The sequence below is a fragment of the Kogia breviceps genome, chromosome 8 (assembly GCF_026419965.1).
Source record: "Kogia breviceps isolate mKogBre1 chromosome 8, mKogBre1 haplotype 1, whole genome shotgun sequence".
In the NCBI taxonomy this organism is placed as follows: Eukaryota; Metazoa; Chordata; class Mammalia; order Artiodactyla; family Physeteridae; genus Kogia; species Kogia breviceps.
This window is the reverse complement of record NC_081317.1, coordinates 59,929,309-60,486,913: the sequence shown is the minus strand read 5'-3', so window position 1 is coordinate 60,486,913 and position 557,605 is coordinate 59,929,309. Positions and strand designations below refer to the sequence as shown.

At 37.3% G+C, this 557,605-nt stretch overlaps 1 protein-coding gene across 23 annotated transcripts; it reads right to left on the bottom strand.

Moving 5' to 3' along the window:
• Positions 1 to 215,131: 215,131 nt before the first annotated feature.
• On the bottom strand, positions 215,132 to 454,940 carry MPDZ (multiple PDZ domain crumbs cell polarity complex component). Of its 23 annotated transcripts, XM_067041492.1 has the most exons (49): positions 454,751 to 454,940; positions 381,396 to 381,472; positions 346,585 to 346,658; positions 343,746 to 343,912; positions 322,230 to 322,439; positions 321,618 to 321,757; positions 320,591 to 320,804; positions 317,808 to 317,936; positions 315,997 to 316,206; positions 313,294 to 313,408; positions 312,847 to 312,935; positions 303,213 to 303,396; positions 302,301 to 302,372; positions 298,587 to 298,696; positions 296,191 to 296,337; positions 295,158 to 295,322; positions 293,560 to 293,745; positions 292,221 to 292,430; positions 289,971 to 290,087; positions 287,247 to 287,411; positions 279,889 to 280,170; positions 279,531 to 279,654; positions 274,107 to 274,305; positions 267,844 to 267,948; positions 263,898 to 263,990; positions 257,160 to 257,337; positions 254,224 to 254,334; positions 249,658 to 249,756; positions 248,834 to 248,905; positions 246,393 to 246,555; positions 244,411 to 244,607; positions 243,197 to 243,288; positions 242,901 to 242,991; positions 240,452 to 240,532; positions 237,191 to 237,283; positions 237,027 to 237,101; positions 235,713 to 235,887; positions 233,382 to 233,527; positions 232,575 to 232,658; positions 232,214 to 232,407; positions 230,349 to 230,496; positions 227,488 to 227,574; positions 226,473 to 226,563; positions 225,555 to 225,598; positions 224,612 to 224,734; positions 223,024 to 223,128; positions 222,356 to 222,468; positions 221,387 to 221,510; positions 215,132 to 219,514 (listed from the first exon to the last, which is right to left on the bottom strand). In XM_067041492.1, the coding sequence occupies exons 3-49, from the start codon at positions 346,598 to 346,600 to the stop codon at positions 219,368 to 219,370; spliced, it is 6,282 nt and encodes a 2,093-aa protein (XP_066897593.1). In that variant the 5' UTR covers positions 346,601 to 346,658; positions 381,396 to 381,472; positions 454,751 to 454,940; the 3' UTR covers positions 215,132 to 219,367. The 23 variants fall into 23 exon arrangements, with proteins under 23 accessions (XP_066897593.1, XP_066897592.1, XP_066897591.1 ...); XM_067041491.1 differs by lacking the exon at positions 454,751 to 454,940 and having other exon boundaries at positions 302,283 to 302,372; positions 381,396 to 381,447; XM_067041490.1 differs by lacking the exons at positions 381,396 to 381,472; positions 454,751 to 454,940 and adding an exon at positions 379,682 to 379,998 and having other exon boundaries at positions 302,283 to 302,372.
• Between the last annotated feature and the right edge of the window lie 102,665 nt (positions 454,941 to 557,605).

Below are 557,605 nucleotides of genomic sequence, written 5' to 3'. Positions count from 1 at the left end.
TTACCAGGGGTCAGGGGCTGGGGGATGGGGAATCAGATGAAGGCAGTCAAAAGGTATAAACTTTCAGTTATAAGGCAAAGTACTGGGGTGTAATGTACCATACGACAAATATAATTAAATGTGGTTTATGTTATATATGAAAGCTGTTAAGAGAGTAAATCCTAAGAGTTCTCATCACAAGAAAAAAATTTTTTCTATTTCTTTAATTTTGTATCTATATGAGATGATGGATGTACACTAAAGTTGCTGTGATAACCATTTCATGATGTTGGTATGTCATTATGCTGTACATATTAAACTTATACAGTGCTTTATGTTAATTATATCCAAATAAAACTGGAAGAAAGAACTATGAAAACAGAAATAAAAGGTATCAAAGAAACAATGGGAAGTTATATAATATTGTGATAAGAAAAGCAAAAACTATCAAATAAAATTTTAATTAGTAAATAAGTTAATAAAATGAATGACTAGATCAATACTTTTTAAATATATCATTTTGTTATATGCCAGAGTCATTTGAGAGATGTGCAAGGAGATATCCTTCACAATAAGAATATATAAAGTAATTAACAGTAATTCTAGTGAGAAATTATTTGACCTACTGAAAAAAAACTATGAACCTTTCAGAAAGACAATATAAAAGTTGAAAGAATGGAAAGATATTATAAATGTGTAAATTATTTCCAATTAATTTGTGTTTATGGAACTAAATAAGCAGGTGATATAGACTGCTGTAGAAGAAAAAAACAAACAGGATAAGAATTAAATCAAGTAGGGAAGAATGGGCAAAAATATGAGAGAATATATTCAGCAAGGAAGAAATTCCCTACCAGATAATAAACCTCTTTGGATCTATAATAATTAAAACAGTGTATTGTTGGTACCAAAAAATATATATATTCTGGAAGAAAATAGATAAAATTACACATAAAGATTTAATATTTACAAAAAGAAGCATCTGAAAATAATGGGAAAACAGTTTATTTAATTAGTAACACTGAGATAACATGTTAGGAATTTGAAGACAAAAATCTCTTTTAGAGCTACAACTTACAGTATAAACCAAATTAATCCCATGTGCATTAGAGTGTCGGTTCTTAAAATAACCATAAGAGAGCTAGAGAAGAAAACATTTTAAATTTCAAACATATTAGACAAAAATCAGATATTAAAACAATAAAAAATGTATATGTAAAAGCTACAACTCTGAAATTTAGAAAAAGAGATAAATAGATTGAGAAAACTAATTGCAGCAAATAAAATAAAAAGAATATAACTATAGAAAGTAGCTCTATTGGGAAGCTCTTATCAATTATTTATTATTGCCTGGTGCTTGTGATCTTTATTTATGATTCATTTGAAATTATTTCAAATGAAATTATTCTATAAAGCAAGACAAATTGAAAATTCCATAGTTCCAGAAAAACTAGATAAGATAACCAGTTATTATTGAAACCTAAGATTTATGTTTTCTTTCATTCTCTGAGATTGTCACAAAAGAATATCTTATCTCTAGCCATGAAAAGACTTTTAAAAACACTAATCAAAAGCTATCAGCACTAAGAATTATTATTCTATCTGCACTAAGAATGATTGAATCTTTTTAACTTAGTGCCAAACACACTGTAGATACTCAATAAGTACATATTATATGATTTATACCATAAAAATATCCCACTTACAAGTCATTTTCCAAAAAGCCTTTTGAAGTTGTTTGGTTAGTTTAAAAACAAGTTTATAATTTGATTTTGTATAATATGACTTTGTAATTTGTAATAATAATGCTTTTTTACTCCTTACACTGGCACAATTACCATTTCAATTTGTACATTATTCACGTGTGGCTCTGTGTGGTTTCAGAATTAAACTCTAAGTTAAGTGGCTCTCACTGAAACTGCACTCGGGGGAGAATGTCTACGTCCAGCTGTTTTGCTTTCTTTCTTTCTTTCTTCTCTTAACTTACCAAGTTAACTGCCATTTTAGTCTAAATCAAATTCTCACAAAAGAACTGAAAACCTCCTTTTAGCCCCAAGAGTCTAGTAGAATTTCTTGAACTTGTGAAGAGAAAAATATGCTTATATACAAATAAAAGAAACGATAGGAAGCTGATTTCTGTATGGTTTTATGAATTAAAATATTATCCTATTTTAAGATTTCTGACAAAACATATGATATACAACTAATCTATTCTGGGTCAACACGCACACCTTTGGAAGAACAGCAAGAGAATGTGGGAAGATGAGAAACAGTTTTTGTGAAAACATCTAATATTTCAAGTGGTCATTCACTCGACAAACACATTTATGATGTGCTCTAACTGAGGGGGGTGCTGTGTTGCAGGTTAAGCTAACAAGGAAAAGGCATAATTTGATTTTGAAGAGTTCACAGTCACATAAGATAAAGTATGATAAGTGCTGTAAGAATGTGACAGAAATCACAATAATAAAAAATACAGGTATTTGTCTTTCTCTCCACCTTCTAAGGATTATCATTTGTAAGCAAGGCCTGATTACATGGCTATTGTTTTTCCAAGAAGAGTCATGGCTGGACCTGCAACACTGGTGAGCCCAAAGAGGCAACAACTAGCTTGGAGGTTAAGATACAAGTATCTGGGAAAAAAATTTAAGAATTGGTGAGAAGATTGGAGGACTGGTGACAATGATGGAAGGGAGACATTAGAAAAGAACAGTCACCTTGCGATGTAATAGAGAATTAGAGAAAAACTAAGAGAGGAAGAAGCTGTCATAAACGGTAGATCATTAATTGGTAAAGAAAGAGGAAATCTATTTTAGGAAGTACTACTGGGTTCTATGTGGTGCAGCTGTTACATAGCTAGTCAGACATGAGCAGGTCCTGCCCCATCCTGGATGGTTTATCCCCCACTTGGACACATGATCAGAACACACCCAGAGATCCTCCCTCTTGTGATCAAGGACAACCACTAGGTTTCCAGCCATATAAGGACCAAGCAAGATGAAACTGCCAGCACAGGTTGATGCAGGAACACCAAGACCTAAAAGGTGACTCAAGGTAACCTGGGATTCATTATGCCATATTTGTAATAAATTAGCATTGAGGCTTTTGCTTTCCCCATACCCATCCCTATGGGTTTCACTTCGCTGTTTATGTGTTAGCACCTGTACACTAGGAGAAATGTTACATAACCTAAGCTGTCAATCAACTTGTCAGTCAAAGGATGCAAGACACAGGGAGGGACCACCATTCTAAAAAACCCAACCCTACCCCATTGCAGGGCTGCTTCTGGTTTCCAGACAGCCTGCTCTCATCCTTTCTCCAGAGTGTAGTACACTTCTGCTTAATAAAACTCATGCTACTTAAAACTACTCTCTGCCTCTCAACTGAATTCTTTCCCTTGAGAGAGCAAGAACCAAGGAAATTGTCATTCCGTCAATAACACAATTCCTCCTCTGTGATATCAAAAATCCTTCCATAACAATGAAGGTTACTCCTCAGTCCTTTTTTAGAAGGATTTTTTAGAAGGATTTGAGTGCTTCTCTGGGAGCATCTACATTTGAGATTGGACTTAGGGTTAGCTGAGTAGTTCAAGAGGGACTACAACATTTGCTTGGAAGTTATGTTTGAAGTGTTACGGGATAAGAGAAGAAAAAGCTGCCTTATTCTGAAAATAGATGAGTGATGTTTGAAAAAGACTTCATAAATGTAGTCTTTGAACAAAAACTTAAAGATGTCAAAAAAAGGAGAACATGTGTAAAGGAAGGCTGATGAATTTCCAGTTTAAATGTAGTGGGTGAAATTTGGGAAATCGGACATGACAAGACTAATGATGGCATGCAATAGGCAGTAAATAACATCATCTAAATTTTAGTACCTAAAAAAGCAGGAACCACTGTATTCTGATAAGAATCTCTAGATTTCACTGCCAGATTAAAGGAAATCTATGAAGAGCACGTTAAGGCACATGAAAGTGAAATTACCCAAAACCAGGATATGGACATGCTATAAAACAAAAGGCCAGGCTTCTCTAAAACAAAAGAAAGAGGGAGAATTGTCAAAGAAAAAAAAAAAGACTTAAGAAAAATAAGAGCCAAATACAATATGTGGACCTTGTTAAAGCTAAATTGACACAAACCAATGGGAAAAACAAATTATTTGAGAAAATTAAGGAAATTTGCATGTGAGAGAATATGAAAAATTAATGATAATCTTTTAGATGTAACCAAAGATATATTTTAAAAATTCTTTATGAGAAGTACTTATGAATGAAATGGCATGGTGACTACATTTACAACAGTTAAAAGTGTAGGAGGCTAATTACTTCATAATACATGTAAATCAAATCATTATGCTGTATATCTTAAAGTTATACAGTGCTGATGTCAATTATGTCTCAATAAAACTGGGAGAAAAAATGTAGAAGGCAGAGAATAGATTAAAAATTAGATAATGTGATCTAATTTTGAAATTAGGTGATGGGTACATGGATGCTCATTATATACTCTTTACCTTTTATATAGTTTTCAAATTTTTCATAATAAAAAGTAAAAAATAAAGTAAATATAGTAGAAGAAAGGTTTCTCTGCTCTTTTTTAGCTTTCTAGAATCACAGTTCCAGAACCTCCTCTTTTTTTTAATATTTTCTATTTCTCTGCTAATATTTTGCACCATTTCATTCACTATGAACATATGATCCTTTATATCTTTGAACACCAATGGAATTGCTGTTTTAAAATTCTTGTTTGAAAGGTGCCACATCTGGGTTATCTGTTGATTGGTCTCCATCATTTTGGTTTTTTTCTCTTGAGAATGGGTCACATTTTCTAATTCTTCGTAAGTCAGATAATTTTGAATTTTATGTTAGGCTTTGTCAACATTAAATTGTAGAGATTCTAGATTCTGTTATAGTCTTCTGAATAATCCATTTGTTAATTTTAGTAACGACAATTTATTTGGATTCAAAAAGTAAATTTTGTTTTCTGAGTTGCTCATATCTTATGTCAGCCTTTTTTCATTAGCTGGATTTTGTCCTGTGCCAGACAAAAACATGGGCATAGTTGTACTTGGGAATCCTCCTCTCCAACTCTCCCCTTTCTAGGATCCTCCCTCAAATTTTTGTGACTTTGGTTGCACTGAACTCTGTATTCTGGTTTTTCAGTACTCAAAGCCTTCACAGTTCTTATTAGAGTTTTAGTCACCTCACAAATAATCAATTTCAGCCAGTATTCAGGCTAAAAGTCATTAAAATGGCAAAAATCCCTCTTTGTTGACATTCCCTTCTTCTAAAGGTCAAATTACCTCTAAAATCTACCTATTTTTATTTTTTGTCCAGGGCTTCCCATCATTTAAAAAAAATGTATTCATTGATTGCTGTTATCCATGGGAGAGTTGGATTTGCTTGGAGCTTTACTAGGCATACTACATACACACACACATACACACACATGCACACGCACAGATGCAAACACACATGATTACTTAAGACTAAAGTCAAGTAGTGTGATTATAAGAATATTAAAAGGAGTCCCTCCCACCAGGAAGCTTGCACAAGCCTCTTAGATAGCCTCATCCACCAGAGAGCAGAGAGCAGAAGCAAGAAGAACTACAATCCTGCAGCCTGTGGAACAAAATCCACATTCACAGAAAGACAGACAAAATGAAATGGCAGAGGACTATGTACCAGATGAAGGAACAAGATAAAACCCCAGAAAAACAACTAAATGAAGTGGAGATAGGCAACCTTCCAGAAAAAGAATTCAAAATAATGATAGTGAAAATGATCCAGGACCTCGGAAAAAAAACAGAGGCAAAGATTGAGAAGATGCAAGAAATGTTTAACAAAGACTTAGAAGAATTAAAGAGCAAACACCTAGAAGAATTAAAGAACAAACAGAGATGAACAATACAATAACTGAAATGAAAACTACACTAGACAGAATCAATAGCAGAATAACTGAAACAGAAGAATGGAAAAGTGACCTTGAAGACAGAATGGTGCAATTCACTGCCATGGAACAGAATAAAGAAAAAAGAATGAAAAGAAATGAAGAGAGCCTAAGAGACCTCTGGGACAACATTAAATGCAACAACGTTCACATTACAGAGGTCCCAGGAGGAGAAGAGAGAGAGAAAGGACCCGAGAAAATATTTGGAGAGATAATAGTTGAAAAATTTCCTAACATGGGAAAGGAAATAGCCACCCAAGTCCAGGAAGCACAGAGAGTACCAGGCAGGATAAACCCGATGGGAAACATGCCAAAACCCATAGTAATCAAACTGACAAAAATGAAGAGCAAAGAAAAATTATTAAAAGCAACAAGGGAAAAATGATAAATAACACACAAGGGAACTCCCATAAGGTTAAAAGTTGATTTCTTAGCAGAAACTCTACAAGCCAGAAGGGAGTGGCATGATATATTTAAAGTGTTGAAAGGGAAGAACGTACAACCAAGATTACTCTACTCGGCAAGGATCTCATTCAGATTTGACGGAGAAATCAAAAGCTTTACAGACAAGCAAAAGCTAAGAGAATTCAGCACCAGCACACCAGTTGTACAACAAATGCTAAAGGAAACTCTCTAAGTGGGAAACACAAGAGAAGAAAAGGACCTACAAAAACAAACCCAAAACAATTAAGAAAATGGTAATAGGGACATACATAATGATAATTACCTTAAAGGTGAATGGATTAAAAGCTCCAGCCAAAAGACACAGGCTCGCTGAATGGATACAAAAATAAGACCCATATATATGCTGTCTACAAGAGACCCACTTCAGACCTAGTGACATATACAGACTGAAAGTGAGAGGACGGAAAAAGATATTCCATGCAAATGGAAATCAAAAGAAAACTGGAGTTGCAATACTCATGTTAGATAAAATAGACTTCAAAATAAATAATGTTACAAGAGACAAGGAAGGACACTACATAATGATCAAGGGATCAATCCAAGAAGATATAAAAATTGTAAATATTTATGCACCCAACATAAGAGCACCTCAATACATAAGGTAAATGCTAACAGCTATAAAAGAGGAAATCAACAGTAACACAATAATAGTGGGGGACTTTAACACCTCACTTATACCAATGGACAGATCATCCAGACAGAAAATTAATAAGAAAACACAAGCTTTAAATGACACAACAGACCAGATAGATTTAACTGATATTTATAGGAAATTCCATCCCAAAACAGCAGATTACACTTTCTTCTCAAGTGCACATGGAACATTCTCCAGGACAGATCAGATCTTGGGTCACAAATCAAGCCTTGGTAAATTTAAGAAAACTGAAATCATATCAAGCATCTTTTCCAACCACAACTCTATGAGATTAGAAATAAATCACAAGGAAAAAAACCCATAAAAAACACAAACACATGGAGGTTAAATGATACATTACTAAATAACCAAGAGATAACTGAAGAAATCAAAGAGGCAATCATAAAATACCTAGGGACAAATGACAACAAAAACATGATGATCCAAAACCTATGAGATGCAGCAAAAGCAGTTCTAAGAGAGAAGTTTATAGCAATACAATCCTACCTCAAGAAATAAGAAAAATCTCAAATAAACAATCTTACCTTACACCCAAAAGAACTAGAGAAAGAAGAACAGACAAAACCCAAAGTTAATAGAAGTAAAGAAATCATAAAGATCAGAGCAGAAATAAATAAAATAGAAACATAGAAAACAATAGCAAAGATCAATAAAACTAAAAGCTGGTTCTTTGAGAAGATAAACAAAATTGATAACCCTTTAGCCAGACTCATCAAGAAAAGTAGGGAAAGAACTCAAATCAATAAAATCAGAAATGAAAAAGGAGAACTTACAATGGACACTGCAGAAATACAAAGCATCATAGAGACTACTACAAGCAACTCTCTGCCAATTAAATGGACAACCTGGAAGAAATGGACAAATTCTTAGAAAGGTATAACCTTCCAAGACTGAACCAGGAAGAAACAGAAAATATGAACAGACTAATCACAAATAATGGAATTGAAACTGTGATTAAAAATCTTCCAGCAGACAAAAGTCCAGGACCAGATGGCTTCACAGGTAAATTCTATCAAACATTTAGAGAAGAGCTAACGCCATCCTTCTCAAACTCTTCCAAAAAATTGCAGAGGAAGGAACACTCCCAAACTCATTCTACAAGGCCACCATCACACAAATCAATCAATGCAATACACCATATTAACAAATTTAAGGATAAAAACCATATGATCATCTCAATAGATGCAGAAAAAGCTTTTGACAAAATTCAACATCCATATATGATAAAAACTCTCCAGAAAGTGGGCCTAGAGGGAAACTACCTCAACATAATAAAGGCCATATACAACAAACCCACAGCAAACATCATTCTCAATGGTGAACAACTGAAAGAATTTCCTCTAAGATCAGAAACAAGACAAGGATGTCCACACTCACCACTATTATTCAACCTAGTTTTGGAAGTCCTAGCTACAGCAAGCAGAGAATAGAAATAAAATGAATATAAATTGGAAAATAAGAAGTAAAAGTGTCACTGTTTGCAGATGACATGATACTATACATAGATAATCCTAAAGATACCACCAGAAAACTACTAGAACTAATCAATGAACTTGGTAATGTTGTAGGATACAAAATTAATGCACAGAAATCTCTTGCAGTCCTATACACTAACAATGAAAGATCAGAGATAAAAATTAAGGAAACAAGCCCATTCACCACTGCAACAAAAAGAATAAAATACCTACGAATAAACCCACCTAAGGAGGTAAAAGACCTGTACTCAGAAAACTGTGAGAACCTTATAAAAGAAATCAAAGATGACACAAACAGATGGAGAGATATGCCATGTTCTTGGATTGGAAGAAACAATATTGTGAAAATGACTATACTACCCAAAGCAATCTACAGATTCAATGCAATCCCTATCAAATTACCAATGGCATTTTTTACAGAACTAGAACAAAAAAATCTTAAAATTTGTATGGAGACACTAAAGACCCCCAAAAGCCAAAGCAATCTTGAGGGAAAAAAACAGAACTGGAGGAATCAGACTCCTTGACTTCAGACTATATTACAAAGCTACAGTAATCAAGAAAATATGGTACTGGCACAAAAACGGAAATATAGATCAATGGAACAGGACAGAAAGCCCAGAGGTAAACCCATGCGCCTATGGACAACTAATCTATGACAATGGAGGCAAGGATATAAGAGTCAATTAGCCATATTTGTATGGGTCTGTTTCCAGACTTTGTATTGTCTTTCATTGATATATGCTCTCTCTTTTTACCAATACCACATGGTCACGATTACTGTAGCTTGTATAAGTCTTAAAAATCTGGTAGTGTGATTTCTCCACCTTTATTCTTTTCAAAATTATTTTGGCTTTTCTATCAATTTTGCCTTTCTGTATAAATTTTAGAATCAGCTTATCTATACAAAAACACTGCTGAGATTTTGACTGAAATTACATTAAATCTATATACTATAAATTTGGAAAGAATTCACATGTTTATGATAGTGAGTCTGCTAATCCATGAACATGACATATCTCTCCATTTATTTACACCTTTGGTTTCTTTTACCAGCATTTTGTAGTTTCAGCATGCAGATCCTTTACAAGTTTTGTTAGATTTATAGCTAAGTATTCATTTCCTTGGAGCTGTTATAAATGGTATTGTCCTTCTAAGAAAATAAAAGAATATTAAAAGGTATAAGAATAACTTTAGAAGAACTAAGAAAATATAATAAATGAAAATATCACTGTAGTGGTGAAGAAAGGATGTGGGAAGAAAAGAAAATATTACATAGTTCTCATTTGTTACAAATATGATATTAGTGCTAAAAATAATAATACATTCCATATTCTAGAGTAGCTAATACATGGATTAGTGGGTGGGGATGTGGCAGAGTAGCTTAAGATGAATTTGATAAAATGGGTTTGTATCAAACCGTGATGAGCTTCATGTAATATGCTAAGGTATTTGAAATTTTTCCTATAGATAGAAAAGAAAAGAATCCTCATAGGCAATGGGAAAGCTACTCATATAATAACTAGAGTTCACTGGGAGAAGATCTGAAGAAGCAAAAAAAATGATGTGATTTTTTTTTCTAAAATAGAAACAGTCTTGTGGTGATCATTTCACAATGTATACAAATATCACACCATTATGTTGTATAGCTAAAACTAATATGTTGTATGCCAATTATACCTCAACAAAAAAGAGTGAAATTTATATCCAAAGTAAATTTGTAAATTTTTGTAAAAAAGGGTTATTTCTTCATGATCCATGTTTATATTTTTAAGCCAGCACAGAAAAGAAAATGCACCCCTGGGCTTCCCTGGTGGCGCAGTGGTTAAGAATCCACCTGCCAATGCAGGGGACACGGGTTCGTGCCCCGGTCCGGGAAGATCCCACATGCCGTGGAGCGGCTGGGCCCGTGAGCCATGGCCGCTGAGCCTGCGTGTCCAGAGCCTGTGCTCTGCAACGGGAGAGGCCACAACAGTGAGAGGCCCGCAATGGACCTATCAATAATGAGCCTGAAGATAAATTGCCATTTATTAGAAAGAAATTTTGCTCTTTTAAAAAATAAAACTAAATGATACTGAGATATTACAAGTATGGATTTCTCAAAGTAGTTTTGGATTTACTATAACAACAGTGGGCTGCAAACATTCTCCCACGAAACAAATAGCCATTCCACAAATGGCTAGGGATAAAAAATAAATGAGATGAATACTGTTCTCACTAATTTTCCTTAAAATAAGCTTTAGCATGTAGCTTTAAAAATAAATGAATAAAAAAATTGTTTACCTCTGAAAAGAAACACAGCTTAAAAAAAATGGCTTGTGGATACACAGAATGAAATATATATATATTACACATATATAAAACCTGTAGAACACTTAGTTGACATATAGTCAGTAACTACAGACTTGCTACAACATACATTGTTGTTAACCCTTTTTTCTGCACTTTCTCTATATGACAGGGATCAGTTTTAAATCCCATTCTCTATAAATAAAAAAATACTAATAATTTTTAAATGCTACCATTAGTATAAACTTATTATGCATTAGAAACCATATGAGGTATATTTATTTTATTTAATTCTTGGCATGTGTTTACAGCTTAGATACCATCGCCTCATTTTACAGATGAGGAAATTATCAGGGGCAAGTGAAAGTATATCAATGTGTAATCAAGGTCATATAGCCAGTAGGCAACAGAGCTGAAAATGGCAACAGAGCTCAGTTTAGCGTGAAAGCCTTCTCTGTCCTTTACAATTATATTGTGCTGCCAACCAAGATATAATACTATTCTAATATGGCCTACACCACTAGCTGGAAGTCTCCATCACTAACACAAAGTCAGCATCTGTGTATCAAGTTCATTATTGTCATCTATTGCAGCACATCCCCTTCAACCATCCATCATGCTACTTTACTAGCTGCATAAGCATCTGGGAAACTTAAATTGTGTATGATTCATCTTCCCATTAGTGGGTTACTGCAGCAAGGCAGTTAAAACTGATTCATAGTTCAGATATTAAAAGAGATGGATGTTTAAGTAACTGTATGCAGAGAAATGTATATTCTGCAATGCCAGTATTCTGAAAATAGAAGTACCACCCCTTAATTTATCTGTTTTGTAACTTATAAATTTGGGGTTATAGCCTTTATTAAACCTAGTCATCTTTAGAGCCAAAGCCAATTCTCAATAATGTGTGGCTTAAAGAAAGTTATATTGTATGCCTAAACTGCCTGCACAGTACCAATTGGCTTTTTATATTTAGTCATCTAGCACCCTAAATGCAGAGTTTTCAATGCAGGGTTTCATGGAAGACAGGTTTTCTTAGTGCTTTGAATATGTTGTGCCACTCCCTCTGGTCTGCAAAGTTTCCACTGAAAAGTTAGCTGATAGCTTTATGGGAGTTCTTCTGTATGTAACTAGTTGCTTTTCTCTTGCTGCCTTAAAGATTCTCTTAATCTTGATTTTTTTACTTTTTAATTGTAATGTATCTTGATACAGACTTTTTTTTATTAACAAAAAATTTTTAGAAGGATATTTATTTATTTTTGGCTGCACTGGGTCTTCGTTGCTGTGAGCAGGCTTTCTCTAGTTGCGTTGAGTGGGGGCTACTCTTCGTTGTGGTGATCAGGCTTCTCATTGCGGTGGCTTCTCTTGCTGCAGAGCATGGGTTCTAGGCGTGGGCTTCAGTAGTTGTGGCACTTGTGCTCAGTAGTTGGGGCTCTCCGGCTCTAGAGCACAGGCTCAGTAGTTGTGGCGCATGGGCTTAGTTGTTCCACGGCATGTGGGATCTTCCTAGACCAGGGATCAAACCCATGTCCCTGTATTGGCAGACAGATTCTTAACCACTGAGCCACCAGGGAAGTCTCAATGTAGGATTCTTTGGGTTCATCTTGCTTAGGACTCTCTGTGCTTTCTAGACCTGAATGTCTGTTTCCTTCCCCAGGTTAGGGAATTATTGAGCTATTATTTCTTCAAAAAAGTTCTCTGCTCATTTCTCTTTTTCTTCTCCTTCTGGACCCCTGTAATGTGAATGCTAGTACATTTGATGTGGCCCCAGAGGTCTCAAACTACCCTCACTTTAAAAAATTGTTTCTTTTTTCTGTTCATCTTGGATGATTTCCACTACTCTGTCTTCCAGATCACTAATTCATTCTTCTACAACATCTAATCTGTTGATACCTTCTGCTGTATTTTTCATTTATAGTTATTGTAGTCTGAAGCTCTGATGGATTTTTTTTTAACATTTTCTAACTCTTCGTTGGAATTCTTACTGTGTTCATCCAACTTCTCCTAAGTTCAGTGAACAGCTTTACCTTGAGCTCTTCACTGGGTAGATTGCTTATCTCTGTCTCATTTAGTTTTTTCTGGGGTTTTGTCTTGTTCCTTTGTTTGGAACATATCCCTCTGTCTCCTCAATTTGCCTAATTTTCTTTGTTTATTTCTATGTATTAGGTAGGTCCATTACATCTCTTGATCTTGGAGAAGTGGCCTTATGTAGGAATATCCTACCAGATGCAGGATCCATCAGCATTCTAGATGCTAGCCCTGGCCACCAGAGCTAGCTGTTCCAGGGTTACCCACTATGTGAGCTGCACATGCCCTTCTATGGTGGTGGGGCCAGTTACTGTGGGCATGCTGGTAGGCAAGCTGGTCCCTGGCCCAGCAGGCTGCAAGGCCCTGCCTTGTGTAGTTGTATGGGTTTGCTGGTAGGTAGTGCAGGACCCTGGCGTGGCTGGATTTGATTCCTGGCAGTACACACCTGGGGTGGACCCACTGGTGAGCAGGGCAATCTCCCCATGAGGCTGGCTATGCAGTCTGGTGGTTCATGACAGCTGCAGGCCTGCTGGTAGGTGGAGCATTTTCCCCATATAGCTGGCTGTGTGGCTCAGCCATTCATGACTACCGCAAGCCCTCTGGTGGGTGAGGCAAGGCCCTTAGAGCTAACAGGCTAGACAGAGGATTCCAAAATTGTGCTTGCCCACTGGTATCAGTGTGATAGAACAAGATCTCAAAAATAGCTGCTGCCAGTGTCTCCAACCCCCAGGTGAGTTCTAGCTGCCTCCTACCTCTCTGAGGGGCACTCCAAGATCAGCAAGTGGGTCTGACCCAGGCACCTTTCAAAGTATTGCATCTGTGCTGGGATTCAGAGCACGTGAGATTTCATGCATCCCTTCAGAGCAGAGTTTCTGTTTCTGACAGCTCTCTGGCTCTCCTGAATGTAAGCCTTTCTGATTGTTAAAGACAGAATTTCTGGAGACTCATCTTCCTGGTGCAGGACCCCAAGCTTGAGAGCTCAGTGTGGGCTTCACACCCCTCACTCCTCAGGGAAGATATCTGCAGCTGTGATAAGCCTCCTTGACTGTGGGTCACCAAACGGGAGATGTGGGTCCTAATTATACCATGTCTCCATCCGTCCTAACCATCGCCTCATCGTTCCTTCTTTGTATAGTTGTGGAAAACATTTTCTGCTGGTTTTCCAGCCTGTCTCATAGATAATTGTCCTGTAAGTAGTTGTAATTTGAGTGTGCCCATGGGAGGTGGTGCGATCAGGGTCTTCCTCCCCCACCATCTTGATCTCTCTGCCAAAATTATTTTTAATTAACAAATTTCACTAAAAGTTTAAATTAAAAAAATAGTATAATTGTCTCCAAGATAGCAATATCTTCTGATTTTGATGATATGAATGCCAGAACATCTATGGTTGTATTCATATCTGTTCTAAGTGTAGGTATGAAAATAATCACAGAAGTTTGGATTCTGCATCCCAGTCTCCTCCTGTGTTCCAGGAAATGGACAGAGTGCTTCATAAAAAGATGTAAGAACCTCCTTTATGCACATTATGACATAGTGGTAATGAAATCTAAGCTTGCTAGCTGACTTCTGGCCTTGAATACATTATTTTTTTTCTGATTCATCAGAATGGAATGGAGCGGATTTAGTATTTCCCTCAAAGATTATATATAAGATTCATTTTAATCTCCCTAAACAAGACTATTCCATTCATTTTAACATTTGATAGAATCAGCCCATGTTTAGAGCAAGCCATATAGACAGCTCAAATCAAATCCATATTATTTAGCTATCGGATTTTAAAGTTTACTTAGTTAAAAACAGGCAAACGGGGCTTCCCTGGTGGCGCAGTGGTTGAGAGTCCGCCTGCCGATGCAGGGGACGCAGGTTCGTGCCCCGGTCCGGGAAGATCCCACATGCTGCGGAGCGGCTGGGCCCGTGAGCCATGGCCGCTGAGCCTGCGCGTCCGGAGCCTGTGCTCCGCAACAGGAGAGGCCACAGCAGTGAGAGGCCCGTGTACCACAAAACAAACAAACAAACAAACAAAAAAAAAAACAGGCAAACTGTCTGGAGCTATACCATGAATTGTGAGGTTAGAGCTGTAGTTTCTATTATATTGTGGCTGGTGACTTGTTTATTTATTTATTCTCAATACCTACTCTGAAATGCCAGACGCTCTTCAAACTAGCATAATATTTGAGTAATAGCAGAAAAGGACAGAAGACCAAATATATTGTGACAATGATATCATATGTGCTATATTAACAGCAAGCACAGGAGCTGTGGGATAATGTTATAGAGATAGTTGAGTATGTTAGGCATACCATCTAGTGGGAAAACAATCCCTGAAATGAATTTTACATGGTTATAAATGTGAGATAAGCCAATTACTCTTGCTTGATTGGCAATGGGTGATAGGGCTTGTCAATGAATTTAAGCACGATAATGTCAATTTTAGTGAAGTGGGAGGCATTCAATATGTTTAGGTATCATAATGAAGTATACATGGTGGGAAGTGAGGCTACAGAGTTCGACTGGGACAAGATTATGAAAAGCCTTATAGCCTAGTGAGGGTTCATAACCATTAAAAAGTCGAGATGGAGAAATTATAATAAAATAGTAAAACAATTATAGAATCTCATTGTCCATATAGTTTCAAGACTGGCTTATGTATTGAAGAGAGAGGATCATGCAATCTTTAACCCAAAATACCCCTGCTAACAATTTATGGGCAATATTAAAGAGAGTACTTGAGTAATCAAAGAGTTAATCCATATTTAATATGTGACTCTTGTGGATTTCTCACCCAAGAAGTGACTTTAACTATATGTAATATACTTACTTTCTGCACCCCGAATTCTTTTGATTTGTGTCCTCGGGTGACCTTTAATTTATGGAAGAGAAGTGTGAAAAGCCAGGAGAGAATCTAGATATTGCTTGGAGAAGAACAGAGGAGAAAATTTAACAAATCATTCATAGCATCTACTGGGATAAGATTCTTGTCAAGATAATGACTCCTGCTTTTACAACAACCTAGAAAACCTATCTGCAGCCTTATGAGCCCTTTAGCTTCTAAGAACCCCAGAAGGCCCCTCTGTTAATAAGCAAGCTACACTCTTCACAAAAAAGAACAAAGCAATAAAACAGATGAAACATATTAATATAATGTTGACCAAGAGAAGAGCAGAATATGTATAGTAAGATGCAATTTTATAAAGTTAAACAACAATGTTACTTATAGCACTGTGTATAGGCAGTACAAATCCAACTAAATAAGTTTTAAAAAACGGTCATGATTAGTACAAGGTCAAAACTGTGATTGCCTCCAAAGAAGAACAAAAAGGACATCATCAAGGATGATAAAGGGCTTCTAGGATGTTAAAAGTGTCTTGTTTCTTCACCTCGGTGGTGGTTACATAGATGATTCTTTTTCAGTTAATTGTTTTTTGTACTTTTATATCTGATGTGATATATTTTACAATAATATTTTTAAAAGGAACTAAGAATAATTTTTTCCAACTCTGGAGTATTAGCAGAAAATAAAAATTGAGCTGGGGCTTGAAGAATAGATAGAACAAACACAGGTAAAGATGAGATGAAAGGAATTTCTAAAGATATAAAAGTTCATGGCCAAAAGAAAAGAGGTAGGGTACCAAACAGATAAGTCTGGCTGTACTGATGGGTGTATGAAGGAGGAAAAAGGAAAATTAAGCTAGAACATTATAGGCAAAAGAAACCCCTGAAAACTAAGCAAATTCATTACAATGATAGGATTAAGGTAATGGTATTTTACCCAAGTAAGAGACCTGGATTATTCCTCTGCTTTCCCTATGCTCCACCTGCAAAATCATTTCATCCCAATACCCTGAACCGTTGCGACTTAGAACAGGCAGGGCTGAAAAATCTTTAGCAATTGCCTCCTTCCAGGACTGAGAGCAGTTTAATATATCCACTTCCAACACCATGGAGTTTTAAATCCATCAACGCCTATTCATCCTGGTCTCCAAGACTAAAGTTCTGCTTTGGTTCCCATATATGTTGCTTTGTTAGTTCCTGTTCCAGAAACAGCCCTAAAGTGGTCGAGCCTTTCAGGTTACGACTACACAATTCAGGTTCCCTGTCTCTGTGTTTCATCTGCCTAATGGGACACCTTTACTGCACTTGGAATCTGGCACTGAGTATAGTTTGCTTTTCTGAGGTCTGTGTGCCCATCTCCCTGAGAGCCCCTGTGATCTAGGCTGCCCTCAGGTAATGTGGGCTTAGCACCTCCTCCTCAAAAAGCCTGGCTGTAAGAAGTGTGGACAAGTTCCAAGATGGATTTGCATCTCCATTTCCAACTTAAAAAATAGAAATGATATTCGTTGTTCAGCAAGTAATGGGAATGAAAATCAACTGCTACATATGCAAAGAATTAATGCCTTATTTCTTGCTATGTTTATGCTAAAATTATCAATATCACTATTCCTAGAAGGGATGGAAAAACTGAATAAATATATGTTGCAGTTATCAACTATAGATTATTTTTTTTAATTCTATTTTCATTTTTAGGAGAAATTCAATCCTATTTGCCCAGACATTTAACAAAAATTATCTTTGAAATATACCATTTCAGTATAACTCCTTGATAAGAAATGAGAAAAATCCAAGAGTAATTTCTAATGTCCTATAAAGATTTCCCATTCATTAATTGTGATGATGCATACACAGCATTTTCCTTTCCCTTAAGAATGAGGAGTCTCCATAGTAAAAACAAACATATGAGTACATTTTAAAAGTCTTGGATGTTTATATTTTAGCTAAATGAACAATTTATTGATTTAAAAAAATGAAGAGCCTTTGTTTTCAGATATTTTGTTTTTATTTAATATTGTCCCCATAAAACAATTATAAAAGAGGATGGTACAAAGGAATTAAAATAGCTTTGTTTATAAATTATCCCTCCAGAGACTATGATTTGTAGTGATACATCTGTTTTCACAAATAATGATTATAATAACATTGCGTGACTACATTTTCTTCTATGTAAATATTTGTGTCAACCCAACTTATCCCATGTTATTCCCACTGAAGCTGTTATTGATGTGTGCTGCTTAGAAACTTCAATTTTTTGACATGTCTCAGTTCTGTGTTTCCTTGCCTGTTGTATGAGTCAGTGTGTCATCCAAGGGAACTGTCAGCTCTCAGTTATTCTGTTTCATGTGTGGCATACTATTAAAATACAATGTTTTCTCTCCGGCTGTTTTCTGTGCAAAATTGTAAATCAATTTCAATTTCTAAAGGGGAATATTAAGAGTGTCTGCCCATATTTACTTGTGTATTACTATCAGTCAAGACCCTTTAACTGCAGATAATTGGCAGTTACTAAAGCTAGCTCAAGCAGAGGGGGAAAAAGAAGGAATTCAGGCAGTCCTCCCAGAACAGAAAAGAGATCAGGAACCTTGGTGGCATCGTCTCAACTGTCTTTACGTACATCCCTCTCTGAAAACTGGCTTTCCCTGCTTCGAAGTGCACATAGGAAATATGAATGCCCCATGCTCCTGAGTTGCTAAGTTAAACTTCTTAATATACATAGTATTCCATTCTTTGTCTCTTGGTCTCTTCTCAGTTTTCAGGAGAGTGAAAGAGGTTGCCCCAATCCCACCATGGTGTGAAACACTCCTCATTACAAGGAGTCAAAAGCAAACCTAGCTGCTAGAAATCAACAATTTAGATAGGTTGATTCGGACAATGGTTTTTTAAGAGGGTCAAATACTTTACACAGGTCTACTCTAAACTGTCTTATCCAAAACTAGCCTTTTTATTTCTTGAAATACACATCTGCACTGTTAGTACCGCCTTTGGCGTCCATTTGAATTCAGGCCCAGAATCTGAGAAGAGGCCTAAGAACCTTAACAGATATATTTTGTAATAATTAGTCCCTTTAAGAGAAAACACAAAAGTCTTTCTGATCTACTCTGTGATTCAGTTTCCTCAGGTAACTTTGGCATCAACAAATGCGCAGCTATTCAAGGCCTGCTGCCTCAATTCTCACACAGAGGCTCGTTAAGCAGGTAGACAATTTGAAACAAAGGCCAGGAATGGATGTTACAAGGAAGAAGAAGCTGTGTGACTATTAGGCAAAAACAATGCACCATTCATTCCTCTTATTAATGAGCCGTTTCCTCTTCAGGCAAATTATTTCACCAACATATGATAAAGAAGGGCTTCAGTCAGACCCTCTTGACAAATTGGGCAGGTTGCTGGACAGGTGCCACTGTCTTAGAAAGAAACAAGGCTTTTGCAGCAGAGCTTTCTCACAAAGCAACCAGGAGACAGAACGCACAATTGGATCAGTCTCGGATGATCTGATGTGAAACTTCAGAGGATTTCCTTATGAGCCCGAAAGACAAGAAGTTATTTGGGCAGTAAGGGAAAACTAAGACTTACAGAGAACCAAAGTCAGAGATGAATTTAGTTAGTGGAAGAGAGATCGACAAGACCTACACGGCAGAATATGGGAATTAGAAATACTATCCTCTTCGCCTTTTTGTTCTGACTTTTAGAAAATCTACAGCTCAGAGGCAGAAGATGCAGAAAAATGAAGTCATGTTGTCAGTACAGCCAAGTACTTCCACTGAAAAAGCTCAGTTTTGAATGTACTGCTTAAACATACTGTTTCATTTTAACAAAGCAAATATATTTTAATGGGATTAAATTTTTTTAGCAACAGGATAAATTTAACAAAATCATCTTCTTCGCTATGATTCGAAAATTACAAGACATTTCTCAGCGGAGAATTCTCATTCTTGTAACATCATTTAAGAGATGGGAAATGGATGGCAGTAGGAAAAAACAGAAAGAAATAACTGAAATTTTACTAATGGGGAAAAAAGATCATAGTAGTCTAATACGTTAAAGAGAGAAAATAAAGGGGAAAGAGAAAGAAAGGGAGGGAGGGAGGGAGGATAAACAGGGAGAATCTTGCATTATTGCTTTGAGAAGTCCTACAACCAATATCAATTTGGCTGCTTCTCCCTTTACTCTGTCCTATTTTATAAGATTTTATGGTTTTAATCACTTTAGGGAAGGAAGTGCAATAAAAGAGCAGTGTGATTTTCCAAATACACAGACTCCAGTAATTCCTACGAGATCCCTGTCAGGATTTTGGAATAGAGATTATGACTACTTTATGAAAAGTATCCACTGAAGAGAGCTCATTTGTTACTTTATTAGAACTAGCATTTACGTTGTGCCAGATAGTATCAAGGAGCTAAATCACAAAATGAGCAGTGTTTAATATGTGCTTTGGCAGTCATGCAGACTCAAATTAGGATACCTGATTCAGATTACAATTCACCCATGTCTTTCATCCTAAAATTATGTCTCTGTAACTGCTGAGGTATTCTAAGATACTGGTTTTTCAGCTCATAGGATTTTCAGCTTCCCATCAAGGACAATTTGAAATATTTTAATACTCAGCATAAAGAAGCTAGTTTCCTCCCCTCACATCCCAAAAACCTCACTCCAGGACAACATAGAGGAGACCTGACTCAGCTCCATCCTGGCACAGAGAATTGATTCTCAGTGAAATGATGGTAAAATGAGAGGTTTGGACAATAATATTTTATCTTTTCCTCTGTGTGGTGTTATTACTGCTAGGAGATCATACTGGATCCAATCTTCCCAAACTCTGAAAAACATTCTGCCACAAAAGCTGTATTATCTTCCTACCTGACCTGATTTTTTTTAGAACTAGAATCCCTGTTATGGACTATACAGCTATTTCAATTGCAAGTAATATGTTCTATTTTCCTCATATGCAAATTATTATGCAGATGGGAAATGCTGAGAAATGGTTCCTAGAAGACTACATTGGTAGTAACTGGTTTCTGCACTGGAGCAGGAGTTCTCTGTCAAAGAGGGTTATGTCTCATTTATTGTTGTATCTCCAGCTTCTAGCTCAGCACTTGGTACATACTAAGAACTCAACAAATATTGAAGGAACAGATGGACTTCAAAGAGAGCATCAAGTGGCAAAAGAAGGAATACCTCCATTTCTCTCCTATTAGACAATGACACCATTTAGAAAGATAAAGTCCAGTTTAAATTGAGTTTGTATAGTTCTATTGGGTTGGCCAAAAAGTTCTTCCATGCTTTTCATAGGCTCTCACAGAAAAACCCAAACAAACTTTTTGGCCAACCGAATACTTCCACGACAAATCAAGATCACCAAAAAATATCACACTTACGAGGGTACCTAATGCCAAAATCCCAAGAGTTAAGCCTGGGTTAAATATGAATCAATTCCTGATAAGGCATTCAAAACTAGGCTTGATTACTGTGACAATATATTCATAATTGAAGGGAAATAACCTAGCAATTGGGGAATGTTTCAATAGATCAGGGCACAACAATGAAATGAAGTAAACTGTATATCCATGGAAATACTAGTTTGAACGCACCTTCAACAGCATGATGTATCAAATTACCTGTGCCACATTTCAGATCCTATTCGCCTACTAGCCATGCCTTTTTAAAAATTCTAGCTCCGCTACAGTGACCAACTTTGCCTAAGTTCTAAGTGATTCCCATAAGCTCAAGTTAACACAATTTGCTTTATGTCTAATACAGTGCCTCTTCCTTTTATTCCCAGGCTTCCCTGTCGACAGAGTGGTGTGGCTCACCAGGGGACCTGCTCACACACTCATGCAAGGGAGCTCATAGCCTGTAGAGCAGACTATGGACCTGGGGAAAAGAGCAGCTGGTGAATAAATTCTTTTCCCTTTTCTCCCCCATGACTGACAACTCTATGAGGTGGTTCATTAGCTTTCTTGGAAAATGTTTCCACAGGACTGAGATGAAAACTTCGTATTGATTCTACCTGTTTCACTTCCCTTTTCCTTATTCCTCCTCCCTGGAATTGCATTTTCCAATAAAGTAGGAGCACATAAGAATTTTCCTCAAGCTCTGCTTTCTGGAGAAACCAGGTAAGACATTTAGAATGTCCTAGAAAGAAGACATGCAGGCTAGGATTTTGCAGCTGGAATATCCAGTTGTTGGATGGCAGCAAGCTCAAGATTTTTCTGCAGAGACATATCACCCTCATGTTCCTTATTACATTACAGTCAGTAGAAACTTTGATCATCTTAACATTTGAGTGAACAAACTGGTCCGATAATTTAATATCCTACTAATTTGACTCTGTGAACAAGAAGAGGTTAAGTATGCTAGTTGCCCTAGTAAGACACATGCATGTCAGAGAAGTAGAAATAAGATCCATGAGTCCTCAGTTCTACCACATTAGTGAAGTTCTTCTGGACCTAGTGGCCTATGGCCATTTAGGTAAAGGATGTGACTGCACCTTGCACCTTATACCAAGAAAAAAGAGGCAAAACACCTGTACTCTGGATTTTGGAGCAAGCATCTACTATACCTTTGCTCAAGTCCATTTATTTGGAGACTCTTGACTGGTATTCAGAGCAAAAGAGGGATCTGTAGTACATACAGGCTGAGGTGCATGTAGCAGTTCTATTTTATTATATTTTTGGGACCCCAGGAGTTCCAGAAAGTATAACAGGTGATTAGACCTCCATGTCAATCACCTCTGTTATACTGACCTCTTGACTTCAACTCACACCTAGGACCATATGGGGATTTTTTTTTTTTTTTTTTTTTTAATAATCAACAGAGAAGAAATGAACTTGGGCCTGGTTTACAGGTGAGTTGGCACAATATGAAAGTGGATTGTGGACTGCTGAGCCCCACACAAGGTGGCCCTAAGGAACAGTGGGAAGCTTAAGCAGTATTAGATGATCCACTTTGTATGGAGGGAGAAGTGACCTGAGGTCCAAATATACAACAACTCCTGGGCAGTGACAGATGTTTTAGTGGTTGGGAAAGGATCAGTAGGGGAAAAAGACTGGGAAATTAGGGATGACAAAATATGGGAGAACACTAGGCGATCTAGGGTTTGCTGTATCAGATACAAGAATTGCTTCAGATCTCTTATTCCAGATGCCGTGGTAACAAGGCGTGCACATGTTCTGATACACTGTGCCATCTCGCCTCCTGCCTGAAACTTCCTCATTGATGCCAAGGTTTGAGACACAATCAGAGCCCAGTGAACCCCATTTTGTAACCAAAGTACGTGCAATGCAGAAGTACACGGGTATCGATATTCTGTGAGAAGTTGGCCAGTAGGAAATGCATCTAATGTATAAATTTTCTTCCTTTGTCCCCTGGAAAAGAGGTTCTAATACAGTATGTGATGTTTCTAATGGAATGGACCCCACGAGCAAGTAAGCAGCGCTTATTATCCGTCACCTTGCTATTACATTTTTATGCTGGCTTTTCCCTATCCTTTCTCTGCTTCATTTGCTCCTCCCTGACCTGCTCTCTAGTATACTCCAGAAAGTCCCAGGCTCTGATTTCTTGAAAACTAGATAAAGACACATGAAAAACTCATCATGATATAAAGTTATATGACCAAAAACAGAATACAAAATTATATACTGAATGACTTGTTTTGTAAAAAGTGATGTCTAGAAAATAATGTTAAGAATATATATCATGAGGGAGACTCAAGAGGGAAGAGATACGGGGATATATGTATATGTATAACTGATTCACTTTGTTAAAAAGCAGAAACACACCAAAAAAAAAAAAAAGGAATATATATCAAACAGAGTGTTAACAAGTGCTATTTCTGGGGAGCAAGAGCATAAGTGGTTATTTATTTATTTTATATTCTAGAGTCTCCAAATTTTTTACATTGAATATATGTTATCTTCAAACTCTAAAACATTTTTCTATGGGAAAAAGTGTCATCATGTTTCTATAATAGAAAGTGGTCTAAGGACATGGTCATGGTACAATCCATTCACTGCATGGCAATGGATGTCTTATAAAACAATGAAGAAGGGTCAAGTTCTAGAACAAGCTCAGTTTGCTGCAAAACAGAGATGGAGCTCAACCATGTAGATATGCAGAAGCAAAGAGCATAGAGACACTTGCAGAGATGCAACAGGGGCTGTGAGTTGTCACGGAAGGTAGGACTGGGGCTGAGGACAAGTAGACCCAGATCCCTATAGGTACACTGACATCATGGGGGATGGGTGCTGGTTGCAGAACTCATGACAGTGAGATGTCATATAAGCCAATGTAAATGTGTGCTATGTGGCGGTCAGGATGAAGAAACACAGCTTAGTTGATGACCAGGGAGCAACATGAGGAAACTAGATACCAGAAAAGACAGTGCTTCCTACATTATTTCATGCTGCCTGTCAGCCCCTCTGCCATATTTGTAAAGTAAGACCAGAAATGTACAGTAGCCATCCTGGAAGAATTTTCTGCAGCAATTTATTTAAAAAATAAAGCTAGACCCCTGTAAATGGGGATAGGCAAGTCATTATAACTTGGAGGTTCATTCAAAGAATATAGTTTTAAAATCAAATGACAAGCACTCACTGAAATTGATGTTGATTTTACCTACAAAATCAGACAGGACCACAGAACTTCATATTTCCACTTTTAACTTTCAGTGATTGATCCCAGTTTGTCCAATCCACGAGGCGAAAATATCCTTGGGGGGAGAAAAGACACATGATGGTGTTTGTCACAGAGAAGGAAACAGAGGGTAGAGAGAAGGAGACTGAGGAAAAGAAGCGGGGCGTAGAAGTAAAGAGGGACAGGGCCAGATTCCTGCAAGTGTGTTTCCTGCAGCTGCACAAGGCCCTGCACTTAGATTCTAAGTTTGGTTTAATGCCCTTTTGTCGGGGTCTTGAAATTCTTAATTTTTATTTTGTACAAGTGATATAGCCAGTCCTGAGGCACAGAGATAAGGGAAGAGAAGTCAAAATGGAAATAAAAAAACAAAAAAATTATTTTAGTCTAGTTAAGATGAAAGAACTAAGTGGCAAAATGGACTTTACATAGCAGGTGCTCGGTGAATGTGGCACAATATTGAGTTGAGTGAGATGAGGAGAAACTGGGGCATACAAGATATTTGATGCTGTTTTATTGTCATTAACTAAGTGCTCAGAGAAGCTTATCTGTGGCATCCCTCTTAGTTTCTCAAGACCTGGAGGCATAGAGTGATAGAAAAAGCACAACAGATACGCAAATGTCATAACTGGAATAAACGTGAACACTGAAGCTGAACAAGGACATAAGCACGTGTGAGGGTTGGTGGCAGGGTTGGGGGGTGTTCAAAGGATGAGACTGGGGCATCTATAGGACACTGGGCTCAGTGACCTGTAAGAGTATAGGGTAGGGGCCAAACAGACCATAAACTGAAATGCCTTTATACCATATAATGCTGATACATTAAAGTGTCAAAAATCCAACCTCGGGCTTCCCTGGTGGCGCAGTGGTTGGGAGTCCGCCTGCCGATGCAGGGGACACAGGTTCGATCCCACGTGCCGCGGAGCAGCTGGGCCCGGGAGCCATGGCCGCTGAGCCTGCGCGTCCGGAGCCTGTACTCCGCAACGGTAGAGGCCACAGCAGTGAGAGGCCCGTGTACCGCAAAAAAAAAAAAAAAAAAAAAAATTATATATTGGACACCTAATCTCGTATGAGGAAGGGAACTTGAGAGCCTTCCTGAAGAAGTAGCATTTAAATTGAGATTTGCATGAATAGGAGTCAGCCAGGCATAGGGTAAAGGAATTACAGGAGCATTTTGGGCACATGGCTACTGTACCCAATTATGTGAGGCCTAAAGACCCCACAGCAGAGAGTTTTGCTTTTCTTTTGTTCCCTGCTGTACCTGACCACTTAGGGCAGTGCCTGACACAAAGTATATGCTCAATAAATACTTACAGGCTGAATGAATGAATGAATAAATGAATGATATGTTCTAGGATAGCACTAAAGTTTGAAAAGCCCTGAGCCAATGGGATCAAGATAAAATTAAGCCTTCTAAGAGTTAGCAGATTATAGCCAGTAACAAGTACATGTGGAAACAGATTCAGGAAATAGTGGGGAAAAGGCACTGCTAATTAACCATCAAGGTCTGAAACAGTTTCAATCACTCCCATTCAGAATCACAGTCCTCAGAGACAGCACGTTTTCACAAGCTGTACATCAAGGAAGTCCACAGTTAAAAAAGCACACATTAGGAATAAAACACAGACCTACTAGAGCATGGACCTGAGGATATGGGGAGGGGGAAGGGTAAGCTGTGACGAAGTGAGAGAGTGGCATGGACATATATATACAACTACCAAATGTAAAATAGATAGCTAGTGGGCAGCTGCATAGCACAGGGAGATCAGCTCGGTGCTTTGTGACCACCTAGAGGGGTGAGATAGGGATGGGGGGGATAGGGAGGGAGACACAAGAGGGAAGAGATATGGGAACATATATATATGTATAACTGATTCACTTTGTTGTAAAGCAGAAACTAACACACCATTGTAAAATAGTTATACTCCAATAAAGATGTTAAAAATAAATAAATAAATAAATAAATAAATAAATAAATAGCACACGTTAGGCAATTCTAAGTAATGGGTCATCCTTTATAGAGGCCAGCTCAGCCCTAGTAATTCCACAGACCTTTGAGTTAACTATCATGCAATTCTCATGAGCCATTAAGGCTTGAGTAGAAATGCTTCTGTTTTATTTTCTTTCAGTCTAAGCTAGGCTGACCACTGACCAAGACAGAGAGTTTTTATTGCCTAATCCTTAAGTCATTTTGCTGGATTGTTTGACTTGGACAGAAATGTAAGGCTTAACAGAGACTCACTGGGGTGAGGAACTCAGGACTCACCCCCTTTTCTTTTCTATGATTCCACTGTCTCCACTAAAGGGCTGCCCCACCCACAGAGTCAATTTTCTGAAAGAGTGACTTCAGTCTTTGCAACAGAAAGGAAAAGAAAATTGGAACCTTACTTAAATTATTGCTTGCACTTTTATACTTTATAATCACCTAAATGAGAATTTCCTGTTGTTCCCATCTAATCTTGCTGCCTCTAAGTGAACAGTGTAATTTAAAATATTTATTTTGTAAATTAGTATTCTTTGCCTCTCACATGTAATAAATCATAAGTACCAGTAGCCTCTATATAAAAATCACAATATCTTTTCATTATTTCTTTGTTGAAGTCCAGTACCTATAATAAATAGACCAAGAGCTCCTGAAAGGCAAGAACGACGTCATCCATATTTAAACTATTTTAACTCTATTTTTAATGTGCTTGATATGTATCAGTTTCCTTTCTACAGCATATTTTCTCATTGGACACTTTTTAAAATCCAATTTTATTTATCATTTATTTTGTGCCAGACACTGAGCCAGACATCACATTCACAGGACACGTTGATTAAAAGAGCCCATATATACAAAATTCTAAAAAAAAGTACTAGGCACAGAATAAGCAGTCAATAAATGTCAGCTATTAATTTCTCATTTAATCTACACGTATCTAACGATATCTAACAAGGTAGGTATTATTTTCCCACACCACAGTGAAGACAGTGTTCAGTGAGTGAAGCGTGAAGCAACTTGCCCGAAGTAACCCAGCCGGTTTGTGTCTGAATTCAGATGTGTCTCCTCTCCTGCAGCCACTCCTCACTGCATGTGATTTCATAATATTCTTGGTACAGATTTTGTGGCTTGACAAAAACATATGTGCCCTGATAATACAGAAACCTAACCCCAACTCAGATGAATGGCATAATATAAAGTCCATGCGGACCGAAGAACACTGACTTTTCTCTTTGAGGAAGTGAAGTGAGTAGCATAAGAAACACAGGCTGCAGAGACTGCGGTAAGAGCAAAGGAGAGCCCAGTCTGTGTGTGTATGGCCTTTCCCACAGCACAGACCAACCCACAGGGCTCACTCCTCCAGCATGTTTACTAAGTACCAGCTTTGTACGAGGCACTGTGTTGACACTGGGCAATCAGACAAAGATGGGTAAAAGTGCTAACTGTCCTCGGGGAGATAACAGACTAAGAGCAAAAGAGACCCAAGACAAAAACACAAAATAACTGCAAACTGGGATATATTCTATGATGAAAGCAAAGGGGATACTGAGATAGACTTGGTTACAACTTTCGGCATTCAGGAAGTAGTCCTCGTAGTTGCTGGATTTCATATTCACTTTTAAAATATAATAAATATTATTCACAACCAGAAAACATGAATCATGAATAAGTCCAGACTGTCCCATAAGTAAAATGATATTTTTAAAGTATTTAAAAAACCCATTCACATAATGCATCATATAGATGGGTTAAAAACAAAACACTAGGGCTTCCCTGGTGGAGCAGTGGTTGGGAGTCCGCCTGCCGATGCAGGGGACACGGGTTCGTGCCCCGGTCCGGGAGGATCCCGCATGCCGCGGAGCGGCTGGGCCCGTGAGCCATGGCCGCTGAGCCTGCGCGTCCGGAGCCTGTGCTCTGCAATGGGAGAGGCCACAGCAGTGAGAGGCTCGCGTAACGCAAAACAAACAAACAAACAAAAACCACTATATGGTCTTAATAGAGTCAGGAAAATATTTCATAAAGTATCATCAGTACATGACAAAAACTCATAGCCATTTTCCAATAAAAGACATCTCTTATCTTAATGAAAGGTATTCACAGAACTACAGAGAGCACTGGTTCTCAAACTTTAGTTTGCATGAGAATCACCTAAGGGGTCCCATTAGAACACTGATTTCTGAGACTAACCCCTGTCCCTCAGTTTCTGATTCAGTAGGTCTAGGGTGGGGCTTAAGAATTTGAATTTCTACCAAGTTCCCAGGTGATGTTAATTCCTGCTGGTCAAGGATACTGGCCATACTTTGAGATCCACTGATTCACATGCTTAACTGTAAAATGGCAGAAGCATTCACTGTTGAAGTCAGGATCAAAATAAGAATTCTCACTTCTACTTTTTCATTTATAGATCCTATATAGAAAAGTTAAAAAGTAAAAGAAAGAAGAGGTTTAAAAATTAAACAGAAAAAAATTTTGTCTTTATTTGTGGGCAATGTGAAAGACAATATGTATAATCCATTCATTTACTGAATAAAAACATTCAGCATAGAGGTTCTTACTATATGCCAGCAAGAACCAATCAAATAGGTAATTATATATCTTACATAAAATTATCTCAAAAACAATGCTCTACCTAGAAATAGAGCTAAAAAAGGTATAAGATCTATATGTAGAGAATATTTTAAATTTACTAAAGCAGGCAAATGAGGGCCTATGAAAGGGATGGAGATATACACAATATTAATAATGTTATTAATCTGTGAATTTAATTAATTGATAAATATGAAGCAATACCAATCAACATCTCAACAGGGCTTTTCATAGAATGTAACAACCATAAATTCAGAAAATACAGAAACAAGGAATCTAAGAAAATTTGGAGGAGTAGGAGGACATATATAAATTAGATGCAGTCAGAATGAAGATCAGAAAAGAAAGCCCAGAAATAAACAAATGCACAGATGGAAACATAACATATGAAAGAATGGCATTAGGAAGTACTGACTTTTTAAATAAATGATGTAAAAAAGAGACTTCCTATACGGAGCAGAACTTTAAAACTTATGTAAGTAATTTCTCCCTAACCAAGATTATAAAAATACTTCATTAGTTTTTTCTTCCATAAAAACAAAAAACAGTGATCATAAATTTAAAGACAGGTGTATTCAAAAACATCACATTTCAAACTTCAAAGCAAGAGACCTCCCTGGTGGCCCAACGGTTAAGAATCCACCTCCCAAATGCAGGGGACATGGGTTTGAGCCCTGGTTCGGGAAGATCCCACATGCCACAGAGCAACTAAGCCCGTGCGCCACAACTATTGAGCCTGCGCTCTAGAGCCATCATGCCGCATCTAGTGGGCTCATGTGTCACAATTACTGAAGCCCACGCACCTAGAGCCCGTGCTCTGAAACAAAGAGAAGCCACTGCAGTGAGAAGCCCACGCATAGCAATGAAGAATAGTCCCTGCTCGCTGCAACTAGAGAAAGGCCTGTGTGCAGCAACGCAGATGCAACACAGCCAATTTTTTTTGTTTAAAGAGTTTTAAAACTTCAAAGCAGGGCTTCCCTGGTGGCGCAGTGTTTAAGAGTCCACCTGCCGATGCAGGGGACATGGGTTAGTGCCCCAGTCCGGGAAGATCCCACATGCCGAGGAGCGGGTGGGCCCGTGAGCCATGGCCGCTGAGGCTGTGCGTCCGGAACCTGTGCTCCGCAACCGGAGAGGCCACAACAGTGAGAGCCCCGCGTACCGCAAAAGAAAAAAAAAAAAAAAACAACTTCAAAGCAAAAGACCCATAAGCAAAATTAAAGGTCAAACAACAGGGTGGATCAAGATTATTTAAATACATATAATAGACAAAGAATCTCAACCAGAATTCTGACTAATCAACATAAAGCAGACAAGCAACGGATAAGAAAAATGGTCACAGGATGTGAACAGCCACTTGACAGAAGAGGAAAGCAAGATGGGCAATAAACTCGTGAAGTGATGTTCAACTTCACTGGTAGTGAAGGGGACACAAATAAAATAATAATGAAAGACAATTTCCTACCCACTCTGATTTAAGAAACTTTATGAAAAGCTTAGAAACCCCAGGTGTTGGAGAGGATGTGAAGAAATGGTATCTCTTATCCTGGTGGAAGTAAAAATTGGTACAGACATTTTGAAGAGCAATTTGGCTGCATCTATTGTGCGTATCCAAGAGGAATACATTAATGCCGACACATGTAAATGATGTTAAATGTAAGAATGGTCAATGTAGTACTGACAGCAATAGTAAATATCATGAAATAATTTGTTTCCAACAATAGGAGGATGGACAAATTGTGGAAAAATCATATAATGAACAATATACAACTATCCATTAAAAATCCCTATTAGCATAGATATATGATTTTGAGTGGGGCAGAAAAAGTCAAATTCCAATATGAGAACATTTGTGGGTATTTTGAAAACCTAGAGATTAACCCGTTGTATTTCATGTAATAGAAATATCACAATCAGACCTAGGGGGCTATCCATCAACTTCAGAATAGTGGTGCATTTTTGGAGATGGGAGGGAGAGCTCAGGGTGTCTACCTTATTCCCAATACAGTGCCTTATAAAGTTTGAATTCATCAACCAGCTCACCAAAATTCACGTTAATAAAGACTCTAGTGATTCAGATAAATAAATTCCTTTCTTCTTTATTGATGATGGTGACTTGACATACTTTTAAAAAGATCTTGGCTCATTTCTGTTAAAAGTTTCTTTGGGAAAATTCAATGACGCAGAATCCTTCCATAACCCCTCAAGTTAACGGTTGCCATTATTAAAATTGTTACCATATTGTGATGAACTTCTAATAGTTGTGTTAATCAAATTGCAAGAAAATGTCATTTCCTTAAAGAAAATATTTGGTTTCACCAGCCTGTAAATCCGTATTAACAATTCTAAGTCACTGGTTCAAACTGAAGGCCAGTACCTTGTTCATAGTAATCAACTGCAGATAAATCAGTTTGAGTCATTTGGCTATCTTCTCTAAGAGACACTGTGAATATTAAAATACTCAGTGCCACCTGCTTAGGATGTTTGCCTTCATACACTATTTCCAGTTTCTTTGTAAGTTTGCCAAGTGTTTTCAAATATATCCCTTGGGAAAATGACCTATCAGTAATTTTTTCCTGCATTTTCTCAGGCTGATAGGAGAAAAGGTCTTTGATCATGTTGACTGAGGGCTTTCTTTTCAACTAAGAAAACTTCTTAGTTTTCTAAGTACAGAGAAACCTTATGCTTGTGCAGCTAGGCAGAGCTTTGTGCCAGCACTGGATATCTGTATGTCATACATAAAGCTTAAAAGCCAAAATCATTACCTACAGGTTGGAGGAATAGAGAATGTCTCAATATTTTAACTAAAATTATGTTAAGCCTCTTTTAAATTTCATCCTTTGGAATGCCAGTTATTTGCTCTTTTCCATTAGTTTTCGCCACTAAATCCTCTTCCCTTCCCACTCAACCCATCCTCCCACACCCTGCCCCTACACAGAAAATAACTGAGGTTCTTTCACAGAGGAATATTTTGTTTCCATTATTTGAGATAAAAAGCTAACAGTAATAAAGTCGTCATTTTCAATGAAATTGACAAAAGTCATCATTCTTTTTTGTTTCCAAGGGGTGGGAGAACAAATGTTATTTAGAAATTTCACACCATAAGACAATGGAAAGCATTAGGGGAATGGGTTTCACATCAGGAAATCTAGGGAGGAAACAACCCCTTCTTGTAGGACGGTGTTAAGTTTCTTTTTCCAGAGAGGGCAAAAGATCCACTAAGATGAAAGCAAAGCAAGGATGCCTGTGATAGCAGTGAAATTCATTTATTTATTTTCTCCCAGGCAGAGAAAGAAATCTGACAAATTTATTCTAATTTGGGGCAGGGGAGAGGTCAGATTTCATTTTCTTTCTCTCTCTTTTTTTTTTTTATTGGAGTATAATTGCTTTACAATGTTGTGTTGTTTCTGCTGTACAATTAAGTGAGTCAGCTATATGTATACATACATCCCCTCTCCCTCTTAGATCTCCCTCCCACCCCCGCCCTGCCATCCCACCAATCTAGGTCATCAAGAGCACAGAGCTGAGTTCCCTGTGCTATACAGCAGGTTCCCACTAGCTATCTATTTTACACATTGTAGTGTATTTATATCAAACCTAATCTCCTAATTCATCCCACCCTCCCCTTCCCCCTCTGTGTCCACACATCCATTCTCTACATCTGCATTTCTATTCCTGCCCTGCAAATAGGTTCACCTGTACAATTTTTCTAGATTCCACATATATGCGTTACTGTATGATATTTGTTTTTCTCTTTCTTACTTCACGCTGTATGACAGACTCGAGGTCCATCCACATCTCTACAAATAACCCAATTTCATTCTTTTTTCTGATTGAATTTCCCTATATTTTGAGTATTGCTGCATTTAGAAATAAAGCCATTTCAAAAAATATATATATTTGTTGAATTGTTTGACTCTGGTCCATCATAACATCATTGAGAACTGGTCTCCCACCTGTGAAATGTGGCTGTCTTTACCTACCTCACAGGGTAATTATAAAGCTGAGCTGCTGGGAGAAAAAAAAAAAAAAAACTGGTCTAAGAGGAAATCCAAACATTTGCAGGAGTTTAGGGGGTCACTGAAATATGATCACCAAGGTGAGAGGCGAGCGAGCTCTGTAGAGTTTGAGATGAGCAAGTACACTCACAAAAGCATTTCATTTCTTAAACTGTTAACCCTGTGCTAGACTAAAAACAAAAACAAAACAAAAACAAACACACAAGTCTTTGACCACTCTCAAATGTTAGTTTGCAGCCCCTTTAGTAATAAAAGAAGGGGCTCTGGTTTGAGAGAGCCTAACAGTTTGAAATCACCTCAAAATAACTTAGGTCCTTAAGTAACTTAGGAAAGTTCTTAATTTCTCCCCACCTCGTTTTATTGAGATATAATATACACATAACATTGTGTAAGTTTAGGATGTACAAATGTGCTGACTTGATACACTTATAAAGTACAAAATAATTATCATCAAAGTGTTAGCTACCACTTCCATCCCATCACATATTTACCATTTCTTTTTTGTAGTGAGGACATTTAAGATCTACTTTTAGCAACTTTCAAGTATATGATACAGTATTATTAGCTCTCATCACTGTACATTAGATTCTCAAACTTGTTAATCTTATAACTGGACTGCACCCTTTGACCAACATCTCTAATTCTCACCACCCCTCCTCAACCACCACTCTGCTCTATGCTTCTCTTGAGTTTTTTTTTTAGATTCCTCATGTAAGTGATATTATACAGTATTTGTCTTTGTCTGACCTGGGAAGTTACTTAATTTCTTTAAGTCTTGATTTCCCCCAAATGATAACATTATAACATTATGTTTCCACATTGAGACATACAGATAATAATAGTATATTCCTCTTACAGTGCTATAGGACTCAAACAATATCATGTATGTATATCCTACCTCCTCAATAAATGGCTGTTGTTACCACCTCATTAGAGTACTTTGTGCACAATAATGTCCTATACAGATGTAAGAGGTTTTTGGTTTATTTACTATCATTTGCTATGTGATATTTAAATAATAAATTACAAATATCAAATCAAATATAGAGTTCAGATAAATTAATCACTTCCAGGGTGGCGGTGAGGAGACATTATTTTAAATGCTATAATTATTTTACATGCATATAAATGCTTATTTAATTATTAGATCCTTGTGGGATACATTCTTATGAATACTATGAACAGAAAACTATTCTTAAATTTTCATTGAGAATAAAACCAGATCTAAATAAGTCAATCTTTTTTTTTTGGAATTTCAGACAGTAAAGAAAAAAAAACATTGGGCATGATCCATCAAAAAAAATATAGATCTACAAAGCTTCCTTTTTTTTCTTGTGCAATATATCATACACACTGAAGTATATATAAGGATATATAATTTGCAGAATAAAAATAAAGCAATCACCCCTAGAGACATCATCCAGGTTAAGTACTAGAACACTGCTAGTAATGTCTTAGCAGCCTCCTGTGCGCCCCTCCCAAATGAATTTCCTCTCCTTCCCACAGATGTGACAACTAATTTCTTTCCTTCCTTTTATGCATGCAAATTTAAACAATGCATTGTTTAGCTTGGCCTGTTAGAACTTCGTTAAAATAGAATCACATTGTATAAATTCCATAGCCACTTCTTTCCCTCAACATTATGTTGATAGAATTTCTCTACATTGGCGTGTGTAGCTGTAATATGTTCATTTTCCTTGTAGTACAATATTTTATAATGTATGTATATACCATGATTTATTTATCCAATCTATATTAGATTAACATTTCTGTTGTTTCCATTGAGAGTTGCTATGAAAATTTTTGTGTAAGTTTCCAGGTAAACATGAATAAGAATTTCTCTAAAGTATGGATCAAGAGTGGAATTCCAGGGTCATAATAAATGCATATCTTCAAATATGTTAGAAAATGTCAAACTATTTTCCAAATCGGTTCCATCAATTGACACTCTGTTCCACAGGAAATGAAAATTCCCCTTGCTCCAACATCCTCACCAATTTGACCCTCTGTTCCACAGGAAATGAAAATTCCCCTTGCTCCAACATCCTCACCAATATCTGATATGGTCAACAATTTCTTTTTCCCCCAGGCTCCATACAGCACAGGAATCTTTCCACAACCTTAATCTGATCACATCCATACTTTCAACTCTTCAATGGTTCCTCTTACTGTCAAAATAAAGTTTCAAATCCTTGGTTTTAACCATAAGGCCATGCTTTATCTGTTCCCACTTGTTAGACATTTAAATGTTGCTAGCTTTATGAGGAAGAGTTGTATATTATAGTGGTTTTAATTTGTATTTCCATGATTACTAATAGAATTGAGCATCTTTTCCTCAGTTTATTGGCCATGAGTGCTTTCCTGATTATACCTTTTGCTTGGTTTTGTATAGGGCTGTTTGTCTCTTATCCCTTTATATGAGTTATTTTTATATGTTGTAATAACTCACCCCACCAAATATATGTGGTTATAACAATCTTCTCTCACTCTATGACTTCTATTTTTAATTTCTTTATGTTATCTCTTGGTGAAGAGAAGTTCTTAATTCCAATGTAATTAAATTTATTAGTCTTTCCTTTATAGTTCATAGTTCGTATTTCGTTTAAGAAATTCTGAGGATATAAAAATACTCATTATACTAACTTCTAAAAACCTTTATAATTTTGCTTTTCACATTTATAACTGAGAGTCACCTGGCTTGATTTTTTGTGAGGTAAGAATCCAACTTCATTTTTTCCTATATGTATAAACAAATGTCCCTCTTACTAAAAAGTCCAGGTTTTCTCAATTAATCTAAAATATCTCCTCAGTAAAACGTCTTTTTTGCATGTAAATTTTATTAGATTCAGTGTTCTATTTGTTTGACAATTTTGATATCCCTGCACCCACAGACACTAATCAGTAGAGATTTTCAAGTTTTCATGTCCAGTAGGGCCAGTATACCCAACTTGCTCTTCAAGAGTATCTTGATGGTTTGGGATCTTTGTACTTTCATGTAAATTTTTCATTCATTTTGCCAAATTCCATTAAAAAGATAAAAATTTTAAAAGCATTAGCTCTACAGATCAATTAGGGGAAAAGTGACACATTCACAGTATTGAGTCCTCTATGCCATGAACATAATCTGTCTATTTGTTTTCAAAAAATGTTATTTCAAGAGTTCTGCAAGTCATTCTATACAGATTTTGGACAAATGTTGTTGGATTTATTTCTAGTTACTTTACGTTTTTAAGTTAATATAAATGATACACTTTTTAAAAAGATTCATTTTAACTCTCTTAGCTACTATATTAGAAATGCAACAGATTATTGTACATCGATTTTCTACCTACACTCTTACTAATCTCTTATTTCTAACAATTTACTCCTTGGGGATTTTAATTCTTTTGGCTATTCTATGTGTTACCTGCAATTAATAACAGCTTTGTTTCTTCTTTTAGGATTTTTACACCTTTTATTTACCTTGCCTTACAGAACTGGCTCAGATCTCCAGTATAATATTGAATAGAAATAGTGATAAAAGGCATCTTTGTCTTTTTCAGATTCTAAAAAGAAGCGTTTTGGTTACTTACTATTGAATATCATGTCTGTGTATTAAAGGATGTTATAGTAAATGAAAGGCTTTGAGGAGTTTATATTAAGATGATATTAAACATAGTTTTTACATTCAATCTATTCATATTTATTTCCTAGTTTTAAACAAACTTTATTCTTAGCAAAAATACAACTTGGTCATGATGTTTTATTACATTTGTTCTACATTGCTGGATTCAGTTTCTCAATATTTCAGTTAGGCATTTAGCATTTATGTTCATTAGTGAATTTGACTTGAAGTTTTTCTTATTTATACTCTCATTAGTTATTTTGGTATTAGTGTTTGCTAGGCTAACTGTAAAAAATGAACGGGTAGAGGAGAATATATCTGACTTTTTGTATGACCTCAAATATTGAAATTATTTATTTCTTTAGCACGGAGCACAACACTGTGATCCACAAGTGTTCTTCCTTTTCTGCAAGGCACACAGCCAGACTGTAATTTTCTGCCTCCCCACAGTTATATGGGGCTGTTGATTAAGTTCTGGCCAACGGAATGTGGTCTGCAGTATGAGAGTAAATGGGATACTGTGTATAAAGTCTTTTGTTATAATGAATATTCACATCTGACACATTACTTTAAAAACTTTCCTCATTTTTTAGAGGTGGACAGTAACATAAACCAGAAATGGTAGTGTGTGGATTAAAATCTATAGGTAAAGGGTCTAGAAGCTAAATGTGTATTTAATAAATGTAAATTGTTACTATCATTTGAGGCAATAATGGTATGTTGATAACAAAATACTATTACACATTCCGAAGAGATTTAACTCTGAATCTATATTCTTTGTAAAAACAAACAAACAAACAAACAAAAACCTGAAGTCTATTACTGTAGTTTCCAAAGGAAATAAAATAGAAATAAAAGAAATATAATTAAGGGAAATAAAGTCTTTGGAATTAAAAGTTACTCCAGACAACTATCATAAAAATACTCTAAATATTTTATTTTGAATTAAGTGAAATGGACAAAAATGTGGTTATGGAAGCATTCTTAGAACTTCAGAGCATTTTGTTCTGTTCTTCATCCAGCATCAAAATGGCCGAGAGGAATAGCAAGAAGAGCTAGGTGGTCAGCCTTCGTACCCGTCTATGCAAGGTTCCTTTCTGTCATGATAGAGACCAGGCATCTGAGAAAGTTCTAGATCTCTCACAGACTGGAGGGTCTCTCAGTTCTGGGAGAGTCACCCCTTCTGTTCCATTCAGAGCAACAATAGGTTGAGTTTAGGCAGGACCAATGATGTTTCTCTCTAATGCCTGCTCTCCTGACAGTGAAATCAGTCTAATTTGAACCTCAAAGACAGCCTCTGAGGAAAAATGAGGTACAAATCAGTTAAGTATAAGTGACTGTTTTTACATGAATCTTGGATATTGTTAATGAGCTTTCTTTATTTCTTTCCATAAGCCACTGTCCAGCTCACAGTATCTTTGGGTAAGGGGTAAAACAGAACCTGTACTAGAATACACAGTATAAGGACTAGGTATACAAATGGGTAGGATATGAACCTGGCCTCCGTGATTTGGTCAACCAGATTGGTTTGGTGAGGGTGATAATTACTGACATGGTAGTTATGACCTGGTAAATGGTCAGGGAGGCAGTAAGGACACTAGTAAAGAATGCTAAGTTTGGCACGTGTGGAAATAAAAAAAACTAGATTCCATTCCAACTTATTTTCATTGTGAATTATTGTGAAATCATAATATTTCTTCACTTCTAAAATGGGGCCATTAGTAGGCCTGAGTACCTTACTTGTTCACACCAAGAAGCAAGGAGGTAGAGGAAAGCAAAGAAGGGTCACATGATAGCTAAAAACACCTGGACAAAGACTACATAGCAGAAAATTAGCTTTATGGAACAAGTAGCTTATGAATTTTATAAATATAAAAATATGTATACATATAGTAGATAGTGTCAGGGAGAGAAAAGTAAATAGTATTGGTTATTTTGTGGCACTCAGTTGTACAGTTCCAATATATTCTAAGTTCTGGGGCTAAAATCAATGTTCTTTTCAATGTGACCTTTTCCAAACAGTCTCTGACATTGATCAGTGAAATGCTGATATTGATGTGCCTTGGTAATTTACTTACTGCTAAAAATAAAAATGTCTATTGTCCTAATCAATGATGAAATGAGTCTTTTTACACAAAACAAAGAGCCACAAGCCCTTTACAGTTAAGGTGAGTTTATCTCTTGCTTATAAAAAACAAAACAAAACAAATTAAAAAACCATAAAAACCTCTTTAAGTGGTATTAGAATGGGATTGAACAAGTTTCATTTATTTTAGAAATATGTGTAAAATAATTGTGGGGAATCACTACATGGGTTTGATAAAGCCAGAAAAGATTTTCAAATCAAAAAGGAACCAAAATATCATAGAAGAACTTAAAAATTTCTAATAATAGGTATGATATATAGTCATTGTAGGAAAGTTAGAATATACAGAAATATAAAACCGTATATAATAATCAGACTTTACCTTCAGAGTTATCTATTTATTAATGTTTTGACCTATATCCTTCTAGACATTTATTTGGGGAGGGAGATTTAAAAAAAAGGACAACTTCTCTGCCAGGGACTATCCTTACAATAGTTCTAGGAGTGACTTGACATTATCTCCATCTTACAAAGCAGGACACCAAAATTCAGAAAAGTCAAGTTACTTGCTTATAGGCTGATAAATTGCAAAGTATGATTCAAATTCAAACAAAATGATTTCAAAGTTCAAGGTTTTCCCTGAACCCAAAGACTTTGAAAAGAATAATAGTGCTCAAAGTGACATGAGCAAGATGGAGAAGAGGAAGCACCAGACCCTCTTTCCTCACATGTAGATACCAATTCAACAACAATGCATGAACCAATTCTCCTGAAAAGAAACCAGCAAATTTCTCTAATTAGGAATCCACGCACACAATACAGAGAAGACACATCCACAGAAAAGGTTAGAGAGGTCCCAAGGATCGACAGCTGGCCTGACTGGTGAAGTTCTTTCTGTGTATGAAGCTAGTCCATAAAGACTGGGCAAGGTGGCTGTTATTTTAAATGCATGGATACCACTGCGAACTTACTAGGAACACAAAGAAACAGGGCGAAACAGCTCAATCAAAGGAGCAAATAAATGTCCAAAAACCAACCTGAAAGAAATGGAGGTAAATTAATTATCTGAATAAAAATTCAAAACAACTGTTGTAAAGATGTTCAATAAGCTCTGGAAAACAGGACTGAACAAAATGAGAATTTCAACAGAGAGAATATATATATTTCTTTTTTAAAATAATAGATTTCGTAATTAAAGAATGCAATAACTGAACTGAAAAATTTACTAGAAAATTTTAACAGCAGACTTGATCAAGCAGAAAAACAAATCAGTGAACCTGAAGATAAGTCATTTGAAATTATCCAGTAAAAGGAGAAAAAAAAAAGAGTGAAGAAAGGCTAAAGGACTAATGGGATACCATCATGTGGACCATATATATTAAGAGAGCCCCAGAAGGAGAAAAGAGAGAGAAAGAGAAAAGGGCAGAAATACTATTTAAAGAAATAATGGCCCCAAACTCCCCAGATACAGAGAAAGATAGGGACATAAAGATTTGAGAAACCCAACAAGTCTCAAATAGGCTAATCTCAAAGGAGTCTACACCAAGCACATGATAATCAAATTGTCAGAAGTCATGACAAAGAGAGAATTTTAAAAGCAGCAAGAGACATTTTTCCAAAGAGGAAATGCAGATGGCCAACAGGCACATGAAAAGATGCTCAACAATTCTAATCATCAGGAAAATGCACATCAAAACCATAATGAGATATCACCTCACACTTTTCAGAAAGTTTATCATCAAAATAGAAGAAATAACAAATGTCAGCAAGGATGTGGAGAAAAGGGAACCCTCATACACTGTTGGTGAAAATGTAAATTGGTGCTGCCATTGTGGAAAACAGTATGGAGGTTTCTGAAAAAAATAGAAATAGAACTACCATATGATCCAGGAATTCCACTCCTGGGTTTATGTCCAAAAGAAACAAAAACACCAATTCAAAAAGATACATGCACCCCAATGTTCATAGCCACATTATTTACAATTGCCAAGATATGGAACCAACCTAAGTGTCCATCAACAGATGAATGGATAAAGAAGATGCAGTATATATATACAATGGAATACTACTCAGCCATAAAAAGGAATGAAATAATGCTATTTGCAGCAACATGGATGGATTTGGAGGGCATTATGCTAAGTGAAATAAGTCAGACAGAGAAATACAAATACTGTATGATATCACTTATATGTGGAATCTGAAAAATACAACAAAAAAGAATCAGATTCACAGATATAGAGAACAAACTAGTGGTTACAAATGGGGAGAGGGAAGGAGGGGAGGAGCAGTAATCAGAAACATTCTAACTAAGAAAAGCCCAAGGGCAGATGGAGTCACTGGTGAATTCTACCAAACATTTAAAGAAGAATTAATGCCAATCTTTTCAAACTTTTTCCAAAAAAATGAAGAGGAGGAAACACTTTCAAACTCATTTTATGAGGCCAGCATTACCTTGATACCAAAGCCAGAAACACACACACACACACACACACACACACACACACACTAGGGGTATAAGGTTGGTTCAACATATGAAAATCAATCAATGTGACACATAACACTCAAGAAAGGATAAAACTCACATGATCACCTCAAAATTGCAGAAAAAGTATTTGATAAAATTCAACATCCTTTCATTATAAAAACTCTCAGACGCTAGGAATAGAAGGAAATTACTTCAATATAATAAAGAACATGAATATAAAGCCCAAAGCTATTATCATACTCAAAACCTGAAAGCTTTTCCCCTATGATAAGGAACAAAGTGAGGATGACTGTTTTTGTCACTTCTATTCAACATAGTATTGGAAATCCTAGTCAGAGTAATTAGGCAAAAAAAGAAAAGGCATGCAAATTGGAAAGGAAGAAGTAAAATTATCTCTGGTTGCAGATGACACAACCTTAAGTAGAAAAACCTAAAGATTCTACACACACACACAAATTGTTAGAACTAATAAATGAATTAAGTAAGGTTGCAGCATACAAAATCAACATACAAAAACAAAAAACTGAAAAGCAAATTGAAAAATTAATGCCATTTACAAAGGCATCAAAAAGAATAAGTTTCTTCCTATATAAACTTAACCAAAGAGATGAAAGACTTGTACACTGAAAACTATAAAACATTGCTAAAAGGAATTAAAGAGGACACAATTAAAGGAAAATATATCCCATGTTCATGGATTGTAAGACATAATATAGTTAAGATGTTCATACTATGCAAAGCAATCTACAGACTCAATTCAATTCCTATCAAAAACCCAATGACATTTTTTATAGAAATAGAAAAAAGTCTTAAAACTCGTATGAAACCACAAGGATCCTGAATACATAAAACAATCTTGAGGGGCTTCCCTGGTGTTGCAGTGGTTGAGAGTCCACCTGCCGATGCAGGGGACATGGGTTCGTGCCCTGGTCCGGGAAGATCTCACATGCCGTGGAGCAGCTGGGCCCGTGAGCCATGGCCGCTGAGCCTGCGCGTCCGGAGCCTGTGCTCCATGACGGGAGAGGCCACAACAGTGAGAGGCCCACATACCACAAAAACAACAAAACAAAACAAAACAAAACAAAAACAAAAAATAATCTTGAGAGGAAGAAGAACATAGTTGGAGGCCTCACATTTCCTGACTTCAAAACATATTATTGCAAAGGTGCATAATCAAAAAGTGTGGCACTGGCTTAAAAACAGACATACTAGTCCAAGGGAACAGAATAGAGAGCTGTGAAACAAACCCACACATATATCTACTGGTCTTCAAAAGAGCATCAAGAATACACAATAAGGAAAGCATAGTGTCTTCAGCAAATGGTGCTGGGAAAACTGGATATTGAAATGCAAAAGAGTTAAATTAGACCCCTATCATAGACAATACACAAATATAAACTCAAAATGGATTAAAGACTTAAATATAAAACCTGAAACTGTAAAACTCCTAGAAGAAAACAGGAGAAAATCTTCATGGCATTGATCTTGGCAAAGGTTTCTTGAATACGGTACCAAAATCATAGGTAACAAAAGCAAAAATAGATAAATGGGACTAAATCAAACTAAAACATTTCTTCATAGCAGGTAAACGTTCAACAGAATGAAGAAGCAGACTTGAAAACTATATATCTTATAAGGGGTTAATATTCAAAATATAGAAGTAACTCCTACACCTCAATAGCAAAAAAATCAAATAACCCAATTAGAAAATGGGCAAAGCACTTGAATAGACCTTTCTCCAAAGACAACATACAAAAGACAAATAAGCATATGAAAAGACGCTCAACATCATTAATCCTCAGGGAAATGCAAATTAACACAACAATAAAATACTACTTCATATGCATTAGTATGGCATATATATATATATATTTATATAAACAACATCATGTAACATGTTTCAGCACTCTTGTGCACTGTTGGGGAGGATGTGCAATGGTACAGTGCTGTGGGAAAACAGGTTCCTTAGAAATTAAAAATAAAACTACATATGATTCAACAATCCTACCTGTGGGTAATTATCCGAAAGACTTGAACCAGGACCTCAAAGAGGTATTTGCCCTCCCATGTTCACTGCAGCATTAATCATAATAGTCAAGAGTGGAAGCAACCTAAATGTCCAAGGACAGGTGAATGGATAAAGAAAATGTGATATATACATACAATGGAATATTATTCAGTCATACAAAAGAAAGAAATCTTTTCATGTGCCACAGGATGGATGAACCTTGAGGACATTACACTAAATGAAATAAGCCATTCACAAAAGGACAAATACTGAATGATTCCACTTATATGAGGTACGTAAAGTAGTCAAACTCATCTAAGCAGAAGGTAGATGAGTCATGCAAGATGAAAACATTCTAGCGATCTCTTGTACAACACTGTGCCTATAGTAAATAATACTGTATTGTACTCTTGAACATCTTAAGAGAGTAGATTGCATGTTATATGTTTTTTACCATAAAAATAATTTAAAACCTTAAAAAAAAAAAGGCGACGGTGCTCTTCTCTCCACTCTGAATTCCAGAGACAATGTCTATTCTATTATTCCTGATGTCTTATTACTGTTTTACTATACCATCATTCCATAAATATTGATCAAGCTCTCTGAGTATATTTTTTCTGTATCTCTCATGTTACCTAGTACAGGGTTTTGAGCACAGAAGACAGTTAACAAACACTTGTTGACTAAAAACATTTATGCATTTGTAAAGGACAACTCTATTAAAATTTTCCAAATGTTGCAGGCTAGTTCATTTTTTTTTTTTTTTTTTTTTTGTGGTACGCGGGCCTCCATAGTTGTGGCCTCTCCTGTTGTGGAGCACAGGCTCTGGACGTGCAGGCTCAGCGGCCATAGCTCACGGGCCCAGCCGCTTCACGGCATGTGGGATCTTCCCGGACCGGGGCACGAACCCGTGTCCCCTGCATCGGCAGGCGGACTCTCAACCACTGCGCCACCAGGGAAGCCCAGGCTAGTTAATTTTTAGAATTCACTTCAATGGCTGAATTTCAGAAATCTATAAAGCTATAAATCCACCAGGAATTCGAAGAAGGTAGCATTATTAACTGAGAAAAATAGCTGGGAAAGACTTAATGGAAGATGTTGGTCTTCATTCATTCATGTATCAGATATCAGCGGTCCCCAACATTTTTGGCACCAGGGACTGGTTTTGTGGAAGACAATTTTTCCACAGATGGGGTAGGGGGCGTTCAGGCTGTAATGTGAGTGCTGGGGGGCGGCAGATGAAGCTTTGCTCACTTGCCAACCGCTCACCTCCTGCTGTGAGGCCTGGTTCCTAACAGGCCGAGGCCTGGTACTGGTCTGCAGCCCGGGGGTTGGAGACCCCTGTCAGGTATAGTTAGGAACTACTGGATGCTGTGAGGATGAATTTAGGCTCACAGTCTAATGAGTAGCCAGATGATATGTAATAAATGCAAAAAAAGTCAATAGATGTGGTTAAAGGTACGGCATGATTAAAGCAACTGGCAACTATCAATGTCTTAAGGGGTCACTGAAGGCTTTACACCTATGCATATTGAGTTTTAAAGAAACAATGTATACTCAAAAACTATATGGTATATAGTATTCCTAGGCAGAGGAAGCAGCAGGTACAAAGGTGAGAAAACATGAAAAAAAAAAAACTATTTAGGACATTTGGAAAAAGTTCAGAAAGTATGCAGTATAAGACATAAGTAGGAGAGTAACCGGGAACATATGGTAATCAGATTGTGAAGGACTTTAAGGTCCACGTGAAGATACTTGTTAGAAATACAGAGAAAGACCCATGTCAGAATTTATCCCATCTTCTCTCCAATTTCAACGAAATGCAAGGACTAAAAACAATGACAAAAGATGTTGTTAATAGTATATCCATGATCTAGATCAATGAATGTGAAAATCGTACCCATTTGCTGGTTCCAGTCAATGTATTTGATGTCCTCAAGCAGAATTAATCTCTATCTCCTTTTGGGTATTTCAGAACACTTTTTACTATCTAATGATATTGGTCACCTTTGACTTTATACTCTACACATATTTAAGTAAATTGTACTATTTCCCCAACTACATTTTTAGCCCCTTACTTATCTCTGTATCTACCACAGAGTTTGGGTTAATTGAACAGCACCAAATAGAACTGAGGTACAGAATTACTTCTTTCTCATAAATTTTATTATCTTTGATCTTTTTTGAATAAATGCAGGCAAAGAAAAAGTATCTTTCACAATATGGTTAACTTACATTTAAAAAAAAAAAAAAACTAAGAAAGAACACAGTGTTTGGTTACTGACACCTAACCCTTTGTTTTTCTTAGACTTGAGTCAGCAGAAATATGAACCCTGGTAAGACTGCCTGTATTTGCAGCTTTTGTGACCCTTGTTTATTCATCAAACTATTATGAACTTTGGCCCAGTTATGCTCTTTTGCAGTCTATTTGTACCATTCACCAGGATGGAAGAGATATTCCTTATTTTAAGAATCTGTTCACAGACATGTTGGAGGCATGGAAAGAAGCTAGTCAACAATATACATTTTGTGTTTCTATATAGAATGACCAATTGATTTTTTTCAGGGTAATCTCAGCTCTGAGTACTAATCTGGATAGGAAGTGCCTAATCTTTACAGAACTACTGGAGTAAAGGGGTATGTTTTTCTTTGCTTATCACAGGTCCAGTTATAGGATAAACCTCAAAGAAGTGTGTGCCAAGCCACCCAAAGGGTGTAGTGTAGAAGAAAAGAAATTTCTAAGATTTGAAATGCTAGAGGAATAAAATAGTTACAGGAACTAAATCACAAGTCAGGCTTCAGAGGGAATATGGAAGTCAAGAGTGGAGAAGGACAAAGATTTTCACCTTTGTTTTCTAAAATTTTGATTTCCCTTTTTGTAACTTGTGCATCACACATTTCCTATTAGAGATATTTATGTGAATTTACCCTACTGTAGTCAAAAGTCATTTTAGGATTTTTTTAAAGTGCTGAATTCAAAAAGATATAAATTCTATAACTGACTATCTACATAGCTCAAAATAATTTTATAGATATTTATGCTAAGCTCTTGATAATCATATCTACCACTTTTATGCCATTATCTCACTATTTGGTATACAAATATGTTAATTTGGTTAATGACACTTTAGTTTCCTAAGGGAATTAATACAATTTCTAAAAGTATTCATAGCTTGAAATGCTTCTTAAGCTCTGGAAAAATTTGATAAACAAATAAAGCCAGCGTCATCATCATTGATGAATTTTAGAAAAAAATCAAGTTTAATTTGAGGGTCAGTTAACTATGTAATTCAGGGAAGGGACAGTACAACAGGAGAGACTGTCTCAGATAAATGAAGGGTTTCAGATTCCGCAATTGGAAAGAAATTAAAAGGAGAGTCTTTCTTAAATCTCTGAGGCTTGTCTGTTTACTTACAATAAGTTACATGAATATATCTAGGTAGATATTTTTTCAAAAATATGCTTCTATCATCCTTTTGCTACCAGGAAACCCAATATAATTTACTTTTTAATTATATCTACTCTTTTTTAGAATTAAAGGTAAAATTAAACCCCTTCCCTGGTTTTTGTATTTTCTAAAAAAAAATTATTCCTGATCTCTCTCTTGAAATTTCCTATAAAATATGCACTCTCAGGAAAATATACACTGATTATTTTTAGGAAGGAGAAAAGTATGCATTATACATCAAAAGAATTTTTAAAATGTACTGAATTATAATTCATTGTTTTAAAATATATTTAATAACTTTGAAAAAGATGTACCTTTAGTAATGTTATACTTTATTAGACAAATGTTTGGGAGGGTCTGAGGTTCCTTTCCCTTTTGCTTTACTTTTCTCTTCTGTTTGTATGAGAACTAGCATAGTTACAGAAACTCTCCTTTCTTTCAAACAGGACTTAATTCTCTTCTAATGAATTTTATATAGAACAAACCAATGGAAACAAATGATGGGAAAAGAGTCAGAGACGGAAAATGAAACTAGGAGTTGAAACTGTTAGTGAGTGGGAAGAATCAATGACTCCTAGTTTTGTAGCTTGAAAAGCTAATGGAAATTGGTGCCCTAAGTAAAACACAGGGTACAAAAGGAATAACAAGTTTGAAGAGAAAAATAACAAGCTCAAAAGTGGTGATACCACGCATTAAAGCAATTGAAAAAAAGAAAAAAGAAGGAAAATATGAGTGTCTATGGTAACTCACTGAATCTCACCACAAACACACCTCCTCCAAACACTGGATGGAAGACCCATTTCAAAGGGGGAGGTTTCCAGTACTTATCTGCAAGATGGACCTCAGTTCAGGGAAAGCACATAGCACCTTATAACTTAGATCATCCCCCCGGGTTGAAAGGTAAAGTATAATGTAACATACCCCATAGCCGGAGGATAAACAGGCTTGGGTTACCACTGCATTATTTGGCTGCCCTCATCAGAAACATAACCTGTCTCCACAAGTTTAAGATAAAACAGGAGAGCCCTGATCATTTGACTCAAACAAAACCATCTTAAGTGCAACTGCTATCTTCCCTCCTGATACAGCACATGACTCCTTGTCAAGCCCAGCTGGAGACTGTGTCTAGAAGGATTATAGTTGAGGTTTCTGAAGCTGCCCTTTTCTCTTACACACATTCACTATGATCATCTCGTTTTTATCAAAACAACGTGATAAAAGTTGCACCGAATCTGCAAATGGTAACTAGACATAGAGAATTTCTGCCAGGAGTAGTACTATCCTGAGACACATCCTGAAAGGTAATAGCTTTGTGGGATTTGGCTGCTTGTTGATAATATTTCATGTAATTTTCCACAGCCAAGAAGAAACAGATCAATCCAAGGGATTTTTGCAACCTTTTTTTTCCTCCCTGTATGTGAAAATATAAGGAAAAAAAATACATAATACAGTCCTCTAATAAAACTTTGCGGATCATTTTCATGCAGATGGCCACACATCTGTGAATATTAAAAATGAACTTTGGCACTTTTCCTCCTTATCATAATGTTACTATCACTTATTTCCTTCCCTATGAATATTTTACACCCCACCCATTCTATGACCCAACCCCAAATCAATCTACTCTGGGGAAGCCATGTATGCTTATCTAAACACTGCAAGCAAGTATAAAAGATTAAGACAAAGCTCCTACTAAAAAATGAGAATGTTAAATAAATAATAAGACTAAAGTCTCTCTTTTAGCAATATGTTTGCTTTAAATATTATTCTCCTGGATTCACTATAAGCATTTGAGATTTCAAGAAAAGAAGCATTCCCTTTTGTAAAATTTTATAAGCACAGAAACATATTTAGTATTTCAGAAACAGTTATAAATCACATACACACTAAGAAAGTTAAGCATATTATTTGTAAGATTCAAAGAAAGTAGGAGATTTAGTTTTTGTTAGGGTGATAATTGCTTCAAATGTTTGTCTAATTAAGCAATTAATGACTTGTTGATCATCTATTATATTTCCTGTGTTGGCAAGAATTATATAACCACACACTGTATATAAACAAATATAACTGAAAAAGGAAATTATTTTAAATATGAAAATGTAAAAAATGGGACCAAAGGGTTAAAAACAAACATTCTAAAAGCGATGACCTAATTCACCTACAACGTTTGATGTTTAACATTCACGGGCGAAATACAGACTTCAGAGGAAGGTATTCCTTTGTGCAGTGAAGCTGAGAAGGGAAGATGGAGAATTCTGCTAAAGGTGCAGATAATTAGATTGTGAATCCTCTGTGGTCTTTCCAAACTTTTGGTTAAAAAAAAAAAAAAAAGACTCCTCAAAACAATAACTAGGCAAATACTATTGATTTGGCCTCTTTCTCTCAGTGTAGACTGAGTCTGGTGATACTTTGACCTAAAAATAATAAATCAACTTTAATTAGTTCTGTGAACGGGAGTGTAGCATTGCCTATGATGAGTTGAAAGGCTCCATTTCTCCAAATCCCCACTCTGGTCCTTGAAACTGGAGTTTTGCAAAGCCTCATGTGCTATCACCATCTGTAGTCAGGAAGGGGCTATTTGGAGTTCATTGTGGAAATGAGACCAGAGCTGGAGTGGGAGCTTGTGGAGTTTTACACAATGTCAGCCCACCCTTTCCCTGTGGAATAGGAATTGTTGGCAAAGTAGACTTCCTCTCATAGTCAGAATAATCTCAGCTTTCTCCTTGGAAAACATACAAAAAGAAAAAGAACATTCTAACATGCAATCATGAGGAATGTGCACTAGCATCCTGTTTAGAGGGATCAAAATCTGCATCTTCTATCAGCATTCTTGACTGCCCTCCATATGTCTGTCTGTAATAGGAATTAGATGATCCTTTTTATCTAGTGATATTTGAAAGACTGTGGCATTCACTGCACTATATTACGTAGCCAGTGAAATGCAAAGTTGAATGGAATGTTCCAGAGTTATCCAGTAAATTCATCCTAAGAAAAAAAACCACCTGAATAATTCAAGTAAAAAAATTCCATTACCACTCTTTTTTTCTCATTAACAAGTTTATTTTGGCTGCATTATCATAACATCTATAAGATCAGAATTTATCAAAATATAACTGTACTGAGTTATATTTTTGCGATGAGGAATAAAATTTAATAGTCTGTTTTCCTTTGTTGACAGCTCATTTTGGAGTTATTTTAATGAATGACCTACACTTATATCCTCCTAATTTGCAAACCAAACAAGTTTAATCACCACAAATTTGTACCAAATAAGGTGAGAAATGGTGCTGAGAAAAATCTGAGGTTTCGAAAACCTTCAAAGACTTGCCAATTATAGCTACTTTCATCCCTCTAATAAAAGCTACCACTCAACTGAGCAAGTCTAAATGGGAGGTTGATAAAATTTTCCTCGGATAATTGTTTGATATTTGTATATCTTCAATTGTAGAATATGACAAGACTGTGGCATTGAGATGTATATATTATTGTTGAGTTTCGTATTCTGTGATGATAAATTCTACTGCACACAAATGAAACCAAATTGTGCATTTTGCACTAGTCCCATGGGAAGCTCATTCTTTACATAATGTAGGGGTGATGACTGTAGCTTTCTTTAGGAATGGAAATATTGTGATGAAAAAAGGATCTGATCCCCTAAGCCCATGACTGAAAGCTATCTGGTTCAGACTGTAGTACATCACCCAGGAGTCAGGAGAGAAGAGATTTTTCTCTGCCTCATATCTGTAAATATCTTGCTGTCTTCTCTAACAATATATTTTTCACCATCTTGCCTAACGCTGTATAGCACCGGAAGATGATTCCAGGACATAGGCTATATAAGGGAAAACAGTTTGCATGCTAGAGAATGAAGGAATATTACATCGTATGCTTACATTACTCAGTTCTTCATCTTGTCCTTTCTCATACTCATCTTTCACACTCAGCCGAAAGTATTATCTTTCGAAAAGCAATTCTACGTTCTGTTGCTTACAAGCTTCCAAAGGCAACACATTACTTGTGAGACAAGTACAAATCCACTGCAGGGCACACAAGCTCAACTATCATCTGATTGTTACTCATCTTCTCCACCTTTCACTTTATAACCTAGAAATACCAGATTACTGTAAGTCTTCAATGCACATCATGATGAATCATGCATGCTGTTGCCCCTTATGTTTCCACTGCCTGCAGTCTTATAAATCTTGACCTTGCTGACCCATGCTGACCCATACTTAAGACTCAGCTCATAGCACCCATGAACCCTCCCTGAACTCCTCAGACTGAACAATGGGCTCTTCTTGTTGATCCCATAGCACCCTCTGCTGTCTTCCATTATAGAATGGATCATAGTGGGTTCTCTTCGTCCTTCCTTCTTAGGAGACTGTAAATCTCTCAAGGTCAAAGGCAAATGAGTTCTCCAACATTTTATTCCTCTCTTTGCTGACCCCCATCTCCACCTTCCAAGATGGGAATGGGTGGACAGAAATACAGAAAAGCAAACACAAAGATAACAGAAATGTCTAGAGAGAGAACAGTAACACCAGGTGAATTCTAGCACAGAACAACTTGCTTATAATAAAGCAAAGCCCATAACAGGAGATTGGGTATGTCTCTGTTGCTTGAAATCTAGAAGAATAAAATGGACACAACACTCCGTAAATGTTCATGGGGTAGCTTCCTGGTGAATGATAAATGTTCACTCTGCTTCCACATCATTCTCTGTTTTCTCCTCCAATTATTTTCTCACCTGGAATTTTCTCGCCTGTACCAACTCTCTAGGCCCATTCAGACCTGCCTGGGTAAAATCCCATTGTCTCTATGAAGCCTTCTCTAATTACTCCAGGAAACATTATTTCTGAAACTCTAGAATACTTATTCTTATTCCCACCATTCATAAATATTTTAGGGCCTTCTTTTCTTCATCTTTAATCTCAAAAAATGTCTGATTAAAACTATTGATAATTGTATTGTGGCTGAAACCACTGATACTCATATTTACTATTGACAGTAAATGGAATGAATGCTTAATTAAATGTTTTTCTTTTTTCTCTGATTTCCCTTTCAGTTAGAATATTAATAATTCTATTGAGAACAATGGATTAAATTTGAGTGTATTTTAGACTTTTTACCCATCCATGTGTTCTTATAAAAAACTGAAATTTCAAGTGTCTGAGGGTTGATAAAGGAGCTGTTTATACACAGGGGGAAGTTTAGCTCCCCTAAAATAATTGAAAAATACTGCATGCTCAAATTTTCCATAAATCCTCTATGTAACCTCGGGAAAGTATACTTCCTGTTTGGATTTTAAATTTCTTCCTATTAAATGAAGCATGAGATGATTGGACATTTATATTTAGAAAGATTCCTCAATGTGTATAAACCTATAATATCTTGATTCAGTTGGTGTTAAAGAGTGGTATTAGATTGTTAAATTATTACATAAAGATTGTTGAACACGTATAGCAGATGAGTCCTACAACTCAAATTCACAAGAAGTATGTTTCTTTTTAAAAATTTCACTCCATTTTTACATTGTAAGGACATCCACACTGAATTTTATAATGTATTTTTTATTTAAATTTTTAAGATGTTCCTTATTTTTCATAGTACAGGTATTCTCACTTCATTACTAATATTTTCTATAATTGAACAGCTTCTATTTTGTGCTTCATTCTATCTGTATGGCAGAAACTTAGTGAGTTTTGGGTTTCTCCCCTCTTTTTCCTCAGATGTACTCAAGTTCTGGGGTTTACAGAGTATCAGTGCAATGGGAATGCAGTAGGATCAAGTGCTCAATAACAGCTGTCCATAGTGGTATTCACTGAGGTACTCTATATTGCTGCATCATTCTCCATAGGTTATGCCAAGTCAACCATCTCTGAATCTTGTCCATAAGCCCCTTGAAGCCCAAGACCTCTCTCCACATGTCAGAATGGAAACCAAAATGGAAACCAATCTGATATATATATATATATATATATATATATATATCTTACAATAATTAAATATAAAATATACGTAAAGTACCTAATTCTGTGTATGATGCAATATTAGAAAATCAATAAATGCTAAGCACTACTACTATTATTATTTTTTACTTCGTTGAGTAGGTAATTCAGTAACATTGTTCAAAAATCAAATATATATGTATACATACACATATAAAAATCAAAGTGAGAAGTATTCCCCTCATCCAGGTACCACTTTATCTAGTTTCCCTATTCACCCCCTAAAAGATAAACTTGATAGAGTTTTTTTAGGCAAAGATAGTGAAATAAAGTTTATGATATCCATAAAATGGGGAGTTGAGGATATTTATTTTCATATATTCATATACATTTATAAGACTATTATCAAAACCTTGCAAAATAGGTTGTCAAATATTTATGGAGCACTTTCACAGACACTCTTCTAAGTGTTTTCGAAGTATTAACTAAGTTATTTCTCACACAACACTATGAGGGAGGTGCTATTGGTAGCCTTCTTTGACAGATAAAACTGAGGCTCAGTGAGTAACACCTGGAAAGCAGAGGTGAGATTTTAATTTTTAGTACTTCTACCCTAACACAGCTATTATAATTTATATCTGTACCCATTAGCCTTTGCATATGCACATATTTTAACATTCTCTTTAATTTTTTTATCTCTTCATCAATTGTCAAAAGTTGCCATTATTCTCAGAAACACTTTGGATAGCCTAAGAAATAATTTATGAAGAATAGGTTTGAATAGGGGAGCATCTACAGAGTAATAATGAAATGTATGTTTCCCCTTAATCTTTGAAAACATTACTTATTTTTAAAAGCACTGACAGTTGCATAAAATCAAGAATCCTAACCTCTAATAATGATGATGACTTATGTTGAAACAAAACACATCTAGTATCTCTCTATATCCTCACAGCAATTCTATTAGGATAACTTTCTTATTACTACCTCTGTGACTTATTTTTCTCCTTTAATATATCTTTTGCAATGTCAATATATCTTCTCAAAATGCAAAATTTATAATGGAATCCATGTTTTTAGAAAGTTTGAATATTTCCCAAATAATCTGTGAGTTTAATTTTTTTAATATTTAAAATTTACTGACTCAGATTTATATATTATATAAATATGTATATATAAGCAATATATGTATATATACTTCTTATACTATATATGACATAGCCATCACAATGTCAAGTAAAGCATTCAATTTTCAACATACGCTTGTAGCCTTATCTTTTATTCCTTGATTTTGCCCCCATCACCCAGATATTCAATTATACTGAATTATTTGCTGCCACCTCAATATGATATTTGCTTTCTGTGCCTTTGCTTATATTGATCCCTTCTTCGCTGAAGGAATACTATTCCTCAGATATCCAATTATACTGAATTACTTGCTGTCACCTCAATATGACATTTGCTTTCTGTGCCTTTGCTTATATTGATCCCTTCTTCGCTGAAGGAATACTATTCCTCCTTTAAGGCTCAACTCAAATATCACCTACTCAAGTTTCCAGACTTAAAAATGATGTCAACTTGGAAGTCTTCCAATCATAGCAATGTGATTCCTTAGCACTGTGCATGTGCAGCCTAGGCCACATTTTATTATCGTATTTCTTTGAATGCCTATTAAGAATTATCATTGTGTCCTAACAGAGTACCTGGAATACAATAAGTGCATAATAAAGGATTATAAACTCCATGAATGCCGGTGAGATGACATAGCAGGAACTCTTACTTGTATTTACAAGATGAAGCATATCCCAAAAGTAAAAGTGGTTTGCTCAGGCCTACAAACTCCTTCAGGATATATTACACAGCTATATGAGCACGTGAGAAAGCTAGCTTCCCGACGTTCCCACCTTTCTCGTGATGCGTGATAGGAACTGAAGAATCACAAAGTTGGAGAAAAAAAAATCTAGATATTTGCAAAGAGTACTAGGGCCAGTTTACAGGGACTGAATTATCGATATAAATACTCTAAATTTATAACTACACATGTCAGTGGGCTCTGAGAATTACCTGCTATAGCTATTCTACATCTCTATTTTTTTAAAGGGCCTTATAGGTTTTACTTTTTTTATTGAAGTATAGTTGATTTACAATGTCATGTTAGTTTAGTTTCAGGTGTACAGCAAAGTGAGAAATATATATATATATATATATATATATATATATATATATATATATATATATATATATATATATGGATCTGTTCTTTTTAGCTTCTTTTCCCTTATAGATTATTACAAAATATTCAGTACAGTTCTAGGTCCTTATTGGTTATATATTTTATATATAGCAGTCACATCTCTCTTTAATCCTCCAACACCTTCACGTCTCTCATCGCTCTCAAACGCTGACCCTTCTTACTTCAATTTAAAAATTAGAAGTAGCTACAACAGAGCCTTATTGCAAGGAAGGGTAGAAGGATGGATGGACAAACATATATGATAAGAGAGCAAGGGTGATCTTATTTTGACATCTGGGACTCCTTTGATTGCAAGGGCTTAACATCTTGACTTTGCTAACAGACCTCTTGTTCCTTACTCTGTATCCCTCCCAGTTAACGCTCCCAAGAGAAAGGAGATCTGAGACACACTGCTGCCTTGGATCACCTCAACTAGTTCTCTGGATCAATGTTTATAAAAATAGAAAGAGTAAATAATGATGGGAAAGAGACATAAAAATGAATTAAACTAGTCAATAAAAGAAGATGGAGCATACCATTTTTTCTGTGATGGTGAGATAGACTTCCTGAGACAACTTTCATGTATCAGTCGGATATTCTGTTGCCACAAAATGAAAAGAAGAAACTTTTTGGTTTTTAGATTTCTTTAGTATAGTGCAAACTCTTCCTTAGATTTTCTTTCTGTGGCTATAAGAAGTGATAAGGGCTCTTGAAGCTTAGGTGACACTCTTTCCAAAAGTTAAGCTCACTTAGATATATAGCTTATACAGTACAGAACATACCTCATCAATTCTTTCTGCTTATACCACTCTCTGTTCCCTCAAACTGTGAGTTTATGTGTATTCCCAACACCTAGTGTATCAACAAACACATAGTAGATACTCAATAAGTGCTTATTGAGTGAACATATACCTTGCTTGTGCTAAAAGTTTGGATGGAACTACAATTCAAAATGAAATAGAATGTACCATATTTTAAGGAAAGGTAGCAGTTTGAAATAATTATGTTTTGAATATGATTTGCATACTACCTCATAGGACAAATACAACTTGGGGCAGTGCTGGAAATCTGGTACTAAGGAAAGACCAGCAATTTTAAATTCATTTTTGAAAGTGAGAGGGTACGGACTATACAATTTCAGAAAAGACTCCTATGCTCTTGGTCTGATTCTATCACATTAAAAAAAAAAAAAAAAACTCAGAAAAAACACACATTTTAATAAGTCGCTTTCACTCTAGTGCCACTGCTAATAACTAGATTTAATTCATAGCTGTAAGATTTGCTATGGTGTTCATCAGAAATTTCTTCAGAAGAATGGAATATTTCTTTTCTTTTTTTTTCGGTACACGGGCCTCTCACTGCTGTGGCCTCTCCCGTTGCGGAGCATAGGCTCCCCAGACGTGCAGGCTCAGCGGCCATGGCTCACGGGCCCAGCCGCACCGCAGCACGTGGGATCTTGCTGGACCGGGGCACGAACCCGTGTCCCCTGCATCGGCAGGCGGACTCTCAACCACTGCGCCACCAGGGAAGCCCTGGATTATTTCTTGAGTGTGCTTCAACTTTAATAGGTTCAGAGTCATGCTCTGGATTACTTATAAAGTAAGAAGAATTGACAAAGTGAGAGTTTCCTATATAGTATTTTCCTCTTTGATACTGGCTCATTTATAACTCTGGTGTAGTCTCAGCGTGACATTGCCAGATCTAAGCAACTTCACATAAAATGAAAGTAGACTTCAATCAAGGTTAAGGCAGAAGGAAATGACTTTCCCGTAAGACTTTGCTTTTTGTTTTTGGGGATGCATGTTTTCCACTTCCCATGAGACTGGCAATACAGTGCATGATGTTTATCCTTAGCTACTCATATCTCTGAGAACCTTATAAGGCTCTGCATTGAATTATATTTGTTGGTTTATTATGAAAAGAACATACTCTAAAAAAAAGGTTTATTTACCATCTACATCTGATTTTGAGTTGGTCAAACTAGGCCCTGCTATTTAGAGCAAGTTAAAATATTTAGCCTTGCTAAACACAGGACTTATAATATTTTAACTGCAAGTTTAATGTTGCCTGACTTTGCTTAGATATCTCTCAAGGACTCAGTCAAGGCAAATACATAATTCTTTAGGTTTATATTATAAGACTTAGAGAAAAAGACATTTGCAATTATTTCTGTGTTACAGGAAATTTAAATTTAAATTTCGCTTCAACCTCCAATATGTAGGTCAATTCACCTTTTTGCAAGGCACTGTTCTCTCACCCAACAGGATTTTGCTCATCTAAGTACCTTCAGAAAAGATCAGGCTCATTCAGGGTGCTATGGCCATAGCCTCACTTAGGTACCTTCAGAGAGCACAACAAAAGCAGGGTTAAGTGAGGAGTTCAGTGACTACTGGCTATGAGGACATTCCTAGGTCTCTGCCCTCACTGACCTGTTGATTCAGCTGGAGTAGGAAAAAATGTGGCTGCTGGCATAGGGACCATTGTTTCTGCTCTTATCATGATAGTGAGACATTTTTGTGGTTTACAAGAAATGTCAAACCCCTGATCTGGCAGAGACTTGCCATTCTAGATTGATTTTGCGTCAGTGGTTTATTTGGCACAGAAAGACTCATTTATAGGGATTCTACTTTTCCTACTCTTGAACACTATTCTTTAATTATTTATAGGAATCTGTCATAGTTGGTCCATAATTTTGTGTAGGCCATATTGCTTTGTTTCTCTTTTCTGTCCTCTATTCTTCCCAACTCTTTCTTCTCTGTGTGCATCCAAGGTTCCTCTCAGCACTCTCAGACACTTCATTCCTTTGTCCATAGAAGAAAAGCAGGTTATGCCAGGGCGTGGATGGATGAGGGTAGGAGGAAGCCAGAAGAGTTTTCATTGCTAAACTGATAGAATCCAAACTGTAAGTCGGGGAGAATCTTCCCACAGTTATGACTCACTTTCTACATGTGCAAATATTTAAGGTACGGGTGGTATTTTCAGAATTCACAACCAAATGCAGATCTCCCAAGTTTCCCACAGGCTGACTTCTCTATGCTTAATGGATTAAGAATGCATGCTTGTCTAGTTAGTTAATTAGTTATATGCAAAACTAATACCTTTCTCACCAAACTTTAGGCAGTAAACATGTCTCAGAGGAAATAAGCATAAACTAATATTAGGCAGACCTGGGCAAAAATCCCAGCTCTGTCACTAACTAGATTTTTTAAAAATATGAACAAGTTGAGTTTAGCACTTTAACATTCTGGGCCTTATTTTTCTCTTCTATGAAATGGAAAATAATTCTGGCCTCTTAGATGTGAGAGAAATCTAGAGTGAACTCTATCAAAATATTGACAGAGTTGATTTTGCTGGTCAGGTTAAAAAGGCAGGCATCTCTTTCGCCACCTATGGTTCCATGTAAATCCTGAAACTTGACTGATGAAAACAACTGTCCAATTTAGAAGATCGTTCTTTGAAGATCACAACACCACTTAACAAGGTTGCTAAGAAGTACAAATAAGAACATAGACAAAGGATATTACAGTATACCTACACACAGTGGGATTTTAGTTAATGCTAACCTTTCATCCTGATCATGTTAATTACTATCAATACAATAATGATAAAAAGCTGTGATGCAAAATCCTTAGTCATAATCTAAATGTGATGAGGCTAGAGGGCGGACTGGAAACCTGGGAGTAGGACATTGGTCAAATCACCTTAGTCTGGAGTTTGGCCCTAGCACGTTGACTCAGTAGACAGGGTGCTGGTCACTACTAGATGATTCTCAACCACCAAACTCATTAACAATAGATGTAACCATTTACAATGAGAAGTATACTTATCACATGCAAAGATCCTAGTATTCACAATTTAATTCGGCAGGAGAAATCAGGGTCAATTAAGGTTCATAAGCAAGTGAAATCAGAACCAAGGTAGGAAGTCTCTGGCTGATCTTAAAAATGGGGGTTACCACTGATGTAAGCTGATGTATAGCTACTGTTGGAATTAACTTACTGTATGGATCATAAGGACAAGATATTTACAAAGGAGAGCTAGAACTTTCTAGCACCTAGTCACTGCTGGTGACACAATGACAAGGGATCTTACTATTTTTTAATGCCCTTTTCTTTCCTCCAAGTTGACCAATTCCCTTTCATTGTCACTTCATTCTTTCTTCCTTTCTTTTTATCCATTTTTTTCCCTTTTGCTTTATGTGTATTTCTTCCTTTAGTCTTTCGTTTTTTTCTCTTCTTTCTTTTAGGCAGGATATAATACATTCCAATAGTTTACAACTTATATATATTAATAAAGTCATTCTTCTTTAATCCAGTGTCCCTCCTTGTCTACTCAAGATTTACATATTAACACTGAGTTGTATTTGCATTTCACTGATCTCATCCAATGTACAATGATTTTGGCTGATTCGTTTCTTACAGCTAAGATTAACTTTGTATTCTGGAGGTAATGTGCTTTAATCCCACCATGTATATTATGAATGCTCTTTTTAACAAGTCAATTAAACACATGATGCATGTGAAGTGTACCACCCTCGTAGAAATGAATGACCAACATATAATAATTTTCTGTGGAAAAACACTTCAGAATTGAACCTAAAGTGCTAGAAATCTAGGTCCTCTGTCTCTCCAAGTGTTCCTATCATCCCCAGCTTCCATGACCCAGCTGGCTGGTCATGGTGACTGTCAGGTCTGATTCCACATTGCGAAAAAAGAACAGGACCGCTAGTCTACAGGCTTCCAACCAGGATTGGTTTACCTGCTTCCCTTTTCATTGCCCTTCATGACTCCCAGTCAGAATTTTTCTCTTTCCTTACCACTGTGGCCTAGCCTAGAGATTCCTATATAGAATGTTTTGATTTCTTCTAACGTATTCTATTTGAGTAATAACAGTGTCTACCTCCATATAGTTGTCTTGAGAAAGAATTAAAATTATACAATACATGGAAATAATTTAACACAGTGCCTGAAAAATATTAAGTGCTCAGTAAACCTCTGCCTCTTTCATACATTAAACAATAAATGTCATGAAAGTGACATTTGTATTTCCAGCAATTAAAATCATGCCTAGAAGACAGTCAATGGTCAAAAATAGTGGTTTAGTGAATAAAGTACGAGAGGGAATGAAGAATCAAAACACCCATTCACATGGCTTCCTTCTCCTTTTTAAAACTTAGAGTCCCAGTGCCTTTTGTCCTTTTCCACCAAAAAATCCCAAAGAAGAAGACTGAACATAGCCTGGGAGAATAGAACCTAGCCCAACACCACTGGCTCTAGCACAAAAGGTTTGGTTTTTCTTTTTTTAAATCTTAAATTTTTATGGAATTTAATACAAACATTTTGTTTTAAACTATTCCATAACCTCTTATTCTTATTCATAACCTCTGGCATCACATCTTTACCACAGGAGTTTAGAACACTAATGACAGTGTTTCTCAAAAGTTGGTCTACAGACCACCTGCTTCAAAATCACCTGAATGCTTTTTAAAAAATCACTTTTGGGGGAACATTTCTCTGCTTTACTGAATCAGAATTTCTGTGGATGAAACCCCAAATCTCCAAATTATTTTTTGCACTTTAAGTTTGTGTGACACAGATAGAAAGACAACAAAGCTGTGCATGGATACAAATAAAACTTTTTTCACCCAGGATCGAAAAAAGTTTCATCTACTATTAAAGGAAAACAAGAGTCAGAGGAGTTCCTCGAGCATTTAATCACAGGGGCTATATCTGTAATACACTAGACCAGAGCTCATCAGCAGTTAAAGCTATAAGAACAGATTTGTCCTGACAAGGACAAATTTCAAGGTCAAAGCCTAGTTGAGAAGAGGGTTTAGAGGAGCCTGACTAAAGTTTGGTCAAGGAGAGAGTCTTTGTCACTAGTCATGTGAGCCTGTTTAAATTTAAGTAATTAACATAAAATTTAATATCCAGTCTATCAGGCACACTAATCATATTTCAGGGGCTCAAAGTCACACATGACCAGTGGCTATATTACTGGGTAGCACAACACTTCCATCAGCACTGAAAGTTCTATTTAACGGCACTGCTCTGGAGAAGAGTTTATCAGACCAAGGTAGGGTCAATGCTCTAAACAGCTATAAGGACATTCCCATCCCAAATTAACACAGAGTCAGAGGAGAGAAGAGGAATTGCAAAGAGAACTGATCTATGCCAGGAACTATGTCCTGGCTAGGAAGCTCCTTCCAGAAACAGCTACTGCAAGGAAGGAGAAGCACAAATCTTGGTGGACAGCCAGTCTTTTCTGCCACAAACATCTATAAATCTTCAGGAAAAAGACTGCTGAATTTACAAATGTATTGAATTTGAAAGTCAAAAAAAAGTGCTGGCTGGGTTTCCCATTGTATTGAGAATGGTATATGGAAAGCAAGAAGTTCAGCTGGAATTAGAACTTGAAAGGCGAAGAGGTCCATGGAATTAACTCCACCTGCCACAGACATGGGAGGCATTTGGAATCCAGGTCTTTCCAAGTCTCAGTATCATAGAATTGGGCTCCTCTAGCAACCTCACCTAGACAGGTATATAGACTGCTAAAATTCATCAGAATAAATACTGTGTGTGTAAACTGGCCTTGATAAAAATTAAACAAAAATGTACATATGTTATATTTAATCCTCAAACTTGTCCTATGGGAAAACCACAGATCATCATTTTTAAGAAACTTGCCACATTATGCTATGTATGGGACTCATAGTAACTTACATTTTTTTAAATGGTAATTTTATATTATATCTACTCTCCTTCCTATGGGACATGAGCACAGATACCTCCAGGTAAGCTCTGTGGTGGAAAAATAAGCAAACTATAGATCATGTATGCAGAGTAGTGGTATCTAGATTCTGACCCAGGAAAGAAGATACTGTATCAGCACAAGTGTGGTTTATTTGTACGAACAATGACCTAGCAGGCATTTGGAATCCAGTGCTTTTGAAGCCTCAAAGCACCAACCATCTTAGTTTGTAAGACATCAGCATGATCAATATTTCTATTATTCAGCCTTCAACTGGATCCTCAGTTACATCCATCTGAGACAAGAAAAGTACTAAAGCCAAAGCTAAATTACAGGCACCACTATGGAGAGTCACAGCCCCTTATTTGAGGATGAAACAAAATATCAGAGAGCCATCTGAGGATAATTCAGACTTCCAAAATTATCAGGTGATAAACTGAAAAGTGTAGATACTGTTCTCTATCATCTGTCAACAAGAACCACTTTCCTTTCTGCTTTTTCACGTCTCCAATTTTCAAGGATTAGTTTAAAATTACAGCAGGCAGTTTTAATTAAAAATAGACTGAATAGATTAGTGGACTGGAAAATGGAGCAGAGTACTGATGTTTAATAAACTCAATTATTCCTGATATTTTCTTATAATTCTAGTCTTTATACTGCTCTATGGCGAAGCCCTATTTTTATTACCTTGTACTCTTAATGTAACATAGTATAATTATAAATATATTTCATGAACCCCTCCTATAATTAAATCCACTTAAAAGATTTTTTAGAAGTCTTTATTAAACAAAAATGTTATTATATGTATTTAAAACTTGAGTACACACTGATATTAACAAAAGTCAATAATATTACAGAAGCTTTACTATCTACTTAAGGAAAGATAGTGCTTCAAGGAGGAATTAAAGTCACAAATTTAGATTATTTCAGAGCAGCACTAGGAGAGGAGACTGCTTATAAAAGAAGGGTTGATGCTTAGGAAAGAAAGAAAAGATCACACTGGATTTTCCCAAAAGGGAGCCATTTTGTGAAGATGAGAAAAGAGTCTAGCTGCAGTAAGAGACAAGATTCAGGAGTTTACTCAGTGATTAAACGTGTAATCATAACCATGTTATGAACATGGTATTTAAATATGGGAGTTCTATTAGCTAAAAAAAATGGATATTTGAAAAGCAGATAAAGTTGAAACTGTTATCAAAAATCAAGTTAGACATATGCAATTTATTTGTTATTCTCCTTTCCCTTTTCTATCACATATTCTTCCCTTTATTTTCCCTGTATAAATTAACCAAATCACCAATTATTTATCGAATGCTTTTCCTGGAAGACGTATTTTGCTAGAAACTGTGATATCCTTGCCATCAAAGAGCTCATAACATTTTTGGGGTTGAGAGGCGAGATAAAATAAACATGTTAAAAAGTGAGTGGCTAGACAAGATTTAAGAAGTTCAAAACACTAAGTGTCACGAGGCAGCTCCAGTTTCACTGCCTGAGGAATTTTTTTACATGTTGATACCTAGCAATGCAGAGTAGTTCAGAGGTGCCAGTGATCCCTTCAACCTTGGATGATTACAGAGGAATTTACTTAATTTTCATTTTAATTTATTTGTATTCACGTATCATATAGATACAGAAAGGTGCACAGATCATAAATATGCTGTTCTATGAGTTTTGACAGTTGCATGTACCCACGAAACCATAAGCAAACTAGACATTAAATATTTCCATCACCCCAGAAAGATCTCTCCCGGCCCTTTCTAGCCAATCCTGACTCTCCCATCCTGCCTTCAGAGGCAGCTATTTTCTGATTTCTGGCTGGTGGTCAGCTGGGAGCCCCTTTTGGCTTAAACAACACCCACTTTTCTTATCATCTGACATCCCCACCCCCATCTGCAAGCCAACAAAGGTGCATCAAATCCTTCCTGTGCTTAGAATCTGATTTTCCCTGGCCTTCCTCTTCTGACACCAACTGGAGAAAATTCTCTGCTTTTAAAGTCTCACATGACAATCTCCCCTGCTTAAGGTCAACTCTGCCATTTAAGGTAACATAATCATGAGATAGTATCACAATCCCAGGTTCTGGGAATGACGGGATGTGAAATTTGGGGGGACCTTCCTAGAAATACTGCCTACTACATTCACTGAAATTGTCTTGTCAATGTATGTATTTAATTGATTGGAAAGTGGCCAGAGGAGTGAACAGGAGGCAGCAAAGGTTGACAGTGCAGGCCAGAAAGCAGCCACCCTGGTCTGGACAGGACTGAACTCCAGACCATAAAGGAATCCAGGAAATGCTGAATGTGTTAGTCCATGTCTAAGTAATAGTCAGAAGGATTTACAATTCTATTGCAGACTTCTGGAATATTGAATTATAAAGCGACAAGAGCAGAGAAAACCAGCCAGAAGAGGAAGGAAAACACCTGCAGTTAGAACAAACAAGTTTTACAGGAAATGAAGTGTGATCTGTGTGAATGAAGTACAGTGTCTGACTAAGCAATAAACCACACTTACATAATCCTATTAGGGAGATAATGAGTACTGATTTAACCAAGTTATGGTCTATTTTTATTGAAAAAAATGGAGGAAGGGAAAAAGGCATGGATGATATAAGACTGCTAAACTCTAACCTTCCATAATACAAACAGAAATATGTAAATAAAGAAATATGTGTAACAGAAATATGAACATAAATTACAGAATAAATTAAAAGAATTTGAGCAGGTAGGAAGGAGGGCTTTTCCTTTTCATTATAAAAGTTGCAGTATTTGAATCTTGAAGCTACAAAGATTTAAAAATACATATAATTTTAAAAGAAGATAATATATATGCAAATACTTTGTTTTAATAGCCACATATATATAATTTAAAACCTAAACAGTTTTAGAACTCTAAGATTTTGAAGAATTGCATTAATTTTGGCAATTCTCATATTTTGTGTTGTTATTAATGATTAAAATACTTTATAATCACCTCAACAGAATCACCTCTTGTGGCTTATTTCTTGTCTCTGCAATCATGTCAGCTTGCAGGGGGCTGGGTAAAGGAGGAGATGAACCTAAATCTGCATTGAACTTGTGGAAAAAGCAGGCTATAAAGGTGTCCAGTCACGTGGGATTATTGCCAAACCTTTAGAAGAAAGGAAGAAGCCTTTTTAGGCCAAAGTGGGCTGCTTCAGGAGTTATACTCATTTTGAGCACTAAATTCTAGACTTTCACCATCCTCTGAGTCAGGTTCTACATACAGCAATAAGTACAGAGGCTTTTAACTTGGGATTTCATGAAGGCAACACAAGAATTTGTCTAGAGTGAGTAAATCCCCTCTCTGAAGAGAACTACACGTGTGGCCACTTACGCCTGTATACATGCAATGAGCAAGAATCCATTCATTGTGGGATGTATCAAACTCCAGTTTCACCTCCTCTAGTAACTGATGGCAGCCCTCAATACTTCTCTGATGAGAGGGGAATTCTTCTCTTGTCTGGATCCTCTTTGTTGTGTCCTATGGCCTTCTCATACGTGTTTTGGGTCTGGGTTGGTATGACTGCAACTTGCTCCACAGGCCCTATACTGATCAAAGTCGGATGCTAACCAGAGTTCATCACTCCTGGTGATGAATGCCTCCTGCAATGGATCCCCACCTCTCTAATCTTAGCACCCTATGCAGCCTTTTCAAACTTCTGTTTATTCTTTGGAATCATTTTGTTGCAGGAGTGTGCATTTCTTACGTATCACCATTAAGCATGTAATACACACATCCCATGCTTAGGATACTTCGTGTTACCAGTAATGCAATTCTATGCTTTATGCTAGAAGAGATTACATGGTAATGGCCTAAGTCACTTTCCTTAAAATTAGGTATAACTAATTTCAATAATGTTTATATATATTTAGTTAATTTAACAAATATACTCTGAGAAGCTATTTTAGATTAGGCTCTGTAATGATGATAAAGATGTAATGTCTGCCCTCAAGAAGCACAGAGGTGACAGGAGAAAGACAATCAAAGCGGTTTCAATCCAGCTTCCCATGCCAAATGAGCTCGGGCACCTAAGAGAGACGTTGAACCCAGATGTAAGAGGGCTTGGGAGACGTCTTTCTGAAGAGGTCAAAGAATGATTATCATTTCAAACAGTAAGAGTTCCTTGATTTAGGGGAAAAAAAATCCAATTTATTTCTCCTCTGCTTCTTACCCTCTCACCTAAGTCCCACTGAAGTCTCCACTCACCGACTTCAGCATCTTCCTTCTTGGCCCGACATCTTATTTGCACCTAGATTCTCAGTGGGGTTGTGAAGACATTGTTCACTACAGGGAACACCCATGTTCTCAGTCCTGAGCCAACTGTTAAGGAGACTGAACTGTGTGTAACGATTCCTATTACTGAATCCAGCATTCCTTGGCCATTCCAAAGCATCGTTAAAAACAAAACAAAAATGTGCTCTAATGTCTTATACCTTAGTGTGCAACACTACAGACGTTCTTATGTTTGCTCTGCTGCTCTCAGTAGGATGGAAGTGACACAACTGTCACAGAAAAAAAAAAAATCTCATTTTAATTGACTACCTTTCTTTAGCCCCTATAAGTAAAGAATGGCATCTTTAAGATTTTCATCACAAAACCTCTTGGTCCACAAGAGAAAATCAAACTTTAGATATTATTTCATAGTTTAGAGGGACCCAGAAACAGCAAACATTTACTCCACAAACTTTAAAATACCAGAAATGCCACTGGAGCAGTACATGTGTTTGAATGCTTATTTTCCCAAGGCTGAATATTCTGCCAACCGGGGCCTGTCAAAAGCATTTGGAGCAGCTCACTGCAAGATGAAAAACAGACCTTACCTATCCTGGTCCAACCCAGCACAGGAAGTAGCAGGGAAACTTGTATAAAATGAGTCAAAAATTCAGGGAGAGGAAAAGGAGAAATCTAATCGCCTTACCTAAACTCTGCTGTTAAGTGTAATGTTGCTAGAAAAGTGCTAAATATAGTCCTACCTAAAGAAATGAGTTCTCGTTTATAAGATGTAATTTAAAAAATCATCTCCACACACCTGCCATGTCACTTCATACGCAAAGGAATACAGATGACTTAAACCGGAAGCAGCAAAATCTCGAAGGTTTTCGCTTGGTATGCATCAAAGGTCTTAACTTTATTCTTAGTCTTCTGGAAGCTAAGAGGAGGAGCTCCTTTTGAAATGCATATGTACCTATCAAGGTGACTTGGGTGCAACTGGATCACAGCTCAGTGGTAATGTCAGGAGCCAAGGAAGGACAATGAGTGCAGTGATCCAGGGCAGATGAAAAGGGCAATGGCAAATCTTGGGAGATGAGAGAAAAAGCAGAGGTGAAGCACGGGCACAGCTTCTTTTTGAAGATTCTGAGGCTGACTTTGGCGGAGGATAAAACTAAACCAGGATGCTTATGCAGTAGAAAGGGAATAGGTCCACGGCCAGGGAAAGAAGAATCTGTGATAAGAGATGCCAGATGACAATAGACATATGTATATAAGTAATGAATGATTTCATTTATAGAAAGTTCTAGAACAGGTGAAGCTAATATAAGGTGGGATTAGAAAACTCTAGAGCTATTCTAATATGGAATATAAAGGGAGATGCTAAGAACCTACAAGTAGGTTAACTGTAATATTTTCTAACACAAAAGAAGTACTGAAGCCATAACGGAAAGAACATTTCTTTTGCAACTTTCTCTAAGATGAATTGGTCATGCACAATTATTAGAATATTTTGCTAAGTATAGGTACCCTCTAATGATGAGATATAGGTAAGGTCTCTAGGTGTCTCACCCCAAATCCCGTAAGAGATCTAAGTTCTGTTATTCTATTTTAAAGTCATTTATGAACAACAGTCACAGTCACAAAATGGTTCTACCACCTGTTCTGTCAGCTCGATAAGGTCTCAGCTTTCTTTTATTTACAGGGCCTCTGAACACATTTTATAAGAAGCTCCATTTGCGGTGACTGTGACAATATTTGAGCCCCAGGATTCTGCTGTTCTTATACTTGGATTCAAATAAGAATGTTCTGACTCAGTGGCACCAGATTCCAGGGGTGCTAGTGAGAATTATTTCCAGGTAGTTCTAAGGAGTAGATGAAACTGGAGGTCCCTACCACTGTATCTTGACAGGACTCTGAATTCTTAGGTAGGTCTTTTTCCCAGTGTTCTACAAAATGCCTCTCTCACTGCTTCCCCCCATTAACCACTTTTAAAGGAATGCTTCCTCTGAAACTATCACAACTATATTGTATAGCCCTTTTCAATAACCTACTAGCATGTGTCTTTCCTTAGTTGTGCTTATTATTGCTAAAATTTTGCAGTTATTGTATGACTTTTTTATTAATATCTCCCATCCCAAATAAACTCTAATCTTCTGGGAGCAGGGAAGTGCCTATTTTTGCTAACTAGTATATTTCAGAGTGCTCAGCATATTTATTTTTCTTTGTTATGTTTATTATTATTTCATTATATTTCATTTGTTTCAGTTAATTTGTTTAAGAAATATAAACAAATGAATATATGAAATACATGAATAAATAAAAAATAACGAATGAACAAATGAGTGAGCAAGTGAATGAATGAGTGCTCTCAAGTCACATGGTCCTAAGGAGATTAAAAGTCTCTATCTTCTGCCTGAGGGAAGGGATGAGGCAGCCCTTGGGTTCCCGGCACACAAGTCACAACAGAGAAACAAGGCCACCAGAGAGCAGGTTTATGAAGGAGTAGCACTAATGATGGCATCCAAATTGATGAGGGCAACTGGCAGGAATGCCAATGCACAGCACCACCACCAGAGGGCTGTCTGTATCTGGGAGAGAAAATGCCTGACATCTGACATGTTGGTCAAGTGGAAGAGGTGCTTCCTTCAGTTGGTGAGTTCCCAAGGTGCTAAAATTCCAAGAATTACTTAGTAGAGACTCAGCCAAAGACACATACTTTGCCTCATCACTATATTGTGCTATATGCACAGTTACTTACTATATCCATTTCATTTACTGAGTTGCACTTCAAAGCAGGAATTTCCAAATCACAGTCAACGAGGAGAGTGAAACTGAATAGTACAGATAAGAGAAGTAAAGTGGATAAAACCCTAGGCCCTCTGCTTCAAACAGAAGAGTTGCATTCTCATCAGTCTTACACTTTGAGCATTTATATTTTGATGTGTAATACTTCCAACAGAATATAAGCTCCATGTAACAAAAATTTTTGTCTATTTTGTTTAATGCTGGTCCTCCAACACACAAAGTAGTGTCTGGTGCATTGAGAACATTCAATCAGTTTTTGTTGAACACAAAGACAAGGTTTTATTTAAGAAAGAATTTCACTATTTCTTAATATAAAGGTTAATAAAAATATTTTCCAAAGAAAATAGCTCATCATTTCTTAAAGCACTGGTCTTCAAGTAGATTTATGTTTATCATTCTCACCACCAATTTTTAAGGACCCAAATATAGTCACTGTTAATCAGTATAGCAGAATGCATTAACAAAATCCATCTTCACAGCGTTTAGAATACCAATGTCCTTTGCCTTTGGTTTCATCATTCTGAATTATTAAAGATCATCTTCTCCTACATGGTCTAAATTACTGTGTCCATGCTAGCATCAACTTTTAAATGTGAACTTTCACATTTCCTACTGATTTGTAGAGTTAAGTAACCTTGATGGTTCATTTTCTGGTATTTATTTGAATATCTGTATGAAATAATTCCATCTGAATGTAACAATATGTTGTATGAGCTAACAATAGTACGGAAGAGACAAAGAAGGCATCTACTGAATAAAATATATATGGAAGACCTGTTTAATTAAATCTCTAATGCAATTTTATCACCTAACAGAATGCTACTAGATTTACCAGATATTAATATCTAAGCGAAATAAAATTTCCAAGTTTGGCTCAATGGATACTTCTGTGTCAGAGGAAGGAAGGGCGTCTGAAAGACTGCTCAATTTGTTTGGCATTGCTAGAGGCAATTACGATATTTAAAGGAGGTAAAGTATATTTACTTTCCACTTAATAATAGCTAGAATTGAAGTGATTAGTGATTTTCTAATTTCTAAATACTCATGTTCCAGTTTCATTTTTCTCTTAAAAACGTTTCTAAACTTATGAAAGTAATAAATAGTATTACATATTCCTTGCTGATGCTTAATTTGATGAGAAATGCCCATTGCTAGATCACACTTCTGAAAACCAAGATGTGTAACAGGCTCAGTGTGATACTTAATAAATGCAATCAAGTCAAGAAATGTATACCCCAAATTCACAGCTCACAGCCACCCAGAAACTTAATGGAATATCCCTGTATAAGTAAGTAAAAATAAAAAAGAAAGGATTGTAGGGAGATGGTGGCATAAGTGTCATAGTTTACTGTTGTTGTTTATTTCTTTAGTCTTTCCTGCATTAAAACAGAGTGAATATGATAGAAGAAAATTCCACGGTCAACATCTACAACAAATTTAGGTGACAAGGAATCATCACAGACACCAAAATATAAATAGAAGGGGACAAACCACCAAAAGACATAAGACAGAGTATCAGTGACTATGCAAAAGGAAGCAAACAGAAGGCAAGGAACTTTTAACAGGCCTGAGAGTCAGAGAAATGTCAAAACACCATCCAGTACTAATGGAATCTCATGGGCCATTCTGAGAAGATCAGAAAGAGAGGATACTAAGGCTCTAGCTTGAAGGTTAGAGCAAGGGGGCTTTGAGAAGTTCTGACAGGTAGTCTGAGTCTGGACCTGATAGAGTCCTAAAACCAATAAACTGTCATACTCCACCAGGATAACGCCCCTTACTCTGAAAAGCTGCCAGGAACAAAATTCAAAGTAAGTGTTACAGGGATGATAAGGGCAAAATGGGAAAATACAATCCAAATAGGGTAGTAGAAAAGGAAGATTTCAGAAAACAGAAGGCTATATTTTATCACTCTGTGGATAGGAACTCTAGAACTGCTGTGTTGATCATGTAATTTGAACTTGGGCTGGCTCAAGTTGTAATGTGCTATATTTGTAAAATAAAAGTTTGCTTTAATGATTTAGTATGGAAAAAATTAATATAAAATATTTCATTAATTTTAGATTTGATTTATATTGAATTGTCATATTCACAAGTTTTATATTGATAATATGTTGCTTTTAATAATTTTATTTTGATGCTATCTCACATAATAAATTCTTTTAATATTTAATTTTATAGAATGTTCACATGCTAATATTATAGATATACTGGGTAAGATTAAAATTATCAAAATTAATTTCACCTATTTCTTTTCACTTTTTTTAATATGGGTACTTGAACATATCTAATTATGTATGTGCTTCATTCTAACAGAAGCACAAGAAAACAAACAAATGAGAGAGAGATGGAGTGAAAGCCCATAGAATTCAAGTAGTATGAGAGACATTGATCAATAACAATGTACAGACCATGTCTGGGTCACAATACAAATAAAGATCATTTAAAAGCAACAAGGAAATGTAAACTCTGATTAAATTTTTGACATTAAGGGAGCTTGATCACTATTGTGGTGATGACTGTAGAAAGAACTCTTATCTTCTAGACATATATATGGAAATATTTGTAGATGAAATGATTTATCAAGAGAAGGATGAGAGAAGGAGATGGAAGTTTTGAAGAAACCAGACTGGCCATGAGATGATCATGCTGAAGGAGTGGTAAGTACAGAGGGTTTCACTGCACTCTTCTAATTTGAATGATGTTTGAAATTTTTCGTAATAACAAGGTAAAAACCAAAGGACAAGAAACAAATCTATTTCTATTATGGATTAAAAAACACTTATCAGAAATAAAGGTGGCTCCAGACGGTGCAAAATGAAGAAAAAGTCTCCTTTTCTGTAACATTAGTACTAAGATGAGAATTGCAGGAGGCTTCACTGTAGCTGGTCAGTTTTTCCACTTATGAATATTCCAAACCTTTATAAACCATCTGGAGAGCCAGGGTTTGGCTAAATTTCCATTCCGTTATAATAATGAGACATTTATTGAGAAAGAATGTCAGAGAAAACAACTTTCAACGTGGCTATAGCATATAACAAAAACTGAAACACTAAAAGCCATCTTCATCCCAACTTACAAAAACCAAACTCATAAAATAATGTATCAACAAAGTCCAATTATTCTAATCACACAGCACAGTGTAAAACCAAAATTATTGCTCTGACTATATCCTGTTTATAAGGTTACACTATAATATTGCCAACTATGTACTTTTTAGTAATTAGATAAACTAAAAAGGAATATTAGCAATAATAAATCATTTTTAATATTCAGCAATAAATATAGAAGGATACAGAAATAAAACAATCCAGGAAACAGTATTTTGAAAATAGAGGCATTTTATGAATGACTCTAATAAACAGTGAATTTCAAAGTTTTTGCCCTTTCTAGCTTGCTCTCAGTCTTTCTGGATTTCATTTTTGTCTACAAGTCTATATAAATTTCACATAATTTCTAATATAGATGCTCTTGGTGTTATAAACTTTGGGTCAAATAGCCTAATCTGTTCTGGTCTCTCTCTGTATTACAACTACCTCCGTTCTAAAAACAGACTCGGGCCACCAAATAATCAGGAACAGGAAAGAAGAATAGGAGAGACATGGATGTAAAAGTAATATTTTAGGGCCCATTTGGTCAGATAATGTGCTGCCATGTTCCTCGTGTAATGTTATATACATCAGTCTCATTTTAACAATCCTGTAAAGCATATAAATATTTGTGTTTTACTGGCAAGGAAATTGTAGAATAATGTCCTCTTGGTATTTCAATTAAACTTAACAAACCTTTCTTGAGTGCTTACTATTTGTGGGCACTGCTGACACGCTAAAGATTCAGAGAATATGATATTATACCTGCCCTCAATTTGCGCATGGTTTACTAGGGAAAACAAACCAAACAGGAAGGATTAGAAAATACCACACAGTAAGTCTTAGGGAAGCACAGATGCTTTCTAGTCCTTTATGGGATCAGGAAGTCTTCTGAGATAAGGTGAGATGTCCAGCTATACGACAGAGAAGCAGGCATGGGGTCTCCTGACAGAGATGGGGCAATGACCCGACTAAGCAAAAACAACACTGTCTCTTTCCCTGTAAGGAAAAAAATAGATGGAAATAAACTACAACAGTCACGGCAAGGACCCAAGGGGAAGAGTGGAACATAGACAGAGAATATAAAACAAGAAAATACAGATGAAGAAATAAAGAGAGAGGAAGCTCAGAAAAGAGAATCCCTTAGCCTCATCTCCTGTGTATTTGGTACAGCCTGATTTTTGAATCAAAGGGAAAACTTTAAAAGACTTGTATGCACCACCCCCTGGCTTCCTGAAGTGTGCTTGATCACTGAGTAATAAGCTGTTTTTTATAATAAGCACTATTTCTCCATCCTTCCAAACATTATGGCCATAGCCAGGGTGTTATGTAATCAGGAAAGAGATGAAAGAACTGCTTCCTCGGTGTTGAATTCCCCCATGGTGTACAACGTTCTCCTGTGCATTCTCTGCGTGCACGGAGGACAGACGTCTTCCTTGTTCTCACTGCAAGTGTTTCATGGCATCTATATGCATTTCCGTATTATAAGCTCCACATCAAGTGAATAAAACAGTCCCCTATTGGCTGACAGTTGTTTCTACTAATCTATTGGTCTTAAGTACCTTCTGCAAAATGCTACAGGAATGATGCAGTAGTGAAAAGAATGATTTCAATATTAGAGCAAGTGCAGTTGTCACTGCCAACTTGACTCGATTTAATAAAAATGCAAAGAAAAGCTGTTGGCTGAGAGGCCCGGTAAGAACATTTCAGAGAAGGCTGAGCCATGCCGGAGCTTCCCGTGAGTAAGATGGGCACAGAGAACAGTTCTGCTGGGACCCACATGTGCAGCTCTGGCTCTTGGAAAGCCACACATGCTTTTGGTAAGAGCCAATGGAAAAAGAGCAAAGCAAGTCTGACAGCATGCATGTTCCTATTCTCTCTTAAAAAACACACTGGGTTTCACAGACTTAGCTCCATCGTTTGGAGTTAGAGCCTGGGACGCTGTAATTTTTAAGCCAAGGCACAGAAGAGGATCATCAAGAGAAACACGCATTTCCACGTAATGAGATATTAACGAAGCAGAATCAGCACAGTTAATATCCCTGAGTTCTAAGATACAATGTTGTTCTGTGAGTTTGTTTTCAACTGGGTTACCAAGTGTTAATCAACAACATGTTAGCATCCTGTAAGGAGCAGAGATTCAGTGAAAGTGATATCAAAGTTGGTCGATTTCTTTCCTCTTCTCAGACAGGAAGGTAGTGGACAAATGGGAGCCCCGACCAAGCACAGTGTCCCTGAGACCAACGGGAATGGGACTGTTGCCTGCCAGTGTCAGGGTGTGGTGTCAAGGCGTGAGTTCCCAGACTCGTCATTCTCTCAGGGTGTGTTGGTCAGAGTCAGGAAAACAGTCTGCATTCCAGTTAAGGGCGTATGGTGGTAGTGGTTGAGGGGTATGGGGATAACAAGCCAAACATAACAGAAAACCAAGACAGCTAACAAAGATGAAAGTCTGAAGCCAACAGTGGTTAACAGGCTTTGGAGACATTTCTGAGATGAAGAACAAATGTCTAATTGCGTGTAGTTCTGATGGATGCACTGAGAGCTTATGCCTCCAAAGAGCAAAACAAATTCAGCTGACCATGATTTAAACTAACATTCTCACATGACAAGAATTCTGGAAGTCGGCAGAATTCTGGTTTTGGTTGAGCTGCTCAGACATGGAGGACGTCCAGGTCCCTGTCCTGTATTCTTATCTTGACATTCTTCTCATGGTTGCAGATTACTGCAGCAGCAATGGTCACAAAGCCAGACAATGAGACAGTCCCCAGCAGAGCATTTACCCACACACCACTCCCTCAAGTTAAGAAAGAATAAAACCTTTCTCAGAAATGTACAACTCATCTACAAACCCAGGGTCTAGGGTGAACAACTCAATCTTGTTTGCCTGGGACTTCCTTAGTTTTGGCAGTGAAAGTACCACGTCTGGGGAACCTTCTCAGTCCTGGGCAATCAGGGATGGTTGGTCACTGTGTTAGAGTCACATGGCCATCTTTGATTAGTTTTCTTGAGATGAAGCACGCTCTACCCTATACCTGAACTAGTGTCTCTTAACTACAGAGAGGGAAGGATGAGCTTTCATTATGACAGATTCTCTCTACCTTGGTTGTGCTTTAGAGTAATTTGGGGAACTTTTAAAAAGCGCCCATGTCTGAGCCCTACTCATTGTGATTATAACAATCGGGGTATTTCTTGAGCGTTGATACATCTAAAAAACTACCCAGGTGATTCTAATGTGCAGCCATAGCTGAGGAGTATACTACTAGAGAAGTCAAATAATGGGATCAACCAGTGAACACCTAATAAAACAACCATGGAACACAGAATATAGTTTAACATGATTGGCAACATCATGAATCTTCAAATCAATGTGGTGCTTTAGTTTTCTAAACATTTTTATAATCTGTTTTTCACTGACACTCAAAGGTAAGCAAGGTAGATGTTATTTCCATTTCCATGTTAGAAAGCGGAAGTTCAAAAATGTTGTTACTCACCCGTGAGAGATCTCCCTCTGTTATATCACATTTAGTGTGATGGCCAAATTTCCATTTTTCAGGGCAAGTACACTAAACACCGAGGTACATGCTTGAAAACGCTCTGATGTATATAATAATCATTCACAACCTTTTATGTAACTATCATGTCTATATTGATGGTAGAACAGATTTAACTCAGTGTGTCCTAACCAAAATTATTTTTGCACAAGCAAACCCTAAAATATTCTATCATGAGTTGTGGGAATGAGGTAAAAGAGAAAAGGGTAGGAGAAAATGAGAATCAAACTAAAGTGTTGTTATTCTACATTGGTGAGGGAAGGGATGAATGGAGAGGAAGGAAGCTGTTATGCGCATTATAAGTTTGCTACTTCATCTCTGAGTTGTCACTTAGACTGGCAGACCAACTACAGAGTCCTTTCCATTGATAACAAGTAGGTAATTTCTTTGCTTACTTTGCCTTTCCCTCCTTACCTACCCCTGTCCCAAGCGCTCCTTGGATTTCTCTATTAGCATTACTACTGCTCCTGGCTGGGGCTGAGTGAAAAGTTGCCCTTGAACATGAGAGTGTGGGGTGTTGTAGGTGAGAAATGTAATTTGTGATGCTAAGAACAAATGTGTACGTTCTCTGGTAGGATCCTGGTCTCCAGTCTCTCTCTCATCTTTAATCTTCCAGGCAGAAGGAATATGTTAATCCTTATAGAAAGAGCCAAAGGGAATTACATGAGTCTAGCTTTCACATGGAGAATTGGACTAGATGTAGTGAAAGTGTGGCCACCGTAGTCTGTGAAGTAAGAGTAAGCGACAGACATTTATTCAGAACTCAGAGAGAGCAACACAGCCAGGGAGAGAATCCATATAGTGGTTTGGCAAAAGGCTATAGCTGGTAAAAGTGTTCCAAGCACCAGATCTGGGAAGTGAGACTAGACCACAAATGGAAATATCAGCTACAATTTGGGATGTAAAATGTGTGATGGGTCAGTGGTTAACAATAACGATACAACAAACTTTTACCAAGGACGATGTGCCAGGCACTAAGCTAAAAACCTCAAATAAATTATTTCACTTAATTCTTACAATATCCTCATGAAATTGATTTATGTTCCATATAACAGATGGTAAACTGAGACTCTGGTGAAGTAGAGTGAGCTGCCCGGTATCACATGACCAGTAAGTGGTAAATCAAGGATACTCATTCAGGCCTTTGATTTCGTAACATTACAGAGATCAAAGGGCATTTCGGGAACTTGTAGTGGTTCCTTCTCCACTTTCTCCTCACCAGACCTTCCCCTCCAAACTCAGGTCTGTTCCTTCATTCTTTTGAGTTCCCAGGAAGGAGCCAGGCATCATGCAAGTTTAGGTGGTTGGCTACGCTTCAGTATGGGAGTTTGTAATGACCGGACAGGAGAGCTGATGTCTCTCTGAAGATATTCGTGCCCCACCTTCTCACTCTCTGCTAGGTAACAGACATCTGTGGCAGGGTAAAATTTACCAAGCAATTAGAAGAGACTAGCATAAAGGTGAAAGGGTAACTTGGCCCCCACCAACCTCTCCAAGAAGGTCTGAGTTTCTGATTTCTCTCAGGAGTTAGTAATGGCTTTTGTGCTACCTGGGCTAGATACCTGTTGTCCAACCTTATCAAGGCTCTTTGGTGAGAAGAGAACTTAGCTGTGTAGTCCTCGGAGGAAAGAGAAGGGGACTGGGTTGAAAGAGGGTGTTGCCCAGATGTAGCAGTGGCTCCTGGGACTGGAAGAAAGGCATGTAGTGATGGGTTCTATAAAGGGCTGTGGCCTATTTGGAGGTCCCCAAGGAGACAGCAGGACTTCTGATGGGGAGAGCTGATGTGTTTCCAGAGGTGAGGGCTGCTAAACATCCAGCACCACAGCCTTGAGAGTTTCAGCCAGTGACGCTGGGACCACATTGGCAGAGAGGCTGTGGCATTACCTGCCTGTGAATGGACCATGTCTTGTACAATGAGCCTCTTAGTGGCAACCTTGAAGGACCAAAGACCAGAGGCTGTTTCCTAAGCCTCTGAGAATGTATAGTACACTTAAGAGGGAAAAGAGTCTCCAGCGATAAATTAGGTGTCATCCCATCCTCGTAAACGGGGGCTTAGAGTCAGATATAATTTAATTTATAAAAATTAAACATAATTTTACTTGCACCTGACACTTTTGAAACAAATTATGGCTTTAACATTGATTATTCTATTTTATATTTGCAAATGTTTTAAGTATTTATTGTAGTTAAATCCTCTTGTACAGAAGGGGAAACTGAGACCGGTGAGGTTAATATCTATGTTTAGTGCACTAGCATAGAGGAAAGAACCACAAACAGGATCCACAGGTACTATGAGGCATCATTTGGTTGTAGTAACAAAAAATACAATTCAACATTGACCTGGGGATGTGCACCAGAACCGACCTTGGACCTGGGCAGATGTTGGATGGGGTCCCCGGGTCACTCGCCAGAAGCCTGAGTCACTGCCTGGGGTATTTGGCCTCCTGGAAGGCTCTAGATTTTCGGCCCTAGCATGTGCAGCTGACTCCCCATTCCGGCCTTAGGTGGTACCACCCAAGCACAGCCTTTGGACCAGAGCCCATCCCTGCATCTGTCTGGGAGTCACGGAAACTTTGTGACCCTCAGGTAGTGGTGAGGGTTAGAGGGGAATTGGGGTTTGCTTGATAGGTGGCATGAACCAGACTCCTTATGGACAGGCGACCTCTGGCACCTGGGACAACCAAGTTTTCTCATCTCAGGACTCCCCTGCTGCTTGGTAGAACTCGCGAGATCCCGCAAGATGAGGCTCGGCTGACCCCACCCGGCCCATCCTCTCCTGCCTGTCTACCTGGAACCACACTTACAGACCCCCACACACTTGAAGCCACATAGTGCACCCTGCGGCCTCCAGCTGTGCCCTTTGCCTGCCAGGTGTTAAAATTAAATACAAAGACCAGACTCAAAAATTCCCTGAGCAGACAAAAACATTTAAACCAGGTAAGTGAAACTTAATTTAGCTTTTCTTGCAAAACAAGAGAAATGTAACCTGGCCTGCTTTTTAGGCTTCTTCTTGTAAATGCCTTCTATAAGCATAAAGGAAACTTAAGCCATCTTCCTAAGAACAATATAAGGTAATACATTTTAACCAATCCCTGGCCATCTGGAAACCCCCCTTTATAATAACCAATCATTATAAAGTGAAGCAACTTCCTCATTTTCACTTTATAAGCCATCCTGTAATGTCCGGCCGCTGAGCTTCACAGCAGTCTTTGAATTTAAAAGCTCCCAGTTGGACAGGTGTTCTTATATGCATAATAAACTCTCACTAAGTACTAAAAACAAACAAACAGACAGACAAAGCTTAAACCAAAAAGGAAATTCACTGATTAATGTAACAAAGTCTGGGGGCAAAGTTGGCCTTTAGCAGAGGGACTCAACTGATGTCATCAGAAATGAGTTCCTCTCTACTTGTGCGTTCTCTGTCTCCTGTTCTGACTTTATTCTCAGATTTTATGTGGTAGCAGGATGGCTGCCGACAAGGTCAGGGCTGTATTCTTCCAGGTTCAAGTGCAGTTGAAAATGTGGCACTTCTCTCACAATACCTCTTGCAAAGGCCTCATTGGCTCTTGGTTGGGTCACTGAACCAATCACTCTGACCAGGTTAATGGAATTCTCCTTTTGGCTAGAACTGAGCCCCAGGATACCCTGAGTGTAGGAATATTTGGAGACTACAATTCCACGTGCACATGAGCTGAGGCTGAAGGGGAAAGTAGAGGGACTCTTCCACAGGGGTGAATAAATGCAAAGATGTCCACCTCAGCCTCTCTCATTGTCCACTTCTTACCTCCTGGCCTAGAGTCACAAGATTGGCCCTTGAGGCTCTGAAATTTAAATTGACAATTATGTGTATAATAGGCTGCATAATGACTCCCCCAAATATAACCCGGTCCAGATTCCTGGAAGCTGTGAATGTTTTCTTATATGGCAAAAAAGTGCTTTGCTGGTATGACTAAGTTAAGGATCTTGAGATGAAGAGATTATCCTGGATTATCTAGGTGAATCCTAAATTCAATCCCAAGTGTCCTTATAAACAGGATTTGAATCTGTAAATTGTTTTGGTGAGGGCAGCCCAATCCTAGTTCCTTCCCTAGTATGCCATTCTCTCCTCAGTCACAATCTGTCAAGGGTTGACTCCACAGTGAGTCACCAAGCTCTTTGGAAGAAACCCTCAAGTAGAACAGGAAGACAGGTGATCGCAAAAAACTGCAGTCCTTGCCCTGGATAGCCCTCCATCTGCCCCGTCACCTGGGGGAAAGAAGCAGCAGAGAGCTCTGAAATGGCCCCTCTGTGATACTTGGCCCTAGATTCACAGACCTTTCTCAGGGGAGGAAAGCAGATTTTTCACACCCTCACACCCAACATTGTTGCCAAAACACGACACAGTGGGACAATTCTGGGGGACAACAGAAGCAGTTCAGAGCTGCTTACTAGTCAAGCAGTAACAGGAAATGAGCCAAAGGATGAGAGTCAGTTATATCCCAGGAGAATCTGACAACAGAATAGCAATGTTCCCAGAGCATAAGGATGTGAGAGATGAAACAAAGAATTCCTCCAACGGTCAAAGGGTCAAGGGAGATAGTCAAGGCTGAGGAGTTCCCAGCTCCTCAAACACAGTTGAGACATCCTGAGAGCCAGTGAACAAGGAAACTCCCAAAAATCTAAATGGAAATCTGAATACTCTAGTGACTCAGGAGTTCAAAAAATGGTCCCTTCTACCTCGAAGATCTAGCAAAGCCATTTCTTACAGAACATCTTTCTGAGAAGTTAAAGCTGTCACTGGAGGTCCAGCTGTATAGACAGCCACCAGCCATACCTTTGGAGAGACCCCCCTGCTTTAGTCCCCCTGGGACTTGGCAATTTCCCAGATTGTTGTACACCGTTGTGGAGGACAGCAGGGCGCATTGCTGAACACCAGGAGCCCTGGATTCCTAAAGTTTCAGGCTTCGTGGAAGAGCCAGGAAAATTTAGAGCCAACTGATAAAAGGAGGCCCCAGAAGAACCAAATCAGGAGAACATCAGGGAGCTGATGCAGGATTGAGATCCTCCTGCCCCAGAGTGAAGAGCCGCCCTGCCCAGTGCATGGGGTCAACATGCACTCATGTCCAATTGTGCCCCGGTACCCGACAGGGAAGAACAGACTCCTCCAAAATGTAACTTCAAAAGAAAGGGGCATATGTTTCAGTAACTTTGTTGCATGAATAATGTCAAAGGGCAGGAAGGTTCACTGCACATAGCAGGCCCAGTTGAAAGCAGAGCTATCTTGATAGATAGAGGGTAATCTGAACTGCAGGAGCACTGGGCAGCCAATGGTCTTACCATGGAAGAGAAACTGGGATTAGATGTTGACTTTGTGCATGGATGGAAAGTTAGTTCAAGAGGGAACTCCAGGCATAAGCAGAGCTGTAACTGGACATTTCTGTAATGTGAGGACTCCTTTCCACCTAAGCAAAGCTGCAATTATGCCTTCCCTTTTGTTCTGGAGAGAGACATTATCTCTACCTCCCAAGGCTATTCGCCATTCAAATATCCTTGAAAAGATGGTCTGGAATAATTTAAGTCAGGGTCTCAGTATAAGAGATGCCGAAACATGAGAAATATGTGGAAAGGTGTCTTCCAACCACAGTGGGAAATGAACCTTTATTTCTCCTTCAACTTGATACTTCACTTTATTCATCCCTGCAGTGGAATTAGAAAGATTCAATTATATAGATTGATTAAATAGTCCTCAAGTATTCTCTTTAAATGAATGTTCTTTTGATTATTATTGAATATGATGCTTTAAATTGACTCTTTTAAGAATTATAAGTATTGGGTGAAGTCTGTCCATGTCCTTTGTTACTTATCGGTTCCAATCTTAGGTTAGAATGTGCTGCTTGGTCTTAAAACTACAATCCTAAATCCCCCAAATAAGGTCTGGTGCTGGGTGAAGTTGACCAGGCTGAGTCTGAGCCACTGCTGTGGACAGGTTCTGGGAGAAGGGCCCTGGTCCCATTCACTCACCCTCAATTCCTTCACTTATCTGGAATCCAAGGACTCACCTTGCCCCTTTGCCTCATTTCAGACAGGGACGGACGGATTATAAAAATACACATAAATCCAAATGCCAATAAAGATGAAATACTTCTATAGTTCTTACAGAAATAGCCAAAGGCCAAAGGAAGTGAAAAGTTTCTGTGGTTTAGAAAAGTTTATATAACTAACCAAGAATATGCAATGAAATTTCTAAGAATAGGTAAGCATATAGAACAGAATTTTCCTTCACAAATAATAGAGCTAAGATATATTTTTCAACTAACTTTTTTATATAGAAAGTCCCCATGAAGCCAGTGATTTATACATTATATTGTTTTGGTTTTGGAGTATGAGTTAGATAAGGAAATTTTCCTTTCTTTTATTTACTTGGTTCAAAAATCCAAACAACACAAAAAGGTACATAGTAAAGAAGCTCCCTCTCAATCCTGTCCCAATCTACTCTATAAATATTTTTATTAGTTTCTTGTGCATCTTTCCCAAACAAATCAAATATATATTCTGATTTGTCTCCTTCTTTATATAAAAGATATATACATTGTTCTGCCCCTTGCTTTTTACACTTCAGAGTATACCTTGAGATTGTTCCATATCAGAACACAGAGTATTTTCTCATTATTTTTGCACTATTTGTAAATTATGTAGCCTATACCCTTTTGATGGAGATTTGTGTCATTTTTAAGTTTATGCTATTTCAAATAGTACTGTTTATATATATATATAGTATATATACAATATACTATATATACAGTATACTATACAGTGTATATTATATATTGTATATATAATATATACTATATATTATTGTATATGATACTACAATATACAATAATACAATTTGTATTTGTTCTGTCATATATGTGCAACATAAACTCCCAGAAATGGGATGGTTGGATCAAATGGCTTGCAACTTGCAAAGATATTGCTGAAATGCTACATATAGGACTTGTAACACTTTGCATAACCCCCAGCAGTATCTGAGAGTGTTCCACGGTATAAATTTCCAAGTATATTTACCAAAGCTAGTGGAAATGTTCTCTGATATCATTTCTCACCATTGTTGACCAAATGCTTTAAAGTGATAACCATCTAGAACTATGACATTGATTTAAAGTATTAGACTATATTACTGAGCAATGTATACCTTTGAAAACATGATTGCGGAATTCTGGAAAGTTGCAGAAAATACAGAAAGTTTATACACTACAGGAAATTATTAGGTGTCTGCCATATGATTAAGAAGAATTTTATTACCATAACTACAGATGATAATCTTCTGTATGCCAATAACAAATTACAAGTTTTCTTAAATTTTATCAATTATTGAGAAAAAAATCAGCAAATTTACTCCTGACTAGAAACTTCATTCAGAAAAGACTAGCCATAAACCCAAAGGAAGACAAAATAGGTTCCTATTTATTTAGAATAGGAAAGTAGTTAAAACAACAGGATTTAAATTCAGGCAGTCCTGGGTTTGAATCCCAGTGCTATTGCCTAATGTGGTCAATTCTTCCTTCCTTCTCTGTCCTTGCCATGCCCCCAGGTGGGCAGAGAATACTTCCCTGATGACTGACTTTGGGCTTGACCTGTGACTTGCTGTGACCCTGGAATGTAAGTTCAAGTGACAGTTTGCCAGTTGCCATCACGTCATTCTCTCCCCGTGAGCATCTTCCTTTCTCCATGAGAACCTGCCTCAGACAGTGGATCTTTATTCCAGAATGAAGATACTCAGAGAAGATTTGAATCCCACTAGCAGTGTAGAGCCAAGCCCAGCTGAACCCAGACAAGCCCAGTCAAAGCAGCTCATCCAAAGTTTTTCTACAGATGTGTGAGATTTTCAGGGGTTTTTTTGTTTGTTTGTTGTTTGGTTTTTTTTTTTTTGCTGCTGCAAAGCTGACCAATACATCTACTAACTGTGTAACTTTAGAAAAGATCCTCAAACTCTCTACACCACCATTTTCTTTTTTTTTTTTTTTTTTTTTTTTTGCGGTATGCGGGCCTCTCACTGTTGTGGCCTCTCCCGTTGCGGAGCACAGGCTCCGGACGCACAGGCCTAGCGGCCATGGCTCACGGGCTTAGTTGCTCCGCGGCATGTGGGATCTTCCCGGACCAGGGCACGAACCCGTGTCTCCTGCATCGGCAGGCGGATTCTCAACCACTGCGCCACCAGGGAAGCCCACACCCCCATTTTCTTATGTGTGAAGTGAAAATAACAATAGTAACACACAATTTACAGAGTTTTCAGGATTAAAAGCAATAATGTAGGTGAAGTGTTTAGCATGGGAATCTGCATGTAATAAATGATGTATAAATGGTCAAAACATGATCAATATTAATGATCCCATACAGCATGGTGACTACGTTTGATAGTACCACACTGCATATTTGAAAGTTGCTAAGAGTAAATCTTAAAATTTTTCATCACAAGAAAAAAACTATATAACTATGCTTGGTGACAGATGTTAACTAGACTTATTGTGGTGATCATTCTGCAATATATACGAATATCAAAAATTATGTTGTATACCTAAAACTAATATAATGTCCTACGCCAATTGTACTTCAATAAAAAAAAAAAAGAAAGAAAGAAAGACTAATAATCCCTACTGAGACCTTAAGCTCTCCGAGGGCTTTCTCCAGTTTGCTCTGGAACAAACAAGAACGGTTTCTGGAACAGGGCAGTGCTTAATAAATTCTTTTAAATGAGTAAATGAATGTATCAGTGAAGTAAACTTGCCCTGTTCTGAAGAAATGCCTTGTTCTTCTCAAACATAGGGGCATACGTTCCAGTCACGGATTACTTTAGAACAAACCTTGTAAAAACTGGGAAACAGGTGACTATCAAATGATAGGGTTCTCTAAGAATAGCTTTGGTGAACTACTCATGGGCTGCTTGGCATATTGGAAAGAGCACAGATTTCCTAATCTTAGACCTCGGGATGAACCAGAACTTGCCACTTACCACTCAGGTCACTTAAATGAATTACTAGGCCTTGTGGTTGCCATCTAATAGGGTCATTAAAAAAACTGAAAAGAAAGAGTATCTACGAGTTTCCAACTACCTAATAAGGGTATAACAAATCTTAGATTGCCCCTTCTCTCGAAATATGCTTGTTGTAGCAGAGAAAATAATGGGAATATTTTAGAAGACAGTGATATAGATAAATTTTATATTATTTTACTTTAAATCTGAAATATCAATAACTTATGCTAGATACACTACTTTAGAATCTTCCTAATCTATCCATTTAAAATGAAGTTCTTCTTTAAAATTCACTTTAATGTTGCCTCTTCAACTTGATTTAGTACTTTTGCACATAATGCATTTAAATTTAAAAATGTGCTTTTACTTACAGAGAGGTTTCAAGGAAAATAGTAATTGCAAGGAAAGATTTAATTTAGGCCCTGCCTCTTTAAAACTCTCCACAGAATAAAATATGGCTGAATATATTTATGCTGTATTTTCTTACCAATTCATATGAGCACTCTTGTGAAATAAAGGTACTTGCTCTTTTTGAATTTACTTCATCAGGAGGCCATTGGCCTCCATTATGCAGCCTTATAAGAAACAGACCTGTGAGACTCATAGCTGTGCTAGTTAAAGGGAAATTAATAAAGACATTATTCAAGGACATTACAGGGTGTCCTCCTTAGCGTGAACACTCGGGGGCAAGTCCTCTGGTCTTGGCAGGAACATGTGTACTTCACCTGAGTACTCAATATGCTTTTAAGTTACAAACACTAGAAATTGGGTAACTGTCCGGGTTTTCCTTATCAAACTGAGTGCTAGACACCTATAGCCCAATTCGTGGCCTACCCACAGAAAGCAGTCATACCAACAATACTCAATAGAAAATTTAAGGGACTCTGCTATGTTCTGAATGTTTGTGTCCCCACAAAATTCCTATGTTGAATTCCTAACCCCCAAGGTGATGGTATTAGAAGGTGGGGACTTTGGGAGGTGATTATTAATCCTCATGAATGCGATTAGTGCCCTTATAAATACAGCCAAGAAAGCTCCCTTGTCCTTCCACCTTTTGAGATTACAGTGAGCAGATAACCATCAACGAGGAAGCAGGGCCCTCCTTTCACCAGACCATCAGTTGGATGGCACTGTGATCTTGGACATCCCAGCCCCCAGAACTGTGAGAAATAAGTGTTTGTTATTTATAACTATCTAGTTTATGGTACTTTTGTTATAGTAGCCCAAATGGACTAAAAGAGACACTATTTTTTTTACGTAATAGACTTGGACCTTGGTTAAGTACACACCCTGTTCTTCCTTTATACATAGATTTCACCTATTTTAAAACATAAAGAGAGGACTTTTTTCTAGGTTTATTTTTTAGAAGTTAGATTATACTATCTAAACTCATTAGTCAGAAATTTTTTTTCACTCAAATATATTTCAGATATATTTTTCCAAGTTAATAACTAAAGACCTAACATTATTTTTAGAAATTTCTAAACGTATCTTCAATGGTTACTTCATATATTCTCAAGAATAAAATAAAGCAAAAGTTAACTGATTAATTAAAGTATGTCATTTATGTCTTAAAATCTTTCCATCTTCTCCTTTCTGATTTCTTCTAAGTTTATTGTGTTACTAAGCCTCCAGAGACTTGATATGCAAATCTTTTTCTCATTTTAAAATGACTGACTTTTAAATATTTATCTTTTTGATTTCCTATGTTACTTATTTTGGCATATAAATGATAAATGGAAAATGAGATAAGTGGAAAGTGCCCTGTGAAGTTATGAAGCTACTGACAAGGTGGTCATTGGAGATTTAACGAAAAAAACACTTAAGTTGTGGGATGCAGCTCAACTGAAGGCAGGGTAGAGGCTCCATAATGGTTCCTTTTAGATCTTAGTGTTTGGTATTAAGAGTCTCTAAAGAGAGAGTACTATTAAATGGATCACATTGCCAACTAATATCCATAATATGAAATTGATTATGAAAATAAACTTGACATATTTGAGCCTCACTATTAATGAGTTTATATTACTAATAAAAATAATTAATGAAGTGCAAATATAATAAAGGATCAATAAGTTGAAAGAAATAGTAACGTCATTAAAGTAAGAAAAATGTATGTGATACCACAATAATTAGAGTTGAGTGATAAATGCTGATATGAGCTAAATATTCTATTAAAATGAGAATTTATTTTACATTAGTAGTAATATAAAAGGCAGAGATCTGTATGGCTATAATATAAATAGAATAGTTATAATAATCATCTAAATAACCTATGATCTTTTAAGGCAAGATATATCTGAGCAATAGTGGTAATTCTCTTCCCAGGGTTCCTGTGAAATACTGAGTGTTAGGATAAATTATTGCTTGTCAAACAGAATACGGTTACGTTATCAAATACAATGAACCGTCATAGTACACCTATTTTTCTGGCTCTTTTAAGGGTGTTTGAATCCCAGGAATGACCAATAAGATTATAACAATCCTGAATTCATTTTATTGTCACAGAATGGACTATGTAATATTGAATTAATAAAAGAATGAAATTTCCTAATCATCTGTTTTCCCTCTTCCACATTGAGCTTAAGTGATTAATGCTAATGAAGTCTGACTCTAAGCCTAGGTCATAATAGGCCAAAAATCTGAGTTATTTTTCCCCAAGAAAAACATCACTTAAACTGTAATTTCCCAGAGGAATTTTCACAGTAATTCATCTGAGTCCCATACTCAACCAAAAATGAGGTTGTAAACTCAAGTTTGAATGAGATTTATGAGTAGTTAAATTATGCTTGTAAATAAGCCTAGATCACTAATTTTCTAGCAGTTCCGAGTTGACAGAATTATAGCAGTTTCTTCATGTTGACTAACTTTGATGTTCTTCTTTATTTTCTTGTTGCTTGACGATTATTGATTGCCCAGGTGTTTTGAAGTTATTACTAGATTTAGATTTACAGTTACAGCAGATGGTTGAAAAGAAAAAGATAAATTCAACAGTTCTATAAATTTGATGTCTTACACTGCTTTTTTAAACTATCAAACTGAAGCTACCCTAACAGTGTCCACCTCTAGTTACATGTCTAAGAGTAGCTATACCCATAATGAATCCATCATTAACAACTTCGGCTGACACTGAAGACCATACAGAAGGTCAAGCTAACCTCTTTTTCAAGCCTGAGCTTTCACTACTCCTGTTGTGTGTACATTTCCCTCCACTTCACTGAATAACTCATTCTCTGACCTTGCTTCATGGTTTCCTCCTTACATGGCCCTTTGTTCATTCAGCAATTATTCATTTTTTAAGTACCAAGTATTGTATTCACTGCTGGAGCAGCAAAAAGAAGCAAGGTATTCAAAATTCTTGTTCTAATATTTTAGTGGAATTTCCAACAAGGAAGTAGTTATACAACATAATGTGATATGTTTCCTTACTCTTCTAAGTTGCCCTCCCTTGCTCCATTTCAGCAACAAAGATACGAAACATTTCTCAAAATCAACCTCACATGGAAACTATACATAAAGCCTTGCCACATAATAACTTCTATAATTATTAATTTATGGAATCACCAAATTATTGTCATAGGGCATTCAGTATGAGATGTTGCATCCTAAGCAATGTCCCAGCATACTGTCTTGCACTTGAAAATGTTCAAGTATTTGTGTGGCCTTTTAAAAAATGTTATAATATAGCAAGGCACAGATTTCAGTAATCTTCCCCTTAGAAGTGTTGGCACACTTGCATTTTGATGCAATTGCTCTTCAATTTTAGGAAAAAGCACAATAGCTTACAAAATTTAAGTCAGAATGTAAAGTGTCTTTGCAGTTAAATTCAAAAATTCATCTGTCTCATAAAATCTGTACTAGTCTAAAGTATTTGTGTTAGTTTTACTTTTCTCCCAATCCCAACCTCATTTATTGTATTCTTTGTTTTAGTCCACCCTTTCTCTCCATATAGAGCATTTGTGTTGCTGCAGGCTTCATAGGCAATCCTTCTGAGCACAGGCAACAATGAACTTTTTTTTTAACATCTTTATTGGAGTATAATTGCTTTACAATGGTGTGTTAGTTTCTGCTGTATAACAAAGTGAATCAGCTATATGTATACATATATCCCCATATCCCCTCCCTCTTGCATCTCCCTCCCACCCTCCCTGTGCCACCCCTCTAGATGGTCACAAAGCACCGAGCTGATCTCCCTGTGCTATGTGGTTGCTTCCCACTAGCTATCTATTTTACGTTTAGTAGTGTATATAAGTCCATGCCACTCTCTCACTTCATCCCAGCTTACCCTTCCCCCTCTCCGTGTCCTCAAGTCCATTCTCTACGTCTGCATCATTATTCCTTTCCTGCCCCTAGGTTCTTCAGAACCATTTTTTGTTTTGTTTTGTTTTTTAGATTCCATATATATGTGTTAGCATACGGTATTTGTTTTTCTCTTTCTGACTTACTTCACTCTGTATGACTGTCTCTAGGTCCATCCACCTCACTACAAATAATTCAATTTCATTTCCTTTTATGTCTGAATAGTATTCCATTGTATATATGTGCCACATCTTTATCCATTCACCTACTGATGGACACTTAGGTTGCTTCCATGTCCTGGCTATTGTAAATACGGCTGCAATGAACATTGTGGTCCATGACTCTTTTTGAATTATGGTTTTCTCAGGGTATATGCCCAGTAGTGAGATTGCTGGGTCATATGGTAGTTCTATTTTTAGTTTTTTAAGGAACCTCCATACTGTTCTCCATAGTGGCTGTATCAATTTACATTTCAACCAACAGTGCAAGAGGGTTCACTTTATAATCTGTATGTCTTCTTTGGAGAAATGTCTATTTAGGTCTTCTGCCCATTTTTGGATTGGGTTGTTTGATTTTTTGATATTGAGCTGCATGAGCTGCTTATATATTTTGGAGATTAATCCTTTGTCAGTTGCTTCATTTGCAAATATTTTCTCCCATTCTGAGGGTTGTCTTTTTAGTCTTGTTTATGGTTTCCTTTGCTGTGCAAAAGCTTTTAAATTTCATTAGGTCCCATTTGTTTATTTTACCGATGAACTTCTTATCTTGGAATTCTTTGTCTTATACAAGTGACTTGTACTCCCAGAGTGTAACACAAGTCACTGCTCAAGAAATATTCCTGCTTCAGTTCACAACCATGAGGAAGTTGAACCTTCTGCTTCTGATGAAGCACTTTAAGAAATATTGATACTTCACTGATTTTAAGCGCTGCTCCACATGAATAAGTATTAACCTGGGCATCTGCTCTTAGTTGGTGCTAAGTTTCTTCACTTTGGTTACCTGACAAAATGAGTTGCTTTGAATAATCAATAATCCAAAAGTGAGAAGTGTTACTCCTGGAGGATTTTCTGAAGACTATGCGATCATCTAATCTTGACTTTTATCCTTGGGCGAGCCAAACAGAGAATTCTAGAATTTCCTTTATTTGAACTATGCTTCATTATTGGACTTACTTTATAGGAACATTAGGGAAATTGCCTTTTAACATGCTTTATGGATACCACTGAAGGTTGACATTGTTCTACTGACTATCTTTTATGAGGACAGACGGCAGCAGTATCCCATCTGCTAGTAAATCTGTGTTTCTTCTAAGCAGCAACTTTTCATTTATCACACAGAGGAAGTAAGTCCTATGGTCAAGGGTGGATGCTTTGCAGTCGACAGCTTGGGTCCAAATCTTGTGGCCTCCACTTACATGCTGATGTCTTTGTTTCCTCCTTGTGGAAAAGTTTTCCTCCTTGTGGAAAAGCGTTCTACCTGGTAGAACTAATGAAAATATTAAATGACATTAAACATACAGGGCATCTACAAAAATCTCTGACACAGAGTGGGCACTCCCTGTTACCTATGATTCTTAGGAGAATAATATATTTTGAAATTGATTCTGTTTTCTCTTTTCTGGCTTCTAGGAACATCAAAGTCAAATGTATTGCCTTTCTGAAACTTTGTGATTGGATATGTCTTTTCCTGATCTTTCTACTTTTATTCTCACATAATCTACAATTGTTTGTTTCATTTGGTTCTCTAGTTGTGATATTGCATAAAATCGCATGTAATTGTATGCCCCAAAATTCTGGTAGAATTAAGGACTACAAAATGTGTGTATACATATTTTCATTTGAATCTTTGGCTACTTCAAAAATAATCTTCAGGATAGAGATTGGAATAGGTAGTGATTGGAAGGGGGGAGTGAGTTCTCTGGAAATGTCCTCCTTGGCTCGCATGATCACTTTGTGATAATCCATTAAGCTGTAATTTGTTTATTTTTCTGTATTCTTGAGTCATATTGCACATTAAAAAGGTTTAAAACGATGTACATATTACATATTCTGTACTCCTTTGCACTGAGTTTTCTTCAAACCTAATAAAAGACAGTACATTTTCTCACTTCCTGTTCAGGTCAGCTGCCTCATTTTTCTTCAAACCAGCTTAAAGGCCCGTTCTATCATTTAAAATATTTTCAGTTGCACGTAACAGAAGGGCAGCTCAGACAGACAAGCAATAATTTTTCTGTTCACAGAACTTCGAATCCAGATGTAGATCATGTTTCCAGAAAGGTTTTGTTCAGCTCTTTTGCTGCTGCTCTTTGCAGCCACACGCTGCGTCTTCTGTGGTTCAGGCTTATCTTCTGCCTGGTTTCCCTCATGACTCCAGAGTGGCTCTAGGCAGCTACCAAGGTCACATGCTGCCTCAAGTTCCTTCCCAAGCTGTGTGAAAAAGCAGCGTCTCTGACTTTCTCTCTGATTGGAACTACTTAGATAATGTAAACCTTACAGTAACCCCAGGGTCAAGGGAGATAGCTTTACCTTGATTGCATCAACAGACCAATGCCATCTCAGAATGTGGGCACAGCATCAACCCCACTTAAAGGGCAGGGGGGTTAGTTTGTAATGGAGACTGATGAATGGCTTGGGGTAGCAAATCAATTTACACGTCACTACTTTAACTTGAACTGGTGACATAAAACCATTTATAGTAACAGATAAAGCCATTATTAGCTGTTAGAAGCAAGAGCAAATTACTTGAATATTTGACTGAGTCACTCATTCCTTTATACAACAGAGTTTTGCTTGAAACTTCTATGTAGACAGCTATTAGTACTTACGTTTGGGGACACAAAGAGCCCAATAACTGGCTATGGTAGAGTGGTGGCAATGGTGAGCATGTGAAAAACAACAACTAGAGGGCACATCAATGTTTGCCCAGTGATATCAAAACTTGTGGGACTCCCGCTACGCAAAGCATCAAAGCAATTTCACCCTCCTCTACAATCTGCCCTTGAATTTGCCCTGAATCATGTGGCCTCTGTTACTATTCAGGTATAGCTATAATAATTTTACTCAGAACAAATTCATGACTTATTTTACATACTTTCTGTGGATCCAAATAAATAGATCCTAAAATATGTTACAAATCAACCACCCCCAATAGCATTTTCTAATTATAAAACAAATGACTATCTATTAAAAATCAGGCTTCTCTTAATAACAAGTTAATGAGTGATATTTCAGTAAGTGATTGTTTCTATCTTTATACATTACTTTTGGGTAAAATAACATATAACATCAATTGAAACATGTATTTGCCTCAAAGGAAAATTGCAATTTATTTCCTTGCCTGCACACAATCTCCTACAGGTCTAAGCTTCATTATATGAAGACGATAAATTAATGTTTGATTAATCAGTACTGTTAAAAAGTCTGAATTTATTTTTCTAAACAAATCATTTTTATAAAATTTCAGGGTTAGTGATCCATGGATCTTAATGAGTGATTTTCTTGATACTGTTAGAGATTTTTGTCAGTTAAAGTAAAATAGCATTATTATTCATTGATACTTAACAAGAGAGAAAAAAATTGTTTTTTAATAGTCATATTGGGACTTCCCTGGTGGTCCACTGGTTAAGAATCCATCTTGCAATGCAGGGGACACGGGTTCAATCCCTGGTCAGGGAACTAAGATCCCACAGGCTACGGGGTAACTAAGCTTCTCTAATTAACCACCAATGAACACAATCAACTCTGGCAAATGCTATCATACTTTTCACTGATTGCTCAATTTAGTGTTCAGATCAAAGCCTACTGCCCATTAAACACACGGATATCGTTATCTCTACCTACAAATTTATTTGTAATTTTCATCTTTAAATTCCATTCCAGGAATAAAGATATTAACCATGGAATTCTTTTTTCTTCATGTCACTGATTAAGTGACATATGTGATGAAAGTTTACATTTTTTTCCTTTTTAAAACAGCTAATTTATCATGCAACTGTGGAACACTGTAGAACGTTTTGACGAATGGCTTATTTTACAGAATTTCATCATACAGAAAGAGCTTTAGTGAATAATGATAATTTAGTTAATAGGCCTCATAAAGATAATAGAGTCAAAAGAAAACACTTTACTCCAAACTCCTGACCTCCAAAAATAGGCCCTGCCCCTCTCAGTGTTCTGCATCTCTGTAAACAGCACCACCACACACCCAGTGGCTTAGGCCCACAGCTTTGGAATCATTCATAGTGCATTTCTTTCTCAAAGTCCTTATTAAAATGTGACCAATATTATTATGGCAAAAGGCCCATCTTTCTCCAGTATTGCTTCCTCTGATGCATTGTTTATTGACAACAAAGCAAACTTATGAAAAGAAGCAAATCTGATCATGTTAACATCACCTCCTTATTAATTAAATATTCTTAAATAGATCCCTATAACCGAAAGAATAAAGTCCATTCTTCTTAGTGTAACATAAAGGGCCTTTCATAAAGCCTGCCTCTCCCATCTCATCTCTCATCATAATGCACTCAAGCTGTTTGCATCAGCCATCCAACTAGCCTAAGCTCTTTGTATTTCTCTGAATGGGCCAAGCTCTTCTGCTTCTATGACTTTATATATGAATTTCTCTTTTCTTAGCTTGCCCTTCCCCACACTTCTCTACTTCATTCATGTTTATCATTCAAAACCCATCCAAATACCACTTCTTCCCAGAATCCTTTGTTGACATCCTAAATCTGAGCGAGCTAGATGGCATAGCACTCAGTGGCTCCTCTATTAGCATTTTTTACACTCTGATAACTCTCTGTTTACATGTCCATTTCCATTCTTAACTGCAAGTTTCTTATGAGCAAAAACTGTCTGTCTGAACTTCACATACAAATCATCAAGGATAGAGCCTGATACATATTAGGCATCCAACTATTCTGAAAGGGAGAAAAGAAGGAAGAGAGGAAAAAGCAAACCATGAGCTTTACGCAGTCTCAAGTATCTGGAGTTACAATCCTATACTGCAACTGGGAAAGCCATGATTTCCTAGGGTGTTTAACAGAAAGGATCCAAAGGAATTAGTTACGACATGAAGAGTGGAAGGAAGTACTCTTCCTCCAGGCTTTAAGATTCTCTGAGAAGAACCACATCAGACTAGCAAATCCAATTCTCCTATCCAATGAAAAGGCCAGTACCATTCATGAGTGATGCTAATAATTCCCCTGTTCCAAAGAGACAAGAGCTAACAGCATACCAAAATTCCAGGAAAAGAGCACTTAAATGACACAACCCTGGATAGCCATGGACTTGCTTTATGACTCAGCTGTTTCTCTACCAATGATCATTTGAGAAAGGGACACCATATTATTAGGAAAACAACAGTCAGTATACCCAAATTTCCCTTACTTTGTGTAATAGCAAGGAACTCAATGAATGAAAATTATACACAATTTCCCCAAATGATTAAAGATAATTTTCCAGGAAAAAATGTGCCAGCTAATTATTACTCCTTAAAGGTGCCAGAAGTTCCATTTGTATTCTACTTCTTCCGTTATTTCTGATTAAATTTACTCTTTCTTAAGTACCAGGCCTCATGATAAAAATATGAAAAAATTATCATTCAATCCTTTACTATAGTGTGTGAGGTATCTATTACTATAAAAAATTACCCCAAACTTACAACTTAAAATAACAAACATTTTTACCTTACATTTTCTGTGCATTAGAAAATTGGAAATGGCTTACCTTAGTGCTTCTGGCTCAGTCTCTCTCACGAGGTTGCATGGCAACACGTCACCTTGGGCTGAAGTTACCTGAAGGCTTGAGTAGGGTTGGAAGATCCACCACAAAGATGATTCATTCACATGCTTTTGGCAGAAGGCCTCAGTTTTTTGCCATGTGGCCCTCTTCACTGGGCTGTTGGAGGGTCCTTATCACACTCCTGAGAGTAAGGGATGTGAGAGGGAGAGCAAAGAGGAAACATAATACCTTTTATGACCTATTATAGAAAATGGCATACAGTCATTTCTGATATATCCTATTCATTAGAAATAAGTCACTAAGTCCATTCTATAGGCAAGGGGAGCCAAATTAAGCTCCACATTTTGAAAGAAGAAATGTCAAAGAATTTGTACACATATTTTAAGACCAGCGCATATGATTAATATTAAAGCAATATTGTTTTTTACTTGCATGGTATTTCAGCTTCATTAAGTCTACTTCGAGAATGAAACCATCAAATGATAGCTTGCATTCTATGGAAACACAGTCTCCAAGATGACATTTTGGGATAAACTTCTTTTATTAGTGTGTATCTGCCTCTATTTGCAATGAGTGATACAAGCGGGAAAGTACATAGCGATTTCCTCTCTATCCTCAGCCTAAAAAGAGCATCAGATCCATTCAATCCTCTATGCCACCCTTTTACTTCCGAAGTGTGAAGTATCTGGATGAGAAGACTAATCATTTGATAGTGAATACACAACAAATAAAAAGTAACCTGACTGAGACCTTCCATTGGTATTTCTGGTTGGAGGGTGTGAGAAGTATGTTTGTGGTGAAGATTTTTAAACTATCATTTCCTCCTCCCCTCCTGTTCATTTTCCCTTCTCCTTTCCTTTTTTTCTTTTCCTCCCCACTCCCTAACTGCACCCCACTTCCTTTCACTGGGAAACAAAATTTCAGCTGACATACCCAGCAGAAGGGTAAGAGGGTAGCAATTCTGAGCCTGAGCTTTTAGCTGCCCTCTGCCTCAGTTTATACCAGTCATACAAAGTAAGCTACTTGCTTGTTGGCCTCCCGTCTATCTTGCCATTGAGGACATTTTTCTTTTTTTTTTAATAGTTTTTAATTAACTAATTAATTAATTTATTTATTTTTTGGCTGTGTTGGGTCTTCGTTTCTGTGAGAGGGGCTTTCTCTAGTTGCGGTGAGCGGGGGCCACTCTGTACCGTGGCCTCTCTTGCTGCGGAGCACAGGCTCCAGACGCGCAGGCTCAGTAGCTGTGGCTTACGGGCCCAGCCCCTCCGCGGCATGTGGGATCTTCCCGGACCAGGGCTCGAACCCGTGTCCCCTGCATTGGCAGGCAGATTCTCAACCACTGCGCCACCAGGGAAGCCCCAGGACATTTTTCTTTTAACCACTTCTAAGCTCTCTGTGGGTCAGGATCCTGGTTGAAACTCCGACCTTTGCCTCTTATGACTGCAAATGCACACATTTTGCTCTTCATCTCTACTCTGCTGTCTCAGGTTCTTTCATCCTCAGTAGCATCAAGGAGCTCAGTCCTGTAATAGCATCTTCTCCAGACCCTCTGCAGAACATAACTGGCTGGTGGGTTTTCTAGCTTTGTATAATATATCTTCTCTAACAGGTCAAGTTCTCTAAGATGCTTGATCCTTTCCTCCTCCATTTGCCACCGTTTCTGGCTTTTCTACTTCAGCTAGTGTAGCCCTTTACTTGGTCGAGGCATCCAAGAACTTGGAATCTTCCAAGTTCATCCTAGCAGCGTGTCAGTTGTATCCCCCAGACTCCTTGTCAGGGCATTAAATCCTATATCAGAGGAAAGTGATTCCATCTTGATAAACTCTCTCTAAACTAACTTTGTTTCCTTGATCCAGCATTCCTAACATCTATATTCAGATATATTCTGCACTGTGTCTTCATTAGGTCTCAAGCTCCTAGAGCATGAGATCCATTTCCTCCCCATAGCATTCCCATAGCACCTCTGGCCAAGTATTTTTTGTGACTCTACCTTAGTTAGTGATCTGGTGGCAGGAGTGGAAAGGAGATTAGCTTCTGAGGAGTTACATGCAGTCTCCCAAGGCGGAGGCCTCTGTATCCTCTTCGGGTGAGGGAGGAGCATTAGGCTTAATTTGGGAAGGATGGGCTACTTTTGTAGGCCGAAAGGATTCACGGGAAAATATGGACTTAACACTTTCAAAGCCTCAACCCAGATGTCTCCAGCCCAAGTCTCAGGGTGCCTTTCATACCCACAACAGTCCTAAACTTGACTTGAATTCTCAATGTACTTCAAATTTCTACTTCCCTTTTAATTAAGTCCTTGGCCACATAGCGTTTTCTGCCTGGGTTGCAGAGGATGAAAGACTATTTTTGTGGTACAAGTGGCTTTCACACTTGGCCTTTAATTGGTGATTAACCACCGCCAGACATCCCTTAACTTCTTTCAATGTCGACTGCCTTCAGCAATAGCCATGCACCTTCACAGTCCTTATAAATACTAACCCCAAACCAATTTCACCTGCCATTGCATTCATTTACACTTGTATCCCATTGCTTTTCAGAACTGATGAAAACTGGTACAGCACAGGTGATGTGATTCCCACTCCCAGCCAACCAGTGGGCAATCCAGCCAAAGTGTGATTTTAGAATATGCTTCTTCAAACAACTTCTAGTGCCAAATGTCTATGTGAGGTTCCCCCGGGAAACTGATTCTGAAATAGAAATTTACCTGCCTGAAGTTTCTTGGAGTTCTCTCAGGAACACTATCTGCAAGGGAAGGAGAGAAGCAGGACCCAGTAGAGGAAAAGGCTGAACTGCAACACAGTTGCAACACAGACTTCAGCCACCCCCTCAGGGAGCTTTGGAGATGGAATAGACATTTGAAATTGTTGTGAACTGAGGCAAGAGAGCCCGGTCTGCACCCCTAGTCATTGGTATGGGCTGACCTCTCCCTACAAGGGGCCCAAGCATGGGCTTGCAACTTTATTAAGTAGAGAATGCCTGAAGAGGGACTCACCTGTGAGCTGTCTTTGGCCAAGACATCAAGTAGCTGAGCAAGTGAGAGCTGCGTGGAAGGAGGGGGAAGAAGTAGATCTGAGTAACAGAGCACTTCTACAGTGCTTTGAAATAGGCACAATTAAAGTATCATGAAAGCTAAGAAGGGAATAAGGGAGCTTTGTAAATAAAGGATGCTGTAGCATAGCTGTAGAAAGGCATAATTTTTTAAATTGAAGTATAGTTGATTTACAATGTTATGTTAGTTTCTGGTGTAGAGCAAAGTGATTCAGTTATATGTGTATGTATATTCTTATTTATATTCTTTTCCATCACAGTTTATTACAAGATATTGAATATAGTTCCCTGTGTTATACAGTAGGACCTTGTTGTTTATCTATTTTATATATAGTAGTTGGTATATGTTAGTCCCAAACTCCTAATTTATCCCTCCCTGCCCCCTTTCCCCTTTGGTAACCATGAGATTTATTTCCCCCCTATGTCTGTGAGTCTATTTCTGATTTGTAAATAGGTTCATTTGTACAGCAAAGTGATTCAGTTATACATATCCTTATATTCATTCTTTTTTAGATTTTTTTTCTCTTATAGGTTATTCACAGAATATTGAGTAGAGTTCCTTGTGCTATATACTGTGTCCTTGTTGGTTATGTATCTTATATATAGCAGTGTGTATATGTTCATCCCAAGCTCCTGATTTATCCCTCCTTCCCATGTTTCCCTTTGGTAATAGTTTGTTTTTGATATCCATAAGTCTGTTTCTGTTTTGTAAATAAGTTCATTTGTATCATTTTTAATTAGCTTTCACATATAAGTGATATATATTTGTCTTTCTCTGTCTGACTTACTTCACTTAGGATAATAATCTCCAGGTCCATCCATGCTGCTGCAAATGGCATTATTTTATTCTTTTTTATGGCTGAGTAGTATTCCATTGGTGTGTGCGTGTGTGTGTGTGTGTGTGTGTGTGTGTGTGTGTGAGTGTGTGTGTGTGAGTGTGTGTGAGTGTGTGTGTGTATACTTTATCCATTCATCTGCTGATGGACATTTAGGTTGCTTCCATGTCTTGGCTACTGTAAATAGTGCTACTATGAACAGTGGGGTGCATATATCTTTTAGAATTAAAGTCTTCTCCAGATATATACCCAGGAGTGGGATTGCTGGATCATATGGTAACTCTATTTTAAGTTTTTTAAGGAACCTTCATACTGTTCTCCATAGTGGCTGCACCAATTTACATTCCCACCAACAGTGGAGGAGGGTTCCCTTTTCTCCACACCCTCTCCAGCATTTATTATTTGTAGACTTTTTAATGATGGCCATTCTGAGTTTTTGACAAGTAAGAATGAATAGTTCATTTGGCCTGGAATTTAAAAAAATCAATGAAAGGATATAAGTGAGAAATAAGGCAATTGGATCAAGGTGTGAAGGGCTATGGTTAACAGAGGAAGGAGCTTAGGCTCTATTTAGTAGTCAATAGGAAACTTTTTTGAATTGAAGATGACACAAAACATTTTTCTGATATATTCAAATATAATCTAATGATGGCTCAATTTCAGTTTATAACACATCTTTATATGTTTTAAAAGATGTTTCCAATACTTTTACCTCCTCTATTTCTTCTTTCCTTGTACATTATATACGTTGCACACTTCTTTAATAGCAGCAAAAAAAGAATTGAGTGCCTGGTTGCCTTATGAAAAAGGGATTTGCATAGTAACAGCCCTCCAGGAACAATATATTTGGCAGTTTTGAATAAGCAATAACATGTGATCATTTTCATAATGTTCTCCAATTATCTAAGAAGTATAAAAACCATTACTTGAGTCATTGAAGTTAAAATGAACATTAGGGAATTCACTCTAGGCAGAAAATGTTTCCGTTGGCAAAATGCTGAAACAGTTGATCTCATAATTATGTAACTCCTCATTTCTATTTAGCTAAACTTTATTTAAATTAATATGACTTTTGCCTGTTCCCTTGGAATACCAACCTCTAAAGACATTTGGTAGCTACACAGTGTAATCTAACAGAGCACTTACTGAATTTCTATGTCTTCTGATTCTGCCTTTAGTTCAGGATGTGCTGACATAACTTCCTATAACTCCATCTCTGCTTTACTTTGGAACACCATGATAATCAGGAATTTCTAAAAACTGCTTTCTAAATGGTAAGAAATGGGGTATTTCAACATTAAGCGCAAGAAAACTAACAGTGCCAGTAAGTTTACTTTCTCATGCTCTGTTTCTCGTAACTGGAACCAAAGCATGATTCAAGTTGGAATATCTTAACAAATTACCTGCTTATTTTATATTTATTAATAATAATGGCATACATGCCAGAACAAGGTTCTCAGGTTTGTCCCTTCCCACATTTATGCCTTGTGGGGAGACGATTTGTTAGCATACTGATATCAAAGTTGTACAATGAGAAGCTGTCTGTACTGACATATTAGCAAGAATATAACTTGTTTTATTAGCATTTCATCCTGAAGATACAACTTGCTGAGAAACAGAACTTGCATACATAACTTCAAGGAATGAAAACTTATCATAAGGGTAGTGGGAGTGGGGAGCCTATCAAGAACAGAAGTCTTGGACTGTAAGGCAGCCAGAAATACACACTAAGAAATGTTTGCATGATCTCTGGACAGTAAGTGTACACCTGACGAACTTCCAGGAAATTGAGGTCCTTTCTGGAGATGTTTTTCATCATATGGGTATACAGGCAGAGTCTCACTTACTTATACAGTGCTTTACAGTCCTTGAAGCACATTCACACATTTATCTCCTCCGACCATTAGGATAACCCCATAGCATAGGAAGAATAGGGATGATTCCACCATATACAGATGGGAAAAGTGAACCCGAACAACTTATCCAAAAAAAAAAGAAAAAGAAGGAAAAAAGAAGGAAAAGCATATTTTTGTGTTTTCATTTATGAGTTCTATATCTAGCTAAATTTCAGCCATTTTTCAAGAATCATCTCCAATACCACTTACTACAAAAAGCCATAAAGGCCCGTATCTTCCTGCCTTTCCCTCTTTCTTTCTACCCTTGGGATTCTCTGTCACCTTATGATAGAGTCCCTATGACATTGGGCATAAAGTGAAGTGGTTAAAAATTCTATTTCCAGCTACTATTGCTGAGGAAACTTTGAATGATATAACCAGACATTTCTGGCTAAATTCTGGCGGTATTAGATTACACATCCTCTTCTAGCAATCCCACAGCATCTTTCACCTCCATTCACATGCCTGGAAGTTTTTGTTTTGTAACTGAGAAATGAAAAAAAAAAAAGGTCCAGAGAAAGAAGTAGGGAGAATGGGTAGAAGGTTCTGTTATTTATTCCCTCTTCAGCCCTCTGGTCAGAGCTTGACAAGTATTAAGTCCCTAAATCCATAAGTTTTCAAAACTCTTCAATAAAAAAAATATATTTGAGTCTCTAGGAACAAGAAGGGATAAGCTGAGGAGGTGACTGGCACAGAAGGGGAAGAAGGCCCTCCCTTGTATCTCTGAATGGAATCCAGAACTCTGCTGGCATCATTAAAGAGAGGGAACATCGAGAAACAGAACTGTGACCTGAACATTGCCATTGGTATAACTGATAAGGCTTTTCTGAGTAACTTACAGGTAAAGGACAGGGACTAATGGACATCAGAGCAAAAAAGAAAGAGGAGGAAAGACATGACTACATGACTGCAGCTAACAGAGTGATCTGTGGGCACATATAAGGGGCTCCTTTGGGGCCTCCTCTGCAGAGGTCCTGCTTTCATTTGGGTGTAGGCTAGCTATAGGACAAACCTTTGTGTGACAGTGATGTCATGCCACAAGAACCAGGATCCCGTATAATGGCTGGGTTTTATTTTTAACTCAAGTTCCCAATGGGAATTTGCTTTTCCCACTGACATAAGTCCTCCTATCACCAGAGAATTCAGAGAACAACGAAGCTGCTGGGAAAATGTCTCCATCTGAGAGCAGAAACACACAGAAAATTCTAAAAAGGTGGGGAGGCCAGAGAGCTGCAGCCTGCACAGAATTATTATTAACAAATTTAGCAAGCAGTCGTTATTCAGCAGAATCTATTAAAAGGAAGAATATCCTCCAACATCACTGATAAAGCCTCCTTAAATACAGTACTTAGAGCAGATGCATTCAAAAAGAAACGACCTCCTGGGCTTACAAAGAAAGGTCTCAAAGCATGAGGCTGACATCCCAGAAACGACAGAAACATGGAACACACCAGAACAAAACCCAAAAGCTAGAAAAGGAACTCTTCCTTGAAAAGCATTACAACATGTGACCTAGGGGTTAAGAAAAGAGGCTCGACAACCAGACTGCCTGGTTTTGAATTCTCACTGTGCCATCGATCATCTGTGTGGCCTCAGAGAAAATATTTATGCTTTCAGTGCCTCAGTCTCCCCCTTTGAACGATGGATATAATAATAGACTCTGCCTCATGGTTTGTTGTGAGAATTAAATTAGTTAATTTTTCTAAACAGTGCCTGTTCAGAAATAAGTGATAGCTCTTATTAGATATTAAATATTGTTGGTGACAAGTAACCAGGCATTGAATATTTTCAAACATCACCTCTTTCTGGAAGAGCGGGGGAGCCTTAAATAATCTTGGCAGAACCTATTAAAAGTCTACGGTGTGTGGCAATACATGGAAACTACCATGGAGAAGGGGAATGCTATGACAGTTTCTGATGATCCCCTTCTCTAACAATGCCCAGACCTCCATTTAGATCTCTGTAATGTACCTGGGGCAAGGGTCAGATGCATTTTGGTGCAAAAGAGTTAGGCTCTGTCTCATTTGCCCTTCCTTATTTTCTACCATATTTGACTTCACTTTCAGTACATAAATTAAGTAGATCTAATATCCCAATCTTCAGGAAAGATAGAAAATTAGCAGAGTAAGATTTTGAATATTTGCTAAGCACAATTAGATACATGCTGATTGAGTTTAATAAAAGGTGAGATATCCTACTGTTCCAGTTATCTCTAGTGGCACAGCAAACCAAAAAAAAAAAAAAAAAAATCCTAGTGGTGTAGAATAACAACAACCATTTATTAGTATTATCTTCCACAGTTCTGAATATGGACTCGGCAAAGTAGTTTTCTATCATGTGGTGGCTGTCATATAGTGGTGAGGCTGAATTCATCTAGATGACTTTCTCACTCACCTGTTTGGTGACTGATGCTGGCTGTTGCTATAACTTCAGCTGGAACCATCTATCTGAACACCTACACATGGCCCCTCCCACCATGCAAGCTGGATCCCAAGAGCAAGTCTCAAGAGACTGAGAACCAGGTGGACACTGTATTGTTTTTTTTTTTTTTTTGTCTAGCCCCAGAAGTTAGTAACTTTCCTCTCATTTTACAAAATCCAACCCCTTTTAGATTAAGGAAAATAGACTCCATAAGATCACTGCAAGAAACTTTTAAACAGATGGAATTTTAATGTAGCAACAATAACATGGGAAAATAAAGACTACCAAGACATCTAAGAAAACAGGAAAGTTGGGATCTTTAAAAAAATAAAAACGCTTACACAATGTGTGTGTATGTGTGCACTCATGCACACAGCTATCAGTGGAGTTATGCATAAACTCAGGCTGATTATTGTAAGCACTCTACAGCCTCATAAAAGAACACATTTTGGCCAGATTATCCTTCCTTTAGTCTGTATTAAGTGGAAAAGGATGAATTAAGCCAAGGCAAATAAAGTTCTGAAGAATATATCATTTCTGTAAATGGAAAATATATATGCTTCTGGAACTGCTGGAAGACAGTGACAGGAGAAGCATCAAGAAACCTTGTAAAGTTTTAATGAAATTGAATCAATTTTCCAAGCAATAGCAAGAAGGAAAAAAATAGGAAAATGCCAAAATTTGATAGGAATATATATATAATCCTGCTAATTTAAGGAAAACATTTATGAATCAGTTCTTTTCTGAAGCCTTCTCCATCATTTTCATTTGGCCATCTCTCTTTGGGCATCTAGGCCCTGGCATAGCATTCTATTTAGAATTTTAGTTCTGTGGACTGTGTTGAGCCCAATTCACATTTTACAGCCCATCTGCCAAAGAAAAATTCTCTCCCAAGTAGCCTTGTTTTTCAAAGTGTTGAGAACTTAAGATCCAGTGACCACTGAAATAAGTCACTGGTCTACTGGGTGTGGGGAGGGTGGTCTGGAGAACTTATTCAATAGCATACCTAGAAGCAGGCCCCAGAACTTGCTAAAAACTTGCTATGTAGGTACTCTGTCAGGTTTGTCACATGACAGCCCAGCTCCAGGTCTGAGAGACAGCAGCCAGGGCAAGTATGATGAAGTTAATATAAATTCTCAAAAACTGTCTTCCTCAAACAATGAGAATAGAATGTTTTGTGTTCAAACACCTACATGGGCCTTTAAAAAAATGTAGCAATACAAGAGAAATGCAGCCAAGTGCTGAGAAGAAAACCCTTCCCACCCAGATGTGCTGACTTTTAGAAAAGACAGAAAATACCTGCTTTAGATACAAACAAGACTAAAAATACTTATTGTAATAAATAAGAGGAGAACAAAGCAATAAGAAGACAGTGAAACTAAATTGCAATAACAGAAGTAAAATCAGTGTTGAAAGCAGTAAATAACCTGAGATTGTGAACATCAAAAGGAGGTTGAAGAGGCTAAAATGAATGAGTATATTCAGAAGGCAGATGATATTAGTACAGATTGAGACAGATGAGAGTTGATCTATAAGTAACAAGTATTCTTCCCAGAAAGGAAGCAATGATGAAAATCTAATAGAGAAAACTCCCAATTTGAGAAAAAACCCTCAAACTGGAAATTGAGAGGACTCACAGTATTTGAGAAAAATAACTGAATAGAGAATAACTCCAACATATGATCTAATGAAAATTTACATTTTGAGAATGAAGAATACATCCTGAAATCTTTCATTCATAATAAAAGAAAAAGACACTATATTTTCACTTCAATAATAAAATGATACCAAAGAAAATGCTCCCATTAAGTTTAGAGAAAAAATAATCATGTTACGAGGATTACATACCCAGCCAAGGTGATAATTTCAGATGTGAATAAAAAGACAATTTCAGATATGCTACCCAGGTTATTTATTTTATTTAAAATGGCTTATGCATTTTTATCAAAGTAAGAACTGAATTTAGAAGTCACTGATGATTGGGAAGTTGTAGTAGCAAAAAGATGGTAGTAAGCATTAGAAACAAATATAGATAAATTATATGGAAATGTTAAAATTATACACTAAAAACTGAAGCTCATAAATAGTATCATGCCTATAATAAAATATGTAAAATTTTAATAACTGTTAAAATTAATTATGTAAAAAATTAATGTGATCTGTGTCCCAAGATTAAACAGTAATCTGAAATTAAAATATAGCACTACATTCCTAACATTTCATTGAGTACAAACTAACATTTTAATAATTAGGTTACTACAGATTTATGATAATTTAGGCCAAATGTTTATCTTACAAACCACAAAAGAAATAAAAGCAGATAAAGCATTTTCTAGCCAGAGAAGTACTAACTAAATTTTAAATGAAAACAATAAAATAAATCAAAATATAAATTGACAAAAATAAGTCACTGTCTGGATAAGTCAGGCTGGCTTTAAAACAGCATCCAGGGCTTCCCTGGTGGCGCAGTGGTTGAGAATCCGCCTGCCGATGCAGGGGACACGGGCTCGTGCCCCGGTCCGGGAAGATCCCACATGCAGCGGAGCGGCTGGGCCCGTGAGCCATGGCCGCTGGGCCTGCGCGTCCGGAGCCTGTACTCCGCAACGGGAGAGGCCACAACAGTGAGAGGCCCGCGTACCGCAAAAAAAAAAAAAAAAAAAAAAAAAAAAAAAACCAGCATCCAATAACTTGCTATAAACAGAGGGACACTCAGAACAGAATGATACAGAAACTCTTTGAATTAACAGATGAATAAATTCATCCAAGCAAACATGAACGTATAGTAATCAAGGTAGAATTAAAAGCAATAAAGCTTAAAACAGGATAAAAGTGCTGTTTTATATTGATAAAGTCAGTTGAACTTTTAATCAAGGGGAAATAAACAGAAATACAGCATAATTTTAAAATACTATCAGCTCATGAGAAGTCATACAAGTAAAATATATGTAATATTAGGATATTTAAATAATGGAGTAATATCAAGTTGTTTACCTTACAGAGAATACCTCTTTTTTGAATATTTGGAAATACTCTTGTATCATCTACAAATAATAATTATATAAGATACCATAAAATATATTTTAAAATGTATCCTCAAATAATTTATTTGAGAAATTCTCATATCACATTTAATAAAGATGGAGGTTAGTAATGTATATAAAAAATATCAAAGAAGAAAGAATTTTTTTTAAGCACTGAACACTCATAAGTAATATCTAGGAGATGATGCAAGAACATTATTTAGAAAATAATCAAAAGGAGTATTACATTACAAACCAGTGTTATTGTTGACTATAGTAACAAACAAATGTATGTCCTCAAATATTTTATTATAAAAATAAAGAAATTACAAAAAGGACAAACAGTCAACCTGAGAAAATATGAAAAAGGAAGTAATAAAAGATAAAAAGAGAAATAAATTAATCTAGGTAATGAGGGGAGAACTAACATAATAAAGTTATAGTAAAACTAACGTGAAAGAAAACCAGGAGTTAATAAAAATCTGAATATAAAAGGAGAAGAAATGAAGAGTACAAAGGATGATTTTAAATGTATAAGCAAATACTAATATAAAAATCTGTCATAAAAGAGACAGAAAAATCTCCTATGGAATAAGTACATATGGAAAATATAAAACAAAATAAATATTCACAATATCCAGGGACTATATCAGTTAATATTCAAACATCCATATGAAGTGAATCAGGAAAATAATTTATAGGCTAATAAGAAAAAAATCATACTTATGTAAATGAAAAAAATCCATTCATAAGAGTCAAGATCCATGCCTAATAATAGTACTATTAAAAATTGGGATAGAAGGGTATTTTTCTCAATATCAAACATCTTTATTCAAAACAATTAACATTATATATGATTTAACAATAGCATTATTCCTAATAGAAATAGAGCAGGTATGTTCTCTATCATTTATAAGTAATATTGCTTTGATGATCTGATTAACAGGGCTTGATGCAAAATTAAAAAGCATAAATTATTGAAAGGAAGAAATACAGTTATATGTAATCATCTGCATATGGTTGACTGCATCTCTAGAAAACCCAAAGGAAGTAACTGAAATCTATTATAATTAAATAATCTGGCAAGGTGACAGGACAGGGCTTTCCAAATTTAAAAAAATCTCCAATACATTTCTGCTTTAAATTTTCTCCTTTAAACAAGGCCTCCATATTGAAATATGCATAAATATGGGGAGGTTATGATATATTGCTGCTTGGGGCCCATACAAAATTTAGGAAACTCTACTAGTTTCCTAGAGCTTCCATAATAAATTACCATAAACTTGGTGACTTAACACAACAGAAATGTATTCTCTCCCTGTTCTGGGGGCTAGAAGTCTGAAGCAGGACCATGCTCCCTGGCTAGTCTCTAGGGAAGAAATTTTCCTTCCTCCTCTAGCTTCTGGTGGTTGCCAGTCATCCCTAGCATTCATTGGCTTTTACCTGCATCGCTCCAATTTCTGCCTTCATTTTCACATGGCTTTCCTCCCTCTTTGTGTATCTATATCTCTGTACCTCTCCTTATAAGGGTCCCAGTCATTTGGGTTTAAGGCCCATCCCAATCCAGTATGATCTCATCTCAGCTTGATTACATCTGCAAAGACCCTATTTCCAAATAAGGTCACATTCACAGGTTTTGGGTGAATACAAATTTGGGGGAACAGTATTCAACCCAGTACTGAAAGCATCACTAGGTGGTAGTCAAAAAGGAACAAATTTCCAGTTATAAGACAAAATAATTCCTGGGGATGTAATATACAGTATGGTGAGTATAGTTAACAATATTGTATTGCATATTTGAAAGCTGCTGAGAGTAGATCTTAAAAGTTCTCATCATAAGAAAAAAAAATTTTTGCAACTGTGTGGTAACAGATGTTAACTAAACTTATTGTGGTAGTTATTTCACAATATATACATATATCAAATCATTAATTTGTATACCTAAAACTAATACAATGTCAATTATATCTCAAGTAAAAAGAAGAAAACGTCCCTAGTCTGCTTCAATTCCACCTATTTTCATGTATATCAATCAAATCTCTTGGCTTTGAAACTTGCTCTCAGTTTCCACCTAAGCTCAACTTTCCATAAGGTCACTTGTGTTTCTATTATTTACAATAGCTTGGACTTTGACTATCTAGATGGAAGTCCCCACATTTGTATATCAGGGTAAGAAAAATACAACTTTAAGAAAGAGACAACTGTTACTTTTTTTGTTTGTTTGTTTTTTTACTAGTGGGTCTTAACCTTCACTGTGCATCACAACTACTTGGTGAAATTTTAAGAGCACAGTTGACTGGGTTCTCACTCTGCCCTCCCAGACCGTGATTCCATCAGATGGAAGTGGGGTCTAAGCATTTTCAAGAGCTCCCCAACTCATATGATTCTAATGTACAGCTGAGGTTGAAAGCCACTACCTTATACCTTTAACTGTGCCTCCAGTACACAATGAACAGAATGATCATTTAGAAAATGTGGTCAATGTAGATTCATAACAGTGTCAGAATATATAAACCTAGTCCATATAATTAGCATATAAAAATACATTTAATGAGTATATAAAAAGTACTAATAATTATCCTGTTATACACATATACAGTATACATTATAACATATACATTATATATGTAGTATATAAAATATATAAACACATATATACATATATATTAGATTGATGGCCTCAAATTGCTGATCATCTGTTCTCAATGGAAGTTCACTATAACTAAGATATTAAATAATCACCTAAGGTTATAGGGTAGCATTTAACCAATTGTTGATCTGAGACACACTATATGGATTGCTGGTATTGAGGAAAGGTGTAAATCAATGGTGGTTTCAGTCCTAGGGAAGGTGTTTAGCATTAAGATGGACTGTAAGAGGGTAGGGAAGGCAAAACATAGTCATATTAATATGGCTAAATAGTCAAATCTTTTATTTGCAGAATAAAATAATTAAGTATTTATAGCTAAAAACATTGATAAATAGGAAAGAGTCCCTGTCCTCTAGGAACTCAGTTTAGTGAAGGAAGCAGTCATGTAAAACAAAATAAAAATTAAAATGCAATGTATTATATAAAAGAACATTCAGAATATACTAAAATTTAAAATATGCATACCCCCCAAACTAGAAAACCCATTTAGGGAACTCTAATGAAGTACAGTTCTACATCAGGATATTTGTACAAGAATATTTATGTGTACATTAACAGGGAGAGGAGGGAGGAAAAGAAAAGAGAAGAGAAAAACATAAATCTCCACTAGTAAAAGGCAGATTGAGTAAATTATGGAGCATTCAACTACAGAAAGAATGAGTAATATTCATGAAAATCAAGTGTAACATAAAGCATGTTACATGACCATATTTTGTTAAAAATTAAGAAATATTTTCTTAACTTATATTAGCACAGAGACAGACGAGTTCAAAGCTAGTTGCATTGTGTATATTGCATTATCTTTTTTCAAGTGTATATATATATATATTTCACTTTTGACAAAAGATGTATTACTTCTGTAATTTAAATATTTTATACATTTAAATAAAAACGCACACTGATAGAAACGTATTTTTACTGAGGTACATACTACGAAAGCAATTATATTTTAATGTGGTTATATACTTCTATTTTAAATTGATTGGGACTGTTGTATAGATACCAACAGAATTATAAACTATTTTTATATCCATATCAGCTGAGATAGAGAGGAGATAATAAAAATATAAAATACTATTTTCAAGGGAATTTGCATATGAGAGGAGATGGAAACTAGATTCAACATAGTTTATTTTGTAAATTCGTGATTTTCACCCAAGATTGAAATCATATGGTCTCATTGTTCTTTCTTCCAAAATATAATGTTTTACCTCCATCTTTTTCATCATGACTAAACCATTCAATTTACTGTTGGTGTGTGTGATCAAAGTGCACTGATAGTCAAACACGTCAGTGATTTATAAAAAGCCATCAGAGATTTATACATATATTCTAAGAATGGCCCTTGTTCCAGAAGCTTCAGCCCCTTCTCAGTCCTGAGAGCCGGCAGTGAGCCAAAGAGATTCACCCGAGAGCATTAAGCTGAGAAAGAAGCAGGAAGAAAAACCTTGAATAATTGCTCCATGACACAGTTATTTATTTTTTCAGAGGTTGTGCCCCTCAATGAATGCTTAAGTGCATGACAATTAGTATCTCACCAGCATCCTTCAAGGCATGGCCGTGTTATGACAGAATTTCAGTAACAAATTAAAAGAGTCCACTGTTCTGATTCGATGGAGAAGTCAAAAGTTTTATAGACAACCAAAAGCTAAGAGAATTCAGTACCACCAAACCAGCATTACAACAAATCCTAAATGAACTTCTCTAGGTGAAAAAGAAAAGGCCCTATCTAGAATCAAGAAAGTTATGAATGGAAAGCTCACTGGTAAAGGCAAACATAAAGTAAAGGTAGGAAATATTCCACACAAAAATATGATATCAAAACTATCAATCATGAGAAGAAGAGAATAATAATGCAAGAAATGCATTTGAAATTAAGAGATCAGAAATTTAAAACAATCTTGTACAGATATAGACTGCTACATCAAAACCTCATGGGAACCACAAACCAAAAATCTGTAATAGATACACACACACAAAAGAAAAAGCAATCTGAACACATCACTAAAGATAGACATCAAATCACAAGAGAAGAGAACAAAAGAGGAAGGGAAGAAAAAAGACCTACAAAAACAAATCCAAAACAATTAACAAAATGGCAATAAGAATATTCATATCAATAATTACCTTAAATGTAAGTGAATTAATGCTCCAACCAAAAGGCATAGACTGGCTGAATGGATACCAAAACAAGCCCCATATATATGCTGTCTACAAGAGACCCACTTCAGATGTAGGAACACATACAGGCTGAAAATGAGGGGATCAAAAAGGTATTCCATGCAAATGGGAATCAAAAGAAAGCTGGAGTGGCAATACTTACATCAGACAAAATAGACTTTAAAATAAAGAATGTTAAAAGAGACAAAGAAGGACACTATATAATGATCAAGGGATCAATCCAAGAAGAAGATATAACAATTGTAAATATCTACGCACCCAACATAGGAGCACCTCAATATATATAAGACAAATGCTAACAGCCATAAAAGAAGAAATCGACAGTAACATGATAATAGTGGGGAACTTTAACACCCCACTTTCATCAATGGACATATCATCTAGACAGAAAATCAGTAAGGAAACACAGGCCTTAAATGAAACATTAGACCAAATGGACTTAATTGCTATTTTTTTTGCATAAATAAAATTTTATTAGAACACAGCCACATCCCTCCGTTTGTGTTGTCTGTGGCTGCTCTCTGCTACAACAGGCTGACCCCAAAGCTGGAAATAATATTTATAGAACATTCCATCTGAAAGCAGCAAAATACACTTTCTTCTCAAGTGCACACAGAACATTCTGCAGGATAGATCACATCTTGGGTCACAAATCAAGCCTCAGTAAATTTAAGAAAATTGAAATCATATCAAGCATCTTTTCCAACCACAACACTGTGAGATTAGAAACCAATTACAAGGAAAAAAAAAACTGTAAAAAACACAAACACGTGGAGAGTAAACAATGTGTAACTAAACAACCAATGGATCACTGAAGAAATCAAAGAGCAAATCAAAAAATACCTAGGGACAAATGACAACAAAAACACGATGGTCCAAAACCTATGGGATACAGAAAAAGCAGTTCTAAGAGGAACATTTATAGCAATACAATCTTAACTCAGGAAACAAGAAAAATCTCACATAAACAACCTAACCTTATACCTAAGTTATCTAGAGAAAGAGGAACAAAGAAAACCCAAAGTTAGTAGAAGGAAAGAAATCATAAAGATCAGAGGAGAAATAAATGAAATACAGATGAAGAAAACAATAGCAAAGATCAATGAAACTAAAAGCTGGTTCTTTGAGAAGATAAACAAAACTGACAAGCATTTAGCCAGACTCATCAAGAAAAAAAGGGAGAGGATTCAAATCAATAAAATTAGAAATGAAAAAGGAGAGGTTACAACAGACACCACAGAAATACAAAGGATCATAAGAGACTGCTACAAAAAACTACATGCCAATAAAATGGACAACCTAGAAGAAATGGACAACTCCTAGAAAGGTACAATCTCCCAAGACGGAACTGGGAAGAAATAGAAAATATGAACAGCCCAATCACAAGTACTAAAATTGAAACTGTGATTTTAAAACTCCCAACAAACAGAAGTCCAGGACCAGATGGCTTTACAGGCAAATTCAATCAAACCTTTAAAGAAGAGCTAACACCTATCCTTCTGAAACTCTTCCAAAAAACTGCAGGGGAATAAACACTACTCGCAAGCTCATTCTATGAGGCCACTATCACCCTGATACCTAAACCAGAAAAAGATATCACAAAAAAAGAAAATTACAGGCCAATATCACTGATAAACATAGACACAAAAATTCTCAACAAAATACTCAGCAAACTGAATCCAACAATACATTAAAGGGATCATACAGTATGATCAAGTGGGATTTATCTCAGGGATGCAAGGATTCTTCAATATCTGCAAACCAATCAGTGTGATATGCCGCATTAACAAACTGAAGAATAAAAACCATATGATTATCTCAATAGGTGCAGAAAATGCTTTTGACAAAATTCAACACCCATTTATGATAAAAACTCTCTAGAAAGTAGGCATAGAGGGAACATACCTCAACATAATAAAGGTCATATATGACAAACATACAGTTAACATACTCAACAAAGAAAAGCTGAAAGTACTAAAATACTTTCAGTATTTCCTCTAAGATCGGGAACAAGACAAGGATGTCCACTCTCGCCATGTTTATTCTATAAATATCGTTTTGGAAGTTCTTGCCACAGCAATCAGAGAAGAAAAAGAAATAAAATGAATCCAAATTGGAAAAGAAGTAAAACTGTCACTGTTTGCAAATGACATGATACTATACATAGAGAATCCTAAAGATGCTACCAGAAAACCACTAGAGCTAATCAATGAATCTGGTAAAGTAGCAGGATACAAAATTAATGCACAGAAATCTCTGGCATTCCTACACACTAATGATGAAAAATCTGAAAGAGAAATTAAGGAAACACTCCCATTTACCATTGCAACAAAAAGAATAAAATACCTAGGAATAAAGCTAACTAAGGAGGCCAAAAACCTGTCCTTTGAAAACTATGACACTGATGAAAGAAATCAAAGAAGACATAAACAGGTGGAAAGATATACCATGTCCTTGGATTGGAAAACTCAATATTGTCAAAATGACTATACTACTACCCAAGGCAATCTATAAATTCAATGAAATCCTTATCAAATTACCAATGGCATTTTCCACAGAACTAGAACAAAAAAATTTTTTAATTGTATGGAGAAACAAAAAGTTCCAAATAGCCAAAACAATTTTGAGAAAGAAAAATGGAGCTGGAGGAATTAGGTTCCCTGACTTCAGACTATACTACAAAGCTACAGTAATCAAGACAGTATGGTACTGGCACCAAAACAAAAATATAGATCAATGGAACAGGATAGAAAGCCCAAAGATAAACCCATGCACCTATGGTCACCTAATCTATGACAAAGGAGGCAAGAATATACAATGGAGAAAAGACAGTCTCTTCAATAAGTGGTGCTGGGAAAGCTGGACAGCTACATGTAAAAGAATGAAATTAGAACATTCTCTAACACCATACACAAAAATAAACTCAAAATGGATCAAAAACCTAAATGTAAGGCTGCACACTATAAAACTCTGAGAGGAAAACATAGGCAGAACACTCTTTGACATAAATTGCAGCAATATCTTTTCCGATCCACCTCCTAGAGTAATGAAAATAAATACAAAAATAAACAAATGGGACCTAATTATACTCAAAAACTTCTGCAAAGGAAACCATAAACAAAATGAAAAGACAACCCACAGAATGGGAGAAAATATTTGTAAACAAAGTGACCGACAAGGGATTACTCTCCAAAATATACAAATAGCTCATGCAGCTCTATGTTAAAAAACCCAAGCAACCCAATCAAAAAATGGGCAGAAGATTCAAATAGACATTTCTACAAAGAGTACATACAACTGACCTAAAAGCACATAAACAGATGCTCAGCATCACTAATTATCAGAGAAATGCAAGTCAAAACTACAATGAAGTATCAACTCACACTGGTCAGAATGGCCATCATCAAAAAGTCCACAAATAATAAATGCTGGAGAGGGTGTGGAGAACAGCGAACCCTCCTACACTGTTGGTGGAAATGTAAGTTGGAACAACCACTATGGAGAACAGTACGGAGGTTCCTTAAAAAACTAAAAATAGAACTACCATATGATCCAGCAATTCCACTCCTGGGCATATATCTGGAGAAAACCATAATCTGAAAAGATACATGCACCCCAATGTTCACTGCAGCACTATTTACAATAGCCTAGATGAGGAAGCAACCTAAATGTCCATCGACAGAAGAATGGATAAAGAAGATATGGTACATATATACAATGGAATATTACTCAGCCATTAAAAAGAATGAGAAAATGCCATTTGCAGCAACATGGATGGACTAGAGATTATCATACTAAGTGAAGTCAGACAGAGAAAGAAAAATATATCACTCAAATGTGGAATCTAATTTTTAAAATGATACAAATGAACTTATTTACAAACAGAAACAGACTTACAGATATTGAAAACAAACCTATGGTTACTAAAAGGGAAACATGGAGTGGGAGGGATAAATCAGGAGCTTGGGATGAACACACACACACACTACTATATATAAGATAGATATCCAACAAGGACATACTGTTTAGCAGGTGTTCCCAGCCCCTGGGCCGTGGACCGCTACTGGGCCACAGCCTGTTAGCAACAGGGCTGCACAGCAGGAGCTGAGCGGCGGGCAAACGAGCAGAGCTTCATCTGCCGCTCCCCATCGCTCTCATTACCTCCTGAACCATCATCTCCACCCTCTGTCCATGGAAAAACTGTCTTCCACAAAACTGGTCCCTGTTGCCAAACAGATTGGGGACCACTGCTGTATAGCACAGGGAACTCTACTCAACATTCTGTAATAACCTATAAGGGAAAAGAATCTAAAAAGGAATGAATATATGTATAACTGAATCACTTTACTGTACACTAACACAACATCGTAAATCAACTATACTCTAATAAAATTAAATTTAAAAAAAAAGAATCCATTGTTGCTTCGATAAAGCAGCTTTATATTTCATAAAACTTTGGAAGCTGGTCATTTAGCATTAAATTTCTAACATCAGTTCTTTATTAATGTGGGAAATATAAGTTAATCAATATAAAATTATTTCCCAGGCATTATCATAATCATACAATTTTAAATGGAAATACATGAACAGAACACTCCCAAGTTTTGGGACTTTCACAGGTTGATTTCTGTTGTTTATTGTTGTTTATATCGCTGTTGCATGCTTCCTACTGGATCAGTTCTTAAAAATCAGAAGTCAGTTAGAAGTCCTGAAATTAGAACTAAGCTATATGAACATGTATTACTACAAGGTAGTCGCCTTCTGAGAAATTCCAGCCAGTAAGCGGAATAGAATATTTCCGGGAAAATGAGGAACTTGCATAAATACGGGTTGGCTTTCAAGTTGAAGGTAACACCAATTTCATGCGTTTAGTTTTTGTTCTCCAAGATCATGAACTTATGGTAAAACCAAGGACTAGTTTTAGAGCAACACTGAGCCTATATATGAATTTGGGTGAAAACTGTGCAAAGGTGGAGGTGGGTGGTTTCTGCTGAATTACTCTGTGTTTGCAAGATGGGATAAAAATCCCTATTTTGGAAGCCATTTCAACAGGTTTGCATCCATGAGGGCTAAATCAAATTTAAAAATCTGCTCAAATTCACTTTGGGTGAGGCTGTCAGATTTCACAGTTTTCATTGCCAATGGCAAGCGTATCTCAGAGCAGACCATAAAGTTAGTATTTTTCAGAGTTGAAGCTTACTCTTAAAAGAAATTTAACGTTGGAACAAAAAGTCAAACACCAATGTCCAAAACCAGACCAAATATATGTTTCACATATAGAATACCCTGATTAATTATAATCGAAGGCAATAAAATAGAAGTTTATATTGCTTTTTCTAGTAATACTGAGGAACAGCCCAGGACCTTCCAAGTATATTTATCATGTTATGAATCACACAACAATGTTATGAAATAGCTATGATTCTATCTTATAGTTAAAACCAAAAAAATTATCAAAGGGTACAAAATTTCAGTTATGCAAAATGAATAAGTCCTGGAAACCTACTATACAGCACAGCGCCTACAGTTAATAGTACTGTATTGAATACTTAAACATTTGCTAAGAGGGTAGATCTTATGTTAAATGTTATCACAAAAATATTCATAATAATAAATAGGAGGAAATTTTTGGACACAATGTACATATTTATGGCATAGATTGTGATGATGGTTTCATGGGTATATACTTATCTCCAAACTCATCAAGTTGTATACATTAAATATATACAGTTTTTTGAATGTCATTCATGTCCCAATAAAACAGTTAAAAATAAAATAAAATAAAGCAGGAAAACCTCAGGTAACTTCGTAAGAAATACAGCCAAGCTGGGTTGTAAAACATGGAACCACAACTTGAGATCCTGTTTCTTTTAAGTTTTTATAAGTCTATGATTCTACTTCTTTTACTAAAAGAAATAGAATTATGAAAACACCAGCCTAGGCCAAGTATACATGCTTTTGATCCACTTTAAATGAGGTAGCCTCTGGATGGGACACAGAGCCAAGTTTAAGGAACAAATAGATAAGAAGAGACTGAAAAAAAAAAAAAAAAAAGAAGAGACTGAACATTAAAAATTCGGTTAAAATACTGCATAAAAAGTTAGGAGCAAATACCCACAGGGAGGGACTGTTCAGAAGAGAAATATTCAGTTTTGGAAGACATGGGCTATACTGCTTTGTGTAAAATTTGATGGTTTTCTTAAATTAAATATATGGCCGTTAAGGCCACATTCAAATAAAAATCCAAGTTATTATCTTGTATCTATTTTTATTTAAAATGAATATGCCAACCTCCCCCCATAAAGCAAAAAATAAATGTGTGTAATGTTCCATTTTTCCACATGATAAAATCGCATTCCATTATGTCACCAACTGGATATTGCTTTACTGAGAAGTAATCTGGTGCTTAAAAAGAAAAAGTAGACTTTAAAGGTCTTAACATTTGCAGATATACTGCTTAATTCCTCAGTTAAATTAAATCTTTGAAATCCAATATTTTTAAGGTTTAAGAAAAATAAAATAGATGCGTATTAACAAAATTCCCACATAGATTTAACCACTAATGTTTACTAATCAAGAATAGAAAATCTCTTGAAATAATAGACTTGTAAGGTTTCACTCAGAGGAGACATATGAACACTTAAAATGGAATGATCTTTCAGATGAGAAAGATTATGGTAACATTTTTTCCCAATTCCCTTATAAATGAATCCAACACATTGCTCATAGTACATTTTAATGGAAACACATTCCAGAAAAAGTACATAATATTTCTTTTCTGCAAATACTGTAGAATATATAAAACTTAACATTCTTATTGTCCATTTGGGTCAATTCTAGTTTTACAAATAAAATATGAGCTATTCATAAAAATGAGAAAAATAACGGAAAAGTGAAAATAACTTATGCAATAAACTGAAGTTGAAAAATGAGGACTAAAACAGTATTTACTCCCATGTTATTTAATATAATGTTAACATATGTAAGTTTCTTTGGAAAATGCATGTGGAATCATTTCATTTAAGGTGGAAGTGATCATGGCTATTTGTCTAGGGACTTCTAAATGAAGAGACAGGAGTCAGCAGAGCTGTATTCAAATATTTGAGAAACTGCCTGTGCAAGAGGAATTAGGCATTTCACAGAGCTCTAAGAAAATGGTACTCAAACTTTAATGTACATAAGGATACTCATAAAGATTAAAGTTCCTATTTCTAGATTCTATACCTGCAGAATCTGTTTCCAAAGATAAAAATAATTCCCAGGAATTCTCATTTTCTGAAGTACCAGAAATGATTGTGATGAATATGGTTGATAAATTAGATTCTAGAAAATCAGTGGATAGAAGCTATAGGATTACTTCCATATATGAAAAACAAAATATTAACCAATCTGCTCCCCATCAGAAATAAAACTAGCCAACAAAACATTCTTTTTTCTCTCAAGATTAAGACCTTATCCATCTGGTCACCTATCTTCTCAATTAATAGAATCTTCAATGGTTCCCAGAGAGTTGAGACCTGGTAAAACATACATCCTATCACTCATATTTTCCAAAATCTAAAGTTTTAAAGCACTTTTGAACCAGACTTTTCTGGCTGGGAATTTACTGTCTTTTGCACTTGAATTCTCTCTTGCATTTACTTTACCATTTTCAGTACAAAGTTTTGCGGGGATTTTTTTGCTATTTTTTAAGGCCTATTGGTGTGAAGGAAATTTCCTATTTTATTCATGTACTAAGAAAGTAGGTAAATCATAGATCTCCTTTCACAGTTTGCTTGAGAACTAACCCCAGAGATCCATTCATAAGATCATGGACATTCATCCCTATCCATTTCACATAAACTGCCCTTGACCTCCATGTGTTAATGGTACAATAGTCCATTCTCAGTCATTATCCTACTTGACCAGCAGCAGTGTTCGACATAGTTGGTCATACATTCTTCCTTGAAACGCTTTTTTCACCTGACTTCTAAAACACCCGTTGCCCTGTTTTTTTAAATTGAATTATAATTGACATACAATATTGCATTATTTTCAGGTGAACAACATAGTGATTCAATATTTTTATACATTATGAAATGATCACCATAAGTCGTTACCATCTGTCACCATACACAGTTGTTACAATATTATTGAAAATATTCCTTATGTTGTACATTACATCCCATGACATTTATTTGATAACTGGAAGCTTGTTCCTCTTAATCCCCTGCTCCTATTTTGTCCATCCCTCTATACCCCCTCCCTCTGGCAACCACCAGTTTGTTCTCTGTATCTATGAGTCTGTTTCTGTTTTGTTTGTTCTTAGATTCCACACATAAGTGATATCATATATTATTTGTCTTTGCCCATTGCCCTGGTTTTACTACAACCTGAATGGCTCCTACTTTCTAGTCTCCTCTGGGGCTTCTTTCTCATTTTTTCACACTGCAATGGCTCAGTGCTCTGTCCTTAAGACTTAACTGTTCTCCACATACACCCCTCCTTTGTTGATCACTTGCAGACATTCATCAGCAAAAACACTGAATGCTTAATTTGCAAAATATATACAAAATTCAAACACTTCTTACCATGTTCACTGCTATCAGCCTTGTCTGGGATCTCTCATCTGAATTACTGCAGTAGCCTTCTTACTGGTATTGCTGATTTTACCAGTCTCTCCCCTACCGTCCATTCTCAACAAAGCAGGAAGAGATGAGACCATTTTAAAAGACATGTCAGATCCTTTCATTCTTCTGCTCAAAACTGTGTTCAACTGAAGGACCAAGATTTTGGTCTGTGGCCTACAAGGCTCCAATGATCTAGCTTTTCATGAGCTCCCTGACCTCCTCTCCCACTGCTTTCTAACTCACTTGCTCCAATCCAGCCACACTGACCTCCGTGCTGTCGGTCGTCACAAACACTCACACCACAGACCACTCGCATTTGCTCCGACCTCTGCCTGGAGCATTCTTGCAACGGAGATGCACGTGGGTTACTCCCTCACTTCGTCTAGGTTTTTGTTCAGGTGTCACCTTCTGCATGTGTTCTGTCCCAGCCACCCTAGTCATAACTGCATTCTCCTTCTCTGGTTCATTTTTTCTCCATGTTAGTCATCACAATCTGCACAGCCTCCACTAAGTATTTTATTAATTGTTGTATTGCACATCACCCCAAACTAGAATGCAACTTTTATAAGGGCAGAAATTCCTGCCTGTTTTGGTCACTACAATATCCTCAGCATCTACGAGCTCAATAAATATTTGCTGAATAAGGAATATGGAGAAAGCTGAATTCTGAATGGACAAAAATCATGGATTAAAATATTTCTACATATCTCTCCAAACTGTGGGACAACTGTGTTTGTTGACAGATTATTGTGGATCAGTTAGTTTTGAGTGTCATAGTAAAGGCTATTAAAGGACATAAGGAATGAGACTATTTTACCTTTAAGATATTATGTTTCCACAGTTACCATTTGTACCATCTATGAACACTCATCCTCCCAAATAAACACATTTTGTCAGACACTACTAATCAGCCACCTCCCACTCCTCATATTACCATGTCATTGTCCGCTTCTTCTGTAGTAGTAGGTGTTTCAGCTGAACATGATCTCTTAGCTAAAAACCCCCGGCCACAGTTCCCAATCTCCTCTCCATTTTGATGTAACCCATGTGACTAAGGTCTTAAAAACAGGATATGGGTGTGTGTGTGTTAGTTAAAAGTAGCCCTTAAATGGGATGGACATACTGTACGTTTCTCTTTCCCATGTTTCACTGGCTGGAGTAAAGATGTGAGGCAAGCCATCTTATCCGTCAACTGGCCGAAGATAACGCCTTAGGAGAGCATAGCTGGAAGATGGGAGGACTTAGATCTGCCAACTCCATTAAGCCACTAAATATGTTACCCTGAACTGTTACAAGAGAGGTAGATGAAATAAAACTCTCTCTTGGTTAAGCCAATGTTTTTATTAGAGCAGCCTAGACAAAATTCTAAATAATATATAGCCTTTTCATATATAAAATAATCCTTAAAACTCTAAAAGAAATAAAAATCCCAATAATAAAGGCAGGGACATTGTGGCAGTGGTTCATTGGTTTATTTAAAGGTGAAGGGTAGAAATCAATGTCTACTAGAATTAGAAACCAAAAGTGTAAATGTGCCTTGAATTAACTATTTACTAAATGTAAGCCACCGTGCTGGCACTGTATGCACATTAAAATTTAATCTTTACAATAACCTCCGAAGGTAGGTGTTTATCATGTGCATTTTACAAGTGAAACTGATAGGGCTCAAGATGTTCAGATTTTTTGAAGCAGCACTGCAAGTAAGTGCTAGAGCTAAGAGCCCAATTCTAAGAGCATATCTCAAAATGTACCTTCCCATTCTCTTTTCTCTAGTTTGACAGTTCTGTTCTCTCCCTCCAGAGGTCACTGAGAATTTAAAATGAAAGTAGTTGATTAAACGCTTGACAAATATATCTCTACTCTTTCTGCTCCAAAATGGAGTTCTGCAGAAGTAATATGATTCAAAACCCTGAGCGGTGGATGGAATAACTATCAACTTGAGGCCTAATCTTCAACTTGGACTTGGATTTCCAGAGTAAGATATTCAACCAGTCTGGACCTGAACTTGTTGGTCTAGTTCCTGCTGTAAGATAACTCCAATTACTGAGTCTGCCTGAATGAGCTACAAAAGCATTGGCATTAAGTGGAATTTGGTTACCCCAGACAGAATTCCCATTCATTTGAGCAGTCTGGAGTGCAAAGCAAAATCTGAATCCAAAGAACACATACATAGTTCAGATTCAATAATTCTACAGATGTGGTTACAAAGTGGATTTTAAATTTTAATGTCTTCTTTTCCTGGCTAGGAGGAAGGGAAGTTACTAAAGAAGTTTAACAAAGAAAAATAAACTTAGAGTTTCCAGGCACATTACACACACACACACACATATCATATATATATATATATATACACACACACACATACACACACACACACACACACACATGCATAAACTAAGAATTCCACGCACCCAAGTAAACTATGATCACCCAGGCTTAAATGCACTCTGACTGAAAACCAGTGTACCACGCACTCAGTGGCCTTCAGATTTCAGAGACAACTTGACTACTCAGGACACTTATCTCTTGAATCTGGATGGCTTACACATTGGCAAGAGCTCAGTCTCAGTCTGCTAAGAGTACTAATAAAGCCCATAAGACTTGACTTTTTATATAGCCATACCAGCCAACATCTTCGTTTGACACCCAACTTAGAGTAGAGCCTGTGGCCTTAACACTTGGCTGTATACAAAGAAAGAGTACTTTTCTCTCTCAACTTTCTTATTCGTCATTACAGCCCCTGTGTCATGGCAAGCATCCAGGCCATTTAAAAAAATTGTTGTGCCTGGTTCTTCCTCCCATTTCTCCTCTCCTTTCTCTCCACTTTTCTTCCAGTCTGTTAGCATTCTCGACGTCTGTTAGAATTCTCAAAGGTTTTTCATTTCCTCTAGATCACACTAAACCAAGGAAACATTTGGGGGACAATCTGATGGGATAATTATACAAGAATAGTGAACACAATTTCCTTCCCTTGCTGTAAATGATTAGATTATTTGCATCACCCTCCAAAACCACTTATATATTTATCCAAAGAGTTTAGAAAGTGCAACCTACTGCTTCACTTCTAATAACCAATGCTGTGTCTCTGTTCTTTCTATACTGGGCCATCTTCAAGGTACTCATGGTCATCTGTTAGATGTATATCAGACAAAACTGTAATAAATTATTTTCTAATTCATTGTGTCAGCTATTATACATGTTTAGAGCAACCAAAATTTGCTAGGGGAAATTATAAAGATTCTCTGAAAATTGAAAAGGTGTATAAAAAGGTTTCCAGAGTCATTTTCTCTTTCAGGATTTTGTTTCATCTTGCTTTTTATATGCACGTGTGTAGAAAGTGAGAAACAACTCTGCGTGTACCATTAGAAATATTGCCAAAAATGAAAAGAGGTTATACAGGATGTATGAAATGAATGAAACATTTAATTAGCACTTTTCTCTCATGTCTCAACTTAATACAACTGTCTTGACAAATTTAGTATTTAGTATATGTGGCTGGATAGGAGTCTTCCTTTAAAAAAATGTACACTTGTGGGAAATGTCAAGACATATCTTAAGAATTCAGGTATGTTACTATAGAGATTCAGTATAGTACATTGGAAAGAATATCTTGTGTAAGAGTTAAAAAGATAATATAGGGCTTCCCTGGTGGTGCAGTGGTTGAGAGGCTGCCTGCCAATGCAGGGGACGCGGGTTCATGCCCCGGTCTGGAAAGATCCCACATGCCGCGGAGCGGCTGGTCCCGTGAACCATGGCCGCTGAGCCTGTGCGTTCGGAGTCTGTGCTCCGCAGCGGGAGAGGCCACAACAGTGAGAGGCCCGCGTACCGCAAAAAAAAAAAAAAAAAAAAAAAAAAAAAAAAAAAAAGATAATATATACGAAGTGTCTTGTAGATAGTATACCTTACATGGTATCTATTATTTTTAATTGAATATTTTTTTTTTTTTTTTTCTGTACGCGGGCCTCTCACTGTTGTGGCCTCTCCCTTTGCGGAGCGCAGGCTCCGGACGCGCAGGCTCAGCGGCCATGGCTCACGGGCCCAGCCGCTCCGTGGTATGTGGGATCTTCCCAGACCGGGGCACGAACCCGTGTCCCCTGCATCGGCAGGCGGATTCTCAACCACTGCGCCACCAGGGAAGCCCCTTTAATTGAATATTGACATACAATATTATATGAATTCAGGTGTACAACATAGTGATTCAATATTTATACACATTACAAAATGATCACAATAAGCCTAGTTACCTTCTGTCACCATCTATTATTATACTAGCTCTCTTATTTTTTAAAAGTAGGTACAATCTATTTAGACCTCTGTATTACTTAGCTATAGCTGAGTAATCACCCCCAAACTTAGTGACTTAAAATACCAATCATTTCTTATTTTACATGAGTCTATGGGCCAGCTATGCTGTTCTGCTGACCTAAGCTGGGCGCAGCTAATTTCAGCTGGGCTTGTTCATGCATCAGCACTCAGCTCATAGGTTAACTGAAGGCTTAATGCTCTAAGATGGCCTAAGAGACATGACTGAACTCTGCTCTGCCATGGTGGTCTTTTCTCATGGCAAAGCAAAGGTTGAAGAGAGTGAGTAGAAACTTGCAAGGCCTCTTGGGGCCTCAATTCAGAATTGGCATGCCACCATTTCCACCATATGCTTTAGCCTAAGGAACTGATAAGGCTGGTCTAGACTTGAGGGACATGGAAACAGATCTCACCTTTGTATGGAAGAGCTGCAAAATTAAACTCCAAATGGCATAGATACAGCAAAGTGTGGACTATTGGGGTCATTTCTGCAATCAATCTACCAATGCATCTCTAACATCAGACACCAAAAATTGTAATAATTTGGTGAAACTTCCATATGCTATTTTACACAGATTGGTTTTCTTTTTAACCAAATGTCAAGATTCCTTAAGCTTGAGAGCTCTAGATAGAAGTCAAAGCAGCTTTGCAGTTCAAATCCATTAAGTTTGCTTTCTTAAGCCTGGTCTTTTTTATTAAGGAAAAAAAATGTTTCTGAAAATGTATCACTATAATTTAGCCTTCATTTATAATTTACTATATACTTGGTTTTTGGATGAAAATTCTTTGAAGAGTTTCATTTGTTGGGCTTGGGGGTAGTTATTACCTATACTGGAGCTACTGATTGCCTAAATGTATCTGACAAACCAAAAATGTGTAGGTTAGAAACGAAACTTTAGAACTTGAACAGGAAGTTCAAAGTATGGCATGGTCTTTTACATGGAAATATGTATGTTATCTTTTATATAACCCTTTACATTCTATTAATTTTATCTTTTAAGTGGATGCCCATAAGTCCCCAGTGTCTGGACCCACAAAGGGACATAAGAGCAAAGAAAAGTAGATATCCTACAGTTCACTTTATCATGCAAGGAAGACTGAGTCAAGGGACTTCAGAATTCTTCAAGACCACCTGAACTAAATTTATTTATTTTGCTTTCAAATTACTGAGGCAAGGCCACTGCATATGGCTGAGTGCAGTGACCTTGCATTGAAGTCTTTCACAACATCTGCCTCTTCAGTGTTCACCATATCAATGAGGAAGGAATGAAAATCCATATTTTCAACCTCAGGTCTTCTCGGCAGTTGTAAATCTCAAGTGTGATGGCTGTTTCTAGATGCCTGCAGGTTTCTATAGGCAAAGAAATTGACAAGGCAGTGTCATGCTCTGGGCCAGCCAAGGAAGCACATTCTTAGCACTAGAAATCCCACACAATGGTCTTCTGATCTCTTTTCCCAAAATGTCAGTTGAGCAAAAGAGATCTGAGTGTTTCAGCAACATCCATAACACTGATTGTAGGGCCTTGAAACAGGAGATGTATCTCTTTATTAAAAAAAAAAAAATGCACTGAATGAATGCATTCATAAGGCCAAATCTGTACGTATGCCACATTATGAATGAAATAATTCTTATCAAATTATTCAAGGCATTTCGTGGGATTCCAAAGTGAAACTTCTGTCCAAGGATCAGTGAAGCATATCAAGACATGACCTATAAGAAGTCAGTATACTTCTGTGAAGTAGATAAGAACTGTTTATTTTGTTCCCTCATTGACAAGATGATGATTTACGGCCCCAGTTCTCACATCATCAGCAACTTTCATGGGAGAGGAGGCCTATTGTGGGATTGCTGGCAGTATTATTTTTATTACAACGTATCCTAATGTAGAAAAGTCGTAAATCAAAATGGTGAGTGAAGCTCTTCTCTTCACCCAAGTCACGAAGTATAAAGGCTGCCAAGCTCTTTAGGTACTACACCACACACAAAATACCAAGAGTTTTACCCAGACAAAATTTTGCTTGGCAAAGAAACTTTACACCATTAGAAGACCTCTGAATATTCCCAGTGAGATGCACAGAAATAGGAATTCTTCCTTAATGACATTAGCATGCACATAGCGGATGAAAACCAGAAGCTGGGTTCACTCAGAGACAAGAACAATCTCTTTCTGTTGTTGCCAATTCTTCTACGACCTTCTTCTAAGTTCTAAAAGAAATGTCACGAACTCTGGAGTTGATGACACTGGATGACCAAGGCACTGCTTCCTATTTTTCTCTTGTTCCTGGTTACAAATCATTCCACTGCTTCACCAAGTTCCTTCAGATTGTGGCTTCCTTTATTAAGGGATGCTCTGAGCCACATTCAGAATAAAGTTTTACTGTTGCAACGCACATGATTTTTATTTCAAATTTCATGCATCTCAAGTTGAAAACTCTTCTCCCAGGGAAGACAGGCATATGCCAGCGTATCTTCAAGGTGGTAAAATGTCACGTACATTCAAGTTCATTGGCTTCTTTCTTCCATTGTCAAGAACCTTACCATCTGTGAGTGGTGCCTCACAGCAGTGCTTCTGTGATCTAATGTGTGGCTTTCCTTCCCATTTCTCTTTTTAACACTTTCTAGTTAAGTGGACTAAATGCAAAGGAAGACAGATGTCCCCAAGCATAATGCGGGATATGTTTTATTTAATTCCTATAAATGGAAGTCTATTGTACATATTGTAACATCATAACATGATGATTACAACTATCCAAATTATAGAGTAGCTTCTCATACCATACTACGATTGTGTGTGTGGAAAGTTGCTTCCATAGCATGATTTAATATCAAAGTAATTTCTTTCAAAAAAAATTTGCCACTGAAACAATAAAAATATCGAAGGAAAAATATGAATAAATGAATGTGGCTTGTGGACCACTAATTAAAAACCTCTGTACTAAGACAGGCCTTCTATTCTTTCATTATCTGATATTTTAAAACTTTCTGAAGCAAAAAGGGCTTAAATTCTCATTTTAACTAGTTCCCCCCTCTGTATTCAGGGGCATGGAATGCACCCTCTATAAACCATGGGGAAAAGAATAATCCTTTTATTTTAACCTGGCTTACATCCACATACAGGAAACTCTCCAGTCTTTTAATAACTAAGGCACGCTGTTAGCTCGGTCTTCCTAGAACACTGCTCGATACTAATAATTGATAATCATGATAATGACTATGTGGTTCACAAAATTTATAAAAGGTCGGTGAATCATCAAAAAAATGTGAATTATGCACAATGTATTCTTATCTTGGAAACCTTTGTGATTTTAAATACTTCTGGCACTTCCTACCAGCTAATGTCTTAACCAGCCAGTGCTGCCTAACCCTTTCTGCTCCAAAGAGCTCTTCTAGGAGAAAGCACCTAGTACGTACTACCTTTTTTTCAGATACCCTGAAGATAAGTGTTCTGCAAACATTTTGACCATGACACCCAGTAAGGAATACGCATTATTTATGTATCTATAACACACATGTGCATATGTGTATAACTGAACTACAATGGCCACAAAATCTTTCTTATTATTAAATGTAATACTCTAACGTTTTCTAGTAAATGCTAATTACATTATGGTATATCTATTTCATAATGTTAATGACACTAAATTTATTTCAACAACCAAGAATGGGCTACAACCTATAGTTCAGATGATACCAGCCCAACCCCAAAAGAATGTGGTTTTTTTCCCCTGCAAGATTAATAGGTTTAATTATTCACATGTATTTCTAGAGCTTATCCTTTGCAAATGAGGAGGCTTTATTTTAGTCTCTTGAACGTTTATAATTCTCAATTAACAGGAACATTCTACTATCCTGAGCACATTATTCTTTAGATAATCAACTTTTTTGACAAGATTAAAAATTTATATGAAACCAAGATTTTCACTGATAAATAAGAGACCACAAATGCACAAAATGTGAAGTAGCTTTTCACAAATTGGTTCTAATAATTGATGAGAATATTTTGTTTGTTAAAGTCTTTTAATTAAATCCCATGCTGAAAAAACCAGGCAAGTGACCTGGGAGCACAGAGAACAATTGACTTGTGGATCATTTAGAATTTGGCAAACATTTTTGGTATGACACATAGAGAAAGGAGTGGCACTTGGTCTGAGCCATGAAGGATACAAAGATTTCAATGGGTAAAAAAGAGGCAAGATTATTTCAGGCCTATAGAAAGAGTTTGAGACACAGTACGGGAAGTGGGAGAGCACATCAAGTGTTTGTGGGCTGTGAGCAGGCAGCCCAATAGGGCGAGAGAATAAGATAGGGGGAGGGTAAAGTGGGAGGTGAGTTTGGAAATTCAGGAATCAGCCACAGTCTTCAAAAGACTGAATAATAAGAAGCTTATGCTGTATTCTCTATTCCTTATTTTTCTTTTAAAAAAAATCATTTCTTGTTTTACAAACTTTGCTTTAAAAAGTAGCTTTTGACTTTACTTCCATCAGTCTTCAACTAGTCAGAAAAAAGCATAGTCAAATACAGCTACATTCAAATAATTAAATGTGAACCATTCTACAGAGTGGCTGTAAAGTCTGGAAACATAGGTGAATATATATAATGGTATACATACACATATGTGGGTTTATTAATATTACATTTCAACATATAATATGCTGAATAACATTATATGAACATGATTTCCATACTTTATGACCATCTAGTATTTTATAGCTCTATTCCGTATGTAGTTTTTGGTAGCAATATACAGATATCACAGCCTAAACAACACCCTCCTTCACAGTGGGAAAAATGTATCCTTTAGTCTGAAATTTTAGGTAGGAACCAGACAACCTTCTAATTCAATATAAGGTCACAAACTTTTTATGTTTTTATCATTACAAAATGGTCCCTAAATTCCATACCTTCCCCTGGGTATATTCAGAGTTCAACCCAAGTTCTGGTTTGCCAGCAATGGTTTCATTCCATTCTCATATCAGAGTATGACTGTGCTGTCAGAGTATAATGCTCAATCCAGTTCATTTATAGGTAAAGTAAATAATTTACCAACCAGGTATGAATTTTATGAAATCAGGCATTATTTTGTCAATGAAATTATATATCATATCCCTACCACATAATACAATGTAAGCACATAGTAGACATTCAATAGTTAACAAAGGACTACGTGAATTAGTATTGGTTTCAGCTGGAGTAATTCTCTTGTAACATCCTTTAGGAGTGCGAACAACCATAAGTCTTTCAAAGGAATAAAAGAAAACCAAGAAAGATACCAATTATGTGTGCTTTCATTTTTTTTATTTTTGCAAACCAATTAATAATTTAAAGCTAACAGATGTTCCACCTTAGAGATGCTTACTACTGTGAAAATAATGGAATTTGTAAAAGAGGATTCTCTGTTCTTTCCACTTGAGTTAATTCTACTGTCTTTATCTTTGCTGCCCTCCTCTGGAATTTTTATATCACCTGGTTCTCTTTTCCAAAGGATATGTGCTTTATACTTGCCTTTAGAATAGAACTATAGGAAGAAATTCAAACTTTAAAATTTCTGTTTTGCAGTGCATTTTTATCCAATTTTAGAGCACACTTTGGGGAAAACAGCAAATGTAAATAACAATGTAAATAACGTGTACATAGGTATATAATAATTTCAGACCTAACATTTGAAAATAAGTCTTTCTTGTTCCAAACTGTTTCTAAAGGCTGCCAGGCATCTGTTCTTCGCTTTGTTTGGAATTCCTTTCTTCATTATCTCCATTTATCCAAATCCCATCCATCCTCTGAATCCAACTGTCACATTTCCATGAAGTCCTCCCTCATTTTCCCAGCTGGAATTAATCTTTCATACCTCTAAAGCCTATAACAATTGTATCTCAGTGATTTAAAATACAACCTACAGCTTTCTAACCTGCCTTGTAATTATTTGGGTTCATAGCATCTCTTACTTAATAAATGATAAACTACTGAATATGAAGTTTATATCTGAGTTATGTTTGAATTATTGCAAGATCTACCTAAACATAGTATGTAATGTATAAATATGAATGAATGAAAATGTTAATGTAACTAAGCATTACATTTAATATCGTGGCATACAGAGCCAAATGAAGATAAATTTAAAGGCTGACAGAGATTAACAAATTACTTTAGGTGCTTGCTGATCGTGCACCTTTAGACAGTTTAAAAGTCACGTCAGTAGGTTAGATATTGTGGAACAGTTTCTAAGTAATTTCCTGCAAATAACAACTGCATCTTAATTTCTGAACTAGGAATATTAAGTTTAGCAACTACCGTTTTGCAATTGTTTGCCCTTTTAAGGAGAGAATGTTTATCCTCTCTGATTCCTAACAGTACATTTAAATTATCTAAACATTACAGTAGCTGAATGTAGAAAACTATCATTTTAGACTTGAGCCAATTGCAGCATACAAAGAAGTATAGAAAAATGCTGAAAATAAACATGCAAAATAGTGAGTATGATGCCTCCCATATACAAAATTCCTCCTTTTCTCACTTTTGTAATAAAAATATATTCCAAAGCATTACATTTTTATAGAAATCAATGCCAAATACTTCTTCAAGGCCACCAAGATCTGCTTAATCATAAAAAGTCCTCTTAAAAGAGAGCATACTATTAAAGAATGCCCCAATTCAGTTACACAACACATGAGTTCTTGAGAGAAATGAATCATGTTTGTTATCTTTTTGATTAATTAGGTGGGACATCACTTGAGGGACAATAGAACTGGCACCTGTAAGCTATAGAGACTAGCATTGTATACACCTGTGTTGCACAGACTCCTCAAAACCAGCTATAACATAAGTATGAGATAATAATAAACATGAGTTCTCTCAAATAGGTGTGTCTATAGGTCCCTGAAAACTTAAACATCAGCTCTTTTAGAAGATTATTGACTGGTCTCTTTTCTGACTGGCTAAAGATGGGTACCAGCCTTTCAAGAAAACTGTGTGATAAGAAAGGGGAAATAGGTATCCATATTCTGAGCAGGATAAAACCAAAACTGATGATCTGAGCAGCAGACTGTGAAGTCAAAGAAGCATTTGAAATGCAATGAGATGAGAATAGGTCATCTAAAGACCAGGGAGAACAGTCCCTGGGCAGGAAAAGGGCAGAGAGAGAAGGCCAAAAGGTCATGAGACATGAAGCCGCAAAGAGATGTGAACCTTCCTTTATCTCTTGAAGTTGTGATAAATTCCTAGAGATCAACTGAGGGCTAGATTGTCAGTTTAGGATCTCTAGGAACCCCAGATACAAGTGGAGTACATATCCACTCCTGCAGTATTTGTCAAGGGCCTCTACCAAGCATGCATAAGAAAGATTGGAGTCAGGGAAGAGGACCTGTGTTCCTCCTCCAGTAACACAAGTGTGTGAGATTTGCCAAAGACTGAGAATGTAGCAGGTATTCACCTGCAGAAGCCCATCTATTCTCTAGGAACTCTGAATATAAAGAAATGATTGGCTACCACTAGAGACAGGCACAAACACTCCTATGTCTTGAATCCCTTTCAAACTCAAAGCAAAAGCCACCTGCCATTGGACAAGGGGCAAGAAACGTCTCCATGTCCCAGAGCTGACTTTATTTTCCATAAGGCAAAGCTGACTTGCTCTGGGGGAGGACCCTTCCATCCCTCATCCAGGGCAAAGATCAGCTGCAGCTGGGGAAGTGGCAAAAAATCCCATTTTTGCAAAACATTCTGTCCTTTTCAAGGCAGTGCTTGGCTGCAAAACGTGAAGGGAAAGAAATGTAATTGCACCCAAGATCTCCCACTTACATGTGACAGAATTTAATTGGCACCATGGGGAGAAGCAAGGGGAACTGCTTGCACTGGGAAACATGCAGGAATGCCGAGAAAACCCTACTCCCGAGGCTCAGGTGTATGGGACCTGCTTACGATTGAAGGTGGAGTGAGAAGTGAGAAACCATCCATGTTGCCATCATAAGGCTTGCACTAAATAGCAAGAAATATAGTTGTGTACTGGGGGAGGGTAAGAGCCTGGAGAAAGAGCCCTTCCGTCATGATGCAGGTGTGCAAGGTGAAGGCTGGGGGTGGAGCTGAAACACTGAGAAACACTCTCCTCTGGGACCCCAAGTCCCACACTAGCCCAAGATAATGGTAGATCAACACTGAAGGATAGCCAATTGCAAAATGAATGAACCACAACTTTTAGCTCACCATGTACAAAAATTAACTCAAAATAGATTATACACCCAAATAAAAGCGCTAAAACTATAAAACTTCTAGAAAAAACCATAAATAACTTTTAAAATTCAATAAAAAGAAAAGAACCCAAAGACGATTAAAAAATGGCAAATAAGCAAATAAAAGATGCTCCTCATCTTAATCATTAGGAAAATGCAATTTTAAAACCACTATGATACTATTACATAACTACTAGAATTATTAATATAAAAACTCTGGTCATAGTAAATTTTGTTAAGTAGAAAAAACTGAAACTCTCATTCATTGCTAGAGGGAATGCAAAATGGTACAGTCACTTTGAAAAACAGTTTGGCTTTTTTTTTTTTTTAATAAAGGTAAATAGACATTTACTATAATAAGCCTGGTTCAGGTTTATACCCAAGAAAATTGAAAACATGTGTCCACACAATAAGCTGTGTGTGAATCAGTGTAGCAGCTTAAGCTATAAATGCCCCAAACTGTAAACAATCCAAATGTCAACCAGCAAATAAACAAATTGTGATTTATCTATAAATGGAATAGTATTCAACAATTAAAAGGAACAAATGAGTGATATATGCGACAAAATGGATGACTCTTGAAAGCCTTACATTAATTTAAAGAGCTAGACACACAAGACATATACTATATAACAACATTATATGACCTTCTACAAACATCAAAATTATGAGAACAGAAAACGGATGGTTTCTAGTGGCTGGGGATGAAGGAAGGAGCTTGACTGAAAAGGAGCATGAGGGAAACTTCTGGAGTGATGAAAATTCCATATCTTAATTGCGATGGCCATTTTACAACTGTATACATTTGTCAAACTTGTAAATGGACCTTTGAATGTAAATTATGTATCAATAGAAAGAGAGAAAAATTAAAACCTTCAATATTTAACTCTGTGCAGCTAGGGTTATGAACCATTGCAATATTGTCAAGCAAAAATATAGTATTGTATTCATACGTGAGTAGAAGCTGCTGACTGTCCAGTTGAATCAAATTTCTTGGACAAAACTTGTTCTCATTGGAGATGGACCAGGTGCATCCTGATTCCAAACTATCTACTTAACTCAAGGAAGCAGGTGTGACTTATCTTACATTACTTTTTCCCAAAAGAAGGAATGAAGGAAATTGTCACTACAGGATGTGCAATTGCTTTATAGAAAACTATAGAAACTAAGGTTTCTATAAGAGAACTATAGAAATAAAGGTTAGCAGAGAAACACTGGAGGCTTGTTGGTAAAATTCTCAGAGAGAAATAAATAAATAGAAGTAAACTTCCTTAGCTTTGTTCTTTCATATTATCCTGGGTCAAAATTAATTCCACTCAGCCACCCAGCCTAATGCTAACGGTGTGGTGTGGTGTGGTGTGGTGTGGTGTGGTGTGGTGTGGTGTGTGTGTGTGCGTGCACATGTGTGTATGTTTCCTGGAAGGTTTTAGCAAAACAGTTTTTTAAATGTATGTGCTTTGAAGTCCTGTAAAAACCCTGAAAATGGAAAGAAGTTGGCCCTAAAGAACAGATCTTTGCTTCTATTTTTTTTTTTTTTTTTTTTGCAGTATGCGGGCCTCTCACTGTTGTGGCCTCTCCCGTTGCGGAGCACAGGCTCCGGACGCGCAGGCCTAGCGGCCATGGCTCACGGGCTTAGTTGCTCCACGGCATGTGGGATCTTCCCGGACCAGGGCACGAACCCGTGTCTCCTGCATCGGCAGGCGGATTCTCAACCACTGCGCCACCGGGGAAGCCCTGCTTCTATTTTAATTCATGAAAAAAATGTTTAAAGTAGACATAAAATAAGCTCTTACCGTTCTGTTGGCAGCCGTACGCAGCAGGTTTGAAACAGGAAGCTGGGAGGCGGAGCTCAGAGTATCCTTCACAGGGCTCTCTAATGAGGAAGATCCTTCAGCTTCTTAATTACAAAAGTACCTACATGTTAGTTAGCTGTCTGGGTTCCAATTAGAGTTGGTTCAAACAGAACACATTTACCTAGGGACATGATGTGGCTGGATGTGACTGCCAACAAATGCTTAGGTGGCAGAATTTATTATGCATGGCCTGTATTGTGAACTCCTTTTCAGTAGTACCTGCTGGACTATAAATACCACTTGCCAAGAAATGCTGATTTGAGCTTATAGACGCCTTACCACATCCCAGAGTTAATTTCCAGTTCTCCTTTAACACACCTCCTACATCTTTGCTGTTTTTTTCTTTTGAAAATGTATTTTTCTTGTTGACTTTAATATAGATTAAAACTCTGAAATCAATAAAGAGGCTCCTTCCAGATCTAAGAACCAGGAGCATGTGAGATAAACTCTATTAAAATAAATATATACTAAATAAATAAATAAATAAATGCAATGAGCAGGTATCTAAATCTGCCAAAGTATTAAGAGCAAAATTTTCTGAGCTAAATAAAAATGAAATTTCAAAAAGTCTTAAAAAATTCTGAATGTACATGAAATACTTTTTTATATCATCTTGGAAAAATGATCACTTGAGGGAGTTTTATATACCTTTGATGTTTTATTCAGTTCACTCAAGCTATTTTTTGTGATTATTTATCAAAACCAGTAAGTATGTATCTGATAATATTTTGCAATATAATGCCCATTTTATCACAAGATGTATATTTGTGTTTCTTTTTTTGTCGGGGGGGGGGCCCTAAATTTATCATAGAATGACTTGTAATAAGGAAAAGAACTTACTGTATGAGAATTTATGTCTAGAAGTCATGACTAATAAACACAGCAATTCTTTATCAATGTCATCAGATGTTCTAAAATGACTTAAAGGTCTCTGACAACCTCGTTCTTAACACATAATGTATTAAGTGGAGCATTTAATTCATCCACAGTTGGAAAATACTTCAGTTATGTTATATTCCATTCTCTGAAATCAGGCATCATGGAGTTGATAAAGCAGTCTCCCTTTTTTTCTCTTTTGATGTTTGTCACAGCTTTGTTTATAATGTGCATTAAAAACAGATTGCCTGACATAAAAGAGTAGATTTTAAAGATTTTGGTACATTCACAAGACAGAGTATTACAAAGGTATTCTATAAAATTATAATAGAAGATATGGACATATATTCATGATATATTGCATAATGAAATAATCAAGTTATAAAGTGATATGTATAATAAAATACAGTTTGGGGAGAAAAATGTGTTCTGTGCACATGAGGGGCGGTGACTCAGAGGAAGAATATTTAAAAGAACAAACATTGAGTTAACAGTGGCCATCATTTGGTTCTATTCTGGGCAATAGTTTCTTCTTTTATTCAAATTTTCTCATTTTTATGATGAACATGAAATACTTGTGTAATCAAAACAAATATCTAAAACTCATTAAAACCTTCAAGTCAGAATCTCAGGCAAAAGAAAATAACTGGAAACTAACATCCATTTAAAATAAATACAGAAAGCCATATTTTAATCTGTGTAAGTTCTATACATACACTGAATGATTTATCAAGATAACATTGCTCTGCATAACTAATGGCAAAATCAAGAATTAGGCACAGCAAATTTGTTGGTTGGAGTAGCATAGGTAATTGAACGCCTAAGAGAACCACTCCATGACCTATGGGTAGTTTCACAGAAAGATTCATAGAATATTACCTGTGAGTTGAATCGTCCCTCCTAATGACCCAGGAAGCTATTTGTTGATGAAAAGTAAGGTACAATTCCTACTGTGAGATACAAACTTAAAGAAGTATGTAATAGTAATAATAAGAAGAACACTTGTTCAGTGCTTCACTATGTCCCAGGCAATACCCTAAGTGTAAAAGCCATTTAATCCTCAAGAAACTATGATACAGTATTACTGTTACCCTATTTTTTAGATGAAGAAATGGAGAAGTTAAGTAATTTATCCAAATATAGCTCACCGGTGGTATAGAAGGATCCAAATTTAGGCAGCCAGAGTCTGTGTTCTTAACCATTATGATATACTACTTCTCAGGAGAAAATTAATAGGATATTAACAGAAAGCAATATCCAGATGTATAACTTGCATTTATATTAGAAACTATTCTGGTGAACTGTGTATAACTGCAGACTACCAGGCAACCTCATGTGCTAGCTCTCAGAAGCTTCTGTGCTGGATCCCAGAAGTTTTCTCTCTGCCCAGAGTTACCCAAGGCCCTCAGGAGGCTTGCATGTTCCAAGGCTAGGTAATCTGCAAGGTTTCCATGTTGCCTACAACGTCCATGTGTACCTTCCACTTTCTGTACCCTCTGAAACACACTCAGTATATATGGCTTTCGTGGAATAATCTTGGCAAACAGAATAACAGGAGGAGAGAAGAAAACAGTCCCCCCACACCTCTTCTGGAGAAGGCACCATGAATGCTCTCAGCTCCTTCACCATCTCCCATATTTTCTGGTCTTTTCACTGAACCTAGGAGATGATGAAAATAAGCTCCCCACTATGGCCCCATGTGTAAAGGAAATTCCTGAACATGGCTAACACTTCCCCTGGAAACAGGCTAATTAATCCTACCGTATTTCTACCAGCTTTCATATATTACAGCTCAAGACCAAGTCTGACTGTTAGCATGGTGAAGTCTGGTCTTTGTGAAATCCAAGCAGCAACACTGATTTAAATAACTGGGCTATGTAAAAAATTAAACAACAACACAACATATACATATAGGTATCATTTTCTCATTAATTATCTTAACCACTTTATAGTATTTGGGCAAAAAAAATACGCATTTAATAATATGAAGAAATTAAAATTCACTTTTGGTATTACCTTTTGACCATTTAATTAATGGTGTATAATATCCCAGCACCAAACTTTTATTGTATCATTCAGCTAATGGGTTCCGATACATATTCTGTGAATGGTCTAGAGGCAAGAGTTGGGATGACCAATACCTGAGTCTCTACTCCTCTTATCACTCAAGTTCTCTGCCAGTATGTGAGTAGATTCTGTAGCTGGTACAAATAGAAGAAAGAGTTGGGGAAATGCAGCAGCTCAAACAAAGTCTTCCTGCTTCTGTTTAACTCTGATCTTGCTACTTGATTATGACCATGCTCAGTTACTAACTTCAAACTCATCTAAACCTGGAAAAAGTCTCAGAGTCAGAATTACTAGTTCCCTGTAAGTGTCAACTGAGAAAAAAAAATGCACAACCTAAAATCTGAGAAGTATGTTTTACTCAGGGCATTACTGAGGACTACAGCCCCGGCAGGCAGCCTCTCAGATAGCTCTGAGGGACTGTTCTGCCAGGGGGTTTTGCTGAAAAAAAAATTGGTTGCACATCAAAAGATTACCGCCAATCACAAAAACCAGACATCTCAAGTTAATGATTTTAGAGTTTTTCTATGTAGGGGAAGAGGCAAGAGTCTGGGCTCACTGAAATTATTCCTTCAATATGCAACTTAACTCTCTAGAGCCAGTATCCTGTTTTTCTCCATTCCAAATTCCCCTCAGGGTGCACCACTGGGAGCAGCGCCAGGGGCTGGTGACTTGGTGGCAGGCAACACTCTTTGTTTACTGAAATGATAGGCAACAATTTTTTTGCCCATATAGGTAAAATGCAAAATCTCTGAGGCAAGAGATACAGCATATTGTGTTGTTGTCTATGTCTCTGGCCTCCTCTATGCCTTCAATTCCACTCCTTTTCTCAAGGTCAATATTCAACGAAATACTTGGCTTCAAAGGTACCACAAGAAATCTTTATGCCAATACCTAGGTGACTTGAGCTATTCCTCTTCTTTTCTGCATGAAAGCATTTGAAGCCTGCATTCTTTGATAGCCTCGCTCCTAGATGATTGAGCAAATTTATTAATAAAACAGAATACTTAAATTTGAATATCTTATGGCATAAATATAGGACAGATCAACTTTTTAAAAAGAAATGTGCTTTTTAAAGAATGTTTGAAAATTTCTCATTGACAAATACTCTTTGATCTTTGCAGTGGTAGGAATAGTCATCAAAAAGTTAAAGTAGGTTAATCCACATTGCAATAGTTCTCACTTGACTGACTCACTCTTACTCAATATGGGTAATGATTACAATTTCACGATAATGCAAATTTTCCACCTCCGAACTGTGCATTTGTCCTGTTGCTGAACAACAAAATTGCCTCAGGTGACTGTGCCCTGTGCAAGAAATTATTTTCAACAGCCTGAAGCATAACAGAATGTTTTATGTGACAAGTTCAAGAAATGTTTCTTATCAGACATCACAGGAGTCACTTTTACCTCTGCTGCCAACCTGATCTGTCTGGCTTGAATTTTTGTAAAAAAAAAACAAAACAAAACCAAAAAACAACAAAAACAACTTTCATCATACTTGCTCTGCTTCTTCCAGATACAGTGTCAAACCAACACATAAATACATAAAGTTGCTTTCTAAAGCATGAACACCTTAATTTTCAAGGCCTCCATTGAATTGTGCCTTAGACATTTACTAGCTCACCTTGGATTATTACACACGTTTGAAGAAATACAGAATCAAACCTTGTCAAAGAGCATAAACTGAACAACTACAATGACAGGTAGCTAAAAATGACTTTCTATTAACTCCTGAAAGATACTGGTTTGATGCTTGACAATAAACAGAAATACAGGAGCACAATTTGGAAGAATCATTTAAATAGTGACTCTGCTCTAGAATTACAGAATGCCTTTCTTCAGAAATCTCAGAGTATTTCCAAGTATAAAACTGTCTAGACTCAAATAACAACGGGGCTAACAACTGAGAATTAGCAGAGGCCCACGGGCATGTGTGCTGTTTTCTTCGTTTGCAGGCAGGTGATTTACCTCAGGGACTTTCAACTACAGGCAGTGAAAACACAAGACAGCATCATTTGAAAGAACTCAGCTGAGTTTCTTAAGATCCCTGTTATGATTGGTGTCAACTAAACTATTTTAATCTTATCAATTCATCATGCATTTTTTTCAAATGTATACTGAGAAAATATCTATGAAGGGAGAAATCTGGTTGACCTGGTAGTTTTCATTGTCAAAATTTTCCATAGTGAGTTGGCATGTCAGCTCATGATAGCTAATAGCACACTTCCATGAGTTTTTCTAGAGGAAGGAAACGTAGGAGAGAAAAAATAATGAAATGAAAAAGGAACAATACAAAAACAAAAGGGAAATGAGTTAGAATGGAAATTGGTACCTATTAAATTTGTGATTACACATTTGTAAATTTATAAGACAGATTTACCTGGTTTCCTTGATGATTTTCAGATTCAAACTCTGATTTGATTTATTCATTTTCCCTGTTTCTCACTCTCTGTATTCAACCTTTTTTTATTACTGACTACATCGAATCTGTAAGTCTACACAGATTTTAAACTTTACGTGCAACCAAAAGTCATAGCAGGCTCCAGGTAGAGAGGCATGAGGCATGCAGGTTATTTGAAGTTTGTGGATGAGCAAAGAAACTATTCGGTAGCAACCAGTTCAGGCAGAGAAATGGTGGGATATTTCATTAGATGGATATAAGACAACTTCTAGAGCATCTGATCCCTATATGGGGACTTAAACCTCATCTACCGTATTAGTTTTCCATTGCTATTATACTAAATGATACAGATGTAGTGGCCTAAAGCAACATCCATTTATTATCTGACAGTTTTGTAGGTCAGAAGTCCACACATACTGTGGCTCAACTGGGTCATCTGCTTAGAGTCTCAAAGCCCGAAGTCAAGGTGTTCACAGGCTCTGTTCTTTTCTGGAGATTCTGAGGATAAATCCAGGCTAATTTACATCGTTGGCTGAATTCAGTTCCTTGCTGAGGAACTGAGTCCCTGTCCCTTGCTGGCTGTCAGGAGCGTGTCTTTGCTCCTAGGGTATGCCCGCATTTCTTCTCATGCCTTCCACTGGCATCCTCCAATGATGGCAGGACGAGTCCTTCCCACACTTCAAATCTCTCTGACTTCCCCTTCTGACACATTCCTCTAAGTGTAGCCAGAGAACGTTCTCTGCTTTTAAGAGCTCATGTGATTAGAATAGGTCAACCCAGATGATCCAGGATAATCTACCCATTTTAAGGTTCAAAACTTTAATTCCATACATAAATTCCCTTTGCCATGCGATGTGACACATTCACAGGTCTCAGGGATTTGGCCAGGGCCATTTCTGGAACACAATTATCCAGCCTACTATATGCACCTTCACAGATTCCCTTGGTTAAACCAGTCATGCAGGTCGACCCGGTTTCCAGGGCAGGGGTTATAGACCCCACTACTTCATAGGGGGAATGCCAAAGTCATATTAAAAATAACATGTGAGGTGTGAGAACTTGTTACAGGCATATTGAAAAATACAATCTGACAAAGGAACGGACCCTACAACGATAGGTAGGTTGGAGCCAGATTCTAGAGGTTTTGGTGCCAAGGGGGAGGTTTGGAGTCCATCTAGGAGTCAGTGAAAAGTGATGATTTTTAAGCAGAGAAGTAAGATGGGTACAGACAAGGAGGAGAAGGTGGAGATAGAAAGGATAAGAATTGTAGTCTCCTGAGAATGTCCCATTTAATACGGCCAGGATTTTTATTGTGCTTTGAAGGCAGGCCAAACTGCAAGTGTCATTATCTGAATCAAAGGGATTCCCAGTGATTTTGTGTTACTCTCCCAATGTTGCTTCATAATAGATGTAAAAGTTAATTTGACCCTCTATTCCACAATATGAGTAGGCAGAGTACCCGGTACCAGCAGGTACCAGGGTTTATGGAATCAATTTAAGACTTACGTTGTTTTATTCTATCGGAAGGATGATTTTCAATGTTTATCACAGCACTGACTGCACACAACATGAGTACTACTCCCTCGCCCCCATTTAAGCTCTACATTAAAGGGTTTCCACCCACAGGAAGTTTTGGCTGAAGTGGAAAATTTTTGAATACGTGACATTCTCACACACAACCCAGTCTAACTGCAATTTCATGTTTAGAATGAGAGCTTAGAAGTCAATAAGGAAAGGCAGTGGAGTAGATTACTAGTAAATTCTTCATCAAAGAAAACAGTCCAAAACCCTTCACCAGCAGCATAACCTTTTATTTTTCTTTGTCAAAAAGCTATTTTTTCCCCATGCTACAAAAATATACACTCTAACATCACCTACCTATAGCATTGCATCTAGAGACTTTTAAAAGACTCGAAAAGAGTAACATGAACTAAAGACACCATGTAGAGACAGATGTGTATCGAAGAACAGATGGATATAAAGACTGGCAGCTCCTCCTGCCCTCAGATGGATCTCTGTTCCTCTCGGTGTTTGTGCCACTTCATACAAACTGATTAACTAGAGGATACAGATGCAGGGGGAACAGGAGGCTTTATTTTCTGTTCCATTGAGTTCAAAGAGTGAAAACATCATGATCCAATTACCATTTAATTTCTGAGGTCAAAATGTTAACTCAAAATTTTCAAAGCTGTGTATTTTTGCTGTGATACTTGGTGGCTACAAATAAATAGCAACAATATTTAGCCCAGATTGCAGTGCACACAGGAGACAACTTGATTTTTCTCCCATTGCCACCTTCAGAGCTCTGCAGGCTCCCTCCTTCTCCACACCTTACAGACACCCCCTCTGTCTGTGACACATTCATTCAGGTATTAAAATGCCCAGTCGATTCCAATTTCATTCAAAGCAGACTATGTTTGTACATTCATTTTCCATCTGCTTTCATCCGTAGAATGAAAGAATGTCAGAGACATTCGTGCTGGGATAATGGAACACCAGGTTGGATTCTTTAGCATCCCTAACATGGGCAGTGCACTCCCTGGCTGACCTCTTCAAATCCTTCCTCACCCTGGGTACACCTCCTCTACTTACAGCTAAGAACCTGCAGGCAGGACCCTCCAGATGGCTCAAACACCCACAGCATCTTTGTCACACCTAATGTGGATCTACAGTTTCCCTTACTTGGCGGCCCCCTCTCCCCTCACGTATCTATTTCAGCCAGTAACCACTTCTCTAGTTAAAAGCAGACGCTGATTTAAATCATGCTCCCCAATTCCTGGAGACACATGCCAGGTTCTTCTGAGAGAAGCCTCACCCAGCTCTACCCCAGTATCTTTGCAGAGACTGGACTATGACTGCTGAAGCTTACTCCTTCCCAGCTGGCAGGAAGAAGGCAGATTCTACTTATTACAGGCACCACATTTCTACACTGTATTCTCTTAGAGCTTCCCTGATTTTGGCCCGAATGTGAGTGGGGATCAGGCCAAACCTCTTCCTTTCCCTGCCCCTGCAAGCAGAAGAGTCAGAGCTCTCCCTTCTCCTAAATACTCCTTTCAAGGGATCCTCCTCTTGGATTTCTAGAGGTGGTAACATTCATTGGATCAGTTCTTCTCTCGTTAATAAGTCCTGGATGCATGTATCTAGCAGCTAGATCTTTCTAGAATATGGATAAATTACCACCTATTGTCCTAAGTTAGAGGCTCAGCTGAAATTTCAAGATAGCAAGACAATTCCATTCCATATTCTATTACATATTACCAAGGTTATTTGCACTATGATCTACCTTCAGATACCAATCAAGAACTCTAAATATGGAACTCTAACTTAGGAGCCCACAAGATTTATCAGATATTATCTTTTCTTTAAGAAGGAATTTGTCTGAATAAAAATCTGCTGGCAGATCTTCTTGGCAATGGGTTCCATTTTCTTCTGTTATTTCTTTATTTGTAACATCAGACTTTAAGAGAGAAAGAGACAGAGAAGCAGAGGCTCATGGGGGAAAAGTAGGAAAAGTCAAAGAAGAGAATGTTTGTGAATGAGAAAGCCAGAATTTTTTAATGATCATTCTAGCCTGTTGCTCTGAATTCATGCCACTTTTCCCCCCAAAGAAAATAAAATAGCAGCTGATGTATGATATTTCCTACTTTTCATGACATGAGCTACATCTTCAAATGGATGTGTGCTTTAGGAGTATTTTGGGAAGAACATATGTGAATTTATCCTGATAACAGCAGAAATAATCTTCTCAGATGCCCTATCATTCTATTCTGAGTATGGCAGGTTGTTCCCAGCTGAGCCTCAACTGGCTTTGAGAGGCAGAGCCTGGCTGACTAATTGGTTGCAACGATGGCCTTCAGGCATTGATTTGCAAAAGTTGATAAGCCTGGGGACAAGGGAACTTTTTAAGATTTTCCAGGTGCCTGGAGATTTTCAAAATACATAAACTGAAGGATAAAAAGCATCAATGTCTCAGCCTAGTGGTTAGATCAGATAGATCCTCATCAGAGAGGTCCGAATTTCTTAGAGGATTTTCCTAACCAGTTTATAATTCCCTTCAAACTGCTAACCTTAAATCAGACAACATGTTTGCTTTTTAATGGTCTTCTAACACATGTATGATCTACATTTGAGTTGGAAAGGCTATAAATATTGTTTCCTTATCTAGGGCCAAATATCTTGCCTTCTCTGGATAACTACAGGGTATTTAAAACAACAACAACAAAATGTTTATGTACTTGGTTACGAAGTATAGACAATGGCTTGTTAAAACTTTTATTCTATCAATACTAAAATGCTTCTCTACTTGTTTTATGAATTTGGCCTTAAATAAGGAAAACTGAAAGTCGTAAACAGGCATGAGCTGTCACATTTGTTTTCGTCAATGAGCAGTAACACTGATTTCAGGACTTAAGAAATGATAACTAATCCCATGTCTAAGAAGAAAAATCTCTACTTATGTTAGACCAAACGCCCTCAGACCCCACCAACCATAAGATAAAATGAGTGAAAATTAGGTAATATGAAAAATCACTACCTGAATCTCACTACTCTTTAGCCTTTACTTGCCTAAGTGCAGAGCCTCAGCTACCCCATCACCCCCACTCCTACCAATGTCCAGTGTCCTTTTCCCTTGCAATAGCTTCACTATTTTTTTCAGTGTAGTCTTTTTTTCCTCCAATGTGGCAAAAACTAAGGTCACTGAGAACTCCCAAGGTTTACATTTTACAGCCTCCACCCCACAAAGAAAGATTAGACCAATGATCTCTTGAGCCAAAGTGAAAAACCTAAAGCCACAAATGTATTGGTCCAGTTAGAGTGGCAACCAATCCCTGGGCCAATTAACTGCAGTCAGGGAGTGAGCCACACTGGGCACGGGCTGCTCCTGCTTCTGTGGCAGCCTGAGGATTACGAGGGTGGACAGCATTTCGATAACAGTGCGACATCTTTCCTAATGAGAAAATAAGGGCTTAAGTTTTCATCCTTACATTCATTCACCTATTATTTGCCAGACATTTTACTAGATTCCAGGGATGCAACCATTAATAAGAAAGATAGCTCTTGTCTAGCAGAACTTATATTATATGTTATGGTACAGAATGATAAACAAGAATAAAAAATTCAGTAAAATAAAGCTACCATGAATATTAAAAAAAACTCGAGCACCATGCTAAATGGTTTATATGCATTATTCTCCTCTAATTTTCATAAAACTTAGTAGGATCACTTGACAACTGAAGAAAACTGAGGCTTAGCCTAGCAATGTAACTTATTCCAAGTCAAACAGCTAAGACAGCACAGATTGGAGTTTTTGAGAGAGGTCTGCTTGACACCCATATCTACATCTTTCTAGACTAAATCACAATCTGCTATTCTGATAGAATCACACAGGAACACATAAAAATGACATTCATGGTCAAGGAAAGCTTTTCAGAGGAGCTGAACTATAAACTGGAACCTTAAGGATGAATATAATTTAGCTCACTAAAGGGGAGGTGGTGTGTTCTAGATAAAAGCAACAACATAAGCAAAGAGATGGGAATGAGATGGTCAGAGTTGAGGAAGTGAAAGACCTGTAGTGCTGCTGAAACAGAGTAAGGGGAAAATGCTGTCAAAAGAAAACCTAGGGGCTTCCCTGGTGGTGCAGTTGTTGAGAGTCCGCCTGCCTATGCAGGGGACGCAGCTTCGTGCCCCAGTCCGGGAAGATCCCACATGCCGTGGAGCGACTAGGCCCGTGAGCCATGGCTGCTGAGTCTGCGCGCGTCTGGAGCCTGTGCTCTGCAAAGGGAGAGGCCACACAGTGAGAAGCCCACCACGTACCTCAAAAAAAAAAAAAAAAAAAGAAAAAGAAAAAAAGAAAAGAAAAGAAAACCTAGAGGAGAATTCACACTGGTGCATGTATCAATAGTTTATTCCTTTTTATTACTGAGTAGTATTCACTGTATGGATGTACCATGATTTGTTTAACCATTCGTCTATTGATGGGCATTTGGACTATTTCTAGTTTATAAATAAATCCACTATAAACGTCTGCATATTCACATATCAATGTATAAACATATCTTTTATTTTTCTTTGGATAAAAACCTAGGAACATTGTGACTGGATCATATAGTAGTACATGCTTACATTTATAAAAAACTGCCTAATTGTTTTCCAAAGTGGTTATACCATTTTATATTCCTACCAGAAGTGTATGAGGGTTGACATTCTTCCATATCTTCCCTGACACCTGCCATGGTCAATCTTTTTAATTTTAGATATTCTAATAAGTATGAGGTAGTATCTCCTTGTGGTTTTAATTTGTGGTTCCCTAAAATATGAAACATCTTTTCATGTTGTTATTTGCCATCTATATATCTTACTTGATGAGGTGTTTTTTCAAATTATTTTCCCATTTTATATTGGGTTGTTTATTTTATTATTGAGTTTTGAGAGTTCTTTAATACTCTGTAATTCAAGTTCTTTGTTAGACATATGATTTACAAGTATTTCTCCTATTTTGTGACTTTTCATTCTGTTACCAGTATCTCTTGAAGAGCAGAAGTTCTTAATTTTGATAAAATCTAATTTATCAATGTTTACTTTTGTGAACCATGCTTTTGGTATCATATGTAAAAGTTCTTTGCCTAAACATGCAATGACAAAAATTTTCTCCTGGGCTTTATTTTAGAAGTTTTACAGTTTTAGGTTTTACATTTAGGTCTATGATCCATAACTTTGAATTACATGGAAGTTCAAAGAACCTAGACTAGCCAAAATTAACTTTGAAAAAAATAGAACAGAGTAGTCAGAGTACTACCTCATTCCAAGAGTTATTACACAGCCACAGTAATCAAGAGTGTGATATTGGTCTAAAGAGAGACAAATATACTGATGGAACAGAATAAAGAGTCCAGAAACAGACTCATTCATACATGGTCAACCGATTTTTAACAAAGTTACATAGGCAATTCAGTGGCAAAGGATAATCTTCTCAACAAAGCATGCTGGAAAAATGGGATATTCATATGCAAAAATAAATAATGAACTTTGACCCATATGTCATGCTATCCAAAATTGGTTACAATTGTTAATAAATTATTTAAAATAGCTAACAAAAATGTGATTAATAAAAAAAAAAAAAATGTGATTAATAGACTCTTGATTGATATTGTAGAGAAAAAGGAACCCCCCCCTACTCTGTTGGTAGGCATGTAAATTGGAACAACCACTATGGAGAACAGTATGGAGTTTCCTTAAAAAATTAAAAATAAAACTGCCATATGATCCAGCAATCCCACTCCTGGGCAGATATCTGGAGAAAACCATAATTCAAAAATATACATGCACCCCAAGATTCACTGCAGCACTATTTACAATACAGTAGCCAAGACATGGAATCAACCTAAATGTCCATCAACAGAGGAATGGATAAAGAAGATGTGGCACATATATACAATGGACTATTACTCAGCCATAAAAAAGAATGAAATAATGCCATTTGCAGCAACATGGATAGACCTAGAGATTATCATACTAAGTGAAGTAAGTCAGAGACAAATATTATATGATATCACTCATATGTGGAATCTAAAAAAAAAATGTTGCAAATGAACTTATTTACAAAACAGAAAGAGACTCCCAGACTTTGAAAACAAACATGGTTACCAAAGGGGAGAGGACGGGGGGAGGGATAAATTAGGAGGTTGAGGTTAACACATACACACTACTATATATAAAATAGATAATCAACAAGGACCAACTGTTTAGCACAGGGAACTCTACTCAATATTCTGTAATAACCTATATGGGAAAGGACTCTGAAAAAGAATGGATAATGTATATGTATAAATGTACCACTTTGCTGTACACCTGAAACTAACACATTGTAAATTAACTACACCCCAATATGAAATAAAAATAATATTTCCTGGGACTTCCCTGGGGGCACAGTGGTTAAGAATCCGCCTGCCAATGTGCCATAGCTATTGAGCCTGCACTCTAGAGGCCACGAGCCACAACTACTGAGCCCACAAGCCACAACTACTGAAGTCTGCGTGCCCAGAGCCCGTGCTCCACAACAAGAGAAGCCACCACAATGAGAAGCCCGTGCACCGCAATGAAGAGTAGCCCCCGCTCGCCACAACTAGAGAAAGCCCGCTTGCAGCAACAAAGACCCAATGCAGCCAAAAATAAATAAATTTTTAAAAAATAATAATATTTACTTAAAAAATAAAAATAGCTAACAAAAATGTGATTAATAGAATCTTGATTAATACAACAGATACATTCGTACTACCAATATGTGTCAAGGGTAAAACTAGACTTACACAGGAGTAAAAATACCAGAAGGGAGAAAAGGTTTCACTAAAATAAGAATATCATATGTATAGTACAGAGATAAAAATAGTAACACAATAAAGAAAGTGAAAATAGAAAAAGCTTTAAATTAGATCAAAGAGCTTTTATAAAGGAAATGTCATCATTTTACAAAAGAATATTTTCTTATTCCAGTTGTTTTCAAGCTTATTTTTAGTCATAGAAGACTTTATTCAAGAGAAAAGTTAATCAGAACTAAAAACAAATAACTCTGGTTGAAGCTAGGGTGAGGGGTTGAAACTACATTAGTTGACTGCTCTTCACCACCATCTTTCTGTACATACACACAAACATCTATCACGGAGGTCTCCTGAATACTTAGGTAGACTTCAGTTTGAACACTAGGTTCTTGGTTTGAATGTGGGAGAAAGGTAAGTAGAATTGTGGATCACCGGTATGCACACTGTCAACTTTATTAGATGTATTAGTTTCCTAAGGCTGTCATATCAAAGTACCTGCAACTGGGTGGCTTAAAGCAACAGGAATGTATTGTCCCCCCAGTTCCAGGAGGCTAGAAGTCTGCAGTCAAGGTGTTGGCAGGGCCAAGGCTCTAGGAAAGGACCCTTTCTTGTCCCTTCCAGCTTCTGGCAGCCCCAGAACTTCCTTGGCTTGTGGCTGCATAATTCTAATCTCTGCCTGCATGTCATATGGCACTCTCCTTGTACCCTGACACAGCCATCTCCATATAGGAGCATCACTCACGTTAGGTGAGAGGCCCGCTTCACTCAAGTATGACATCATCTTAACTGTTTGCATCTGCAATAATCCTATTTCTAAATAAGGTCACATTCTGAGGTACTTCAGATAGTGACTTCAACATATCTTTTGGGGGGTAGACAAAATTCAAACCATAACACTAAATAATTACAAATTGTTCTTTAAGTTGGTTGTACCAATATTCACTTCCAATAACAATGTATTAGAATTCACTTTTTCAATATGCTTATCATTATTAGATTTTAAAATTATGTCGAATTTTATGGCCACAAAATAGCATTTCTCTGTTGCATTCTCCTGATTAATAGCAAAATTGAATATCTTTTATATGTATAAGGGGCATCCTGGCTTCCTCTTTTGTAAACTGCTTGCTCACGTCCTTTGTCTATTTTGCTATGGGGTTGTCATATTTTTATTGATTTGTAGATTTCTATAGTTTTTGTATAGTAACTGTGGTTACATAAATGTCTGCTGTATTTTACATATTTAATAATCAAAACAATTTTTAATGCAACCAACTAACTCTATTACCTAAAAAGGCAAAAATGAAAAGTTAAGGATGGAAGAATAATACATAGCATTTGTGGTACACCATCACACACAAACATACCCACAGACATCTCCATACTGGTTAATTATTCTCACTCCCAAGGGGAAATATTTACTCTAGACAAGTAGGAAAGCTTATGTAATGCCAGGTCCCTAAGCAGAGGAACCGTGGAGGGATTTTCCATCTCTTAGAATAAGATTAAGGGGAGAAGCAACACAAGCCTCAATAACTAGCTTCAACAATTTCCTCTGTTCTTCATATAACACACTATCCTAGAGCTAATGAAACAACCTGAGTGTCAACATGCTAGAAAATATCACGTTTTTGAATTAAGGACTGGAACCATTTAAGGAACCACTTGGAAGAAGCCACCAATATGAAATCTGAACTGTGGCAATAGATAAAAGCCAGCTTATCTTTAGAGTATATTCGATTTGCAAACATTTGGGAACAGGACTAAAAGAGAGAATACAAAGATCTCTAAGAGTACAAGGTGATTGTCGTCACTTTATGCTCAGTACAATTTTTGAGATAATGATTTTTAAAGTATAATTTATCCGTTCATAAAAGTAGTTTATGTGTATATACAGATATATACAAATAAATATGGAAATATACAAATATTTAAAAGTATATGCAAAGTCACACTACTTTAAGCCAGGTATGTTTCTCTCCAGTTTTTTTTAAACATAAATTTTTATTTGTCTACTTCTTTATTTGGTTGACTAGTCAGGATAAACTGCAGGTTATACTGCAGTAACAAATTAACTCTGATATCTAAGCGTCTTAATACAACAAAGGCTATTTCTCATTAACTTTGAATGTTCGATACAAGAGTACTTTGTTCTACTCCACAAAGTCTGCAGCTGATGGAAGCTCATAATTTAAAAAATGTGGTTTCAGAACTCCTTTCAGAGGACAGTAGAAGTAGTAGAAAACCACACAGAGGCTTTTCCGATCATATTTCATGGACAAGAACAAGTCAATGGCCCCTCTCATTGCCAGGGATCAGGGAAGGGTAGTCTCCCTCACGCCCAGGAAGGAGAGAGAACTGGATATTGGTAAGCATTACAATGTACACTGGAGCTCATTTGCTTTGTTTTCTTTTTTCTTTTGAAGCAGCAGTGGTTTTCTGTGGTAATAGTTTCTGAGGAATTTGGCCTGATATCTTTTTATCTTACGCAACCCAAATTTGTCTCAGAATCGAATCGTTAGGAGTTTCCATGTGTAATGTTATGTTGACAGTTTTTAATCTAAGCATATTACTTACTAAATTCCTTTCTGGAAAGGATCAGCTTAATATACTAGGGATACAGCTGACAGATACAAGCAGAAAGCAGCCCTGGAAGGTAATAAGCCGGGAGTGTTCCATGGCCATAACCTGTGTGAGCTTACGTCTTACAGAATTTCCATCCTCAACATTCCAACTAAACAGGAGTTTCTCAGCCTTGAGATGAGAAAGTAATACATTTTAATTTATCATGAATTTGAACTCTATTCCTCCTCCACTCACGTGGTCATTTGCCCTTGATTTTACTTTTCAATAAATACATAGCCCTGTCTCCTTTCCTGTAAAGAAGAAGCAATGAATCAACCACAAGAAAAAATGAGATAATCCAGAAGATAGATGGGGTGGGAAAAATCATTTTCATGTTTAATAACATCCAATGTGCATTTTCACACCATTGGGAGGAAAAGAAGAGGATAAAGCTAAAATCAAATTTTAAAAAGAGACCTCACTTTTGATCTGTTCTATAAATTTTGAGAATGTTTGCTTTGCCTTTTGTAAATGAGGAATTTTTACAGAAATTCCTACCTTTATCATTAGACACAGTGATCTTTGCTCATAGGCCTGCCTAGCATCTTCTAAGGGATATTTTAATTGCAACCTCTGTTTTTTATACATTATTTTCATTGAGGAGAGAGGAAGATATAATGTATTAATCATGCATTTATGGGCTTTTGTCACCTGAAATTTTTAAATACTCTCAGTTCAAACTAATGGTGTTTGACTTCATGGTCCAGTTCTAATGCCGTCCCTACCACACATCTTAGAACTCACTAGAAGAACTCATATGTTCATTCTTCTGTCAATTCGTGGCCATTTGCTAACCAGTCCCTTCAATAAGGACTTTATTACTTTATTTTAGTTAACTGCGTATTTGATTTTCCCATCTAATTGATTTTTGATTACCTGGGATCAGAAAGGATGTTTTATTTCATGCTAAGGAAATCCCTGTATTAGTTTCCTATGGCTGCTGTAACAAATTACCACAAACCTGGTGGCTTAAACCATCAGAAATCTATTCTCTCAGAGTTCTGGAGGCCAGAAATCTGAACTCAATTTCATGACAAAAGCGAAGAAGGGCCTGTCAGCAGGGTCACATTTTGACTGGAGGCTCTAGGAAAGAATTTGTCCCCTGACCCTTCCAGCTTCTGGTGGATATCAGCATCCTTTGACTTGTGGCCATATCACTGCAATCTCTGCCTCTCTGGTCACACTGCCTCCTTCCCTTCTTTGTGTGTCTTATCTTCCTCTGCCTCTCTTGTACCAGGATGCTCATGATGGCATTTAGGACCCACCCACATAATCCAGGATGACCTCTCCATCGCAAGATTCTCATCACACCTGTGAAAACCCATTTTCCAAATATGGTAGCATTTACAGGTAGAAGGAATTAGGACATGGACATATCTTTGGGAGCCTCATAAGTCTACCACATGCCCCAACCCTTGCCCAGCTTGGAGCACAGTACGAACATAGCAGGCACTGAGGAACATCCTGAGAGCGATATCTGCCTGTCTCTGCCTCTCTGATTGCGATGTTCCTTCTCTCTACTTCTCCTGAGGTATTACCTCTTCTGTGGACTGACTTATAATATTTGCACACCATCAAAGCCAACCTAAAATGGCAGCCTTCATCTTAGGGACTACAATATTTTCCACCTTGGTCTCCACAGACTACTAATTCATTCTCTCAATGGTCTCGTTCCAAAACTCATGAGAGAGACTATCTAATCCATCTTTTGTGCCTCACATTCACTACTTGTGAAGTCAGCTTAGACCAGAAAGAAGAGCTCAGAATTATAGATTTTGCAGATTATCTCTTAAGGAAGTGGGGGTGGGAGATAAAACTGGTACCTTGAATATGGTGGAGACATATGATAGATACTTCTTTAATCTTTGGTATGCAAGATTTACCTCAGTGTACAGGTTTGCTAATCAGAGTTTTAGGACCTAGATTAGAGGAAATTTAGTGAATAATATCCCCTTCTTTTGTTTCCTACACACCACCTTCAGAAATCTGGGAACTCTTTTTCTGGGCACATTTTGCCAGGCACCACAAAGATTGAACCTTGGGACTCCTAAGAGACCAGGGCAAGGCACCTGATGCCTAACCCCAGTTTAATCTCTCTATATATGATGTCTTTTGGCAAAATACATTCCTTCTAGTCCTGATTTTCTAGCATTGGTAGCAGAACACTGTATCTTAATATATCATTTCCACCAACTTGAATAACTCCAAACTAATGTAAATGTATACTTTTACATTATTAAGAAATAATATAATTTCCAAATGAATGCATTTTATTGCCTCTCCAAAGGAAATCATATGATACATTGTGAAATCCAGTAATAGAAACAAGAAAAAAAACAGAGAAATTCTATTCTGTTGCTGCCAACAGCCTGGAAATCCCCTTTAAGAAATATTTTTAAATTACGATAGCAGCTGGAAGCATTTAGATATTCCAAAATACTTCAACATCCCTTATGGTCTGCCATTTAAATAAGAATTTTAATCATGTATTTAAAAAAGAAGTAAAGACTGGATTTCTTAGCAAAATGATTTTTGGAAAAATTGCTTTCTTATTTCTAAGAAAATCAGAGGTTATAGATATTTGGTCCCAGACAAGCCGTTTTCTTCTGCAGCTTCAAGAAAATATCTCTGGTCTGTGCCAGCTCCATCACCTCTTCCCACTCCTATTTGAAAGGGGTATAGGCAGGAGATAGAAGGATATTAATCTCACACATATTGAACCAGTAATTGAGTAAAAATGTTTGTGGTATTTCCTCTTAACATTTTGTATGTATTTTTGTCTGCTGCTTTATAGTCTGCACTTTGTTCTCCCAAGAGACTCATAAGCCTTTTCCTTAAAATGCTTCCATCCTTTTTGTTTAATTTCTCTCAAATTTTCCCAGGATATTCTTTTGCTCCCTAAAAACAGAGACATTAATTTTAGGAAAGTTGGTTTCCCTAAAATTCAGCTTTCCACATGTGAGAGTTGTCCTGGGTACTCAGCACAGATTATCTGCTATCCAGTCGAGATGGTGCCTAGTTTAAGGTCTGCATTACTTTAATGCCTCTGTTTGTCTACCTCTAAATTGATCATAAAATGTATGTTACATGAAGCGTAATTACTGTTAATTAAGCACGCTCACATCCTCACATGAAAGATAACACTTACAGTTACATTTTGAGATTTATATATTAGTTATAAATACACTTTATGAGGAAAGTACCACAAATTCTTTGAGAAATCTTTCCTGACAATATTTTCACTTTTCTTTCCAATTTAGAAACTTCACCAACAAAGACTGATGTAAGAAGAAGACAGAGAAAGATTATAGTTTAAGAATTCTGATTAAGGAGAAGAAAGTCTGGAATTGACAACAGATACTTTTCTGTTCTGAAAATTCCAAGTTCCTAAATTTCCTTCTCTTTTCAAAGCTGGGAATTAGATTACTGTTAGGAAATCTTACATTCAATGAATAATAATCCAGGGCAGTCAAAATGTGCCTCTGAGCAAGTGTGATTACTGTTGGTCCACATCAGGCTGGAATATATACACACAGTAATTCTGTGTCCAGTGCACACATGCATATCTATTTGTCCCACTGGAATGCCCCTCTCCCCAGGAATCCCAAGCTTCTCTGACTAGGCAAAGTAACCAAATGGCTCTTAAGTCCCTAGTTTCTGCCCTGTGATATTAGTGAAAAATTAAAAGAAATTTGCAAAAGCTTGAAATCAAATATATCATGTGTGAATCTTCTCTCTACAAAATGCAAATGTTCCTATCAAATTTAATAGAGCACATTTTTAAAAAATTCCTTGCAATGGTTTATGCCAGAAACTTGGAGGTACAGTGAGCCGAGAGTACACAGGCAGGAAGTCTTTAGAGTGTCCTTGAAAAACTCCTTACCATTTGGCAAGAAAAATAATCCAGAAAAAAAATTTCTACATTATCTACATTTTGTACTAGAGAAGAGATAGATATAAACTTCAACACTGGTCTTCACTGACTAAATACTTCCCATTTTTCAACATTCAAGAGAAGGAGAGAGGGAGGTAGGGAGGGAAAGAGAGGAAGAAGAAGGAGAAGGAGAGAGGGAGGGGGGAAAAGGAGAAGAGGGAAAAGGGGGAGGAAAAGACCACAAGACTGAGTTGTACTTCTTGTGCTCCAAATACCAAACTGAATGTTTGAGAATACGTTTTTACAGAAAGTAATGGAAGGAAAATATGGTATAAAAATGCTCTCCAAAATATGGTACCAATTTAGAATTGTTCCAGGACTAAATGAGAGCCCCTGTATTTTGTCTTCATTGTGACTTCTATTTTAACTTTAAAATTAATATACAGAAATCAGTTGCATTTCTATACACTAACAATGAACTACTGGAAAGAGAAATTAAGGAAACAATCCCATTTACTATTGCATCAAAAAGAATAAAATACCTAAGAATAAACCTGACTAAGGAGGTAAAAGACCTGTACTCAGAAAACTATAAGGCACTGATGAAAGAAATTGAAGATGACACAAATAGAAAGATATATCATGTTCTTTGATTGAAAGAATCAATATTGTTCAAATGACCATACAACCCAAGGTAATCTGCAGATTCGACACAATCCCTATCAAATTACCAATGGCATTTTTCACATAACCAGAACAAATAATTTTAAAATCTGTATGGAAACACAAAAGGTCCTGAATAGCCAAAACAATCTTGAGAAAGAAGAACAGAGCTGGGGGTATCACACTCCCTGACTTCAGACAATATTACAAAGCTACAGTAATCAAAACAGTATGGTACTGGCATAAAAACAGACACACAGATCAATGGAACATGATAGGGAGCCCAGAAATAAACTCACACACTTATGGTCAATTAATCTATGACAAAGGAGGCAAGAATATACAATGGAGAAAAAGACAGTCTCCTCAATAAGTGGTGCTGGAAAATTGGACAGCTACATGTAAAAGAATGAAATTAGAACATTCTCTAACACCATATACAAAAATAAATTCAAACTGGATTAAAGACCTAAATGTAAGACTGGATATTCCTAGAGGAAAAACATCAGCAGAACCCTCTTTGACATAAATCACAGCAATACTTTTTTGATCCATCTCCTAAAGTAAAGGAAATAAGAGGAAAAATAAACAAACAGGACCTAATTAAACTTAAAAGTTTTTGAACAACAAAGGAAGTCATCGATAAAATAAAAAGATAACCTACTAAATGGGAGAAAATATTTGCAAAATGATATGACCAATAAGGGATTAATATCCAACATATATAAAGGGCACATACAACTCAACATCAAAAAACCAACAACCCAATTTTAAAAATGGGCAGAAGAACTGAATAGACATCTTTCCAAAGATGAAATGCAGATGGACAACAGGCACATGAAAAGATGCTCAACATCACTAATCATCAGGGGAATGTAAATCAAAACTACAATGAGACATCACCTCACACCTGTCAGAATGGCTATCATCAAAAAGAACACAAATAACAAATGTTGGTGAGGATGTGGAGCAAAGAGAACCCTTGTACACTGTTTGTGGGAATGTAAATTGGGACAGCCACTGTGGAAAACAGTATGAAGTTTTCTCTAAAAACTAAAAATAGAACTACCATATGATCCAGCAATTCCACTCCTGGGTATTTATCTAAAAAAACAAAAACACTAATTTGACAAGACACATGTGCCCCAATGTTCCTAGCAGCATTATTTATAATTGCCAAGATATGAAAGCAACCTAAGTGTCCATTAACAGATGAATGGATAAGAAGATGTGGTATACATTGTGGTGTATACATACACACACACAATAGAATACTACTCAGCCATAAAAAAGAATGAAACTTTGCCATATGCAACAACATGGACGGACTTGGAGGGTATCATGCTAAGTAAAATAAGTCAGACAAAGACAAATACTGTATGATATCACTTATATGTAGAATCTGAAAAATACATCAAACAAACAAATATAACAAAAAAAGAAGCAGACTCATAGAAATAGAGAACAAACTAGTGGTTACAAGTGGAGAGAGGGGAGAGGGGCAACATAAGGTGGAGGAGTGGGAGGTACAAACTATTGCGTATAAGACAGGCTACAGAGATGTATTGTACAACGTGGGAAATATAGCCAATATTTTTTAACAACCATAAATGGAGTGTAACCTGAAAAAAGTGTATTAAAAGTAAAAACCTTTTTTTAAAAAGAATCTTTGTCAGTTTGGTAGGTGAGAGCTGGCATAACACTTTAAAATTTGCATTTCTAATTTTATAAACTCATGTCTTTTGCCCTGTGAAGGGAGGAAGGTATTTCTTTTTCTTACACATTCATGTCACTTTTTATGTTGAAAATGATTTTCTAATATTTAATTTTGTTTTATCTACACTTTCTTAAAATAGACTTATTTTTAAGACTTAATTGTTTTAGAGTAGTTTCAGCATAATTGAGAAGGTGGTACAGGGATTCCCATATACCCCCTGCCCTCACACACCCACAGCCTCTCCCGTTATCAACATCCCCCACCAGAGTACTGCACTTGTTACAACTGATATTGACATATCATAATCACCTGAAGCCCATAGTTTACATTAGGGTTCAGTCTTGGCGTTGTGCAGTCTATGAGTTTGGACAAATGCATAACAACATGTGTCCATCATTATAGTATTACACATATTTTCAGAGCCCTAGAAATCCTCTGTCCTCCTACTATTCATCTCTCAACCTCCAGTAACTACTGATCGTTGTATTGTTTCCATAGTTTTGCCTTTTCCAGAGTGTTGTATAATTGAAATCATGAAGTATGTCCCCTTTTCAGGTTGGCTTTTTTCCCTTAGTAGTATGCATTTCAGTTTCCCCCATGTCTTTTCATGGCTTGAAAGCTCATTTCTTTTTAGCAATGAATAATATTCAATGTCTAGATGTACCACAGTTTATTCAACCATTCACCTACTGAAGGACTTCTTGCTTGCTTCCAAGCTTGAACAATTATGAATAAAGCTTCTATTAACATCCACGTGCAGGTTTTTGTGAGGATATAAGTTTTCAACTCTTTTGGGTAAATCTCAAGGAGCATGATTACTGTATTGTATGGTAAGAGTATGTTTAGTTGTATAAGAAACTACCAAATTGTCTTCCAAAGTGGCTAAACCATGTTGTATTCTCACCAGCAATGAATAAGAGTTCCTGTTGCTCCATGTCCTCACTAACATTTGGTGTTGTCAATGTTCTAGATTTTGGCTATTCTAATAGGTGTGTAGGGGTATCTCACTGTTGTTATAATTTTCATTTCCTTAAGGACATATGATGAAGATTATCTTTTCAAATGCTTATTTCCATCTGTAAATCTTCTTTGGTGAGGTGTCTCTTAAGGTCTTTAACCCATTTTTTAATCAGGTTGTTTGTTTTCTTATTCTTGAGTTTTTAGAGTTCTCTGTATAGTTTGGATAATAGTCCTTCATCAGATGTGCCTTTTGTAAGTATTTTCTCCCAGTTTCTGGTTGATCCTCTAATTCTCTTGATATTGTCTTTCACAGAAGTTTTCAATATTAATGAAGTCCAGTTTATCAATTATTTCTTTCATATATCATGTCATTGGTATTGTATCTAAAAAGTCATCACCATACCCAAGGTCATCTAGGTTTTCTCCTATGTTATCTTCTCGGATTTTTATAGTTTTTTGTTTTACATTTATATGCACAGGTCTATGAACAATTTTGATTTAATTTTTGTGAAGAGTGTAGCAACTGTGTCTAGATTCATTATTCACAGGTGGATGTCCAGTTGTTCCAGTACCATATGTTGAAAAGACTGTCTTTACTTCATTTTATTGCTTTTGTTCCTTTGTCAAAGATCTGTTGACTATATTTATGCAGATTTATTTCTGGGCTCTCAATTATGTTACATTGATCTAGTTGTCTATTCTTTCCCCCATACCACACTATCTTAATTACTATAGTTTTATAGTAAATCTTGAAATCAGGTAGTGTCAGTCATCCAACTTTGTTCCTTCTTCAATATTGTGCTGGTATTCTGGGTCTTTTACTTCTCCATATGAACTTTAGGATCAGTTTGTCAATATCCACAAAATACCTTGCTGGGATTTTGAAGGAGATTTCAGTGAATCTATAGATCAAGTTGGGAAGCACTGACATCCTGACAATAGTGTCTTCCTATCCATGGACATGGAGTATGCCCCCAGTTATATAGTTCTTTTCTTATTTCATTCATCAGAGTTCTGCAGTTTTCGTCATATAGATCTTGCACATATTTTGTTAGATTTATAACCTCAGTATTTCATTTTGGGGGGTGCTAATATAAATGGTATTATAGTTTCAATTTCAAATTCCACTTTTTCATTGCTAGTACATAGGAAAGTGAAAATGATTTTTGTATATTAATCTTGTATCCTGCAACCTTGATGTAACTGTTCATTAGTTCCAGGAGTTATTTTGTAAATTCTTTTGGATATTTTACATAGATGATCATATCATCTGTGAATAAAGACAATTTCATATCTTCCTTCTCAGTCTTGCCTTGTCTTATTGTATTAGCTAGGACTGGACTGATTTTAATGTAATCAAACAACAATCTTTTTCCTTATAATACCTACATATAGCATAAATGAAAGGAAAAATGTGAGAATGAAATAAATTCAGGTTTAATAGAATATTGCAAAAATAACGTTTCTTTAAAAAAAAAAATTGTATGTGTTCTAGTATACTCTGTGCTTACTGATGTCTGTAGCTAATACCAGTTTTTGAGGTAAAGAAATTATTCCAGGTCAGGCTTCTGACCTTTGTGAGATTACTCTGGGTCCAGCAACAGGTTTCTCAACTATGCAGGTGGAGACGTCCATAGTCAGCTCATTCCAAAAGGATAAGGCTTACAGATGAATACTCATACTATACAGATACCAATGAGACCTCCAACAAAATGTATTCACTTAAAACGGGAAATAAGTTCATAAGCAATAAGCTAATCCATCAGCTGTACACAGTACCCATCCCCTAATATGAGAGAGCCATGAATGAGTGCAAGAAATTCCTTAGATTGTAGAACTTAAGAAAAAGGAGTTTTGAATGGCCTGTAGCCTAAAACCTGCCCGGAAATGTATTGAGTGAGACACAGTCTTTAATAGGATCTGAATAGATTATTATGCTTTAATTACTATGACTATGAGTAAACTAACAATTTCCTTTCTCTTATCATCATTACTATGACTTGGAGCAGTTTCTATCAGTGAATACTTGGAATATTGATGAGACCCTTTTTGCCTTTTTCAAGGGCCTCCAAGTCAAATGTAAGATTCAGATTCTTCTCAACCTAAATGAATTGACTTGATTATTTTGTGGTTTATTTGGGGAGTTTCCCACACATCAAGTACCATGTTAAGCAAAATTTCTCCCCAAAGGGCACCCTTGTGGGGCTAATGGATAGAATATGCAGGTGTATAGAAATTGCAAAACTAATTGACAGATGACAAATGCTTCACTGCTCTGCCCTGGAGCCCCAAATCAGCAGGTAGCACATCTTTGTTTTTTCTTTGTTCCCTTTTTCAACTTTTTCTTTGCCAGTAGAGAAATCTCTTTACTCCCTGTGCATTTATAGTTTGCCATTTCACCATTTTAAAATTTTCTCTTATCCATTTCCAAAACCTCTTAATATTTGTCAGTTTTATTTTAACCTGTTAAAAATACTGGCTTGTGGTAGCAGATTCATATAAAGTAGTAACTGGTTTCCAACATAAAGACAGTACATAAACACTAGTCCTAAGTAGAAATATTTCTGTACTGACAGCCAATAGTTCACATGCATTATCAGGCCTGACCATAATTAGGTGATGAATGGAAGTTAAAACTTTCAGTTTCAGTATATCCTTCTAATTAATTATCAGAGCACCTATTATAGCAAGCATTATTTTTAGCAATTCCAGACAAGAAACACAAACTCTACCCTCAAGATGGTTATTAATTCTTTGAAAAGACAAAACAGTCACACATGAAAAGGTGGACAATAGGAGGGTTAAATAGTCAATTAAAAAACAGTAGAATAGATGTCTGTAGGTATTACACGTGACTATGATACAGACAATAAATGCTATGGAATTCAGATAAATTCAGGGGAAAACTGTAAGCAAACTCAGAGAATGTTCCATTGCTGGTCAGACTTGAAGAATGGGTAGGATTTGGAAAGAACAGAGAACAAGGGTGAATGTGTGGATGGGCGAAGAGATTAAATGCTAATGAACAGCTACGTTGGCAATATGCAAGTTGTGTTAGAATAGTGACTTTACCAGTCTTAATAGATATGATGGTCAGAGGTAGAATGCTCTCTCTCATATCTTATGGCACATGTGAACACTTCTTCCTCTGTGCTCTTGGGGGATGTTTTAAAAACGTTACAATGGAGCATATCATATTGGTCAAAGTTCAGTTTTATAGATTTGTTCTTCAACTCATCTGAGACCTCCCAGAGACAGGAGTTGTATTCTCGCTCTCCACTACCATGAGCATCTAGTACACACCTGATACATGAAAGTCATTTACTAAAACTTAGTTAGGTGAATGAAAGGAGGCAAAATAAATACTGAGAGGTTTTTCTCTTTGTAAAGATCATCATTTTCCATTAATTACTGGAGTTTCCATCCTCAGTAAGAGAGGCACAGATATCCGAAGTGTCTCTACTTTCCAATGAAATTTCATCTGGCTTCCCACTAATAATGGGATCAATTGAAAACCCATATTTGAAAATGTTGGCTTAAACACAGTTAAATGGGTTTATTTTTATGCATTCATTCACAAATATCTATTGAGTACCTACTGTGTGCAGGGCACTGTTCTAAGTAATAAAAGTAAGTAGTTAACAAAATAGATTTTAAAAACCCTGCCTTTGTGGAGCTTATATTCTAGTACAGGGAAACCAAAAAAATGTAAAGTTCTAACACATATGGTAGTTTACAAAAGTAACCCTAATTATCCACCTCTTCCTGTATCCGCATCTTTTGCTTTGTAGCATTGCAGTGCCTGCCTGTTCTGAGTCTGTGCCTGGCCGTGTGACCTGCATTGGCCAATAGAACATTAGCAAATTGATATAAGCACACTGAAAGGCTTGCTGGCTCTTGTGTCTCTGTGACTGACAGGAGATTGTGCCTTTGCTAGCTTCCTGAAGGATGAGAGGCACATGCAACAGAGCTAACATGCTCCAGTCATCTCACTGGGGCCTTCTAGATTACCCAACAGCCGGGAGACCCGCAGACAAATGACTGTGCCTAACCCGTATCAATTGAGATGCTAGAGAGTGACACAGAGCTGTGGGAGATGAAGACAGGAAAGTAAAGGAAACAGGACAGACCCAATTTTGCAGAGCTCTAGGAATTCTCAGAGCCTTAATATGCTAATAAGCCGTGAGAGTTTTCAAACAGGACATTTAGAATTCTGCAATTCCTCAAATGTATTTGATATCCAACGCTTTTTTTTTCTTTTTTTTTTTTTTTTTTCCCTCTCACAGAGTATCTCAAAGCTCTGCCAAATCCACCTGTGGGTAGGTTTCATCTTAAGGACCCAGGCTAGGCTGAGACGGAATGGTTGGAGACAAGCTGAAACTAGCACCCTGACAACATTCCACAAGATTCAAACACTTAGGTGGAGTCTGCTCCAAATCATGCCCCTCCTGGCTATGCAATTTGACATGCAGCAGATATACTGGCTTTTTTCATTAGAAAAGTTTCATATGTGGCATATTACATCATCACATAAAGGTTCCAAATGAAATAAAGTTCTAAAAAAAGAAAAAAATCAGATGGTGTGTTAGAATACACAGAAGTTATAAATCACTAAGCCTTACAAGCTTTCCATTAATAAAAAAACAAGGGTAGGTTCTCCAGATGTTCCTAATCCACATCACCTGGATGACGACCCAATAGCTTAACCTGTCTCAACAAAGAACATCTTATTTCTACATAAAAGAAATGGAATTGCTGTGATAATTTTAAAGATGGATTAACATTTAAGTGACTTACATAAAAACACACGTGCCTATTGATTTGTTACAGGAAGTATCATCTCAATCCAAGGTCCCTGGCGCCAGAGAGGTTTTGCTGGCACTGCTGAATTTAAGACCCTATATGTATACACAAGACAAGAATTTTCACTCATACTTGATTATTAGACCCCAAACAGCCTTCTTTCCCTAACTTCTTCATTATACCTTTTCACCCCAACTCCTTCCAATTAAAGCTACTTCTTCTGAGGATAAGAAATAATTTTAAAGTTGAGAATGTATAGCATCTCCACCCAAACAGAATCCATCATATTTAAATTGAAAACCTCTTGGCTATTAGCAAAACTATTTGATCAGTTATATCTTCGATATTTTTTCTCTGTCATATTGTACATGAAATAATGTGTGTAGAAATACTTTAAATATTTTAAGGAAACAGGTTCTCAAAACAGCATATCATACACACTTTTAAAAATTGCTGTTTAAGTGCAAACTACCTTTCTGCAAACTGAGAAGAGGTACATTTTCCTTTGCTTCCCTGCAAGGTCCATATTCCCCCTCTCTATGACTGATCATACTCTGTCAATTCCTTTTCTGTAGGCCAGAAGGGAGATTTTCCCCCTCTTCTGTTCCACATAGCTACTGGCAAGGAAGACTTACCAAACACATGGAAATGCCAGAAAGCACACATACAGGAGAACCCAAAGCAAGTCCCTAAGATTCTCCTGCTGTAGAAACCCTCTCTCTACCTCCTTGCCAGCAGGGGATATACTTCCTGCTAGGATGGAGCCCTCCCAGCCAATCCACATACAAGCATAGCACTGCATCCTTCAAGGGAACAGAATGGGAATATCTACTTAATCAAGTAACAGATATTTATTGCTTACCTGAGAAGCCATGTATTGGTTATTTTGGAGATATCCAACGTATGACACCAATCCTGGCCACAAGGCAAATACCCTATAGTTGGGGGAATAAGGTAGCATTTCTATGTAAAAAAATATTAACTGTTCAAACTAAATTGACTTATTCAAATACTAAAATTTACAGAAGTTCAATAGAAGAGCTATTACTTGGGATGAGTCAGGCCATCAGGGAAAACCCTGGAGAGGAGGAAACTTTTATTTCAACCGTGTAACATAAGCCTAAATTCATTTAGGTGGGGAGAGAAACAAGGAGATGGACACAAGCAAGGCTTTTGGTTGGAACACATATTCCCTCCAAAAAAACACCCCGCATTAAGTGTATCAGGTACTATCCCACGTGGAGAAGATAGTAACAGACAAGACAGAATACCGGTTCCCTTGGATCTTACACCCTAGAGGAAAAAACAACAAAAAATAAGTAACAAGCAATAAGCATCATCACATCAAATTGTGACAAGTATTATGAAGAAAATAAAACAGGAGGATGGCATAGAGGAGGGATGGCAACGTCCACCAAGATGGTCGGGAAGGCAGTTCTGAGGCGGCCTCTGACCTGGGGCAATGACAGGAGCAGAGAATGTGGAGGGCAGGTTTTCCTAAAGTCTAGGTTGGAGAACTCTGGTGTGCTGGGAAATACCAAAGAGTGATTGAGGAAAACAAAAACAACCCTTGTCTATAGACATTCTTTTTGGAGATTCATAATACATATTAGCATATGGAAGACATCTGAACATCCTCCAGGAAAGAGTACCTATTTGACTCAATGCTTCCCCAACATACCTGAAAGTAATGGCCCATTTTTTCTTGGTGATGGTGTATGCCTTGTGGGGGACGGGAGAGAAGAGGGGCAGGTTGTAATATAATAACATTTCTATTACTGGTTCTCAAAATACTGCTTAATGCTAAACTAAGAAGTCTGAAGACTCCAACAGAATAAAACCTGAATGGGGCTCCCTGTAGTTGTGTCATATGGTGGCCTGTAGTTGTGTCATATGGTGGCCTCTTTGGAGTTTGATCTGTAGTAAATAGGAAGCCCTTCTAACTTTTGGACAGGAAATTGACAAGGTGAAAGTGTGTGTTTTGATACTGTTACCCTGATGTGATAATGCTGAGTGGGTTTAATGAAGGAGATTAGGTAGATTAGTTAGGAAACATTTTTCTAGACTAAGCAAGAATTCTTGAACCAAGATTTAGCGAAGGGGATGAAGAGAAAGGGAGAGACATGAAAAATTAGGAAAGAAGATTTGGCCAAACAAGTGGACATCTCATCTAGAACGTGGGAGAGACACAACAGTGAGTTGGAAGCAATGGGTTGGTATTGGGATGGTGGATCAGACATAACAAAATAAAATTAAAGAACATTTCGCAAGCAAAAATGGATAGGCAGAGACAGAAGGATGAAATGGCAATAAGGAATGAAACAACGTTGAGGTTATCATATGAACAACCTACAGTGGAAAGTTTAGGAGCTTACTATTCATTTTATAGGCAAGCTACTAGGATTTTCTTAGCAGGCATGATTTGAAGTATGTTTTAGTAAGTTTCATTGCGACTAGCGTGTAGGATTCATTGGAGAAGAAAGAACGGAGATAGGAAGAACCACTCAAGGTCAATTTCAAAAGTCCAGGTTAAAGATAAGCAATGCCTCGGAGAGAATGGAACCTGGGGATAGGGAAGAGGAAAGAGATGCTAAAGGTGTCTCATAGGTAGAATGTGGGAATTGGCTGGGACCAAGTGTGAGTGAGTCAAGCACTGATGGGGAAGGAAGAGTGGAGCCTGACAGCATCTTCATCACAACTGGGAAGGTAAGTTAGACAATCAAAGTTAAGGGTGGAGGCAGCAGGTACCTGGCAGCAGATCCTCCGTTCCATCTGGAATGTGCTGAATTTGATGATCTGGTGGGCTCTCCGGGAAGAGATGGTCTGCAGTCCAATATGAAGTTGGAGGATTTCAGCCTAGAGATAAAGAGTAGCATTGACAGATATAAACTACCATGTGTAAAATAGCTAGTGGGAAGCTGCTGTATAGGACCGGGAGCTCAGCTTGGTGCTCTGTGACCACCTAGAGGGGTGGGATAGGGAGGGTGGGAGGGAGACGCAAGAGGGAGGGGATATGGGGATATATGTATACATATAGCTGATACACTCTGTTGTACCGCAGAAACTAACACAACATGGTAAAGCAATTATACTCCAATAAAGATGTAAAAAAAAAAAAAAATAGATTATAGAGAGGATTCGTTTAGCGGGAAGAGCACATGACAAGACTCTGTCCTGACTCTACCACCTCCTCTCTATGTGACTCTGTTACTCCTCCATCCTGTGACTCAGTTTCCTCCTCAATAAAATGGGGATGATAATAATACCAATCTCATAACACTGTCATAAGAGTTAAATAAGTTAGTATATGTGAGGTGCCTATAACAGTATCTAGCACACAGTGTTTTAGGATCACAACAATGTTATTATTTCATTGTGGTTATTATTGTTATTAAATGACATAGATGAGGAACTTTTTAAGCAATGAACTAGAGCAATAATTTTAAAATAACTCTATTCTCAGTGTCAAGTTATACAGGCCTTCTTATCCTTCATGAAAAAGAGTAAATAATGCTATGGCTATGGAATTGATACTTGATTTTCAAATTCAAGCTCAAAAATACCCTAGTAAAGGCGCAATATACTATATTGTTGCCTTGGATACAAAATAGTGTTATTTTCTTTGTAGTATTTGATTAATTAGGCCATGAGAGTAACATATAGATGAGACCTATATTTTGAAATAATTTTACAGACAATTCAAGACTCTGTTAAATTGGTATAGACTTGGAAGTTGAGAGGGATGAGTTTAGAAAGTGTCACCTTATTCATGAAGATTCTATCTCAACTGTTTACACTATTGATGACCTTCATCAGACAGTTCAGGCACCTTAGGGTCAGGCTGCGGGAAATTTTAGGGAAATAAGTTCTCTAAAAATATATGACTATGAGAATAGTAACCATTTTTAAAAGCCAATTTATTTGACAACAGAATGTTCACCAGTTATCGCTACAATAAAACTGCAAAGATTATTAATGCAGTTTGATGAAGCTGGCTGTGAACCGCGACTTTAAAAATGCATGCCATTAATCCAGCCTGTCTCTCAAACTGGCCTTTCACAAAGGAAAGGATTATCTCATCAGTACATCCTGTACTGTTGTGCAGTGAGGATGCTTCATCGATTCAACTGACGATGGTTTTCTGGAAGCAGTTAATACCCTGAAGAGGCATGCTAGGATGAGAACAACACAGGTGCTCTTCACAAAGGGAAAACAGTTGGTTCATATGTCCTAAATGCAAAGACCTCAGAAATAAAATTGCAAGGCATGCTTTTGGGTGATGTTTTAAAGTCTGAAAAAAATTTTAAATATGTATTTTTAAATGAGGATTCAGTTCTTTTATTGGACTTGTTTTAAGAGTGACCAATAACACATTTAAAATTCTGATGAAACAACTGTTCTCTGCAGAAGCACAGACAGATCAGATTTATGTCTTTAAAGGCTTGAGTCAGCAATACACAGGAGAATTTTTTAATGTTTCAATTTTGTTATCAAATGTATGTAGACTGTACATTTTTTAACAACTGTGACCAGGTCATGTAAATATATAGAAATTTAGGCAACGGATATTTTTTATTGTTGATGACAGGTTTGTTTTTTTTTTGCAAAGATTACATTTTTTTCCTCTCAGATGGCACTATGAATCAAAAGACGTTTTCCTTGAAATTCATAATGAGCATAAAGTTGGTTTTGTGTTTAATGTCTGAAACACCTGGAGCTAAAAGAAAGTTACCACAGCATAGAATTTACAACTGTATTTTATATGAAATAACACATAATCTCTATTTAGCTTCAATTTTATTAAAAAAAAAAGAAACTCCCTGCAAATTTAAATGAACAGGAAGCTGATAAGCTTACAGGTATGAGCCACTGGGCTGATTAATTTGGTGGGGAAAGTAGCTGAGCCTGAAGCGGAAACTCTGGGCATCGTGGCCCCTTCCTCTAGTGAGTTCATATGATTATTTAAATTTTCTCTCATTTCAGGTCACTAGAAGAGTCCCACTTCCCTGCTCTGGCTCCCAAAGTTGGAGCAGATGGAAAGACGGCCGACTCTGTGTGATTGAGGAGCTGAGGCTGCAATCCTCTCCCTGATGGCTTTGAGTGCCAAGGCGCAGGGGCTAGGTGTGTATGCAGCGTGCTGTCAGCTTCTGAAGATCTGCTACTTTGATTAAAAAATTCTGATACCATTCATGTTTATTACATGCATGACCCTAAAGCAGCCAGGAGAAACTGAGATGAGGAAGTAAACCTGACAAATGAAGCATTTAATAGAGCTAAGCTAGAAGTCTTGTCCCAAATTCTGACTTTGTGGCTTAACAAACAAATGAAACCCAAGTGCCCTTCTGAGGAATAGGAAAGTTAAGTCAATTTCCCAGAATCCTTGAGGAAGAAGTCAGGATGATTTAAAAATCTCAAACTAACTTGAAATAGTTTAGAATAATTGTTCACAAGCTAATAAGTAAGGAACAACAGACATGGGTGGGAAATATAAAATAAAAACAAACATAAATAGGCAAAAAGAAAACAGCTTATGTTTTATATACATGACATATATGACATTTTTTAACAGTTCACTCCCCACACACAAGCTTAACAAAAGAAGAAACATTTTCTGTCTTTTCCCTTTGTATCTGTTGTCTCCCAGCACTTCATAACAGTGCTGGCATATAGTAGGATCTCAATAAATAATTACTGAGTCAATCCATCGATCAATCAATAATTATAGCTAGATTTTTTAAAAGTTCATGGGCAAGGGACACAAGCAATAGGATCAACACAGGCCTTTCAGGGAATAAGATTACAGCACCAAATTGCAGGGGCAGAGGGGACATCAGAGCATTTCTGGTAAATATTAAAATCTTCCACTTGTCTCCTTTTGGTGGCAGTGTCTCTCAGTCCTGCATTAGAGTACTTGTATGACTGCTCTAATATTCTGTTCACAGGTTTGTCTGCTTCACTAGACCATGATGCCTGCTTTTCTCCTGCTTAGTACAGGGTCTGGCACAGTGTTTAAAAAATGTTCCATGAATGAAGGAACAGATAACAGGTATCTGGATAACAAACACGATTCCAGATGTGTTACTAATTGAGATGTCAAGAATCCCTTCAGCTTTTAAATGTAAAAGAATTATACGGTGATATCCTTCTCAAAGTTTTTCAGGCCCTTTGGGTGACTGGTTTTTTTATTCCACTCTTCAAAGGTAGTGGAGAAAGAATTCCTTTCTTCCTCTGAAATTCCACTGATGACCACATGATGGCGCTGGCGCTGCACCATAAATACAGAAGCAGTTGGGCAGTGTGGATTCCCTAGGCCCCTCCAGGGGCCTCCCTCTCTCTTTTTCCTGCCCCCACTCTTCTGCTGTGTTTCCCCTCAGGTCCTCCTTTCCATCCAGTCGAGCTTGATAGATATAATACTTGCCAAGAAGCTGTCAGACCGGAACTGGATACTGCCCACCTGAAGCTGGTTTGTTCTTTGTTCTCAGACAGGCTAAATTCTGTCTGTTCCTCCCATCTGAAAAAATGTCCAAGAACATTCTGAATGCTGTTTAAAGCTGTACATTCTTAGTTTGAAGTACAGGTCTTTTTATTTTGCACTTGATTGGCCCCTGCAAGAGACCTATTCCCTTCCTAACAAAATAGCCAACAGAGCAAATTATGTCCTGATAACTTATTAGAATCCTCCCAGCTGAGGAAACTGAGACCTAAGGCTTTGCCAACATGCACAGAAATGAACTCTGACGGTATGAGCTGTATGGATCCTTACATTCAAGGTAGATTGGAAAGCTTAGAGAATAAAAATAAATCACTTGAAAATAATCTACTGCCTAAGAATTAAAAGTGAGTTCAGAAAGCAGATAATTAGTATGGTTTTCAAAAACAGAAGAGGGATAAACATTTTCATTAAATTAAATGAGGATTTTCTCTTCTTTTTAAATTGAGGTAAATATTATATATGGCGAAATGCTCCAAGATTTATGTTTCTTTATAACAATTTTGTTGAAATATAATCAACATTTAATAAAATGCATCCACTTACGTCTATAGCCCAATGGGTTTTGACAAATGTATATACATTAACTTAAACACCACCACCACACCTCCACAGTTGAGATACAGAACTTTTCCAGTGTCTGAGATAGTCCCTTCAGGCCCTCTCAGGTCGACCCCTCCCCTCCCCTCCCTTCACTGGTCTAATTTTAATTGCCTGTGAATACTTTTGCTTGCCCTTGACCTTCTTATCAATGGACTCATAGAGTATAAATACTCTTTGTTTCTGGCTTCTTTTACTGTCTTGTCTTGTTTGCTTTGGTTTTTTGATGTTCATTCATGCTATAGAGTTTATACCTTTTTATTGCTGAGTAGTGTTTGATTATATGAATATAAAACAATTTTTTATTCACTCCCTTCTTACACACTTGATTTGTTTCTGGTTTCGGCTATTACAACTAAAGCCACTATGAATACTCTTATACAAATAGTTTTACAGACATGTGCTTTCATTTCTTTGGGGTAAATACCAAGGAGTAGAATCGCTGAGTTTTACGGTAGGTATGTATGTTTAAGGTTATAAGAAACTGCCTAAGTTTCTAACGTGGTTGTATTAGTTTCCTAGGATTGCCATAACAAAGTACCACAAACTGGGTAGATGAAAACAACAGAAATGCATTGTCACAGGGTTCAGGAATCCAGAACTTCTGAAATCAGGTAGTTGGATATCCAGTTCCTGTCACAAACTCCCAGCGAAGGCTCTAGGGAAGAATCCCTACACTTGCCTATTCCAGCTTATGGTGGTTGCTGGCAATTTTTGCCATTCCTTGCCTTGTGTCAGCATAACTCCAACGTCTACCTAGTCTTCACATGGCCTTCTTTCCTGTATGTCTCCTATCTCCCTGCGTTTCAATTTCTCTCTTCTTACAAAAACACCAGTCATCAGATTTAGGATCCATCCTAATCCACTATGACCTTATTTTAGCTTGAATACACCTGCAAAAACCCTGTTTCCAAATAAGGTCACATTCTGAGGTTCCAGGTGGACATTAATCTGGGGAGACATTATTCAACCCAGTAGAGTGGTTAGTTGAATAGTTTTACACCTCCCACCAATATGTGTGGGAATTCCAGTTGCTCTGCATCCTTGCCAATCCTGCGTATTGTCAGTGTTGAAAGTTTTGGCCATTCTAGTGTGTGTGTAGCATTATCTCATTTTGGTTTAATTTTGCGGTTCCTTGATGACTCTTGATCTTGAGCATCTTTTCACATACTTATTGGTCAGTTAGGGATCTTCCTTGGTAAAGTTCTCTAAGATATTTTCCCACTTGAAAGTTAGGTCATCCTTTTTTTTGATTTGCAAGAACTATTTACATAACCCAAATATAAATCACTGGTCCGATATATGTTTTGCAAATATTTTCTGTCTATGGTTTTACTTTTCATTTTCTACAGTGGCTTTCGATGAATGGAAGTTTAATTTTGATAATGTCCAATTTTTAACTTTTAATTTTATATTTAGTGCCCACTCTAAGAAACTCCCCGAACACAGGGTTCTAAAGATGTTATATACGCTTCCAGAAGCTTTGTGGTTTTAGCTTTTTTGTTTAGTTCTATGATTCACCTTGAACTGATTTCTGTATAGAGTAAGAGTAAATGTTCATTTTCCCCACATTTATCTACTTGGTCTGACTCCATTACGGAGAAGACACTCGTTACTCTGTTAAAAAGCTCTACCTGAAAATTACCTGACTATACATTTTATGTTGAAAATTGATGGTACATGGTCTGTTCCAATGATCTCTTTGCCTATTCTTGCCACAATGTTATAACTGCTGTAGTTTTACAGTAAGTCTTGAAATCAGGTGGTGTGAGTCTTCCAACTTTGTTCTTTTTCAGGATAATTTTGGCTATTCTAAGTACATTTCTTTTTCATATAAATTTCAGGGTTAGCGCTTCAATTTCCACCAAAAAAAAAGCTGTTTGGATTTTATTGGGTTGAATCAAATATATAGTAACTGGACTTTTTAATAGTTAATTTGTAAAATCCATTTCTTGCTAAGAAAACCTCATTTTCTAAACTTTTTTTGATTCTCCCGAACTTGCCTCGTCTTTGGAAAATATGTATAACAGTTTTAACCCAGATCAGAATTTATTTTAAAAATCCTGGAAATTATCCAATCCATTTTAAGCTACTCTTCCTTGAAAATAAAATAAAATAAATAAAAACTTCTCAGTAATTCAAGTCTGGGAAAGAATTTTTCTTTTTTTTTTTTTAGAATTTTTCTGACATTAGAAAAAAATGTACACATTTATGACAAGTAAAAACCGTAATTCCCAAAAAGTTCTGGAAGTTTTATTTTTTAAAAAACTCATTAAGTTCCATTTTATTTAACTGTTAGCTTCTAAACACATCTCCAGACTAGATTTGACAGAAAAGTATATTGCCTAGTTATTTTAATTCAGTATATTCAAATTACTGAAAATTAAAAAGCAAATTTATTTTTCCTCACATCTCCTTTTCCATTATCCACTTTAATTACATATTCACAGTACAAAGGCAGAGAATATTTGAGAAATCCACCACACAGAAGAAAGCACCTGACATATTCTACTTTGCAAATGTTTTCAGCCTCAGGTTATTCTCAGTCTTGTGTTCCTTCCCACACGAAATATTTCAATGTTCAAAAAGTAAAAACTCAAAAACAAAGTCTTAATTATGATTGCCCCACATTTCTTTTAAAAATCTTGTTCCCTGGTGCATTTTGAAGAAAGCAGTGATGGATTTTTTTTTCCCTTCTCAGAATGTTATTATTTATTTTTCAATATATTTTTTAATTGAGGTATAGTTGATGCACAGTATTTGCAAATATTTTCTCCCATTCTGAGGGTTGTCTTTTCATTTTGTTAATGGTTTCCTTTACTGTGCAAAAGCTTTTAAGTTTCATTAGGTCTCATTTGTTTATTTTTGTTTTTATTTCCATTACTCTAGGAGGTGGATCAAGAAAGACCTTACTGAGATTTATGTCGAAGAGAGTTCTGCCTATGTTTCCCTCGAAGAGTTTTATAGTGTCCAGCCTTACATTTAGGTCTTTAATCCATTTTGAGTTTATTTTTGTGTATGGTGTTCGGGAGTATTCTAATTTCTTCATTGACATGTAGCTGTCCACTTTTCCCAGCACCAGCAGTGATGCATTTTGAAGAAAGGAATCCGACTGCCATCCCTTCCCAGACATTCCTATGTACTTTATCCCAACCTCACCTCAATTTTCAGTGCACAAAATATCTGGATTTTAGCACACTGTTCTTTATCTTTCCAAATTCGAAGTGATAAGAGCTGCAAAATTAAGACATTTTTTGTCTACTGAATTACAATGATTCAAAGAAAATTGCAGGTCTCACCAGATAGTGTGAAAACTTAGGTCTCCAAGGGGAAGGTGCCATCTGCTGGGCGCGTCTGGGAGCACAGAACTGCAGCTTCATCTCCCTCACGGATTCAACGGGGGTGATTCCTATATTTCTTCCATCATGAGATATAGTTTCCCCTCAGTATAATATTTCCTAAAATTAAAATGCATTGGAAAATCTACATTAAAATTTAACCAGAGTGGGTAATAACCTCCCCCAATCAGAGAAATACATAACTACTTTTACTAAACTTAAATCAATTCAATACGACAGAGCTTGCAAAACTAGATCGGTTAGGGGAATGGCATGGAGAGTATTTATAAATAAATTGATTGAATTATAAAACATCCACATAATGAATGCTTCACAGTTATTAAAGATATTTATGAAAATGTTTAATGAAAACAGAATTATTTATATCATTATAATATTAATGGGAAAATGAAGACAACAAAACATATATACCATTTAAGCCCAAACTAAGGCACTACTGTTTCCTGGTTCAGAGTGAACCAGCCCTGGGTTCCAATCCTACCTCTGCCTTCATTTCCTCTGTGACATTGGGAAAGTTAACTACTCTGAGCCTTTGTTTCCTCATCAAAAAATGCTGAAAATCACAAAATTCATAGCATTGTGAAAAAGGTAAAGCCCTTAGAATGATCCCTGGCACAGACCACACTCTCATGGGAAGTACTTATGAGTTTATAGGAGAAAGAAAATAATCCAGGCCAAAACGTAAAATATCTTATGAGAAACAATTTTAATTCTTCATTAAGTATTTCATAAGTTTTCCAGAGTGAAGATATTTTATTTCAAAAATCAGGGAAATGAAGTGAAAATCAAAAATGAGAGATGTCTATTAATATTAGTGCTTACAGATCAATGGGGCAATTACAAATAACAAGAAGACAATAACTGCTAATTGGTTGTAATGCAGGCTTCAAGAGTGGTAGGCTAGCTATCAGAAAAGCAGCTGCTCACAGGCCAGTCTTACAGTCCTACTTATATTAGAGCTGTCTGTAAGAAAGGCAGTGGACTACATTTGAAACACTTGGGCAGCAGCGACCATCAAGATAGAGAGGCATCACTTCTAGAATCTTATATACGGTTTTGAAAAAAACACAAAATAATACCCAGAAGTGATGTGGCCATACCTTCTTCAGCAAGAGATGATGTTCTTGATTTTTGCAAGTACTAAGAATTGCACAAGCCTAGAATGTCCTCACCAATGGATACCAACCAGGAAAGTGGGAATAAATCTATTTCCCATGCTGGTAGTTACTATCTTCCTTTAGGATCTCATAAAAATAAATACTTCCTAATTACACAAAGATGAAAGGGAAAGTTATTATAAAGAAATTGTAAGAAAGGTATGAAGGAGCATTATAATGCTAAACCCCATACTATGGCAGTTAGGTAATGCAAAATGTACCAGTTTTAACAATATGTAACTGTTCACATATATTGTGGTTGTATAACTCCTAATAACGTGAAAGTCTATTAAACTTACACATGAAGAAGGAATATAATGCTGCAATTTCAGATACTTAAAACTACTCTAATGAGGGAATTGCTTTCTTGCAATTAAGATTATGTCTCAATATTTCTGTCTTCTTAGTACCAGACAGTGGTTTATGTCTATGAAGCAGGTATGAATTTGCAACCTCCTATTTAGGTAACAGAAATAGTACACCTTGTTTTCTTTAATTAACTTAAATTTGACTCTAAGCACCCATCCCAATAGGCTGTAAAGAAATTCAACCTCAATCCATATCAGCACTTCTGCTCCAAAGTCAAATACTGCAGCAAAGCTTGGGAGTTTTGTTTGGAATGGGGCATGGGGAGAGAGTAAGCACCAGTCTTCCAGAAAAAAATGACAGCTGCCGAGATGCAAAAACCAGGCTCTCACGGTCATCACTACTTCTGTGTCATTCTCGGGGCATGTGAACTTGTGCCCAGCATGGGAACCTGAATGCCAGAGGACGCTGTCCCCTTCAGGCCTCTCTCTAATATCCTGCTGTCACAATCCTTCAGGCCAGAAGGAACTGGCCTTAGGCTTCCAATATCTTTGGCATGATTTTACCCCCTCTTTTGGACACAGAATAAAATTTTATTTTTTAATCAGGAAAAGACAGAAGAACATAGATAACTGTTTCTACCCTTAATCAGTCCTGACTATGCACTGCCTGGGTGAGACATCAAAACTTCCTCACTGACGGACAGAGACTTAGTATTTACTCGTTTACATTACTATAATCAAATTCTTAAATCTTCTCTATTCCACTCATCCCAACACCCACACCTCACTAGGGTCAGGCAGGGGTTAACCTGAGGGCACCAAGGAAATCACATACACAGAAAAGCAAAGAGGGGCAGAACACTTATCCTCCTAAGTGTTGGACCATCTATCATGATTTCTCTCCTACTGCCTCTGCCAGGACCAGTTAAGTAATTTGCAGGCCCAAGTGCAAAATGAATGCAGGGTCCCTTTTCCAAAAACGAGTAAAAGTTTCAAGACAATGACAACAGAGCATGAAAACAAGCACAGGACTTTTCTAAGTCGGGGACCTTTCTTGTCTGATTGCACAGGTCACATGACCCTGAAGCTGGTCCTGACCACTGTTTATTTCAGCTCTTCATCATCTCCCTTGTTCTTCAACAACCTCCTGATGTTCTTTAGATTTACTCCCTTGGGAATCATCCTGTACACACCCTCCATATAAAATCCTAAAGCAGACATCTGGTTCTGTTACATCCCTGTTTAAATCCTTCAATAAATCCCTGAAAGGGGGATGTCCAAGTTATAAATATGAACTGCAAGGTACTCCTCCATCTGGCCTCTAATTGACTGGTCATCTCCTATCTCTTTCCACTCCCTGCATCACATGCAACGTTCCACCTGAGAGTCAAAATTCAGAGCCATTTAGGTACCAGATTCTATTTTCAAAATACCTGAGAAAGATGGTAAAACACGTGGGATTATACTATATACAAGCCTTCATTTCATGTTGATAGCAGTCTGTCCTTTCAGAATAAACAGCTTCCAAACATGTCCATTTGTCAGCACAGGAAAGCTCAAGAACCAGAAAATCAAATGCTGTTTTAAATACGCTTGAGATTTACAGACACTATCAAAGTCATTATTTCTAATCCTGCTGTAGTACGAATTCTCAAAGAGATTTCACCAATCATGTACCTTTTATTTTTTGTTGATTCTTTGAGCAAATATTTATTACACAATTACTATGTGCCAGGCTCTTTGCTAGGTACTGAGGCCAGAATGATGAACAAGAAAAAATAAGATGATATAACCCCTTTTTTCAAAATCTTAGTTTAGAGGAGATGAGGAAGACAACCAACAAAGCAATTACAATATAATCTACTGTGGCTATCATATACAGAGCCCTTACTATGAGTCAAGTATAGCATCAGGTATTCCATATATGCTATTGCTAATGCTCACAAAACTTGGGCATCCTTATTCCTATTTGACAAATGGGAGAACTAGGGTTCCAAGAGTATAAATAGTTTGCCATAGTAAGTTGTAAGCTAGGACTTAAAACCAAATTTGATTCCAAAGCTCCCTTCTTTCCACTGTGTTATGATGCTGTATCTCATATATATTGAGAACAGTACTCCAAAAGCTGGTGTGTACAGAAAGAAGTGACCAGCAAACCCAAACCAGGTTATCTAATAAGCTAGACAGAAAAGGATAATAAGTGACTGGCTTTGCGGACAAGTGTGCAGAGTGAAGAATGCACAATGAAGGAGGAACGCATTGCCAGGCTCCAAAGAATGTTGTATTCTAGGAACTGAAAGTAGTTATGGAAGGAAAGGAGTGGGTATGGAGTTAGGACACATGGAACAAAAAGTCAGGCAAAGGGCCCTATCATAAAGGATCAGCAGGCCACCTAAAGAGCTCAAGCTTTGTTCAGTAGGTGAGAGCAGGCATGGAGAAGGCTTAAGTGGGAAATGACACCTCAGGTCTGACCTTTAGGAAAACATTCTGTTACCAATTTGGAGAACAGATCAAAGGAGCAGGAGACCACAGGCAGAAAGATCATTCAGCAAGCCACTGAAGTCTTGGCAAGAATGGAGATGGCCTGAACAAAGTCTGTGGGAAGGAGAATAAACAGAGGAAGACCATTTTATGACACAGATAACAAGAAAAGAGAGTTGGTGATCAATTAAATCAGGACTTTGTGATAAGTGTGGAAAAGAAACCTAGGTAGACTTTAAGGGTTTCTAATTTAACTACTGGAATGAACGGTTAACCCAATTGCTCACTCAGATCTACAACCCCAAGTAGTGGACGTCTGCAATTTATCTTCTGTCATAATCTTCCATTTAAGAAACCATTACTACCTTTATCTCTTTCTTCATCATTGAAGCAAACTTCATTCCCTGTTTCCTGAATCCCTCAGCTTTGTTGTTATGTCTCTTTTCAATGGAAGGGTCAGTGATTACTTAGGGACATGGCTGCCTTTCTTCTCAATTATTTTCTAAGAGATGGTTGCTATTCCAGGATAAAGTGTACCACAGCTCATGTATGGGGGAATCCTTACCCTGTTAGGGCTCTCTACAGTATACACAGCATTTTCAGGAAAAGTTTCCATCTGATCCCCTGTGAGATGGGGAGGAATTAAATTTCCTATTTTAAAATGTGGGAAAGGAAACTTTCAGAGAATCTGTGTCATTCCCATTCAAATAGGGAATAGAACTCAGGCCAATCTGGTTTTTTGAAAAGGTGTGCATTCATCACCATGTCTCCTCCCTCTAGCAGGCATGTCTGAAGTGTACTGACCAGCAACAAAGTAACAAACATGTGCACTGTAATTAAACATGAGAATTTATTTTTTAAAAATATAAGGAACCAACAACTTTCAGGATATGGGGAAGCTAAGGCTTAAGCCAGTTTCTACTAAATAAGGATTCATCTGGTCACTTGAATTTCCCCTGAGACATTATGCGTGATTGGATCCAGGCAGTTTGCACAATGCAGTGCATCAGCTAATTGCTCCTCTGCTTACTATAAGTATAACTGGCTACATTGGTTGGAAAACCAACCCAGGGAATAGGCTATTAAATTGGTATTGAAGCTTTGGCAGTGGAGTGCCTGATCAGGATACTGAATGAAAAGCTGAAACACAAAGCACAGCTTGTTTGGTTTGGTTTGGTTTTTTTAACAGTAATTTCTAGTGGCGGGGACAGATGTTTCTTGAAGTGGCAAGAGATTTGCAAAGCAGAACGTTATAGCACTTACTGTAATTGCTTTATTAATATTGTATGTGTTTATGACTTCTATCTTTTGGCTTGTGGCACCTCTTATTTCAAATGACTTTAGGTTTCCTGATGACTGGCAGTTAATCTTTACTTCAGAGATCCTTTGAGTCCCATATTCAGCTTTGTTCCTGCATAGTGAATTATTTCATATGAAGCCGCTTTTTCGTTTGCTTTTATTACACTTAGAAGCCCTCAGGGGGCACTGGAACTTCATCAGAGACAGCAGTCCAATATCTGCAAAGGAACCTCTAGTTAGAGAAATAAACACCCAGATACATGCCCATCCCTGCAAAAGAAATGACCTCTGACATCCCTAGCCAAGTCTCGGAAGTTAATGTCAGCTACCATATCAGGAGAAGGACCTAAGAGATTTTAATCCAGGATCTTGAAAAGACTGGATCAGTTTGGGAGAGCCAAGTTTGTAATAGACATATCCTAAATAACATCTTTTTTGGTGCTTGGTTTACTTTGCTTTGAAAAGTAGAGACCCTACTTTCATTCTCTTCCAATGTGCTACTAAAAAAAAAGGGAAGAAGGAACTGACAAGGAAACTGACTGACAAATGCAAGTTAAACTTGGAGTTGATATTTTCGGAGAAGGCTGGTTGGTTTGCTCAGTGGCTATTGTAACTCCTTCCTTCCCTTCCCAGGCCTGTCAGAGTGGCTCCTAGTCAGTCCTTCATCTTCCCTCAGTAGGTTCTTGTTCCCGGGGCTTGCTCACTGAGCCTTCCTGAGTGAGGAAGGGAAAGGGGCATTATTTGGGGGTGTTTTCGTCTGTTTCATGGTTGACATAGTTACTGTAATTTGCTTTAAGACTGCCCCTAATGGGTCTGTGGGTTAAGTTCAGGCCCCACTCAACCAAAGGCCATAAAGGGTGCATGGAAAAAACAGCAGAGTCTACAGAAAGATTCTCCTCACCAAGTCATTTCCAAGAACTGTTGGGACTTCCTTGTGACACCAACCAGCACTGGAGGACAGAGCCTGGCGTGACATACTCAGTGTTCTGCGCCATGTTGTGACAGATTCCCTTGTGCAAAGGCTCGTTAATGGGAAGCCTCCAGATTCACTGATGAAAAAGAAGCATTTTTCTTTGATTCATGCCTCTAGAAGGAAAGCTACTCAATATTTAATTTTAATCTTAACATGTCACACTTTTTCCATGCCAACAACTAGCCTTCCAGTTATGCATAATTCATTGTAGTGGACAAGACCAACAGCAGAGCTCCTGGACAGGATGTTGTTGAGAGGTGGTGTGTGGCAGCCAGCACTGTCGCCGGTCGCTTTCCCTGAGACATTTGGATTAAGGCATTTTTTAAATTGATCAACATAGATTGTTTATACAGAGACAGAACTTATTTGACGCAAAAAGGAAAAACACTAAAATGGAATAAAAACATGTAAATTTTCAAATATACCCTGTGCAAGTAGCATAAATAAGTGTGGCTTATAGCTAATCACAGACAACCTTTCTGCACTTCAGACTCTCCACCTGTGCCAATGGCCTTTCTTTAAATAATGTGTGTGAAACGGATTTTAGAATAATCCGAGACAAAGAAACAGGACTGCAGATATACTTCCAGGATGCTCCATTATTGTTGCCTTTTGGTTGCAACCAGTAAGAAATTGAGGTAACCTTCTCAGGGTCAAAAAACATCAAATGATAAGAATTACTGGAACCTACATTCAACCCTGACAAATACATAGTCAGAGCTGTTTTTATGTTCAATAATCAACATTCCTCTCCTCCAAATCTAATCTAATTCCTCTCCTTAAAAAAAGACTTAAATGCCACCTTGCTAATTCAAATAAAAATCAAGTGATATACAGCTATAGAAAAGACATTTCTGTACTTAAGCTAATACCATGTTGCAGGTAAACAGAGATGATTTATAAAGGCCAGGTTACCATATAATATTATTAAAATACTGCCATTCCCTCAAGCTGTTCAACAGCACAACCAATCTGACGCATTAACATACTGCATAGTGAAAAGGCTGCACTTGCTACATTCTCCCCAGATTTTGTTTCATTTAAAATATTGTGTACAAAAAAGAGTCATATTCAAGACATTGCTTATCCACAACATCCCTGAAGTGCTTTGACAGCTATGAGACTTTTTTTTAGTAACTGAGCCATGTATACATGCATTTGTTCCCCCTTAATGCTTATTCTTTTTGTATCACTTACTAGCATTTAATTTCACTTTTCCTTATGGTTAGTTCTTAACATTGTGCATTTTTTTTCTGTGTGGTAACCAACTTTCCAAATGGATACTGTTGACTGGAAGCTACCCTATCTTATCTGTATCTTACTTCTGATGGCTTCCTGGTCCACAGTTAAATTGTTTCCATTAAAAAAAAAAGAACAAGAAAAAGAGGAAGAAGAAGAAGGAGGGGATGGGAAGGAGAGGAAGGAAGGAAAGAAAGGAAGGGAAGGAGGGAGTGAGGGAGGAGAGGCACAAAGAACCTCATGGATAGTTTCCCTCCAATTTCTCATTTTCTTCAGTTCCAAGATGTGCAATTCTCAAGAATATTATTTTCCCTGGGCTGATCAGTATTCTCTTTCAATAAAACCATAGGACATAGCTGTTGGGCACAGAAACTAAATGTCATTAATTCAGTGCCCTGCTACTTGGCAGGAAACTCTGGCTGCATGCTTTTTATGTAATGATTTTTTCACCTTCACTCCTTTGTTGTGCTTTTTTCAACAAAAATTAGACAGTAATAACTAGTACATTTACACACTGCAGTTAATGATTGTAACAGTATAAGGTAAGAGGATAAATACTTATTAACACACAAAAAAAGTACAGTATAACCCTACAATGAATAGAAAAAATTACTTCAGCAGTTAATGAAAACATGGATACATTTGACAGAATTACTTAGGGGAAGAAAATTGCTTGCATGCCTCCTGGGGTCAAATTAACTGGGTGTGTATGTGTTTAATCCTTTCAGGACTGTAAAGTATAATTGTTGCTAACTGCCACCCTCCTTGCCTCCCACCCAAGTCTGAGTAGGCACCCCCAGTTCTATCTTACCTTTTGGTAGCTAATTTGAGTTTCTCTTCCCAAGATGCACCACAATGTCTGCAGGAAAGGAGGCTAATAATGCCTTCCTGGGAAGTCCTAGATTCTGTTCCTGGGGGTTAACTGTTGATCGAATAACGGACAATCAGAGTGGTAGCCATTTGGATGAAGAAGAAGAAGGAAGGTGGTGAGCCATGGATAGAACAAGAGAAAAAAAAAAGGATACTTTCAAAAACATCCCATAGATTATCTAAATTCATTTTTCACTATTAATTAGCACTTTTATGTCTTTTAATACTGTACTCTATATTAACTTCCTGGCCCGGACTAATTAAATTAAATATATTAATTAATGGGCTTTCCATGATCACCTTGCTCCTCGCTAATCTAGCCCTGGGCAAATAGCTTTCCCCAGCATATATGGACTATATACCCCCAAGGAGAATGCACTCATCACATATACAGAGCTAATCTATCAAACCTCAGATAAGTAAAATAATCTTAAAGACTTTAGGAAGTAATAAGATTAGTAAATGAGCAGTTTAGGGCTAGGATCTGACACTTTCTGATTAGAAACCTCATGAAAGTGAAGAAATTCTCTTGAGACAATTAACTTATGAAGGAAGTTCATCCTATAATTCTTGCAATTTGAGATGAATCACTTAACTACTCTGGCCCTCAGCTAAATCATATCATCTATAAAACAGCAGTGTTGGGCAAGGTGGCTGCAACTCCAGAATTATTTGATTTGGTAACATTGAAAATTTGTGATTATTAGCAAAAAAGGAAAAAAAGACTTCAGAATATGAGCACATGAATATATCGTCTTAGAGTTCTTGATAAACATAAACTTTAGCAACGTAGATTTCAGTTAAGTTGTGTGCAGAAATATGTGGGATTTTACTGCCAGAGAATCTAAAAACATCCCTAAGAAAGGATGGGAGACACTAAAAATTTCAAGCAATCACAGAACAGAAGAAAAGGAAAACAATTTAAGGAATTGTGTCTCTTGGAAGCAAACATGAAAAGGTAATTTAGGGACAAAACGTTTATTGGGGGAGAAGGGATGATGAAGTCCATGAAAGACAAGGGAGCAAGAAGCAGGTTTGGGTAAAGAAAGCCACTGGGTGATATAGCACAGATCTGAATCTTGTGAAAGGAAAGCAGGGAGGGGGAAGGATTGGGCAGAGGAGCTGTAGGCAAACTCCACCAGCAGAACAGGAACTGCAGATAGAAGATTGCTGTGTCCTGCCAAAATGGCTAGGTCCTAGAATCACCCCCCGCCACTGCCATCCTCAGACACTGGCTGAGGACTTCCCAGAAAGTTTGTGGCCTTGGCCCAAAGCTGAGGTGGTGAATGTCTCACTGTGGATTTAATTTGCATATCCCGGATGATTAGTGATATGATCACCTTTTTATGTATCTGCTGGCCATCTACATATCTTCTTCGGAGAAGGATGGCTGTTATCAAAAAACCCAAAAAATAACAAGCGTTGGTGAGGATGTGGAGAAAAGAGAAGAGCAGTACTCTGTTGGTGGGAACAGAAACTGGTATAGCCACTACGGAAAATAGTATGCAGGCTCCTCAAAAAATTAAAAATAGAATTACTTCCGGGTATATATCCAAGGGACTTGAAATCAGGATCTTGAAGAGATACATCCATGTTTATTGTAGCATTTATTCATGATAGCCATGGAAACAACCTAAATGTCCATCAACAGACAGTGTAAAGTATCTTTCAATTTAATACCATTTTAGTCATCCATTTTGCGCTAACTATTGCATCTTGTAATATATTGTACTATGTGTGGGGTGCTAGTGCATCTTTTCTAGTACCATATAAAGCACATGTCAGTGCCAATGAATTCAGTTCAAATTTTTTCTATGAATCAATGCAACATTGTAATGCACTTATTTGAATATCTTAAGAAAACACCACAGGTTATCATGATATCTATGTAAGTTTAATTGATAATTATATTTAAATTAATGATTTTACAGTGAAAATATTAACTTATTTTTCTAGTTCAGCAACATAAATATGAAAAATTTTTATTATTTAAAATGAAGACATAGAGTGGAAATGGTAAAGTTAGTATTGCAATTGGAGCAATACAGAAAAAAGAAGGGGCTTCCCTGGTGGTGCAGAGGTTAAGAATCCACCTGCCAATGCAGGAGACACAGGTTCGAGTCCTGGTCCGGGAAGTTCCCACACGCTGCGGAGCAACTAAGCCCGCGCGCCACAACTACCAAAGCCCGCGCGCCTAGAGCCCGTGCTCCGCAACAAGAGAAGCCATTGCAATAAAAAGCCTGTGCACCGCAACGAAGAGTAGCCCCCGCTCACCGCAACTAGAGAAAGCCTGTGTGCAGCAATGAAGACACAATGCAGCCAAAAATAAAATTAATTAATAAAAAAAAAGAAAAAGAAAGAAGGAAGACGGTTTGTCATAAATATTACATTAAATGGAAAGTGAAACTTGCTGGGGCCAAAAAAATAGGTGTTTGTTGTATAAAATTGAAAAAATAAGATACATGATCTATGCATTTGTTTAAACCTATACAGAGTTGATGTTTTTGTGAGGGTGCTTTTAGATGAGATTAACATTTAAATGAGCGCACTTGCATAAAGCATAGTATTGCCTTTCACAATGCAGGTGGCCCTGTTCAATCAGTTAAAGGCCTGAATAGAACAAAAGATTGACCTCCCCTGAGCAAGAAGGAATTTTCCAGCAGATGGCCTTCAGACTTGAACCACAACATCTGCTCTTCCCTGGGTCTCCAGCCTGCCAGCCCACCCTGAGGATCTTGGCCAGACATGCCAGCCTCCATAATCACGTGAGCCAATTCCTTAAATAAATCTCTCTATACACACCCTACTGGCTCTGTTTCTCTGGATAACCCTGAGTAGTGTACACCGCAGCCCACACCACCACTGAGTAGGCCGGCCCCACTGCCCAGCTCTGTTATACTTTTATTCCCATGGCTGGCCAGAGAATTTCCCTCCTTTGGACTTCCCTTTTGATGGCCCTCTTTCTGAGAAGGGAGTCACTCTAATAAATGACATCCACAGAGATTGTCAACCTGGGTCCCCACAGAAAGAGAGTTTAAGGTCAACCCTTGGAAAGCACAGTGTTGAAGGAGCAGAAACGCACCTGTGAGTGTTCCACCTTCCTGTTAATGATCCTCTTCCTGGCCCTGCTTATGCTAAAAGACAAAAAAAGAATGAGAGTCGGGGATTTCATTCTCATTCCCCTTTCTCTAGACAACATCCAGATATTCATTATTCACGAATACTATGCTTTAGTATTCTGTATTGAATTCGTTACAATCAGTTTTCCATTTCTCTTATGCATTTCTTGAAGTGGATACAGTAATTTTTCATTGTTTCTTGCCTTAAAAATCAAGTAACAAAGGTTTCCTGCTCGAGATCTTCAGCTGACATTCCCACCAGCAGTCCTTGGCTGAAGAAGGGCACGGATCCTCAGACCTTCAGAAACATCTATGCTCCATTCAATGGGATTCTGGGCCCTGAGCACCCATGGGATAGTGTCTGATCAGAGGCTCAGCACTGCTCTCCAGGTCAGCCCCCACACAGGGAGAGGATTATCTCAGAGACAGCTGAGATAGAAGGCAGCTGATGAACAATGTTGAGAGACGTTTCTTCTTGGGTGTCCTGAAAGACCTTAAAAAGCCAAATTATCATCCCTGATTAATGGTATTTGGGATTTACCCTGGAAACCTCTACCACACCCAGGAAGATGGTCTGTGAATTTCGCATGGAAGTCTCAGTCTCCACTCTGACCTCTGTCCCACCCAACTTCTTCCCCTAAAAGGATGGTATCCTATTACTTTGAGAGTTTTCAACTGTCTTGCTGCTCCTGGGAGCTGTTCCAAATTAAAGGAGACTACAGAAACACGATAAGTAAAGGATCAGAAATATGTGATCCTTAATTGTATCCTGTACTGGAGGGAAAACATGCTGTAAAGGACATTGCTGGGTGGGTGAACTGACAAAACTGCAATAGAGATGGTAGGTACGACAAAGGTCCCGTGTTGATGTCACATTAGTTAAGCTGCTAACTGTGGGGTGGATTTATAAGGGAATAGCCTTTTTCTTAGAAGATACACATGAAGTATTTAAAAGCAAAGGGTCATGAGGTATGTAACTCAATTTCAGAAGCATGGGACAAAGAATAATGTTTACACAGAGAGAGAGCAAACAGGACAAATTAAAAACGATAAGTGGGGCTTCCCTGGTGGCGCAGTGGTTGGGAGTCCGCCTGCCGATGCAGGGGTCACGGGTTTGTGCCCTGGTCCGGGAAGATCCCGCATGCCGCGGAGCGGCTGGGCCCGTGAGCTGTGGCCGCTGAGCCTGCGCGTCCGGAGCCTGTGCTCCGCAGCGGGAGAGGCCACAGCAGTGAGAGGCCCGCATACTGCAAAAAAAAAAAAAAAAAACAAAAAAACGATAAGTGGATCTGGGTAAAGGCTATTGGGCAGTCTTTTTCTATAAGAGTTGCAAGTTTTCTGTAAGTTTCAAACTGCAAATTTTCTGTAAGTTTCAAACTACAAATCTTCTATAAGTTTCAAACTATTTCCTAATAGTTTTATGGTCCATCGATCAGTCCTGATGAGCTTTAACTCCTTTTGAGATACACACATTGATGCCCACAGCTGTCACCATCACATCCAACTCCTCAAAGTGAGATGTCCCAACTTAAAAAAAAAATTTTTTTATATCTTTATTGGCATATAATTGCTTTACAATGCTCTTAGTTTCTGTTGTACAACAAAGTAAATCAGCTATAAGTATACGTATATCCATGGTCACAAAGCATCGAGCTGATCTCCCTGTGTTATGCAGCGGCTTCCCACTGCCCATCCGTTTTACAAGGAATCCCAGCTTTTAAACAGTTTTATTAGGTTCTGTCTCAGACAAAAACACTAGGATCTTCTTATTACAACTGTGGTTCTAAACATTTTCAACATGGATTTTAAAAATTATTGGAAAATGCAAATGAAATAAAAATACATACATGTAAAAATATAAAACAAAAGGATCACATTAATATGACTTCAAACCTTTGGCCTGTAACATGCCAACAGAGTGATGTGGGAAATGTCATTTTACTTCTTTCTTTTTCTGTTTCTTTATCTGGAAGGTAGAGATAAAAATCCTCAGTCACATGAGAAATAGTAGTTATGATTAAGAATACTCATAAAACCAATAGGAGCTTTACTGCACCTGAAATGTCTTTATTCAGAAGACCCCAATTTTTCTGAGTGCACCTGGCACAGCTCCTAGTCCAAAAATCCACAGGACACAGTCCTACAAGCCTATATAGATTGATTCTCCTCAACAAGATGAAGTGCTCCATTCTTATTTCTGCTTGTTAACATCACTGCCCCAGAATGCTGTTCTGCTGAGGACCAACTCAAGGCAGACGTCGCCCCACTTCAGCCTTTTATGGGATCCTCCTGAGACTTCTTTCGCCTCAGGGTTTTTTCTCTTCCATTGAGACCCACTCACAGTGTTGGGTTAACAGATTTCACTTGAACTCTATTTCTCTTCAAAGCATTTCTACATTGGGATAAAGCTGCCTTATGTTTGCTTTACCATGCCCCACTGCTGATTGTGTGGTTCTTCTCCCTTCATATTTACAGTTGTCATTTTCTACTAGCAGAAACATTTTGTTCCCAGCCTCCTACAGAGGAGAAACAAATATTCAGGTATAGGTATCCACTCCTCTGCACTCTGTGCATTACTATAACTATCTAGAAAGAAATCTACAGCTAGAAAGAAATCTATAGTTGCACGGAGAGTTCAAACTGTATTTAGAAATTGCAGACTGCCAAACCTGGGGATGAACCTGTGCTTCACCAGATTCTTGAAATTCCCAATTTGAAAGCTTAAACCAATGAAACATAAGCCTTTATCATGTATCTCAATGCTAATTACTGAATGATTTTTCTTAAAAAGGAAAGAATACAAAGGTTTTAGCACCTAGCTTAGTTCCAAATACATACCGATATCGACATGTTTTTAGAGAAGTTTCTTTTAAAGTAATGTTTTTTTGGCTCAAACCCAATTTTTTCCAGGTGCTACTTTTAGGAAATCCTAGGAAGACTTAGCATTTTAGGGTTTCATATAATAAAATCACATTTGAGAAACATGAAAACTTTTCAAGTCATAACATAAATGAAAGTAACATGATAACCAATATTTCTGCTTTCTGCCCACCTTCTCCCAAAGAGTAAGTAATCACCTTTATTGCAGGAGTCAGACAAGAGATTTCTAGAATAAAACATAGGGATTATAAAAATGTACATTAGACTTAGAAAAGAATCTAAGGGGTAAATAGTTTATTTAATATAATAAGAAACTAGGTCCACAGAAGGTTTGTCCCAGGACTCCTCGGGTAGAGACAGCACATCCAGGTCTACCTTGGCCTCCTGGCCTGGTCCTGTTTCATGGCCCTACACATTCCACCCATTCTACAGCCCTGTCACCAACATCTCTCCCCTTCATCAAGGACTTCTCAGGGCTTTCTAGACAGGCTGCTTCAGAACAAACATCTTTAAAAGTCATTATTTCCACTCCAGTTGTTTTCCTTCCGTGATACTAAGATTCTTTTCAATTCTAATGGAAATATCCCATTCTTGTTCCCTGAAATGCAATTTGATAGCATTCACATCTAGGAGTCCTTATTTCTGTTCTTTTACCTCCATTTATCCAACTTTATTGAACTACTGAATGAGATGGACTATGATAGATGCGGAGGATATAAAGTCAGGTAAGACAAAGCTCGTGCCAGAAAGAACTGTGGTCCTTGAGTTATTTCTACTGTCATTACTGAGGCCACCTACCAATTGGCAATTCTCTTGGTTCTTCCTGCTTTTTTCTATTTGACTTGAACACTGGGTGGCATTTGTTCACATGAGTACTGTCTGCCCATCTATCCATCAGTTCATTCTGCTGTCTGTCCATCCATCTATTTATCCCATCGGCTGAAGATACCATTCTGTTGCCTAGGGCACCCATTTGCCTGATTTATTAGTTGTTCTAGCATAGGCATGTTGAATTATATCACCTACTTCTCATAATGAATGGTCTTTTGTCCACGGGGGAAATAGTTTGGAGTTAGGTAAGAGGAAAACCTGGAATATAGTGGTTTTTTACTCTTGTCCCCTCAGGATGATCATTTTGTTAAGGTGTTTCTTCTATCATTTTTTAAAACTATAAAATGACATTTAAAAATAGTACCATATAATCAAATCTTCTCAAAATACCAGAAAAGAAGCAGTAAACCTCTAGAAACTTGAGTCTTCATGTTCTTAATGGTTAGTCTCTTAATTAACAGCTTAGAGATCCCATCTGCTGTCAAAATAATTGGGCCATCTTTTCACTTATTTTTTATATGACCTCAAAAGACTCCCAGTTTTTTTTTTTTTCCTTCTTGGAGATCAACTTTACTTCCCCACATTACCTTCCTCATAAAGTGTTTCAATACACATTCTAACTCAAGGGAAAACTGAAAGAAAAAAAAAGTAGTGTTTTCTTTGTTAAAATACAAGAGCCTTCTTGACAGGGAAGGGCTCTGAAATAAAGAGAGCAGCCTTGTTAAAACTTTGAGCTGTGCCTGAACACATCCTAAAATGTTTAAATTGTCTGTTCCGGTAATAAATTATAAGCTTGGTAGTTTAAAGCCAACTCTCATCGACCAATAAAATGGAAAATACTGGAGTAGGCCGATACTAGTTTTTGGTGAACAGCTTCTGCATGAATTGCAATGAGAAATGTTCAGTACAAGTGACACTAAACAAAAATTAGATTTAAAAAATGCCTGGAGGATATGTGATTCACGAGAATTATGGAATTTGTTTCTGCTTCCAGATAAAGATTAATAAATTATAAGCATATCAAATGTAGCTGCTGATACAATAATAAATATTGATACAAAACAAAGCTCAGAATACTTTCTTTTGCAGGCTGAATCCTGTAGTCCAGTCTGGCAGCACTATGTTACTCAGACTTTACCAAGGGAAACCTTTCTTTTTTTCTTTTTAGATTAAACAGCAGTAACAGAAAGCACTGTGTGTTTCTAATAAAGCACTGCAGTTCACGAGAGTAATGGACTCTTAGGTAGACAAGATTTTGTATAACACTAAGTCTCCAAAGATCAAATGATCGGTACCCCTAAAAGAAGCAATCATATCATAACAGAAATAAAAGGTGGTGAGCTTAGATGCTTGCATTCTTGGTGTTTCATGTAAACCACAAAATTTAAGAATCTACTTCCACTTTGCTGCACAAAATAGTAATATCTGATCTTTGATTTTTCAACTGATTATTTACATCCCTGCTCTTTGCTTTCCTACTCAAAGTACTTCCATTTTGAAACCTTCATGACAAAGCTATTTTTGTGTGTGTGAGTGTCTTTGACTTTTACTATACACTAAAATCTGGAAAGTGGTATGTAATAAAAGGATCCCCAGTCTGGAAACTGGAAAGCCTGTACTCTGCTTCAGTATCTACCTTGCGTTAGCTGTGAGACCATGGGGAATTCATTTACCATCTCTGTACCTCTATATTTTCACTTATGACATGAGAAAATTGGCTTGGATGGCCTGTACAATCCCTCCTAACTGTAAATAATGACTTCAGAAGCTCTAGCTTTATGTCTTCAAGAAAGCTGACAAGTTTGAGTCCATCCTATCTTTGACTTTTTTTAAGCTTAAATTAGCTTTGGTGTGACTTCCCAGATAAAACCAGAAATGAAGTGAAACGTGCTCTAGCTAACTGGACTATATCTTCATCCCATCTTCCTATTGAGCCTGGTACAAAAGAGCAGCTTTGCAAACTCCAGTTACTCTATCCTCCATCCATCCTGAATTACACCAGGCCATTTTCTTTAACAGTTTCCCTTTTATCATTCTTCTACATCCAATCTTTCCATACTTCCCGTTGGTTATCACTTCAAATCTAAGTATTCCCGTCTGACTGAGGGACCCTCACTATCACCATCTCCTACCACTCCCCCTCACATACCTTTTTTCACAAGTTCCCACTGCTGTAAGCAGCTAGTCACTTCTCCCCGAAGCCGCTAATGACTTTTCCAAACACCATGCCTTAACTCCTATCATTATCCACTTTCCCCCTTCTTCATCCATCTAGTTCACATTCCAACAGAATTTATGGCAAAGATGGAAATGTTCTGTGCTGTCCAATATGGTAACCATCAGGCACAAATGATTACTGAGCACATGAAGTGGGACAAGGCAACTGAGAACCTTTTATTTCATTTTAATTAATTAAAGTTCTAAGGGCCACATGTGGCTAGTGGCTCACATACTGACCAGCTCTAGATTATACCATCATTTGACATCTAGCTCAAATTCCACTTCTTGCAGGATAAGTTTCATTAAAATTACCTCCAAAACTTAAAAGAAAAACCCAAGAGATGTCTAAGGCCCATCCACAGATCCTCTAATCTAATTATTCTGAGGTGGGACCTGGCCATGAATATTTTTTGAAGGCTCCCAGACTATTCCACGGACCACCACTGCTCTGTGAAACCCACTCAGCCTTCTCATGTCTCAGTAGTTGCTGGTTGTCTCTGAAACTCTGCACCATAGTCTGAATCATTCAAGTCAGCATTTCTTTTTAACCCCTACCTGACTGGAAACATCTTTTTCTTGTTTTGTCCACTGAGGCTACTGCCACTCATGGCAGGTTCTGGATACATTTTTGATTATGGAATAGTTTTCACTTATTACACATAGCCTTGAAATGCAAAATATTTATAGCTTTTGATTTTTTTTTTTTTTTTTTTTTTTTTTTTTTTTTTTTTTGCTGTACGCGGGCCTCTCACTGTTGTGGCCTCTCCCGTTGCGGAGCACAGGCTCCGGACGCGCAGGCTCAGCGGCCATGGCTCACGGGCCCAGCCGCTCCGCGGCATGTGGGATCTTCCCGGACCGGGGCACGAACCCGTGTCCCCTACATCGGCAGGCGGATTCTCAACCACTGCGCCACCAGGGAAGCCCAGCTTTTGATTTTATAAACCTAAATGAGGGTTTCTATCCTGCTTTAAATCATTACCATGTATTGTAGTGAGTCTATTAATGAGACTTCTGTGCTAGACTGTAAGCTCCATGAGAGCAGGGGCCACTGCCCTACACCACCGTATTCCTGCTACCTAGAACCTAATCTAACACATAGAGATATTGAATAAATCATTGCTGAATGAATCATTTAATAAGTACTTGAATAAATACATTTAAAGTCACACCAGTGTATTGTCTTCTTCATGGAAAGTGAGCATACAGTCATCTGTACCTTGAGGTAGTGTGTGTGTGTGTGTGTGTGTGCACGTGTGTACATGGGCAAGTGTATGCATATGCATGGGTGTGTGTGCATGCATGTGTGCCTATATATATATATACATATATATATACACATGCACACATATATGTTGTGTGTGTATGTGTTTCATATGCCCAATCACTGTGAGCATCCTTAAGAGTATCCAAAAGTTGCTGAGTATTCCAAAGGATCCTTCAGCACCTCTTAGTTCTGCACAGCTGGTAGCTCTGCTCTCCGTAGCTATCGTCCTGGGAAATATGGTTATTAATACTGAGTGAACAGATGGTGCAGGGTGTGTTACTTAAGACAGTTTTGCCAGGAGGAAAATTTATGCTTTATAAATGTACTTCAAAACTATGCTATTTGATTTAATCACTTAATGCAAAGACAGCTGCATACTATATTTGCCTTAACTGCAGTTCTATGGGTTATCTGCCAATCTGTTAATTATAGTATTTTGAAAGGCTTCAGGAAAAAAAAAAACAGTAATTATACAGATTGGGATGGGGGGAGGAATATTTGTGAAGCCTAAATTCAGACATTCATTCCCAGAGAACACAAACTTATTGAAGATTTAGAAAACCTGCTAAGAAAGTGGGAGTAGATGTGATGGCTTTCCTTTGAAGTATGTTCTCAGTCTGCATTAGTTACTGTGGGTAACTGCCAGGGAGATGGGAATGGAGTGATGTTCAGCTGGACAGAGCCCCAGCGCAATCGCCAACGTCTTTGAGCAACTGCTCAATTCCTTGAAATTAAAAAGAGGAAGGGGCAGAGGAAGAAGAGGATTAGGAGGAGGGGGAGGAAGAGGGAGGGGGGAAGAAGAGAGGAAGGAGTGGTAGAAGTGACGGGAGGGGGAGTAAGAGAGGGAGAAGGGGGAGGAGGAGGTGGGAGGGAGACGGAGAGGAGGTTCAACTTTAATTGTAAACATGATTCTGCCCTTGATGTTCCCATACTTTCCCATAATCTGCTTGCTCCCTGAGCCCTCTGTGCTTAAGTTTTCTCTGCTAAACAGTTGCAGCAATGATTAAGCAGATTTAATTAATACTGTATCAGCAAAGAGGAGTATTTTAAGCTTAGCCTGACAACTTCCTTTTCTTGCCAAACACTAGATGCCACATACTTGTAGGAGAAGTCTGGCCCATTTCTCCTATCCTCTGGGAATTCATGTTCAATGAATTTCACTGCCATTTTAAGAACAAGATTTCTTCTCTATGAGCAACTGTACCAGGATGAAAGGACTGAACGAGACTCAGCCTGTAAAACAAAGAATTGGGGAAAGAGTGTTACAGATTATCTGGTCCAACTCTCTCTTTTCACAGCTGCAGAAACTGGGGACAAATTCTTAATTGATTCACTTTCCCAAATTAGTTAAATAATAATGGGGCTTTGACCAGAAACACTCTTCTATCAGTTTAGGCCCTTTTCACACTCATCACACTGTGTATAAGGCTGTAAAGTAACAAGAAGTAAAACAGAAAGAGCAGAGAATTAACTTTCCTGTGCTATTCCAATACATGACTGGCTGGAACTGCCTTTGGGCAAAAGGAGAAGGCAGCAATAATAATAGTCATCTTAACTGACTGCCTAGGGCCTCCACGTTCCACAGCGTCCAGTGCCATCCACACTGAGAATGCTGCCCTGTGGAATTGTGCATCACAGCCTGAATAGCCACCTCCTCTGTGCTAGGTACCTTCCGAACTTCATCTCAGTTAAAACTACCAACAACCAACGATGCAAACATCATCTCTTACGCTTCACAGACAGGGCTCTCAGAGCTTGAGTAACTTGCTTAAAGTCGTCACACAACTGATTTCTAGTAGAGTCTAATATTCAGACTCGGACTTACCGGATCAAAAGATACGTGTCTTCCCGAGAAAATATGTTTGTTTCTTGGCAACCTCCTTCCAAAATGGACTAAAAATACTTACTTCAATTCTCTGAGGCTTTTTACTGTCTGTTCTCGCCAGTCTAGCGCCATCTTGTGTGTGCTACTCCTAGGCTACTCTGCGCTGCAATTTATCTGAACATCATCTCGTCTTCACAGCCAGGCTCTATGCAACGTTCAACAAGCCTCAAGTGATGAACTGATACGCGCTTAGACAGGGTCATCAAAGCAGCCATCGATAACTCATCTCCTTTTTTGCAGGCAGTGTACATTTCCATACAGTCTTGGTTAAGCTGATACACAGGTGCCCACCTGACCTAGTAGAGTAGAATTACTTTAACTTCTTGTGTTAGGCAGAAGGAGAGGATAATGCCAAGGTTGGCAGATGAAGCGGTATTAGAGGGGGCAGGCCTGGCTTTTGATACGTCTCAAATCATATTTAACTGAATATCATACCTAATCTATGATGGAGCTAGAAGGTACTTATATCTTCAGTCGTCTCTAGTATTTCCATTTCCTTGAGGCTATTTAGATCAAAATTATCAACATGGCCATCTCTCTGGGCCCTCATATCTCTGCTTTAAACTCTTTTTATATATTAAAAAAAGTTTTATTAAATTTTTTAAAATGTATGCCTATAATCACAATTTTCATGTTTTAGGGCAAAATCATTATCAATATCCTCTGACCTCTGTTTTCTCTGTTTCTTTGACTTTTTTTAGTATCTCAAATTAAAAAAAAAATTAGATGTCTTTGAATGAAGCAAGTTTATCCTCTACCAATTAATTAAAGGAAGTTCATGCATAAGAGACCAGCATTCCAAAATAGGAGAAATTCTTTCTGGTTTATACTGAAGTGCTTTATGTAACAGGGTTGAGAGAGAAAGAGAGAGAGAGAGAGAGAGAGAGAGAGAGAGAGAGAGAGAGTGTGTGTGTTTGCACACGCGCATAAGTGTGCTTCTTTATAGTATAATATTGCTTTCAGGAAAGTTGTGCAACTAGCCCAATTACCCATTTCCGTTCTTCCAAAGAAGGCATTGTTCCTAGGAAGTATGTTGACTCTGGGGAATTCCAGCTGTTTATAGAGATTCACAGCCCCACATACAAAACCTAAGTGCCTCCTGGCATGCTTGTTTAACCAGCACAACATTTCGCAATCCTTTTCTTGGATACTGTGATTTAGAGTTTAAAAAAAATCGCCTACTGTTATAAAAAATAAAATCTGTGTCTGTGTCTCCCATTATCCTGTTGCTTTGGAATGATTTCTGAAACAAGGGAGCAAAATCAACTTTATTCAACCATCTATCAAATGGAAGCCCTCTCTTTATAGATAATTTGTGTTTTTCTTATTTATATTTCATTTTATTTTTTAAAATCTAGTTAAGTGTTACTTTTTAAATGGAGAAAAAACACCACACCCACTCAAATATAGTCATTTGATCTTTGTCACCAAAAAAAGGCAAATAAATAGAAAAAGGATAGTCTTTTCAACAAATGGTGCTGGAACAATTAGACATTCATATGCCAAAAAAATGAATCTAGTCACAGACTTTATACTTGTCACGAAAAATAACTCAAAATGGATTATAATCCTAAATGTAAGATGCAAAACTATAAACCTTCTAGAAGATAACAAGGGAGAACCTCTAGGTGCCCTTGGGTCTGGCAATGAGTTTTTAGATGCAACATCAAAAATATGGGAAAATATAAGAAAAATTGATAAGTTAGACTTCATTAAAATTAAAAATTTTGCTCTGTGAAAGAGAATAAAAGACAAGCCAAGGACTGGGAGAAAATATTTGCAAAACACATATCTGACAAGTGACTTGTGTCCAAAATAGAGAAAGGACCCTTAAAACTCAACAATAAGAAAACAAGCAACACAATTTAAAAATGGGCAAAACATCTGAGCAGACATCTCACCAAAGTTATACAGGTGGAAAAACATATGAAAATACTCTCAACATCACTCGTCATAAGGAAAATTGAAAATTGAAACAATGACACACTTAGGATGGCTAAAATACAAAATGCTGACAACACCAAATGCTGATGAGGATACAGAACAAGAGGAATTTCCATTCACTGCTGGTGGGACTGCAGAAGAGTACAGCCATTTTGGAAGAAAGTTTGGCAGTTTCTTACAAAAGTAAACATACTGTAACACATGACCCACCATTTGCACTCCTAGGTATTTACCTTATTGAGTTGAAAACTTAGGTCCACACAAAAACCTGCACAGCAGCGTTAGGCAGATTTATTCATAATATCAGAAACTGCAAGAAACCAAAATGCCCCTCAATAGGTGGATGGATAAACGAACTGTGGTACATGGAATGGAATATGTTTGGCAAAAAAAATTGAGCGATCAAGCCACCCAAACCATGAAGGAATCTTAATGGCCTATTGCTAAGTGAAAGAAGCCAATCTAAAAAGGCCACATTCTATATGATTCCAACTATGTGACATTCTGAAAAAGGCAGAACCCTAGAAATAGTAAAACAATCAGTAGTTGCCAGAGGGAAGGGGAAGAGATGAACCAGTAAAAGTCAGGGGATTCTTAGGATGATGAAACTATTCTTTATTATGCTGCAATGGTAGATAAATGACACTATATATATTTCAAGAGCCAAAGAACTGTCCAATATAAAGCATGAATCTTAATCTAAACTATGGATCTCAGTTAAGAATAATGTGTCAATATTTGTTCTTTAATTATAGCAAATGTATTACATCAATGCAAGATATTAATAACAGGGAAAAGTGTGTGTGGGTCAGGGGAGGCATATATGGCAACTCTATACTATCTTTTCAAGTTGAAATGTTTTTTAAACATCACTTTTATTTTGAAAGGCCAAAGCTTTGGGTGATGGTGCTTTCATTCATGAAGTTCTCTGGAAAATCTTTTTTCAGACTACCTTAAGAGGCTGTGCTGCATTTTTGTTTGAACCCCTTCAACGCTAGCAAGCATTATTTTTCCTTTGAGTATCTGAAATAATCAGAAGTCATTAAAATATAACATAAGTGAAAACTTTTGTTTATAAATTTAGGAAACCCATAAGTAAATATGTTTACAGAATAAATCTGTTGAAGATAGATTCTAAAAAGGTTATGGGCAGTGACAATTTTATTAGTATATTGCACCGTTTCCCAAGAGAAAAATTGTGGAAGATTACCTTCATGTAGACCTTCAAACACTGATTTTAAAAAAATCTGTCAAAACATTAACCCATTACCTCATGCACACCCATCATAAGAAGGAAAGGATGGAAAAGAGAGATGAGGGGCTGGGAATTAGAAACTTTGCAGAAGAGACAAAGAGGCAAGAAAAGAAATGAATGGGATCTTAGGGTAAGTAAGGAAAAGGAGAGTAATACCTGTTTATTTATAAGTCATTTTATTCCTGGTGAAATAAACAGTGTTATAAACAGGTTATAGTTAAATTTATAGTATGCATACCAACATTATTTTCTTATAGAATACAAATGATACTTTATGCTAATTATAGGAAAATAAATTACACATATAAAACAATTTTGGGGTGATCGTATCTACTGTTCAGTATGGCCCGAGGGCCAAGCTTACATACCCTTTGTTCACAAACTTCTCAGTCTCACGGTTTCTGCTTCTGTACAGCCACACCTCTGTAGTTTCAGTTGCCCTAGAGAGCCCCTTACGTCTTCATACAGAAAGGCTGCAGATAAGTGATTTAGAAGTGGATTAATCGAACAAAGGGTGTTACCCAGTGCAAGCCGGTGGATGTCTGAAGCACAAGCTAGGAGAGAGAGTTAGGATGCAGCTTCTGTCTGACAAACTTAGTCTCTCTTTGCCCAGGAATAGTAGACAGGATGCCACTGAGAAGAACAACACTTTTTGAAGAAGGAGAATGGCATTTAGCAATGGGGGCTTTGGGGTATCATGCTTTGTGTTGTTTAGGGTCCTGAGACAGTCCTAACATAACTGACTCCCATTGGACCCTTGTAGATATAATGTATATTAAAACTTTTGAGTTCTCTACAGACAACAGAGACCAAGTTATACTAATAGTACTTATACTCATTTGACACTACTTGCCTTTTTTTCTGTCTTATTTCCCTGACCAAAGAGTATTACATATTACGGGAAAAACCCAAATTAACTTTTTGTCCAACCCAATAAATTTCTCAAAACCAGGACATATTACGTCTTCTTTTTTTGGCTCATAGTACCACACTGCCTTGAATATAGTATATGCTGAAGAAATGTTTAATTTTTTATATTTAAAATTTTTTCACTTAGATTTCATTTGAATATGATTAAATATTCAAAAGTAAATGTGGTATAGAATGAAAAATTATTGTTTCTCCTTTTGCTTCTTGAATGTATTATTCGTATCTTAAATTCATTTCAAAACCATATCTTCTTTTTATTTTCGTCACGATTATTACAAATCCTCTCAAATTAAGGTCATATGTTACCCATTGTATATAAACTTTACATACTTGCTCAGGCATGTGTGAAGATGGCTATTAATAATAATTTTTAGAACTTCTGTATACTCTGAATGACCACTTAGGTGTTTAAACACCACTGTTTAAAGAAAAACAACAAAATCAAATATTCAATTCTGTGTAAAAATGATCTATGTCAAACTTTCAGAAATGAAAACCATAATGTTGAGATGTCCAACATGTTTGGCATGTTTTGCCAAACATGCAAAAAAGCAAAACAACATAGCCTCATTAAGAGGACATAGCAAGCTTAAATGTTCTTTCATCTAATAATATGACTTCAAAACACATGAAGCAAAAACTGATAAAACTACAAAGAAAAAGAGAGAAATCCACAATTTCAGTAAGAGACTGCAATACCCTTCTCTCAAACTTAATAGAACATGTAAACAGAACATCATCACTAAGGATACAGAGGATCTTAACAACATTATCAACCAACTTGACCTAATCAGCATTTATAGACCACTTTGTCCTTTGAGAATGGAATGCTTATTAATTTGTAGTTAACAGCCCAGCCATTCCACAAAGAAAACTCCAGGCCCAAGTCACTTCACTGATAAATTCTACCAAATATGTAAGGAAGAAATATTACCATTAAACATAAACTCAGAAAAATTAAAAAGGAGAGAATATTCCCCATGTTATGAGGACATTACTCTGATAGCAAAACTCTGACATCAAGACATAAAGACATTACAAGAAAAGAAAACTAGACACTGATATTCCTTATGAACACAGATGTAAAAATTCTAAACAAAATTTTAGCAAGTTGAATCAAACAATATATAAAAAGTATAATACATTATAACCAAGTCTGTTTTATTCCAGGAATTCAAGGCTGGTTGAACATTTGGAAATACATAAATAAAAATAAATGTATTTCAACATATTAATAAACTTAACAAAAAAGATCAATTTAATAGACACAGAAAAAGTCACTGAACAAAATCAAACATACCAATACATAATCCCAGCAAACTAGAGAAAAAAGGAATTTACTCAACTGGATAAAGGGCATAAAGAAAAATCTCACAGTTAATATCATACAACATAGTGAAGAACTAAACACTTGGAATAAGACAAAGATGTAAGTTCTCATCACTTCTAGTCAATATTGTACTGAAGGTTCCAGCTAATGCAATAAAACAATGAAAAAGAAACTGAAGTTATCCAGATTGGAAAGGAACAATACAACTCCTTTATTCATAGACAACGTGATTTTCTAGATAGAAAAGTTAATGGAATCTGCAAAGAAGCTACCACCATGAGTAAGTGATTTAGTAAATTTGCTGAACATAGGATCAATAAACAAAACCAACTGTATTTCTATATACCAGCAACAAAAAACCAGAAACTGAAATTTAAAAAATAATACGAATTACCATAGTATCAAAAATTTAGGAGAGAGAAATCTCATAAAAGATGCAAAAGACTTGTACTCTGAAAACTATGAAAGATTGCTCAGAGAAACCAGAAAGATCTAAATAAAGAAGAAATATATTTTCTTCACAGGTCAAAAGACTCAATGTGGTTAAGGGATAACTTCACCCCAAATTGATTTATATATTCAACATTATCCCATTCAAAATCTTCAAAGGCTTATTTTTCAGAAATTAGAAGTTTGACTCTAAAACTGATATGGAAATGCAAAGTGCCCAGAGTAGCCAAAAGCATTTAAAGCTAGAATAAAGACAGTGCAATATAAATGTAAAGACAGCAAGATAAATCAACAGAACAGAAATAAACCCACATGTATTGGGACAACGATTTTCCAAAACATGCAAAGATAATTCAGTGGAGAAAGGATAGTCTTTTTAACAAATGTGCTGAATCAACTGAATATATGCAAAAAAAAATCAAAATAAATCACTGACCTTAATATAAACTTAAATCTATTAAACATTTAGAAAATTAGAAGAAAATCTTTGGGACTCTGAGTTAGGCAAAGATTTTTTTAGATACACACCAAATGCATGATCCATAAAAGAATAATTAATAATTAGACTGCATCAGAATTAAAACTTGTGCTCTTTGAAAGACACTGGGAAGAGAATGAAGAGAAAAATCACAAACTTGAAGGGAAAAATATATATAATATAAAATAAAGGATCTGCATTTTATATATATACACACACACACACACACACACACACATATATATATACATACACAAAACTCTCAAAAATCAATAATTAGAAAAACAAACAAGTCAATTTTTAAAATTTGCATGAGAGATTTGGACAGACACACCTAAGGAGACATGTAATACAAATAGCAAATAAACACATGAAAAGTTGTTCAACATGATTATTCATTAGGTAAATGTAAATTAAAACCACAGTATAACACCACCAGATGCCATCTGAATGACTCCAATTAAAAAGACTGATCATACCAAGTGCTGGTGAGAATATCAAGAAACTGCAACTCTCGTACTTTGATGGAGGGAATACAAAGTGGTACAGTTTAGAAGTTTCTTATAAAGTTCATGTGTGTGTGTATATATTTCCCTTGTGACCCAGCAATTCTAATTATGGCTTTTACCCAATAGAAATAAAAGTGTTACATGGACACAAAATCTTTTTCAGGAATCTTCTTAGTACCTTTATAACAGTTGAAAACTTGAAACAAATGTCTATTGTAGTGGTATAAATAAGCAAACTGGACATCCCAACAATGCAATACTACCCAGAAATGAACTACTAAAACATACAACATAGATCTCACAAACAGCCTGAGCAAAAGAAGCCAATACAAAGAGAATATAGACAATATGATTTTATTCATATGCAATTCTAATGAAGAACAACTATTTGGTAGTGACAGAAAGCAGGTCAGTGGTTACCTGTGACTAGATGTGGTAACTGGGGGAAGTGGAATCTGACTGAAAAGGGACACAGCTGAACTTTTGGGGATATTGGAAATGACTGGCACATAGATTTATTAAAGCATATTAAGATCTACAGTTAAATCTGGTACATTTCATTGAATATAAATTATGCCTTACTAGAGGTGATTTCGGCTACAGTGTGTCTGAACTCCATGAAACATCCTGACCAGAATACCCATCCAGTAGTGAGATCTACCTCATTTTCTATACTTAATGTATTGATAGTTTAATTCGTCCTTTATTTCAAAAAAAAAAGAACTAATGGGCATCAAAGGAAGAGTTAAAAAAAAAAAAACACCTTCTAGAGATGTACCAGCTTGTTTTCATAACAATCATTTATATAACTGAGATTAAAATGTAACTGGTCTTTTCCACTGAAGCGGATAGAGATCTGGGTTGCTGAAACTTGTTTTGCTGCTCTATAAAATAGCTGCAGTATCACTGGCACTTATTAGGCATGAATCGTGGTACAACCTTCCTGTTTAAAGTCTTTAGCAGAACAGCTGCATTCCAAGCTATAATGATGTAGTTGAGGGCAGGGTAGAGTCTGTAGGTGCAAGAAGGCTATGGGGGTTCATGCAACTGTCCCCATTAATAGCAATGACTTAACCTGGCTTGTGGTTTCAAACCCTGATTTAGTCCAGTTTATACCATTTTCCCTCCTTGGGATGGAACTACAAGCCTACAGTTTTGGTAAAAGTAAGAGTGGATACGAAGTCAAAAGATATGGATTTAAAACAAAAAAGATATGGATTTGATTCTCACTCTGTCCCCTTTAATATGTGTGACCTTAGATTGATAAAGGTCAGACAGATCAATTATTTTCCTTCTCTGCAAAATGGGGAAGATCACTGTTCCCATCACATGAGTGTTTTAAGTATTCAATTTTATAATGTAATGAGGGAATCAGTCATCATAAACCCTGAGTAAATAATGGTTGGATAGGAAATGAGAGTCTGATATAAAAAGCTAACAAGTTGGAGGCCACTCAGAAATAATGCTACGGATACCAGAGGATGACTGAACTACTATCCTAGAATAGGATTAACTGTTACTCTCCAAGGCAGGCTGGCTCTCAAGTCCAACAGAGGAAATCTTGGCAAAGTAGTCTAGGTTCGAATGTTAGCTGAACTGGATTAAACAGTGGGTTAATTAAGGTCATCCTCTTTCCAGCTGAACCTGATCAAGCATCTCATTTAACTGTAATCTAATCCATAGAGTAGAAGAAAAGGACCTCTACCCACCTTAAAAAAACCTTCCTCAGTAAAAGTTGACAAATAAAAATATCTTGTTCAAATTGGGCAATTTCATGAGATAAACAGGAGTTCTGACTGGTTTCCATTTCCGGAAAAGTCACTTCATACCTGAAATACCAGTGTTCTGCTTTAGGGTCTGAGGATTTCTCTTCTGCTCTACAGATATCAAAGTAACATATTTAAGGTTAACTGGATTTTTTTAAGAAAGAAGGGTCAGAATATATGGTGGCTGCCTCCCAAGGAATCTCTTTTTAAAATATTATGACTGGATTGTTTTGATATGTGTGCACTGTCTCCTTAAGATCATGTCCTTATAGTTCCCTAAGAAGGGCCAATGTAAACTGAACCACTGCATGAGTAATAGCAGACTTATACACCAAGGAGAATAAAATGAGCCAGGACAAGTTTTGTCTACAAAGCTCTTATTGCAAAGCCTTTCCAGGAAGTTGCTTGTCAAGCCCTAGGCCACATCCAGAATTTAATCCTTTGCAAATTTCCAAAGTGAATTTGTGCAAGAGGGGCACAGTACCAAAACTATGTATGGAAGTTACAAAAAAAAAAAAAAAAAAAATCCTGGGAACAACATGCAGGGAATTTGAAGAAAATTCATCACTTAGGCCAGTAATTGACAACACTTGTCTTTGAGACACTGCAGTTTGCTTGCAATAATCTCAAAGTTCGTTTAAAAGTGCCCTGCCAAAATAATTCAGTTCACCTTACCTGGAAAAAAATACGTGTCATGGAACACTTCTGTGAGGAGAGTGGGAAACTAACAAAAATCAACAAATACAAGTGCCAAAATTAACTTACCTTAGAGTTAGCAATACTGAACATTTATTACTCTAGATTTTAACGCCCATAAGGAAGGGCTAGGAGTTCCCAGCATCATGTGTGGAATTTAGATACAACCAACAGATGCTAATTTTCATTGAACAAATTGAGTATCTGCTCTATGCCCAGCACTGTTTGGGAGAATAAATAGTTATTCAAAAGTATAGGTCACACACACACACAAAAGGTATAGGTGAAGGTCTAACCAAATATAAACAAGTTTTCTCAAGAAAGCTCATATTTCTTTAAAATATTCCTCTATAGGATTCCATTCTTCAACAAGGAAAATTACCAGTTCTGTAAGTATGTTTATAGAAAAATTTAATTCTAAGTATTTCAACGCCAAAGATCCCAGCTAAGTTTACCTGCACAGGAAATTTTATGCACAAAGTGTTAAAGACTGCAGTGACGATCACTTATAGAGCTGGAAGGAGAAACTAGAAAAATGATTTTACTTTTATCAGTGATGTATTACAACATAATCTTTCTTTACTGGATAAAACACAAAATAAACACTCACACAATCCGTTTCAACTTTAGTCAAAGAAAAATTTCAACCAAATCTTTCACTTTACCAGAAATAAAAGCTTTTGTTAGAAGAGACAAAGATAAAGGAAACTGAAAAAATAAATTTTGAAAAGGCCACTTTTCTCTCCGAAATCCTAGCAATTATATGCCATGATAACATCAATGAAAATCTAGGCTTCTAAGTTTCGAGTATTTCACGTGCCTATTATTTTATGTTCTTCATATAGAGTTTCTTCTTAAGAACACAAAGGTCTTGGCTTTATCTCTTTTATATTTTCTCACTATAAGTTAGATTTTCAGGAATGGAAGATTTCTTAAGAATTGACTTAAGAATTAATTGACTTAGTAATTGGTATTAATTTTTTCAATAGCTACAGAAAATCCTGTGGATATACCCCCTCCTTTTTTGCCCCAAGCACTTACTTCAAAAAAGAGCTGATTTTAATATAAACAAAAGAATATAATCACACCCTTACACTTGGAAAAAGATGTTATCTCACATTCTACTTGTACTGCCTTTTATCTTGGGTATGTTTCTAGAAAATGTAATGCTCCAGTATTTTAGAAATAAGAAACAGCCCCTTTTCTGAAGAATGCATTTATCTACTCAGGAAGAGAAGGATGGGCTGAAGACAGTCGAGTAGGGGCGGGGGAGGGTAATGTAGAACAAAGCCAAAGTAGCATGGACTCTCCTGCCCTCTAGTGGTTGGACTCTAGAAAAAAATTAAACTGTTCCATGGATTTCCTTTTTCCTCTAAGTGGGTTTATTTTCTCTTTGAAAATTTAAACTAAATGTAAAGGTCTTTAACCAACTGACAATATTTCTTGTAGTATCAGGAACAGCCTCATTTTACTTAATCAGTAATAGTTATCATCTGGTCCTTTATTTTTTCAGTCACTGAAGAAGCATACCCAACAAAGTCAGCACTATAAAGGCACTGGTGGAAAGTCGACCACCGTATCCCCAAAATTCAATAGCCTAGTTTCATAACCATACACACATATTACCCAATTGACTCCATTTCTCATAAACATCTAACTTTTTTTTGTTTGTTAGCACTCTGAAGCTCAAGAAGTAAGATAAGTCTGGCCCAGTGGTGTCACTGTTGCACTGTATATACATACGTGAACCAGCAATGGTTGTTGAAACCGAAATAGCTGAAGCTCATGGGGTGAACCTTATATTTTAATGTGGGTGTAAGGTTAGTTCATCTACATTTATTTATTGTATCTCTAAAAGTTGTAGGCAAATTCTTAATGTATTTACCCTTAAATTTTCCCTTTATATGGGACCTGTATTTTCAAAAACTTACATTAAAACATCTTAACAGTGTTCACTGCTAATCTAAACCTATCAATTTGTAATGCATTTCCACTTATTGAATGAGTTTTATAATCACATATGATTACAATTTACTATACATGCAGAAATGCTTTTTAAACTTCTCAAAATATTAATTTGTCACAAAACAGCTTTGTCTTATAACCTAATATTGCAATCACTATCATACAAACATTTAAACAAGCTTATATGGGGAACTTGTCTCAATAGTAACCACAATAATAACCAAAATATAATTTTGTTTAGTTTTGTTTTTATGTAACTGTCCCGAGACTTAGTAGCTGGAATGATAATAAACTGATGGGGATTTGCCTTGTATTTCCATGGGGAAGGCAGATGAAAATAAATTAACTCCAACTCACAGATATAATTTGAGAAACAGTGAACTTTAATACCTGCTGAAAAAGTTGCTTATCTGCAGCTTCCTCCTCTGTCAAACACAGAGTTGAATCTGAATGATCTTTCAGGTAGAGTCCTGCTAGAGATTTGTATATATTGATGACTATGAAGTCTCATGGTTTAATGTCTGAACTTTTGAGAGTACAGCTCAATAAGTTAATGATAATAATCACCTATTATTCATTCATCTCCTTTGCTCCAACTTCAAACATACAAGATTAATGCTTGTCTAATTTCCCTCAAACAAGTTAATATGGGAAGATACTATTATTATAAATTATTTAAGTATTGAATTTTTTTAAAAAAGAATTCAAATCACTTTTAAATACTTGTGTTCAATGAAGAGTCACTCATTGTCAGGAAACCTGAGTTTTAGTCCCACTTTTACTATAGATTGTTGGTAATTTTGAAGATGGCTCCTCTATAATATTAGTGAATTAGATTAGATTCTTTCGTAATTTAAATTTTTTAATCTTACGTTAAGTCAAGAATTTTTCAGCCCTCTTATTTAGTATTGGCTTTGGAATGATCCCATGCCAGGCCCATAATATGTGATCAAGGTTTTGGTCGAATTTAACAAGCTGGAGAGATGGTAGATAATTGGAATACTAAAATATACCCATGCACAATAACCTACCAAGGAAGAACAGCTAACTTGGAAACATATTTGAATATTAAAGGACTGGCTTGTACTCTACAACCTAATCTTCCCATATGAGCTAAATTACTTTGTTGCAACTTCGTGGGTATGCCAAAAGCTGACCCAGTACTTCCCTCTCCAGTTCCATGCTCTCTGCATGTTGGACAATGCACAGAGGGTTTCCTTTTTACCACTCACAACTCATTTAATTCCTCAAAAATAATAAACACAGCCTCTCTACCTTCCTTGCTTTCAACTCCTTTCTGGTTCCTTTAGGAAAAAAAAAAAAATTTCTCTCTTAAAAAGGAAATGTATTATGGCCTGCTATGTGATATATGTCATATTTTATGGGGGTAAAAAGCTGAGTGAGACCCAATGTAGCCAGAAGCTCAAAATCTATTGTGGAAGAGATTATATAGCCAAATGGCTTTAACAGATCAAAGACTAGTGTGGTAGAGATGTGCTTCCTTAAAATGTATTGCTTGGAACTTGAGTCTGACCAGATATTTTTGGTCAATTTGGTTTGGAAAATGGTATCCCACACTCAGTGAAGATTTACAATATACTGCTATATTTGACATTCTGAGAAGTCTGATATAAAACAAGTTGCTTTAACTGAGTATAATCAATGTTCCAATAATTTATTTTCAGACCATAGAAGTTATTTTTAAGTAAGTAATATGTAACACTCGAAAAATGCTATGCCAGAGATGAAATTTTATGAGTATAAGAAGAAGAAAGACGAGTTCTGATTAATAGTGTTCTAAGTACTTGTCATGAGAAGAACACACCAGCTCATTAAAGAGAAAACTGTATGAAGAATAAATGACTTGAGCTGGGTCTTGAAGGCTGAATAACCCAGGGACGGGTTAAGGAAAACATAATTTCAGGAAAAGGTAAGTGGGGCTTCCCTGGTGGTGCAGTGGTTAAGAATCCGCCTGCCAATGCAGGGGACACGGGCTCAAGCCCCGGTCCGGGAAGATCCCACATGCCATGGAACAACTAAGCCCGTGCGCCACAACTACTGAGCCTGCGCTCTAGAGCCTGCGTGCCACAACTACTGAAGCCCGCGCACCTAGAGCCTGTGCTCTGCACCAAGAGAAGCCACCGCAGTGAGAAGCCTGCTCATCGCAATGAAGCATAGCCCCTGCTTGCTGCAACTAGAGAAAGCCCGCGCACAGCATCAAAGACCCAACACAGCCAAAAATAAATTAATTAAATAAATAATTTTAAAAGGAAGAAAAAGGTATAAGTGTAAATAGAATCATGGAGGCCAGTATGTACCAACCAGATTTGGAAAATTATAAACAGAATGATAGGACTAGAGCTTCTTCGGAACAGAACTGGTGAATTAGATAGGAAAATTTGGGGCCCAGTGCTAGATGACTCAAATACTAAGCAATGTATGGGCTTATTTTTCTACACAGTGGGAAGCCTAAGACATGTTTGGGCAGAGTGGCACGACTGAACAACTAGTCCAAAAGAGTAATGTTAGTGACACAAATGGATCAAATAGGAGCCTTACATTTGAAAGTAAAATCAGAACTCACAAAGAACCAGTTCTCTTCACTTCTAGAGTTCTTGAACACATCCAATGGCTTTCTTCGAAATCTCCACAAAAGTGTTTGACTCATCCTCCTCCTCTAGTGAAGTCCAGTTTTCCTAGAATGCCAGTACTCAGCACATCCCAAATACTAGTTTTTCTATGTCAATTATTTAAAATTTTAACAGAATACAACATCAGTAGACAATCTAGTCCAAGGACAAAGACAAGAACAATAAAAGGTCTCAGTAAAAGAGTCAGGAAACATGAAGTGGGGCTTTGAGTCAAGGTCAAGCTGGGAGCCAAAATAACCATTCTGACCTGCTGACTGCAGAATGAGAATAAACTCTTTCCCTCCCTGTCTCTGCTCAGCACACACCCTGAAAAAGAGGGCTAGACCCCTGGCAGTGATCACATAGCACTGACTTGGGGAGGAGAGCACTGGTCAAGTCTCTTTGCAGTTCAAGTAAGGGAAGTTTTTCCCCTTAATAAACCAGTCTGTGTCCAGGCTAACCACAGGCTAGAGAAGTGGTTAAACATGTTCCAAGTTCTATTCTCAACCATTATCCTCTTCATCTCCAACTATTCCCCTCCAACAAAATTTGTGAAACACTAGCCATTCAGGAGTTAGAGATATCCTCTGTATGGGGACTTGAATGTTTGCATGTGGGAAACAGAAGTGCCATGGTCCTTGCTGCCCTCACTACTAAAGACCTTTTTAACTGATAATGAAATGCACTCCCCTTAACCAGGGAGTGAGATTTTTCCTCCATGTCACCAAACCTACACAAGTCATCCAACACCCCCTCCTTCAGTTGGATGACTTGGAGTGTCTACTTTGGTCAGATGGTGGGTTGTCCACAGGCGAGGTGTGGGGAAGGGGACAGAGTCAACACACTGCTGGCGGATTCAAGCAACTGTCAACTGGGGATCATCACTCAAGGTTAACAGGGCACTAAGTCCCCTTCCCCTCAGCTTTAGGTCCTTACACTGGATGATTCTTTCTCCCCTTTCCACTTTAAGCCCTTTCATTCCTTTTACGCCTTATTCCTTCTCCCTCACCAGCCATATTTGATATAGTTTTGGAGAATGAAAACACTGCATTAAAAACCTAAACTTTTTCCTCCAATATTTTGGCCAGCAGCTACTTTGAGAGTATGCCTATATTATACTGTGGCTGGGGAGGGAAGAAAGGCATTTTTTAGGAGAAAGAGAGAAAGATACGTGGGGAGCAGAGGGGGTGGAGTGAGAGCTATGCAATGCATAGAAAACGCATATTTTCACAGTTCCAGATACAGTCCTGTTACATGTTTGTGCATCACCCTATATCACATATGCCCACCTCGCCTTCCCTACACATTCTCCCAAGCAGACAGATTTCTTTTTTTTTTTCTTTTTTTGCTTGCTATCATTTATGTATGTGTTGAAACCAGGTAATGGGATGATTTTGCCAAAAAAAGTGGTCAGAGTTAAAGATTAAATCTATTTCCTATAGGCTACTCTGTGCTTCCCTCCATGACAGTCAAGGCATATATGGAGTTTCTGGGTTAGCCAGCAGTCCTGTTGGTCAACCTGCTGTGCCTGTCAGGCACAAGTGGCCATTCCAGCCTGCAGACGGAGGAAAGAAACAGGGCAACACAGAGTGTGAGGAAAGGACTGGAAATGAGCAGGGGGGAGGGGTTGTAATTTTTAATCCCTTCTTTGAGAGTAAAAGATTAGGATAAGATAAAGATCAATCAAAAGATTTTTAAGAAGGTTTAATGAGCATCAAAACTAAGGTTTCATAAATGAAATAAATACTTAGACTCCTTTCAGTTATATACTTTGGTTGCCAGTCTGTGCTTCTTTGAATATAGCCCATTTATGTTTGGGTTACATATAAATTATAGTTCACCCACTGATCATGTTGTTAATGAAAATCAGCTTTAGATTTCAAGTCTACCACGTAATATGTACTGGGAATTTGGAGAGGGGCCACGAGAAAGAAAAAGAGATTGAGAAGTTGACAAATACGCTACAGATAGAAAAGGCTGAGTCACCTGGGATGGCACATTTTACTATGGAAGACTAGGGTTTCCGTGAAAACAATGAGGCTTTATGAAACTGTCCAATCACTTAACTTCTACAAACTTCGTTTTCTTCATTTGTCAAGAAGGTGTTGCAAGCACTTCTTCTAGATGAAATGTTACAACAATTCTGAGAATGAGCTGTGGTCCTTCAGCCTTTGCAGTAAACAACGGGTTGGAACTGGGGTCTTCCCCTGACAGTTACAGTCAGATTGCCTTTTCGCTCTCAGTTTACCTTAGCAATGAGTTCTTACTAAGCAGAGTCCTTAAGATTATGACACTTCTTGAGGAAATGCTTGCCATCACTGCCCCTTCCCACTTTTCAAATCCAAGGCAAAGACCACACACCCTTTCATTTCCAGGAATTTAGCTCTTATCTATTTCTCTAAGAGAGGCAACAAATCATCTTTCTACAGTGGTAAACAACAGTGAAAAGAATCACAAGGATAGAAACAATGATGGTATTGCAAGGGAACTGCTCAATGGGACACAAATGCTTTCACTAAAGGGAGGGGGTTGTTTGGTGAAGGGAGAAGGGAAGGTTAGGGAAGATCCTACAGAGGATGTCCCTACAGTCACTGAGCCTCTAATCAATAATCTGTTTCTAGGAAACATTCCCTTTCTAAAGAGTTCATGCTGAATACAGGTGAAAAAATACTTCCTGGACCAAGAAGTTCTCTGGTTATCAACTCTTATTTATCAAAAATAAAATCCAAAGTTCTGTATGTTCAGTTTTCTGTTAATACTTCAAGCCAAATCTACACTAGAGAAACTGAAATATCTAGATTATAGCTTTACTTCACTTCTCCATCATGCCACCTGTAATGATGCTTCTCAGAGGACTTCAGACTAAAGGGCGGAGGAAATATTCTTTTCTTTGCATGGTATCAAGTGGTACCACTGGAATGGACTATTGTCATTATCATTAGTATTACATAAGGTAGAAGTCAAGGAGATAAACAAGGCCTTAGTACTAATATTTATGAAGATTTATTGTTTGTCCAGTAGATGCTGCACTCAACTTGATACATTGTGGAAAGTGGGTTTGATTAAATAAGATACACATATTTTCTTTTTTATAATAAAGACTATCTTGGGGAGTAACTTCAACTGAGAAGTAACCTTTCTTCAATTACATTCCAGAAAGGTTAAAACCGTTCTGCCAGCATCTACCTAGTTACCAAGCGTTCCCAGGGAAACCTTCCACCGGCCCTAAGTTTTGGGGATGTCCGCAGAAACAAACAGCAGCTGCATTCGCCCTTCAACCCCTTGAGACCTTGTACACTTTTCCTACTTCCTCAGAAAGTGAAAAATATCCATGACTTACCACCATTCTCTTAGTCTCCTCAAAGTTAAATAAAAAGTTTGAAAAGAAGGAAAAGAGACAAAAGTTGCAGAAAATGCAAACTAGCATTGGCCCCACTGGCAATATTTTTGGTTTCTTCTTCCTTGATCTGTCCAAGTCTGTCCCAAAATGATTCTATCATTCATTTATTCAGTTACTGAACACTTACAAAGGTCTCAGCATTTATATGCAATATGTGAGATTTTGTAAATTCTGCTTTTTGTCTCTGAAGTATAATTATAATTTACCCTGCCCTTTTGTTTTCCATTGATTCTGAAGAAGTCCATATTTAACTTTCACATCCAATAGTAGAAATCTTATCAGAATAGGCTTGGGGCTAATGATCTTCTCCCTTTCTCTAAACTAACGTTTTTCCTTCTTCCTCCCTTCCTTCTTTTCCTCCCTCATCCCTCTCCACACTGTTGACCCAAACTCCTGAGCTAACATTATTTTCAGTAGAATAACAGAGCCCATAAGGTACACAAAATAAAGCAACATGGTACAACTATCTGCTATAAAATGGGTATGTCCAAGACACAGTAATGATAAAAAAGGGTGGAAAGATCATGCTTGGGAATGAGTGTTAGGTTTGTTCTTTAATGGATTTATCATTAATATTTTTTAAAAATTACATAACATAAAATCTAAAAAACATACACCACCTCACACTCTTGGAAAAGAGTGGTATATATGTCCTTCATTAATAAAGCATTGTAGGAGGAGTAGGGATGTTTCATTTCTAGAACTACGTAACAGGAAAATTATATATATATTATATATATATATTATTATATATATATATATTTAGACAGTATTGGTCAATTTGAGAACTTTTAATCAAAAAATACATAAATGTGTGGTTAAGCTAATATACAATAACAATGATCTATGCTTTGAAACTTTGAAAACTTTCATATCCACTACATATCTCAACTTTAAAAAACCTAGATGGAAGATATTATCTCCATTAAGAAATATATTTGGCAAAACTAAGTATCTGGGCTTAGTAAAGGAAAGATTTATGGCTCTAATCCCATATTTTTCTCCTTCAAGTAGGGAACATTTTCCACAGTCCCATTGAAATTCTTTAGTAACTAAATTTCTATTCTCTCTTGTATTCAGAATCCCCATATAGCAAGTTAAGGTATTTTAATAACTGTTTCTTGTTTTCACTTGAAAGTTGAAAAACAGATAAGTTTTCTAAGTAGGAACACCATCACAAGTATCAAAAAAAAAAAAAAAGATCCATGGTCATAAAGGAAAACTTACCAAAGCTTTTCACACTTTAGGACTTCCCATCCCAGCTTTCACAGGAGTTCATCTACCTGCAAATGATCACTTCTGCACAGGTGGTTACAGACACATATACTCTTTGGGATCTCAATGCTTTATAAAGGTTTAAGGTGATTCTTGGCTCTTCACTGGCTTCCAATATTTAGGTAATTTAAAAGTGTGATTTATGTTATAAATACCCATAAACTATTTTATTAACAAGTGGGGATTGAGAATGCTTTATAAGTTTACTTCACCCAATGTCCAAACCTAGAAATTAGGCTTACATTTACTAGTCATCTGCTCTCCAGTAAAGAAAAACATCACCCTTCACTGCACCCAAAGAAGAGCATGCTGCAGGACCCCATATAGAAGCTTCCATTCTCTCAACCCTCACCTAAATCTTTAACAGTATGAACTGTCAGAGCCAGGTCTTCAAAGAACTTGAAGCTTATTTTATAGTCAAACGTGATGATCACTTGGGAGAAGTTCTCTTTAAAAGCTAATTCCCTTTCGTTAAATCCTTAGGGGGAAAAAACCCCAAAATTTAACCACTAGTGTGCATACAATTTCCACCTTACATTTCCCCAACTTATTTAGTATCAATCACTTGAGAAATAATACCTAATATGGAAGAAAGGAGGACCTGACAGAGTCTGATCTCACCAACTTCCTTCTGCAAGACTGTTTAGTCTACTAAGCTCATTTCTTCATGCCCTCCCTTCTGAAGAGATTGTACCTAAAAAGGAAGATGAAAATAAAATTTATTTATCCTAATTAATTGAACACAGAGGACTGCGGAGGAGAGATTATAGAGTGATGGATATTGTACAACTTCCCAATTACTTTTCAAAACGAGAAACTTGGCTTATTATGCAAGCGACGGGGCTCAGATTGATGATAAAACCTCTCACTAGGTTTAAATAACTCCCATCCCCAAAATATCTTATTTCAAATATTAAGAAGTGACATATTTGCTTCACCAACCAATGAGACTATGCCATTCTCAGTTTTCCTGGAATCATTTTTGATTTTGCTTTCCATTCTAGCAGAAATTATGAGGATATTTCTAGAATGAGAAACTAAGAGGACACTTCCCAAGTTAAGTTGGGATATAAATTAACAGTAGTGACAGCACACTCTGCTCCAGATGACCCCCACGATTCCACTAGAGATATCATTGCAGCCCTGAAGTTACACTGATTTTAGAAATATTAACAATATTTCTATCATTTACCAAGGGCCACCACGCGCAGACACTTCATCTCTTTTGACACTAATAGAGCTGTGAGGAAGATGCTATTACTCCTCTTTTACAGTCAAGGAGGCAGAGGCTCAGAGAGGTCAGCTGCCTTTCAGTCGGGGACCAAGCCAGGATATGAACCCAGGGCCTTGAAACCCAGAGGCCCATGCTCTTTACACTGCATTTCAGAGAAATCTAGAGCTCCTTCAGTGTTAAGACATTTATCAGCTCTGACTTACATTCATTCTAGGCAGTCAAAGTAGGTATTGAGACATTGATGACTTCATTACATGAATACCTGTAATGTACAGAAAGGAAAAACTTTAGAAAAAAAAATCAACTACTGAATAGAAGAATAGTCAGGTACGTACAAATAAATGCAGATGAATGGGTGGAACCTAGTTCCCACAGTTTTAGTTATCCAAATGGCAAGAAAAATTATAAATGTATATTTTAAAATGTATAATTCCTTTATTTATTAACCCTACGATTAAAGAGTAAAAGATTAAGAAATCATATGCTTCCTAGCGTTAATTTTTTTTCTTTAAAGTGAGCCAGCATTCTCTATCATAAAATGAACACCTGGCACCAGATCTCCTATTGTGATGAAAACTGTATCTGAAAAAGAGTATTTTACTTATCCTTTTTATTTTAAAAATGTAAGCTATAAATATACATCTAATTATAAGAAAAATAATGGGTGTGCATGACAAATATCATAAAAGCATTTTAAAAATCATTCTGAAGCTAAAACTGGAAGTTGCTGGTTGTACTTTTAACTGCATAGGTATCCAACTGCAACAAAATAAAGTTATGAGAATTCACATTCCTTAAATGAAAATACATAGTAAGTTTTACAAAGTTCTGTGACATCTCTGAAATAGCTGTAGTAAAATACATTATCTATATGCATAATTATTACACTGACCTCTTTTCTAGAGTAGCTCCTTTTTTTTTTGAACACTGGGGTGCATGTAACTTTTTTTTTTTTTTTAGGATTTTTCATATGTTAACATTCTAACATCTTTATTGGAGTGTAATTGCTTTACAATGTTGTATTAGCTTCTGCTATATAACAAAGTGAATAAGCTATATGTATACAAATATCCCCATATCCCCTCCCTCTTGCCTCTCCCTCCCACCCTTCCTATCCCACCCCCTCTAGGTGGTCACAAAGCACCAAGCTGATCTCCCTGTGCTATGCGGCCGCTTCCCACTAGCTATTTTACATTTGGTAGTGTATATATGTCAGTGCTATAGAGCAGCTACTTCTTAAAGAATTGAACAAGTTGATAAAATATCTGAGTGATAATTGGCCAGTCTAATTTGTACCTACAGTAAGAAGTCAAATCAACTTATTTAGGATTCTATTAGTAAATTTCTCTTCTTAACTAAGGCATAGTAAGTTAAAATGTAAACTTAAAATACTCCCTTGCTGGCTTGAGCAAAATCTTTCCCTGAATGGGACTGACACATATTTTAATATTCACAGAAAGGACAAAGACCATGACTCTAATGGTGACTTATTTTAAAAATCAGGAAAGTAGTTAATCATTTAACTTACAGAATTGCATGTCTTCCTCAAAAAATAAGTATGTTAGGCTATGTTTCATATGTATTGTGTTGCCTTACTCAAATGTGTCTGGAGCCAGTGAATGAACATATTTTATACTCAGTTGAGAGATTTTTATCAGTACACTTAAAGGCAGCAGGGTGCATAATTAGGTATGCCTGCCATCTGCATCACCCTCCAGGTGCAGGAGACGTTAGCTTTATTTAATATTACCACAACATTAATTTTACTCCATTAATTTATGTCATTTGTCCTTTATTTCCAACTCAGATTGCCAAAACTAAAGCATTAGAGGTGATGACCCAATTCTGATTTTAGTGAAAGTCTTATAAACAAAATCTTAAATAATCTCATTAGCTCAGAATACTCTTAAAACAGAAATTGACTGGCTTGCTTTTACTTTTTAAAAAAGGAGTCTACAAACAAAACCTTTCCGATTTTGGTATAATAGAGTTTCTTCCAAAGAGAGAGTATATTGTGAGATCATTTTTGTAGGGCTCACTGATATGGCACTAGAAAATACTAAATCACATCATTAAAAAGGTATATTCTTTCAGTTCTTTTAAGTCCAGGAGAGTCCCTGTTGAATCATTAACACCATTCTAGTATTTGCAACTCTCCCTTTCTGACAAAGAGAGCAGACCTCAAGTTCTGATCCTCGGTAGGCAACTGTATTTTGATAGAATTCAACATCACTTTTGCTCATAATTACCCTAAATTTATGGCAAATGATATTGGTTTTCCACTTGAAGTAGTGAGATATAACTACTTTTTAAAGCACATTTAAGTTAAACAGGAGTCTACTTTAAAGATATTTAGTAATTAATAGTAGAGTTATATGAGGATATGGGAAATAGCAAGAAGATTGTATGCAAAGCATCTGAAATTTTGGTATAAGTTGATTTGCATCCAACTTCAGAAGAAAAATACATGGTAATACAAAAATGAAAATGGAAGTCTATTTAAAGAAAGCTACTGAATTTACATTAATCTATGTCTTCCAGGATATAATACTACAATAACTTTTACCATTTCTTGACAGCTTATCATGTGCATGGTATTAATGCTTTAAATACAGTTATCTCATTTAATTTTCCAAAGCAAGGTAAACCTGTAAGTTTTACTGAGTGGAATAAAGGACCTTTAGGTAAATGAAATTCAGAGAGTAGAACGTTGAATGCCAAATATTTCAAGGTAGACTCAGGTGAAAAAAATCACAACTTCTAATACATCAATAAGAAAAGAAGAGGAAAAGTAGGTTTCCCAAGGATAACTGTTTATTTCTGAAAAGCCACATGTGAGGAGGAGGATGGGGGAAGGAGGGAGAAAGGATCACAAAGAATCACCAAATGACACAACTTTCTGAAAAATGTCCAGTATTAAATGAATAAGTTAAAGCTCCCTCTTAGAAGCTGCCTAAAGCAGTTTTTCTTGAAACTTCAAGAAACATTTTCAGTGAGAGAATTCTGAGATCATTACCACAGATTTGCCTCTGTCTTGACAGAATTCCTTGGAAGGACCTACAATTGAACTTTCAGTACTTGATTGATAAATAAAATTCCTAGAGAAATTATACAATTTTTTCTAATTTGCATAAAATGGAGTACCTGTATTTTGAAGGAAAAAAGAAGCTGCAATGTCAAGTATACAAAAATCATAGTAACCACATTTGCTTTGCCTAGTTTCCACGCTCTTCATTTAGAAATGTTCTTGTCACCAACATGTTTTTTTCCTCCTGAGGTAACAGAGGCCAATCCCACCTTACAAATAGCTCCCTTTGGGAAAGGTCAAAGTTAAACATTAATTCCTCATAGACAAAGTTGAGGAACATCTTTGCACAAATCAAATGCATTCCAGAATACTTGTCACTGACATGAAGCAACAGACCAGGGCTGCTGAAAGCAGGTGATGATAGTTTCGACATTCCCACACCTAGACCCAAGAAAGCATACTGATTCTTGTCTCCCTGCAGGCGTCTTTTCAACTTCTCCACTCACTGTGATGGAGATCTGAAGACAGGCACTAAATCTCTGGCATTCTCAGATAATAAGCTAGATGACCAGGTCTAAGACAGCTTGGCATGGTATACCTCAGAGCAGGGAAGAGCTTACTTTGCTTCTTCCAATCTATCAAAATCAGCTTTATCAAGATTCTTAAAATGGAAAAAAAAGCTCCTTTTTCTTGTCTTTCATGAATTTTAATCTTTTATGCTTCCAGTTCCATCACTGTTCTGACGTACGGGCTCTACTGACTTGCCACATCACATTGCTATAAATCAGTAGGTGTTGAAATCAAATACATCATCATCATCACCATCATCATCATTTTGGAAGGGTCACAAAGAACACCAGAAATGTGCAATATTCTCCATTGTAATTTAATCACAAAAACAAAGTATTCTGAACCTATTATGGGCAAGCCACAATCTTGAGTTGTACATGGTCTTGAGCTGCACATGGAATTAACACTACAACGTTCAAGTCTTCAAACTCTTTGCTCACTTTCTTCCTTCTCCACGGAGAAATCTTACATTTCCAAGAAAGAATAATATAGGAAGCATAAGCCTTTGTCACTCTCTCTAATGGTGATGCATCCATATTCTTTTCCTCTCAATCTTCTTTTCCTTCCTTCCTTCATTCCTTCCCTCTCCATTTCTTCACTTCTACATGCTTTGACTTTATTAGTAGCAGTTCAGGAGGGGAGCTTATCCCCAGTGTTTTACATCCTTGAGTGGCATTCCCACTGCTTCCTGTTTTGCATTCAGTATGAAGGCTGCAGCTAGCTTAACTTAAACAAGGTAAGACCATGAAATTAATCACGACCTATAATTCAATCATTTACATGCTGAACAAAAATGTATAGAGCCTCTCCTATTTGCCAGGCACAGTGATAGTAGCTAAGGATATAAAAACATCCAAGATACTATACTGGTGTGTCCTAGGGCTTCCGTAGCAAAGTTCCACAAACAAGGTGGTTTACAACAACAGAAATTTATTCTCACAGTCTTGGAGGCCAGATATCTGAAATCAAAGGGTCAGCAGGGACAAGTTGTCTCTGAAGACTCCAGAGAAAAAATCTTCCTCATCTCTTCAGCTTCTGGTGGCTCCAGGTACTGTTTTGTTTTTTGTTTGTTTGGTCCCCATCTTTACACAGCCTTCTTCTTCTGTCTCTGTGTCTCTACATAGCCTTCTCGTAAGGATACAGGGCCCACTGTAATCCAGCATGACCTTATTTTAACTGAACTGATTACATCCACAAAGACCCTATTTCCAAATAAGGTCACATTCTGAGGTTCTTAGTAGACATGAATTTGGGGCCAATGCTCTACAGGCTAGTACAGATACCCACCTGGGTGCTCTCACTGGAGTGCCTTCACACATTTACTCAAACTTCAATATGGCTTGTTAACTGGCCTTCCTAGGGTGTGCCACAGAGTGGCCACCATAAAATCTTTGCTGGTTAAAACATAAAAGTGGGTGGCTCAGCTTTCAGCAGCCAACCATGAGAGGATCTTGACATGCCTTCATGACAGAGGGCCATTAATTGGTGACTAAGAGGTTAGATGTGTCACTGGGATAGTAAAATGAGTTTTGTTACATCAAGTACCTCAGTTTACAATAGCTGGTTGGGGAGAATAGCTTCCAAATTGATGCAACGTGTAGTTGTGTCATTCATTTCGTATATCTAAGAATCACAGAATTTTTACATTTTAGAACTTGATATTAAGCTTTGAGATAAAATCACCTATCATTTTACAGATGAGATAAATCAGAGGGAATGCATATGTTCATTAGTTAATTAGGGGAAGAAATGGCTGAACAAAGGTTCCTCAATTCCTTGCTCAGTGTTCAAATCAGATTTTTCATGTTATTACAAATAATTTTCATTATGACTTTTTCTATCTGAACGTGCTTTAACTCTTGACTACTCTAAAGAACAACTTATAATATTGCATCACTCGTAGCGTTTCAGAAAAGCACATACAGGCACAACACCTCTCTTTTTTTAATGCTGTTTATCTTCCTCTGCTCCATGAGAAGTCTAGGCATTTTTAGCATTAGTAAAAATTCTAGGCATAAAAAGCATTGAGCTTTTCATAATGTTGTTGTCCAGAGTTCCTCTAACTGTAAAACTATGGACACCATATGTTCAGTTAGACATGATAAAAGCCAATTTTAAATTGTAAATCTTGAACAGTATAATAAAGCTTTTCCCCAGTAAGAAGAACAAAATAAAAATGCCTGCTTCTTTTTGTGCACCATGAAACTTCTTATTTATTCACTTCAATTCCGCATTTACACAAAAGCACTGTAATAAAATATCTGTACACTACTTTTGTTACAAATATAGATAATATTTAAAGTGACTTTATATATTCTAATGTAGGAGTTTCACGCTCTAAAATGGGAATGAACACATGATAATTCCTCACCAGTTGTCTCAATAAACAGCTCCATCTGTTTCCCTTAGTCTTAAACTATTGTATTATAAGATGTTAATATAAGGCAATGAAATGAACTTATGTTAATCCTCTTAATTTTTCTATCAATTTACTAATGGCATACTACCAAAATAATTACTAATGCATTGCTTTTTCTCCGTCATTAAGATTAATACTAATTGAAAACCAACTGCACAGCACACTGACACAGTTTCAGTGCTGCATCCCTTAAAACCAGCACTAACAATTCAGAGAGACTCCTATGCTTCTGGCATGGTTAGCAAGGCTGCTTTCTAGAGAAACCGCAGTCAATGCAGGGCAGCGTCATCATTTTACTTATAGAAATGTGAAAATACTGTATAATAGGTCAAAAATGAAAATCAAGATGTGCAATAAGTGGTTTCTTTACAAACTTAGGAACATTGCTTCCTGTTGTTATTTACCCAATCTTGAAGCCCATTTTAGGAAAAAACTATATATGTGCTTAATAGAGCTGGGAGTTGCAATGTTTTAATAATTTTCAACATTTTAAAATACTGAAAGTATTTTTAAACATTTTCAGTAGTTTTTTCTTTTTTAGTTAGAAGTGGGGAGAGAAGGTGGATTAACAATGCATTTGTATAAAACTTGAGATTTTCTTCTTTATTTTATATTTTCAATTTTCACCTTAATTTCATGAGACCATTACCCCTTGGTTAGCTTTCAAATGATTTTTTTCCTTTCTCTACTAACCAGTTGAGTTCATATTAATTTCTGCCCACATGATTATAAAATGTCAGATATCTTCAGGAAGAAAGACTGGATTTATCTATGCAAAGAGCCCTTCTCTTTGAGTTTCCATCACAAAATGCAAAGAGAAAGGGAAAGTGATGCTAGGTTGTAAGAAAATCATTTCCATATGAGAAAAACAAATTTACATGAGATTTTTTTCCTACAGTTTTGAAGAGCCGGATGAACACAGCCCAGGAGGAGTCCACAGGACCAGTTCCTCTCTCTTTGTAGCATGGGATGTACGTGAGAAGTTGAGTTGGCTCAATTCTGGCAGCTAATTCAGGAGAGAACCATCAAAGTGACGGTGCCTTTTGTCCGCTTAAGGATGGCAACGGCTTCTTCATGTGTTACCCCTTCTAGACTCTGCCCATTGACCGCAATGATCTGATCACCCCTCTTGAGACGCCCATCTTCAGAGGCTGCTCCCTGCAATTATAAAGTGGCTTGTTTACTTCTCAAAAAATGCTGCCTCGCAGTTACACAACAGAAAAAGATCCAAACAAGCATGTGAATTGCTCTGCATGTACACACACATTGCTCTCAGCGCTCCACAGGTGCTCCACAGCCATTAAGTAATGATGAACAGACACAAAGGAAGCCTTTCTCCTAAATGGCTTCAGCACTGAGATTCCAATTTGAGAAAGAATTTAGCAGTCAATAGATTAGTTGGATGGCTTTTTGGCTGTTCAGCACAGCAGTTGGTAGGAACTCAAATTAATAAAGAATATTTGGGAATATGCTTAGTAGGAATGATTTCATAGAATCCAAGATTTTTTATCCTATAAAGAAGACCTACAGAAAGAAAACAAAGGATTAGCAGTTTTACAGGACAAAAGCAGTTTTATAGGACAAGGGCATGAGGGCCACCAAACCCAAAGGTTTGCAGAAGCACAAAAGCCCACATGTATGTTGACAAGGACAGGATAAGGCACAAGTCGTGCTAACTCTAATTCTAATTCTTTCTGTGGCCTTCAAAAGGCGGCTTAAGCTGCTTGATTCTTTACTTCCCAAGGGTGGACAGAGTCTTCATACTCCTTATGGGCTCTAAATGATTAAGACTAAACACAGACACTGCTGTTTGGAAAAGAACCTCATCTTAGGCATAAGTATAGTAGGCAATTATGCAATTAAATATAAGATTAAAAATATGGAAAAGTTAATGAGGAATCCATAATGATGAAATTCTTAAAATATGTTCTAACTAGCACGCCTTAAATAAATTGTTCCGAGGCTGAGAAAAAGGACTGCATGACTCTTCTATTTACTGGCAAATGCTGTTTGTATTTTTGGACATACCAATGGCTTTAAAAAATCTCATAAATTAAGCCTATGGCTAGAGAGATAGCTATAGCTATAGATACAGCACTTTAAATTGGTGAAAATAATGTTTTTTTCAAAATAATAGAATGAAACCTCCCTAAGTAAGCACTTTAAAGGACTATAATACTAATCTAAAGCCCCTGTACCAAATCTTTTAATGGGTTTAACATAATTTTGTTTCCTCCGTGCTGTAAAATTTTGAGAATCTGAATTTTCTCCTGCAGGAAATTTTGTCATTCCTAAAAATTATCTTAACAAAAAATTAACAATAATTATATGGGTTTAAATTATTTTAATAGCTTCACCAATGTTGTTAATAACTTTACTTGTATTCTAAATATTCTTACCAAAGAACGGGATGCTATATGATTATAACTATATACCAACAGTTTTCTTTTCTCTATTGAATCCCCTGAATGCAAACAGCTGATCTGTGGTAGGTGATAGAGCTGCTGGATACTCCTTAATATTTTTAGTAGTTATTTTTCTATTCCATTCAATGAAATGAAACTTGCAAAATAAATGCCCTATTAGTTATTCTCCTTATGTATTTTATATACTTTTCTGTGCCTGTTTTATATTTCACAACAAAAAATGCAAAGAAAAAAAAATGTCAGGTCTCTTTAGCATACACATATTTAAAGTGTCCTATTTGCAAAAGACATTCAATCACATACCACTTGTTTACAAAGGAAAACAATCAGGCCTGACTGTCTAACTAACGTTCATTAATAGTTTTATGTATATTGTCGAGAGTACCCATGGAACTTCAATTTAAGCCTATTTTCCTTTAAACATAACTAAACCTCAAATTGGACAAAAATATCTAATGACCTATTCCTGTAGGGATTTCCAAAAGAAAATAATCAATTGTTAATCATTGGGCGTTACCTCAAGCCATAAACTAATAAGCCTGCTGCTGACCACTATTAATGCATGCTTAGAGGGGAAGAGGGTGGTTAAAATTTGCAAGCTTACCTTCGCAAACACTGTTTTAACATAAATGGGTAAGTCTCCGTGAGGGCTGCCATATCCTCCTACTATACTGAAGCCCAACCCATCTGGTCCTCGGTCTAGTGTAATAGACTTACACTGAGGAGGTCTGCGGTAAAGGGGAGAAAAGACGAGTCTTTAGACTTAAATATATATATATATATATATATATATATATATATATATATATATATATATATATATATATGTATCTCCATGAATCTGTAAGTTACGGGTTAGCTGACATCCACCTAAAGCTAGTATAACTCTCTGTGTTACCAACAGTGAGTACATCACGGGTATTTTGGGGATGCTTAAATTGTCAGTGTGTGCTGTGCTATGTATCTTAAATTTACATAATCAAATGAAATACTACTTAACACCCTATTCTATTACTCATGTATACTACCCTTAACCTAACATATTCATGGCAAGCTCTCATTGTATAAAGCAGCTCCTTCCTTTTCCAGTTTATTTAAAGTGAGAGGCTAAACTGCCAAACACTATGATGGAATAAGTCATAAACATCAGTATTCGCAAGCTCAGAGACAAAAATAGATGATAAGAAATATAAAAGCTGCATCAAATTATGTAAAAATTCCAACATGCTCCTCTCTTCCCTTCTCTCTATATTCTAATTCTTGTGTACTCAAGTTTTGGGTAACTGAATTTTATTTTTAATCACAAGTATGATTCATTAAATGATTAGGCAATGTTGGAATTTTTTAAAGGATAGATTGACCCCCAAGACTAAAATGTTCCCTCAAAAAACTCAGAGATGAAAATGTGGAAAGAGTAGTAGCATGCATGCATATCTGCTTGTCTATCTATCTACCTACCATTCCATAATCAAAGAGTTTAGAAACACTTGGTTTTCATATTTTACACCTCATCTTCCATCACTTCACCTTATGTGGGTAACAGGGACATACAAACCATAGTATATGAGCTCACCCTAAATCATCGTGAAATATACTGCTAGACGTCAGCCCAGTGAAAGAAAGACTAGAACTGGCAGGCTCCTGCTGATGACCTGTGACCACACTCACATCTCCTCCAGCAACCACCTGTACACAGGAGAAATATAAAGAGAAAAAACATGCTCATGTGGCTAGGAAGACATCGTAATTTTTCTTCAAAAAGAGCACTGGGAATAAAATGTGTATTTTATCATCCACTTAATCATTTCTGTTAACATAAATTCAGGAATTTCATAAGGTCCAGAGGCCTCTTCAACTGACACTAAGAATATTCTACTAATTCAATTCTACCAAGTTCTTTGATGCTTTTCAAACATGGTTTCACATGCAACTGTTTTCTAAAGATCTTTAGAATGTAAGTCACTCAATCACACCACTTAAAATTTCAGCAATTAATCATTTCCTGCCAAGACCATGAATTTTCCCCCTAAGATATAAAGTATGAAATGATAAATGCATCAGGATAAAATGTGACAGAATGTGTTTCCTATGTACTTTCTTGGAATTCTCAATGTAATCATTTATGTTCAAGGGAAATAGTAAATACAATAATAGGAGATTTAATCATTTTATAGCTTTAACATTAAAGCTCATGTGTCCTCAAGCTACCCATATTCAGAAGAGTTGGGATAAAAATCTTACCTGCATTTCAATGGAGCCAGAGGCATTTTTCAGAAAGTTAACTGCCTGGGTGTGAGTCATCCCCTCAGTGGATGTGCCACAGATAGTGACGATCCTATCCCCAACCTGCGAGGGAGAGAAATAGCCATCTGCTACAAGAGCCATTGAGAGTGGGATGATTTCCTTCCCTACCTTCCATAACACATATATACTACTAATCAGCAATAGAAATAGAACCAAGGAAATGTCCAATTCCAAGCAGCAGCAACCACAAAGAGAAGCTGCAAGTAATGGCTGAGTTCTATCATCTTTGGTGCAATGGGCAGGGAATCACGCTTCCCTTTTCTTTGTTTCTCCTGGGTAAGACATTACTTCCTATTAAAAGAATACCATATCTGCTATCATTTGGGAACCAGAATTTCTCTGGATATTATTATTATACACATTAGCTGTGACTCTTAAGTCAAGGGTTGGCAAACTACGGCTGACAGGCCAAGACTGGCCCACTGTTTATTTTGGTTAATAAAATCTGGTTGGAGGACAGACATGATTATTTGGCTGCTTTCACAAGGCAGAGTTGAATAGTTGCAACAGGGACACACATGTATGTCCTGCAAAGCCTAAAATATTAATCTCATCCTTTACAGAAAAGTTTTCTGACCCCTGTGTTACACGTACAATCTGTTTTTAAGTGCCAGTCATAAATTTACATAGCAAAGGGAAATAGAACCATTACTGATTTAGACAGTATTTAAATAGTGATTATGGTTTGAGACCACTTTTAAGGCATGAGGCCATATAGATTTTACTTTATAGAGATTGAGTTACTTTAATGGAATAGTCACATGATTTCAGAACTGGGCAGTTAGTATAAATTCTATCATAGTGCTCTCTATATGCAAAATCCCACAATTTTGAAGCAAGCTTTGTATAGTTTCACATTATAAGTCACGTTTACACTAAACTTTTGCAAAACTGATAAACAAATGCAACATAAATGACAATTTTCAATTTAATAAAGTTAAATCAGCATTTAAACCAAAAGAAAAAAATTCACTTCATTCTGGCAAGGCAATACTTCCTTTTTTTTTTTTTTTTGGTGGTGGTACGCAGGCCTCTCACCATTGTGGCCTCTCCCGTTGCAGAGCACAGGCTCCGGACACGCAGGCCCAGCGGCCATGGCTCACAGGCCCAGCCGCTCCGCAGCATGTGGGATCCTCCCGGACCGGGGCATGAACCCGTGTCCCCTGCATCAGCAGGCAGACTCTCAACCACTGCGCCACCAGGGAAGCCCCTGGCAATACTTTCTGAGACTACCTTCTATTTTATTTTAACTTCTTCCACAGGGTTTCAAACAGGTAAAAAATATTAAGAAATAACTGTAAATCATCCCATTTCATTTACCTGAAAGTCTGCATACAACAACAAATTCTCCTCTCTTTTAACTTTCTTCATCTTTTACCCAAAGCAAGCCCTGATGTGGCTGGATAAGCGGATTTAAAAGTTGACAGACATCTCAAACTGCCTGCAACAGTCAGCCAGAGTCAAAGGGTTTATAAAACCTTTTGACAGATTTGCCAGGGCTACCAGGGCTATTAGTAAAACTTACTCTGAGTTTCTGGGTCTGAGCTGCAACTCCATTCGGGTGCATCATTGCAATAAATATAGGAACATCACCAAGCGGGCTGCCCACTCCTCCAGCAATGCTGATCCCCAGTGAGTCAGTGGGTCCCTGCCATTGGACAGACAGAGTATTTTGGTCAAACTGATATCTTTAATTGGCTTTTGGTCTCTTTGGCACAATATCCTGTAGTTAACTTTGATCTTCTAGAAGTGAGGGTGGAAAATGATGCCCAAGAAAATTGTATTACTTTATTTGATACAGGTCCTTAATGTGATTTAGAAAAATAAGCATCTGTTCAGGAGGTAAAAGAAATCAAAACTAAATGAAAATCATGCTACAGGGAATGAGGAAAATCAAGGAAGCTGATGAAGTGAAAAGGAATCAGAGAGACCCATGTTCAAAGCCAGAAACCCACACTTACAAACGCTGGGATCTGGAACAAGTCCACTGCTTTCAATGTATCCCTAGATCTTCACGGACAAAATGGAGATTACCGTGCCTCTCACAAAGGGCTGCAGTGACTATTAAATGAAATGACGATGGTATGAAGTGTCTACAAGTGTGCTCAGCACTTAAATCTGCTTTTATTTTCTCTGTTGTGAGTGGCTATCAGAAGAATCTGTTTCAGGAGAATGGGAAATCTCTGTTGAAGGCAAAGGCTAATTTATCCTAATATGAGAAGTGAGAGAGACACGGCATTATTTTGCATGGGGCTGGGTTGATACCATTTGTGGCAATAAAGAGTATACCAAAAATGATTTTTCAAACAAGGAAATTCAGCAAAGACTGCATTGGGCTATTTCTACTGCATGTAATACATATTTTATCAGATGGTACCATAAAATAGTAAGGCAGCTAACAGGAAAATACATATGCAGATGCCTTTGGAGTCAACAGAGTTTATATTGTTTCCTCTCTCCCAAGTTACCTTTTTAATTTCAACTGCTCTTAATCCCTGTATTTCAGATGCCACTGTAAATGGGAAAAAGATAAAATATGGTTATTAATGCATTTTTAATGTTAGTTTAAATTTTAGTTGATGTCTACAGCTAGATGGGACTAAGTGAGGTACCCTTATTTTTTTGGAAAGGGGGTTTCAAATTACTAGCACATATGATTAAATCTGTCTTACAGAGGGACTTCCCAGCTGGAAAAATGCACACACCATTCTATTTCTTCTCTCTTATTTCAAGCATTGTTTATACAACTCCATAATACACTTTGAATGAGTTAAGGACAGGATGTGCTTTAGATAGAAAGACATGTGCACAGCTGAGAGAAATAAAGTCATGGAAGCATTAAAAAGAATCCATGGACTTAAGTGCCTAAATTTCTAGAATATTAGTTACATTGCAAACAGAGACTGCCATGTGGTTAGTTTCTTCCATTTGAACAACTTTCAACCACTGCTCCAAGCCAAAAAACCCTCTGCATCATGATTTCATGTAATTAAAACACAGAAGGATCATATTAATTTTATCAATCAAATTTCTTGCAATCTTCATGGAGAAAGAAAGCTTCACTTAATGGGATCTTCTGATATATTGGTGTTACATTAAACAGAAAAAGGGAATAAAAATCAAATACAACAATCTGCTTCACAAGAAAAAAATTGCAGGATCCTGATTCTAACGTTTAGTATACCTCGTAGGGAAAAACATCAAATGGGAAATGCCGCCATAGGTATTGCTTCATGCTCTTCTGAATTTTGGAACCTATACTAGGGTTTGGGATAATTTTGAGGAAAGAGAGCTTCAGAGGTAAAGTAAAACAGGGGAAAAAAATCACTGTTGATGGCCAAAATTCAAACCACTAAATCACGCTTAAAATTTCAATCCAATCTTACATGCATTCTTCTTTGAGCTGCTTTCCAGTGACTCAGATGTACTGGATCCCGAAAGTGGAAAAGTGAATGATGACAGGCTCCCTTCACTCATCTACAAATACATAACAGTTGTTTTAGAAAGTTTGGGAAGTAGTAATACCCGCTAAATACCACTTATTTCAGAATTCTTTTAATGGACTTAGAAATACTTGTTAAGCAACAGTGGCATTTGGTAATTTGAAGGGCAATCAATATGGAGAGTTTCCACTGAGTTTTCTCTTTTTTTGTTTCTTTTTAAGGAAGAATTTGTCCAATGACATAAATAAATTAAAGGTAAAAGAATGGATGCAACTGATTCCAACTTTCCTAAAATTTTAGTGGATTTTCATAATCTCATCCAAGCTAATCTTCTCTAAATTTAAACAAATGCTGTACATAGATGGGGACTTCAACAACTGCAGAATTAGGGCCAGTCGACAGGAAACGAATGGTAATCATTCAGGGGTGACTAAGAGGTCCTTAAGGACAGGCTGATAAAAATGGGCTTCTGTCATCAGAAGGCAAGACAGGAGAGGTGCTTACCAAGAGACTCCAGCTATTTCACACCATATTTTTATACGCGGTGGAGAGCTTCTACAGTTCACCTACATGGGATTTTTTCAGTTCAATACTGGTTGATAAATGTTTGTTATAAAATACTTTAATCATATATTGTCTTTATAGGCTTTATATGTATAATTAATCGGTTCACTTTTGAGATTATGGAAAACGAATCATGTCAGAAAAGAAGAATGGTTGGAATTAAGTTCCTTAGAATGACTCACAAACTACTCAAGAGCTCCACCCACCTTGCTTGCCTGTCCACTCCCATCTCTCATTCTTCCCTATCACAAACTCTGCACCTCAGCCGCTCTGCCAAGCTGCCAGGGGGCCAGGCCTGTGTACATGACCCAGGACAGACTCATGGTCAGGGCCATCTTCGAGTTCCTTTTGGCCTATAGACTGCATTGCCCTGAAGAATCCCACAGCTACCCACCTGACTGCTTTGAGAAGGTCTCCTCTCCGAATGGAATGGGCCAGCTTTGACTCTTCCAACTTCCAAGGTTACTGTGCCTAGGGAACACTGGGGGGGAAGTTGTTTGATAAAATGTTTAAATAAAATGCTACAGTCAGCTTTAGGATTACATTTTACTCTTCAAGACTGGGTTTTTGAAAGGCATTTTCCTTTTGGAATTTCCACGGGCAAGGATACCTCCAATCCTTTGTGGAAAAAGGCTTTTCTAAAACATTAAAACTAGTAAAAAAAAATTATAACAACAAGCAGCAGCAGCAACACCCAGTGTCTGTCTTACTGCCTCATGATTTACATGGAGAGAATGTCTGTCAAGGCAAAGAGAAATGGAGAATCAAGCAATTATCTCACGAAACACACTAATTTAGATAAGCCAAAAGAAATAAGTAACTCAGATCTTAAAAAACAAAACAAGGGCTTCCCTGGTGGCACAGTGGTTGAGAGTCTGCCTGCCGATGCAGGGGACACAGGTTCGTGCCCAGGTCCGGGAGGATCTCACATGCCGCGGAGTGGCTGGGCCCATGAGCCATGGCCGCTGGGCCTGCGCGTCCGGAGCCTGTGCTCCACAACGGGAGAGAGGCCACAACAGTGAGAGGCCTGCGTACCACAAAAAAACCACCAAAAACCAAAAAACAGTAAAATAACCACTACTGCAACAATTCGTTTTGCCCTCAATAGCAGAGGTACTCAGATAACTGGGTAAGCTCTCTACTGCCTCACTGTACCTGAATAGATATATTATAATATACAATACTTAAACAAGCCGTATTGCTGTAAACACAAAATGAGAATTGAAGACAATTTCCCTGTGGTCCTTTATGAATAAATCATAGGCATGCAAGAAATGCTATACAGTCTAATGTGAAAGTAGCACAATGAGGTGTTTGAGAACTCAGGCTTTTGGAGTCAGATACACTGGTTTAAATCCAGACTATGTGATTTACTAGCTGTGTGAACTTAGCAGATGTTTACCTCGATAAGTCTTTTACTCTGCATTTTAAAAACAGAGACCATTACAGGTTGTTGTGATAAAATAATCCATGCACAATTCTTATCAAAGTGTCGAGCACAAAGCAGTTATTGTCAATTGTGTTGCTTCCTGTTTTCTATTATTACAAACAACACTGCAATGAACCTTATGCACATGAAGTATTTTGTGTATTGAGGATTCTGCAAGATGTTTAAATGAAGAAATAACAAGTCAAAACAACAACAAGCAGCAGCTGGAGGTGCAAATAGCAAAGCTATATAAATATTTAAGGCTCTCATTATATACTGCCAAACTGCGTTTTTAAATGGTGATTTAACTGGTTCTAAAATTATTTCGGTTATTTTATGGATGTCTCCTTCTCTATCTTTGAGAGGTATCTATCTTACAGAGTTAACTATCATTGTTTATTTATCTCCTAAAGGAAGCTACTTCTCCTTAAAGAATGCTAATTATTTTTTGAAAATTGATAACTCTAAGAAGAAATGATAGACTTTAAGTGTGGTTTATTAATAACTAAATTTATATGTATATACCAGATCCTATGCAAACCACAGAGGTTTATAACAAGATGCTCACTTGAAAATCACTCCATGAAGCTAAGCTTAGCCACTGAAGAGGCTCCCACTAGCATCTGAGATCTCTGACATTTCTCCTGCTGTCAGACACTGTCATGAAGTTATGTGTTCATGTTACTGAACATGTGCCACATGACATGGATACTGATGGCGATCGATTTTTAATCAACACTGAACTACACTTCAGGTCATAAAAACACATGTTAGGTAAAGGAAAACAATGAGATAAACACTGCTTTATTTACTTGTAGGAGCACAAATCCCCTCTGGAAATTGGAATATTCCCTGATAGGAAATATGTCTAAACTTCCACGAGTTATATTTTTAAGTGACTATTCTATATTTTACATTTTTAAAATGAGACTGGCTCTGCCTTTCCAATCAGAAAATGATTCTTCATGGAGAGTTTACTCCATGGAGGAAAGGGATTTCACAATGTAAAATGTACTTAAGACTAGCAATGATACCTTGGGATGGAGGCATTATAATTATTGAAAAAACAACAATAATAGCTGTTGAAGGTACTGCCCGGTTAATCTGCATTACATTGTCTTCATTTCATAAGGATGACCCATCCAACTATGATTTTAAATGTCAAACTTTAAATAGTTCAATAGTTTTGAATCAGAATAAGATGTGAACCAAACATTCTCTTCTGTCATTCAAAGAGATAAAATCTTTCTTCCACATTCTTCATCTCTGGGGAAATATAAAGATGTCCAATTTAGTGCACCCAGTAAGGGGTTAAGGAAGGGGCTGGGACAGGGCAGTCCAGAAAGCATGACTTCCAGAGGTGCCCTTCTTGCCTCCTATGATCTTCCATCTTTCTGCTGAGTCCCTTTTCAAAGAACACTTGTGCCAGGGAGGAGATTCTTCCCTTAGGCCAGAGGTCATAAGAATAAATCCAAATATAAATATGGGGGGGCAGGGGAGAACTGAGGTTAAGACTTTTTTTCTCCTTTGTGGACTGAAAATGTGTTTTTCTTTCAAGAAAAGAACCACACAGTAATCACTTTGTGATAAAAGATTTACTAAGAACACAGATACTCAGTTCATAATCCTTACTACTGCTAAATAAATATATAATATAATAAACAGCTGATTGTAAGTTTGTTAGAGATTTATTACTGAAATATGGTGTCTAAAGAATAAATATGTCTTATTTGAGAGAACATATTAAATAAATACTTGTTTGAATGTGGCCACTCCTCCTTCTCTTACACTATTGCACATGACCATTTGTGGCACTGGATTTCTACCTTTAGCAGAGCTGCGACGGCTTCCTGGGTGGCGTTACGGACGTCTTCTCCATTCACCATTAGTATCTGGTCTCCCTGCATCAGTCTTCCGTCAGCATCTGCAATTCCTCCTTTCACAATGTCAGACACAAATACTCCAGTATCATTTCTGCAAACGTAAAATTTTCAATGTCAACATTATTATTTTTTCCCAACTGTAATGCAATGCTTATTTAATGAAAGGCTAACATCTTACAACTGGAAATTTTACTTCTATTTTCATGACTTTAAACGGTTTATTGTTTTCAGCAACACTGGTGCAACTATGAGAATTATTTTTTGTAATAAATAGTATCTTATGTCTTTACAATATTTCATAGATTGAACATATCTTTCATAAGCACATTTATTCAACAGTTCTACAATGTGAGTAGAAGTGGCTATTATACTCATTTTATGAGTCACAGTTACTAAATGGCAAAAACAGGACTTAAGGGTCAGTCACTGGGAGCTAAATCTATTGTTCTTTCTACACCATAATGAAGCCTTGAATGGATATTGACCTGTGCCTACATAAACATGTTGCTATTATCACCAATGTCGATAACGTTACTGAAAATAAATAACGGATATGTATCTCAAACTAAAACCATCTGTTACCCAAAATTAAGTACCGTTGCTGTGATGTCTCTTCTTTTAAATCATTACAGGTCTAACTTTCATACAAGATAGGTTTATGCAAAATGAACAAATATTCAACTTATTTCAATCTTCCTTTCATAAAAGTATAAATAACTCAAGGACTTCTTGTTGAGATACAAAGATAACTCTTAGTAGAAACATTTAGTAAAAGTTGAACTGTATCACTTGTTCTTGCCAAGGTCATGACCTCAAACAAACCCTTTCACCATCTGATACTCTGCTTTCCCACCTTAAGAATAAAGGTGTTGGAACTTACTGGATATTTTTTAATATTAACTATATATACATATGTAAAATAAATGAGGTACATAATTTACGTACAGTCACCAATCTACTCCCCTGGTCTCTTAATTTACACTTTCTATCCCCTTCTGATGGTGTGCTCTTGTTCATGACGATCCTCCTCCCTAGAATATCCTCGCCCACTTTTGTCAGACCAACTCTCACCTCTCATTTTTGGCTTCATCTCTGGCACCTCTTTATAAAGGGGTTTTCCTAATCTACTTCCCTTAAATAAGGTCATGCAGTCAGTCCCTTTCTCCTTTGCTTTCCATGGATCCCCCACGATGCGTTTCTGTCTCTCATCAACAGAATCCTTTGTTGCAAGAATATATTCAATGCTCATTTACCAAACTGAGATTTTGGATCCATGGATCCAGGATCCATGTCTTATTTAACTCTGTTCTCCAGAACCTAATGTATCTCCTGGCACCCAGCAGGTACTCAAAAATACCAAATGGCTTTTTGTCTAGTACCTTCAAAATCCCCCAAAACACTGACTAAAACATTTCAACAGGGCTTCCCTGGTGGCACAGTGGTTGAGAGTCCGCCTGCCGATGCAGGGGACACAGGTTCGTGCCCCGGTCTGGGAAGATCCCACATGCCGCGGAGCGGCTGGGCCCGTGAGCCATGGCCGCTGAGCCTGCGCATCCGGAGCCTGTGCTCTGCAATGGGAGAGGCCACAACAGTGAGAGGCCTGCGTACCGGAAAAAAAAAAAAAAAAAGAAAAAAAAGAAAAAAAAAAAAAGTCAACACCAATGTCTTCTGCTGTTCCGCATGGGCTGAAATAGCTACCTACAGAACACTAGCGGCTGAGAAAGATTCTACTACTGCTAGTACTCTTTCAAGGAATTTAAATTCAATCATTTCTAAGAGGTCATTGCATTTGCCCTGATCAGTCATACCTTTTACCAACAATACTCAACCCCAAGCCTTTGCCCGGCTTCTTTTGCAGCTCAATGGTGAGGGTGTCGTACACATCTTCCTCTTTGTACGGGGCCTCATCTCTGTAGAGCGTCAGGCGCACCCTTTGTGGTGTTTGTCTCAGCACATTTATTGCTTCATCATGTGTGGCCTTTCTCAAGTCAATTCCATTCACCTGTACAGAAATGGGACACAGAGGGTGAGGAGAAGGGAGAGAGGGGGAGGGAAGGAGGGGGGAGGGGAAGGGAAGGAGGGAGGGAAAAAGAAATAAGCAAAGACCATCCTCCCCAGAGTAGCCTTTTCTTTGTTAGTTGTAAAGGTCAAACGCACAGCATTCTGTACCTCTAAAATCTGATCTCCAGCCCAGAGTCTTCCATCTTTACATGCTGCTCCTTCTTCGTAAACTTCATGGATAATAATGGCACCCTAAGGGCACAAACAGAACACACCCATGCTTTATACCATTCTCCCTAGGGAGGGTGAGCAGAAATGGAGTCAAAGCACACTTCACTTTTACAGCAGTGATAAGGGTTATACACTCACTGCATCCCTATGTGAGTCACATATCAAAATTGAAAGAAAAACATAAGACAATTTTTGCTAAAAGGCCCAAAGCAGCTTATATTTCTTTCACATGATAGGGAAGTTTATAAAGAAAAAAATTATAAAATACATAAATCACCCACACATGCACATATAATAGATATACATCACCTCATCACCTTTCCTATCCACAAATGGAATGAATGGATTTTAGAAGCATTATTGATGTTTAGAAATTTTTATCTATAAATTATCCAAATTTTCAGATTTTTCTCAATATGGGTCTAACCCAAGAGTATCCAGTCAGTAAAAAGAAAATTAAAATATGGCAAGAACTAATAAACTAACAGAAATATTTTGAATCTAAAGGCCACAATTACAAGTATAAAGAAATACTATTAAGTCAGTGTTGGCTTACTCAAAATAAAAATCCCAGTACGCAGCTGAGTATCTGCCCTATAAATTAAAATAACAATAAATGATACATTTTTCTAAGCCTTTGTATTTCCTTTCATAAAACTGATGCAAATCTCCCTGACAATGATCTCTCAGGGCTCACTGAAGAGGCTGCCTGTGTATTTGGAACATCTCTGGCTGTGTCCTCACCAGCAGTGTGTCGGACCCCCCAACGATGCTCAGGCCCAGCCCTGTCCGCCCTTTGGAAATCTCAATTGTTGTTTCACAGCCTGGGATGATGGGGCAGGTTGCAGGATCAGAAGCAAAGACTGCTGGTGTTGATGACCTGCTTGTACCTAAAAATAAGTTAAAAGTGAAATGAAATACAAACAAAAATTGATTAGAAGGCATATATATCAAACTCACCACACTGGGTGCCTTTGGGGGATGGAGCAGAAACATGGGCCCAAGTTGGGGACAAAGAAGACTATATAATTCCACCTTAATCTTTTAGTTATATTTAAAACTATCCAACAAATGATTAAATCGTCATTGTTAATTTAGGGTGGTGGGTACAAAATTACCTGTTATTTTATGCAGTATTCTGTATTTTTTTAATTACTGGAGGTAACGGGTAAAAGGAATGAGAACAGAGAGTTGAACTGAACCTCTAGTTCCACTTTGATATTCTACGTTTCAAGGGACCCAAACAAACTTCTTATGAAATTATGATTTGTAAAACTCAGAACTGAGACATGTGGTGGAGACCTAACTCACATTCAGTCAGGGAAGACGACAAAACACAAAGGACATCAGAAACTCTGGTCATGGTGCCTGCCATTCAGGGCTTTTTAGATTTTTTATTTGGTTTTCCTTTTCATCCTATCTTAGAGCATCTCTACTTATGTAATCAAATCTGAGCATACAAGCAACTGGATTTAATATCTGAGTTTATAAGACATCAAATGAGACCCACTTGCAGTTTCTTTCCTTGTGTCTCGATGTTTTGAACTCAGATATTAAATCCTGGTGCATAAATGCTCAGAATTAAATAAATAAGATTAGATTATGAAAAGATAAGGAGAATATAATTTTATACTTTGTTTTATGAGAGTCTTCACAGCATATGTTTTTTGATATACCAAAAAGCATAGAGCAAATGTCATATTTTGGGAAAGCTGGGATACTTGATAGATTAGCTTTAGAAAAAATGCTCTCTTTCTAGGAATCAGAGGCAGACTATTTTCTTGCTCCTGAAATGGTTAAGAACAGGTGTAACATATTTTCTTTTATGTTATGTTTCCATTTAGCATTTTATACTTTTACAGACAATGCTATTTAGGGATTACTTAAAAATGAAAAAAAGAAAAAATTTCCATTTTTTTAAACATTTTAGTGAATTAGTCTTTCTAAATTAAAGGATTGCTTTCATCAGATATTTATTACTTTAAGACTTTTTAGACAAAAGGTCCAACTGTATAGCACAGGGGACCACATTCAATGTACTGGTATAAACCATAATGGAAACAAATATAAAAAATGTGTGTGTGTGTGTGTGTGTGTGTGTGTGTGTGTGTGTGTGTGTGTGTGTGTGTGTGTGTGTGTAGCTGAGTCAGCAGAAATTAACACAATACTGTAAATCAACTATACTTCAATTAAAAAAAGACTTTTAAACCAACTATATTACAAATGTTTTAAACTGCTGTTTCCTTAAAAACCTGTTCAAAAGAACTGAATGTTTCAGTCTGGAGGCCAAAAGAGATTTTTTTCCCCAGTTGCAGAAAAAAAGCAATGTTTTTAAGTACTTTTATTTTCAATGCTGCAAAGCTTGAAATTTATTCTTTTATTAAATGCCAGTGTAATTTTTCTCAAAAAAGTAACTCAAAGGAATAATTTGCCTCAATATTCTAGACTGGCATTTTAATGATACACGAAAGTTTCATTCCATGCTCTACATACAACTGTTTCATCTACTTTGACAGTATCTACTCTTTACACTCAAAGGATACAACTCATATCAACGACATATATGTGCATTTTTAAGAGTCTGATGTAGTGCCAGGCAATGTTGATTTCACACCAGTGAAGTGGTATCACTGTATCCCTTTTAAAATGAGAATACTGAAGCTTTGGGAAGTTAAATTACTTGTTCAGTAGTATAAAAAAAGGAATGTACAAAATGGTGTATCTAATGTATTAGTAAGATACCTGGAACCACAGATATCCTTAGCAAAAGATCCTTGGAGAGCAAAGAGCACCATTCCCTTGTCTCAGAGATGAGCAAGCTGAGCCTCAGAGTGGCTGGATGGGTTTCCCAAGGCTCTATGGATGGTTAACGTACAGCAGGCAGATCCCCTGCCTCATTGTCCAGGGCTCTTGCTTCAGGAGCCCCTCTCTTTATACCACCCTTTCACCAACAGGCTCCCTGACTACGGTCTCTCAAGCAGTGGGCTACATACAGGCAGGTGGCTCCCAAACAGGGACCCGATACTGAGTCTGAATGAGTCATACGCGCAGGACTAGCAGGAGACCAGCCCTTACTTCGGATAGGCTCTGGTTCCGGGGAGCCAGACGGTGGGATCATCAGAGACTGGGGGCTGCTCTTTTTTTCTCCATTGGCTGTACCAGTTGCTGAAGCAACAGCCTGGGAATCTGGATTCTCAGCACGAATGGTCAGTTTCACTGTTGTCTTCGCTGTCTTCAAAAGGCTAATAAACTGGCAGGGTGTTGGTTTAGAGGGGAAATAAAATTTACAGGCAAATTAGTAGACTTACACTTCAACTATTATAGCTGGAATCTAGAAGCATCTATGGTTGAGAAAAGAGTCAGAGGCAAATTCTTTCCCTGTCAGGACTTGAGTGGTCAAGAAAGAATGGTTGCAGTTCCTTTCTAGTTTCTCCAATTCCCTGATATTGATTAAGGCCACAGTTAATTTCTACCATAAGTCTAGTTCTGACCATATTCTTCATTATATAAGTAACAGGTTTTCAACATTTTACATTTCTAATTAATACTGCCCAGTTCTCTGGATTCTTACAACCTTTGAAGACATATGGGGTGCTTTACCCACTTCTGATTCTACAGAGAATGTGAAGCAGCTTACACAAACATTTTTAATAATATGGAAACACTTAGGTTAAAAGCAAGATAAGGAACACTATGCAACAGAACAATCAAGCCAAATGGAAAGTTAGAACATACGCGTATGAGTTAAAGGATCAAACCCATACAATTATTAAAACTGAATTTAAAAATGGTTTAAGCATCTTGCTGGCCAATGTAGAAATGGAAACACTGACACTCCAAATCTCAAGAAAAATAAGGTTTTTTTCCTAGCACTTCATGGCCTCAAGTGAGACGCCTAGTAAGTACGGTATTAACATCACTTTTGAGGAGAAAGAAACTCAGGCACAAATAACTGTTTAACCCCAATAAAAGTTATACATTTAATGGTTGAGTTTTAAAATCTGTTTATAAAGCAAAATACATAGTGGATATCTTATAGGAGCAAACATCCATTAAAAAATATTCCTTTAGTTTTAATACTAAGTTGACCTTTGTTTAGAAGTTCCAAGTGTTCCTAAGGAAAAACTGAAATGATATTTATCAAAAATGCTGACTGAATCCTGAATTTATCAGGTAACAAAAAATACCTTAACATCATCTTAATTGGAAAACAGAAAGTAGAAATTAAATAAGCTCCAAAGAATCTCTTCTCTTCCTTGCAGATATCTGTCTAATATAGCTACACAGCTCTGATTCCCTATGACTGACCTCCCCCCTCACCACACACATATGTTTAGCCACGTCCAAGGATGAGTTTATGGTATCACCTGCTTTCTTTTGGAAAAGTACCTTTTCAACAGTATAGCCAACAACAACTTCATCATCTACAGCCAAGATCTGATCTCCAACTTTGAGCCGTCCATCCTAGATGGAAACATGGAAGATTTTGAGTGAATTTACAGAAAGAATTCCCTCCCCACCATTTTCTGAGAGTGAGAAGGGAGAAGCCTCACCCTGGCTGCTGCACCGTGCTCTGTGAGACTCTTTATGATGACCCCGCTGAGTGTATCTTCTTCACTGATGGCAATGCCCAAACCCCCCTGATCCTAGAGAAGCAAAAACAGAAACACTCAGAAAATGTGAAACAGATTAAATTTATCCAAATGGAAAGGTATGTGACCAAAACTTTGGAACACTGTCTTCTTACCCAAGGGCTAGAAAACTGTTCTAAAATCCACTGTTAGAAATCTCTTCTTTTCTTAAGCAAACTTTCAATTATTTGAATGGGATTAAATTCTCCTCCATCAAATAGTCAAAGTTTTCACTCCTCCCATATGTCCACTGCCTCTAGTATCTTTGGCATATATAACCAGTAACATATCTCTAGCAACTCTAACAAAATATCTAGAGAACTAAAATGTATTCAACAATTTAATGATGGTACAACGTCTGAGAATTTAGCTCTGTGTAACTGGCTAACTGAGTGAGTCAACACCAAAAAGTATCCTCCTTCTTCCTCTTTCTGGCCTACAGCTTAGAGAGAACCGCTAACACTGGCCCCTTCATCCCTTCCTGCTGTCCTTCCTCCTTGAGCAGACAGACTGCCATGACTGCTTATGCTCTGTCCGTTCTGGGGCTGAATACCCAGACTGTTTACTTCAAATACTCGTGTTCTGATGTGGTGCAGAGTGAAAATTCTCTCAACTCTGAACCCAAAGACCTGCACTGAAAACCTGCCAAAGCTAGAAGAGCTACACCTACTTTTGTCTATATTTTCCATACTTTTTAAAATGAAAACCAAGTGTTCCGTAACACTGGGTTTTACCTTTTCTTAACGTTTACGTGAACAAAATTACCATAGGGTTTCACACATTTCATTCTGGTTAGAGCTAGCAACCTTTCTCATTATAGTTTGCACCTAGGGAGATGGAAAGCAAAAGAGAGAAAAGGGAATCTCACCATGGTTTCTCTGAAATGTATACATGAGAGCCAAGGTTGCCACCAGACATTTAAGATCACAACAGTGAGATAAGGCTTCACCATCATTGTAAAGATTATCAACACCATGGCTTTGCAATGCTGACTAATGCTTGATGACTTTCCGACTGCCTCTGTGCATCCGCTCTGCCACTGCTCTTTTCATGTGTATAATACAGAGAAAATCACACACTTCCAGGGAAAGCAGAGCTCAGGCTGTAATTTCCTTTCTGGCTAGCTCTAGAAATCTGGATACGTTACCTAACATCTCTTAACCTCAATTTTCTTATCTCCAAAAAAAGGGAAAATAATTCTTGCCAACTACAAGTTTGCTGTGAGGATCAAGTGTAGTAAGAAAAGGCTTAAAAGCCTGATACACTATGCAAAAGTATTGTTATCACACACACACGTTCCTTCTACTTATAACTCTACAGGATATAATCAAATTGACTTCAGATAAAGTGTCTAAACTTGCCAGCATTTTGAAACCCCGAACTCTGATCTAGTGGTCAAAGAATCAGGCACAGTGAATAGAAGGTCAACGTGCAACGAGACTGAAAAGTCTCAATGCTGATGCCAGATGTAAAAAACTGAGCTACCCTCTATTTGGGACACTCCAAACCAATGCTCTTTCCTACTACCACAAATAAATATTCGTTTGAATAAGTAATACTCTATATCTACCATGACTGTATGTACTCAATTCTGAGATTTGATTCTATTATTGTCTATTCACTTAACTGTAGTCAGAAAAGTACTTTACTAAGTACAGACAGCATTTGCTGGTTGTTTACCTAACATCCATTCTCATCGTACTCCTTTATACAAACTCAGAGACTTCCATTAGAATATCCAGTCCCCTCTCCCCCTGCTGCCTCAAACGACTCTCTCTTAAATGGCAATAGAATGAGGGATTCTTGAATGGAAGTGTATGGACTTCTTGACAGAAAAAGCTTTAATAACTTATTTTCCCTCTACCCACAACACAAACTGCCCACGATGACTTTTCTTAAACGTATATGATAAGACCAGAGCAATCCATTTTTGTGGAGTTATTTATTTTTTTAAAAAGAAATCAAACCAAGAAGAGTCACAGTACTTTTTTCCACTAAATGCTTAACAAAATCTGATCACATGCCAGGCTTTATGCCCACCACTTTATAAACAACTCACTTAATCTTTATAATTACAATACTATCAGAGGTAATACTATCATCTCCAATTTACAGGTAAGAAAATGGAGGCAGGGCTTCCTTGGTGGTGCAGTGGTTGAGAGTCCGTCTGCCGATGCAGGGGACATGGGTTTGTGCCCCGGTCCGGGAGGATCCCACATGCCGCCGAGCGGCTGGGCCCGTGAGCCATGGCCGCTGAGCCTGTGTGTCTGGAGCCTGTGCTCTGTAACGGGAGAGGCCACAGCCTCTGCCCGAGTACCGCAAAAAAAAAAAAAAAAAAAAGAAAATGGAGTCAAAGCAAGACCACACAATGTGTGAAGTCTGGACCTGATGAAACAAAGATTCAATCCAGACAGACTGCCTCTGCTGTCCTGGCTGCCTTGGAGCTGGGGAGTCACAGAGGAAGCACCCCTTTCTGCTGCAGCATTTCATGTTCAATCCCTCTATCCCACCACCCTACCTCCTCCCTTCCTCTCCTCTTCCCTGAGCATGTCTCTACTCTTTCTGCTTCTATTCTGTTCATCCACTGCCCACCTGCATTCCAGCATGAGCCTGCAGCACTTGAAAACATTTACAGGTGCCATTCAACATCTGTTCAACAAACCACTTCTTTAAAGTGGTCACTTGAACCTAAGGCTCAGATCTTTGCAAAAGCAAATACCTCAGGGATGCCTATCGGTGAGACTTCTAGTTATTTGAGCTTTGGTTTCAAGAAGGACAAAGATTATCACTTCCGTTTCTTTATTCTTTTTATTTCCTCCATAGCAGGTCCTTGGGTAAATAAATCAAAAGAGAGATCACTAAATGTCATACCTTGGGATAATCATAAAGGCAGGAAAAGCTGGGTCCCTGCCCAAGTATCAGTTAGCACAGTGGTTCTCAAACTTTAGTGCACATTGGCATCACAGAGAAGGCTTATTGTTAAAACACAAGATGTGGGCGCACCCCCCCAAAGTTACTCATTCAGGAGGTCAGGGTGGGCCCCCACACCTGTAGTTCTAACAAGCTCTCAGGTGATGCTGATGCTGATGCGGCTGGTCTGGAGCCCAGTTTTGAGAACCAGTGAATTAAAACACCAGTGTCCAGGAAGTCACATCATTTCACTCCAATTCAAAGCAGATTTACCTTGGGAAGCTCCAGATGTTGCACGTTTGGAAATGAACTGAGGTCCACAGCTGCATCGGAAGTAGTAACACTCGGTTCAGCCTGACAGAGGGAAAGAAATGACAAAATAGGCAACTGAGTGTTATGTAGTTTTGTTTGTTTAAATACAGGGGCTACTTAAACAAAATTATTTCATATGCTGTAATTCCTTATTACTATTTTATTATTTCATGACATTTATGAACATTATATTCTCTTTAAAATACGAATAAGGTGTGATTACACAGCAATTATTTTGGAGCACAAAGACACAAGGTGCTCCTCAAGACTGCCTGGGTTTACTCCGCAGTGCTATCTAACAACAACCCAGCTCCAAATGGTGCAAGCACCAGCAGAGGCATCATTCACTATGCTTTACTGTGCTAGTCATCAAGTGTACTGAGGAGCTATTAAATGTTTTACCTGAAAATTACTAAAATCCATTTTCTTAAGGGACATATTTGGTACAATTCATATGAAAATAAAATTTTCTCCCTTATAATCTTGAAAAACCACTTGACTCAGTTCACCATTATGATCAGTGAGTTAGCTCACCAGCATGAGGCATGATTTCTGCATCTTATGTACAGAAAAACCCAATGTATAGATATTAATTTAGGGAAGAGCGTTTCCATTTCTATGCCTTTTCCCACTGATAGTTATCATGATTCTTCTAATTTTAAGCTTTTCTCTCTCTCCTATCTCCTTTTACTCATTCTAAGCATGTATCCAATGCATCTCCAAATCAGAACAAAACTCCCACCAAAAACTCAATTTTTTATCACCCTCTAGCCACTGCCTCGTCTTTCCTAATTTCTTATCCAACATTTGCTTTCTCAAAATAACTAATCATCTCCTAATTGGGACATCCAAAGAACTCTATTCACCTTCTCACTTGAGCTCCCTGCAGTATCCAAGGCTGTGGAATATAACATTTCTCAATGGGGCTCTCTCCCCTCAGCTCCTGTGCAACATGCCGGCCTGGTTCTTCTTCATCTCTGACCTCTCTTTTGTCAGCATTCCTCCTCACTGTTGACATTACACATTTCTGACCTGGGCCCTCTTCTTCTCTAAATGTCCTCCATAGGCCAGAGCCTCAGCTCCCATGGCTCCCAAGTCGGCATCTATGGGGATTCATCTCTAAACTCTACACCAGACATCTCCAGGGACACCCCTACCAGGCTTTCCTACAGGCACTTCATTCCTAACCTGCCTCAGAGAGAATGTTCTCTACTTTTTCTTTTTCTTTTTTTTTTTACAAATATCTGCTTCTCTTTTTTATTTTAGTGAAAGTTAGCCATCTATCGAGTCACTAAGTTGGATATCTGGAAGCCTTATACCTCTTATCTGTATCATTCACCAGTTTCTTCTCAGCCCCAAACACAGAACCTATCACAAGGCAGACAGATACTCAACAAATATTTGTTGGGTAAACAGATTCTCAATCAGTCATTTTTTCTTCACTGAGTATATTTAGTTAGGGATGAAGTAATGTCAATTTGGGTCCTAAATATCTCACAAAACCACTCCTTCTTCTCTTTTTTTTTCTGCATTCGTTCAGGCCCTCATTATCTATCCTCTGAGCTACTCCAATAATGTTCTTACTTCCTTTAACTTAACTTCTCTGCCCTGCAACCTGTGATTTTTCTCTGCACCATTTCCAGAGAAGTTTTTAAAAATATAATTTTCGTTCTTTGAATTTGCAAAGACATGGCCTCAAAGACAAACTCTGCACCCTGATCCCCATGATCCGACCCTACCCATTCCCTGCCTCCCACTGTTAGTAACACTCTGCAGTTATCAATTCTCTTCATCTGCCAGAGCGTCCAGGCCAGTCCTCAATCCAAGTGCTCTGCCTGCAATGTTTATGGCCCCCAAGTCATCTACTTCCAATACACACTTCATGTGTAACCTCTCCTATGAAGTCTTACTCTCGTTTTCCCTCCAGAGGTAAAATTGTCAACTCCTTTTCTACCTTCATTATTCCCTTTGCAGACTCTACTAGTAGGCTTCATGTAAGCGGTGTGCTTATTTACATGAGTGTTTTTTCTTTTTCTTTCTTTCTTTTTTTTTTTTTTTTGCAGTACTTGGGCCTTTCACTGTTGTGGCCTCTCCCGTTGTGGAGCACAGGCTCCGGATGCGCAGGCTCAGCGGCCATGGCTCACGGGCCCAGCCGCTCTGCGGCATGTGGGATCCTCCTGGACCGGGGCACAAACCCGTGTCCCCTGCATTGGCAGGCGGACTCTCAACCACTGCGCCACCAGGGAAGCCCTACATGAGTGTTTCTTATACTAGGGTATAAACATCTTGGGTGTCAAGGCTATGACTTACTTATCTTTTATATCCCTGCAAGAGTTCTATAATTGTTAGCTGAATTAATAAGTGGCGTATCAAGCAAATCTTCCCAGAAAAACAAGCATAAGCTACATACCTCCTTATTTTGAAGATTCTCTGAGGTAGCAGGCAAAGGTTCCACTGTATGCCCAGGACATACGGCCATCTGACTCACTGCATCTTTACTTCTAAAGGAAAAAAGCACTGACCTATCGTATCATGAGCATTCATATGATTTTCATTCTTTAGCTTGAAGACTCAGATTATTAGAGAAAATTCTGGGACCTGGAACTACAACACTCACACATTTATATATGTTTTATTTTCATTCAAAAGAATTCAGAATTGAAAGGCAAAGGAAAATTATTTAATAAACCAGAAAAAAATGCTCACCTGATAAAAATGATTTTTACTTTAGAAGGGGCACATTTGATGATTGATGAAGCATTCTGATGACTTCTTCCATATAAAATTTGACCATTGATCTATGAGAAATAAATATCATTAACTGAACCTAGAATTTTAATTTCACAAATTTTGATCATCCTATCTAATGAAAAGCACATTTGTTTCTCCCTTTAAAATATTACATATATTTTTCTTCCTAGAAAATGAACCTGACTTTGATGGTGAGAAAAGAAAAGCTCGTGTTTAAAGCCAACATTAAAATAACATGCATGTAGTCTGATCTCCAGAGACTAAAGAGGCACAACTCGGAATGACTACAGGACAGTATTCAGGCAGGCGACAAGCTTCTAGAGTGCTTTGTACCAAGCAAGGGCCCAGTGGAAGCCCCTGTGACCCACACAGATCATCCTGGGAAGGCCCTGACTGTCAGGGCTCCTAATTACTCTCAGAACTCAAGGCCTGGGAATAGGCCACTGGGAGAAGCAGTGCCAGGGGATTCAGGGTTTAGGCAGCAAAATGTGCTTAAGCAGCACAGTGTACCTAATGGAAACTGCCAATCATCCTGTCATTTAGCCACTGCTGACTGAGCCTTCCTAGCCAACAGGGAAACACACGAGGCATGGTTCAAGCAGCGTAAAGACACATGTATCCCAGCCTACAGGAGGCGAGGACGAACAAATCAGGCAAACACAATTCTAATACTGTAAAGTATGGTCCACAAGTTTATCTTGCTTGGTGGGCTGAATTACTGTGTGTGTTATTTAGCCTCAAATCTGACTCCGCCACCCCCCACCCCCATCACATCTACCATTAGGGATTCAACTCCTAGAAGGTTCCTAGGGGATCAGTCTCATTGCCAGGGAGGGCATGATTGGCCATTTGGTTTTTTCAAAAGCTCCTAATAAAAAAATGCAGCATACAAAAAATGTTTTTGAAGTGCGATCTTTATTACTGTCTTGGGGCAAAAATTGTTTCTGGTGCTATATAGTCACAACCTTTTAATGGAAGTTAATGGGAACATGGGCTGTGGTTAGTAGAGATTTGGTCTAGAGCCAAATTTGCTGCAATGTATCTATTTTATTAGAGAAGCGGTAGTTTCCTCAGTCACCATATGAGACCCAGGTGGACTTTCTGGAAACTGATGGTTCCACTGCACCAATTCAGCGAGAGTAAATTCAGCGCTTTCCATAAGAACTTACCTCTAGAAGCTCATCTGCAATCTGCAATCGACCATCTTTCCCAGCTGCTCCATTTGGATCAATCCCCACTATAAAAACACTCATCCTGGACCGGTCTTTGTTCCCAGCAAGACTCAGACCCAAACCACTACGACCCTTCTCCAGTTCAATCATATGTAGCTCGCCTGTTAGGGTTCCATAACGCTCTCTGATATTTTCTACACACAACAAGAACAAAAAACCCACAGATAGTAAGAGCTAATTCACAGCCAAACGCTTTACTATGGAAGGTTATTTAGAATGGCATCTTAAGGGCATTATTTGTACCAAAATGTAATCCTTGGCAGTTAAGAAAACGCTAAATAGACTGGCAGCCTGGGCATCAAGACTGGTTTCCTGGAGCACCCAAACTTTGAGGAATTTCTCTGCACCCTGGATGCAGAGTACAGTATCTGATTAATCAGTTAACCTGGGGTGATCAGACCCAAAGAAGTGATCCACATTAACAAACTCTCAAAAGACTGTAATTAAAACAGAAAGTTACTTTATCATTTGCAGAGAACAGAACATCCAGAGGACTTGTCTTTACTGGTCAGTGGAAGCTCTTCTCCCACAGGAAAATCTACACGTCATGTCACATCATGTTGGATGGTGCTCGGTAGAAAGATCCAGAATAAAGGAGATGCGTTTTCTTATTGCACAGAGCCATCAGGCCACACACACTGATGCACGTGCTGTCACTAAATGAGACCTTTCATACCTCACATCCCACATGTTCAAGAGGTAGAGTTTATTCTTTAATCTGAGAGGGAAAGGCCGCAGGTAGGTGCCCCAGGCCCAGATGAACAACCAGCCAGTGGTAAACACTAATCACCAGGCACGTGAGTGAGCCATCTTGGAGGTCCAGCCCAGCTGAGCCCGGTCAACCACAGCACCTTGACAGATTAGTAATAACTTGTTTTCTTAAGCCATTAAATTTTGGGGTGGCTGTAACATGGCAATATATGAACATTCCATTTGATGTTTTCCTCAGAGTACATTCTGGCCACCTTGATGCATTAGCAAAACATTCTAATTTCATTAGAACAATACTGAGAAAACTGCAAACTTGACAAATCATTTCTTAGAAAACGTTACTATTTGGCTAATGTCATGCATTCTATGTTGATTCTTAACTGCATCAATTTCATAAATTGCCGTTTTCTGATTCCTTCTTGAATCTGGCAGCACAAATTTGTACTCTGTACTTCCTAAAAGCATATACCATAGCATTCTTAAAAGAAATAATTACAGTTTTAAATGAAACTTTTTAAAGCACTGACACATAACTTTGAGCTTAATGTTTAACATTTCCCTGTAAAATGGCTTATTTCCTTAGGAAACGGAGACACACCCATGATCCTAATAACAGCTGCCTTTGAATGCTTCCTATGCATCATTATGGCTCCTCAAACATTATCTAATTCACTGTTAGCAACAGGGAATGTAGGAACTGAATTTTTAAAAGGGGGATATCACCAGGTTGAAACTGAGAGGCAGTTAAACAACTTCCCAAATTTCCCAAGTTTTTATCTCAACAATTATACTATGTTACCATCTTAGTACAAAAAATACCAAAAATCAAGGCTGTTCTACCAGCAACAACAAATAGATTTTACAGTGAGGAATATGAGGCCTAGAGATGGGTGATGACTTGTTCGAGACCAAGAGATGGCTCATCCAGTACAGCTTCTGAGAGAGTGCCCTGTCCTTTTTAACTCTCATACAAATGGCAAAGTGGGCTTGAATAGGGATGCAGATTTAAAAAAGGGAAGAACATGATTTCATGCCTCAGGAATGTGTGCTGTATTCAAGTATAACGAACAGCAGTTTTTTCCACACAAAATTGCAGCATGTATAACTGAAGGTGAAATGTACTTATTAATCCAGGACATAAGCCTTGAGAAACCCAGAGCTACCTTAATACCTCTTATAAGTCAATGCATTTCAAAAAGACAACTTACTCCAGCTGTAACCAAACTCATCCTCTTTGTCCACATCTATTGAGATTTCACTTGCTGATGACTGTGCATGATCCTCGCTCATTTCTGCAAATGCTGGAGGAGGGGGCGGAGGCACACTGCACAGCGGAGCCTTTTCTGGCTCAGATTCTGACTGACTGGGAGCCTGTGGGAACAAGAAGAATGCAGTGGGTATGCAGTCTAAGGAAGGAAGACTCAATGAAAAGAAATAAGTCTGCAATGTCAAAAAACAAAAGAGTAGCTTTAAAATATCTCACATATTAAATAATGGGAAAATATACATATATAAAAAATGGTAGAAAGGATTCAGGTAAAGTTTAAATACACTAAACAAAATAGTATTTTCAGAGCACAATCCATTAAATGGTTATATGGTATTTTAAGGTGAAGAATTAAAGGTTTAAATAACTTAAGATGAAAATTTGTACAAACTTGCTTTTTTGGAAAAAATACTCTCATTCGAAAGTTATCTGGGCAAAGTTTTGTGGGTCTAGAAAAGGCTTCCAAGAAACTAGAAAAAAATTAATGAAGTTAATTATATAACCAAGCAAAGCAGTTCAAAGCTTTTAGTGAGAATATATATCAAGAATTTTTTATTTCTACCTGAATCCTCTCTCAAAATGACTTGTAACAAATTCATGAAAATGAGCATTGCACATGCAGGGTTCATCTACCAGGGAGACAGTTTGTTAGCAAAGAGCACACAAATTCAGATCTCAGGGGGGCTGGTTTCAAGGGACAAAACCACTGGCCTCTTACCAACGTAGCCCTAAAGGAAAACGGGAAAACAGGGTTGAATACTTCATACAAACCCAAAGTTTGGCTGGTATATTTGCTATCACTTAGGGCTACAAGTCTTATTTCAAAAAAAAAAAAAAAGGACTTGGTATCACCAGGTTCTTTTTTTCTTTAACTGAAACACAGTTGATCAAATTTTTATATTATAGATTATCAAGCAGAATATTAGAGTCAGAAAGGCCCTTAAGTCATTTTATTCATTTAGTCATTTTGCAGATTAATAACCCAAGGCTGTGAGATGTGAAAGATTTTGTTCAGAATCACCCAGTGAAACTAGACTTCTTTTTGCTTAATTCTTAACCTAATCCAATGCACTTTCCATTATATCATGTTGTCTCCTCCAATTTCTACAGTAAGACAGAGAGTACGTAACTCAAGGGTCAGAGATACCAGCTGAAGTTCCAACATTGCGGTCAGGCTGTCCCTGATGCCTTGAACATACATTTTTCCTTTCTTCTTTGTTTTACCTTTTTTTTTTTTCTATATAAAAATCCCTCTGATATACCTCATTTTGCTTTATATGTGTATATCTGGAAAAAGATTGTGACTAAGAAATATTTCTTAGAGCACTAAATGACAGGCATGCACGAATACTTAAGAATAATTAGTGTCAAGAATCAAAATATACCTAAAAATGAAACTATAGGGCACTGAATGTGATCTTTCTTTGATGATTCAGAAAACACTTCGGATGCTAAGCTACCCCAAAAATGATCCTAGCAAACATGAATTACTATTTTTCCAGCAAAGCACAGGTGAGCTGATTGATAGACACTTAGGGGCAACAGATTTTCAAGTCACAGAATCTGCTGCATTAAAATGTTTGGTTTACATACCATTGGCCAAACAGACAAAAATTACTAGTGGAAACAGAATCCTTGTTATCCTCCCAAGTGTTGTGCCATAAAACTCTCAAATTAGCAACGTACAAATAAATATAAGCAAACAAATAAAAAACTTCATTTGATCCAAAGGAGGTTCATTAAACATATTAGGATAGGAAGGAGCATGTAATTTAGAATTTTTCTTGTTAAAAGATTTTTTAAAATTTACCTCTCTAACAATGGAAAATGTGAGAAAGCATGAATTAAGCCCATTTAACTTTTAAAAAGTGGAACAAAATCTAATATAAACTTGTCATAATTTTAATAAATTTATGGATGCATATTTTATAGATCGTACTCTCTGCATAACTTTTCTGAGCTGTTATCTTCCTTAAAAACAAACAAACAAACAAAACCTGCTTGTCTAAAAACTATTCAGGATCTTACTTAGGCAGAACATTTTTGTACGGTGAGTGAACTCAAATGGTGCCCTAACATAACTGATCAATCATAAAGCCAATACAAGCCTACATTTACTAAAGGGGCAATTAGGTGTTCTATTTTATTATCCCTGATACTCTCATTCTTACTGAGATCATGTAATTTAGCTTGCTGTTGACACTTCTTAAAATTTACCAGTAAAAATACAACTCTTTAACAAAGACCATTTAGCCTTCATTGGCAAAAATGCAAAGTGTACTTGAAATCACTCCATGCCATGTATGCACACAAGTATAACGTACACACACAGCACACTGTAACACACCCACTTACTTGTGAAAATTTCACACTAAGACAAACCTTAAATGGTGTGGGAGCAAAAGGGTTAGTTGGGGAACAACGGAAGAGAACTCTACTTGAATTCTGTAATGCCTACAGTAACAGAAAACATATTCCTTCAGATATAGCATCTTTGGTTATCCATATTACAATAACATGAAAAATCTAATGAATATTCATAAAATGCTTCCTGAAAAAAATTAACAGCTTTCTTCCTTTCACGATCAAATTACAGTATACAAGTTCTTGTAAGTTTTTGTTTCAATTTTGGATTTATAATTTCATCAGAATATGAGAATATCCAAGTATAGATTTACAAATGTTGAAACAGTTCCATGTTTCCTCATAAAGCATTTACACGGACATACTTTATGAATATTCAACAAACTCCTGCATATACACAATTATGTATGGAGTGATTAACTAACAGAAGAGCTTTTAGGACTACCTTGTATAAGTCTGAGAAGGATTTAAACCAATACAAGGTTTTTAAAGAAATTCTGTGTGAAAGGAGCTCATATATTTGGCAACTAACAAAAATTTATGTATCTGAAAATTCAACTCACACCAAAATATAGGAAAGGCATTGGACTCACGATTCTCCCTTACTCTTCAGAAGGGCCATGTAATTTCAGCTATAAAAATGAATAGGTTCTGGCAAGAAAATGTGCTTAAGAAAGGATCTGCATGCCCACTCCAAACACACAGTTTTTTGTCTTTTTTTTTTTTTTTTTTTTTAATCCTTGCCCAAATTTAGTAAACACTGAACTGGGACAAAGGCACAGTAGCAACAAAGAACAAAACATTGGCAAAAGGCAATGGCAAGACAATGGTCATTATCCAACCTTGTCAGCGTTGAACTGTAGAGAATCAGCAAATGGGTTAGTGCTGCTGAACTTGTACTTAGGGTAAAGGTTGTGCGGCAAGGAAGGCAAAGGGGATTTCTAAAAGGAAACATAAGAGGCGCTGAGCGCAAAAGAAATGTACTTAAAACAACTCATTTATAAGGACAAAGCAATTGCTGATTTAAATAATTGTGCGACACTAGATCCTGTCAGATCTCATAATTAATAACATCTTATCAAACAGTCTAGAACTCAGAGTTTACCTCTAGCAGCCTGAATCCACACTCAAATCTAAATCTGGCCACAAAACACACAGGAATCAAGTCTGTCAAACTGATCCCAAATTTCTTTTGTTTTCACTGAGTGTCTTCACTATCACCGACAGAGAAGCACATATATTTCACCCACTTATATTAACACATGTTCCATGCATATAAATAAACATGCTTCAAAACTGAAACCATAAAAGGTTTTCTTTACATTTAAAAGCAAATTATGTTTTGGTAATACAAAGAAAAAAGAGTCTATCTGTTGCAGAGTGCAAATTAGACATCTGTCCGCTAGTCCATTGGTAACCTTCAGTATTCTGTTATCTTGTTTCCCAGTAAGAAAACTTTTCATACCTTGACTAGATAATAAGTTTGCTTCACTCAACGGTATTCTTTAATTTAAAAAAATGAAATCAACAATTTTTAAAGAAATGACCGGCTGTACAGTGGTGTTCTCTATTTCTGCACACTTTTTGTGGAGCTAGGAACATATATATATGCGTGTATATATATATAAATTTCCTATAGAGGTTCCCATATTACTGGGGAATTTATGAGGCTTCGGGTAATTTCTGAGGTCCTGCCTTCAGTGTTCACACAGGTTTTGTGGCTCGCCTGTGATACGCTCTGAGCTTGGACTACTGGAGCTGAATATACGTATTACAGGCAGGATGACTGCCAGAGAGAATGTAGCATTTTCATAGTAAAAAAGAAAAGTAATTTCCTTAGCACAATAAATTCTTTTCTTTTTTCACACTGCTATCTTTTTCTTTTATTGACTATATCTTTCAGGGGAAATTGCAGACATTTAAAATTCATTTTGGCTCTAACTAAATGTTTGTGTTACTTCTCTCTATAAAAAAGCCCTACTGGCAAGCATCAAGAGTAGGGAGAGGTTGTCATGTGACACCACCCTGTATGAGAGAACACTCTACAAAGACTATCCTCACTCAATACACTTGCACTAAAGCTTATGCCACATCACCCTTTCAATCTGCTCTTCTTGCAATGTTTTTCCTACAGAAGGAAGATGGGTAAAAGAAATGGGCACACTGACATTTCTGCTCATCTCAACTTTCTCTCTGCTTTTCAGTTTAAAATGTCAAACTCCTGCTTTACAAAAGAGAAGATCACAAATGCCAAAAAAACATGACCATTTATTAAGGTGGAAGAAATGACTAGGCAGAGATTAAAAACACATCCTAGGCAAAGTAACTCAATGCTATGGAAAGTAGATTATTTCTAATCCTCATACATGGAATTGTCAGGTTTTACATTTCCTTTATAATTCTGTAGAACAATATAAATCAAAATAATAATGGAAAGAAATGGAATTTTTTAAAAGAGCTCTGGTTTTTTTGTTTGGCTTTGCTTTTTGTTATTTCAACTTGCAGCTCTTAAGGATTAGAATTTGGCCCTGATAGGAGAGTATAAAAGTACAGGATGAGCACAGCAAATGAAATAGTAGATCACTCTATTATTAGGGAAGGATTTATAGAAACAGACTATATCTCTTATTAAAAAATCAGTGATGAAACTTGTGTTTATAGTTCTAAGGGCTGATGAAAACAGAAACCTTATTAACTAAAAAGAAGCACAGGGAAGGCAAAATCATCCTCTGGCCCATATTAGTGGGACCCACCCTTTAATGCGACAATGTGGTCAGACTGAGTTTGAAGTGTCATACTGGTGGAATTAGCAGGGCTAGTTCTGGGAAGTGCTAATTCTCGAACAGTTTAAGAGCCAAAGAGACTGACTGGCTTTTCAGTCTATGTACAAGTTTTTCTTGAAGCTTTATTATATCCACAAATAAAACGTTTCCCATCAAGAGACTCTTATGTATGTGTAATTTTTTTCCTTTAGATTCCTGGAGACATGATTATTTTCATAGGGAAGTAAATCATTAAAAACAAAGTAGATCTCATCTTAAATGCAAAATTAATTCTAATTTCCCAAAGCAAAATATGTATGTAGAGGAGGAAAAATATCTTTCCTCTACCTGTCGTAGATTCTTGACTGGACCTCTGTAACGAAAAACAAATTAACGAGAGAAAAGTATGTATACTGATTTAATGTAAGTTTTGCATGACACGGGGTCTTCATAAGGAAACGAAGACCAGAAGAAATGATTAAGTCTGAGTGTTTTTATAGGAGGTCTTATGAAGAGTAGAAAGTTACAGAAAATATGATAGGACAAAACAGCACGAGCTAAGTGTAGTTAACTGGGGGAAACTTAGCAAGGCCTGTTCATTCTGATTCCTCCTCCTCTGGAGATAAGGATGCTCCTTTCCTTAAGATCTCTCAGGAGAGTCTTATGACCTGCTTCAGCAGAGAAGGGGGAGGTCAGAGTCTTTCCAGCACCTGCCTTTTCTCAAATAACTTCAGTTTAAATATTCAATACGCCAAGGTGTCGTATTTCAGGGTACCATGTCCTAAACCCTGTCACATATCATTTGACTACACATGTCATTCTAAGCAAGATTTATTCTGGAATAATTGCTATAAATCAGGCTTCATTATACCTTAGATAATAAAATAGGAGTATTTTCCAGGTGCATGAGAAAAATATCTTCCTAGTGCATTAGAAAATGTGACTGGCATTGAAAGAAATGTTTGTAGTTTTTTCAAAAGTAATCTGAGAATCCTATTCAGCAGTTTATAGTATTGTCCTAAATGATATAAAAGTTGGAAATTAAAAATAAAAAAAGGAATAAAACCCACACACACACAAAAAATAGCTTTAACTTAACTTAAACAGCCATTTACCAACATTATCATACTGTGTCTATGTTTAACACAACAAATGTAGAAAGATCTGTAGTTATTTAAACAAACTGAATAGCATCTGAAAAGAATGCAGGATGATACAGCCCCACCATTTGGCAGATTTTCTCATCTGAATGGATAATTATCACCTAACAATCAACAACTGAATGATTAAAAACTGCAGATGTGAAGATAACTGCTTACATTAAGAACTACTATTTCATTTCTTACAGTGAACTCAGACCAGAGCTACACCTGTCTTGACAACAAAAGGAAAAACCAATAGGATAAATCTGGTCACTTTGTTTCCCAGGGCACAGAATATTGACAAGTTCCTTTTACTGATCTCATCTAAAAACCTGTTCATTTGAGCATTGCTATCTTAAATTTTTAATTTTAAGAATTAAAATTAAATGTATTATATATAAAATTACATATTTTAAGTTTTAGATGATTCTTTTCACTTCCCTCACATGTGTTAATAACATTTTCTTTCTAAATACAACAAACCCTAAGAGCTAATAAGGAGGTATTTCAAAGAGATTCAGTATGACAGGGGTTCTTAAATCCAGAAGTGGAAATTCTCTATGAGCCTCAGGACATCTAGGAAACTCCTGAAATGCTATGCAAACTTTGCAATAAATGTGAAGAACTTTCTAAGGGGTATGTGGCCCCAAAATATTTAAGAGCTGCTGCACAGGAAAATATTTTTTTCACTGAGGCATAAAGAAGAAATAGAAAAAAATCAGTTTTAAACTCTTGGCATAATTTTCATCTTCGTAATTTTCAACACATCGAATACACAAAGCTTCACTTAGTATCTTCATAAACAACATTCACTGAATGTGCTTAGAATCTCTAAAACATTTTTTAAAGCCATTTCACCTGTGACAACTGATGGTAAAATGCATTAGTAGGTCTCTGTCCACCAGGGGCTATACGGTAATGAGAGCTATACAGTCAGTGATGATGGCTGGGAAACAGCAGGTATGAAATCACTAGATATAAACATACAGCTTAAACAAAATCCATCATGTGGAAAGTTAATGTTCACTGGGATAGACAAATACATTAACGATCATGCACAGGAAATCATGAGATTGCATAAACTGGAAATTCTGTCCAGAGAATAAATTTATAAAGAAAATGAAATCTCTCTGGCTTCTAAGGGACTTGATGTCACAGACTATCAACCTGAATGACTCCATCACATCCCTCTTAACAACTTAAATATTTTATGACTATAGTGAACACTAATAATTATCCATCTAGATGCCTATGGGCCACCAATGAATCCTATTTGTGTGTTTTTAACAGGCTTCAAGTGTCTGTTAAACATGGTAGAAGGGATTTCCAGGACAACTCAATGGGGAAAAAAAAAAAAGAAAAAAAAGAAAAATAAACTTCTAAAAAGTCTCCTGAGATTTCAAGACTCGATCTCGGGTCCTAGAAACAACTTGGCCCTGGATACATTAGATTCCAAGTTGAATACTGTTTGGATATGCCTACCTTGCCCTTTGTGTTTGCTTACCCTTGGTCTGTTTATAATGCTCTGTACCATAAAGACTACAGGGTTGCCTGCTTTCCGAATGGCTTCCACAGCTTGTTCATGGCTTGCATCTCTGAGGTCCATGCCATCCACCTGCAATGGAAGGCCTCAGCTTAACATTTCAAGAAGCTACAGAACAACAGAACAATTTGTCGATCTGGAGTTTTGAGGATCCTGGGTGAGTCTCCTAAAAATTCTGTTTCAGATTCAAAAATAATTGAGAGAACTTATGAGGCTCCAGAACTTTTCATTTGTCCAGCAGACTTGTGGTCCCTTGTTTTGGACACATAATCAACTGAAATAATAATCAATTAGAATGAAGGCTCTGCTTCTGCTTCCCTTACACTGCCCAGTTGTTCCTTTAAATTAATAAATCAGCATCATTAAAGAAATAATATAAGGGAACTGCCTAGCAGCACTGGTTTCATCATGAACGTCACTGTGCAAATTTTCTTCCAATTCATTACAGAGTGGTTTGGGAAGTGGGTGTGTGAGGCTTTGTGTATTTCTCTCTGTACAGGGAAGCTTGAAGTTAAAAACAAAATTCTGATGTTCAGAAAACTCAGGTTATGGTAAGGTTAGTTTGGCAAAAGAATCTTTGCAGTAGACGTGGTAGGAGCTGGAAGCCAAGAAATTGTGCTTATCTGTTAGTAATTCTTATATAAATAGCTTGAAAGTGAAAGTTATTTTGTAACTTTTTATTGACCATGGCTTGCCTGGGTGATGATCAGCTCAGCTTATGCACTATATGAACAGGAAGGAAAATAGTTTGAAAGGCCAAATGCTAATCCTGCCAGAAAACTATAGGACACTGGTATAATTTTATCATTTCCAATTACCAGAGAATGGTATATACAACAAAATAGAAAAATCAGAGTAGACATAATTCTGAAAAAGAAAATTATTAGATCTCTGCATAGAACATTATCACCTTTAAAAGAATTATATACTATATTTAATTAAAAACTTCCCTCATGTTGATACTTAGATGAAATAACAACATCTCTTTCAGTGCATATTTAAAATGGCTTCTAACTTTTTGTAAAATAAAAGTATTTATGTTTACTATATATTCCATTAGTGGGAAAATTTAACAGGACATTAAATATCTTTGCTCAAGTCCAAAGAACTCTATACTTAGAATGGAATACTTCTCGGGTCTCTAACTTACATACATTTTCAGAAACTCTTATCAGAGACATGTTCTAGAATCCCCAGGATTACAGAGGCCTAAGGCTTCTTATTTACAGAAAAAAGCCCCTGCACGTAACAACATTCAACAAACTGTTGCTTAGCGGTATTTTACCACACGCAAAAATCCTTTCTTTTCAATTTGAAAGGGATGTTTTAACTCTCGTAATACACTGAAACAAACATTTTGGTGCAAACTATGATTAATCTTTTCTTGAAATAATTTATAAACATTTCTTTCTTTTTTCTACTTAGGTCAAAGGTATTCAATAGTGAAGTACCTATAAAATAAACTGCCTTGTGATAGTCTTAAATTAGAAGTTTTATGTAGTACTATAACTAAAAAAGAATCCTTTAACAGGGGGCTAAGGTATCATCTAATGAAAAGTAAAGATGCAGGAAGAGAGAAAAAAAAGCCCATCATTCTTCCATATAAATGGTCAGAAGAAAAAAAACCAAAACACCAGACTTGAGCTTTCTCTCAAGTCTCAATCTTCTTCCTTCTTCAACTCTCAAAGACAATCAATAAAGGAATAAATAGATCAATGCCCAGAATGTTCATTTCAAAGTTGTGACTGATATGTATAACCTTCTTCTACACAATTAAGGCATTTTAGTGTCTAAGTTATATGGATTTAGAAAATGAGAGACAATCACTTGTACAAAGTAAAAATAATGGTTGTTATAATAACAAAGTAGTCGGTTTCTATTTGGAAGTTGTCTCTTTTAGTCTTCTCTCTAAATCCTGACAACTCAGCAAACCTGGGTCAGCTACACCTTCCTCAAACCTAAACTAAAACTATGCTTATGCTGATCAAATAATTCATCACACTGTTCTGAAGTGACCTGATCATTGTCAAGTCTGTCCCACTTGACAGGCAGGCACAGTGTTTTATTCACTGTGGGATGCCCAGAGCCTATTACAGCACCTAGAATGCAACAGCTTCTCCAGGAATATTTATTGAGTAAATGATGAATGACTCTTGAGAGAAGAGTTAATTTAAAATATTAAACTTAGCTTTCAATTAAAGGATTAGGTACAGTTTGACCAAACGCTTCTCTCTCACACATAACGAAGTACTCATACATGTGTACACATGTGTGTACGTACCAACTCACATGTGTGTGCGCGCGCGCGCACACACACACACACACACACACACACACACACACAGACCTTAGTGATGAATGGGGAATGGGCACAGCACTGAGATGGAGGAAAAGCCACGCTTGGATTGGCAGGGGTGGTGGGGGAGACATTTATATAAAAGGCAATCAGGATCTTAGCATAAAAACTACCAAAAAGACTCACTTTAAAAAATCTCATCCAACAACATTTAAGTATTTCTCTAAATAAAATCTCATTTAAGGGATTAATTATGATGTACACATTCTGTGCGTGTACATATACTTTTAAACGATTCAATGATTTCCCCAAGAAATTAGCTTTGTTCTTTAAACCGAACTTAATTATTTTATCTTAGTGCCAATGTTTATTTAAACAGTTGATTATACCCCCAAACACCCATCTCTACATCGAGATATATAATCTGTCATCATATGCTGAAGAGAAAAATTATGGACAAAAACAAACAAATAAGAAAGAAATGCTTTAACAGCAAACACATTTTACTCTAATGTTGGGTCAGTGTAAAGATGATGACTCCCTTGGTAAAGAGGGTGGCCCAGGTGAATAATTTTAGCACAGAAAGCTCACTGGAGGGTACCTCTACTATTCTATCTCCAGGTTTCAAGGTTCCATTTTTGCCAGCTGGACTATCTTCAAGAACATGTTTGATGAAAATGCCCCTCATCACTTCACCGTTGCTCAGACGACTCCCCATCCCTCGTCCACCAACAATGCTGATGCCCAAGGATTTGCTTGGTTCTCGCCAAAGTTCAACCCTATAAAAAAATAAATGAGATTTTAAACTCTCGTAAGAAAGTATAGGGGGAAAGCCTCATAATATTGGGTTTGGCGGTGATTTCTTGGCTATGACACCAAAGGCACAGGCAACAAATGCAAAAACAGACAAACCGGACTTCAATAAAAGTAAAAGCTTTTGTTCATCAAGAAGTACTATCAAAAGAGTAAAATGGCAATCCACAAAATGGGAAAAATATTTGCAAACCACATATCTAATAAGGGATGAATATCCAGAATATCTAGAGAACCCCTAAAACTCAACAACAAAAGAAAACAAACAGATCAAAAACTGGGCAAAGGACTTGACTAGATATTTCTCTAGGGATGATATACAAATGTCCCATAAGCACATGAAAAGACGCTCAACATCACTAACATTAGGTAAATCAAAACTACTATGAAATACCACCTCACACTCAGTAGGATGGCTATCAAAAAAAAAAAAAGAAACCCAGAAAATAAGTGTTGGCAGGGAAAAATTGTAGAAATTATGGAGAAATTAGAACCCTTGTACACTGTTGGTAGTGATGTGAAATGTTGCAGCTGCTATGGAAAAAAGTATGGAAGTTCCTCAAAAAATTAAAAATAGAATTACCATATGATCCGGCAATTTCATTTCTGGGTATATACCCAAAAGAATTCAAAGCAAGGTCTTGAAAACATGTGTACAGCCATGTTCATAGAAATATTATTCACAACAGCCGAAAGGTAGAAGCAACCCAAGTGTCCATGGACAGATGAATGAATAAACAAACCAGTATATAAATACAAAGTAACATTATTCAGCCTTAAAAAGGAAGGAAATTCTGACACATGCTAGGACATAGATTAACTTTGAGAACATTATACTAAATGAAATAAGCTAGCTAAGTGAAATAAAGGACAAATCCTATATGATTCCACTTATATGATATACCTAGAGTAGTTAAATCCATAGAGACATAACAGAATGGTAGTTGCTAGAAGATGCATGGGGTGGGGGATGGAGTTACTATTTAATGGGTACAGAGTTTCAATTTTGCAAGACAAAGAAAGTTCTGGAGATGGATGGTGGTGACGGCTACAGAGCAATGTGAACACACTTAATGCCACTGACCTAACACACTAAAAAATGATTCAAAAATGATAATAGTAAACACACTTTTTTAATTCAAAGGAATAAAATGTTATGTATGTTAATTTTTGCAAATATTATTTGCTCAATTTATTAAGGTTTTACCAGTAGTAAAACAAGATCATTTTAAATACTCTTCCAATTATGTGTTTTATAGGGTCTGATAAATACTAATGTATTTCTGAAGCTGATTTGTTACAAGTTAATATTGGACTCATACTCCAGGCTGGGGCACCGATGAATGTAAAAGGACCATTTTCCAAAAGCTCTAATACTGCAGACATCAAAAAATTCAGCTACCCTCAAACAGATGGTACCTTCTAAGCTTAGCAACCCAATCAAGAGAGAGAACATTTCTGCATGCACTGTATCAGAAGCCTACCTCTGTAGAAGTCTGTCTTGCCAATGCAGATCCAGAAACTAACAGTCAGTGCAAGAAGAGCAGTTCTTGTTAGCAGCGCTAACAAGATCCTCCGTGACCTGATCCCATCACCACCTTCTAAATACAACCCTCACAGCTCTCCACTTTCCTCTCTCCAACCCAGCTACAACATCATCTTGCTGTTCCTTAGGTTCATCAGACATGCTCTCCCATTTGGGGCCATGGCGCTTGCTACTGCCTGTGTCCTGAATGTACTTCCTCTACCCACATAATAACCACATGAACTCTTATCTGATAATTGCAAATAGCTGTCAGAGCTATGGATGAATTGTAAATACATGTCTTTTGAAAAGGCAGGATATAAGAATAAGGTGATTTGCAGCGAGGTGTTTGGCCAAGATGAAGGAGCAGCTCAGGTGACTGGAAGCAAACAGAGATACTGAGTAGAAAGCTCTGAGATAGGTAATGAGACTGTGCAGTCTACTCCCAGCTGCAGGAAGGGAGTCAGCTGACACTGGACATCAGATAAATGAAGAAAGCATGGTCCAGCATGCCCTCAAACTTGACATTTGAGGTGCTCCCAGAGGAAACAAAAGGATGGAGGTAGGACTCCTGTGCAATGAGGGAGGTGACAGTAAGAAAAGTAAGTAAGAAAAAAAGTAAATAAGAAAAGACTGGGGAAAAAAGAGCACTACAGGTGGAGTGAGAGGGTAGGCAACTGGTCACATGAAGGTAGATGATGAAACCCACACTTTCTTTGGTCAGAACTTTTTTCTTTATTAGAAATCTAAGATCCTAGAGATCTACTGTTTAGTCTAAAAGGATCTCACCATGACTCTTGATCTTAACAAATCTGTGAGAATAGCTTAAACTAGTTAAAATCCTATTCATCATTTTCTTTCATTCTAGGAATTCTGGGAAAGACAAGAACCAACTTCTTCCATTTCCTAAGGTAAAATGGCAAAGTACTAAAGTCAGAAGAGTTAGCCATTGTGTTTAATATTTAAGAATCCAAAATACAAAGATGGGGCTTCCTCACTCTTCTTTTAAAAATGTAAAAAAAAATAAAAGAATGAAAGAAAATGTCTCCTAGGGCTCTTTGTGGTTGGTGTAAACTAGAGAGTGGCTCTTATGATTCCCTGAATATGAAAAAGAGCAGCAGCAGCAAACACTTATTAAGGGCTTATCATGTGCTCAGAGTTGTTCTCTAAGTGAGTTCCATACACTTTGATTTAATTCTCAGATCACTCCTATGAGGTGGATACTCTTGTCAGCCCCAGTTTACAAAGGGAAGAGGCACAGAGAGGTTAAACAGCCTTTGGGTATCAGTGCCTTGTGCCTCCTCAGGATGTGGCACAGACAGCAAAGTGGTTTCAGATCCACTCCTTAGAGGAAAGGCTCTAACTCCTCAAAACATCAGAGCAGATAACCAAAGACAGAGCTGCCAAAAGGACCCCAGCACTGAGGAACCAGACTCAGGATTCACGGAACAGAACATGGTAAACATTCCGTGGAAAGAAAGAGACCTATAAAAGAAAAATTTTACAGAACATGTGCCGAGCTGGTTTTACAGAAAAACAGCAGCCTTTCTGGAGAACACAGGTTTAAAAAAGAGTGAAATTCAGAAAAGCAAAGGTAAAACAGAGCTCTAAGGCCAGGCTGCTTGAACTTAGAACCAAGAGCTCCTGGGCTCAAGTCCTGCCCTTCTGCTCCTTAACAACTGTGTGACCCTCTGCAACTTCATTAGTCTCTCTCTTACTTTCCTCAGCTGGGAAACGGAGCCAACAAGAGTCTCGACAACAGAGAGCTCCTGTGAGGATTACATTCATGAATACGTGTAACGTGCAAAACAAAGCTTTGGGACATACTAAGCAATCAATAAATCTCTGATTACTCTTATTATGATGATTATAGTTATGATTACTGAAGTAATGTCAACACGGTATAATATTCAATTCATACAACAAATGAGCAAATGTGTACCCCAGCACCTCAATCTTGTTATGCTTATACATTGTTTACTAAGATTACACCATTTTCTACCCATCAGGTTGACAAAAACAGTTTTTAAATGATCATATGATGTGGGAACAAAGATGTGGGATAAAGGAAACTCTTATATATTGGAAATAAAAGTAAAAATTGGTATAGTCAATTTAAAAAGCAATTTGACAACTTCCAGTAAATAATACAGTTAAATCTATGAGCCAGCAATTCCACTTTGGGATATATACCTAGATAAATTCTCATCCATACATATAAGAAAATAAGATATATTTACTGTGCAGAATTATTATAATAATAATTAACTACTCAAATATCAATGAGAATAAACTGTGGTATATTCATATACTGAAATGCACTGCAACAAATAAACTGAACGAATTAGATATCTAAGTATCAACATGACAGATCTCCAAGACATTGGTTTGAGAGAAGAGTAAGTAAGCTGGAAAATGATACATACAGTATGATACAATCCTGTACATGAAAATCACACAAAAGTGTAACACGGATTATTTACAATCTTAAAATTTACACTTTGCTAAAAAGTATTCTCTATTTCCACACAAAATAAATTCTTCTTGACTGCATGAAAAAATGTCCTAGCAGGTTTCCAATGTTGTAAAGCATATTCATAATACTTGTTCCTCATTTACTAAAAGCTCTGGCTATTTTGGTAAGCCTCCTCATGAACTTCTATGAACTTTTCCCCCAAAACACCTTAGTGCTTCTATGTAGGTTAGGGAGGGCAGAGCATCTTCTTTAAGCTTTATGGAAGCTCCAGATATATCCTCTCTGTAAATTAGTTACTGCCTTTAGAGACACCTCTTAGGCTGACGTGAAGGCTAAAATTGAGGATAAAAGTATAAAAATCTTCTGGTCCATAAGTTATACCCTTCTCATAAGAAAATTTCATAATGATTCCTGTGTTCAACGCTTTATTTTCTTTGTTATGAGTAATGATGATGAAGATGCTGATAAGACCGACACTGACGGAGTGCTCACTCTGTACTGGGCACTGTACTAAGGACTTTACATGCATTATGATATTGAATTTTCCCCCAAATTTAAAAGGTTCTATTATCTATTTTTATTTTTAAATTAAAAATTTAATTATTATTTCAAAAATGTTTCTTAAGTGAAGTACAGTTGATTTCACATATATTAATGTCAGGGGTACAGCATAGTGATTGAGTATCTTTACAGATTATACTCCATTAAAAGTTATTACAAGATAATGGCTATAATTCCCTGTGCTATATAGTATATCCTTGTTGCTTACCTATTTTATATACAGTAGTTTATATCTCTTAATCTCTTACCCCTAATTTGTCCCTGCAGCCTTCCCTCTCCCCTTTGGTAACCACTAGTTTGTTTTCTATATCTGTTAGTCTGTTTCTGTTTTGCATATACATTTGTTTGTTTTAATTTTTAGATCCCACATGTAAGTGATACAGTATTTGTCTTTCTCTATCTGATTTATTTCACTAAGCATAATATTCTCTAGGTCCATCCATGTTGCTGCAAATGGCAGAATTTCATTATTTTTATGGCTGAGTAGTAACATTCCACTGTGTGTACATATACATATATAAAGATAGATATATAATTTCATCTAATATTTATAATTCTATCTAACTTACTTCTGCCTCTTTCTTCAAATAAACAGGAAACTTAGTATCTTATAATATTTTTTCTGCCACAGATCTACCACTTATATTCTCAATGTGGGTAATAATGTAGAAAGACCTTTATTTCTCTAAGCAGTCTTTTTAAGCAGTTTTTTAAAAATTCATACCAAAAAGTCATTTCATTTGTTTTTTTTTTCTTTGGTGGTGGTACGCAGGCCTCTCACTGCTGTGGCCTCTCCCATTGCGGAGCACAGGCTCCGGATGCACAGGCCCAGCGGCCACGGCTCACAGGCCCAGCCACTGCATGGCATGTGGGATCTTCCTGGACCAGGGCACGAACCCGTGTCCCCTGCATCCGCAGGCGGATTCTCAACCACTGCGCCACCAGGGAAGCCCCAAAAAGTCATTTTAGATGGCCGAAAATGCTTACTGTCTTTCGTGAAAGCAACATAAAAGGTTTCCTATACTTTAAACAGGATTTGACCTAGAGAATGTTTACATGTGATGGCTGTAGCCTCAAGATCATTGGTGAGCAAGGAAACTCATCAAACTGTACTACACAGATGCAGAGTAGAAATTTTTCTCTCTCAAGAATTTTATTTCTTCATTGTAGAATAAATATTAAGTATTTACTATGTAAAAGGCACCTTTGTGATGGTCACTTTTAGATCTGTTTAGAAAACGTACCCAACGATTACTTATATTTTACACTTAATGCAAAATACCTTACATTTTTCTTTAATTACTTTGTGTGTCTCTATATCTTGCCTCCCCAAAAGCATAATAGCTTCCTTAAAGACAGTATTTATGCCTTACACTTCCCTGTTTTTCACAAAATCACCTGCCTCTCATCTGGGTCCATAATCAGGATTCAAAAAATTCCTATTAGACTGAAATTGATTCTACTCAGCATGAACATGAAAATACACCTTGGTGATACACAGTAGTATATCTGAGCAGATTTAGAGAAGTCATCTTTTCTATTATATATGAGATTCATTCTAGAAAGAGCACGGGTTAGAATAACTGCAGCCTACGATAAGATGCTTACACACACATTTCGAATATATATGCTTGAATATCTAGTTTCTACAAATTCTAGAAATATTTCAAGTTAACATTTGGTGGTTTACCTAAGATCAACTCTACAAAAAATATTCCAACTACCTATGCATAATTTTCTCTAGTTTATTTAGTCCCTACTATGTGTCAAATCCTCAAATACATGTTAGTTTGAACCCTGTGTGATACAAATTATCTTCTCCACTGTGCCCATGAAGAAATGGAGGATAAGGAATATTAAACTACTTGCTCAAAGTCACAGTAGCAAGTCGTAACCCAGTACTTGAAACCACCCCCTCCCTACCTTTAAACACCGAGTAGCTGGAAGGCAGAAATAGTTCTTACCGCCTGGATTGATTCCAGCTGCTGTATGTTGCATTTTGAAGTTCACTTTCTTCCCCCTCTCCTTCTTCTCTCTCTGGTAGCTCTGGAATGTCTCTGTTAAGGAGTTACACAGTGAGTGCCCCCAAATCCTCGTAAAGCCGCGCAAGGTTGTCTTATATGTACTTTACTGTTGGTTTGGCTAAAAATGCAGAACTAACTGCTTTATATTTTCACCATACTTAACCAATAAGTAGATAATAATTTACATTAAGGGGAAAAATAAAACCTGTATTTTATTTTACATAAAATAAAAGCCTTATATTAGAATCAATCTACTATAACTGAGTCTGGAGATATAGCAGAACACAAAGAATCTTGTCTAGTCTGTTTCTTTACTAACGAAACATGGACGAAGAAAGGAAAGGCATGAAAAGAAAGGGAAAATGCCAGAATTTTAAAGAAAACTATTCAACAAGTTATTTCTTAAATGCTTACTGTGTGCAAGAAAGTAGAAGCATCATGTGGGTTATAAGCTTGCAAAGCCCTGATCGATCCCTGGCCTGAAAGAGCTTATCATCAAGTACACCAGGAATGTAGCATCTCTGCTTCCTCAGGATGGACCAATGCTTTCCCTTCAACTTTTGAAGACAGATGGAAAATGTTTATGGTCCAGCTCAGCCTACCCAAAGGAGCCAGACACAGAATTCTCCTTACAGGAGGCAGTTTACAGTATGCTTGTGTTCAAGGTCAGTTTTCATTTTCTATAGGAATTCAGATTTTGCCAAATGCCAGGCATACAGTAAAATGTGTCCAATCTGTTAACTGACTATAAATAAAATCGTAAAATAATAACCTTGTCAAGAAACATTTTGTTTTCCCAAAGGAACACTTTGCATCAATAAATGGCATTGTAAGGGTCATAGAGAATGGTTAAATCAATTACGGTGTGGCCTTACACTGTTAGTAAAAAATGGATTTCTAAAGAAATATGCCCATATATTCGTTTGAAAATAGAGAAGGCTTTAAAAACTAATTCAATAAACGTTTGCAGTTGATTTTTATAGAAGTTGAAAATATCTCAAGACAGTATATGTTCAGATTATATCCATTCTCCCATGACAGGAATACTGAATTTGATTCTACTCAGTATGAACAGAAAATACACCTTAGTGATACACAGTGGTATATCCGAGCAGATATAATTCTGTCAAATTATATCATCTTCAGGTTTTGAGATCAGAAGTCATCTAATCCAATAATCCTACTGTGTTTGAATGTTTCCCAACATTTCTGCCGAACAATTTGTCCAGACTCTCCCTGAACGTCTCATTCTTTCTCTGACCTGAATGTTAGATTTTTGTTTTTCATCTGTTAAAAGGAAATCCATCTGCCTGTGGTTCCTACCCATCGGTTGTGTGACTATATTCTCCTTTTGTGTAAACTGAGGAAGGAGACTCGGAATGAGGCTGGGGTCCCCAGAGCCTAAGCCCGACAGAGGGACACTATGGTTGAGAACGGATGCAAAGAAGGATTTTCAAAACGATGTTAAGGGGGCTTCCCTGGTGGCGCAGTGGTTGAGAGTCCGCCTGCCGATGCAGGGGACATGGGTTCGTGCCCCGGTCCGGGAAGATCCCACGTGCCGCGGAGCGGCTGGGCCCGTGAGCCATGGCCGCTGAGCCTGCGCGTCCGGAGTCTGTGCTCCGCAAGGGGAGAGGCCACAACAGCGAGAGGCCCGCGTACCGCAAAAAAGAAAAAAAAAAAATGATGTTAAGAAGCTGACTGCGAACTAGTCTGAGTGAAGCTCAATCCGTAAGATGCAAGGCAGATACAAGGCCTAACCCTCTGGAAACACCACTGGAGAGAATACGATAGAAAAAGCAGGTAAGGAACATAGACAGGAATTAGAACTTTGAAAGAGTACCTAAAATATTCAGTTCTTACCCCTAAAGCCCAAGCTGGGGGAGCTGCTCAGACACAAGCTCACACATTATATCACATGCTCCTGGCTTTTGAGCTATAAGATGATGAATATCCTGAGTCTTCTGATACAAAAACCCCATTCTCTTCAAATGATTCTCCAATCTCGAATCATTTCACTAACCCAGATATGGTCCTGTAAATGTGCTGATTATTCTTTATCCATCTTAGGCTGGGGTTTATGGGCCTTGGGTCATGTGCTCCAAAGAACAAAATGGACCCGTTCTGTTCCCCAGCACTCACTCAGCCAAGAATGAATTTTGCACTCGTGTTTGCTACTGAATATCAACAAAATTTCTGTCAATTATAATAACTCTCTTTCATGTGTATTAAGGTGCCAGGAATTGGCACAAAGTCACACAGTGAAGGAGCAGAGGTGAGACTTGAATTGAGGCCATCTTATTACAAAACCTGAACTCTCAACCTCCATGCTATGCTGCCCCGTATTTTTATACTGGGCTTGTGCAATTCTTTTTTGGATCCAATAGTTAAGAACATGGAGCCTGACTGCATGCATCTAACCTTGACTCTGCCACTTATTAGCTATGAAACTTGGGCAAGTAACTTAATCTCTCCAGTGCAGGTTCCTCCTATGTAGGACGAAGACCATTTTGTTTTGAGCACCCTCATATTAATAGCAAATATACTTTTTCTGCAGGGAAGCAGCTAGTCACAGAATTGTACAATTCAGGCCCTTCTCCTTTCTGTGCTGGGAGGGAAGCACAGTGCTGAAAGTGGCTCTTTCGCTCTAATAGTAAATATTTGAGTGCTTTTAAGGCCTCAGAACTTAGTAAGAATACCATGTTATCTTGGCATATTCTTTAATTAAGCCATCTGAAATGATATTTCAGAGGACACTGGAATTACTGATTTTACCACTTTAATAGGAAGTACCAGATAGCTGTAATCAATTCATGTCATTAACCCCGAGATGGAAATTCTAGACAGGAGTATGGCTGAGTTTTGTACAGGGTAGAATAAATACTCCTTTTCCCATAAAATTCAAGAGGCCCTAAGGGCCATGACATTCTTTGCTTTTATTAAACACATAACACACCTTTCCTTCCCTAACACTTTCTGGATAGCTGCAGCCATGTGCAATTTGTAGAGGAAAGAGCAATGTGATATTGTGACGCCTGTAAAGTCACTGGACACCAGGGTGCCCTGGGATGTTAGAACTTTTGTGAGCAAACCTCAGAATGTTTGCAAAGCCATTTTGCCCTACAGCATACTTAAAGAGAAATCTGTTATTCAGTTGTTAATGCAACTGAAAAAAAAAACAGGCCCACAGCTGGAAGTGTAAAGTGGTTCATTCTTCCCGGAAAAGCAGTATGACATTATTTCTCTCCCTGTGCTGAACTCAGCAGCAGCATCAAAACCTAGTTTCTGCCTTTCCTAATGGGGAGGTGGGAGGGACTACTTTTCCTGTATTATTTAAAGGTTCTTAATACACTGCATATCAAAAGGCTTTAAAAAGCCATATACACTATTTCCTAACATGCATATATACAAAGACGTTCAGCTCAACGTTCTCCAAAAGAGTAAAAACATAACTATTGAAAATGTTTCTGAATCTGTATGTACTTTAATAAAGAAATAAATAAAATTTCTGAAAATGTTTGTTTATGAAAGAGGAAAAGTGATACAATACCATACAAATTGTAGGTTCCAGGGAGTTAATGAAATCATACTCATATCTGGGGTAAATTCCCAAAACTCAGTGTGTCGAAAGTGCTATATTGAGTGGTACACTAAAGATGTTTTAATTTCTTGATTTGATTTTTCACAGTTTTTTCCAAATTTTCCACAATATATGATCACTCCTTAAGTAATATGGGGGAAAGGGGTGACTATTTTCTAAAATCTTGAAAGAGAGAAAAGGAATTCAGTCTTTTTCATTTCTACTTACTCTCTGACTCTGGATTCAAAACTTTTCTTTATAACTTGCTGTATCATTCATTCACTGTAGCAGATTTACAGTTTCACTTACCTGCCAGTGTAGGAAGAAAAAATATCCAGTGCCATTATTCCTCCAGATTGTTGTCCCAAACTTATTTTGAACTCTTCTAAATGTTCTGCAGGCACATAAGTAATTCTGGAACAAGACACAATCCATGAAAGCAAAGGGAAGCAAAGTTTTACCTGTTAGGGGAATCTTCCAAAATATAAAATAAAATTACATTGTCCCTTCACCTCTACTTTTTCACACAACTCATTTAAATTGGCTTAACTCAGTAGAGAATCCAAACTTCAAAAGGATAAAGTATCCTATAGGCAAGAGTAACAACAGAAATTAAAATTTTAAACACTGCTGATATACTATGTGTTTACCAATAATTATATGGGGGAGGAAAACAGCATAATATCTATTTCCAGATGAGAACACCAAGAGGAATTTTTTGAAATTAAAGAGATCTATAAATCCTTAGAAAAATAATTGTCAGTAATAACATTATTTTGTCCAAAGATTTTTGGGTTCCTTAGCAGAAACAAATTAGGTGAACTCTATTAAAACATTGGGTATACCAAATTACTTTACATTCTCCCATAATACACAATTAATTTAGGACATTAACAAGCATTATCAATAATCATATCCTAGCTTTATTAAATTATTAACTCTCAAGTCTGAAGTTAAACCATTATAAGTTTATGGAAAGACTCACTAATTTGTAGCAACTTCTTATATGTTCACCTGGGTTTCAGAGAAAAGCCTACTGTGTACACTTGAATGGTTTCTTACTAATTCAACAAGTGCTGGCTGAACGCCTATAATGTGGAAGGCACAGAGTAAGATGCTTATCACAGCTATAATGCTTAGAAACTGACATTTGAAAATTTAAGTTTACTGCTGTCCTATCAGCATAACTGATTGACTTGTTTAAGTAGTCTGTTCTGAGATCCTCAAATTAATGAATAGTAAGGCAAGAGAAAGAATGCATTTGAAGCAGGTTGAGCATATTTGTGCAAAGAAACAAAAGTACGTATCAAAAATCAAAAAGACTGTTAAAAAAGTCTTCACAAGAATCATGAAGAGGGCTTCCCTGGTGGTGCAGTGGTTGAGAGTCTGCCTGCCAATGCAGGGGACACGGGTTCATGCCCCGGTCCGGGAAGATCCCACGTGCCACGGAGCGGCTGGGCCTGTGAGCCATGGCTGCTGAGCCTGCGCGTCCGGAGCCTGTGCTCCGCAACCGGAGAGGCCACAACAGTGAGAGGCCCGCGTGTCAGAAAGAAAGAAAAAAAAAAAAAAAAAATCATGAAGACTGTTAAACTGTTTAACCATAGCTGGCCCATGAAGACAATAAGTATCAAAACCTTAACCTTAGCACTGAAGGGCAAAGAAAAAGGATTGTCTTTCATGTTATAATAACATAAGAATTATACCAATGGCATAATTTATTGAGTGAGGAAGATATATAATTTCAGATATACTGGTGATTTCCATAAAAAGCATTCACTCTGTGAGGTCTCTTAGGTTTAGAGTCAGAGGACACAGTTCTGCTGCTTCTCCAGAGTGTTCTCGTAGGGTAAATCACCACCAGGGAATCTCCATATCCTCAATCACAAAAAGGATGGCACTTTTTATGAGGTTATTGTAAGCCAAGAAGCACAATACAAACATAACACAGTGCTGTAACAGAGCGTCAGCCAGCTTGGCCACACCTGATCATTCTGGCATAAGCTGTGGACCCTTACGACACTTTGTGACACTTTTACCTCAAGGATCAAACTGAAGTTAAAAACATAGTTTCAGTGGATTTAGGACTAGGCTGGGTGAGAGAGTTGCATTTTAATTCTGGCGCTACTTTATTCATCTATAAAAACACCTTCTCTATAGTGTTACAAAAGTATACTGAATAGCAAATTTGCATTTATCCCTTCAAAAATAATGAGTCAAAAATGTTTAACACATTAGGTTGGGGAAGAAGACTGATTGCCTTTACACAAAGAAAAATAAAACATAAAACCTGAAAAGCCTATTCAAGAAAACTGGTATTATTTCTGAAGGTTCAGTAAAGTTAAAACTCATCTAAATAATACCTTAAGAAAAAAAGCCAGGAAGAGGTGAGGAGAAAAAGCTAGAACACAACAGGCAAAATAAGAATAATCAGTTAAAAGCATTTAATTTTTTAATCGGTTTGAGAAGGAAAAGCTGTTTCTATCCCAAACACTGTTGAAAATGAATTCTCCTCTATATTTATTCAAAGGTGTTTACCCTTTACCAAAAGGTGGGGAAGAGCTTTAGAAATATTTTTCTTATATTTTAGAGCAGTGAGAAAGAGGAAAGAAAGCAGTTTTCATAAATATTTAGCCCAACACAGACAGCAAGGCCATCAGAACAAGCATCCCACAATGCGTTAGCCCATGCAGAACAATTATAATACATGCCTGGTCACACGGCCACACAAAACCTCCAGACACCAACCAAGAACACCAAACTACATTACGAACTGCATAAACACACTGAAACTGCTTATTTGAGAGCTGTATTAAAAATTCTTAAAGGCAAACTAACCTTAGGTTACACGTGGAGTGGAAGAAAAAGAATAGCATTAGTGATGCTGAAATGTGACACAGCTATTAATCCAGAGGTTGCGTCTGCATATGCAGACAGGATCACTCCCTGAAAAAAGAGCTGGAAATCTTAGTAGTAAGAAAATATGACTTTCAAATGAGTTCACAATCACCAGTACAATGTGAAAATGTAACCATCTCATAGCTCTGTTGGAAGTATGTTCTCACAGAAAGGAGAAAAAAAAAAAAGCCACAATGTATATACACTGAATCTCTATCTGGGTCTATCCCCACATGGGGATGTTACAAAAGCATGAAGAGGTTTCACAGACAAGTTGTAACACGCAGCCATAATGAGCTTTTGAGTCACCATTACTCACACATAAAAGGGGGCTCGATCGTCAGCAGGTGCTGCAGAGAATCTAGGATGTGAAGCATACACCACAGCATCTTTACAATGGTGTTAACAAATGTCAATGTCTTGTGCTGAATGTGAGATGCATACATATGTAGTTAAAAGTGGGTGCTTCTGGTTGTTTTTTCCCCTTTCCACCTCCCTCCTATCTACACCTCCCCCAGAAAAGCATCTGCTCTTTACTGGTGTCTATAGCAGTGATTATTAACAAGCATAGAAAAATGTAACTGCAATCAATCTTTTATTCCTTGATCAGGAATTCATCCCACACTTTAGGTTAAGGCAGGTGAATTCTGATTCAGCTCGGTAATTATCTGGCAGATGTTACAAGCAGCTGCCGCTAAGCGCAAAACCCTGGCTATTATTACAGAAATATAAGCACTCCTGGCAAGGTGGAGTGTGAAGTGAGACAGAATGCATTCTGGTGAGGCTTCACATCTGGTTTTCCATAGAAAATAATGAAACCTGGAACTTACACTGGCTGTTCCTGAACTCTTGAAACTCAAATTATCTACCCAGGCACGCACGAACACACATACACAAAGTTCCTAGTCATCTCTCATAAGCGGCAAAAAAGAAGCCAGTGTGTTGTCTCAATAAGCAATGCTTTTCCTAAAACCAATCAGTTATGTAACTGAACAAATTAGAGTCCTGTTTTTTAAGTCCCTGCAATACATTCCTCCACCCCCAGCCCAGATTAAGCTAACTTCCTAACAAGAAATCAAGAGGAAGGAAGAGACATGGATGAACCCTAGATTAAAGCAATGACCACAATACTTAACTGGAACTTAACATTATGGTTCCATGCAGAGTAATGGAAGGACTAGACTTTCCATTTGGAAGGATTACCCACACAGTTTTCAAGGTAATTTTAAACCTTTTGCTTCATAAAGGCAAGTGATAGGGAGGAGAAATGGCCCAAAACACTTCATGCAAAATGCACAGAACACACTGCTCAGCCCTGGTCAATCTAAATGGCTATCTGTTTTACAACTTGACACAATTTTTCTGAAAAAGGATTCTATGATTCACATTTCTTTTTATCATTTACACAATGAGTCAAAACTATAGCCGTCCAAATCACAGCTTTAATAGGATACCTGAGGAGAAATAAATGTAATTTGTGGGTTTGTTTGTGTGTGTATGCACGCATGTGAGCATGTGAGAAAGAGACTGACTGACTGACTGATTTCCAGAGGAGGGAAGGTTGTAGGATTTTTCTTATTTTCTCTTTATAATGTAAGATACTACATTACATTTTGCTTCCTGGAATCCTAAAGCAATTTTTTATGAAACTAGCTCTCTAGATGATCTTCACAGCCTTAATAAACCTGCTGAATGCATAAGTGGGTAAATCCTGGTGCTAAATCAGAGGGTGGGAAAACAAACAACAAAACAAATCAAAACAACCCCCCGCCAAAAAAAAACTACCAAACAGGAAAGGAGAAAAAGGCTTTGTAGCCTGAAAATGTACCTGACACCTTTTCTAGAGTTGACTAGGTACATGATTTACGCTAAATCAATGTCACAATGATCTTAATTTTGGGCCACTTTTAAAGTTCTGCAGTACATTAGAACGGCGAGGTAAGGTTAAAACCAAGCACCAATTCTAGCATTCAGTGCCAAAAAGTGGACAGGAGACCTGCATCAGGGCTCACGACATAAGACGTGCATTATCACACAATAAATCAAATGATCAGTTATGAGGCCATCTGTATTTTATAGTACCTCAAAACTGCATAAGCTAAAACCCCAGCAGTAACGAGTCTCCATGTAGATCCTTATCATTCATCTTTGAAGCAAATGAATGGACACTAGCTTGCAAGTGGTGAGGAAAGCACTTAACGTTTCTCTTTTTATTTACTGTAGAGGCACTGACATTTTTAATGATCTTCGTTTCTACCTGCATGATTAATAAGATAATTATGGAACCGTCACATGATCTGATTATCTGTTTTATTATAAAATAAAAGTCAAAAAGGCAGGCAAAAATATGAAAGCCCGTGAGTGAAATTCTGCCCTAAAAATAAAACCTCCTTTTAATAAGACAGCAGAATGCACTCTAAACAGCATATATTTTTCTGCTTTTTATTGATAGAAAAATGAGAAACAGGTTGTAAATAGTTTTCTTACCTAAGCTCTACTGATATGTATTTTGCAGAAGAATAATACAGAATTCAGTTAGATAATATTAATATTAAAAAGTCTCCCATACTAGTACTCATCACATCAATTTAAAGTAAACAATCTTTCCTTGAACTCTTATTTTACTATTTTATTCCTTATATGCAAATATTCAATTATTAATGCTAGAGAAAAAAAGGAACGCTTTTACATTGTTGAGGTGTGATAATAAAGTTATGAACTGATTTTTATGCTGGCTCAAGAAATATCTAGTGACTTAAAAAACAAACCACATATATGACATGCTTTTAGTACATTATGGGATGAGGAGACATTTAAACACTTCCTGACAAAATAGCCTATATGACCTACCATCAGACCGTATCAACACTTTGGTGAATTCTCTTATATCACGAGGCAGTTCAACAAAGGATAAATTGTGGGTCAGACTGACACTGTTCTATACGATCTTTACCATGCCTGGCCCTTAAAGAACTGGCTGACTTGGAGGATTCATAGAGATCATTAGGTAGTGCACAATTTGCTCTATTGAGGCCAATCCAAACTTCTTTGTAAGTTCCTAAGAGTGGACTGTCCTTCTCTATGAAAGAGATTTCATATCTCCCACATCTAAGATTTTTGCAGAAATCACTGGAGAATTAAAAATAAAAACAGAAGGCAACATTGTTTTTAAGTATAGCTGTCCCTAGGTATCTGCAGGGGATTGGTTCCAGGTGCCCCCATGGATACCAAAATCCATGGATGCTCAAGTCCCTTTACATATAAAATGGCAGAGTACAGTTGGCCCTCTAAACCCATGGTTCAATCAACCTCAGATGGAAATTTTGATCCAAGGTTGGCTGTCCCTGAGGATGTAAAACCCAGAGAGAGCCGACTGTGTATTTACTGAAAAAGATCTGGGTATATTTGGACCTGTGCAGTTCAAACCTGTGTTGTTCAAGGGTCAATTGTATTTCAGTATTGTTAGTATTAAGAAGTTATTGATTGTAGATATAGTGTCCTAAAGACTACAATCAATAACTTCTCAGGAATAGTCAAATTCTTCAGTGATTTATATTAAATAAATATATAATAATTTTTGTATATCAAACAGAAGTATGTACTCAGAAAAAAATTGTGATTAATGAATTGAAATTCCTGAATTTCCCAAGCCAAAATAGGATCCAAACGATACTTACTTTATGTCTGGCCCAATGAGAGAATGTCTTCTCAACATGGCTCGTGCCTGGGTATTGGTTAAACTGATAGTAGATTCTTCATTAATAGACAAGATGCAGTCACCAACAGCAATCCGACCATCTCGACTAATGGCACCTCCATGAATAATGCTTCGAACAATCATCCCCAAGCCATCTTTATTAGCACTTACTGTCATTCCTATGGTAAAGGAGGGATACACAATAAAAGCATGACTTTCATGGTCTCCCAAGGCAATAGAAACAAAAGCAAAAATAAACAAATAGGACCTAATCAAATTTATAAGCTTTTGCACAGCAAAGGAAACCATAAACAAAACTAAAAGACAACCTACGGACTGGGAGAAAATATTTGCAAATGATGCGATCGACAAGGGCTTAATTTCCAAAATATACAAACAGCTCATACAACTCAATAACAAAAAAACAAACCACCCCATCAAAAAATGGGCAGAAGACCTAAATAGACATTTCTCCAAAGAAGACATACAGATGGCCAACAGGCACATGAAAAGATGCTCATCAACATCACTAATTATTAGAGAAATGCAAATCAAAACTACAATGAGGTACCACTTCACACCGGTCACAAAATGGTCATCATTAAAAAGTCTACAGATAACAAATGCTGGAGAGGGTGTGGAGAAAAGGAAACCCTCCTACACTGTTGGTGGGAATGTAAATTGGTACAGCCACTATGGAAAACAGTATGGAGGTTCCTCAAAAGGCAAAAACAGAATTGCCGTATGATACAGCAATCCCACTCCTGGGCATATATCCAGAAAAAAAACTATAATTCAAAAAGATACATACACCCCATTTATAATACACAGCGGCACCATTTACAATAACCAAGACATGAAAACAACCTAAATATCCATTGACAGATGAATGGACAAAGATGTGGCGTGTATATACACACACACGCGCGCGCGCGCACACACACACACAATGGAATGTTACTCACACATGAAAAAGAACAAAATAATGCCATTTGCTGCAACATGGGTGGATCTAGAGACTATCATACTAAGTGAAGTGAGTCAGACAAAGAGAAATGTACCATACGATATCACTTACATGTGGAGTCTAAAATATGACATAAATTTATTTATAAAACAGAAACAGACTCACAGGGAGAACAGACTTGTGGTTGCCAAGGGAGAGGCGGGGTAGGGGAGGGATGGATCGGGAGTTTGGGATTAGCAAATGTAAACTATTATATATACGTATAACTGAATCACTTTGCTGCACACCAGAAACTAACACAACATTGTAATCAACTATACTTCAATAAAATAAAATTCTTTTCAAAAAGCATGACTTTCAAATTCATTTTAATTGAATTTAATAATCCCTACGGATTCATAGATAAAACAATAGGACTAACTTTTTCAGCAGTAAAAAAACAATCAAAAGGAAAGCATTAGTTTCTAACAAAAATATTTTTAAAGTAAATTTAGAAATGTTTGTGAAATTATACCTGAAGACACTCCATGTTAAATACATTAGAGATGAAACAGGGTCTACACTGTGGAGTGAATGTAGCTTAGGCGATGTGATGTCTTGCCACTTACATAGAAAGCTCTCTCAGGGAGAACATTTTAACAGTATCAAATCAATTTTAGAATAATAGTTCATCTCTTACATAAATGAAAGAATAAAGAGCAGGACTATAAATGGAAAATTAGTTCTCTAAGAAACTCTCTGATATTACCTTATTTCTAGATCATTTGTTCATTTGGTATATATTTACTATATGTTTACTATGTGCTAAGTACTATGCTGGTAGCTTAATATAAAAAAGCATAACAGAATTCCTAACATCAAGAAGCTTGTGAATAAGCTTGTCTTATCCACAGTGCCTGTCACAGTGCCTGAACATACAGTAGTCAGTTGAATTAAACTGATGTGAACATTAGTCTATTACCACTTTACTTCCAAATCTGAACTTCAACAAGCTCCAGATTTAGATATTTGATTGGCCCTCTTGACATGGTCCCTGAATGATTCATAGGAAATACAACCCTAATAGGTATAAAATTGAATTCCCTAGTCTCCATCTCCCCTTATTTCTCCATTTGTCCTCCCCCCTTTTTGGTAATGGTACCACCATACTACTCACCATTACTCAAAGCAGAAATGTTGGAGTTGTTCTGGATTCCTACCTCTCTCTCACTCCCTATATTTAATCCATCAACAAGTTCCACCATCTCTATCCCCAAAACTTATGTTGAATTCATTCACCTTTCTCCACATCCATATTAAACATAGACCAAGCCAGCACTTCTCCTGCCTCATTTTTTGAACCAGCCTCATAACTGGGCTCCTGGCTTCCAAAGTTGTTCCTGCCAATGCATTCTTCTCATAGCAGACAGAGCAACCATTCAAAAAAGACAAACCACATCACATCACTCCCTTTGCTAACAATCCTTTAACAGTTTCCTATTGTGCAAATATACAACATACCTACATGGCCCTATCTATATGGAACTCCTGGCCTGGCCCTCCCGAAGTGCACCCTTCCTTTGGGCTATGCCCTCCTTGCCCCACGCCCCCACCATATTCCAGCAACATGGCCTTCTTTCAGAAATATACGTAGTCTCCCTTTTCAGAGTCTTTGCTTGACAACCCCTTTCTGCAGCTCTTGCACAGCTAACAACTTCTCATTCTTCAATATCAATTCCTCAGAAAAATATTCTCAACAACCCCAACTCAATTAATGTTCCCTTCTTCCCCTACCCTCACTCTATTCCTTCAAAAATATAAGACCTATTGAAATTTAAAACTTTACATAAAATAATATAAATTCACTTAAAACCAAGTACTAAAAGTTCCTTCCAAAACAAGATTATATAACTAAACAATATAAGGAGAGCTATAACTCTCTTATTAAAACTTCGAGAAAAGTCAATAATCCCTTTTTAGTTTTTTATAGTATTTTTAAAAGAAAGAAATTCTCTCTGAATATTAACTTTAACTATACCAAATTAGACATGATATTTCAAATATTTTTTAAAGAATGATCTTGACTACAATATGTTTCCAGCCTGATATTTTATGCCTGGATTTCAGCCATTCAGGCTTCTAGTTACCATTTTCTGATAGGAATGAACCATTAATCAAATGTAGTTAAAAGATTCTGTTGAGATTCATGAAAACGATTTTTAAGTGCATTGTTATTAAGGAGCTTACCATAAACCAAAAAACAAGTTTAGACACTGCTTCATCCAAGGTGGGTTTCATACGAGCAAAGAGGCTGGCTCTGAAATGTTTCCCTAGGTACGCTGGTTTGCCCTGATGCTGCCATCTTTCCCACCAAGACCCACCAGACAACTATACAATAGTAAAATCAAAACGTATGACTACAAAACACAACTTAACTCAGTGGCCCATCCTGGGAATCTAACCCATCATCTTGTTCTCATTGGCACCGTGCATTCTGCAATAAAGCAAGCCACAGACATGCGACAAGTCTTCACGAGCTATGGTCAACATGACCTCTAAATTAATTCTTAACAGCATATTTAACTCACGACTCTACCAGTTATTAAGGCTGTCAGGTCATGTCAACCACATGAACAAAGAGGTTGACATCAGTTAGCTCAGCTTATACTTTCCTTTCACCAAATGATTATTTTCGGGCTTCATTAACTTTGAGGTAATATCCACTGACTAGATTTTGGTTGTAACTCATAAGATCTCTCAATTTTTTCCTAAAAGAGGTATAGTAGGATAGCCCAAACCATGTACTGTAGAACGAAAAAACTGGTTCCAAATTTGAGTTCCAACATCAGTGTGGCTTTGGGCAACTGACTTAACCTCACAATAGCCTGCATTTTACTTATCTGTAATATGGGGATAATGTCCACTTTCAGAGTTGTTTAAATAATTTTTTGAGAAAAGCACATGTAGTGTTCCTTTCAAAGTGCTCAGTAAAGTACAAAAGAAAACGCACAGAATATAGTTAAAAGACATCTCCAATCCAAAGCTACATTGCTTTCTAATGCCTTAATGCAAATCGTAATTCAGCTTCAAAATGAAGCTTGTTATTACAGCAATGCCACTGCAGCTCTGAGTGACTCAAGGACTCACGTGCCTTGTATGGTGTGTGAAAACCAGAGACAGACTCAGGTTTGGGTCCTGGTTCCAGAGAAATTCCTGAGTCTATGTTTCTGTACCTCATCAGCGAAAAAAAGGTAACACCTTCCTTTCCTTCTTACTTTTTTACCTTCAAGACCTAGTACAACATAATTAGCCAATGTACCACAGACCTATCAAAAATAATCAAGATTAAATTTTTCAAAGGTCACTATATGCATATGTACATAACTGTGTATATCTGCACATAACATCCCCCCCACTAAATTTAACAAAGTTTAAAAAACCCAGGTTATTCTTAAAATCACAGCAAATGGATGATGACAGCTTTTACAGAAGCCTATCATTTATTAATAATTTCTTCTGATTATAACTAGGAAAGAAACAAATTACCCAGAAAGTGAAAACTGCAAACAACTTCACATAAAGAAGAGACCTATTCTATGGAAATGTGTTCAGTGATAGACCCTTTCATGACACACTCTCCTACCAGCACAAAGCCAGTCTCAATTAGATATTCTAAAATGCTACCACACTTTTTGTTACTTCAAGTTGTAAACACAACACCTTCCTACATTAAAAGCTTAAATGAATGCTTTAATTAAATTGTTTTAATGTTCTACTGAGATTTTTAAAATAGGCATTTTTCATTATTCCTTTACATCTAGTTACTCTGGGCATTGTAGAAATCTGAATATTGAAATCTCCTGTCAAATGAGATAAGAGAGAAATATTCTTGCTTTGGCATACAGAATTTGCACTCCAAGATGCCAGAGGAACTCCACTGGGTCCCAGGAAATCAAACAGCTAAGGACAAAGCCCTTTTGACATGTTTAGGTATCTATAGTATATATCCCATAATTAATGAAATAGAGAAATAGAGAAAGTTCTGTAGCTTATTATATATTATTCTATTAAATGTAATATATAAGAAATAGTAAAGCTAATTAAGTAGAAATTCTCTGCTATAAGTCCCCATGTAGCTGCTGTTGGTAGCGCCCAGCTGCCAGCAAATGGAACAAAATCTAGAAGGAGGCAGAGACCAGAATCCCAGTCACCAGCTGGGAGACACCACAATGAGAAGCCCACGCACCGCAACAAAGAGTAGCCCACGCTCGCAACTAGAAAAAGCCCACGCAAGCAACGAAGACCCAGTCACAAAGGGACAAATACCATACGATTTTACAACAAATTTTACAACATCTATTATGTTATCTATACTCAATAACATTGAAACTATGTTCAATATTTCCTCTTGGCCAAGGGTTTGGGAGGGAAGGTGTATGTGGAAAATAAGAAACTTACCCAGGCTAGAATTGCCTTTTGCTATCGTAATAGTCCTCTCGAAAGATTCTTTGGATATCGTTTGGAGCATGACACACTCAGCACCAGAGGCCAGGGACCCCTGTTGAATTAAGAACTTGGAGCCCTGTTAGAAAATAAAAATAAGTCATGTGGAAAGGAAAACTAGACTTTGGAGTATGATTTCAACATCATCCATGTTCTCTAACTGGTTATGTTTTATTCAGCAAGAACCTACAAACAAAACAAGTTCATAGGTTGTCTTCTGAAAATCTCAGTATCAGGAAAGCGCTGGCTCCAGATGAGCCACAATAATCTAACCCCTCATCATCATACACAAACCATCTCTTGAGAATGTTACCTTTCCAGCTGAATCAGTCAGCACAGAACTCAGTTCTGCACTTGATATAACTTCATTTGGTCGGTGAGGTTCAGTCCACACTCTTGTGTTGTCACATCCGTACTGTTGTTCAATAGCATTGGCAGGTGTATAATCATTTATGGTAAAGCCAGAAGCAGTCCCCATGCTCAAGTCCACAGAAGGCGGACTCTCGTCCCGTCTTTGCAGGAGATTCTGGGCGTATAGCTCCTCCAAGGACATATGCAAGTCAAGTACTGGATCTGAGGAATTTTCAGTAACATCCTGATGATTAAAGAACAAAAAATAAAAATTACGGCCAGAACTGCATCAATGCCTTTCGTAAGATCTTAATGAATAACTATTTAGTGAAAAAGAAACACAACATAATTTTTAATTACTCAAGAAGTATTAGCAAACATACATTCTTTGCTTAGCTGATTTTTTTTTTTTTTTTTTTTTTTTTTTTTTTTTTTTTTTTGCAGTATGTGGGCCTCTCACTGTTGTGGCCTCTCCCATTGCAGAGCACAGGCTCCGGACGCGCAGGCTCAGCGGCCATGGCTCACGGTCCCAGCTGCTCCGCGGCATGTGGGATCTTCCCGGACCGGGGCACGAACCCGTGTCCCCTGCATCTGCAGGCGGACTCTCAACCACTGCACCACCAGGGAAGCCCACATGTTTATTTTTATAAATGATTTTGAATACATTTCCTGCAAATCATACATCTCATACTGAGTCATATCAGTACAATATATTAGTACTTAAGATCATTAAGACATAATATTCTGTTCTACTCACAAAATTATTCAGAGTTCAATACATATAGGAAAGTAAATAGTAAATTTCTAAATCTCATTTAGAAAGTATTTCATATCCAATCTGTCTGAAAGTTTCTATTCATTATAAAATTCAGGAGATAAAGAGTATGACATTAATTGATTTCAATTTATAAGAACCTCCAAGAAAAACAATCTTTGGATAGGGATTTGTTAGTATGTATGTAGTTGAAAAGGAAGTCATACAATTCATACTTTGATAGGGAAATTTTCCTCAAATATTATGCAAGTTGTACCAGAAGGAACAGTACTACGAAATGGTGTCGTAAGATGTAGTTTCTAATCCAGACTCTCCTATTAACAATCTATATATCACAGAACCTCTCTTGGCTTTATGTTACATAATTTCCAAAATTCCCTGAAACTCTAAAATTCTACTGATCTACATAAATACATGTATCTACTTACAACCCATATATATTGCATCACTTATGTGCTTCGGACAAGCAGTGCTCCTCCATGAACTGCTGTTGAATAAGTGTATTAATTGTTCCTTCAATACTTTTACTGACGTTTTTAAGTATAAAATTAGGGTATGAATACATTATCATCAAAAAAGATTCAGGCCATACAGAGGTATATTATGTATGCATACAGAGTACAGTATGAAAGTCTTCCCTTATGGCTCATTCATCCAGTCCTTTCCTCAGGAGAAATAAGGGGCTGCATCAGTTGGGTGTTTATTCATCAAATTTTTTATGTATCTAATACATATGTACAAGCACAGATGCACACATTCACATGCACTATACATGTTAATTTATAAAATCTAAACTATATACTAATTAGTATATTTCTACTCGCTTTTCTGAAGTATCTTTAATATCTTAACATGAGAGATTTCTTTGTCAGTAAGTATGTTGTCATTGACATATTCTGAATATAAACTCATTGTGATATACACTTCAAGTATTTTCCAAGCTTGTCACTTTTCTTTTTTTAAAGATAAGTTTATTTATTTATTTATTTATTTTTCGCTGCGTTGGGTCTTTGTTGCTGCACGCGGGCTTTTTTATAGTTGCAGTGAGCAGGGACTACTCTTCATTGCGATGCGCAGGCTTCTCATTGCAGTGGCTTCTCTTGGTGCGGAGCGCAGGCTCTAGGTGCACAGGCTTCAGTAGTTGTGGCACGTGGGCTCAGTAGCTGTGGCTCGTGGGCTCTAGAGCGCAGGCTCAGTATCTGTGGCACACAGGCTTAGTTGCTCCGCTACATGTGGGATCTTCCCGGACCAGGGCTTTAACTTGTGTCCCCTGCACTGGCAGGTGGATTCCTAACCACTATGCCACCAGGGAAGTCCTTATCACTTGACTTTTAAGTTTGTATATGTTATATACTTATACATGCTGAAGTTAAATTGTTTATGTGATCAAGAATCCTTTATGTAATTTTTTATGAAATTCTTTATGTAATCAAATTTGTCAATTTTTTTATGCTTCTGGGTTTTATATATTGCTTAATAATTCCTTCCTCTGCACAGAGTAAATGAAATGCTTTGTAGTATTTTTCTCCAATTTTATAAATGGTTAGTTGACAAATTCAGTATTAACCCATCTAGAATTTATTTCAGGGTGTGGTGTGAGATATGGGTCTCTTTCATTTTTTTTCTAAGTTGGTAATCGGTGGCTCCAACACAGTTTATTACACTCCTCTTGTTCAACCAAGTTTTCGTCTCTCTGGAAATATCAAATATTCCTGGTATAAAGCACTGAGGCAAGTTGGAATATCATATAAGCAAATACCATCTTTAAAATTCTCAGGAACAAACGACAGAAAAAGTATCATCCTCCACACTCCTAGAACCTAAATAACAACCTGTTGGCTCATTCAACCAACTTTATTTTATTTAGTCATATGAAAAAAAAACAAAAAACAAAACAACGTACTTACTAGAGAATCGGTTAGCTTCTGTATTACTAAATTAATTATAATAATTATCAGTAAATCATCCCTACCACTTCTCAAATAAAGATGACAATCAAAACTACTTTTCATCACAAAAAGAGGTCAAGCTGCCCTTGTTAGCTGGGGTTTACTATAAATCACGTAACAGAAATCCCATGAATTATTCATGAAGGAGTTAACATCGGCACATAGAAAAGAAAGAGATAATCAACATAGCAGACAACATACGCCTACTTCAGAAACATTTCTAGTTGCTGAACAACCGAGTTTTATTTTTAAAAGTCTCATGGATCTAAAAGAAAAGCTGTTCTTCCCTCATAAGATGTCCAAAAATAACTACGGTTTCCCAGTGCAACTTGGTATCTAAACTGAAGTCTTTCAAAATTCCATATTAATAGGTACCTCTCCTTGACACATTCTTGTTCTTAGGAAAAATGGAGGAAAGGTTAAATTAAAATGCCAATTATATTTGAAAGTAGCTCTTTTTTTTACGTGTAGTGAATATAATGTTATACTTGGGCACATCATTTACCCACAAAATATGTTTACATAGACCAGCTAAACACTTAAGCATTCACTGGACACAACCTGCTTTTTTTCAATAATAACTCTATCACAGAAGTCCTTCTATACTTTTAAAAATATATCATAAGCACAGCTGCTCCAGCTTAAATTGTTCTCCCACTCTTTCTGAGATAAGGTACCCTTCATTATCTGTATTCTTACCCTACTGAGGGAAAAGGCAACATCTTTCATACCTTTGCGAGCTTGCAGTTTTGTCACTACGACTTCCACAATCACTCTCATCATCTTGACTAGAATGATGTAATTAGTTTTTGATACTAACCCTTTCTCCAAAAAATAAAAATTAAAAAATGCTATCAACATTTTAAACTTAAATGTGAAGGCAGCAATATTTTATGCTACAGTACAACACTAAGTGGAGATCTGTTCCTCTAAATATGTAGATTTTTTTTAAAAAATCATGGAATCCATTAATTTTGTTTGGGATGCAAGGTATGAAGAGGGGTTTCTATCGTGACACACATAAAGTTCAACTTGCACTAGAAACAACAGCATTTCCTAGAGGGTCCAATATTCAGCAATGCAGGACATGAACCAAACTGGTAATCATTTCATCCCTGGAGCAAGAGTGTGAATGTGGGTGTACTAGGGAGTGCTGGGCATGGGCGTGTGGATAAGAAGAGGAGATTCAGGCTTCCCTGGTGACACTGTGGTTGAGAGTCTGCCTGCCAATGCAGGGGACGCAGGTTCATGCCCCGGTCTGGGAGGATCCCATGTGTCGCAGAGCGGCTGGGCCCGTGAGCCATGGCCGCTGAGCCTGTGTGTCTGGAGCCTGTGCTCCGCAACGGGAGAGGCCACAACGGTGGGAGGAGGCCCGTGTACTGCAAAAAAAAAAAAAAAAAAAAAAAAAAAAAAAAAAGAAGAGGAGATTCATTACATAGCTATTGAATCTTTATTGATTGTATTTTTAAGCCAAAATAGGGAAAAATAAATGAAAGCACCTTCTTCCCCAAAACTATATTGAGCTTTTAAATGAAAGTCTACAAGCATTTAGTAAGTTTCTAAAACAATTATTTCTGCATTCTATTATGTCTTGGGGTGACAAAGAAAGGGGGACAAAAAAATTAATCGGAAAGTTAAAACCTAGAATGAGAAAAACCACTGGCTTCTTGCTTTTAAAATCCGCATTTCAGTGACCTGATTCTATTAATCCAAATACCATGGAAGTGGCCATATATTTCAGATTCTTGAGTAATGGTTGTTTTCCTTAAGTCCTTAAATGATAATTAATCAAATTAAGCAAATACAACTCCTTAAAAAAAAAAAAAAAAAAAAAAAAGCAGAATGGTCCCCCAAATGGGAGAATTTTGTGCAAAGGATGTCTACCATATGCCTACAGCCCTAGGCCGTGCTGTCTAAGCAGCTGTCCTGGCCCAGGCTCTACCCTTAGGGGGAAGACCTCCCTCCATGATCAGTCCCTGCTCTGGGTGATCTTGGAGCTTCCAGTGGCATACCTAGCAATGGTCCAAAGGCTTCTCATCAAGGTAAAGGAGAGACGTAAAATTATTTGTGCATTTCCAGCCACCATTTAAGGCTACAAGATTATTACATAATTAGCAAAGTCAAAAGCCTGAAGAATCACTGAGATCCTCACACTCTATTTTACCCTTCTTTCAAATCTGTATGGAAGCTTCTTTTTTTTTCGTAAGTATCATACATGATATGATTTTATCAATTAAAGAATTCCAGGGCTTCCCTGGTGGCGCAGTGGTTGAGAGTCCGCCTGCCGATGCAGGGGACGCGGGTTCGTGCCCCGGTCCGGGAGGATCCCGCATGCTGTGGAGTGGCTGGGCCCATGAGCCATGGCCGCTGAGCCTGCGTGTCCGGAGCCTGTGCTCCGCAACGGGAGGGGCCACAACAGTGAGAGGCCCGCGTACCGCAAAAAAAAAAAAAAAAAAAAAAAAAAAAATTCCAAAGTAAACTCACTTTTCTTTAAGAAAAATGGTCTACTCTATATTCTGTAATGAATTGCCATTCTTTTAAAAATAAATTTAGTGCAAAGTAATAGGAAGATGAATGAATCATCTAATTTTTTCAATTTTCCAGTAAAATATCTAGGTATTAAAAAAATGCCACAAAACAAATACAAAAACAAACAAGCCAAAAAGAAAATGTTGCAGAGATTTACCATGATACACAAACAGTCCTACTTTCTAAGAAAACTGAAAGCACACAGGAGTTTCACAATGTGTTTTAAAACACCCTCATTAATATCTTCTTTGTTGTTTTATAGTTTAAATATTTCACTTGATAGGCCAGCTTGCCAAAATTTGCTTCAACAAAAGAGTAAACTGTTTAATGAAAAGAAAAAAAAAAGGCAAACAGACTTCAGTAAGCCAATACGTTGTGCTGCATACAGCCAGCATTTGCCCTGTAAAATATATATGCTTCTCAGTATGCGTAATCCCTTTAAGTAACAGTTACTAAGTTAAACAATGCAATCCATCCCACTGGCAAGAAGGAGTGTGCTATGCTGCAGATTAGGAGATTCCATGAGGAGATGAACTCAGCTTCCAGCCCTGAGGCCAGTAAAGATGGAATATGTTCCAGACAGTACTCAGTCAGATAGACAGTCTCAGGTGTAGTGAGAGGAACAGCTGCTTCATTCAAGATTATACCTTGCAAACAATTCAAGGAGATTACCCAGCATCATTTACAAGGATAACAGGTGCACCCTGAACATGAAAGAAAATGCTTTGAAAATGTTCTGGCCAAAAAGTTACTTGTTAATCAGGAAAGGAGGAAAACTGCCCAAGGCCTATGGAAATTCCACTTTTCAACTTATTCATAAATACAGATTCCCTTCCCACTGAATTTACGTGAAAAACATATATTTCAGAAAGAATTATTATTCAGTCTTTCATCTTAATTTTTATATTTATTTACAGTATATTTCCAACACAGGAAAATATATCCATATATGAACCCTTTGCTCAGCTTTAACAGACATTAGTATTTTGGCATATTTTCTTCAATCTCTCTTTCTTCTTAAAGGATATAATGTGTTACAGATACAGCTAATTCCCATGCTTTATTTTTTCTCCAAGAATAACTTCTTTCCTGAAGTTGAAAGGAATCATTCCCACACATTTTCAGATTTTTAAAGTATACACACTCACACATATACTCATAAATATACACTGAATTGCTCTGTATATCAATTCTGAGAAAATATAAACAACTCCCACTAATCAACAGGAAGACAAGCAACTCCACATAAAAATGGCCAAAAGATATGATGAGGCCATTGGTGGAAGTGAAAACCAGATGGCCAATATAGGAAAACCTGTTCAACCTCACCAGTAATCAGAACTCCAAATTCAAACAGTAAGATATCATTCCACACCCAAAAGACTGGATAAGTTTTAAAATATTACTTAATAAACATTATAGAGTGTGTCATCAAGAAAATAAATAGCATTGGGTTGGGCACTTACACCAATAATCTATTTCTAAAATTTAGATGGCACAGACATGTCAAATAGTAGCCAAATTCTCCATTCGCATCCAGTGACTTAAACATAATTTTGCCATTCACTGGGGTTTTTATATAAAGTATTCTTTGGCATCATTTTATATAAAAACGTAAGACAGCATTAACTTTAACTTAGTTAATAAATATTAAATTAATGAAAGGAATATTTTACTATCCAACTTTCCATGAAAGTCAGCTTTAAAACCACCAAGAAAATAAAGTAACTCTTGTAATTTTTCCAAGGTAGACACCACCAAGAACACAATTTGAGAAATACATTTCATTAAAATTTTTCTGTCTAACATGCAATTCCTAATCTAAGTTTTGAACCTCTGTGTCTATCACACTGTATCACAGAACCTAGATTTAAATAGTCCCTTGGAGTCTAAAAGATACCCAACTAACACTACCTAAAGGAAACTGCACTTTAATCTGATAATGAACCCCTGACTGGAAAAACATAATGTCTCTAACATGCCCCTCCCAAAACACCCCATTAACAATGACCTCTGGGAAATTACGCACAAAGTTCTCCCATAAATAAAATGGCATTTCCTTTGTACCTTGGGAGGAGAAGATGGAAGGGAGGGACCAAAATTCAGATTATCACTACAAGCACTGCCGTGAAGAGATAAAATAGAGGCTTGAGTCGAGTAGATACTGTCATCAGGAGAGTACTGAGACTCAAAGGCAGATTCATCTGCTAAGTCAGCATCATTTGTGTCCACCTAGGAATAAAAACAATAATATCAGTTGGGAATTCTGTTCTGATACATATATGACAAAGTCTCCACTTGAGACTAAAGGGCATACTGCTTTCATTCTTTTGTCTACTCTATTTTCTACATGACCTCTTCACCCTCTTCAACATATCAGAAACTAATGCAACAGAACAAGGACAAACTGGTGCTAGCATAGAAGGTTACTTTATTCCATCAATAAAAGGGCAAAAGGTAACAATTTACAAAGGGCTTGGAGCAATTCTAAGTATAAATATTTCCGTAAATTAAAAAAATACTTTTTTCCAGTTCACATTTTTTTTAAAAGTAGCTGCCCAAACTCCTAGAATTTTATAATAAAATGAATGAGATCATCACTTTTCCTATTCAACTAAAATAAATTATTCAACAAGGCAGCTAAGCAATTATCTATTTGTAAAGCTCACAAAACAATACATTTTGTTTAAATTATCCTTTAACTAGATTTTAAAACGATTCAAGTTACAGGTCCAGAATTTTATTGTGATCACTGGAAATCAAAAATAATATCTGTGATTTCATGTTGAAATTATATTAACAAACAAGGGACCTTATTATGATCTGGTTATAGTGAAGCTGTAAGTTATAAACGTCTACTGATGGAAAACTCAGAAAGAGTTAGCTAGAGAATTTCACAACATTTTATAAAAAAATCTTATTACTATTTTCTGTCGCAGAACCAAGTGAAACAATTAAGTCATGACGAGCTTGTAGCTCTTCTTACAATTCACTCACAGTTACACCTTAGAACAGAAAGAAATGATGTAAATACTACCTTTCTATAATATTACCAGTATTTTATCTTGATGGCCAAAACCCGTATGTTCTATTTCTTTGTGATTTCAACTTATATGTTTAGCCAAGAAAAGTATCATAACATTATACCAGGTCATGTTCTTGCAAAAACCTGATTAAGAATACAGGTTGGGCATTTTAAAGTGACCCTCTCTCTAATAATATATTTTAAATATGTGTTCAAAGTTACTACTGACTCACTACGTGGAGGTTTACCCTTTACAGATGCACATTATGTAAACAATCTAAATAGTAAATCTTCAACTTTTGCTATCTACATAGTATTAACTAAGCCGAGTATCACAGATTATAATAAATATTTAAGAGTATCTAAGAACAATTTGTATGCTTATCATTGATGCCCTAGAATCTTAAGAGAGATCCAAATAATCAATTCATCTAATTATTTTAGAGATTAAAACACTAGGGCCCAGAGAGACTGAGTGACCAATACAAGATTACATAGCTATTACCATTATAAGATGTTAAATTCACTTAAAAGTGGATCTAATTTTTCTTTCTGACTGGCATTTATTTAAGAACATTCAAACATGCCATGTAAAATCTACAGAGAAAATGGTTTCTTGGGGCACTTCTAGAGACAGTGATATATTTGTGTCCTATAACATTTCAAAAATAATTTACTATAGCTGGGTACTATTTAATACATTTATACCATAGTACTTTATGTAGTTCATAGCATTCTAAGCTATCCAGTTTTGAAGTGGTAATAATGCCCATGGGGAATAGAGCCAAATGTTACCTGGTATGCTAAGTATTATAATGTGAAATTATTGCACTAATTACAATATACACAAAAACTTTCCAAATGGCTAATTCAGGAGCTGACAGTTGAAAACTACTAATAGAAGTATTATTAGTATTTTAATACTGAAGAACTATCTCCCTCAACACTAGGATTATTGGAATCAAAGAAATAATTCATACTCCAGTTTAAAGCACGATGTGCACAATTGGTTATAAATAGCTAATGGAGAATTTCACAGGTTCTAAACCTCTCACTAGTGCAACACCACTAAAACATTAAAAATATTCCTTTCTAGTTACACTGAGCAATGTTTCTCCCCAGAAAAATTTAGGTCAGGAAGCTGGCTTCAATGGTGGAAGTACTAGGAATAGGATGTATAATTTGTTACACTTGTATTTTATAAATGTCATGTGTATATTTATATCTGGTATTTAGTTTTATATTTTAACTATTAACTGTTAACATAGCATTAGCTCTTACCAGACAATAAGGTTCTCAGGATCAAGAATCATGTATTTACCCAACAAAGTGGCCCCCAGTGGTCCCTAAATATGTTTATTACAATGAATGATTTTATATAGATCAAGTAAAAATAAAATTTTAATTTAAAAGCTTCTGGTAAATCAGTAATGTTAACATACATGTATTCATAGGAAACTGTCTCTTTTGGAAGCTTTTGTGCTCTTAATCAATAACTGAACCAATTTATGTGATTTTTACATTATTAACATCTAATAGAATAATATACCTGTTACCTCATTAAAAAGAAGCCAAGCAGCTAATATATGACTGAATACTGAAAACAGTTAAAGAATGCCTAGAGATGCCCAAGTATGAAATTAGAGCAAAATGCCTAGTTTTCCAAAACATAATGAACAATATAGCAAGACTTTAGAATATTTTGAAAAGCAAAAATAAGACACATAAGATTTTGAAGGAAAGCTTGATAAGCTGTGGCCACTAACCAGAGCCAAGTCAGCCCTGAAGAGGGCTTTGTCAGCCAGCCCTTCCTCCTCGCAGGAATGTGGTGGGTAGAGAAAGGAATCCTCCTTAGCAGAAACATAACCCTCTTCTGGTGAAAGCTGCAGGGAGAATGAAGCCCAGTGTTTGAGGATGAGTTCATGAAAAAGAGAACAGGAAAGAGGGAGGGAAAGGCAAGACAGAGGGAAAGGGGAGAAAAAGTAAGGGGAGGAGAGGAAAAAACAGGAAAGTTTTCAAATAATGTTTTCAAATAATAAAGTCATAATAAACATACAACTTTAACATAAATGATGAGCACAGAATATGATAAATATCATATTTAACAGTTTTATATTTTAAGATACAATGAGGGTGTTTATTCCAATACCAACATCATGTGTTAGATGAGAATTCCTTTCTACCAATTTCTTCATCCTTCTTATAAAGAATATTCGAAATCAATAATTTTTTATATTATAATAATCTTCTAGTCATTTTTACCTGCCAAATATTTGGTTAAACAATGACTTCTTAATATAGAAAGAAGGCAACTTTTAGGTGTTAAGACATAAAAGAAGTTAAAGAAAAACAAAACATTAAAAAGAAGGACCAATTTCTCTCTGTCATCCTTTACTAGAATATTATTTTAAAGAATGTAATTTCCTTGACAAGCAGTTAGTGAACCCTACAGTGAAGTCTCTTAATTTAGCATGGCTTAAAAGACAACCACCATCACCAACTCTGTACGTACACAATATGCTTAAATTGCACTCCTGAGATATCAAATTATAACCATGATCACAGTGACCGAAAACCTAGCATTCTTGTTACAATCTCAGATAAAACAGGCTAAAATATTTAGATTGTCTTGCCTCTATCACCCTATATCACCAATACATGCAGAAATATCTTAGAGAAAAAAAGTTTATCTTCTTTTCCCACACATATGAGTTTAACGGTCAGTAAAACTCACTTTATGTAAAAGAGATATTCATCATACACTGCAATGCATATTAAATTTGAAATATTAAATACTCTTATGAAAGAAACTTATTTTGGATCTACGTAGGAAAAAAAAAAGATTGCTTCTGAGTAAGTGGCATGGTTTCCCGTCACGTTTGCCATTTTCTTTGTATTTGCCGGAACCAAATGTATGGTCAATCTTACTGAACATGTAGAGTCCCATAATGGCCTATCTTCATTCTTACACTCCCCGTTGTACTGATCTCTTGTTCTGATTTCTATAATCCTGGTTTGACTGAGGTTTGTTTAACATGCTCTTCCTTCTTCCCTTCCTCTTTCCCTCCCTTTGTGTTTTCATAAATATATTTCATAGGTTACAGAAATTTATTGTAGAATAAAAAGCAGAGAATGAAAAATTTAATAAGCATTTTAAATATATTAACAAGCTTACAATTTGAACAAACTCTCTGACAAAGTCAACAAACTTTCATTTGATGTTTATGCAAATGCATCTATGTGTTTGTGTTTTCTTAAGAGAAGGTATACTTGCCTTTTCACTTAAAATATATTTATACACTGAAAAAAAAACAAATACTGAGATTACCTCTAATATTTCATTGCAATTCAGTGATAAGTGCTATGCTGCAATCACTATACCTAATAAGCACACTGACATTATGTAGCATGAATTTATAAGTTGTTTTTATATTGCAGTAATTAATAACATGAAGGTTATTCCCTCCCAGGAAGAGAGCTATAAGCTGATGAAACCACATTGGAAATTTCAATTTCTTGCTCTGTAGTAATTAGACAACAAATATATTGAAGTCAGTAGAATACAGGAACTTAACCCACTCTGACAGAGACTGTACTTTCTTCCATGGTAGTTAAAGATTCCACTGTTAGTTGTTAATGCTATTAATTTCTCTAATAGGCCACCATACTGGTATAGACATTTTAAAGCCTATTTCTTCGAAAATAGTTGATTCTATATTGATCATGACCTTATTTTGGAATAAAAAAGGTCAAAAGTAAACCACAGAATGCTTAGTTTTAAATTTATTTCTGAACTTCCTGGCTGTTTTCTGCCCTTTACTCTTTTAAAAAATATTACTCAAAATCAAATCTTTACACTCATGGAGCCAATAACCATGTTGATGAAAAGTACCAATAACCATGTTGATGAAAAATACCAAAAGTCATGATTCAATCATGAACACACCTGAAGATAAAAGCCTGAACGCCAATACTGTTTGCAAATAAAAAGAAATCAGCAAAATCTGAATTCTTACGGGTAAAGGCTTGGCAACTCCTATTCTCACGGTTCCTGACGGTGCACCCTTCAGTGCCTGGACAGCTTCTTCGAGACTGCTGTTTTCCAAGTTAACATCATTGACAAACATGAGTCGATCTCCAGGGAGAAGTCGTCCATCCTTTTCAGCAACACCAGCGGGCACCAGAGAACGAATTACGATCACAGTGCTTGCTGGATCAACTGGATCCTGACAGAACGGAAAAGGAAAGAGAAGGCAGCTCCTTTCTACACTTAAAAATGTTGTTACAGGTTGTGCACTCTGAATTGTAACAGATGGGTAATTGCTCCAAGTGTCTTTTAAAAATTTCATACGACACTCCCAATGAATTATCTGGGTGAAGGATATATCCATTTTAAAGAGTTTAGGAAAACTCCACGCTAAATAGTGGCACCCTCACTTTCCATGGTTCCCAAGTAGACCTCTTAAGTTATACAGGTAACTGTAAAATTATAACTTTAACTTTTGATAAACTGTTCAATTTAATAACTATCATCTGAGATCCATGAATTATTAACAGCAGCATTTATTGATAAGATGATAGTATTGTGGACCACTGGTAGATCTGAGTATACTGAGGGAAGGACCTGCTTTTGAAATGAAGAAATACAGAAGGAGGCCATATCATATTTGGTGATGCAGTGTCTTCAGATACACAGCAATATTAGAACAAGACTCCAGAACCAGGCCCTAGAAAGAACACAACTCCCTGGAGTCATCTGAGATGGCTCTCCAGCTCAGTATTAATTAATGAGGAACAGCAGCTGCACCTCATCAGACTGGCATTCGCATGCCCTCAGTTACTCAACACGGAACACAACATGAGGATGCAGGCTACACCTAACCAATTTAAGATTAATCCTAAGTTTGGTAAAATAATAAGAATATTAGAATTTACAATATATCCCATTATAAGTCTATCATTCACTTCTAACAAAAGAAGTAAGTATTTAGTAGTTTCTGTCTTACCACTCAAATATGAACCATCAGTTAAGAGCAAGGAAATAAAAATAATTTAGGCATATTCCCCAAAGGAACAGAAAGACTATATTTTTATAACATTCCTAAAAAGTATTCTGCATATTCTTCAAACTTCCAAGAGCTGAAATATAAAAGGGCTCAAAGAGTTCAATGTCAAAAGAAATGCTTTACGATAATCAATTAATCATATAAATTATTATTCTGAAAGACTTACTAGAAACAAGAATACATCTCTGATAAATCTAAGCAGTATTATCTGATTTTTCTCTGCTATTAACAATATGTTTAGTATCTGTCATCTTTTAAAAAAAAATTGTTATAAGTAGCATATATTTACCTGATAATCTAAAATGCTAAAACCAAGTCCTCTGCTCCCCTTCTCCAGCTCTATGTTCTGAACGTCGGCTTCCCACATGGCCAAAGGTCCTTGAACCTCCTCTGCATTCTGACCCACATCGGTCATCACCAGCACAGGATCCTCTGTCTCCGAGGACCCGATAAACTCACCTAGATCTATATGAGGCTGGATAAACAGACCAGACAGCTCTTATTTCAGACGCACTAGATCCACAGATGCACATACAAACACTACAAGGAAAACAAAGATTCCCAGCATCTGTCCAGAATAAAACATTCACATATGAGTAGCAACAGCTTCTCATGAAACCATTATGAATTAAAGTAGCAAGTCAGAAATATCTAACTTGTAATAGGCATTTAAAATGTATGGTTCAAACAGCTCCTATAAAAATATATAGTGATTACATCTCGGCAGCATGATGGTGGGTGATTTTGACTTTTTTCCATCAGTGTCTGTTATCACGTCTATCGTTAGAAAAAAAAATGTGAAGCTATTTTGATATTAAAGAAAAATAATGATAAATAAGAACAATTCAAGAGGAACTGGCTATATGTAAAAGTTCTGTACTCTAGGCAAATAAGGGTTCTAAAATCCTGTGAGCTGTACACGTGATTATTTCATTAATAAATTAACGTGCACAATGGCAGGACGAGATCTGAAGTCAGACTGGCCTGGGCTTGAAGACTGTCTCTATGATTTTTCATCTGTGTTGCTTTGAGCGGTATTCTTAACCTTGGCTTCACAGTTACCCATCTCATAGAATTTTTGAGGATTAAGTGAGATAACATTTTAAAAGCACTTGGCACAGAAACAGGGGTTCAAAACATTAGCTTCTTTTAGTAACAATACACTAAAGTGAATCTGGTTCCACATCAGATAGGAAAAATGTGTTTTTGATGATGAAATGTTAGTTTAAATACTATCGTTGCTTTTTATGAAGTATTGCACAGTAGGACCATGGATGCAAATCCGTCCACCTGCTTTATTATAATAATAAATACCAATACACCACCTAAAATGTATTTGGATATGTATGGTGCTAGACTGACTTCCACACAATTTGGAATTATGTTTCTTATCCTCCGCTATTCTTACCATGCCTGTGACAAGTGCTGGGCTGGGGAGGCTACATAAAAGTATCTTCTACTACATATGTACCACATACTCACTACTTTCATATTTCAACTTTCTGTTAAGGGGGATGAGTGTCTAATTCATAGGAATAGTGTGAATAAATTATACAAGCACACATGTGCAGTAATACCTAATATCATTCTATACCATATTTAACCCACAGAGCAACCCTCTAGGATAGGCACCAAGACTCATATTTTACACAGGAGAAAAGTGAGATTCAGGGAGATGAAGTGACTTGCCCAAGGTCACAGAGCTAGTAACTGCCAAGCCTGATTCAAATCCACGTCTGTCTGACTCCAAGGTCTATCCCATAAGCCACAGGATTTGTGAGGAAATCAAATACCAAATAAGAGAAAAAAGGCTTAAAAAATTTTAAATGCCATTTAACCTTTCCATTATACATTCAGATTAGTCTCCTATATCTGCAAACCTGGTACCTTTTCTGTTAGTTCAATGTCACATAAGTCCAGGCTCTCCAACTCTGACGGGGTGGTGGGTGGCACCGTTCGACGACAGCACACCATTGTCACCTCTATAGGCAGTTCTTTTAAAATAGTCACCACATCCTGGTGATTCTCCCCAAGTAGAGTTATGCCGTTCACCTGTGCAAAAAGAAAAGTTGGCCAAGAAAGAACATTTCCTAACATGACTACTTTCAAAACCATTTTTTAATTACATAAATATAAACTGTACTCGGGGGATAACCATGGCTCTGCTGTGCTGAGAACTATAGCTGGATCTGTAGTGGTGTTTCCTAAAACAATCTACATGCAACACTACAGTCTTGCTGGAATTGGACTTCTAAAGCACTCACAGGAAAATCACTAGCTTTCACCCATGTTTCATATGCTAGTGTAATAGTTTGGAAAGGGAGAGTTAATAAAATCATTCCCAAAGGATAAAGGGAAAAGGAGAAGTTTTTCTTTAAATGATACGTTATATCAGTATTAAATGAAAAAAATGAAGATAGAAAATGGCATGTATTATATGCTACTATGTTTTTAAAAGGGGGAGAAGTGAATATATTCAAATTTTCTTACTTATTCATGAAAAATATCTGGAAGATTGCATAGAACCAAGGATAAGCAGTTACACCTAATGAAGGGTGATGAGAACTGAGTGGACTGGGACAGAAAAGAGACTTCACTGGAGTATATCTTTGTATTTGTGATTTTGAAACGTGAATATATTATCTATTCTAAAAAGTGAATGTTTCAAAATTTTCAAATAAAAGTTTTTATAGTTCTCTGGCCCTAAAACAAACAAACAAAAACCACGCAAGGAATTAGGTAAGATCAATGTACATACAGACTGAAATTTCTGCTTTGGGTGGAGTTTTACTTGCCTATCTTTCTCAAGTACACTTTGGAGGAGAAATTTTAAAAAAGAACTTAATTACTCACCACATTAAGCCTCCCACAGCCTTTTCAAAATTTTATTTACAAAGGGGAAAATGAAATAGCTGCTTACTTCCAATAGCTCATCTCCACTGAAAAGCTTCCCACTGTGTCCAACAGGACCTTCCGGTAGAACAGATCGGATAAAATGATGGCCCACTGTTGCTTCCAGACTTATCCCTAACCCACTGTTCTCACTGAACTTGCTCACATGGGCCACCTGAAACGAGAAAAATCATCAAAATTTTTAATATTCTTTCATTTATTTTCTTCTCCTGTATGTATTTTATGTTCACTCCCTAAAAGGTCAAGTTTCTCACAAAAGCTTCGAAAACCTTATTGTAAAGCGGCAAACCTTTAGAGCTTTGCCTTGGAAAGAGTGTTGCTATCTATCAGGTTCTTGAACCAACACAAACCAAAACGAAGTAGCCAGATGCAAGCACCCATGACACTTTGCAGTACCTACAGGTGCTGATAACAGATAGAGGGTAGTCAGAGTGACCACAGATAAAATCAAAAGCCTGAGCTCAAACAACAGTATAGAAAAGGTGCATCTTTAGCAGTTCCCGTGTGCCTGGACTGTGCTGACCCCATTACACAGATTATCTCACTTACTTCCCATAAATAGGTACAATGTCTATCCTTGCTTCCCAAATTGGACAACAAGGCTCTGAGAGGTTACCTTCAACAGAACCACACAGCTCCAAAAGTGCTTTGAACCTCAGCAGTCTGAACCTAGAGCCCAGACTCTGGACCATACACTATATCAAGGGGACAACACTTGTCTTTAAAAGTGAATCGAAGCTTAAAACAGGAGAATAAACTTCTATTTTCTACTGTCACACTAAATAATGAAAAACTTTACAAAATCACCATTTTCACAAAGAGTCCAATCATTATAATATTAAAATCAGAAAGTATACTAAAGATGATCTGCTTTATCCCCTTTATTTTATAGTTAAGGAAACTGAGGGATAAAAGGACTGAGAAAAATGTTTAATTATAAAAGATCTTTTTCAAATCTTAATGATAACAAGCACAGGGTTAATACTAGATGTTGCATTATCTGACTCTGCAATCTAATGCTGGATGAAATCCTTCTACTTCTTAAAATCCAACTTAGGTATCACTTCCTCCAAGCAGCCCTCCAGGTCCCCATTTAAATGTCCATCAATCCTTCTCTCTACTACACCACTCCTCCTGTAACTTCATTTATGCTGTATGACTACATAGAAAATAATTTGAAGTCCAGATCTATGTCATATTTACCTGGAGTTTGATGAAGACCTATAAATAGCTTAGTTCTTTCTTACTTATAGTAAAATCCCACGCTTGACATATTACTGGAAGTGCCACCAAGAGAGCATGTGCACAAAGAGCAGTTAAAAGTCCACGGTCTTGGGTCTGACCTCTGTGAGAAAATGGCTGGTGAAAGGGTGCTCTTCATTATTCAATTAGCACCTGAAGGGGTGCAGCCTCAGTTATTCGTGCCAGTCACATTAACCCCACCCCACAGAAGGAATCTCCCAACTTTCTTTTCCTGCTAAATTAACTACAGTTAAGCTGGACCTTGGTGTATTTTTCCTTGACTCAATATAAAATGGTAACAGCAGCTGTAGTTACTCAAATCTCATTTGACTGTTAACTACCTTGAGTGTTTAAAAAAAAAAAACACTTTGTAATGAGTATTAAAAACTAAGAAAACTGCTTGGCACAAAGTACTCAATAAATGTTAGTTATTATTTATATTTTATGTCATTATCTGTTGTGTTTTATCTCTTCTAATCTAGAGTTACTTGAATATTATAAGCAATATGAAAAATTTTACCTAACCTAGTATTTTATTGTTCCTTTGGAAATTCCTGAAATTTGCTGCTATATACCTAAAGATTCATAATTTGTGTCTACTTTGTTAAAGTAAACCTCTTTTTAAAATAGCAGATCACAACTGCTACCCTAGGTATGCAAACCTTTAATAAACAAAATGTTCACTATGGCATAAGTGAAACAAAAAAAGTATGCAGAATAAAAACCCTTAAGGAGAGTAAAAGCATAAAAGTGATAAGGAAGAAGTAGGAAAAAGTCCTTTTTACAATTCTGTACATAGGGCATGATGATGTTTGTTTTATTTTCAAGTAAATTCTGTCATTCTATTCTGATTCTTTCCACGAATCCTAGGAATAAGAATCAGAAAAACCCTTCCTAATATCTATATAATATACACTACTGTAAAAAATACTGATGAATTATAAGTTCTAAAACTCCCATCTCATTTACTTCAGCTCCTTGGTTACTCTCCAACTTGAATTTTTAAAATATCTGAATCAGCACATTTAGGTCTTAAAAAAAGCCCTGGGAGTTTTCTACTTCTCTAAGACTCTTTATGATGGTCATCTTTATTACTGTCAGGAACTTCTTGCTCAAATACAGTTCACAAGTTAGGAAGTTAGGGAGGGGAAGCTAACCTACCACTATTTCATAATTAATGCCCATAATCCTTTGCCACTTGGTCAGCAGGGCAGCTTCCTGTTGTTGAGCATCTTCTATATCTTCTCTCCCAGCTGACAGTAATGGATACCCTGAAAGAGTTGACACAATTAGTGACACACCACAAAAATCTCCATATCTTAACATTCGGTACCAGGGACACTGTGATCACAACCTGTCATACCAAGTCTGACTGTTCACTCAATACATGAGTTACTCTTATTTCTCTACACATCTTAATAATTCAGTTTAGAAGCCTATCATCTGCATGTTCCAAAACTATTCTCTTTTAAGAGATATCTTTTAGGTCTTAACTATATTTCCATTAAAGTATTCATGTATTATCTAACTTTTATTTAAAAGAACAAGGACTGCAAGTAGCTCCAGGATTCACTTGGTGGCCCTCTTGTGACTCTATATTAAAAAGTCATACTGGGGCTTCCCTGGTGGCGCAGTGGTTGGGAGTCCGCCTGCCGATGCAGGGGACACGGGTTCGTGCCCTGGTCCGGGAAGATCCCACATGCCGCGGAGCGGCTGGGCCCGTGAGCCATGGCTGCTGAGCCTGCGCGTCCGGAGCCTATGCTCCGCAACGGGAGAGGCCACAACAGTGAGAGGCCCACGTACAGAAAAATAAATAAATAAATAAATAAAATAAAAAGTCATACTGCCTTCTATTTTAGTGTATCTCTTTCATTTTCATTTGGTTCTACAGAGAAGGGACCATGCTATGACTTAGCAAAAACAAACAAACAAATTAACAAATAATATATGTACCTCCATGTACAATAAGAAAATATAAATAAAAAATAAGAAACAAATGGAAAATGTACATTACGTTAAAACCCTATAATTGGAATTATACTAATTGGCAAAAAAAAGAAAGTGAAAAAATAGAAAAGAAAATCACTAAACAAGTTATGTAAACAATACTGAATTAAAACACTTAGCTAAAATAAACTGGTTGAGAAGAATTTTCAAGTCATATTCAGATTTCCATGACATCAGTTTTTATTCATAAAGGTTGTCTTCTAAAAAAAAAAAATCTCTACAGGCCACTACTCCTTATATTAGATTTTCAATATCATTTTTTAGCATTCAAATTTCAAATTTAAAGAGTATTCTAAAATTCACATTTCTCATTAACTGCTTCCTTGGTTAGTGGAATGAATGAGCCTCCACTCCAGGACTATTTTTCAGGTTTGTTATGTGTTAGATTAATAAAACGATTCTGTTTTCTCTTTGAGAAACTGGAAACAGTAAGCTATATATTTCTTTAAAATTTTGGAGACTAGCCCCCCAAAATGAGTGTTTTCTCTTCACAAGTATATTCATTCCAGAGAGGTATGAATGTGCAGTAGTGAACACAGACTACAGGAAACCTTTCAAGCTGATGAAGGTTAGGAAGAGGAGGGTCAGCTAGTCCTACCTCCTCCCATAACCCCATTCTCTGATTCTGCTGTGTTTACACAGGTGGGCAGTGATTCAAGCAGGGTGGGATTTGGAATGGAGAAAGTGTGGAATCTGTAAGCTACTGATAACAACAGTCTGAAATTTGTATTCATACAACCAACCTACAGTCACAAAACCCTTCATTCTCCCCCTTTCCCAAATGCCCCAAGATCAGATTTCAGGCATATTTAAAAAACCATAAAGTCCAGTCATTTGTAGTGAGGTGGATGGACCTAGAGTCTGTCATACAGAGTGAAGTAAGTCAGAAAGAGAAAAACAAATACCGTATGCTAACACATATATATGGAATCTAAAAAAAAATGGTCATGAAGAACCTAGGGGCAGGACGGGAATCAAGATGCAGATGTAGAGAATGGACTTGAGGACACGGGGAGGGGGAAGGGTAAACTGGGACGAAGTGAGAGAGTGGCATGGGCATATATACACTACCAAATGTAAAATAGCTAGCTAGTGGGAAGCAGCCACATAGCACAGGGAGATCAGCTGGGTGCTCTGTGACCACCTAGAGGGGTGGGATAGGGAGGGTAGGAGGGAGATGCAAGAGGGAGGGGATATGGGGATATATGTATAGCTGATTCACTTTGTTATAAAGCAGAAACTAACACACCATTGTGAAGCAATTATACTCCAATAAAGGTGTAAAAAATAAAATTGAAAAACAATTGAAAAACTAAAATTAAAAAAATTTCAGGGCTTCCCTGGTGGCGCAGTGGTTGAGAATCCGCCTGCCACTGCAGGGGACACGGGTTCGTGCCCCGGTCTGGGAAGATCCCACATGCCGCGGAGCGGCTGGGCCCGTGAGCCATGGCCACTGAGCCTGTGCTTCCGGAGCCTGTGCTTCCGGAGCCTGCGCTCCGCAACAGGAGAGGCCACAAGAGTGTGAGGCCTGCATACCGAAAAAAAAAAAAAAAAATTTTCAAAAAAAAAAAAGTCCAGTCTCCTGATGTTACTGTGAAGTCAAATGATTTGTCCAGGCTCACATTATGAGTTAAATTTCTGTGGAAGAGGCAACAACATCTTATCCCCTGTCAGAGGACCAGCAGTAGAATAGATGCATTAGAATCATTCAGACATTTTTCCTTTATTTTATTTTAAAGAGAATGTAGGACTCCTGATTCTAAGTCTAGACCCTCTCCCACCTAGCCTCCCATACACATATGCACATTCACCAAAGCAAAACAGATGTCAGAGCCTTCAAGACCATCCCCCACATCCATTCCCTTTACTCTCTCAAGTTTTATGCTTTGAAACATTTTTATCCTGTCCCGCTCCTCTGGATATTCACATTATCCTAAATAATTTCTACACCTATTAGTGTAAAAATAGCAAAATGTGACTAAACCCCTCTCACTAAACACCTCTCACTCCTGGGAAATCATTGCAAACACAAATATCCCTTTAAAATAAAAAAGTTAAATAACAATTTTCAGTAGAAAAAAATGAAAGAGGAACTATTTTAAAGAACTACAAAGCTTGAATATAAATATTTAGTGAAGGGCAAAATTCTCATAAGGAAGATCAGTCTTGGACTCTGTTCAGTGGATTGAATTTATCAAACACCTAAAGCAATATAACAGGTCAGGGAAGCACACAGCATCCAGCCTAAAAAAAAGGCAGCAACATTCGGGCATAATTATATATTAAAACCATGCCACCCTAAAATTTTTGAAACAGTTTGATGAGTTCTAGGTATATAGTAAGAGAAACCTCAGAGAGGGCTTAATAATTTCTCATATAACTCCTTTCAAAATGTAAAACTTTCAAAAAATTTAGAAGAAATAGTCCCCCAAATAAGGATAACTTCATTCCTAAGAGCTTATGCTTTAAAGATTCTCTTGTGTTAATTTAAAAAACATCCTTTTAACTTTATTACTGCTCGTTCAATAAGAGTCAACTTGGTTCTATCCTAAGAAATAAGGGGAATGAAATAAAGCCATGTATGTAACTGAATGATTCCTAAAGGTTCTAATTTTAAAAATGTAGAGGAAAAAAAAGACAGACTCAGCAAGAAAATCTGCCAGCTCTAAACTGTTTTAATCTACTGGAGCAATTAATCAATCTGTAAATAAGGATTTTCAAGAATCTCTTTTGAAAGTTTTTTTTAGTAATTTACAATATATCCAGAGAGGTTGAATCACATTTATAAAAATCATTTCGCTTAAAAAAAAAAAAATCATTTTGCTAAAAAACAATAAAGAACATAATAACCTGGTTCCAGGTGTTTACCTTCTTCTCCAATTGGTAATATGCTGGTGTTTCTCCTCAAAGATAAAGAATCTTCATCTTCTTCATAATTTTCTTAAAGATAAGAAAATTTTAGTAGTTACATTTGTAATATAATCAAGCACTTGATTTTTCAAACCCCGCTTTATTTATTTGAACACCTAAATAAGAGTCTGCTTTTTGTAGGTAAACTTTTCATCAACCACATGTACTTAAAGTTCTCCTGTTAATGGTACAAAGAACTAATGAAGTTCTCCTGTGATTTGCTTCCCTCTGTCCTGGTCTGCAATTAGTAGCATATGGCATAAATACCAGAATGGTCAACAGTCTGAGAAATAAAACACACTTTCAAACCAACAGCCTGACTTCTACCAATAAATACTTGCATCAGGGAGCTACATGATGATTTCAATAATTTTCAGAGATATCCATGTACAAACAGCTTATGAATGACATTCTAAATGTGGAAATAGGAGTCTCACGGTCTACTGACTGAACTAGCCAAGCCTACACGTTGAATTAAAGTTGATTCCTTCAAGGAAAGGGTGGGCATTTAGAAACTTTATGGGGGTCACACACATAATCTAGGCAGAACATATTTCCCCCTAAAGAGAAAATGTAGCAATGACATCCAAAAGTAAGGGAAGGACAGAAAGCAAATGACTGCACATGTTTCCAAATGAGAAGTGGTGACTGAATAAACAGGACAGAAATCTGCTTTATTTGGAAGCCCATTCTATAGTTAATGGATGCATCTCTGGTTCCAGTTAATCTCAACTTTAATAAATTCCCTTTTTACTTGGTTCATAATGAATAGTTAAGACGAAAAGTGACTCTTTAAATAATTTCAGAATTAGAAAAAAATACAAAATGATGTTAAGAGTCTAACTGAAAACCAGATTCATGTGGCCTTACCTTTGCTTACACTTGCATTAACAGGAGACAAAACTGCATCTTTTGTGATGTCCTCCCGTGACACGAGCTCAGCATCCTGCTTTGCTCCTCTCCTCATTAATGTCAGGTGAACAGTCTGTCCTGTGTGTCGCAACACCTCTACTGCTTGTTGATTGGTAAAACCCTGAAGGTTTGTGCCATCTACCTATGATAAGAACAAGACATGTTAAAAATAAAAGGATAGTTGTATTACCAACCCACGAAACACACGGTTACTGCTTGTCAGTGAGAACACTGGGAAATGTTGAGAAACAGTGAGAAAACTGGGAATGAGTATTCCCCTAGGTGGGGAGATGGGCTAAAACCTGTCTGGGGACCAGTACTGGCTCAGATACACTGGAATCACGCATGAGTGTTTCGTCTGTTTTACTACAAACTAAGGGGTCTCACTTCCAGAAATTATGAGCCAGAGAGTCTAGAGAGGGGGCCAGGATTCTCCACCTTTTAAAATATTCTTTTATATTTCTTAGGGGATCCTAATGCACAGTCAAGTTTGGAAATCAGTCCCAGGCAGGATACAGAGGTATAGAAGACAGTGAGGTAAGTGGTTACTGAGAGTGCTGACGAATTCCAAAATCATACTTACACTGGCTTTAAAACAAGAAAGATGACAAAACTACCTTCCTTTTTATTTCTTTGCCTCTTCAAAAAATATTTTCCTTTTTTCTAGTTCACAAATGCCAAACACTTGATGGTACCCCTGTGACCTTTCCAAACTACAGATATGATCCCATCACCCCACCCGGCCTTTCATAGAACACTCCTTGAGACAATGCTCCAAATTCTCAACATGGCTTAGGATGGCCGTGTCAACCCCACCTCCCATCACCAACCTCATCCTGCAGGATGCTGCCTACTTCTCTGCACTCCAGCCCCAGAGGATCATTGTCGTTTCTCTGACCTGCAGTGCTCCCTTCAGCCGTGAGGTCTCTGCAAGTTCTGCTCCCTCAGTCTAGACTCTGGACAGCCTGCTCCAGTCCATGCTCTTTCTTATCTATTTACTTAGAAAACGTCCATAAGTACTTTAGATCTCAGTTCAATAGTTATTGCCACAATTAAGCTATCTTGATGCCCCTGACTTTAGTCAAAGTCCCCTTTACCATTTCTCCTTCACAGCACTTATCAGAAATTTAATTTTACGTTTCCTGTCATTATTTGGTTTATTTCTGCATCCTCCAAGAGGACAGGCTCTGTGTGGCATCAAAACACAGTGCTGGGAATTCCCTCACAGTCCAGTGGTTAGGACTCCACGCTCTCTCTGCCAATGGCCCAGGTTTGATCCCTGGCCAGGGAACTAAGAGCCCACAGGCCGTGCAGCCACCAAAAAAAAAGAACAGTGCTGTTCACACAGTAGATATTCACAAATGAGAAATGAGAAACTGGCTCATATGTCAAAGATTTATTTGGAAAGCAAACTATATTTTTGAATAAATGCAGACTATAACACCTTATTTTTTAAAATATATAAAATTTAAAAACAGTTTGGAAAACTGGAACAATAAATTTAATGTTGAAATTCAAAGTCACTGATACTCCTTTTGAATTGTGAAATGGCTATAAAATGGCTACTAAGTGTCATGCTTTTCTGAGCACAGTGCTGACCACATTAGGCACTCAAATATTTACTAAATGAATGAGAACTACAATAAAGACCTAGATCAGTGATCTCCAAGATAAAGTACCCTTACTGCAGAGGTTTCTGGAAGAATAAAACTCTTAATTAAACATATTTTAAATCTCATTTGTTTTATACGCATACATATATAATACATTAACTATGTATATAAAACTACATAATACATATAAAACAACACATATCATATATGAATCATATATCATATATGAATATATAGAGAGGAGAAAAGAGGAAGGAGAAAGGGGTCATTTATAGATAGATAGATACAGATTTTTTTACCAATGGGGATATTCAATCAGAAACCTAGAGATCTCTGATCTAAATGATCAACTGGACTTTGGAAGTTATTTAAGTTTTATATGATACTTTTGAGCTAAACGGCAACTTGCACAAAGGTGTCTTAACACTCTCCTCTTTTCTCCCACCACCACCTTGTTGATTCCCTCTAGGAAAGACCAGTAAAAATATAATAACAGAGAAAACACCATAACAAAACTGGAAACCATTGAAGAAGACAAGTCCCTAGACCAGTAACTTGGAGGAACTTCTATGAGGAATGGTCTGAACATGACGAGATTGAAGGCAGGCCAGCTGGATCTCTACATTTGAGGGAATAGCTTCTCTCATCTGTAAGATGAAACCTCAGTAAAATCCAACAACTGCCCTTCATTAAAAGGAGGAAGTCAGGGCTTCCCTGGTGGCACAGTGGTTGAGAATCTGCCTGCCGATGCAGGGGACACGGGTTCGTGCTCCGGTCCAGGAAGATCCCACATGCCGCGGAGCGGCTGGGCCCATGAGCCATGGCCGCTGAGCCTGCGCGTCCGGAGCCTGTGCTCCGCAACGGGAGAGGCCACAACAGTGAGAGGCCCGCGTACCACAAAATAAATAAATAAATAAATAAATAATAAAAATAAATAAATAAAAGGAGGAAGTCAGATGGTACATGTGGACCCTAACCAGTGATTCTAAAAACTACACCAAGTGCTAGAGGTCACACCAAGCTGGGAGCATGGGGCAGCACAAAATTACATATGTGCAGTGAAGTCACACTATGCACGCACATGCATACGCACACAACCCCAACTAACTCCTGGTTACACAACACACACAGAAAACAATCTCTTACTATAGAGAGGCAACGTTCCCCATTGTGGTTTCCTGGTTTCCTCTCTATTCTATTAATCTACAAGTGAAACTGACTAAATTTAAACTTTCCCCTTCCTTCTTGCTTTGTCAATTCCTGAATTATTTGTACAAAATTCCATCTCAACTCCCTTTTGTACAAGCATAGTTCTCACTGAGATCTCTGAGAATAACTAAAGGTCACAAGAATAAAATACCACAGTCCAAAAGAAGGCAAGTGCCCTGAAGCATCAGTACAAACATCTTCCAATGAGACTGTCACTGCAGTGAACAGGAAAAAAGGTATTTTCTGAAACTTCCCTTCAAAGGAATTCACAATTCATTATATTGATGGAAGCAGGGACCATACGTACAAAGAAGGAACAAGTATCTACCAAAAAAGAAAAAAAACTGTTATAATGAAGGCAGTCAACAGGATTTTAAATACTGCAAAAACAAAGTCAAGGAATGAAAGACAGGAATACACAATTTTCCCATATTTCAGAGGACAAGAATAAATAGATAAAAATAGTCAGGGAAATAAGACTGAAAACCTAATGTGGCTGATCTAGAAAATCAATATAACTGTGAAAAGAAATACAAGGAGAAGAGAATAATTGAGGAAAAAATAATCAAAGAAATGATTAGTAGATAAAGAAATTTGCCTCTATAAATCAGAGATATATGAAAAACTAGGGGAAAAAAACTAACACCAGACATATCATGGTTAAATTCTTAGATTTCAAAAATCAAAAGAAAAAAATCTATCAGCATCTAGGCAACAGAGTGAGCAGGTTATCCTTTGTGAAAGAAATTACAAACCCAAAATTTTATATTCAGTGTTAACATATGTGAAAATGGAAATTATGTTTGAGATGCTATGATTATTTATATCCTATACCATGTTGTGAGATGGCCACCATGCAGAAATTTAAACTAACTGGTCAAGAATTATAATTTGTACACATTTAGGGCATAAATGGGCTGGGTTGTTAGAAATTAGGAAAAATTTAAAGGAGGTTTGTTTTGTTTTTTTCTAGAGAGAAGAGTGCAAGTCCCCACTCCACCTAGATGTTTAGCCTTTGACCACAAATTAGAAGAGCTGTGCCACGTGTTGTAGGGAAGAAGGTAGTAGATTGTGTCTAGCTCTGTAAGGAGGTTAAGGGAGAGGCTGTTTAACTGCTCTTAAAGTGAAGCAAGAGAAAATTGCTATTATGTTGAGAACTGCTCAACAGCCTAACTCTGGGCACAGATCAGAAGTGGACCACACACACACACACACACACACACACACACACACACACACACACACACGACAGCCAGGCTGGAGCCATCTTGAAACCTACCCAAGAGTACCCGTAGGAAATAATGGTACCCCAAAGAGAGAATCTATGGAGCAGAATGCTGAGAAACCAGGGCCAAAGGGAAGAAGAGTCAGTCAGATGAAAAAAATCCACCATCTGTCATGGAAAGTTCAAATATCTCCACGAGGATCTCTCAAGAATCCGAGAAGGAACTCTAAATGACAGTCAGTTTTGAATATCCTCCGGGTTCACTCAGTACAAAGTCATCTCACAACAGTGTAAGTCAAGGATGAAGTGTCTTACTGTCTTTTCCTCCCTTCCTTCTCTCATCTTTTACACTGGTACGAGTCAGAAAGCACAATGAGAAGGTGAGGGAGGAAAAGAAAAGCTAGGTAGGGAAGACATACTGGAGAGTGCATTCTCTATCCCTACGTAAGCCATCAGTTCATAGCAGGCTTCTGGGAGGCGAGGGAGGCAGTCTGAAATTAATTATTTAGGGTGGGAAATTTTTAATACTAAATTGGGGTTGTATTTGGTGATTTTTTATTAGTCATAGGGCATTTTACTCTCTAAGAACAATGTAGGTCATGGCACTTGCCTAAGATTTCTTCCAGGGAAAAGGGAAGACCCTTCCTTATAAAAAATTAAAAGAGAGTCAACGACAAAATTTCCAAGGTTGTTTAAGATTATCCCCCCTAAGTCTTCCTTATGCAAAGTCTATGCTATCCTCAGCCATATCATCCAAGTGTGCAAAGGCAACAGAAGAGGTTATCAGACAGAAAAGGTTCAGAAAGTCTACCAACACATTCTTTCATTTAAAATTTACTAAAAAAACTCTAACTAAGAGATTAATCAGATTTAAAATTCAATGTAAGAAAATAGTGGCATACAAGATCCAGTGCTGAGTAATAAAATAAGTAAAATCCAAATATAAATAATACTATTACAGCAAAGTCAAATGTTTCAAGTCTTGATCCATAAAAGATATCCAAAGTGGTGTGTAATACAGTTATTTATATTAGCAAGAAACTATAAATAACATAACTCTCCATGAATAAGGGTTACTTAAGTATATTATGATAGATTTATATGTGCTGATATGACTATACCTCCCAGGTATATTTCTAAGTAAAATAAACAATAAAAAGGTATAAACTAATATGATCCTCTTAAATATAGATACATGGAAATTTTCTGAAATTTTAAATCATAAACTATTAAGAGTGGTTTCTATGAGAACGGTTTTTTTTAATCCATGTTCAAATTTTATATTCTTTAGACTTCAAAGACAAAAATTAATCTAAGAGAAATAAACATGTTATTTACTCTCAGGGTAGTAAAGAAAAGGAGAAAAATCTCAGAGTTGAGATGCCATAAAAATTCTTACAATGCACAGAACTTAGGCTGTAAGTTTTCATCTGCAATAGATTTTTATGGCTCAATTTTTAAATGCAGTTTCACTAAGAAAAATTGAATGTATATGATTTTGTCTGCTTAGTAGCAATAAAGTTCATTATGTAAAGGAAAAAATACACATTTTTCCCTTTTTTTCAAAACCTGATGACCTGAATTTAAAAATATATTCCTTACACAAATGTCAGAGATGGTAGGTACTAGCAAAGAAGAAACTGCTATAATGGGATAATTACGGACTTTTAAACCTAGACTTCGGTTCAAATTTCTCAGTATCTTCATCTGTAATATGAGAATAATGATACCCAGGTTCCCAAAATTATAGCGCATGGCACTTCGTACTGGAAAGATACTCAGAAACTGGTATTATTATTAATAAAGTGAAGAAGTGATTAATAGACATGAAAACCCCAAGTCCTATGGGAGCAGTTTCTGATCAACATAATTACACCCAACATACATAAGAGACAAGGTCACCAAAACCTAAATCAGGGCTCAGACCATCTCTGATCCCTCAATATCACAGGAAGAGAGTTAAGAGGTGGCTTCATACCCACTTGTACCAGAGACAAAAGTGCTGTGGAACTAGGTAAAATGGCAGTAAACTGCCTATGTGCTATCTCAAGGAGAGATCCAACATCCTCATAATGTGCACTGCAGATACCGCAATTAACAGGTGCAGTTAGTGAGGGGAGAAATACTAGTTAGAACAAATGGAAAAGCCCAGCTCTTTCTTTAGCACACTCAATCTAGCTGGCCAAGCCCTCCTCCAACATGGCCTATACCTATACACACATACACAACTTGTGACTATTAACAAAGTCACAGAATACCAAAGGCAACACTTGATACCTTTCCTTATTTATCAATATGTGCTTGTTTAATATTTTTTAAAAATCAGACATTAATTCTATACTGCTTTTATCAAGGATCTCTGTATACCAATCTAAAAAAAATGAGTATATGATTTTATCTAATGACAAGGTTGGTCAACTTTAAAAACAAATAGTCCTCTTATTAAATAATTCCTATACAGAATACCAATATATAATGTGGAAAAAAAAGTCTCTATTTCCCGCCCCGTAATGTCTACAGTGAAACTCTAGGGGTCAACAGAGCACAATTCGTAAAACAGGAATCTTATAACAAGAGCTTAATGTTTCAAAATAATACATCCTCAAAATAGTAGGAAATAATTTCTTAATCTTCTCACCACTTCAACAATTACAAAATAAAAACAGAGTATAATTCCAAATAGCTGCTGCTAGGACAAAATTGAAAAAAAAAATCAAACACAGAAATTTGTGAGAAGGAACTAGTGTGAACTTTCCTACCCATATCTCAAAAGCCCACAAGACGATGGTATTTTGCACAAAATTAATGCATGATCAAAAGTACTGCATGATGTTCCTTAAAAGTCGAGGTGCTTCCAACTTTGAAGAGAATGTTGCTAAAAATTACAAATCATAACATTGATGACAGCAAAGACAGTGATTTTATTGAAAGCAAGAAAATACTTCAGAAGAAGGGTGCTTCCGCTTTTGAGTCAAAAATTTCCTTTAGCACTGATCTTGCCTAAGCAAAATTATATTTGAGATTCCACTTATGTAAGAATGAAAATAATGACAAGCTTGAAAGGAAGTTTTTGTGAGACCTAAATGTGTAATCATTTCAGACCCTTAATAAATATCTACTTAATTAAACTGTACTTATGTGCCAAGCATACTACGTATTTTAAATAAATAACTCATTTGGTTTTCCTAAAAATCATACAAGGGAAGGGTCTTTATCCCAATTTTGTAGGTTAAGGAATCTTGCTTCTTGCTAAATGGTTAAACATGGAGTTATATGATCCAGCATTTCCACTAAGTATACACGCAGGTGAAATGAAAACATACCTCCACACAAAAGGTTGTACATGAGTGTTCACAGTGGCATTGTCCGTAATAGCCAAAAAGTGGAAACAACTCAAATGTCCATCAACTAACGAATGGATAAATAAAATATGGTATGTCTATACAATGGAATATTATTCAGCTATAAAAAGAAATTAAGAATTGATACATGCTACAACATAGATGAACCTTGAAAACATTACTCTAAGCAAAAGAAGCAAATCACAAAGGATCACCTATTGAATGATTCCATTTACATGAAATGTCCAGAATAGGCGAATCTATTGAGATAGGAAGGAGATTGGTAGCTGTGTAGGGCTGGGAGGATGGAGGAATTAGGGAGTAACTGCTAATGGGATGGGGTTTCTTTTGAAGGTAATGAAAATGTTCTAAAGTTGATTGTGATCATGAACGCACAACTGTAAAGATACTAAAAGCTTCTGAATCATACACTTTAAATGGGCAAATTGTATGTTCTGTGAGTTATAGCTCAAGAATGCTGGTTTTTAAAAAAGCTTTCTATTGGATTCAAATATATAGCCTGGAGGGCAAGTACATTAGCTATATATTCAATTTTTAATTCTTTATCAGATCTGGATTTAGAATATGTATATATTCACTCTCTCCCTCTCCTTTTCCTCCAAAATAAAAAAAGTAAAGCAGTTAAATTTCATTGTATGTTAAAATAGAGATACAACAGGAAAGCTCTTTTCCAGGATATGACCAGCTTAGGTGGCATGCACAGCTTGGTCTTTAGAGCAGATTTCAAGAGGTAAACAGGCGGAGCTAGGAGTTTTATAGAACAAAGGTCAAGAAAAGTCACAGAGTTGCAATGTAGAAGCAAAGAGCAGACGGATACAGGACATCTCTACCTTTTTGTTAAATGTGAAAGAAAACACAAAACATAAAATTTACTGTCTTATCCATTTTTAAGTATATAGTTCAGTAGTGTTAAGTATATTCATGTTGTCATACGATACATCTCCAGAACATTTTCATCTTGCAAAACTGAAACTATACCCATTGAACTTCTCCCCATTTCCCCCTCTAACCAGCCACTCACAACAACTGTTCTACTTTGTGTTGCTATGACTTTCTGTGCCTGGCTTATTTCACTTAGCATAATGTTCTCAAGGTTTTGTTGTAGAATGTGACAGAATTTCCTTCTTTATAAGACTAAATAGTATTTTATTGTATTATGTACCACATTTTGTTTATCCATTCATCTGCCGGTGGACCTCTGGGTCACTTACTCATCTTAGCTCTTGTGAATAATGCTGCAGTGAACAAGGACTCTTCTATCTTAACTACTATTAAGATCCCAAGGGGAAAACAGAGACTTCATTACACATAAACAAATATATATTAAGATAAACCAGCATTCCCCAAAATGTACTCCAAAGAATATTAATATATGTCTGAGGGAAGAAAGAACATGATTACAAAAGTTTAGGAACCTCTGAAGTAAAAGAGTTAAACAAGTTTCTTTATTGGGAAACTTCTCAGTTTTTGATTCTTCAATGTGCACTGTGGATCCCTAAGAAATGATATCACAGGCAGTTTTTCCTAAACTTATTTAACCAGAAAGTCCTTGATGCAGGGTCTCTGGGATTCATGTTCTGAGAAGTAGTTAGGGTAGTCCAGTTTCCACTGAACACTGAACTGAAAGTTGGATTCTTTTTATACTATCTTGAATAGCTATATGGTCAAAACATACTAATGTTACTAGGATACAATTATGAGCTTGATCTAATCAAGAGGATCTGGCTTTATGTCTTTTATTCCTTTATAGTCTTGCAGCTAAAAGGAGCCCTGGTCATGGTGCCAACAAAAATAGTGTCATTCTGCTGATGTAAAAAAAAATGTACACAACCCAATTTGAGATTCAAGTACACTAAAAGTGATAATGTCTGGTCTTTAGTTTTGGAGCATCTGCAGCTAAAATACAAGTATGATTATTAATGTACCAAACTAATTAAAACCAGAAAGCAGATGTATTAGCAGTTATTCAAGAAAGTATCCCACCTTTAGAAAAGGCATCAATAAAGCTTCTATCCAATGCTCTGACTTCCACAAAATAATGAGTAATTGTGAGGACAGCTCAAACCACCAAAGCAAGCTTCAATTAGTATAGAGCTACCTGTAGTTCTCAAAACTGCATGAACTAGGAGAATGCATCTCTCAGCCATGAAAATTAACAAAGCTGTTATTAAATGTGTACTTACTGCTATAATTTGGTCTCCAATTTGGATTCTTCCATCATGTTCAACAGCACTGCTCTTTGTAATGCTCTTTACAAAGATTCCTGAAGGTTCTAAGATTAGAAATAGTTTTGTTTTTGCTTTGTTTTGCTTTACTATTTACAAAGCACACTCAAACAATACCCATCCTCCATTCTCCAAATATAAAATCCTAATTCTGCACAGATATAAATCAACCAACCACACAAAGAAAACCACTAGTAGAAACTTACACTACAGAAAAAGACAATGGTTTTGTCTGTCTGAAATAAAATATCAAGAGTCGCCTGCACTAAATTATTCCTAAGGAAGATTTCCATCAGTTTAAGACAATCTGAAAATACATTATGTTGATTCAATATTTCATAAGACAAAGATATTAGAGGCAATTGCCAAGATGAAAGAAATAGAATATTAATGTTTAAAAACTACCTAATTTTTTATCTCCAATGTAACCAGCAATGGTAATTCCTAATCCTTGGACATTTTTAGTGAGTTCTACATCAAATGTCTCATTTTCTTCACTTTTCTGAGTAGAAGCATCAACCTAAAATAAAATTGATAAATAAATATACACATAAATAAACATGTAAACAAACAAGATAATCCTTTTTAAGCCACAATCTTTAGAAATAATATGATGTAATTGGGTGTTAGAGAACTCAGCTAGAAAATTATAGAGTAGGGATTACTCCTTCAATCTTGACAACTTGGACTGAGCATCACATTTTTACTCAAAAGGAATGTCAAGAGTAAAGCTGAACACCCCCATCAGAGAAATATATTATTGTCTGTGCGTGCAAAATATAAAACATTAAACAGTTTCTTATTAACGAATTCGATTTTCAGGGATGGCTCATCTTCATTTTTTAAGAAGTTAGGATGTAATACAGTTAAAATAACTCATACTTTGAGTGCGCATCAACAAGTTCAAATCTAGCTTTGCCACTGATTTTTTCTAAGCATCGCTCAGCTCAACTGTCTATCAGGAATAAGAACAAGTCCAGCTAACAATTATTAAGCAGTTGCTATATAACAGACACGTGTCATGTCTCAATTCATTTACTCCTTAGAATAAGTCTATGAGGTAGGTACAATTACTGTCAATTTTTCTCTGGGGAAACTGAGGAACACAAACTTTTCCAAGGACAAACAGCAATCTAGTAGAGGCAGAATTCAAATGTAGATAAGCTGGTTGCAGAACCCCTGCTCTTAAAAACTACACAGAATGTAAATTCCTCCTAGAATGTAGGGGCCATACTGCCTACTTAAGACATGCCGTTATTACTACCTTAAGTTGAAAGCTGATTCTAACACCATGAATGTGAATCTATCCTCCAGATATACTATTAATAGACTGATGATTATTTTGCAAGCCAGTGAAATGTACCAAACAGCTAATTAAAACTGTCCTTGTATTTGCTTTATAAATTCAAACTTTAATACAAAAAGCTTTTTAGAAGGAAAGAATGCCTTTCCACATTGATTTCCTTCATTCCTGGAGTGGTACCCGAAAGCAGATTTCTCTAATATGTAGACTTGTTATTATGTATTGGACTGAAGGGCAAGGCTCCCTGAATAAAGCATGAGTGAACTAGCACAGTAAGTCATCAATAAGTTGTTGGCATTATATACTAGTGTGGTGTCAGCAGATTCCACAGAGAACCCTAGGAAGATCACAAAAGAATGAAGTCTGGTTCGAATGGACATGGAGGTTGGGGCAAGCTGGTAATGCTTTCTGATTTTCTTTAAGAATACTCTGTACCTCACTGATAAGTCACCTAAATGAGATATAATTTTATAGTAAAGTTTTATTTTTTTCATTGAACATAATTATCTGTGCAAACTTAGCAAAAGTTTAAAGTTTAGATAATTACAAGAAAATGACAGGATGAAATCTGCTTCAATTGAAACAAATGTGTCTTCTATTTTTAATAAGACTTATGCAAGTGCTATTTTAGAGGGTGGCAATTTGACTATCGAATGGTTTTAAAAGGGGCACAAGCTTCACAAATGATCATATGCACAGAACAGATATTTTTCTAAGCTTTCAATTACATCAAGTGGTTTTTGGTATTGCATTCATTTATATATTGCTGAATAAAATGTTTTGTTTACCACAAAAGAATGCCATTTAAATACTGTGATAAACAGTCTTTCTTTCTTTACTTCTTTCTCCCTACAAAAAATAGCAACAAAACTCAATCCTAAAAACAACAGAATCATGGAAATTTCAAGTGTTCTAATAAAGTTTTAAAGGGCTTGTGGAGGAGGTTAGAATATTTAAAAAAAGAATTTGTAGGAACTGTTTTTAGATCTATAAGAAAGGAATGTAGAACTTGCATTTGCTATAAAGCTCATATAGAAATTGGTCATAATTCTCTTCTTAAATATTTAATAAATTCCTGGATAAAATTATTTTGTTGATATTTAATCCACTATCATCTTGTGACCTGAACTATCTGAGATAACCATCACATTATAATAATTTTGAAACATTCTAGCTTTTTTCATATCAAGTTAAGAACAAAGATGGTGCTCTGCTTTGAAAAAGCTTTTGAATGAATAAAGCTTTTGTTACAACCCTGAAAGCATAACTTTTCTCTTAAAAAAATTATATAACTGGGTCAAGAATAGTGACTTATTACAAATCTCATAACAATTATATGACATACCTGAAAACAACAATGAAAGGTTTTAGTAAGCTTTATTTATCAACCTTGCCCACAAAAAGACACTAAGAAGCAAGGTGTTGAAAGGGAATGGTTGGAACTTACAGCCCACCTTACGGAAACCTTTCTAAATAAGAAAAAGACAGAATTAAATGTTTTAGGTATTAGTAGCAAATAACTCTTTAAAATGTATCCATACTTCAAAACATTTTCCTTATAAATGTGCTTAGAGAAAAATCAAAAACAGTAATCTAGAATTTTTAAGCAATCTATCTTTCATCTGTTAGACATTATTCCTATTTAATAAACTATTATTAGTGCTGAAACATCATTACATTTGAATTTTGTTTCATTCTTTAGCACTAATACACTAACATTAATAAGTCTAGTTTCTAAATAAACACCACTGTCATCTAAGTGCTACAGTCTATGACTTTCCCATTAACTGCTTTTATGTCCTTACCCGCCTCTCTGGTGTAGAAGATGGGGATGAGTTCAGCGTGATGCCCAAAGAGGTGGGAACCATTGGTTCTTCCATGGCACCTCTTGCAATCATCAATTTGACTCTATTTCCACACTGTCTGAGGACCTGGGCTACTTGCTCACTGCTCATTCCAGCTAGATCTGTGTCACCAATCTTCAGAATGTGGTCTCCACTGCATAATCGCCCATGCTGAATAAAAAGGGATTGATTAGTCAGATTGTTGTTGTTATTATTATTAACTTCATCAGAGAAATCCCTCATTTATAGGGAATGGGAGTAATAACAAAAAAAAAAGCTATTACATGAATTACCAATCATGGTACATTAAACATGTGGTTGCAATGTTAACTGTCTTTTGAAGCATCCTAACTTTATTAAATGTGATATAAGTAAATGAAATTCATAAATATTCTTTAAATCAATAGTTGATATGTGCTTTTCAATTTGATTTCCACCCACTCGAATCAAGAAAGCACTAATCTTTCTGTGAATTTTTTGAGGGATACAATAAAGAGAAAACGCCAATAAGGAAAGATGAAGTATAACTCACTTCACAAATATATATAACTCAAAATACAGTATCAACCACCAAAAAAATCACTGAGTTAATATCACAATTTTCTGCCTTGCCATTTCAATTATAAACATCCCTAAAAAACTCATTTGCAGATGAAATCTTTGTGAGACTTAAATTCAGATAAACCAGGGAAGTGAACAGCAGTCTGGTAAGCCTCCATACAGGCACTGTCCACTAGAACTTTCTGCAGTGATGAAATGTTCTGTATTGTCCAATATGGAAGCTACAAGCAACATATTGCTCTAGAGCACTTGAAATATAGCTTGTCTAATGGAGGAACTGGGGTGGTAATTTTATTTAATTTTAATTAATTTAAATTTGAATTTAAAAAGTGATATATGGCCAGTACCTACAGTATTAGACAGTGCAGCTCTATACACAAGGTAAAGCTGATTTATCACAAGCATGTCAATTAGAGAAATTTCACTGGATACTGCATGATACCAGCTAATGTTTAAATGGAAGAAAACACACATACTATTGAGTTACTCTCAATAATTGATAAAGTTACCTCTATTGAGAAGGCTGCCCATAAATTTGCCTTTCATTTACCAATATGAAAAATATTTGATGCACGTGACTTAAGTTCAAATACACATGCAAAAGCAAACAGCTTTATATACAAAACATTATAACCAAGGCAAAAGAGACAACTTGTCAAATAAAAAGGGAAATCATAATTAGTAACTTTACAATTTTCTCACATATGCTGCAACAACTTTACATAGCATAAATGGCAATGCTTTAATAAACTACTCTAAGAGATAAAAACAGGCTGTACTTCATATACAAAGATGACACCAGTGACCCATCACTAACGGGACAAGATGAATCTTATTTTTCTCCTATCAATAATGAAGTATTCTTTTTTCCATAATACCTTGTAGCTATAAAACAGATAAGTAGGCTTATAAATGTGATTTACAATCATAAAATTAAAGGATATATACCTCTCCAATGATCAAAAGCACAACCTGGGCTTTAGTCTGTGATTCTAAAGAGCCTTAAGATCACTGTCTGTAACTGTAACTGAAAATCAAGGTCTCTCTTGAAATGTATTTCTCCCCAGGTCTAAGAAACATTTTACATACAAGCCCAGCAAAATAGAAGATTCTGACATTGTCTAAAGCCAAAGTCTCTTCTTTCTAACAGAAATGTAAAAGATGAAGGTGTATTTCTGATAAAACATAAAAAATCTGCTGGAGTAGCTTACCTGATCAGCTACTCCTCCAGGCAGGATGGTTTTCACGATCACGCCAGTTGCTTTTCCTCCTACGATGCCAAATCCCAGACCAGAGCCATCATTTACCAATTCAATAGTCTCCACGTGCTGCCAGTGAACCTGAAAACAAAGCCCCCATATGAATTTGAAAACATTTTACGAAAAACTAAAATTTTTATTACAGCTGAAATCTCTATGAATATTATTTTGTGATTAGTATTAAATAACTAAGTGCAGACATAATAATGAGCTTTAACAGGGTCCCTTTTATTTAGTACACTTCTCTTTCAACATTTTGTTACTGCTATTGATATAACCATTCTTGAAATAATCAATACATCATTACAGTGACTGCATTTAACAAGGTAAAGAGAGATTTGCAAGATCCTTTGTAGAACTTAAAAAAAGGGGGATGATCAAGGAAAAACTGTTAGCTGTTAAGAACTTCTGCATAAACCCTACTGCACGAGATTCCAAACAAAGTGACCTCTTAAAGTCACTGACAGCTGTCAGTGATTTTACAAAGCAAAATCAAGATTTTATTTGCTTACCAATAGAGTCAACTGTTTTTTTTTTCCTTTTTTCTTTTTTTTAAAGAGCTCGTACTCTGACAAGATCAATAAGATTGGTTGTAGTTTTTTTTTTTTTTTTTTAATTTATCTTTGGCTGCACAGCATGGTATGAGGGATCTCAGTTCCCGGACCAGGGATCAAACCCGGGCCCTTGGCAGTGGAAGTGAAAAGTCTTAACCAGTGGACTGCCAGGGAAGTCCCTAGAGTAAACTTTTTTAAGGGGCTAAATTTTTTTTTTTTTTTTTTTTTTTTTTTTAAGGAATGATGTCAAGTAAAAAGGCTACATGAAGAAAGGTAATAATCCCATTCACCAATGCAACAAAAAGAATAAAATAGCTAGGAATAAACCTACCTAAGGAGGTAAAAGACCTGTGCTCAGAAAACTATAAGACACTGATGAAAGAAATCAAAGATGACACAAACAGATGGAGAGATATACCATGTTCTTGGATTGGAAGAATCAATATTGTGAAAATGACTATACTACGCAAAGCAATCTACAGATTCAATGCAATCCCTATCAAATTACCAATGGCATCTTTTACAGAACTAGAACAAAAACTCTTAAAATTTGTATGGAGACACAAAAGACCCCGAATAGCCAAAACAATCTTGAGGGGGAAAAAAATGGAGCTGGAGGAATCAGACTCCCTGACTTCAGACTATACTACAAAGCTACAGTAATCAAGACAATATAGTACTGGCACAAAAACAGAAATATAGATCAATGGCACAGGATAGAAAGCCCAGAGATAAACCCATGCACCTATGGTCAACTAATCTATGACAAAGGAGCCAAGGATATACAATGGAGAAAAGACAGTCTCTTCAGTAAGTGATGCTGGGAAAACTGGACAGCTACATATAAAAGAATGAAATTAGAACAGTCCCTAACACCATACACAAAAATAAACTCAAAATGGATTAAAGACTTAAATGTAAGACCGGACACTATAAAACGCTTAGAGGCAAACATAGGAAGAACACTCTTTGACATAAATCACAGCAAGATCCTTTCTGACCCACCTCCTAGAGTAATGGAAATAAAAACAAAATAAACAAATGGAACATAATGAAACTTAAAAGCTTTTGCACAAAAAGCAACCTATAAACAAGATGAAAAGACAACCCTCAGAATGGGAGAAAATATTTGCAAATGAATCAACGGACAAAGGATTAACCTCCAAAACATATAAACAGCTCATGCAGCTCAGTATTAAAAAAACAAACAACCCAATCCAAAAATGGGCAGAAGACCTAAATAGACATTTCTCCAAAGAAGACATACAGATGGCCAAGAAGCACATGAAAAGCTGCTCAACATCACTAATTATTAGAGAAATGCAAATCAAAACTACAATGAGGTATCACCTCACATGGGTAAGAATAGGCATATCAGAAAATTTACAAACAACAAATGCTGGAGAGGGTGTGGAGAAAAGGGAACCCTCCTGCACTGTTGGTGGGAATATAAATTGATACAACCACTATGGAGAACAGTATGGAGGTTCCTTAAAAATCTAAAAATAGAATTACCATATGACCCAGCAATCCCACTACTGGCCATATACCCAGAGAAAAACCATAATTCAAAAAGACACATGCACCCCAATGTTCATTGCAGCACTATTTACAATAGCCAGGACATGGAAGCAACCTAAATACCCATCGACAGACAAATGGATAAAGAAGATGTGGTATGTACATATAACGGAATATTACTCAGCCATTAAAAGAAATGAAATTGGGTAATTGGTAGAGGCAAGGATGGACCTAGGGACTGTCATAGAGTGAAGTAAGTCAGAAAGAGAAGAAGAAATATTGTTTATTAACACATATATGTGGAATCTAGAAAAATGGTACAGATGAACTGGTTTGCAAGACACGTATAGACACCGAGGGGGAAAGCGTGGGGGGGGGATGAATTGGGAGATTGGGATTGACATGTATACACTAATATGTATAAAATAGATAACTAATAAGAATCTGCTGTATAAAAAAAATAAAATATTTTAAAAAAATGTTTTAGAAGCCATAAACTTAATCATAATTACATAAAAAATATTCCAGGCCACAGTGAGATACAACAAAAAGAGAAAAACCCAAGAAGTACAAAGAATCTACAGGAACTGCGAACCCATACAAAACCTTAAAGAACTAGAAAAATACGTTCTGTTCCTCTTGAAAATCTGATGTACTCACTGGATTAGAGTGAGCTGAAATTGTGCTGGCCGCAGATGGAGAACGGGAAACTATGGGGCTGATTAGCTGAGGCAATGAGCCTCTGGCAATAACCAGCTTGACAGTATCTTTGGCTTTCTGCAGGATGCTGATGGCCTGCTGATGTGTAATTGTCTGATCAAGTGCCTGTCCGTTAATAGCAAGGATCTGATCAGTTTCCTTCAATCTTCCATCTCTAAGAATGAAAAAGGGGGTAAAAGATAACTAACAGCTCTCAAAAAAATGACAGCTTCCCTGGCATGCATTTTCAGGTTATTTTTAATTCTATTTTCTAATGTCCACACTACGAAAGCTTTTTCCAGCAGCTGCACTTCTAAAAATATTTTTTCTATTTCTTTAATTTAGTAGGTATATGAGATGGTGTTTACTAAACTATTGTGCTCAATCATTATGCTGTACACCTTAAACTAACATACTGCTGTATGTCAATTATGTCAAAATAAAAATGGAAGGGAAAATAAATATGCTTTGGCTCCAGTTGACCTACCCCTAATCAAGCCCTCCCAGTTAAAAGCACTTTCTTTTCAGCTACCTACTCAACCTATACATTGTATTTTAGATGTTCTTATCCTTTACAAATGAAAGCAAAGATGTATATATTTACTTGTTGCTTTGAGTATATTAATAAAATATAGCTCAAATTATCATAGGCCATTTGTACACTTTTCTATAAAGTAATTTTAAAATCTAATCAAAAAGAGCCCATTTAATAGCAATGAGAGTACTGTCCTAGTCAAATTTTTCTTTCCTTACTAAAAAATGATTAAGTTATGACTATATTTAAAAGTAACTCTCCTTTCAAAGGACTTTCTTTTTATCGTAGCAATGTTACGAATTTAATGATTTCTAAAATCTAACTAATAACAGATTGTATTCAGTTTTTTGCCTGTTTTTATTCATTTTTGTTCCTTGAAATTCCCCCAAGGTGAGCAGTACCTTCTGAATGTGGTATCAAAAACAGAAAAGACACAGACAGTGACAGTCTCACCTGTGGGCCACACTGCCCTCCTGGATCTCCTGCACAAATATCCCCAGTTCTCCCCGGTTTTCACTCCTCAGTCCCACAACACTGAACCCAAGGCCTCCACATGGAGGTTTGAGGAGCTCAAAAACTTCTATTTGGCGACCCTGTTCAGGAAAAAAAGCAAGAAATATAATTAAATGCAAATCAGTGCACTTGCAATCATCTTATTAGTGGTATTAATCTGTTCTTTAAAAAAAAAGAAATTAAAAATATTTTTTTCTAAGATAAACTTTACCACTCATCACCTAGAATGAGACATTTATCCTGAAGAATATTTCTGAAACATAACATATAATGCTCAGTTTAAAATATGATAAGTTTAAAAAGGAATAGAAAAATCTCAGAACCACCTAAACCCACATAAATTCTACATCTTTGTCATTCCAATTTTTTTCAGATACTATAAATGTCTTCATAAATAAGTATATTTAAAATATACTTGACATATATTTAATGTATATATTTAACTTACATAACGTAAATATATATAAGTATTCTTCAAATTATCCAGGACTTGATTACATTCTTAAGATAGCATACATTCTATCGTTAACTATCAGGAAGAAATGCTCTTACCTGGGCCATATTTTTGATCAGTTGATCAAATTCATCACAAGCAGGTTTCCCATTGATGTGTGCAGTACCCAATCCTGTAAGAACTTCCAGATTCCCATTATTTGGGGATAATAAAAATGATTCATTTTGCAGAGTAGGAATTACAGCTGGGCTGAGATGTGGAATGTGGGCACATTCAACATTTGAAATTGTGGGAGTTGCAATGTTTACCTAAGAGTAATATGGAGACTATTAACAACTTTGTCATTCCATAAACTATTTCATAGGAATCATCCCAAGAGAGGTAATAATGAAGTACCTATGAAATTTCAAAATGTCCATACCCTTTTATTCTGCAACTCTATTTCAAGAAATTTATTTCAAGGAGAAAAATTAGAAAAATACACAAAGACATACATGCAAGGATGTTCAACACAGCACTATTTTTTAGGTGGAAAAAGTTTTAAAAACTAATTATGTGAAAAGAATCAGTGTTCAACTTCAAGGTACTCATTAAAACACACACAAAAACACATCCATACATATGTTTTTAAGTGAAAAAGCCTAGTTATTGAACAATAAGACTAAGTATAGTACAATTCAATGTACACTCAAAAAATGTTTACATGTGTATTAAACATCCGGAAGAATATATACCAAACCACCAACAGAACACTAGTTGTCCCCAAGAGATGGGATTCCAGAAGGCCATTAACTTACCATATTGCTTGAATTTTTATAACAACCTATGCAGTAAAGAATTTGGTCTTTCCCAAAAAGAAGCCTGGCCTTTGTCCTTACCTCATAGGAAGTAACTTCTAAACCCTTGGAATTTCCCAGATGATAGAAGTGTCTCTGTTATTCATGGTGGGCCCCAAGGCCACATGATATCCTCTCAAATTCTTAAACTAAGTCACCTCACATGGGCAATCAATCATGCCTATGAAATGATGTCCCATTAAAAACTCTGAACACCAACATCAGGTGAGCTTCCTGGGTTGGCAATACTCCAGGCATACTGTCACACATCGAGTTTGGGAAGGGAACACTTCCTGAGGAAAATGGATGCTTCACATCTGGAATCCTCTCAGACTCAGTGCTATGCGTCTCTTTCTTAGGTTAACTTTCAACCTGTATCCTTTCCCTATAACAGACCATAACCATGAGTCTTAACAGCTTTCAGTAGGTTCTATAGGTCCTTCTAATGAATTATTGAACCTGAGGGTGGTTTGGGGAACCTCCTGAATGTTCAGTTGGAATCAGAAGTGAGGGTGGTCTTGTGTGGACTCTTCCTTCAAACTTTGTATTTGGAGCTTCACTCCATGCTGTTGGTGTCACAAGTCTAGGGCAGAGCTGCCAGTCTGGAGGACTATGCCCTCAAACCTCACAGTATGGTTAACTCCAGGTACAATGATATTAATAAACAACAACAAAATATTCTATAATTACTTGTACGTGCCTGTTATACAGAGCTAAATAATCTAATAATAATAAATAATATATTTATTATTAAATATTAATATATTTATAGAATATCTTATATAAAATCATATTGATATTAATACAGTAATATTAAATAATAAATGTAAATAATAAATATTACATTAAAGCTAAGCAATTATTAAAACAGTACAAAGAGTCAATCCTAATTTTGTATTTCTATAGGGTATCTGGAATGTAACTTTTAATTTACAATTAATCGTAAGAAAAGTTATATCAATGACACTTTTGGATCACTCTCTAAGCTCATCTCCCAGCACTCTGTCCTTCACTCACATAGCTCCAGCTATACTAACCACTTTACTGTTCTTCCAACGGCCAAGCCGCTCTCTCTAGCAGCCAAGTACGTCCTTCCCCCAAGTACCTACGTGCTTACATTTTTAGTTCATCCAAGTGCACTCAACATCACCTCAGAGAAGGCCTCCCTGACAACCCTAACTAAGATTGCGTCCACCATTACGCTCCATGAGCTGACACAGCCCTGTTTTTCTTCATGGTGCTTATTATTGCCTGGCATGCACCCTGCTGTCATGGAGCTTCCATCCCAATCTGCAGAGACAGACTGGAATGTAGAATTCTCCAGTAGAGGAATTTGACTATTTTATTCTCTATTATATCCTCATCCTCTAGGAGAGTGTCTTGCACAGAGTTGGCATTCAATATACATCTGCAGAATAAATGTTTATCCATTTTTAAGGACCCACTCTGATCTAATCTGCCCAATGACCCTCCAAGAATCACTATTACCATTTTACAGATGACAAAATTACACAAAGTCACACACCTAGTAAGTAGATTATGACTTAGACTTTTTTCATCATGGTGTTACTATCATCTTCGTATTATACACATAGCAAACAATCATTTCTGGAAATGAGACATTAGTAAATGTCTTCCATTGACAGAAGCAATCAAAATATTTCACAATTTATGTCACCAATCCATGCCTAAGTTTGTTACCTGTCCTAAAAAATAAAACAGGAAACTCAGTAACTTACCAAAGTTACCAGTAATTCACCATTTTATTGGCTATCTACAACCACAGATGTAAAAGAGATTAATGTATTTGAGGAAGAGGCTTTTGGGAATCCTTTCAAATGCTTATTTTAAAATCTACAGCAGGCATGATCAATTATTATTTTTCAAAAGTAAGCTTCTTATGCCAAACCTGATTTTTTTTAAAACCTGAGCATGGCAACTTCAATAAAATCTGCCAGCAGAAGATACACTGTTCAGGTTGAAGCAGATGGCATCATGAAATCTGTGACAGGCTGAGGATCCCACACACCAGGATCTAATGCCTATGGTATGTTTGCATAGGGAAAAAATATTTGGAGTTTTGCTACAGTGAGCCAGGATGAACAAATCACATTATAAGCACAAAGAGTCTGTCTGTGTGAAGTTAACTGGTGAAACAGAAGCTCTGACACTATGCAAGACAAGGTATGAAGGCATTGTAAGAGTAAAGTTATATATGCATATAAAACTATATGATATTGAATATCAATTGTCTTCTACAAATTTGTTAAAGGTTAACAAATGACAATGACTCTTCCTATCTCCTCCCAGCCACTGAGGTCTACATAAATGTAAAAGCAAAGAGATCACATAAGTAAAACCTAAAATTTAATTATACCATCATACAAAGGTCTTGTTTTTAAATTTGAAAATGTATACCCATAGGAAAAAGCACAAAGGCACCTTGTGATTCTGCCACAGCTTTATTAAAATGGCTTTCTGAACTATAATCTCTTTGAAGAACAAAAATGAATCTTCTTTGCCATGATACGTCTGTTCATAACAGACATAGTATAAATGTTTAATAAAAAGAACTTGACTCCCATCTTGGTTTATAGAATATAAAATAAACAGACGAAAACACAACGATCTGGTGATTTTTATATACAGGTAAACAATCTGTATAATTTATGGAAGTTGCTAGTAAATGAGCAAGAGTCACCAAATAATTTTCTGTTTTCTATTTAGCTTCTGGCTATTTCAGCCTAAAAAGGTCTTTTATGTTCTTAGTAAATAAACATGTTAATTTATGGATTCTAATTAGTGCTAACACTAAAACATAAATTAAATAAAAACTATGTAAGGTATTCAATTAAAAAGTTATCAAAGTCTTTGTGAAAGGGTAATATGAAACACCATCTCAGTATTTATAAGGACAGGAAGAGCTCTATTACAAGACATAGTCAGAACCAGCAAAAGGTTCACTTACTCTAAAAGGTCTGATAAAGCAAAAATCATAACAAAGGACAGATATACAACTTAAGCATGTTATTTTAACTTAAAACACACATACAATTATTCACAAATATCTTGATATATGGGAGGTCCCACCCTCTTTCTTATATAAACCACATTCATATAATATGGACTTTTTTTTTTTCCCAAATTTAGCCTCTTTACATGGTGAAGCAAGAATCTGGACACTTGAGAAACAATTTCAGGATAGAAACCTTCTAGACTTTCATGGTATTTTTCCTCAATGTTCCACAGTTTCCTCTAACACAACCAATTCACCAACAATTGTTTTATCAATTCATCTGTGTAGTCTTTCAAATGAATTTAAATAAGTTTTCACAGAAAAATATCTTTTGCCATAAATTTTATAGTACATAATAAAGCCACACAAATATAAAAATATTATGACTGGCATAACTAGCTCTAAAATGACTTTTTAATAAATATACACTTACAGAAGCAAAGAGACAAGAAAATATCTGACTGAACAAGTGTTTAGTGCTCCGGGCATCAGTCAATATGCACTGCAGGAAAAAAGGACAGCATCTCTTTACGTAGCAAGCAACGTATCTGGACGTGTACTAAGAGAGCTGCCTCTTCTATAAGAGCATCCCAAGAAAACAAAAATTCTCTTTAGTTCTATGTACAATTAAGCTCACTCTGTGGAAATAACTGTATTAGAATAACCCTTCCACTGAGATCACTGGAAAATTTGCATAAAAAGCTGTTTAAAAAGCAACTTTAAAAGATCAAAAGGAAATGATCGCTTCTGCCATATTCTATTCATTAGAACTAAATCAGTAATCCCAGCCCATACTCAAGAAGGTATCACACAAAATCACAAATACCAGAAAGCAGGGATTATTTGGTGTCCAGCCTCCAGGCTGTCTATGATAGCACATCACGGTAAAGCAGCTGAAAGCCAAGACAGAGGGAAGATCTTAAAAGCCACCAGAGCAAAAACGGACCTTATATTCAAAGAATAAAGGTGACATCTGACTTCTCAAGTGAATCACTGAAAGACAGAAGAGAACTTAAAAATTTAAAAAAATGACAACCTGACATTTTCAGAACAACCCCCCATATACATACTCAACACACAAAGTATTGTCTCAGATTTGTACAAAAGAAATACCAAAATAAATTCTAACACAAAAAGAAAATGATCCCTGATGGAATTTCCCTAATGCAGAAAAAACTGAAGAGCACAAAAACAGGTTTAAAAATGTGAGTAAATCAACAGAAATTGCTTACAATACATAATCTAAAAGTTCTGAAGTTTTAAATTCATGTCGAATTAAACTACGTGAATAATTACACAAATATAGGAGTAGGGTAAATGGGGTAGAAAGGTATTAAGTTCCTTGCATGTTCCAGGAAGTAATGAAAGTACTAATTAAAGTAGAATCATATAAGTTAAGGATATATATATCTGACGAAGGATTCATACCTAGAATATATAAAGAAAATTCAAAACTCAGGAATTTAAAAAATCCAATTAAAAAATGAACAAGGGCTTCCCTGGTGGCGCAGTGGTTGAGAATCCGCCTGCCGATGCAGGAGACACGGGTTCGTGCCCTGGTCCGGGAAGATCCCACATGCCGCGGAGCAACTAAGCCCGTGAGCCATGGCCGCTAGGCCTGTGCGTCCGGAGCCTGTGCTCCACAACCGGAGAGGCCACAACAGTGAGAGGCCCGCATACCGCAAAAAAATAAATAAATAAAAAATAAAAATAAAAATAAAAAATGAACAAAAGACACAAAGATACATTTCACCAAAGAGGATACATGGATGGCAAATAAGAACATAAAGGTGTTCAGCATCTTACCCATTAGAGAAATGCAAATTATAAGCACAGAAAGATATCACTATATACCTAACAGGATAACTAAACAACAGCACATGCTGGTGAGGATGTGGAACGCTCATACACTGCTGGCAGGAATGCACAACAGGAGAGCCCCTCCGGAAAACAGTTTGGCTGTTTCTGAAAAAAAAACCTCAGTGCATATTTGCCATATGACCCAGCAACTGCACTCCTGGGCACTTATTATAGAGAAATGAAAACATATGTCCACACAAAAACATGTACATAATTGCTCATAGCAGATTCACTTAATAAGAGTAAAAAACTGGAAACAAACAAAATGTCCCCCAGTAGCAAAGATACACAGAAACTTGGAGGGATTATGCTGAGTGGAAAAAAAACAATCTCAAACAGTCACATACATTATGATTATATTTTTATAAGAGTCTTGAATTGATTAAATTATAGAGATGGAAAAGGGTGTCAGGGTTAGGGATGGTGTGGAGTAGGGGGTTGGATATGAATATAAAGGGGTAGCAGAAGGGAGGTCTTTGTGGTGGTGAATAGATCAGTATTTAGATGGTGGTGGTAGTTACACAAATCTATACAAGTGGGATAAAAATGACATAAATTGAAAAAACTAACACACATTGTACCAGTATCAGTTTTGTGGTATGATATTTTACTATAATTAAGATGTAACCATTGGAGGAAACTTGGTGAAATATACATAGGACTATACATATACTATATTGAAAACTTCCTGTGAATCTATACTTAATTCAAAATAATTTTTTTAAGTTAATTCAAATAGGTTAAGGATACTGACTGTAATCTTTAGGGTGACCAATAAAAGAATAATAAGATGAAGTATAAATAACATGCTAATAGAAGAAGATAATATTAAAAAGTCAACTAATACAAAAAAGGCAAAAATGAATAAATAAGAAAACAAAAATGTCAAATTTAAATTTATCAGTAATTACATTAAATATGAAGGGGTTAAATACTCAAAGTAAAAGACTAAAATTGTCAGATTGGATAACACAATAAAATCCAAATGTATACTGTTTACCAAAGACACAGATTAATAATAAAAAAAGAGATACAGAAAAGATGAAAGTAGAAAGATGGAAAAAAAGATACACAACACTTAAATTAACCAAAAGAAGCCTGATACAGCTAAACTAATATCAGACAAGTAGATTTTTAAGCATCACTGGAGATAAAAAGGGACAGTTCATAGAGATAAAGGGTTAATTCAACAGAAAGGAAAAACAATCTTAGTAATCTAAAAAGATAATCTCAAAACAGGTAGGGCAGGGACTTCCCTGGTAGTCCAGGGGTAAAGAATCCACCTGACAACGCAGGGGACGCAAGTTTGATACCTGCTCAGGGAACTAAGATCCCACATGCTGCAGGGCAACTAAACCTGCACACCACAACTACTGAGCTCTTATGCCTGAAATAGAGCTCACATGCCGCTAACTACAGAGCCCACACGCTCTGGAACCTGCATGTCACAATTACAATGCCCACACACCCTGGAGCCTGCGCACCACAACTAGAGAAGAGAAAAACCCACACGCCACAGCTAGAGAGAAGCCTGCACGACACAACTAGAGGGAGGTCCGCACACCACAACAAAGAGCCTGTGTGCCACAACTAAGACCCAATGCAGCCAAATAAATAAATAAACTTTTAGAAAAGAAAAAAACAAAACAGGTAGAGCAAAAAGGACTCAGAATCCAAATAAGAAATAGGCAAACCCACAATCATAACTAGAGTTTATAACAAATCTCTCTCAGTAACTGACAGAATGAAAAAAAAATCAATAAGGATATAGAAGATATGAACAACATTCTAAATAAAGTTGACCTAATTAACAAATAGAGAACACTGCACTCAACAACTACTGAATGCTGATTTTTTTCCAAATACAAAGGAAATATTTATCTAAATAGACTATAGGTAGTTCAAAAAGCAAGTGTCAACAAACCCTAAAGAATAGATGACCTCTGATTACAGTAAATTAAGCTTGAAATCAATAACAGAAAGGTAACAAGAAAGCTAAAATATGGTAGTCAATTAAGCAATACATTTCCAAATAAACCATGGGTCAAAGCAATTATATTAAAAATTAAACATTTTGAATTAAATGATGATGAAGATACAACATACCAAAATTGTGGGATGCAGCAAAAGCAATGCTTAGAAAGAAATTCATAGACTTAAATGGATATATTAAAAAAAGATGAAAGATTAAAAATCAATGAGCTGAGCATCTGTATCAAAAAGCTAAAATGAAACAGTATACCAGATCTGAAAAAAGGAAGAAAATAACATAGGTTAGGCCAGAATTGAGGAAAATTTTTTTAAAGTACAATAAAGAAATTCAAGAAAGCCAAAAGTTGGACTTTTGGAAGAAAAAGGATTAATAAAATAGATAAAACACAGGAATGTTTCAGAAATTGGACTTTATTATAAATTTTTTAAAATTTTCTGATCAAAAGATACAATTATGGGAGTCAAAAAGCAAAACACAAAGCAGAAAAAGACAGCTGTAATACATATGTCCAACAAAAAAACTGTATTCAGAATACATAAAAAACCCTTGTCAATGAGAAAAGGACTGACAAAACAATAGAAAAGTGGGCAAAAAAACTTAAACAGTAACTCCACAAAGGAGGATATCTAAATAACCAACAAGCATATGAAAAGGTACTCAACATCATCAGTCGTCAGGAAAATGCAAATTAAAACAATAATGTGATACTACAAGTACCGCTACAGTGGCTAAAATTGGGGGGGAAGGGGGAAAGAAAATTAAAGCTGGCGGTACCAAGTATAAGCAATGATGTGGACAACGAGAATTTTCATAAATTATAGTGAGAGCACAGACCTACAACTGCTTTGGGAAACAGTTGGGCAGAATCTACAAATGTTGAATATATACCTTAAGACCCAGAAATTTCACTCTTAAGTAAATAACCAAGAGAAATGCACACTTGTGAACATCAAAAGACACATTAGAACATTCATGGCAATTTTATTTATAATACAGCCAAAAACTGGGGAAAAACCACAAAATTATAGGCAACAAAAGAAAGGAAAAATATATTCTAGTATATTCATGCAACGAAAAATGAAAAGAACAACAGCTACATACAACAACAACAAAGAATCTCACAGACACAAAGCGAAGACAAAGAAGCCAGGTACAAAAGCATATATACTCAGATTGCATTATATAAAATTCAAATACTTATCTATGGGATGCAAGTCAAAATAGTGTATGATCTGACTTATATGTGGCATCCAAAAAAGTCAAACTCACAGAAACAAAGAGTAGATTGGTGGCTGCCAGGGGCTGGGAGAAATGAGGAGATGCTGGTTAAAGGATACAAACTTCCAGTTATAAGATGAAAAAATTCCAGGTATCTAATGTACAGCATGGTGATGACAGTTAACAATATTGTATTATATACTTGAAAGCTGCTAAGAGAATAGATTTTTTAAAGTCTTCACCTAATATACACATAAAGGGTTAGTTATGTGAGGGGACAGATATATTAACTAGCCTTACTGTGGTAAATATGGGTAGCAAATATTTCAGATATCACGTTGTACATCTTAAACTTACACAATATTATATGTCAACTATAACTCAAATAGGCTGGAAGAAATAGTGATTCCTTTGGGGTAGTTAGGACTGACTGAGGGGACACAGAGATTATTATGGAGTGCTGGTAACCTTCTATACCTTGATTTATGGGGAAGGTCATGTGTACATTCAATTTGTAAAAAATCCTTGAGCCATATAATCTTCGCTTGATTGTATGTTTTTTTCTCAATATTTTTTAAAGTTTACAAAGTAAGTTATACAATCAGAGCAGAGAACCTGGGGTGCTCCAATAAATTATATAAACATACACTTCTCTTAAAGAAAGAGGAAGTTGGAATAGCCTCTGTGTATCAAGCTAAACCTTCTCTGACAGAAACTGAATTTGAAGTTCAATTACCAAGCATTCACCTTAAGTGAAGGAAAATAAAGAAATGGATATCTAAAGATGAAGCTTAGTCTATTACTGTGATAGATTACCCTCCACAGGCTTGATATGGATTCAACTGGCTAATTCCCACTGCCAGAATAATCTTTTAACAAGTGCTCAAGTCAAGATGAATCCTCAGCAAATGTGTTTTGTTGACCTCTGTTAGCACATCTAGATCTTTCTTCCTTAAAGAATATATATTTTTAAAACTTGTATCATTTAATTGCACAACAAATTAGAAGAAAAAAATAATCATTATGCTGTCTTATGCTTTTACACTAAAGTAGTTTGACCCACGCTGGTACAAGGCTGATATAACTGTAAGATTTTTTAAATTATAAATTGTTTTTCATCTTTTTTCAATAATAATACCTATTCTTTAAAATTAATGTAATTCCAAACATACTCAACAAGATCAACATCTTAATATTTTGATCATATACATGTGGTTTATGCGCTTAAGCTTAATCCAATAGAAAACTTTTCAAATATGTACATTTACTTAACAACAACTGCTACAAAATACTGAAATATTAACTTCTTAGGTTTTATCTATCCCTTCTGTGTTGTTAACTGAAAAGGAAGTTAACATTATAAGCTCTATTTTCATGGCTAACATCAATCTTTCCAGAAGTACTTGTATTACTGTCTACAAAAATGACTGCTTAGGATCAAACTGAATTTCCCAAAGCATTTCTGTATAGATTATCCAAACCTAATTTGTGGTCCTGTTATTTTGACTTATTCTGAATTCAGAGTATAGCAATGAGAATAAAACAACCCAAATGCTTATGTACATTTGATGAATACTGTATTTCTATCACTTAAAAGCTAAAATATGTATTATCTTGAATTAAGCAAGAAAAATGACCACTGCTTTTGCAACCCTAGTTTTGGTAGATTTTAAACAAATTTATAAACATATATTTCTCGTTCACTTTCCCAATTTTTTGTTTGTTTGTTACTCCCTCAACATAATGAAAGATAAGAAGCAAGGCACTCTCTGGGGAATCTGCCATAACACATGCATCTCATAGAAATGCAGACTGCTTTTTTGTTTCTTTTTTTAATCTGCACCTTGTCTTTTCTTCTTGTAGGGCAAGAAGAGTGCTTATTTTCTTGTGAATTTACAAAAATGCTGTAAAACACTCTCTGGAACTGATCCCAAATATGAAAGGCAAAGCAGAATAGGATGCTGAGAGTATTCAATGAAATACAGCACCTAAAATGGTAGCAATAACAGGAAAAAAATCTTATATATAATAGAGCTCCATTTCAAGTTTGGAACCAAGAAATGCCTCTTTTTCCGTAAATCATTCAGTATAATACTGAGTACAGCACAACTCTGATGCATTATTGAACAGGCAAACTCCCTTGCACAGTAACTGATGGTGGCACTCTGATTTAATGATCCTTATTTTTAAAGCTAATAAAAGAAATTGAGTTGCATGTTCAAAGCATATTAGCTTAATGTGACCAGACTATTTTGGACACAAAGTAGCTCACAGGTCCTGAGCTAAACAAGATACAAGATGCAACAGCAAGTTGTAAGGGCGGTCAGGGGGCTTCAGATGAAACAAGCATAATTTTACATTTTCTATGAGACCTATCTTTAGTTCATTCAACTACTTATTCACCACCTGAAATGTCCGAGACATTGGGCTCTAGGTGATGGGATGGTAATTAAAGAGGTGTCTGTGGTAGACTGTGAAAGAAAAGGCAACAAATTATTTTCATCTCCTCTCAGCAAGAACAAGTCTATTTCCCCACCTTTGAATCAAATAAAAACGTTCTTGGGGCTTCCCTGGTGGCGCAGTGGTTGAGAATCCGCCTGCCGATGCAGGAGACACGGGTTCGTGCCCTGGTCCGGGAAGATCCCACATGCCGCGGAGCAACTAAGCCCGTGAGCCATGGCCGCTGAGCCTGTGCGTCCGGAGCCTGTGCTCCGCAACGGGAGAGGCCACAACAGTGAGAGGCCCGCATACCGCAAAAAAAAAAAAAAAAAAAAAACGTTCTTGATGAAGTAGTAAAAATTATTAATTTTATTCGATATTGACTCTTGCATGCACATCCTTCTAATACTCTGTTAAAAATGGTAAGTAAGTATAAAGTACTTCTGTTATACAAAAAAATACAATTGTCAGAAGAGAAGCACTATTGTTTGAGTTGCAAACTAAACTGTGCTATTTTTTTCATGGGCACCATATTACTTGAAAAAAATGACTTAAAACCAAAAATGATTATACAGACTTGGGTATATGGCAGACAATTTCTCAAAAATAAACAAAGTATGCCTGTCACTTCAAGGAAAACAACTGACAGTAATTGTTGCCAGTAGTAAAATTTGAGCTTTCAAGTAAAAATGAGAATTTTGAAAAATTTGCATCTGCCATCCTGAGCTTGACACTTTTCCATAATTTAAAGACTCCATTGATAAGATGAGAAGCAATATTAGCCAAGTGTAACTTTCTGATACTATATAGTGAAATGTAATTTTTCTATTTTTCAAATTTTCCAGATGACTAATATAATATAAAATTATGCATGGATAATAAAAGTAAAAATTCTAAGCACGAGACAGATTTTACTGTAATAGAGTACAAAATGTTCAGTGTTTTGGTTTCAGATTCCACGTTGTAACTAACCTTTAAGAAACTACCAAGAGTTTTGGTGTCCTATCGAACAAGGATATCCACAACCATCTGAAAAGGCTATATATACCCCTCCGCTTTTCCAGCTACATACTGATACTTGCATGAGGCCAGATTTTCTCATATACATCAACTAAAACAACAAATGCAAACAGATGAAAGGCAGAAGCAGATATGAGAATCCACTGTCTTCTACTGAGCCACGTTAAAGAGATGTGCAAAAATATAAAACAATGCCACTCTTCTCACTAATTGTTAAAGGTAATCGGTTTATTACTGTTTTTAATATAATAAGTAAATATTTACAATAGTTCTCAATTTTAATTTCTAACCTGATAAATACTGGTGGATAAAACCACAAAAACAAAAGCTCTTTGGGGTGCTTAGTAATTTTTAAGAATGTAATGGGGTCATGAGGCCAAACTGAGAGTTGCTGCCTTAGAACATAAAATCTCAATAAGAGGAGGAAGCAATAAGCAGAGAACTGATATTTATTGAGTGCTTAGTAAGCACTGGGCTTATGCCTTAGAGTTTTAAAATCCATGTTATTTAGTTCCCATTTTACAACTAAAGGGGGGGGGGGAAGGGGCTCAGTCAAGATAAATATGTATTTTTTCATTTTAAGAAATCAACTCTGGCTTAAGATCATTTACTTATAAATATCAATGCCGGAATACAAATCTGGATTGTGTCTGTCTCCAAACAAGACAACACTACAATACTGTCAGCACCTGAGATCAGATAATCAAAATGAAGGCCTCTAGATCACCAGGAAATCCTTAAATTATGTTCATTATACTGTTTAAGACAGTGAAACAAAAGACAACAGAGCTCTATGATTAAGACCTGGGCTCTGGAGTCAGCATGCCTGCATTCAAATACTAACTATCCCACTTAACCTCTCTGTGCCTCCGTTTCCCCAGCTGCAAAATGAGGAAAATATTATCCTGTGCTTTACAGTATTATTATAATGATGAAACAGGTAACTCTATGTGGAATAGCTCCTGGCACACAGTAGGAATTCCATACATGTTAACTGCTATGATGATGATGAATGATGAGTGACACATCTTTTTCAATATGGTTCCTACGAGAAAAATGAGGTGTCTTCAAAGTAACTTCAGTTATTTGGCTAGTTTATTTATGTTAAAAACTCGTTCTCTAGCAAGGAAAGTTAAGTTATTAATGCACAAATGTTCTAAATATTCAACAACATTCACACATACTCATTAACTAAGCAATCATTTATTGAGTTTGAGCAAAGTGTTGTGTTAGGGACAAGGTATTCAAAGATGAACATGCCATGGATTTTATCCCAAAAGCAGTAAATGGACTCCAAACAAACCTCCAAACAAATGAATTCTACAACTCCTGTTTACGCTTGTTAAGAACAAATGGCGAGTGGCGCACAGCATATACACCACTAGTCTAGGCATGTGTGTTGATGTGTATTTGCAGAATGTCTTTCTTTTATTTAAATCTCAACACTTCTGTGCTTTCTTAACAAAATTTCCAAGGGAAAAAAATTTACAGAATGTAACTTGACCAAAAATAATATTCTTATCAAAGTATGCTGAAGTTTTCTGTATCAAGGGGGTAACGGTATCAAAATTAAGTAACTATCTTTTTCAAATGCCACCACAAATTTTAGAAATTGAAAATCTAGACAAATAACATGTTAGAATGTTTGCAGTGTTTTTTCTATGTCCCACATTTCCAGAAGATAAAACTGATTCACTGTTCACAGTCTGCTTAGAGAAAAACAAAAATAAAACCTTCTAGACAAGTATAAATATATGGAAATGGGCATATGAAGACTGATGTTACTTTGCCATGCTGTCTCTCCATTCCACTATTACCTTTACCCAGTTCATTTACTTTAAAACCTAGCATCATAATTATAAACAAAAACAGAATGAAACTTCTGATTTATATTAAAAAGGCTCTGATTAAAATTTGGTGGGAGAATTTGAGGGAAATGGCAAATCTTAATGAATTTGAATTTACAAAAGATTTAGTTTAAATTCATTTCCCTTTAGGAATGCTATTAACTGTTTTTTCAACTGATTTGCTCCTTTAAATTACAGAACTAAGGATTTAGAAACAGTGTAAATTAGAAGTTAAAAAAAAGCATTGGCTTCAGGGTCAGACAGACCTGGATTTTTCCCCTAAATCTACCAATGAATAATTGCGTGGTCCAGATTAAGTTATATAACCTCTCTAAACCCCAATTTCCTCACTGGACAAAATGGGGATAAAACCCATCTCAAAAAGCTGATGGACTGGTTAAATGAGACAAAGTCCACAGCACACAATGGCTTCCTAAAAGTAATTGTTCTTGTTGTTGCTGTTGCTATATTTCAAATGCAAATCAACCTCTATTGTTCTAAATTCTTGGGTTATAAAACTGATTTACATTATACCCAGTAAATTTCACATTTTTTCCCTCTTCTCCAAAGACCATTTAACTTTGTCACAAAAACACCATACAATTAGCACCATTTGCTGTTTTAGACACACATGCATACCCAATAGCAAGATGGTGTTGCATTTTAATCCAGCACTGTATAAAAAGCTTGAACACTGCCTTCTTGCCCAGGATAAAACAAGAATTTTAGTCCCTTCAAAGGCTCTATATTTACAAACTTTTAGTTAAAGGAACAAACATTTAAAAGCTGTTATTGTACCAAAAATAAAGTATTTGAAATTCCTACAGTAAATAAACTTTATGGTAAATGTAAAAACATGAGACTCAACTCCTCCTCTCATAACTTCTCCTAGATAACGTACATTGAAGTCTCAAGAAACAGACACTTTCCTGTTAGGCGGCTGCAATGCTCTCTCATAAAAGCAAAAATATTTCAGGGGTAAGAAAAACAGTTTTTTCATTTTCACAGGCAACATCAACTGGGAAGAAATCCAGTTGATTTCTCGATACTTCCTGTTAATGGGGTTGAGGTGTATCTTCTTTCTCTCCGTCGCCCTTCCTCCATACACAGTCAAAATTTAACCTAGGCATTCTTGGGAGAGAGTAGCCATTTCCCCTCTCCTGACAGCATGCCTACAGGTGAATTATCTTCATTTCAGTCTCAAATTAGAAACCATCGACAGAAGGGTTATGTTTTCATCTTTTACATAAGTAATAAAATAAAGCTGAGGAAATACAGGCATCTCTGCTCTTTGAGACATGAATTACACAAAACAGCATCTTTCTGACGACCAAAGTCAAAACAGAGCAACCAAGTACTCAGTTAATCAAAATTCTCAACTTTCCAACAACCTAAAAAACATAAATGTAAGAAAGTGTCAGAGGTGCGGATGTTACTGCTTAAAAGCAGCATACCTCAACACTTTGACCATGAATTTGATTTATCAGTCCTACAAATACAGAAGAGTGGCTCTTTGGGCAGGCCTCAGGATAGTGGTGTTGCACCTAATACCCTCTGCTTACGTCAGATATTTGAAAGTAACCCTACGAAGTACACACTGACTACCTGTTTCTCTAGGTTCTATAAAGCACGCTCCTGTTTTAAGACAGTATGAGAAAAACAAACACATGGGGTACCTTACTTCATGTACTCTTTTGCAGAAAAGCCATCGCTAAATTAGTGTGTATTCTTAGTGTATTTCATTCTTAGAAAGATGAAAGAAATAGTCCTTTGAAGTATAAGTCATGTATTTTACAATTATAATTGAGGGTCTTATCCATCAAAAATGTCATTAAAATCTATACCTTTGTTTTATGTTGTGTGTTTTTACTACAACCTTTAAAATGTGGAGAAATAAAAATGCGTAAATAAAATGATTGTTAAAAGACTGTATTTAATAGTGTGGTTAAAAGATAAAGTTGATACAACTTCAACTTTGATATAGAAAGTTGAATGCAAAACAGCAAAGATGATAAAAACCAAACCAAAAAAAAACCGAACACCTCAAAAAACAACAAAATAAATCTTACCTTAATAAATCCTTTATAATCTGGCTCCAAAGTTTCCTCTCTTGCCAATAGCCTCATGTATTCTATTGCTCTGATAATACATGTATGTATTTGACTCTGTACCAGGGTTTCTCAACCTCAGCACTGAACACACCCTAAACCCCAGACTTCTTTGTTTTGAGGGGCTATCCTTTACACTGAGGATGTTCAGCAGCATCCCTGGACTCTACCCATTACATGCCAGTAGCAATGGCCCCTACAGCCCACATATGGCGACAATCAAAAGTGTCTCCAGATATTGCCTGATGTCCCCTGGAGAGGGAGAATGTAAAATCCCCATCTGAGAACTGCTCTATACTCTTGTAAACACTGTTCCCACTACCTGAAATAACTTCCTCCATCTCTGCAGAAAACTCCTACTCATTTTCAAGACCTATTTTACATGTTACTTCCAGTGTGAAATTTTCCTCTAATCAAAGTTAGTAATTTCTTCCTCTTTCTTCCTCTTATACCACTCACATTCTTGTTTTCCTATTTAATTACGTAAGACTATACATGTTCCATCTTTCCCTCTAGATGGTGAGAATCTCCACCTTACTTATTCATTGTGCTTTTGATTATTTTCGGTGTTCAACAAGGTTTATTAATAAATGATTATGAGCTTTCTATAAAATAACCATGAGCTCCCATAATGTTCCCATTGCCAAGGGGAAATCTGGTTCATAGAATGATGTCTCACGTTGAGCAATATATAATTATCTGGTTCTTTTTTGCCTTTGTCCTGGAAAATGGGAAATAAATTCTATACTAAATTTTAGCAACCTAAGATTCTTGGTATATCTAGTTCTCTAATATTTTTATTTGATCTTTATTTAGATTTACCATTGAATCATCTATTAGTCAGGATGCTTTGCCTTCAGGAGTTGTTCCAAATTCTTTTTGGAATGTGAACAGATGAAACTTAGGAACACAGAAATATAAAACCACAATTTTATACCTTGAAGACCATATTTTCCAAGAATAAAAATGAAAAAGATGGACTGATTACTCTGATCTACACTGAACAGTAATTTCCAACACTGATTCTATATTAAATCAGCATCTCTCCAATTATTTCAAGAGATGTCATAAAATTTCCAAAGAAAAACTTGGAAAAATCTGGTTTAATTTTGTGTGTAAATACATTATGCATCTAGATGATACATATGTAAGCCAACACTTTCTTGGGAGAAAGGTTAATGAACCAGGAACCTGGAAATATCAAACAAGAACAACAACAAAGTAACAAGTGTCATACTCCAAAAAGGCTGGAAATCACTGACAAGGAGAAACCTCCAGAATATTCTGTGCCCCAAGGCTAGTCTTCCATATCAGCAGCTTTTGTAGCCTGCATATCCACATCATTTCTTCAATGTTGGACTTGGTCTCTGTAGCCATAATTTTTTAAAAAAATCTTAGTAATGACAATTTTTAAATATTAGTCCTAACTTTCTAATGAAATTAATCATTTTAATTCACAGTTTTCCTATAAAAAACTCAGGGTAAAAAGACATTTAACTTAGTGCCCATAGTTAATTCAGAAAGCAAGGCAATTAATTAATCAGGAAAGCAGCATCCACCTATATTGGAATAGAGAAACGTCACGGAATAAAGATTCAAATCCAATATCCTCGTGGCTGACAAGTTTCTATTATTAAACTGCTAACATGTTTATTTCCTCCACAATAGCTGGCTTTTTGTCATGAATATGCATTAAGCCCTGCAGTTATTAGCCCTGATGACTAGGTGACAGTGAGGACACTACTTGAGAATTTGTGTTTGACAGATCATTGACACAAAGTCACAGTTCCCTTTTTTTTTCCCTCTTCACTTAAACAGGAACCATGCAATAGGAAATGAACTGGAGCTATTAGAGTTTATTCAGGTTTAATAGCACACATCCTTTTAGCTGGCATTAGAACAATACACAATGTGGCAGAGTTAAACAGAGGCATCAATTATACTCTCAGACCTGTTAATATTTTTGACAATATTTAAATAGCACATCCCTTCAGGGCATGGCTTTTTTGCCCTCTCAGTTACACACCTGTCAAGTGTTTAATTTGCCAAAGGGAAACAATCTGATTTCTAAGGGCAGTATTAATACGGAAGAAGCAAATTGGAAAAATTAAACATTATTGAATAGAAGTAATGGGAAGGATCTGAAGGGAAAAAAATAGTAGGCTTAATTCAACATGGCATGTTGGCGTCTGTCATTAATGCAACAATATGATCATGTTCCCAATATGGTGCATATACCTTGGGCTTTTCAATTATTCCTTCCCTTTGCTTTTTAAAAGACAGAATGATGGCAGAGGAAAATCAAAGGGGTCAACATTTCCAGTAATAATAAAAAGGATGAAAATGGTAACTTGCTCCTATTGTGCATATAAAATTATACATTTGAAAACATAATTTAGGTATAAGATAATAAATAAAAGCTAGACATGCATCAGATTTGTGTAGCTACTGGATTAAAAACACAAATGTCACTACTTAGACGCATTACTTAAATATTAAATTATAAATATCAATAAATTAGCAGTTGGTACACCATACAGAAAATTTAAATCTAACATAACATCTAGAATATTTAATGTTTAAACTTTAAAACAGAAAATATTATTTTAAGTTTTTTAAAATTTTCTCTAGTCACGCAAGGAAAAAAAATTGGTTAAGTTAACAAATGAAACTGAATTGGTAAAGAACAGAGAGTAAAGTGAAGAGTCACAGAAAATGTGGGAAATTATCAATAGTTTCAACCGACATAAAGTCATGGCATCTAGGGCATTTCTACCCTTGGGGGCAGGGGGAGATGTGAGATAAGCTGCAGGGTCAAATAAGGGAAAGGGCTGTGCCTTGGCTGCCAAGAAGCATGAGTTGTAGCTCTGGCTCTACTCTTCCAAACCACTCTGCTGTAATAAGCAGGGGGAAGAACAGATGGTTTCCTTGGTCCCTTTCAGTACTTGAAGGGGTGACCAATGAGCTAAAAAGTCCAAAGTCATGTAAGACACGCCTACAGAATCCACACACATCACAGCCTACGTAGCCTTGAAATACAGTTGACCCTTGAACAACACAGAGGGTAGGGGCACGGCACCACCCCACACACAGTCGAAAATCCACATATAACTCTGAATCCCCCAAAACTTTACAAAGAGCGTACTGTTAACCGAAGTCTTACCCATAACATAAACAGTCACTTAACACACATTTTGTATGTTCTATGTATTATATACTGTATTCTTACAATAAAGTAAACTAGAGAAAAGAAAATGCTATTAAGAAACATCATAAGGAAGAGAAAGTACATCTATGTGCAGTTCTAACCCATGGTGTTCAAGGGTCAACTGTATACTAACTTCTAACATTTAATACAATGAGATGACACTGTCCATAGTCCTAGACTATGAGGCTCAATGATATTATGCTCAATAATTTCCAAAGAAATTTCAGCTGAATCACGTGGGACCCAAACAGTTTTAGAGCCCATATTCTACTTCCATTTAGAAATGACAAAACAAGCTCAACAACAGGTAGGCCCATTTCTCTCCTCCTTTCAGCAGACATGGTAAGTATGAAAGCTATTCCCTTTACATAAGGCTGGATAGCAGGGAAATTTCGACAGTTGCCTCACTGGACTAATGGTGTGCCCTAACACACTTACTAGTACTTTTTCTTGCAACTTTTCATCTCATTCTAATCATATTTTCACGTAATACAATAAGGGGAGACATCTTCACACTCTTTAAAAACCAGATAATTTTCCACACCATAATTACACTAATATTCATGATATTGGTTTCTCCAAAAGTATGCCAATCCATTCTGAAAATGAGTACCAAAAACCAATCTTTTCAATAATTTACAAAGGAAACAAACACAACTACATATAATGAAACTATCTCTTTTTCTTAATTCATGGCCATAACTTTTAAAATCATTAGGTAGAAATTCACTTGAGAAAAATATTTTTAGAGATTCTTCTTGATCTACTTACTTAATTTTGGGAGGCTACTAAAATATCTAGATTAAGAAGTTATATGACATTAAACAAATTCCTTCTCTATTGCTACTATTTGTTCTTTTTGTATTTGGCATATTTTGGGTTTTTTTGTTAATTGGAGCTGTTCTTTCACTGAATTATGAAACTAGTCTACAGGTTTCATTTTAAACTTTTAAGGCAGAATATTTGCTAGCAAGTCATCCATAAACATCAGATTAATGCTAAAAACATCAGAATGAGAATTAACTTGGACTAAAGACATAATTAGACTAACTTCAAACCTTGTGATGATAGCAACCATTTAAAAAATATTTTTTTAAAACCTGAGAAATGGTGATTAAGTAAGTTCAAAGACCATCCGACTCCAGTTTTCATTCTGTCATTGTGATATGTTTCAATTTTAATATAAATGCTAGGACTTTTTAATGTTCATAATTTTTACAGCAATAAAACACTGTGTTACATTTAGAAGTCCTAATGTTTATCACCATCTGATGCTGTCATGGGAGCAATTGCTACTTACACTCTTTTCAGAAGTGAGAATTGCAATTCCTCTAACTGATGACAATGTAATTACTCCTTTTACTGTCAAAATAGAGGTGATTTCCCTTCCTCACATACATGATTACACATGCAAATCCAGGCTCATCTGAAATCATGTAAGTTTACTGAATGTCTGAAACTGAATGAGCAAGATCACATGAACCATGAGTCCTAGTGATGATGGAAATCAAGCTACAGTCATCCACCCTAAACATATTTTCATCATCCCCTTCTCCTGTAGGAACTCATTCTTCCGTATCCACACAGCCTTCAACACAATGTCATATCATCTACAATACACTGCAACAACCATCACAAAAATAACTGGGGGTGGGGGGAAGCCACAGTTAATGTGAATGTCTCATTTGGAGGTTTAAATCAGGAGCCCCCAATCCCCGGGCCATGGACTGGTACCAGCTCACGGCCCGTTAGGAACCGGGCCGCACAGCAGGAGGTGAGCGGCGGGTGAGCGAGCAAAGCTTCATCTGCCGCTCCCCACCACACTCCATCACTCCCTATCGCTCGCATTACCGCCTGAACTATCCCCCCCCAACCCGCCGCATCCCTGGAAAAATTGTCTTCCACGAAAACGGTCCTTGGTGCTAAAAACGTTGGGGACCGCTGGTTTAAATGACTTCATTAACTATTCATTAACATATACAAAAAAATCAGCCTTTCAGAAAAACATGAGACTTTCACGAGCTCTACGCAACACCACAAAGGTCTCCTGTGAGTGCACCATGTCTTACCTGGTCTTTCAGCTGCTGTACAGAAGTTTGCAGGTTCAGAATCTGGCTGAAGAGTGGGCTCTGCAACACTGACTTGAGAAGGTTCAGTTTGTCTTCGTTTGCTACATCCCCGCGCTCCCGCAGCTTGGCCTGCAAGCGCTCTGCAGCCTGCAGGGCCCGATTTTTGTCTAAACCAAAGAGCAGCATTAGACAGTAACAGGATTTGAAAGACAGGCATCAAACCATGCTTATGGAAATCCTAAAACTATTCCTTTCCAGAGCTCAAAATTGACTCAGAAAAAAAAGAAGGGTCTAAAATATGTCACTACGAATATATTCTTCAAACCTTGAAATCTCTAGTAAGAAAGTTTGACAGCAGGGAACTGGTTATAGTGTATGCTACATGCAACTAATTGTAACGTACAGAAACTAATTCAGATGAAGCATATTTGAGTTCCAATACCAGCTATTTCATCTCTAATGAAAACCAAACACTCCGTCATCTTGCAAATGCTGACATTTCCACTTTTTAAAAAAACTTATACGTAAGAAAAATTAGAAGTAAAACTAGTAAGTGGAGGTGAATAATGTTACTGATGAGTTATAACATCCAAAATATGACAATTTCATATATTAAGGGGTTAAGCATTGTATATTTGTGAATTTACTTGAAAATACATCACAATAATGCATATCCCTTCAAAGCCACAAGTTTTTAGTATTTTAAATGTCTTACCCCCAAAGTAAGATGTTTATTTGCCAAAGTAAATATCTTGAATTAGCATATCCTTAATAATCCTAGCATCTTGCAAGCATGCTTCTATCAGATAGTGAGTTTCTACCACATACAATAGTTAAAAATATCTCCCCAAACCCTAGTCTTGCTCTCCTTCTCTCCCTTACTTGTAAGTGAAGCTACATTAGTTTTTTTAAAAAAATGGAGACTGCTCAGATATATGTCCTAACAGATTCATGATAGTAACAAGTGTGTCTATTAAAATATATTTGCCATATCATAGTAATCGAAAAGAGTGAGAATTATCACCAGAGTCATTTTCGATAGCACCAAATGTAGAATTATGCAGGAATGGGGAAATTAAAACATGAATCAATGTTGACCATGAGTTCACAAACACAAATTTAAAGAAACAATATTCAAAAAGAAAGAAAGAAAGAAAGAAAGAAAGAAACAATATTTACTCATATAGTAGGTCCCCTACACATTAACCTTCAAGTTGCAAACTTTCAAAGATGTGAACGTGCATCTGGTTCCAGCAAGGAACCAGACCTGTGCCATCAACGTCAGGCGTGAGTGAAATTGCAGCTTGCCCTCCATCTCCTATTGCTGACGATCCTTCAGCTCTACCATCTCCCACCTCCTCTCCCTCCTCCAGTCAGTAGCTCTTCTTGCCTGTTCACTCGATGTGCCCCTGTATGCCCGCTGTTGTGCTGTACTACTGTACTTTTCAAGGTTTTGTACTGTATGATTAAAAATGTTTTCTTTATCTTTTGTGCTTGTTTGTTTTTTATGTATTATTTGTGTGGAAAGCATTATAAATCTATTACAATACAGTACTATAGAGCCGATTGTGTTAGTTGGGTACCTAGGCTAGCTTTGTTGGACTTACAAAAACAAATTGGATTTACGAACCTGCTCTCGTAACAGAACTCGTCTGTATGTAGGGGACTTACTGTATGCAGAATTTAAAAGCAAATAATAGTAAAGATATGCATGAGAATTTTATTCTGGGTCATATTTCCCATGGTATCTCAAAATACAAATCTAGTATTAATTTCCATGTCAATTCTTGAAAAGTATACAACTCAGTAATAACTTAAAGAATGAACATTATAAGGTAATGGTTTATATAATTCTGTATTTCCCCTTTGCGGTCCACTTTCTTATGAGGAACTTTCCTATGTGGACTGGTAGTCTTTATGATTTGTGACTTTAGTATAAAATAGGTGATGCAGGAAATGTAGACCCATGCATTCTTATTATGGGCATAGTACCAGAAACAAAAGTCAAAGTAATGATCCCCATGATCACAAAAACAGCTCCTTCTCCTTTCCTGCCACCCACTCTCCCCACCCTCCCCTCAAAACCTGCAGGTTTAAACCAACAGCCATGATCATCAAGGCACCAAAGTGAAATCCAGATACCTTCCAATAATCATACCCAAAGAGTTCCCTGGAAAAGGTGAGGACTGCAGTGCCAGATGAGGGACTGGGTGTACCATACCTGATATACCTGAAACTAGTTCTATAAACTAGCTTCTCTAAAACTAAAGAGCAGTGTGAAAAAAAGATTAACACATGAGTCTGGAAAATTTGGATATTTCAACCTAAATTATCTCATGTAGAAATTAAACTGCCTTAAATTGTCACTAGAGTTTGTCAACCTAAGTGTTTGTTACTGTTATTTTTACCAACTTAAAAGCAAAGCTCAGTAGTATTTCACCTTTCAAGAATAAATTAAAAATAAGACATAGGCAATGATCTTTCAGTATTAAAAAAAATTGTTAAAACTTTTGGTGCTATCCAGAAACAAACATTAACCAGAATTGGTTTCATAAATCAGAATTGGGTTTACATTAAGTTTTATTAAAACCTATAATTGGCAGAACATTTCATATGCTCTCAACTTTTGCTTATAAATGATGTGTTTCTGATAACACTTCATATGAAATCATCCAAATATAGAAACACATTACCCTAGTACAATGTTAGTGGATAAAAAAAAATTTTAACTAAGTTACTATAGACAGAATCCAGATATGTAGAACACACCATATTTCAAAGATCCCAATGGAAAGAGTTTCAATTATAATCAAAATGGTCAGGAAGAAACAGGTCTTACCTATAGTTTCTAACATTTTTCCCAAGTTCAGTGTCCTTCTCTACAATGATTATAAACAGCAACTATAAGGAACTCTAGGGAGAAAAGAAAATGGAATGGTTATGTTTTACAACTTTAAAATAATATTCTAAAACCAAATACTCTAAAAAGCACTTGATACTACTATGATTCCTTTGACCATTAAAATCTTGTTGAGGTAACTTAAGATAGTTTTCTTTATAGGCAAAAAAAGTAATCATTTTAGGATTTATTCAAAATTATCTTATATTTGCAGATAATGCTTGTATAATAAGGTAAAAGGCATAAAATCTGTTTTAAATAAGATAGCAGAAGTATCCAAAATATTTCCTTAAGAGCTTCTCAACACAGACCACTATAACTTTGGATTCACTTACAGATCCTTACCCACCACAGAGGAAGGCATTTACTTGCTCCGCATGAGAAATTCCGTAGGCAAAAAAAAAATAAAATGTAAAAAATAGAATATATGATCCTGCCCTTGAATGCTCAGTCTTAACTGGGAAGATGATTAAGACACACCAATTAAGAAATGAATTGTGACACTCGAGCAGTAAGTGAATCAATGCAAGATAACATATTAAATCACGGATGAAAAACTGAATAAAAGGGCACAACATTAAAAAGATTTTTTGAAGTTTTCAAAATATCATCCTGTTAATAATCTCTCTTATTCCCACTCAAAAAAATCTTCTCAACACCATCAACCCACACAGATTTCATCTTTCTCTGATAATACTCATCTAGGCTATTTAAAGTACCAGATACAGATCTCTGCTGACAACATCCACACCACTAACCCATCTTTAACCTTTGCTGTCCAGCAGTTTTGCCCAACTGATTCCAAGTTACATCTATCCTTTGCCATGAAGAAAACCTTGAGTCATTAGGAAGTCAGCGGGTCATTTCTTCAATGCAGAAAAGGAATCCACAACCAGACATCCTCACTTTTCATCTGGAAGATGAGACAGTGGATTTCTCTGAGAAGGGACAAGTTGCCCCCTGTAATCTCTTTAAGAGAGAATGCATTTGGGAAAAAAGGAAGAATGTGACGTACACAAGCAAATGCACAGACCATCAATGCCTGCAGTCAGCTCTGTGTAATAACTGAGAACATTACTTACTGACTTTCCTTAACCCAGTTTAGAATATAACGATTTAAAATAACTCCACTTCAAATAGTCAAACAGCTCAACTACTGGCACTTGTTTTAGAAAGTGCCCTGGTGTCACGAAAAGAGGGCACTAACCTGTAACTGAAACCTCAAGAGTGGTGCAGCCTTGAGCAAGGGGCCTATCATCTGAACCTTAGTTTCCCAGAAAACACACTTACTCTTTGGGTATGTAATGATAAATGAGATTAAAAAAATATATATATATATACCAATTTCCAGCTCAGTGCAAAACTCCTAATTGTAAAATATATATTTAGAATGAATGCTGAGCCCATGTATTGAATAGATTAGCATTCCAATGCCAGGCCTTGCATACTTTCATGGCAGAAAATATAGAGAGATCTTTAAAATAGCTATATTTTTTATTCTTATTTACAAGAATAGTCCTTCATAAAATAGAATATTATTAGGTCCCCTCTCAAAAAATTATTAACTTTTGACAGAAAAATAAAAGGAAAGATACCCCAACAGAAGGAAGCCCAGGTCTACAAAGGTGTATTTAATGCAACCGCCCAAGAGGACGCATGACAGCAGTGAAAGGGCATGCACAAGGCAGTCTGATGACCAGAGTTAAAATTTCAGCTTGACCATTTACTAGCTATACATCCTTGTTAAGTCACCCATCTATCTCTTTTGAACTTGGAAATCTCTAATTACAAGTGATTGGTATTCATAAAGTTTTTAAAGGGTAATTTTATATGCATGAGTGCTTGGTATATACAATAAAATTTAGTTCTATCATCTTTCCCCTATGAAAAATTAACTCAGAAAGATAAACAGTGTTCATGACTTGGTGAGGGAGGGGGATAGGCCTATGGATTTAGAGGCCCACTGAATTATGAGGATTCTGCAGAGAAAGCACACAGTAAGCAGTTCCCAACTGAGAAAAACACTGGCGTCCAAAAGTTCACCTACAAGTCAGGTCTGTGGAAGCAGAATTACTTTTTTTTTTTTCCAGAGAAACCCTTACCATAAAGGTTTCTTTTTTAAAAAAAAAAAAAAAAAAAAAAGCTCAATTCAGCTGCAAGTCACTGACATTAGTTTCCAGATGAGAGCTCCATTCCTCTGGATTTCAGTATTAAAAAATTAGTTTCACAGTTTGTCTTCTCTGCTCTGATGTCCCACAAATAAATAGATAACTATTCTGATTTCACCAGGACAGAGAAAAGAAGTTGAAAAAAATGTTCCTTTCTATGCCCTATACTCCAATGGCAAGTATTCAGTTTTAAGTGTAAAACTCATTTGTAATCACAGAATTTTTGAGATTAGAGGGACGGCATCCACTCCCATCAAACTGCAGACATGAATTCTCTTTCTCACCCTTTCACCGCCCTACCAACACCCTTCCCTCTTTACCCATTTCAACACTGCATGAAAATAGAACGGTACCTAGATGATAACAGTGGGTCATGGCCAATGGATAAGACATAAAGAAGGCTCAATACATTTCAGAAGAATGCCAAGTTCTCTGGGTTTTTCTCGGCAATTCATGCCAGCAGTGATGAATCAGAGGGGCAGTAAAGAGGCAAAATAAGATGTGGGTACAATAACAAAGAGACGGACACAAATGCTGGGGCAGAAGCAGTGGTAATAACGGCATAACAGCAAGCACACAGCACCTATTACATTCAGATCTGGGCACTGTTCAAAGAATGTTATCAAATTAAGTCCTTTAATCCTTACACAATCTATTCACTGTACAAATGTGGAAACTGAGGCACAGAAACATTAAGTAACTTGCCCCACTGGTAAGTGATGAAGCTAAGATTTGAACCCAGGCAGTTTGGTTCCAGAGTCAATTAATTTAGCTTTTATGATATACTGCCCCTTGATAAGTAGAAGACTGACCTTACCACTCTCTTTCCTCTATCCAAGTTCAACATTGTGTAGACCTTGCTCTACACAGGAGAAACTAAAAAAAGAAATGGGGGCCCGAAGTGAATGAAGTCTGAAAGGGACTGGTTCAGACTATTTAACATAGTCCACAATCCACACGAAGGTATTAACAAGTACAGAGTTAAGGATTTTAAATACTATGCATAGGTACATCAAAGAAAGATCAGTAATATTCCCCATTTATATAATGTCCATATATGTTTAAACAAATCACTTTTGAAATTCAAGATTTTAAGAAAAATCCTCAAGAAAAAAATGAGCCTCTTTAAATTAATATTCAAAGTACCTTTAAAAATATGGCTATTATATGTCAAAGTACTAAATCCCTCAACACAATGAGAATAAGAATATTCAAATAGTATACAAAATACTAGCTTCTATACAGCAGCCCCTCTAGCTACTGTTTATATACTCTGCTTATAGCCATATCACTATTTACCTATAATTGAGCCTGTCTATTTCAGTAGCCATAGCACTCAGAACTACAGGACATACCAATAATGGATCAATGAATTCAGTGCCTATGAAGCATTATAGTGCTAGGCAAGTGCTGTTTCCATACATTACATCATGGGAGCTGGGGCCCCAACCATCTTGCTCTCCATAATATTTTCCACTGCCTGGCACATTATTCTCTCCATTTTCCAGATAAGACAACAGAGGAAAGGAAGACGCTGAGGTCTTACTCAGGGTCATAGAGCTAGTAAGCCAGAAATCTTAGATTTGAATCCAACTCTGTTTGATTCAAAGCTCCCACTTACTCAATCACACTATCCCTTATTTTCCATATTGTTATAAGAAAAAAGAATGTGCAGGGCAATGTATAACATTGCTAGTATTTGTATAAAAGAAGAGGAGGGAAACATTTGTATAAGTCAAATTAATATGTGCATGTTTATGAAAGCACAGACTATTCCTACAAGCTTTCCAAAGGCACTAATGGTGGGATGTAGAGAGCTGGAGGATATTAGGAGAAACTCATTCTGACCTGCACTTCTTCTGAGTTTGAAAAATTTTGTGTCAATATAAGGTGGCCAGATTTAGCAAATTAAAAATACAGGATACCTAACTTAATCTGAAATTCAGATAAATAAATTTTTAGTATAAGTATATCCCATGCAATATTTAGGGTACAGTCATACTAAACACTAAATTGTTGATTATCTGAAATTCAAATTTAGCCAGGCATCCATTATTTTATCGGGCAAGCCTACTTATGTACATATTGTCTTAGAAAAAAAGCAAATTTTAAAAATCATTTTTAATTTAAGGACTTTATGCTTCCTGCAGAACTTTAATATAATAACAGAGTTGCCAAATCCTTTATAAATCTCTAACCATTTTAGCTGTGACCATATGATTCTCCAACAACTGGTTGATAACACTAGTTTCAGTCAAGAACAAAAATCAGATAGCTTTCATTTCATTTAGAAACAGAAACTGATTAATTAACAAATCATTTTACTTTTCAACAAGTTGTACTGGTATATGTAGGCACAGCTTTTGTGTAGTAGAGAATCAGTGCCTGAAACATAAAACAAATCATTCTGCCCAACACACATTATATGGCAACTAACAAGTGAAAATATGTCTTAAGCTAAAAATAACTCTACTAAGAGAAACTGCCCCAAATGCATACAATTTTCTAGTTATCTTAAACAATTCTGACTGTAAAAGGAGTACACCATTAAAAGAGCTTGATGAAATGGTTTGTGGCTTGTCAAAGTCACTTAGCATCTGTTAATGCATTTAAATTTAGCATTTGTCTCATTCTTAGCTGCCTCAGCACTACCTGAAGTTACCAGACAAGTACAAGGCTGTAGTCATTTGCAGGTAGTTTGTCATAAAGTCAATTGGCCATGAAAGCAAAACTTACACTTGCAGTCATAATTCATATTCTAGGGCAACGTTATTGAACTACTGTTACTGAACTATTGCAAGAGCACAGAAACATCCATCTACCCACCAACATCACGCAACCATCCAACAGAAAACAGTCAGCTCTTCTCAGCATCTGTTCTTTAGAACTTCTTCCTCATTTTTACAGGCTTGATCAAAAAAGCATTTGTGAATAAAACCTTGCTTTCAAGTTGACATTTATGAATCTCCCCAAACTCCTTCAGTAGAATTTATTAATTCTTTTTTGCTCCCCCGAATCGAAGAAAATCAAGTTTCAAGGAACCTTGCTTTTATAGCATAAGGCAAATACTGATTGATGGTCTTGTCCTTCCTTTATAAAATGGAAAGATAAATTACCTATCCAAAGTGAATATTCTGAGGGGGCCACGGGGTTATAAAAGAACTCAAATTCTGTTGTTTATTGATTCAGCAACTCACTGGGCTCCTACATGATGAGCATGTTGTTAGGAAAGAGAATTAGAGGAATGGGGACACAGTCTGGGAACTCACGGGCCAAGTGAACGGAAGAAAGAACAAGTACCCAGACACTTAAAATATAAGAAGAGAGGGATGCCATCAAACCCAAACTGAAGAGAAAGGGAAAGCTTCCCAGAGGCACAGACACCTGCATAGAATTCTAAAGAACAGGTGGGAGTTAGGGTAGAACGGGTCATAGAAGAACTCCCAACATAGAGGCAAGAGTACCTAGCACCCTTATGAGTATTGCAAGTAGTTACTTATACCTGGACCAGGCCTGAAGGAGAAGGAAAGACAGAGGTGATGAGGCTACAGATGTGAGTACAGGCTAAATCACTGAGGGCCCTGCATGCCATTCTTGAAGAGTTTAGATATTTAATACTGAAGCTTGTTTTGGTACAGTGAGTGACACAATCAAACTTTGTTTTAGAAAGGTAACTCTGGTGATAGTGTGTAACACCTATAAAAGGGGAAAAAGACTGGAAACAAGAAGGTCAGGTAAGAGGTATTTTCAAAAATAGAGATGAAAGTGAAAAATAAATGAAAATGGGAGACAGATTTGACGAATTAAGAGCTGTAAGCAACAGGACCTGGTAAAGTGGAGGTAAGGCGATGAGTCTAGGACGAATCCCAGCTTTCCTGCTTGAGTTATTGATCGGATGGTAATACTAACCACTGAATAGAGAATAGAAAAAAAAATAGGTCAGTGGTATGACTATTCTAGAAATAAAGCACTATAGTGATCAAGAGTTTAAAAGGCTGGGTTATACAGTACCTCGTAACACTGTGATGGACTGAACTGTATGCCTCCAAAATTCATATGCTGAAGCTGAAACCCTCAATGCGATTGTATTTAGAGAGAGCACTTTTAGGAATTAAGGTTAAATGGGATCATAAGAGTGGGGTCCTAAACCAAGAGGACTGATGGCCTTATAAGAAAAGAAAGATATCTATCTCCCTCTCTCCCTCCTTCTCCCACTCTTACCCTCCCTCCCCCTCAACACATGCAAACGCCAAAGAAAAGCCATGTTTTTTCTTTGGAAGGACACAGTGAGAAGGTGGCCATCCACAAACCAGGAAGAGAGCTCTCACCAGAAACCAAACCCTGCCAGACCTTGAGGTTGGACTTCCAGCCTTTAGAACAGTGGGGAAATAAATTTATGTTAAGCCACCCAGTCTATGGCATTATTTACAGCAGCCTGAACTAACTAAAACAGATTTGAATCTTCCCACAGCTCCTGCTCCAAGGAATATGCCATTACTTATGATATGCCCCTTTCCTTCAACCATAACCAGGGGAACAAGGGGTGGGCCCCTCACCCAAGGGAAGACAATCTAAGTGCTGACCTAAAAGGCAGAATTGGGCTACAGTTTCTCTCTTGGGAACTAGAGAGAATAAACCAATTAGCAGTGGAGCTAGAGTGGAAAAGATAGAAGGAGCATAAGTAAAGAATGAAGAGGCTAAGATGGGGCACATGCAAGCTTGAGTTAAGAGAGACCAAAACAAATAGAGACATGGATAAAGACAGAAGAACACAGCTGACATTAGGAGAGAAGCAGGTATCCCTTGGGAGATCCAACACAGCCAGTGAGAGGGAAACAGAGTAATTGGTCCCTAAGATGCACAGTCACTGACATCCATTCTTACAGTGCACTCCATTTTGCCAGAGGTAATTAGTATGAATCTCTGTTTGTTCCATTCAAACACACCTAACCATTACAGGCTGCTTTGGTATAGCATCATACTATCACATCCCAAACAAACCAATATCCTGCGTAAGAAGTACCCTTCCTCTTTTAACTAATTCATGTGGATTCTCTACTTCCAATAAAGATATGAGGGAGCTTACAAGCAAAGATAATTTTAATAGGACCACTGAGATAATTAAGATTTTACAGGGGAGATAGTTACATCGGAAAAACAAAGCATAAGGAACTGCTACTATGGTGGGTGAATAAAATACTATATTCAGTTTTGATCAGAGCCTGAGAAAAGCCATCAGTTTTCAATCAAACAAATCATACATCCATTGTTGAAAAAGGAATGTGAGATCCAACTGACAAGGTTTCATTCTATAAATGAAACCACAGTAACTGGGGAAAACATTTACAAATAATGCAAATATTTCTGGCTAAAATATTCCAGTCAAAGAAGAACAGAAATACTTTCACTTCAAAGTCCACTAGAAAAATAAGCCAAATATGCATATTAAAAATTAAAAGTAACACTTAAAAAACAGAAATGGAATCTATAATTTATAAACCAGGAGGAAAAAAGATGGAACAAAGAATACTAAGTAATCTAAAAGAGGCTGGGAACAGAGAAGAAAAGAAAAAAGATAAAAGCATAGTAAACAAAAAACACAAAACAAGAGGAATGAAATAAATTCAGATATCCATATTCCCAATAAATATAAATGGGTTACACTCACTTACTAAAGAACAGACTCACAATCCATATCTCAAAAATGAAAATGAAAGTTGCAGATACTGTTTGATGTCGCTTAATCTATAATTTTTACAGAATATAAAATAATAATATATACTACATATAAATAGGTATATACGTGTTTTCATCATTTCAACAATGAATTTAAAAGACGTTCTAAAATTACAGTTATGATTACTTTTAGGGGTGGACAGATGGAAATAGTAGCTTTAGATCAGAGAGAAGTCAAAAGGGGACTTTAGATTTCTCTATTTTTTTTTAAGGAAACTATACGTTTAGAATGTTTAAACTTATATATGCAAAAAGTAATTGGGTTGAAATATTTATGGATAAAATGGTGAAATGTCTGGGATTTGCTTCCAAAAAATGAAAGAGGACAGAAGAAATAAGACTGGCCATGAACCTGTGGCTGTTAAAACTGAATGATGTACACATGAGGATCCACTGTAACAATTAGAAAAATAAGAGAGTGCCAGTAAACATATGAAAATGTTAATACCTAATTTTGGAGGATAGGACTAGAGCTGGTTATTTTCTTCTTTATTCACAAATATTTCTCAAATTCTCCCTAGCATCTTTCCTCAACAAAAAAAGATTTCACTTCAAACTACTAAATTACTTGGAAAAAATTTTTTACCTTTGGTAAATGCTACCAGAAAGATAATTTCTTCAGGCTAGATTACTTATACTCCAACAAAATGAAAGGAAATATTATGAAAAGACTTTTCCAAAAATTAGTATCTTATAAGGAATTTTCATTTTTACCATTAAAAACAAAGCTTTATTCTGATTTTCTGATAGCTACTCTGCTTCTAGTTTTGCCAAGCCCTTTTAGAAAACGGCCTTAGAAGCAGAACTTATGGCCCTGGATTAGCCAATTCCACGTGACAGAGCTAGCAGCAGGCAAGAAGTGATGAATGACTACTGCTGTTCTAGTTTTGAACATATACACAGTGCAAACCAAAATCCTCACCTTTGGAAATTGATGGGTGAACCCAAGAGAGTACATAAATATAAATCTGTTTGTTTCAGTTGAAAGAAAACTTATCTTTCATGCATATGCAAATGATTCAATATTATGAACAGTCATATAATATATCTAAGCTTATAGTATAATATGGGCAAGTGGCATATTAATCCACAATTATGTGGACATACATTAATTACAATCATTACACTTTGACTAAGAATCCACATACTCTAAACAAATTTTGGTGAAAATAATATCAACTTATTCCTTTTCCTAGGAATTTCCTAATAGGGAGGAAAAAAACCTATTGAAAAGGAAAATATATATAATTTAGAAATTAGGATATTTTATCACTTCTAGATACACTTACATAACAATGTGTTTATACTAACAAACACGGTTATTGGCTATATTTTCATTTTGAAAGCTACTACTTCCTTTTATTTTTAAGATTGTTGGATTCAGGTGAAGGGCTACCTGTCCTTTCAAATAGTATAATAACATGTTCTATCCTTAACTGCAGATTCCCTAAAAGCACAAAGATACTAACTTTAAAAGGACATTTCACCAGATTAATATCCACTTCCAGAATTACACACTTATATTTTGTGATGCTTTTGAGTCAAATTCCCTTATTAACTGCTCACACCTAAAGATGAAGTCAATTTTATGGTTGAAAGGAGCCTCAAAAAACATGTAGGTCACAGACAAGCTCAAGTTCGCTGAGGTTTGGTTCTACAACAAACCAGTGGTGTGTCAGGCTGCTATATATTACAACTGACTATTTGAAAGGCTGAACTTTTTTTTTAATATACTAGACAAACCAATTCCATTTATATTCCATTGTATTATATTTATTTCCTTCCTCCTCCACCATCATCCATATTGTTTTAAAAGAACCACCAAACACACACACACACATACACACACACATTTTCTCGCTCGCTCGCGTGCTCTCGCTCGCTCTCTCTCTCTCTCTCTCTCTCTCTCTCTCTCCCCTAGAGAACTACAGATTCCAATACCTTCTCTCTGGGCACCCATTTTTACATATTTTCCATCCGTAATGTTCTCTCTTAGTACATTCCTACAGGACAGGGACCCTCTCCCCAAATCAACTCACACCAAATATGGTGACTCGGAAAAAAGATTTAGATACTTCTGAGAATGAAGATTTAGCCTCTCTGTTCTCTCCCTAGCCAAACTCAGAGGAATTTACATTGTTAGGCAGTTTGCCCCTGTTTGCTACCACCTTTGCAGTGCTACGAGCCAAGATGCAACAGGCTGTGCACGTTTGTTGGACAGAAACAGGCAGGGGGATTCCTCCAATGGCTGCCCTGCAGGCGAGCAACATCAGGCAGACATCAGACTCCAGAGGCAGCTAGTCGCACATAAAGCACTCACTCCAGCCACATAATTGTCTTGGGGGAAACCAAAAATGTGCAGGAGGGTTAACTCTGTGCCACAGAATTCTCAGGTGTTATTCCTACAGTTGGCTACCAATTCTCCAGAGAAATTATTTCATGCCTCTGCCTCCTGCCCTTTTGCCTGACTGGAATGAGGCAATTCTCCAGTGGATCAGGCCAACAGTGTCGGTGCTTAGAAAAAGCATGAATACTCAAAGCGTCCCCATGGGACCCTGAAACATGGCCTGCAGCTGCTCTGTGTTAGGACTGATCAACTGCAGGAGGAGGTAACAGATCTCTGTCATTCCTGGCTGCCCTCTCAAGGATGATGAGTTTGTGAGATCTCAATGACAATACTGTGCAGAACAAAACAATACGTGGCTTTGTCAGTTGTGACTCAATGATTCCTTAAGGTAAAGCCCTAAAGAACAGTGCAGAGAGACAACCTTTCCAATACAGATAAAACTGTGGAACTCAGAGATGGGTGGTGACAAAAATATTACAACCACGCTGCTTCAACTTACCTTCCCACCCAACTAATCCATGCTCTTTACCAAAGGTCATTTTCTAGGGCTTTTCCCTGTAACTTTTAAAATAACTCTACTTCCACCATTTCCAAATTGCTTCTCCTGTTCTGGAATCTTTTCTACAAAAATGATGAAGCATCGTCTATCACATGGCCTACTTAGCTATCATTGAGCTCTAAGTACTATACATAATCCGATATTTTTATCTTTCCCCATCAATCAGTGCCTCCTAAATTCAGTTTGTGGCTTTCCTGATTTCCCTTTGCTGAATTTGGATGGGAACAAAGATGAAGTTTACAAACTTTACTCCGAAAAGGGCAGCCTCAAATTTCTAATAGGAAATCCTCTGGGAAGAAAACAACATACTGTAGTGATAATTAAAGTGGCTGTTTTCCTCTCCTGGACTATGCCTGTGGTGACTAGAGGTCTGCATCCCCTGTTGGTTTAGTTCCTACTCTTTGCACAGCGGAGAACCAGGCATATAGGAGAGGAGCTTGTGAAAGATCATGCTCTCTTGCTCTGAGTCCATTCTTCGTAATATTTTCATGAAGAAATTTAGAACCCTTAAGTTTAGCTGGCAGAAGAAATCAAATCATTTTTTGCAATTACTAATGCTTAATAATTTCAAATATCTTATTTGAAGACATCAGAAAATATTGTGAGCTTTTATTCTTTCCAAAACAACTTGCTAACACATTTTACAGATATGGAAGTAGAAGGTTAAAGAGACTACTAACTTCCCCAGTGTCAATAACTCACATCTTTTATTAAGGAATTGTATTTCTACATCCATTATTATGTGAGGGTACTGAAAAGTCTAGGTAATAAAACATCAACAATTATCTGAAAGTTTCAGCCAAAAATAACCTTAATTTAGCTACAAGAAGATTTGGGGGCAGAGAAGAAGGGAGAAAATAATACACTTAAAAATCTTACTCCATCAGAATGGGTATCTATGCTAACTCAATTCCTTCAACAATAAAATGTTTAATTTTCCATGTCATGTTGCTGATTTAAAGAAAAAAAAAAAGCAACTTCATTCCTCAGGTACAAATTCACCACCAAATACTCCCTTCAAGAACCAAAGGTTTCCAAATACATATTCACCACTAGAGTATCTAAAATGTAGGCTTGGTTGTAATCCACAAACTAAAGCAATAATTTGTCATTTAAGACTTTTAAAACATGCTATTCAATGACCACTAATAATAAAACTGCATATAAGAATTGGTTGCTATTACATCTACTATAATAACTCTTCCAGAGAATAAAACAGTCCATAATTGAGTTTTTTAGGCAATGAACCAGCATTATTTTTACTGTCTGAAATGAAACCACTTATGAAATGGCTTTCATATATCCCTCTTCTTAAACAGAGCATATGTGCTTCACAAACATACACCCATTTTCAAGTAAGAAACCTGAGGCTCAGAAAGATGAAAGTGTTTTCTCCTACATTCAGGAAGCTTGTAAGTAAGAGTGCTAACATTAAAAGCCAATCCCATTCATCAAAGCCAAGTCCTTTCTACCAAATCATAGCTCTGTGCTCTAATACTACTACTACAGGAAAGAAAATAGCTATTTACCTTCAGAGGAAGTAGCCTCAGGCAGAGCTTTCAGAGTTCCCAAGCTGTTTTATAAAGATCTCTTGGAAAAAACACTCTACCATTTTACTAGCTGTGAGATCCTGGGCAAGTCACTTAACTTCTCAGGGCTGCTGCTGTAAAGTGATGTTAACAATAACAAAAAGTGCCTGGAAGTAACAGGCATACGAAAGCTGCTGCTATTTATTATTTTTTGTCTTCTAGTGTCTGCTGTTTCCAATTTGCTATGTAACTCCTTAAGATGAGTGAAAACTGATCATTTCTGAACTGGGACTTGCAAACTGAACCATGTCTTACCTATGCAGTAAACAAAGCACATGGCTTTAGGATAGCTTTCCCATTGCTGAAAACTATCCGTACTTTTTGTACTACTTAGGATCCCCCTCTAAAGTACTTCAAAGAAGTAGAAATGAACCCAAAGAAACTGTAATCCAAAATTCAGCTTAGTCAAAGAACTGACACTTAAAAGTATTCAATTATCAACCAGAGAAGACAGAGGGAGAGTGAATAGGTTTGGTTTCTGGCAGGACACAGATAAACAAATGGGAGGAAAGAAAGAATGAGGTGAGGAAGCTGAAAGGGAGAAGAGGCAGAAAGCTGGAGGGCAGAAAAGTGATTTAGAAAACCCTGAGAAAATTCCTTAGCACTCTCAAGGCCAAGAGGCAGCGGGGGCTACTAAGGTCACAGATGCCCAGAAGAAGAGAATCATTTCCCCTGTCAAAGTGAAATCTGATCTCAAAGGAAAACCTCGAGCTCTATCTTCTCTCACCCGCAAACTAGCAAACACAGTAAAGCTCAGTACATCTGAGTTACTGTCTTTGTGACTCAGCTGTCAGAATCCCATGAAATAAAAGTCTGTGAAAGTGCTTAGAAAATGGGAAGTGATATAGAAGCATTAGGCATTATTTTAACAACAGCATCAGCATCAGAATGGCTGATACTGCTTCTTATCCCCAATTTTAAGAAAATGAACAGCAAAAAATATTATATATACACAGCACTATGTTAGCAAGTTTTAAATAAGTGCTTCCATTTCCCTAGGCATAAGGCACAGGCAGAGTTAGCATGAAGATACTTGCATGGGACACTTCCACTCTGATACAAATAAATATGCACATTCACATCTAATTTTGTATTCATAATTCTGCTTTAATTTAAGAAAGCCCTCCTAAATTCTATAAGCTTTAAGTCTCCCAAATCTGTACTATCTGCCTCTATCACTGAAGCACATGGCAAAGCAAAATAAAGAGAGGTACCTAGCTTCGGAACTCTCAATTTAGTAGAAAACAGTAAGTAATGACACTGCAACAAGATGTGCTAAATTCTGGGAGAATACAAAGGAATCCAATGCTGTCAGAATGAGTCAGAAATAAATTGGAGATGTGACAGGTGAATTGTCCTAAAAGACATGCAACTTAGGAGAATATGAGGGACAGCCAGGAGAGGGAATGGCATCTCTTACTAACACAAGGACATCTGCTAAGGCAAAGAAACCAGAGAACTTAATAACAATGGTTCTATACTACAGGGCTACCACACTAGACAGAAGAGAGGATAGCATAGCTCCCTGGGACTCTGCCCTGCAGGGAGATAGCAGTGCATTTTAGATATATGGGGCAGGGGTGGCAGGGAAGAGGGAGGTTACTAAAATTTCTTTTCCAGAAAAACAATTCTGGCAATAGGCTAAATAATTCACCAAAAATACAAAGAACAAATGGGACATCCCAGGTGGTCCAGTGGGTAAGACTCTGAACTCCCAGTGCAGGAGGCCCAGGTTCAATCCCTGGCCAGGGAACTAGATCCCACATGCCACAACTAAGAAGTCCGCATGCTGCAACTAAAACCCGGTGCAGACAAATATATATATATATATATATATATATATATATATATATTTTTTTTTTTTTAAATTCTTAAAATAAAAAAAGAACTAATAATAGTATAGCCAGATGTTAGGCTGTTAAAACAGCCCAGTCAGGAAATAATGTGGGCTAAGATTAATGCAGTAGCAAGAAAAAACAAAAAGAGGAGACACAGATACACTCATTAGAGAGAATTAAAATGATCAACGACCACTAGATGTGTGTTGAGGGCAGGCATAATGAGCTAGTGACAGCAACAAAGGTTGACTCTCAATGTTTCTAATCCGGGAAACTAGAAATACTGGAGCATCATTAGCTTAAACAAAGAAAGAAAAATGTCATTTAGAGGAAGAGGGCAGAAATGCATTCCTTTTGGACATACTGAGCTTGCAGTGTCTCAAGAAAACAGGAAATAATAGAACTTAAGTTCCGTGAGAGCAGGAACGTTGTTGGGTTTTTTTTTAGTTTTTAAAAAATTGTTGTTGGTTCCTTTTTCTCAGTGGGCTGTCACCAGCCCTAGAAACAGTGGCTGGCCCAAAGTAGGCACTCAGTAAATATTTGCTGTAAGAATGAATTGACTACATATGTGAATCTAAGGAGAAAAGAACTTAGAGATGTAAAGTCAGGGAATCACTGGCCTCAAGGTGTTGGTGAAGATAAAGCAGATTAATCAGGGAGAAGGTAGAGATTAACAAGAGAAGAGAATTGAGATTGGAATCCTGGAAAACATGGACATTTAAAAAGTAGAATCTAATGCATAAGAATTATTTTAGAGGTAAAAATCAATTAGAAGTAAGGACTCTTCATGCTTTATCACTCTAAACACATACTGCACTCACAAAACTCCCAGTCTGGCCAACAGGCTAGGCCCAGGTTAGTGTTTATTTAGCTGACCCTAAATAACGCTTATTTGACATCACTTTGATTTCTATACTAACGTAAAAACAAATTACTTATGGAAGATAACCTTAATCAGGTCAAGTTAAATACAGAAGAAGATCAAAATATCTTAGACATCAAACAATCACCTGTGAGAATAAATTAAAATTTTAGAGAGGACTTCAAGATGGCAGAGGAGTAAGACGTGAAGATCACCTTCCTCCCCACAAATACATCAGAAATACATCTACATGAGGAACAACTCCTACAGAACACCTACTGAACGCTGGCAGAAGACCTCAGACCTCCCAAAAGGCAAGAAACTCCCCACGTACCTGGGTAGGGCAAAAGAAAAAAGGAAAAACAGAGACAAAAGGATAGGGACGGGAGCTTTCCTGGTGGCGCAGGGTTCGTGCCCCGGTTTGGGAAGATCCCACATGCCACGCAGCAGCTGTGCCAGTGAGTCATGGCCGCTGAGCCTGCGCGTCCGGAGCCTGTGCTCTGCAATGGGAGAGGCCACAACAGTGAGAGGCCCGCATACCGCAAAAAAAAATTAAAAATAAATAAAAATAAAAATAAAAAAGAATAGGGACAGGACCTGCACCTCTGGGAGGTAGCTGTGAAGGAGGAAAGGTTTCCACACACTAGGAAGCCCCTTCACTGGCGGAGACAAGGGGGTGAGCGAGGGGAAAGCTTCAGAGCCACGGAGGAGAGCGCAGCAACAGGGCTACAGAGTGCAAAGCGAAGAGATTCCCGCACAGAGGATGGGTGCCGACCGGCACTCACCAGCCAGAGAGGCTTGTCTGCTCACTCGCCAGGCGGGCGGGGGCTGGGAGCTGAGGCTCAGGCTTTGGAGGTCGGATACCAGGGAGAGGACGGGGATTGGCTTCATGAACACAGCCTGAAGGGGACTAGTGCGCCACGGCTAGCCGGGAGGGAGTCTGGGAAAAGTCTGTACCTGCCAAAGAGGCAAGAGACCATTGTTTTGGAGAGGCGATTCCTTCCCTGTCTGCCCAGAGCACCACCTAAACAAGCTTCAGAGACGGGTGCAAGCTGTGACTATCGGCACCGACACCAGAGACCAGCATGAAATGCTAACGCTGCTACTGCCGCCACCAAGAAGCCTGTGTGCAAGCACAGGTCACTATCCACACCTCCGCCTGTGCAGCCCACCACTACCAGGGTTCTGTGATCCAGGGACAACCTCCCTGGGAGAACTAACGGGGTGCCTCAGGCTGGTGCAACGTCACGCCAGCCTCCGCGGCCTCAGGCTCACCGGGCATTCCAATTATAACTACTGCACTGCTCCCTCCCCCAAGCATGAGTGAGCCAGAGCCCCTTAATCAGCCGCTCCTTTAACCCTTTCCTGTCTGGGAGAAGAACAGACACCAGAGGGCAATCTACATGCAGAGGCGGGGCCAAATCCAAAGCTGATCCCCAGGAGCTGTGCAAACAAAGAGAAAGGGAAATTTCCCAGTGTACTCTCAGAAGCAGAGGATTAAATCTCCAAAATCAACTTCATGTACCTGCATCTGTGGAATACCTGAATAGACAACGAATCATCCCAAAATTGAGGTGGTGGACTTTGGGAGCAACAGCAGATTTGGGGCTTGCCTTCTACATTTAATTTGTTTCTAGTTTTATGTTTATCTTAGTATAGGTATTAGCACTTGTTATCATTGGTGGATTTGTTTGTTGGTTTGGTTGCTCTATTCTTTTTTAAATTACTTTTATTTTAATAATTTTTTTTATTTTTTATTTTATTTTATTTTATTTCTTTTTCTAATTTGTTTTTTTTCTTTCTTTTTTTTCTCCCTTTTCTTCTGAGCCATGTGGCTGACAGGGTCTTGGTGCTCCAGCCTAGTGTCAGGCCTGAACCTCTGAGGTGGGACAGGTGAGTTCAGGACATTGGACCACCAGATAACTCCTGGCCCCATGTAATATCAATCGGCAAGACTTCTCCCAGAGATCTCTGTCTCAATGCTAAGACCCAGCTCCACCCAACGGCCAGCAAGCTCCACTGCTGGACACCCCATGCCGAACAACTAGCAAGACAGGAACACAACCCCACACATTAGCAGCGGGGCTGCCTAAAATCATAATAAGGTCACAGACACCCCAAAACACACCAGCAGATGCATCCCTGCGCACCAGAAAGACAAGATCCAGCCCCACCCACCAGAACACAGGCACCGGTCCTCTCCATTAGGAAGCCTACACAAGCCACTGAATGAACCTCATCCACTGGGGGAAGACACCAAAAATAAACAGGAACTATGAACCTGCAGCCTGTGAAAAGGATACCCCAGACATAGTAAGTTAAGCAAAATGAGAAGACAGAGAAATATGCAGCAGATGAAGAAGCAAGGTGGGAACCCCCAAGAACAAACAAATGAAGAGAAAATAGGCAGTCTACATGAAAAAAGAATTCAGAGCAATGATAGTAAAGATAATCCAAAATCTTTGAAATAGAATGGAGAAAATACAAGAAACACTTAACAAGGACCTAGAAAAACTAAACAGCAAACAATGATGAACAACACAATAAATGAAATTAAAAATTCTCTAGAAGGAATAATAGCATAATAACTGAGGCAGAAGAACGGATAAGTGACCTGGAAGAAAGAAGAGTGGAAATAACTATTGAAGAGCAGAATAAAGAAAAAAGAATGAAAAGAATTGAGGACAGTCTCAAAGACCTCTGCGACAACATTAAATGCACCAACATTCGAATTATAAGGGTCCCAGAAGAAGAAGAGAAAAAGAAAGGGACTGAGAAAATATTTGAAGAGATTATAGTTCAAAACTTCCCTAACATAGGAAAGGAAATAGTCATTCAAGTCCAGGAAGCACGGAGAGTCCCATACAGGATAAATCCAAAGAGAAACACGCCAAGAAACATATTACTCAAACTATCAAAAATTAAATACAAAGAAAAAATATTAAAAGCAGCAAGGGAAAACAACAAATAACATACAACGGAATCCCCATAAGGTTACAGCTGATATTTCAGCAGAAACTCTGCAAGCCAGAAGGGAGTGGCAGGACATATTTAAAGGGATGAAAAAGAAAAACCTAAAACCAAGATTACTTTACGCAGCAAGGGTCTCATTCAGATTTGACAGAGAAATTAAACCTTTACAGACAAGCAAAAGCTAAGAGAATTCAGCACCACCAAACCAGCTTTACAACAAATGCTAAAGGATCTTCTCTAGGCAAGAAACACAACAGAAGGAAAAGACCTACAATAACCCAAAACAATTAAGAAAATGGTAATAGGAACATACATATCAATAATTATCTTAAATGTAAACAGAATAAATGCTCCCATCAAAAGACACAGACTGGCTGAATGGATACAAAAACAAGACCCACATATATGCTGTCTACAAGAGACCCATTTCAGACCTAGAGACACAGACAGACAGAAAGTGAGGGGATGGAAAATGATACTCCATGCAAATTGAAATCAAAAGAAAGCTGGAGTATCAATTCTCATATCAGACAAAATAGACTTTAAAATAAAGACTATTACAAGAGACAAAGAGAGACACAACATAATGATCAAGGGATCAATCCAAGAAGAAGATATAACAATGGTAAATATTTATGCACCCAACCAAGGAGCACCTCAATACATAAGGCAAATGCTAACAGCCATAAAAGGGGAAATCGACAGTAACACAATAATAATAGGGGACTTTGGGCTTCCCTGGTGGCGCGGTGGTTGTGAGTCTGCCTGCTGATGCAGGGGACGTGGGTTCGTGCCCCGGTCTGGGAGGATCCCACGTGCCGCGGAGTGGCTGGGCCCGTGGGCCGTGGCCACTGGGCCTGCGCGTCCGGAGCCTGTGCTCCGCAATGGGAGAGGCCACAGCAGTGAGAGGCCCGCGTACCACAAAAAAAAAAAATAATAATAATAGGGGACTTTAACACCCCACTTACACCAGTGGACAGATCATCCAAAATGAAAATAAATAAGGAAACATAAGCTTTAAATGAGACATTAGACAAGATGAACTTAACTGATATTTATTGGACATTCCATCCAAAAACAACAGAATACACTTTCTTCTCAAGTGTTCATGGAACATTCTCCAGGATAGATCATATCTTGGGTCACAAATCAAGCCTTGGTAAATTTAAGAAAATTGAAATCATGTCAAGTAACTTTTCTGACCACAACGCTATGAGACTAGATATCAATTACAAGAAAAAAACTGTAAAAAATACAAACACATGGAGGCTAAACAATACACTACTAAATAACCAACAGATCACTGAGGAGATCAAAAAATACTTAGAAACAAATGAAAATGAAAACATGATGACCCAGAACCTGTGGGATGTAGCAAAAGCAGTTCTAAGAAGGAAGTTTATAGCAATAAAATCCTAACTCAAGAAACAAGAAAAATCTCAAACAACCTAAACTTACGCCTAAAGCAATTAGAGAAAGAACAACAAAAAAAAAAAACCTCAAAGTTAGCAGAAGGAAAGAAATCATGAAGATCAGATCAGAAATAAATGGAAAAGAAATGAAAGAAACAACAACAAAGATCAATGAAACTAAAAGCTGGTTCTTTGAGAAGATAAATAACATTGATAAACCACTAGCCAGACTCATCAAGAAAAAAAGGGTGAAGATTCAAATCAACACAATTAGAAATGAAAAAGGAGAAGTAACAAATCACACTGCAGAAATACAAAGAATCATGAGAGATTACTACAAGCAACTACATGCCAATAAAATGGACAACCTGAAAGAAACGGACAATTTCTCCAAAAGTACAAACTTCCGAGACAGAACCAGGAAGCAATAGAAAATATAAACAGACCAATCACAAGCACTGAAATTGAAACTGTGATTTAAAATCTTCCAACAAACAAAAGTCCAGGACCAGAAGACTTCACCGGCAAATTCTATCAAACATTTAGAGAAAAACTAAAACCTATCCTTCTCAAACTCTTCCAAAATACAGCAGAGGGAGGAACACTCCCAAACTCATTCTATGAGGCCACCATCACCCTGATACCAACACCAGACAAAGATACCACAAAAAAAGAAAACTACACACCAATATCACTGATGAACATAGATGCAAAAAATCCACAACAAAATACTAGCAAACAGAATCCAACAGCACAGTAAAAGAATCATACACCATGATCAAGTGGGGTTTATCCCAGGAATGCAAGGATTCTTCAATATAAGCAAACAATCAAGGTGATACACCACATTAACAAACTGAAGGATAAAACCATATGATAATCTCAATAGATGCAAAAATAGCTTTTGACAAAATTCAACACCCATTTATGATAAAAACCCTCCAGAAAGTAGGCACAGAGGAAACTTAACTCAACATAATAAAGGCCATATATGACAAATGCACAGCCAACATCCTACTCAATGGTGAAAAACTGAAACCATTTCCACTAAGATCAGGAACAAGACAAGGTTCTCCACTCTCAACACTATTATTCAACACAGTTCTGGAATTTTTAGCCACAGGAATCAGAGAAGAAAAAGAAGTAAAAGGAATCCAAATCGGAAAAGAAGTAAAACTGTCACTGTTTGTAGATGACATGATACTATACATAGAGAATCCTAAAGATGCCACCAGAAAACTACTACAGCAAATCAATGAATTGGTAAAGTAGCAGGATACAAAACTAATGCATAGAAATCTCTTGCATTTCTATACACTAACAATAAAAAAATCTGAAAGAGAAATTAAGGAAACACTCCCATTTACCACTGCAACAAAAAGAACAAAATACCTAGGAGTAAACTTACCTAAGGAGACAAAAAACCTATATGCAGAAAACTATAAGACAATGATGAAAGAAATTAAGGATGACTCAAACAGATGGAAAGATATACCATATTCTTGGATTGGAAGAATCAACACTGTGAAAATGAGTATACTACCCAAAGCAATCTACAGATTCAATGCAATCCCTATCAAACTACCAATGGCATTTTTCACAGAACTAGAACAAAAAATTTCACAGTTTGTATGGAAACACAAAAGACCCCAAATAGCCAAAGCAATCTTGAGAAAGAAAACGGAGCTGGAGCAATCAGGCTCCCTGACTTCAGACTATACTACAAAGCTATAGTAATCAAGACAGTATAGTACTGGCACAAAACAAAATATAAATCAATGGAACAGGACAGAGAGCCTAGAGATAAACCCACGCACATATGGTCACCTTATTTTTGATAAAGGAAGCAAGAATATACAACGGAGAAAAGACAGCCTCTTCAATAAGTGCTGCTGGGAAAACTGGGCAGCTACATGTAAAAGAATGAAATTAGAACACTCCCTAACATCATACACAAAAATAAACTCAAAATGGATTAAAGATCTAAATGTAAGGCCAGACACTAAAACTCTTAGAGGAAAACATAGGTGGAACACTCTATGACATCAATCATGGCAAGATCCTTTTTGACCCACCTCCTAGGGAAATGGAAATAAAAACAAACAATTGGGACCTAATGAAACTTAAAAGCTTTTGCACAGCAAAGGAAACCATAAACAAGATGAAAAGACAACCCTCAGAATGGGAGAAAATATTTGCAAATGAAGCAACTGACAAAGGATTAATCCCTAAAATGCACAAGTAGCTCATGCAGCTCAATATCAAAAAAACAAACAAGCCATTCCAAAAATGGGCAGAATACCTAAACAGACATTTGTCCAAAGAAGATATACAGATTTCCAACAAACACATGAAAGGATGCTCAACATCACTAATCATTAGAGAAATGTAAATCAAAACTACAATTATGGGGCTTCCCTGGTGGTACAGTGGTTGAGGGTCCGCCTGCCGATGCAGGGGACGCGGGTTCATGCCCCGGTCTGGGAGGATCCCATGTGCCGCTGAGCCTGCATGTCCGGAGCCTGTGCTCTGCAACAGGAGAGACCATGGCAGTGAGAGGCCCGCGTACCACCAAAAAAAAAAAAAAAAAAAAACCAACCAAACAAAAAAAACTACAATGAGGTATCACCTCACACCAGTCAGAATGGCCATCATCAAAAAATCTACAAACATGGGCTTCCCTGGTGGCGCAGTGGTTGAGAGTCCGCCTGCCGAAGCAGGGGACACGGGTTTCTGCCCCAGTCCGGGAAGATCCCCCATGCCGCAGAGCGGCTAGGCCTGTGAGCCATGGCCACTGAGCTTGCGCATCCAGAGCCTGTGCTCCGCAACGGGAGAGGCCACAATAGTGAGAGGCCCGCATACCGCAAAAAAAAACAAAAAACAACTACAAACAATAAATGCTGGAGAGGGTGTGGAGTAAAGGGAACCCCCTTGCACTGCTGGTGGGAATGTAAATTGATAGAGCCACCATGGAGAACAGTATGGAGGTTCCTTAAAAAACTAAAAAGAGAACTACCATATGACCCAGCAATCCCACTACTGGGCATATACCTTGAGAAAACCATAATTCAAAAAGAGTCATGAACCACAATGTTCACTGCAGCAATATTTACAATAGCCAGGACATGGAAGCAACCTAAGTGTCCATCGACAGTTGAATGGATAAAGATGTGGCACATATATACAATGGAATATTACTCAGCCTTAAAAAGAAATGAAATTGAGTTATTTGTAGTGAGGTGGATAGACCTAGAGCCTGTTATACAGAGTGAAGTAAGTCAGAAAGAGAAAAACAAATACCGTATGCTAACAAATATATACGGAATCTAAAAAAAAAAAAAAAAATGGTTCTGAAGAACCTAGGGACAGGACAGGAATAAAGACACAGATGTAGAGAATGCACTTGAGGACACAGGGAGGGTGAAGGGTAAGCTGGGACGAAGTGAGAGAGTGGCAGTGGTGGATATATATATATATATATATATATGTATATACATACATACCACCAAATGTAAAATAGATAGCTAGTGGGAAGCAGCCGCATAGCACAGGAAGATCATCTCCGTGCTTTGTGACCACCTAGAGGGGTCGGATAGTGAGGCTGGGAGGGAGATGCAAGAGGGAGGGGATATGAGAATGTATGTATATGTATAGCTGATTCACTTTGTTATATAGCAGAAACTAACACAACATGGTAAAGCAATTATACTCCAATAAAGATTTTTAAAAAAAGAAAAAAGTTGACTAATCTTATAATAGGATAATAAAATAATAAACTGACACTGTAGAAAAATATTACTTTAAAAGTTAAAGAGCCATATAAAAAACATTTTTTAATTCTAGTGGAATCAAAAATACTCCAGCAAGCTCCACGATGAAATAATATCTATATACACGGACGAGAATACATCTAAAAAATATAAAGCAGCCATGATGCTCTCTTATTTACCTCCACACTAAACCAAAACAAATTTACCTCTGGATCTTCCATTAACTGAATATGCAAACGTTCAAGAAGAAATTAAAATTTCTCCACAATAACAAAAGTAGTCTTTTTCATAATCTGTACTAAAGATTCGCTAGAGGGAACTCTGTATCCTTCTGAAAGCAAAGAGGTGTCACTGTCTAAATCAGCTGATAAGCTTAATTTCAATCAAGTGATCAGAAAGTAGAGACAGACACATAAATGTTAAAAATGGCCTGAAAAACCTGAATGACCCCAGTAAGAATAACATGTTTTCATAATATAATGACCATCTTTTCTCCCATTCTTGGTATGTCTGATGATCTTAGGTGTAACATATAATGAATGGGAATTATTTGTATAATTCAGGTGCTAAATTACTCCTTTGTTATCCAAATCACTATAGGATTGTCACATAAAGTTGTCACAAGAAGTGACCAATAAATCTAACAAAAATTATAAGAACTACCAAAAATATGCACATGGGTCAGAATTAGGCAAGCAATCTGGAAATAAAGTTTTGGGCTCAATATTGAAACTGACTTCACAACGTAGTATACAAAAGCTTGGGGAAAACCTCTACACTCACGTGACTTTAAAAAAAAATCACCTGATATTTTCAAAAATTTGAAAAATTTAAATCTCCCTATTTTACAATTGCCAGGGTTTTTTTTTATATAAAGTATGATTTAAATATTTTTGAACTTCATGTAACGTTAAATAAGAGTACTTAAATTTTATGTGGATCCAAAAGGGGCATAAATTTAAAAAGACTGAATAAAACTGTCAAATACAAAAGTCTGACACAACAGAGTTGAAACCAAGAACAAGGACACTACAAGACAATGGATGAAGTATAGGAGAATTCTAAAACTATTTTAAAAACTCTGAATGGTATATCCATAAAAGGAACTAGCTCTCAGTAATAAACAGTAATAATAAACCACGAGTACACACAACAAGGATGAATCCTAAAATACACAGTGAAGCAGTCAGACAAAAAGAACACACTGTAGGATTCCATTTATTTAAAGCTCTAGAGAATTCAAACTATAGTGACAAAAAGCAGATCAGTGGTTACTTAGAGATAGGGAAGTAGGAGAGGCAAGAAAGGATTACAAAGGGGCATGAGGAAAATCTGCGGGGGATGGATATGTTCACTGTCTTGATTGCAAGGCTGGTTTCACAAGGGTCCAAATTCAACAAACTGTACACTTTCAATATGTGCAGTTTATCATATGTGAACTATAAATTATACCTTAGTAAAATACTTAAACAAGCCCTCTCCCCTCCTTGAGAGAAGGGGGAAGCCTAATCGTCCTGAGTTTAGCACCCAACAGATGTTCACTGAACTTAACAGCACTGCCTAGGGGGCAATAATCCAGGCCCAGGGGCTATTTATATAGATAGATATATGTATGTATGTACATTCTGCAAAGTTTACAGTATAAAGAGGCATCCCAGTGCTGTACTTTTCTCAAAGGGAACAGGATGACTACATTCACTGCTCTCAGGAAAACAGTGAAAGTTGTAGAAAGGAGGGAGAGGGTGTCAGGCAAAAGTCCACTGAATCCTATAGTTGAGGCTCTCCAGCGCTACAGCAGGAAATAAATGTTGCCCAGAGGCAGACTTCATGCCTGACTTATTAAAATGAAATACCCTTGAAAGACTGGGGGAAGAAAATGGGAACATCTGGTCTAAACCTTCTTTAACTTTATCCAATAATGCCTTAGACAAACAGGACCTGTTTGGGAGGGGTGCCTAGCAAAATATAAGAGAAGCTGGGCATACCTTGTATAGATCAGAGGAGATCTTTTAAACTGTAAAGTAATCTTTAATATTTATGGTTCTGTCATCACAGTTTTGTTAGTGTAGTGATGTCTTATAAGCACAGGATAACAGACTCCCATGACCATTTTCTTCAGCACGTTCCCTAAAGCAAGTCATGCTAGGAACCACCTAATTATCAATACATAATGTAAAGTTACTGCAAAACTAACTATAGGTCTATGGAACATTTAATTTTAAGCCCAGATCAAGAATTACAAATGCATTCTCCACTGGTGTCCTGTGTGCCATATGGTAGTTAGGCATATTATACCTCCTCAAAGAGTCAAGAGACATTGGTTCAAACAGGTGCAATTAACGTCAATTCAAACGTATTGATGTTTAATAATCTCAAATCATTTTATCCTCACTGAGAGAAAGGGCAATTACTGAAAACTACTGACCAATGGCTGTACTTGTTCATTTGTATATCCAAATAAGTTAAGCATTCTCGTTTCACAAAATACGTGTTTTTTCTGGGGAGGGATAGCACCTAGGTGACAGAATTGCAGCTAAGTTTTTCTGCTTCTTTGCAGTTGTTTATGTTGTCCATATTTTTTAAACGTGCTTTTTTATCTTCAAAAAAAGTTACTAAAAGAACTACCTTATGTATTTTACTATAACTATAGTTTTAAAACATAAGCAATAGAGTAAATGAAAATTATCCCAAAAGGTATTCATACTATCAACATTAAATCATCAACACAAACTAAATAGGTTTTTCCTTGAGTTTTTGTTTTGGTTTTTTGTTGTCCAGTAGCTGATGTTTCTGTTTTTTCCTTTCTTACAAGTGTTTTCTTTTTCACTTTCCCCTCCTGCATTTAGTTATGGCACCCTAGATCAGGAGGTGGAGTGGTTTACAAGAAAATAACAATGTTAATTTTGCAGATCTAAATAAAACTAACAGGAGGATAAAGACAAGAATTCCCTCGACCAAACAAATTTAACCACCACAGGCAAGAAGAAAAAAAGCAAGAATTTAAGCTTTGTTTTACCTTTTTTTTTTTTTTTTAAACTCAGCTATCCAAATTTGGAAGAACTGCTTTAACATTTCTCTAACAAATATAATTTCAACACTTCAAAAAGTTTTTTGTTACTTTATGATATAAATTACTTTTTAAATTATATTTTTCCAAAAAGGGGAAGATATTTCTGGGGAAAAGATTATGCCAAATATCTGCGCATAAAACATGCATAGGATATACACACAGTTTTTAGGTCAATATAATTTAAATTATAAATTTTACTGTTTTAATCACACTCCAAAACCATCATGAGATGTTTACAACGCTAATACTTCACCTTTGCGAATTTAATGTTTTACTCATTTTGTGAGAGATAGAAGAAATATTTTAAGAAAATTCATGCTTTTATGAAACACTTGAAAAGAAAACTAATGCTCTGTCTACAAAAAGGAAGGGCCAATTTTCCAGTGAACACCAGAAGAAAGAAAACAAGTGGCCTCAGTCCAAAGATAAAATACCTTTTTCCTCACATAGTAGTTTCCCTTTCTTTCCAAACATCAAATTACCACAATACAGCTTAGTTATACCACCACAACAGCTTCCTACAGGACCTCTCTCCCTTACCCTGAGCCAGTCCAATTCTTCAAGGTCTCACCAGTTTACAACCTACAGTCTGTGAGAGCCTTACAGTCTCTGTAAGAATTTATGAACTGTTTCCTCCCCGAAGTCATATGTTGAAGTCCTAACCCCCCAGTACTTCAGAATATGACTATATTTGGAGAGAGGGTCTTTAAAGAGGTAATTAAGATTAAATGAGGTCACTGGGGTGGGCCCTAATCCAACCTGAATGGTGTCCTCTAGGATACAGACTTACACAGACAGAAGACCATGTGAAGACACAAGACGACAGCCATCTACAAGTTGCCAGCAAGCAACCCAACGGTGATGTCTAACTTCTTCAATCACTGTAACTTTCACTACATGTAAAACCTTTTTATTCTTTCCTCTGTGTGTCTATTTTTCCAACTAAGACAGTAAGCTTCCAACAGTATTTATTTTGTGTTCTCCCTAGTGCCTAACCCAATTCAACATACCTCCTAATCCATCTATTACCATCTACTCAATGAATAACTACCTCAGATCTTCTTGGGAAGTGTTTCACAGGAAGGCAATGGTATTAGTTTTCTCTACCTAGAAATAGTTCATCTCCTTATTCTTATTCACCCATGTGGAACCCCACTATAATTATTTAATTATAGTACATTAACTTTACCATACTAAACATCATTTCCCAACCGTATTTATAGTGATGCTCTTTTAAGCAGGAAACTAATTTACAAGAAAAAATAATACCTTTCTTGTTATAAATATGGGGTTGATTAATGTATGTAACAATGTAACAATATCAAATGAATTCCTACTTTAGGCAAAACGTGTTTTAAGAGCACATATAACTGTTTGGGAAATACAATTGGTGATATATCATCATTCACATGCACCATCAAGCACTCCTGAACTCTACAGGAAGTTGTTTGCTTCTTTACTCTGAATCATAGAAGCTTTTGCTGGTGGATGTGTCGTTTGCACTAGCATATATATGGACATTTCCAACCCAATATGCCAACTCTGCCCGAAGATATTTTGTGAAAAGCACAGAGTACTTTGTGCATATTATAAATATACAAAAGGGAGCCAACCTGCAACTCAAACTGAATCAAATCTATTATGTCAGACTTGAGGATGTAATCTGGAGAAAATAATCTACTCTTAACTCAGGACAGTATCTTCCAGGCAACTGTTACTCCCCAGCTTCTAAATCCCTTAATCTGAAACCTAGACAATGGGTCCATTTCTTTGTTTGTAAAGCAGAGCCTCTCCACCACGTCAGCTAAAGGCCTGATAAATGCAAAATTACATTTCAAGGATTTCCATGAATGTCTCCAAGCACCACACCTTGCACAGATATAGTAAACTCTGGGGAGAGCCTCTACTCCCTCACCATATATGTGCGTTTAAAAGATATCTGAACTACACATAGAAAATCCTAAAGATGCCACCAGAAAACTACTACAGCTAATCAATGAATTTGGTAAAGTAGCAGGATACAAAATTAATGCACAGAAATCTCTTGCACTCCTATACACTAATGATGAAAAATCTGAAAGAGAAATTAAGGAAACACTCCATTTACCATTGCAACAAAAAGAATAAAATACCTAGGAATGAACCTACCTAAGGAGGCAAAAGACCTATAGGCAGAAAACTGTAAGACACTGATGAAAAAAATCAAAGACAATACAAACAGATGGAAAGATATACCATGTTCTTGGATTGAAAGAATCAACATTGTGAAAATGACTATATTACCCAAAGCAATCTACAGATTCAGTGTAATCCCTATCAAACTACCAATGGCATTTTTCACAGAACTAGAACAAAAAAATTTACAATTTGTATGGAAACACAAAAGACACTGATAGCCAAAGCAATCTTGAGAAAGAAAAACAGAGCTGAAGGAATCACGCTCCCTGACTTCAGACTATACTACAAAGCTACCATAATAATCAAGACAGTACGGTACTGGCACAAAAACAGAAATATAGATCAATGGAACGGGACAGAAAGCCCAGAGATAAACCTACACACATATTGTCACCTTATCTTTGACAAAAGAGGCAAGAATACACAATGGAGAAAAGACAGCCTCTTCAATAAGTGCTGTTGGGAAAACTGGACAGCTACATGTAAAAGAATGAAATTAGAACACTTCCTAACACCATACACAAAAATAAACTCAAAATGGATTGAAGTCTAGATGTAAGGCCAGACACTATAAAATTCTTAGAGGAAAACAAAGGCAGAACCCTCTATGACATCAATCACAGCAAGATCCTTTTTGACCCATCTCCTAGAGAAATGGATATAAAAACAAAAATAAACAATTGGGACCTAATGAAACTTAAAAGCTTTTTCAGAGCAAAGGAAACCATAAACAAGACGAAAAGACAACCCTCAGAATGGGAGAAAATATTTGCAAACAAAGCAACTGATAAAGGATTAATCCCCAAAATATACAAGTAGCTCATGCAGCTCAATATCAAAAAAAAGAAACAACACAATCCAAATATGGGCAGAAGACCTAAACAGACATTTCTCCAACGAGGACATACAGATTTCCAACAAACACATGAAAGGATGCTCAACATCACTAATCATTCGAGAAATGCAAATCAAAACTACAATGAGGTATCCCCTCACACCAGTCAGAATGGCCATCATCAAAAAAATCTACAAACAATAAATGCTGGAGAGGGTGTGGAGAAAAGGGAACCCTCTTGCACTGCTCGTGGGAATGTAAACTGATACAGCCACTATGGAGAACAGTATGGAGGTTCCTTAAAAAACTAAAAATAGAATTACCATATGACCCAGCAATCCCACTACTGGGCATATACCTTGAGAAAACCATAATTCAAAAAGATACACATACCCCAGTGTTCACTGCAACACTATTTACAATAGCCAGGACATGGAAGCAACCTAAATGTCCATCGACAGATGAATGGATAAAAATGTGGCACATATATACAATGGAATGTTACTCAGCCATAAAAAGGAATGAAACTGAGTTATTTGTGATTAGGTGGATGAACCTAGAGTCTGTCATACAGACTGAAATAAGTCAGAAAGAGAAAAACAAATATCGTATGCTAACTCACATATATGGAATCTTAAAAAAACGGTACTGATGAACCTAGTGGCAGGGCAGCAATAAAGACACAGATGTAAAGAAAGGACTTGAGGACACAGCAGGGGAAGGGGAAGGGGAAGCTAGGATGAAGTGAGAGAGCAGCACTGACATACATACACTACCAAAAATAAAATGGATGACTAGTGGGAAGCAGCTGCAAAGCACAGGGAGATCCGCTCAATGCTTTGTGATGAACTAGAGGGGTGGGATAGGGAGGGTGGGAGGGAGGCTCAAGAGGGTATGTGGGGATATATGTATACGTATAGCTGATGCACTTTTTTTATACAGCAGAAACTAACACAACGTTGTAAAGCAATTATACTCCAATAAAGATATACAAAAAAAAAAAAAAAGTATCTGAGATGCAAATAGGACTTCAACCGCCAAACAGGGCATTGTATATATGATAGGAATTTGGAGTACAATAAAAACTGACATACATCTCTCCACTCCCTAGCAACAACAGTCAGGGGGCTCACGCGATGAAATGAAGGAGTGTGTTAAATGGAGAAAGGAAACCAGAAACAAGAGAGGGGAAAAGAAATACTGAAAGGAGCCAAGGAAAGGGAGGGAACACATGTAAGAGTTATGGTACGCATCTGAGCAATCTAGTAGTAATGTGTTGAGACAAACTTCATCATTTTTTTTTCTTTTTGCAAATGACGTAGGCAAGACGAGTGAAGAGTCAACGGGCTCCCCAAACTAGCTCTGCCTAAGTGACAACTTGCCTGTGGAAAGGAACTAACCCTTGCCTCTCTCTACCTAAATAAGCAGAACTATAATTCTCAAAGCTGCTCAGGTAACAGAGCAGCTAGAAGTCACCAGAACTCACTGCAGAGTACCCCGAGATACAGCTATATATACTGAACTTAAAATAGCTAAATATATAATTTCTGCTAATCACAAACCCCACTTCAGCCTAGATGCTTTAAAAAAAAAGATACCAAAAGGTTAAGAAAACTTTTTGAGAGTGAAACATGGAAATGAGAAATCCAACACATTAATTTGTCTGCCTACTGGGGAACAGTCTGCCAATTCACAGAACACCAGAAACAGGGCCTAAAAGGCAATGAAATTAAACAAGAGGGAGTACGTAAGCAATACTTTTGAAGCCTAGTCTTGATTGGCAACTCTTTCTGTTGAGTAAGATAGTAAATTTTTCAGACTTTGAAGGCTCTCCATCTCTGTCTCAACTATGCAACTACTCAAATCTGCCACTGCTGTTGCAAAAGCAGCCACAAACAGCAAGAAAGAATCAGACTATAAGAATGAGAGTGGCTGTGCACCAATAAAACTATGTGCACTGACATTTGATCTTCATATATTTTTCACGTCATGCAATATTATTCTTTTGATTTTGTTTTTCAACCATTAAAAAATGTACAAACCATCCCTAGCTCTTAAACCGTAAAGAAAAAAACAGGCTGCAGCAAACAGATTTGGCCCTTGGCCCTTAAGTTTACAGACCTCTGCTTTTAAGGACCCTAATGTGAACTCTGAGATGGGACGGGGGAGTGAGGGGGCAGTGGGGGATAGAGTCCAGTCTAGATAAACCTGGCCCATTTGTAAACTAGCCCATCAGCAAGCAGGAAATCTGGGCATCCCAGACAAGATTACTCCCACCACCCTGTAAGCCCTCTCAGCTCCTCCCTCAGGCAAAGGCACAGGTGCACTGCATTAGAATTCAAGCCAAGAAACTTCAAGTTCTGTTGGGTTTTAAATGCAGTCATTTACCTAAATTCTACCGGGGCTAAAGCATACATTTTACAAATTTAGATGATGTGACTCCTACAAAAAGTTCATTGTAGTTCCCTATACCCAAATGCAACACGTAACCCTGAAACCCACTCCATCACTTCATAAATGTTTCAGATTAGGTGTTACTTATTCTGTAAAAGGCAACCTAAATGAGGAATGCCTACAGAAACACAAACGGGATGTTTACGCCACAGCTGTCCAACAAGGCTGGATGACAGAGTCTGGCTACTTTTCAGATTATTCCCCTCTCGACACCAAAAGAACTTGGAGAGTCTTCCTTCTAGGCTGGTGAAGTCAAGGTCCTCTTATCTGATGACACCTCTGAAACACTAGCCGCCACCCGCACCCACTCCGCCCAAGGCCCGCAGCGTCCAAACGCCCTGAGATGGACGGAGACTTCCCACCGCCCCCTACTCGCCCCTGGACACAGAGCAGCAGCGGCCCCTCCCCCTCTCCGCAGTCCCATGCAGGAAAGAATAGCCCAGCCTTTGTGCCTCTGCAAAAGAACGCAGCAAGAATTTACACCATCACCACCGCGCGCGCGCGCGCGCGCACACACACACACACACACACACACACATACACTTCGGAACAGCGCTTCCCTACAAACATCCGGCATCCCGGGGCTGCGAAACTGCATACAAAGGCGCCCCATCGCCGCGGGGGTGGGGGGATAAAGGGGGAGGCGGGAGCAAAACACTCCACCAAGGCGGGCAGCTGACGAAAGGGCACTAGCGCCACGGAGAGAGGTGAAAAGTGGGGGCGGATACCAGTGAGCCGCGCGCTCTGGGTGTCCCGCAGCCGAGGCGAGAGACGCCAGTCTGGGGGCGCGTCTCCCCACCCCCGCGGAACGATAGAGTGGGCGTCCGAGCCGGGGCGCGGCCACCGCAGCAGACAGCAACAGGCGCCCGTGCCCCGCTGCACCCCGCCCGCGTGCCAGGCCCGGGGTCCGCCTCCTCAGCACCCTTACTATGCCCCTCCTGGCGAACAAAAAGACGAAACTTTTCAACCTCTTAGAATCAACAAGAGCAAAAGGAGGGGCGAAGTGGCTGAAAGAACCGGAACGACCGCTTGGGGACCCGGCGAGTCGTAAAGGAAACTTCCAGACCCCATCGTTTTCAACAGCCAGAGGAGCAGCTGCTTCCCGGTAGCGCCGGGCAGCGCGGGGTGGGCCGCCCGCCCGCCCCGCGCGCCGAGCCCCGGGCGGCCGCGCACCTTCCCCGCTGGTGCGCGCGCAGGGCACGGGGGCGCGCTCCGGCCTCCTGGCCCGGTCCCCGGCGCCGCTTACCCTGCTCGCAGCGGCCGCCCCCGGCGGGAACGCGAAAGGAACGGAGGGCTGTGGAGCTGGGGTCGCCGGGGACACTGGGAGCCTCTCCTCGCCTCGCCCACGCTTGCTCTCTTCTGTCCTGAAGTAACGTCCCGGCGAGGAGCTTCGGGAAGAACGCGCACTGACGCTCCCGCTCGACCGAGAAACTTAATCCCGCCCGGCCGCCGGCGGCCCGACGCCAGCCTCGCGCTCCACCGCGCCCCCTCCCCCTGCGCGCGCCGCACTTGCGCCAAGCGGGGCTGCCGCGGAGGCGGCTGCGGCGGCACGGCCCGAGCTGCCAGGGCTGCGTGACGCCTTCGGCCGGCGGGGCGGCTGGCGCGTCTCGGCCAATCAGGGGGCGCGGCCCAGCCGGCAGGCCCGGGGGTTTAAACTAGCTCCGCGGGCGCTCGGCGGGGTATGTGGAGAGTGGGTTCCGCACGGTTGCTGGAGGAAAGCCCCCTTAAATGTCAATGTCAAATAAAAAAGAAGCATTAATTTGGACAAGTCTGTCCCATGCAATGTTTAGGATATACACTAAAAAATTCTTTATCTGAAATTCGGATTTACCTGGGCAGCCTGTATTTTTATTTGCTGAATCTGGTAACCTGCGGGAACCGGTAGCCTCTATTTCTAGTTTTGAGGACTTTTTTTTTTTTTTTAATGCGGATTACTCTCTGGTAGCTCATTAAAGTGATGAGAAGCACTTTAATGAGTATGCTTGGGGGCGGGGCTAATCTAACTTTTTTAAAAGTTACTTATAGCGCATCAATGTCCATTCTCAGACAGATGACCCAACTAAAAAACAAACAAACAAAAAGTGGAGGAAGGGTTCAGAATTACATGGTGCCAGGAAAAACATGTTCATTTCTATTTTGTGCCATTTAAGATTGTCTTTATGATATTCTCAATTCCCTGAATCCCAGGAATGTTCTCTGGGGAGGAAAATTGCTCCCTTTTTCAATACATAAGTCTAATATTAAAGTATACATCAAAGGATACTCAGAAGCCCAATTAAAAATATTTAAAGAATTTATTTTAATATCCTGAATTAAAGGCCTGTTTTTCTTTAACAGACTTGTAAATTTGGTTTGTCTTAAAAAACCGATTTGTATTTCTACAATATTCACCAACTATTTAAGGGGAAACACAGTTTATAAAATATACAAGACTTCAGAGGAAAACTGGTTTAAATTTTTAAATGGATATTTTCAGAAAGCTGCAAAATAGAACACTTGCCTATAAATGACTAGGAGTTGAGTAAAGTCAGCTCAGTGCCCTGGGCTGAAACGAGTGTCTTCAGCCCAAGGACGCTTGCTCTTTTATAAACATGTGAATTGGTGTCAATTATCCCACGGGGAAACAAAAACATGGAGTAGATTTCTTCATAGTCTATGGATATTCATTTCCTTTGGGTCTTTTGAATTTTTTTTTTTTTTTTTTTTTTTTTGCGGTATGCGGGCCTCTCACTGTTGTGGCCTCTCCCATTGCGGAGCACAGGCTCCGGACGCACAGGCCCAGCGGCCATGGCTCACGGGCTTAGTTGCTCCGCGGCATGTGGGATCTTCCCGGACCAGGGCACGAACCCGTGTCTCCTGCATCGGCAGGCGGACTCTCAACCACTGCGCCACCAGGGAAGCCCTCCTTTGGGTCTTTTGAAAATGAATGTTAAGATAGGATAAAGGAAAAACTCATTTACCTTATCTTTTCCGTTGTCTCTTCAACACATCTCTATGTTGCATAACCTTTCAATCAGCACTCTCAGGTCTCTCCATTCTGAAAAAGAGGGAAAAAAAGGAGAAAAGAGAAATAGAAGGGGAGAAGAAGGGGAGGGAGGGAGGGAAGCGGGGAGGTAGGGGGGACAGAGAGAGAGGAAACAAGTAAGCTACTTCCCAAACCTGTCTCTCCCTAGCTACCACACTCTTCCCCTCTCCTTCTTAGTTAAGTTTGTTGAAACCAACCAACTGCATCTGGCTTCCTGCCCCTTCATAGTACAGAACGGGCCCTTGCTAGGGACACCAGCGACCTCCCACTACCTAAATCCAGGGGATGTGTTTCTCTCCTCATATTCCTGTCTCTTCAGATGTGTTCATAACTGTTGCACTCTCTCTTCCTGAACTGTTCCCCTCCCCTTGTAATTCCAGGCAATCACTCTCTCTCTTGGTTTTGCTCCTTCCGCTTAGTTAGGGGCAGAAGTGTGAGACCTGAAACTCATACAATTTGGGGCTCTGCTTTTAGAAAACAAAAACAAAGATATCTTTCTTGTGAAAATTTTACAAAAACATATGACCATGTAAACCCGTTGCTAGGGCTCTTCCCAAGCAAGAGAAGGACCCAGAATCTTCACCTTAATTAGCTGCAAAGTTGCTCTGCCTCTGTCGTCAGACCACTCTTTGATATTCTTTGCCAACTAATCTCTCCCTAATCTTTAAATGGAATTCCTCAAGACTCAGTGATAGGCCCTCTTTTCAACTCTATCCCTAAGTATTGGTTAAGGATTCCTAAGCTGTTATCTTCAATGCAGACTTCTCCATCTATCTGAGTGTTTATTTGACTTCCCCATATGCCTGTCTCAAACCTAGATTACCCAGAATGGAACCATGATATTTGCTCAGGCCTGGCCATTTTTCACAGTTCAGTGTTTCAGTGAATGGCACAGCCATGGACATTACTCCATGATTCCCACAAATTAGGATAAACCCACTGAGATACATTCTCATCTGTACTTTTGCTCCACAGTATTCATCCTACTTTGAAATTATACATTTAGTTTACATATTTAGTTATATATGCAATGTTTCTCTTCCCACTTAGACCATAAACTACTCAAGAGCAGGGCCCACTTCACCATATCATCCTCAGAGCCTAGCAAAATGTTTCATACCTAATCAGTGTTCAGTTGACATGGGACGATTACATGAATGCAAGAATGAATAATTTGTCTATACAACTTTTTTGTTCTTGCCATAGAATCATTTCCAGGCATCCCATTTGGAGAGTATTCTCTTATTGCTTAGAAATTCCAGAGAATTCCTCCTCTTTGAATAGCAAAGCTCTTCCATTTGTCCGTTTCCAAATCTGGTCATTCTCAGATGCAAAGGAAGTAAGTGCATGAAATGCTAGCTGGTAGAAGAAGAATAGGAGAATGATTTCATAACTAGTTACTGAAAGTATTCTAAGGGTGTTGAAAGGTAAAATGGCATTTATTCTATTGAACCATAGGGAAAGAGCCCAGCTTAAAGGATTTAAGACCTTGGTTTGTTGAAAGCTTATAAATGAGATGAAAACAAAGGATTGGTTAAAAAGATACTACTGTTCTGGTCTCATTTAGCAAAGCAAATCGTACATGCCCATCTTAAATGGTAATACATCAGAAGTCAAAAAGGCATTTTGCCTATGTTACTTATTCCATAAAATTACCCAGAACTGGGATGATTCTATGCAGGAGCATCTCCTTTTGAAGTAAACCTGTATCATTACTGCTCCATTCTCTTCTGCTTGTTCCCACCTAGAGGACCCAAGACTTTCTAGAGTGACAAGGCAGTGTGGTATATTGCACTGGCTTAAAAAAATGTTTTTTAATTAAAATAAAATCTTACAGAGAAAGCCCAAATATATAGAGGATAAAGTAGAGTTGCTCTTGTCTATGGGGTGGGTTGAAACTCACTCCATGGGTACAGGTTAATAATTGTATTTCCTGTCGAACACAGGCTCCGGAATCTGAAGATGAAGGAATTAGGAACGTTGTCTGCATCACAGCTGTATTCCCAGGGAGGCATTCTGCACAGCAATTTGTTTTTCTCAAATTTGAGTAATGTTCAGACCATTTTCATAAGGGAAAAGTTTTGAGGACTTCTAGGATTGGCTAGAATTATTTTTTTATTATAATTTAACAAGTACAAATATCAACTGAGTACGTAAAACTCTAATACTGGTGAAAGACCCAACTTGTCTACTCAAAATCTTTAATGTCTGCTATTAAAGACAGATCCTAGAAATTCCAAGTTTGATCCATCAAGTTACAAAGTTGCCTCCCAGGCAACACAGTCTTTGTTTGTTCTGCTCTCCTAACAGTGGGCCAGTCCCTCCCTCACTTGGTAGATGTCACTACAGGGCTCACAGGTCAGCACTGTGTATGAACCAGATTCTTTCCCCAGGACTAAATGACTTTGGAGGAATTCTAACTGTGGGACAATGGATTATTTCCAGACCTTTAACCAGCTGTGACTCTTGTTAATAATGCTTCATTTAAGTGCAAACTACTTGATGTGTCTACATCTCCTCCTGCCTAAGGGTTAACTAGTGTATAACAAATATGCATTTTTATTTATTATAGTTTGTAGAAAGGTTTTTATATTCTATCAGTGTTGGCTGACTAACTTTATGGTTTCAATAGGCCTCTAGTTTCTCAAATAAAAGAAAGGAGTTTGGATACTTTTTTTTCAGTTTTTTCAATGTTAGAAAAAAAAAGACCATTTTAAACAATCTAACTTTTTTCTCCGTTGAAAACAGACAAGATTGAAAAGATATGAAGAAGAAAGAAAAGAATGTTAGGATAATAAATATATTTGTGTCTACAAGAAATCCATTAGGAGGAAGGAATTACTGAGAGAGAATGCCAGGCATGTGAAAAATGTAAAAATTATATCTCTTTTGAAAACATGTAGAGTAATCTGTCTCTCTTCATATAACAAACTGTTTATAGAATAGAGGCACTGAAACATACAGTGTGTCTGAATGGGTCTCATCTGTCTGAGGAAGAAAGAAAGGGCATTGGGAGGTCATGACCATCTGACCTTGACTTCATTTACTTATGTACCCACAGAATTCTGATGCAGTGAGGAAATCTTAGGAAAAAGCAATAGGACGTAGTTATTTTTTGGGTGGAACACATCCAAATAATCTCCAACTCAAGTTTATACAAGCTAGAATAACATTTTGGAATCTCTCTCCTGAAAAATATTTCTTCTGCATCATGCATACTATGAGGGTATAAGTCCATTGCCCAAGCAAAAGTCAAGACAAATAAGCAATAATGATAATGAGAAGAACTTGTTCAAGTCACACAGCAATTTGTAGGTAATACCCCTCCTTTGTGATGGCAAAAAGAACAGAGAAAAAAAATTGAGTTTTCAAGACTGCCACTGGGTCATTGGATCACACATTACCTGAAGCCCACACCCTCTCTTGTACTACCATTTATATGGGCCAATAAGTCTCCTTTAGTTCTTAAACTAGTGTGAATTGTGTCTTCTGTTATTTACAACTAAAAGCATTCAAACTGATGAAATATACATATTAAGCCATTCACAGTGTTTTAGACAGGTACTTTTAACTTTCTAGGAACACATTGAGATTACCTCAGTTAGTGAGAGTTGTTAAAGAATAGTTAGGAATATAAGGAAGATGAGAGTATTCCATAGGTGAAACTCACTGAGAAATGTGACGTCTTTCTGGTTATGCCACAAACACGCAGAGAAAATGTAAGCTCCTTTCAGAGGATGTAGCTCTAGAGACCAGGTAGATGTTCACTGAGTCTCTGCAATTTTACCATAATTATGATTCAGTGTAGCCCTGTCCCTATTAATCTTGCTTTCCACCTTCTTCTAAGAATATTTGTTTAAATTGGTTGCTTGAAAGTCTGGTGATCCTTAATGTTCTGATCCACTTAATAAAGAGGCAATGCACAGTCCTAGGCTCTGCACACACTGCAAACATTGTTGACCCATGCGCTTTACTTCTGAGGGAACAACACTTAGGAGACCCTAAATTCCAGAAGGAGGAAATCTTGGCTCATAGACATTGATATGTTTAGAGAGGACATTTCTGGGTGTTTATCTGAGAAATGGATGATAGACGCCTGGCTGCCAGGAGTTCTGTGTGGAAGCCATGTTTTGTGTCTGTGTGTCTGTCTGTCTGTCTATCTGTGTTTATGCACAAATGCGGTAGTGGCAGTGATGCTAATGTTGACTGTACCGATCCCCATGTTTTCCACATGCCATTTATTTCTATTCTCTATCGTATGCTGTACGTTTCATTGTTTCCTGCTTCTTTGTAGTTTTAGTAGTTAGTTCAGTTTCCTCCAGATTAACACTCTAGGCTCTAGGGCAGTGCTTTTCAAACTATCTGTGCAGGGTCAAATTTTGTGTTTTAAACTTCCAGTCTATCAGTGACCAATGCACTTAAAATGGATTACTAGGAAAGTGATTACATGCATGGATATTGTATCAATGTTAAATTGCTGTAAAGATATTAAAAGAAACTTTAAAATTCTTTGTGAACCAGGCTATAGACCATACTTTGGGGAGCAATTCTGCAGGGCCTTGTTACTCCCAGTATGGTCCATAAACCAGAAACATTTTCATTGCTTGGGAGCTTGTTAGAAATGCAGAACCTCAGTCATCACCCCCAGAATACTGAATCTGAATCTTCAGTTTAACCAGATCTCCAGGTGATTTATATGCACATTAAAGTTCTTAGGGAGTTTCTACTCTTTCATCTGTTTCTTGTCTTCCAGGAATGTGCTGCTATATCTTTACCTGGAAAGATTTTTCTTCAGAGCTTCAGACAGCTCTCATCTCCTCCTCATTCAGATCACAGGTCAAATGTCACCTCTGTGGAGAAGGCTTCTCCGGATGCTCCAACAAAAGCAGTAGCCTCTTCCATTCCACGTTATTATTCCTATATTATTTTCTTTAAAGTCTTTATTCACTATCCAAAATGGTTGCTGTCCCCCTTCCTGTCTCCCATTCGCAGTTAGAATGTAAGTTCCACAAGAGCAGAGAGAGTGTCTGACTCATTTTCTGTCTTTCACCCCATGATAGTACAGTGCCTGGAAGGAGCCCTGTCTACAAGGCTATGTACGTTACTTCTGCTGACGCATGACTTCTGTTCACCCCTAGCTCTTCCTGCCTCCTGCTTCTCTTTATTGCTTTCTCTCCTTGTCTCTCTGAATTTGTGACAGAAAACCAAACACAAACTGGCTTTTAAATAAAACAGATGCTGGTTTATGTAATAGAAAAGTCCAGAGGAAACCCAGTAATCAGGTGTAGTTCAGTTAGGGCTCCGAGCTTATTTCTCTCTGATTCTTTCAGCTCCACCCATTTCCATGTGTCAGCTTCATATTCAGGCTGGCATCTAGGTAGCCACGGCAGTCCCAGCTGTCACATCCATACAGAATGCTGTCCACAGGCCATCCAATGCACTTGCTCACTTTCAAAAACTAAGTAAATTTCTGTCCCCCAAACCTCCGCAGCATGCCTTCAACACTCCTTAGATTGAATTAGATCACATGACTATTCACAATTCAAAATACTTATACACATATAGAGTGTTATAATTACAAACAATAAAATGTACAGATCTCAAGTGTGCACTTCAATCCATTTTGACAATTACATAGACACCAGAGAACCAAGATGTCAGATATTTACAGAAAGTTGCCTTGGGTCCTTTCTAGTTAATCAGATGAGTAACGGTGCCTTGCTGAGCCATATTGAAGTTGAAGGCAAAAGGAACAATCAGGAATACTGATCCTGTCTTTATTTTAAATGGTGATGTTTTATTCATCATTTACCTTGACTTTTATTTTTTTAAATATTGCATTAAAATCCTATTTACCAGGCTTCCCTGGTGGCGCAGTGGTTGAGAGTCCGCCTGCTGATGCAGGGGACACAGGTTCGTGCCCCGGTCCGGGAGGATCCCACATGCCGCAGAGCGACTGGGCCCGTGAGCCATGGCCGCTGAGCCTGCACGTCCAGAGCCTGTGCTCCGCAACAGGAGAGGCCACAACAGTGAGAGGCCCGTGTAACGCAAAAAAAAAAAAAAAAAAAAAAAAAAAAAAAATATATATATATATATATATGATTTACCTTGATTATTAGGTTTTTTGGTACCCCTCCCCCTTAAATTTTGTGCTAAGATGAACACCACATTCACTTCACTCACCTCTCCTGTTGCAGTCCTGTGGTAGATGAGTCTCTCTCTCTGCCTCGCTGTCTCTCTCAATATGATCTCTGCATGTAGCCTCTCCACATGATGGCCTCAGAATGGCCAAACTTCTTCATGGTAGCTGAAGGCTCCCAGAGTAAGTGCCCAAGAGAAACCGTAGGCCAGATGCATTCCCTATCTGATTTAGTCTCAGAAGTCACCCAGTGCAGCTTCTGCCATCTTTCATTCATCACGACAGTCACAAAGGCTCACCAGGTACAAGGAGAGGGGACAGAGACTCTATCTCTTGATAGGAAGAGTGTCAAAGCATTTGCAGATATATTTTAAAACCACCATGCAACCAGTTGCTTTTACAGCAAATTTTGGGTATTAGTGAAGAGCCCTTATTTTTGACTACTAAAAATTCCCAACCAAAAGAATGTTTTAAAATTTCACCTTACATTCAATTTAAAGTATCTCCTCTTTGCTCCAAGGTTTACTTGGATGGTTTTGGTTTTATTCACTACTTCCTCTCCATTCACTTGCTGCTGGTTTCTGGCTCTTCCAAGTTAAGGATAAGAAGCTGGGAATCAGACGAAAAGGAGGAAAAGTATCTTTTTACTTGGCTAGATGTTGAAAACTCTCTCTGTGGCAGTTAGCCAAAGGCTAACTCCATCTCTTAAAGCATGAGTTAGTGAGTTATTTGAAGACCTCCTCCACTCTGGCTCCCTGGACCTCTGCCCATTTTAGAGACAATGTACATTCCTGCTGACCTCCTAAGACTCCCCTCCAACTCCTGCTTTCCTGGTACACCCCACACAGCCTCCTCCGCCTAGGGTCCATTCATCCAGGCAGGAAGTTCTTTGGAGAATGTGTTTCAAAATGGTGCTAGTCTAGAACCACTACCTTCCAAGGTGTCTTTATGGCATCACAGAAAAACCCAGTCCATCCAAATCTGTAAATTTGTCTTGGACCTGCCATCTCAAGCAATTCAAGACAGCCTGTTACATTAAAATTTTTCTAGGAGAGAATCAGACTGTCATCTGTGTGCTCCCCATACTACAGAGGACCCGATCAGTTTCCTCTAAATATTTTCTCACCACACTCTTGTTTTAACAGCTGCACCAGGCGAGACCTCAGTTTCCACAGCTCAGCAGCATCCAGCCTGTGTGAGGAAATACCTCCCCTCTATCAAACAAATCAGACTTGGTGAGTAATTCTCTTGAAGCTCCCCTCACTTATCTGGGGAGATGTTGAAGAAGCAAGACTTTGCCCAGTATGAGCAATGGAAGAGAAATGTGTAGTATTTTCTACCAAGTGTACGATTTTCTCCAAAGAAAGCCTCACTCTGAAAAACCCTCCTTTGAATTCCTACCTCATGGCCTGAAAGTGGATGATAGGTGAAACGTGTCAGGATTTGCATTGCTGTTCTTAGTAAGTGCCATGGGGAATGTGTCTAGTTCTTTTGTTTAGAATATGTAGATCAGATATCTCTTGGGTCCTAAGATTGGGACTTCATTAAAGTTCCAAAACAACAGAAATGTCCTAGTTGACATCAGTACTGATTCTGTTATCTCACATTAGAGTCACATCTTACAGTATCTGTTGCTGAATCATGTCCCATTTGTCTCATTTCTTGCATCAATATCAATATCAATTGTTCTAATTGTTATAGATTTATAATATGTTTTAATAACTGGCACCCTCTCACTACTATTTTTTTCTCAAAATTCTCGTGACTTTTTTCACCTGATAGAATAATTTTTAAATTATATACTTTAACTTATGGAAATCAAGAATATTAGATAATCCAAAAGATAATCCAAATGAAATTTGTAGTATATTTTTTCTTTTAATAGAATCTGAAGTTATTTGCATCTTTTTTACAAGTAGCAACATAGGCAGATTTTATAGAATCTATATTTTAGAGGAAAATACATAACAGCAGTAGCAGTAGTGGCTTTGAGATGTATTTCTCCTCCCCAATTTCCTTTTAAAAATGCAATGTCAGCCAGAGGCCACTTATCAAGTTAATTCATAATAAGATATTAAGTGAGTTATAAGATCTGCTTTGTCATTTATAGCTTAAAAATACTGCTTAATTAGAAGAAGTTGGAAACTGGCTGAAAAACAGTAATAAAGAGGAGAATAGGGGCTTCCCTGGTGGCGCAGTAGTTGAGAGTCCGCCTGCCGATGCAGGGGACACAGGTTCGTGCCCTGGTCCGGGAGGATCCCACATGCCGCAGAGCGGCTGGGCCCGTGAGCCATGGCCGCTGAGCCTGCACGTCCGGAGCCTGTGCTCCGCAATGGGAGAGGCCACAACAGTGAAAGGCCCACATACCGCAAAAAAAAAAAAAAAAAAAAAAAACAGAGGAGAATAGAAAAGTGAAACACTTTTAAACTATATGCTGGGTGGGAGGGAGGGAGACGCAAGAGGGAAGAGATATGGGGATATATGTATATGTATAGCTGATTCACTTTGTTATAAAGCAGAAAGCAACACACCATTGTAAAGCAATTATACTCCAATACAGACGTTAAAAAAAAAAAACTATATGCTGCATCTATATTGTCTATTATCATCCATACGTTTTAAAGCCTTTGCCTTCTCACTATTAGTTCTTAATCTTCTCAGCGTGGTAATGATAATTGAAATTTTTAAAAAATATTTATCTGTGGATAAAGTGAAGGATTTAAATTATCTGTAGACTAAATAATTCACCTCTGAAAGGTCTTATCTTTGTTTCCAGAGGATGATGTATTTAATGAACATAGAGATTATATTTTCTAAAAAAAATTATAATATGAATGAACATGGAACATTCCTAGTAATCTTAGTTCAGTAATGAGACTGCAAAATCGAAAAGGGCAAGGTGAAAAATTTGACAAGAGCAAACTAACCCATCAGTAACATTATCTCAAGGGAATATTTGCGATATTTCAACTTTACAGGGTTTTGCTTCTTCATAGTATTTTCTGAATTTTGGCTCTTTATCTCTGTGATGCATGCCATGGTCTCTATGAAACAGTTTAATGATTGAAAAAAACTTGTTCTAGTTTACTCAACAAGTATGGGTTTGCTTATATTTGACATCAGTTAAATTTTGAGGGTTTTCTCTTATGCTGCAATTAGATTACATATAACATGAATGACAACATGGAAGACAGAGCTTACATGAATAATATTCAGTACATTTAGTATACTATTTAGTATTTCTAGAATAAGAAAATTTTAAAAGATTAATTGGCATATAGGTGGAAATATGTATTATATGATAATTATGTATGTGCAGCAGGCAGGTTCACTGAATCATTATTAAGGGTTTTTTTGCTTAGATATATTGGGTAAACCTGAGATAGGAGAAAGAAGAGCTACATTGAGTAAGAACTGTTCTGTGTTCACTCTAAAGACCAGTAGGATTTACAGCTCAGAGAAATCTGGTACTAGCTCACCAAACAAGAGCAGAAAAGAGGGTCTTATGCCTCACTTCATTTAAGGCAGATTCATACTCTCTGCTCTGTTGTTTTACTTTCATTAAGTAACGAATATCCTTGAACACAGTAGGGATTGGGTGATAAGGGGATAGCTGCCACTCATTCTTTAGTAAATGATAATTGAGTATCTGGTAAGAGCCAGGCACTGAGATCCTCACAGAAACAGACTACGTAGGTCCTACTCCCAAGACACTCATATTCCAAAGGGGAAGGCAGGTGGGAACGGATGACAGCAATACGCTATAGTGTCCATACAGGGGAGGTTCTCATTAACATTTCTCTAAGGGCATAAGAGGGCTGTTGAAGGGCTTTAAGATGGAGGAGAACATCATCAATTTTATAAATCTCAAAGACCAAAAAAGAAGAGGGAAATTATCTTTTCAGCACCAGCTCTTCTTTCTCCTTGCTTTTTGAGGTCAAGTGCAATGAGCTTGAAGCCTTTAGCCAGGTCCAAACTTAGGGTTCTGAGGCAAAGAGTGAGCCTACCACAGGGGTGACTACAAACATGGGGGTGATATGTACATACAAAAAGTTCAGGAGTATTAGTACCTCTCTATGGTCATGTTCATAACAGTTTTTACCAAAAATCTGGTTTCTTTTAATCATGTGCACGGAATCTATCTGTTGCCTACAAAACTGGCCTAGTTCCTAATTGAAAGCCATCTCTACAACTAGTTCTCTGTTATCTCTGATTTCCAGACTTCTCAGGGTCCCCACTGATGATTTTCCAATACCTACACATACTACTTGCAGCAAGGACTGTACTGTCAACACTTTCCTACTACCACTTCTGCTGCTTCCAATACCACAACTACTACCATTTCCACAATCACCTCCACTACATGCACCACTGTAATCAACACCAACACCAGCCCAACAACCAAAGTAAAATGTAAATTTGTACATTTTGCCATCATTCAGATACCCTGGGAAGCATACATTATATTGGAGAACGCCCTTGGGATCAACACCTGGGTGAGGGGATTGTGACAGAAGTAGGACTGGGCAAAAGGGAAGTGTTATCTTGTAGTATTGAAACAAAGCCCTCAGTAGATTCCATAGGCTATTGTGAAACTAAAATGTCCCTTTAGAGTTGCCCCACCTTGAAAAAATGGGTCTGATTTTTTATAGGTCTATGGAAATTGCCTAACTTATTGACAGTATCCCCAAAGATTGTCTCAACATCATCATCCTTGCCTATATCTTTGTGGACTTTGCTTTTCTTTATTAATTTGCTTTTCCAAACATTTTCCTAATTCTGTAGCTGTCTTCCAAATAAAATCTAATTATGCTTACTGGGTTTTGCCCAATTGCCCTCTCCATACGCAAGAGTGTAGTGTAAAAAAATGCAATGCTGAGTACAGCAAAATTAGAGTACAGCCAGCTCATCAAAGTATTCTCAAGTGGAAGGAGACAAAGACATGACCGACTCAAGCCTGGGAAAGTAAGTATAAAGGTGAAATCTAGAGGCAGAAACAGGGTTAACAAACAGGAAACATAGTTGGGTTAGGAACAGGACAGAAACCGGAGCAGGGAAGAAATGGGAGCAGAGCAAGAATAGATCAGAAACTGAGCAGTTGCTACAAACAGCACCCAGTAACCACAGTTTGCTTTTGTTGGTCAATTAGTCCTGAATATGTGGTGAAATGGAGTTGTCAGCATGGCTTTAAAAAGACACAGAAAGGAGGCATTTTAATTTTTGTGTTTATTTCAAGAGAAATGGACCAAGAACTGAACAGCCCTATTACTAGTGAGGAGATTAAATGAGGAATTAAATCAAAATCCCAGGAACAGATGGCTTCACTGGCAAATTCTACCAAACATCTAAAGAAGAATTAATAACAATCCTTCTTAAATTCTTCCAAAAAATAGAAGAGGAGGGAACACTTCCAAACAAGGCCGGCAATTCCCTGCTACCAAAACCAGACAATGACTCAACAAGAAAAGAAAATTACAGGCTAATATTCCTGATGGACATAGATGCAAAAAGTCCCAACAAAATATTAGCAAACTGAATTTAATAATACATTAAAAGGATCACACACCTTGATCAAGTGGGATTTATTCTAATTATGCAAATTAATCAATGTGATACATCACATTGACAAAATGACGGATAAAAATGATATGATCATCTCAATAAATGCAGAAAAAGCCTTTGACAAAATTCAACATCTATTTATGAAAAAACCTTTCAACAAGTGGGTGTAGAGAGAATGTACCTCAATGTAATAAAGGCCATATATGACAATCCCACAGGTAACAAAGTAGTGAGAAACTGAAAGTCTTTCCTCTAAGATTAGGAAGAAGACAAGGATGCCCACTCTCACCACTCTTTTATTTTATTTATTTATTTATTTATTTTTGCGGAACACGGGCCTCTCACTGTTGTGGCCTCTCCCATTGCCGAGCACAGGCTCCGGACGCGCAGGCTCAGTGGCCATGGCTCACGGCCCCAGCCGCTCCGCGGCATGTGGGATCTTCCCGGACCAGGGCACGAACCCGTGTCCCTTGCATCGGCAAGCAGACTCTCAACCACTGAGCCACCAGGGAAGCCCTCACCACTCTTTTAAACACAGTAATAGAAGTCCTAGCCACAGTAATTAGGCAAAACAAAGAAATAAAAGGCATCCAAATCATAAAGGAAGAAGTAAAATGGTCACTATTTGCAGATGACATGATATTATGTAAAGAGAACTGTAAAAACTCCACCAGAAAACTATTAGCACTAATAAATGAATTCAGTAAAGTTGCAGGATACAAAATCAATATACAAAAATCAGTTGTGTTTCTATACACTAATAATGAACTATCAGAAAGAGAAATTAAGAAAACAATCCCATTTACAATTGCCTCATAAAGAATAAAATACCTAGGAAAATATTTGACAAAGGAGGTGAAAGATCCATACACTGAAAAGTATAAGACACTGCTAAAAGAAATTGAAGAAGACATGAACAAACGGAAAGATATTCCATGCTCACAGATCGAAACAATTAATATTGTTAAAATGTCCAAACCACCCAAAGCAATCTACATATTCAATGCAATCTCTATCAAAAGTCCAATGGCATTTTTCACAGAAATAGAACACACAATCCTAAATTTTGTATGGAACCACAAAAGATACATTTCTTACCCATCTCTGCAGACAACATTTTTTAGGCTCCTTGGTCAACTGGATTCCAGATTAATTCCACAATAGAAGGACAGAAAAAAGGAAGAAACCAGTTTTTTGCCCTCTTTCTCTTTGCTTTGGGCAGCCTCAGGCAGTACCTTTTCTCCTTGGAGCTTCCTGATCCCTCTGGATGGATACAGAGTCTTCCATTCATCATGCTCTTGAGCTCTGGTAAACACTGCCTTATCTCTCTGTTCCTTCATCCCTAAGAACACTAGAGGCTTCCTGTCATAGCTAATATTTGAGAGATCTCAGCATCCCCACTTTGGTTTGTCTGCTTTCCCAAAACATTTGTACCTCATTTCTCATGCAAAATTCCTTTTATTAAACTAGCTGGCATAGGCTCTGTCTTCTTCCTGTACTTTGACACACCCACTAACTTTCTGTGTTCCCTTGCACAAAATGAGGATTGCACTGACTTCTAAGCCCTTTCAGCTTTTATTGGAGATTACTTCCAACCAACACTTTCCCAGCAATCTGGTACACCTATTCATGCATTCACTTAACAAATATTGATTATGCGATCATCGAGTTAGAGGCACTATTCTAATTCCTGAGGATACATAAAACAGTGAAAACAATCAAAGTTTTGCTCTCAGAGAGCTTGCATCCTATTGTGGGGTAGGATAAGCAAGTGTCCCAGTTTGTCTAGGACTGAGGGAGTTTTCCAGATGCAGAACTTTCAGTAGTAAAACGGGAAAATTCTAGGTAAATTGGGGTAAGTTGGTCACCTTTGTGTGGGGCGGTAGTGAAGAAAAATATTTTTTAAAAAATGTCAGGTGGTAACAAGTGCAATGAAGAAAAATAAAGCCAGGTAAAAGAAAGGAAGGGTAGGGTTGCATGAAGTCTCTTTTGATAGTGTGGAAGACATTTTGGATGAAATAACATTGAGCAGAGACCTGAATAATGTAAGGAAACGAATACTACAGATATCCAGGTTGAGAAATTAGCCAAAGGAAAGAATACACTGGGTTATTTAAAGCTTCATTAAGATAAAAATTATTATACAAAATAGCAATCTCAGATAATAGTTAGGTTATACGATAGGGACTACTTATTTTATATCCAATTGCATTCCTCCCTTCTCCCTTGGTGACAGAAGTCTGAATTTTTTCAGGGTGGTATTGGTTGTTGGGAGAGGCAATCCACCATGGGCCCTGCGTGTTCTTGGTGGGTATGCCAAGAATGCAAGGTCCTGATAGCTCTTGACCTCGACCATTTTTCAGCGTTGTTTTTGAAGAAAACAGGATCAAGAGCGGGCTGGCTTACTGATTGCTACACAACGTTGGGTTCTTCCAAACCCCATGCATGCTCTTCTCCTGCAGTAATGCAACCCATTGCACATGTAGACTGTCATCAAGCCCATGGCATAATTCCCATGGGACTTAGGGACCAGGGTAATCTACACAAAAAGCTGTGCAATGATTAATAAAGACCCAAGAGTCTGTCTTCTGTCAGCAACCATGAAACAGTAACAGGATAACTTAATAGATTTTAAGTTAGGCAAAATCAAACTACAGACTTGACTTGTGAAAAAGTACATTGCAGCTAGGCGTGCCCAGGTGTCTAAATTTGGGCCAAGGATCTCCAAGTAAAAAATAATGGGAGGAATTGGTGCAAAGACTGTTTAAAGGGAGACAGATGCCTAGGGTGTACTTTGTTGTTTTGTGCTTTGTCTCCTTTTCCTTTCTATTGTGAGAATAAAGATAAGATGGGTGGATATCTGGCATCCATCCTGGACCACACAGTAACCTTGAGGATGGCAGCCTACACCAAGCATGGCAGAGCAGAAAGATAGAAGAAGCTTAGGCCCCTGTTGACCTTTATGGAATTTTCGTAACTATTTTAGCCTACTTGCCTGCCTCTAGATGGTTATTTTTGGTAAGAGAATAAAATATTATACCTTTGTTAGTCCTTAGGGCTCTCCTCCTTTCAGAATTACTAAAGAATTTTATAAATTATAAATATCTAATAATTGAGATAGCAGTGGCTTTAAATGTCTCAAGAGCACTAGTAATTTCTCAGAAATGCCTCATGGACCCCTCTGAAAAAAACAATTAGTAAAATTTTGGGAGACAGAGTGTCTGTTGGATAGGCTTCCAGTCGCTTTTCGCATCACTTTAACTAGAGGAGATTTATTTTTTTACCTGTTTTGTATCAGCTGATCTTCTGGATAAGGTTTTATTTGAAGCAAGGGTCCACCTTTATAAGAAAGTTTGAAAACTACTGTGTTAGAGAAATAGTTTATGAAACATCATTCATGTTTTTATGTGAACTTGAAATGAGGAAGCTTTATCTTAAGTTTACTATTGGAATTCATTTGATATTTTTATAACTGTATTTGCAAGAATCAAAAATTAGTTTTAGTCACGATGCAATGTGTTTTGGCAATCCTGGTGCATGGATTTCCATTTGTAAATAATTTTAAAAGGTTATATTCTTCCCTGAGTACACATTTTCAAATACCTGTTATTACTATCCTACTTTATACATTAGTGTCTTGGGAAGAATATGGCCCTTAATGTAGAACCAGAGCTTACAATGTTATCATTTTTGAGATTTTTTTAAAAACAACTACTAAGAGGACTCTGCAATTACAACACATTAAAATACTTTTACTATTGCACAAAAATAATCTTATAATAACTGCTTCAGCATTGATGATAGTAAACACAGCAAAACTTCTGATAAAATACAGAGCAGACTAAATAAGCACAAAAGATTCTTTAGGGTGATAACTTCTGGAGTGGAATATGATTTGATTCTATTTTATTTTTTTATTATTATTTTTTTTTTGCGGTACGCAGGCCTCTCACTGTTGTGGCCTCTCCCATTGTGGAGCACAGGCTCCGGATGTGCAGGCTCAGCAGCCATGGCTCACGGGCCCAGCTGCTCTGTGGCATGTGGGATCTTCCCGGATCGGAGCACAAACCCGTGTCCCCTGCATCGGCAGGAGGATTCTCAACCACTGCACCACCAGGGAAGCCCTGATTTTATTTTATTTTTAAACAGTCATGTATCTATTTCCTTTGAATTCAGATCTAATACGCAGTAATGAGAGGGGGGAAGCAGTTACATAATAAACTAGCTAGTCTCAAATTGAAAGCACCACAATGTCTTTTGGATAATAAGTGTTTTTTAAAAAAATTACAGTGGTGTTTTTAAAAGTTGGTCTAGTAAAATCCTCCCGTAGCAATAATGCCATTTCTTATCTAGATGGCCACCAGAAAGGATGCTCTCGTGAAACATTCAAAATGGCTCCATTTCCTTCCACTAAAGGAAGATTATGTAGCAGAGTGATCCAGAATCAGCAGCTGATTGAGGATGAATAGTAGATTGAGTGGGGATCAATTCAAAATGTTTAACAATTTGTATGACATGGGCACTAAGAACACAGGGAAAAGAGACTGGACCTCTTTATGGGAAGAATCATGTATTCATTCATGCACAAGGTCACATGATATGGGAGGGACAATTAAAATTTCCTTCTTATCTTTCATTGCCCCAGTTGGCTTATATCTCCAGATTAGAAGGCTCTCAGAGGTGAGCTAGGAGGAGTAAGCATATTTTTCTTTTGTGGAAGTAACAGGTACTCCTCAGATTCCACTTGAGCTAATGTAAGATGCCTCAGAAAGATCCAAGAAAACCCAAACCATAGTCCCTACAGTCAGTAAGGACCAAGAGACCACAGTGGAATTCTGAGACTAAGTTCCTGTATCTTTGATTAGGTGTTAGAAAGTGTACTATACAGGAAAACATCTAATGTGATCCCTGTGACTTGTCTGCCATTTCTCAGATGTCATCTATGTTGTCTCTGAAATGGGAGTTTCTCCTATCTCTCTGATGAAAACATTCCAGTCATGAACAAAGCTCAATCAGTAAGATGCCCAATTATAAAATTATTATCCCCCAAATCTCTTCCCTTTTATAAGCAAATGTAGTTAGTAAATGCTATGGAAGAAAAGACACTATTTATACAATCCATCAAAAGTGATTTAAAAAAACTAGGAATAAGGTTTTAAAAACATAGGACATATATTAAAATACTGTATTACTCGACTGACATATGTAAAAAGACTTCAATAAATGGTGAGGTATGCTTTGTTGTTAAATAAGAAGACTCAACATCATATCAGTTTCCTCACATTAATTTAGTATTTAAACGTAATTCTAATAAATATTCCCATATTTTTTAAGAGAAAAATTGACTCAATAATTCTAATACATATATGGAAGGATAAATATATGGAACTTCTAATTTAAGATGGTTGATAAAAACATGCATACTTCCCTCCATTCCCGAACCCCACTAAAATGAAATAAATAGATATGACCATATAAAAAGAAGTCATAAATACATAAGGGTAAATATATTGGTAGAGGAAACAGCAATAACAAAATTCTGGAAGTTGGAAAGAGATGGAAAGCTACAAAACCATTTGATTTGCCTTGCAGACTTGGGCACCTGCTACTTGCGGAGAGTAAAACAGCACAAAAATATCAACAGCAGGATTGACGGAAAGTTATCTTTTAACAGAAGCAGGCTCCCATCATCTGCCCCATTCCACATATCTGGGATTGTTGCCTCTTTCCCATGATGGCAGAAGACAGGGGGTTTATTCTTTGTGGAAAGCAGGACTGAAGTGCTCTGGCCTGGGGAATGTCGGGTACAGCTGAGAGCCAGGATACTGTACTGAAAATAGGGATATTAAATTGAAGGCTTAGAAAGTAATTGTTAATACCCAACAGTCTTCTCCTCAATTCAGCTTCCAGAGCAGTAACAGCTTGACCTATACTCCTAAGTGTGACATTAGAAAATTCTTTATTGAGAGCTCCAATCAATCCAAGATAAATTCCTAAAGATATTGATATTATGTGCTCTCTAAAATTTTGTTAATAATAAAAATTTAAAAAACAAACTATCGTAGTTGCTCAACATTTCTAATTGTTAGAGAAATTCAAATCAAAACTACAATGGGGGGGTGGTAGTGGGATGAACTGGGAGATTGGGATTGACATACGCACACTAATATGTATAAAATAGATAACTAATAAAAACCTGCTATATTAAAAAAAAGAAAACAAAAACAAAACTACAATGAGGTATCACCTCACACCAGTCAGAATGGCCATCATCAAAAAGTCCACAGATAACAAATGCTGGAGAGGGAATAGAGAAAAGGGAACCCTCCTACACTGTTGGTAGAAATGTAAATTGGTACATTTCTGTGGAGAAGAATATGGCGTTTCCTTTAAAAACTATAAATAGAGTTACCACATCATCTAGCAATCCCACTCCTGGGCATATATCTGGAAAAGAGGAAAACTCTAATTTGAAAAGATACATGCACCCCAATGTTCACAGCAGCACTATTTACAATAGCCAAGACATGGAAGCAACGTGAGTGTCCATCAACAGACAAATGGATAAAGAAGATGTGATATATATATATATATATATATATATATATATATATGAAATGGAATATTACTCAGCCACAAAAAAGAATGAAATAATGCCATTTGCAGCAACATGGATGGACCTAGAGATTATCATACTAAGTGAAGTCAGACAGAGAAAGACAAATATCATATGATATCAAGTATATGTGGAATATTAAAAAATGGTACAAATGAACTTATTTATAGAAGAGAAATAGACCCACAGACATTGAAAAAAAACTTATGGCTACCAAAGGGGAAAGGGTGGGAAGAGGAATAAATTAGGAGTCTGGGATTAACAGATACACACTATTATATATAACAGATAAACAACAAGGACCTACTGTATAGCACAGAGAACTATATTCAATATCTTATAATAATTTTTAATGGAAAAGAATCTGAAAAAGAATATATATGTGTATATATACATATATATATATATGAACCACTTTGCTGTATACCTGAAACTAATAGAACACTGTAAATCAACTATACTTCAATAAAAATTATATATATACATATATAAAATAAACTATTGTAGGTTAGATTCCCCAGAAAGTAGATTCTGAAATGGAGATTACCTTGCAGGAAGTTAATTAGGGCGTATCCATGGGAACCACATCTATGGAAGAAAGAAAAGGGAAAGAAGGAGTTTTGGGGAGGGGTAGTGGAGTTGTGATCACATCTCAAGCTGATCCCATGAGAGTTCTGAAGCAGGGATGGTCCTTCAAAGGTGTCCTGCGTTATGACAAAGGGATGTGCTTATATGCCTTCACACTGGTATCCCCTAAGGAGAGGGCAATACCTCGGTGAAGAATTTTTCTCTAATTGAGGGCAGTTTCCAGATGACAGCTGAGGACTGTCAGCAGGCAGTATGTCTAACAGCTGGGGAAATAAGACCTTCAGGTCTGAAGGAGCTGGGACCACCTGCCAGACTGCTATGCAATGAATCCCACACTTGCCATGTGCACAAGTTTCTCCTTGGCTATTAAGTGTCTGTATCAGGCAGGAAAGGCTAGGTTGTACTGGAATAACAAATGATCTCCAAATCTCAGTCGCTTATAATCACAGTACTTTTCTCAAACTCAGCTTCGATTTGAGACCCAGGCTTCTGGGGAATAGGCTCTATCAGAAATATTGCTGACTTTTGCATTTAAAAAAGAGCATGGCAAACCATGCACTGACTCTTAAAGCTCAGAAGTGACAGACATCACTTCTGGTAACATTTCATTGGTTAAATCATGTCACATGGCTAAGCCTAATGTCATAAACAGGGGATATACAATACCCTCCTATATCAGTTACCTATTACCCCAAAGCTTGGTGACCTGACATAGTATGTACTGGTGTATTGTTTTTCATGATTCTAAAGGTTGGCTGGGCTCAGTGCAGTGATTCTTCCCCTCCCTGTGCTGTCAGCTGGAGTCAATGAGGGGGCTGCATTCAACCAAGACATCAGCAGAGGCTGAAACAGCCAAGATATGACCATTTTCCTGTAAATGGCAGCTGGCATCAGCTGTTGATTGGAGAGTCTTGCATCTCCTCCATGTGGCTAATCTCTCCATGCGGTCTCTCATTACTCAGTAGTCTAGGCTGGGCTTCCGTATATGGTGGTAAGACCATTTCAAAAGGGATGCTTCCCAAACCAGAAGTTATCAGGCCTCTTAAGGTCTATGTCTGAAACTGGTGTCACATCTGCTGCACTATGTTGGTCAGTCTTTATTCGAGTGAGGAGAGGTAGACAGCAACGGGAGGAACTGTTGGCAGCTGTCATTGGAGGCCATCTACTCTACTTTAACAGGGTGCGAAGACAGAATTAGTTTGTGAATGGTCATAATGTTTTCCACTAGAGAGTCACAGAACATCAAGTGTGTGAGGAAAGGCTCAAACATGAGAGAAGCCTAAACTTATCGAATGAGAAGAAACTTGGAAGAAACCACATAGGAAGAGGAAAATGTAAAAACAAAACCAGAAAAACACACTTAAAGTTCAACGAAAAAAAGAGATTTCAGATAAAAAATAACATGATTTTTAAAAAGAGAAGACAAAAGGGGTTTTGGAATTTAAAACAATGATAGAAATGAAAAACTGCAATAGAAATTTTGATTATTAAGATGAAATCTGCCAGGAGATAAGGCACAGACAAAAAGTGGAAAATCATAGGAAAAAGATAAGAAAAGGGGCTTCTCTGGTGGCACAGTGGTTGAGAATCAGCCTGCCAATGCAGGGGACACGGATTCAAGCCCTGGTCTGGGAAGATCCCACATGCCGCGGAGCAACTAAGCCCGTGTGCCACAACTGCTGAGCCTGTGCCCTAGAGCCCGTGAGCCACAACCACTGAGCCCGCATGTTGCAACTACTGAAGCCCGCATACCTAGAGCCTGTGCTCCACAACAAGAGAAGCCACCACAATGAGAAGCCCGCACACCACAACGAAGAGTAGCCCCTGCTCACTGCAATTAGAGAAAGCCCGTGTGCAGCAATGAAGACCCAACACAAACAAACAACAAAAAAAATAAATTAATTATTTTTTTTAAAAGATAAGAAAAGAAGAGCATCAGTCTGGGAGTCCAAATTTACAGTAATCAGAGATGCAAAGATAGAGAACAAAAGAAACAGAGGGAGGAAAATCACTAAATAAATAATCCAAGAAAATTTCCCAGAACTAAAGGTCATGAGTCTTCAGACTCTAAAGTCCCCTGACAGCAAAATGGATCAAAACAGACCTAAACCAAGGCGCACAACTGTGAAATTTCAGACATTTAGAAAAAAAGATGAGTATACACACTTCTCAAGAGGAAAAGATGTTTCATATAAAAGATCAAGGATCACAATGGCATTGAACTTAAGCAACAGTGATTCTGGGAGCTAGAAGACAAAGGTGATTAGCCTTCAAATTCCAAGAGAATAAGATTTCCAATCTATAATTCTAAACTCAGTTAGGTATCTAACTGATCTCAGCTATCTGTTAGAAGGGTATCTAACAACAGTTTTCAAGTGTGCTGTGTCTCAAAAGATTGTCTTCCACTGGTCTTATTTTTAAGGGAATAAATCAAGAAAGTGCAAGAAACGGGAGCCAGAAAGTGAAAGATTGATTAGAAGAGAGAGGAGACAAAAGGAGATCCCAAGACAACATCTGTCTTAGAGGACAAACAGTCCAGATGAAAAAAAAAAGACGAAATTCATTGAAGACAATGTATTTGAAAAAACTGAGAGAAGATGAACACTTCTAAGAGAGAGTTTGTGTGTGAATTAAAAATGCGTACAGGGGCTTCCCTGGTGGCGCAGTGGTTGAGAGTCCGCCTGCCAATGCAGGGGACACGGGTTCGTGCCCCGGTCCGGGAAGATCCTGCATACCGTGGAGTGGCTGGGCCCGTGAGCCATGACCGCTGAGCCTGCGCATCGGGAGCTTGTACTCCGCAACGGGAGAAGCCACAACAGTGAGAGGCCCGCAAAAAAAAAAAAAAAAAAAAAAAGATACTTACATAGCTTATGTCTGAATGGCCGTCACATAGCTTGTAGAAATAGAACCTTGAATATTGAACTATATTACACACCATGAGAGAGGAAGCATGAGTGTGGAGGGGTTCAGAGAGGCTTACAAGGGACAGAAATTGGTGATAAACTAAGTCCTCATCTTCCACATCAGGAAGTCAATAGATAAGTCCTATAACCAAAATATGAAGAACTGAAACTACTCATGTCATTTAGAAGTAGACAGCATAGCCCAGTAGAAACATCTAAAAGAGTAGACTATTCAGTTATGTAAATTAATAAATTTCCCCCTTTTTTTGCTTAAGTCAGTTTGAGTTGCTGTTTTGTTTTTAACTTTGCTTGTTTCTGTTTTGTTTTTTACACTAAAGAGCCTTGTCCAATATATACATACATATTCTCAGATTCCGCATCAGAATTTTTGGAAAAAAGTATTTAAAAAAACTTTCTAGGTGATTCTGATGCACAGCCTAGTTTGGGAATCACTTCCCTGAAGAACAATACTCTTCTTAGCTGTGTCCTTAGATAAGGATTCTAATGAGCTCATCTTTCAAATTCAGATGGAGATGATAGCTCATGTTCTAGTACAGCTCTTCACATTTCTTCTTATCTTCAGTTTAGGAGGCAAGATTTTATCTCACATATGCAAGTATGAAATAGTGATGATGGAGGCAGAAAGAAACATTGCTTACTTAGGGGAAAAAAAACAAAGGACTTGAAGAAATCAGGAATTTTGTTATCTGATAAACCCATAAATTGCCTAATATCCTTTGAACTTTTCTGCCTCCCTAACTTCCTTCACATCCCCTGCTCTAACCCTGCAGAAATGTCTTAGTGTTTTATTCTATATAAATAAAGCTCCACAAGGGTAGCACTTTTACCCTACGTTCTATGAACGATCTATTTCTTCTGCCAGGAGATATTTTTCCAGTTGAACTGACTCTAAATTTACTTAATAAAATGGCAAACTGGACATTCTTTAGTTCTACTTCACCTGATGAACCAATGTCATTGTATCCCAATTCTCTCTGTAGAAAGCAGAATTTTATAACCTCTACCATATTAGAGTTGCTGACATTAAAATGGTTGTGAAATGCTTAAAGAATAAAACCACCAAACTTCTCCAGTCAAGGAGGTAAGTTCTAGTTATCAATTGCTGTATAACAAACTATACCCAAACTTAGTGGCCTAAACAACCATTTTTTAATATCTCATGGTTTTGTAGGTTAGGAATTCCAGCTGGCCTGGGTGATTATTCTGTTTCACATGGTGTGAATACAATGAGTAGGATGGTCTGGAGGGTTTAAGGTGGCTTCATTTACATGTTTGTCACCTTGGCAGAGATGGCTAGAAGGCTGAGCTCAGCTGGCACTGTTGACTACAGCATCTATGCATGGCATCTCCAGAATGGTGGTCTTTGGATAGTTAGGCTTTTTCCTGACTGGCCAGAGCTCCCAGGAGGGAATGTTCCAAGAGACCTGGGCTGAAGATGCAAGGCTTCTTATGACTTAGTCCTAGAAGACCTGGAACATCACTTCTGTTGTATCTTGTTGGTGAAACAAGTCACTAAGGCTAGCTCAGGGGGATGAGACTCTTCAGCTCTTAATTAGAGGCTTAGCAAATAAATCGTGTCCACCTTTAATCTACCACAGAAGGTATGATGACACACGTTTCTGGGCATCAGGAAATCTCTTACTACTCAGAGTCAATCTAAAAGTTATTCTTCCCACAAATAAAGGAGGGATCTGCCACTTAGATCCTTAGAAGAAGGAACAATCAAGGAGACATAAGCAACATAAACAGACACCTGTAATAGAGACTTCAACAATTAAAAAGCAATGCCTTTATTGGCAATAAGAATCTAGTATAGTCACATAGCAGAGTACATCAGAGGAAACAAAAACGCAGTACAAATCATTAAAAAATACTTTACATTTAAAATAAATAATTGAAGATGTAGTGAATAAAAAATTTCTGAAAATAGTAGTAAGGTCTTTACACATGAGAAACACTCAAGATCAGGTGGTGAAAGACAAGAGCATTGAGGAACTCACAAAAACAGAATCTGGGCAATGAAAAAAGAAAAGAAATATGGAGAGGGCAAGAATTAAGTTAATCATTTTAGCCACAGATGACTAAATGATTTGAGCAGTTTCTTAGCATGGAGGATTAAGGTATTATTACTATAAAATCCTATTATATTGTCTTCCTATTTGTTGTATACAAATTTTGCTTGTATTAAGCATCTACCAACTGAATATCTATTTCTCTTCTCCAGGCACTATTTTTTAACTCTATAACTATCTGTTGATTGAGTAATTGAATGTATAACGCATGTGTGAAGAAAAGATTAATAGTAAAGAATAAATAAGCAAGACCCCCAATGATCATGTATGATTCATAAACCTTATAATCTGTGGGACAGTTGAAAACAGTATTCTGTCCCAACTGTTCTAAGACAATGAACTTGACCTGATGTTCTCTTAAGTGATTGTAAATTTCTTTAAAATGTCTGCTTATATTTTGTTAATATCTGAGAGATAATTATTCCAATGATGTTGATAGGATATGTGTAGAAGTATCAGGAAAAGTGCATATTCCTTTTTTTCTTATAAAATAAAAAAATAATGTTGGTATTGACACTGAACATTCTGGGAGTAAGAATATCAGGCTGGTTAGGAGATTGATTCTCTCAGACTGACAGGTGTCTGATGAAGGAACTGTATTTCAGGAATAAGAAGGGAAAAATGTCACAGATTGTAATAGAGTCAATGGAAAAGGAGAAAGCTAGTTATCAAATGTGATATAAAGAATTCGGGAGAAATCAATTTTTAAAAAGGAGACTTCCCTGAGTAATGATGGAAAACTTTACATAACTTGAAATTGGGAAATAATGTTCAGAGTTTCGCTTCCTGAAACTTATTATAAATGTACTCTACAATGTTAATAATATTAGCTATATAGTCTGGGTAATGATCCATACTGGAGCCAGGCCAGGAATAACCATAATGAATGGTTTTTATTTGTGTAGGATTGTAATTATGCAAATTAAAACTTAGCCATAGTTACTCTTGCCTTGTTGCTCAATGGACTATAAGCACAGATATTATGGAAGATCGGAATTATGTTTTTAGTGATACATACTGTACACCAGGAAAGAGCTTGAAGTAAGGGCTGTAGAAATAAGAGTGGCTTTGGTTATCAGAATAGTTTGAGTCTTTTTTTATTGGTAGCATGGCTTCATGGAAAGACTGAAATATCTTTAGTCCAGAAATGATTCGTCAGAATTTCATTCTTAACCTAAATATGTATATGATTCTGATTCTAAAATTAATATTTTCATATTGAAGGAAATTTGGAAATTTCCCAAATAAAATAAGACACATGTAATATTCACCACCTCAAGACAGCTACCGTTTACATGTATCTGCTTTCCCATCCAATGTCTTTTTATGTATCTGTGTGAATACATTCAAAATTTTAGAAGTTAGTATAGCATAGTGGTTGCAAGCACAAGAAGTTGGTATAGCACAGTAGAGCCAAAGTGCTTGGATTAAATTCTGGCCTCATCAGTTTTTATCGATATGATTTTATATGATGCTTCGGTTTTCTCATTTGTAACACAGAGATAATAATTATTACCTGGAGTTCTTAGAGGCATTAAGTGACATAATCCTCATTAGAGCTCTCTAGGAAGAGTTTATACCCTTCTTTCATCCCAACTTTATTAGATAGGGCCAGGTGGTGGCTCACTGAATGGAAAAGAACTTTCTGTGGTGACACGTTGACACACTGGCAGGACTTGCCCGGAATCTGCCCTCTAGGGTACCAGGGAAAGATTAATAATAAAGAATGAATAATCAAGATCCCCTGTGGTCATATAAGATTTTCACAGGAAAGTGTCTCACAGAAAGCTTAGCTATAAAACTGACTGTAAGGGAAGCGCAGGTGTCAAGGGAAGCCACTGGTCAACGGGTGTTGCAGGACCCAAGTGCTAGAGAAACCTAGGAAACAAGAAGTAAACCCCTTTTCTCCTGCAATGTCTCTCCAGCACCTTCTACTGACAAAGCTTAACATTGTGCCAGACAGTAAAGGAAAAATATTTAAAGGGCCTAGTTCCTTTTTCACAGAGCAGACAAAAAGGGTGAATTTGGGGCTGAGAGGCAATATATTGATATGTGGCAGACTTTGTAAAACACATAGAACAATGCCTAGAATATAGTAAGTGCTCAAGAACTATTAGCTCTAATTTTTTCAGTCACATATACATACATATGTGCAAAAATGGAATCATCTCTGCTGTACACATATTGTGTACCCTGAATTTTCACTTAGCATATATTATGGCTGTTTTCATTAACATTTCTTGGAATCTCAATTTCATGTCTATTTAATTATCCATCATGTGGAAATATCATGATCTATTTAGCTATGACACCAATGTGCAGAGTGTGGATGTTCTAATTTTCAGTCTGATAAGTAAAGCTGGGTCAGTAGCCATGTTTTTAGTGTATATTAAATAATTTCATATGGTTAATTCCCCAAGATAGAACTCAAAGAATGGACACTCTTAAAACTTTTATATATGTTGCCAACTTTTTTTGCAGAAATATAGTTCCTTTTTATACTTTCTCTTGAAATTAGTGTCTGCCACAATATAGTTAATATTCTATATTTTTAACTTTGATTCTTTGATAAGAGAAAAATAGTGTCTTATGTTTATCTGAGTTTGCAGTTTATTAATGAGTTTAGACATTTGTCATTTTATACCATATATGTGTCCATATTTTTATTGGACTATTAGAGTTCTTACAATTTTGAAGAATTTTTCATGCATAAAGGATATTAGTCCATTGTCTGATTTGTAATAAATGGATTTCTTTTTTTAATTCTACATTTGAGATTTCATCTATGTTTATTTAAAACACCAAAGTTTTCAATTTTATAATTCCTATATATTTTCCTTCATGATTTTTCCAATTCTTTTTATGATAAGAAATAAAATACTTCCATTTTTCTTAAGATTTTTTACATATTTACACAGTTTCTCCTGGTTTATGATTTTATCCATTCGATTTTTAATTCTAATGCATCTGAAATCAAGTTTGGTAATTATATAAAATTGTATTTTTTCAAAATAGATTAATTATCCATCATTATTTAATAAGCTACCATTTTCTGATTGGCTTGCAATATTCCCTTATATATACATATTTTGCTTCATTGCTTTGTTAAATTCTATGTTAGTAGCACATGTTTTTAAATGTATGCTTTATGAAAATAGATTTTTATTATTTATACCAGTGACCATGCATCAGAGGAGTGGTACTGCTTATTATATAACACCCTTATTAATCAGTTAATATTAGTAACACTTATTAATTATTTGAAAAAGAATTGTAGGAAATTGTGGTCCTCCATTTCCAACAGTTTGTTTGGTGAAAATAACTGTTCTGCTATTATCTAGGGGATAGTTAACAAAATTGACCTAATTTAGAAAAATACTGAAATTGTGTCATCTGCATAATTTCCCTCCCTTTAACATAAATGCTTTCTTCAGGTTTGGATATACTTTATTTCCCTGCTTTTATAAAAAATATATGCATTGGACATCAGCAGTGTACAATTATACTATACTGTAGCCCGAATGAGTTTTAATTTCAGCAGTTAATCTCTAAAAATTAAATATTTTCTAAATAATACACACACACACACACACACACACACACACACACACACACACACACCTCCTTCTGATTACATAATCCTTCTGATTACGTAAGCTTTTTTTTTTTTTTTTTTTTTTTTTGTGGTACGCGGGCCTCTCACTGTTGTGGCCTCTCCCTTTGCAGAGCACAGGCTCCGAACGCACAGGCTCAGCGGCCATGGCTCACGGGCCTAGCCGCTCTGCAGCATGTGGGATCTTCCCGGACAGGGGCACGAACCCTAGTACCCTGCATCGGCAGGCAGACTCTCAACCACTGCGCCACCAGGGAAGCCCACGTAAGCAATTTTTGAACACAGAAAATCAGAGAAATACAGAGACAAAAAAGAGAAGAAAATGTAACATTATTCAAAACTAACCACCAAGGAAAACCATATGTTAACATTTTGGTGCATCTCCCGGCCCCTGGCCCCAATTTTTTCTGCATGTTTAGGAAAAAGAGAATTTTTTGAAACAGATTTATTCTATTCAATATTTTCAACAAACGCCTTTAGAGTTTATGTGGCATTTTAGTACATAACTTTTCCATAGTTTATCGAATTCCATATTATTAAATATTTATTTTGTTTACAAAGCTATTGTAATGCTATGAATACTTGTTTATAAATCACTATGTGGTCTAATTACCTTCTAAGGATAAAATACTAAAAACTGAATTACTGGGCCAAAGGGTATGGACATATTTAAGGTTCTAATCCCATATTACCGGATTACACCTCACGAAGTTTATGCAAATTTACGCTTTCAGCAGCTGTGAGAATGATCTTTTCCCCACATCTGTCTTTGCACTGGATATTTAAAACAGAGAGGGAGGAAAAACCCTGCTAATTTGATTAGTAAAAACATGTATTTCATAGTTAAAATACTATTGTATTTTATGTTTTCTAATTGAGTGGGTAGTACCTTCTTCAATAATCTTTAGAAAAAGCTTAGCTTTTTGGGGGGGTCAGTTTTCTTTCAAAGCAACTTGAAAAGAAATTTCAATCTAAAAAACATTATGAAGAACTTAATTGGGATCAGGTTAAGTCTAAAACCGATTTGGGACAAAATGGTATCTTCACAATATTCCAAGTGAGGAGCATTTTATTATTTTCCATGTACTCAAGGAATATTTTATGTTTATCCTATGCATTTTGATATTTTATGTATTTAGGTATTTTGTGATTTTTGCTGCCACTGAATTGGAATCCTTTTTTCCCTTTGGATCATCGAAAAGGCAACTTCGAGGTTAGGGAGACGCAGTAAACGTTGTCATTAGAAGCTCAGTTTCTGTCTCCAGATTTCTCTTCTGTGTCTGGATTCACCTCTTATGGTGTGACTTGGACAAGCTGGTGTGCTGAATATGTCTTTTAACCCTCTAGAGTCCTCTCCCAGCTCTGTACCCTGCTCCATGTCTAGGGAGAGAGGAAGCCTGGTCTTACTAGGGCTCCCTTGCTTTCTGGCTTCCTGTTAGGTTCAGCCAGTGAGGGCATTGGCAGGAAATAAGAGTGGCAGGAAAGTGAGGGGAAGGTAATTATTTCCACAAGTCCCTCCCTGCTTAGTTGTTGCCTGACTTGTGTCCTGCAAAGGGCAGCCACTCCTGTCAGAAGTCCTCATCATTACCCTATGCCAGTCTGGAAGAGGGTCCCTCCATTTGCCCCTCAGCCTTGTAAGTGGTCACAGGCTCCCTGCTGTTTCTAATTTCAGATGTTGCAGAATCCTTTGGTGTTTCTATAACCCCGTTATACAGCCTGAGTGTGTCATCTGCTTCCTGCTAGGATCTTGACTGAGAGAAAAAAACAAACAAACAAACAAAAACAAACAAAAACTACATATCCTCGCCATTTTTTTCTCACATTATTGAGAATGCCTCTTGGTTCTCACCATAATGATAGTTTTAGCAACTGATGTTAAGATTGATGTTCTAGGGGTGGGATAGGGAGGGTGGGAGGGAGGGAGACACACGAGGGAAGAGATATGGGAACATATGTATATGTATAACTGATTCACTTTGTTGTAAAGCAGAAAGTAACACACCATTGTAAGGCAATTATACTCCAATAAAGATGTTAAAATAAAAAGATTGGTGTTCTACATTATATGCAGAAAGTATCACTTTCTTTGTGATTTTCTGAGTTTTATCAGTTACATTTTATCTTCTGCATTTTGATATATATAGAATTTGCTTTAAAATTGGACTATTGATGTATTCTTTTATATTCTGAAGTTTTTCTTTATCAATAAAAATCTTTTTATTCCTGGAATAACACAAATTAAATTTACTTGACTACTAATATTTCATCTGAAAATTGAAAAAATTTCTCTCACCTGGCTACCATAGGCCATCTCAAAAACAGATGGAAAAAGTAACACACTTAAACTGACATTTTGCTTAAGCACAAATTGCTTTGAATAACTGGAAATCTTAGTAGGGCTTTATCACCCGAAGTCCTTTTTTGTGTTATTTATTTCAGTTTGGAGTTCAGAAGCAGGTGGCTTGTGGAAGCTTTCAAGGCATAAAATTTTGGTGGGACACAGTGGGGATGGTGCGAGTGAAAGAGAAAAAAAAAAAAAGCAAGGAATAAAGCAGACCACAAAGTAATGTCTAGGAATTATGTCTGAGCCAGAGTTAAGAAGGTATAAAATGATTATAGTGTCTTCTCCCCTGCCCCCTTTTTTTTGGAAAAAATTACTCTGTTCTTTCAATTGTGTTTCTAATTCTATCAATCTTGGATTCAGAATGTGGCAATAGCTTGAAAGTCTATGCAATGAAAGACCTTTCCTAGGTGATTACTATAATATATATTAGATCACAAAACCTAGAACATGAATTTATAGCAATTGGTAATTCCAATATTTTACATCTGTTATACCATGCTATACCATATCATTTCAAGCATGCATTTTCATTTTGGTTCACATGAATCAGTTCCATCACAGCAGAATCCTAAGCACAATATCCCCTAGGGATACAAATAATTTTATTTAATTTTAAAATAATGCTTATATATTTGGTGCCAACCCCTTGAAACATTAGAACAATAACTGATATAAATGCTGAGTCACTGACATAAGGAAACACAGGCTATTTAGTTCTACTTGAAGAGTCTGACATTGAAAACAGAAGTAAGCATTATGCTAAGTGAAATAAGTCAGACAGCCAAAGATAAATACTGTAGGATATAATTTATGTGTGGAATCTAAAAAATACAACAAACTAGTGACTATATAATAAAAGAAGCAGACTCACAGACGTATAGAGCAAACTAGTGGTTGCGGGGGGAGGGGAAATGTAGGAGTGGGGATTGGGAGGTACAAACTACTGGGTGTAAGATAAGCTCAAGGATGTATTATACAATATGAGAAATATAGGCAATATTTTGTAGTAACTGTAAATGGAGTATAACCTTGAAAAATTGTACAAAAATTAAAAATGTTTAAAAATTAAAAACAAAGAAAACATAAGTAAGACTAACAAGGTTGTATCTGAACTTTTATATGAGTGTCTATTTGATTTGGGATGACTTAATAATAGAATCTGCAAATATTAAACTATACATTTTCATTTAAAATTTTATCAGGTAAATTCCTAGTAAAGACAAAATGTCATTATTTATAATCAAAGATAGTTACAAATGTCAAAGAAGATTTAGAATTTGTTTGAGGAGCAAGTTGCTAAATGCCATAGTGGAGAGTTTACTTTTTGAAGTGTTTGCTTGTTTATCATCCCTCCTCACTTCCCACTCCCCTGTTAAGGGGATGTTCCCTTACTCTGAACCCACTGGCATTTAAGAATTCCATTCCCGCAATCTACTTGCTTCACAGACTCTCCTTTCCAGTACTGTTGTGGTTTACAGCTGAAAAACCAAGCGTGAGAATGTGTAGTATCCAGTAAAAGCCAGCATTACTGAATGAGCTTTTTAAAGCCAAGTGGGAATTGCAAACTCCGAAAATTAAAACATCTGAACATCTGTTAAAACTCAATCTGTGTTTCTTTGAGAAAAATAATAAATCTGATCAACTCTCAGTGTAGCATCTTAAAAGAATAAACAAAGGATCTTGATAAGTAAAATTTATTTGGCAGATGGTTCAATAAGTTAGGAACTGGGATAATCCTTGGAAAGTTTCCTTAATTTCTTTGAAAAGTTAATGTAAATCAAGAAAATTCCCAAGCAACAATAAAGTGAGCCTGAGGAACTGTAGTCACAAAAGGTTTAAGAAGAGATGGAAAATGATGAAGATCAACCAGATTATTTGTAAAGAAAAGGAAGAAAAATCAACTGAAATGCATGTTATCAGCAAATATTTAAAGTTATCAGGAAAGTTAAAAGTTTAGTTTTTAACTTAATTTAAAGTTGTTTATTTAATTCAACTTTGTTACAAAGTGCTTTTCCCCCCACTCTAAGAATGTCTTTGTTAAATTACTTTTCATTCTTCTCTCTTTTCTCTCTGGTATGCTTTACAGTTGTCTTTTTCTCACAATGGCAAGATGAAATGTTTGTAGGATTTGTCCAAAGGTACGGTTTCTGTAGAATATATATCATGCACATGCAAAAAGCATCACATATTTCATTATTGGTGTAAACAGCATGTTTAACTTTTACTGTCTAGGAACAACCAAATTCCTAACTCTTCTGTCATAATTACTTATCATTGTTCTTTCTATAACTTCCAAATTAAGGTGTGGTGTCTTTGTCCTATACTCCAGAAATTCTTATTTTTTTTCCTGTGGTGGAAAATTTAAAAACAGTAAGAAAAAATGAATGATTAGTTTTGCATGCTTCATATTAGGGAATATGATTTCATTACTGAAAGCACTGTTTTCCTAAGCCATGCCAGCATAGGTGTCAGATGGTATCAAGTACACCTGCGTGGCTGGCCCTCACCATCTGGGGTCCTGAAACACCAGCTCTAAGCCTACCCACACCCATCACTTCACTTGAAGCAAAATGAAGGAAGCTGAGATGCTCACAAAATTCTCCTTGACCTTTGATTTTGTTCTCCATGATATTAGATGGTGCAAATAAGGCTATTTGGTGTCCAGTTTCAAGCCATCTGGTTTTTGAGCTCCCAGCTATAGATTCCTCAAATATGTCTGGTATTTTTGTTGAAACCATCTGGAAACATAAAGATCTGCTTCAAGTTATGAGAGGCAGCTCTCTCCATGAGGACACCTCCACTTGTTTACTTTTACCCAGATGCTATTTCCATGCCTGCTACCCCTCCAGTGGCAAGTTCCAATGTTGTCTTCTGTCCTGTTTCTTTTTAGCCATGTAGACTCTGGGCTGGAGTTGACATGAACTTCTGGGAGATTGCACTGTTCTCCCCATTCATATCTTCTCTTACACAGGGAGAGCTATGTCCCTTTTTGCTCCTCCTTTCTGGGTTTCCCCAGCTCCAGCTTCCCCCAGCCTCCTTCTAGACAAACTCAATCCCTTGCCAAGATTTTCCCAGTCTTACTTTGGGAAAGGAAATAGAGCAGTGCTGACTTTAGATACAAAGTGTTTCCACATAGCATTTAAACAAGTAATGATACTATGTATAATTGTTTGTGTATGTGTGTGTGTGTGAGATGGTTTCTGTTGTTTTATTTTTAAAAATTTGTACGAAGTTGATTCATGCACATGGTAAACATTGAAAGTGCTAAAAAGGGTAGAATTAAAAGTGCATTTTCCTCCCACCCTTGATTCCTATTCATGTGGTTCTTCACCTCAGAGGACACTCCTACACTTAGTTTCCTATGTACGTTTCTAGAAATGATAAAAGATATACATATTTAAGCATACATATTTATGATTTTTTATACAAATGCTAGTATGCTTTATATTCTCTTTTTCATCTTGCATTTTAAAAGTTTGTGAAATATAATAGAAATAATTCCATATCAGTATCACAGGTCTGTCTTATTCTTTTTAGTGGTTACAGTATTTTGTTGCATGAATGCACAATATTATAAAAACAATGCTTCACTGATGATCACTGATGTTATTTCCAGTCATTTTAGTCCTACAATGATGTAGTGAGTATCTTTGTGCATTTGTCTATTCATTAAAAGCTGAAAACAAGAAGGGAAATTATTGGGTCAAAAGATGCATGAATTTTAAATCTTGGTAGAGATTGTTAAATTTCCCATCCAAGAAATACCAATTTATACTCCTTACAACAGTGAGTGCCTAGCTTCTAAACCTCACCAACACCATGTATATTTTTTAATGAAATAGTTGGATCTTGTGAATCTGGTAAATAAATATTGTCATTTCATTGTTATGCACTAAGAGAGCAAAGAGGTAAACTGTGATCTTCCTAAGAGTGTCTAAAGCATGTTACTGAGTCCTAATTGCTCCTGACTCCAATCTTCACTAGCTTTGTGCCTTCAGGCTAGTTATCTTACCTCTCTAAGTCTTACTTTCCTTGTTTTCAAATAAATAATATTAGCTTACTTTGTGTAAGTACCATTATATACATCAATTCAGTCTTCACAACAAATCTGTAAACAAGCTATTAGTATCTTCATTTCACAGATGTGAATAGTTTTCTCATCTTTTAGATTGTGATGAAAGTGTCTTTTTATAGGATATTATGAGAATTAAATGATAAACTTCATGTAAAACAATTAGCACCATATTTGGTTGTAACAGTATACATTATTGTTTTAATATGGACACAGGAAAAGTCTTTATCACTATAGATATGAAAGAATAGATTCTAAAAATATGCCTAGAATATTTCTTTTCTTTTTTTTTTTTTTTACTGTACTGAACTTCCAAAAGCTAGAGTGAACTGTTTAATGTTAATTTCTAAGCTGATGAATTTCAGCCTCTATTTCTCCAGTTATCTCTAGGGTTCGCCACTGTCTCAACAAAATTAATTTAAATTTACTGATTTGAAAAACAAAATGCTAAATTCACTCATCAGGAGTAGGAGAGCCTGTTGCAAAATAAAATTAAAATTAAATAAGAAGATATGAATTTTCCTCCTTTTTTTGAAGGGCACAGTCTAATACTCCTTTAGTCATATCCAGCGTTAACAAATGATGATATTTTTGCCATTTTTGCTTTAGTTACTTTTTATATATCTAAGTGATTCAACATTACAAAGATGAAATCTTTCTTCTCCCATCTGTGAGAAAAATTCCTGTTCTGCCTCAAAGGCAAACCCTGTCATGAATTCAAAGCATAGCCAGGTTCTGTTTTCATATATTCATATATATTCCATTCTACAATGAATCAAACATATGTATTTTGAGATCTGTGTAGAATTGTTTATTCATTTTAATTTATCAAACATATGTATTTTGAGATCTGTGTAGAATTGTTTATTCATTTTAATTGAGATTGAATTTATTTATCCTGGCTTGTAATATTAGAGATTCAAAGAGTTTCCAAAATTTACTATCATAAACAATGCTACAATAAACATTCTTGGGCTATTTCCCTGTTTATGGAGAATATTTACCTAGAAGCCAAATTGCTGGGTCATAGGGAATTTGTTTTTCACCTTTACTAGACACTGATAAATTTAAATGGTTGAATTATTCATACCACTCCTGAAATATATGACAGCTCCGCTTTCCCCACATATTCATCAATACTACACACTGCCAACTTTGAATTTCATGTCAACCTGATGAATATGAAATGTATCATGTTTAAATGTGTATTTCTTTGATTACTAGAGAAGATGAACATTTCATTGTATATTGGGTTGGCCAAAAATTTCGTTTGTTTTCCCGCTAAGATATTTCGGAAAAGACCAAGAGAACTTTTTGGCCAACCCAATATTTATAGGCTTTTGGGTTTTCTTTTCTCTGAATTGACCATTTTCCTATTGGGTTTTTTTTTTTTTTTTTTTTTTGGTCTTCTTATCGTAGTCACTATGTGTTCTAGATACCAATCCTTTGGATGTTGATTATGTTGAAATATGGTTCATCTGTCTCATTTTTGGGGTTACCGTTGTGTACTGGGTGGTTTTCTGTTTAGACGTCTTAAATGTTTACATATACCAATCTTTTCTTTAAGGTTTCGGGTTATTTTTTTTTGTATCTTGTTTAATAAATCATTCCTTGATCTGAATTACTACGATATTTTCCTAGTATGGTTTTAAACATGTGTATGTATTTTACATTTGGTTGTTTATCCATTTGAAACATTTTGTTTTGTTTTGTATTATGTGGTAGAGAGCTACTTTTATGTGGTAGAGAGCTACTTTATATGGAAAGCCAAGGGTCCCAGTACCATATATCTATATACATTGTGTTTCCTCTACTGATTTATAATGATATTTCTATCATATTTTAAGCCTCCTCAATAATTCTAATCTCTCTATTGTTTCATTGACCTATCACTGCATTGAGAGTACTGTATATTAATCATTGTAGATATGTATTTCTCAACGTAAATGTTCCAATTTGTCAGAGTGTATTTGGTTATGCTTGGACTTTGCTTCCATAAAAATTTTAGTAAAAGTATGTCAGGTACCAAGATAAATTATGTCAACATTTTTATTAGAATTTATATGAATTTGTCATCTTAACACAGCAAGTATTTCTGCCCATCATTTCTTGCCATTAATTCCAGACTTTTTAATGTCCTTCTATAACATTTTGTAATTTCCACACTAAAGGTCATGCATATATTTTGTTATATTTATTCTTAACTTTTATGTTTTTGTTGCTATTGTAAATGAAAATTTTTTTCTATTAAATTTTCTATATGGTTAGTGATGATGATTAGAAGCATTCATTACTGATTTTGGCTGCTGATCTTGTGTTCAACAATTTTGTTGAACTTACAAATTCTATTAATTTCTATAGAGTTTTTTGAATTTTCTAGGTAGACATTCATGTTTACAAATAATGCATTTTATCTTTATCTTTCTATTTCTTATCTTTTTTCCTTATTTTGTTGCATTGGATAGGAATTCCAGTATATTACTGAATAGCTATAGGGTCATCCTTACTTCTTCCTGATTTACATTAAGTGTGATGCTTACCATGGAATTTTGGTGATATTCTCTATGAGATTGAGGAAGTCTACTCTTAGTTTTCTGAGAAATTTGATTGTGAATTGGCATAAAATATTATCAGCTGATTGTTTTTGCATCAATAGAGAAAATTAAGTGAGATATTTTTCCTTAACTCCCTAAATATAGTTATATAGCAAATCACATCTATTGATTTTCTAATGTAAAGCCATTTTGTATTCCTGAAATAAACCACTGATATATTATTATTATATCACATATATATTATATGACTTTAATATAATTATTATTTTTAATACACTGTTGGATCCTATTTCTTTATTTATTTTTGGTAAGGTTATTATTTTTTTATAATTCAGGCTCAAAATGAAATTTTATGGAATCGTGTTATAAGAAGTATTTGTTATTACTTTCACTGTGTGTTCTTTGACAATACTATTATTTTGTTTGTTACATCAATTTTTTTTTTGTAACATCTTTGTTGGACTATAATTGCTTTACAATCGTGTGTTCGTTTCTGCTGTATAACATAGTGAATCAGCTATATGTATACATATATCCCCATACCCCCTCTCTTGCGTCTCTCTCCCACCCTCCCTATCCCACCCCTCTAAGTAGACACAAAGCACTGAGCTGATCTCCCTGTGCTATGACAGCTGCTTCCCACTAGCTATCTATTTTACATTTGATATTGTATATATGTCCATGCTACTCTCTCACTTCGTCCCAGCTTACCCTCCCCCATCCCCCTGTCCTCAAGTCTATTCTCTACGTGTGCATCTTTATTCCTGTCCTGCCTCTAGGTTCTTCAGAATGTTTTGTTTTGTTTTTTAGATACCATATATATGTATTAGCATATGGTACTTGTTTTTCTCCTTCTGACTTACTTCACTCTGCATGACAGACTCAAGGGTCCATCCACCTCACTACAAATAACTCAGTTTTGTTTCTTTTTATGGCTGAGTAATATTCCATTGTATATATGTGCCACATCTTCTTTATCCATTCATCTGTTGATGGACACTTAGGTTGTTTCCATGTCCTGGCTATTGTAAATAGAGCTGCAATGAACATTTTGGTACATGACTCTTTTTGAATTATGGTTTTCTCAGGGTATATGCCCAGTAGTGGGATTGCAGGGTCATATGGTAGTTCAATTCGTAGGTTGTTTTTTTTTTTTTTTTGTGGTACATGGGCCTCTCACTGTTGTGGCCTCTCCCATTGCGGAGCAAAGGCTCCGGACGCGCAGGCTCAGCAGCCATGGCTCATGGGCCTAGCCGCTCCTTGGCATGTGGGATCTTCCCGGACTGGGGCACGAACCCATGTCCCCTGCATCGGCAGGTGGACTCTCAACAACTGTGCCACCAGGGAAGCCCTATTTGTAGTATTTTAAGGAACCTCCATACTGTTCTCCATAGTGGCTGTATCAATTTACATTCCCACCAACAGTACAAGAGCATGTATCTTTATGAATTATGGTTTCCTCAGGGTATATGCCCAGTAGTGGGATTGCTGGGTCATATGGTAGTTCTATTTTTAGTTTTTTAGGGAACCTCCATACTGTTCTCCATAGTGGCTGTATCAATTTACATTCCCACCAACAGTGCAAGAGGGTTCCCTTTTCTCCACACCCTCTCCAGCATTTATTGTTGGTACATGTTTTGATGATGGCATTCTGACCGGTGTGAGGTGATACCTCATTGTAGTTTTAATTTGCATTTCTCTAATGATTAGTGATGCTGAGCATCCTTTCATCTGTTTGTTGGAAATCTGTATATCTTCTTTAGACAAATGTCTATTTAGGTCTTCTGCCCATTTTTAGATTGGGCTGTATTTTTTTTTTTGTTATTGAGCTGCATGAGCTGCTTGTATATTGTGGAGATTAATCCTTTGTCAGTTGCTTCGTTTGCAAATATTTTCTCCCATTCTGAGGGTTGTCTTTTTGTCTAGTTTATGGTTTTCTTTGCTGTGCAAAAGCTTTTAAGTTTCATTAGGTCCCATTTGTTTATTTTTGTTTTTATTTCCATTACTCTAGGATGTGAAAAAGGATCTTGCTGTGATTTTTTGTCATACAGTGTTCTACTTATGTTTTCCTGTAAGAGTTTTATAGTGTCTGGCCTTACATTTAAATCTTGAATCCATTTTGAGTTTATTTTTGTGTAAGGTGTTAGGGAGTGGTCTAATTTCATTCATTTACATGTAGCTGTCCAGTTTTCCCAGCAGCAGTTATTGAAGAGGCTGTCTTTTCTCCATTGTATATTCTTGCCTCCTTTATCAAAGATAAGGTGATCATATGTGCATGGGTTTATCTCTGGGCTTTCTATCCTGTTCCATTGACCTATATTTCTGTTTTTATGCCTGTACCATGTATATATATATATTTTTGGTACCATACTATCTTGATTACTGTAGCTTTGTAGTATAGCTTGCAGCCAGGGAGCCTGATTCCTCTAGCTCCATGTTTTCTTTCTCAAGATTGCTTGGACTATTAGGGGTCTTATGTGTTTCCATACAAATTGTGAAATATTTTGTTCTAGTTCTGTGAAAAATGCCATTGGTAGTCTGATAGGGATTGCACTGAATTTCTAGATTGCTTTGGATAGTATAGTCATTTTCACAATGTTGATTCCTCCAATCAGAGAACATGGTATATCTCTCCATTTGTTTGTATCATGTTAAATTTCTTTCATCAGTGTCTTATAGTTTTCTGCATACAGGTATTTTGTCTCCTTAGGTAGATTTATTCCTAGGTATTTTAATCTTTTTGTTGCTATGGTAAATGGGACTGTTTCTTTAATATCTCTTTCAGATTTTTCATCATTAGTGTATAGGAATGCAAGAGATTTCTGTGCATTAATTTTGTATCCAGCTACTTTACCAAATTCATTGATTAGCTCTAGTAGTTTACTGGTAGCATTCTTAGGATTCTCTATGTATAGTATCATATCATCTGCAAACAGTGACAGTTTTACTTCTTTTCTGATTTGGATTCCTTTTATTTCTTTTTCTAGTCTGATTGCTGTAGCTAAGACTTCCAAAACTTAGTTGAATAATAGTGGTGAGAGTGGAAAACCTTGTCTTGTTCCTGATCTTAGTGGAAATGGTTTCAGTTTTTCACCATTGAGTATGATGTTGGCTCTGGGTTTGTCATATATGGCCTTTATTATGTTAAGTTCCCTCTATGCCTACTTTCTGGAGTGTTTTTATCATAAATGGGCATTGAATTTTGTCAAATGTTTTTTCTGCATCTACTGGGATGATCATATGGTTTTTATACTTTAGTTTGTTAATATGGTTTATCGCACTGATTGATTTGCATATATTGAAGAATCCTTGCATTCCTGGGATAAATGCCACTTGATCATGATGTATGATCCTTTTAATGTGTTGTTGCAATTTGTTTGTGAGTATTTTGTTGAAGATTTTTGTATCTATGTTCATCAGTGATATTGGCGTGTAGTTTTCTTTTTTGTGACATCTTTGTCTGCTTTTGGTATCAGGGTGATGGTGGCCTCATAGAATGAGTTTGGGAGTGTTCCTCCTTCTGCTATATTTTGGAAGAGTTTGAGAAGGATAGGTGTTAGCTCTTCCCTGAATGTTTGCTAGAATTCGCCTGTGAAGCCATCTGGGCCTGGGCTTTTGTTTGTTGGAAGATTTTTAATCACAGTTTCAATTTCAGTGCTTGTGATTGGTCTATTTGTATTTTCTATTTCTCCCTGGTTCAGTCTCAGAAGGTTGTCCTTTTCTAAGAATTTGTCCATTTCTTCCAGGTTGTCTATTTTATTGGCATATAGTTGCTTGTAATAATGTCTCATGATCCTTTGTATTTCTGCAGTGTCAGTTTTTATTTCTCCTTTTTCATTTCTAATTCTATTCATTTGAGTCTTCTTCTCCCTGTTTTTCTTGATGAGTCTGCCTAATGGTTTATCAATTTTGTTTATCTTCTCAAAGAACCAGCTTTTAGTTTTATTGATCTTTGCTATTGTTTTATTCATTTCTTTCTGATTTATTTAGGATCTGATCTTTATGATTTCTTTCCTTGTCCTAACTTGTGGTTTGTTTTTGTTCTTCTTTCTCTAATTGCCTTTGGTGTAAGATTAGGCTGTTTATGTGAGATGTTTCTTTTTTCTTGAGGTAGGATTGTATGCTATAAACTTCCCTCTTAGAACTGCTTTTGCTGCATTCCATAGGTTTTGGGTCATCATGTATTCATTGTTATTTGTTTCTAGGAATTTTTTGATTTCCTCTTTGATTTCTTCAGTGATCTCTTGGTTATTTAGTAGTGTATTGTTTAACCTCCATGTGTTTTTATATTTTACAATTTTTTTCCTGTAATTGATATCTAGTCTCATAGCGTTGTGTTCGGAAAAGATACTTGATACGATTTCAATTTTCTTAAATTTACCAAGGCTTGATTTGTGACCCATGATATTATCTATCCTGGAGAATGTTCCATGAGCACTTGAGAAGAAAGTGTAATCTGCTGTTTTTGGATGGAATGTCCAATAAATATCAATTAAGTCTATCTTGTTTAATGTCATTTAAAGCTTGTGTTTCCTTATTTATTTTCATTTTGGAGATCTGTCCATTGGTGAAAATGGGGTGTTAAAGTCCCCTACTATTATTGTGTTACTGTCGACTTCCCCTTTTATGACTGATAGCATTTGCCCTATGTATTGAGGTGCTCCTATTTTGGGTGCATAAATATTTGCAATTGTTGTATCTTCTTCTTGGATTGATCCCTTGATCATTATGTAGTGTCCCTCTTTGTCTCTTGCAAAAGTCTTTATTTTAAAATCTATTTTGTCTGATATGAGAATTGTTACTCCAGCTTTGTTTTGATTTCCATTTGCATGGAATATATTGTTCCATCCCCTGCACTTTCAGTCTGTATGTGTCCCTAAATCTGAAGTGGGTCTCTTGTAGACAGCATACATATGGGTCTTGTTTTTGTTTCCACTCAGCCAATCTATGTCTTTTGGTTGGAGCATTTAATCCATTTACTTTTAAGGTATATATTGATATGTATGTTCCTATTACCATATTATTAATTGTTTTGGGTTTGTTATTGTAGGTCTTCTCCTTCTCTTGTGTTTCCTGCCTAGAGAAGTTCCTTTAGCATTTGTTGTAAAGCTGGTTTGGTGGTGCTGAATTCTCTTAGCTTCTGCTTGTCTGTAAAGGTTTTAATTTCTCCCTTGAATCTGAATGAGATCCTGGCTGTGTAGAGTAATCTTGGTTGTAGTTTTTTCCCTTTCATCACTTTAAATATGTCCTGCCATACCCTTCTGGCTTGCAGAGTCTCTGCTGAAAGATCAGCTGTTAACCTTATGGGGATTCCCTAGTATGTTATTTGTTGCTTTTCCCTTGCTGCTTCGAATATTTTTTTCTTCATATTTAATTTTTGATAATTTGATGTATATGTGTCATGGCATGTTTCTCCTTGGATTTATCCTGTATGCGACTCTCTGCGCTTACTGGACTTGATTGACTATTTCCTTTCTCATCTTAGGGAAGTTTTCAACTATAGTGTCTTCTAATATTTTCTCAGTTCCTTTCTTTTTCTCTTCTTCTTCTGGGACCCTTATAATTCGAATGTTGGTGCATTTAATGTTGTCGCAGAGGTCTCTGAGACTGTCCTCAATTCTTTTCATTCTTTTTTCTTTATTCTGCTCTTTGGTAGTTATTTCCACTATTTTTATCTTCCTGGTCATTTATCCATTTTTCTGCCTCAGTTATTGTGCTATTGAATCCTTCTAGCGCATTTTAAATTTCATTTATTGTGTTGTTCATCATTGTTTGTTTATTCTTTAGTTCTTCTAGGTCCTTGTTAAATGTTTCTTGTATTTTCTCCATTCTATTTCCAAGATTCTGGATCATCTTTACTATCGTTACCCTGAATCCTTTTTCAGGTAGACTGCCTATTTCCTCTTTATTTGTTTGGTCTGGTGGGTTTTTACCTTGCTCCTTCATCTGCTGTGTATTTCTCAGTCTTCTCATTTTGCTTAACTTACTGTGTTTGAGGTCTCCTTTACACAGGCTGCAGGTTCGTAGTTCCTGTTGTTTTTGGTTTCTGGCCCCAGTGGGTAAGGTTGGTTCAGTGGGTTGTGTAGGCTTCCTGGTGGAGTGGACTGGTGCATGTGATCTGGTGTATGAGGCTGGATCTTGTCTTTCTGGTGGGCAGGACCATGTCTGGTGGTGTGTTTTGGGGTGTATGTGAACTTATTATGATTTTAGGCGGCCTCTCTGCTAATGGGTGGGGTTGTGTTCCTGTTTTGCTAGTTGTTTGGCATGGGTTGTCCAGCACTGTAGCTTTCTGGTCCTTGAGTGGAGCTGGGTCTGAGTATTGAGATGGAGATCTCTGGGAGAGCTTTGCTATTTGATATTAGTGGGGCCGGGAGGTCTCTGGTGGATCAATGTCCTGAACTTGGCTCTCCCACTTAAGAGGCTCAGGCTTGGCACCCAGCTGGAATACCAAGACCTTGTCAGCCACATGGCTCAGAAGAAAAGGGAGAAAAAAAAAGAAAGAAAGAAAAATAAAATAAAGTTATTTTAAAAAATTAGTAGAAATTTTTTTAAAAGTAATAAAAAAAAGAAAGAAAGAAGAGGGCAAACAAATCAATAAACAAATCCACCAATGACAACAAACACTAAAAACTATACTAAAAAAAAAAAAAATACGGACAGACAGAACACTTGGACAAATGGTAAAAGCAAAGCTATACAGACAAAATCACACAATGATGCATAAACATACACACCTACAAAAAGAGAAAAATGAAAAAAATATATATATATAAAAGGAAGAGAGCAACCAAATCAATAAACAAATCTAGCAATGACAACAATCTCTAAATACTAAACTAAGACACACATAAAACTAGAAACAAGTTTGATGCAGAAAGCAAGTCCCAAGTGTACAGTTGCTCCCAAAGTCCACCACCTCAATTTTGGGATGACTCGTTGTCTATTCAGGTATTCCACAGATGCAGGATACATCAAGTTGACTGTGGAAATTTAATCTGCTGCTCCTGAGGCTGCACGGAGAAATTTCCCTTTATCTTCTCTGTTCGCACAGCTCCTGGGGTTCAGCTTTGGATTTGGCCCTGCCTCTGGTGTAGGTCGCCTGAGGGCATCTGTTCCCTGACCAGACAGGATGGGGTTAAAGTAGCAGCTGATTAGGGGGGCTCTGGCTCACTCAGGCTGGGGAGAGGAAGGGGTATGGAATGTGGGGCAAGCCTGCAGTGGCAGAGGCCAATGTGACATTGCAACAGCTTGAGGCACGCCATGTGTTTTTCCAGGGAAGTTGTCCCTGGATCACGGGACCCTGGCAGTGGCAGGCTGCACAGGCTCCCAGGAGGGGAGGTGTGGATAGTGACCTGTACTTGCCCACAGGATTCTTGGTGGCTGCAGCAGGAGCATTAGCATTTCATGCTGGTCTCTGGTGTCCACGCTGATAGCCATGGCTCGTACCCGTCTCTGGAGCTCGTTTAGGCAGTGCTCTGAATGCCGTCTCTTTGTGCACCCCGAAACAATGGTCTCTTGCCTCTTCGGCAGGTCCAGACTTTTTCCCAGACTCCCTCCCAGCTAGCTGTGGAGCATTAGCCCCTTCAGGCTGTGATCACGCAGCCAACCCCAGTCCTCTCCTTGGGATCTGACCTCTGAAGCCCCAGCCTCCGCTCCCAGCCCCCGCCCGCCCCAGCGGGTGAGCAGACAAGCCTCTTGGGCTGGTGAGTGCTGGTCGGCACCAATCCCCTGTGTGGGAATCTCTCCTCTTTGACCTCTGCACCTCTGTTGCTGCACTCTCTTCCATGGCTCCGAACCTTCACCCCTGCCACACCCCCATCTCCACCAATGAAGGGGCTTCCTAGTGTGTGGAAACTTTTCCTCCTTCACAGATCCCTCCCACTGGTGCAGGTCCTGTCCCTATTCTTTTGTCTCTGTTTCCTTTTTTCTTTTGCCCTACCCAGGTACGTGGGGAGTTTCCTGCCTTTTGGGAGGTCTGAGGTCTTCTGCCAGCGTTCAGTAGGAGTTGTTCCACATGTAGATGTATTTTTGATGTATTTGTGGGGAGGAAGTTGATCTCCATGCTTTACTCCTCCACCACCTTGTAGGTCCTTCTCCCATCCTATTTATTATTGTATTAGCATGCTTATGTCTGTATTCATAAGTGAGGTTAGCTATTTATTTATTCATTATAAATTGCCAAATGAAGTAGGTAGCTTTACCTCCCTCTCTTATTCTTTTGCACTTCTCCTTCTTTATTTTTTGATCTTACTTAAAATTCTGAAACAGTTTTCATAAAATAGTGATTATCTTGTCAGGGCACATGGTAAGGCAGGAGGATTTGACTATTAATTTATTGGTAATTGATTATTTAGATTTTCTGAATTTCTTTTTAAGTCAACGTTAATAATTGTTTTGAAGAGAACTTTCATTTCCATTCTGTTTGAAGTTTTCTTGACATAAAATTGTCCATTGTATGTGATCTATGTTTCTTTTTTTAAACTACTAACATTTTTTATTTTTGCAAACTATTTTTTTGATTGATTTACTGAATTTTTTTCATTGCATTGGCTTTTTCAAATAAATTGCTCTAATATTTGCTTGTTTATATGTTTGACTCTTTATTAGTTCATTAATTTTGCTCTTTCTGATAGTACCTTCTGATAGTACCTTCCTTTTATATTTTCCTTTCTAGTTTTTCCATTTTAATTTTTTGCTATTTAGTCTATATATTTTACGATTTCCACTTTAACTTGTCAGTTATTTATGGATTGATTTAGTTTTCAAAAATATGTTTAAATTTAAAAAAATCATTTATTCTTAGTTGAATTGTAGTAATGGCCAGAATGCTTTCATTTGACCTTTTCTCTACCCAGCTTCCCTATTAATATTGTCAGCTTTGTATTTTACTGCCTCCTTTAATAATTTTTTAATTTTATAATCGACCATTATTTTTCCATGCATTTTCCTATTATTTTAGAACAGTAGTTTTATTATTTAAAAAATCTGTTTCAAAATTTAAAATGTAGAGAAATACACCATAGGCCCTTTTCTATCATTTTCTTCTAGCTACCCAGTTCCCTTCTCCTATGGAAGTCCCAATCTTATCGATTTCTTAAATATGTGGATGTAGTTCAACAGGGAAACATGGTTCAATAAAACCGCCAGATACATGTCATTATGGGCTGAGAAAAGTCTCTATGTGCAGTTAATAAATCCCAACTTGAGGGGATATAAAGATTAACTAAAACATTGTGTATGGTTATGAAAGTACTTAATATAATTGGAACACAATATATGTTCAACCAATGGGAAAAATACATACACACTGTGTTAATTATTACTAAGGTAAATTTATGATTATTATGGAAGCTGGATAATAGGAAGACAGATTCATTGTCAGATACTCCTGGTTTAGATTCTCTGCTTTGCCACTTTCTCATTGTGTTATCTTAGACAAGTAAGTTTAACCTTTTGAATTCTCAGACTTACTATCTGTGAAATGGGCATCGCAATAATATTTACCTATTAGAATTTTCACAATTAAGTGAAATCATGGATGTAAAGAGTGTATACACCTAAATTAATATATTGCCTGTAAGATAATAGGCTCTTCTCCTTCTCCATGTCCTTCTCCTCTTCCTCTCATTATCATCATCATCATCTTAGTGGTAGTAATTAGTGATAATTATAATTTTAAAACTTATGGTGTTTATTTGGAGGACCAGTATCGATCCAGTTTAGACTGGAAAGAGAGGTTGAATTTAAATCAGGAAATTTCAAGACTGACAGAAGTGTGGCTCTCCCAGGCTTAGGGCATTCAAATAATTGTATTCAATTAGTTTCTTGAGAGTTATTAAATTTTACAATATAAAATATATCTGTGCCCATTTTAAAATGAAAATAGAGCTACCCAAATGATAGATGGTCAATCTGTGGATTCCTAGGGGACCTTGGAGATCATGCGGATTGCAGCCACGTTAACAAGTACTGCCCTCCTCAACTTTCCATGTCTCCTCAACACTAGCTCCAGGCAAGACTACCACTTTAAGTTATGCATACAGTGGGTAGAGAAGACTGGGGTAGGTGGGGAAGATTGATCTGGGTAGGAGGTAGGCTGATTGCCAGATTCCCCGGGGTGACAGAGAAAGCTTTTTGTTATAATTTAATAGAAAGTCTTATGCCAAAAATATTTCCATAAATAAATACATATGTTCGTTCTTGTTGAAAAATGCAAATCAGATGGTTTCAGTGTTTTAAAGCTTACTTGAAATACCTTAAATAACAAGCACAAACATTTATGTGTGTACATATATACATTTCAATATATACCAAATTAGGCACATAGAAAATGTTTTATAAAATGGCCTAAGAGGATCTGACCCCACCAGCATCCTGACATCCGGCTGAAATTCAAATCAAACAATGCGATCCTGGAAGCGCTGCAGGAACTTTCATCACTGCAGCAAGTATTCATTAGACTTTTTTTTAGGTTGTATTTAAACAATCACAGCCCCAAACAGACAGAAACAAACATCTGGTCTGTCTGGTTGCATCATTCCTATTCCAAAATATTAATCTTCTACTTAGAGGGCATCAAAACAATCTTGGGCATATTATGTACAGCAGTATCAGACCCAAAGTCTGACTCTTCTGTATGTAGTAGAGCTGACTTGATCTTTCTTTTCTACTTCTGAGGCAGGAATTATAAAAACTCTCTGAGTATTAGGATGTTGGCATAAATTATACGCACCTGGTAGTTAAGTTGAACTAAGACCATCCGTTCCTTATAAAACATCTGTAGAACATAATGGTGCTCTTTGGATATTAGTTGATTGGCATAGATGATAAATATATACAGTTTGCTTTATTAGAACTTTCTTGACATAACCAACTATTTTCTGAGCTATGGTGGCCAATGTACTTCTAAATAATGTATTTCTGGGAGTGAAAGACTGTATTTTAAGACGATTGGCTGATTAGCTCATCGCAAACTTTTCCAAATACAATGTAGATTGATGATAGATTTTATATTTGAATTCTAGGGTAAATCAGCACTTAAATTTTTTTATGGAGAAGTAAATAAAGTCAATAAAAATAATATCTATAATGATTGTCATTATTGTTATGTACATTGTAACTTAGTATAAAAAATACATAATAATAAACTCTGCAAAGTAGTTGACACCATTAAGTAACTTGGAAGTGGTCAGAGAGCTAAGAAATAGTAAAGTTGAAACTTAATAGTGGGCACTATGTTTGGCCTTAAGAAAAGAACCATTTTTCCTACTGCGGAGTAATTTATCATTTATTCCCAAATTAAATGAAGCACACCTTCTGATTGCTTACAGTGGAGTGCTAATGATACCAAATAGCTTATGTAACTATCTCACAATTTGACTTCGCTCAAAAGTGTTCAAGTGAAGCACTTGAATAACTTAGTAGAAACTCTCATGAACACAAATTGGAAAAAATAGCCCAAGTCCATACTTTAATGATGGCAGTAGATAGTGTTAATTCTCTAAACATATTTCAGAGCCTCAGGAAGGAATGTGAAAGACTATTCATTTACAATATTTAAATATATAGTTAGATGTATTAAGTGGTACTGTGTTAAGTGGTAGAGATTAATAAGGTATATCTTTTGCTCTCAGAGAGCTTACAGTCGAGTAGAATGAAGTGAGACTGAATATGCTAACCCCACCTAGGAGCTGCCGTATATGTACAGGGAATGTGCTCAGAGGTCGGTGATGTCTTTAGCACTGAGGTGCATAAGCACTTTCATGATCGCTAAGGCTGGATTTAATATTAACCAGCTTAACAGTACAGGAAGCAGCGTGCCCAGGGCTCCCATGGGCTGGGAAGAACCACTGGAGGAAGTTCTTGATCTCTGTGAACACATGTGAATATAGACAAGATGAAAAATGATGGCAAGAGAGGAGACAGGAGCTTCAAGGCTGAATCTGGGGCCAGAACTCAAATCCACAGTGTAGCAGTTGGCAACTCTCATCTCTTAGTGGGAACCAACAAAGTCAGATGTTAGGGGCTCTGGGGCAAAGACTCAGAAGTAAGGTCAGTGGTTGATGCTATGTTAGGTGCATACCTGGTCACCTACTAGGGACATAGATTTATCATATATATATTTAAATAAAATATGTTTTATATAATAAACATGTTATAAAAATACACATTTAGTATATGACATATGTTTCTGTATATATTATTTTTATATATTATATATTACTTTCTGGTTGAGGAATCACCATGGAGGTGACTCCAGAGTGTCTGTGATTAGAGCGAACTCAGCAATCTGAGGGCCAGAGGCACTCCAGATACACTCGAGACACAGCACAGCAGTTTTCAACCCCGGCTGTGCATTAGGGTTCCCCGGGGGAACTTTAAACAGATACTAATACAGAGGTCAGACCCCCACAGATTCTGAATTTATTCTGTGGAGTGAGTGAGGCCAAGCATTGGCAGTTTTGTTTTTTCCTCATTAATATACTTTATATTTTAGAGAAGTTTTAGGTTCACAGCAAAATTGAGCAGAAAGTACAGAGATTTATTATACGTTCCCCTGTCTGCACACAGGCACAACCTTCCTTTCTCTCAACATCTCCCACTACAGAGGTACCTTTGTTACAATCAATGAACCTACACTGACACATCATTATCACCCAGAGTCCACAGCGGGCGTTAGGGCTCACCCTTGGTGTTGTACATTCTATGGATTTGGACAAACATGTAATGACATGTATTTACCATCGCAATATCAAACAGATTGGCTTGGCAAATTTTTTAAAGGCTCTTGGTGAACCACTGCACTATCAGTAAGGAGCCACAAAGACAGGCATAAAAATTCAGAAGCTGCCATATGATGCTGTCAAGAAAATTACAATAGGTCCATCACCCTTTAAGAAATTTAACTTTTAGGCAAAAGCAGAAGAATATTTCTGAAACTCCACTGACTAATGGAGGGTGCAATAACTTGCTAGAAAGTTGTCACTGCTTGTGGGGAAGAATGGGGGCAGCCTGTCGAGGACAGAATATTCCCAACAGCCACAAGGGCTGGAGCTTGGGTGAATAGAACTTACAGATAACACACTTATGTCTCATCATGGAAGAAGAGGTTTGGAATGCAAGAAAGACTTGGCTTAGAATCCTAACATTGTCAGGATGTGTTACCTGGAACAAAGGATCTGACTCCTCTGAATGTCAGTTTCTTTATCTGAGAAATGAAGATGGTAGTACCTAACTTGAAGGGTCATTATAAACATTCAAGTCATTATGTCCAGCTTAGCATATTTCCAGAGCTTTATGGATCATCTATGCATGGATTCTATTCTAATTATTAGTAGTAGTGATTAAAGAAGAATATATAAACAATTTCTTAGTGGTGTAATACAGACCAGAGAGTTCAAAATCAGGCAAAGTACAGATGGTAGAATGGTTAGGAAAGGCTTGTTGGGATTTGAATAACTTATATAGCTTTGCATAGAGGAACGAGGGAGAGAAGGATATGATTGACTGATGTGTTTGGGGGACACATGTGTCATGGGAAACAAGGCCCTGCATGTGTAGCAGGCTTGTGGGAAATGTGGTGCCATAGTATTTGGGGAGGCCTCAACTTGGCCTTGAGGATTAACCAAAAGAGTTGATGGCTATCAGGTGTGCAAGACTTCTAAGAAAAGCCCACATTGTTCAAAGGGAATTTATAGGTTATATCCAGGGGCCCTCGGAGATGATGGTAGTGGAGACCATCCTATAAATCTGCAGTTCATGCGATGGCCTTCCTTCCCCTTCATTTTCTCCTCAATTTGTCAGAAACACTATCTCTCGTGGGCATCTTAGCTAAGAAGAGACATCTGGTTTTGCATAAGCATAAATGAAATGATTTGAGACAATCTGTTACCAACAAAAAGGGCATTTCTTCGTCATACTCAACAAAGATAACACAAACTACTGCATACCAAATCCTCACTCTCTAAAAGAAAATGTTATTTGTATGGATTTTTTGTTACCAAAAAGCTACTGAAATAAGTTTTCTGATGAAAAGAAAATTTGCTGTGGATGGTGAAACCAGGACCTGAGAATGAAAAGTACAGACCTATGATATTATTACTTCAAATATCTTTAAGAATTAGGTGTATTTCATTACCAGTAGGTGTCACTGCAGGCATTAAACACAGTCTGTTTCTAGAGAACTTTGTCCCATAAATGCTGGTGTAATTTAATTGGTAGAACATAGTTATGATAGGCATAAAGGATATGTATTCTGAAAAGCAATATATTTTATCATGGTCATGAACTTGTAAAAACACTGGCTTAAGGAAGCTGAAGTGTATACTTTAAATGGGCTTACTTAATACAATATACAGCATAAGTAATAGAATCTTATGAGGTTTTAAATATATACAGTGGGTTTTCCTGGATAAGATAAGGCTTACTTTTCAGAGTTATTCCATAGAATCTGGTTTATGGAACTAATTTAATGAGAATTCATAGACCCAATTGCTGCCTTCTAAATCTTTGTGCAATTGACATTTTTTTCCTTATAATGTTCTTGTAAGTTTTGTTAGAGAAGGGAAGGAAATTAAGATTTTTTCACTTGAATTATATTAGTTACCCTCTTTGGGGTTTCTTTGACCCTTTAAACGTATAATATCTGATGTCAGGAAGTTAAAATCACTAAGCTCTTTTAGAGAGACACAATTTAGTGGCTTCCAAGCAACTTACATAGAGAAATATTGGCCATAACCAAACAATGATCTCTGTTCCATTTCTACCATGGTTTTAGAGTTGGTTCATTAGTGCAGTCACGCTGGCACTGCAGAGTTGAACTTTCGAACAGGGTATTCTCAGTAGAAAAATCCTCACACTCTGAAATTAATTTGCCTGCTGGAGGTGTTGGTGGTTCTTATTTATGCATAATTTAAGGGCTAGGTGTGTGAATGTGCCCCCAGTGACTATTTCATTGGCTCCATTTTACAACCTGAAACTGATGCTGGTGGTTGTGGTGCTTTTCAAGTGTGACTTGGGGGCAATCTAATTTACCTAAGCTGTTCAAAGGTGAACTCAATCTTTTCAATCATAAATTTAAAATCTATTCCAGTTTTCAAATCAGAAACAACACAGATTACATATCTGCAGGCCATAAAGAATTCTCCTGCCCTGGCCTACCTCTGTTGATTTCATCAGGATAGACCAGACATTCCCAGACACTCTATGTTTTAATATGTCCCTATAACATCTATTTTAGGAACATCATATCGCCTTGTTCTCTGTGTATACTAACAGGAACCTTGTGAGCCTCTGGCCTTTGCTTGTCTAAGTAAGCCCATCTATGGTAATATTTTTGACCTGTGAGATTACTGGACTTTCATAATGTGAGCCGGGTTTCTCTGAAAGACATAATATAATAGATTAAAAATCCAGACCACTGGAAAATACTTAGCAATGTCAACTATGCATACCTTCTTTCTTTCTTTTTTTAAAAAAATGTTTTAAAGGATGTTTTATTTATTTATTTATTTATTTTGGCTGTGTTGGGTCTTCGTTGCTGTGTGTGTGCATATCTTCTTAATACATAACAGTACGTCCCTGTTAACTACAAGATGTAGACACTGCTCTCTACAGAAGCCTATTTTTAAACCTACACTATAGATCATATAATGACACAACAAAAATGTATGTCAATCAACAGCACGACACATGAATCACTGTATTGGCAGCGTTTGTGGCAGCACGCTCCTGTGAGGTCTGTTGCACAGTAGCTGCAAAAGGCCCAACCTCCAGATATTTTAAAATTTATGCCTATACTAAATTGGACTTCAGAGATCAATATACTTCAATCACATCATTGTGGCACCTAGTGTCACTCTTTTTACTTAAATTCATTCTGTTGGGATGACTCTGGCTTTCATTGAAAGCCAGCATAGGAAATAAATTTTTGGAAACTTGATGTGTTAAAATTAAGGCCATTGTTGAAAACGCTGATTGTTTTGTTTCCTGGGGTTCCAGCTTTCAATGTTAGTGTCAATACAGTTTCACTTCTCAGAGCTCTTTACATTTCTTTTTACTTAACTTTAAAACATAGTAGATTGTCTAATAATGACTCCTCTCTCTTTCTAGCCCAACTTCGGCTCATAAGACAGCACAGAACCAAAATTATGCTCCTATGGCAAATATAATGAATTTTATGGTTTACACTTTTATAATAACTTCATTCCTAAGGACTCTGAGTTTATTTTCATTCTTTCTCAGACACTTTTACCCTCAGATTGCTATATATTATATATCCTTGTAGGCTCTGGGAATGTGGGGACAAAGTGAGGGGTGTAAACAAAATACAACAAAAATAAACAGGACATGTTTCCAGAATAGACCTACATTACACTTAAAATTCACACAGCTAATCACACCCTAACCTCTAGAGTTTATAATAAAAATATGAGGAATACCCCCCAGAGCTAAAAGTAAAAATAAACACTCAGATCCTACTAAGATACTTACATTTTTATGCTGTACAACATTGTACTAAGAATTGAGTTTGTAGGTCCGTTAGTGGGGTGGAACTCATGCAATAATTATTTTTTCCTGGTAATTTGAAAGACACAGCATTAGGACTTTCTCAATTTAAAGCAAGAGCATCCATTAAACTAGACAGAGAGCTCTTGAGATTAGTAATAGTAATATATTGTTGGAGTTTAAGAAGTAGACATAGGTATTTTTAATTATTTTAAGACTGACAAACAGAAATAATGAGTATGAGACTGAAGTTTACGGCATCTAAGAATTATAAAAGCAAAGAACTTCACTGAGTCAGAAAGGAGTAACCTTTCTAGGTTCAGGATATGGCTTGCTGGATAATTGGGAGAACCAGCAGCTGAACAGGGGAGATAAAGGTGGGTCTGGGTGAAGAAGGACTAGACAGAGGGCTAGGGGAAGGGAAAGTGACTCATTGTGGTCCATTTCAGCATTATGGTTTTGTTATTTGATTTTGGACTCCGAGTATTTTGGCAAAATTTGCTAAAGCTGAGACAGGAAATTAGTCTTCATTTACAAAGCATTTGAATGGTTTTGGAAAGGAGAAAGACATTGTCAAAATAGAAGTAAAAGATTTCTTTCACTTTAGTAATAGAATGAGTAAGTAGTGAGGATGATGGGTGGATAAATGCTCTTAATAATGGAATTTCTATTAAATATTTATTGTTCCATTGACACATTGGGCAACTGATTGATAGGAGCCTTCATCCCAGGGAAGAATTTCTATATCTAAAGATCTTTTCCTCCACATCTTAATAATTTTATATGATCAGTTTTTATTCTTCTTGTCTTTACAAACTCCCTGAAGTTTTTTCCACCCAGCCTACATGGATTTCTTTAGAATTGAAAAAGTAAAGCTGTTTTTAAAAAATTGGTACTTAAACAATTAAATTCTAAGGGACTTCCCTGGTGGCGCAGTGGTTAAGAATCTGCTTGCCAATGAAGAGGACACAGGTTTGATCCCTCCGGGAAGATCCTACATGCCGCAGAGCAACTAAGCCTGTGCACCACCACTACTGAGCCTGTGCTCTAGAGTCCGTGAGCCACAACTACTGAGCCCACGTGCCACAACACTGAAGCCTGCACATCTAGAGCCCATGCACCGCAACAAAGAGTAGCCCCTGCTTGCCACAACTAGAGAAAGCCTGCGTGCAGCAACAAAGACCCCAAAATAAGTAAATAAATTTATTTAAAAAATTAAATTCTAAAATAGTAAGAAAAATAGTATCATAAAGATTTGAGAATTTCTTCAGAAATAATATGTCCTTACTTCTCTCACTTTGTAGATGTAGTACAGTAAAAAATGGACAAAAAGCACATATTTGTTATTTAGACTTATATATATCATCAAGTGGACACAGGAGAAATATATTATTTTGGATTTTGGTTTTGGCTTTGAAATATGTTTATCCCTTTGGCATATCGATAGGTTTAGTCATAATTTATCATCTCAGAAGAGATATAAGCAATCATTTTATTTGGAAGCCATATATTTTCCAAATGACCAACCTAAATTTTCTGTTTAGTTGCTTTTATAAATGAGAAAGCAGAGGTCACTCTATTTAAGTGACTGAAACACAATTACTCACTGAATCAACGGCAAAGTTAAGCTTGTATTCAACTCATCTCTTTAAGTCCCACAATCAGATTTCAACCATGGGATAATTATAACTGTAAACACTCATGTGTCTATAACATGATACATGGAAACTTACCATGAGTTAGCTATAATAGAATACTGGATCTGGAATTAGACAGATCTAGATTTGAATTTTTAGTCTCAACTTACTAGATATGTAATATTGTGAGAATTACTTTATTTCTCTGGATTCCAGTAATCTCTTCATAAGGCTATTATGAGAACCAAATGAGAAGATTTATGGGAAATGCCTGGCAATTTTAAATGCTAAACAAATGGTAAGCCCTTTCCTACTCCTTTCCTAACTATAACTGTCAAAGTGAACTTTACCATTTTTAACTAAGACTCATTATTTTGGTAAGATTACATTGATACAAGTAGAAGTCTCAGGAGTCTAACCTAGACAGCTCTTTTGTCAATCTCCATCCTGTCCATCCTGTGAGTAAATAGTGCACATTTGACACCACATGTTGAGAGAAATACACTTAAACTTGGAATCCAAAAATCTGCCTAAATAATTGTAATTTACTCTAAAACAGAAAGTTTTTAAAGTTTAAGATGTACAGTTTAGAACTGCTTTTTATTGCTAAAACTTTTATCTGAATCTAGTTTCTCTATGTAGACTGTGAAGTCAGAAAGAAAAAATAGCATGTTTCAAAGAGAAATCTGCATTCCTTGACTTACAGTTTTATCCTCAGTAAATATCTGAGACTGATTGTAAGAAAATTTTAGTAATTAAGTTCTTAATACTGAAGAAATAGCATTGAAGCTGGTAGTATTTTTAGAAAAATAGACTCTATTTCCCTAGATTTATTTGATTCCAGTTTTGAATTTTAAGGAACATCACGATACATAATGTTCACACACTTTGCATCACTCGTCTCTCAAAGTATTTACATGAACAAAATTAGATATCATTTGACTTGTGTGGCTCAGAGAAGAAGAACCATTATTTAGTTTTTGTTGTTTTCATGATCTTAAGAATTTACAAAATCATATGAAGGGTTGAGACCGAGTAGATTCGCAGCAGTACATTGCATTTTAAGAATATGAAGATGCCATAAAGATCATGCCAAGGGAAAGCAATGATATCTCTAGTTCCATTCATCTTAAAGCTCTCCTACTAATTTCAGGTACAAGGAACTTAGCTAATACATTTTCCATTGATAGGCACTCTAAATTGTTTTCATATGTATACTATGGGAATGAACGTTTGTCTTTGGAAAGTGGTAGAGCTTTAGTGGTAAATCAAAAAGTCTTTTATTTCTTCCCTTTTGAGGCAAACTGAGGACTCTGAGAACTTGTCAGTGTCTTTGTATTTTTTGCCCCACCCCACAACAGACCCAACTAATCAATTACTAAAAATTGAAAACATTATAAATTTATCTACCAAACAACAAACATGGCTAAAATGAATAAAATTCAATAAAAATGACTTTACCTCTTGGGGCCCTAATCGTTCTCCTCACTTTATCTTTCTTTCCCCCGCTGTATAGTGCTATCTTCACTCCACTCTCAGCTCTGAAATGTAGCAAGCAGAGGACCTCACGGCCTCTTTCCAGGTCTGATATTCTCAATGAGTTAGTTCACTTATCCATAATTTTCCAAATATTTCAATAAAAGCTTGTTGAATTAAAGTAGAATATATATGCAGCTGTTTGGCACCATATGGCCAAACATCTGGATATGGGACTAAATTTTTCAGTTTTTCAAGGTGTTTAATTTTTTGAAGATACTGCCTGAACTTAAATCTCAAATTTGGATCTGAAATTAAATCAGATCCAAACTTCTGATTTAATTCCAGAAAGGTGGAATGGTAGTGTTAACTGCTCTGTAAGGAATCCAGACTTGAACCACACAGAATTAATAAATCAGAAACGATTTCAGCCTCTTTTCATTATCTTTTAACAGCAAACATCTAAAACTAGTACCAAAGGATAAGTACCATGATTCGATGTTGCAGTTCTGCACAGCTGCTCTCCTCACTTCTGACCCATCATTGCCACGCTGCAACTATAGTGATGGAGTCTGGCTTTTATTAACAAAATGAGAGAAACCCGGGCTGTACTAAGAAGGTAGCTCACCTCACGCTTAACAGTAGTTGTAAGGCTCAAATACCTTAGAAGCTTTTTCCTTTATGTCGAAGTTCTTTCTCTGGTACACAAACAGGCCTGCATACCAAAAACATACAGTCATTGGCTGTATTCACTAGATGGGAATTGGGCCTACAGCCATACCACCAACAGACTACGAACTTGCCAAGGCTCACAAAGAAGAGTCAGGCCAGCTTTTCTCTGGATAAGTTAACTCTGAAATATCAGGTCAGGAAAGTAACAGGATGTCAGAATAAATAGAATCCAGAGAGCTGAAGTCTCTAAGATATAATCATATTCTACGGTCCCAGTCTGAAGGGGTGCCACAGTGGCCTCTGTCTCTGCTAAGCTAATTTTTTGCAGATGAAATCTAATTTATATAACCTCTTCAAACTGGGGCATCTTTAACCTGAGCTTTGTTACTCTACATGCAGATTGCTTTTAAGAGCAATCTTAAGATTTAGTGAATTTTTCTTAAATTTTAGAAGTTGGGAATTGTGTTTGCTTAATCAATCTACCAACACTTCATTTTCTCTTTCTTCTATGATATTTATTTTACCCCCTACCCTGTACCACACTCTCACTTACAGAAGCTCTCCTGACACTCCTTCCAGGAAAATCTCGACATTATACATCTTCCAGCTATAAAGCTCTCCTGAGGCTCCATTTCTTACCTGTACTTAATTGGAACTCATTTCTCCAATCATACAGTACAGGACCCCAAAACTTAAATTATCCAGGAGCTAATGAACATAATACTTAAGAAAAAGTTTTAGATTTTTCCTAAAGATATTACATTAAAAATTATATTCAGATGTGATTTGTCAATACTAATGCCCCAGAGATGGTCATCATATGATGCTGAGTATTCAGCTGCGTCAAATTCAGCTACATCAAACCTAACTGAAAGGATCACTTAGCTCTGTTACTTCACCAGCTATTCCATTCCTGTCCTTTACACCGCCATTACCCCATATCCAAACCTCTTTCCTAGAAGGAAGCAATAGTCTTTTGATTGTCTGTCTACCTGCAATGTCTCCCTTCCAGCTTTCTCTGCATCCTGCTTCCAGATGACCCATTAGAAGGTGCAAATGTGGTTACTGTCACTAACTTTCAATGACTTTCAACTGCTTTCTGATGAAGGTCCAATCTTCAGCCTGACATTCAGTCCCTCTGGCTATTTCCCCCAAAGACTCTTCTACTGCTGTACTCCAGTTGAATCGGATTATTTAGTGTTTATTAAATACACTCTGTGTTTTACACCTCTTGGGTCACATTATTTCCTTTACTTGCAACGCCCTTTGTGAAATATTTATCGAAAATTGAATTCAGGTCTTTAAAACACTACCCAGTGCTCTTTCAACAATTATATTCTGTTTCTCTGGAAACACAAATTGATGTATTTCTAGGAATCCTGGTGTATTAAACAGAATACTGCCCTCTTCCCCACCCCACAGTGTCCATGTCCTAATGACCAGAATCTGTGAATAGGTTACCTTATGTGGCAAAAAGGACTTTGTGGATGTGACTAAGGTTAAGGCCTTTGAGACTGAGAGATTAGGTTGGATTATCTGGGTGGGCCTAATCTAAGTACATGGGTTCTTAAAAGTGAAGAATCTTTCTCAGCTGCAGTCAGAGAGAGAGATAGGAGGACAGAAGATGGGTCACAGAGATGAGACGTTGCTGGCTTTGAAGATAGAGGAAGGCTACCACAAGGAATGTGACCTCTAAAAAACCTGGAATGGCAAGAAAATGAATTCTCCCCAGAGCCTCTAGAAAGGAACAAAGCCCTGCCATAATCCTCTTTTTAACCCAGTGAGATCGCTGTCAGACTTCTGATCTCCACAACTATAAGATAATAAATTTGTGTTGCTTAAGTCACAAAGTTTGTGGGAAATTGTTACAGCAGCAATAGAAAACTAATATACCTGGATTCATATTCCATGGTTTACTAAAATAACTGTAAGTCAAAAAAATTGAAACATAGGATCTCTTAAGCTCTCTTTGAGTGGCAAAATTGCTATTCTAGGCTAAGCTATCTTTTCCTTCCAAGACTAGGATACTACTTAATTAATATAACATGAATATATACTCATGTGCTAATCAGTTTTATCTCATAAACTCAGAACATTTTCAAGTAAAGTTTTTAAAGGGCAGTTAAGTCTATCATTTAAATAAAATCAATTAAATTGATGTGGAGAAATACTTAATGTCGAGGATTAGATGCCTTGCACATATGAAGTTGTCAAATGAAGATTTGTTGGTTAAACCCCCATGTTAAGAAGGCTCAGGAGACTGGTTCAACATGGCAGAGTAGAAGGATGTGCGCTCACTCCCTCTTGTGAGAGCACCAGAATCACAACTAACTGCTGAACAATCATCAACAGGAAGACACTGGAACTCACCAAAAAACATACCCCACATCCAAAGACAAAAGAGAAGCCACAATGAGATGGCAGGAGGGGCACAATCACAATAAAATCAAATCACATAATTACTGGGTGGGTGACTCACAAACAAGAGAACACTTATACCACAGAGTCCACCCACTGGAGTGAAGGTTCTGAACCCCACATGAGGTTTCCCAACCTGGGGGTCCAGCAATAGGAGGAGGAATTCTTAGAGAATCAGACTTTGAAGGTTAGCGGGATTTGATTGCAGGACTTTGACAGGACTCGGGGAAACAGAGACTCCACTCTTGGAGGGCACACACAAAGTAGTGTGCACATTGGGACCCAGGGGAAGGAGCAGTGACCCCATAGCAGAATGAACCAGACCTACCTGCTGGTGTTGGAGGGTCTCCTGCAGAGGCAGGGGGTGGCTGTGGCTCACTGCCAGGACAAGGACACTGGCAGCAGAAGTTCTGGGAAGTATTCATTGGCATGAGCCCTCCCAGAGTCCACCATTAGCCCCACCAAAGAGCCCAGGTAGGCTCCAGTGCTGGGTCGCCTCAGGCTAAACAACCAACAGGGAAGGAACCCAACCCCACCCATCAGCAGACAAGGTGATTAAAGTTTAATTGAGCTCTGCCCACCAGAGCAATACCCAGCTCTACCCACCACTGGTCCCTCCCATCAGGGAGCTTGCACAAGCCTAATAGACAGCCTCATCCACCAGTGGGAAGATAGCAGAAGCAAGAAGAACTACAATTCTGCAGCCTATGGAATGAAAACCACATTCACAGAAAGACAGACAAAATGAAAAGGCAAAAGATGATGTACCAGCTGAAGGAACAAGATAAAACCCCAGAAAAACAACTCAATGAAGTGGAGATAGGCAACCTTCCAGAAAAAGAATTCAGAATAATGATAGTGAAGATGATCCAGGACCTTGGAAAAAGAATGGAGGCAAAGATCGAGAAGATGAAAGAAATGTTCAACAAAGACCTAGAAGAATTAAAGAACAAACACCTAGAAGAATTAAAGAACAAACAAACAGAGAAGAACAATACATTAACTGAAATGAAAAATACAGTAGAAGGAATCAATAGCAGGATAACTGAGGAAGAAGAAAGGATAAGTGACCTGGAAGACAGAATGGTGGAATTCACTGCCACAGAACCGAATAAAGAAAAAAGAATGAAAAGTAATGAAGACAGCCTAAGACGCCTCTGGGACAACATTAAATGCAACAACATTCGCATTTTAGGGGTCCCAAAAGGAGAAGAGATAGAGAAAGGACATGAGAAAATATTTGAAGACATTAGAGTTGAAAACTTCCCTAATATGGGAAAGGAAATAGCTATCCAAGTCCAGGAAGCGCAGAGAGTCCCCAGCAGGATAAACCCAAGGAGAAACATGCTGAGACACACTGTAATCAAATGCACAAAAATTAAAGCCAAGAAAAATTATTGAAAGCAACAAGGGAAAAATGACAAATAACATACAAGGGAACTCCCATAAGGTTAACAGCTGATTTCTCAGCAGAAACTCTACAAGTCAGAAGGGAGTGGCACGATATATTTAAAGTGACGAAAGGGAAGAACCTACAAGCCAGATAACTCTACCCGGCAAGGACCTCATTCAGATTCGATGGAGAAATCAAAAGCTTTACAGACACGCAAAAGCTAAGAGAATTCAGCACCACCAAACCAACTCTACAACAAATGCTAAAGGAATTCTCTAAGTGGGAAACACAAGAGAAGAAAAGGATCCACAAAAACAAACCCATAACAATTAAGAAAATGGTAATATTAATTTACATATCAATAATTACCTAAAACATGAATGGAGTAAATGCTCCTACCAAAAGACACAGGCTTGCTGAATGGATACAAAAGCAAGGCCCATATATGTACTGTCTGCAAGAGACCCACTTCAGACCTAGGGACACATACAGACTGAAAGTGAGGGGATGGAAAAAGATATTCCACGCAAATGGAAAGCAAAAGAAAGCTGGAGTAGCAATATTCATATCAGACAAAATAGACTTTAAAATAAAGAATGTTACAAGAGACAAGGAAGAACAGTACATAATGATCAAGGGATCAATCCAAGAAGAAGACATAACAATTATAAATATATATGCACCCAACACAGGAGCACCTCAATACATAAGGCAACTGCTAACAGCTATAAAAGAGGAAATTGATAGTAACACAGTAATAGTGGGGGACTTTAACACCTCACTTACACCAATGGACAGATCATCCAGACAGAAGATTAATAAGGAAACACAAGCTTTAAATGACACAACACTAATATGTATAAAGTGGATAACTAATAACCGGCTGTATAAAAAATAATTAAAATAAAATTCAAAATAAATAAAATAAATTTTTTTTTTAAAGCAGATAGATTTCAATGATATTTATAGGATATTCCATCCAAAAAAAAGCAGATTACACAGCAGATTCTTCTCAAGTGCACACGGAATATTCTCCAGGATAGATCACATCTTGGGTCACAAATCAATCCTCGGTAAATTTAAGAAAATTGAAATCATATCAAGCATCTTTTCCGACTACGTTGCTATGAGATTAGAAATGAATTACAGGGAAAAATACCGTAAAAAACACAAACACATGGAGGCTATACAATAAGTTACTAAATAACTAAGAGATCACTGAGGAAATCAAAAAATACCTAGAGACAAATGACAATGAAAACGTGATGATCCAAAAGCTAACAGATGCAGCAAAAGCAGCTCTATGAGGGAAGTTTATAGCAATACAAGCCTACCTCAAGAAACAAGAAAAATCTCAAACAATCTAACCTTACACCTAAAGGAACTAGAGAAAGAAGAACAAACAAAATCGAAAGTTAGTAGAAGGAAAGAAATCATAAAGATCAGAGCAGAAATAAATGAAATAGGAACAAAGAAAACAATAGCAAAGATCAATAAAACTAAAAGCTGCTTCTTTGAGAAGATAAACAAAGTTGATAAAACTTTAGCCAGACTCATCAAGAAAAAGAGGGAGAGGATTCAAATCAATAAAATTAGAAATGAAAAAGGAGAAGTTACAATGGACACCACAGAAATGTAAAGCATCGTAAGAGACTACTACAAGCAACTCTATGCCAATAAAATGGACAACCTGGAAAAAATGGACAAATTCTTAAAAATGTATAACCTTCCAAGACTGAACCAGGAAGAAACAGAAAATATGAACAGACCAATCACAAGTAATGAAATTGAAACTGTGATTTAAAATCTTCCAACAAACAAAAGTCCAGGATCAGATGGCTTCACAGGTGAATTCTATCAAACATTTAGAGAAGAGCTAACACCCAACCTTCTCAAATTCTTCCAAAGAATTTCAGAGGAAGGAACACTCCCAAACTCATTCTATGAGGCCACCATCACCCTGATAAGAAAACCAGACAAAGATACTACAAAAAAAGAAAATTACAGACCCATATCACTGATGAATATAGATGAAAAAATCCTCAACAAATACTAGCAAACAGAATCCAACAACACATTAAAAGGATCATACACCATGATCAAGTGGGATTTATCCCAGGGATGCAAGGATTCTTCAATATATTCAAATCAATCAATGTGATACACCATATTAACAAACTGAAGAATAAAAACCATATGATCATCTCAATAGATACAGAAAAAGCTTTTGACAAAATTCAACACCCATTTATTATAAAAACTCTCCAGAAAGTGGGCACAGAGGGAACCTATCTTAACATAATAAAGGCCATACATGACAAACCCACAGCAAACATCATTCTCAATGGGGAAAAACTGAAAGCATTTCCTCTAAGATCAGGAAAAAGACAAGGATGTCCACTCTTGCTACCATTATTTGACATAGCTTTGGAAGTCCTAGCCATGGCAATCAGAGAAGAAAAAGAAATAAAAGGAATCCAAATTGGAAAAGAAGTAAAACTGTCACTGTTTGCAGATCACATACTATACATAGAGAATCCCAAAGATGCCACCACAAAACTACTAGAGCTAATCAATGAATTTGGTAAAGTTGCAGGATACAACAAAATTAATGCACAGAAGTCTCTTGCATTCCTAAACGTTAACAATGAAAGATTAGAAAGAGAAATTAAGGAAACAATCCCATTCACCATTGCAATAAAAGAATAAAGTACCTAGGAATAAACCTACCTAAGGAGGTAAAGGACCTGTACTCAGAAAACTATAAGACACTGATGAAAGAAATCAAAGATGACACAAACAGATGAAGAGATATACCATGTTCTTGGATTGGAAGAATCAATATTGTGAAAATGACTCTACTCCCCAAAGCAATCTACCAATTCAATGCAATCCCTATCAAATTACCAGTGACATTTTTTACAGAACTAGAACAAAAAATCTTAAAAACTGTATGTAGAGAGAAAAGACCCCACATAGCCAAAGCAGTCTTGAGGGAAAAAAACGGAGCTGGAGGAATCAGAGTATACTACAAAGCTACAGTAATCAAGACAATATGGTACTGGCACAAAAACAGAAATATAGATCAATGGAACAGGATAGAAAGCACAGAGATAGTCCCACACACCTATTTTCAACTAACCTATGACAAAGGAGGCAAGGATATACAATGGGGAAAAGATAGTCTCTTCAATAAGTGGTGCTGGGAAAACTGGACAGCTACATGTAAAAAGATTAAATTAGAATACTTCCTAACACCATACACAAAACTAAACTCAAATGGATTAAAGACCTAAATGTAAGACTCGACACTATAAAACTCTTAGAGGAAAACATAGGAAGAACATGCTTTAACATAAATCACAGCAAGATCTTTTTTGACCCACCTCCTAGAATGATGGAAATAAAAATAAACAAATGGGAGACCTAATGAAACTTAAAAGCTTTTGCAAAGCAAAGGAAACTACAAACAAGATGAAAAGACAACCCTCAGAATGGGAGAAAATATTTGCAAATGAATCAACGGACAAAGGATTAATCTGCAAAATACATAAACAGCTCATGCAGGTCAATAGTAAAAAAAAAAAAAAAAAAAAAAAAAAAAAACCCAATCAAAAAATGGGCAGAAGACCTAAATAGACATCTTTCCAAGGAAGACATACTGATGGCCAAGAAACACATGAAAAGCTGTTCAACATCACTACTTATTAGAGAAGTGCAAATCAAAACTACAATGAGGTATCACCTCACACTGTTTAGAATGGGCATATCAGAAAATCTACAAACAACAAATGCTGGAGAGGGTATGGTGAAAAGGGAACCCGCTTGCACTGTCGGTGGGAATGTAAATTGATACAGCCACTATGGAGAACAGTATGGACGTTCCTTAAAAAACTAAAAATAGAATTACCATATGACCCAGCAATCCCACTACTGGGCATATACCCAGAGGAAACCCTAATTCAAAAAGACACATGTACCCCAAAGATCATTGCAGCACTATTTACAATAGCCAGGTCATGGAAGAAACCTAAATGCCCATAGACAGATGAATGGATAAAGAAGGTGTGGCACATATATACAATGGAATATTACTCAGCCATAAAAAAGAATGAAATGGGTCATTTGTATAGATGTGGATGAATCTAGAGACTGTCATACAGAGTGAAGTAAGTCAGAAAGAGAAAAACAAATATCGTATATTAATGCATATATGTGGAATCTAGAAAACTGGTACAGGTGAACTGGTTTGCAAGGCAGAAATAGTGACACAGATGTAGAGAACAAATGGATGGACACCAAGTGGGGAATGTGGCAGGGGGATGGTGGTGGTGGGATGTACTGGGAGATTGGGATGGACATATATACACTAATATGTATAAAATAGATAACTAATAAGAACTTCTGTTTAAAAAATAAATACAATAGAATTTTTAAAAAAAAGAAAAGAAGGCTCAAAATATTAACCTGGCCAGCCATAGTCACTGAGTTAATATACTCACTTATGTATTCATTTATTCAACAGCTATTAAGTACCTGTATTCAGCCAGTTGTAATTAATGGAAGATGAAGAACTCTATGTCTGGTGCTGGAGAAATTTACATTTATGCAAGGACAGAATTATAACCCCTGGGCAGCATGAAGTTTTGAGGAAATCAGGCAGGCCTGAAGTAAAGGGAGGTTTGGGGGAGCAGAACGTTTTTATGAGAGGGAAGTAATAGAAGTAAAATGAAGGAACCACTAAAGACAGTTTTACATAATGAATGGCTGTTGTTTAGGGTTGTCCTTTAGAGATTCAAGTAATCTCCTTGAAAGTTTTTATTCAGCAAAAACTGCATGACACTATATGCAGGGCATGGTGTGACGAATATAGTCTTAGACTATGTGAGTTATAACCCCTGATTTTCTGAAGCTTACAGTCACACTGCTGGTAAAGACACAAAGGCATTTATGAAATAACGGTAAATTACATGAGTGGTAAAAGGACAAGTGGGCAAATAGGGTTCCTATTAAATAGCATAGATTTTTGGAAGCAGGGTTATTTACACTGAGATCCAAAGGATGAGGTAAATAAGATAGAATTCTCTTAATCGAACAATTTTCATAGAGATTATTTCCCTTAAGACATTTTTTTCATCTCTAAGGGCTGATTTCCTTAATGAATTAGTGTGCCAACTGCATCGCCTAAGGTCTTTTAAACTGCAAGAGACAGAATAAACCCAAGCAAATATACCCCTTATTCTCCTAAGAAGAAGCTGAGACATAGGAAATCCTACAAAGCTGTCAAGGATCTAAGATTTTTCATCCTTCTCAAGCTTCCTCAGTAGGCTGGCCTTTCTCCTCACGTCTGTACAGTCCTAAGATGACTGCTTGTACTCCAGCATTCATGCTTGGCTTCCAAAGGCAGGAAGGAAATGGGAAGGAGAGTTTTCTTAACTTTCATCTCTCTTTTTATTAGAAAAAAAAAAATCACTTCCAGAAGCACCTCATTCTCTACCCTGCCCCTAAGAATATTCCCCCTTCTATGGAAGGCTATGACCAGGTCTTTTATAGGCTACGCGATGCAATTAAAAACAGAACTTGGAGGTATGTAACTATGATGCAGAAGGGAATTGCCTTATAATGTAGTAGGTGGACCCTCTATAACCAACATGGTCTTTCTCCCAGTCTAATCAAAGGAAGGACTTGACTCCTCAGAACTGGGGCGGTTCTCATTCTGTGTGGGTTCCACTGAGCACTGACTTTAGAGAAGCTCCAGGAAGCTGCATGCACACTTTCTTGCATACTTATCTAATGTATGTCGAATGTATGCTTGTTTCCTAGTTTGGTCATAAATCAAAGTGAAAGAAACCTTGAGCCCAGTCCAAATCATTCTTCACAGTCACCTTTTAACCTAGACCATTCCTCTGTGGTCTGACCAAGCCTTATTACCCAGAAATCATATGGCTACCCCTACCTGCAAAGAAGTTTGAGAAAATGAGTATCTGGCATTTTCAAACTCTATGTTTGTATGGAATGAGGGGGAAGAAATTGACAGGCAACCAACAGTGTCTTGGACCCCATACAGAGTTTCAGAAACCAATTAAGAATCATTATTTCTTCAAAGGGAAAGACCACCATAATGATACGATGGAAAAAGTCTTAATGTTTCTCAAGAAAGTGATTTAAGATGAGAGTTCCTTTACTTCTATAAGTGCAAATTCTATATGCTACTTAGTGTTTCTCAGGTGAATTCTAGATAGTCCAAGTTCTTTCTACTGTTTGCCAAGCCTACCATAGATAACTCCGGCTTGGAGAAATTTTTATTGCTCTTTTATATCAAGGACAATGGAATTCTCAGCTTAAGACAATTGACACTGAGGCTAATTTCCAAATATCAGCTGAAGAATTACAGTGCTGTGGCAGAAGCTACGCAGAATAGTTTGCATTCCATGTGGTAAGTGTTGCAATTGCCCACAGAGCATCTGTGTATGATTCTGGGATTACTGGATGCTCAGTATTTTTTAAAAAAATTAATTTATTTAAGTTATTTATTTTTGGCTGCGTTGGGTCCTATTGCTGTGAGCGGGCTCTCTCCAGCTGCAGTGCGCGGGCCTCCCACTGCAGTGGCCCTTCCCGCCATGGAGCACGGGTTCCAGGCGCATGGGTTTCAGTAGTTGTGGCATGCAGGCTCAGTAGTTGTGGCTCATGGGCTCTACAGCACAGGCTCAGTAGCTGTGGCGCACAGGCTTAGTTGCTCCGCAGCATGTGGGATCTTCCCGGACCAGGGCTCGAACCTGTGTCCCCTGCATTGGCAGGTGGATTCCCAACCACCGCAGCACCAGGGAAGCCCAGATGCTCAGTATTAATGAAGCTAAATCATGGGTGCATTCACAATTATGGGTCAGTTCCAGCATCAGAGAGTAAGGAATGGGGATGGTCTTATATGCAATACTGTATTAGTAAGCATGTCTTAGCTCCTTTTCTAGATCATTCCTTGAGGAGAGAAATGCTGTTAGTTTAATTGCTGTATCTCTCACAGGGTTTGGATTCAAATCCTGACTCCATTACTCAGGACTAGTGTGACCTTGGACAAGTTACTTGATCTCACTTTCTTCATTGACCTAGGAATATACTAACAACTGCCTTGAGGGTTGTGTGTATCTCTGTGTGTGTGTGTGTGTGTGTGAGTGTGTGTGTGAATAAAATGTGGAAATTTGTTGAGGGTTGTGCATCTGTGTGTGTGTGTGGGGGTGGAATACAATGTGGAAATTTGGGTAAAGAATTTAGTGCGGTGTCACTGAAAGGGTCCAATAAGTATTATTTATTATTAAGTACCAAATATATTTCTTGATTAGAAATTAAGGCTTACTTTTCACATTAGCTAGCTGTGTGTTTTTGGCTAAGATGATCAACTTTCTGGGCCTCATTTTCCACTTCTGTTAAAGGTGGGAGTTGTGCTAGAATCTGTAAGCTCACTTGCAGCTTCAAAGATCAGTGATATCCCTGGGCATACTTCAGTGGTTTGTGAAAAGAAAGAAAAAAAGAAAGCCCCAAACCCACCAAAGAAGAAACATACTATACTTAGGCAATGTGGAAACTTCACCATGTAGGTTCATAACCAAATCTGTCCATTAGTCATTCTGTTACCGAGGACGAAGACAAAATGTTGATCGTAATGGGTAGAATGTGCATTAAGAGGTAGGACCCTTTAAAGAAAGAGAACGTTTTCTCCCTCCTGTCACGTGAGAAAAAGGATCCCTCCATGGCATTTTGTAAATGAATTCTTGGCTATTGCTGGGTAGTAAGTTCCCAAGTTTAAGGTTTACCATTTATTGGCATCCAACAGAGAAACAGAGTACCTTTATTTGGAAATACATTTGAAAAGGATTCCAGAGAGCCCAGGCAGCATTAATTGTACTCTAGTTTGAGAGATTTTCACCTTTTCTGTGCTCTGTAACTAGCTGGCATGCTTCCAACTGTAATTTAGACTTACCATGAACTGTAGGGTTTTTTTAATGTGTGCAGTGATTTTTTAAAAATCCAATAACTTCTTTTATTTGTTGTTCTAAATTTTAAATTTGCATTTGCTTTTCTTATTTTCCAGCACTCTCTGGCCTCTATAAGTTTATTCTCAAAAAAAGGTACATTTTATCAGTGGTTTTTAATGATCTTTTAAAACATTGGCTATTTGGTGAATTTGGGTTCACTTGTGAAACCTTTACTAATCCCATTATAAGCTCCCATCAATAATGTCTCCTACCTCAAGACTGCTTTATTTAAATTACAATAGGAAATGCCTCTGAGCCTTCAAACATCCCAATTTATGCTCTTTTAATCAAACAACTGCAAGCTACAGTGACTCTCCTAGTGAACTCATTAAGGGAACCAGATTTTATTTGGGCAGGACTTATATTTTTTAGAAGATTATAAATGTAGAAGGATTCTATGCACAATCTCATTTTATAGATGCCTATGTGTTATGACCACATAGTCTGTGCTGTAATCAACCAGATATCAGCACAAACATTATTTGCAGAAACAAGTGAATAGACAGATGCACTTTGACCTAGAGACTCAGACACAGGTTCAAATTCTTATTCTGTTAATATGGACTCTTATAGTGATGATGAATGTTAGGTAACATTTCTTTTTTAAAATCTGGGAATGGACTCTACCCTGGAAAAATGGAAGGAGAAATGTATGAGCTTATAGAACACAATAAAGATAAAGGCTATGCTTTGGTGGGCATGGGGGATATCAGTATTTACCTCATATGTAGCCAATTAGAACAGGAGACTGACTCAAGGACATTTTAAAAAAATTTATTTTTTATTGAGGGAACATTGGTTTATAACATTATACACATTTCATATATACAACATAATATTTCTACTTTTCTACTTCAAAAGTAGAAATATTATGTTGTACATGTGAAACATATAATACACTGCATATACTATATACATATACTAGACTGTGCTTACCACCAAAAATTTAGCTTCCATCTGTCACCTTATAGTTGCTCCCCTTTACCCATTTCACTCCCCTCCACGCCTTCCCCTCTGGTAACTGTTCTCTGTATCTAAGTTTTTTTTTTTCCTTTGGTTTGTTCATTTATTTTGTTTTGCTTTGTTTGTTTTTTATATTCCATGTATGAGTGAAATCATACAGTATTTGTCTTTCTCTATCTGACATACTTCACTTAGCATGACACCTTCAAGGTCTATCCAAATTGCTGCAAATGGCAAGATTTCACCATTTTATGGCTGTGTATTATTGCACTGTGTGTGTGTGTGTGTGTGTGTGTGTGTGTGTGTGTGTGTGTGTATCACGTTTCTTTATCCATTCATCAGTTGATGGGCACTTACCTTGTTTCCATGCTTTGCCTATTGTAAATAATGCTGAGATGAACATAAGGGTGCATATATCATTTCAAAGTAGAGTTTTCATATTCTTTGGATAAACACCTAGAAGTGGGATAGCTGGATCACATGGTAGTTCTATTCTTAACTTTTTTAGGAATTTCCATACTGTTTTCCACAGTGGCTATAACAATTCACATTCCCACCAACAATGTATGAGGGTTCTCTTTTCTCCACATCCTTGCCAACACTTGTTATTTCTTGCTTTTTTGATAACAGCCATTCGAACAGGCATGAGGTGATATCTCATTATGATTTTGATTTGCAAATTCCTGATGATTAGTGATGTTGAATGCCTATTCATATCCCTCTTGGCCATTTGTATGTTTTCTTTGGAAAAATGTCTATTCAGATCCTCTGCCCATTTTTTAATCGATTTGTTTGTTTTTTTGATGTTGAGTTGTATGAGCTCTTTTTATATTTTGGAAATTAAACACTTATCAGATTTTTGTTTGCAAATATTTTCTCCCATTCAGCAGGCAGCTTTTTTGTTTCATTTTGTTTGTAGTTTCCTTTGCTGTGCAAAAGCTCTTTCATCTGATATAGTCTCATTTATTCATTTTTGCTTTTGTTTCCCTTGCCTGAGGAGATGTATGCAGAAAGAAATTGCCAAGACTGATTTCAAAGAGCAAAATGCCTGTTTTCCTCTAGGAGTTTTATAGTTTCAGGTCTTACACTCAAGTCTTTAATACATTTGAGTTGATTTTTGTGTACGGGATGAGATAGTGGTCTAGTTTCATTTTTTGTTGTTGTTGTTGCATGTGGCTGTACAGTTTTCCCAACACCATTTGTTTTTTTCCCATTTTATGTTCTTGGTTCTTTTGTTGTAAATTAATTGAACATATGTGTATGGGCTTATTTCTGGGCTTTCAGTTCTGTTCCATTATGTGTCTGTTTTTCTGCCAATACCACGCTGTTTTGATTACTATAGCTTTGTAATATAGTTTGAAATCAGGGCAGGTGATACCTCTAGCTTAAGAATGGGTTTTAAAGTATGCTTTCTGTCTTAGTCAAGATTGGCTTGGGAACTGGGAAGTCTGCAACTGAAGTAAGAGACTTCAGAGCCTACAATATGTGCCACTGAAATGCTCTGGCTCACTGGTGTAGTGGAAGCCAGTAGTGGGTGGTGGTGAGGCTGGTGTGTAAAGAGGAATAATCTCTTCCCTTCTCATGAGTCTTCAAGCGGTGGCCACGCTTCATTTCTATACCAAGTTTCTTAAATAATTTTCCATTGCTTTTCCCTTAAATTTTATGTATTATCTTTTCACCATTAAATCTTTGATTTATTAGAAATTTACAGTTGGTGTAAAGTGTCCTGTATGGGTCCAACTTATGTTTTCAAGTAACTACCCAGTTGTCTAATACCATTTACTGAATAATATATAATTTTTCAACTGGACTGATATGCTTCCCCTTTATATTCTAAATTGCTTTATGTATTTGAATTTATTTCTGGGTTCTCTACTGTATGTCCTTGCCCTGTCTGATGACTCATGCATCAGTACCACATTGTTTTAATCACTAGAATTTAAATTAAAAAAATCCAGGACTTCCCTGGTGGCGCAGTGGTTAAGAATCTGCCTGCCATTGTAGGGGACATGGGTTCAAGCCCTGGTCTGGGAAGATCTCACATGCTGCAGAGCAACTAAGCCCATGTGTCACAACTACTGAGCCTGCGCTCTAGAGCCTGTGAGCCACAACTACTGAGCCCATGTGCCACAACTACTGAAGCCTGTGTGCCCAGAGCCCGTGCTCTGCAATAAGAGAAGCCACCGCAATGAGAAGCCTGTGCACTGCGATGAAGAGCAGCCCCCACTCGCCACAACTAGAGAAAGCCCTCGGGAAGCAACGAAGACCCAACACCACCAAAAACAAAGAAATAAATAAATTTATAAATAAATAAATAAAAATCTGATATCCCTTGTCCCTAGATCATGCCTGAATCCCATACTCTTAAAAGACAAATTATTTATCATTTTTCATATTTTTCCCTAGGGTCAGTCAGATGATGATTCTGATTCATTGTCATCATCTCTTTCCCCCCGTAAGCATTTACCTAGAACATATTTACTTAAAAATTGGGAATTTCCACAGTGTGCTTTACCAAATGACAGATATCACAAGAGGCAGCTCTGTTGTAGAAAAAAGAAAGAATTCTAGCATATGAGAGAAATATTTCCATAAATATCAGCTCTGGTTTCAGAAAGTTCCCTCCATCAGAAGTGCCACATCATTCTTTAGCACCGACTTCAGGAAGATAAACAACTTCCATGCTTTAGAATATATTAATAATAAAGTTTGAATAGGAAATATTTGAAGCTTCTTCTTAAAGCAAACTATTCTGCCACTATGGTATGTAAAATAGTTTTCTTTCAGTCATGTTTCCTATATAAGTCTGCTCATGGTAAGATAAGTATATCTGCAAAGCAGTGGATGCAAAGTATTTTTTCTATTGCTTCTAATTTTAACACAATGGTTATACTTTTTAAAGAGGTTATTTTTAAAGAAAAGAAACCTTAATGAAAAATTTAAAATATCAGGGGAGCTTACTATTTAAATCAAGACTTTGGTAAATCCTTTTGTTAAATGAACTACCACTGTTTAATATTTAATAAATCTAGATTTTTATTTTTCTAAAGGCCAGATATAGTTATAAGTTCATAGCTATAGCAAATACTATTTTCTGTCTCTTGGAGACTTTTTTGGCACGTCTAGAAAGAAGGGAAACAATGGATCCAGTAACGATGCAAGAGAGATCAAAGCAATTCCTTCTGTAAGTAGTAGCAATTCATGCAAATCTCTAAACACCAAAGACTCTCTTCAGCTAAAGAAAAGTCCACCAGAGAGATCATTGTGAAAAAGGAATCCTAGAAAGCAGTATCATTTTCTAAATTTTATAAGTAGATTCTGCTTAAGGACAACGGAACTTGGTGTAGGAGAAGGGAAGTAAGGAAAGTGGAACTCAGATTTATTGAGCACTAGCCGTGGTACGTCACATGCCTGCTAGCAAGACCTCTGTGTATGCTCCTCTAAGGTGCGGTTGCAAATAGTGGGCTCCTGAGCTAAGCTGCCTAGGATTTGAATTCACTCTTGGCCACTTACGAGCCACCTGGCTTTGGTGTAGGTAATTTGAGCTTTCTTTGTTAACACTTTCATCAACATGAATAGTAAAATCAGATTATTGAGTTAATTACTATTATGCATTTAAAACAGTGTCTGGAATAGAATGCTAATTTAATATTATTATTATTTCCACTTTACTGTCAAGGAAACAGAAGCTCAGAGGTAAAGGCACTTACCATAATTCATATGCTTATTAAGTGGTGGAGCTTGGTTGCTAGTCCTGGTCTGTCTGAAGCCCTGGTTAATGATTTCCTCTAAACCCTTGCCACTCAAAGTGTGGTCACTGGATCAACAGCATCTGCATCACTTGGGAGCTTGTTAGAAATGCAGAATCCTTGGTCTGCTCCAGACTCCCAGAAGCAGCATCTGTAGGTGAACAAGAAGATCCCAGGTGATTTCTATGCACATTAAAGTTGAGACGTGCGACAGAACACACCACTGTTCAATCAAAGCTCTGCTAAGAGGAAGGCCAGTAGAGATTCATTTGCATGCAATCTGTTGCTTTACAGACCTCAACTGTCCCAGAGTGGGATAGGTCTTCAACATCTTAGGCTTTATTTTCTTTATTGCAAGTGTACTGCCTAGAGTCTAACTCTCAGGACAGGCTGTTAATTTGTCTCTAGTATGAACTGTCTCTACTATTCTCCCTCTCTCTGTCTCTATCTCTCTCTCTCTCATTTTTTATTCCTCAATTTATACCTTGAAGGCTAGTTGTGCTCTATGGTTGTGAGCAAAATTCCAGTGAAACTTGCCTCGATAAAGGTAGGAGTTTATGGAAATGGGATAGATTATGTAATTGGACAAAACTGGGTCCAAATGCTAATCCTTTTACTTAAATTTTGTCTCTAAATATTTTATTTAATCTCTCTAAAACTTTGTTTCCTTGTCTTTAAAAATGGTGGTATTAATGGATATTCCTCAGTGTTGACAGGAGCAAATAAAATCAAGGTCTGAGAAAGCACAGTGCATAATAGGTGCTTAACAAATTTAAAGTAAACTAACCCAGAACATTTCCTGTCAAAGTTAAGGAAACTTGCACGGAAGACACATTACATTTAAACGGGTGAGAGACAATGGCTGCCCAGGAAAAGCAGTGAGTTCAAATTGTATCTAAAGGAATATCTTCTATATTTAAAGACTAAGGCAACTGTTTTTATGTGGAACAAGCCCCAGGAGGGCTCTCTGTTTCTTAGAGAGAATCATCAGCTTCAGCTTACTCTGTACAAACATTTTTTAGGAGGACACCATTTGTGAATTGCGAGAAATCTTGTCCCTTTAATCACATCATTAAAAAAATAAGTTGCTTCAATCTTAAGAGGAATTTTTATTTCTTATCAGAGCTAATTCTTTACATGGGAACAAAGTACTAATTTTATTATTAAAAAATTGAAGGTAGTGATCAGAAATTTGCCTTCCGTTATTATGTAGAGAGGAAGCAACTTCCATAAAGGAATGTGCATGCACATGGCAGAAAGGCCAAGCACAGCACTGCTGAGCCTTTCTCGGTTCCGGTTCTCAGGACCACGGTGTGTAAGGAACAAGAGAAATGCCAGGCAAGCATGGAGCTGTTCTGCCCTATGAGGCACCCACTGAGTTAAGGACAGAGACTCTACATACACGTGAAATCCTCAGGCTCCAAAGCCCAGTTAAGTCCCTGAAATGTTTCAGAAATGGTAGAATCATGCATATAAAAGATCATATATATTTTCAAATAAAAATAGTTTAAAAGTAATTTGAAAAAAAAACGATTACATTGCACACAATTTTATTCTCTTCTTTTCCCATGGTCACAAACTCCTTAAACATTAAACGTAAAAGCAACCTAAACACTTTTGCCTCACAGTTGGGCTGAAGTTATTTCAGACTTTTGTGTGGTTTGGCACACTTGAAGTTGGGTTTCATTGTGATTTATCTTTATGTGCACATCACACAGGTACACGGTTTCTGCACATTTTCTCTTGATTCCACTTCCTTTTTTTAAGAGAGAAGAAAAAATTTTAATGAGAAGAAAAAAGAAATAGTAAAGAATCCTGCACAGATTGGGGGCAACTTTTAAATTTCCTGCTCACATAGGTTTATGGAGACTTGGTAGACTATGTAAATGTAAGATGATTTGTTTTTTTCTCCTTCACTGAAGTATGCAGATATGAAGATGCCTGGGCATGAACAGCGCCTCTATAATGTCTATAAAATGTAGAAGAATTTTTTTCTGGTATACCCTTGAGGGATGATTTCCCTAGAACTTCCTTCCCTTCAAAAACCACGTGTGTCACTGGAAGTTGAGAAGAGGTATCTAGTCAAGGATGCTGCTGGTGACTGCTTCCTTTCTCACCCTGCAGGATGGGGCTTATCCATCCCCAGTCATGCCAGATGTATGGAAGAAGGTTCTCAGATACTTGCATTGCATCGACAGTGCATTCAGATAAACTCAATTTGCTTCCTTTACCACCGCTTGTTAACTTTCCTATTTCCATGACCTGTTTTTTTTTTTTTTTTTTTTTTTTGTGTGTGTGTGTGTGTGTGGCTTTCTACTGTTGTCAATCTAACCCTCAAATACTAGAATATTGGGAAGAACTATTTTGATTAACCTCAGTAACCCTTTGGAACATGGTTTCCAGTATTTGTTCTCCATCTCTCTGTCCCCCGTAGTACACTATATTTGTCCCACTTTGGCTTAATGAACTAAAATGGGGCTGGTGGGCAATCCCACTACTGGGCATATACCCTGAGAAAACCATAATTCAAAAAGAGTCATGTACCACAATGTTCATTGCAGCTCTATTTATGATAGCCAGGACATGGAAGCAACCTAAGTATCCATCGACAGATGAATGGATAAAGAAGATGTGGCACATATATACAATGGAATATAGGGCAAGAATAAAGACGCAGACGTAGAGAATGGACTTGAGGACACAGTGAGGGGAGGGGAGGCTGGGATGAAGTGAGAGAGTAGCACTGACATATATACACTACCAAATGTAAAATGGATAGCTTGTGGGAAGCTGCTGCATAGCACAGGGAGAGCAGCTTGGTGCTTTGTGACCACCTAGAGGGATGGGATAGGGAGGGTGGGAGGGAGGCTCAAGAGGGAGGGGATATATGTATACACATAGCTGATTCACTTAGTTATACAGCAGAAACTAACATAACAATGTAAAGCAATTATATTCCAATGAAGATGCTAAAAAATTTTTTTTAAAAAGACATAATGAAACTTGAGAAATGAAAATAAATGGGGCTGGTGGGCAAAGGGGAGATGTGAAACATTCACTTGCCTTGGCAGAATAAAACTATCATGCTGTCTCAGAATATGAGAACCTAGAGGTCATGGATCATTCTGAAATTTCAGCAATTTCTCAGTCTTCAGGCCTCCCATTGCAATACCTTTATCAGCAATTTTATTTAAATGAGAAATAGAATTATTTTTTGAACCTTTCTCTGTGCAAAACTGGCAGGGAGCATTCAAACATCTATCTTGCAAGCTGTGACTATTCTCTTTGCTCTGGAATTTGTCCTGGCAGGTGGGAAGACAGTGGGTAGTGAAGATGTCTTGAACTTCCAGAGTACAGAATTAGGGATCTATTCCATTGGGTAATTCCAAAGCATCCAGAGTGATGTAGGAGCACCATTATACCTCCTAAAGTTATCAAGTTCCCTGATTTTCCCTGTAGTGTAATATGTGGTTTTCTTTTGAATGCTCCTGAGATGAAGTGGCTACATTTTATCATGGAAACTACCATATTTTATCAATTCTAAGCCATTCATATTTTCACATTTTAACTTCTCTGAAATTGAAATGTGTCTTGCAATTGATGGTGCATCATAGTTTGATTGCCATGCCAGTCTTTTTTTCTTCTTAGTGGCACATAAGAGTAATGTTCCCTATTACAATCAAAGTCATATTAGACTTAATGAGTTATATTATACCTCTTTAAGTGCACCTTCAAAGATCTCCTACCTTTCAAATCTAGAATTGCAATAGGAATCACAATCCTGGCCATCTCTGTATTCTATTCTCCAAAGCAAGAACATTTGAAAGTACAATTTAAAATAAAACAAATTAACAAACACTACAAAATGTTTAGAAAATATTTAATGTTTCAGTTTATTGTCATTTACTATAAGCTGTTGTTCTGAGAGCTCTTTTCCTTTTAAACTCAAGTGTCCATAACAAATGAGGCCTTCATTTGCAAATGGCGAGCCATGGTAATCAAATAACTACTGCTGTATCATTAATCTCTACTTCCAACAAAAGAATATCCTGAATTGGATTGATGCATTCGATCTGATCAACTATTGCAACAGTGAAAGTGTCTACAATTCTGAATTAACTGTGTCATGACTGATTTAGTTATACTAGAGTCATGATATCATTAAACCTTAAAGTCATTGTTCCAAAGATAGCTTATACATTAGATTATCTTCAAATATGCACGAAGAGTTTAGTATAGCTCTCTAGCGATTTGCTAGGTTCTCTAGATATTTAATCTTTGTTCAGATTTGTGCTCGGTTTTGAATAAAGTTAGGAGAGAAGGGTATGAGACTGGAGGCATTTATTGAGTGAAACCACCCTGAATCTTTCATGGCTACTGACCAAGCAGTAATGGAAAACCTGAACCAAGAAGTAAAAATCTCATCAACACAGTGAAATCTGTTCTTCTCTCTCTATATATAAACCTTATGTGTTGGCTTTGGCAGCAGTTTGAACTTTGTCATTCCAATAAAGTTCCTGAAATTCACTAGATATCACTTCTTTTTATGGGAAAACATCTGCAAGTGTATTTATCTGGTTATAAACAAAAATATGCTTTACTTTTTCAAATGACATTGCAGAAGTATTTATTTGTTATTTGCAATATACACCATTAGCCCATTACAAAACCCTGTGAGCACATGTACATTATGAAAACATCATTCATAAGTTTAAAAACATACTAACTAGAGAGGCATATAGAGTTCTCTGTACCTTAGAACATTTCCATTGTACTGTTGAAAGAATTTTACTTGGTTGAACAGCAAACTGCTCTTAAACGTTCTTTTGGGAAATTTAGTTAAAACTTTCCACTCTTAAACTTGATCCAGACCACAGTTTAAATCTTTGAAAACACACACACACACACACACACACACACACACACACACACACACACACACACTACTGTATTTTATGTACTTAAGATGAAAAATTTTTTTCCACATTTTTAACATTATTGAAATTTGATGCATCTTATTAGTCAATGGCAAGACATAGTTGGGTTGGAGTGTTTTCTTTTCTTCATGGTAAAAAAGATGATGTGAAATTTTACAACCAATGCTCTCATAGATAAGATAGAGGTTGAGGAGGATGATGAAGATGATGGGAATATAATAACCACTATTTATTGTTTACACTGTCTTAGGTGCTGCTTGAATACCTTACATACCTTATTCAATGTTCACAAATACACCAAAAAAGCAGATAATTGTTAGATAATTTTCATAGTTGAGGAAACTTAAGGCCTGGAGAATTTGCATATAACTTGCCCTGCCACTCATTGTAAATGTTGAGGTTAGGGTTTGGATTCAGGTATGCTGATGCAAAAGCTTGATCTTTTAAGAGGGGCACAATGGACCAACTTAAAAAACAACTCACTCATGTCCACTTTTGTCCAAAAGCCTGCATTTGGAAAGTATCATAATTTCTGCACGGCACTCTCACAATGATAATTAAGTTAGATTAACGACAGCATCATTAGGTGGTAAAACTCATCTTTCTGTATTTTTCTGTAAAATTTCAGCCTATTCAGGCAGAAAATCTTGTCTTCTTTCAATTTGTTTCCTGCAGACCTTCTTTGGGTCAGGCACAGAGCTGAGTAAATACTGGAGGCATATAATGAGGAAAGGGATTCAGTTTGAATAAAACTAAGGAGCAAACCCTGGGTCAAAATTAAGGATCAGCAGTTCTGGGTTCTACTGCAGTGATCTGCTATCACTGTCTTGCTGTGAAATATGACATATGACTCCTTCCCTGTGACTAGGCTTTTTTGCATAACAAACTCTATCACATTTCACACATAAAATGAGATTAAATAAGATAGTAAAGCACAAACAGCAATAGATATATTTGGCACTATTCATTTCTGATGGACTTATTATAGGCATAATCATTGACCAGAGATCTTTTCATTCAGACATTGAGCTTCACAATAGAAGGTATATGTGGGGAAAGCAGAATTACGCTCTAATCGCAAATGAAACATTTCATAGCTCTGTATAGCCATTTCATTAGCATCATTAAATTAATATTGTCTCTACATATAGGCAAAAATCTTCAGTTCTCTGTCTTGGTCTCTCTAGATCTGTCTCTAGCCTGTTGGATAATATATTACCTTTGGTCCTAGAGGCAAACAGATTGATTTGAGTCCCAGCTTCACCACTTAATTGTGCCATCATGAGCCTGTTGCATAACCTCTCTGAGACTCAATTTTCTTATTTTAAAATGGGAATAGCATCTTCCATTCAAGATTTTTTAAAGGACTGAATGGCATAAAGCACTTAGAAGAGGGCCCAACACATAGTAATGATTTAATAAATATTGACTATTATTGTCCTAATAGGTTGCAACCATCCACCACTATTTTAATTCTACTGTAAATTCTACATGGACTCAGCAATTCTGATATGAAAAATGTGAAAATGCTATTCTAGGCACCATGGATGATATAGAAATAATTAAATACTGTCCATATTCTTGAAGAAATCACATGTAGTTTAATTTCTGCCAAATCAACTATTTTGCTCATTTACTTCATCCAATTTGATGTATTACAGAAAGCAATGAACTAGCATTTTATTTTTTTAAATGTATAGGCTGTCATTACATAATGTATAAAACCACCTCGGTCTAAGTAATTGTTCTGGATGAACCCAAGACATTATCCCTTTCTCTAGATGAGTCATCATGTTTATATCAGCAATTTATCTCTGCAACACTGGTTGAACGCTCAATTTCATTTCTTCTATTCTTAACATGAAGGCAGCTATTTCTGAGCCTTTAGGAATCGTCTTTGTTTTAACTACCTGTCATTGCCTTCCAGATGGCTTTGCCAGACTAAATTCCCATGTCTGCTATATTGTTGCCCATCTTGGACATCTCTCCAAATTTTTCCTGAAGATTTATCCCAAGCACCCTAAGCTGACTTCTTTTTATTCTTGTACCCACACCATCTTCATCTTTGGAGGCCAGTTAACATCAAAGACTTTGGAACCAGACCCCCTGAATTCAAACTGTAACCAGTTGTTTGAACTCAGGTGAGTTACTTCTTTTTACTTCAGTTTCCTCATCTATAAAACAGAGTTCTTAACCCTAGTACCTACCGTAGAGGGTCGTTAGGACAATTAAATGAGTTAATATGTGTAAAGTGCTTAGCATAATGCTTGATACATAGTAAACGCTATATAAATATTTACCATTATTATTACTGCTTGTTTGTGGTCACTCACCCTGGGTTCTTGATACTGTCAGGTATCTTTGTAATTTTACCATTCCAATATATTAGAATGGTAAAAATAATGGGTGATGTGAAGTAAGAACCAATCAGTGAGGGAACAAATGTACAACACAGATCTACATTAAAAATGATAGGGGTTTCCCTGGTGGCGCAGTGGTTAAGAGTCCGCCTGCTGATGCAGGGGACGTGGGTTCGTGCCCCGGTCCGGGAAGACCCCACGTGCCGCGGAGCAGCTGGGCCCGTGAGCCATGGCCGCTGAGCCTGCGCGTCTGGAGCCTGTGCTCCGCAATGGGAGAGGCCACAGCAGTGAGAGGCCCACGTACCGCAAAAAAAAAAAAAAAAAAGGTAAATCTACGATGAGATGGGAAAGTAATGGAAGGTTAGATAGGACAATATTTCCAGTAGATGGAAATGAAAAGTCTGAAAAATCTGAGAACAGGTAGCTAGAAAGATGAACTGGAAAACATAGCTGGAAAGGTATCAGTAATCAGCACGGTGATGCTAATTTTCCTAGAGTGATGCATTAAGAGATTTCAAAGAATTGAGGATTAATTAGGATGAAAGGCAGGAGTAGGAGTTTGGGACAAAAAAGAAGTGAGAAAGAGCTTAAGCCACATTGCTCAGGAGATTGCCAATAGGGAAGATGAGCTTTCCTATTGCTTCTCCAAAAAAAAGCGGTAGCGACAGATGAGGGAAGAGAAATAAAAGAGAGACAGGAGCAAAAGGTAATGGAGAGGCTACCAGATGGGAGTCAAGACACCAGGCTTTCCTTGTCCTAGCTCTCGGAAGGACCAGGGGTGTGACCTTAGGCTGTCTCTTAATGTTACTGGGCTAGATATATTTAAGGTCCTAAAGTCATTTTCACCTCTAAATCCTGATGATAATACATGCTGAGATGAAGGTTGGTAGGGAAAAGTTATAGAGGTCAAATAACTTTTACTCTTAGGAAAATAAAAGTCAATGTCATCACCATGAACCAATCAATAGTGGTCACACAATAGGTGACACACAATAGTGTGTCAACCATCACCATATCACAGTCAGGCACATGGATGAATCTCATATGCTGAGTGAAAGAAGCCAGATGCATAAGCCTCATAGTACATACTTTAGATTATAAAGGTTCAAAAACAGGCAAAACTGATCTTCTGTGTTAGAGGTTAGAAGAATTATTACCTTCTGGAGATGGTATTGACTTGGAGGGAACATTTTGCGGTGCTAAAATATCTGTGTTGATATAGGTAGGGATTTCACAGGTGTGTCTGTAGGTAGGTAAAAGGGATAGCACTGTACTCTTCAGATTTGTACACTTTACTATTATAAGTTGTACCTTAGTTACAATGAAAAATAAGTGAAGGTTCTACTTTTTAAAAAAATATATGCTCAAAATGAAAAGTAAGATGAGAAGTTGAGGGCCCTGGTGCAAGGCAGTTTCTATTGGGATGGTGCCTAGGTTACAAAGAGATGAATTACTGGACTGTATCATGGGTACATAGATACATTAACTTCTTTCTGTGGTAAACAGTTACTATTACTGATCCACACTTCATTTGTACTAATTTTACAAATGTGTTCCATATGCACTCATGATATATAATAATAATATGTATAATATAACATATAAATATATAATAATGATAATATATGCATATATAGGTATTATGTATATGTGTATATATATATGTATATATATATTTATGGATAAATATATTAGAATAATGATCTTCAAAGAGTTCTAAGCCCTGATGCTTCATGGAGGATGTTCAAGGCCACTGTGTAGGATGAAGGGAAGGTGACCCAGCAGCCTGAGCTCCCTGCCCCTTAATGGCCAGTACACTTCTACTTTAATCTGTTTTATAAATCGTGGTTTGGCCATACGAGTAAATTTGTAAACAGATTCCACTGCTAAAAATGTTTGAAAATACTGTAGGAAGTTACACATAAGATATACATAGATTACCTGCGATTTAAAATTTCATTAAAAAAAAAAAAGAAAAACATAGGACCATCAGGAATTTTGATTGAAGCCCTACTAGAAACTCTGAGAATCAGAAAATTCAAAGTATACTTTCCTCTTCAAGTTAAAGGCCCTATGCTTGCTTTGGGGTGTTGGAAATATGAACAGGTAAAGTCCTTACCCTTAAATAGTTTAAAAGCCATGGCAAAAGGCCCCTCAAATCAAGCCACATTGCTTCTGATCTCCTAAGACTAAAGATTCTGGATGAAAGAAGTGTGGCATTTTTTTTCTGTTTTGTCTGTCTGTCCTGACTTCTCATTCCCTGATAAAGGAAAAGTTTTAACTCTCCTCTCTGCCAGGAGAATTTCGCCCCTTTGTTGAGTTTCTAGAGCAGCGTGCATGTAAAGAGAGCTGATAGGACGATGTGATTTTATGAGAGTTCTATGGAGTGATCGTCATAATCTAGTTCCTTATTTATTCAGTTGCGGGGGAGGAGGTAGGAGGCACCCATGATGGTCACTGTTATTATTGTAATTCTAACCACATATCCCACCAACTGGAGTTTCCTGTTTTCACCACCTTTGACAGCACCTCTGCCTCCCCACACTGCAGGTTCATTCTTCTCTTCATCTGTTCAATTGACACTTATGACACTCATCAAGCATTTGTTTTCATACCTCTCCGGATTTAAATATTGTTCATTGTTTTTTTTGCTTACTCAGAACTCATGTCCATCATCAGCATGGTAACTGCCTGTAATACGCTAGACTTTATCCTTAGTAAGTTTCCTTTTCCAGGGACCTACTGGATATTTAAAAGCTCCTAATCACGAAAGTTGGCAAAGACTTTTATTGTAGTGTGTGTGTGTGTGTGTGTGTGTGTGTGTGTGTGTGTGAGAGAGAGAGAGAGAGAGAGAGAGAGAGCGTCAAACTGCCTTCTAAAATACCTACTACCTTGCTGAATGAAGCTACCCACCTTTTACATATATTCCTTCTCATGTATCTTGGCATCTTTATGTACAAAATCACTGCTCCAATTAAAATAAATGGATTTAAAATATTCTAAAATTGTAAAATTGTTTCAGTTGCAACACTTTGCCATTAAAAATTCCCAATGTGTCTGTGCTGATGGAGCCCCTCTTTGGCCATCGTCTTATTATTTTAAGCATCTCTGTATCTTGTATTTAATTTTTTTGCTCATAGATTTGATGCTGGCTAACCAAATTCAGGAAAAAAAATCTCTACTTTGTACTTTCATACCACGATTTATTTTTCAAAAGGTGAACATGTTTTTAATCTGTGATGGTATAATTTATGTTCTAACAAGCATGAAGTTTTAGAGGATCAGATTAGTGAAGCACAGAGCAGTTGGAACAGCAGATCACATTCCTGGACTTCCCACACAAATGTTTCCATGCACTTTGGTCCATTCCAAAACCTCAGATTTCCTATAACCTCACGAGAAGCCTCCAGCCGCTATTCTCTCCTGATAAGCTCCAGATATATTTATTTTACCGTCTCACCTTCTCCATAAAATGCAATTAGAAGGAAACAAGGGGCTCTTGGCTTTTACAATTTATTATCCTTCAGAGAATTAATGTTTGTACTTTTGAGCCACAGAAACCTTTGTTCAGACAAAACATTATACTAAAGCCAAGGGTGGAAAACAGATAAAAGTTTAGTTGCTCCAGGTGAATCAGGGAGGGGGGCCCAAAGCCCTGGCAGCTGGCCCCATTCCCATCCAACAGAGGCTCCAGAAGAGCTCTCCTGAGTAGAATCTATAGACTCTGTTGACTGAGAGCAGTGGCTCTCAATCCTGTTTGCCTGTTAGATCATCTGAGGAACTTGTTAAAAATATCCCTGCTCAGAACCCACCCTCAGATATTGTGATCCAACTGATACGAGTTAGGACACAGACAACTGTTTTTTGTTTTTTTGTTTTGTTTTATTTCAGGGCCCCAGATGTTGTAAAATGCAGCCGTGGTTAAGAACTACTGCTTCAGAGCAGTGCTGCTCAAATTTGAGTGTACATCAGAATCACTTCGGAGCTTGCTCAAACACAGCTGTCTGAACCCCACCCCCAGAGTTTCCCATTGGGTAGGTCTGGACTGGGTCCTGAACATTTGCATTTCTATAAGACCCCAGGGGATGCTGGTGCTGCTGATCTGAGGAATTCATTGAGAACCACTGCTTTGAAGAAATGATAAAAATCGGCCAGGATTATATCACTTCTGCTAGGACCCGGGGTAAAGTCAACTTCCATTGGGCTTGCTCTTCTCTACCCTTTTTGGAAATATAAATCTTATGTCCAGAAGTACTTATCATATAAGGTACCAATTATTTGGGGCAGGCATATGGGGTCTGGGGTTGTGATTCTCTCTCTCTCTCTCAGTGAAGTCTCTGAACCCAAATGTGTTTTACAGAACAAGGAATTATACTGGAACCAATTTTCCAAACTATAAGGACACTGAGGCAATAGATTGAAAAGAAGACTTATTTTAAAATTAAGAAATGAACACATATGATAGAATCTGCACAGAGAGAATCACGGAAGTCCGTGCGTCACGTTGGGCAACCCAGAGCAGACAAAGACCTGCATTTGCCTTTGAGGGAATTAACCAAATCAGCACCAGGCTTTCCGCTTCCCATTGTTACCTCTTCCCATGCCCTTCTATTACTTTCCAGACAGATGAGGTCTATGGAGAAGAGCAATAAAATATCTACTTCATGCTAATCATTTGGGGGCAACCAGATTTGGAAAAAGGCATTAATAAATATGAAAGGTTAAACACTTTTGGACTCGAGTATGCTTCCTTCCAGAATATCACCTTGGATGCATGACAAGCTTAGTCACTTAGAATCATAAAGCAGATAAACTCAAGCTGGGTGTCTACAAGCCATCTCCTTGAACTGGGAGGACGGGTGATTACAGAACCTAGGTGCCGAATCCTGCTATAAACACAGGTGTAACAAGGCAGGAGACAGTGAAAAGTGTCCATGGTATGAGCCCCCTCATTGCCTGCAGTGTGTGCACTAACAGAGGCAAGAGATTGGAGACAGGCTGGTTGGCATGGGATGGTTGATGCTGACTGTTAAGGGTGGAATTGTGTCTTCCCCAAATTCATATACCGAAGTCCTAACCATCAGTACCGCAGAATGCAACTAAATTTGGAAATAGGGTCATTGCAGACGTAATTAGTTATGATGAGGTCCTTGGGTGGCCCAAATCCAAGATGACTAGTGTCCTTATTAAAGGGGGAAATCTGCACACTGAAACACATACACCCAGGGAGAATGCCATGTGAAGGTGAAGGCAAAGATAGAGGTGATGCTTCCACAAGCTAAGGAACCAACTCTGCCGACGCCTTGATCTCAGACTTCTAGCCTCCAGAACTGTGAGACAGTAAATTTCTATTGTTTAAGCCACGTGGTCTGTAGTATTTTGTTAAGGCAGCTCTAGCAATCCGATACACTGAGCCCGATAACCGTGTCAGATAAACGCGCAGTGAGGGAAGTCCCACATGACCCCTCCTGGGGAACCGAAGCCAGCATGCCATGAGGGAGCCAACATTACATGAGGCACAGAAGCTGGTCACGACGCGTGGAGAAGCAGCAATACACATCAGGGATAGGCCCATGGAGCAGCCAGTAAAGAAATGAGACAATAATAAACATTTGCCCTCTTCCTTCAAGCTGCTTGTCCTGATCGAAGTTGCTGGGTCTTGAAAAGGGTGTAGGAAAGAGTCGTTGTAGCCAGCCATCTAACCTGCCCTCCACCCTGGGCAGTCAGAGCCTGGTTCAGGGCTGCTGGGTGTGAGGACAGTGGGGAAGTCAGAGGTGAGATTTAAATTATGTGGGATGGAAATTTAAACAGATTTAAATGTTGATAATCCGAAGGGAGAGAAAAGTCATAACATTTAACTCAAGATATTGCTGAGGAATGGGAAAGGGACACTTAAATAGCAGTGAAAAGTTGTGACCAGAGAAAAATTAAAGGGTTTCATGATTATGCTCCACTGAGACTTATACTGACTAGAATTTGTCAAAAACTGGAGGCAATAAAAACCATAATTACAACACCAGTAATAATATCTAGCTAATATTTCTTTTGCACTTAAAATTATATTCTGGGCTAAGTGACTTGCATGCATTATACTCATTAATTCCTACAGAGCCTCAGTGAGAGAGGGGATAAAAATATTACAAAGTAGGAAATTGAGTTTCAAAGAGGATAACTTGTGTAAGGCCACTCAGCTGACAAGGGTTAAGAGCCAGGGTTTGAACCTCTGTGGAGGAGACCCACAAGTGCCTGCGCTCCCGCATGGCACTATAGGGCCCCTACATGCTTTTTTCTAAACTTCAGTGCATCTGTCTCCCACCCAAGAATGGGCTCTTCTCGGGCCTTCTAGGGAGTGCTCAGTCAGGTATGTGATAGCAACTGCCTATGACATGCAACTAAGAGATATGGCTACTGTAAATGAAAACAACCTTTAGATACCGAGATGGTTTTCAGTCTCCCTCAGAGTTTCTGAAAGCAAGTGCTCAGCTATACTATTTCATCTGAAAACAAAATCATAATCCTCATTCCAAGGACCAAGGCATCAACCCACCTCGATGCTGGTTAATATGGCCTTTGTCACGACTCAACACTTCATAAAAGGATGTTAGGTTGATGGGAAGGATACAGTTGTCACCCATGTTAAGCAAAATAAGTCAGAATATAACATTATGCTTATATCAGAGTTCCAATCAGTCCCAAGAGAAAAAAATAAATTAGAACATTAACAATGGTTATTCCTGGCTGATAATACAGTGAGCAATTTACTTTTTTTTTTTTTATCCCTCTGAATGTTCCAGTTTCCTTACAATGAGAGTGTACTTTTAACCAGAAAAATAGATTGCCGCCAGGTACTGTAGGCCCTGCCAAATGCCTCAGCACAGCAAAACAGTTACCTCCCTGAATTTCGGTGGCTAGATAGGAAAACATTTCCTGGTCTCATCAATATTATTGTAATACATTTTATCCTTAACAATTACATTTCTGCCCTTTTCCATCATTTTCAAAACGTTTTATCTCCTTTGTCTCTGTTTTTATTAGTGTGGGCATATAGTATATTATGACTGAAAGTACTAAAGGAGATTTGTGGCTTTGATTTCATTTTTGGTGAACCAGCAAAAACAAAATTGATGATTTTTCCTTATGCATAAAGTATCTTTTATCGTGCAATTGGTTTTAAAGTATTCTCAAGTTCCACTCCAAGCCCCACCCATGTGTTGAAATTTATGAGAAAAGGAATTATCTGAAAGCTCTGAATAGAATAAAATTACCAAGAAAAAAGGCATTTGCTGAACATCTAGTCCAACTTTCTCTACAATTGAGACTAAACGCCAGAATGACTCGTCCACAGTCATTCAACCAGCAAACCTCAGATCCCAGGCTAGAAATCCAGTCAGATCAGGCATAAATGAGGGGCCCACTAGGTACTGTAGTAGATAATAGTCATGTAACTAGGTGAAATCTTATTTTATCAGCTGGTATCAAGGGTCGTCCTAAGGAAGAAATTGTTTGCCTTAGGAAAATGCCTTGGAAACCTGCTTGAGGCTAAGGCTGAAGCCTTAAGGCAATAGTGGTGAGGAGACGGAACCACCCTGCTCCGTGTAAGAAATGAGCATGGTTTAAGTGTGGGAACTGGAGCCCATTCCGTTGAAATGGCCAAGGGCATTTTAAGAAAAGAGATGTCTCATATTTGATTTTATGTTGTTCCAACAGTGGAACAACTATAAACTGCAGAGTGAACAAAAAGTTTACTAGAATCAGGAAATCATAGAGGGGAAATATCAAGCACTGGTTAATTACAGAAATATGGGTGAGGACATTGAGTTTCCCGTGGGGCAAATAATGGAGTTGTGATACAGTCATCTCTACATTTTTGGGTACAAGGTGTTCCCAGGGACCATATGAGATATGTGGTATAATAGCTATCAGCGATCATACAGTCTTTTAGGCGCCAGGCACTGCCATAGCAACTTTTCATATATTATTTGTAATATTTAGGACATCTCTACAAAGAAGTTGTTATTAGCCCTTATTTTTAGATCAGGACACACAGGCTTGGAGAAGTAAGGGGTTAGATGCAAACGTTGCCTCCTCCATGTACTAGCAGGGTGATCTTGAGCAGGTCACGTAATCTCTGAGCATCTGTTTTCTCATCTATGTAACGGGGAGAATAAGTATGTGAAGATTTAACATGTAACCTACTATGCCAATCACCTAGCACAGTGTCTTAAATATAAAGGATGCTCAATAAATGCATTCATAAATGGAAATTAGGACAAACTAAACATAAGTTTGGAGATATTCCTTAAAATTGAATGAGGCATAGTTAAGGGAACTAAAATATGATACATTCTCTATCCTTTCTTATTCACCTGATTGATGAAGAAGTTAACCAAAATAGCCCATTGTGACCTGACACCGACACGTTTTCTTCCATTTCTAAAATTTAATTTGATATAGACTGGGACTACAAAAAGCTTCACTATATTTCTTACTTTTTACTTGCCTCTCTTGGTTCTCTTACTTTCATTCTCCTTTTCTCTTCTTCCTTAAAAAAATTTTGACATTAGACAATGGTTTTAAATAAAATGAATATTATTTCATAACTCAAAGCAGGTGCCCTTGGACTGTAGCCCTTGCAGAGGGATATGAGATTCATATTCTTTACAGCTTGAATGTAAGGTTCCTGAAAGTGGAGATATTGGTTTTGTGCACTCAAGTGCGTAGGATGGGGCCTGACATGCAGGAGACCATCAAACTGTATTTATGGATGAATCAAAAAGTTTCCAAAAAATTCAGTTTATCAGTTCTTCTTACATTATTATGCCTTGGAATTGTACAGCTGGTAGTGTTTGGGGGTCTAAAAGAAATTTTTGCTGGTGGGGCCTATAAGTGGTTTGTAGTAGAGCCTCCGTGGATGATGGGAAGGCAGGATGCTCCTCCATAGAATTGGGGGTGGGGAGAAGACAGTGCCTGCTCAAGGACTGGTCCCAAACACAGGCAGTGGGCATCACGATCTCTAAGGTATTAGTGGCCAATTGTAGCTCTGTTTCCTGGATGAGAAAAGTGCTATGTAGCAAAGACGTTATAAAACTAAGTGCAATGCGGCTGCTTCCCATTGAACTTAGTTTTATAATGTCTTTGCTACACTGCAGTGGGAAGCAGCCGCATAGCACAGGGAGATCATAGCACAGGGAGATCATAGCACAGGGAGATCAGCTCGGTGCTTTGTGACCACCTAGAGGGGCGGGATAGGAAGGGTGGGAGGGAGGGAGACGCAAGAGGGAAGAGATATGGGAACATGTGTATATGTATAACTGATTCACTTTGTTATAAAGCAGAAACTAACACACCATTGTAAAGCAATTATACTCCAATAAAGATGTAAAAAAACAAAACAAAACTAATTGCTGAAGTCCTTACACCATTAGTGGTTTTCAGATCTGATGACCATCATGACCCTGTTTATTTCAAAACAATTGCTTGAACTGTCAGACATTTAATAGCCTGGCTATTTTATCTGTTCATGGGAAAGTACAAAACCATAGACAGAGTACTGATTTTCCTCTTTTCTTCTTCCCTACCCTACCCTCCTCCCGTGATTTTTTTTTTTCTTTTTTACTGTACTGGTAATTCTCCCCCAAGATTAACTTAACTTCATAGATTTCCAAATTAGAAGGGTTTACTGAAGGCTTTCTCTAAAGTCTCTGCACAGGCTAGCTGTAGCACTCTGCCAACAAGAATTTGAATTTGGTGTCATTCATGGGGAATGCTTAAGAACTTGGCAATCCCAACATCTCTGCTGTCTGCACTGTTAAAATTTAAAGAGCCCTCACTGCTGCTTTTGCAGCCCCTGAAGCCAGACAGCCAGACCTTGAACTCTGACTTTCCTACTACCTCTGCTCACTTAGGAGAAAGAAATGCTGTTCCCAGAATGGCTTCCTCAGAGAAGTCAATTGTCTTGGTTACTAAAAGCCCAACATGCCTCAATCACTCCCATGTAGCTTTTAATGGAGGTAGGCTGGGACAGTCTATGGCTCCTAGAAATCTCTGCACCAGTAAGAAGTCTCTGGACAAAGAACATCCAATGCCATTGTTAAGAGGTGCAATAGAAAAACTGGAGTTTTTAATGACTTATGCAGCTACTGGGACTTTCCCATAGCCCCCATCAGAAGATCCTTGGATTATCACTGGAGTCAACCAGTCTCTCAGAGATGATCTCTGGGGACTAGAAAGCTAAAAATATGTCCCTAAGAAACTGATATTTTGTAGAGAACAGACAAGAAGATCTTCAAAGTTTGCCATATAAACATCTGTGAGATTAATAATGAATTTTAGAAACTATACACATAGAGATGATTTTACAAGGATCTGTAGGTAAGAAAAAAAGCATATCAACTTCTAAGTCAAATCTCCTCCAAATCTTTTTCTCTTTTCTCTTCTCTGTTTTTCATCAATCGGTTGAGGTCACACAGCTGTGATTCAGACTCTGGTGACACAGATGAATCAGAGATGGCACAGGGGTCCAGAATTCTTGGCCAGCCTCACAACAGATTGTTCATCTATCAACCAGAAATGATGCAGTGCTCTGATTCAGCTACGGTGGCCCCAAATGTGGGCTAGGCTATTTTGGAATTATTCCTATTACTTAGGAAGAGCTCTTTATCTTCTTTCTGCTTCTCCACTTAACACTTAATTGAAAAAAAAATCAATAATAGGAAAAGTGTCCTTAGTTTTTAAGTGTTCCTCCAAATGCCTGGGTGGTACCATGTTATTTTCTATTATGTAGCTCTGCATATGAAATGCTTCTCTCAGTTCAGGTTGAAAATATAAGATCTAATGTACTCAGGGGAAAAAAAAGTAAAATTGATGATACAAATTATTGTTTTCCTGAGCCCCAACTTTAGACACAGATTTCCTGACTGGCCTTGTATTAGGTCCCTCAATGGGTATCTCTCAACGAGGCCTCCAATCAAGTTAATTTTAATTTACCTTCACTTTAAAAAAATTATTGGTTAAGAGCTTGGATTTTAGAGTCTTACTGGTCTAGAGTCCAGTAGTAGTTGAACCACTTATTTGTTAGAAATAGTTGTGCCTTAGAAAAGTTGCTTAACTTCGAAGATTCATTTTCCTCATCTCTAGAAGGAAGAGAATAATATTTTACCGGTTGGTGAAGAGAAATAAATGAGATAACATGTATCAAATGCTTAGTCCCCAAGGTAAATGGCGGCAGTGGCCTAGGGCTTGATTTAGAAAATGAGACTCACAGCTGAGACTAAAGAAAGCAGTGCTCCATATTCAATGTTTAGAGAAGCATTATTTGTAGAGGGCTGACCCCTCCCATTCAGCTATTAGGAGAACTTCTGAATGGAGGCTGGGGCAGGCAACAGGGGAGGAGCTGGAAGTGGCAGCTGTGTTTTATGGGAGTGCAATGCTGGTGAGGAAAAGCCACTCCCTCATCTCACTTCCCTGTGGAAGAGAGGACAGGATTGCTTCCCCTCGTTGAAGTCAATTGAGAGGGGCTTCCAGATTTGGGGGAGCTGTAATATCATACCCCACAGGCCTTCTGTTTAGACACCAGCTTGGTTATTTTCATTTGCCTTCTAGTGTAGGGGTAACTATTGCAGAGAGATATGGAGATTTCCAAGGAGTGTGGAAGAGGGTTTCTATAGGAGCCACATACCCTGAATGGGAAGGAGGAGCTCAAGGGGCAAATGAAAACATCTGCCACTGATGCTGGCAGATCACAGGGAGAACTGGGGTCCCCTGGAGGAAGTGGGAGAGTTTCCCAAGGAACTAGCAATGAATGCTTGGAGAGAAGATGGCTTTGACTAGAATGTGAGAATGAAGCTCTAAAAAGAATGACTGAATCATAAGAACACAATAAAGCCATTTAAATAACTGTCCATGAAATTGGACAAATCTATTACTGGAGTTTCCTACTCAGGGGGAAAAGGAAAGCTTGCTATATTCAACTTATATCATCTTGGAGCCAGTAAACAGAAGGTGAAACATTTTAAACATTTGTGAGGGCCAAAGAGGATTCATCTAAAAAATTGGTAACTGTCCTCTGATTTTGTGATGTATATTTTCTTTATGTCATGTAATTTCTATAGGCTTAGAGCAGTGTTTCTCAACATTAAAAAATTTTTTGTCCCCATAGAAGGTCTTTTTAGTTTTTTTTTCCCTTAATTGTCCCTTCCTTATGCAAACTTAATACCCAGCTATACTGTATATCTTTTCATGTACTCTCTGTATGCCCTTGTTTTATACATAACAAGAGTAAGATTTTGTCACCCCTTTGGGGGCAATATTGCCTCTGTTGAGAATGCATCTATTAAATAGAAGGCAAGCTTCTAGCCAGAATGGGCCTGAGTTTCCTTATCTCTAAAATTAAGAATTCAATTCAGTTCAATAAACATTTCTCACGCTCTAGACATTGTTCCAGAGTCTAGGATACAAAGATGAAAGAAACATGGCTACTATTTTTAAAGACACGGTTGCTGGGTGTTCTGCACAGAGCATCTCCAGTATGTAATATCTGTGCCTTCTAAAGCAAGATCTATGATGGGCATTGTAGTTTTCCTTGGAGGGTGACTTTATGGGACTTTAAACATTTTGTTCTTTTCTGTTTAAAAAATTTTTTTATTCTAAAATAAAACTTTGAAAGTTGATTTTTGGTTGAAGAAGACTTCTCAAAATATTAGCATTGGAAGGACCCTAGAGATCATCTATCTCATCCAAACTTCTTGGGTCCTCAGACACATATGGAAATGTTGTTGTTGCTGGCTACTTCATTGGCTGTAATTATTCATCTGGTGCCACGGTTTCAGTCCCAACTCTGTGGCCAATGAACTAAGTGACCATGGTTGAATTATTGACCGTTTCTGGGTCTTAGGATACTGATCTATAAAATTTAGGGGATGAACTAGAGAACTTCCCAAAGCTTCTTTCAAGAAGAACATTTTAAGAGTCTAAGATTTTTTTTGTACGTGCATGACGAAGATGTGCCAGTATTCAAAGACAACACAAAACCTGAATATAGCATATTATTTAGTTAGATAGTACAATCCCTTTCCTTTAGGAATGAAAACTACAAGTAAGCCAGTATGTTAGCCAACAGGACTGAGTCTTCATTTCATTCTTCACATATTTTCCTAGATCAGCTGAAATCATTATCTTAATTCTGTCAGTATTTTGGGACACTTTCTTTTTCTACCTTCAAAAAGCACAATTGAAGTTCTACCTGGATTGATTTCTTAATTATGTTTGATCTTTGATTTTGAATATACTGCCTAACACTTTAACTGCAAATTTAATGATTGGAAATTTACACTACTAACAACATTAAACTGAGTTGCCATTATTGGAAGATTATTGGCAATAACCTGTTCTGCTCCCTTCTGGATCTCATTTACCTCTGTGATACTCCTTAACATCTTCTTTTTGCCTATAGGACTCAGGCCAAGACTGGCTAAATCTTTGTCGTGGTTTAGCACTGAATCATTCTGATTATTCTCTGATGTGTGCTCTCAGACTCAGAATGTCCTCCTATAGCATTCTAGGCAGAAGTGCACATAGCTGCATTCCCTAGTGAAATTTCATCGGTACTTTATGTGGTGCCAAAATAACATCATCACCATAAAATATGCTTCATAATAATCTTACTTGCTTTGCTTTCTCAGCCGTCAAAGATCATACAGATGGTTTGGTGAAAAGTCCACATTGACGCCCATAGAGTACTTGTCGCATTTCTACTTGATAGTAATTTTAAACATTTACTCCTAATCATTTTTTTAAAAATTAAAACAGCTTTGTTTTGAGAAGTGGGATACAAACAATTTTCTCCAGTTGAGAGGATGGTAGCCCTTTCTTGGGAGGTGGGAAGAAAAGACTCATCACAGCCCACGTATTATCTGTGGATTTAATGCTGGTTTAGGCTACTGTGGGGAATGGAAGAGAAAGTTGACAGCATCGTCAAAGGAAAACCAATGTCCTAAGACGGTGCTGTCCAATAGAACTTTCTGTGATGATGGAAATGTTCTATCTGGACTATAAAATACAGTAGCTATTCAGTGCTTAAAATGTGACTATTGCGATTGTGGAAATGAGTTTTAAGTTTACTGAATTTGTATTAATTTAAATTCAAAGAGCCACATGTGGCTAGTGGCTACTGTATTCACAGCACAGTCCCAGGAAGTAATGTGACCAGAACTGGGGCCCAGAGACTGGTTAAAAGTTGAAGATATATCTCTGATCTGCCGTTTAATAAATCTGTTCCTGGAGGATATTTTACCTCACCTTTATAACGTAGGGACAATCATTGTACCTTCTTCTTAGGACTTTTGGGGTGAGTAAAATAGATAATCCATGCAAAACACTTGGCACGGTGCCTTTGACATTACACTTGTTATACATATTAGGTATTATTTTTTAAGAGATTTGATTTATAAAAAGAGATATGATTTAGACACTGAATCAGGATGCTGAAACAATGTATTCAGAACCTAAGGTGGGAGTCCTCCTCCTTTTTTCTCTCCAAGGAACACCTATACAGTTTTACAAGAAATGAGCAGGTAGAAAAATCCTTCCTGAGCGAACCTTGGGAATCGGGGACCTAAGCTTCCTTAAGTTAATATTATTCCCTCTGAACACTCTTTGCTTCTTCTCAACATTTTCCTTTCTTCCTATTTCATTTTGTGTTATCGTTAAAAATTTAAGAATGTGGAAATTCTCCATAGAACACTTAGTTGGCCATGATCGAATTACTTCTGGTTTTAACTTCATGTTCTCTGTAAGGCATTTGTGGAGATGATTAGACTTTTGCGGTGAAATCATCAAAAGTCAGTTTCACGAACAATAACCCCCTCCGTGGGTCCATTTTGCTAAGAGCTGGTGTTTGTACCCCTTGATTTGTGCCCTCAATTCTTTCCAGCCTTACCAAAGGATTAGAGCAATCACTGAGTGTTCAGGTGTATGAATAGGGATGGTCTTAGAATGGTGTGACCAGTTGAGAAGGAAAAATTTACTTCCTTACTGACCAGCATGAGTCAGCTATCTGATGCTTTCCAGTATGTCCTATAAAATTTCATAAACCTTGCCTTTGGAAGCAACATGGGAATTTAAGGTGGATTTACGTAACAGTGAATTGTTATTGAACGTCAGTGACAGCTCTTCTAGCGTCTGTGTTAATGGCAGTTAAATTCATAATCAGTGATATGACAATCAATACCTCATGTTGACCCAATATACATTATTTTTTTCCTCTTCAGAGACAGAAAAATAAGAAACGCCTTTCTCCTTATCCTATGCTTCCGTTTTGCTTTTCATTTCTGCATGATGTCAATGTTAATGGAAAAGGATGTTTGGGCTTTTCTCCACCTTTCTTCCAGAATTAAAGCTGACTTCTTTATTCTGCATCCTGCTCCAAATTGTACAGGGTCTGATAGCTACTACGGTTGTGCCCATCTCCTTTTAGCAACATGTGGATGGATGTGTCCCAGCCCCTTAGTTGGCGCTGAGTGTTCCCAAAGCCCAGCTATGCTTTTGTTAAATCTATATACATAAGCAAGGGTGCTGGAGTACCATGAGCAAGAAAAAAAATAAAACCTGTCGTGTCTGGCTGAACATGCTGTCCTTCTGCAGAAGATAATTTATAGTTTGTTTTCTTTTTCTTGCTGAACTGCCACGCTCTACCTTTTGAGCTCCTTTTTTTTTTTAATGGGAATGTGGGTAGTTCATACCATTCTCTATTTTCCTAATGATTGTCACTGATAATGAGAAAATGTGATCCAGATATAAATTAATTAAAGATTTTCATTAAATTTCAACCCTGGAACATTTTGATAGACATACTACCTCAATTGTTTTTGTTTTAATTTGTGAAACACAAGGCTTCTCAAGTCACAAGTCCTAATATTTTCCTAGGAATGAGACCGCATTAAGATCTTAATTAGTCCCTTAAGCTTTATGGACATTATTTTACTATTATGTTTGATGCCAGTTTAGCACAAAGTACTTGTGCAGTAATTTTCCTTTGGAATTCTATTTTTTATCTTTGTGGTTAGGCTTTGAGGTTTGTGGAGAACGTGTACAGGAGAGGGTAACTGTTATATCAATCACATTTAATTGGTCCCTTTATTCAGAGTTTCTTCCATCCTGAAAATGAAAAGGACATCTAAACTAAAATAATAATTATTATATAAAATCATTTTTTAAAAACAATACAGACATTTGACTGTGGAATGCATGACAAAGAACTAATTTATTATTACAAGAATGCTGTTCACCTTGCTACTATTAGATGTTTAATTTTCAATCAGATGTGGTGTGTTTTCATTAATAGGTTAACTTATTTTAGTTTCACTTCTCACTTCAAAATTATCAAAATACAAGGCGGGAAAGAGGCTTTTGTTCTGTAAGATTTTTTTGTTGTTGTTCTTTTCAAGACAATTCAGACTAGTGCTACCTTCCTGAGGCTGTCCTGATGGGATATTTATATAAATCAGTTTGACTCTATTAATATACTGTATTGATCTACAATTCATCTAATTGTTGAAAGGATATTAGTGGATTCCATTAGTACATTTTCTAATTTCCACATGTTCTGAGGACAATAAATCTTTAGTTCCTCTATTTGTAAGGAAGAGCCAATTCCAATAGAACCAGCTGAAAATAGGAAAAGGATATATCTCATAAAATTCATTAGCACAAGTAAGATCCATTCAAATATTCCTAAAGTTGCTCCTTTAGAGATATCAATTCCTTACAAAAAACTACTAATAGTAGCATATTTACAAATACAAATTTGTGAGTGCAAATTTGCACAGTATCTTTGCTGTGAGTCTATGGGTTACCATCTAAGGAAGAACAGAACCCATCCTTAGCCCCTAATCCCAGCCGACCACCAGCACTCTTTCTTGTGATTGTTACACTGATTTCAAGGAGTACTATCTAGGAGAGACACCTATGCAGCTAAAACTGCATAGGCTAAGATGAGGCCTACTTATCAGAATTATTATAAGCAAAAGAGAAAATGTTTCTTGAATGACTAGCACAGTGCCTAGAACACACAATAAATACTGAATGTACAGTAGTTATGGTTACTGGGGCTACTTCATCACCTCTAGTCATTTAGACAATGGTGGCATGAGTTGTAAATGTGTGCTTCTCATCACCCTTCTTTCAGAGTATACTCTCAGCTGTTTATCTTAAAACCATAAACAATGAGCAATCAAATATAGTCTTAAAGAACTGCAGAGCAGAACTAATAGAATCTGGGGCTAAACAATGCTTATTCTATCCATGCCAAATAAAAGTACCTGGAAACTTGTAAGGTTACAGTGTTGGACTTAGAATGTTGGACAGGCAGTGAGAGATGATGTAGTCAATGCCCTTATGATCCAGAGAAGGAATGTGATTCCAGGAAAGAGAAACAACTTGCTGAAGGTTCCAAAGCCACTGAGTTTAATCAGCCAGGGAGTATAGCTGAAAATTTTCATGTAACCAGACACATACTCTTTCCAACATATCACAGTGCTTCCAGGTTAGTAAACACTAATTTGAGAACCATACTTCTTTGTGTGGCTTCAGCGAATATTTATTGAGTACCTGCCATGTGCAAAATACTATGCTTGGTGTTGTGGAAGATGTAAAGATATTTAAGAGCTTGGCATGGAAAAACCATATATATAAACCTTCTTATATATAAATTTATGTCACATATAACACCCGAGGTGCCATCTAGTCTAACCTTTTTTTTGTTTTGTTTTGTTTGTTTGTTTGTTTTTGCAGTACACGGGCCTCTCAGCGCTGTGGCCTGTCCCGTTGCGGAGCCTACACACAGGCTCAGCGGCCATGGCTCACGGGCCCAGCCGCTCCGCAGCATGTGGGATCCTCCTGGACCAGAGCATGAATCCGTGTCCCCTGCATTGGCAGGCGGACTCTCAACCACCGCGCCACCAGGGAAGCCCTAGTCTAATCTTTATGTGGTGTAACATATAAAGAAACAGTAGTGTTTACTGGCTCTTTGAAGAAAACTTAAATTTTAAAGATTCCTTGAAGGACTTTTAGACAGCACACATGTACTTTAGGAACTTTTCCCCCTTTCCAAATTTCCCACTCATAATAGTCACTGAACCTCTTTACCTCTCTCTCATTCCCATGGTCCCTTACACCACCGTGCTCTCCCCTCCACCATCAAATTCCCTACTGTACATGATTTTCCTGGAAAAAAAAAAAAAAAAAAAACAACAGTAATCTTCATATCAACTGTTCTTTTAGGGGGCTAAAAACTAGCCCTCCTGTTTTTATAAACCCTTGTTAGAATGCTGGTAATTTTCTTTTTATCTTGTAGCAAACAAGTAATACTGTGTTAAAAAACAAAAACAAAAATGGATGACCCTTTGGCAACAGAAGATGACAGATCTTTGAAAAGGCTGGATAACTGACTATTTTATGCATCGTTATCAAGGATGCTGTTACCAAACAACATTCTGGTCATGACCTTGATTCACAAGTTGATGATAGATGGTCACGTGATTTATAGCTGCGCTTCAGTTGCTCCTCATCCCCTACTTTCTAAAGCTTTATGATTATGCAAGCAGAGAAAGGAAGACGTGTGAATTACTAGAATATCTAATGTACTGTGTAGTGCTCAAATAGAGAACATGGCATTCTCTTTCTTTTCTTTTTTCTTTTTTTATTGAAGAATCGTTGACATATAGTGTTATATTAGTTTTAGGTGTACAAATAGTGATTTGCCATTTGTAGACATTATGAATTGATCACTATGATAAGTCTAGTAATTATCTGTCACCATGCAAAGTTATTATAATATTAGTGACTATATTCCCTAAGCTGTATGTTACATCCCCATGGCTTATTTATTTCATAACTGGAAGTTTGTACTTCTTAATTTCCTTCACCTATTTTGCTCAAAGCCCTAACCCCATCCCCTCTGGCAACCGCCAGTTGGTTCTCTTTATCTATTAGTCTGTTTCAAACATAGTATTCTCTTAACAGTTGGCACACGAATTTCTCTTACATGGAGCAAAAAAAATGTCTTCTTTGGAGAAGTTACTGATATGCCTGTTTGGGTTAGCAGCTGTAATTCTAAAGGAACCCAATGTGAAAGATCATCTGTCCTGTAGGAGATGAGAGGAAGACTTGGTGACTTTGGAGGGCAAAGAAGATGAAGAAGGCAAGAGGGAGTTCAGGGCCACTGAAAGACTCTGATCAGAGTCTCCTTATGACCCACACATTCCTGAGGCATTTTATGTCTCCCTCAAGGCCATCCCATGTTTCTTGATCAACAAAATAAATCATCTCATGCGTCATGGACCTAAGACTTCAAGCAAAAAATAATAGTTTCTCACCCCTAAAGACCACTGACCCTAGTATATGAACAAAGCTAAAATTAGATATCTGATTAGCTGTCTGCTACATGAAAGATAATGTGGATTTTACCTTATCTGTCTTTTAACCTACCGAACTAGCCATGTGACCAAGATTCCCATTCCATTCTACTTCTTCCAGATATTTTTATTTGCTGATTCTTCTTGTTTCTAAGCTATCTTGAAAGTTGAGTGTTAATATGTCTTTTACAGTTTTTTTCCCATCTTTTTATGTATGCTATTTCTGTGTTTTAGGTAGTAATTTCAAGCTCATCTTTCTGGATGTTTCTCATCAGTAGTTTTATGATACCCTCTATCATTCATCTTCTCCACCACAATTTTGTCACAGGGCAGCCCACACTGCTTGCTAGGACTGCAAAATAAGTATACAGGGTTCTTCTCATGTGAATGTTTATTGACATGTCGACATGCTGTATGAGCACTTCTATGGGAGGTACTTTACCTCTCGAGACCTATCACATCATACAATAAATATTTATTGAGTTGAGTTACTGAATGCTTATGAAACTTATGGAGAAATTAGAAGTAAATCAGCAAATAGATTTTAACGCCATAACTAAAAAGTAAGCTACTACTACTCTTTGGTTACTATGGGACTTATTTTAAGCAACCAGTGACTGAACATACTCGATGTACTACATGCTTTACATACATGAGCTCATTTACTCTTATTGCTGACTATAAAAATAAATATCATTATCATTGTTTTATGAACGTAATGTAATTTCCTGGATGTTTGAAAGGTCATTAAGCACAACTAAGAGTTTGAATGTCATGTCTTTCAAACTTAATAATTTTTGGCTGCCTGCCACCAGACCCTGGTCGTACTCACAAGGTACAGATGGATCAATAGAGTCAATAGAAGTGAATCCAAAGAAAAAAATTAGTTACATTATTTCCCCTAATTTACAAAGAAGTTAGGACTTTCTTAATCATGTTAATTATTACTGTAATTTAAAGATTATAAAAATAAGAGACACTAAAGAGTAATTTCAGGCAAATACAGAATTTGTAGATGTATCAATCTTATTAGAGTTTTCAGAGTTCAAATACGTGTTTGACATTCAACTTCAATGTGAAGCTGTGTTGTGATATTGGCTGGAACAGTGCAGAGACCTCAGAACCTCTCATCATTGTCATGTGTATCACCTCTTAACTCCTTCCTTCATAAAGAAAATTGAGTTTATTCTCTAGAGGTATGCAGACACAAAAAACTCCTATCATGTAATAGTTTACGGTTCTGCTGTACCCCAGGACTTAAATTCAAATGGTATTCAATTATATATATATATTCCATTTGAAAATTTAATTATGACATAGCTGTTTGTTTAAATTTGAATGAAATCTCTCCTGAAAAGTGCCAAATTCAAGGAGCTTGCTGTTAAGTACTCATGAAATCACATTTTGGAATTCTGACATTTTGTATATTAGAAGTGGGATTCCCAGTTGTATGCTGGTACTTTGGGATAGTACAGCAAACAAACTCTAATAAGCATCACATTTTACTAAGAGAATGAAGCACATTTGTTCTATCTTTTATTATTTGTTAATAAAAATGTGTAGACTATTTAGGCAAATATCTTTTTAAATTCAGGGTAACATTAAGGGTATAATTTCAGGAATTCCATATCTTGATTAATTGTAAAATTTCTTCTTTTTGTTCCTTTCTTTCTATCCTCCTTTTCTTCCTTCCTCCTTTTTCCCCTTTTTTTCTTGTTTCCTATGACTCTAATCGTCTTTCTCCAATGTCACTGACATGTGAACTCGATGGTCCATCCAAAGAGGTCCAGAGAAGTTGCGACTGAGATGATTTGAGTAGAGTTATTCTGAAAAAGACATCCCCCTACAGGTTTCTTCTGACAAAAGAAGTATATTAGTTGTAAACACAAGTTTTGTTGGGTCAGTGCTTCTTTCCAAAACTCTGCTTCACTGGCAAGTCACTATTTCAACTTCCATTAGTTGGAAAGTAGTAGGAATAGTCTTTAATTGTTTAAACAGGTATTTCTGCTTATTTATTATGGCCTACACATATTTCCTTAAAATTCCACACAGGTTTTACTTTCATATAATTGTCGGTGTCTGCCCCACTCAAACATTTTCAAAACTGATTGGTGGGAATAAATTCATCTTCAGAGGGACAGTGTAACTGAAATGGGTATGAAAACATTATCAGCTTCTGCTCTTCTTAATGGCAATATTTTCATGTTCTTAGAACTATTTTCACCCCGGTCTTTATCTTCAAAATTCTAAAATAAACTGCCCTACTATATTTCAAAAATCCAATATGCCATCAGTTATAAGATGTACCATCATTTTATGACAACAAGAGAGGAAAAAATGTTACCAAAGAAACTTAGGCACATATCAATTACAAGACATATCCAAATTTTAGAGACATTAAAATATGAAAGCTATATTTCTTTTTATCAGTCATTCTCTCCCCCAGGTGAAAGCAAAATCCAGAGCTTTTACTTGACTTGGTGGATCAAGCTTAATCTGAGGCAATTTAATAAACAAGTGACTGAAGTAGGAGGTATCAAAACTTAACAAGCAACCTATTTAACATGAATGAAGCTCTGCTGTGAATCAAGGAAGAAGCAGGATGTAAGTTGCTGTCAGAACTTTCAGGATATTTAGCACATTATTCTAATTTTGGATAAATGTGTCTTGTACTATGGAAAAATGCAGTGATGTGGATCTGGAAATCCTTATAGCTATGAAGCGTTACGAATTACAATAAAATGGAAGACAGTCTTGTAAATAAAAAAAGAAACCCAAAGAAATAATTGTTTTGTGAGATACACATCTATTGCGTGGATAGGATAGATAACACATTTATGAAACATTTCACGTCTGCATCAGCATGACGATGTTATCTTATTTATTCTATTCAATAGTTGTTGCCTATCTGGAAACATATTTATAAGCATACCCAGCCTCCTAGTGCATAAATTATTTTGCGGAAGAAAATTAAGAACTTTCAAAATAACATAAACTTTTTGAGGTCACCAAGGTACCATTAAGTAAATTATCGCCCCACAGCCCTAAATGGTACCTAGTAGCCAGGAGGAGTTTAATGCACCTATCAAAGTGCCTAATTTACTCTCCGGGACAGGTCCTGCATGATAAATTACACATTGAAATGCATTTTCCCAAGTGAATTGGGCTCAGTGTTGTCTGACTAAAATTAATGCCTCACATTTATTTCAAACATGTGAAGGTGAAGGTCTACAAATAGTTTCAGAAGTCTAAAGTGAGACCATTCCATCTATTTAAATGCAGTAAAGGGCAAGACAAATTCAGTTACAAAAATCTAAGATAAAATTGGCCAAAGCAAATGAATGAAAAGTATCCTATATGCAGTTAGGAAGGGTCACTGAACAAGAAACACTCAGAATAAAACCTCATCTGAAAGACAGCTGTGCTTTTTGTAATCCTTGGGTGTTCCAAAAAAAGGTCTTGCCTGTAAGAATTTAACCTGCCCAACCTTGTACAATCTATGATACCTGCCAGGATGGCAATCCAAGGTGGTATGTCTCCAGGCCATGAGTGATGTTGTATTTACTGAATAATGTCTATTGCAAAGAAACTGTAAAGTATTTTTGCTTTTTGAAAACTTTCCTTTGTTAGCTTTTATGGTCTCAGAGGGACTGCATAAATGTCTGGTATCCTACTTATTCTTCCTTTTCCTTTGGGGAATGATGAAAGAATCTGGAGTCATTTCTGAATCCTAGAGCCCTGAACTCATATGATCCTCAATTCCAAATAATCTCAAGCAACTAACACTTAAAAGCACACTGACTTTGTACTATCACATTTGTGCTTTCACCGATGTCTGAATATTTACTCCATTAAGTATCATATTTAAGACTAATTTGACCAAATGAAATTCTACCAGACAGTACAACCATTGAGGATAGATTTCATGGCAAGTAGATTGTGTTGCTGTTGGCTGAAAATTCATTTTCTCCCCCCTGGTGTCCCACTCTGTAAGAGATTATGTATCCCTGTTCTGTTGAATTCAGAAGGTCGTGGGAGGAGCTGACATGTAGTACTTGAGCACAGAAGTGTTTCATCATTCAGCTAGTGCTTCACCCTTTCTCTTTCCTATTATAAGACCATTGATATACCATGGAGAAGCTCCTCCACTGGCTTGGTCTCCTAAGTGAACATCATGATGCAGGAGAGCCATTGTTACCGTGAGAGAACTATAGCATAAATGAGGAAAGATGTTCATTGTTATAAATCAGTGAGATTTGGGGGTACTTTGTTATGACGATATAATCTGTTTGACCCTCACTGGTATAGTAAACAATGCCTGGCACATTATAGCTCTTCAATAAATGTTTGTGGAATGAATGGATTTCCGGATTTTTGTAGCAAATCATTATTCACACCACTAAAACCTGAGTGTGGTATATTCATAAGTCCCTGTGGGTGAAGTGAAGGCCGCAAAACATTATTCTCTGTAGTACTGCCCCCACCGTCAGGAATAGACCCTCTAAATTTCTCCTTTGAGAATTCTGGGAAATTTCTTCCAGGCTTTTTCTTACATTTTTGTCTTCTCTCCAGCTTTTTTAGGACCATGTCTCCTTTGTTACCAATGGCAAATAGACATGTGTCATTAGTCGTCACCTCAAGGCACTGCTGTTCTGTTGATGATTTTAGACAATGAGGGCATCAAAGATGAACGTGTTGACTAATGTGAGGCTACCAGTGTCATCATCTACCACGTAGGAGCCTTTGTCTTCTACTTTCTCTTCTCAAGAGCTGAAGCTTTTCACAAAATGATTCTTCTGGTTTTCATTTTTTATTTATTTTAGTAGATTCCCATCCTCAGAGTTTGTCATGAATTCCTAGGAGGTGAGCTAGAAGACCATCAGAATGACAAGCATCACACCTTATTCAGAATCTTACCTCCCTCCAATCCTGACATTGTCTTTGACTAAATTTGTATAATAATAGCTAAAATCTATTGACAGGTTATATGTCAGCCACTGTTCAAAGAGCAGTTGAATCTTTATATCAATCATATGATAAGGAAACAAAAACAGAGAAGTTAAATGACTTTACCATGCTCACATAGCAAGGTTACCCAAGCTGTCTTACTTAAAAACCAGTCTATTATACTTTTCAACTCTTTTTAAAGATTTTTCACTTAGGAGGTTCCTTGTACACCAGGGAGAGCCCTGGTGACCTCATTCCACTTGTTTTCCATGTATGCCCAGCGGAAGTCCATATTCATAAAGGTATGACCTAGTGTTGGCTGTCATGTTGACAAAAATTAAGATGATGATGAACATTTCAGATATCATGATGTCATTCCTTATGGCACAATGTTTAAGGGAACATCATTATATTTATTATATTATTCAAACTCTATGACACAGCTGGAAACTATGAAACTATTTATTTCAAAATGTGATATATTTAAAATATTTCACCTAGGACATATTCTCATTGTTTTTTAAAAAATTAATGATGGACTGTGGAACTTGTTTTTTTACACAAACTATTTTTCTTCAATAAAACAAGAGCAAAGCTCAGTCAGTCTGTGTGGTATACCATGTTGGAATGTGTAGGCAAACATAAGTTCAAATTACAATATGGCTCTGACAATATAAAAACCCTATGAGGAGTAAATGGCTAATCAATTCTGATCCAAACATTAATGACATACTATGCTACAATTAACATGACCACTTTTGTTTATAATGAAGATGAAAAACACAGGAAAGTATTTATAATAAAATTCTGTATGAATAATGAGAATTTAAAATCATAAGTGTATCATATTTACAACCACTAAGAGTAACTGTACATATGTAAATATACAAAACCTGGAATAGAATAAACTGTAATCATAATAGCTGCATTAGGGTTGTGACCTTTTGGGGCAGTTAAAAGTTATTTTTTCAAAAATTTTTTTACATAAAAGTAAAAAACTCATGAAAATAGAACTTAATATTTAAAAAAATTAGTCTTAACAAACTTAGTAATTATACATGAGGATGCACTTAATTGCTGAAATTACTTTTTAGTTATATTTATTAATGATCAAATTGTTGACTACGTCTCATTTCTTCCAGTCACGTTGCTCCCTGTCTTCCTCCCTGAAATTCAGAGAAGTGAAGTAAGGAGTAAGGTGAGTGGAATGATTTAAAGAAATAAGATAAGCAGAGATCTTATCACAAATCCTTTGGGAATTATAAGGTAATAAAACTCCACAGAGTTGTTTTTACTGGCAAATATTCAAATACCAACCTTTGACTTAGAGCTTCACCGGTCAAAAGTTGGCAAGGCCAGCTTCTGTGCAATGTCTGTGAGTAAAAGGCCCTAAGCTGAGTAGGGAAATTGCCAGGCTCTGCCCAATTTTATTAGGGCTGTTTTAAAGATCCAGTAACAATGATCCTAATTAGCTTCCCTTAATTCTACACAAGGTAGTTCATAAACACAAAGGCCAAGTTCAAAATCAGAGACTTTTGAGTCTGGGGTTAGGGGTGGGAGCTGAAAAATAGGTAGCACATGGGCAGCCATTCTTCTTTCTTTATCCAAGGCAGATGTGAATCATCTATCTATCATTTTCAGATATACCGGATTTCATATCCTTTTCAAGATACCCGCTAGGAAATTCATATCAATTGATTGGAGTTATCTTATGAAATGAAGCTATTTGACATTCCATACTTAATCCACTGTTTCTTTTCACTGAGGGAACTGAAACGCCTAATGGGAGGTAGGAAACGAATTTTAAGCAATTTCTATTTTCAAAACACTCTGATATGCACACAGCATGTGGTCCTAAGAAAAACATTGTTAACATTTCCATTTGACAGATGAGGAAACTGAGTCTCAGAGAGGCTAAGCAAATGCACCAGCTTACAGTTCTCCCTAGGTACAGATGCACAACCTCAATGCAATTCTCTTGACCTCAGGTCTAGTACATTAGTATATTTTGCAACACCTCCAAGCTGCAAGGTAATGTTATTCTTTCTCTGAAGAAATTAATGGGTGATATTAAAAGAATCCTTCTTGGGTCAATGGCAGCCACTCATCTTCCCATGAACCAGAAGAAAAAGACTCATAAATAATAAACCACTATGCCTAGCAGCCACCTGCCACCTAAATATTAATAGTGTGCATGTTAAATACTTTTATATAACCACATTAAAGGCATTAAATAAATGTCAGGGCTTGAAAAATTACCACTTTGGGTCACCGCTGACCACTAAATTCTACAGGCTGGCTATTAGAGCAGGATTTTTAGAAATTCCACTGTCCTGGGCTTCTCTTTCCAGGAAAAATAGTATCTTCTTGGACGATAGAGAGAGCTGCTTGAAGCCTAAAATTTGCTAACTTCATTACTATGTATGAAGTTTGAGCCACAGTGACTCTTAACAATTTCCACTCCCTTCCCCCAACTCAAATTTTGCAATTTCTCAGCAACCTGGACAACTCAGTCTGGAATATTCTTCACAGTACAGAGCAGAATCAGGGTCTTCTGCTTGGACGGAGGAGTAGGCTTTTACCATCAATGATTCAAATATTTGTTCCCTTATCCAGCTCCTTCTGGAAAAACTCACTTCCCAAGAGGGAAGTTTTTGTGATTAGGAAAATTTTCAACTTCTCTCTTGGGTAAATCATACTGTGAATTATTCTGTTGAATTCCTTTCCATTTGTTTTCTATTTACTTCTTGTTTCATTCCCTCTAGGTCTCATCCATCCCTTCTGTATAGTAAATTCTAATCTGTTTTCAAAATAAATACTCAACTGACAAAACAAATATTAAGAGGAAGTGAGGAATGAAAAAGAATCCAGCTAATCTTGATTGCGTATTTAATGCTTATTTGAGAACTATATCTTTCTCCACATCTCTACCCCCTCATCAATATATTATCTGCCATCTGTAAAAACAAAGGTAACAGATACATTTCTTTTCTTGTTAATTTTAAGCAAGATGTAGAAAATGCCATCTACATGCTCCTGGATCTTGACCGATTTCCAAAACTCTACATCTGTTCTCAGAAACTTCTGCTGCCCTGTCTGTATAATTCCTGCTAGTCTGACTTTATAATATCCAGCAGCATTTTCTACTCTTTCTTTCCCAAGCAGATCCATAGGATGGGAAAGAAATTCTCTGGAAGATGGTAAAGCTAGCATAATGGGAACCTTACAAGGTTTGTGCTGGCAGCAAATCATAACTCACACCGGCTAGGAGGGTTAACCATACCACATGTGGTTTCGTGGTATGTGCTTGGGGTTCACAGTAATTGGTGTCCATGGTGTAACCAAAGGCATATCATAATTGCCTACATTCTAATAGGGGATATATTATTTTAAATATCATTGTATGTAATAGCTGAACTTCCTAGGCAACCTTTTGAGCTCTTCCACATTTTAGGACTATAAAAATAATGCCAACTCCTAGCAAATATGAAAAAAATTATGTTTATAATTGATTGTAATATATTTTACTCCCTTTATATGATATTTGTCCTTTAACTATTTATTAGAATAATATATATGTTCTGTGGAAGAAGAAAATAAAAATCACGCCTAATCTGCTTGCTGAGATAACCGCTGAGAACGTTTTGGTTATTTCCTTCTAGTAATTTCCTGCACATTTAGTTACATATCAATAATCACATAACTGGGAGAATACTGCACATACAATTTGTTCTGGCCTTTTCACTTATGTTTTAGTAGGTGTTTCCCCATATACGATATGAAGTCAAGATAGTAGATATCTTTGAGAAGAAAGGTGAGGGTAGCGTTTAAGAGGGGTCATGAAACAGATTTTTGGGAGAATGGGAATAATGTATTTCTTAAATTGGATGGTGGTTACAGGGTGTAATTCTCTGATAACTCATTGAGTGCATACTTAAGGTTTTTTGTATTTTTCTGTTCTGTATGTTATACTGTAATAAAAAGTTTATTTAATATGAAATCACGAATTAATTGAAAAATGATTCATAATGACTGCATAATATTCCATTGTAAACCTTCATTATGCTGAATTAGGCCATACTTCCATTGTTAGGTATTCAGTTTATCACTTTCTAATATTTAAAATAATACTTTTGGGGCTTCCCTGGTGGCGCAGTGGTTGAGAATCCGCCTGCCGATGCAGGAGACACGGGTTCGTGCCCTGGTCCGGGAGGATTCCACATGCCGCGGAGCAACTAAGCCCGTGAGCCATGGCCGCTAGGCCTGCGCGTCCGGAGCCTGTGCTCCGCAACGGGAGAGGCCACAACAGTGAGAGGCCCGCATACCGCAAAAATAAATAAATAAATAAATAAATAAAATAAAATAAAATAATACTTTTCTGAATATATTTGTATTTATATATTCATCTGTATCACATTCACTTGGGGTAGAGTGCCAGAAGTATTTGTCCCTTTCCTGAGAAGAAATTACACCATAATAGAGAGAGAGATTAATGTAAGTAAATTTTCTGCAATTGCATTTATTGATATGTTAAACGTAGTGGAACCTTCAAATTCTTAAAGCTGTTAAATCCCGAGTTGATTCCCCATGGAATTTGGACAACAAGTGAGATATTCCTCATCCCAACAAAGATGAAAAGTTGTCTGTTCTATTCAATGGAGTAAACCATTCTTGGGCACCAAGTCCATGGTAGGACTCTCCTGGACACTAGAACACAGAGATGACAAAGGTATAGCTCTGTTTGTAATAAAAGTTGACCCCAGAGGAAACACTTTCACACCAGGGTTGATATGAACGTTCCCCCTCATTTCAAAGTTCCTTCATCTGTATATTGGGATAATAATACTTACTTCGACGGCTTGCAGTGAGGACTAAATTAAACAGCATTTTTGGAAAACAGTATAGAGGGGTTCCTCAAAAAACTAAAAATAGAGTTGCCATACAATCCAGCAATCCCACTCCTGGGCATATACCCAGACAAAACTATAACTCAAAAAGATACATGCACCCCTATGTTCATAGCGGCACTACTTACAACAGCCAACACGTGGAAGCAACCTAAATGTCCACTGATAGATGAATGGATGAAGAAGATGTGGTATATATATATATATATATATATATATATATATATATATATATATATACAATGGAATACTACTCCCATAAAAAAAGAATGAAATAATGCCATTTGCAGCAACAAGGATGGACCTAGAGATTATCAGAATGAGTGAAGTCAGTCAGAAAGAGAAAGACAAATTCCATATGATGTGACTTATATGTAGAATCTAAAATACGACAGAAACGAACATATCTATGAAACAAACTTACAGACATAGAATAGACTTGTAGTTGCCAAGGCAGAGGGAAGGTGGGGGAGGGATGGAATGGGGGTTTGGGATAGCAGATGCAAGCTAGTATATATACAATGGATAAACAACAAGGTCCTACTGTATAGTACAGGGAACTATATTCAGTATCCTGTGACAAACTATAATGGAAAAGAATCTGAAAAAAGAATACATATATGTATAACTGAGTCACTGCTGTACAGCAGAAATTAATACAGCATTGTAAATCAACTATACTTCAATACAGTTAAAAAAAATTAAACAGCATTTTCAAAGCACTAGTCAGGGGTGCAATTCAAAATATTTAATAATTCATATATACTGGCATCGACCAGACAGAACAAATGCTGGTTCTGACAAAATGGAGGCCAGTGGTAGAGAACTGCCCTCCGTCCAAATGCATTCTGGCTGAATATTTTGTGCTGTAGCCCAGAGTAGGTCTTGACAAGGGTTAGTTTGGGGTTCTTTCTTTCCTTCCAGATAAAGTAAAAATTCCTTCAAACTAATATCTGGTTTTTGAATAAAGTTATTTTGCTTTCAAATATTTGGAGAAAGCAACCCAAGACGTGTGATCTGTGCTAAAACACTTCCTTTAATTTTCAACAACTACAGTCATTGGAACTCTTCAACCATTTGTACCACTGTTTCCTTTGTATGCAACTTTGATTTCTAAAGCTATCAGCTGCAGAAGCTTTCTGTGAGAAGAATTCTGTCCCATATTTATTCCTAAAAGTTGGCAGTGAATATACGAACCATGTGGGTAGTGGGGTTGGGATTTGGGGTCTAGTCATATAAATATAGTAAATGAAAAACCCAAAACCCAAAATTTGATATTCTGGGAGCAGGTTTCAGATTTTTGAGTTCCATAAAACTGTTTCAAAATTGTACCTAATTTGCTAAAGTCAAAGGTATGAATTATTGCAGAAATAGAACAATAACTACGAGTATAAAAATGCCCATTAATTACTATAGATTATTTTAGGTGGTTATGGTTAAGCATCTGTCGTGCAACAGGAGCAACTCAGAAATATGTTAACATCTGTTCTTCAAATTTGGAAGATAAATACTTTATACTATAGAAATAATCCAGTGGAGCTCTTCAAATCTCACCAGTTCCAGTAAGAACTCTGCATTTTGCTGCCATCTTTCTCTTTGAATACATAGGAAATGTGGAGTCAGGAATGAGAATATTGGGTAATGTCATTATTGCAATCAGGGATGGAAATTTCTGTAAGTTCATTTCAAAGATTGACATTTAAATGCCCATGGCATAATATGGCTTGTATTATACCCAACCCATTACTTGGTCTCTGATAGGTGTTTAATGTTCACTGTGGGAGCAAATATGGACAGAATAAATATTTCTTAAACACCAAAGGTAATGTGACATCTTTGGAAAGAAAATGTATTTTGATATCTGATGAATATGAGTTAGAGATCTGACTCCATCAGTTACTGGCTACGTGACCTTAGGTTAGAGTCCCAGATTCCTTACCTGTGAAAATAAGGAAAATAACACATTTATAATTTTGCTATAGAATTTAGAAGGAATGTGTTTATAGTCACTGACACAGAATAGAATCATAAGTAATAATAACAAATATCATAAGTAATAATGTAAAAATAATTATATTTATTGCTCTTATAAATAATCTAAAAGTCCAGGAATCATGAAAATGTGGGAAATACTTAAAAACACAAATCTTCCATTGTGGTATCTTCAACATATATGTCAATGAAGAAATTTACCAGTTGTGACTTAACAGATAAAATTAGGAGACTACCTCCTAATAACCATATTTGGAATGAAAGCTTCAATTTCCTCCTGAAGCTTCTGTCAAGTAAAGTTGATTTCCACAATCAGCCAGTTTTAAACTATAAATAGTGATGCTTTGATCTTGGTAGGAGGCATCCTCTATGAGTTCCTGGACAATATGCAGGTAAATACCTAAGCAGCAGCTGACCCAGGAATCCAAATATCTCACATTTCATACATCTTCTCATGAAGCTTCACTGGATCAAACACTGTAGGCAAGCTCTTTTTTTTTTTTTTAAGAAAAAAAAAAAAAAAACCTGATCCAGTCAAATTATCTCAAGGCAAAAAAATGCTTTAGTTTGTCAATATAAAGTCTAAGGCTAGAAGTGAGGTGGAATAGAAAGATAATTACATTCTCTTCAGAAGGGCTTTACTTTTGTCCTTTTTTTCTTTCTCATGATTGGGTAAAAACTACTGAAGAATGGTCTCCAAGGTTTCCCGCTGTCCTTGCCCTTCAGTTTCCAGGACCAGAGCATTCCCTGCGTTGACTGTGCTTTGCTCTCTCGGATATCCTGGCTGTCCTTATACCCACACTCCAGGTGGGGTCAGCTGTTTTCTAGCCTTGTCTTCTCCCCAGCAGAGTCAGAGCTTAAGTTGGGAACTTTGTGAGAGAATGAAAAGTGGTAGCTGATGGAGCTCTGATTTACCTTAGAATATGGTACCTTTGAGAGGTGGGCAATGAGGAGAATTGGAGTAATTGTATAGAGAGGAGTTACATGACCATCGCAGGTTTACTCACAGGGGTGGGTGCACGGGCAGGTTTGCGCACACACACACACACACACACACACACACACACACACACACACACACACACCCTCAGATGACTTCATTTTCTGTTAAGTTATATAATTACTTATTGCGGTCAAATCAAACTGTTGATATCATACTTTCTTTGGCTACTAACACCAGTAAAATACTACTAACAATAGTTAACTTGCTCTCCACGTGACTGGACATGTGCTAGGCATTTTACAATCATTAATATGATTACTCCTCTTACTCTCTAAGGGAGGTACTATTATCAACATCTCACAGAAAGGAGAAGCTTGAGGCATTTAAGTGAGCTCTGCAGTCTCAGTGGCGGTAAGCAGTGGAGCCCAGATTTCAGGCTGCAGAGCGTGACCCCAATAGCCTAAACTCTAAGCCTTTCCATTGTATTCCTCTTTAGCTGTGTCCCAACTAGGACCTGTTAAAAGGAATGGGGCATGGTGACCCATGAAATGATGAGATGCACGTACCATGCTGATGGCAGGTCTGAGCTATATGTGAGTGCCTGCCCTCAGGAAGATTTCCTTTGCACAAAAATTGGGACACAGGAAGATAATCTGACTTTGCTAGATGTTCTTGCTTTTCTTCGCTCTACCCCATTCATTCTAGTTTATTCTAAACATGGCCACTTATTGATCATGTTACACCTTTTCAAAATCCCCTTTGAAAAAAAGGCAGCAAGGGTTTATTAACCCTCCCATTATTAAATCCTTCTGTAAGATACCTTTGTGTGTTACTGGAAATTGAGTGAGATCTCATTTTTTCTTCCAGAAAACAAGGATATGACAGTAACTCTTATATATTAAGATTTTTTATCTTAATACCATTTATTTTCACTTGTTAAAAATTGAATCAGTGAAGAGTATATCAATAATATGAACTTTTGGTCCTGTTGAGTATTCCTTTTCATTTGAAATCTGTGACATTCATGTAAAATGTCTTTGGATCGTTACTTTATCAGCTCCTCCATGCCCTCTCACCTCTGGCCATGACTGAATGGAAGCTAACACTTTAAATTCTGACTAAGGGGGAAAAAAAGGGACACGGCACTTGCAAGGTTATGCTTGCTTACTAGTAATGAACTCCTAAAATTCTGCAGATCTAATTTTTATTAGTTTCATAAAATGTATTTCTCTTTAAATGTTGTTTAAATTGCATTTTGCTTTGGTTTTCAAGATGTTTAAGGTTTTTTTTTCCCCCCTTTTTCCTTTTAGGTGCTTCTTCTCATTGATAAAACTTTTTTTAAAGTACAGCTAAACATTTTGCTTTAGTCTTCCAAGGGAGCACCTTCTTTTTTTAAAAGTTGATTGTCTGGAGCTTCTATAGGGTATGTATTGTAATTGAGTGCTTGTCAACTCAAAGTCAAGGAAACTGATGGCATGTCATCCCATGTACACTGACTGTAGAAATAACATCTTGCTGTAGTATAGTTACCAATCCCGCAAAGCTAAGGATGATACTGAATATATCATTCATATATTATATATATTATATATTTATGTTATATATTTAATATATCAGTATATTATATATATATATGATCCGAAAAGTAGACCACCAATATGTTAAATTTCCTTGTTTATTCAAGATGATTAGTTGAGCTAATAGTATCACTCAGATTCAATTTCTTAAGTATTGGTTGGTGTAAATCTGTAATCTACAATGCATTATTAACTGAATACGGGTAGCTTCTGACTGTTTCAAATGTGCACGTTATTTCCCTCAAGATAACATTACAGATATTGAATTTGTGTAAAGTGGCATGGAAAGACTACATTATCTTTCATGAAGTTTTAAGCTTTTATGGTAAAATTTATGTGTAGTGTATATATTTTCTGAAGTAACCATAGGTAAATTTCTCACATTCTTGAGGCCTGATGTAGCAGCATTTGAGAGAGGATCTTTTACACACTCTTAATATACTAAAGGCAACATGTTTTTGGATCCAATTTGCAAAGAGAAAGGTAAATTAAATTGCCTTATATTATGAATTAAGTGTATAGTACAAGCATATTTATTAAAAATAAACTTTTTAAAACAAACACTGAAACTCCTTTTCTTCTTCAACTGTTTCCCTCTCTCCCAAACCTAAATCAGTTTAGCATCAAAGTTCAATACTGCCATTTAGATAATCAGGCCCCATCTACCCTTCAAGTCCCTTTCCCCACTACACTTGACTATAAATCCTGTTCTCCAACAATACTGGATTCTTTGCTTTTCTCTGGTATGGTCTTTGCCCTTCCTTCCCTTTATGTATCTGTTGATGTTTTGACCTTTTCTCTCATCCAGATGGATCCTTTCCATTAGTCAGATTCTATTCAAATCCCATTTCCCCTGAAAACTTTTTTCCCCAGAAGTCAAACTTATAGTAACATATGGTGGTTACAAGAGGCTGGGGGCTGAGGGAAAAGAGGATATGTGGATCAAAGGGTACAAAATTTCAGTTGTAAGATGAGTAAGTTCTGGAGACCTAATGTATAGTGTGGTGACTACAGTGAATAATAATGTATTATATACTTGAAATTTGCTAAGAGAGTAGATCCCAAGAGTTCTCACCACACTCACACACACACATTCACACACACACACACACACACGCACACTGGTAACTATGGGAGGTGATGGGTCCGTTAATTAGCTTGATTTTGGTAATCATTCACAATGTATACATATTTCAAAACATCATGTTGTAGACCTTATATACAATTTTTGTCAAAAATAAATAAAAAATTTTAAAACTACTTTTTCCCTTCTATTTAATGTAGACAATATCAAATATATTCCCAGTGCAGCTGAGACTTCTTCATATCATTCACCAGGCAATTAAATACATATAGTCTCGTAGAAGGTAGCAAGGAATAAGCCAAAAAGTCAAAGAGCAGAAAATCAGACCACCCTTGCCCCTCTCTAATCCCTGGAGCTGTCAATAACCAAGCTCTCTCCTACTCTTTGCTGAACCAGGATGCTGCACTGCCTTTTCAAGACAGGGTTCCACTAATAATCAGAGTGGGTAAAGATGATGCAAAACTGAACTGGAAACATCAGTTCTGTTTCTGGCTGCATCCCTTCATAGCTGTATGAACTGAAGGTTCTATTTGAAACAATGTAACATGTATGAAAATATTTTTTGAACTTAGATATTATAAATATGTCATATGATACTACCTCAAACTCTTATCTCACTCTACTGAGACAAAGCCAGTGGTATGCTGGTTAAACCACCAGACTGCCAGGAAAAAAAAATTCTGATTCGTTGCATCCTTAGTGCAAATACTCCCACCTGGCAGACTGCAAACTACTGATGGAACATCACTAAACAGAGCCTTAGGAAATATGTGCAGTAAAACACCATTATCCAGTATTTCACCATTCAGATACAATTGATGCCGATAACCTCAAGAGCATAGATCGTAGTATAAGATAGTAAAATAATTAGGAATGATGGATTTTTGAGTATTTATTACTTTTTGGCTTAAATCTAAATTTGATTTAATATTTAGTTTTTAATAATGGCTATCTTTAACAACTGGCCCACAAAATTCCTGAGTCTAACAGTTGGCTTCCCCCAGCAGGCACCAGTCAGCCCCAGCACACCACTGGTAGAATCCATACTTTCTCCTCCAAATAAATTAGTGCAAGAGCAGTGTTTACAGAGGAGCACACTCTAGTGTTTGCACACAGTAAAACTTAATTACTGTTTTAAAAAATGAACTGTGGTGTACTTAGAGAACACCGATTGCTTGGAGATATTTAAAAAATATATTTTTTCAAAACCTGTTTACACACCACTGTGTAAATGGGTGTGCAGTGGTAAACTCTGCACACCACTTGCCAGAGACTCTGTTAAATTTAGATAGGACGAAAAACATCATATGGGTTAATACGAGGCATCAAATCTTCTGCGGCAAGTGATCAAAAAATATCTGATCAGTTCTGTGTGAGTTCGTTTTGAGGTCCTCCGCTCATGCTTGTAACCAATCAGAGGAATGGCCGAGAAGCTCTCATCTGCCTTCACTTGTTCACCTTGCTCAACTTCTCAAAAGGCGAAGTATTTTTACTTTTACATTTCCACTCTGTTAAACTGCCTCCTTGTGTTCTTTTTTGCATTCCCTTACCCACGCCTTTGCTATGGACTGGGAACCTTAACACAAGCAGCCCTCCAAGAGGCAAACTTCAGAGGTGCTGCTAGGCCTGGGGTGCAAAGGGCCCAGCTGCTAAAACTGCCCATGGCTAGGAGGTCATGCACTTAGATGCTCATGTAACTTCTACAACCTCCCTGGGAGGCAGACACTGCTCTTATCCCCATTTTATGAGTGAGGAAACTGAGGTTCTGAGACATTAATTATCTTACCCAGAGTCATCTCATGAGTAAGGGTTAGAGCAGGTCAAGTTCTTTTTTTTTTTTTTTTTTTTTCCCCATCACTCCACTTTCTCACTTATTCCTTCACATAATGTGATGGAGCAGGACCCTCTGAGGTCTCTCCGGGACAGACCCCTCCTCCATAACCTCTGCTGTAGCTCCTCTCTGAAGTACTCAGATAATAGTATCTCATGCATATTCCCCGAGTTTTTCAGATGCTAAAAACCACCACCAAATGGAAGAAATTAACTACTTGATGACCATGAGCACATAGTCACCCCCCCCCCCACGGGTGTCTAAGGATTGATAAGGTTAACTGCCCTGTTCTTTTCACATCAACTTATTAGAGAACTGTGCACGAGCCGATCACATACCCTGGGACGCCCCTCCCTGACTTGGCCATTGGGTGGGATAGGGAGCGTGGGAGGGAGACGCAAGAGGGAGGAGATGTGGGGATATATGTATACGTACAGCTGATTCACTTTGTTATACAGCAGAAACTAACACACCATTGTAAAGCAATTATACTCCAATAAAAATGTTTTTAAAAAAAAGGGCTTTGCTGAAACCCTTTGGAGAGTTCTGGGTTTTGGGGGGCATGAGCTATCTGTTCTCCTTGCATGGGCCTGCAATGAACCTTTCTCTGCTCGGTTTTGTTTGGCCTCACTGTGCGTCGGGCGCATGAACTTGCGTTCAGTAACAATAACACATACATGTCTTGGTTCAATTTCTTAAGTATGACAGGCTGGCAGATCTTTTTAAAACAAGGGAGAAGAGGTAGGTAGTATATTATATTTAAATCTGCTTTTAAAGATAAAAGTTGCCTTAACAGGTTTTATTTGACTGTCTCCTCATTTAAACATAACAGAAAACTGAAGAGTGATGTCTTGAAATTTGAGACCAGGTAACCACAGGATTTGAAATTCTCATCCAGAGGTGGGCTACAACCTGCAGTTGGGCATGATAGCTGCGAGCCAAATAGAAAGTCAACCCTTCTTCTTCATCTTCTTCTCCACTTTTTATTTTATGTAAACATTTACATTACTGAAGTAAACCATAATTATTATTTAATTCTTGATGCAGGAATCATACTACCACACATGGAGCACACAGTATAAGACTAATATTTTCTCTGGGATTTCAGGCTCAAGTTTAAAACTATGACTACAGGCCCATTATCACAGATAGGCAGGGCAGAGGCTGCTAAGAGTTTTTTTTTGTGTGTGTGTGTGCCCGGTATGTGGGCCTCTCACTGCTGTGGCCTCTCCCGTTGCAGAGCCCAGGCTCCGGACGCGCAGGCTCAGCGGCCGTGGCTCACGGGCCCAGCCGCTCCGCAGCATGTGGGATCTTCCTGGACCGGGGCACGAACACGCGCGTCCCCTGCATCGACAGGCGGACTCTCAACCACTGCACCACCAGGGAAACCTCCTGCTAAGAGTTTTGACTCTAGAGAACCAGATTCATTTTTTAAGAGACTGCTAAAATGGAAACATCTGATGTTTAAGAGCAAAAGAGAGGGGAAAGAAAGTAAAATCTGTCTAGCAGTCCATCATTTGGAAATACATGCCTATGGAACCATATCCACCATGATACAAACTCTTGAAATAAAACACAGGGGGAAATTCAATAAAGAAAGCGATAAAGCCCATATCACACCATGCAGGCCCAGATTAGCATTCTGATAACACTAAGAGAATTCTCAACACAAGCGTTATATTCCCAAATAATCACTGAGAGAATGAAAATAATGTGACATGGAAATTTTTCAGAAAAAAAATAAGAGAACAGACATTACAGCTAACATACCAGTTGTATAAGGGGAAACACTGACTGAAACCACCCACCCTGGCCAGACACCACAGTAACCATTTGCATGAGTTATTTTATGACAGGAGGTCCTGGTAAGGAACATGGAACTAACAAGCCACCACCAACCAGAAGATTTCAGGAAAGGTCAGAGGGAGATGCCAGTCCATATGTCCTGCCAATCTTCCAGAACCCTTCTCGCTGGAATCCACCTTGGCTGAGTGATGCGTGCGCCACCAGGAAGGACCCTGGGTCAGAATGATTGACCAGAGACAATCTGGAAACAAATCCCATCACCATAAAACCTACAACTGTGAGCCACGTGGCAGAGCAGTCCTCCTGGTTTCTCTTACCCACCTGCTCTCCACCCGGCTACCCCTTCCCAGTAAAGTCTCTTGCTTTGTCAGCACGTGTGTCTCCTCGGACAATTCATTTCCGAGTATTAGACAAGAGCCCACTCTCAGGCCCTGGAAGGGGTCCCCCATTCCTACAACAGTTGTGGTATGATTCTCTGACCAAAGATTTTTATGAGAAGGATCCTAGAATCTCACATTAGTGAGAAGGTTCACCCTCCACTGGATTTTTAGGCAATGTGGTTAGTTACATGGTAGGTCAGTGTCCAGATGTCAAGAGAAATGCAGGGTGACCGAGACAGTGACGATGAGCAGAGAAGGGTCCCAAAACACGCATGCCAAGAGCCAGCTAAAAGCCTTCTGCTTTCCAGGCCAGACATTCTGCTCTAAGCTGCAAAGAACCGATACGAGCCACACCAGAGAGGGCATCAAGCCTGCCTTAAAGGGAGGAACTCTGACTACTTTTTGTTTACTCTGTCTTCTAAAGAGCATGAGGCTTTGTATTATGGGCCCAAGAAGAGGAAAAGTAGAGATGATTAGAAACACAGAAGTGGTTTTAAGTTTCTAATAGAATTCAACGACAGAAAAAAAAAAAAAATCAAGGATCTTAAGAAATGTGTTCTATTAAAAATAAAGTCAATTCCCATTCTTGATACATTCCTCTCTTCCATGGGGCACAAATGGTCCACTAATTTATTTTTAGAACAAATAGAGCTTCTGTGAATTTTGTAGATATTTCTATGCATTCAAAAGGATGGACCCAATAATTTTCTGTGATTTTTCTTTCTAAATAAGTGTATGGTTGCTTTGACAAGCCTAAATAATAATAATAAAAAAATATAGTGTGTACAGAGTATTCTAGCATTTAATTCTCACCACCCCCTCCAAGACAGTAGAGAATGTATTGCTATTATAATTTACAACAAGGAAACTGAGGCTTACAACGATCAATTTTCCTTGCACAAAATACAGTCACAGTAATAAATGGTGACAATGATTAGGGTCCCAAGACCTTTGTCTGCAGGTCCAACTCCTCTCTGTGACACCACATTGCCTTTCTTAGCCCAGTGACCAAACTTGGTGAAATGATGTATGAGGATTCATTCTTGGCCTCCAGGCACTTTGGTACTGTGGGCAGAATTGGATTAAGTGGATTGTCTTTTTTTTCATCATTATTAAGAAATGGAATGATATAATGGAATGGGCTGGAGGATTATTATAAAAGTCTTTTGTTTTTACAAGGTCTAAATCACAAGTGGTACATATGGGAGATTACATAATTATCTCCTTCCTATGATAACTAATTTATACATTGGAGATTATAATGTACATAATCCTAATATGCAGTAAATTTAACCTGGAGAAAACTTACATGCTAAGGATTGGGAATCATTTGCAAGTCGAAGAGAAAGATGGTTCAATGAGGGTAAAAAATGCTTACATAGTCACTACTAAAGGTGTATATCTGAATAAATTTTATGCCATGAAAGTGCCAAATATACGTTAATGAAAAAAACTGTACATATGGTATGATCCCAATTTTGATTTTAAAAATACTGCATAGCTCCCCCTATATGTGTGTGTATGCCTTGTGTGTGTGTGTACATGTAATTGGAAGGAAATATTATTAAATCTACAATATACAAATAGCATGGACTTTTCCTCTATGATGGGACATGGTTGATTTATGGATAATCTTAGTAACTACTTTAGTATTATGGTTATGCTATGGAGTGAGCGGCTGGATTTGATTTCCAAATCCATCACTTGTTGTATACCCTCAGAGATCCTTTACTTTTGTTGTTTCACATGTAAAATGGGAATAATATTAGTATCTACCTTCTGCATTACTGCCAAAATTAAAAGGGGTAATATAAATATTATAACAAACAGCATAGTTTCTGCACACAGTAATCCCTCAAATATGGCAGCTGCTAATTTGTAAGTTCTTCTTTTATAGTTTTCTGAATTGTTCAAATTTCCTAAAAGAACTCGTCTATGTTTCCTAACCAGAAAGTAAAAACAAATATACAAAAGTTTTATAAAAAGTATTGAAATTAATTTAACTAAATTCGTAACAAACAACATGATGGGGAGCCGTGTGATAAGGTAAACTATTGCTACTTCACCACATTTTAGTCTATTTTAATTCTAATAATTTGGTAAGATATCTATAAATGAGGCATAGATCCTGGTAGTAAGGGTAAAGAAATGGAATTCCAATCGGATTTTGCTCTTCCAAAATCCATATGTGTTTCTAAAGTCCCTAGTGTTCTTACCAAGCCCTCCTCCAAGGGGTCCCTACTTCCAAGCTAGTTGAGAGAGAAAAATGAATATCAAAAACAATTTACAAAAGAGTAAAGAGTGCAAAGAGGCATAATGGGAATTCACAAAGAAGGTCAGAGTGTCCTGGGGTAGTCAGAACAGGGAGGAGGTGGAAACTGTTTTAGGCCCTGGGGGATCAATATTAATAATATATGTTAAAGGAATATGCCTATGAAGGCATTTGACTAAAAAGGCAATAGAGTGGCAGCATTTCCTGCCCTTCAAGTCTCCAAGGGTTATTTTTTTTAATGAGTGGAAAAAAATTTGTTCAATGTTTCTACAGTTTTACCACTACATTTTCTTTCTTGCGTTGCCACACTTCCAGTGACTTTTATTATGGCGCTAAAATGTTTCCCAGGCATTATCACCATTTCTACCCAGTGACAGAATTTCCAGGAGGTGGGGAGTTGAATAAATATACAAATAGAGAAATAAGGAACATCTGAAAATGCAGCTCTAGGACCTCCCAGCCCCACAAAAATATGCACAGCATCTCTCAATATACAAAGGCTTGTGCAGAAATCCCAACAGGATTCTCTTCCCAAAGTAAATAATTTCCAGTCCCATCACTGCATAAAATCCCCTATTGGAGGGCATGGTTCAGAGTTACTGTCATCACACTCATAGCTCTTTACAACTGAGACATTGTTTTAATTATAAAAGGGAATGTGATTTAGGAGAACCAAGGGAAATGTGGATGCCATTGAATAATAAGTGTAGATTTCAGTAGACATCCATTGATTTTTGAGATCTTGATTCCTTGCTCATGGATCTAAAGAGGGTGTGAACGTGGTGGGGACATAGTAGAAGCAAAAGTGATTTGGACTAATCTCTAGAGGACCTCTAAGGTCCCTTTGATGCTAAGATTTTGCAGCAGTAATTACCATTTTCCAAGTTTCTCTTATGTGTTGGGTTTCTATTTATTTGTTCAACAGTAATTATTAGGTACCTATTCTTTACCAGACATGGAGGATGTAATGGTGAAAAAAAACCCAGCCACTTCCTGACCTTAGTAAGTGGCTCATAGTCTAGTAGGAAGACAGTCAATTAAATTAATTAAACCTGTGATAAGCATCATGATGGAGGAGAACTATAAGGTAGTTGAAGAAGACATAGAAGGAATTTGGCCCACTCAGCAAGATCAAGGAAGGCGTCCACAAGAAAGGGAGGACCGAGCTAAGATATGATGAAGGAGTTGCCATTAAAGAGATGATGCACTGTGAGGGACACGGCAAGAATGAGGACCTCAGGCTTCCAAGGAGGCCCCTTCGTCTGCAGCAGAAGGGGCAAAGATGAGAACTGAAGCACAAGAGCTACAGATGAAGGAGGAGCCGGACCATGTAGAATCTTTTACAAAAATCTGTGATCAAAATTCTCATCCAGCTCTGTGAATTAGACAATATCCTTATTTTTCAGAATTGAAAATTGAAGCTCAGACCATGTGAGGAAATGGGCTTAAGGTCACACAGCTCAAAGTTGCCCAGTGGTGGGACTGGAACAAGGTCTATCCACTTCCAATCCACTTGGATTCTCAAATGATTCTGCCAATGATTCATAATCTTTTGTGAACACATTGTCCAGTAGATGTTCTCTCTAGATGACCCCTGAAGGACAACTTTATTCTCTGGTTCTAGGTTCTAACTTACTGCCCCACTGCAAACCAGTGCCTGTCCCATCACAGGGAAGAACTCTGCTTGCTCTCCCAGGTAAGAAGCATGGTTGCTTCACCCATCAAATCTGAATCCTTGTTTTAGATAATGTCTTCTTTTCAGTTTTCTAGTCAAAGCCATTGGTATTCAATGCTCCCTTGGCTGACTATGGTGGCATTTTTTTCAGGAAATAAAATGACCAGTTACATTGTTTCATTTACATAAGACTTTTGTTTCTTGTTTATTAAGCAGGAATAGCAACCTCGGTTGTTTGTTATGTACCATTTTGCTAGAGCATCCTACACATGTTACCTCAAGGCAACCTCAGTAAGCTACCCAATGGGGTAGAGATGTATTATTATGCTCTCTTAACAAAAGAGGAAATTGAGCCTCCCTGAGTTTAAGTGGCTTACCTTAGGTTACACGTTTGTAAATGACAGAGGTGAGATTTGAATCCAGGAGAACTGCCTGACTCCGAAACCACATTTTTAACTGAATGTTTCAAAAATTCGACTTCTAAAATAGAATTAGTGTTAGAAGAGAATTAGTGAAATAAGAAAATCCCGAAAAATATTGCATGCCAATATGTACTGTAATTCAACAATAATTATATTGTTAAACAAGGAAGAACCTATGATAAAAAGATTCTCTGAGGCTTTTGACACCAATTATGGATGCTTTAGGAAATAAGTGTGATTTCCTAAATTAAGATATCAAGTTTAAGATGCAGGATGGTTCTTTTAAAAGAAATGGCCCTATTCCCAAAGATGAAGGATACATACATATATTTCGAGGCTGTGTGGGTGGGTGAGAGGGGGGAGGGGGAATGGCAGGTTGGTAGAGAGAGTGAAATAATTATTCTATCTTGGTAATCTCTCAAAAATTACATGTTTGTTTTCAAAGTTTATGTGGTAAACTGGGCTGGAGGCTGGGGACAGCATTGTTAAGGCCCATCCATAGAATAGGATGTTGATGTCTCTGCAGTGCTGTATTTCTTCCTTTCTAAAAAAGAAGGGTTTTTTTTTCCTTCATGGTGCATTTACGTCAAAATTCTAAAACTTCTCTCATGCGCCTATCATATCAACCTTGTCAAGTCTCACTTGTTGAAATGAGTGGGATTTGAAAACGTCTGAGCATGCTATTACATTTTCCATTTATGTTCAGGGAATATGGCTGCGTGAAAATGAGGCCAAGTGTTGCAGAGGGGTTGGGGGAGACTTAAGGGAGAGACAGCTCTAAATGAGTGAAACCCAATAGATTGATTATTTCAGGTGGTGGAAGACAGTAGTCTCCATGAAGGATGAGGCACAGAGTTTGGGAGGAAAACGCAGCTTATTTTTTACATGTTTTACTTTTATTTCTCTAATTAACTTACTTGTTATATCAAAGGCTAGAGTTTAAATAAAAGAAGCCAATATTTTTGCTCCCAAATGATATACAAGTTAAAAGTGTTCTATTTATTCTCACTGAAATAACAATAAAGATAGTCTTGTGTTTTTTTTTTTTCTTTTTTAAAATTCAGCAAGTGACAAAGAAATACCATGAAAAATATTTAGCTTCTATTAAGATTTCGCAACTTCCAGAAAATAAATTTAATATTTGTGTTAGATTTGGGAACACGCAAGCCTAAACCTAGCCCTAATTATATTTTAACCTTAACCCAAACTCTATATAATAGAGGGTGCTAGGCAAGAGAATAAGCAGATTTTTTTAGTGGAGGCAGGAACTCTTTATCGATAGCAGAAAACTCACATGACTGTCAACTTATATTTCTATAATTCTTAGTGTTTTTCTTTATATCACTACAAGTGAACATCTTTCAGCTTTCCACAGAAGCTTCTATGTTTTGCAAAAAATTTAATTTGATGAAGATGCTTCTTAAATAAACAGCAAATTTCTTTTTCATTGATGGAGATCAAATGATTTCCTCCAGTAGCCAGTAGAGGGAGCTGTTGGCATTTGATTTGGCCTTATAACTCGACCTGGAAGTTCCCTTAATTAATTCAATGTTTGAAATCAAACCAGCCTTTAAATGTAATGATATTAATATGCAAGGATAGACGTGTAAACGTGGAGATTTTCCATTCCCATTCAACTTTCTACACAACCACAGATTTCTGGTTCTTCTGTGGGCCTCTTTTAGAGAGCTTATGTTATAGAAATGTTGGCAGCTATAAATTAAAGCTACTCAGAATTGAGTTCATGCACCTAGGCAGTGATTCAACATTTCTAAGACTGATTGCAAGTCAAGAAAGAAAGCAGCTTCTTCTTATGAAAGAAAGAAAGAAAGAAAGAAGGAAAGGAAGAAAGAGAAAGCAAAAAGCTACTTAACTGAGAACAATACTCGAAGTTCTCAAAGAAAAATTATATATGCTAGATTTACCAAAAATTTGAGTATCTCTAATCCAAGGGAAAGAACTCTCTGTAGTTAAGATTCTGGGCATATCTGACGTGGCCCTTGTGATGAAATATAGTATATTGATTTTTCTTATATTCCCTCCACTCTAAATTTACTTCTGTAGCTGTGGGTTAGAAATACTCATTCTGATTCAGCTGAATTTATTTCTCCTAAAATGAACATAAAAATAAACTAGTAAACATTTAAAACAATGAGATGAAATCTCACCAAACTTGAAATGCTAAATTACCTGAAGAGATAAAGAAGAAAGTAGAGTTCTATTATGATCTGCATTAACAAGCAATTTTTAAATACACCATCCAAATATTGTCAATAGATTTCGGATTTCTCCATCAAGGTGCTCTAAAAGCATAATGGAGGTAAAGGGTTAACAGTATTCCTGAGTGCATAAAGAAGTGCCGTTTTCTTGGGACACTATGACACATTGCAATTTGCAAACTAAATGCTAAACTGGAGTCATTGCTCATGTTCAAAAAACATGAAAGGGAGTTTCTTAGGAAGAAAAAAAAAGATTTTTTTTTTTTTTTTTTTTTAAATCTGAATGTGAACAATGTTCTACGCTATTTCCAAGTGGTGTGTAAGTTCTTCAAATCACTTCTGTGCTTCCATGTGTCTGGCTTGGTCTCTGTTTTGTGTTGCTTTCTGGGCTTTCCAGTCAACATTAATTTTGCTGCTCTTTCCGAGAAAATTTGTTAGAGGGAAAAATGAACCACGCGTGCAGGTAGAGTTGGAAGGCAAGGGACAAAAGTGCCCATATTGTCCTTCTTGAGTGGTTTAGACAGCTGGAACAAAAAAGCCCAGTACTATTAAACATGTAACTTTAGGTGAAATTTTGTTCCATGTGAAACATTAATTTTAATAGAGACTTTATATATATATATATATATAAGCTCTGGTTTGAATAATAATGTAAAATTAAATTTAAATTGTAAATAACGTCCAGATACTAGTTGTTTCCTGGCTCAAATTCTTCAGCACATATGGTGCTAGCATAAGCTTGTGCCTGTCTGCCTACTCTGGGTAATTTTGCATGCAAATAGTTTTAGTGCCTATGTTGAGGTGCTAAAACGTGTTTAGTACACTTGAAAATATTTGCATTGCAAAAGGAGAGCAAATCTCCTGAGGAAAATCAGATTGATATTTTGTATTAAGAGACCACTCTGGGCACTGCGTGGCATTCTTCTATGGAGAATTCTGTTTACAGTGCAACTAGCATTTTTAATTGACTTTTAGAAAAGAAGCTCTGGTTACAGCTTTGCCAGGTTTATAAACCGTTCGACCATCTTCTGGCAACATTCAGTGCATTTATCAGGAGGAGAGAGAAAGCAAACGAAAGAATCGACTTGCCTTGGCTGGACAGTAGCTTTTCATGCCTCAGTTTGGTGGACTGTTAGGATAAATGTGTTAATTATAATGAAAAGTTTCAGTTGGAGTGTGCCTAACTAATTAGCTAACTAACTAACCAGCTAACTCAGGAAAGGCTTTAGCACAGGGAAGCAGCAGTGACGCTGGGTGTGAGGCCGCACACACGCTCCCATTTGCCTCACTCCCATCTGCTGCATTTACAGGAATCAGTTCGTTAAGAGTCTGAATTGAATCCAAATAAAATGCATTTCTGATGCAAGCCCGATGACTGGTGCCATTCTACGCCGCATTATGTCAAATTAGAGCTCGGTTGGGAATGAGGGTACAGAGATCTTATGTAAACATTGCACGCATAGAACACTGAGTGACTAAGTCTAGAGAAATTCAACATCCCATTTCTAGACACGGGTCCACCCTTCTCCTGTCCTGAATCCCCTTATAAAGTAACAAATAGAATTCAAGAGCCGTGCTAGTAAGAGGTTTGTGAAACTTTTCTTGTAACTACCTTTTCAACATTTATGGAGAATTTTATTTTATTACATTGACCAATTCAGGTGTAGCATGTCCTTACAAAATGAAAGTAAGTCAGTGTCCGAAAGATAAACAGATGACCCAAGGTCTACCAGAGGAATTCAAATGGTGGGACTTTTCTGTCTGCACCTCCCTCTTCTGTGAACAAATGATGCCAGATGGAATTTTAATAACACCCATTGTAGTGCAGTTTTTCTATAGCTTGCAGCCCAAGCTGCACATAAGGGATCGCCTAGTATAGATGCTTATATTGGCTGAAACTCTGGCGTTCCATTCAGATTTTCTCCCCATATTTTACCCTTTACCACCTTTACCACGTCTAATATTTTTTTTCATCTCTAACACTTCCTATTGTGTGTAAGGTGCAGTATTTTGTGTCAACGAATAGCCACAGACAGGTAGCAAGCAAGAGCCAAAAGGAATTCATTGTGAATACACACCAGTAGGGAGGCGTTGACTGTGTTGGTGAAACTCCTGATGGCCATCTCTTTCCTTTAAAATAATCTTAAAAAAATAAAAAAAAACAGCTTCTGCTGTCTGTGGGATCCTGGCACATCAATCAATCCATTAAGTAAATAAGGCAATAACTAAACAATAAATCATTTTGAATTTCACGCACACACAAACGTTTTGATACATAAATTACAAGAAGGGTTTAGATTCTGAGGCTGTACAGCCTACTATCCAATAATTTTCCATACAAGATAAAGAGCTATTCTAAACTGTGGTGCATTGCTTATTCTGGTCCCCAAATCATGGGGCTTCTTTGCATCCCCTTGGTGGTGGTGTGTGAATGATGTATGGCATGGGAGTGTGGTGTGTGTGTGTGTGTGTGTGTGTGTGTGTATTGGGGGGCATGCTGTTAGGGGGAAGCCTACCACACATTTCTGCCATCACAGACTGTGAGCAAACAGCTGTCTCCACAGCTGAGGCCACTGGAACTGCATGCGCGGCTCCAGTAACTCGAGAGCACGCGGCTGGTCCCTGGATGGCACAGAGCACTGCGCCTGCAGCGAAGCGCCAGAGCTTTCCTGAGGCTGAGCGGGCGGAGCCTTTGCCACCAGACGCAATAAGCATCTGAAATGGGGGTCATGAATAATTCATCCTTGGTGTCCTACAAAACAAAGAAATGATATGTTTGCTGGTAGATAACTGTGTTGTGGCATTTGTAAATCTTTCTGAATGTGGAGTGGATCATGTTTCTTGTTGGTAGAGAAATATGTTTTTGTTTTTTTTTCTTTTCTGAAACGAAAAGTTGGTAGTTTGATGTAACAATCCTACATTGAAGGTCTTCCATGAAATACTGGATTGGGTTAGGCTAATTTGGCTCATGATTTAGGAATTTTTAAAAAATCTCATTCAGTGAAGAGGAATGGTAAAACGGTTTTACAGCAGTAAAATACAGCAGGATACCAAGCTCTCAAGGAGAGTATTGTTTTCCTTGGTAGGCAAGCAGCCCACTCTTGGCAATGTGAGTTTCATTACTATAGCCTAGAGAGAGTGGTGCCTCTGGCATCACAAGACAGCATGGGGAGGAGTAATTCTTCACTTTTCACTAAAATATTAGTAAAAATGATACTTTGGTGAATTGAGCCCTAAATTGTTTTAGCGATAGTTAAATACCCACTAATTTAACACAAGTTAAATTGGCAATAAAAATGACCCCCAACCAAGTTGAGCCACCATCCTGTTTCTGCACAATAGGTCTGGACCTAATGCCAGGGATCTATAAAGCCGTTGGGTAGAGTTGATGCATTTGCATAACAAATATTTCCAGTGTTGTCTAAAGTAGCTAGCTGTTCAAACTTATCATAATTAGTATTTATAATTAGTATCTGTGTATTCATTTCATTTATTCTTTAATATCTGTGTACTCATTTCCCCAAGGGAAAAAAAAAGAAATTGATTTAATAGTTCTTCATTATCTTTGAAACGACAACCTGGCAAAACAAATCATGGCTGATATACTCTGTCATCTCTCCAATAATTATCTCAAATCTGTCTTCTATTATTCACTCATACTTTCACCATTTTTTTTTTTTTTTTTTTAATATTTTGTTTTGCAGTATCTCCTTGTCATCCCCCGGGCTTTCAGGTTGCCCAGGAATGACTGTACATCCATAAACCTCACACAATTCGATATGCTTGGCAGGGAAAGTCAGAAAGAAGGCAGGCTGATTTTGCTGAAAGAAAGAAACAAGCAAAAACAAAATATGGATCTGCCAATTATATGCTGGCGTGAAAATACAATTCCTTCTTGCTCTCAGGTAGGTAGCAGGAGCTCCAATCAAAAAGAAGAGCAGTAAATGCTGTGTGAAGTGCATTTTTGTTTTTTGTTGTTGTTATTTGTATCTTTAAGCTCCAATAATGTATCAAATAGTAGACTCACCAATATGTACAGGTAATGACTCCTTTTCTTTACCTTGGCTGTGTAGGATTAAGATTGTAAATAGAATGATGGTGGGATATAAATTGTTTCCTGCCTTTTTAAAAGATAAGTAGATTTCCAGTGGAGATAATAACTAAATAAGTGGTAGGGATGTCCTGGGGCCAGGGAGATAATCATGAGAAATACAGGTTATGGCCTTAAGATGAACACAACACAAACCAAACCTAAAAGGCCTGAGGCAGAGGCTAATAGAAATTGCCCTCATTTCCCATTGGCCGCTCACACCCATGTGTTCCTTCATCACCTCCTGTGTACTTGGCTGTAGTGAGACAGCAGAAGTCTCTCAGGTCTCCTCTTCCTGAGCCTCCACCTTTTTTCGGGCTCCACCAGCTATTGAAAGAGGCTGATGGCTCTTTTAAGAACATCACACCTGGACTGCCAACATTTTGTTTCCAGTGAGTCAAAGAATTCTTTATGGGAATGACAAGCAAATTCATGACCCTTATTTTGTGTATGATTCATTTACATATCCAAGAACTATAAGGAAATTTAAAGAAAAGGCATTTAATGATGTGTGTGCTATGATAACACAAATAGTAACCGAAGAGAAGAGACCGCAGAAAGTCAATCAACAACATATAAAATCGCTAGTATATTTAAGGTTAAGAGAACCCAGGATCTTTGGATCAGAGAAGCCTGGAAAATGTCAGTTTTCCAAAATTTCAATACTGTCTCTGACACATTTATATTATGATAGACACAAAGTCCCTAAATACATTTACTCATCTGTAAAATGGGGACAAAAATACAAACTTCACAGAGTATTTTAAAATATCAGAACTAGTGATCTTATGTATGGAAAGCATGTTGGTAATTTGTAACTTTCTAAGCATATTAGAGTCACCTGGAGAGCTTTGAAAAGCTACCGATGCCCTGTTCCCACCTCTATTCAATTTAATCAGAATCTCTGGAGAACTGGCCTTTGCATCATAGTTTTGAAAAGATCTCCAGGTAATTCCCGAGCACAGCCAAAGATCTGACCCACTGATGGAAAAGCCTGAGACTGAATGAACACTCAGTAAATATTATCCATTTCTTCTTGTTCATGTCATATGAATATCAGCCCAATCAGGACACAGATTTTTATCACTGGAAGGAATTTGCAAGGGCAGTTCATCCATCTCTGTGGTTTGAAGGTAAAATAGCCGATACCAGGAGAATTAGTGATGTACCCATGGTCACAGAGTTAATGGTGAGATCCCAGTATTTGTACTAGAATTCTGAAGTTGACTTCTCTGGCACAGCTTTTAAGAAGGAAAGTGAGGTCTCAGAGAGGCTAAGCTTTATCTTTCCTTAACTTCTTTAGTTTCTCAACAGTATTTTATCACAATGAGGATATAACTAATGTCAGAAGCAAAGGATTAAGCCCTCAGCTATTGTCCTCATTAGCACTGTAATGACCTTGATCTGGTAGCATTCATTCATAGAAATTTTTGAGCAGAAAAACTGAGTTCCAGTAATGCTTGCACAGAGAAGGCATATGGATATATAGCTTGGCTTCTGATACTAGGTGTCATAATGCTTCTCCATATTACTGAGCAGTTCCTGTGTGATTGATATAGAAAATCAGAGCAATTTACCACCACACAGTTATGAGACATCATACAGGTGCATTTAATTTTTAATTACTCTTAAAAATGTTTTTAATAATTAGTAGCAATAACCACTAATTGGCATGTAAGCCATTCTTGCACCAGCAGGCAAACTGTAGGTTTACCTCTGTACATCCACCCCCAATCAACTGAAAATTGCTTCAATGCTTATCTTATAATTACTGCTCTTAATGCTGTTTACATTGTTTGGAAGCTTTTGTAATTAATTGATTTTTTTTTTTTTTTTTTTTTTTACCCACGAACCTGTACATGGAACAGTAAAGATTAGTCCTTTGCTCAGTAACATCTTATTTACATTGAATTGTTTAGACACACATAAGGGGGGAAATAATGGGTTTTGTTTTTACCTGCCAGTTGTATTTGCTCTGTTTTTATGATAGTTAGATCCCATGTAGAATTTTGAACTGCTCTAGCTACCTTCTTGTCTTTCTGGTTCTCCTCAAGGCTGTTGGACCATGGCACAATTGCATTTTCAGGCAGACTCTCAGACTCTATATACCTTTACCTCTTCCGCACTATTGATTTTGCAAAGATTTATGGGTAAAGGGCAATCATTTGAGAATGTCTCTATTAAAGTAAAGGCCAGAATAGTTAAAGTTGCAGTTTGTTCCTTGGCAGTCAAGAATTGATATATATCTGTGCCAATCATTGTGCCTTTGATCTTGAAAGCGGCAGTCACAGTGAACTGCTAAAAAAAAAAAAAATATCATGAAATAAATTGAGATATTGGTATGCTAAGCTAGTTTTAGAAATAAGTGATGAATCTGCCAATGTTTTCATAGTAGTAAATGGCAAATAAAATATGATGAGAGAGGCAAAAGATAAAAATCTGACTTTATAATTGTCGACCATTACGTACGGGCTACAAACTGCTACTGCATGAAGACATGGGTAGGAATATTCCTTCTTTTCTTTATTCATTCACTCGTGGAATAGTTACTGAGAATACGATGTGCCCAGTAATGTGCCAGACAATGGGGATGCAAAAAGAACAAATCATCATGAGACAGTGTAGTCTTGGGAGTCAGAAGAAAACTTAGTTTGAAAAGCTTGATTCCATAACTAAGTAAACAGGACACTTTCAGAAAATTATTTGATCTCCCAGAACCTCATTGGTGTCATCTGAAAAGTGAAGATAGCGACAGCTCTTGAAGGCTCATTTTGAAAATTAAAAGAAATCCCATATGTGAAACACTTTGTACTTTTCTATATGTATGTTAATGCATGTATGCTATAATTTTAATTAGACCAAAGAACTCCCAGTCTAGTGAGAGAATGAGATATACTATCACCCACAAGTTATTTGATTGCAAGCAACAGAAACAGATTCTGGCTGCCTAAGCAGGAGAGAAATTTATTGGAAAGCTCTTGGGACACTCACAGGATTAACTAGATGCCTGGAGAATCAAGCTTGAAAATAGAAGAAGAACTAGCATATCTAAGGGTTTAAGTACCAAGAACTTCTCAACAGTCTTGGAGGGCACTGCTAGTGAACAAATGCATTCCAATTTTTTTCCCTGTTCTTGTATCTTTCTCTTCAAGATTCAAGACTTAGGAGAAGGAGAGAGGGAAAGAGGGAGAAAGAGGAAGGAAGGGAGGGAGGAAAGGAGGGGAAGAGAGGGAAGAGTTAATAGAGTTTAGTCATGTGCCTATTCCTTAGCAGGAGAGGCTGGGGGCCTTGATTTACAGGTGCACTGAGACATATACATTGGGGAAGAAATAACTCACTCGAATGGAACTCTGACACTACCACAAAAAAGGGTGATTGGTGATTGGTAACCTGAAATCAACACAGATTATGTAACACAGAATCTGATTACAGTATCAGAAGTAGGGTTGGCTTCATACACATGTCATCTGTGCAATCACAAAAGTCCCCACACTTGATTTAATGCTCTGTGCCACCATTAAAAAATTCCTAGTAATTTATAAACAAGGGACCCATATCTTCATTTTGCACTGGGCTGTGTAAATTTTGTGGCAGGTCCTGGTCATATGTTCTACGGTAGGGATCTATACACAGCTCCATCGAAGCACAAGAGATGGAAGAATATCCAGGTTAAGAATTCATGCAACGGTCAGGGAAGGGTTCAAGGGATAAGAATTAAAGCACCAGTCAGAGTTTATAGAGTGAAGAAAGGGGGGGCTTCCCTGGTGGCGCAGTGGTTGAGAGTCCGCCTGCCGATGCAGGGGACACGGGTTCGTGCCCCGGTCCGGGAGGATCCCACGTGCCGCAGAGCGGCTGGGCCCGTGAGCCATGGCCGCTGGGCCTGCGCGTCCGGAGCCTGTGCTCCGCAACGGGAGAGGCCACAACAGTGAGAGGCCCGCGCACCGCAAAAAAAAAAAAGAAAGGGGATGGGGGGCATTCAGGTAATGAAAACTGAGAAGCAAAGGCCAACAGAATTTCCTATGTTCAAGGATATTAAACACGATTCTGGCATAGTTGTAATTAAAGTCATCCTCTTTAAGAATGGTAAAGCAGAGATATTATGATTAGCAGACTGGAGAAATATACTCTCTGTTCCGCAGTACAAATCAGCAGAGGAGACCTGGTGCGAAGGCTCCCACCAGAGCCAAATAAACCAGGATGCTTCTAGGCCACTAGAAACACATGGTTTAGAAACACGTGGCTTAACCATCATCTAGTTCTTGCTTGCAGCTAGCCTCCTCCTGAAGTCACTGGAAGCAAACACTGTCCCCAGTGCATGCTCCTGTCTTCTGGGCACCAAGCACCAAGTTAATGGCAGGGTTTTGAGTGGGATGGTGGAGAGGAAAGCAGGGCAGTTTAGCTTCGCTTTCTATGTATTATTTTAGAATCGATGCAACTTTGTTTTTCAGTATTTTCTGATATCAAGACTTTCCTCTTTTATTGAATATTTTTATAGAATTTCAGGTTTCTAGCCCAATACTTTTCCAAAACATAGATTTTCTGAACATGCCCAACCAGGGCTCCTTCAGCCTTTGCTGGAATACCTCCAGTCCATTCCAGTTTTTGGATAGATGTAATTGTCAAAGTTTTTTTTTTCTATTGAGCTGAACTTGACCTCTTTGTAACATGCACCATGAAATGTTTTGGAATCACTTGGATTAAGCCTCACTCCTCTTCCCCATGCAAACACCAAATATATTCTCCAATTACAGTGAAAATCTTCTTTGCTTCTGAGGCCCATTCTAGTGGGAAAATATCTCTAAGGTTTTCTTTAAAAAGCTCCTTTTAGCACCGTGAGAACTATCAGCTATATGGTGGAGCCGAAGACGATCGTCCTATGGGCTGAATAGGATTGTGTTATATTTCCAGGGTAACGCAGGCCTGAAAAGTTTCTCCTGAAGATTCATTTTGCCTTCTGAACTTCATCCTCTCCGTGGGAAACAACTTTCTCCATTCCCTCCATCATTTGTAATAGACCAGGCTCCCATCCAGCTGAATCCATTGCATGAGACGTGGAGCCCGTCACAAACACACTTGTGCCAGGAAGGACAGCCCAGACGTTTGCTATCTGTGTCTCAGCTTTCTCCAGTTCTGTTCTTGGGTTGCTTGTCTGTGGACACACCCATATGCACTATTTCCCCTCTCCCCTGGCAGTGGGAAGAAATGGCAGATTGCTCAACACTAGGTTTTCGAGGGAGTTCTTCTTTTACAAGATTTTCCCTAAATTTTAGAGAGTTTTTTTTTTCAATGTGCTGGAGTAGCATGCCTTCAGATGGGGGTGCTGAAATTAACCTACTCAACAAAAACAAGATCGTCTTCATAATGGCAATTTTGTTTTGTTCTGTAGGGAAATCAAGTCAATGTTTATAGGCTCTTTTCATAAGCATAAACATTCATTGAGTAAAAGGGAATTAGAAATGTACATCCTTGGATATTTGCCAGTGAGTCATTGACAAAGGGCTTCTCTTGCAACCAACACCTTACTCCTGAGTATCATTTCTTCTCTTTAGTTGCATGACAATATGCCACCTCTTAATGCTGAAAATGAAACCATCACATGCTACTCCCTTACCCCTCAAATATCAGGTTCAGGAAAATAATAAAAGATAGCTCAACTTTCTTCTCATGATCTCTTTCTCACTCCCTATACCCTAATGACCTTTGTATACTTTTTTCACTTGATTATTTGCTTTCTGGCCAAGATTGTACTGTACACTGTCATCACGAAGAGCTTGACTGGATTTGAGAGAGTATCAGCAACAGATACAGAAAATTATAGAAAGTAAGGTAGAAATAATTACAGAAACAGAAGCTAGATTATTTATAGAGCAACTACTATGAACCATGCCTTCTGATGGGAACGACACATACATTTTCTTAAATCCTGGCAATGCCGTAAGGCAGGAATTATTACTCACATTTTAAAGATAAGGAAACTGAGGCTCAAAACTTTTAAGTAACTCTGCCCAGTTTGGGCTGCTCTTAAATGGTGGAGTGAGGGTTCAAAGCCATTTGACCTAACTTCCAAAGTTTATGTTGCAGGTAAAGAAGTGAAGAGAAAAGCCTAGGCTTGAGACACCTGGAAGTAAGTAATCTAGACTTGGCTGCATGACTGACTAATATACTATCTCATGATGTCATGGGCTGCAGTGTGTATGTATACCTCACATTATTTCCAGGGTAATTTGGAATTCTTTTCACTAAATATTGAGCTTTTAAGATATTTTAATAGTGATCAAGATTTTGGTTATAAGTGTCTTGATTTAAGCCATCCTGATTAGATGAAAAGGATGCATATATGTAGAGCTATAATTGATAGCAATAGAGAACCATAATTTGTTAATTCTGTTTAATGCTGTTGGCATTGTCATTTGCTTTCTTGAGGCAAAGATTAAAAAGATATTACATATCAAAATATATTTTAGACATAAACATTCTTTTTTCAACTTTTAAAAATAGAAACCAATATGCATATTCAGAGTCAATCCAGCTTCAACTCCATTTACTATTTCAAAATTCACTCGGAGTTTCAAATCACTCTGAGCTTCCCTTTTCCTTTTTGTCCAGTGGAGATATGTGCTTGATGGCCCTGCTTAATAAAATAAAATGTCAGTCCTCCAAGGCTGGCAATGCAGCAGGAATCAAAGTGTAGGCAGGGCGGCTAGACCAGACAGCTAGGACTCTCCCCTCCATTAAGGAGTCACTTGTTTCTTGGCCAACTATGAAGGGGTTAGACTTGGTTTTGTTAATTGAATTAGAGGTTCTAAGCCACAGTGGTAGAATAATAGAAACACCCCTAATATAACTTGAAGGAGGGCTCTGAGATCCATACCAGCCAGAGATTCTCCCACTGTTACCAAATTAGATCTGGGTTTGGTATCCTAAGAGGAGCTAGTGGGTTTTATGACACAGCTTGCTAGTATGTAAGTAGCACAGAGTAAATTTCCTTAGAAACGACCTGAAGTAGAAATTACGAGCAAGAGAAGGAAGTGTTAACTTGTACTTTTCCAAAACCTGGGTGTTTTCCTTACATCTCAAAGTCACTGAGAAATGCAAATCAGAACAAGATGTGAAATCACCATTCAAAGCATAAAGCATTCTTATTTTTAAAACTGGCGGATGGCAGAAAGATATAGCTTATAGTCTGATTTAGTAGTCATAAATCCTAATAGCTGGTTGGGAAGCTTTCCTGACTTCACTTTTTAAATTTATTGTATTGCACTTATTGTTGGAGCTGGGTCCTGGCGTAACTGCGAGACACCTGGGTGCTCCAGTCAGAGGAAACTTGGATGCCAGCATCAGCCGTGCCACTTCCTCATGGTATGACCTGCACTTCTCTGTCCTATTTTCCATCTGAGACATGGAAGACAAATGCCCTCAGAGGGTTTGGTGAGGAATCCACAAGTTAATATCTAGAAAGCACTTAGAAACCAGCTTGGCTCAGAGTAAGTACTCAGGGCCTGATAGGTGTTATTATCATTAAGTAGATAGAATGTCAAAGATTTTCAACATTCATAAATAGAAACCCTCAGTGCTGGCATCTAGTGCATGGGTATTTTATTTTCCACACTGACTCCAGTTGAGAAGCAGTTGGTTTTGCATGGGGTCACCAGTAGTGGTCAGGGGACAGGAGAGACTCCCCCGAAAAAGAAAATGCAATTTTAGCTCCCAAGAGAAAACTCTGTATGCCTCTGCTTTTTAAAAAATATTAATTTAATTTTATGGAATGGATTAAAATATTCTTGTGAGCCAAGAAGTCTGATGTCCCAGAGAGAAGAAGCTGAAGATCTCTGAAGACAAGTTTGTGGTCTGTCTCATTCCGGGTTTGGAATTCTAGGTAACAGTTATTCTCTGAAGAGAGCTAGGAGCTAAGACTAAGGACTCTAAACACAGCCTTAGACCATAGTGACCCTCGGTTGTTCATGGTGGCCCCAATATTTTATCTTGTGGCCTCTTAGATATTGTGGCATTACATATGGGAGGAAAAATTCTCTTGGGCACGATGTGAGGGACAGGTTCCATGCTTCTCAATTCCTCTGCCCTTGACTTCAGCTCCCCTGCATCACTTTTTTTTCTTCGTAGTATCATTAGATATCCTCAGTCAACTTTTGAATTATTTTAAAAGGTTTATGTTCTAACATGTAACTAGACTCATAAATTATCTCTCAACTTTCCCTAATTTTACAACTAAAGGAAATAGAAGATTGAGACAGGCTAAATGAAGATCACAAGGCCAGTCAATGTGGAGCTGAATCTGAGACCCAGGACTTCTAATGCTTGGTTCAAAGGGTAAGTGGAGAGATTTAATAGTAGCATACTGGATTCATTAAATACTACTACTACTAATGATGATGATAATAGCAAATACATTTTCAGTACTTATGTGCCAGGCACTGTTTTAAGCACTTTGCATTTCTTAACTACTGTCATCCTTACGAGACTGTGAGGAAGGTTATTACCATCATCTCCACTTCACAGACGGATAAACGGATGCATAGTGAGGTTAATAAACTTGCTCAAGGACCCAGATATTAAGTGGAAGAGCAAGGATTTGAGTCCATATAATCCAGCTACCACCAAGTCCAGGCTTTCAAATACTATGCAACGTCTTATTTAATTAGCTGTTTCAGCCCACATGTAGTTTAACTCACTATTATTCATCTGTTTTTCTTTAAAAAATCATTAACTCTTCAGGCTACTTATTAGAAATCAAGAATTCATCAAAAGCCACACATGCCCATTTTGTACCTTTCATATTAGTTTATCTATGTTCACAGAAAACTTTTTCAGAATTCACATATATATATATATATATATAGAGAGAGAGAGAGAGAGAGAAAGAGAGAGAGAGAGAGAGAGAGAGAGAGAGAGAGAGAGAGAGAGAGAGAGAGAGAGAGAGAGAGAGAGAGAGAGAGAGAGAGAGAGAGAGAGAGAGGAGAGAAGAGAGAGCTACTGTATCCAGAGCCTTTATCTAGGATAGCAGGAAGTGATATTCAGATTGTTAATGTATTCTGGCCAATTAAGTTAACAAAACTGTCATGCATAGAATATCCACTTCTAAAAAAATGGAAATAAACTTGACACTAAAACTGTACTCATCATAATTCAATTTCATTTAAATTCTGATTTGGAGGACATGACAAGTTCTGTAGTGTCTCCAGCTTTCCCTATTAACAGCATTTTACTTTCCAAAGAAGGAGGTATATCAGAGGGGTTGACAATTAATTTGTCTTTAAATAATATTTCAGGAACTTTCCTAAAAGTTATTTCAAGCAAATATATCCTTGGAGTCCACTGCTTTTGTTTGTCATTTCCTAATGTCTAAATGCAAAAAGTCAAAATAAATTTGAGTTATTTAAGCCTAGTCGTCTGACGGATCCCTTGAAATGAGATTTCCCTCTCATTAATCCTCACATATACCACAGTGGGATTTACAAAAAAAGGGAAGAGGTTTGAGCATATTCTGTCATCAATAAAAAACATCAAACTTGGTAAATGATAGAACGTTTACATGAGAAATGGACATTCCAAATAATAATCAATGATGTCTAATCCACAAGTTAGGAAGACAGTATATGTGCTTTATACCTGAATACACAATATGTTATATGTGGAAATTTGTTGGCCTTCACCAAATAACATCCAGAGGTTATTAGGTATCTATTATATTTATTATAATTTTGCTACTCACATGTTCATAAACTAAACTCTCTTAGCTTACATTAAAATAAAAAGGTCTGTGTAAAGAACCCATTCAAAGGGTTACATCTTAAAATAAGGGGCATACTCTAATTTTGCTATAGATTTGTTTCTTTTTTAAAAGGAACATGGCCAGAAATAATTATTTTCCTTGCAGGGGTAGTAATGCTAAAAACTGGTATTGCAGGTATCAAACTTTCCCTTAGTCTTTAAGTCTTTATCTGGAATTTACCCTAGATCAAATAAAAAAGAACAATAGGGAACACAGACAACCTCATGTGAGTGTACACACACACACACACACACACACACACACACACACACGCTCAAAGAGAAAACCTCCATTGAGGACCCAGCCATCCATCCCCTGAAGAGATGTAATCTATGTGTAACAATGCTTAAATCAGCACGACATTTACAACACATATTAAGTGGTTTGTTATTTATTTCAATACTTTAATTGGCACAATATATTAACAGCATTGTTGCAACAGTTCCACTTAAGGATATTTTCTTTCTCTAAAAAGAGAAAGAGAGGGAGAGAGAAAGGGAGAGAGCGAGAAAAAGAGTCACCCAGAATTACGCTATAATCCGTTAACGTTATTCTTTTAGCCAGAATGAACTGTGAAAGTTGAAGAAAAGAAAAAAAAAAAGGGAAACTAGTTTCAGAAACCATATTTTAAACTCGATTCCATGTTATTAAACCCAGACGAACTTTTTGTCTGCCATTACTAATATAACCTATTACGAGAATTTTTTTTTTCCCCAGGGACAAAAACAACACCAACTTTCCCTCCCTAAGAGCTTCTTATTGTTCATTTTTGTTGCTATTTGGAGAAAAACTCATTAAAATATTATGAAGCACAGCGCGTAATGATGTGCCAGTCTTCGCCAATGAGGAACATCTGTAGCCCAGTATATGTATATTTATAATACAGTCAACCTGAATGCAGACTCTCGCTCTCACCCCTTCTTTCCTTGCCTCTGTGCTACATTTCTTTGTCCCGACTACAGAGCCCGGCAAACGTGTGAAGTGCACAGGCTACAGTGCACGCATTGTCAGCCTCTGGGGCTCCAAGTGCCAAATGTTATTATTTCATCATTAGCCCGGAGCTCACGCCAGTGTAAACTATGCTCTGCTAAATGCCTCCAAACCTTCCTCTTTTTATTCTTCCAGTTATTTTTAAAATGTATCTTTTCCCTCCTTTCAGTTCTCTGGCACAGAAGGATCTGCAAAGTGCATCCAACACACACCCAGCTCCCAAATCCATGCTTCTCTCCCTCTTTACATTATTCCACTTGCTTTCAAATCAAAGAACCTTGGGCATAATGAAAACATTGAGAGCTTGCCTATACCACAAATATTTGTGGAAAGCACATGGTGCCATTTTGCCAGACTACTCTTATTTGTTAAACTGAGTTAAGTGTAACGCGATTCCAAAAACTGCCTTTAGAATGAAAGACAAGGCTTGTAAAGCCAGGGAGATAATTACCGCAATCTGGGTTACAGAAAATGCAAAACAAAGGAGCACAATCCCATTTGTGTGTGTGTGTGTGTGTGTGTGTGTGTGTGTGTGTGTGTGTGTGTGTGTGTGTGTGTTGCGTGTGGGTCTTTTTGTGTTGTTTTGTTTTGTTTTTTTCCCTTTGTTGATGTACCCAAACATGTAAATATTCCATGGCATGTGTTGTACGGAGATGAAAATCAACCCGAATCCTGCACAGACAGAACAAAACACATCCTCTGTAGTGGACATTGGCATATTCGTGGTGGGAGTATCTTTTCAGAAGGGAGGGCTTATTTTCTGTTTTATTCTCCCTCCATCTAGCAAACACCCACCCAAGTGTGGCAATTATCACCGGTTGCCAAGACTCTGACACCCTCCTAACCTTCCTTTGAAGCTGTCAATCTATTTTTGCACAAGGAAATAAAAGTTAATTTGAAAAGAACTTAGGTTCTAAAACCTTTCCTATGAATCCATAAAAATACTGAAGAATCCTCCACTCCTTCCTCCCCATGTTGTTTTATGGGGATTATTATGCTATCAGCTTTCCCATTGTTAGGACTGTTGTCCTTTGGGATGGTTTTGTAGACTGGACCATTCCTTTCTTTGTCTGCCAATTGTTTCTAGATCTAAACCACTTTCTGAGACAATTATTTCCATACGTGTATGTGTATGTAAATATTAATAATCATTGCATGTGTGTATACTTACATGTGCATAAATAAACACCATTCCCACGCATATTTCCCATTTTTAAAGAGCTAGTTCTTACTCCATAAAAAGATTCCTGTTCCCCAAAGCAGGTTGTTAACGTTCTGTATTAAAGAAAAAGAGCAAACCTTCCACGTTTCCTTGTTTTATGTTTAGAAGAAGTGAACCTTACAGGTCTGAGCTAAGCTTTTTGGTATGTTTTAGCCGAGTCCAGATTATGGGCTGTAGGTTTTGAAACTCACATCACCCAGTTTTCTCGAAAACCGTCACCTCAGTTCCCTCTTTAAATTTCATCTGGACTGTCTCTTACAGCCCTGCTGACCCCATCATTTCCTTCTCTTATTACTAATATGCTTCTCCCCACACACACAACAGGATATTTTTCAGAGGAAAAAATAAAAATATATGAGGGGTTTCTTTCCTTCCAGATGTAGACATTTTGTCACCCGTATAGCAATAAGAAGACATAGAAAATGAACCTGATTTTACCTGGGATTGAAATAAATAAAAAAAATAATAATAATTAAAAAAAAAAATGAACCTGAGCTTCGAAGAGACAAAATATAGGACGTCACAAAGGTGCATGTAAGGATAAACCCATGAAGCCCTCGAAGCAGGATTTGGCAACAGAACTGTCCCATTGAGCCAAAAAGCCAGCCAGGGCATAGAAGCTTGTTATTATGACTTGCTCTGTGAGTAAGACCTGCAGGGAGGGTGTGAAGGCTGCCTAGTGTGAAGCCTGTTTAGAATAGTGGGGGGAGTGTGCAGTGAGTCTAATCAGGTTGTGGCTGCTTCCAACCACCTTACAATCTAAAAAACAAGGCAAAAATAACAGTTTTATGAAAAAAATCCCTAAATAAGATCATGGATCCCATTTTGAATTCTAGTCCATTAAAGACGGGCAGTCCTAAATATAGAAACAGTTAAACTACCTGTTAGAAACTGGATGAGAAGCGATGCAGCATTTGAAAGAAAGTAGTAGCAAATGCTCATGATTAGAAATGAGCACCAGGTCAGTCATAGAGGGAGCGAAGATGAACCACTTGGACAATTTTGGTGAAGAAAGGCTCAAATGCTAATTTGTACTCTCTGAATTATGTGAAACATTATTGGCTCTTTTCCTCTATCGCTTTCATTTTCATTTCTAAACATGATTGAATTGTTTTTTCCTTCACTTAATGTTTGATTGAATCATGTGAAATTTATACCATTTGACAACTTTTGACTTACAAAAAATTTAATTTTATACAGTTCAGCCTAACAATTCTTTCCATGAAGATAATGTGTCTATTTTCTTCTGATTGACTCATCTTAGAGTCCACTATTATTTTTGTATTATTTTCTTTCTTGTCCTCTGCTTTCAAATTTAGTCATTCCTCACATTTTAATGCCTGTTGAAATTTTAGAGAATGGTTGGTTAAATGAAAAGAAACCATTTAAAACCAGTGTTTAATATGGGGTCAAAATGGGATTATTTTTCTTTCAGTTCTATTCTGAGGCCCTCTGTATATAGCTCAGTTTTCCATATCATTCGCCCACTACAAATATTAGGGGCAGGATGTCATGTTTGATGGCCTCAAGGCTTTTACTTCACTTCAAGTCTTACAAAGGGAAACTTGATTTTAAAAATAATCCATGCAAAAGAAATAGGGTCAGAGCAAATATGTTCATAAGCTCTATTACAGATTTAAAGTGATCCTTTCGTAAACTCAGAAGTCCCAAGGGTGGGGAAGGGAGTTTCCACAGAGAGTGCTGTCCATATGCTGTGGGAAAGAAACAGAATGGTTCTTTCCTTCCCTTCTCCTAGGAAGGGTCATGCATTCTGGAAAAAGCTGTAGACAGGAACATTCTGAAAGCAGATTGGAAAGCAAGCATTTCTAAGATTCCCGCAAAGCCTCCCTCACTGTTAGGAAGGCTAGATTGAATAAAAGGGTAATGAACATCTGAGTGAGAGTCTGGAGTAGCCAATGCTATAAGAATTTAATGAGAGATTTTCAGCACCTTTTCCAGATTTTAGGGGAAGGCATGAATGGTGAAATTAAAAGCCAGATGAGTTTTAACCCAACCGTTCCAGTTGCCCAATAGAGAAAATGCAACTTCATCGGTTTAGAAATAACACTGAAAGGGTGATTTTAAAAACTTAATACAACTTGGCACAAGTAATGCATGAGCACAAATCTCAATTCTATTTTACTTCCCTGGCATATAAAAGCTGCACTTTACATTAGTCCTAAATATGAGTTTTGTTCAAAAAATTTCCATGGCATCATTCACTTGGAAGTAAAAATATTAATCTTCATACGACTCAAAATTATAATAATGTCTCTTTATACTAGTCTTCATAATTAGCAAAAGTAGAAACAATTTCAATATTTATTTTGAAACCAATAGGTGGTGCTATAAATTTCTATATTTTGCAATATGCTCTTATTTTCCCATTTCTCAGTGGCATTAGAAGTTTCCCTACTTATCACAGTAAAATTTTTCAGTGCAAAAGACAAAAAGAAAATGCCTGCATTGACTTTCCCATTCACTTAGCCACAGTGATATGTCTCTTTTCCATTGGAAAATCAACTATATCTCAGTGTGTGAACTAAAATGTGAGGAATCTATATAACTTTTGGCAGAAAAGCATACTTGTGGAAACAAACCCATATATAATTCTCTGTGGTCTCTTTTCTTTTCCTAGTCTTTCCACTAATGGGAATGCCATAGAGGAACATAATTGTAATATTTAATCTAATATTTCACTGTATGAACTATCTTATGGTATTAGATTTATAGAAAAAGCAGTAATGACAGCCATCATGGGGTCATGATTCTGTTGTCATGGTATCATGGACTCCCAGAATCATGGAACACAGGAGGACCTTGAGATCAGGCAGCTATAGATGAGACAACTGACAAAATAGAAGCTGAAAGTGCTAGAAACAGGCACTTGATATTTGTCATCATGGGAACCAACACGTTTCTGCTATAAGACAAAAAAGTTCTGAAGGATCACAGACAATGCAAAATTAAAATCCAAATTCTACTACAACTTTCAAGTATAAATAGTAACCTCAAACTGATGAGTTTCATTGATATAGACCTTGAAGATAAAAACCTAAATCATTTTCCTTCCCTTGTAAAAGGTATGGAAGTCCTTCACAAACTTCCAGGTGTGTATATGTGCATGTATATATATGTGCTTGTGTATGTGTGTGTGTAAGGCTGACACACTGGAAAAATAAGGGGTTCAATAAGGTCTTGTAAAAGTGCCAAAAAAAGGACTATGACAGTTGCAACTAGCTGCCATCTCAACTCTACCATTCCTCAAACATCTGGGTGATTTTTACCTCTCTTCTTCCAGATGTTTTGGTAGCTAGTAGAAATAGCCTTAAACTCTTGTCAGTATTGAATGAGCAGCCTAGTTACAACTGGAAGATGTGTTTGTAGAAGACATCAGAATTTGCATAAGATTACACCCTGTGCAGCAAAGCTTCCTCCTTCCCAGCAGGAGCCCTTCCTGGGCTGGCTAGTTACTTCCTGCTTCCCCCAGGCTTGCCCTTCAGGGGTCAGGCCGCTTCCTCCTGGCTTAGCTGGTAGGAATTGGACTGAGCCAACTATTAAACAGTCATTTTTCTATTCACATTAAATATTTCATAATGTTTAGGATACAAGAAAGAGGAAAACATGACTTAAGAGAAGAAGCAAATGTCTCTTAGGAGGCATTAATAAAAACATGGTATCTAGAAAAGGGAGTTGAGAGTGCTATGCTATACTGTGCTGGGCACTGCATTTTAGAATGAATTTTGACCAATTAGTGTGCAACTGAAGGGGAGTAACAAGAATGAAGAGACATGATAAGCCACATGAGAAAGAGTTTAAGGAACTGAAAATTTCAGGAGGAATAAGAGACTATCGGTGAGGATGCAGAGGGTAGGATAGGATAACTGTCTCCTAGTAATTGACGAGCTGTCATATAGAAAAGACATGAACATTATTTGATATGATTCCAGGATGCTTATCAAGGATTAATTGAATGAAGTTGTCTTTTAGTGTCTCATTTTACTGTCAAGATATTAGCATTAGATATAGATAGCATTCTTTCACCATTATAAAGTGAAATATAACACAAAGTGAATCCAACAATAAACTGAAGTGAAATAGACTTAAGTAGTCAGGTCATGTTTTGGCTCAATAGCAAAAAGAACTTTCTTAAAATGGATCTATTCAATAAGTATTTATTGAAAACCTATTAGGTACCTGGTACTTTTCTATGCACTGGAAGAGAAAGCAGTGGACAAAATAGAGTTCTTGCTCTCACACTTCTTTTATTCTAGGGTGAGGGGGATAGAGTCACTAACCAGAGAAATAAAAATACAATACGTAATATATCGGGAGGTGTTTAAGTGCTATAAAGGAAGAGGGGATAGAGAGGCAGGGTGCTCTTTAGATAGAGAAGTCTATTAGTACTATCTGCTCATGGAAGAGACCATGAAGGAGGCACGGGATAATAAGAGCTCATCATAGAAAATGTTCCAGTAGAGATTGGATAACCAATTTGGAGGGGTATAAAGTATTTGCACTTACATGTTTCTGTGCTTAGGTATCCCACTAGTTTATATATTTATTTTGAACCTGGGGAACGTCTGATTCATCTCTTCATGGCTAACACTTACTACCTACTACATGGTAGTGCTTCATCTAAGTGTGTAGAATGAAAGTTCTACAGGGAATTAGGCAATGGATACAACGTACAACCCCCCAAATCCTGTCCCAACTCAGATGATATATGATTTATTTCCTTTGTGAGCATTCGCCCTCTTCCATCTCTTTGCCAATTCTATCTTCACCTTTCTTCTTTAAGCCCTGAACAAGTGAGTATTAGTTTGGCTTTTTAAAATTGCAGAGATATAAGATATGATTGAAAATAGGAAGTGGGGGGAAGATAAGGTTGCACAGGAAATCACCTAATCCCTCTGGTTGCAGTACTTTTAGTGCAGGACTCCTCCCTGAGCACATCTGGTGGAAAACAGGAACAGTAATTCAGCCTTTTTGGGCAGGTGGGGGGCACAACTTGCTTAGTTAAGATTAGATTCAGCTACATGGAAAGAAAATCGAAATTAACGATGGCTTAAATACTCAAGGTTTTATTCTCTCATAAAAATCCCAGAGGTTGGACATTCAGGGCTGGTAAAGCAGTTGCATAAAATCTTCAGCAAATCATCATCGTTTGAGGTTTCCATTACACCTAGAATGAGGTTCTCTCATATATATGATCCGAGGGTTTACTGGAGGGCCAATCAACACATTACGAATCTAAACTTACAAAAGTAAACACTAATATCTGAATTACTTTCATCTGTTTCATGTGTTAAGAGATTTTGTTTACTACATGAATTTTGGTGCTAAAGAAATTGGAAAATTGCTGATCTCTTTTCCAGATGAGGACACTGAGACTCAGAGAAATTGTTTTGCTTGAGACCTCAGAGCTAACTGTTGGCAGGGCCAAAACGAGAACCCAAATCACCTAATGACATCTGTGCCATTTCCACTGTTAGGATAGTTGGTATCTTATTCAAATCCCATGGAACAGTGAACACAGAAATAGAAGAACTGAGGGCTACCCCACTGTTGAATCTATGAATCTATCCACCAGACGTTACGCATTTTCAGTGTTGAGTAAATATTACCGTCCACATGAATGATGAAAAATTTTAGAAGAAAAAGGATGTTGTCTTTATTAATATCGTACTGTTTTGGGCAACAACCTTACACTCTGAACAACATGAGAAAGTACAGAAGAAACTGTTTCTTGATACATAAGAATGTTACTGATGTCTCTTTAAGAAAGTGAGTTCCATTACTATACCAATCTGTACTAAAACAGTCTTGTTTTGCCCTTCTTTTACTTTCTTGCTTCAAAGGACTTCCAAAGGTGTTTGGAGTAAATTTTGTCCATGAGCTACAGAACCATGAAGATGTAGGACAACTGATTTGGTAAGATTGGGTGGGAATTGCTTCCTTTTTACATCAAAACTACTAGAGAAAGTCAGGGCTTTGCCTTCATGTCTAAGTAATGCAAGCCATTAACATGGAGCCTCCGTGAAAATCGGGCAAAATTGTTTCAAACAGGGGTTGGATATATTTAAAACTGAGCAATCTGCCAGAATCAGTTCCTATTTTGTGTACGGTCGAACTGATTGAATTACCGTTTTTGCCTAGAACCACAGAAGTCCAGGAGAATTCCGGGGCCAAAATCACAAACAATGGTTCTTTGTCTAAGGGGACCCCATGGTTGGGGTTTTACCCACAACCATGTGTGATTTCAATGTGGAGCAGAATAATTAAGAATTCAGCTCCGTTCCAGAACAGGTCATACATCTGTCAATCGCTGCTCAGCCCAGCCCCTCGCGTATGAACAGAACATTCTACTACACATGGAGGCATGCAAACACCTTTCCCATTTTCTCAGTGATTTAGAAGTGAAAATTCTTGTGCCCGTGATCTGTTCCTTCTCAGTTTAGCAACATACTAAGTGAACCAGTTTCTCCTACTTATGAGAGAATGGCGTGAAAGTAGGTGAAGCTGGCAGGAAACCCAGCATCACCACTCTGGGATCTGCTGGAGAATCAGACAAGGGAGGTGATAGGCAGATGACACCATTGGAGCGATGCCTTCCAGGGCTGCACATCTGGGCTGTGCTGGTGCCAGGAATGAAGCATGTGCTTTGATTAGCTGCAGCTCAGAATGAAAATGTGGAGAAGCAGAGCATGCTGTACACCATGGCCAATAATGCAGAGATGTTCAGGGCTCAGTGCTGACTCTGTGTGTGTGTGTGTGCGCGCACGCGCGAACACGTGTGTGTGTGCGTGTGCGTGCTCATGCGTGCACACGCACACAGGCCTGCACACCAGCAGAGTCTGCACTATCATGTGTTCGTGCTTCTGAATAACAGCATCTAGTCTCTTAAGCACGAGTTATCCATGGGCTCTGGAGGTTTAGGTATGCCGCATGGAAAAAGCCCACTTTATGTGTGTCAGGAGAATAATGAAACAGTAGTTTGTCAGAAGGTCTTTGCTTAGAATGATGATAGATCCGTGGCTGGCTGATTAAATAATATGAAAAGATATTTCCTTTCTCCCTAGATCCATCAGGACTTGGTGTTTGGAGAAGGTGAAGACAATGTTGTAACATTTTAATAGATTCAGGTATTCTTTGAATGTAGTAGGCATTTAATATTTATGCAGTTACTGAAGACACACCATATATGCACACTTAAATGTACAATGATTGAACTGCTCAAAAATCATGTTTATTTTCCCACTCACTTTCACCTAGCAGGAAGGCTATTTAAATCATATAATAGAGCCTATAGTTGATTAGGATAAGCAACTAACAAGGCCCTTGAGTTGGACTCATTTTGCTCATTACTAATGCTGTTTAGACAGCTCGTATTCAGATTCAAAGACCAGGTTCCTAATGACTGGGGAAAGCATACGGTTGTTCAATGCTGCAATCAGTTGGGGAGATTCTGTATCAACAGCCTGGATGGCCTGACCACCCTAAATCTTATTTAGTTATTTTCATAGTAGATATTTGGCCTGAATAAGGCAAAGAACCTTTTCATCTTGTCACTGAATATTGTCTTATGACATGATTCTGACATAACAGTTCACAGCTATAGTGATTCAGTGCAGTAATAGAAACAAAACGGTTGATTTTGCAAGACTTATCTTGGCCTATTGGCTGGGCATGTAAATAGCAGATCATAGAAGTATTCTTAGAGCCTTGACCCTACCATAATATTAAGGAGTAAAGGAAAATGAGATACAACACATGTTTTCTATTCCCTTATTTATGGTTCCCATAGAAATCAGTGTACGTGCTTTAAAATGGTAGCAAGAGAATCATAAGTTGTTTAGTTGTAATTATTGAATCTGAGAGCTAGAAGGAAACCTGGAGGTTTCTAATCAACTTCCCTTATTGTAGATGAGAAACTCAGGACCTAGAAAATTTAACCTTTGTTATCTCCAGAAACAAGAGCCCCAAATACAAGCCACAATTCTAATGTCTTCTTTTCCCATTTTCTGTCCCATTGATTCATTAAGGCCAAATGTTATTAAATAAAAATAAGGTTTAGTGTGTCCTTGCTATCCAGATCACTTTTGGTTGAACCTCCAAACTTAACTTCCTTCTGGTTTCTGCTTCCAAACCTCCTGCTGCCACCCAGTTCTCTTTAGTTACCAGAAATTTTAATTTTTGTCCATAGTTTAAAAGTTTCCAGTCTACAAACACTATGGAATTCTTGTTTTTAGCCCAGAAGTTCTCTATGAATGAGGGGAACCTAAAGAAAAGGGTATTTCTGAGGTTATTCTCAAGATTATGATTGGCTCCATGAGGATTTTGTGGCATCTAAACCAAAGCCACTTCTAAATTTTATCCCTTTATTATCCACTAGACCTGCCCATCCAGAGTCCTTTATGTTAAATAATCATCAGCCCACCAGAGGGTCTTTCCCATAATGGGCTCACAGAAAGAAGCTGCTCTGAAGCCCTCTACAGCCCTCTGGCACAGACCCACACTGCTGTGGAATCAGATGAAGATAAGGGCTCTGCAGCGCACTGTGACAAAGGGACTCATGCCGTGTTGCAGTGTGTAGTGACCTAGCATTACCATATGGCTTCTAAATGTGCAATGAAAATCCATCAACCATCATGCATCTAATGAGTAAATCTCACACACACACACACACACACACACACACACACACACACACACTTTTTATTTGATGTAGACTAGTTACATTCTTCAAGGAAAAAAATGCATCTTAGTAGAAGTATTCAATCTGTAATTTACTTCTTATTTATTGCCAAAATGAGCACAAAACCAACAACGTGAGATGGTAAAGCCCTGCTACCCTGCACTGAGAGTTGCTTTTTTGCGTGAGAAGTATTTTCTGGAGTTGCTTTGAATAGGCCCTCAGACATCACTTCAGTGCCAATGCTGCTGCCATGTGGGGCTTTACACTGAAGTAGACTAAATGTCCGTGCATTTTGCTTAATACCGAAAAAGATCTTGTTTGTGTTTAATTACAGAGTTGTGTTGGTGCTTGGAGCCCAGGTATTGATTTTCTTCTTGGTCCAAACAAGATTCTACAGATTGTTGGGCCACATCTTTGACACTGGATCACCTTGGAGGGGCTGCCTAGTGAGACTATCACATCACATCATTCTGGAAGGGACCTCTAGGAATGTCATCTTGCTGATCCAAACCTCCTTTTGGATTTTTCAAAATGTCCCCAATTTTAAAAATGCCTTTTAAACTGGAGATAGTCACTCCTGAGTAGTTAACTAAGAAGTTTGTATTTCATCATCTCCTGCTTAGAGGAGTGCAAACAGCTCAATTTCAGGTGTGCAATAAGACCTTCCCGTGGCACGTCCGCAACTAGAACTGGGGATGGGTCACAACCCACATATGCAAATTCTATTGGCAAGCCTGGGATCTTATGAAATAAAGCAATACTGTTAAGATTCTTAGGAGAATTTGGGGTCAGGAAATGTAAATGGATAGGGATAAATTAATATCTTTATAAGTCTTGTAGAATTCTAGGTTATGTTTTCTGAATTTTTGCCATATGATAAAGCCTAAGAAACAATTCTAGAAATTATTCTAAAAGGATCATTACACACGTTTATTTGCTCTTCCCACTTATTTAAAGGGGTAATGATATTTATAAAACTTTGAGAATGAGACGTGCTTTCAAGAATTGGAAAAGATTTCAGATGAGACTTGCAAAGGCTATTTGTAAAGATTCAAATTTGGCCCAAAGGTCATTGGTTGAGAATTTCATCATTATGCTGTAAGCATCTTTGTTTATCTACATCTATATACCTATATTTTACATATACCTGTATATATCTTATTCTATAAGCATCTTCAGACTTAAAAAGTTTTAGTAAAGAACTACAATTTCAAACCCTTAGTACACAAAATGATGCATAATTCCACCAGAATTTCAGAATGCAAAAGGCTCAGAGATCTTTTTGGAATTAGGATAAGCTTTGAGGAAAATTCTCAAGTTTATCAAAAGCAATAGGAATAAAAACTGCCCCAGCTAGAGAGAGATTCAACTCTCTGGTAGATTAGCTAGTTGGTTAAATTCAGCTAGTAAATTAATTTTATATTCTCTAATAATTAGCTTTGTTAATCCTGTGCCATAAGAGACAAATGGCATTTCTTGTTGAAAAATACTTATTCCAGTGAAATCTAACCCCCAAATAGGTGCTATATTAAAATACAGCCCAGTTTGTTTAGACTGGTGGGATGGGGTGGGAGGGTGAGGCAAAGCACAAGAGGCTGAATTTTTTGGAATAGCATCCGGTGTTTCTACCACCTCCTAAATGGCCATCAAAGAAAGCAAAGGCAAAGACTCAGGATTGACACACTGTCTCTCTTTCTCTCACATCTGATTTGGTCCCCAAGTTACCCACTGAAATCAGTGCAGCTGACAGCTGGTTTTGATTGAGAACTGCAGCATTGAAAGCAATAGTAGCAGCCGACCATTGCCCATAGTCAACTACCTTTTCCTGTGGAATGGAGAGCTAATTACTTGTCTTGCAATTTCTTCCCCTCTTCAAAGGAAATCAGTTTGATTCCTCCAAAGTTATCAAGCATAAAAGAACTCTGCCCCCAAATCAGGATTGCCCTTTTTCATTTTCCTCATGATTTCTGAGATTTTTACTGTCGTTACTCTGGTCTTCATATCCTGCTTCTCTGCTTCCACTTAGATGTGCCAATTAAAGAAAGATATGGTTTATTTAAAAAATATGGTCCTAGGGCTGACTGTAAAGAGAGCTCTTAAACAGGCCTGAACTCTTCATCAGGATTAGCTGAACATAGTAAGTAAATCCCATGTTGAATGGTGACCTTGTAAAGTCTCCAAGAAGCAGGACTGTACTGGGCTTTGCAGCAGCTTAAATGAAAGAAACCTCGTTCTTCTCTTGGGTCTCACCAATCCTGGGCCAGGCTATGTAATGGGCAAAGTGCCCACTTCAAGGGGCTACAAGAGCAGTCTAATAAAGTGGTTTCCCAAATGTGGTCCCAGGACCAGCAGTAACATAGGACTTACTAGAAATGCACATTCTCAGGCCCCATCCAGCCCTGGTGTAGGACACAGCATGCTGTTATAAGAAGCCCTTCAGGTGATTCTGATATATGCTAGCATTTGAGAACCACTGATCTAGAGCATCAACAGTATTTCTGTTGATGCCTGTTGGCTTAAACCTGATTTAACTTCCCTAGGGGGAATGCAGAATCCTGGATTGTAAGGAAAGTTGGATGGGCAGATAAGTCAATGGCACAAAAACACCAACATATCTTGACTATGCATAGACAACTTGATATTTAGATCTCTCTCTCTGTCTCAGACATATCAGTTTACAGATACAAAACCATTCATTTACTCAACAAATGTTTGTTGCTATATATCACAAACCATTCCAGATTGAGACTACTATAGTAAACAAAATACCCTAAGCTCCTGATCTCATGCTGCTTACAGTCTAGTAGGGAAGAATTTTAAGCCTATAAGCAAGTGAATACACGAGGTTAGTAATAAGGGGATAGGGAGTGACAGGGTAGGGGTGGAGTGCTATTTTGGATAAAGGGGTTAGGGAAGTAGAGATAACTCTTGAGTCTTGTCTCATATCTTCTTAGCCATCTTTCTTATTTCATCCTTTGCTGCAGCAGCCAGATTCTCATCACCTAAGAGAATGTCAACTTAGTTGTACCTTGATCTCTATTCTCTTTTCAGAGGCTTCTCTGCCCCACTGAATTTATTCCCCTTGAGCATCCTGAAATGCATGAACTCACTTGGTAAAGGGAAGTAACATTCCCTTTGGTAACTTTTGACCAATTGGAAAGGGGTGTGGTAGGTACATACTTGCCTCTTCCTCATCTGGGTAGACAGTTATGGGGAGTATTCTTCATGATCCACAGAGGGACCTAGCCAGACTGAGCTCTGGCTGCCCACAACATCGACCAGCTCACTAATGTACCCTTGGTTTAGCTTTCTCTCCTTCCTCCCTGACACCCTTCCTTGGGATTAATTTTCCCCAAAACTACCTGCCCCCAAACCTTTGTTTCAGGTTCTGCTTTTGGGGAAACCCAGAGCAAGACAGTAGTCCTCTGTAATGAGGTGGTATTTCAATAGAGACGTGAGAAATGTGAGGGAGGAAGTCAGGCAGGTATCTTGTGAAAGAGTGTTCCAGACAAGAGCAAATGCTGTGAGGCAGGTTGGCATATTCCGGGATCAACATGAAACCCATCTAGCTTGTGTGGAGTGGGCACCGGGGAGTAAGAGTGGTAAGAGGTAGGGTACCAGAGGAGGCAGGATGCCAGATCATGTGGGGCCTTACAGGCCATGAAAAGGACTTTGTTCTGAGTGACAAAGGAAGCCAGGGGGATTTTGAACAAAGGCATAGAACTGAAAGATGTTTTTAGAGGATCACTTTGTCTCCTCTTTTCAGAATAAACTATAGGGGAGCAAGGGTAGAATCAGCAAGACCATTTAGGAGGTTTTTACCATAATTCGGGCAACTTGACTATGATGGTAGCAGTGAAGGTGATGCACTGACAGAGGGGGTTCTTGGGTTGGACATAGAGTGAAAGAGGAATAAATGATGTCTTCAAAATTTGTGGTCTAAATAATTGGCATCAATGGAGTTGCCAATAAAAGTATCCAAGAGAGAATTCCTGAGCAAAATGAAGGGAATGTAACTTCAAGAAAAGGAAACCACAAAACAGTTAATTCATATTCTGGTTCATCAGTAACAATCTAATAGATATGGCCATTGATGAATCACACATTATTCTTAGCCTATAAACTGCATGGACACTGTCCAGAAGAGTAGGCATCAAGCCTCCATCTTTTCCTAGGACATAGCAGACATGAGAACACTCTCAAATAATGTTGCATCAACTACTCTTCATGATTATATTTAATCCTTAAATCAACTTGAATGTTAGGTGCATTTATTCTCATTTTATAGATGATGGAATTGGCAAATAGCATAGTCAAGTCACTTCTCCGAGGTCTCCCTGCCTAAACACGACAGGTCTCAGGTTCAAGCCCAAGTCTCCTTGACTCCATTTGTCTCTGCTCCTAACCAGCAGTATCTCCTCCTCTCTTTCCCAGTTCTAGCACGATGACTTGTCAAACCTTAATTCCTCCACTATTGCCGACCTATGTAAGGTTGGAAATTTCTTTTTCCTCTCTTACTCTTTTTTTTTAAACAACACAGAAGTTTATTTCTCTCACGTACCGGTGAAATACAATGATTCTGTAGATCAGTGGTCCCCAACATTTTTGACACCAGGGAGCGGTTTCATGGAAGACAGTTTTTCCACGCACTGGGGTGGGAGGGATGATTCAGGCGGTAATGCGAGCGATGGGGAGTGATGGGGAGTGGTACGTGAAGCTTTGCTCGCTCACCCACCTCTCACCTCCTGCTGTGCGGCCCGGTTCCTAAGGGGCCTGGTACAGGTCCACGGCCCAGGGGTTGGGGACCCCTGCCGTAGATGATACACAGATTCAGAGTATGGGCCCAAGGCTCTTTCTGTTTTGTTTCTCTGGTAGTTTCTTTTAAGTCTTTTTCCTTCTACCTCTTCTGCAGTAGGACTTGGATCAGACTGAATTCCAGGTAGATTCAGTATTAGGTGCAAAACTCTTCTACCTTAAATATCCCACCCTGGGTAATTATACCAAAATGTTTTTCTTTTACTTTTTTCATTCATCCCTTTACCACCTTTCTCTACACTCTTCTAAAATGTTTTTCTCATTCCTCATTTCAATGCGTCTTTCTCTTGATGACTTGACTATTAAAGGTTAGATCTTTTCTGAGATGAATGCAAATGGTTCTACAATGGAATAACATGTATCAGTTGGCATGATGTATATATTGTATGATGGTTTTGACTCTACTTTCCCCTTCTTTTTTAATATTTGCAGTACAGGTCAGTTTCCCTCAATTAGTGCTTCAGGGTCACCCCTCGTATTTGCGTTCCACTCAGAAGACTGGGGTTGAGTCTGGCAAGAGTAGTAACCAAAGGAGTTCTCAGAATAGGCTGGATATTAAGAGGTACCTACTCATAGAGAACCATGAATGCAAAGAGAGAATTCAAGTTATATATAATCAAGGAGAAGAACCCAGGCCATAGCCAGAAAAGCAAGACCAAGTTCAGGCCTAAAGAATGAGGTGAGGTTGTAAATAGGAGATTGTGTAATGAGGTCATAAGCCAGAAGGATCAGAAACACATGGAGTGTAGTATATGAAGTAGGTTAGGACAAGCAGTTCAGAACTAAGATTGTGACCAATCAGAAGGTATTGGAAACCTGTTTTTATGTGAGGCCAGCTGCTTGGTACAAGGATAGACTTAATGGATTAAAAGCCTGGAAACTAGATCTTATTTGTAAGTAGAGGTATTGTGGGAACTACAGGCTAATAGCTTACACATTCATCATTTAATTAGCCAGGGTCAGCGCTGACAGCTGTTTCTGTGTAAATATCTTCACTCTGTTGATTCATTCATTCTTTCACTCTCATCAACAGTTTCAGACATGTTTCGAGCCTATGTTTTACATCCAGTACTCTATCTGGGAGGAGAACTGGAAATAGGAAGGTGAACTGGCATAGTCTTTGTTCTTAAGGAGTTTTTAGTTTTGCTTGGAAATAGATTTAAAACATAAATGACATGATATTATAATGCTTTGATGGAGGTAGATATGAAGTTCAATGGAGACACAGAGCATCATGATCCTATGTCAGAAGTTGCTTTACAGAGAAGGCTGCACTTGAGCTGATTTTGGAGCATTAGTCAGAGTTTGCTGGGCACACAGAGGGAAGGGGACAAGTGGCACAGGAGCAGGTGTTCCAAGCACGGCAACCTGCAAGTGCTGCGGAATGATCAGGTCTGGTGTGCTCGGGAAACTTCAAAGAAGTTGGTGTCACTATACATTCAAAGACATGTGCTGGTGGTTTCCGGGGGAGGGGATTGGCCAAAGATGAGACTGGAAGAGCTGGGAAGGGTGAGATCCCGGAGGCACTTGCACTCCATCTATGGAGTGCAGATTTTATTAGGTAGATGATGGTAACTCATTGGGTGATTGCAAGAGGGGACCCACATGAACTCAACATTAGAGAAAGCCTTCTGAGGGCACTTGTGCCCGTTTGAGCTGTCCTTTGGAGTATATAAGCAGACAGTTACTAGGTGGAGCTGTAGTGATCAGAGACCCTTGAAGAGGCATTATAAGCAAAAACAGAAGGCCCCCTTTCCCCAGAAATTTAGAACATTAGATGACGAGAAGTTTGGAACTACTTTGGCAATAGCCTTTCTTTTCCTAGGTTTTCTTTGAGCCTGTACTCTTTGAGAAGTACCACTGATACATTTTTTTCTTCTTCCTTCTTTTTTCTTTAAAGAAATGATTTTCAGATAATTTAAATCAATTCATTTCTTTTCTGCAAAGCCCTAGCATTTTGAATGGAAAGAGCTGTCTTAAAGGAAACCCATGTATTTTTATTCAGTACTAATATTTGACTAGTGAGCAAAAGCAGTTCTTTGTCTGAAGAAGACATTCTCTAAAGAAAGTTTTTTCTGGACGTGGGTCATGGAGTCTCTTGCCCCAAGTACCAAGGGTGTACTGTAATTCCTGGTTCTATTACTTAAGTGTTTTTCTTAAGGAGAAAATGTTAGGTGTGTTTACCCCCCTTTTCCTTAGGGGAGTGTAAATATCACCCCCAATTCATTCTAGACTGGCTTTAATTGAAGAAGAAAGTAAAGCAACATTCACTGGGGAGGAAGTTGAGTGACTATGTTTCTATAAATAATATGTTTTTAAAGGTAGGATCCTTTGAATGCATTAAGGGAAAGTACTGCCTCTAACCCTGATGACTTGGACCAAAGATCCTTTAGGCCAGAGACAGCATCTTATATCTCCTTTGGTTGCCTTGCACTGCACTGTATTCATAGCGGGATCTCAATAATGTTAGGCACTCCCAAGAGTGATGGAAAATTGTGGGAGAATTGTGTGGAGAATTGGGCACTGATTCTGTGTTCCCAGTGCTTCCCAAGCTTGCTTGATCATAACAGTCCTCTGGGGCTTTTAGAGCACAGTCTCTGGAGCCCTGTCCCAGACTCTTAGATGGATTAGGATCTCCAGGGAGAGGTGCCTGAGAATCTGTATACACAGCAAGTATTCCAAGTGACTCTTAAATTCAGGCAAGTTTGGGGAATGCAGGTTTAAAGTGTCTACACCCTAAATGAGGTATAAATTCCTAGGGGTAAGTGGGAGAAGATACACCAAAAGTCAAATATAGAAATAACATTTTTAGTTGAAAATTTGATATAATCCCCCCGGGACTCAAAGTGTGGTCCAAGGACCAGCAGTATCAGCATTACCCAGGACCTAGTCAGAAATGCAAACATCCACCTCTGACCTACTGCATCAGAATCTTCATTTTAACAAACCTCCAGTGATTTTTCCATATGAAAATTGGAGGAACATTGATCTAGAGCAGGGGTCAGCAAATTATGGCCAGTGGGTCAAATCTGGCTTGTTTTTGTCAATAAGGTTTCACTGGAACAAAGTCATATCTACTTAGTCATATACTGTCTCTGGCTGCTTTAGTTCTTCAGCAGAAGAGATAAGTAATTGCAACAGAGACCATATGACTTACAAAGCCTAAAATATTCACTGTCTGATCATTTACAGAAAGTTCATTGACCTCTGATCTGGAGCACATGGTATGCTTAGGAGTTTGCCAATAATAGTGCATAATATATAATAATAATTGCAGTAGCAATTCACTTCAAACAGAACCTTAAAAAACCTTAAAAATCCCATTTTCCCTCCTGTTCATTTTAAGTGTGAGATGTAAATGTTCATTGGGAGATTATTTATTTTATAATCTATGACTATGTCACATCTATCTCAAACACCTTAATTAAACTCCTGCTGCCAATGAAATCCAATTCATCACATGGCACTTAAAAGCTTTCCAGTACCTAGACCGAGCCTTCAACCTCCTCTCTTATAAACCTCTCTGGCACACGATGCCTCTTGTCAAACCAAATTTCTGGCTGTTTCTAGCATCTAAACATTACCTTTTTGCAGTTAAAAATCCAGACAAATTTTTTTTTATGCAGAAAGCTTTCCCATTTCTCTCCCATGATATTTAATATATACCACTAGTATTTAACTTTCTTATGTAATGCCCAATTTGTACCTACTTTATCTTGTCCAGTAAAGTAGACACATCTTAGGAGCTGAGATTGTATTTTGATCCATTTTATAATTTCAAAGGGACCAAATATATACAGGTGATGCACTGTGGATATTTATGAGTTGGATATTAATTCTTTGTATTCAAAAGTGACTGGATCTCAACCAGACTCTTGTGAGTGGGGTGTGAGTGTCAAGGAGGAAAAGTCCCAGGAGCCAGGTCAAACAGACAGGGGTAGTTCCTAGGGTCATTGTAGCAGGTGTTGCTGGTGCTTGCCCATATCCCTGCAGACAGTTGCAGGTAACCTTGAAGGAAGGTGAGACAGGAAATGAATAAATCTCCCAGCTTCCTTACTCCTTGTTGGGAGAGTTCTGAGCAGTGTTCCACTCAGTCTCTTGGGATCCCAAAGGCATGGAGCCCAGTGGCACAGAGGTATAATCCACTCCTTAGAGTGGATTAGTCCTTTCGGGCTGCTATAGTAGATTGCCATCAACTGGTTGGGGGGGGGCGGGCGGCGCTATACATAATAAATATGCATTGCTCATAGTTCTAGAGGATAGGAAATTTGAGATCAAAGGGCTAGCGGAGGGCTTCCCTGGTGGCGCAGTGGTTGAGAGTCCGCCTGCCGATGCAGGGGACGCGGGTTCGTGCCCCGGTCCGGGAAGATCCCACATGCCGCGGAGAGGCTGGGCCCGTGAGCCATGGCCACTGAGCCTGCGCGTCCGGAGCCTGTGCTCCGCAACGGGAGAGGCCACAACAGTGAGAGGCCCGCGTACCGCAAAAAAAAAAAAAAAAAAAAAAAAAAAAAGACCTGCTTCCTGGTTCATAGATGGCCTTCTAATCACTGCTTTCTCACATGGATGGCAGAGGGGTGAGGCATCTCTCCAGAAGCTCTTTTATAAAGCCACTAATCTTATTCATGAGGACAGAGCCCTCATGTCCTAATCAGCTCCCCAAGGCCCCCACCTCCAAATACCATCACATCAGGGATTAGGTTTCAACATATGTATTTCAGAGAGACACAAACCTTCAGTCAACGGCAACCATTTACTAGTTGTCCTCCCTTTCCTGTCTTCTTTCCTTGTTTCCTCACAATACTTCTTGGGATCAATTTTCCATAAAATCTTTGCACCTAAATCCTTGTCTCAGGACCGGCTTTTAGAAGAACCCAAACCATAGTAGACAATCTCTAATATGGCCCCCAGTGATTCCTGCTTCCTGGTACTCATGTTCTTGTGTAATCCCTTCCCTTCAAGTGTAAACGTGATTTAGTAGCTTGCTTCTAATGAGTAGAATATGGCAGAAGTGAAGATATGTCAGTTCTGAGGTTAGGTTATTGAAAGAATGTGGGTCTGTCTTGGGAGCTCTCTCGCACTCTCTTTTGGATTATTCATACTAGGGGAACCCAGGTGCTGTGTTGCAAGGCAACTCTGTGAGGAATTTTAGCTGAGTGAGTTTGTAAGCAAATCTTCTGAAGCTGTTTGCAAACAGACCCTTCCCCAGTTGAGCTGTGAGATGACTGCACCCTTGATTGCGGCCTCATGGGAGAACCTCATCCAGGACCAGGCAGCTAAGTTGCCCGTGGATTTCTGACCAACAGTAACTATGAGATTTTTAAAAATATCTGTGGTTTTCAACTGTTAAGTTTTAGGATAATTTGCTATACAGCAATAGATAACTAGTACACAATCTAAGACAAGAATGCATGTCAGTGTTATTGGGGATTTAGCTGAGAGATTCTCCCTGAATCTTTTAACCAGATCAAGCCCTCATGCCTCATGCATCCAGGTGCCCTGTACATATTCCTTAGTACTTACTACTCTTGTGTTCTCTTGTTTAAAATTTGCCTTCCTAACTAGACTGCCAGTTCCATGAGGACCACTTCCATCCTTTTTACCCTCCATTTCCAGTGCCTCTAAGAATTATTGATTAAATAGGTAAAGCAGTTAGTCTGGCTGGTTTTGTATGCCTTTAATAGAAACTCAACTATTTCTGGTGCAATAAAAAGTCTGGAGATGGATTCTCAGGTCCAGTTGGACTGGGGCTCAAATGATGTTCTAGGAATTTTATATGACTCATTTTTTCTGTCATTTTGTCTTTGTCTCTTTTTCTCCTTTTCTGTCACTTCCCCTCCCTCTCTCTTCTCTCTTTCCCTCCATCCTATGGATCTGCTCTCCTTTGTCAGCCTCATTTCCAAACAGACTCTTCTCAGAAAACTGGCTGCTGAAATGCTCAAACTGAAGTTCTCAGAGCTGAACAAACCAGCAGAAAGAAAATCATCTCCTCAGAAGTTTAGAAAATGCCCTGGGATTGAGTCTTTCTGAGCTAACCTGTGTCACAAGATCATCCATGAACCAGTCACTCTGACTAAGGGAATAGAATACACAAACTAGCTAGGCCTAGGTCCAAGATTCACCTCTAGACTCTGTAGGATGGGATGCCCTACCAAAACCATATGTACTGAGCAGCTTATTCCCCAAAGAAAATCAAGGTGGTGTTGCCAGAAGAAGAGGTAATGGATACTGAGAAGAAAATATAACCAACCAACCAACCAACCAACCAAACAACAAAACATTAAAAAAAAAACAAAACCTGAGATATCCCCAGACAGTAGGGAATCAGAAATATGGATGACAAAGTCCAAGGTCACAATTAAAAGAAAGATAATGGTATGAGTCAAGTATGGAAGACAAGGTGCTACCAAGCTAATTGGAGCAATAGCAGAGAAGAAGGGAGAGTTGAAAGAAGTGTAAGGTAAGATCATGACTAAGAAGAGAGAATGTGTCAAGATTCCCTTCCCACCTCCCTACCCCCACCTTTCTCCTACCCCATACTTGCATTCTTGGGTAGTGCTTAATGCAGAATACTGGAGGTTTAAAGAAACTGCTCACGGATAGACAAAAAAGGATATTTGATACTGGTATTTTTGTGTGAGTACAAGTATCTTTTCCCGGAAATTAACCATCACAAAGTCACATGAATAGTCACTGCCAATATCTGTGCAAATTAGCACAGTGTTAATGTATTTTCAGTTTCTCCTTAACTAAACAAGTAACATAAACCATAAGTGTCATGGTGTAACATCAGTCCAGACATACCCTAACACTAGATGCAAAACAAAACTTGCAGAATAGACATTTGAAACTCTATATGTCAGCAACTCTTCCAGGGCCCATGAAAAGGTATTAACTTGAGTTATTCAGTTTGGGATTAGCAGGTGTTGGGCATCTGCATGCTATTCACACCCTTATTATCCTGGACATATTTAAGTTGTATTAGTTCATCTGAGAATCATCACCCTGATGAGACAGTTGCAGAGGGAAGATGGTGGATACCACTGACAGGAAAGTATGGTGGACTATTTTGGGGTGACCTAAAAAAGTGAATAATCAAAGGCATCTTGTACTTCCTGTATTTCTGTATAGTCTTTTCAGAATGCATTCTGTCCCTCTCTGCCTGCAGAAAACCTGGTTCTCCTCATCCCTTTCTCAACGATGTTTCCTTCAGTCTCCGCTTTGGTCCAACCCCTTGGCCTTCATGTAATGTAGGATTTTTCAACCTCCACACTATTGACATTTGGGGCCAGGTAATACTTTGTCATAGAGGGCTATCCTTTTCATTGTAGGATGTTTAGTAACATCTCTGTCTCCTGCCCACTAGATGCCAGTAGCATCCCCACGTACCTGGGGGGCAAATTTTCCTCTAGCTGAGAACCATTGACCTAATGCTACATATTTTCCTGAGGTAGCATTGAGGTGATAGAATTCGTAACTGTGGCTTTATCATCCTTACTAATGGTTCCCATATTTATACCTTTGTTCTGTCACCCTTATAATAGGACATCTCTCTCTGACTGTTCCTCTCACACCCATAACTGAACAGATCTAAAACTAAACTCTATTCTTTCCCTAAATCTTCTCTTTCCCTTCTCCAGTTCTACCTCCCCCCTCCTTTCTTCTCTCTTCCTCCTCCTCTTCCTCCTTTTTCTTCTTCATCTCCATCATCATCATCATCATCACCATCACCATCATCTTAGTTGTAGATGATGCCCCACCTTTACTTTTTCAAATGAGAAATCTCTGGGTTATCCTCTAGTTCTCTTTATAATATACATTCAGGATCAGACCAACCTTTTGTTGGGATCTAAAGCTTATACAATTTGATGGAACTTCTTTAAAAAGTTTGTAAGTTTACAAATCAGATAGTATAAGGAGCTAGTGTAAGTGAGGGAACATGAAGCCTACATTTTGTTGGTTTCATTATGAATTTACCTCTATATTCATTATCTTGACACAAATAAAGACAATCTACTCATTTATATTCAATAAAAAGATAAACAGTCTTCCCTCATTAATTGGGAAAACTTTTATCTAATAAAGAACAGCTTTTATACAACGCCTATCACGTGTCACGTATATTATACATTTTTTCTTATTTAATTTCCTTTGCTACCAATGAGGAAGGGATTAATATGCTATTGTGGTTAAAAGAATGGCCACAGAGGCCAAACTGCCTCTGTCTGATTGATGGTTGCACCATCTACAATGTGACTGCACAGATAACTCAGCCAATTGCAGAGTAAGTGTCCTCATCTATGAAATATAAATTTTAGTACTTACTTCATTGAGTTGTTGTGAGAAATTAAATTGTTTGCTATGTGTAAAACACTCAGAAGAATGCTTAGAATATAATAAAGATATTAAAAACATTAGCTATTATTATTTTCAGTGATAAAAAATGAGGCTCAGAAATTAAATAACTAAACCAAGGTGATACAGTTAAGAATGCGAGAAAAGTAGAAAATTGAACTTGAAAGCTCAGGCTTTTTCTACTACTGCGTCAATTCTGCAGTTCAGCCTTCATGGGTTCTGAAGAGGATTCAATATGTTACTACTGGTTTAACTGCTTTGCATATTGCCATACCAAAATGCAGAGATTAGACTGAGAGAGATAAAAAACAAAAACAAACTAAAAAGTAGATGTTAGGAAGTTTGTTATTAATAAAAAGAGTTTGGAATTAGGAATAAATTTAACAAGAGAAATGTAAAAGTCATAATATGAAAATTACAAAATCTTCCTTAAAAAATTTAAGATGTAAACAAATGGAAAGACATCCTATGTTCATGGATTGGAAGATTTAAATTGTTAACATGGTAATACTCCCCAAATTGTTCCACAAATTCAGTGTAATCTCTATCAAAATCCTTGTTGTCTTCCCTGCAGAAGTTGACAAGCTGATTCTAAAGTTCACATGAACATGAAAAGAATCCAGAATAGCCAAAACAATCTTGAAAAAGAAGAATACAGTTGGGGCACTCACACTTCCCAATTTCAAAACTTATTTTAAGTCTACAGGAATCTTGACTGTGTGACACCGCCAGAAAGAAAAATATTATGGATTAATGAAAGAGAATTAGGAGTCCAGAAAGTATCTCTAACATTTATGGTTATTTAATTTTTGATTAGAGTGCTAATACAATTCAATAGGGAAAGAACAGTCTTTTCAACAAATGGTAGCTTGAAATAACTGGATATCCACATGTAAAACAATGAAGTTGGACTCTTACCTCAAATTATATACAAAAATCTACTCAAAATGAATCAAAGGCCTAAATGTAAGAGTTAAAGCTACACAATTCTTAGAAGAAAGCATAGGCATAAATTTTGGATCAGGCAATGTTTTCCTAGATATGACACCAAAAGTACAAGCAATAACAAAAACAAAATTTGACTTTATCAAAATTTAAAAACTTTTGTGCTTCAAAGGACATCATCAAGAAAGTGAAAAGAATGGGAGAAAATATTTGCAAATCATATATCTGATAAGACACTTATATCTAGAATATATAACAAACTCTTACTGAATTGAAAACTAGGCAAAGGATCTGAATAGACATTTCTCCAAAGAAGATATACAAACAGCCAATACACGCATGAAAAGATACTTAACATCTTTAGTAATCAGGGAAATGTAAATCAAAACCACACTGAGATTTGAATTTATAAAACTCACTAGACTGGCTATAATAAAAAAGACAGATAATAACAAGTAGTACTGAGGATATGGAGAATTTGGAACACTTATACATTGCTGTTGGAATGTAAAATGGTGTAGCAGCTTTGGAAAACAGCCTGGCAGTACCTCAAAAAATTAAATTACCAGATGACCAAGCAATTCTACTACTAAGTGTATACATATGCAAATATATGTACATAGATGTACTTGTACATCTATACTTGTACATAGATGTTCATAGCAGTGTTATTCATAATGCCCCAAAAGTGGAAACTACTCAATATCAACAAACTGATGAATGGATAAATAAAATATCATATATTGATATAATGGGGTATTATTCAGCAATAAAGAGAAATGAAATACTAACATATACTACAACATGAATGAAAACATTATGCTCAGTAAAATGTACTATTCACCAAAGACGAATATTGCATGATTCTATTTATATGATATGTCTGGAATAGGCAAGTTTATATAACCAGAAAGTAGAGTAATAGTTGCCTGGGTCTGGAAGAAGGGTTGGGGGAATTTGCCAAAGTTGATCTTAATTCAGTACCATCCCCAACTCAGTCTTGACTGACTCATCAGAGAGATTGCTAGTATTCTTACCACTGCTAGAAACTTCTGGGAAATTCTGACTGCTAGAAATGAGGACTGTACCCCTATACTTTCCCCACACTTAGGCCTTTCACCTGTGTTCTCTGGTGTAGGAGGAGTTGCTCATCTGATTGGTCAAACTGAAGAGACCATGGGACCATGTGTTACTAACAGGAAGGATCATAATATTTTAAATATTAGCTCACCTTACCACTTCTAGACTCAAATGAAGAACCACACTCCATAAGGTATGGAATATGGCTTCCCCCGAAGCTGTGGAAGTAGCCAGGTGACATAACCTGGGGCAAAGTTTGCCCAGTGGGAACAGTATATGGGAAGAAAGAGGCAGAACAATTCCCTTTCCACCCCCACCCTAGGTACTGTTCCTAAGCTCTATAGCTCATCCAGAGGTTTCCAAGTAGCCACGTGACTCTGTGTGGAGCAGGGTCACCTTGTATTTACCTCTCATGCATCTCTGCCTCACTTCTTTTTTCTCACTTTGGCTGCTTTGCTCCAAATAATTTAATTCTCAGTAAAGCACTAGCACTTATGTCTTGCGTCAGCTTCTGTTTTCTAGAGAAACTGGGCTAAGACAAAGAATATCTGTGCTTATCCAGCTATACATAAGGGAGCATTCCAGTGCCAGTTCTGTTCCAGTTATTTGTAGGTGAGGCTTCTTTGAGAGGTGAGAATTTCAGGATTTAAGAACCAAACCTCATCCTGAACCTCTAAACTCATCAAGTATGCTTTCCTCCTCCTCTGGTGATTAGATCATCTCACAAGGATTTCTGCTCTACTATTTCTTTCAAAATGACCATTTTGAATTCTGGGATCTTTTTGCCTGCATTTCTACTTTGGGTGATAGATTTAGTTACTTTCCGGAGTCCAAACATCACTGTGCTTAACTCAGCAAATATTTTGTGCCACATGTATGTAACCAGTTGCTGTAACCATGAAAGTGTGAGAAAATATGGTCTCTATCTTCCTGGAAATCTCAGTGCAGTGGCAAACCTGGATAAATATAATTTAATCCAAAGTGACTGAGGCATTGACTATTAGTGGAACAAGTACAGAGGAATGGGAATGTAGGAGATTGATTCATCCCAACTGGTAATAATGGGTAATGATTTACAGAATAGTTGGTGATCGGTCAACCATTGCGATATACATGTGAAAAAAAAAAAGATAAAAGTGGGAGCGATGGGACTATAGGTATAGAATGAATAAACTTAAGTAGGAAAGGACCTGCAGAGTGGATTCAATGAAAGGGAACCCCTGGAGCCTAGGGTTTATGTGTGAATGTGTTGTGAAGGTGTCAGATTTAATGCAGTGAGTAATGATTAGAAATATCCACCATCTAGCTCATAGCGAGCTATGACTACCACTCTGAGTGTGTAACAATGAATGCGGATGAATCTGGAAGACACTGGGGTATTTAAGTAAGGAGGTGGTATAATAAGGTCTGTGCTTTTAAACATAACTTTGTGCATGAAGAATTGGTGAGGGAAGAGTCTGCAAGCAAGACCACTTGGGAGCAATTCAGATGCTGCTGACTGACTGCTGTGGTGGTGATAGTGCCAAGACACGTATTTACACAAGGACAAAGAAAGAAAATTTAAGAATTAGCTTGTGAATTTGTACAGGAGAGATGGAAATTTGATTCGAAAAACTTTTAGCTGAATTAATTAAATAATGGTTTTAACATTGTGAGAAAGTTAAAATATGTTTGGCCCTAAGGACTCTCTGGTTAAACGAATGTCCAATATTTGATATTTTTGCAGGTGTTCCCCCATGGAAGAGGGGTCATTACAGTACAATGAAGGCATTTCCCACCCACATTAAAAAAACTCGTCTTAAAGATTAAAAAAAAAAACATTTTCAGAGCTGTTTTTTCCTCTAAGGGCTAGGATTATTATACAGATATATTTTTTCTTGTTCTTATAAATGTTCTGTACAGTTCTTTCTCCAAAGAAACCACCTTTCCTAGAAATAATTCACTTTATTTTGTACTTCTGTCATGGAGTCTTTTAGATTTTTACTAATATAAGCAGGATTGTCTCAATATCACTCAAGTATCCATCAGCCATATTTTAAAATTATCTACTCATGGTCAATCTGTGTGGCTAAATTGATCCTCCCACCTGCCACTTTATCCCACTCCTAGACTATTTTGAAGCAAACCCTAGATATCATCTCATTGTATCTCTGAATACTTCTACATGTATCTTTAAGAGATGAACACTCTTTTTTAAAAAACATAACTGCAGCATCTGAACAGTTAAATATTAACAACGATTCTTTAAAATATCCAGACTCAGTCAGTATTCAAATGACTTATTTCTTATTTTTACTGTAAAGTCTGTTTTAATCAAGATCCAAATAAGGTCCACTTTGCAATTAGTTTATATATCTCTTAAATCAATTTTAAATCTAGGGATTTCCCTTCCATTTTTTTCCCTTGCAAGCAAGCAGAAAAGCTATTTGTCCTTAATAATTACTCAGTGTCTGTTTATTCTATATATTTCTTGTAAATTGGTAGTTGAATCTAGAGCAGTGACCCTCAACAGAGGGTGACTTCCTCCCTTTCCTGCCCTGCCACACACCCCATTCCAGGAGACATTTGGCAATGTCTTGAGGCGTTTCTGGTTTTCGTAACATGGGGATGATACTGGCATCTGGTAAGTAGAAGCCAGAGATGCTGCTAAAGATCTGAGAATTGCAGGAGAATGTCGTGGAGACGTCCCCCACACAACAAAGAACGATCTGGCCCGAAGTGAGTGGTGAGACTGAGAAACCGTGCTCTAGAGGCTTGATCAGATTCAGGCTCACATTTTTTAGCAAGACAACTACAGCGATGTTGAGTGCTTCCTTCCGGTTGCTAGTGATGCAACGAGCTATTGATAATCAAAATCTACAAGCACGAATTCATGAGGGGCTACGGTATGGTAATATTCTAGTTATGTCATTTCTTCCTCATTTATTAGCTAGAAGGATTCTATAACGAGGAATTTCCCCTCATCTACTGTTTGGCTACCCAGAGAGATGATTTAGTTTAAAATATTAAAGTCTGCTGAATATCTAGCAAGTACGTAGAATTCAACCAGCATGCCTGCATATGCTTTCTTCTCAAAGTACTTAGACTCAGATCCAAAGTCAGTGAAATGGTGGAAACAACGTCAAGATTAATTGGTTTAGAATATACAAACCTTTCCCTTTTAGTTTACTAGAAAATCCAATGGAGAATTTCTACTGAGATTTTTTTTTTTCCCTCAATAACTTTAGCTGTATTTAAAGTTAATGAGCTTTTTCAATTAAAACCACAGATATTTAGCCTTTGGATAGCATTTGGATGAATCAGGGTGTATCTAATTATGCTGGATAAATTCTTAAGAGGTTAAGAAGATTCTTTATTCAGAACAAGCACATCTTAAGTGGGAATCATGTAGTCGTTCAACCGGTATGCAAACCACCTGTGTAAAAGGAACCTTCAGATGTGGTTGAGAGATTGAAAAATGCATGAAATGGAAAGCATAGAAATTATTCTTTTAGATGGTAATCAATTCTAGAAGGCAAAAGAAGCAAAATTTACAGCATGAGTGTCCACAAAGCAATCGTGGTATAGTCATCAAGAGGACCCTTGTTCACTAATTATCATTGGCCTAACTTCAGGCACAGCTAGACTCAGATGACAAAGAAAATCAGGAATTTGTTCCAGAATGAGTTTACAATGGTCTGGCTAGGGTCAACTGCCCATCCTTGAGCCTGTTGCTATTTATTATTTATGCATGCATGAGTAGTCATTAGGACTTACTCCTTTTTTTTTTTTTAATTTTATTTATTTTTTTATACATCAGGTTCTTATCAGTTATCCATTTTATACATATTAGTGTATATATGTCAGTCCCAATCTCCCAATTCATCACACCCCCACCACCACTTTCCCCCCTTGGTGTCCATACGTTTGTTCTCTACATCTGTATCTGTTTCTGCCCTGCAAAACGGTTCATCTGTACCATTTTTCTAGGTTCCACATATATGTGTTAATATACAATATTTTTTTTCTCTTTCTGACTTACTTCACTCTGTATGACAGCCTCTAGATCCACCTACGTCTCTACAAATGACCCAATCTTGTTCCTTTTTATGGCCAAGTAATATTCCATTGTATATATGTACCACATCTTCTTTATCCATTTGTCTGTCCATCAGCATTTAGGTTGCTTCCATGACCTGGCTATTGTAAATAGTGCTGAAATGAACACTGGGGTGCATGTGTCTTTTTGAATTATGGTTTTCTCTGGATATATGCCCAGTCGTGGGATTGTTGGATCATATGGTAATTCTATTTTTAGTTTTTTAAGGAACGTCCATACTGTTCTCCATAGTGGCTAGATCAATCCCACCAACAGTGCAAGAGGGTTCCCTTTTCTCCACACCCTCTCCAGCTTTTGTTGTTTGTAGATTTTCTGATATGCCGATTCTAAACAGTGTGAGGTGATATCTCATTGTAGTTTTAATTTGCATTTCTCTAATAATTAGTGATGTTGAACAGCTTTTCATGTGCTTCTTGGCCATCTGTATGTCTTCTTTGGAGAAATGTCTATTTAGGTCTTCTGCCCATTGTTTGATTGGGTTGTCTGTTTTTTCAATATTGAGCTGCATGAGCTGTTTATGTATTTTGGAGATTAATCCTTTGTACGTTGATTCGTTTGTAAATATTTTCTCCCACTCTGAGGGCTGTCCTTTCATCTAATTTAAATTTTTAGTTTTGGCTGCATTGGGTCTTCACGGCTGCACACGGGCTCTCTCTAGCTGCAGTGAGTGGGGGTCACTCTTTGCTGCAGTGCGCGGGCTTCTCATTGCGGTGGCCTCTCCTGTTGCAGAGCACGGGCTCTAGGCACATGGGCTTCAGCAGTTGTAGCACATGGGCTCAGTAGTTGTGGATTGCGAGCTCTAGAGCACAGGCTCAGCAGTTGTGGCACACAGGCTTAGTTGCTCCAAGGCATGTGGGATCCTCCTGGTCCAGGGCTCAAACCCATGTCCCCTGAATTAGCAGGTGGATTCTTAACCACTGCTCCATCAGGGAAGCCCCAAAGCTTTTTATTTTTACTTAATTCTATAATATGCCCCTATATCCAACAGAGGAAGTGTTTTAATACATATCTTAGAGTGTGTGGGAATTAAATTACAAGTGCAAAATGCAGGAAGAGCATATAAATTAAAATGGTATAATGAAATGCCTAGGCTAATATCTCATTCAATTTACTGAGTAGGCACTCAGTAGATGGTAGCTATTATGTAATAGTACAACCACACAAATGAAAATAGACTTCGTTTTTCAATATCTCCAAAATATTCAATAATCTCTCCTAGTATTAAATGTGAGGTTATCCAATCTACATTATTTGTAACTTTTCCTACTTCTTGGGTTGAAATTCCTGATACTTCAGTATCTTTTGTTTTCTTAGGCTGATGATGAGCAACTGGTTACTAATTTTAGTGGTAGAACCCTTCAAGGCTCTGGTGACCATTAACTCCTCTTAGAGTGCCGGAATAAGCATTCTTCATAAAAATGATTTTTGAGTCTTGTTTTCTGAAACTTCTCTATCTTCATGTGACTATTTGACTGAGTGTTTTCAATGCTCTTCACTAGACTACCATCTCTCTGTCCATTTATTTATTTATGTGAGGTCCTTGCTGGTTATCTATTTTAAATATAGCAGTGTGTACATGTCAATCCCAAACTCCCAATCTCCATCCTTCTAAGTGGAGATCACCAGTGATTTCGGTCACTGATGACATCCTTGTAGAAAAGTGCAAGAATGAGATGGATGCTATAGTAGATACTGTTATATACCACTGGAATCACCCCAACAAGAATGAAGCCCCTCATTTCACCAGCTTCTGGGAGGGATGGCTAATGTCTCACAGCTGAGAAGTTCCCTAAGCTTTGCTCTCTGCTGAAGGGGGCTGTTAAAAGTTATGCTTCCTCTCTTCAGGGCAGCCTACATCCAATGACTGCTCATGTGGGGCTACAGTTACCTCAATTTGGGACCTCTCTGAAGGACCATCCCCACTTCAGCATTCCCTGTTGGAATTGCATCATGGTTCAACTTGTTCCTATGCCCAGCCCTGCCTCCCTGACTTCCTGACAGCTGTTATTACCAAGAGCATTCCTCAATTAACTTCTTGCATAGAAATCTCCATCTTAGTGTCTGTTTCCTAGGGCTCCCAAGCTTCAGCAGTGCCAGGAGTAGTCCTTAAAAGCAGATGCCGAATGTGATTGTGAAGTTGTATCTATGTCTGTCTGGCTAGCAATGAGGACCTGACCACTGGCCATAGGTGCAATACTTATAGCTCCAGGGATATAGTAGCAGTAGAATTTTTAAAACTTTCACCAGTGCTGAACTGGGAGGGGAGGAAATACATTGGCTGGTGCAACATCACTGGCATTCAACCTTAAGTATGTGAGGACAGGAGAGGGTAGTTCTTATAACAACTAAGAAACTAGATAGCTCTTGCGTGGAACAATCAATGCATTGGAAAAAGTATGATAAATGCTTATGAGTACTTTACCACCAATTTAAGGCTAATTGTGAAAACCAGAGCACTTTGGCAGCATGTAAAGAGGCTCTCATCTCCTGTAGCTGGAGGACAGAAAAAGCTGAGGATGAGGCCCAGTTAGTTCACTCTCCTTTTCCTGTAAGTTTCCCCAGTAAAAGAGACCAACTAGAATCCTGGAAGAGCTGGTCGCAGATGGAGCAAATTTATTTTATGAAACTAAGGGACCTAAGGGCTGCGAGGTGTGAGCTATAGGACATGCTGGGTTTCACGGCCCCTTCTGGATTAAGACTCCCATTTTCCAGCCACTATTAGCATTCCTGATGAAGGGTGACAGCTGAGGCCCTTCTGAGGTGTGCTCTAAGCTAAAAGGCACTGTTTCACACACATTTACACCTCTTTCCAGGGGGCAGTTTCATTCAATAACTGTTCCATACAGGGGTAGGAAGACAGGTTTTGTGGCTGCAAACAAATGACAAACTAACAAGAAGAAAAAAAACCAAGCAAAAAACTCCCTCTGAGTCAAGTATTGAGGGTATTATCCGTAGGGCCACTATTTTTTTTAATGGGTCACGTTGTGGTGTCGTTCTGTTTTGGATGCCATAATTTAATACACACATAAATACATAATGACGATGTACAAGCATACTACAGACCAGAGGTTTTCAAAATTATTTTAAAGTAATAAAACTCTTTTTCTCAGAATGTTTTCTGGGGGGTGTGGAGGAGGCAGAATTCCTACATCCACTAAGGCTAACAATGGAGTTGCTGCAGTTGGAGAATTTCTTTTTTCCCTCCATGCAGTTGCTCATAATTTGTGTAGCAGAGACCTCCTTCTCATTTCCTTCTGCTTCTTCCCTTTTGCTCCCTTGAAGTGGCTTCTGGATCAAGTTGGAGGATTTAAACATTGGGTGAGGTGTAAAATTGGTGATGTCTTGGTTTTTCTAGACTTTAATTCTGTACTATACATCTGTCTCCAGAGATTTGGAGAAAGAGAGCTCTATGAGGTGGGTTAAGTTAGCTACAACCAAGGCCTAAAGACTGTAAGTTCCTAAAATCTTGTTTCCATGAGGGTAGAGACAGATGAAAAGTGTAAGAGAGCTGAAACCAAAAGATTCTTCTTGGTCTGAGCAAAGATGGAGAGCAGAAGTGGTACACTGGTTCTACATTAGGGAGGAACTAGTCCTGTTTCAGTCTTGTTCCAAAGGAAGGGACTGCCTGTGTATGTGAACAAAGAGCTAAATGTACAATGGACTTGTATACTTGGGGCTCAGGCTCCCAATGATGACTTCTCCTAGGTGAGCATTACATAGGGATCAGACTTCCATTGAAGAATGTGCTATGATTAAAAGAGGGCTCCAATGGGATTTCATGGTCAGAACTAGAGCAGGGGAATGAAGCTGTATCCTGAGAACAGTATTTACCTCCCTGCCACCTTGACGTCTCAGAGTTTCCTCGGTATTCAGCAATTCTCAATCATCTCTGCTTTAGAAGCAGTACTGGTTCCCATAGCCTGCATTTTCTCCTGGAGACAGTTTGGCTCCATGGTTTCCAGGAGGCTTTTCTCCAAGTCTGCCACGATTGCACTATAGCCCCTTTCTCCATCAACACTGGATTATGAAGGAATTGACACCAGAAACCTTCCTGAATCCACTACTCTGGGGCACCTTCATGTCCTATGGGCATGGGTGGGTGAGATAATGAACAGCATTTGGAGACCAAGGGCTCTGTTCATTTTGATGCGGAGTTCCCACTGTCAAATGTGATGGAAGAGTAAACATCATCTTGGTGCCTCTGACACCTACTGGAGCAGGATGCTTTCCCTCAGCTACTTTCATTTGGACATGGCCAGAAGAGACTGTGTTATATTCAGAAGCCAGCAACCTTCAGCTTAGGGAGCACAAGGAGAGATGACTGAAGGAGAACAGACTTCTCCCATATCTTAGTCACTGGAACACGTTTGGGAATCTCTGGTTATACTGTGAGGAGAGAGCTGAGGACTTGGTGGCCTACTGGCCAGAGGCACCTGACAAAGGTATGTGAATTGCATCCCAAACCATAAAATGAGACATCTTGGCTAAACTTGCAATCTAGTTCTTCACTGACTTGTGCATCATCAGCATTTCCCATATTGCTACATGGTTTTGTAAATTGAATAACCTTCATAATTATGATTTGATTGCAGCATAATGATTCCCTTAAGAGGATGTGCCATAATTTGTTAGGCATTCATTGATTGCTGGACATTTAGGTTTTTTCCAGTGTTTCGTGATTACAAATAATATTGCAAAAACAGGCCTATTGCTTCTTTTCTTATGTTAAAACGTTTCCTTGTGTACATTCCTAGGAATGAGATTACTGAGTCCAAGTGTGAACATTTCAGTTAAATAAGTCCAAAGGAAAGAATACATTCTATATGGTTGAAAAGTATACTCTGAATCTGAAAAATATGAATTGACTGGGTCTGAACCTTTACCCCATTTGATTTAATTTAAAATGTAAACTTTTCTTTTCTCTATAACTTTATCCCGTGAATTAGCATCAAACACATAGGCTCTACCAATAGGCTGACCAAACAGACTCTAACTGCAATCCTGCGAAACAGTACAACAGAAGTGATCTCGCCCTTGGGTTCAGTACAACATCCACTTGCATTATCATTTTCCCAGTAAATAGTTCTCACCATCCCTAACTACAGCTGTGTGAATACAACGGCGTCCACTTGGCAGTGAATCACATACCAAAGTGTTACTCAATTGTCCAGAAATAAAACTGAAATAATTTCTCCTGGCTAACTGAGTGTAAGGTACTTTTTATGTACCAAAGGGTAAAAAAATCAGGCCTCTTAAGCAAGCTTTGGCTTCAAATGTCAGTTTTCTGATAGGGGAGGATATTTCGATGGCCTCAAAATATAAGGTGGACTCACAAAGTTCTCCTTCTTCCCGTGGTTTCTGGCATTCAGAAAGTATTCCTGGAACTTCATCTCAAGGCATATTCCACATTTACCTTACTATTTCCCTGAGGGAAAGGTATTTCACAATAGCTACACTATAGTGATATTTGTTTCCCTTCAACAAAAATGTATTGTGTATGCAGCAGGGTACATGGAGAGAATGTGTGCTTGAGAATCATGCCGAGCTGCTGTGCGTCCGTGAGAAATGCATGACATTTTTCTAACTTCCAATGACCTAATTTATTAAATGAAAATAATAACACTGCTTTCACAAAGTAATTGTGAGGTACAAATAATATAAAAAAGTGAAAAGTGCTTGGTATACAATAAGCACTCAATAAATGCTAGTTCTTTTTCTTGGAGTCTAAGTGGAATACAAAACTGAAAGCCATGGCTCCTGCCCTCAGAGCTTACAGAATGGCAGAAATGAGCAGACAAGTACAAACAACTGTGATACCAAACAGTCTGCAGCAAATATCATGACAAAGAAACAAAGTTTGAAGGAAAAGATCAAGGAGAGAGATGGCTTCAGAGGTCCCAGGTTTCACCAAGCGATCTAACTTCTTTGAGACTAAGATTCTTCATCTGGAAATGTAGTAAATTAATCTTAAGAG

Excerpts from the sequence above, each read along its gene's own strand:
- MPDZ (XM_067041491.1), bottom strand. Across the intron at positions 263,991-267,843 it reads TTTTCTTCCTACACTGGCAG|AGACATTCCAGAGCTACCAG; the intron begins GTAAGTGAAACT and ends ACTCCTTAACAG. Across the intron at positions 246,556-248,833 it reads TTGCTCCCACACCATTTAAG|GCTCCCAGTCAGTCAGAATC; the intron begins GTTTGTCTTAGT and ends TTGTTCCCACAG.